The sequence below is a fragment of the Acinonyx jubatus genome, chromosome X, assembly GCF_027475565.1.
Source record: "Acinonyx jubatus isolate Ajub_Pintada_27869175 chromosome X, VMU_Ajub_asm_v1.0, whole genome shotgun sequence".
NCBI classification, from domain to species: Eukaryota; Metazoa; Chordata; class Mammalia; order Carnivora; family Felidae; genus Acinonyx; species Acinonyx jubatus.
Window position 1 is genome coordinate 57,135,569 of NC_069389.1, and position 576,716 is coordinate 57,712,284.

Below are 576,716 nucleotides of genomic sequence, written 5' to 3' on the forward strand. Positions count from 1 at the left end.
ATGGTCACTCTGGCAGGGTCACAGCCTCCTTGTTCTACCATACCACAAGTTGGAGAAGCTTTTAGGGACTGACCCACACTGATGAGACCCACAAAAGACATGTCAAAGGCAGGGTCTGGTATATTAATTAACCAAAGAGAGAATATGCCTTTAAAACACAGGTCATAGGGGCACTCAGCTGGCTCAGTCACTGGAGCATGCAACTCTTGATCTCGGGATTGTTGAGTTCAAGCCCCAGGTTGAGTGTAGAGATTACTTAAAAAATAAAATACAATCTTGAAAAAATACAAAAAACCAAAGCATAGGTCATAAACAGGATGCCTGCAGGCTGAATTGAGCTCATACACACTGTGTGGAGTACAAACACTGTCTGGAGTTGTTTTTCAGTTTTTAAAAATTTAGGTGGGCACAATCTCTGCAGTTAACTAGTTCCTCATCTGTCCCTGTTATATTAAACCCAAACAGCTTCGTTCATGTATATTACCTGCTATGCCCCTGAAGGCATTTGAGCCTGTGAACCCTGCATCAAGGTGAAGTTGTGGGTTGAGTTCCCCCAGGAAGCACTCTGGGGTGGAGTTTGGTGAGCAAGATGTTTATTAGGGAATGCCCTAGGGAGCAACATCTGTAGGAGAGAAGAGAAGGAAATAGGTTTCTCTTGTATCACTTTATTCCTTGTTTGATTTGTTGCTGTAGGGGCCCAATAGGCTGTAGGAAGCCTATCATCCTATTTCACTATTTCACATAAAAAGGGAGCCTCATACCACACTAAGAAAGAAGTTCCAGTTGGATAAAAACCTAAATATGAACAGCAAAAATATGAAGCTTTTGGAAGATAATATAGGAGAATATCCTCATGAACTCACAGTACAGAAGGATTTCTTTTTTTTAATGTTTATTTATTTATTTATTTTTGAGAGAGAGAGAGAGAGAGAGAGAGAGAGAGAGCGCAAATGAAGGAGGGACAGAGAGGGAATCCCAAACAGGCTCCACACTGTCAGTGCAGTGCCCAATGCAGGGCTCGATCCCACAAACTGTGAGATCATGACCTGAGCAGAGACCAAGAGTCCGGATGCTTAACCAACTGAGCCACTCAGGCACCCCAAGAAGGATTTCTTAAACAAAACACAAAACCACTAACCATAAAGGACAAGTGATAAAATTCAACTGCTTTAAATCTAGGAAACCATTTAGTGAGTGAAAATGCAAGCCACAAAAAAGGAAAAGATACTTGCAACACATATAACCAACAAAAGAACTAGTATTCAGAATACACAAAGAACTCCTACAATGTAGTAATAAAAAACAGAGAATTCAATAAAAAATAGGGAAAAGACTTATGTGGACTCATGATAATAGAAGAAATCCAAATATCCAATAAGCATAGCAAAGTGCTTAGTCTAATCTATCAGCAGAGAAATGAGAAATGAGGGAGGATGAATTACAACGGGGTAGGGAGAAACTTGTGGGCATGATGGCCATGTTCATTATCTCAATGGTTCTGGTTTCACAGATGTTAACTCATCAAATTGTCACTCTAAGTATGTGGAGTCTGTTGTACATCAATTATACCTCAATAAAGCTGTAACACACACACACACACACACACACACACACACACACACACACAATGATATACCATTTCACATGCACCAGACTTGCAAAATATTTTTAAGTGTGGCAGTAACTAGTGTTGAGGAAGACGTGAAGGAACAGAAACTCTGACACACTGTGGTGGGCATCACTTTGGTTGGTTGGTTCAACCACTTTGGAAAACAGTTTGTCTTTCCCTATTAAAGTTGAAGATACACATCCCCCAGGACCCAGCAATTCCACTCCTAGCAATACAACCCAGAGAAATGTGTAGATCTTTCCCAAAAGAAATACAGAAGATTCATAGTACATTGCACATAGCAGCCCAAACTGAAAACAACCGAACGGTCCATCAAGAGGAGAACAAGCAGACTGCAGGATTCTATACAGCAAAGGCAATTAAACTATAGCACATGTAACAACATTATGGAGCACAGAAATAAGAAGTTGAGCAAAAGAAGCAAGATGCATAGGAACACATACAGGATGGTTCCATTTATATAAAGTGCAAAACAAGCAAAACTAAACTCTTACTTAGGGATGCATAGGTAGATGATAAAACTATAAAGAAAACAAGGAAATTGTTATCATAAATGTTAGGAGAGTGGCTCCTTAGAATTGAATGGGTCAGGGGTGCCTGGGTGGCTCAGTCAGTTGAGCATCTGACTCTAGATTTCAACTCAGGTCATGATTCCAGAGTCGTGGGATGGAGCCATACAACCGGCTGGCTCTGTGCTGATCGTGGAGCCCTGCTTAAGATTCTTTCTCTCTCCCTCTGCCCCTCCCCTGCTTGTTCCCCTCAAATTGAAAAAAAAAAAAGTAGAAGGGTCCATTGTAATTGATGAAGACACAGGGAAGGATTCTGGGGTATGAGAAAAGTTCTATTTCTGGAACTGGGCATGGTCAAACTGGTGTGCACTTGTAAACATTTTTACAAGTGTACAAAGTGTATATTTGTTTTAAATACTTTTCTTAATGTATGTATGTTGTATTTTACAGTAAGAACATTTTTTAAGACCCAGGATACAATTGTGAGTTATGCCAAATTTACAAGAAGGGCTGAAAGAAAAGGAGTCTAGGAAAAAGACAGCAGGCAGCAAACCAGGAGGAGAGAAACAGCTCCCAGATTTCCAAAACGGAGTGAACAACAAGCACCAAGTCTTATCCACCCCTGCTCTGCAGAACACATCAGAGTGGGGCTCAGAGCCACCAGCCTGTGTCCTCACATCCCTAACAGTAATATGATCACATAAGAGAAAAATGAGCGAAGGCATAAACAGATGAGAATAAATACTATTAGAAGGCAAACATATGGGGAAATGTCTACTCTTCCTTAATGAGTGAAGACATACAAAATTTTAAAAACTGAATGGCCATTTTTTGCCTATTATAGTAGCTAAAATTGAGGGGAGGCGGAAGAAATTACAATATGTCAGGCTGAAAGAGTACCAAATTGATGCATGATTACTGGCTGCTAACACTATGAATAAATACCATTCCTTTAAAATAAAATCTGGCAATATGCATCAGGAAACTTTACACGATCATGCCATTTTACTCAGTACTCTTGCTTCTGGGAATCTATGCTAGGAAAATTATGCAAAGGAAGGAAAAGGATATATGAATGAGTCTGGAAGTGACTCAAGTATCCCTCAACAAGTAAACCATTGAATAGCAACCTTAAGTGCCACTAAGTAAAAATCATAATTATGATAATGGGGAAGGAAGGAAACTAGCATTTATTGAGTGACACTTTTTTGACCTGTATTATAATAAGTGTATTACTTTATCTAGTTTGATGCAACCACCTCCAAAGTCTTTTATTGTTACTTCCATTTACATACGGAGAAACTGTAGCTCAGAGAAGCTCAGAGAAGCAAGTTAACTCATCAAAGCTAACACAGTTGTGAGTGGCAGAACAAAGATTTGAGTAAACATCCATCTGAATAATAAACCTCTGTTATTTTTATTCCATTACACTACAATATGAAAAAGAAAAAACTTCTCCTGGCATTTCCTGAAGTATTTTCCCCCAAACACACAGGTTATGGCTAATAGGGGTTTTTTTAATATCATATTTAAAAGTTTATTTTTTTCAGTTTATTTATTTTGAGGTGTGGGGAGGGAGGAGAGAGACAGACAGACAGATCCTAAGCAGGCTCCTTGCTGTCAGTGCAGAGCCGGACATGGGTCTTGAACTCACAAACTGTGAGATCATGACCTGAGCCGAAACCAAGAGTTGGACACTCAACCGAATGAGCCACCCAGACGACCCTAAAAGGTTTCTTTACCCCTAGACTTCTCAGGCATTTAATTACACTTGCATCTATTCAACAAGTATTTACTGGGTATGTCAGACACTTAGGTGTTGGGGATGCAGCAATGAACCAGAGAGACAAGAACCCTGCCCTCATGAACCTTATATTCCAGTCAGCAGAGGCAAAATGCAAATAAATACCCCAAATCACCTCAGACTGCAGCAGAATTAACAGGGCGACATGATAGATGGGAACTGGGATGTTGGGGGGGGGACTAGCCTAGATGGGTTGATTACAGAATGTTCCTCTGAGATGACTTTTGAACTGAGACCTCAATGGGCCTGAAGGGAGAGTCTTCTGGCCAGGGGGACAGCAAATTCAAAGACCCCAAGGAGGGAGAGAGTTTGCTGTTTTCAAGAAACAGAAAGAACCACAGCATGGCTGGGAGATAGTGAAGCATAGTGACCATGGTAAGGAGTTTGGATTCTATTGTAAGAGCAAAGGAAAGCCATTGGAGGGTTTCTGGAGGATCAGTGACATGCTTTGCTTTTTTAAAAATCATTCTGGAGGGCACCTGAGTGGTTCAGTCAGTTACACATCCAACTCTTGATTTCAGTTCAGGACATAATCTCATGGTTCATAAGATGAAGCCCCACATCTGGCTTTGTGCTGACAGCACAGAGCCTGCTTGGAATTCTCTCTCTCCCTCTCTTTCTGTCCCTTCCTTGTTCTCTCTCTCTCCCTCTCCTCCCTCCCTCCTTCTCAATAAATAAATAAACTTAAAAATTAAAATAAAAAAATTCTTGCTGTTCTGTGGCAAATAGGTTAAAGTAAGAATGAAGGTAGGAGACCAACGAGGAGACTACTGCAGCAAGCTAGGCAAAGAAGACAGTGGCTTGGGCTAGGGTGGTGACCACAGATATGGAGAGAAGCAGAAGGATTTGGGTTTATATCATGAATATTGAGCCAACTGGACTGGCTGGTGAATTGGAATTGGGTGACAAGTGAAAGGAGGAATCCAGAATGATCTCTAGGTTTTGGGCTTCAGCAATTGCGTGGATGGTGGTGTCATTTATTAGAATGGTGAAAATTTGAGAAAGAGAGGGGTTAGGAGGGCCAAATGAATGAGTGGTTATGCTTGAAATATTTTAAATTTGAGCTGCCTATTGGGCATACAAGTGCTGATGCCAGGTGGATTGGCAGTCCAGGGCAGTAGTCAGGGCTGGAGAGAAATTTGGGAGTCCTTGGAACATTAATGGTTTAAAGCCTTGAAACTGGATGAGTTTCCCTAAGGGGAAAAAGTAAATAGAGAAGAGAAGAGGACCTAGGATGAGCCCTGGGGCTGTCCAATATTTAGGCATCCAGTAGAGAAGGAACAACCAAGATAGAAAATTGAGTTGTAAACTGCCAAGATAAGGGCTCTCAAGTGCGGTATTCCCAAGCCTTCTTTTCTTGATCATGGAACCTGTTTGTCATGCGGCAGCTTGTGCTCAGCAAAACACTGAGGGAAATGCTGGCTTATGCTATAGCAAGTGGAAGGGCATAGAAAATGGTATACCAATTATGATTGCAACTGTGCACAGCCATGTACAGAACATGCCTGGCACATGTTGAATAAATTAATGAATGACGAGTAATACACATATGGACAAAAACCACAACACATGCACTACCAGGGAGTAAACAAAAATGACAGTTGAGTAGTTGTTAGTACTGAAATATGACTGGAGACAGTTTTTCCAATTTTTCGGCAGTGTTTTGTTGACTATTTTTTTCCTAATGGTGTTTTGCCAATTCTGTGCATCCATCTGTCTCTGCTACATTCAGGGATACTATTCCCAGACACCCTGTAGAAATCCACTCTGCCTGTTTGCTCTTGCTCGTTTTGAAATCCCTGACACCTTTCCTGGACTGTTTAATTTTAATTACATTCAGTTGTATCTACAAATATTTACAGAATCATCTTCAGCCTACAGAGGTGATATATAGAAGGCCCTGCTTTCACATTGCTATCTAAAGGGAGATGGATTTGTAAACCTTACTCAAAATCCACTTCTCCTCTAGTCCCCTCTAGTCTTCTTCAGTCTATCTGTGAACTTTGTTTATGCTTTCATGCTTCCAAATCAGTTCCATCTAGCTTCCAGCTGTGGCCCTACCCTTGCCCCTACACCTAGCCCATGAACATACCTAATTAACATAAATAAGCCCCAATGGCAAATATTTGGAATAAAAGATTACAGGGGAGTTTCCACCACATACATACATACATATTCAGTTCCTGAATAAACTGTCTTTACAGACATTTGTTCATTATTGGTTTTTGTTTGTTTGTTTGTTTGTTTGTTTAAAATGTTTATTTATTTTGAGAGAGAGAGAGAGAGAGCACCAGCATGGGTAGAGGCAGAGAGAGGAGAGAGAGAATCCCAAGCACAGAGCTCAACAGAGGGCTCAATCCCACATACCATGAGATTATGACCTGAGCTAATATCAAGAGTCAGATGCTTAACTGACTGAACCACCCAGGCACCGCTGTTCATTGTTGTTAAACAAGTCTCTGTGTGTATGACTGTTGCTTCTCTTTGTTTTTGGAATAGCTCCTAAGGATTTTCATAGATTTTGCTAGGAGAAGGCACCTTACACTGTAAAACACCCCACCGTCCACCAGGATGTCATCTCATAGAGCTTTGATTATGTTAATTGATACATTTTGCAAAAAAAAGAAAAAATACTGGCTCATGCAAACATAATTGCTTATGTTTGTTGAGAGGGTACTATGTGTCAAGCATTGTTCTAAATGCTTTATTCAAATTAATTGGTCAATCTTCCCAACACTCTGTTCTATACAGGAGATCAAGAAATGTTAAGTAACTTACCTGTGATATTACAGCTGGTAGGTGATAAAACTGGGATTCATACCCAGACAGTTGGGCTCCAGAGCTACCCTTACTATACTTGCTACAAACTTACATATACAGATACATCACATATCATTTTTTGTGTTGTTTTAAGTCAATTAACATTGATTACTACCTGGTTCACACTAACCTCTTAAAGCAAACCTAGCATACTTTCACATCATTAAGTTAGAAAGGCAAACACTTTGAGACACTAAAATGACCCACTAGACCATGTGAACTTAATATTCTTTCTAGAAAAAGCATTTTGTTGAGGTTACAGAGGAGTAACAGGTCTAACATTGCTAAAAACAGCTACTATCTTGAAACGTTTTAGGTGTAATACTAATCTCAAAGGAAATAAGCCCCCCAAAGGCCTGTAATTAATTTACTTTGCTTAAGAAATGTTGTTTCAGTGGAGCAAAGACTACCACATTGGAACCTTGCCATGGCACTGTTCCCTATAGAGCCAATTTAGTATTAGGCCAGAGGCCTTGATTGGAATCCAAAGGAGGTTTATTTCTGAAGTAATGAGATACCCTTGCTAGATGGCAACATCACTTCCTGAGGCAGTCTTATGGCCTGGATACAGAGAAAAAGTTTTATAGGAAGATCTTGCTATACTGTTAGCTAATTGAATGATCAGAGTAGCTCTTTTAAGAATAACAAGTTGGTGGAGAAATAGGCACCCTTAATCATGGTCAGTGGGAACATTGGCTGATCTCTCTTTGGAAAAAAGTTTGACAATTACTATGCAAAATTCAAAATTCTTTGTCCCAGCTGTTTCATATGTGGGAATCTATCCTACATATATCTCACATCTGTGTAAAATATACCTTTAAGATGTGTACTGAAGCACTGTTTGTCACAACAAGAGACCAGAAATAATCTCTAAGTGTAAATCAGTTGGAAACCAGTTGGATAAATCATGGTACTTCCATCTAATGAAATTCGATGGAGTCATTAAAATAGAGAAAATATTCATACAGTGTAATACTACCAGCAACTTAAAAATAAACTGCTGCTACTCACAAAAGAAGTCAAATACAGAGGAATGTCTACTATATGCCTCCATCTATATGAAGTTCAGAATTTTCCTTTCTGGCTAAGATAAAGTAACAAGGACCAGATTTATTTTCCTGTCTGAAATAACAACAACAACAACAAAATAGAATATATGAAACTTTGGATTATGATTTTCAACACACTGGACATCAGTAAATGAAAAAAGCAAATGTCAGTGATCCCTGAGAGACCAGAAACAAACTAGGTGAGCCCTACAATTGTCCTGGCTTACTACTGTGTGAGAGTCTCCAGGTGATGGTTCAGGGAGGGGGAACCGAGTTTGAGCCCAGTGGACTTTCTGAATTGAGTAAATGGGGCTGAGAGTCCAGGAAGACCAAAGCAGCTGGAGTTAGCTTAGCAGGACAGTATTCCAGAGAGGAGGGCACTTCACAGAAAGAGAGACCCTCAGAGATCTGCAGAGAGTATTCCTCGAGTATTCAGATGAGTACTGATGAGTTTGAAGGAAACTGCCTGAAAGGAACAGGGGCAATTGCTGGGGCTACATAGGACCATAAGTAGCTCATGTTCCTACCAAATAAGAGCTGAAAAACTGCTAACTCATGGGGAATTGATTAGCATCTTCAGAAGGCTATGGCCTCAGTAGTGGGGCCAAATTAGATCTAGACTGAAGGCTATTCTGAGCCTTGCTTAACAAAGCTTTTAAAATGAGCCTCAAAGGAATTGTTTCCAAGTAACTTAATTGCATCCCAGAAAAAAACCTCAAGAAACCTTAAAGGAATATAAAAATCTAGCACACACAAACATAAATTCACAATGTCTATTATCCAATCAAATAATAAACATTGTGTAAGGCAGAATTACAAAATGGCTCCCCAAGACCTCCTGACCTAATCCCAAGAACTGTGAAATATGGTCTAATAGTATACCCATGATTATGTTAAGTTTGATGACAAAAGCTATTTGGGGGATGTAATTAAGAATACTAATCAGTTGAGGCGCCTGGGTGGCTCAGTTGGTTAAGCGTCCGACTTTGGCTTAGGTCATGATCTGTGGTTTGTGGGTTTGAGCCCTGCGTTGGTCTCTGTGCTGACAGCTCAGAGCCTGGAGCCTGCTTCAGATTCTGTGTCTCCCTCTCGCTCTTCCCCTCCCCCATTCATGCTATGTGTCTCTCTTTCTCAAAAAAAAAAATTAAAACTTTTTTTAAAAAGTAAAAATAAATAATAAAAAAAGAATACTAATCAGTTGACTTTGAATTAATCAAAAGAGATGCTGGTGGGTCTAATCTAATCACTGAAATCTTAAAAGGGGAGTGTTTTCTCTGGATGGTAGTGGAGGATAAAGTTAGAAAGATTCCAAATGTGAGAAGGATTCAACAACACCATTACTAACTTGAAAATGGAGAGAGCCAAGGGTAAAGGGATAAAAGTGGCCCTGAGAAACTGAGAGTGGCCTGAGGCTGTCAGCCAACAAGAAAACAGGGACCTCAATCCTACAGGTACAAGGAAATCTCCTGAATGAGTTTGGAAGCAGACTCTTTTCCAAAGGCTCCAGATAAGAGTCTAGACCAGCTGACTCCTGTTTTTCATTCTTGTGAGACCCTAAGAAGAGAATCCAGCCAAGCCTACCCATACTTCTGACCTATACAACTGTGAGATTATAAATAAGTGTTGTTGTTTGAAAGTGCTAAGTTTGTAGTAATTTGTAGTTAAAAAAAACTAATAAAGTCATGTAAAGATGTAAAACAATACAACCCCTAAAAGAAGAAAAATCAATCAATATAAACAGAATCAGATGATATATTTAGTAGACAGGGATGTTAAAACTGATATTAAAATATCTTTCATATATTCAAGAAGATAGAGGAAAGAATAGCATAATAAGAAGAGAAATGAATAATATTTTTAAATACCCAGATTAAATGTCCTATAAATAACTGAGATGAAAAATATTCTAGGTAAAACTAACAGAGGATGTGATACTGCAGAAGGCAAGATTGGTGAACTTGAAAGCAGATAAAGTAAACTTCAGAGCAAAAACAATATTAGCAAGTACAAAGAGGGAAATTACATAACGATAAAAGGGTTACAGAAATGATGTCAGCAAATTGGCCACCTAGGCAATTCCAAATGCGCATCTTTCCACAGAAACCTCAAAAAGCAAGAATAAACTGTTAGAACCAACTTTGTCAGAACTCTGGAAAATGGTCAAAGTTTTACAGTAACTAAGCAAATGCTGAATCAAGAAAGAGGAAACTTGAAATAGGGAAACTTTGTGGCTTTGTATTTGCCCCACTCCTTCCCTGGCTGGGTGTTGGTGCTGAAGATGACTACCTAACCTGTGTGTCCCTGGTCCCTGGTTTCAGAGGGAGCAGAGAAGATTTCATTTGAAAATCATTTTGTTCTAAGCTCTCTGGGGACTACCTAAAGGACTGATTGAAAATGCTTGTTTCTATTTTACTTACCTCGAAACTTGCTCAGGGAAGAAGGGTGGCAAGCACTGCCTGAAAATTTGTAAGGTAAAAGAAAAGCCTGAAGCCTTCTGGGGCAAAAGATTATAGTTGAGACATACAACAGATCACCTAAAGCCTGGGTGAGTTTCTTTGGGACGTTAGGACATTCAAAAGCACTTATATATACTGGAGAACTTAGAAAGCCACATGCATGCCCAGAACAGAATGCATGCTCAGAAAAGATCTGAAAAGACTCTAATGTTTCATCTCTGGGTGATCTCAAAACTCAGTGCAAGCAGCAAGTGAAGGCTAAAGCAGAGCTGTAAATGGTCTGGCTAAATATTGAAAGAGTGACCCCACACAGAGCCAATCCACAAATACTGGGAAAGGAGTGGTTTGTTAATTTCATGTTTTCATTCTTGATGGTCAAGGAAACCTATGTTAAAATACTAGCTGTACACAAGCTGAAAGAAGAGAGAATTCAGGGCCCCACTAGAAGGAATACAGTCTTTACAAAAACAGTTTGGAAAAGTGGCTAAATGAATGTATGACTGCAGCCTTCAACAGTCAAGAACAGCAAACCATGAGGAAGGACAAGAATCTGATTTCCAGAGTTGCCACACTATAATATTTGAACGTCCAATTTCAATCCAAAAAACACAGGCATAGAAAGAAATAGGAAAGTATGGCCCACTCACATGAAAAGAATAAATTGGCAAAGATTGTGCCTGAGGATATCCAAGCATGGGACTTAATAGACAAAGACTTTGAAACAACTCTCTTAGATATGTTCAAAGAGCTTAAGGACAGCAGGGCACCTGGGTGGCTCAGTCAGTTAAGTGTCCAACTTTAGCTGAAGTCATGATCTCACTGTCTGTGAGTTCAAGCCCCACATCGGGCTCTGTGATGACAGCTTAGAGCCTAGAGCCTACTTTGGATTCTGTGTCTCCCTCTCTCTCTGCACCCCCCAACTCATGCTCTGTCTCTCAAAAATTAAAAGATGTTTAAAAAAAATTTTAAGAGCTTAAGGAGCACTATCAACAATAGCCAAAGGACAGAAAGAGCCCAAATGTCCATTGATGGATGAATGGATAAAGAAGATGTGGTATATATATACAATGGAATATTACTCTGCAATCAAAAAGAATGAAATCTTGCCATTTGCAACTACATGGTTGGAACTAGAGGGTATTATGCTAAGCAAAATTAGTCAGAGAAAGATAAATATCATATGACTTCACTCATATGAGGATTTTAAGACACAGAACAGATGAACATAAGGGAAGGGAAGCAAAAATAATATAAAAACAGGGAAGGGGACAAAATATAAGAGACTCTTAAATATGGAGAACAAACAGAGGGTTACTGTAGGGGTTGTGGGAGGGGGGATGGGCTAAATGGGTAAGGGAAATTAAGGAATCTACTCCTGAAATCATTGTTGCATTATATGCTAACTAATTTAGATGTAAATTTAAAAAATAAATTAAATAAAAATTAAAAAAAAAAGAGCTTAAGGAAACCATGAACAAAGAACTAAAGGAAGCCAGGAAAATTTCGTATGAGCAACATATGAATATCAATACAGAAATCAAAAAATTATAAAAAGGAACAAATAGAATTCTAGAGCTGAAAAGTACAGGAACTGAAATGAAAAATTTACTAAAGGGGATTAACAGCAGATCTGAGTAGGCAGAAAAAAGAATCAGCAAATTTAAGATAAGGCAATTAAAATTACTCAATTTGGGGAGCCAGAAAAAAAAAACAATGAAGAAATGTGAACAGAGCATAAAGGAAGCAGGCCAACATACACCTATAATGGAGCTCCTTCTGTAGCTGCAGAAGGAGAAAAGAGAGAGAAAGGTGCAGAAAGAATATATGAAGACATAATGGCCCCAGACTACCCAAATTTGATGAAAGACATGAATCTACAAGAAGTTCAACAAAAATAGGATACATTTTAGAAGATTCACACCAAAACACATTATAAACAAACTATCAAAAGACAAAGAAAGCATCTTTTTTTTTAAGTTTTTTAAACATTTATTTATTTTTGAGAGACAGAGACAGAGCACAGGTGGGGGAGGGGCAGAGAGAGAGGGAGACACAGAATCTGAAGCAGGCTCCAGGCTTTGAGCTGTCAGCACAGAGCCCAAGTGGGGCTTGAACCCACAAACCATGAGACCATGACCTGAGCCAAAGTCAGACACTTAACCGACTGAGCTACCCAGGCACCCTGACAAATAAAGAATCTTGAAAGCAACAAAAAAGAAATGACTCAGCATGTACAAGGGGATCCTCAATAAGACTTACAGCTGATTTCTCACCAGAAATCATGAAGGCCAAGAGACAGTGGGATGACATATTTAAAGTTCTGAAAGAAATTAACTGTCAACCAAGAATTCTATATTTAACAAAACTGTCCTTCCAAAATGAAGGACAAATTACAACATTCCCAAATAAACAAAATCTGGGAGAATTCATTATCTATTGAAATGAAAGGACATTAAACACAAATATAAAGCTATATGAAGAAATAAAGGTCCCCAATGAAGATAACTACCTAGGTAAATATAGAAACGAGTATTGTTGTATTTCTGGTAACTCCAATTTTTTTTTATTTCCTACATAATTTAAAATACAAATACACAAAAAATAATTATAAATCTATGTTATTGGTCACACAATGTAAAAAAAACATAATTTGTTACAACAACAACATAAAAGGAGGGGCTGAGCTGTATAAGAGATTTTTTGTATGCTATTAAAGCTAAATTGGTATCAATTCATACTAGATCATTATAAACTTAGCATGTTAATTATAATCACTACAGTAACCACTAAGAAAATATCTACATGTGTAAACAAAAGGAAATCAAAACAGTATACTACAAAATAAAAGGATCAAATTACCAAGAATACATAGCACTTCTAAGTGTGTATATGCCAAACAATAGAGCTGCAGTATATATGAAGCAAGAATTGATAGAATTGGAGGCAGTAATAGACAAAGCCACAATTATATTGAGGATTTCAACAACCTTCACTCAACAATTGATAGAAGAAATAGATGAAAAATCAGGAAGAGTATAGAAGTAATTAACAACACCAATGACCAACAGGACCTAATCTACATTTCTAGATCACTCCACCTAACAATGGCAGAATATATCATATTCTTTTCAACTATCCACAGAACATTCACCAAGAGAGACCATATAACCCTGGGCCACTAAAAAAAAATCAACAAGTTTAAAAGAGCTAAAATAATATAGCAGGCCTTCTCTTACCACAATGATATCAAGTTAGAAGTCAATAACAGAAAAATGGCAAGAAAATTGCCAAACATTTGGATACTAAGCAACATACCTCTAAATAATCCATGGTTCAAAAAGGAAGTCTCAAGGGAAGTAGAAAATGAACATTGAACTGATTGAAAAAAATATATACAAAATCAAAACATGTAGGTCACAGCTATAGCAGTTCTGAGAGGGAAATTTATGTAACTAAATGCTTTCATTAGAAAAGAGGCAAGGTCTCAAATCCATTCCATAATCTAAACTCTCCCCTCAAGAACTAAAAAACAAAATAAAAATAAAACAAAAACAAAAACACACCAGCAAAACAGACCCAAAGCAAACAGAAAAAAAAAGAAAAAATAAAAGATAAGAAATTAATGAAATAAAATTGAAAACAAATTTCAAGACAAAAAATTTGAAAACAAAAAAAAAATAGAGAATCAATGAAACAAAAATATTGTTGCTTGAAAAGATGAATAAAATTAACAAACTTCTAGCAAGACTAGAAAAAAAAGAGAAGACAAAACTAACCAGTATCAAGAAAGAAACAGAGACAGACCTTGTGGACATCTCTACACACATAAATTTGACACTTAGATGAAATGAACCAATTCCTCTGAAGAAAGCTGAATTTGTAATTTAAAATTCCTCCAAAAGAAATATTCAGATCTGGTGGTTTCCTTGGAGAGTTCCACCAAATGTCCAAAGAAGAATGAATACCAATTCTATACAATCTCTTCCAGAAAATAGAAGAGGGAAAACTTCCTAACTCATTTTATGTGGGCTTGATACCAGAACCAGACAAAGACAGTACAAAAAGAAAACTACAGATCAATATCCCCCATGAATATAAATGTAAAATCCACAGCAAAATATCAACAAATAAAATTCAGTAATATATAAAAAGAATTACACACCATGACCAAGTAGGTTTTATTCCAAGAGTTCAAATCTGGTTCAGTTTGAAAATCATCCAATGTAATCCGTCATGTTAACAGACTAAAAGAATAAAAATCACTCGATTATATCAAGACATGCAAAAAAGGCATCTGACAAAATTCAATACTTACTCATTTTTTTTTTGTTTTTGGGGGGCTTTTTGGTATCATTTTTAAGTACTATTTTATTTAAGACATTGCATTTTCTAGTTAAAAATACAGTGCTTATACAGTGCAATGTTGTATTTCCTTTCCCTGTGCACATATTCCATATTCAAGTATCAAGAATCCCCAGTGTATTTACTATAGCAGCTCAACTTTAAAACTGCCATGGAATTTGCTACAAATTTGGGTCCTTCAAATGTTTTGTGTGGAAACTTATTCATTTTTTTAAAACCCTCAGAAAACTAGGAATAGAGGATAACTTCCTCAAAATAAAAGAAAATAAAGGGAAAGAAAGAAAGAAAGAAAGAAAGAAAGAAAGGGAAAGAGAACTTCCTCCAGTTAGTAAAGAAGATCTGTAAAAAACCCTAACACTAACATACTAAATGGTGAAAGACTGGATGTGTTCCTCCATAAGATCAGGAACAAGGCAAGCATGTCCAGTCACCACTCTTAGTCAACAAAGTACTGGAAGTCCTAGCCAGTGTGATAAAACAAGAAAATGAAATAAAAGGCATATAGATTGGAAAGGAATAAATAAAACGATCTCTATTGAGAGATGGCATGACGGCCTTTTTAAAAAATTTATTTTATTTTTTTTTAGAGAGAGAGAGAGTGCGAGCAGTGGAGGGGCAGAGGGAGAAAGAGAGAGAATCGCAAGCAGCCTCCATGCTCAGCATGGAGCCTAATGCAGGGCTCAATCCCATGACCCTGGGATCATGACCTGAGCCAAAACCAAGAGTCAGATACTCAACCAACTGAGCCACCCAGACACCCCAGTATGATGGTCTATATAGAAAATCACAAGAAATCTATAAGACAAACAATAACAACAAAACAAACAAAAAAACCCCAACCTCCTAGAACTAATAAATGAGTTCAGCAAGGCTGTAGGATACCAGATCAACATACAAAATCCAATTGCATTTCTAAATACTAGAAATGTACATGTGAAAACCAAAATTAAAATTATAATATCATCCACAATCACTCAAAGAAAATACATAGATAAAAATCTAAGAAAATATATATAAGAATGGTAGGCTGAAACTACTAAATGCTGATGAAAGAAATCAAAGATTTCACTACAGGGAGAGATGTACTGTGCTCCTGAATTGCAAGACTCAACACAGTAAGGGTGTCGGTTCTCCCCAAAACATTTTGCAGGTTTTACACCATTCTTATCAAAATCTTAGCAACATTTTTTTCTTGATACAGACAAGATTATTCTAAAATGTATATGGAAGCTACAAAGAACTAGAGAGGCTAAAACAATTTTGAAAAAGAATAAAGTGGGAGGAATTACTCTACACAATTTTAAGACATAGTATGTAGCTACACAAATTGAGACTGCATGATAGGGGTGCCTGGGTGGCTCAGATGGTTGAACGTCTGACTCTTGATTTCAGCTCAGGTCACAATCCCAGGATGGTGGGATCAAGCCCCACATCAGATTGAGCTGGGCATGGAGCCTGCTTAGGATTTTCTCTCTGTCTCTGTCTCTTTCTCTGCCCCTCTCCTCCCCATCCCTCTCCCCCGCTCATGCACTTCCTCTCTCAAATAAAATCTTTAAAAAAGACTGCATGATATTGTGTGATATTGAGGAGGGATAGACACATAGATTGATGGAACAGAATAGAGAATCCAAAACAAATTCATACAAGTACAGACAATTGAATCTTAACAGAAGTGCAAAAGCAATAATGAAAGATTGCTTTCTCAATGAATGATGCTGGAGCAACTGGGCATCTATAGGCCCCAAAAAAGGACTTTGATCTAAAGCTCACACTTTGCACAAAAATTAACTCAAATGGATCATAGATTTAAGTGTAAAACATAAAACCATAAAACTTTTAGAAATGAAATAGGAGAAAATCTTTGGGACCTAGGGCTTGATAAACAGTTCTTAGTCATAACATAAATCCATAAAAGAAAATATATTAAGGACTTTTGCTCTAGAAAAAAAACCTCTTAAGAAGAGGAAAAGACAAGCTCAGAGACAGGGAGAAAATATTTGCAAACCACATATCTTACAAAGGACTCATATTTAGAATACATAAAGAGCTCCTGAAACTCAACATTAAAAAAACCCAATGAGAAACTGAAGAGAATATACAGACAGAAAATTAACACATGAAAAGATGCTTAACATCATTAGCCATTAGGTAATGTATATTAAACCACAGTGATGTATCAGTACACACCTATCCAAATGGCTAAAATTAAAAAAAAGATGTGATAACACAAAATGCTGGTGAGTAGGCAAAGGAATGGGATTGCCCAAACATTGCTGGTAGGAATGTGCAATGGTGCAGCCACTCTGAAAAAGGGTATGGCAGTTTCTTGCAAAACTAAACATGCTTACCATACATCTCAGCAATAACACTCTTGCAAATTATCCTAGAGAAATGAAAACCTGTATTCACATAGAACCCTGTACACACACGTTTATATAGCCACTGTATTGGTAATAACCCCCAAATGGAAACAACCCAAATGTTTTTCAATGAGTGAATGGGTAAACAAACTGGTGCATCTATGATTATTACTAAAAATCATACAAATATTAGAGATAAGCAGAGAATGCTTTGGGAGTGCAGAGGAGTGCCTTGCTCACCCTGGAAGAAGTAGAGAAGAGGGTAAGGGAAGACTTCCAGGAGGAAGTAGCACTGGAGCTTGGTCTTGAAAGGTAAATATAAGTTAACTAGATAAAAAATGAGAGAAGAGCACTCCAGGTAGACAGAACAGCATGTTCAAAGGCATGGAGTCTTAAGAGAGCACCATACATTTGAGGGCATGCAAATGGTAACTCGATGTGATTAAAGCCCTGTGAGGACTAGCAAGAGATGAGGTTGCAGATGTCAGCAGAAAGGCCGTTGGGTCTCCAGGCTAAGGACCCTCTCAGACTGCAGGGAGCCACTGAAGGAATGAGTGTCATATCTGGGTTTCTGAGGGCTCTCTGTGAGACGCTGGGGAGGGTAGCTTGGAGAAGGGTGAGACTGACAGCTAAGAGACCACATGTGGAGGCTTTTCCAATGGTCCAGAGAATGTTCAAAATCCTGTGGCAGGGGCAAAGAGGGCACGGGACAAGGGCAAGAGATGCTTGGTGAATCTCAGCAAAGTGCTCATTGTTCACTGTACAATGATGAGGAGCAGAGGAGATGAGCTGTTTAGAAGGCAGAATTCATTAGAAATGGAGACCACTTCCTGAGGATGAGGACAAAGAAGACCTCTTCCCCACTGTCCCCCCTCTGCCTTGTCCACAATACTCTGTCCACTGCCCTCCCCCTACACCATGTTCCTTCTTGCCTCTGTGCTTCTGGGCTTGGGAGGTCCAGTAGGCAGAGGTGATCACCTTCCAGATTACTCAGAATGAACACATTAATGCATAAACCAGAGGTGAATTGATTTCTGTAAGGTGGGGGCATAACTTGGCCCTGGCACCTCTTGGGCAGAGTGCCCCCTTGTAAGGGCTCAGATGTCTGGGAAGCTGACTTGAATATACACTCAAAACAAAGGGAACTGGGTGTTCTTGGATTTCACATAGGGGATGGCAAAGTGTAGGACAGTGTCATCATGCAGAACGTACCAGCTTGGAAGTCAGATTTGAGTTCAGAGGCCAACCCTGCCACAGTCCCTAGATGTGCAAACTTGAACATGCTTCTTAATTCCTCTGAGCCTGTTTCTTCAGGTCTAAAATGGCAATGGTGATATTCTGCAAAACAAAGACTGTTGTGAAAATAGGGGTGCCTGGCTGGCTCAGTCAGTAGAGCAATGTGGCCCTTGGTCTTGGGGTTGTGAGTTCGAGCCCCACATTGGGTGTAAAATCTTAGGGTGATGCCTGGGTGGTTCAGTCAGTTAAGCATCCAACTCTTGATTTCCAGCCAGGTCATGATGTCACAGTCCATGAGCTTGAGCCCCCCATTGGGCTCCACAGTGTCATTGTGGAGTCTGCTTGGTATTCTCTCTCTCCTGATCTCCCTGCCCCTCCCTCCCAAGATAAATAAACTTAAAAAAATAAAAAATAAAAATAAATAAAATAAAATCTTATGGGTGTCTGGGTGGCTCAGTCTGTTAAGCATCTGACTCTTGATTTCAGTTCAGGTTGTGATCTCACAGTTTGTGGGGTAGAGCCCCACATTGGGCTCCATGTTGGGCATAGAGCCTGCTTGAGACTCTCTCTCTGTCCCTCTCCTTCTGCCCCTCCCCTCCTCACACATGCATGTGTGTGTCCATGTGTGCACTCTCTCTCAAAAAAAATTTAGTATAAATAAATAAATAAATAAATAAATAAATAAATAAATAAATAAATATCATTTAAAAAAACTGTTGTGAAAACTCAAAGAGATACTGAAGGGAAAGCATCTGACTCATGCTACATATGCCACTTGTGTTGGTTGTTTTCCACTGTCTCAAATGAACACCGCCTCTGAAAAAAATCTACCTCACTAGATACTGGAATATTAATGTTCTCCAGAAACTGCTTGCTTAGACAATGCTAGACAAACATAGATGGAATCTTCTTCTCTGAAGCACTTTAAAAAGAATTATAGTTGTTCAAAGCTTCATTCTCTCATGCCAGACATGTTACAAGGGCATGAAGAGGATTAGAAAGTTCTTTGGCCACTGTGCTCAGGAGACCCATCCATCCCATTGGCAATATACCTGCATCCATTTGCCATAATGGGTGGCTACTTTTGCAGGTGGCTGATCTCATCCACCGTGTACTGATTTTTCTTTCTTTCCATTTCCAAAGGTGACCTTTTCCTACCCTTATCTGCAGAGGCTGGGGCCCAGAGCTCCCCATGGATTGGCCACCTCTGAATGGGATCAATTAGATCTCTATGCTCTGTTGCTGCAAGCTCCCCTTTCGGAATAAGCTCTGCTAGGGTCTCAAATGGGAAAGAAATTGCAGCCTTTTGTTTGTACAGCAGGTAGGGCAGGACAGTGAGTCTCGGTCAAGGTTTGTGGACTTCTGGGAAAAAGACTGCCAGCTTCCCTTCCTAAGTATTCCTTGTTTAAGAAATACATGAAAGAATCAGTCTGAGGAGGTAATTAATAGAAAATACAACTGGCATCCATTCCTGGCTCTGACTCAGTGTGCACACTCCCGCAGTCGTTACCATGGTTTCAAGGCTGAAGTTTTCTCCTCTCTGCCCCCCCTGCCTGCTCTTACGTTCATTTGTCACTCTGCTCCACAGACTCCTCCACAGTCGGTCTCCATAGACTGGTGCCGACTTAACCCTGTAGAGAAGCTGGCTTTTATGGTGTTTGTTTTACAAATAATGTTTATTGCTCTTTTTTCTTGAATAAAAGAAAAATACATGCCAATTGATATAAACACAGTATAATATAAACAGAAATAAATAAAAGGTAGTCACAAACTCACATTCCAGAATGAACACTTCAGATTTTTTTTTAAGACTTGATTTTTTTTTAAGTGATCTCTTCACCCAACTTAGGCCTTGAACCCACAACCCCGAGATCAAGAGTCACACGTTCCACCGACTGAGCCAGCCAGGCACCCTGAACACTTAAGATTTTATATTTCCTTCCCTGCCTTTTTGTGATGCATACTGCATAGTTGAGATTGTATATGATTCTGAATCTGACTGCCTTACAGTGCTTTTGACCTTGAAACCCCCCAGCAGACCAATGTCTTCTCCTTTGAGCTATTGGCCCCTAGATACTGCTTCAGGTAAGTTCAGCCACTTACACAAACTTGTTTATTATAGTTGTTGCTGTTATCTGCTGGAACACACAGAGCTCTCACAATATTTCAGGCACTAAGCATTTGTCAGGTGCATCTGCCATTTAATACTGGCTCTTCACTGGGATCTGAACTCTGCTTCATTCCCACTCTTCATTCCACGGTCGGTGGTCACAGGAAGGGCTGTTCCCTATGAAAAACCAGAAGTAAAGTGACTCCTGGGCTCCTGGCTGTGGATGAGCTGATGAACATGAGGCCATACTGACATTGTCAAATTCCATCCCCCCAGCCAGACTTGGAAAATCAGTACATGGGCAGGATCCACCTCACAAGCAGAGAACCAATGATCCCCTCAGCATTGGATGTGTTTCCTACAGTTTATCACTCCCAATCCGAAACAAAGAGTGCCCAAGATGTGGTATGTCCAGAAGTCACAGCAGTACAACAAGAGGGGGCTGCTTGTTATGTATGAGTTGAGGGTGGGCACAGTATCAAAAGTGCTTGATCCTTTGGTCTGGGCATGAAGCACCGAAGTCCAGCAAGGCTGTATCCAAACACTAAACTCTGAACTGGAGTTCTGGCTGGTAGTGGCAAGCTGGGACAGCTATCTTATGGAGCCTAAGAAAAAGGTTTGACCTTATATACAAATCAGGAGAAGAGGGGTTACAGATAAGGGAAGAAAGTGTGGGGACACAAATTCAAAACTCATTCATCTTACTCTAACATTCTATGAGTTAGTCGTTGGTTTCTGTGCTTTAAAAATATAAACTTGTTTAATTCTCTTAACACCCTGTGAGTAGGTACTATTATCATCAACTCCATTTTACAGATAGTGAAACTGAGCCAAAGAAGGATGAGGTAATTTCCTCAAGGTCACAGAGCTCGTAGCCAGATGGTGAAGCAGTCTGGCAGCCAGACAGTCTGGCTCCAGAATCCATGCTTTTAAGTATTTTATACTGCACCATTACAGAAAAGTTGGAAAATACACAGAAACATATACAACAACCTGTACTAGCACCACTGGTCACATTTTGCTAGGTGGTAGCCTTCCTGTCTTTTATGCATATATAATAGAGCACACTATATACTTTTTCTAAAAAATGAATCATATTCTATAGCTTGGTCTGTAACCTTCCTTAAGTCCATTTCCTGTGTCAGCTTTTCAGACAGCTTTACACTCATTATTTTAAACGGCGCATATCCTTTTGTGTGATTGAAAACATTATTTATTTAAGCAATACCCCACTGAGGAACATTTAGACCGCTTCCAATTTTTCTCCATGACAGAGTTCTGCAAGAGGCAGAGGGGTGATAGCTTTTTTTTTTTTAACTATCTTCTAAATCCAATCAGCTACAACTGCAGAATAAAATTTAAAAATGAAAAACCTCAAGAGAGAGCAAGGCCTATGCGTAGGAGAGAGCAGGAGGAGGGGGCAACCACCGCGGCTCTTCCTCCTTTCCCTTTGTCTGGCGGCCCCGCGGGATTGGCTAGAGCCGGCGCCAAGGGACTGCAGAGGCCCGCACCTTCCACTACGCATGCGTGGAGGAGATGGGCAGGGGAGTGAAGGCGCATGGGAGCTAGCGCAAATAATGGCGTGCGATAGAAGGAACAGCAACAACAAAAAAAACGCAAAGGCGGGGTTTCCCGCCCCGCTTCACCATTGGCTCCGCCCCTCTAACAGAACCGAACTTCTTATTGGTCAGACATCTTCAGCTCCATTGGTCCGCGGGCCCAAGGACCGGGTCTGCCCCAAATTATGCCTGCTTCCAGGGCCACAGCAAAAACTGTCAAGTTCGATACCGTTTTCAGGCATTTGTTTCGGACATGCCCGTGGGGCCTGAAGGGGCTTTGTCAGGCAACCGAAGCCTTTGACAGTACAGCCCCAAGATTCGAAGATGCCGCCCAAGGGAAAAAGCCGCTCCGGGAAAGGGGGGAAAGGTAGAGCGGCCAAAGCAGCCAGAGACAATGGGATCGGATGAGGAGCGAGGGGAGGAAGCCGACCGGCGACCCCCAGGGCCCGGGACGGGGCGGTGGGTGGCCAGTGACTAAAGGATTGACCCGGAAGTGAGAAGTTGGAGACAGTGCGGACTTCTCTGGAAAGCCTTTATTGAAAACGTAGGGGAATTAGATGGTAGATAGAGGAAGACAAAGGACTAAGAGGAAGTTTTGATGGTTTCTTCAAAATGGGGAAAACTTGAGAGTGAGGCTGACGTAAAGGATCCGGTAGAGTTAGAGAGGTAAGGGGCCGGAAGGAGTGAAGTTGGAGAAAATGGGGTCTAGGACAGAGGTGGAGAAGTTGACCTTTGAATAGGAGAAAGGACACTTTATGCTCGAGGCCATAGGGAAAGAGACGAGGATGGGTGTGGTTGTAAAAATTGGGGCCACAATGGGGAGTTGTTTATAGGATATCATGATTCATGGCTTCAATTTCTTGTTAAAGTGGAAGGCAAGAGTAATTTTTAAGACCAAGGGGCAAGGACTGAGTGAGGTTCTTAAGAGTGGTAAAGGTTTGGAGTCGTCATTGGGGGTGATGGGAAAGGGAAGGAAACACTAATAAAAGGATCAGCCCTCAAGGCTGAGAGCCTAAGGTTGAAGGCCATGAATTTGTAGAGGACACAATCTGCACAGTCATGATTTACCTGGTAACTTGCAACTGACACAATATAAGATTGAAAAGAGCTAGGTGTAGCCTTGAGCCAAGGTTGAGGGTTTGTTGGACAATGAGAATAGAATAGCAGAACAAGTGAATTAAGGGTGACAGTGGGAACACAGATGATGGAGCATGGGGTCCAGACTGGCAGGGGAAGGAGAAATGGGTAGCCCAGGGAAACACATCAGGATAAAGGTACCGAAGTTGGGAGTGATTTCTGTGAAGTCAAAGAGCCTGTGTTGTGGGAGTGAGGCATGAGAAGGCTGGAAGAACATGAAGTTGTAGCCAGAGACTGAACTGTTAGTTCTCGGTGGCACAGTTCCATCGTGTTGTGCCCTTGGGAGCAGGTGGCCTGGAGTAGAAGGCATGGACATTGAGGAGGAGGGAGGTCCAGAAGTGTGAAGTTAGGTTGTTGGGTGATCCCTCAGCCTAGGTGGTGAGGTCATCCAAGATGATGGCAAGAGTGAGGATGGAAAGGCAGCCTGAAACTGCTGCCAGAGTCCTCAGTCAATCAAAGGGAGTGAAGTGGTGGCAGTCAGAAGATGGCAGCATCCAGCAGGGGAGAGGCTGGGATAACAGGAATGCATCATTGTTCAAGAGTAAATGTACAGCAAACCCACTTAAGAGTTTGGTGTAATAAAACTCCTTTGGCAGTAACATTTTCCTAGGCATTTGGTGATCAGCATTTTGGGTTTTCAGTTTAGTTAGACATTTATTGAACAACTGTTGTGTGCCAGGTACTGTGCTAGGCATTGGAGATACTAAGACAAGTAAGATGGAATCTCCTGATTAAAACTTTTCAGTGGTTCCCTATTGTAGGTTCCTTAGTGGGGCTCATAGGCCCTCATGCCCTAACCTTCAGCCATTTCCCCAGGGCTTACTTATCTCACAGCAGTCACACCTCAGACTTGGATTCATCCATAGTTTCATACACACCACGATGTTTGACCACCCTGGGGTGTCTCCTCATCCTTGTCCTTTCTTCACTTAGCTTCTGTTCATCTAGGAAACCTTTCCTGACTGCCTAAATTGGCTCTCTGTGCTTCCACAGCCTCTGTCCATAGATCACAGGTCATTCTCCTGAAATGATCTGTTTACGTACCTGTCTTCCCCAGCAGAATATGAATTTCCTGAAGGAAGATGCCATGGCTTGTTCATCTTTGTATGCCCAGTGTCTAATAGTTATTTAGGAAATGTTTATTGAACTGAACATTTAATCCAGCAGTAGTTCTTAGGAACATCAGCCTCTAACAGTAAGTATGCTGCCACAAACACCAAAGTTGGTGTAGTGGTGAGATGACATAATAGTAAAATGTAAGATGCTCCCTGTGGTGGTTAATCTGAATACCGACAACTTTTCTTAGTAAGGTATCAATAGGCAATGCAAGAGACTCCAGGAATTTGGACAATGAATACATTCTTTAGCCAAATATGGGTGGTGGGAAATTTAATCTTTATTTAAAATAGATTCTTAGAGATTTTACTTATTGGAATTGTGAGTACTCAAATACATAGTTGCAGTGCTTATTAGAAATCTTACAGGAGTGGGGCGCCTGGGTCACTCAGTCTGTTAACGTCCGACTTCGGCTCAGGTGAGGATCTTACGGTTTGTGAGTTCGAGCCCTGTGTCGGGTTCTGTGCTAACAGCTCAGAGCCTGGAGCCTGATTCAGAGTCTGTGTCTCCCCCTCTCTCTGCGCCTCCCATGCTCATGCTCTGTATCTCTCTGTCTCTCAATAATAAATAAATGTTAAAAAAAAAATCTTACAGGAGCTCGGGGATTTGCCCTTAGAAGCAGGATTTCAAATTGGGTCCAGAGAATCTGGACCAGACTTTTGGCACTATCATTCATCCATTAGCACACTCACTTGTATATCTGTTTTCTACGAAGGGCTTATGTGGGCATGAATTTCTTGTTTTAAGAGAGGTGAGTCACAGATTAATTGTAGCTTCATGTAGTAGAGTGGCAGAGTGCCCCTTTGAAGCATGGTGCTATGACAGAAGTATCCACTCCTCTTGTATTGGACCTTTCTGTAAATGTCAAGATGCATTTTAAATGAGTACCTATGATCTCTTCTCTAAAGGGGGAGCAGCCTCTGGGAGTGACAGTTCTGACAAGAAGGCTCAGGGTCCCAAAGGTGGTGGCAATGCAGTAAAGGTGAGTTACTAGTTCCTTTTCTTTCATGTTAAATATAAATAACATACATATACATGTGTTATTTTGGTACCCAGAAAAGGAAAAGACAGTATGCTTAACACATTCTAAGAGGCTAGCCTACTTACTACTGGGGCACCTGGGTGGCTCAGTCAGTTAAGCATCTCACTCTTCATTTCAGCTCCGGTCACGATCTCACGGTCATGATGACTAGTCGTGATCGAGCCCCTCATTGGACTCTGCACTGAAATGGTGTCGAGCCTGCTTGGGATTCTCTTTCTTTTTCTCTCTCTTCCCCTTCCCCCCCGCCAAAATAAACTTAAAAAAAGAGGCTAGCCTACTACTGATAGGAAATCAAGATAACATAAAATTGGAAAATAGGGACCAGTCTCACAAAGTAATTCCATTTTATTTATTTTCTCAACTGTTCCCTCAAACATCCAGAATTTCTTCATACTTTGTATTGTTTCTTAACATGTATTAAGTTAGATCTTCCCAGTAAATGAATGAACTGTTTGTCAGAAGGAAATAATATTTAATATTTTATGTTGCTCCCCCAGTTGGTAAGCTACAATCCAGGGACCTGACCATGAACATTGGGATGGGAGGCAATCACAAATAACTATTTGAAGTACTTGACCTAGTACAGAAGAGTGTTATCTGCCCTGGGAAAACAGAACCTTACTACTTAGTGCTACGTAACAAGGCAGTTTCATTGTTTCAGAGTATGGGATCCGATACTTGGATTCATTCATTCAATAAGGATTTAGTGACATCTGCCCTGTGCCAAGCAGTGTACTGAGATGGTTTCTGTATTTAAAAACAAAAACAAAAACTGGCACCAGGGTGGCTCATTCAGTTGAGCTTTCAATTTCAGCTCAGGTCACAATCTCATGGTTCATGAGTTTGAGCCCTGCGTTGAGCTCTGTGCTGACAGCTCAGAGCCTGAAACCTGCTTCAGATTCTCTGTCTCCGTCTCTCTCTCTCTGCCCCTCCCCTGCTCACACTCTGTCTATCTGTCTCTCAAAAATAAATAAACGGGCGCCTGGGTGGCGCAGTCGGTTAAGCGTCCGACTTCAGCCCGGTCACGATCTCGCGGTCCGGGAGTTCGAGCCCCGCATCAGGCTCTGAGCTGATGGCTCAGAGCCTAGAGCCTGCTTCCGATTCTGTGTCTCCCTCTCTCTCTGCCCCTCCCCCGTTCATGCTCTGTCTCTCTCTGTCCCAAAAATAAATAAACGTTGAAAAAAAAATTTTTAAAAATAAATAAATAAACATTAGGGGCGCCTGGGTGGCTCAGTCGGTTAATTAAGCGGCTGACTTCAGCTCAGGTCATGATCTCGTGATCCGTGAGTTCGAGCCCCACGTCGGGCTCTGTGCTGACAGCTCAGAGCCTGGAGCATGTTTCAGATTCTGTGTCTCCCTCTCTCTGACCCTCCCCTGTTCATGCTCTGTCTCTCCCTGTCTCAAAAATAAATAAAACGTTAAAAAAAATTTTTTTTAATAAAAAATAAAAAAAAAAATAAATAAATAAACATTAAAAAAATCTTTAAAAAATCCAGCAGGTAAGAGATGGTTTCTATTATCACAGTATACTTGGAGCAGTTAGGTAAAGATAAATTTCACTGCTGTATAATAAGTGGAGTAGTGGATTGCATCGTATAAACCCAGCCATGCACACGCAGCCAAAAAAAAGAGAGAGGGAGCATAGAAATAGTGTGGGCTTTTCTACCAACTTTTCTACTCGATGACCCTATGCCCCAGAGAAAGTGAGGTAGGAGACATTAATCAGCTTCTCCATAGTAGACCTCTGTTCTCGTATGAGCATCCAGTTATGTGAAGTGGGATTCTGGTATCCAAAGAGAAGTTCTCATAAAACGTGGTCCCTAAATATAAACCAAGTACTTCATCTGGTGTTCAGCTGAAGAAGTTGTCATTGTTGCCGCAGTCTGGGGAGATAGGCTGTGTTGGGTTTGATGAGGGCTGACATGTTGGTCTCCAGTATGGCATCTTCATAAGGGATATTGTAGGGAATTTTGGCCATATGCAATTTTCACCTTATATGCTGACTTTTACAAGCACCCAACACAAGAGACTGCTCCGCTGCACGTGGCTTCAAAGAGGATTCTTGCTCTTTCTGGAAAAAAAAATGAGTTCAGTGTGGCTGTGCATGAGGTATGTGGAAAGAAGTGGCACATAGGAAATTTGATTAGAACTAAATTCTCTTGCTAAGCTTTTTCTTTTGAGATTATTTTATTTTATTTTTATTTTATTTTGGGAGAGAGAGCAAGCACATGAGCAGGGGAGGGGCAGAGAGAGAGGGAGACAGAGAATCCCAAGCAGGCTCTAAGCTGTCAGCACAGAGGCTGATATGTGCCTCAATCCCACAAACCGTGAGATCATGACCTGAGCCAAAATCCAGAGTTGGACACCTAACCAACTGATCAACCCAGGCACCCCATCTTTTGAGATAATTTGAGACTCACATTCCACTTGTAAGAAATGGTACATGTGCTGTTTCCCGTTTCCCCCACTGATAACATGTTACATCGAACTCTAGTACAACAGCACAACCAGGAGGTTGACGTTGATCCAGTAAACATACAGAACATTTCCATCACCCCCAGAATCCCTCTTGTTGCCGTTTTATAGCCACACCCACTTTCCTCCCCCACCTTCCCTCTGTCAGCAACTGATCTGTTCTCTATTTCTGTAATTTTATAATTTCAAGAATGTTACACGAATGGAATGACACAATATGTAACCTTTTGGCTTTTTCACTGGCATATTTCTCCAGAGATTTCACCTATCAATAGTGTATTCCTTTGTATTGCTAAGTAGTGTGCCATGGAATGGGTGTGCCGTAGTATGTTTAACTGTTCACCTACTAGAGGACATCTGAGTTATTTCTGGTGTTTGGAAAGGTCCCAGTAGGAAGGGAACCCTGGAACCCTCCAGCCTTTTAGGGGCTAGGCTCCTTCCACATCCTGCCATCCTGCTTTCAACCCCACTCCTGAGCCTACACCCTGCCTTGTGTCTCTAGAGCTGTCCAGATTCTGAAATCCACCTGCCAACCACAGCTTCCCTCCTTCCCCTTTGCTTCCTGCCTCCCCCAGTCTTGTTCTGTTCTTCTGTGCACATGGACCTCTAGCCCTTGAGCCTGCCTGTTCTTCCCACCGTCTCCCAGCTTCGTGTCTGTTTTCCAAGCCCTGTATGTTCTGTAGGCTGGAAATTAGATCAGAGAGCTTGACCACTGGATGTCGGAGCCCCGACTCTTCCTTTTGGTCAGCTGTTGCATCCACCTGCCAGACTACCAACTCCAGATCATCCAGTAGTCTACTTCCTTTACATTAAAATTTTTTTAATGTTTGTTTATTTTTGAGAGAGAGAGACAAGGAGAGGGATGGAGGGGGTGCGGAAAGAGGATCCAAAGCAGGCTCTGTGCTGACAGCAGCATGCCCAATGAGGGGCTTGAACTCACGAACTGTGAAATCATGACCTGAGCCGAAGCCAGAAGCTTAACTGACTAAGCCACCAGGCGCCCCTACTTCCTTTACATTTAAACCTAGAACTGCTGGGCCCTGCTGGAGAGTCACACAGCCTTGGGAATTGGGACCACTAATTCCTGGTCTCTAACCTTAGCTAGGCTCTCAGTACTACTCAGCAGTCCTGCCACTCACTTCAAGCCATCCACCACCCTGCTCCAGTCCATCAGTAGATAACTTCGTCCATTGTTTCTCAATCCTGCTGTACATCAGACTCGCCTAGATAGCTTCTCAAACTACCAATGTCCTGGACCTTGGTGGATTTTTTGTTTATCTTTTAAAAAAATTTTTTAATGTTTATTTATTTTTGAGAGAGAGTGAGAGAGAGAGAGCATGAGTGAGGGAGGGGCATAGAGAGAGGGAGACACAGAATCTGAAGCAGGCTCCAGGCTCTGAGCTGCCGTCGGCATAGAACCTGATCAGGGCTGGAACTCAAAAGCCATGAGATCATGACCTGAGCCGAAGTCGGACGCTCAACCTACTGAGCCACCCAGGTGCCCCTCAAAAGCACTGAGGACGATTCTGAAATACTGCCAGGGTTGACAAACACTGACCCAGTGTCACAGGGTTGGTGTGAGGATTTCATGAGAGAAGTGCTTAGCACATGCCTAGCAAATAATAACTTTTAAATATTGTTAAATTTTCAGAAGAAAATGGAAACCTGATCTATTGTGAGGAACTCGTTGGCTTTCTGTCCCCCTCTCCAACAAAGTTCTCTTCACCCACATCTCCTTTCTCTGTCTTCTCATCTTTCTTTCTTTAAGACTAATAAGTTTTTCAAGCAGGGCTCTGAGTACCAGGCCTTATCCTGCATTATGTCCACCCTGTTTCTTTGCTCTGTCTTCAACCTTTCCCTCTTTACTGCATCTTTCCCTTCATTCTGAGACCTCTGCCCAGGGACCTTTAAAATACGTATATGTTGGGCTGCCTGGGTGGCTCAGTCGGTTAAGCGTCCGACTTCGGCTCAGGTCATGATCTCACAGTCAGTCCTTGAGTTCGAGCCCTGCGTCGGGCTCTGTGCTGGAGCCTGCTTTGGGTTCTGTGTCTCCCTCTCTCTTTGCCCCTCCCCCAGTTGTGCTGTCTCTCTCCCTCTCTCTCTCTCAAAACTAAACATTTAAAAAAATTTTTAAAAAGCAAATAAAATATAAAAAACAATAAAAAATAAAAATAACATACATGTCTGTGACCATTTTCTTCTGATAAGAGCCCTCTCTCTTTTTCTACCTCAGCTGGGGGAGTACCCCACACGGATTTCCTTCCTGCCTCCTATCTCTCCCTCTGTCTGCCCTCTACTATCTGGCTTCTGCAGTTTCTACTCTTCTGAAACTGCTTTTGCTAAGGTCAGCAATCACTCATTACTAAATTGGTTGTACTTTTTACCTGATCACTGCCGCATTTAAGCCTGTTGATCATTTCCTCCTTGAAACTTTCTTTTGGCTTGGTTTCTATTAACACACCTTTCCTACCTTTCTGGCCTTTCTTTTTGTATTATGGTTATTGAGCTTTTTCCTTGCTTATTGCTTAAACATCAGTGTTCTTCAAGGATGTCTTTAACCTACATTTCTCCTATTCTCATTCTACGTAACCTCCCTGGGCAATCTCATCACCTCCCATAGTGTCAGCTGCTACCTCTGTGCTAATCACTCCCAAATTCTCTGTGCGTTGGCTCTCTTGTTTTTTAAGTTTATTCATTTATTTAGAGAGAGAGTGAGAATGCACAGGAAAGGCAGAGAGAAAATCCCAAGCTGGCTCTGCACTGTCAGTGCAGAGCCTGATGCGGGGCTCAAACCCACAAACAGCGAGATCATGACCTGAGCCAAAATCAGGAGTCGGACACTCAACCAACTGAGCTACCCAGGCGCCCCAGGGTTGGCTGTCTTCTAAGATGCCAGTCTTACACACTTGCCAGTTGGTCACATTGCAAACCCCACAGGTACTACAGACGCATTATGTGTAACCTGTCAGACTGTCCAGACCAAAATACTTGTTTATTCATGTATAAAGTGCTGGGTGGTCTCCCCTTTCTGTGATCATGAATGCTGTAATTCAGTTCCCAGTAATTGTACCAGAAGGTTGCTTTGTGAGTGTAGAAGCATAAAGAGGGGGGCATTCTAGGAGCTGTTTTGGCCAGGCCAACTTGAGGTCTTGATGAACTGTCCTTGTTTCCCAACATGTAGCTCTAGTGTCCAGATTGTTCCTGTCTGCCCGGGACAGTACATTCTGTACATCCTGTACATTCTATATAAGTTTGCCTCTCTGAGCCCTGCTTTTTGACACATTCTTTCCTTTGCTATCTATGTTCCTATCTCCTGTGTAGCTCTTCTATCGGGAAGTTATTCCTGTGGGCCTAGAATCCCTTTGCCCCCAATTGCAATAGTTGAACCCTGAAGACAACCTTGATTTGCTTGTCTCCATTTATAAAGGAGACACCTTTAGCCCCCATCCCAGTGTATCACTTACAATATGAAACAATGGATTGTGTTTGAGAAATTGGAAATCCTGCAAAATGGCTACCCTGACAAAACCAGTTTTCAAGATAGAGTGATTTTAATAAAAACACATGGCTTTATGTAAACATAGGTCAAACTTGAATACTTCTATAGGATTGAGTATTCTTAATCAACATACAATACTTTTTCAAAGTGTTGAATTGTGAGGAGGCTTTATACCTTGGGCCTTTTCTCATAAAAAATATTTCCTAGTGGGTTTTTAAATATCATCCCCACTCTGATGAAATAACAGCTAACCTTTATTGAATACTGACTGCATCACCTCAGTCTTCACAACCCTATGAGAACACATAAGTACTATTATTATCTCAGTGCACAAAGGGGGAAACACTTAGAGGTTTAAGAAAATGCCTACAATTGGGGCACCTGGGTGGTTCAGTCAGTTAAGTGTCTAACTTCCGCTCAGGTCATGATCTCAGTTTGTGGGTTCAAGCCCCACATTAGGCTCTGTGCTGATGGCCTAGAACCTAGAACCTGCTTTGGATTCTGTGTCTCCCTCTCTTTCTGCCCCTCCCCCACTTGTGCTCTGTCTCTCAAAAATAAATAAATGTTAAAATTTTTTTAAAAAAAAGAAAATGCCTGCAATTGTACAGCAGAGGTGGGATTTGACTCAAGGGCCTAAGCTTTCAACCATTCTGTTTTCTCTTCCTGTTACCATTGAAGTACATGGTTAAGATGGTAGCTTCCCACAGCCAGGTGCCCATTTTCCATCTAAATCAGATTTCTGAGGGGGGCCTGAGCTCAGTCAGTTAAGCGTCCGATTTCTCCTCAGGTCATGATCTCACAGTTTGTGAGTTCAAGCCCCGTGTCGGGCCCTGTGCTGACAGCTCGGAGCCTGGAGCCTGCTTCAGATTCTGTGTCTCCCTCTCTCTGCCCCTCCCCTACATGCGCTCACTCGCTCTCTCTCTCAAATATAAACACTGAAAAATTTTTTTAGTAAAAAAAATTTTTAAGTTAATTAAAAAAAAATCAGAGTTCTGAGATAGTGTCTTGACATGGGAAACGAGCTTGTGGCCATTGCCCAACTGAGCAGACTTCAGGGTTTTGTTGCCGTAACCTGATCTATTTTTTCACTCCTGGGGGTAATACAGCATGACTGCTGTACTGTGAGAAAAGGAATTGTTTGTGTCTCTCAAATTATGTGACCATACTTTTTCCTTGTAGGTCAGACACATTCTGTGTGAAAAACATGGGAAAATCATGGAAGCCATGGAAAAGTTGAAGTCTGGAATGAGATTCAATGAAGTGGCCATACAGTATAGTGAAGATAAAGCCAGGCAAGGGGTATGGTGTTGTTTTCATTTATCCCCCATGGAGGACACACAGTGGTAGGGGTTATTTCTATGTTCTGCCTTTAATTTTAGCCATATCTTGGTTTAAAGATCTTAAAAGCAGAAATGTACAGTTGCGTACAGGGCACCTGTTGTCTAAGACTAGGCACGGCCAAACTTGCACAGCTGAGACACCTGGCAGCATTGTGAGTGCTTATGTGTTCAGTCCAGGGTTGGATCTCTTTCACCCATTTGTCCTTGTCAAGCCCACTTCTTTACAGCCCAGGCAAATAAAACTAGGAACCTTAGCATTTGTGTTGGGAAATTCTCAAGCTACTGTAGAACTGTTTCCTCTGGAGGGCCACCTGACGTCACATATCTTTTGGGTTTTTCAGGGTGACTTGGGTTGGATGACCAGAGGTACCATGGTGGGACCATTTCAAGAAGCAGCATTTGCCTTGCCCATAAGTGGGCTGGATAAGCCTGTGTTTACAGACCCTCCAGTTAAGACAAAATTTGGATATCATATTATTATGGTTGAAGGGAGAAAATAAAATTGTATGGAAGACTGACAGTGTTTTATACAATTCTGTTTATTTCTTTTTTTAAAAAAAAAATTTGATGTTTTTATTTATTTCTGAGACAGAGAGAGACAGAGCATGAGCAGGGGAGGGGCAGAGAGAGAGGGAGACACAGAATCTGAAGTGGGCTCCAGACTCTGAGTTGTTGGCACAGAGCCTGACGTGGGGCTCGAACTCATGAGCTGTGAGATCTTGACCTGAGCTGAAGTCGGACACCCAACCGACTGAGCCACCTAGGTGCCCCTGTTTATTTCTTTAAAAGGTGTTGAGTAATCCTTGTATTTTATGAACTCTGTCATTGTGGGTTTGTAGGCACAAAATGAGGTGGGGAAAAGTTAGTGTGCACACTATAGTGGGTATTCAGTCAGCTGTTCTCAAAGATAAGTCAAGCAAGGGCACCCAGCTGGCTCAGTCGGTAGAGCATGCAACTCTTGATCTTGGGATTGTGAGTTTGAGCCCCACATTGGGTGTAAAGTTTATGTAATTAAAAAAAAAAAAGAAAAGTCAAGCAGACTCCTTTTAACCTTAAGTCTCTTTTCCCTCAGAACTACTGTCTGTGATTCTCAGTATACCCCGTAAGTTAATTTAAAAATCATCTCTAGGGGAGCCAAATACCTAGTTCACACTATTCACACATTGAGTTGGACATCAAATAGATGGATTAGCATATGAAAATCCTAAAATAAGCAATAGGCAACACTTGTTTTGTAAGTTAGCCAACTTTGATCTGCCAGGACAGTTATTAGCTCCAGTGTCTTAGTATAATATGCTGTACATAAAGGCCATTCAACATGAACTCTTTTTTTTTGTGAACTCTTCTTTTTAAATAAACATTTATTGCAGACAAAAAGGCACTCAGTTCTTCTACCAGTTGTTTGTACTAGACTAAGCAGCCAATGTTTTGTGTATCTGCATTTTTTATTTCACATTCCCATATTTATAACATACAAAAATGTATAAAGAATTATAAATACTGTACTGCTTCAAAAATAAAACTTTGCCAACATAACCACATGATTCTTAACAGTGATTCTTTTAACACACTGTGTTCTTGCTCAGCTGCATTTGACATAGAAGTTTCTTATTTTAGAGGAGTTTCTGGGCATCCTCAGCAGGTTAGTCCTCCAGGAGATTTTCCCCACTGAGCAGACTAACGGATGCCCCATTCCCTCAGATACATAGATATACCAGTATGTATTGAGAGATGTTCGAAATAGTAGGCCTAAGATGAAACTTCTAAAAACCCCACTCAAAACAATGTGTCTAAATAAGGGCTATAAATTTGGAAAATCTTGAAGAAAATTCTGAAAAGCTTTATATGCATGAGACACTACCTAGTTAGCATCCTTTGCTCAGGACATTGGCTTACCCAGGATACTGACTGAATGCCTTTTGCAGGGTGTCACCCACAAAGTAAAACGTGCTGGAAAGGTGGAGTAGGAAAAGCAAACTTAGAGATGCCTGGGTAGCTCAGTCGGTTAGGCGTCTAACTTCGGATCAGGTCATGATCTCACAATCTGAGTTCGAGCCCCACGTCAGACTCTGTGCTGGCAGCTCAGAGCCTGGAGCCTGCTATGCATTCTGTGTCTCCCTCTCTCTCTGCCCCTCCCCTGCTCACGCTGTCTCAAAAATAAATAAACATTAAAAAAATAAAAAATAAAAAGCAAACTAACTTGTGGCATGTAAAGAGAAAGCAGTGATAGCTACCTTGTGAGAAAGCAGAGCAAGAATGGGTCTCTGACACCAAGTGACCCTTTGGGAAGTTAACTTTGAACTGGCAACTAAGGTTCTAAAGGAGTTGATAAATGAGAAAACTAAGGATTTATACCGACTTCTACATATTATAGCACATGCCTTCAATTCTGCTTTGAAATTACATCTTTTTCATTAAGTTCAATGCTTAATGAACCAACTTCATTCAGAGTAAAATAACTGCAAATTAAAACCAAAATGAGATCTTGCTTTTTACCTATCAGATTGGCAAAGTTCAAAACATTTACCATATTGTTGGTAAGGGTATGAAGAAACAGGTATCCATTAATGGTAGAAATGTACATTATTATAACCTCTATCGAGAAAATTTGGCAATACCTATCAATATTATAGATACAGGGGCGCCTGGGTGGCTGTCGGTTGAGCGTCTGACTCTTGATTTCGGCTCAGGTCATGATTTCACAGTTTGAGTTTGAGTGCCGCATTGGGCCCCACACTGACCGTGCAGAGGCTGCTTAAGATTCTCTCCCAAAAGAAAAAAAAAAAGAAAAATTACAAATATACCCTTGCACCCAGCAGTTCCATTTCTAGGAATTTATCCCATAGATATAATACATGTGTAAAAGGTACAAGGATATTATTCATCACAGTGTCAGTTGGAAATAAACGGACTATCCATCAATAAATGATGGTGTATCCATTCAATAAAATATCATACAGCTGTGTTAAAATTAAAAACTGGTGCAGAACAGCATATATAACATACTATCATTTGGGTAAGAACATAGATATACAAACATATACTTGTGCTTGTACATATATACTGTCCTTGGGAATGGTAATCCAGAACTGGGGGCAGGGCAGGTAAGAGACTTTATTTCATACCCTTAGATCAGGGGGTCTTAATCTGTTCTGTGCCATGGAGTCCTTTGGCAGTTTGCCCAAGTCTAAGGATCCCTTCTAAGTTGCTTTTATTTTTTTTAAGTTTATTTATTTTGAGAGAGAATCCCAAGCAGGCTCCATGCTGTCAGCACAGAGCCTGACACAGGGCTCAATCTCACAAACTGTGAGATCACAATTGAGCCAAGATCAAGAGTCAGACCGGACCGTTTAACCAACTGAGCCACCTAGGCGCCCCTACCTGTAGTTTTTTAAATTGTTTTATATACAATATGTAGATTTAAATTACATATATTTCATATTTTCTTGAGTTCTGTGTGCTGTTCTAATTACTGAACCTGAAGGTGCAGTCATAGGAATCCTCAATTTGTAGCCAATTTGGACAGAAGTGTGGATAACATGGGGGCCCAATACTAGCAATTGTCAACGGAAGTGAGGGCAGTTTTATGGGAGTGAGCACTTGAACCTGTGGAGTCTGACTGGAACTCCAGGTAGTGTCAGAACTGACTTGAATTGTAGGACACTCCATGGATATCTGCCAAAAACTGGAGGACTGGTGTGGAAAACCTCCGCACATTTGGGGTCAGAAGTGTTGTCAGTAAAAACATCTCAGTATATTCAGTGAAGCAAAGACAGTTTATTATGGTAACTTTTCACCAAGTAACACATGGTTTAAAAAACTCCATTTCACTCCCTACTGTGTGATCTTGGGCAGATCACAGCCTCATTGAGCCTTAGTTTCCTCAACTAAAATAAAGTAAATGCCACCCTCAACCTCAAAGGATTATGGTAAGGATTAAACAAGGAACCTATGCAGAATACCCAAAACAGAGCAGGTACTTCATAAAAGCTAGTTCCACTTCTCAAGTGCAGAGTTCTGTATTGTACTTTGTTTCTGAGAAGCAACTGAACTCCTTTTCAGTCTACCACCCAAAGATCCGCTATGCTGACCTGTATCAGAATGCAGTGGGAGGTGAGTGAAGAATGGCTAAGTTGTTGATAAAGTGACTCCGGGGTCAGGAGCCAGTGATAAAGAAGCCTGGCACCAGGTACCTTATCCCAGCCTTCTGCTGGAGTGAGCTGAGGACACAAAATAGCATGTTAATAAGCAGGTCACAGATTCAGAATTCCAATAAGCTCCTGCTTAAACTAATGTGCTTCCATATGCATTTGCCAGTGTCATCTCAGTGAAAGAAAGCAAATGGAGAAGAAAACACTGAGAAAAGTGACTTTATTTTCTTACCTGAAGTGCGATATACAGAAATGGTCATTTCCAGAATGAAATGAAGACTGGCAAGAATAATTTCACAAAAACATTTCTAGAAATCACATAGTTCTATTAAGTTGACAGAGCATGCCACCACACTGAGCGTGGAGCCTGTTTAAGATTCTCTCTCTCCCTCTGCCCTCTCATGGACTCACGCCCTCACTCGCTGTCTAAAAAAAAAGTTTATAGAGCATGCCTAAAAGAAAAATATAAGCCTATTCAAGTAAAGAAATATTAACCTAGTGTTCAGAATATCAGAATATATGTACAGGGGAGGGGGACAGGAAGGAATAGGGAGTAAATGCAGAATTTACAAAATAGTTAAAACCAACACCTTGCTTTTTGAGATCTCTCACCTTAAGCCTAAATGCTTCATGCTCCCAAAGAATCCAGTTACAGGAACGAATTCATACTCAGTGTCTCATTTTAACAATAAACAGGTTATAGTCTTAAGGTTTATTAAGCTGCTTATACAAACTTAAAGTCATGAGCATGACTTCAGGATCGGCGCTTTTTATGTCAAGTGCTTTAACGAAGCAGTTTAAGGCCTCCTGTATTTTCCCACACTCTTTCAGTTCTTTTCCACGAATTACAAGGGTCTCATAGTCATTCACAGCCTCCATTGCCTCATCCTGGGGAGAATCAACCAACTGTCTGCCAGACAAAGAGGTCTGTCCTGGGTTGCCAGGAGAGGTCTCTTGAGCCAAAGCATGAGGCTCAGGTGTCATTAACTTATTTTCTGAAGGCAGCGTTTTGCCAGGAGGGTCTTCTGTACACTCTGAGACTTCACCACTGCTTTCCTCGGCTCCTTCCTCCAGGTAATCTTCAGCAACCTCTGCTTCACTGCTGTTGTCAAGTCTTTCCTCCATATCCTCCACGTGGTCTAAAACCACATTAACAAGAGACCTCCTAGAAGCCAGGGATCTTCTAGAGGTTACAGACTTATTTATACTATCAGCCATTTTCAGTGAAAAGAACATTCCTGGCGGACTGATGTCACTTTTGGGAGTGGAAGCATCAAACTGTTTTACAGATAACAACTGAAAGGGAGGTGTGTTTAATGGATCTATGCTTGAAGTATCTTTAAAAGTATCATCTTCATCTTCACCATCTGAAACGATCCTTCTAGCTTTCCTTCTGACTTTCACATTAACTATTACTTCTTCTGGCTCATTGTTTGTCTCAGAAAGATCCATACTGAGATGGGCTTTGCCATGCTCGACCTCTGCTTCAGAATTAGCTGCAGCACTGCACAGGCTATTTTCATTCTCAACATGCTGCAAAGACTGCCTGGAAAGATCTTGTCCATTGTCTGCAGCAGAGTCTTCCAAGAAAAGATTGAAATCACATGCATACTGTGATGAGGATGCTGAAGGTTCCTCTTCCAACTTGGCCTCACTGCCTTGAGCATCCTGTAGTGCACCGTGGGATGCTGACACGTCATCATCAGCTATTTGAATTACAGATGTGCTTGACTCTGTATTTTGATTTGCGCTGGTCATGAGACTCATGGGCCAGGGACTGCAGTGAAGTAAAATCTCATTGTCCTTCAGTTGATCTAGATGTGGCCCAAGATCAGCTCTGACCAATTTGCTAAGTGAATAATTAAAATTTCCCAGAGGGTCCTCTTGTGGTGCCTCCTGTGTAGGCCCCTCTTGCAGTGTCTCTTTCTGTATAGCCATTCCCATGGGGTCAGTACAAATTTCGTCCACACTTCCACACCACTTGGGCAAAGTAGCCACAGAGTCAGCATCAAATGTGCTTTCGCATGGGTGACTACCATCTTGTAAGACGGTAACATTCATCTTTACATTGGAGAGATCTTGATTCCCATGCTCTTCAGGCAGATCATCAATGATTATACTTGCCATTTGGGAACTGATTTCTTCTTCCTGGGTTAAAAGTGGTGAAGGCCAAGGCTGCGGTTTCCTTGATTCAGGGGATTTCTTCTTTGTTTGAGAAGGAAATATAGGTTCTCGCTGCCAGATCCCCTCATTTCCAATCCTTTGTCTTTCCACTAAAAGCTCTGTACTTTGAGATTCTAATTCAACAAGGAATTGAGCTTTCTGAACCCTTTGTTGAATATAGTGAGATTCTTCGATCACATCAAGCTCTTCTTTAACAGACAGATCACGTGTGTACATCAAATCATGGTCTGAGATTCCAGCTATCCCCAAAGAGTGCAGGTAGGCAATGTGTTCATCTAGTTTCTTATCAGATCTCCTCTGAGCTGCGTGCAAAGACTGAAGCTGCAGCTGGGTTGCAGAGTTCTGAAAATCCTCAATTGTAAAGAGCTCTCTTAATTCTTGTTTAGTAAAATAACGGAAAGGGTTCTTATCGCCAGTAGTTTGTCTTATTAAGGAGTCCTTGAAAACCTGTCTTCTGTAGATTTTTTCCTCTACAGTCCCACAAGTGATCAGCCTATAAACTACAACATTTTCTTTTTGTCCAATTCGGTAAACTCTATCCACAGCTTGGGCATCAGTTGCAGGATTCCAGCTAGGGTCAAAAATGACCACTCTAGTTGCTGCAGTTAATGTTAAGCCAACACCACCTATTTGAGTGGTAAGCAGAAAAACAGAGTAATCTTTATTTTGCTGGAATAAGTTAATTCTTTTTTCTCGTTCCAGAAGATGAGTAATTGTTCCATCGATTCGCAAAATCTTAAAGTGCCGATTCTTTAAGAGGCATTCGATGATGTTTAGAATTTGTCTTGACTGAGAAAACACCAGAGTCTGATGCCCTTCATCTCGCAATCTCTCAAGCAGCTCTATTAGAAATAGCATTTTTCCAGATTCTGCCATCAGTGTATCATCAGTTATTTGATCAATCTGGTCCACATCTGAGGAATCTTCCCCTTCATTTTCACCTGGAACAGAGAATTTCACAGACCCTAAATTCAACAAAAGACAAGCCCGTGCAGATAGCAGCCTAGGATGATCACACAGCTTCTTTAAGACACCTAGCTCAGCCAAAGGTGAGCGTGTCTCCATCAACAACTCCTTGATATGATCTAGAGACACAAATTTCCTGTATATTTCTTCTTGTAAAGGCACAAGACGTATCCAAATAATAAAATCATTTTTCCTGGAAAGGGAAGGCATTTCACAAATGGCATCAACATCTAGATTCTTTTCGCGAAGTCTAACCTCTGGGTTGCTTGACTTTTTCTTTTGTACCTCCTCTTTCGTCCTCCTGAGGAAATAGGGTTTTATGATTGTCATTAAGTTTTCAGATATTTTAAATCCCAAGGCTTTTTCCCCTTGGGTAGCATCCTTCTCTCTTGCTCTAGTAATAGGATTTTCATACTCCATTTTGAAAGTTTTTAATGTTCCTAGCAGGGACCCTTGACAAGCAAAATCAAACAGGGACCATAGTTCTTGTAAATTATTCTGGATTGGGGTTCCTGTGAGGAGGATGCGATTACGGGTAGGGATAGCCCGAGCACATATTGCTGACTTAGTAGATGAGCTTTTTATTTTATGTGCTTCATCAAGGATGACATAGTCCCACACAAACTCTTGGCCGTTCAAGCTTGAAAGCTGTTGCCAATTATTGATTAACATTTGGTACGTAGTGATAATGACACCATTCCTTTGCTGAATCCTATTGAGGTTTCTGGTACGTTCATTCTTACTAGGACCGTGAAAGGTTTTCACTCTCATTCCTGGAGTCCACTTAACAAATTCTTTTATCCATGTGCTAATGAGATTGGTTGGCATGATCAGCAGCACATGATTCACGAGTGTGGCATCAAACATACCAGAAAGGAAAGCGATGATCTGCACAGTCTTCCCTAATCCCATATCGTCTGCCAAGATGCCACCTTTTCTTCCATCCCTATATAGGCTATAGAGGAAAGCTACACCTTCCTTCTGGTGCTCAAATAGTTGGTTGTGGAGCTCTTGATAGAGCAGCAGGCCAGAGTTGCACACATCTGTGAATTCATCATCTCCGTGTTCTGCCAACTCCTCCAAGGCTTCCTGTATTTTTTGGATTCTGCTGATCACCTTTTCATTGGGAAAAATGTCCTTTGCCAAATTAAAAAGTTTAAATGCTTCTTCCAGATCTCCATTCTTAGTTGCTTCTTTGGCCTCTTTCACGTATCTGTAAAAAAAAACATATATATAGATAGATAGATAGATAGACAGATAGAAGATTAGAAAAGAAGGAAACAGATTGAACATTCAATCTGAGAACATGTTAGAGTCCATTTTGGAAACTAAACTGCAGTTGGGTTTTTAATATCCTCAATTCAGGATGGAAAAGATTAGCACAGAAGATGCCAATGAAAGCTGGCATTACTTAAGACACATACCCACCAGACACTGCCAGCAACACCTTCAGACATTATTTGTGAGAAATGTGCAAAGGTTATTGGTTCCACGGTATTTTTTTAAAATGTCACCCATAAGAAGTATGGAGTGATATTTTCTTGTAAAACCAACCAACCAGGGGTGCCTGGGTGGCTCAGTCAGTTGAGCATCCAACTTCTACTCAGGTCGTGATCTCACTGCCTGTGTGTTCGAACCCCGTATTGGGCTCTGTGCAGACAGCTCAGAGCCTGGAGTCTGCTTCAGATTCTGCATCTCCATTTCTCTCTGCTGCCCCTCCCCCACTCTCACTGTCTCTGTGTCTCTCAAAAATAAACAAACATTAAAAAATTAAAAAAAAAAAAAAAACCAAACCAACCAACCTATATCGTGGGAGCATGGAAACAGGAAAGATACCTGGGCACTTCTCAGACCTTATTTTTCTGGACCTCTGATACATTTGACACTAATGATCACTCCCTCCTTAAAATTTCTTTCTTCTACTGGATTTCTACAGATTCTTCCTGGTTTCCTTCCCCATCACTGGCCATTTCTTCTGTGTCTTTCTTGGGATCCTATTCTTCTTTCCATGGGGCTCAGTCCTGGGCCCTCTTCTCATTCCTTTTACTCTCTCCTCTGGCTTTCCCAGAGCTTCCACCCCCACCTATGTGCTCATGAAACCACTCTCTCCATTCCAGGGCTTGCCCCCAAACTCCAGTCTAGACTCACATTCCAAATGCCTTCTGCACATCTCCACTTGAAAAAAAATCTCACAGGCACCTCAAATTCAACTAATCCCAAGTTAAACTCGTTATTTCCCCCTCTAAAAACATGTTTCTCCATTCATATGATAGTACATGACACTACTATCAACTTAGCCATACAAGCTAGAAATCTGAAGATCATCCTTGACTCCAATTCACATGAGTCATCCTTGACCTCTACCCTCTTTTAATCACCCTCTCCCCTAGCTGGACAATCCCCAAGCCCTACTAACTTTATTTCCCAAGTATAACCTGTGTCTCCATCTGCACTACCACTACTGTGGTTTAAGTCACCATCACCTCTGGCCCAGGTAATGGCAACTTCCTACTCACTGGTCTCCTTACATCCACTCTTGGCCCCTCCAATACATTCTCTACATAGCAGCCAGTGATACTGCCTAAAACATAAAAGAAAAAAAATGTAAAAGAAATCAGGTCATTCCTCTGCTTAAAATTCTCCAGTGGTTTACAGTCAATTGATTTAGAAAGGAGGCCAAAACAATTCACTGAGGAAAGAATAGTCTTTTCAACTGAATATCATATGCAAAAGAATAAAATTGATCCCCTACCTCACACCATACACAAAAATTAATTAAAAATGGGTCACAGACATAAATATAAGAACTAAAAACTCTTAGAAGAAAATATAGGCGTAAATCTTCGTAACCTTGGATTTGGCAGTGGTTTCTTAGATATGATGCCAAACACACAAGCAACCAAAGGAAAAAGAAATTGGGCTTCACCAAATGAAAAACTTTTGTGTTTCCAAGGATACTACCAAGAAAGTGAAAAGACAACCCAAGCAATGGGAGAAAATATTTGTAAATCATGTATCTGATAAAGGATTTGTACTTAGAATATATAAAGAAATCTTGTAACTCAATAATTAAAAGACAACACAATTTAAAAATGGAAAAAGGATCTGAATAGAGATTTCTCCAAAGAAGATCTATAGATAGCTAGTTAGCACAGGAAATAATGCTCAACATCATTAGTCATCAGGGAAATGCAAACCAAAACCACAATGAGATACCACTTTATGCCCATTAGGATGACTAGAATCAAAAAGCAAGAAAATACCAAGTGTTGGCAACAATGTGGAAAAATTGGAACTCTCATAACACTGTTGGTGGGAATGTAAAATGGTGCAGCCGCTTTGCAAATAATTTGTCAGTTCCTCAAAAAAGTTACACATGGGGGTGGCTGGGTGGCTCAGCCGGTTGAGCATCCCACCTCAGCTCAGGTCATGATCTCACAATTTGTGAGTTCAAGCCCCACACTGGGCTGCTTCTGTCAGTGCAGAGCCCGCATCTTTGGATCCTCTGTCCCCTCTCTCTCTGCCCCTCCCCACCCCCTCAAAAAAAAAAAACATTAAAAAAAAGTTACACATGGGATTACTATGTGATCCAAGAATTCTACAATCAGGTACAGACTCAAGAGAAATGAAAACATCTGTCCAGAGAAAATCTTGTACATGAATGTGCATAGCAGTATTATCCATACACCAAAAGGGGAAATAACACAGATATCCACCAACTGATGAATGGATAAAAATGCGGTATATTGGGGCACCTGGGTGGCTCTGTCAGTTAAGGGTCCAACTTTGGCTCAGGTCATGATCTCTCAGTTTGTGAGTTCGAGCCCCACATCAGGCTCCGTGCTGACAGCTCAGAGCCTGGAGCCTGCTTCAGGTTCTGTGTCTCACTCTCTCTCTGCCCCTCCCCTGCTCACACTCTGCCTCTCTCTCTCATTCTCTAAAAAATAAACATTAAAAAAATTTTTTAATGTGGTATAGCCATATGATGGAATATTATGCAGCCATAAAAAGGAATAAAATACTGATTCGTGCTACAACATGAATGAACCTTGAAAATGTTTTGCTACATGAGTAAGCCAGTCACAAAAGAGCACGTTTTATTATTCCATTCATATGAAATGTCCGGAATAGGCAAATTCACAGAGGAAAAAGTAGATTGGTGGTTGCCAGGGACTGGGGGGGGGGGGGGGGGGCTGGGGAATTCTGGGACTTGGTGGTGGTAACAGCTAAAGGGCAAGGAATTTCTTTTGGGGGTGATGAATGTACAACTCTATGAATATACTAAAAATTATTAAACTGTATAGTTTACATGGCTGAAATGTACGTATGGTATGTGAACTATACCTCAATAAAGCTATTAACAATAACAGAAAGTTCTTCAGTGGCTTCCTGTGGCCTATATAATAGAGTTTAAGTTCCTTAGCCTGGCATTCCAAGCCCTCCTGATATAGCCGGGAACTGCTGAACCTCTCCGCCTTAACTCCTACCACTTCCTGCCTCAAACATCTTATTTTAACCCCTTATTATCATGCTACTTGGTGTCATTTAAGCTTACACCACCCTCCTCTTCCTGGAATGCACTCTCCTTTCATCAAATGAAACTCACAGAACTCATTCTTTAAGACAGTAACTCTCAATGTTATGCAAAATCTTCTGGAGGGCTTGTTAAAACACAGAATGCTAGACCCCAACACCAAACTATCTGCTTCTATAGTCAGGCCCAAGAATTTGTATTTCTATAAAGTTCCCAGGTGATACTAATGCTTGTGGTCCAGAGACCATACTTTAGGAGTTGCTTTGAGGTATATACCAGGCCTCACCTGCGGTTCCCCTAGGCTGCCTTCTATCCCTACCCTATCCCAGAGCTGGATCAACTGTTCCACCTCAGGACTCCCCCATGTGTTCATCTCTTATCAGTGCACTTAACACATTGTATTAAAATCATTACAAAACAATCTAGCTGTATTACAAATGTATGAAACAAACTCACTGAAAGGGTAGAGAGAAAAGGTGCTGACCTAATAACCTAGGAAATGAGGGAAGTCTGTATGACTAAAAACAAAAGAAACAATATAAGTATTGTACTCTAGTGGATGAAGTTGTTTTTGGCATATGGGCTAACAATTCTGTTGCTACAATGCACGTATAACAAAATTGAAGAGTTAGGTAAATGCGGTGCCTGGGTGGCTCAGTCGGTTAAGCATCTGACTTTGGCTCAGGTCATGATCTCATGGTTCATGAGTTCAAGCCCCGTGTCAGGATCTATGCTGACAGCCTGGAGCTTGCTTCAGATTCTTTTTCTCTCTCTCTCTCTCAAAAATAAATAAACATTAAAAAAATTTTTTTGAAGAATTAAGTAAATGAATGGTGGATAGTGGGAGCCACGTTTCTTACCTGTTCGAATGGCGAAGCAAGAGGAGACGGTGGTAATGCATGTGGTAATGGATTAGAGTTGGAGACATCAATATAAACCCATTTTTAACATAGATACAGGTGGTTATACATAGAATATTTACAGTTGTGTGTATACACATGGAGTATTATACACCCATATTTCCTTGCTCGGTCAGGTGAGAGGGCCTAGAAGCAAGAAAATCCCAGTAGCAAAAAGCTCACCTAGCACCCAGATCTTGGTTTCTAATACGATTCTCCAATAAAAGGAACCTGGGCTCCTTGGAAAAATGGCTGATTCTAGGACTGTGGCAGGAACTGTGTAAGATGAGCCTGGAGGAACCTGTAGTGTCAGAAAATAAGGAAGTGCTCAAACAACCCCCCACAATGATGGGAGTATGCCAAAAAGACACAGGAGCCACGTGAAAGAGCTCCCAATGGTCACAGCTGGAACAATTTGAGCAACAAAGTAAAACTGGATTAGAACCCAATGTATAAAATAAATACCTATGAGTCCATACTGATATAAATGAGTGAACAAATATAGGAGAGGAGACAAATCTCCCATGCAGGAGAAAATCAAATAATTTATGTAGATACTCTGCCCTCAAGGAAATGGAGCATAACTCCCTCTACCTAAATATGGAGTGCATATACTAACATCCTCCCAAAAAGTACAGTGTGGAAAGGTATGGGGGAGGGGAGAAGCACAAGTAACTTTAAAGAGGAGAATCCTGGCAAACAGTACCTCAGCCAGGTGATTACAGTCAACATTAACAATGATATATCACATTAACATATGTACCCTTGATACAATTTGATGATAAGGGCACTTTACCTCTCTAGTCTTCCCCCCAAAACCAAAACCTCCAATCTAAACACCAGAAACAATGAAAGATCCCAATTGAGAGAACATTCTACGAAACACCTAAGCAATACTCCTCAAAACTGTCAAAGTTATCAAAAACAAAGTCTAAGAAAATGTCACAGGCAAGAGTAACCTAAAGAGACAGATGACAAAATGTAATGTGATGTCCTAGACAGGATGCAAGAACAGAAAAACGACCTTATGTAGAAACGAAGGAAACCTAGGGGTGCCTGAGTGGCTCAGTCAGTTAGGTATCCAACTCTTGATTTTGGCTCAAGTCATGAGCTCATGGTTTGTGAGATGGATCCCCATGTCGGGCTCTGCATGGACAGTGTGGAGCCTACTTGGGATTCTTTCTCTCTCTCTGCCCCTCCTCTGCTTGTGCTCTCTCTCAGTCTCTTTCAGAATAAAGAAATGAACTTTAAAAAAAAAGATGAAGAGCAGGAAAGGAGGAAGAAAAGAGCTTGCTTGCTGTAAAACTCTGCTAGTTCTACTGTGGCTGCCCACTTCCCCAAACTCTGCTGAGCTGTAGAATTAAGTTATATTCCCTCTTACTCTGGTCTTGAACGTGAGGGCATAGTGATGACCACTGGATCCCTCCACCTTAGTGCCAGCCCCTGAACTCATTCTCCACTTTCTCTTTCCTCATGACCCTCCCCACCCTCAGGGTGCCTTCACCTGGGTAACTGGTCTTCTGACTTGGTCTATGTCCCAGAGCTTGAAGGAGAAAATATGTCATTTTCTATTACTATTAGATCGTTTCCAAATCCCTAAACTGGTAACCTGTCCAGTATCCTAAACCCCTGTGAAGCCTGGTCTTCTAACTACAGCCAGGCCTCCTCTCCAGGAAGTAAAGTGCTGCCTGTGAACCCTAGCTCTGGGTTACACTCCCCAGAATCATACACCTTTTTTTCCTAACAAAATGTGGGAGAGAAGGGGACAGAGGATCCTAAGCAGGCTCTGCACTGACAGCAGTGAGCTCAATGTGGGGCTCAAACTCACAAACCATGAGATCATAACCTGAACTGAAGGTGGATGCTCAACCAAGCCACCCAGGCATTGTAATACACCAACCTTTTAAATGGCAACTGTCTGCTTAGACTTTTTTTTTAATCTTTTTAAAATTTTTTTAATGTTTACTTATTTTTGAAGGTGAGAGAGAGACAGAGTGTGAGTGGGGGAGGGGCAGAGAGAGAGACACAGAATCTGAAGCAGGCCCCAGGCTCTGAACTGTCAGCACAGAGCCCGACGCGGGGCTCAAACTCACAAACTGCGAGATCATGACCTGAGCCGAAGTCAGACGCTCAACCGACTGAGCCACCCAGGTGCCCCTGTCTGCTTAGACTTCTTACCACCAGTCTAAGACTCATATTGCTGGGTCCTACCCATCCTCTGGAACTCCCACATTTGTCAACCTTCTGCCTGAACCACAACTGGAATTTATAGTATTCCTTGCTCACCACCACTTTCTGATTGGGTTGAACCCCTATCAGGCAAGCTGCTTTGCAGTCCGCTCCACCTGAGTCAGCAGGTCTCATACTGCATCTCAGCTCCTTCCCTCTACCCAGTCTGCTCCACCAATGAAGTTGGGCCTTCTTTCCTTATAACGGAGTTAAGAGGAAAAAAAAGAAATCTGCCTATTATAGCACTATCCTGGATATCTGGTTACTTACAAGACCACAATGTTTTCTGTAATACAGTTTGATTTAGCCACTCAACCTCTAATCACTTCCATTTTCCAGGGCTGGAAAAGAAAAAAAAATGTCATTTTTACTACTAATGCAATCATGTGTCCATCTGAAACACATAGGATCCCTAATGATCTAGAGAATGTAACACTTCATGGGTCCAAATGTTTTTTCCAAAATTGCTACCCTATTCTTCTTGGGCATGGCTGGGGGAAAAGCCAGGCCTGCTTGGCAGCCAAGAAGATAAGGGAAGAGTAACCAGTTCAGGAGAAAGAACCTCCTCCCAAGCAGAACAAGGAGGAAAACAGTGTCAAGTATGGGAGAAGGTCAGATTTATTTTCATTTACCAATTTATTTTTTTTTCAGTGTATTTATTTATTTTGAGAGAGAGGGAGGGTGGGAGGGAGGGGCAGAGAGAGGAGACACAGAATCCCAGGCAGGCTCAGCACTGCCATAGTGGAGCCTGATGCAGGGCTTGAGCTCAAGAACCTTGGGCTCAAGAACTGTGAGATCATGACCTGAGCCAACGTCAAGAGTTGAAGGCTTAATGTACTGAGCCACCCAGGCACCCCTCATTTACCAATTTAATAACTATTTAAAAGGCACTTACGTGTGAGGCTCTGATGTTAAAGAACTATTCAGATGCAAAACTGTCAACCCAGAAGAGAGATTTTAATTCCATAGCAAGGGACTTTAAAACAAAAATTTTTGTATTTTAATGATTGTACCTGAAATTTCATGTGTAGAACATGATTCCCTATAAGGATCATTTTATTTATTTTTTAAATGTTTTATTTTTGAGAGTGCAGGTGGGGAAGGGGCAGAAAGAGAGGGACAGAGGATCCTAAGCAGGCTCTGTGCTAACAGCAGGGACCCTGCCTGATGCGGGCTTAGCTCTGGAACTCAAGGAACATGAGATCATGACCTGAACCGAAGTGAGACACTCAACCAACTGAGCCACCCAGGTGCCCCCCACTTTAAGAATCATTTTAAAGGACTTATAGAAAAATTATAGAGATAAACACTAGGTTCTGGAGGGGTCCTTTGGAACATTCCCTATAATATTCTTCTGGAATGTGATGGGATATGGAACCAAATGCAAAGACCCAGACCCAATAAAACTTTGTCTCACACGCAAAGAAACCAGAGTTGCTCTTTGTTTTCTAACCTAGTCACCAGGCTCTGGGCTTCTGGGAGGGATGCACGAGCCTGGTCCTGCTAACCTCACTGCGTGTGAGTAGTTACTACTATCCTTCCCAAAAGATCTCAGTTCCCCTATCCTGATCCAGCTCCCTGATAAGGAGCTCTCTGACATACCTCTACATATCCAGTCCCCTTGTCAATGTGCATGCGGATACATCAGGCACAACTGGTAAATCTTTTCGATTGTCAACCAGCATCAATAAAACATGTGATTCTGATTTAAAAAAAAAAACTACAGGTGGCCTTAATGCCAGTACTGGAAACCGATCCATTAAAGCCTGAGTCACGGAAAAACTAGACTGAAAAGATGGCCACCTATTGGCCTGACTTCCAGGGATGATCATGTTAACCAAAGTAGAAAACAATGTATCACAATCACTTATAAATATTAACTTAATGTTATTAAACAGCAACCTCTGGGATAAATTAGAGGAGAATGTGGTTCGCATTTCAGTCACACAGCAAGTATTACTGATTATTTGATAATTAGCTTTTCCCTGATTAGCCGCATTAATGAGATGGACAGCTAAGGGGAAAAAAAAACCCCAACCAACCCTACATCGCTTTACTCTTAACAGCCAGAAACTGGAAACAACTCAAGTGTCCAACTTGGGTTAGCAATCTGTGGCATATTCATACAATGGAATACTACTCAATAACAGAAAAGAATGAACTACTATATGTATGAATTCATACATGTAAGAAACTCAACATTATGCTGAGCTACAGAAGCCAGGCCTAAAAGCAGCAGTGAGATTCAGCTTACACGAAGTTTTAGAACAGACAAAACGAATTTGTAGTGGAAAACATCAGAGCAGTGGTTGCCTCTTTAGGTGGAAGGTGAGAGTGGGGACAGCCTCGGAAGGGGCCTAAGGGAACTTTCTGGGGTGACAATAATATTCTACACCTTGACAGGGGTTTGGGTTACACAAATGGATGCATTTGTGAAAACTCACCAAATGGACATGTAAGATTTGTGATTTCTTTGTATGTAAATTTTACTTCAAAAGAAAAAAAAAGTGAAAATATTAAAGCCTAGTTAATGGTATGTATGCTGCGGTAGGAGGAAGTATCCTCATCTCTGCAATCTACTTTGAAATGCATCCAAAACGTAAGATGGATTGGTAGAATAGGTATGTGATGGAGTAAGTGTAGTAAAATGTTAATAATTGAATCTGGGTGGTGGATCAAAAAAAAAAAAAAAAGGAAGTAACTACTTTGCCCATAGATTACTACCCATAGATTACCTCAGTTCAAAGGCACACATAACCCGGAGTCATAACACAATGCAGTCAGGCTTCTTAACCAAGCACTCAAATGCAACTGGTTTCACCAACAGCACCAATAACCTCCATATTACCAAATCGAGTGGCCACTTCTTGGTCTTTATCTTTCTTGACCTTTCTGTTGCATTTAAAACCACTGACCACTGGGGTGCCTGGGTGGTTCAGTCTGTTAAGCATCCGATTCTTGGTTTCAGCTCAGGTCATCATCTTGTGGTTCGTGAGTTCAAACCCCGAGTCAGGCTATGCACTGCCCGTGTGGAGCTTGCTTGGGATTCATAATCTCTCTCTCTCTGCCCCTCCCCTGATCACACTCTGTCTCACTCTCAAAATAAATAAACTTTAAAAAAAACCCTACTGACCACTATTCTCCCACACGAAGTTTTCCCTCCTTGGGTACAGTGGCATACAACATTCTTTTGGATTTCTTCTCTAACCATTCCTTCTCAGTCTGTATCTTGAATTCCTCTCCCTCTGCCTGTTCCCATATAAACGCTGGCATTTCCAAAGATCTGTTGTCCTTGCACTTCTGACTCTACATACTTTCCCCTAGAGGGTTTTCTCCATGGCAGTGGCTTTGTACTGGGTTGAACAGCACCCTCCAAAATTTCACATTGACCTGGAACCTGGAAATGTGACCTTATTTGGAAAGAGGGTCGTTGCAGACATAATCAAGCTAAAGTGAGGGTGTACTGGATTCGGGTGGGACCTAATCCAACATGGCTGATGTCCTCTAAGGGGTACATTAGGACACAAAGAGACAGACACAGAAACAAAGTGGAGAAGGCCATGTGAAGACAGAGTCAGAGACTGTAGTTAATGTAGGTCAAAGCCAAGGAAATCCAAGGATTGCCCATGCCACCAGAAGCTAGGAGAGGCATGGAATACATTCTCTGTCACAGCCCCCAAGAAGAAATTATGGAAGCTAACATCTTGATTTCAGACTTCTGGCCTCCAAAAACGGAGAGATTTTTGACTGTGGTGAAATCCATAGAAGAGAAAATTTGCCACTTTAGTCATTTTTAGACTTCACTGGCATTGACTTCATTCATAATGTCATACAACCATCACCACTCTCAATTTCTAAAACATTTTCATCACCTCAAACCCATCAAACAATAGCTCCCCATTCCCATCTGCTAAGCCCCAGGTAACCTCTATTCTACTTTCTATCTATATGAGAATTTGCCTAATCTAGGTATCTTATACAAGTGGAACCATACAATATTTTTCCTTCTGTCTGGGTTATCTCACTTAGCATACTGTTTTCAAGGTGCATCCATATTGTAGCATGTGTCACAATTTCTTTCCTAAGCCTGAATTATATTCCACCACATGAAAACACACTGTGTTTACTGGTGGACACTAGGGTTGTTTCCACTTTTTGGCTCTTATAAATAATGCTGCTGTGAGTAACGGTGTACAAGTATCTGTCTGGGTCAAGTCAAACGGTGTACAAGTATCTGTTTTCAATTCTCTGGGAGTATACACCTAGGAGTGGAATGGCTGGGTCCTATGGTAATTCTATGTTTAACCCTGAGGAACTGCCATTTGTTTAAGGGGACTGAGGGGATGGATGTGGGTAAGTGGGAAGCAGAGCAATCTCGAAGAGTACAATAATTTGGTTAAGAGAAGAAATGGGTGCCTGAGTGGCTCAGTCAGTTAAGCGTCTGACTTCGGCTTAGGTCGCGATCTTGCAGTCTGTGAGTTCGAGCCCCGCATCAGGCTCTGTGCTGACAGCTCAGAGCCTGGAGCCTGTTTCAGATTCTGTGTCTCCCTCTCTCTCTGTCCCTCCCCCGCTCACGCCGTGTCTCTCTCTCTCTCTCAAAAATGAATAAACATTAATTTTTTTAATCCAAAGCCACCGTTCTATCCACCATTTCACCTTGCCTCCATGTATTTCCCAGGCCAACTATCAAGATCCAGAGATCTGCTTTCAATCCTCCTACTTCTACCATGCTCCAGCAATACTAAACTCCTACACTTCTCTGAAGGAGCCATGCTTCCTCTTGCTTCTGAACCTTTACTCACAAAACTGTCTAATATGCCATGTGCATCAGCTTCTTTCCCACTGCTGAGCTAATTCCCACTCATCCTTTAAAAGTCAGTAAGCCCTCTCCAACTCTGACAACCTCCCTCTCCCTCTCTTTCTCTCTCTCTTTCTCTCTCTCACACACACACACACACACACTATCCCAGAATTGTGGATTAAGGACACATCCTCTGTATTTCTATTATGGAAATCTTCATTTTTCTTTCTTCCCCACTAGATTATAAATACGTGTGTCTTTTTCACCACTGCATCCTCAGCAACCAGCAGAGTGGGTTGATCCACTGGAGACACTTGGTTAATGTTTGCTGAAGGCATGGAAGGGCGAGATCAGAATACTCAGAAAGCTTAGAGAAAGCATCTTTCAGATATGATCATTTGTCTTTCCAGAGTCTGCAATCCCCCATCAAAGCTACCTTAAAAGTTCTTCCACTAACCATACTAGCAGACTATAACCTGCCCAGTCACTTAAGACCTGGCCTGTGTGGTTTGAAAAACAATGCCTTCAACTAAAATAAACTTTCTTGAGGGGGAAAAAAGAAAAACAATCCCTTTAAGACAGCACATTAAGCAGAATTCTGAGAAAGTCACTTCAACATTAATACAATTTAGGGGTGCCTGGGTGGCTCAATTGGTTAAGCTTCTGACTTCAGCTCAGGTCATGATCTCACTGTTTGTGGGTTCAAGCCCCGCATCAGGCTCTGTGCTGACAGCTCAGAGCCTGGAGCCTGCTTCAGAGTCTGTGTCTCCCTCTCTCTCTGCCCTACCCCCTCTCGCACTCTGTCTCTGTCTCTCAAAAATAAATAGAACATTTAAAAAAATTAAAATAAATAAAATAAATGCTTTTATAAGCAGCCCTGTTTAAAAACAAATCCAGGGGTGCCTGGGTGGCTCAGTCGGTTGAACATCTGACTTCAGCTCAGATTATGATCTCACAGTTCATGAGTTCGAGCCTGGCACTGGGCTCTGCACTGACAGTGCAGAGCCTGCTTCAGATCCTCTGTCTCCCTCTCTCTCTTCCCCTTGCCCATGTTGTCTCTCTCGCTCTCCCAAAAATAAAGATTAAAAAATTAAAAACAAATCCAAAACATTGGGCTACTAGAGACCTCAATGGAAGAACTTGAGCTTGGCTATAAAACCCAGCCAAATCTTAGATCCTAAGAATAACTGCTCCTGAATTAGCTCCAATCAGAAGTAGCATGGAGGCACCAATCCTCATGATGCCCATGGAAGCTCTCACTCTGAACATTCTCCTGTAATAATCATCCAATGTTTCCAGGTCCTCCATTGGTGAAATTATAACCACTATGTTTGGAGACATCTGACTAATGAAATAAGCTAAGAGATCTTCAGTTGTGCATCACATAGGAATTAAGCACTCACTATGTTTCATGCACTGTGCTAAACACTGGAGATACAGTGGAGAGCAAGCCAGGTCTCTGCCTTTGTGCAGCCTGTAACAGGGACTGACATTTATCAACGAATCACATAAATAACTAGTTACAAACTGTAACAGTGGCATGAAGGCTGTTAAAGCATACATCAGGGAAATCCGGGGATGAGCAGCAGTGGGTCTCAAACCTCACCAAATTCTATCTTAATTTTTGAGGCTTGGTCCTTGCTGAATACACCCAATGTGTAGTGGTCACAAAGCAAAGACCTGTGGGGACAAGGCAAGTAACTGCAATGAGTGAAAATGCTGTGTAAAAAGTAACACTGGGGCACATGTGCCCTATTTAAAGGGGGCAGGCTGCTATTGGTCTCCAGATGGTAGTTACAGTTGCAGGAATAAAAGCCCAGGATTGCCAAGATCTTCTGACTATTGAAGATCAGTTGGAAACTCTGATTTTTATGGGAATTTCTCCTGATTTTTAAATGGTAACTAATGGGGCATCTGGGTGGCTCAGTCAGTTCAGCGTCCAACTCTTGGTTTCAGCTCAGGTCATGATCTCACGGTTCGTGGGATCAAGCCCCCGCTTTGGGCTCTGAGCTGGCAGTGCGGAGCTTGCTGGGGATTCTCTCTCTTTGTCCTTCCCCTACTCGTTCTCTCTCTCTCTCGAAATAAACAAACATTTAAATGGTAACTAATGCAGAAGTTTTTTTTTTTTTTTTAACGTTTATTTATTTTTGAGACAGAGACAGACAGAGCATGAACAGGGGAGGGGCAGAGAGAGAGGGAGACACAGAATCGGAAGCAGGCTCCAGGCTCTGAGCCATCAGCCCAGAGGCCGACACAGGGCTCGAACTCAAGGACCGCAAGATCATGACCTGAGCTGAAGTCGAACGCTTAACCGACTGAGCCACCCAGGCACCCCAATGCAGAAGTTTTTAAAATACTAGTAAGAACAAACAAAACTTACCTGTGAACATGGCTCATGGCTGCCAATCTGTGACCTCTGGTTTATCTGAGCTAGAAAAAGCACCACTGGGTTGGCTGAATCCCCTCTCCAAATGTTTGCTCCTAAAAAAATGGTAGGCCTGTAGTTCTCTGGACAGGAACCTAGTCAAGGTTTGGTTTGGGGCTTAACACTGTCCCTCTATGTCCTTTGTTTCACCTGTAAGTCCAATCACTTACAACAGTGTAAGGCTTTCTATAGTACTCATTATCTGTGTCACTGGCTTTAGACTCCACAGCTAAGAACTATCTGGACCAAACCATATGGCCCAAAAGAGATCCAAGGTTCTTAGTGCTCTTCCAGGTCCTTTATACCCTGTCGCAAAGAGATTACAAGCAGGCAGGAAGATGAAGCCCTAGCTTAAAGTGGGTAAAGGCAGGTAGGGATCTAGACCCCCTCCTTTGTAACTTCGACCTGAAAATTTTGGTTAAACCGGGCAAACGTTCCTCTGCCAGAATAAACAGGAAGACAGCATCCTCTTACATGTTAACAACGTGCCCTCAGAAAGCAGCTGAACTTGCTGGATAATTACTCTGGAAAAGACAGCTAATTAATAATTATGGCAAAACGAAAATTACCTTTTTCTGGCATAGCAGATGTGCGTTGGCACCCAGATGGGTCACACCAGCCAAAGCGCCTCAGTAGGAAATAGTTTCATCATTTGGGAGAGTATTCGGTGGCCAATATCCTGACTAGCCCTTTGGAATGAAGTCTAACTAAAAATGAAAAATTCTCCAGGAATAATATTAAGTTCTCTTAGAATAGGTATAGACCTTTAGTACTTCCAGCCCCTAATCTGCCAGCCCAAGGTTATCTGGTTAGCCACTACATTGTAGTGCAAAACTCTGGGGCTTCAAGCAAGTACTTATTCCAGGATTGGGACAAACCTGGGGTTGTTTGGAAAGAAGTTCTGAACCCTCAAGATTGCCTTCAATTCACCTTCCGACCACCTTAGTGGGGAAGTGGACAAGACCTTCCATTAAGATGAAAATAAAAATCTAAAAACCATTGGGGCGCCTGGGTGGCTCAGTTGGTTAAGCATCCGACTTTCGCTCAGGTCATGATCTCACAGCTCATGGGTTCAAGCCCCGGGGTCAGGCTCTGTGCTGACAGCTCAGAGCCTGGAGCCTGCTTTGGATTCTGTGTCTCCATCTCTCTCTTCCCCCTCCCACTCATGTTCTGTCTCTAAATAAATAAATAAATAAATAAATAAATAAACCATTTAAAAAATTTTCTAAAAAAATCTAAAAACCATTACCTAGGTGATGGTTGCAATAATAATTCATTAAACTGAATACCTGTTTTATACATTTTCATATATATATATATATATATATATATATCAGAACAAAAGTTGTAAAAGAATGTTACTTGCCTAAATACAATGCAATTTTGAATTTAAAAAATTCTTTTAACGTTTATTAAGTGGGGGAGGGACAGAGGAGAGAGGGAGACACAGAATCCGAAGCAGGTTCCAGCCTCCAAGCTGTCAGCACAGAGCCCAACATGGGGTTTGAACTCGTGAGCCTCAAGATTGTGACCTGAGCCAAAGTCGGATGCTTAACCGACTGAACCTCACAGCTGCCCCTATGATGCAATTTTGAATACTGATCTTGTATCTTGCAACTTTGGTGAACTCTTTTATTAGCTCTTATAGTTTTTTGTGGATTCATTAGGACTTTCTACATAAAACACCATTTTATCTGCAAATACAGACAGTTTTATTTCCTTCTTTCCAATTTGCATGCTTTTAGTTCTTTTTCTTGCCTATTTGCCATGGCTAGAACCTGTATTATAATATTGAATTATAATATTGAACAGAAGTGGCAACAGCAGACACCATTATCATGTTCCTAATAAAATGATGGAAAGCTTTCAGTCTTTCACCATTAAGTATAATGTTAGCTTTGAGTTTCTGTAGACACCTTTGATTAGACTGAGGAAGTTACCTTGGATTCCTAGTTTGTTGAGCTTGTATAATTAAAGGGTGCTAGATTTCTCAAAGGCTTTTTCTGCACATATTGAGAAAAACATATGGCTTTGTCCTTTGGCTCTGGATAAGATTGATAGGTCTACTCTGAAGTAGAGATGTCAGGGAAGCAGTTGGATACATGAGCCTAGAGTTCAGAAGAGGTCAGGACTACAGACAAAAATGTGAAAATTTTCAGCATAAAAATGTGACTTAAAGCCAAGAACCTAAGGGCACCTGGGTGGCTCAGTCAGTTAAGTGTCTGACTCTCGATCTCATCAGCTCAGGTCTTGATCCCATGGTCATGAGTTCAAGCCCCATGTTGGGCTCCACGCTGGGCATGGAGCCTACTTAAAAAAAAATAAAGCCAATGGGGTGCCTGGGTGGCTCAGTCGGTTAAGTGTCCGACTTCAGCTCGGGTCATGATCTCGTGGTTCATGAGTTCAAGCCCTGCATAGGGCTCTGTGCTGACAGCTCACAGCCTGGAGCCTGCTTCAGATTCTGTGTCTCCCTATCTCTTTATCCCTCCCCCACTCACACTCTGTCTCTCTCTCTCAAAAATAAATAAAGGTTAAAAAAATTAAAAAAAAAATAAAGCCAAGAGCCTGGAAAAGATTGTCAAAGGATGAAGTATAATTTTTAAAAAAGATAAAATGGGGCACCTGGGTAGCTCAGCCAATTAAGCATCTGACTCTTGATTTTCGCTCAGGTCATGATATCATGGTTCGTGAGATCGAGCCCCACATCTCAGGCTCTGTGCTGACAGCATGGAGCTTGCTTGGGATTCTTTCTCTCCCTCTCTCTGCTCCTCCCCTGCCCATGCACACGTGCGCTCTCTCAAAATAAACACTAAAACAAAACAAAAACCATGTTACAAAAACCAACAGTGCAACATTAAGAACATTTACAGAATTCCAGCTAACGAATACAAAAACAGTAGTAAAGTTAGAAAATCAACACTTTGTAATCCCTAATGAAATAACTAAGTTGGGCAATAATTATAAATGGATGCAAGGTCATTGGGGAATGGAGTACTCGCAGGATGCTAAAGTATCCCCAACGTATTATTTATTCATCATAAGGGGGGAAATGCAACTCTGCAAAGGAGTGACCAGCCTGTGACCACCTGAGCACACTGACCAATCCTAACATTACTAAAAGTAGGAATATCAGACATTATATGCTTCCTGATGTGATGCAATAAGAAGTACACAACCTCACCTTTAAAATATTCATGCCACAAATATTGACCCTTAATCTTTGTGGTTTTTTTTTTTTGCTCTAGAATAGTGTTTAATTTTTTTATTAAGGTATAACTGACATATAACATTGTATTAGTTTCAGGTGTACAACATAACGATTCAGTATTTGTATATATCATGAAGTTATCACCACAGTAGGTCTAGTTAACATCTGTCACCATGGATAGTTTTTTCACTTGTGATGAGAACTTTTTTCAAATTTACTCTTAGCAACTTTCAAATATGCAATACAGTATTATTAACTATAGTCATATAGTTAACTATATGACCATGCTGTACATTACATCCCCATTACTTATTTATTTTATAACTGGAAGTTTTGTACCTTTTGACTTTCCTCACCCATTTTGTCCACCCTCCCACCTCTGGCAACCACCAATCAGTTCTGTATCTATAAGCTTGTTTTTTAGGGTTTATTTGTTTTTTTAAGATTCCACATATTTGTCTTTTTGTCTGACTTATTTCACTTAGCATAATGCCCTCAAGGTCCATCCATGTGGTCACAAATGGTAAAATTTTATTCTTGTTTATGGCTGAATAATACTCTATTGTGTGTACATGTAGCACATTTATTTACCCATTCCATCAAACCTTTAAATTTATTTTTTTATTATGAAATTTACTGTCAAATTGGTTTCCATACAACACCCAGTGCTCATCCCAACAGGTACCCTCCTCAATACCCATCACCCACCTACCCCTCCCTCCCACCCCCCATGAATCCTCAGTTTGTTCTCAGTTTTTAGGAGTCCCTTATGTTTTGGCTCCCTCCCTCTCTTAACCATTTTTTTTCTCTCCTCTCCCCCATGGTCTTCTGTTAAGTTTCTCAGGATCCACATAAGAGTGAAAACATGGAATCTGTCCTTCTCTGTATGACTTATTTCACTTAGCATAACACTCTCCAGTGCCATCCATGTTGCTACAAAAGGCCATATTTCATTCTTTCTCATTGCCACGTAGTATTCCATTGTGTATATAAACCACAATTTCTTTATCCATTCATCAGTTGATGGACATTTAGGCTCTTTCCATAATTTGGCTATTGTTGAAAATGCTGCTATAAACATTGGGGTACAAGTGCCCCTATGTATCAGTACTCCTGTATCCTTTGGGTAAATTCCTAGCAGTGCTATTGCTGGGTCATAGCGTAGGTCTATTTTTAATTTTTTGAGGAACTTCCACACTGTTTTCCAGAGCGGCTGCACCAGTTTGCATTCCCACCAACAGTGCAAGAGGGTTCCCGTTTCTCCACATCCTCTCTAGCATCTATAGTCTCCTGTTTTGTTCATTTTAGCCACTCTGACTGGAGTGAGGAGATATCTGAGTGTGGTTTTGATTTGTATTTCCCTGATGAGGAGCAACGTTGAGCATCTTTTCATGTGCCTGTTGGCCATCTGGATGTCTTCTTTAGAGAAGTGTCTATTCATGTTTGCTGCCCATTTCTTCACTGGATTATTTGTTTTTCGGGTGTGGAGTTTGGTGAGTTCTTTATAGATTTTGGATACTAGCCCTTTGTCCAATATGTCATTTGCAAATATCTTTTCCCATTCCATTGGTAGCCTTTTAGTTTTGTTGATTGTTTCTTTTGCTGTGCAGAAGCTTTTTATCTTGATGAGGTCCCAATAGTTCATTTTTGCTTTTAATTCCCTTGCCTTTGGGGATGTGTCAAGTAAGAAACTGCTGCAGATGAGGTCAGAGAGGTTTTTCCCTGCTTTCTCCTCTAGGGTTTTGATGGTTTCCTGTCTCACATTCAGGTCATTTACCCATTTTGAGTTTGCTTTTGTGAATGGTATAAGAAAGAGATCTAGTTTTATCCTTCTGCATGTTGCTGTCCAGTTCTCGCAGCACCATTTGTTAAAGAGATGGTCTTTTTTCCATTGGATATTCTTTCTTGCTTTGCCAAAGATTAGTTGGCCATACTTTTGTGGGTCTAGTTCTGGGGTTTCTATTCTATTCCATTGGTCTATGTGTCTGTTTTTGTGCCAATACCATGCTGTCTTGATGATTACAGCTTTGTAGTAGAGGCTAAAGTCTGGGATTGTGATGCCTCCTACTTTGGTCTTCTTCTTCAAAATTACTTTGGCTATTCGGGGCCTTTTGTGGTTCCATACAAATTTTAGGATTGCTTGTTCTAGCTTTGAGAAGAATGCTGGTGCAATTTTGATTGGGATTGCATTGAATGTGTAGATAGCTTTGGGTAATATTGACATTTTAACAATATTTATTCTTCCAATCCATGAGCACGGAATGTTTTTCCATTTCTTTATATCTTCTTCAATTTCTTTCATAAGCTTTCTATAGTTTTCAGCATACAGATCTTTTCCATCTTTGGTTAGGTTTATTCCTAGGTATTTTAATGCTTTTTGGTGCAACTGTGAATGGGATCAGTTTCTTTATTTGTCTTTCTGTTGCTTCATTATTACTGTATAAGAATGCAACTGATTTCTGTACATTGATTTTGTATCCCGCGACTTGCTGAATTCATGTTATCAGATCTAGCAGACTTCTGGTGCAGTATATCAGGTTTTCTACATATAATATCATGTCATCTGCAAAAAGCAAAAGGTTGACTTCATCTTTGCCAATTTTGATGTCTTTGATTTCCTTTTGTTGTCTGATTGTTGATGCTAGAACTTCCAACACTAATGTTAAACAACAGCGGTGAGAGTACACATCTCTGTTTTGTTCCTGATCTCAGGGAGAAAGCTCTCAGTATTTCCCCATTGAGGATGATATTAGATGTGGACTTTTCATAAATGGCTTTGATGATGTTTAAGTATGTTCTTTCTATTCCGACTTTCTCGAGGCTTTTTATTAAGAAAGGATGCTGAATTTTGTCAAATGCTTTTTCTGCATCCATTGACAAGATCATATGGTTCTTATCTTTTCTTTTATTAATGTGATGTATCACGTTGATTGATTTGCGAATGTGGAACCAGCCCTGCAGCCCAGGAATGAATCCCACTTGATCATGGTGAATAATTCTTTTTATATGCTGTTGAATTCAATTTGTTAGTATCTTGTTGAGAAATTTTGCATCCATGTTCATCAGGGATATTGGCCTGTAGTTCTCTTTTTTTATCGGGTCTCTTTCTGCTTTAGGAATCAAAGTAACACTGCCTTCATAGAATGAGTCTGGAAGTTTTCCTTCCCTTTCTATTTTTTGGAATAGCTTGAGAAGGATATGTATTATCTCTGCTTTAAATGTCTGGTAGAATTCCCCTGGGAAGCCATCTGGTCTTGGACTCTTATTTGTTGGGAGGTTTTTGATAACTGATTCAATTTCTTCACTGGTTATGGGTCTGTTCAAGCTTTATATTTCTTCTTGTTTGAGTTTTGAAGTGTGTGGGTGTTTAGAAATTTGTCCATTTCTTCCAGGTTGTCCAGTTTGTTGGCATATAATTTTTTCTAGTATTCCCTGATAATTGCTTGTATTTCTGAGGGATTGGTTGTAATCATTCCATTTTCATTCATGATTTTATCTATTTGGGTCATCTCCTTTTTCTTCTTGAGAAGTCTGGCTAGAGGTTTATCAATTTTGTTTATTTTTTCAAAAAACCAACTCTTGGTTTCGTTGATCTGCTCCACAGTTTTTTTAGATTCTATATTATTTCTGCTCCAATCTTTATTATTTCTCTTCTTCTGCTGGGTTTGGGGTGTCTTTGCTGTTCTGCTTCTAGTTCCTTTAGGTGTGCTGTTAGATTTTGTATTTGGGATTTTTCCTGTTTCTTGAGATAGGCCTGGATTGCAATGTATTTTCCTCTCAGGACTGCCTTCACTGCATCCCAAAGCATTTGGATTGTTGTCTTTTCCTTTTCATTTCTTTCCATATATTTTTTTAATTTCTTCTCTAATTGCCTGGTTGACCCATTCATTCTTTAGTAGGGTGTTCTTTAACCTCCATGCTTTTGGAGGTTTTCCAGACTTTTTCTTGTGGTTGATTTCAAGCTTCATCACATTGTGGTCTGAAAGTATGCATGGTATGATCTCAATTCTTGTATACTTATGAAGGGCTGTTTTGTGACCCAGTATGTGATGTATCTTGGAGAAGGTTCCATGTGCACTCAAGAAGAAAGTATATTCTGTTGCTTTGGGATGCAGAGTTCTAAATATATCTGTCAAGTCCATCCGATCCAGTGTATCATTCAGGGCCCTTGTTTCTTTATTGATCCTGTGTCTAGATGATCTATCCAATGTTGTAAGTGGAGTATTAAAGTCCCCTGCAATTACCACATTCTTATCAATAAGGTTGTGTATGTTTGTGATTGTTTTATATATTTGGGGGCTCCTGTATTCGGCGCATAGACATTTATAATTGTTAGCTCTTCCTGATGGATAGACCCTGTAATTATTATGTAATGCCCTTCTTCATCTCTTGTTACAGCCTTTAATTTAAAGTCTAGTTTGTCTGATATAAGTATGGCTACTCCAGCTTTCTTTTGACTTCCAGTAGCATGATAGATAGTTCTCCATCCCCTCACTTTCAATCTGAAGGTGTCCTCAGGTCTAAAATGAGTCTCTTGTAGACAGCAAATAGATGGGTCTTGTTTTTTTTTTTTTAATTTTTTTTTCAACGTTTATTTATTTTTGGGACAGAGAGACAGAACATGAACGGGGGAGGGGCAGAGAGAGAGGGAGACACAGAATCGGAAGCAGGCTCCAGGCTCTGAGCCATCAGCCCAGAGCCTGATGCGGGGCTCGAACTCACGGACCGCGAGATCGTGACCTGGCTGTAGTCGGATGCTTAACTGACTGCGCCACCCAGGCGCCCCGGGTCTTGTTTTTTAATCCATTCTGATACCCTATGTCTTTTGGTTGGAGCATTTAGTCCATTTACATTCAGTGTTTTTATTGAAAGATATGGGTTTAGACTCATTGTGATGTCTGTAGGTTTCCTGCTTGCAGTGATGTCTCTGGTACTTTGTCTCACAGGATCCCCCTTAGGATCTCTTGTAGGGCTGGTTTAGTGGTGATGAATTCCTTCAGTTTTTGTTTGTTTGGGAAGACCTTTATCTCTCCTTCTAAATGACAGACTTGCTGGATAAAGGATTCTCGGCTGCATTTTTTTTTCTGTTCATCACATTGAAGATTTCCTGCCATTCCTTTCTAGCCTGCCAAGTTTCAGTAGACAGAGCCATCACGAGTCTTATGGGTCTCCCTGTACATGTTAGAGCATGTTTATCCCTAGCTGCTTTCAGAATTTTCTCTTTATCCTTGTATTTTGCCAGTTTCACTATGATATGTCGTGCAGAAGATCAATTCAAGTTACGTCTGAAGGGAGTTCTCTGTGCCTCTTGGACTTCAGTGCCTTTTTCCTTCCCCAGTTCAGGGAAGTTCTCAGCTTCCCCTCTCTCTCTTCCTCCTCTGGAATCCCAATTATACATATATTATTTCATTTAATTATGTCACTTCTAAGTCTCCCCTCATACTCCTGGATTTTTTTATCTTTTTCTCAGCTTCTTTTTCCATAATTTTATCTTCTAATTCACCTATTCTCTCCTCTGCCTCTTCAATCCGAGCTGTGGTCGCCTCCATTTTATTTTGCAGCCCATTTATAGCATTTTTTAGCTCCTTCTGTTTCTTAGTCCCTTGATCTCTATAGTAATAGATTCTATACTGTCCTCTATACTTTTTTCAAGCCCGGCGATTAATTTTATGACTATTATTTTAAATTCATTTTGTTACATTGCTTAAATCGTTTTCGATCAGTTCGTTAGCTGTCGCTACTTCCTGGAGTTTCTTTTGAGGAAAATTCTTCCATTTCGTCATTTTGGATAGTCCCTGGAGTGGCGGGGAACTTCAGGACTCTTACCCTGTGCTGTCTGGAGTAACTTGCGTTGGTGGGCGGGGCCACAGTCACACCTGATGTCTGCCCCCAGCCCACTGCTGGGGCCACAGTCAGACTGGTGTGTACCTTATCTTCCCCTCTCCCAGGGTCAGGAATCACTGTGGAGTGGTGTGGCCTCTGTCTGGGCTACTTGCACACTGCCAGGCTTGTGGTACTGCTTCAATGGGATCTGGCGTATTAGCCGGGGTGGATCCTCAAGGTGCACAGGGGCGGGAGGGGCAGGCTCAGCTCACTTTGCCTTCGGTGGTCTGCTTTGGGAGGAGCCCTGAGGCACCGGGAGGGAGGCAGACCCTTCAAAGGGATGGATCCACAGAAACACAGCATTGGGTGTTTGCATGGTGCAAGCAAGTTCATGACGGGAACTGGTTCCTTTGGGATTTTGGCTGGGGGATGGGTGAGGGAGATGGCGCTTCCCAGTGCCTTTGTTCCCTGCCAAGCTGAGCTCTGTCCTCCAGAGCTCAACAACTGTCCTTCCCATTGTCCTTTAGCCCTCCTGCTCTCCAAGCAGAGCTGCTGACTTATAACATTCTAGATGTTAAGTCCCACTGGCTGTCAGAACACACTCCCTCTGGCCCCCCCGCTTTTGCAAGCCAGACTCTGGGCTCTGCCTTGCCGGGTGGGCTGGCTGCCCCTCCACTGCCCCGGCTCCCTCCCACCAGTCCGTGTAGTGCACACCGCCTCTCCACCCTTCCTACCCTCTTCTGTGGGCCTCTTGTCTATGCTTAGCTCCGGAGAGTCCGTTCTGCTAGTCTTCTGGCGGTTTTCTGGGTTATTTAGGCAGATGTGGGTGGAATCTAAGTGGTCAGCACTATGCGGTGAGCCCAACGTCCTCCTACGCTGCCATCTTCCCCTGAATCTAAGCCTTTAAATTTAAATTATAGGAGATAGGAGAACAAGCTAATAATACTACAAGGAAGCCATCAGACTAATCCAAATCATTGGCATAGAAATAAAAGTCAGGGGTGGGGAGGGATTGCTTTAGATTAAGAGACTTTTTTGAGAGAGAGAGAGAGAGAGAGAGGGAGAGAGGGAGGGGCAGAGAGAGAAGGAGAGAGGGAATCCCACGGAGCCCTATGTGGGGCTTGAACCCACAAACCCCGAGATCATAACCTGAGCCAAAATCAAGAGTTAGATGTTTAACTGAGCCACCCAGGTGCCCCTAGATTAAGAGACTTAAGAAATATAACCAAATGCAGTGTGTGGACCTTCTTTGGATCCTAATTCAAACAAAGCAATTATAAAAAGACTAAAGACCACTTGAAAAATGTGAATGTGGACTGGGTATTAGCGGATATCAAGGAATTAGCTTGTTTTGTTAGGTGATACATTATAATAGTTTTGAAAGTATGTGTTCTTTTTAAAAAGAGATGCAGCACTGAAGTATTTAAGGATGAAATTAGATGATGTCTGAGAATTTAAAGTACATTAGATGAAAAAAAGAAAAAAAGTAAGGATATGAGGAGGTATCAGCAGAATCTGAGAAGCAGCATCAGCAAGGTAAAAAGAAACCTCTTTGACCTCAGCCACAGCAATTTCTTACTCAACACATCTCCAAAGACAAGGGAATTAAAAGCAAAAATGAACTATTGGGACCTCATCAAGATAAAAAGCTTCTGCACTGCAAAGGAAACAATCAACAAAACTAAAAGGCAACCAATGGAACGCGAAAAGATATTTGCAAATGACATATCAGATAAAGGGCAGGTATCCAAAATCTATAAAGAATTCACCAAACTCCACACCCGAGAAACAAATAATCCAGTGAAGAAATGGGCAGAAGTCATGAATAGACACTTTTCCAAAGAAGACATCCAGATGGCCAACAGACACAAAAAACAATGCTCAATGTCACTCATCATCAGGGAAATACAAATCAAAGCCACAGCGACATACCACCTCACGTCAGTCAGAGTGGCTAAAATGAACAAATTAGGAGACTATAGATGCTGGAGAGGATGTGGAGAAACGGGAACCTCTTGCACTGTTGGTAGGAATACAAACTGGTGCAGCCTCTCTGGAAAACAGTGTAGAGGTTCCTCAAAAAATTAAAAATAGAACTACCCTATGATCCAGCAATAGCCTGCTAGGAATTTACCCAAGGGATACAGGAGTACTGATGCATAGGGGCACTTGTACCCCAATGTTTATAGCAGCACTTTCTTTTTTTTTTTAAATGAGATTAACAGATCCAGTTAAGAACTTTTTTTTATTTTTTAAATTTTTTTTAATGTTTATTTATTTATTTTTTTTTTTTGAGAGAGACAGAGACAGAATACAATTGGGTTAGGGGCAGAGAGAGAGGGAGACACAGATGCAGAAGCAGACTCCAGGCTCTGAGCTGTCACCACAGAGCCCAGTGCGGGGCTCGAACTCATGAGCTATGAGATCATGACCTGAGCTGAAGTCGGACACTCAACCAATTGAGCCACCCAGGCGCCCCTATAGCAGCACTTTCAACAATAGCCATATTATGGAAAGAGCCTAAATGTCCATCAACTGATGAATGGATAAAGAAGATGTGGTTTATATATACAATGGAATACTACTTGGCAATAAGAAGGAATGAAATCTGGCCATTTGCAGCAACATGGATGGAACTGGAGGGTATTAGGCTAAGTGAAGTAAGCCAGGCAGAGAAAGACAGATACCATGTGTTTTCACTCATATGTGGATCTTGAGAAACTTAACAGAAGACCATGGGGGAAGGGAAGGGGAAAAAAAAGTTACAAACAGAGAGGGAAGGAGGCAAACCATAAAAGACTCTTAAATATAGAGAACTGAAGGTTGATGGGGAGTGGGGGAGAGGGGAAATTGTGTGATGGGCACTGAGGAGGGGACTTGTTGGGATGAGCACTGGGTGTTGCATGGAAGACAATTTGACAATAAATTATATTAGAAAAAAAAATCAGGAGAGAGGAGCCTGGGTGGCTCAATTGGTTGGGCGTCTGACTATTGATTTCGGCTCAGGTCATGATATCATGGTTTCATGAATTCGAGCCCCACAGCTCGAGCCTCTGAGCTGTCAGCACAGAGCCTGCTTGAGATTGTCCCTCTTTCTCTGCCATCCCCCATTCACATTCTCTTGGTCTCTCTCAAAATAAATAAATAAACTTAAAAAAAAAGAAAAAGAAAATCAGGACAGTGAGGAGTCCTGGAAGCCAAATGAATGCAGAGTTTCATGGAGAAGTGATCAACACTGTCAAATACTGCTGGTAAGTCAAGGAAGATGAGGATTACAAAGTGACCTTTAGATTTATGAAATCATTAGTGACCTTGACAAAAGCAGTTTGAGTGACAGGAGAAAGCGGGTGACACAGAGAATAGAGAAAGAGAGCAGCAGACAGGTGATAGCAAGACAGTATGGACAACACAGACACATACAAACTGGTGACACAGGGAGAGCAAGTGACATAGACAGTGAGTGAGAGACAAAAGGTAGGCAACATGAGAGAAACGGTGAGTGACAGAGGTAAGCAGAGGGTGGCTGACTCTACCAGTCATCATTTGTTGCCTCTCAGTTCCAAATTCACCCCTCAATACCTGTTCTGTGATAATGGACAGAATTCCTTTAAGCATCTCTCCTTTACAGCGAACATGATGTTACTCTTTCTCAGTAGAGGGCGCCTGAGGGACACTTCAGGAGGAAGGGGCTCTTCTGAGGTTGCCGGCTGCTGCAGTACACGGGGACAACAGAATAGCCCACAACCACAAACCGAGAACATGCCGTCCCTCAATGACCTTGAAGCCTCCACCTGGCATGGCAATAACCTTCTTGCATCCCCTCACATAGAAACCAGCTCGCCCAACAGCTCGCCTGTGCCCTCTTCTGTGTGCACATGATAAGAGTTGCTGATAGACTGCTTGCCACCTGCACTCCAGAAGTTTGCCTCCTGTTGGCCCAGGGGATGCAGACCAGCCAGAGCATTTCTCCGCTACACAGTGGGCTGAACTACACCTTCTCCAATGAAGCCAGAACCTCAGCCTTGGGGAGAGGATCCCCTTCCAAGTCTGTCCTTCCTTGGATACTCCCCCTTAGCCCAAGGACACCATATGGAGTTTCCGTGTCTTTTTTTTTTTAATGTTTATTTATTTTTGAGAGAGAGACAGAGCATGAGCAGGGGAGAAGAAAGAGAGGGAGACACAGAATCCAAAGCATGCTCCAGGCTCTGGGCTTTCAGCACAGAGCCTGACGCAGGGTGTGAACCCACGAACCACGAGATCATGACCTGAGCTCAAGTCAGATGCTTAACCGACTGAGCCACCCAGGCACCCCTTTCGTATTTCTTATAGTCACTCGTTTATCATTTTAATAATTCTTTATATTGAAATTCTTGTTTTAATATACTATATGGTTTCTACCTCCTGACTGGACCCAAGATACAGTGACAGAGAGGAAAAAGAGGGTAGGTGACAGAATGAAAGAATGGTGACAGAGAAGGAAAGTGAATGACAAAGTGGGTAACAGAGAATGAGTAACAGAGGCAGAGAGTGCAGGACAGAGGTTATGGGTGACAGAGAAAGGGGGGAAGGGGCGACAGTGGGGAGGATGACAGACACAGAAAGAGGGTGGAACGGAAGAGTAAGTGGATGAGACAGAATGGATGACAGTGTGAGCAGGAAGAGGACAGTGTCGAGAGGATGGGTGACAGAAGGAGAGAGAATGGGGGCAACAGAGAGAAGGATGTGGTGGGTGACAGAGAATGGGAGAAGGAGCAAGAAAATATGAGTGCCAGAGAGGGAGAGTGAGTGACAAAGGTGGGTGACAGAGGAAGAGATAATGGGGAACAGGAAGAGACAGGACAGAAAGGGGGAGAGGAGGACGGTGGGCAAGAGAAGAGCTGGGGGGTAAGCATGACAGGTACCGAAAGCGTGCGACAGAGTTACTTCATCTGACAGAAGATGTGTGTGAAAAAAGAAAACATGGGTGCAGAGAGTGTATGACAGCAAGTTTCAAAGTTTTCTTTCAGCTGTTAGGCAGGAGGGGCAGAGAGATGAAGAAGGTGGGACAGCAAGAGGAGAGAGAGGAGAGAGGGAGGAAGAAAGGCAGATATGTGTGAGCAGAGTGTGCCAAGGAGGACTAGCAGCACTGAAGAAGGCAGAGAAGGTGATGCTTTGTGCAAGGGGGCTTTGGTGTAGGTTGGATTTGGAAGAGGACGGGAGAGACAGAGAAAGATTAGGAGAAATAAAAAAGATTGTGAGTTGAGGGGTCATGAGAGGCAGGGGACTGTGAGGGCAGAAGATGCTGACTGTGAAAGAAGGGCTGAGCGTTGAAGGGAGCAGGGGAGTTTGGGAATGTTCAGGAAAGAGCACCTGAGAGCAAGGAAGAGACAGGTGCCTGTGTAAGAGGCAGTGTTGGGGAAATCCAGGCATTTTTGCTTGCTCAGGGAAAGGAGGGGAAGGGGTTAAATAGCTTAAGCCTTCCTATCCCCATTTTTCAGATGAAAACATTGAGGCTCAGAACAGTCAAATGACTTACTTAAGGTTTCCCAGCTAGCAGACGGCAGAGCCATATTTTAAACCCCAAACGGCCCAACTCCAAAGCTAGTACTCTACCACACCACACTGCTCCCTGTTTTCCCAAATCTTCCTTAAAGACGTCATGTAACTTAGCCTAAAGATGTGATTTTACTCCTCAGTAAGACCTTTTAGCTTTTAACAGCCTTAAAACACTTTTTTTTGAAAGGAAGACAGAACTACTACACTGGCCCAATTTATTTGTTTGTAAAACATCAAAATTTAAAACTTCTGTGCATCAAAGGACACTACCAACAGAGTGAAAAGGCAACCTACAGAATGCGAGAAAAGATCTGCAAATCATATTTGATAAGGAGTTAATACCCAAAATACGTGAAGATAAAACAACCCACCTGACTAAAAAATGGGCAAAGGAGTTGAATGGACATTCCTCCAAAGAAGATATACAAATGGCCAATAAGCCTATGAAAAGATGCTCAACATCACTAATCATTAGAGAAATGCAAATCAAAATCCCAACCACTTCATTATCATTAGGATGGCTAGTAACAACCATCACAACAAAACCAGAAAATAACAAGTGGTGGTGAGAATATGGAGACAATGTAACCCTTGTACACCGCTGGAGGGAAGGTAAAATGATGCAGCTGCAGTAAAAGACCGTATGGCAGTTCCTCAAAAAATTAATAATAGAATTACCCTGTGATCCAGCAATCCCACCTCTGGCTAGATAGCCAAAAGAATTGAAAGCAGGATCTCAAAGAGAGATTTGCACACCCATGTTCAAAGCCAGCTCTGTTCACAATAGTCAAGAGATGAAAGCAACCCAAGTGTCCATCAACAGATACATGGATAAACAAAATGTGGTATGTGCACATGATGGAATATTATCCCCTCCTAAAAAGGAAGGAAATCCTGTAACGACACAATACTGATGAACTTTGATGAAAGTATGCTCCGTGAAATAAACCCATCACATAAAGACAAATACTGTATGATGCCACTTGTATGAGGCTCCTAGAGTTAAATGCACCAGGGCAGATAGTAGAATGATGGCTGCCAGGGGCTGGGGGAGATGGGAGGAAGGAGTTCTTTAATAGGAAATTTTGGCTTTGCAAGCTGAAGAGTTCTGGAGGTGGAAGGTGGTGCTGCTTTAACAACAGTATTAATGTTATTAATGTTATTAACACCACTGAACTGTATACTTAAGAATGGTTAAGTTACATTGTTTCTATTTTATCACAGCTTTTTTTAAAAAGTTTAAATCTCATCCTCACATCACCATGTCCCCCACCCTTAGCCATAAGATGAACGCTTACTCATTGAACACAAACATCTCCTTCTGTGAGGCCGGCCCTTGTAGTTGACCAATCTCATCCTCTATGCCCATACTATGTCTTGCACATTATACCTCTTTCAGCACTCATCAAACATTATAGCGATTATTGGTTTACCTACCCCTTTCCACTACCAAAATATAAGCAGTATTGAGGGGGCAAGGTTAGTGTTTCACTCCTCTCTGTATCCCCTAGGCCTGGTGTTTGGTAGACTGGCAAGACTCAAGAAAGGCTTGATCAGTGGAAGTTCTGACTTTTAAGGAGTTCGCACTGGAGAGCTATCTGACCAAAGAAGGGGGCATCGGGAGGTTCCCCAGGTTTTAGAAATCTGAGCAGATTCCCACGCCCTACTCCGAGAACGCAAGGGCGCGTCTCACAAGGGCCTCAGCATTCTGGCCCCCCGGGAGGGTCCGAGGGCTTCCCACCCCCACTGCCGGCCAGAGCCTGCGAGCTAGACCCCCCCAGCGGCCCAGACATACCTCAGGTAACGGGCAGCCTGTTCCGGGCTTAAGGCCGCGGCTTCCGCAGACCCTCTGGACGCCTCCATGACCCCCAACTCGGGCTCCAGGTATCTCAGCGGGCGATCAAATTTCGCTCGCTCCCGCCCGGCGCATGCGTGGTGCGCCGGAAGGCGGGGCAAGGCCAACAGTCGGCCTCGCGGCTGGCCAATCGGCAGCGCCCCCTTCCGCGCCACCGCCGGAGCCCGCCCGCGCGCCAGCGCCTATACGCGCTGGAGCTAAGAGGCGGTCCCAGGCCCAACGGAGAGGGAGAGCGTTGTGTCCTCTCCTCTCTCCCATTTTCGGTTCGGTGCAAGCAGTGCTTCAGCACTTTCGTGCGTGTGCGTGTGCTAGCTATCCTCGTGAGTGAAGTAAAATGCCTGATATGATCTCGGTCACTTTAGTGGCCGCTAGAGACCTTCTCCATAGCCTGTTCCCCCCAAATATCCTTCATTCCATGCTCGCCATTGCCTGGCATTGAGCATGCTTTGAAATCAAACACTCTGGGAGACATGGTCCCCGTGACTTAGACTTACATTGAGGAAGAGTCTTCAAAAGCCAAGCCAAAGCTCTCATTTAAGAAATAAGTAGTGCTTAAAAAAAAAAAAAGTAGTGCTGTAACGTATGGTTACCATTTCTTTAGAAGCTCCAACTAGGATGCCATCATTTTCAAAGGCAGAGCTCAGAGCTTGGGGCAGGAAACCAGTGAGTTTAAGTCAGTTGCTTGGATGATCCTCAGTTAGAGGTTGTGGACCAACAAAAATTGTCCTTGTTCATACAGCGATGAAAACATGGACATTGTGATTCTTCAAGGCACTGATTAACATTCAGTGTTTGAAAACTCACCTATTGACCCAGTCACGCCCACCATAAGTCCAGAGGATTTTAGGCTTTTTGTAAATACCATAGATCATTAGTTCAAAAGGGGATCTTCTAAAAAGAAACTATGGGATATTTTCCTAGTTCACATGACTTTAGGTCATATTTTCATATGGCTTTAAGCCTTCTGTTAAGAGGGCTTTTAGTATACTACTACTATCCCCGTTTTCAGATACGAAAACTGAGGCTGGGAACATGAAGTGACTTTGCCTAAGGTTCCAGAGCTGGGAAATAGCAGAGCCAGAATTTAATACCAGGTCTATATGGAAAATCCATGCTCCTTCACTGTGTCCACTGCCTATTGCCGGAAAGGAGAGTAGTGGGAAATGAGGTAGATGAGGTAGTTGGAAGCCAGTTTTTGAAAGAGCTTGCTTACTCTGTTGAAGTGTTTGAATCACTTCTCTCCCTAGAGGCAAGTTTGCATTGGGGTGGGTCGAGTGCGCAGGCATTCTGGGTACCCAAAGTAGGCGTGTGATGAGAAAGGCTGGTTGGGGAGAATTTCATAGAAAGGAGAAAAGAGATGGGAGCACAAAAATCTTCATCGCCAGTCTAGGGCAGGCCATCTCCGGTTGTGCTTTGGCTCAGCATCTACCATCATCTCTTACATATCTTTGGAACAGTTGAGAACTCAAAATGAAGCAAAGCAAACCCCTGATTACTATCTCAGGCAGCTGCCTTTCTGTGGGCTGTGGAGAAAAGCTAGAAGGAACTCCCTCAGGACCCAGACTCTGGCCTCCCTGCTTCCTAGCTTTCAATGATCCCCAAAGGCTCTGAATATTGGGAAGAAAGGACCAGGATTCCTGCTTGCTTGCCCTTAGGTTATTGGATTTTTTTCAGTACCATTCTCACACAGCCATAGGACTGTGGCTTCTTTTTTGTTGAAGTTTATTTATTTATTTTGAAAGAGAGATAGAGAGGGCAAAGACAGAGGGAGAGAGAGAGAGAATCCCAAGCAGGTTCCGCACCATCAGCACAGAGCCCAAAGTGGGGCTGGGACTCACAAACTGTGACATCATGACCTGAGCTGAAATTAAGAGTCTCACACTTAAGCGACTGAGCCACTCAGGCGCCCCAGGACTCCCCCTTATTTAAAACCCACTAAATCCTCTAGCTCTCTTTCCCTCCCCCTCAGTCCCACAGTCACTACCTTCAGGCCCTTCTCAGTGCCTTCCAGAGTCCCAGCTCTCACCGAGGGGTGCAAGTGACCCAGGAAACTCATCACCCTGGACTCCTAGTCCTCCTTTCTAAAGGGTAACACAGGCTCATAGACCAGAAATAAGAGAGGGGTTGGGGAGGATTTAGGGTGGATAAGTAGAGAAAATGGAAATGAATCAAAATAACAGTTATTACTATATCCCATTTATGTATCAGAGGCTGTTCACGGTACTTTATATTAATTCTCTTGACTGTTCCTCATTTCATGTCTACCCCCAGAGTGAGGGCTCCCATTCCCCCAGCGTCCCCCAGGGGAATGGAGTTTCAAAAGCCTTCCCTAATTATTGTTAATTTTTAAAGTGTGCTAATGGTATTGTTATATTTTTTAAAGTCCTTATCTGCTAGAGATGCATAATGGAGTGTTTTCAGATAAAATTATATGACATCTGGGGTTTGTATTAAAATACTCCAGAAGGCAGAAAGATGAGGAGGGGGAAAGATGAACATAGACTGGCAAAATATTGATTATTGTTGAAACTTGTTACAGAGGTTCATTATCGTTCTTCTCTCTGCTCTGCCTGTTCGAAATTTTCCATAATAAAAATTAAAAAAAAAAAAAAACCTTTGCTATCTAATCTGCAAATAACACTGAGTCACCAGTACTCAAAGACCGGAAATAAGATAATGAGTCCTTGTGGGGGAGCTCAGAATGGGTAAATGGAGAGATGGATGAGGCAGGCTAAGAACAATAGCTATTGCTAATATAGTACTTGAGTGCCAAGCCTTGTTCCACACAGTTTACATATATTAAGTCTTTTCATCCTCACAACAACCTTGTTAGGTAGAGTATGCTATTATTATCCACCCTTTATAGATAAGGAATCGGAGGCACAGAAAGAATAACTTCTACCAGCTTACACAGCTTGTGAGTGGTAAAGCTGGGCTCCAAACCCAGGCATTCTGGCTTTTGACTTTTTGCTCTTAGACATTATGCTAGTTAGATATAGAAAGCAGATGATAGGTGAAGATAAGTGTTCATTCATCCATTTACTTCTTCATGTATTTAATTGATACGTGTTGAGCCTTTACAAGATGGCCAGGCAAACATCTGGGTGCTGGGATACAGTGGTGAGCAAAACAGACCGGTTCTTGCTATCAAAGAGTTTGAAGTTTGGGGATTTGGGGGAAGACTTGAAATAATAAACATGCAAGCATGTGGAAAATCACAAACCATGATGAGGGCACAGAAAGAGAGTTCCAGGGAATCTGAGAGCATATGATGGGGTACCTGACCCAGTCTGAAGGGACTGGAGAGGTTTTTCTGAGGAAGTAACATCTGAGCTGAGAGCTGAAAGGTAAGGAGAAATTAAAAGGGAAGGGAAAAGCATTTCAGGCAGAGGGAAGAGCACGATCAAAGGTCCTGAAGCAGGAGAGAGATTGATGCACATGAAGAACTGAAAAGGGTAAGGTGGTTGGAGCAAAGCCTAGGACGCTAGAGTTGGAAGGGTTTTTTGGAGTCCAGTCCAAAGTCGCAGGTGAGAGAACTGCCACTGGGAAAGAAGGAAGTGACTGGTCTAAGGCTACACCCTGAATCAGTGGCAGAAACAGGACTCAACCTAGGTTCCTTGACTCCCAGCCCAGTACTCTTTCCAGCACAGACCATGGCTTTCCTGCATATGAGGAGGAGGGAGGTCAAATGGGTGTCAGCAAAATGCTGCTCATGCGGACTCAGAATGGAAGAGGGTGTTTTTGGAGATAGGTAGAAATAACCAAATGGAATCCTCGTGGACAAGGAGGCCAAGAGTGAGTTTAGGGCAGAAGAGATGTAATTTGGAAACAGGGAGAATTTAATCTGTGATTCCCAGACACCTAATTAGGCTTTTATCCATCTATTTCCAGCAAGAGTTCTAAAGTGGGTGGGATTTGGTGGGGTGGAGGGGGGAGTTGGAGAAGAATACTGGGGCAGATGTCTTCAGCCTCTCTTTTGAGGTGAGGAGGGTGCTTTCCCGCTCAGCGGCCCAGCTGTGAGTCATCTCCAGTTCTGCCAGCAGGGGGAGCCAGAAACTGTTTCCTAAGAATGGCAGCTGGCCTGGCCCACCCGCAGGATAAATTCTTACTGGAAGCTAGTCAAGTCAGTCCAAGATGCTGTGGAAATGACAGGAGCTGAGGGGAAAGAGGGAGCCAAGATTTAGGATTATTCACAGGGTCTTTGCGCTAAATTTCAGTCATTGGTAAGTGCCTCTTAAACCCGCCTCCTAGGGTTTGAGCTGAAGCAGGCAGGCACCAAAGGGTAGGGATCATTTGACAGGACAGTGCCGCTGCAAAAAACATGGCCTCCTCCACTCCCTTTGGGCTGCTTCGTCCACTCCCCAAACCTCACAATTTTGTCTCTAGCCTCATCCTTTCTCCTGAGTTTCAGTCCTAGATGGCCAACTGGCTACAAGACATATCTTCCTGGAAGCTCAACCTAAACATGGCACTGAACTCATGTCCCACCCTCCCCTAGTCCTGTTCCCTCAATATTCCTCACTTCCATGAACAGCATTTCCAACCCCCCCAATTGTTCAAGTCAGAAACTGGGAGGCATCTTTCCAATTCACCAATACATCTTGTTGGATCTACCTCCAAAATATATCTCCAACCCAAACACTTCTCTTCATCTCCTCTGCCACCATTCTGGTCTGTCACACTGTCATCTCTCACCTGCCTTACTTCAATAGCTTCCTGGCTTTCTTCCTGCTTTTATTTGTGCCTGCTCCCCAGTGTTTCTGCACCCAGAAACCAAAGTGATCTTTCAGAAACACCAATCTGATCATGTCATGGCCCTGTCTAAACCCTTTGAAGCCCCCCCTTGCCCTCAAAATCAAGTCTGCCTCCTCAGCATGGCTTTCAAGGCCTTCCTGATCTGGCCCCTGACTGCTTCTCCTGCCTTATGACTCACTTCTCCATGACATGAGCATGCACACACTCTCACGCACATACATACACATACACACATCACTCTTCTCAAGCTAAAACACTTCTACTCACTCAAATCTTGTCTCACATGCTATTTCCTCTGCGTGGACTTTCTTCCCTTCTTTTTTGTCTCACTATGTCCTACTCACTCCTTGGCTCTCAGCTCAAGTCTCCCTTCTTCCAGGGACCTTCCATAATCCTTCCCAACATTCATCCTCTGTGACACAGTGTGACACGCCCTGCCTTTATCATTGGATTTAGTCCATGGAATGTGGTTGTCCAGTTACCTCTGGCTCACCCAGCCCATGATCATGTGGGCTCTGTGAAGGACAGATCTGGCTTTTTCACAGTTACAGCTTCACAGAGCTTAGCACAGTACCTGCATATAGTAGCTTGTAAGCAAATATTTGTTGGATGGATGGATGGATTTGTCAATTTACTAGTCTCAAAGGTGAGCAATAGACACCGTGTTGGAGAGCTAAGTAAAGCTGTGGGTAAGAATGATACATCCAAAACAATAGTGAGGAGCAGGAACCAAGGAAAAGGGGAGGTCCAAACATACCCATCCCAGCCACACTTCTTGCCAGCACTGTGCCTGTCTCCCTCTTAAATCTGCCTCAGAATGGACTTGGAAATAGCACAAAAGAATCTGAGTTACACCGAGGAATAGGATACTCCCTTTCTATTCTCTTCCAAATCTTGTTTTGCTGTGAAATGAGTGGGTTTCTGCCAGTGTTGGTGGACTTTCCAGATGCCCTATACATATGTGTTCTCCAAGTCAAGAGCATTTCTGGTAGCTCCCATGACCTCCTTCTCAGCTTCCAAATCTACTTCCTGCAGCAGTAGAGAAAACCTTCCTACATGGCATGAGCACCTATCCTAAAAGCTAAAGTCAAAGCTCCTCCCTGGTGCCAGCCCAAGAAGGGACTCCTGTGGGCACCTAATCTTAACCTTTGTGGTCCTTTGCCCTTCCTTTTAGGCACTAAAAGAGATAGACAGTAGAAACTACAGGCTCTTGAGGGGAGGCTAAGGGTTACATTTTTCTACAGCCCTTCGAAGGCCTTGGCCCCCTGCCCAGATCTGAGTCAGGAACTGTATGTCCCAGAGAATTGGCTTCCCAGCCATCTGCTGTGAGCTTAAAGAGCCTAGGGGCCCTCGTTGGATGCTCTGTTCAAATTAGCCAAGAAGGGCAGGGTGAGGACAACACAGTAGGAGGGAACTTGGCCAGTCTAGGCCTCCTAGACTATGTGTGGAGGGAAGGGGCAGATACATGACACGAGGGCACACTGAGGGCATGGCAAGTCCCCAAGCAAAGGGCTCCTCTCACAGCCCAGTTGCACTGCTCCCAGAGCCAAGCTCCCCAGCTCCCCTTTTGAGGGAACCGATGGCTTTGTGAACACCTACTTTTAAAAAATTTTTTTAACATTTATTTATTTTTGAGAGAGAGACAGACAGACAGACAGAGCATGAGCAGGGGAGGGGCAGAAAGAGAGGGAGACACAGAATCTGAAGCAGGCTCCAGGCTCTGAGCCATCTGCACAGAGCCTGATGTGGGGCTTGAATTCGCAAACTGTGAAATCATGACCTGAGCCAAAGTCGGACACCTAACCGACTGGGCCACCCAGGCATCCTGTGAATACCTACTTTATGCCAGCCACTTTTCCCATAACAAGCAAGAAATTGCTCTACCAGTCACAGGAACAAAGGCTCAGATTGGTTAACTGCTTTACACAAAATCATGCAGCAAGTACACAGCAGATTCAAAGAGACCAGGACCAGGCCATCAACTTCCAGACCCTTGGTGAATTGTTCCCAAGGCTACTAGAAAATGATTCAACCTTTCAGTGAGCAGGTAGGCAGCCTGAAGACAATGGCTGTGAGGGGATTCAGAAAGTCACACTCCTTCTATGCCTAGGAAGGACATAGCTTGCTCCATCCAGAAGAAAACATGTCTTTGGCCTTTGACATACACAATATCCAGGTAGTCAGAATGGGTCAGGCAATAAGGCCAAGTTTCATACATGGAAAATTTTAGGATGGTGGCAATAAAAGACTTACAGTCTCACATCAGAGGGTAAGAGAACCGTTCAGATGAATGAACAATCCAAGAAGCCATACAGATCCATAGGAGGAAGACTGACAAGCCACCCCTAACTCCCCAAATCCCCACAGCCATGTACGTTCACATGGATTGAAGAACCAATCATCAGACGTAGTTGCAAGGGGGCATATTTGGGAACTCATAGAGGCAGGGACCCTCTGGAGCTGATCATTATGGTATCAGGGGTTCTCGGGGCACCTGGGTGGCTCAGTCGGTTGAGCATCTGACTTCAGCTCAGGTCATGATCTCGTGGCCTGTGAGTTTGAGCCCCACGTCAGGCTCTGTGCTGACAGCTCAGAACCTGGAGCCTGCTTCAGATTCTCTCTCTCTGCCCCTCCCCTGCTCATGCTCTGTCTCTCTCTGTCAAAAATAAACATTAAAAAAAAGTTTAGAGTATCAAGGGCTCTCAACCCTAGATTCATGTTAGAATCACTGGAGATGTTTTAAACAATAATTGTATTTGCAATATATGTATCTGGCAAAAGTATAGTATACAGAATATATAGACAGCCCCTACAAATCAATAATAAAATGACCTACAATATGGGCAAAACAGTCAAACAGACACAGAATTGGACAGGATATATGAATGATTAATGAGCAAATAAAAAGATGGCCAACATAGTCATTAGGGAAATGCAATTTAAAATCACAATGAGATACTATGTACCCGTGAGAATCACTATAATTAAAAAGACAGACAATCCAAAGTGTTGTCAAAGATGTGGAACAGCTATAACTCTCATATTTTGTTGGTAGGAGTGTAAATTGGTATAAGAACTTCAGAAAAGAGATGGTTTCAAAAAAAGTTCTACATAAATCCGGTAATTCCAGCCCAAGAGAAATGAATGCATGTCCCTATAGAAAGATTGCGACAACCCAAACGTCCCTGGATGTGTGAATGACTAAACAAACTTTGGTGTATCCACACAAAGGAATACCATTCAGCAATGGAAGAGACTACTACTGATGAACTACTCATCAGTGCAACAATTTGGATGAATCTCAAAGGCATTGTGCTAAGTGAAAGAAGCCAATCCCAAAATGTTACATTCTACTCAATTCCACTTATACGCAATTCAAGAACAATCAAAAATGGATCTATGATAGAAATAAGAAAGGTGGTTTCCTCTGTCAAGGGTGTGGGCATTGACTGGGACAGTGGAAATGGTCTATGTTTTTATATGGGGCAGTGGTTACACACTGCCCACAAGTACCAGAATTCATTGAACTACATGCTTAAGACCTATGCCATTGTACCTTGTGTAAATTATGCCTCCATTTAAAAACTCATGTCCAGGCCTCACCTCTAATTAAATCATAATCTCTAGAGGTGGGGCCTGGGCAAGGACATTTTTTAAATCTCCCCTGGTGGCGCTAATGTGCAGCTGTTCTGAGAACCATTGATTAATATTACCACCACCTTTCCCTAGCAACAGACTCAGCCTTCTATGTCATGGAGACATTTCAAAGGTGCCCATCGAAAAAAGTCCCTCCTAGGATCACCAGCAGAGGTAGACAGGTGGGACAGGTGAGTGGGGGTAGGCACTTACCAATAGGTCTCAGAGGATGTTTCATATCAATACATATAAACACTGAGTTTTACACTTTAAAATGGTTAAACTAGTGAATGTAATGTTATGTGAATTTCACCTCAATTTAAAAAATAAAAAAAAATTAAGATCTTCCTTAGTTTTAATGGCTGCATATATTCTATTGTAAGAGTGTACCTTAATGTATTTGACTTGTCTCCTGCTGGTGGATATTTCTCAAATCTTTTATTTTATTTTATATTTTTATTTTAGAGAGAGCATAAGTGGGGGAGAGGAAGAGAGAGACAGAGACAGAAACAGAGAGAGAGAGAATCTCAAGCAGACTCCATGCTCTGCACAGAGCCTGACTTGGGGCCTGATCCCATAACCCTGTGATCATGACCTGAGCCAAAAATCAAGTGTCAGATGCTCAACTGACTGAGCCACCCAGGCACCCCTCCAGTCTTTTGCTATTACAAACATTGTGGCAGTAAATACCCTGGCACATGCATTTTTGTGAATGTGTGAGTATATCTGTAGGATAATTTCCTAAAGGTGGAATTGTTGGGGTCTCAGTATATGTGTCTCTCATTTTGATAGAAGCTACTAAATTGCCTTTCATCAGGGATGAGCAAATTTACATTCCTATCAATAACATATGAGGATACCTGTTTCCCCACACCTTTGGTAACAGTGTTTTCCAACCTTTTGATCCTCACCCTTCTGGTTATTAAAAAGTTTTATTTTGCATTTCCTTGAAGAATAGGTCTTCACTGAGACAAGTCAAGTTGAGAACAGAGGTGTCCTTTTGGAGGTAGAGAGGGAGGCAGGTATCCCCCTGCCCCCCTGGGCAGTTATCTGTTCTAGTGTAGGGTTGGCTTTGAACAAGTCACCAAGAATCCTGAGAACTCTTTACCGAATACTAAGGACTCCCAAATGTCTTTCTTAGGTCCAAACCTCTCACTTCAGCCCCAGACTCCTATATCAAGGGCTCCCTGACATCTCATACTGAAAGCATCCAAAAGTATGGGTTCCCAACCCACTCTCAAACCTGATCTGCTCCAGTCTTTTCCATCTCTATAAATGGCACCACCATCCATCCAGTTGCTCAAGCCCCAAACCTATAAACTGGAAACATTGTCTCTTCTCTGTCCCAAATCCAATCCATCACCAAGTCCTATCTAAGCTCTATCTCCAAAATACATCCTGAATCTCTCCACTTTACCCCACCAGATTGCAAGCACCCAAGCGTAAACCACCTGGCATTTACCAATGGCTTCCTAATTGGCCTCCCTACTCCCATTCTTGTCTCCCAATCCATTTTTCGTATTAAGGTAATCTAATTTATTCTTCAAACAGCAGCCAATAATCTTTTTTAAAAATAGAAACCAGATCACATCACTCCTTTGCTTAGAAACTTTCATTAGTTCACAATGCACTGAAAATACCATCCAAACTCCTCATCATGGCCCTCAAGTCCCTAGTGACCTGACCCATCCAAATCTCACTTTGTGTGTTCATTTCACCCCAACCACATTGGCTTTCTTTGTCTTCTTCAAACAACCAAGCCCATTTCCACCACAGGGTCTTTGCATTTTCTGTTCCTTCTACCAGGAACACTTTCCCCTAAAATCTTAGCATGGCTGGCTCCTTCTTATTATTCATATCTCCACTATCTCTTTTGTGAGACATTTCCTGACCCATCTTCTCTAAAGTAACTACCTCACCTCCCTCATCCTGTTTATGTCCTTTAGTGCCCTTACTATTTTTTAATGTTTATTATATATTTTGAGAGAGACAGAGAAAGAGAGAGAAGGTACGAGCATGAGCAGGGGAGGGGAAGATAGGGAGAGAGAGAATCCGAAGCAGGTTCTATGCCATTAGCGTGGAGCCTGACTTGGGGCTCTATCTCACGAACTGTGAGATCATGACCTGAGCTGAAATCAAGAGTCAGAAGCGTAACTGACTGAGCGACCCAGGTGCCCCTAGAGCCCTTACTACTATTGAAAAGTATCTCCTTTCTCTGTATACTTCCATATTATTTGTTTCTCCTCTAGGAACATTAGTTCCATGTCTGTATCTTTAATAACCACAATAGTTCTGATGCATAGTAGGTGCTTAAAAAATATTTGGAAGGGGGGGTGACTGGGTGGCTCAGTCAGTTAAGCCTCTGACTCTTGATTTCAGCTCAGGTCATGATCTCAGGGTTTGTGAGTTCCACCCCCAAGTTGGGCTCCCCACCTGCTTGGGATTCTCTCTCTCCCCCTCTCTCTCTGCCCCTCCACTGCTCGTGCTCTCTCTTAAAATAAATAAATAAATAAATAAATAAATAAACCAACCATATATATATATATATATATATATATATATTTGTATGGAATGAGTTGTTCAGTAGTGCTCTCTTGTTTTCAAAGCCTTCTCCTGGTCAGGATCTCAGATTTAAAGAGAGAGGAGGCCATTGGAGAAAGAAGGGTTGTTTTCAACCCCTAGAAGGGAACAAAACGGATTTTAAGGACTTGTGGTCTGCATCTATCCAAATAATTAGCAAAAAAGTCTAAATAAAGCTCTCCTTGGAAACACTGGGGATCCTTCTTTGAATTATCGCGTGTCATTGCAAGCAATAAAACGGCCTTCTTTTGTCAATATTCTCTGCTTCAAATGTGTCACTAATTCCAGCTGGCCTCGTCCCAGCCAATCTGAATGACCGAAAGGCAGAGTGAATACAATTTAATCAGTGGCTCGGCCCCCGCAGGATGAGCTGGCGGTGTCTCTGTGGGCCTCATCGCTAAAAGGTGTTCCAGGGGCAGTGATTTTTGCAGCGAATAAAGGAGGGCCAGCAGGAACCCCGCTCCTGCGGCGGGGGAATCTGGCAGGCACTGGCTCAGGGAGGGGCGAAGCGGGCAGGGGGGAGCTGCAGAAAGGCGGGGGACAAGTAGGAAAGAAGACAATGCCACGAAAAAGAATAGTCATTGTACGGATAGCCACTCCTCGGTTTACAGTTTTACAAACTGGTCAAGCCATTATCTCTTTTCTGCCCGACGACAGCCTCCGTGCTGGTTGTTATTGCCCTGATACCAACGGGGAAACCGAGGCTCAGAGAGGTGACGGCTCCCTGTGGCGCTGTGTCCCTGGCCGTGCCCGCCATCTCGGTGCCCGTGGCGCTCACCACTCCCCCGCCTCATCTCTTGCCATTAGTGAGCCCGGAGGCGCCGAGGCCGTTGCTATGGCATCTCTGGAGTGTCACAAGTGCCCAGGAAGCATACAAATCGACCTGCGTGAGACACAGCCCTGTGCAAAACAAGTTCCAATTTACTCGCAATAATTACCACTCCCAGATAATCGCCTGTACCCAGGCGGGCAAGGAGGGTTTGGTGGGGGGAAGGGAGGAAAGAACAAGGACGGGTGCACCAGGCAGAAGGAAGCCGCCTTGCCAAGGCTGGGGTTTGAGGGAAGGGTGGGGGAAAAGAGAGGTGGTCTTCGCGAATTTGGCACTGGCAAGGGCTCTGTCTTGTTTGGTCCTGGTAACTTCAATGGTCTTCTGGATGCATCATATCAAGGCATTTCATTCAGTATGTACTGGGTACTTTGGTGGTGGGCATTTTGCCTGGCATTGGGGATGCAAATGCCAGTTCCTGTGGTGGAGTGACTCACAGACTCCTGGGAGACCAAAAAAAAAAAAAAAGGAAAAAGAAAAAGAAAAAGAAAAAAAGCAAGACAAACAAGGTACAATTATACAATTATAAGGGCCATTATTCATTCAATATGTATTTATTAAGTATCTACTATATGCCAGGAATTTTGCAGAGGATACAGCAGTGAACAAAACAGACAAAAACTGGGGGGGTGGGAGGGAGAGGAGGGTGGGTGATGGGTATTGAGGAGGGCACCTTTTGGGATGAGCACTGGGTGTTGTATGGAAACCAATTTGACAATACATTTCATATATTGAAAAAAAAAATAAAACTACTAGAAAAGAAGAAACAAATAAATCTTTCTTTGCAAAGAAAAAAAAAACAGACAAAAACTCCTGCCCTCCTGAAGTTTAAGTTGGAGTGGAGAGAGACAACAACTTTTAAAAATGTAATAAATGTATACTGTTACTTGGTGTATTTGTCTGGGTTCTCCAGAGAAACAGAACCAATAGGATGTGTATACATACATAATGACATTTACTGTAAGGAATTAATTAATAGAATTTTGGAGGCTGGGGTCACCTGAGTGGTTCAGTCAGTTAAGTGTGCGACTTCAGCTCACTTCAGCTCATGATCTCATGGTTCATGAGTTTGAGCCCCATATCCAGCTTTCTGCTGTCAGGACAGAGCCTGCTTCAGATCCTCAGTCTCCCTCTCTCTCTGCCCCTCCCCTGCTCGCTTGCACATGTGCTCTCTCTCTCCCTCAAAAATAAATAAACATTAAAAAAATTAGTCATCACAAGAAAAAAATTGTAAAAAAAAAATTTTGGAGGCTGAGAAGTCTACAATATGCAGTGGGTGAGGCAGAGGGAGACAATGGTATGTATAGTTCCAGTCTGAGTCTGAAGGCAGGAGGAGACTAATGTCCAGCTCCAAGACAGGTAGAAAGAATTCTTTCTTAATCTTTTATTGTATTCAGGCTTTCAGTGCATTGGGTGAAGCCCACCCACACTGCGGAGGGCAATCTGCTTTTCTCCGTCTACAGATTCAAATGTTAATCTCATCCAGAAACACCCTCGAAGACACACCAGGAGATAATGTTTAACCAAATACCTGGGCACCCAGTGGCCTGGTCAGGTTGACACATGAAATGGACCATCACAGCTAAGTGAGAGGCCTGGCTATAGTTGCTGACAAGTGCAAGCAAGGGAGAAAAATAAAACAGGAGCATAGGAATATGAAGTGTTTGTTGGTGGGGTAGGGGTTGCAAATATAAACAGGGTGATGGCGAAAGTCTCTCTGAGAAGATATCATTTGTATGAAGACTTGAAAGAAGTGAGGCAGCAAGCCATATGGATTTCCAAGAATGTTCCAGGCAAAAGAAACAGGAGGTACAAAGGCACTGAGGCAAGAGCATGTTTGGTGTGTTGAAGGAACAGCAGTGAGTCCAGTATAGCTGGAGCAGAGTGAGGAAGGGAGAGAGGGCTAGAAAAGAGGCACAGACGGAGCACACAGGCCATGTAGGCCAAAGTAAGGATGGATATGACAAATTAAATGAGAGCCATTGCAGGATTTTGAGGTGGAGACATGGCATGATTTGACACGTTTTTATTTTTTTTTAAGTTTATTTATTTTGAGAGAGAGAGAGAGAGAGAGACAGAGAGAGAGAGAGAGAGAGCAGAAGGGGGGCAGAGAAAGAAGGAGAGAATCTCAAGCAGGCTGTTCAGGGTCTGGGTGGAGCCGGACATGGGGCTTGAACTCACAAACTGTGAGATCATAACCTGAGCCGAAATCCAGAGTCAAATGCTTAACCAACTGAGCCACCCAGGCACCCCTGACATGTGTTTCAATAGGATCCCTCTGGCTTCTGTGTAATGAATAGACCATGTGTGGGAAGTGTGGTGAGGGGCAAGGGTGAAGCAAGTGCCCTGCTAGGGGCAAAGGAGCAGATAGGGTACTATTGCAATAAGTACCTGGGAACTTAGAGCAGGGTGGCACCTGTGGAGATGGTGAGAAGTGATGGCTTCTGGATATACTTTGAAGGTAGAGCCAGTGGGATTTGCTGATGGATTGGACATGTGATGGGATGAAAAAAGAGGAGCTGAAGGTGATCAAGAAGGAGCATGTCTTGGGACAAGCATTGTGGTGTGAACTGGACAGAGTTCAAGTTCATAGGGACTTGAGTTAAACTGAGCCACACTCCTGCCCTGATCAGCTGTGTGACCCTAGACAAGTTGTTTGCCATCTCTGGACCCAGGTTCCCTCACCTGTAGAAATTTACAGGGCTGTTGTGAAGATTTAATGAAGTGAGGTATGTAAAACCCCTGGTTCCACAGCTGGCACAGAGTAGGTGCTCCCTGAGCACTTGCCTCCTTGTCCTTCCATTTCTGAGGAAGTTGGAGAAGCTTCAGAGCAGAGCCAAGATGAGGGATTGTAAAGATGACTGGGGTTTTGTTAGGTGGAAAAGGGTTGGGGCATCTGGCTGGCTCAGTCAGTAGAGCATGCTCTTGATCAAGAGTAGACTCTTGATCTCAGGCCCGTGAGTTTGAGTCCCACGTAAGGGTAGAGTTACTTTAAAAAAATGGGTAGGGGGACAAAAGGGCTCATCCTTCACAAAAGCAGGGGGAAATGAAGCCAATGGCCAGGCAGGCCTTAGTGGATGTCCTAGGGTGGGGAAGGCTGCAGGAGGACAGGGAGCACTTGGGCATGGAGAGAGGGTAGAGGAAATAAAATCATGTGCAAAGAAAGGGGCCCCAACGGGAAGGGGTGAGGGGATGGGAGGCTAACCTCCCACCCCCCTGGTTCTGCCTTTGACCCAGAGGACCTTTGAAACCTTCTCAGTTATGGGATGAGGTTGGTCATAACTATGGCATACAAATTCCCAGCACGGTGAGGGGTTACTGAGCTCTGTGCTATGTGGAGTCACACGATAAACATCTGGCTTGGCCACCGGCCAAGACAGCCTGTCCCCCAATTCTGGCCATACACACAGTGATTACAAACATATGGCCCCCAAGGAGGGGCCTTTCCAAAAGTCCTCAAGAGCCATCTTTGCCTTCTGGCCCGAATCGCCCCAGCCTGGGGCCTGCCAGTGGGGCCCTCTCACTGCTTTACTTCTTGCACAAAAGCACAAATTCCTCTTATATGGGGTAAATAGACCCATGCCAACAAACCCCCCACTCCAGAACCATGAACCAATCAATCCCCCACTTCATGGAGGCTCTGACATCATCTGCCTGGGTTCCAATCCAGTCCCACGTCTGTTCTTGATATCTCTGAGCCTTATTTTATACCTCTACCAAGGAGGATATAAATGACATCTCCTTTGCAGGCTTGATGAAAGGCTCAAATGGAATTGTTTGAGACTATGACTCAGAGTCTTCAAGTACTGAAAAGACATGGACTGACCCCCACCTCCGGCTCCATATTCAATTCTACCACTATCATTAAATGATTCAGAGTAAAAATTATACCAAACTGTAAAAAGGGGAAGAAAGTCCAACCAAGTTCTGATTTTTCCTGTGATGACTACTTTGATGGAATCCTTTGAAATATCAACTATCATATTCTTCTCCCAAATACTTTTGTTGTTGTTCCTGCTTTTTGAATGCTCTAAGCATTTTTATTGAGCAAATGGGCCCTGGAGAATATGGATTTGGAAACTGTAATAGGTCAGAAACATTCTTGTTGGCCAGGATCAGCTAGCATTCAATAGAGTTTACTACCTGCCAGGGAATGTTCTAGTTCATTTTATCTTCAAAACAAGCTCTGTGAGGTTGGTATAATTATTACCCCCCTTTTACAGATGGAAAAGGTAAGTATCTGGGAATGAATGACTTTCCCAATGTCAAACAGCTGCCAAATGTCGGTGGAGGCTTTGGAAGTGGGCAGTCTTGTTGCCAAGGCCATATGCTTAGTCACTATGTTATACTGTCTCTTCAAACTGTTGGATCAAACCCTGTGAGATCCTTGTATCCCAAGGGGAATGTGCATAGGTTGAGACAGTGGGATTGGCTCTCAGCAGCCCTCTCCATGGGTAGAGAGGCAGCCCCAAGCCCACATCCTTACTGAAAATTACATGAGTGTTCAAACTGACAATCGTGCTGCCCAGTGCACCTCTTTGGGGAGGCATCTTTAAGTCCAAAGGTCCTTTCTACTCATAGAATTGAAGTCTCAACTCAGTCTCAGGCCTGCCAGCTTTCTTCTCCCATAAGAGCAAGCAGACCTGGGCACCTGAGTGGCTCAGTCAGTTGAGCCTCTGACTTTGGCTCAGGTGATGACCTCGTGGCTCATGAGTCCAAGCTCCATATTGGGCTCACTGCTGTCAACACAGAGCCCGCTTCGGATCCTCTGTCTCCCTCTCTCTCTCTGCCCCACTCACGCTCTCTCTGTCTCTCTCAAAAATAAATGAAATATGGGCTCCTGGGTGGCTCAGTTGGTTCAGTGTCTGATTTTGGCTCAGGTCATGATCTCATAGTTCACGGGTTCAAACCCTGTGTGGGCTCTGTGCTGACACCTCAGAGCCTGCTTCAGACATCATCTGCTGAAGCCTGCTTCAGATTCTGTGTCTCCCTCTCTCTCTGCCCCTCCCCTGTGTGCACTCTCTCTGTCAAAAATAAATAAAACATTAAAAATAAATAAATACAGGGGTGCCTGGGAGGTTCAGTCGGTTAGGCAGAGGACTTCGGCTCAGGTCATGATCTCATGGTTCACGGGCTCGAGCCCCAAGTCAGGCTCTGTGCTGATAGCTTGGAGCCTGGAGCCTGCTTCAGAGTCTGTGACTCCCCCTCTCTCTCTGTCCTCTTCCCAGCTCATGCTCTGTCTCTCCAAAAATAAATAAACATTAAAAATTTTTTTTAAAATAAAAAATAAAATAAAATAAATACATAAAATAAACATTAAAAAAAAGCAAGCAGACCCTTTGCAGTGCCTCACAGAGCCTTTTCACTCATCCTCCCTCAACCAGTAGTGTGCATCTGCCCCTTGCCTTTCTCATTCTGCACACCCAGGAGACCTCATCCCTCCATGACTGGAATCACCTTCTTTATTCTGATGACTGGTCCAGATCTCTTCTCTGAACTCTAGAACCATCTCTCCAGCTTTGTGTCTCTCATGGACCTTGCACTCCACCTGCAGTGTGAATTCAGTGGGTGTCTTCTTCTTCAGAACCTTCTCCTCCTACTTCCATGTTCCTCTTCTTGAGGAATGGCTCTGCCATTTATCCATTTGTTTAAGCCAGAACCCTGGGAGTCATCCTGAAGTTTTCTTTGCCTTCACTTACCATATCCCATCAGGCACAAAGGCCTGTCAATGTTACCTCCTATATATCTCGTGAATCTACTCCCTTTTCTTCATCCCCACTGCTACCTCCCTAGTCCAAGCCACAACCATCTGAGAGATGAAGTAAAAGGCAAAAGGCTTCCCTTGCCCTTTATGCCTCTATTCTCCCCCTTCCAGTCCATCCTTCAACCCACAGCCAGCATGAGGATTTTTTTTAACGTTTATTTTTGGGAGAGAGAGAGCACACGCGAGCGTGAGTAGGGGAGGGGCAGAGAGAGAGGGAGACAGAGGATCCAAAGCAGGCTCTGCACTGACAGCAGAAAGCCCAATGTGGGACTCAAACCCACGAACCATGAGATCATGACCTAAGCTGAAGTCAGACCCTTAACCGACTGAGCCACCCAAGTGCCCCACTAGGGTGAATTTTTTAAAACAAAATCTGGGTGTCTTCTTGGTGCCCTTTGATAACTTTATTTTTCTTAGGGTTAAGGTGAGATTCCTATACACATCTGATTGCTAATTTTTTAAGTTTATTTTATTCATTTTGAGAGAGAGAGAGCATGGGAGGGGCAGAGAGAGAGGGAAAGAGAGAGAGAGAGAGAGAGAAATCCCAAGTAGGCTCCACACTGTCAGCACAGAGCCCAACATGGGGGCTTGATCTCATGAACGGTGAGATCAGGACCAGAGCTGAAATCAAGAGTCTGATGCTTAACTGACTGAGCCACCCAGGCACCCCACGTCTGATTGCTATTGAGCAAGCCATTTTCCAGGATGGGCTCTGGACTCTATATTAAACCTCAGTACTGATGCCAAACCAGCCACCTGACAGCCAATGTGACTTTGGGTGCACTCTTAACCTCTCTGACCTACAATTCTCTCACTAGCACGGTAGGATAATAACAGATCCCACACAGCGGGATTGCTGTGAGGGTGCATGTAGCGTGCTGAGTTCTGTGCCTCACACTGAGGTGCTCTAATCACTCACTTCAAGTCAGATCTTAGAATTACAAAGTCATTGGTACCAGCCATATAAATTTTCATTGATTTCATCAATGAATGATTAATAATCATGATTAATAACATCATAGATCTGGGGAAATTGTACTATACATTATTATTATGAGGTCATTCTTGTATTAATTTGACTTTTTGATTATCTCTCCAGCCGCACTTCTCACAACCTTCCCCCATAGCTCTTCCCTAGCCTTTTGTTGTCACACACTCCCACCCCCCAGCGTTCTCACCCTGTCTCCCTGTTAAATTTTTCTCTCCCCATCTTGATTCCTCCAACCTCTTTTTGTTTTGCTAAATCCCTTCCAGTATCAGCTCAGGCACTGATTCTTCTAGGAAGCCTTTCCAGACCCTCCCTGAGACCACTGTAAATGGCTCTTTGATGGGCCCCCAGAGCACCCCATGCTCCTTTTTCTATCATACTGTATTTTTAAGTATATGTGCAGTTTTGCTTTTTGTGGTTTCAGTTACCCAAGGTCAACCATGGTCCAAAGCAGATGGCCCTCCTTCTGACAAAGCAACAGGTCAGAAGTAACCTGTAACAATGCTTGCATCATTCACCTCTCTTCATCCCATCACGTAAGCATTTTATCATCTCACATAATCACAAGAGTGAGTGCAGTACAATAAGATGTTATGGGAGACAGAGAACACACTGGCATAACATTTATTACAGAATATTGTTATGATTGCTCTATTTACTAATTATTGTCATTAATCTCTTGCTGTGTCTATTTATGAATTTAACTTTATCGTAGGTACATATAGGAAGAAACAGTATGTATAAGGTTCAGTACTATCTGCGGTTTCAGACATCCACTGGTGGGGGGGGGTCTTGGAACATATCTCCCACAAATAAGGTGGGACTATTGTATTCACTTGTCAGACTCCTGTAATTAGGCCATCAGTTTGGTGAGGAGCTCTGTGTCTTATTCACCACTATATCCCATGTTATTAAGACTTCTGGACACATAGTCGTTGTCCAATAAAGGTTTGTTGAATGAACAAGAAACCAGCCTGACACAAATTCTCTCCCAGCACCTCCCCATACTCCCTTCAGGGTGTCCAAGGCCTTGAACCAAACCTCTTCATAGTTAAAAGCTGCAACCTGAGCACAGAATCAGAATGAACCAAAGGTAGTGGGTTGAATACCTGGTCACTACAAGAACTTTCTATCTCTGCCTGAGAGGTATTTCTCTCCTTAGGTTTATAACCATCTCATGCTCTGGGGGTATAGTGAAGATGTGAGTGTTAGTGTGTGTGGTGGTGGGGGGGGGTGGATTTAAGGCAAGTAGATTCACCTCCCTGCATTTCATTTTTATCATCTATAAAATGACGAATAAGGTCCACTTGACGGTGTCATCATGGAGAGTCACTGAGGTAACACATGGAGGTGCTTTGTAAACTCTAAAGGGCTACAGGTAGCACTTAATGATGATTGAGCACAGAAAATGTGTTGCTCTTTAGCTCAAGTCTTTTCAAGACCCCATGTAGACAAGGGCCCTCCTGCTTATACAGCATTATCTTTAACAATCAGGTTACGACTGATTGACATTATCGCTTTCTTTATATTTGGCAGATCTCCGGCCTGTGGCAACATGCTGGTCACCATAGAGACCTGAGAACCCCTCTTGTCTCATTGGTACCACATTTACAAACCAACCCTTCCTTAAAGTGGATTATTTTGCAGATGGCTGCTCTCATCTATTCAATGTTGATTCTATTAGTTCCAATTTCAGAAGGTGACATTTTCTGACCTTGTCCCCTTAAGCATAAGCAAAAACTTTCGCTTCCTTTTTTTTTTTGGAAATGAAAAAGGACAAGGTGTACTTGGGGAAACAGTGAGGAAACAAGACAGGGAAAGGTTTGTAAGGGTCCTACAGGATATACCTCTTATTCATTCATTCATCCATTCATTCATCCAGCACCCACAGCATGCCGGTGAATGGGCTAGATGGTGGGGATTATGGTGGTGAACAAGATTAACCTTATGGACCTCACAGACTCCCAAGGGAGAGAGACAATTAAATAGACAATTTTTTAAAAGTAAACTATACACCCTGGGAATGCAAGCTGGTGCAGCCACTCTGGAAAACAGTATGGAGGTTCCTCAAAAAACTAAACATAGAACTACCCTATGGCCAAGCAGTTGCACTACTAGGCATTTATCCAAGGGATACAGGTATGCTGTTTCGAAGGGACACATGCCACCTCAATGTTTATAGCAGCACTATCAACAATAGCCAATGTATGGAAAGAGTCCAAATGTCCATCGACGGATGAATGGATAAAGAATATGTGGTGTGTGTGTGTGTGTGTGTGTATGTATATGTGTATATATATATATATATATATATACATATATATATATGTATATATATATATATATATATATATATACACACACTGGAGTATTACTCAGCAATCAAAAAGAATGAAATCTTGCCATTTGCAACTACATAGATGGAACTGGAGGGCATTATGCTAAGTGAAATTAGTCAGAGAAAGACATATGTGACTTCACTCATATGAAGACTTTAAGACACAAAACAGATGAACATAAGGGAAAGGAAGCAAAAATAATATAGAAACAAGTAGGGGGATAAAACATAAGAGACTCATAAATATGGAGAACAAACAGAGGGTTACTAGGGGGTGTTGGGGGGGGATGGGCTAAATAGGTAAAGGGCATTAAGGAATCTACTCCTGAAATTATTGTTGCACTATATACTAACTAATTTGGATGTAAATTAAAAAAAATTAAATTAAAAAAAAAGTAAACTATGCACCCAATGTGGGGCTTGAACTCACAACCCCAAGATCAAGAGTTGCATGCTCCAGTAGCTGAGCCAGCCAGGCACCCCTAAATAGACCATTTTAATACACCATGGTAGATTCTAGAATGGGAAGAGCAGGGAAACGGTGTGCTGTGGGCTCCTAACCTTCCCAGAAGTTTCCCAGAGGAAGCAATATCTCAGCTGAGACCTGAGGAATGGCTGAGTATGGGGAAAAATGTTCCTGGAAGAAAAAAGCATCAAAATAATAGGAAGAGAGATGGGAACAATGTAAATTTGAAGGTCTAAGAGAGAAAAGCAGGGACTACAGAAATAGAAACACTGTGAGGGTGGGAGTCTATTTGGGACATGCTGATTTTGAGATGTTTGGGGACCACCTAAGAGATGTCCGGGTGGCAGGTGACTATGAGGGTCTGATGTCCAAGAAAGAAGTTGTGGTGACTAGAGACCCGGGAGTTGGGAACTACTGTGTTGTCCTTCTATTGAGAAAATAGCTTAAGACCACAGTGAGGAGGGCTTGCAAAAAGCCCAAGGAATTTGGACCTGATTCTACAAGCAGTGTGTTTGACCAAGAGTTATTTTTTTAATGTTTATTTATTTTTGAAAGACAGAGAGAGATAGAGCACGAGTGGGGGAGGTGCAGGGAGAGAGGGAGACACAGAATTCGAAGCAGGCTCCAGGCTCTGAGCTGTCAGCACAGAGCCGGACCCCAGGGCTTGAACCAAAGAACTGTGAGATCATGATCTGAGCCAAAGTCTGATGCTTAACTGACTGGGCCACCCAGGTGCCCTAAGAGGTTTTTTTTGTTGTTGTTGTTGTTTATTTTTGAGAAAGAGAGAGAGTGAGGAAAAGGCAGAGAGAGAGAGCGGGACAGAGGATCCAGAGCAGGCTCTGTGTTGACAGCATAGAGCCCAACGCACGGCTTAAACCCATGAACTGTGAGACCATGACCTGAGCCACAGTCAGACACTTAACCCACTGATTCACCTAGGTGTCCCTGAACAAGAAGTTTTGAAGACAAAGGGACACAATTCAAACTGGGCTCTAGGAATTGGGTGTATGGTAGAGAAATTTGGGTGGGAACAGAGGAAGTCACCCATGGTACAAGTGGCCAAGAGGATGGAGAAGGAGGGCACATGTAAAGACGGTGAGGAGGTACACTCCACAGGACCAGGGCAGCCAGCTGAGTCTCACAGCATAGCCCACATAGTGTGCTGGAGCTGGCTCATACCAGCTCACAAGAGCCAATTGTTAAATTTTTAGGAATTTTCTGAGCCACTTGTTAAAAACAGCCATTATTAGAAATGCAAAAATATATAAATATTAAAATTATATTTAAATGTTAATATACAAATTTACAATGAAGTAAATTATATTAAATGCAAAAGTAATGGGAGTACCTAGGTGTCTTAGCCAGTTAAGTGTCTGACTCTTGATCTTGGCTCAGGTCATGATTTCATGGTTTGTGGGTTCGAGCTCCGCATCGGGCTCTGTGCTGAGAGTGCAGAGCCTGCTTGGGATTCTGTTTCTCCCTTTCTCTGCCCCTTGCATGCTTGCATTCTCTCTCTTTCTCTCTCTCTTAAAATAAAGAAATAGGGGCGCCTGGGTGGCTCAGTCGGTTGAGCGTCAGACTTCAGCTCAGGTCAGGATCTCGCGGTCCATGGGTTCAAGCCGCTCATCGGGCTCTGAGCTGATGGCTCAGAGCCTGGAGCCTGCTTCCGATTCTGTGTCTCCCTCTCTGTCTACCCCTCCCCCGTTCATGCTCTGTCTCTCCCTGTCTCAAAAATAAATAAACGTTAAAAAAAATAATAAAATAAAGAAATAAACTAAAAAAATGCAAACATAATGAATAACTACTAAACACTCATTACTTCCTAATTATTTTACACCTTACTATTTTTTCAATGTTTATTTATTTATTTATTTATTTAGAGAGCTCAGGGGAGGGGCAGAGAGAGAGAATCCCAAGCAGGCTCCCCACTGGCAGCACAGAGCCCGACAAGGGGCTCCATCTCATGAATTGTGAGATCATGACCTGAGCCAAAATCAGGAGTAGGGTGCTTAACCGACTGAGCCACTCAGGCACCCCACATTTTACTCTTATCTATATGTCCTTAAGGTCATTTATGCCTATTGTAGAGATGTGGTGGAAATGTTATATAATGGTGTGTTACTATGCATCTCTTCCCAGGTCCCTGTGAGATGACATAATGGTAGTTGCCTGAAATCAGCTACAGAAATTGGTAAACACTACAATCAAGACTTGATTAACTGTCTTGTTCATTGTCTAGAGTTAAGAACAGAACAGAGAAATTGTTAACATGCAGATTAAACTTAGAAGTATGTTGTGTCTTATACCCAATACATTGTGACTAGTACAAAAAATTAAGGAGATATTCTTTCTGTATTCGAAAACTATTATCTGATACAGCAAAGAAGCTGCTCCTGTCATTGACACATGAATGAGGTTCTTATGTATGACTTTGTTGTTTCACTTTTGTCTTATTTGTTATTGCACTTTTATCTTATTTGTTAATGCAAACACAAATATCAACAACACTTTGGTCAGAACTACATTTCTTTGTTGACTGCAACCAGAACCATAGATTTTTTAAAAGTTTTATTTATTTAAGTAATCTCTACACCCAAAATGGGGCTTGAACTCACAACCCTGAGAGCAATAGTCACACACTCTTTGTCATGACTGAGCCAGCCAGGCACCCCCATAACCACAGATTGCTATGGATATGAGAATTTGGCAAAAGTCAATGACAGCATCCTGTGAGATCCAACTGGCTATAGCAATATATGGAAATCACAATAAAGATTATTTCCTATTTCATTATTTGTAAATTGTGTTATACATCCTTTATATCAGTAAAACATAATAAACCTATGTACATGTATAGGTACACTTTTTTTTAAAGTAGGCTCCACACCCAGCGTGGAACCCAACACAGGGCCTGAACCCACAACCCTGAGATCAAGACCCTAGTTGAGATCAAGAGTCAGACGCTTAACTGAGACATCCAGGTGCCTGTAGGTACACATTTTTTTAGAGAGTTGGTTATTAAACAGTTACCAACACACCACTGATTACACGTGTTCACCATTGCTAGAAAAGCTAAGAAAAATACATGAGTATATCCCTAGGAAAGCCCCAGGGATAAACTGAAAAGCTGTTAGCTCTTGGAAAATTTCTTCTTTCTGTTGTTATTATTACTGTTATTACTAAATCATGTCTGTTGCCTCTTGGGAACATTCTTTGTTATTATTTACTGTTTAAAGAGTATGACATTTTCAAAAGCCAAAATGGTAGAGAAAAAATCGACCCAAAAACTCCAGCCTGAGCACATCAAACCTTTTAATTTTCATTCTCTTTGAACTTTAGATGTTTGGGTTTGGGGACTTTTCTGAGCCCAACAATCTAGGCAGATAAGTGGATTCTCTTGATTTGGCGTGGGAAAGTTCTATCTGAAAAGACAGCATCTCTCTTTAGCTAGTTTATACCCAAGGCAACATGGAAATTAACTGCTTTGGTGGAGCCCCCTGAGAGCCAGCCCCTGCCATCTCTTGGCACTAGGAACCTGAGGTCATGATGTCTGCAACTTACCTTCAAAGGGTTCAGAGTAATGTGTGTGTCTGTGTGTATGCCTACATATAGAAATAAAGCAAATATGACAAAATGTTAATTATTCAATCTAGCTGGTATCTATATGCACGATCATTGTACTACTCTTTTGGCTTTTCTGTATATTCGAAAATGTTCATAATATAAACCACATACATAAAAATGGAGTCAGTGAGGGACACCTAGGTGGCTCAGTCAGTTAAGCGTCCGACTTCATCTCAGGTCATGATGTCACCATTCATGAGTTCGAGCCCTGCGTCAGGCTCTGTGCTGACAGCTCAGACTCTGGAGCCTGCTTCAGATTCTGTGTCTCCCTCTCTCTGCCCCTACCCGGCTTGTGCTCACTGTCTCTCTCAAAACTAAGTAACCAAAAAAAAAAAAAAAAAAAAAAAAAAATGAAGTCAATGAGAGATGCTAAGAGAGGAGAATTAACTTTCATGTTCTAGAAACAGCAAGGGGCCAGTGTGGGTAGAACAGATTGAGCCAGCAGGAGAGTAGTAGGAGGTGAGGTGAGAGGCCAGATTGTGGGTGCTTCATAGGGCCTCGTAACTGTGGCTTTTAGTCTGAGTGAGATGGGAGCCATTCGGAGGAGTGACCTGACTTGACTCACACACTTTATTATTTTTTTAAATTATTATTACTATTTAAATTTATGTATTTATTTATTTATTTATTTTTAATCTTTATTTATTTTTGAGAGAGAGAGAGAGAAAGAAACAGAGAAAAAGGGAGACACAGAATCCAAAGCAGGCCCCAGGCTTGGAGCTGTCAGCACAGAGCCCAACATGGGGCTCGAACTCATGAACCATGAGATCACAACCTGAGCTGAAGTTGGATGCTTAACCAACTGAGCCACCCAGGCACCCCAATTATTATTACTATTTGAAGATTTTATTTTTTAATGTTTATTTATTTTGAGAGAGAGAGTGAGCAGGAGCTGGGGAGGGACAGAGAGAAAGAGAGACAGAGAATCCCAAGCAGGCTCCAGGCTCCATGCTGCCAGTGCAGAGCCTGATGCGGGGCTCAAACTCATGAACCATGAGATCATGACCAGAGCCAAAACCAAGAGTCAGACGCTTAACTGACTGAGCTATCCAGGTGCCCCTAAAGATTTTATTTTTAAGTAATTTCCACACCCAATGTGGGACTCAAACTCACAACCCCGAGACCCAGAGTCTAGTGCTCCAGTAAGACAGCCAGGTGCCTCCTGACTTACACACTTTAAACAGAATCCCTCTGGCTGCTGGGTTGAGACTGTAGGGGGGATAGATGGAAGTGAGAGACCAGTCAGGGGCTAATGCTATAATCTGTAACGTACAGAAGAGTTGTTGGTGCCTTAGACCAGGGTGGTAGCAATGCAGGTGATAAGAAATGGTCCAGCATTGGGGTGCCTGGGTGGCTCAGTTGGTTAAGCATATGACTTCAGCTCAGGTCATGATCTTAAGGTTCATGAGCATGAGCCCTGCTTCAGATGAGTCCCACTTCTCTCTATCGCTGTCTCTCTCTCTCTGCCCCTCGTTGGATTCTGTCCCTCTCTCTACCACTCACTCACTTGCACCCTCTTTCTCTCTCAAAAAAAAAAAATCAAAAAACAGAAAGAAAGAAATGGTCTAATATTATTTGAGGTGGGGGGGAGAGGGCAGATACCATACTATTTATTTGTTCCTTTATACATTTATTATGAAAAATGTCAAACATACACATAAGTAGAGCAACTAGTGTAATGAACTCCATGTAACCATCACCCAGCTTCAACATTATTAGCATATAGTCAATCTTGTTTTGTTGATCTTCCTTGTTCACTAGATTATTTTAAAGCAAATTCCAGGTTACTTGTCATTTCTTCTGCAAACACTTCAGTGTGTACCTCTGAAAAACTTCACAATTATCTCACAAGAAATTAACAATACTTTCTAAATATCACCATATATGCAATCTGGATATATTTTGAAGGTAGAAGCAACTGGGTTTTCTCATAAAATTACATGTGGAGTGTGAGAAAAGGAGATGAATTAAGGACGTGTCCAAAGTGTCTGGCTTGTATAATTGGTAAGACAGTTTGCCATGACCTGAGATAGGGAAGACTGTGTATAGAACTGATTGGTGTGGGTCAGGGGGCAGTATGGAGGATATCATTCTTTCTGTAACATCTGGTTTAGCAGCAAGAACACAGGATTTGGATATTAACAAATCAAGATGGCTAGGGATGCCTGGATAGCTCAGTCGGTTAAACATCTGACTCTTGATTTTGGCTCAAGTCACGATCTCATGGTTTGTGAGATTGAGCCCCGTGTTGGGCTCTGCAGTGATATCAAGGAGCCTGCTTGGGATTCTCTCTCTCTCTCTGTCCCTTGCCCGCTCTCTCTCTCTCTCAAAATAAGTAAATAAATTTAAAAAATCAAGAAGGCTCTTGTAAACTATAAATTCCTACATAAATCCTAGTTGTTTGTACTCTTCTTGTTCTCAAAACTGTGCTGTGCTGCTCTCTGACTGGAGCATGAGGCCCAGCCCACTGAAGGCACAGGGAAGTAAACCAAACCTAATTAAGTTCAGCTTGCTTCAGTCAGTTTCATCTCTATACCATTTGTCTGCCTCCCTGGCTGAGATGATCTCTAAGGTTCCCTCCAGCTATAAGACTTTATGAATCAAACTGGAAAGCTTCAAAAACCCTAAGAAGACACAAGCCATTTTATTTGGAAAACTATAGCTCATTCTGAGGCTACAGGCTGCTTTGGCTAAGTACACTCATATGACTTGGTTGTTAAGGATGGAAATATTCCCCACATTAGGGCTAGTTGCTAATAAAAAAAATTCCTGTGATAGTTTAACAAATAAAAAAAGAAAACACATTTAAAATATTCACTTCTGCACAGTGAAGGAAACAACCAGCAAAACTAAAAGGCAACCTATGGAATGGAAGATATTTACAAGTGACATATCTTTCCAGATGGCCAACAGACACCTGAAAAGATTCTCATCCTTGCTTACTGTCAGGGAAATGTAAATCAAAAACTGCAATGAGCTATCACCTCACACCTGTCAGAAAGTCTAAAATCAACAACACGAGAAACAGCAGGTGTTGGCGAGGATATGGAGAAAAAGGAACACTCGTGCGCTGTTGGTGGGAATGCAAACTGGTGCAGCCACTGTGGAAAACAGTGTGGAGGTTCCTCAAGAAGTTAAAAATAGAACTACCAATGGGGTGGCTGGGTGGCTCAGTTGGTTAAGCGTCCGACTTCGGCTCAGGTCATGATCTCAGTTTGTGGGTTTGAGCCCCGTGTCGGGCTCTGTGCTGACAGCTTGGAACCTGGAGCCCACTTTGGATTCTGTGTCTCCCTTTCTGCTCCTCCCCTGCTCACATTCTGTTTGTCTCTCCTTCAAAAATAAATAAACATACAAGAAAAATTAAAATAAAATAAAATAGGACTGCCCTATGATCCAGCAATTGCACTACTAAGTATTTACCCAAAGGATACAAAAACACTGATTCAAAGGGATACATGCATTCCAATGTTTACAGCAGGATTATTTACAATGGCCAAGATATGGAAGCAGCCCAAGTGTCTACCAATTGATGAATGGGTAAAGATGTGGCATATATATAAAAGGGAATATCAACTGGTCATAAAAAGATTGAAATCTTGCCATTTGCAATGACACGGATGGAGCCAGAGAGTATAATACTAAGCAAAATAAGAGAAAGACAAGTACCATGATTTCACTTATATGTGGAATTTAAGAAACAAAACAAATGAGCAAAGGGAAAAACTAAGAGAGACAAACCAAGAAACAGACTCTTAACTATAGAGAACAAACTGAGGGTTGCCAGAGGGGAGGTGGGTGGGGGGCTGGGTTCAATAGGTGATGGGAGTTAAGGACTGCACTTATGTGCTGTATGACATGAGCACCATGTGCTGTATGACATTGCTGAATCATTATATTGTACACCTGAAATTAATAAACTGTATGTTAACTAACTGGAATTGAAAACTTAAATAAACTTATGTGGAGGAGCATTAAAAAACAGTGTTAAAAAAAATTCTGGTGGTGTGAGGAGACTGCAGCCAAATACACTAATTCCCCAGTGTGCAAGATGGCTGCCCAATTAGCATCTGGGAAACCACTGCACATGTGGAAAGAACCAACTGAGAGGCCTCTCATTCCCTACATTTGCCTTGGTTCCTTAGCTAAAATCCAAATAATTTCCATCATCTGCTGAGCTGAGGCTTACAGCAAACCTACAAAGAACAACCACGAGTGCAGCAAGCAGGGTGGCAGCAAGAAAATCCACCAGTATTCAGGGACTCCTGCTCTCTGGCCTTTCACTGTCTCACCGGCCTGTTTCTCAAGGGGCACCTTAAGATTACTTCTGGCCTGGGGCACCTGAGTGGCTGTCGGTTAAGCATCGGCTTGGGCTCAGGTCATGATCTCATGGTTCGTGGGGTTCGAGCTCCACATAGGGCTCTGTGCTGTCAGCATGGAGCCTGCTTTGGATCCTCTGCCCCCCTCTCTCCACACCTCCCCTACTTGTGCATGCTCGCTTGGTCTCTCTCTCTCCCCCTCTCTCAAATAGACATTAAAAAAAAAAAAAAAGATTACTTCTGGCCTGGCTTGGCCTGGCTCATCAGAACTGCCTATCTGGACGACTTGATTCGCTTGGACTCCATTCTTGCAGAAATTCCTTCTCCTGCTTAAGCAGGTATCTTGAGGCCCCATGTTGGACTGCTCTCAAGCCCCAGTCAGTGGCTTTGGTGTCTGCAACGTGAACGGTAGACAAGCTCTGTGGGGCCAAATTGGCGTGGTAGATTCCTGGGGCATCCCTCCTTTAGCTGATTCAGACCTTGCTTAGTTCAACAAGATCAGTTTTCTGCAGCTCCTGACTCCAAGCCCAGGACCCAGCCAGGGGTAGAGGCACTGCAAGCCACAGATCTTCAGTGAGCCTCCTTCTCTGTCAGACCACAGACCTGGGCACCAGGGAGGGCCATTACACATGCCCAGTAAAGCATGCAGTGATCTTACACAGGCTCATGAGGTTTCAGATAATGTCCAAATTGTTTTTTCCCCCAAACCTGTCACAGTGGGATTTGGTAAGCTTGAATGTGACATGAGGTTAAAAGTGATAGATTCAGCAGTTGTCTGTAGGGTAGTTGGTGGTTCTTAACACAAGGCAATTTTGCTCCGTAAGAGGGACTGTCTATATCTGGAGTCATTTTGTAATCACAACCGGGTAGAAGGGGGAAGCAGGCTCCAACATGCTGTGGTTAGACACCAGGGATGCTGTTCAACATCCCACAATACACAGGACAGCCACCTACAAGTTACCTGGTTTAGTAGTATTACAATTGAGAAGCCCAGCAATAGGAGGTAGAGATTTTTTAATTTTTTAAAAAAATATTTATTTTTGAGAGAGACAGAGTGTGAGCAGGGGAGGAGCAGAGAGGGAGACACAGAATCCAAAGCAGGCTCCAGGCTGTCAGCAGAGCCCACAGATGTGGGGCTCGAACTCAAAGAGCATGAGATCATGACCTGAGCTGAAGTCAGCCGCTTAACCGCTACTCATCTACCTCATGTTTTCTTCTGTAACTTATTTTTTATAATTTACATCCAAGTTAGCATATGGTGCAACGATTTCAGGAGCAGATTCTTTAAGCCCCTTACCCATTTAGCCCAACCCCCCTTTTTAAGGGGAGAGTCCATAGGACAGATGAGTTCCTGGCCAACACTCGGTGTGTGGGGGTCGTCCCCCCTGGCTCTCTCCACTCCTGGGCTAGCTACTGTTCCTTCTTTGTCAAGTCTGGTATGTTCTCCCTCCCACCACCCTAGCCCAGCCTAAGGAAAGACACATGAAGATCTACATCACAGAATGCCTAAGGCTGACTGAGTCAATCTGCTTTTTATAAGTATAATAGGGAAGCTGCAAATTAAAACGAAACTCCACAACCAAACCACAACATACACCAAAGAGACAATTTATCATGTTGTATCAATCTTTAATTATGTGTAAAGACTTCCAATCACATCACCTAGGGACCATTTTACCCACTGCTCTGTTTAGCTGCCAGTCTCTTGTCTCTCTCTTCAGCAATGGTGAGGCGGATGCCCTTTCCACGGGGAAGAGAAATCCATGGTTTATTGCCCTGGAGGGGAAAACAAGGAGAATCAGAAACCACCGCACACTAACTCCATCAGCAGCTTGGCATCCACTACCTTTGTCATCTCATTTAAAGAAAACAGAAACCTGAGAGCATTTAACAACAGTCAGACACTTTTTAGATGCTGGTTTATCAGAAACACCCAGTGCTTGGGCTGCAGAGGCCACTTTATTTAACTCACTGCTCATACATGTAGATGTAAACTATAATATGCTTTGTAATTAAGGACTTAGAAGTACTGAAGTAGTGACCAAGGCCGACTGCTTGTTTCCCCCCAAAAAACTCCACAGGCACAAAGTGAAGAACGTAAGTATAAGGCATATTCATTCCCTTACTGGCCAGTTTTCAACCAAGGTGATCAGGTCCCCTGATGATTTTGTGACACTGAAAAAGCATAGGCTTGTCCCAGCCCTGCTTGGTGCAATCCCCATCCCAGAAGAGGATTTACACCAGGATCAGTAGAGCCAGCCAGGAGCCAGGCGCTACAGTCCCAGCAGTACCTGCATTTACTAGTTTTCCTGGACTAGGGAAGGGAGACCCAAACTTACCTTGCCAATAACAAAAATGTTGGAAAGCCGGGTGGCAAAGCTGTTGCCATTGGCATCTTTCACATGAACCACATCAAAAGAACCAGGGTGTCTCTCTCTGTTGGTGATCACACCAATTCTTCCCAGATTAGCACCTCCGGTCACCATACACAGATTACCTAGGTGGAAGAAACAATCTGCTTAGAGCCAGGCACCATGCAAACTCATAACCTAATGTGATGGATGACAAGAGATAGGCCTAAACAAAATCAGTCCTTTTTCCCATTTGAATTTACTTCTATTCTATGGATAGGTTACCCAAGCAGGGACTATCAGGGCTCTCCCAAGATTTGCCCCACCAAAACCACCTCGCCAGGTCCTCACCATGTCTTGCTACTGTTCCTCCAAAGCCCAATGCTCTGCGAGTTACAGACAGACTTTGAGGATGATGACAGCATTACTAAGGGCTGTATCATAATTAGGCTGGCTGCTATTCAGTCATCTTCCTGCCTAGCCCTCAAGCCATTTCCATAGATAGGGGAGCTTTTTTGAGACCTTTACAGATCTGAGAATGTGCCTTACAAAAGACTCCCTCTCAGCCATCCAGAATATTCTGAGCATTTGGGCCTCTGGAAGTAAACATACTATATACCTGGGTGTTGGAGAAGTTCTCCAGTTAAGGTTTTTTACACATCCCCCGCACATTTCTTAAAACTTTTGAGTTGCCCCCTTCCCAATCCCTTACTACATCAAAAGACCTTTCTCCTTGGTTGCTTATCAGAATCACCTAAGAGGGTTCAAAACAAAACCCTGTACCCAGGCCCGGTGCAAGTCATAATGCTTTATTAAGCTTCCATTATAGGGAGAGAAAACCAAAGAACAGTGCTTATACCTGGGCTTAAAGAGAATGCCCAGATAACAGAAGCTGCTTACCAGTATCAAACTTGATGAAATCAGTAATCTTTCCAGTCTCCAAATCAATCTGAATGGTGTCATTCACCTTGATGAGGGGATCAGGATAGCGAATGGTGCGAGCATCATGGGTCACCAGATGAGGGATTCCTTTTGTTCCCACAAAGATCTTTCTCACTTTGCACAACTTATACTGGAAACACACAGGAGTTAGCCACATTTAGTTTAGTTCACATGCGCCAAGCTCTAGAACCTATGAAACAGTAAACTCATAGTTGCTAACCCAACCCAGAACATGAAACAGTAACCTCTATTTTGCCCAGAAGGTATGAAATAGTATGAAACAGTAACCTTGTTCTGCGAATGTATTAAACAGTAACATGAAACAGTAACTTCTAACTTCCTAGTTCACATGCGCCACATGAAACAGTAACTTCAAACGGCAATTGACAGCTGAAGGCAACAGACTTACATAGGAATGGCCATTTGCCAAACTGCAGAATGGTGATCTTGACTTCGTACCCACCATAAATTTTCCTTACTGTCCCTCTCTAGGGCAGTTTTCCTGTTATGTTTTCCTTGTACCACTCCAGGTTACAGTCCAAGGCACTGAAGGCCCCACAACAAGGGTGACTCCCTACTGAGTGGACTGATCACCCTCCTTTCCCCAGGCTGCTTAAGCCTCACAGGTCCCCTGAATTCTTGCAACTCACCCTCATCAGCTCCCTAACAAGTGCCTCTTAATGCCTCCTTCCAAAACACAATTGTTTTGTCTCACAAACTGCAATTGTATTACCAGTTCACCTAATCAACAAATATTTCACATGAAGGGTTTCAACGTTGAATTTTCACTCCAGGGCCTCCTCAAAGTAAATCAAATCACCTTGATGCCACTGGACATGCCCTCCAGCCTGCTGATAACAAGGCAGCTAAGCAAATTAGGGGCTGAATCACCCAATTGAATTAACCTTCATTTATAGCCAATAATTTAAGGAGCCTTAAAACTTTGCATAAAACCACTACAACAAACTGGATTAAATAATCAATGTCTGTAATCTTTTTTTGGATCTCAAACAAATGCCCCAAGGATTATCAGTCTCCTCCATTAACACCTTTCCTCTCTGCAGGGTAAAGCTAGACCCACCAAATGGAGACATGACACAGGGCCAATCAGGTTGGACTAGTATTGGTTTTCTGGTCTCTTATACTTAAAGGACCCATACTTCAAGCACTAATAAATGTTCCTAGAAATCCCTTTCCTTGCCTCTAAAGCCAAAGTTAAACTGAATTTATTTCTGCCACAAAAAAGACAATCTGTTAAAAATGTTAACTTCAAACGGGGATCAGTAGGTACCCAGCAATGAACTGTGATACAGCTATTAGTAAGACTTTTACTAACATGACATAAAATTGCACATACAATAGAACCCCACTAACCTGTTAACTGGCTATGTTCAGGTATATGACCGCAAGCAATCTTAATCCACCTACCTCACTGCAATGGACCAGACCATATACTTAATTCAGGCTCTAACTTCGCACTGAAGACCCAGCCTGCTTAGAACACTCACCTTGGCCTCCTCAGGTGTGATCCGATGAACAGCAAAGCGACCCTTGGTGTCATAGATCAGGCGGAAATTCTCCCCAGTCTTGTCAATGCTGATGACATCTGATATTGGAACGGTTTAAGGTTACTATACAGCCCTACTACCCCATGCTGAGTAACAACCACAACACTCTAAGAAAAAACTCCCCATATGCTTCCCATTTCAAATACTAACAAGAACTCCTAAGGTTAATGATGATGGCTAGCTAATCTTTTAAAACCCTGTCTTTAGGACATATAAAATTTAAGGTTAACTAAAATTTGGTTTTGAGAAAGGATTCCTGATTCTTTGCAGCCCCACACTATGTTAGTAAAAACTGAAGGGGAAGGGCATGCTTTATTTCTGTGACTGATAAAAGCCCACCAATATTAAATACAACTGCCACTTTGGAGAGGAAGATCAAGCAAAAGGAGCCACCACCAAGTGCCCACCACTTAATCACTTACCCATAAAACCAGCAGGGTAGGTTATATCGGTTCGGACCTTGCCATCAATCTTAATAAAACGCTGCATACAGATCTTCTTTACTTCATCTCCTGTTAGGGCATACTTAAGTCTGTTCCTTAGGAAAATGATGAGAGGGAGACACTCTCTCAACTTATGGGGACCAGTAGATGGACGAGGGGCCTGTAAAATGATCAAAAAAAAATGATCTTCAACTATTGTTGGGATTCACTCAAACTCACTGCCTATGTCCTGAGACCATCAACTAGACACCAGAGTATCCATCACTGCCCCCCCCCCCCGCCCAGTGTGGGCAAACGAGAGGTGTCCCAAACTTGTAAAACTATTCCAGAACTGAAACCTTTATTGCATGTTTCCTCTTTACAGGACCAGGCCCATTAAGAACATTTGAATTAGGAGTCCATGTGAGTGTACTATGTCATTACGTGGAACAGAGATGGCAGAGTTATTAAGGAGTCAGGCAGGGTGCAATCAAGGTAGCACAAGGTCTTCAAAAACGGAGAGACAAGAATACTCTTCCCGTAGTCCTGTCCCCAAATAATTCCTGGATATAGTAATCAGGAATGCCTGGTACATAAAGGAGTATAAAATAGGTCCTCTGGACATGTCAACTATATCTCCATAACACTGGACAAAAGAAAGTCTCCCTTAAGATACTTACAAACACACCGGTCAGCTTATCCAGCATCCAATGCTTTGGAGCTGCTACCCGCTTCAGATGTTTCTTGGGACCACGAGCCTGAAGGAGAATTTCAGGGTTTTAGATTTCAATGCTGTTAAAATGGTTACAGGTTTTTTCAAGAACAGCTATAACTTCTTGGAAGAATGGAGTCTGTTTCCCCCTTCAGAAAAATGTGGACAGTGTTAAGTGTAGGGCTGTGCCAGAAGGCAGAGAAGTAAATGCATAGTTATCTAGCAAATACTATAGGCTCCATAAACTGCACCCACCCCTCTCACTGTATAGAGAACACTAATTACTATCTTTGAGAACTGTTCTATGTATTTTCATGTTACTGCTTACAAGTGTCTGCTGCTTGAGGCTGTTTCTTCTAAGAAACCTTTCTGGCGAAATGGTCAGGGGTTGGACCTTGTGGCACAGAGCCAGCCAGCAACAGAAATGGACAAGAACCCAATCTGTGCTTCTACTTGCTAATCAAATAGAAAAGTTTTTCCATCATAACCGCCTGGTGTGTGTCTGATGCGAGATTAACCTGCCCTCTGCAGAACCACGTGCCAACAGCTGCTCCCTCGTACTCTTAAGGCCAAAAGCAGAGAGCCGCTTTCACTTTAGAATGAGGAAGCTTCTCAACGCTGTGTACAGATGCTTACCCGGCCACACTACGCCAAGTCAAGCCATGCCAAAAAAAAACAAGGACGAAGAAATCGCTTCTCCTCCTGGAGCCCACCCGCCCTGTCCCGGGCCCATCATCTCTGCCCGTCTTGTCCACCCGCGGCTCCGGCCTGAGAAAGCCGTTCTTCCCGAGGCCGTAGGATCCGTGATCGGGCGTTGGCCGTGCCAGAGACCGAGGCCTTCCCGCCAGTGGCACCGACTCCCCCCCGCCCCACTTCCTCCGGGGCCGACGTTCGCCCTCGCCCTCGAGCTCGCCTGGGCCAACCCGCTGGCTGCAGCCCCTTCCCCTCCATCCGGCCACCCTCTGCGAGAACCCTGGAGCCCCACGTAGCCCAGGCCCCGGGAGGATGGAAGCTGATGGGCCCAAGAGCTCGCGAGGAAGCCACCTTACCATGGCTGCGCTAGGCACGAAAAGAGGACCGCCTCTTTCCGGTACGCGAGAAAAGAGGGTCGGAGGCTGCGCGCGCCGGAGCCTCAAAACGCTCCGCCCAGTTCGGTCCTTTCCGGGCGCCCGGGGAGTCTATCTTGCCACCTGCTGGTGGGAGGTCATAGGGCCGAAGCTCGAAGCTGGGGCAGTTTTCTCTTTTTCTGCCGCGGTCCCAACCAGTATTTGCTGAGCGCCTCTTCTGTCGCCTGATTCCATGTTAGCTGCTGGAAACACAAGATGCGCTCGACGTGTTCCCTTGACTTCGAGGACGGCTACTTGAAGTCCCACATACACACAATTGTATAATCAGTAGAATATATTTTGATAGAGATTTAATATTCTTTTTAAAAATGTTTATTTATTTTTGAGAGAGAGAGAGGGAGAGGGACGAGGGAGGGGGGGAACAGAGGATCCAAAGCCGGCTCTGAGCTGACAGCAGGGAGCCCCATGCAAGGCTGTTACTAAGTTAACTTTGTAACAACCAGGGCTGTTGTTACAAAGTTAACTTTGTAGCAGCCCCATCCCATACTAAGTTAACTTAGTAACCGTGAGATCATGACCTGAGCAGAAGTTCAACTCTCAACCGACTGAGCCACCCAGGCGTCCCTAATATTAATTCTTAAGCATATTTTATCTGTCCTCTTTCCCGAGTACCTTTGAGCCAGCCAAACTGCCCATACTGTAAGTTGGGAAGAACCAACATTTTTGTTTCCTCTTGCTTCTCACAGATGGCCAAAGGGGTGGAGTGAAGGGGACAAGAGGGTAGGATCCTTGCTTGAACCTTGGCGCCTTGCTCCTAACTTCCTGTACCACACGTTTGGCACTTACAAAGTCTCAAGGGAAGAGAGGAGACATCGGAGACCATCTGGTTATCTAACTAAAACTTAGATTTTATCGTACTACTTTCCTACTTTGAAACTGCCCTTGGCCCTCCTGCCTGGTCTCTCAAGTCCCTCTGCCTGTTACCTGCCACCTACTGCGCCTGGACACCAATTGCTCCCTTCCCCCATCCTAAACCTCAAAGCTTAAGCCACTCCAAACAACATACTCCTCTCAGAAAGCTCCCTCTTTCAAGCCTCTTGCCTGTGGACCTGATGATTCCTCAGCTTGGACCTGCCATGGAACAGCCCAATTCCCTTTCTAGGCATCTAATCCCACTCCTCAACCTTGGGGATATATACAGCTCAAGTCTCTCTGGCTGCATGAGCCTGCGAGCCCCCTCAAGCAGGGTCAATCCCACATTCTTCCACCCCAGAGCCCTTTGTTCAAACTCAAAGGCAGCACTTAACACATTGGGTTGTAATGACTGGTGTCCTTGTCTGTCCTCCATTAGACTGAGCATCTCCATAATCTCCATAACAAAGATGGCCCTAATCCATCTGGGCAAGCCCTTTGCCACTTGAGGGAGAGCTTGGCGCTGTGTCTAGCACTTGGTAAATACTTGTTGAATGAATAAATTGAGTCAACATACCACCCATTGTACTGAGTCTTTTTTTTTTTTAGTTTATTTATTTTGAGAGAGAGAGAAAGAGAGAGAGAGAATGCTTGAGCATGGAGGGGCAGAGAGGGAGAGAGAGAATCCCAAGCTGGCTCTGCACAGTCAGTGCGGAGTCCAATTTGGGGCTCGAACTCATGAACTGTGAGATCATGTCCTAAGCTGTAATCAAGAGTCACACGCTTAACTGACTGAGCCACCCAGGCACCCCTTGCCAAGTCTTACTATACTATCCCTGAGAGTCTCCAGCCTGTGCCTGGACTCCTCCTGCCATGGTGTCAAGATCATTGCTCAGGAGGTCCCATTTTACATGTCTCTGCTCTACCCTCCACTCTACCCCTCAGCAGTCTGCAGAGGTGCAAGAGGGAAAAAAAAAATGTTGCCTCTTCTCAACCAGACAGTGTGAACTAGGAAGGCAGGGACTCTTCTTTGTCTAAAACTAGGCCCATAGTAAAGTATGCTATGAAGGATTATTGGAAAGAAGGGGCAGTTGATTAGAGGTAGGGATTAGAGAGAGGGAAGGTGATGAGACAGTAAATGGAGGGTTTTCTGTCCGAGGATACTGGGGGGATAGGGTGCAGCCAACAGAAATGATGGGAGTTGATTTGGGAGTGAGGAATAACCATAGGAATTGCAGCCAGAGAGGATAGGAGAGACGGGGGGGGGGGGGGGGGGGGGGGTGGGGGGGGGTGGGGGGGAAGGGGGGAAGGGGAGGCCTAGATCTGCAGATTTTACTGAATCAAGATCACACAGCCAGTTAGGGGTGGGGGGTGGGGGTGGGGAGCTGGTCTCTTGCATCCCAGGTCAGCAGGTTTGTTTGCTTTTGTACCACAGCTTGTCAAAGGACTTGAGGGAATCAAAGTGCCTTTTTCAGTATACGGGTTATTTTTTCCCTCTGTCAATTTGTATTTATGCACAAAGACACTCTAACAACAATGAAGGGAATTTGGAAAGAGCTTAAGAAAATCACAAATAGCACCTCCCCAAACCCCCTAAACACATCATCTGTATTCATTTGCTCCTTTTCCTGTTCTCATTCTGATCTGTTTGTGTGCATGCATACTTTTACATAATTTTAGTCCTAGCATACAGACCACTTTGCATTCTGCTTTTATTATATAATAAATACCTTCTGAGTTGCTACATAATCTTCATAATTATTATTTTAACAGCTGCATCATATTCCAATAAATGGATGTTCCATAATTAATAAAAGTTCTCTATGGCTGAACATTAAGTTTCTTGCACTTTTTCTTTATTGTGAATACCACTGTATAGTGAACTGTTTCCTTCATAAGCTTTTTCCTTCAGTCGAATGATATCCTCAGAATAAATCCATTTCTTCACCCAACATTTACTGAGTGCCTACTCTGTGTCAAGCTCAGTATTACCAACCTGGGATGCAGGGATGATTAAGATCTAGTTCCAGCTCTCAAGGAATTCACACTACAATGAGAGAGGCAAACTGGGAGGAGGGGACAGAAAACCTGGAGAAGCTCATCAGAGAAAAGATCGTAGTGAGACAGTCTGGAACACAGAGGGCTGCTAAATCTTGGACTTTACCCTGTAGGTGTACAATGGGGGACCGTTGAAAGATTTGAAGGACAGAGTCAACTTTGTATTTCAGAAAGATAACTCTGACTGCTCCCTACAGAATGGCTTGAAGGAAGTGTGAGTGGCTTGGAAGAGATGGGTTAGGGCTATTTCAATGATATAAGCAAGAAACCGAAGAGTGAGACCCATGTCTGTGACTGGGGGGAGGGGCGGAGGAAAAGGGGATAGATTCAAAAGACATTGCATGCAAATGGGAGTATTGGCAGAATCTGATGAAAAAGATGAATGTGCAGGAGTGAGGGACAAAGAGGTAATTAGGATGACTCCCAGGTTTCTGGCTTGGTGACTCAGTGGTACATTTGCTGGGAAAAAGGAAGAGGCATTTTTGGTGTGAGATGCACGGTGAGGAGGGGGTCATCAGACTGGAGATGTCTTATAGACACAGGTCTGAGCTCAGGTGTATGACCTGGCCTGGAGACTCACATTTGGAAGAATCTGTGCATCTGTCCGTGGGAATGGTTTGGCAGTAAGTGTTGGGGGGGGGCAACTATGCTAAGAGTCTGAACACTGCAGTAGTGTATGTGTATTGCCAAAAACATTTCTCAGAAGATCCTTGCAATTATACTCGTGCCAGCCTGGTAATTACTTATTTTTAACATTTACTGATGTGATTGTTTTAATTTGCACTTAAAAAAATCACTTGTGAGGTTGAACGTTTTGCCATATGCTTACTTATTCCATTTCCTCTTATGTGAAGTATCTGCCCATTTATCTTTGGGGGACATGTTTTTCTGATGGGTTTGCATGAGTGTTTTATAAAAGACAGAAGTTTATCTTTTGTCATATTTGAGGCAGATATTTTTACCAGATGGTTATTTTCTTTTTGGTTATATTGTTCTATGTACAAATTTTCATAATTTTATGTAACTAAATCTATTGAACTTTTCTTTTGCAATTTCTTGTCAGTTCAAAGCTTAGAAGGTTAACAGTTCAAAGATCTGCTAAATACTCAATTCTATTTAATAGCATATATTTAATTATTGACTTGGGGTTTACAAAGATAAATAGAATAAATAAAAAATTCTATTTTTCCCCAAATGGCTAGCCAATTTTCTCGCTACAATATATTGAATGATCTTTCTCTTTTCTATTGTGTTGTAAGAACAGTGTTAGCATTAAATGAAGTCATATATAGTATGTGGTTCTATAAGTATGAGCATGGGAGATGGAGTCTATGGTGAGCACAGAGACAGGCATTCCCAGTATCCTGTCCCAGACTGCCAGAGTGAAGGGACGCATATGAGTGGTTCATGGTCATAAGTCATTCTGAGTAGAGCAGTCCAAACCCCTCACTCCCTGTCTTAAAGAGTAGCTCTCATGCTTCATATCCCCTGATCAACTAATTGCAGCAATCAACCAACAGCACAGCCTACGCCATTTCTCACATTGATGGGACATAGTAAGGCAGAGTGAAAAGGGCACAATTTGAATCTGTCTCTGTGTGCCCTAGAGCAAGTGGCTTCACTTCTCTGAATCACAGGTTCCTTATCAGAAAACAGGGATAACAATCTTTACTCTTCAGTTTGTTGTAAGGGTCAGAGATGGTGTATCAAGTGCATAGAACACAGTAGTGACTCAATCAGTGAATTAGTACTTCAATTCTCTCCTGACCACTTCTGGCTACTCCCTTCTTAAATTTATTTTTTAAGCATCTTTGTTGAGGAATAATTGACGTATGATGAAGGACACATCTCTAAAGTATACAGTTTGACAAATTTTGACCAATGTATATACCCAATGAAACCATCACCACAACTAAGATAAAGGAACATGTTCATCACCCCCTCATGTCCCTTTGTAATACCTCACTCCAACCCCTCCCCCTGCATTTCCAGGCAGTTACTGATCTGCTTTCAGTCACTATTGATTAATTTGCATTTTATAGAATTTTCAAGAAGCAGAAATCTTAAAGTATGTACTCTTTTTGTCTAGCATCTTTCATTCAGCATAATTATTTTGAGATTCATCCATGTTGTTACATGTATTAATAGTTTATTCTTTTTATTGTTTAGTAGTACTTTGTTGTGTGATATACCACAATAAGCTCATCCATTCACCTATGGATAGACCTTTGGGTTGTTTCCAGTTTGGGGTGATTACAAATAAAGCTGCTGTAAGCATTTCTGTACAAGTCTTTATGGACAAATATTTTCATTTCTCTTGGCAAATACCTGTGAGTGGAATGGCTAAGTCATATGATAGATGTATATTTAACTTAATATTTTAATGTTTATTTTGAGAGAGATAGCACAAGTGGGGGAGGGGCAGAGAGCAGGGGATAGAGGATCCAAAGCAGGTTCCACACTGACAGCAGCAAGCCCCATGTGGGGCTTGAACTCATGAACCATGAGATCATGACCTGAACCAAAGTCAGACGCTCAACTGACTGAGTCACCCAGGAGCCCCGATGTATATTTAACTGAAAAAAAATTGTCAGGTGTGCATGGGTGGCTCAGTGGATTGAGTATCTGGCTCTTGGTTTAGGCTTGGTTCATGATCTCACAGTTTGTGGGTTTGAGACCCATATTGGGCTCTGTGCCGACAGTGGGGGCCTGCTTGGAATTCTCTCTCTCCCTCTCTCTGTCCCTCCCCCCATCTCCCTCAAAATAAATAAACTTAAAAAATTTGCCAGATGGTTGTATTATTTTACATTCCCATTAGCAGTGTTTGAGAGTTCTAGTTGCTCCACATATTAAGGTCATTCTTTTTTTTTTTTTAATTTAATTTCCCTATTGTGGAAAATATATACAACATAAAATTTACCATTTTGGTCACTTTTTAAAAGTTTACTTATTTTGAGAGAGAGAGAGTGCACGTGCATGAGTGGGGGAGGGTCAAAGGCAGAGGGAGAGAGAAAGAGAGAGAGAGAGAGAGAGAGGGAATCACAAATCCCGATTGGGGTTAAATCTCACAAAATGTGAGATCATGACCTGAGCAGAAATCTAGAGGCAGACTCTTAACTGACTGAACCACGCAGGTGTCCCCATTTTGGCCATTTTTAAGTGTACAATGAAGTGGCATTAAGTACATTCACAGTGTTGTGCAACCATCACCACTAATCATTTTCAGAATTTTTTCATCTTTCTGAGAGAAACTCCATACGTTAAACAATTGTTCTTCTTTCCCTTCTGCCCCCAGTGCCTGGTAACCTCTATCCAACTTTCTGTCTCTGTGAGTTTGCCTACTCTAGGTATCTTATGTAAGTGGCATCATAGGACATTTGTCCTTTTCTATCTGGCTTATTTTACTTAGCATAGTATTTTCAAGTTTCATCCATGTTGTAGTATGTCTCATATTTTCATTCTTTTTGAACTCTGAATAATATTCCATTGCATGCATATACCACAGTTAATCTATTCATCTGTTGATGGACACTAGTGTTTTTTCCATCTTTTGGCTATTGTGAATACTGCTGCACTGAACATTGGTGTGCAAGTATCTGCTGAAATCCTTTCTTTCATTTCTTTTGGGTCTATACCTAGAAGTGGAATTGCTGGGCCATATGGTAATTCTCCGCTTAACTTTTGGGGAATTGCCAAATTGTTTTCCACAGTGGCTGCACCATTTTACACTCCCAGCATCAATGTGCAAGGGTTTCCAAATCTCCCTATGTCCTCACCAACACCTATTATTTTCCATTAAAAAAAATCCAGCCATCCTAATGGATGAGAAGTGGTATCTCATGGGGGTTTTGATTTGCATTTCCTTAATGATTAGTGGTGTTGAGCATCTTTTCATGTGCTTATTGCCCATTTGTATACATTCTTTGGAGAAATATCCATGCAAGTGCTTTGCCTATTTTTGAATTGGGTTGTTTGCTTTGTTGTTGTTGAGTTGTAAAAGTTCTTTATGTATTCTGAATACTTATAGGCCTATGATTTGCAAATATATTCCCCCATTCTGTGGGTTGTATTTTTATTGTCCTGAGTCCTTTGATACACAAATATTTTTAATTTTGATGAAGTACAATTTATCTGTTTTTTCTTTTGTTGCCTGTCAAGGTCAGTCTTATTAATTTTTCCATCCTAACATATGTATACTGGTATATCATTGTGGCTTTATTTTGCATTTCTCTGATAGCTAATGATGCTCAATATCTTGCCATCCATTTATCTTTTTTGCTGAAATATCTGGTCAAATGTCTTGCCTATTTTTCACACGAGTTGTTTATTTTCTTATTGTATTTAAGTGTTCTTTATATATTCTGCATGAAAAATTCTTTATCAGATATGTGATTTGCAAATATTTTCTTCAAGTCTGTGGTTGATCTGTCTTTTCATTTTTTAAACAGTGTCTTTAAAAAAACACAAGAACTTAATTACAATGAAGTCCAGTTTAACAATGTTTTTTTCTTTTCTTTTTTCTCAGTTTATTTATTTTGAGAGAGAGAGAGAGAGAGAGAGAATCCCAAAGAGGGGCTTGATCCCACCAACTGTGAAATCCTGACCTGAGCTGAAACTAAGAGTCAGATGCTGACCAACTGAGCCACCCAGGCACCCTATCAATTGTTTTTTCTTGCACAGATTGTGCTTTTGGTATTGTATCTAAGAAATCTTTGTCTAACCAAAAATCAGATTTTCTCCTATGATTTCTTCTAGAAATTTAATATTTTTAGGTTTTACATTTCAGTTTATGATCCATTTTGTTAATTGCTTATGGATATCCAACTGTTTCAGAACTTGTTGAAAAGATAATTCCCTTTGGTCACTTCTGGCTACTTCCTCACCAAGCTTAAAAAAAAAAAATTCTTGGGACACCAGGGTGGCTTGTTGGCTCAGGTCAAAAATCACTATTGTGAGATAGAGCCCTGTGTAGGGCTCAGTGCAGAGCGTGGAGCCTGCTTGGAATTCTTTCTCTACCTCTCTGTCCCTCCCCCACTCACATGTGCGTGCTCTGTCTCAATAAATAAATAAATAAATAAATAAATAAATAAATAAATACACTTAAAAAAACACATTCTTTCTAATCACTTAAGTCACAGATAAATACATTCGCCTTGTAAAATATAAAATCATTTTGACCACTTTTAATCCAATCATGCTTTCCCTAACACTCCCCACCGATAACTCAACAACATCTATTTGAAGTGTATCTTTCTAGATCTTTTTCTACATACACTCACACACACACACACACACACACACACACACACACAATATTGTATGTTTTGTTTTGTTTAGATAGGCTCATCCTATATGTATCATTCTGAATCTAGGTTTTTCTTGCATAACCAGCCCTCTCACAGATCTTTTCATGCTAGCACATAGAGATCTACTTCATTTTCTTTAGCTGCTTCATAGTATCCCTTAGTGCCACTATAACTTACTTTGTTTCACCTTTGTTTTATTGATGGCTATTTAGGTGGTTTCTATCATTTTTCTACTTCTCTAAACAATGCTGTAGATGAAAATCCCTAAATATGCTTTTGCAGCACATGTGTTTCCCTAGGTAGATACTGAGAAGTGGAATTTATTCAACAAATATCTATATAACACTTATTTATGTGCTAAGCACTCTTATTATGTGCTAAATGCTTTGCATATGTAGACTCAATCCTCACAACAGCCCCATGTTTTCATCCTTGTTCTACAAGTGAGGAAACCAAGGCACAGAGAGGTCGAACAACTTCTCAAAGGTCACACATCTAGTCAGTAGCAGGAAGGGTCAGGATTTGAATTCAGATCATTTGGATCCAGAGTTCAGTTTGCAGGGTCACAGGACATGGGTATCTTTAATTTCACTTTTATTTTAATGTTTATTTATTTTGGGGGGGAGAGAGAGGAGGGACTGAATCTCCAAGCAGGCTCCTAATTGTCAGCGCAGAGCCCATCTCGGTGCTCAAACTCAATGAACTATGGGATCATGACCTGAGGAAATCAAGAGTCAGGCACTTAACCGACTGAGCCACCCAGGCACTGCTCAGTGGTTTCCAGTTTGGAACTTTTAGGAATAAAGCTGTTAGGAACATTTGTGTACAGGTTTTTATGTGAACATAAGTTTTCATTTCTCTGAGGCAAATGCCCAAGACTGCACTTGCTGGGTTGTATGGTAAGTGCATGTTTACTTTGATTTAAACTGCCCTGGGGCGCCTGGGTGGCGCAGTCGGTTAAGCGTCCGACTTCCGCTCAGGTCACGATCTCGCGGTCTGTGAGTTCGAGCCCCGCGTCGGGCTCTGGGCTGATGGCTCAGAGCCTGGAGCCTGCTTCAGATTCTGTGTCTCCCTCTCTCTCTGCTCCTCCCCCATTCACGCTCTGTATCTCTCTGTCTCAAAAATAAATAAACACTAAAAATTAAAAAAAAAATAAACTGCCCTATTCCATGCCACAGTGCTTGTATCATTTTACATTCTCACCATTAGTATGTGAGTGATCTAGTTTCTCTGCATCCTTGTCAGCATCTGGTGTTGTCACTGTTTTTTATTTTAGCCATTCTGATATGAGTGTGTATCTCATAGTATTTTGAATTTACCTTTCCCTAATAGCTAAGTGATGTTGAACATTGTTTCATAATGCTTATTAGCCACCTGAATATCCTTTTCAGTGAAATGTGTGTGCATGTCTTTTGTCTATTTTCTAATTGGATTATTTGTAATTTTACTGTTGAGTTTGGAGTATTCTTTACATATGCTAGTTTTGAGAGCACTTAATGTATTCTAGATACTATTCCTTTACCAAATTTGTGGTTTGGAAGTATTTTCTTCCAGTCTGTAGCTTGCGTTTTCATACTCTTTTACATAGGCTTTCATAGAGCAAAAGTTTTGTAATTTCACAAAGTTGAATGTATCAATTTTTCCTTTTATAGATAATGCCTTTTGGTGTCAAGTCTAAGAATTCTTCACCCAGCCCCAGGTTTTGAGGATTTTCTTCCATATGTTTTTCTAAAAGTTTTGTAGTTTGTTTTGTTATTAAATCAGTTTTGATTTTGAGTTACTTTTTGTATATGATGTGAGGTTTAGGTTTTTTTGTTTTTTTTTTTTTTGCTTATGGATGTCCATTTGCTCCAGCAGCATTCTTTGAGAAGGCTGTCTCTCCTCCTTTAAACTACTTTTGAAATTTTGTCAAAAACAATTTGGTCGGGGGCGCCTGGGTGACTCACCTGGTTGAGCATCTGACTTCGGCTCAGGTCATGATCTTGAAGTTCCTGAGTTTGAGCCCCACATCGGGCCTGGTGCTGTCAGCACAGAGCCCACTTTGGATCCTCTGTCCCCCTTCTATGTGCCCCTCCTCTGCTTCTGCTCTCTCAAAAATAAACATTTAAATAATAATAATAATAATAATAATAATAATTTGGTCAGATTTGTATGAGTCCATTTCTGGCTTCTCTATTCTGTTCCACTGACCTCTTTCCACCAGTATTATCTTCACTGCTGTAGCTACAGAGTAAGCTTTAACATTGATTGGAGTGATTCTTCCCACTTTATTCTTCTTTAACAAAATTGTTTTAGCCAGTCTAGTTCCTTTGCCCTTCCATATAGACTTTGGTATGTCTATAACAAACTTGCTGAGATTTTGATAGAAATTGCAGTAAATTTGTAGATTCAATTAGGTGTTCTATGATTTCTTTCATCAGTATTTTGTAATTTTTAGATGAAGATCCTGACCAGGGTTTATACTAATTATATATATAAATATATATATGTAAATATATACTTAGTGAGGCATCTGGCTGGCTCAGTCAGTAGAGCATGCAACTCTTGACCTCGGGGTTGTGAGTTTGAGCCCCAAGTTGGGTATAGAAATTATTTAATAATAAAGTCTTTGGGGCATTCACTTTCGAACGCCCCCTCTCTGTGAAGAGATCTTTCATACCATTCTTCCTTTCTGATCTTATACTCTAATAAACTTTTTCCTGCTACTCAAAAAAGTAAAATCTTAAAAAAATAAAATATATATTTAGTGATGATAAATGGCATCACATCTTAAATTTTGGTTTCCATATGTTCGTTACTAGTATACCAAAATGTGATGGCTTTTTGTGTGTTGGTCTTATTTCCTTTGGACTTCTTGAACTCATTTATTGGTCCCAGGAGTGGTTTATAGATTTCTTGGGATTTGCTATGTGGATGATCATACCATCTGCAAAGAGGAAAAGTATTCTTTCTTTCTTCCTGATCTGTATTTTTTTTTTTCTGCCTTACTGTAGGCAGCAGGACTTCCAGTGCCACATTAAATAAGAATGATGAATGTATTTCCTTGTCTTACTGCCAGTCCTAGAGAGAAAGCATTTAGTTTTTCTCCAGTAAGCATGCTGGTAGCTGTAGGGTTTTTTGGAGATACTCTTTATGAAATTGAGGAAATTCCTCTTTACTCCTATGTACCAAGAGTTTGTTGTTGTTGTTGTTCTAATGATTTGGTATTGTCTCTTGTCAAGTGCTTTTTCTGCATTAACTGATATGATCATATATTTTTTTCTTCTTTAGTCTGTGGATATGGTAAATTGTGTTGATTGAGGTTAAATTTCTGTTTAGAATTTTTGCATGTAAGCCCAGGAGAGATATTGGTCTGTAATTTTCCTCTTTTGTGTGTTGTCTTTGTCTGGTTTTGATATCAGAGCAATACTTGAGAGGTGGTTCTTCCTGTTATTTTTGGGAAGACGTTGTATAAAATTGGTGTTAATTCTTCTTTGAACATTTCATATAATTCTCCAGTGAAAAAAATCTGGGCCTAAAGATTCCTGGGAGTTCTTTAATTACACAAATTCAATCTCTTTAATGGTTGTAGGACTATTCTGATTGCCTATTTCATCTTGGTAGAGTTTTGTAGGCTTGTGGATTTTGAGGAGTTGGTCCATTTCTTGTACACTGAATTTATGAGCATGTAGTTATTTGCAGTATTCTCTTATCCCTTTAATAGCTGCAGAATCAGTAGTGCCATTCCCTGTTTCATTCCTGATTTCGGTAATTTGTGTTTTCTCTTTTTATTTGTGTCAGTCTTGCTAGAGTTTTGCCAATTTTATTGACTTTTTTTCTGAAGAACCAGCTTTTATTTCATTGATTTTTTTCCCCCATTGTTTTTCTGTTTTCAATTCCACTGATTGCTCCTTCCATCTTTATTTCCTTCTGTCTTCTTGGTTTGGGTTTATTTTGCTCTTCTTTTTCTTGCTTCTTGAGGTAGGTATGTAGACTACTGGTTTGAGATTTTTCCTCTCTTTCTAATGTAAGTATTTGGTGCTATACATTTCCTTGTCTGCTTTTGCTGCATCCTGCACATTTCAATATACCATATTCTCATTTTCACTCAGTTCAATATATATATATATATATATATATATATATATATACACACACACACACACACGCACACACACATATATATATTTAAATTTCCTTTTTGATTTGTTTTTAATTTTTTTAATGTTTTCTGAACCAGGGATTATTTAGAAGTATGCTTTGTAGTTCCCAAGTGTTTGGAGATTCTACTCTTATCTTTATTTTGTCGACTTCTGGTTTGATTCCATTATTGCCAAGAACATAATCTGTAATGACTTCAGTTCTTTTACATTTGTTTTTAATTAATTCATTCATTTTTTGTTTTTTTTTTTAAGTAGGTTTCACACCCAGCATGGAGCCCAATGTGGGGTTCAAACTCGTGACCCTGAGATCAAGACCTGACCTGAGATCAAGACTTGGATGCTTCACCGACTGAGCCAACCCTGCACCCCAGTTCTTTTACATTTCTTAATGTTTGTTTTATAACCTAGAATACGGCCTGCCTTGGCCAATGTTCCAGAAGTTATTTATATACATATCCAGAATATGTATTCTTCTGTCATTGGATGAAGTGTTTTATAAATGTCAATTAGATCCTCTCAGTTAATGTTGCTGTTGAGAGCCTCTATAACTTTGCTGAATTTGTCTCGTTGTTCTGTCAATTGCTGAGAGAAGATGTTGAACTCTGCAACTTTAATTGCAGATCTATTTTTCCTGCAGCACTCTGTTTGCTTCCTGTATTTTGAAGCTTTGTTGTTGGTGCATTCACATTTAGGATTGCTATGTTTCTTGGTGAATTGATCCTTTTACCATTATGTGATGTCCCTACTTGTCCTTAGTAATTTTCTTTGCTCTGAAGTCTCCTTTGTCTGATACGAATATAATCACTTCTGATTTTTGAAAAATTAATGTTTACATGATGCATCTTTTTTTCATTCTTTTACTTTCTTTTTTAATTTTTTAATTTTTTTAGAAAAAGAGAGAGTGCACAAGTAGGGGAGAGGGGCAGAGGGGGAGAGAGAGAGAGACAGAGACAGAGAGACAGAGAGAATCTTAAGCAGGTTCCACACTCAGCACAGAGTATAATGTGGTGCTCGATCCCATGACCTTGGGATCATGACCTGAGCCAAAATCAAGAGATGGATGCTCAGCTGACCGAGTCCCCCAGGCACCCATGTTAGGAGATTCTTTTTTTTTTTTTAATGTTTATTTATTTATTTTTGAGAGAGAGAGAGAGAGACAGAGAGAGACAGAGAGAGACAGAAAGAGACAGAGAGCATGAGCTCAAGTGAATGAGCAGGGTAGGGGCAGAGAGAGAGGGAGACAGAGAATCCCAAGCAGGCTCTGCACTGTCAGCACAGAGCCCGATGCAGGGCTCGAACTCACAAACCATGAGATCATGACCTGATCTCACAAACCATAAGATCATGACCTGAGCTGAAATCAAGAGTTGGTCACTTAACCGACTGAGCTACCCAGGCGCCCCAGAAGACTCTTAATCCCGTTTCCATCTTCTACTTTAGCAGGCAGTACCTTGTTTAGGTTTAGTACTTTTGTTTGGGTATACCTCTGTGGGTTGTGGTTCCAGTGACAGTTTAGTTTTCCAACCCCTATTTTGGTCTGCTTCATTTTTCTGTTGTCCCTGGGGCTTCTGCTTAATCCCCGCGGGGGCTGTCTGCAGGGACAGAAGGTGCTTCCCTGAGTTGCTAGCTTTTTGCTGGGTGATCTTCTGGGGGAGGGGAAGGTTGTTGAAGCCCCTGGGCCTGGGTTTCCTTATGCCCCTTGGGTGGAGGGTAGGGAGATACAGGGCTTTGTTCCTGCTACTGCTGCAGGCAAACAAGCTGCCTGTGGGTGTGCCAGTTCTGGAATGGGGATTGAGATCGCCCAGGGCTTTGTGGCTGTAAGCAGACTGGACCACCTTCTGGGACTTTGGCTGTGGAGCCAGGCTTAGGTCCTCCCAGTAGGTCTCCAGTCCATGTGTGTGAATGTGTGTGTGTGTGTGTGTGTGTGTGTGTGTGTGTGACCATTGGTTTGGTGGTTTTGGGCTGCAGGCTTCTTTGGCATCCAGTCTAGGGATGTACAGAAGATAAAAGGAAAACTGAAAAGGCATGATAACTAGACTTATCATGGTGACCATTTTGTAATGTATATAAGATGTCAAATTACTATGTTATACACCTGAAACTAATATTATTTTGTATGTCAACCATACTTCAATAAAAAATACATTCTCGGGGCACATGTCTGGCTTAGTCAGAGGAGCATGAGACTCTTGATGTTGAGGTCATGAGTTTGAGCCCCATATTGGGTGTACAAATTACTTACATAAATAAACAAAATAATATATATATGTGTATATATATATATATATATATATATATATATATATTCTTTCATACCAGCAAAAAAAAGAGGAGGAGGAGGAGCAGGAGGTAGAGAAGGAGAAGGAGAAAGAAAACTGAAGAAAGTCACCACATTATTGTTCCTCAAGTCCTGAAGTTCCTAGCTAGTCCACCTTCTTTCCTGTTTTCAGAAGACTTTCATCATTGTCTGTTGAATCATTTCTAGGGTAGTTGTAATGGAAGGAGAGGAACAGGGGAAAGTGAGTCAATATCATCCCATTCTGGAACCAGAAGTCCCCTAGTGTAGTTTTGAAATACATTTCTTTTAGTATGAGTGATTCTGAGTATCTTCTGATAAGTTTTTCTTTAAAAAATATTTTTAAAAATCTTTATTTATTTTTGAGAGAAAGGGAGAAAGCGTGAACAAGGGAGGGGCAGACAGAGGGAGACACAGAACCCGAAGCAGGCTGTAGGCTCTGAGCTGTCAACATAGAGCCTGACGTGGGGCTAGAACTCATGAAAGATCATGACCTGAGCTGAAGTCGGATGTTTAACCAACTGAGCCATCCAGGCACCCCATATCTTCTAAGTTTTAAAGCCATTTTAATTTTTTTTATGTATTTCATTTTGATATTATTTGTTGATACTATTTCCTCCATTCCTATAGTTGCTGTGTTTGAGGTATTGATTTGTAAGAGTTGTTTTCAATATTCACTAGGAGTTGCAGATATGTTCCCCAGCTTATTGTTTATCCTCTGATTTTTTCTTGTTTTTAAGTTTATTTTTATTTATTTTGAAGAGAGCGAGCATGAGTGGGGGAGGGGCAGAGAGACAGAGGGAGAGAGAGAATCCCAAGCAGGCTCTGAGCTCATAGCTGGATTTCCAGAACCGTGAGATCATGACCTGAGCCAAAATCAAGAGTTGGACTCTTAACCGGCTGAGCCACCCAGATGCCCTATGATTTTGCTTTTTTAATGATATTTTTTTGCCATACAGTTTTAAAAAAATGTAGATGAGGTGCGCTTGGGTGGAGCCTGCTTCAAATTCTGTGTCTCCTTCTCTCTCTGCCCCTCCCCCACTTGCACTCTGTCTCTCTCTCTCTCAAAAATAATAAACATTTTTAAAAAACGTTTAAAAATGTAGTTGAATGAATGTATCAGTCTCTTCCATAGTTTCTGGGTTTTGTGTCATTCTTGGGAAGGTCTCCTGATGTCAATATTTTCTTTTGAAATCCTCTCATTTTCTTCTAGTACTTTTATAGTTTCATTTTTAAAATTTTTAAATCTTTGCTCTATTTGGAATTCACTTTGGTGTAAAGTGTGAGGTAGTGTATCTAGTTGTCCCAAGGCATTTATTGAATAGTCCACCACTTCCTGTCTACTTTGAAATGCTGTCTTCAAAAAAATTGTGGTAAAAAGCATACGGCATAAAATTCATCATATTAACCTTTTTAAACTTTATTTTTTAATGTTTATTTATTTATTTTTGAGAGAGAGAGAGAGAGAGAGAGAACACATGTGGAGGAGGGGCAGAGAAAGAGAGAGAGAGAACACATGTGGAGGAGGGGCAGAGAAAGAGAGGGGGACACAAAATCCGAAGCAGGCTCCAGGCTCTGACCTGAAAGCAAGCAGCGAGCGTGATGTGGGACTTGAACTCACGAACTATGAGACCATGACCTGAGCTAAGTTGGATGCTCAACTGACTGAGTCACCCAGGTGACCCCATATTAACCCTTTTTAAATGTATAGTTCAGTACTGTTAAGTTATTCACATTGTTGTGCAATAGATTTCTAGAACTTTCTTACCGTGCAAAAATGAAACTCATTGAACAACAACTCCCCATTGAAATGCTACCTTTTTATCATAGACTAATTTCCTGTCTTTGTCACTTCTTGCCTCAACCACTGTAACAGCCTTCTAGCATCACCATAATCCCAATCTGTCAAGCACACTACAGCCTGATTCATTTTCCTCATGCCAGCTCTGACCACAACACTCCTTTATTCAAAACCTCCACAAGCCCTTCCCGATACTGCAATTGAAATTAAGCCCCCATTACACTCTTTTATAGTGCCGGTACCTTTTCTTCCTGTAATGTCTCATGGTTTGTAATTTTCATTATCTGTGTGATTATTTGACTGTTGTCTATCTCCTTGCTAAACTTCAAGCTTCATGAGAGCAAGGGCAATGTGCTGGCCATGTATTCCCAGGGCTCAGGGTGCTCCTGGTCCCCAATAGGGAGTCAGTCCCAGTTTGTGGAATGATAGCTTTCCCCTTGCCTCTGGAATAAGGTAGAAACAATTGCAAGATCTGATACTAACTTACCTTCTCTCATCCCTCTGACCTTCAAGGAAGTCAAATTGGACTTCTTGCTCTTCCTGAAAGAGCCTTAGGCTTTTTAATGCTTGGTTCTGGTTTACACCAAGTTTTGATTTTATCTTTTTATTTGTGCTCCAATTGCTCCCTGTGCCTGAAGGCCATGCCCCTGCCCCCTCCCCCACCCCCCCACCACGTCCCCTGCCAGCATTACTACCTTATGGAAATCCAATTCATCCTTCAAGACTATGGCTGTCTCCACCACTAGACTGTGAGTTCCTTGACAGCAGAGACAAAGTTCCCCTAATTTGTCCTTAGGGAGCAACACAGCTGCTGGTCCCAGGAGGTGTTCATGGCCACACATCTCTTTCCGCTCCTTGTGACTGGACAGTGCTCCTTATTTGTGGGCATCTGGGAACCTTGCTTCCTGGCCTCCCAGGGCAAGACTTAGAGCTGGCTTCAGGAATCTTCTGGTAACCTAATAAATGTATCTTGTTGTGTTGTGAAAGGCCTGAATATGAGATGGTGGAGCAGGGGGAGAGGCTTCCCTGCCTTTCAGTACTGTGCCCTTGACATTCCCTCACTCGTCCCCCTTCTCCAGCAATAAACAATTACTGCCCCTCCCCCTACCGCATCCTTCCCCTCCTCACCTGAGGAGGGCCCTGGCCCTCCCTAAAGGATGCTCCCTGCCTCTTCCTCCCTGCAAGCCCTTTGGAGAGGAGGCTGTTTAGTTGGCCACACTTCTGGCCTCCTGCCACTGGGAAACAGGATTGTCATGTTCAAGTTCCTATTGTGCCTCCTCCACCATGCCTGCTCTAGGGACTCCCTGGCAATTCCCTGCCACTGTGTGCTTCCCAACTGCACCCCTGTTACCTCCAGGATCCAAGGCAGCCCCTTCCTCTCACAGAGGCACTGGCCCTCTGGCTTGGGCTTCTCCCCACCCCAAGGGCTGCTGGCATCCTGGAAGCTCAAGAGCTCACAGAGGTCAGGGGTAGCAAGCTGGGGACCATGTGCTGGATCCAGATGGCTAACCTATTTTGTTTGGTCAGAATCATGTTTTCAAAGGCCCCGGCTGGGGAAGGACCTCAAATCCTCCAGACTTTTAGGGGCTAGATTCCCTCCACATCCTGCTGTTCTGCTTTAGAGCTCATTCCTGAGCCCACCCCTGCCCTAGAGCTGTCCAGATTCTGAAATACACCTGCTGACCACAACTTCCCTCCTTCCCCTTCGCTTCCTGCTTCCTCCAATCTTGTTCTGTTCTTCTCTGCACACGGACCTCCAGCCCTCAATCCCACCCTGCTCTCCCAGGCTTCTGTTCTCTCTTTGTTTTCCTTCCCCTGCCTCACCAGTTCCCCCAGAACCCCATGTCTTTCTATTGGAAGCCTTGGATGAATCTAGCCATCCATCTTCAGTGGGATCATCCTAAAAAGCAAAGTTGGGGGGCGCCTGGGTGGCTCAGTCGGTTAAGTGTCCGACTTCGGCTCACGTCATGATCTCGTGGTTCACGAGTTCAAGCCCCGCGTCGGGCTCTGTGCTGACAGCTCGGAGCCTGGAGCCTGCAGCCTACTTCCGATTCTGTGTCTCCCTCTCTCTCTGACTCTCCCCCCATTCATGCTGTCTCTCTCTGTCTCAAAAATAAATAAACGTTAAAAAAATTTTAAAAAAAGCAAAGTTGGCTAATTCTTTGCTTTCCTACAAACTTTGAGATTCTTCAGCCACAGGGCTAGTGGTACTAAGAATAAAGACACACTCCTCACCTGACCTTTCAGAAGGCCCCGTGTGCTCTGCCTGTTGCAAACCTCCTCTGCATTGTCTCCTCCCAAACTCATACCAGCCCTGTGACTCTACATGCTGAACTTTTTTTTTTTAATTAAAAAAATTTTTTTTAATGTTTATTTTTGGGAGAGAGAGAGAGACAGAGCATGAGCGGGGGAGGGGCAGAGGGACACACAGAATCTAAAGCAGGCTACAGGCTCCAAGCTGTCAGCAGAGAGCCCAATGTGGGGTTCCAACCCATGAACTGTGAAATCATGACCTGAACCAAAGTTGGACGCCTAACTGCCTAACTGACTGAACCACCCAGGCACCCCTACATGCTGAACTTCTTAGCCATCGCAGCCCCTCTCAGGAACCTATACCTGCACAACAGCTTTCCCCCACTCATTCTTCCCTTGGCTCACCTTAGTCTTTAATTTATTTTTGAAACAGCGTGAGCAGGGGAGGGGCAGAGAGAGGGAGACAGTATCCGAAGTGGGCTCTGTGCTGACAGCAGAGAGCCCCGTGTGGGGCTCCGACTCATAAACTGAGATCATGACCTGAGTTGATGCCTGATGCTCAACGAACTGAACCACTCAGGTGCCCCAGCCTTAGTCTTATTTAAAAAAAATTTTTTTTCAATGTTTATTTTTGGGATAGAGAGAGACAGAGCATGAACGGGGGAGGGGCAGAGAGAGAGGGAGACACAGAATCGGAAACAGGCTCCAGGCTCTGAGCCATCAGCCCAGAGCCTGACGTGGGGTTCGTACTCACAGACCACGAGATCATGACCTGGCTGAAGTCGGACGCTTAACCGACTGCGCCACCCAGGTGCCCCATACCCAACGGTTTCTAAGGGTAGATATGTCTTTGTGTAAAGGCACCGAACAAGGCCAGTGAGATTATACCATGAATAGATAAACAGCTGCTACCTCTAAGGAGAGCAGGAGGCTATCGGATTGAGGGAGAGAGTTGGTCAAAGGGTACTTTAGCCTTATGGGTAAGTAAAGTTTCTACTTTTCACAGGGAGATTATACTATGTATTTATTGCTTGTGAGATATACAAAGAAACAAATGAGGCAGTTCAATACCAGGAAGACTTCCCTAGACTTCCCAGGCAGATGGAGCTGTTTCCTTTTCTGGGATCAAATAGCATTTTCCTTGTGTTCTAGGAAATAACTGTGTTGTACTTTGTTGGTGCCTTTCTCCTTCTGGGTGGTGAACATCCCTGAAGGTAGTAACTTTAATTCATGCTCCCAGTGCCCAGCAGAGTGTGTGGCCCACAGCAGGTGCTCAGGGAGTGCTGAACCCAATGCATTGCCTCAGTCAGTGGGAAGCGCTTTGAAAGCACTTGCATGGGATAGGTCTGACCTTAGTCCTGAGAAAGATTGTTAAAATATCCAAGGAAGAACGTCTCTGGGAGTCTGAAATATGGGTAGGAGTCTCTGGGCTCTTGGACTGGATCAACATGAGGATGGGGCTGGCATCCCCAAGGCCAGGATCCAAGTCAGTTCTAGTCTTGTCATGTGGCATGCTTCTGAAGCCACTTCCTCTTCGGCAGTTAATCTAAGAGCAAGGGCTATATCCCCAAACGTTGAACTTCTCAGGCCCAGCCCTAATCTGTATCTCTAAGGTGAATGGGTCAGCCTAAAGAAACAGGCCAGGAGGCCTGGAGTTAGGAGGACATGCACACCAGTGAGTGCCCCACACTTGGAGGGAGACTTGAAGGCACCTAGAATCCCAGATTGTAATCATGGGAGTCTGCTACTTTCACAATTTTCCAGAGAAATCTTAGCTCCCAGGCCATAAAATGCTTCTTAGGCCCTATCTATTGCCCATAGGCAAGAGGGCAAAGGGGTGGCCTTAATGGGTCAAGATTGGGGCCTAGAGAGTGGGTATGGTGGCTTTTAGAGTTGTAAGGTGGGTACCATGTGGCCAGAACACTTCTGACTTGGATGTGCAAGTGGTAAGGAGACTGTGGATGGGTCTGAATTAGTCTAACATCTAAGAACGTCCCCAGCCAGCCCCTGTATTCAACCTTTTTTTTTTTTTTAAGTTTCTTTGAGAGAGGGAGAGAGCATAAAATCTGGGGAGGCAGAGAGAAGGAGAGACAGAATCTCAAGCAGGCTCCATGCCATTAGCATACAGCCCGATGCAGGGCTCGAACTCATAAACCCTGAGATCATGACCTGGGTCAAGATCAAGAGTCGGATGCTTAACCAACTGTGTCACCCAGGCACACCCCCTGTATTCAACCTTGAATAGGACAGCCTTCCTGGGGTCTTAGGACAATAAGGCTAGGTCCTTGGGCTCCTGGAGGGATAAGGGCAGTGGCAGTGGCTGGAGGCATTTGGTGAGCAGCCCCCTCTGAGCCTCCCCCTTCCTCCCAGCTATTCACCCACCACCCCACCATGAATTGCTAAAAGGAACATCTGATCACACTACAGGCCTTTAGACCTCAATGAGAAAAACTGTCAGCCAGCCCATCTGTTTGTAAGTAACTTTTATTTTTATTTACAACAGAATCGGTGGCTTCGTTCCTCCATCTTTAGGGACAGTTGGCATCAGCAGCCAGATGGAAAGTCCGCCGTGAAGTCAAACTCATTCTGCCCCAGCCACAGCTCTGGCAGCTCATTGGCCCGGTCCAGTCCCAGTTCCACCACCAGCGACATCAGCACCTCCTCATCCACTGGGTCCGAGTCGATGATAGCAGGGCTCTGGGCACCAGTAGAAGGAGAGAGTGACCCCGCCCCTCCCGCCTGAGCTGCAAAGCCCCAGTTTTGTAGGGGCCCTGCCTCCCCAGGTTGGCCCGTAGTAGCAGCAGCCATCCCATGATACTGGCTATTGAGTTTCTGCAGCTGCATACTGGCCAGCAGATGAGGGGCAGGGTGCAGGTTGAAGGGTGGGGGTTTAGTGGGAGGGGTGGCGGTAGGAGAGCCTATTGGAGATGGAGATCCTGAGGAACTAGTGGGAGCCCCACTGGCCTTGGTTCCATTCGAGGCTACCCCAGGGTAGTGCAGAATGGCCACTGCTTTGCGGTCTTTCACTCCCAGGTTAGAGTAGGTCAGAGAGCTCATCTCTTGGTTGGCATCCTAGAAGAGAAAGAAAGGCACAGCATGGTAGCCCTGTTAATGGTTCTGCCAGCGCCATTCATCAGGCTCAGAAAGCCCCTATGTGCACTTCCTTTGGGGCTAGTGGTGGGGAGGGAAGAAGCAGGCCCCATGGAAGGTTAGGCTTCCAGCTCGAATATCCTTTTACTACCATGGTTCTGAGTGCTGAGCTCAGACCCAAGTCCTCCGTGCTGGGCACCCACCATCCTAAGTGGGTTCATGGCTTTCACTCTCTCTCCCTGACTCTTCATTCACTTCACCATTTTTCTTTTCACTTCACCATTCTGAAAAGGGCATCTCATTGGCTCTCTTCTCAGCCTCACAGCAATCTTTGCAATGGAGTGGTCTTATGACCCTCTATTTCTGTTCCCTTTATCTGCCATCTTCCAACACCTCAGTGGGTTCAATTTGACCACATTTAGGCAGCAGCTATTCTCAGCCTCCCCAAAGAAATCGCTGCCGTTTCTTTCCTCTCTGCTACAGGACACTAGACACCATGCATAGGAGGGCCTATCGCCAGGCCCAGATCAGTTTGTCTTTCCATGCTTCAGGGTCTCCATCTGCAAAATGGCACCAGTTACCTCCTTTGCAGGTGAGGTGCCACCCTTGACATCAAGTGCAGGCCTCGACATGGTTGGCATTTCAGAGCCTTGGCAGAAGTTGGATAAACTGGTGGGAGATGATGCTGCCAGCTGGAACTTTTGTGCTGTATGTGAGGGAAAAGAGAGGATAAGGACACAGTCTTCGTTGACCAAGAAAGCACTAGCAAAGTCCTAAGCAGGGTAACTCCACACAGCTACAAGGCAAGGATGGCACCGGGGTTAGACCCAAGACCAGAAACCACCTGAGCACAGGGAGGAGATCAAGCTAGAACATTGGCCCGAGACAGGAAAGGTGCTTGATTTAGCCATATGCTGCCCAGGCAGCAAGCTACCCACATCACCAAGAGGGGGGGGAGGGGCACACGTTATTGTTTCCTCACACAAGTGACTTCAGGGCCTCAAGTATGTGTGTGAGGTGCACAGCTTCTGATTCTGAGGACAGGAATGTCCCTGAGCAAGTAGCACACTTTCTCAGTGGGCCACTGGTGTCCAAGGCTGGAGACCTGACACCTCCACCGGGATTGGGAAAGAGGGGAAAGAGTCAGGGCAGGGAAGACCTGGAAAGCTGGCTGCTTTGGCCCAGGGAAGGAATACGTCCCCAAAGCTAACATCATGGGGTTCCAAAGCCCTGCCTTGGGCACGGGTCTGAGAGAACCTGGGCTGATCAGGGTGGTCCGGGGATGCTAAGGCAGCCAGAGAGCAGCTAGAAATGTCTCGATTTTCTCCATGTCTCCAAGACAACCCTGGCAGCACTGGACTTTCCCAGGATATCTGCTCTGAGCCCAGCCACACCCATCTGCAGGGACTGGTGGGAATGACTCTTCCTGGAGAGAAACTGAGGCACTGAGATGCAATGGCTTTCCCATTAGGTAGCTGTGGTTCTGGGAGCAGGATCTAATACCCCTCTACCCACATGCCTCACCTGACCACTGGCCAAGTCATCATACCTGAAATGACTCAAATGGCTCCTGAAGAAATGATTTCCTAGCTCAAGTGCCAAAGGATTAAGGGGATGAGGAGGAAAAGAATGCCCCCAAACCAGAAAATAAAAAAAAATCTCTGGAAAATCTCAAGTTTTCTTCCTAGAAGCTTGTTTTTTTAATCCCTATATATTCTAGCCTTCATGATGACTTAGGTAGAATTTCCTATTTACAAATACCTCATAGCTCAAAGATTCTTCAGGACCTTAAAAAGTATCTCTAATCTTTCCAACAAGGTTTGAATTCTCCATACCTCCCTCTCTCCAGTGGTCATTAGAAATCTGTTCAGATACTTCTAGAAAGTGACCACTTACTGCCTGTCTTTATCATCACCACTTACTTATCAGGGAAGGAGGCAAGAAAAATAGAGAAAGGAAGAAGGGGGTGGGGAGAAAACATGAGAAAATCAGCTTCTGGGTTTGCCACTGCTGCTTGATTGGAGCCCTGTTTCTTCTCTGAGGCAACACGAGAATATTTCAAGCCAGCGATCACAAGACAAGGAATCTAATCCATGTCATCTTCAAGAGCCCAGTACCTTTGGTATCAAGCAATTTCATATCCAAAGAAAAAATGTCTGGGGGGGGGGGGCTTGACCATCTTTCCCCGTTCCTATCCAGCCTCCCTCCCTTATGCTGCTAGGCACCGGAACGCACCAAAAGAAAACACAACATTAACAACAACAAGAAGAAACAGGAGAGAGAAAAAAGAAGTAGGGGGTGGGGGAAGAACGAGAAAAAAAAAAGTATCTCTGTTTTGATATCAGTTCTTGGGAAGACCATTTTACCATGTCTCCCCCTTCAGGCTGGGAGCTCCCCTAGGCGGGACCCTGTTTCCATTCGGATCTGTGGCCTCCCATCACCGCCACCTCTCCACCCGCCCTGGGTCTGGGCTCAGTAGGCGCTCAGTAAGTGTTATTGAATCCGTCTGAAGAGGCAATACCATTTCGATCGGAATGCGGGCCCCTGCTTCCCCCAGTTTGTCCCCACTCTGCCACCCAGTCCATTCGAAGGCAAAACTTGGCAGCGCGGAAACGTCCCAGGCTGCTCTCCAAGCTGCGGGCTGACCACTGCGAAACCTCTGCAAGAGGCGGCTGGATAACCCGAAGCAACAAGTGCCTCTTCGCCCGCCGGTGTCGCGGGCCCCAGCCACCAGTTCCCAGTCCCGCCTCCCTCCCTTCCCTACGAATCTTCCCTCGGGCCGCCAGCCCCCTCCCGCCTCGATGGGGGTGGGGAAGGTAAAGGAAGTAGAGAGAAGGGAGAGGCAGGTAGGGGGCCGAGTCTTTGACCTGTTGGGGGACCAAAAGTTAAAATGGCACCAACCGGATGGCTCCATCTCGATTGCTATTTTCTCACTCAGGAGAAATTTAAAAATCCAAACAGTACTGCGGCTTGGCTTGGACGTGCTCTAACCAGACCAGTCAGTTTCGCCACCTGAAAACTAAAGGCCCGTTGTTTGCGGACAGCTCGGCTGCCCTCCCCGCCGCATCCCAGGTAGAGCTGCGGGAGTTGGGGGCAGCTGGGAGCATCCCTGCGCGGTGGGCGCGAGCACCCAGGCCACCAGGGCCTCGAGCGTCGGCTCCTGCAAGTGCGCTATCACGAACCGATTGTAGAGACTGGATGGGCGGGCGGGGAGAAGCGCGGGGTCTTGGGCTCCGCAGCGAGTTTGGGTCCCCGCGGTGTTTCCGCGCGCGGGGGCGCACTCGGCGCCGGCAGCCACTCCCGCGCCTCATCAACACTTACTGAGCGCCCGCTGAGTACCCGACGCGGCCGCAGGCTGAGCCTACCCCCTAGCCAAGCCGCCTGTAATCAGTGCTATAAGCCGGCTGCCAGAAGAGTGAGAGAGGCTCGGAGAGGTTCGGTAACTTGCCCAAGGTCACAGCGCTAGAAAGTGGCGGAACCGGGATTCGCAGCCAGGGCGGTCTGACTCCAAGTCCGACGCTCGGTGAGGCAGGGACTCAGTGCGCGGCCCGGCCCAGCCGCCCTCGTTTATAGGGAGAGGGGTGTGTGCGTGGGTGTGCGTGGGTGTGTGGGCGTGCGTGTGGGGGAGAGTAAAGGTCTGCTGAGCAGAAGAGGCAAGTTGCCCAAATTCGCTAACTTCCATCCCGCAATTCCGCTGAACTCGTCCCCCCAAAAGCCCCTCTCGTCTCCAGTCCCCGAAGGAAACCTGAGCTTTGTGCAGCCCCACAGCCGGAGCGTCCAGATGCGGTCTGGGCGATTAGCAAAGTCGGTGGAAGCCAAGCTGGAGAAAGCGCGGACGCGGGGAGAAAAGGTGCTGCGGTCTCCCCGAGAGAAGCGGGCGCCCGGCCCGGCTGGCGGAAGGCGGGCGCGCTGGCGAGCGAACAGGCTCGCTGGTGGGCAGGCGGCGGCCCCTCCGCCCCCAGTAGAACAGCTTTCAAACAGAAAACAAGTCCCCCAGAGGACCCCGGCCCGCCCGGCCGCCGCCCGCTCCCCACACCCGCTCCGCTGGAGTCCCTGGCCCCACCGACCAGCCCAGCGCCCTGCCCGGCGGCCCGGCTTACCTCTGCGACGCCGCCTGCCCTGGAGAGAGGGAAGCGCGGAGCCCGGTGAGCCGCGGGCGAAGCGGCGGAGCCCCCAGCCCCTGGCACGCACGCCGCCACCGCCGCCGCGAGCCGGTCGCGCTCAGTGCCACCCGATCCCGGGGCGCCTGGGTAAAGCCCGCGCCGCCGCGCCGCCGCCGCACCGCACAGTGCCGCGCCAAGGAGCCCCGGCCCGCACCCGTGCCCTCCCGCCCGCCCGCAGCTTCGGCGCCTGACTCCGGGGCGGTGGCGGTGGCGGCCTCCGCCGTCCCTTCCCGGCGCCGGGGACCCGGGTCTCAAGCCCCCATTGCCGCCCGGATAGCCCTGACGCACACGCAAACGGCAGCAGGCTGGACTCGGCTAGGAATCCCAGGAAGGACAGACCCTTTCCCCCCCCCTTTTTTTCTCCCCCCCCCCCCCAATTTCCACGTCTTTATAACCGGCTTAGGGCATTATTAGCACATGTCCTGGCTCGTGGGCGAGTTGGTGGCAAAATCTGAACTGGATACTCACTGAGGGCCAGAGCGGGTGCTGTGCCTTCCTCGGCCCTCTTCCTCCTCGCCGGGAACAACCCCTCGCAGGCAGGCTGCGGGCGGGCAGCCGGGCAGAGCGAGCCTCCTCTTGGCAGCTCAGCGGTGCCCCTTCTGCAGCTGTGCCGCTGGGAACATTTTATAGCGGCTGCTGGCGTGTGTGGCCCTTTAAAGGCGCTCAAGCTGGTGCAGTCACCGCGGATCGTGTGAAAGCGAAGGGCCGGCTGGGGAACGGAGTCCTAGCGGCCCCGCTGGTCGGACAGCGCCGGAGACCACCCGCGGTTCCCGGGGTGCAGCCGGCGGGCCCAGGCCATGGGCACCCTCAGCTTGAGCCCCAGGCCGACGCCTGCGCCTGTAAAGCTGGGGGTGGCCCGTGCCCGGGACATGGTCTCTCCCCACCGCCCTGCATGGACTTGCCCAATAAATTCCACTTAGCAATTTCGCTGAGGCTAGGGAGAGCTGTTAGTGTCTGTTTTTTGACCAAAATCTATCTGGTGGCCAGAGCGGGCTTCAGGACGTTGGGGGGGGGGGGTGTGGGGGGTGGGAAGAGAGGTAGAGAGGTATGGCCTAGGGAATGGCCGGGGAGAGGGGGACAGGGCTCGTGCTGGCCGGGCAGTATTTTAAGTTTTCTGCAGGGCTTTCTCCGAGCCTCTTTGCCCCCTCTGGGCCGCACCATCTTGTTGAAGGGCTGAGGCTGGGAGTCGCTTTCCCCTTAAAGTCCCCGGATTCCGGACAGAGCCTCATGGAGGGCCTATCCGGCAGCGGCGGCTTCCCTCGAAGGCCTGAGCGGGAGTTGGGTTCTAGGGATTCTCTCTTGTGGTTAGCCCCCGGCGGAAGGAGGCTGGCGGGATGCGATGCGGGTATATGCTTGCCTATCCGGACCGTGGGGCCAGGTGCACCTCAGGAAGCCCGCCGCAGAAAAGCCAAGAACTGGCAGCCGTGTCCGAAGAGCTTGCCCCGGAGCTTGAGGGGATCCCTTCTGCCTTCCCATGATGCCAGGTTATTTTATTACGATTATATAATCATTTCCATCTAGCAGGAATAACATTTTGTATTTAGAGCACATATTTCTCAGGTTGGGATACTATCTTACAAATGTTTAAGGGAAACATTCATGTTTCCTTCATGTTCATGTTCCTTGTGGCCAGCAAGCTCCCATCTCACCTCTTATGGGAAGGCCACGGATTTTCCCTCTACTAAACTCTCTTTTTTGGCCCCTTTCAGCAGCTGTTCATTTTACACTGTTTATAAAACATGCTCTTTTCTTAAAAAGTCCTGATGTTAAGAGAAAAGAGGCGAGGGAATGTCATGAAGTCATTTTCACTACGTATGTGTTCCATCTTCTTAATTGGATTTGAAGACCTAAAGGTCTTTTTCTTTTTTCTTTTCATTTTTTTCTTTCTTCCTTCCTTCCCTTACCTTCCACACACTTTTCCCTAAGTGCCCTGCATTTGCTCTTTGAACAAAGTTCTGTTTGTTGACGGACTAGCCGGCTTACTTACTTAAGGATGGGGAGCAAACAGAGGGACGGATCAAGGCCCTTCCTTAACACCTGGAGGAAGCGAAGGGCGTGCTCTGGACTCCAGCTAACCCCCTTCCCCAGCCCCAAAAGCTGCCTTGCGCAGCTCTGTTCCTTCCCTCTCCCTGCCTCAACATAAACCCCAGGAACGTTACACCCACACACCATTTCTCACTTTGCCCAAAGATCGTTGGGTCATGTCCACTTTGCTTCCTCTAAAAGGCGGGATCTGTCGGAACCCAGAAACCCTACAGAGTTTGCCTGTGAAATACATCCGCAAGCCATCTTGGTGTTTGCCTGAGGTGAGCGACCCCAGGGTTTGGAATTGTGTTTTGCTGATTGGACCTCCGACCTACCCTCCCCCTCCGCTCCCTCTGTGCAGCGGGTCTGGAAACAGCGGCAGCAGCGCCGCTGCAGGCTCCGGATCCGGGAGGTGTCGGATCCGCCCTCCATCTATTGGATGGCTCCCAGGCCAATTGTTAGAAAGAGGCATATGTTCATCTCGGCTTCAGGAGTGTCTCCGGAGCAGTTGCTCAACAGCCAGCCCCCTCCCCCATCCGGACCATTGAAGGGCAGAAAAAGGAGCGCCCTCCGCCACAATTCTCTGTGCCCACTTGCTGGACAGTGTCTCCCAGCTGGTGGCTTCCTGTCATCTTCGCTGTCCTTCCACCTCCTGGGGAGCAGAAAAGAGAGGGGCTTCAAGCACTCAGTGGTGGAGCACAAAAGCCACCCCTTTCCTTTTGGGGGAGATAGGAAAGGAGGTTAGTTGCAGAGGCAGGGAGAGAGCAAAGGAGACATTTGCATCTATCTGCAAATTTGCCCCCGATCACAGACTTCCCAGTCGGCTCCAGCCCAGCTCAAAGCTCTCCACCGAACTCTTATCTCCAACTTGGCAACTAGATCCCGAGCTCTGGGAAGCAAGGAGAGGACAAGGATGGTTACCCAGCAAAAACTTTCTGTGTGCCAGCATTGGCCTAGCATGTTCCCATCCATCATCTCATTTAATTCCCACGACAGCCGTGTGTGAGGTAGGGTTTACCAAAGGTGAAACCGGGACCCAGAGATACGACCAAGTTAACACAGCCAGGGGGCCGGGTGTTTGAATCTGGGTCAGGCTGACTGCAGAGTCCTTACCCTCACCCTTAACACCTCACTGCCTGCGAGGATAAGGTGGCCTTCTAGACTGGTGGTGGAGAGTACATGTTCAGGGGTCGGTCCACTTGGGTTTAAATTCCCACACTGCCATTTACTAGCTGTATGATCTTAGGCCAAGTGGTTTCATTCTTTGGGCCTCGGTTTTCCTGGCTGTTAAATGGGGATCTTAATGGTAGCAACTCTGTGGGTTTGTTGCAAGGAAAAGCTTAGCCTGGTTGGTGCCTGGTGTGTAGTTAAGTGGTCAACAAATGTTGTCATTGTGCCTTCTGAATCTTTTCCTTTTGCCTCTTAGCCCTGTCTCAGCTCATACACTTCAGGTTCAATAAAACTGACTGATTAATTTAAAAACAAGGCTGAGAGGGGATGAAGGAGGTCTATAAACTCAGGAAGGGGAGGGAGAAGAAAACAGATTTGTTCTCAAAATCCCATCCCCCAGAAGCAAAGGCTGTCTGAGCTATATGACAGGAGTAAATTAGGGACCAATAAAAGGTGACCACTTTTTAGAGGACTGCTGGAGGCCATACAGTGGTCTCCAGAAACATGATGCATATGTGTGTAGAAAATTTTAAAAGCACATCTTTGTTCATGAATGTTTGGAGGAGAATTGTTTACAATAGTGAAAAAATAAAAAGTAATCTAAATGTCCATGGTAAGGACATACCTCAATACCCTGACACCAAAAAATTAAAAATTAAAAATCCTGATTTCTGAAACTCTTTTATTCATGGGAAAATGTTCATAACAAAATATTAAATAAAAAAATGCTGGGTACAAAGTTGCATAAATATGATGCCAAGCTGCAAAGAACACAAAGAGTAGAAAATTAAATACTATGTTTCCAACCATGTATGAATATGGGTAATGAAGCAATGGTCAGGAAAACACCAAACCAACAACAGGGTCAGTAGGGTGGTAGGATTATGGCTGGTCTTTTCTCTTTTTTCCATGTTATGCAATATGATGATTTTTTATATTAAATATGAATTTATAGTTAATGAACTGCATAAATGGTATGCTCCCACTTTTGTTAAAATTATATGTGCATAGGGGCGCCTAGGTGACTCAGTCAGTTAAGTGGTCAAGCATCCAACTTCGGCTCAGGTCATGATCTCGCAGTCTGTTGAGTTCGAGCCCCGAGCTCTGTGCTGTTAGTGCAGAGTCCACTTTGGATCCTCTGTCTCCCTCTCTCTCTGCTTCTCTGCTGCTTGTTCTCTCTCTTTCAAAAATAAATAAGCATTAAAAAATTTTATGTGCATAAAAAAATTGGAAGTAGATACACCAAAATGTTAATGGACATTATGACTGAGTAATGGAATATGGGTGATATGTTTCTTTTCCTTTTTAAAATTTTTCTGCAATGATGATTATGTTATTTTCTTACAATTAAAACAGATTCATAATTTGAAAATTGCATAATCAGTACAATCCCACTATGTTAACAGTATGTATGTTAGTTGAAAGAAATGGGAAGGAAATATATTAAAATATTAACAGTTTTTATATTAGTGGTAAAGGATTATGGGTAATTTCCATCTTTTCTTGATTTTTCTGTAGTACAATTTTATTACTTTTATATTTTCAATAAAGTGATACCTAACGAATGGTATAGACAGTAGGATCCCACATTTGTTAAAAATATATGTGCTTTGGGGCGCCTGGGTGGCGCAGTCGGTTAAGCATTCGACTTCAGCCAGGTCACGATCTCGCAGTCAGTGAGTTAGAGCCCCGCGTCAGGCTCTGGGCTGATGGCTCAGAGCCTGGAGCCTGTTTCCGATTCTGTGTCTCCCTCTCTCTCTGCCCCTCCCCTGTTCATGCTCTGTCTCTCTCTGTCCCAAAAATAAATAAAAAACGTTGAAAAAAAATTTTATAAAAAAATATATGTGCTTAGAATAAATAATAGACTACTCTAAAATGTTATCTCTGGGTGGTGTGGTTATGGGTGATTTTTGTTTTCTCCTTTGTATATTACGTCTTCATTTTCCAATTTTGTTACAGTCATCACGTATTATCTTTTAATTATGAAAAACATAAAAGGCAGTTCAGTGCTGAATCCTTTATGGAAATGAAGGGCGTGTCTGGGATTTATTTAAAAATATTCCAGTGGGGCTGGGAGTAAGGTGGGTGGGGATCTAAATAAAATAAGATGATAATCGTTGAAGATGGTGCATGGACCTTCCCTGCAATGTTTACTTGTGTATGTTTGAAAAGTTCCATCAATATATTTTTAAACATGTATTTATTTATTTTGAGAGAGACTGTGAGTGGGAGACAGACAGAGAGAGAGAGAGAGAGAGAGAATTCCAGGCAGACTCTGCACTGTTTGCAAAGAGTGCAGTGCAGGGCTTGAACTCATGAACCGTGAGATTACGACCTGAGCTGGAAATCAAGAGGTGCCCCTCCATCGGTATTTTTTACAAAAGCATTTTCACATACATTAGCTCTTTGAACCTTATGCCAGCTCTGTGGAATCACTTGCCGTGTGTCACACAACTGGGAAGTGAGAGTGGGCTTGACCTGGGGCCCCTCATTCCGAGCCTAGGTCTTGTCGCTGCATCCCAGTTGCTTCTTCTTTTTCATAATGAAAAATAATTAGCATTTTGTCTGGTTCTCTAAATGTCATAATTGTTCCCTGCACAGAATTTGGAAATAACAGAAAAACACTGGGAGGAAAACATAATAACCTAACCACATCATAGTTAACCCTTTGGTGTCTGGCCATGCAGACTCTATCTCTGTTGCCTCCTTACTCCAGAGGTGATGAGTGGGGCCAACATCTTCACAGTAAGAGTGGTGAGTTATTCACTCCAATGGGCTAGTGAGTGAATGTGGGCCCTTCAGGTGTGGGGTCTCAGGAAATGCTGAGTCCTTGCCACTCCCCTCCTATTCTTCTCTCCTGCCCCCTTCAGATTCTGCAGTCTGGGTGCAGTTCTTTCCTATGTCCTTCTTCCCCCATACAATCTCAAGAAGTAGAAGTCCAGTTGGAGAAGTCTGGGTGGCTCTTCTCCCCTTACTCCATCTGGAACCCCTATCCAGGAGCTCCCACAGGACCCTGATAGTCTGCAACCACACTGCATGCCATTGTGACTCCATTTCCCCATCTGGAAGATGCTAGTGAGAATAGCAGACTGGTCGGCCTCTGCCAGGGAGTGATGAGCTAACGTCTGTAGCGCTTTCCAGCCCCTCAGAGCAAGGTGCTGGGAGCCTCCCCAGCTCTGCTCGCCTTTCTGCCTGCATGCCTGCCTGCCTGCCGCTGCCAGCCTGAGTGAGTGCCTGGGCCTGGCCGCCCCTTGGAGGGAGTGGCCACATTCCTCTGCCCCAGGCCAGCGGGCTTGGACAGGCACTAACTTCTGCTCCTGTGTTACAAGAAAGGAAGAGGAGGAGGACTGAAGAGAAGAGAAGATGAAGAAGAAGAGGAACAAAATTAGTAATGGGGAAACGGCTTTGAGAAACCTAAAACTGAGAACAGCAGAGAGATAACAGGACGTCCGTGGGCACTCCAATCAGCTTTGTAGGTTGTAGCCTTCGTTAGCTGTTTATATGAGCGGGGGGGGGGGGGGGGGGTGGAATTTTGAAAAGGGCCAAGAATTGGGTCCAGATGAATTGATTCCCTACTTGATTTCCTGTTATTTATACATAATGGGAAAACCGCAAATATACAAACAAGTGTGGCCACCCAGCTGTCATATCCTTGGGGACTGTCTTCACAGTTCTGCACCCACTCTGGCCTTTGAGGATGTCATTTTTTTTAAAATGCATATTTGTTTTTGAGAGAGAGAGACAGAGCACAAACAGGACAGGGGTAGAGAGAGAGGGAGACACAGAATCCAAAGCAGGCTCCAGGCTCCGAGCTGTCAGCACAGAGCCTGATATGGAACTTGAACCCAGATCATGACCTGAGCTGAAGTCGGACGCTAAATTGACTAAGCCACCCAGGCGCTCCTGGGGATGTCATTCTAGTCTATACCTCTCCTAGTATTGAACTTCACAAGAACCCTAGGAAATCGACACTAACATCCCCACTTTATAGAGAATGGCATCGAGGCACAGAGAAATGAAATAAAAGCCCAGGATCACAGAGCTGGGATTCACAGCCAGGTCCAACTCACTCTTAAGACCAAAGTCTTCCCATTAGGATACCTGCCCCACTGTTATCTGTGTCTATGCTTTTCTTTCCTCTAGAATGGATCCTCTGCCACCCCCAATTGCAATAAATGATCAATGTGGGTAGCCAGGATGTATGCATGGGTCAGGTTGACGGAGAGACCCAGAGCAGGGAGCCCAGTTTAGGTGCTGTGGCAGGAAATCTCCAGGGATGAGGTTCAGGGTGCTAGAGGGCTGCAGCCTGGGAACAGCAAAGACAACTGTGAAAAACAGTACCTGTGGAAGAGCACAGGGTTCAAAGGCAGGGAGGGAGAGAGGTGCTGGTGAAGGGGAGAGAGAGAAGCAGTCAGGCCTGCCAGGCCCTGGGCTATTTGGGTGTCACCAGTGAAGCTAGAGGCCTTGGGAAGGTGTGAAGCTTTGTGGGGAAAAAGAAACCCTGCTTTAAGCATGTTTAGTTTAAGCTTGTTGGCAGAACATCCAAGTGGAAATAGTTTGCACACAGCCAGGAATATAGGACTGGAAAGGGTGTGAGGTTGTGTCAAAAAGAGCAATCGGCAGAATGACTTTCAGCCAAACCGTGGGGAACTTGCCCCTGCCTCCCTCCACTGGCACAGAGAGGGGCTCTCTCCTCAGGGGCCTGGGACACTGGTTTTTCACCACAGCTCTCCCTTCCTGTCCCCTCCATGGCCCCTCCAGCCCAGCACAATCATGGATACATGCTTCAAATCCCTAAAGGGCAGCGTGAGGGGATCTCAGTCCATAAATTCCCCCACACCAGGGAGTGACAGGGGCCTCATGTCACTTTGCTAAATACATTTTGCCTAGGCCTTAAGCATGCCAGGCCTTCCCTAGTCTCACTTCAGCTTGTAGAACACAAGCCTTTGGGGTCTTGTTTGCTCTCCCTTTTCTGCTGCCCACCACTCAGGCTAGTGGGGTCTCTTGGCTTACTTCATCCTTAAAAAGGTGAGGCCATTTTAGTCTGGCCCTGCTGCCTGCATCATCAGACTGAAAGTGCTTCCCTTACCTGAACCCTGAGGTGATGTAGTGGACCCTCGGCCCCCCAATCTCATCTTTACGCCTGGAGGATTTCCTGTAGTCCCCTCTCTTGGGCTCTGGGCCCTCCCCTCCCAACCTCCCAATCCTATTGCATCAGAGACTTCAAACTTCCACTCATCATCCATCCATGGACCTCAGTTTTGCTCCAACCAGAGCCCCCACTGCCATGGAGAAATCTCCCAGCTTGAACAACTAGCCCTATTGTCTCTCTTGGCCCTTAACTCTGGGTCTGGTGTTAGCTCAAACAAATATGACCTTGTGAATGTGGTTAGGATTCATTTTGCATGTATAACCTGGGGGCCTGAAAATATTTCCTCAGGTCCCCACAGCCACAGCCACTTGTCCTTCGGGGGGCATCGATCAGAGCTGGAGATGGATGGCGGATCAGAGTACCTCAGGGGCTTGGGGTGCAGATTCTGCTGTCAGCCATGAAGAGAGGCCCACAGGCCCAGTTACCCAAGATCTGTCTCCTGACTTGACACAGAGACAGGGCCCGTCAACTAACACACACAGTCTCCTCGTGCTGATCACAGAAAGACACCGCCTCTGGTTGGACTAATTAGAAACAGGTGCTACTCCCTCTGGGCTTCACACAACCCTCACCCCAGGGCACATGGCTTTGCAAGAGGAACGCAAGCAAGCTGAATTTCAGGTGTCCCTGTTCAGGGTACAACCCAGCACGAGAATACTTGAAGGCCCTACAAAGAGATGAGTGTACATCACCAGGGGGTTTGGGTTCCTGCAGCCCAGTGATCCTAAGAACACCGCCTCAGGGGACGTTTAGCTTTAGTCCTATTAGCTCTGACGAAAAACATCAAGGGTAAGCGCCTGGGTGGCTCAGTCGGTTAAGCGTCTGACTCCTGATTTCGGCTCAGGTTATGACCCTCACAGTTTGTGGGTCTGAACCCCGCGTCTGGCTCTTTGCTGACAGCCCAGAGCCTGCTTGGGATTCTCTGTCTCCCTCTTTCTCTGCCCCTCCCCCTGAAATAGATAAATAAACAGTGTTAAAAATTGTTTATTTATTTTTGACAGAGAGAGAGTGTGTGTGTGAGCGGGGAAGGGGCAGAGAGAGCGGGAGACACAGAATCTGAAGCAGGCTCTGGGCTGTCAGCACAAAGCCCCACATGGGGCTTGAACTCACGGACCGGGAGATCATGACCTGAGCCAGACGCCCAACTGGGTCACCCAGGTGCCCCAAAACATTAAGGGAAAAAAAAAAACATTGATGGTAATATTTTCTGAATGCTTATTAGGTGACAGACCCTCACAGTTCTTAGTGGTCCACACTTCTCTCAACGAATCCACACAACAAGCTGAGGTGTTAGGTGCGTACTATTATTACCTCATTCCTATTTTACTGGTAGGGAAATTGAGGTACTGATATATCCCATAGCTTGCTAACATTCCACACCCTGTATGTTTTGGGCTGAGGATTCAAACAAGGCAGACTGGCCCCAGACAGTCTGCTGTTGACCACTGGGCCTCACTGCCTCCTAAGTAACACCCATTGGGACCTCCCCCTTCTAGTTCATCCAAGCCTTCCCCATGCATGAACAAGGTTGATTCTCAAACCTCTCTACCCCTCATGTGAGGTTGTTGCTATTATCAATTCCTTTTAACAGATGTAGGAAGGAGGCTCAGAGAGGCAACCTAGCAAGTGAGGATGCTGGGATTGGAATCCATTACTACCTGTTTCTATCTCCCTTTCTTGCTCGCTAGCCAACCACTCCCCCTCCCCCATCCTGCCCAGTTTCTTGCCTTTCCTCAAAACTGAATGTCAGAGCTGGTGGAAATCACATCCGAACCTCTCACTGTTACAGAGGTACGAGCTAGCACTGTATAGTTACCTGGTTAGAATCTGGGGAAAAGAGAGGCTGAGGAGAAAGAAATGTATTCAATGGAGGGAGAAGGAAAGAATGAATGAGAGCGAGGGAAAGAGCAAGAGAGCGTGAGAGTGAGGGCCTGGGAAGAAAACAAGGCAAGGAAAAGAAATCAAATGAGAAAGAAAAAAAGCCCAAAGTGGGGTGAAGGCATAAGTGACCGGCCATCTGGAAGCAGCACAGAGCTTGGCGGGGACATGTGTTTGTGAAGCAGGGGAGCTAGATCGACAGGTGCGAGGGCCCAGCTGCTGCCAGACAAGAACCCTCTGCGCCCAGCGCCCTACCAGAAAGAAGGCAAGGCCCCTGTAAGAGACTCCTCCAGGGGGCTTTTGGCTGAGGGAATGGAAGGGAGCTGCCCTTCCCTGGGGGCAGGGCAGGGCCTCAGTGGGCCCAGGGGCTTGCCTCTGAAGAGCTCCTGAGGGGGGAGGTGGCTGTGGGGAGGAAAGATTCCCACAGCCTTTCTGCACTTTTCACACATTTTCTTCAAACGTCTCCCGAGTGTTACCTTTGGAGTCTCAAATACGGGTGATTCCCTACCATATTTGAATCCCAGGCTGCCTGACGCCATCTTTGCCTGGCCTGAGGGGATGAGTAAATGCTAATGCGTGCTGCCTTCAGCCGCAACCCTGTAGAGATAGGTTGGGAGGAGGAAATGGCCGCCCAGACCCGACTGCTCCTCTTCCCCTCCAACTGAAGGTATGGCCTACTGTGATGTCGAGAACATGGGTCTCTGCCATCAGATTGACCTTGATTCAAATCCCAAGGCTGTCACTTCCTAGCTGTGTGACCTTGGGCAAGTGACTTTAGCTCATCGGGCCTCAGTTTTCTCGGATGTGAAGTGGGGAAAATGAGGATACCTACCTCATGAGGCTGTGCCAGGGTTGAATGAGATAATGTCTGTGGCTGTAAACTCTCAAGTGCTGTACACATGTGAATAATTACTCTTCCCTGATCTCTGTTCCCTGCTGCTTGGGGGATAGAGTCAGCCTTCCAATCTGAGTCCAATTCCAAGCCTGACTTCACCTCCTTGGCCCTGTTTTCCTCGTCACATACGACTGTGTGGGAAGTCAGGCCTCCTGACCCACCAGGGTGGGCTCAGGGCTGGCTGTGATTCCTCTGCTGTTGTTCTTCCAGGCCACAAATATGCGCTGAACCCCAGCTTGACTCTGTTCTGGTCATCGAGGCCTCAGATAGAATGAAGGTGCCCCTTTAGCCCTCAAGGAGATCCCAGTGTAGTGGGGAAGATAGAAAAGCAGACTTTAACAAGATCAAGTGGGAGATAGGAGGAGGTGATGTCTGAGCTGAGAGCCAGTATTCACCAGGTGTTGGGGACAGTACATGCAAAGGATTGATGAGTACCAGGAGAACAGCACAGATGGGCTTGGTGAGGTCATAGGAGCCACACTGGGTGCCACGTGAAGAAATTCAGCCTTGATATTGTGCTCACTGGAAGTGACATGGGAAAATATACATGGTAGAGTGTGTTACTCATTTGAGGCTCATTGCCTCCACCTTCTCCATCCACTTTCTACCCTACCAGCAAGAAATCAAGCTGAGCGCTAAGCTTTGGGGAGAGATACCAGTCCTCTCTCCAGAGCTCAGCCAAATAAGGCACCCTGTCCTCTGTCACCCCCACCCCACTTCCCAAGCTCAGTAATGACACCTCTGTCCACCCAGTTACTCAGATCAAAAACCTTGCCTTCATCTTTTCTTTCTCTCACTTCATGTCCTACTACTCAGCAAATTCTGTTAGTTCTCTTTATTTTTTAATTTTTTTAATGTTTATTTATTTACTTTTGAGAGAGAGAGACCGAGAGAGACAGAGAGGGAGAGAGACACAGAATCTGAAGCAGGCTCCAGGCTCTGAGCTGTCAGCACAGAGCCTGATGCGGGGCTCAAACCCACGAACCACAACATCATGACCCGAGCTGAAGTCAGATGCTTAACCTACTGAGCCACCCGGGCACCCTCTAAGTATTTTATTCTTTTGGGTGTTATTGTAAATAGAATTGTTTTCTTAATTTCCTTTTCAGATTGTTCACTGATAAAGAAACACAGCTGAGTTTTGTTTGTTAACCTTGTACCCTGTAATTTTGCTGAATTTGTGTATTAGCTCTAGTAGTTTTCTTTGTTTTGCAGCATTTTTAAAAATATTTTTTTAATGTTTATTTATTTTTGAGAGAAAGCGAGCGAGCACAAGCAGAGAAAGGGCAGAGAGAGGTGGTAACAGAAGATTCGAAGCAGGCTCTGCGCTGACAGCAGAGAGCCCAACGCAGGCCTCAAACTCATGAGCCATGAGATCATGATCTGAGCCGAAGTCAGATGCTCAACTGACTGAGCCACCCGGTCAGCCCTGTTATGGCAGTGTTTTTATTTGTAAGGAAAAATGAGAAAATTCTGAATATTCAGCATTAGGGGACAGGTTAAACAAATTTTGTAGCCATCCATATAATGTGAATACTTCAAGGGATTAGATGTGCCATACTTTTTGGTATGTCTTAGATATGCCATAATAAAAGATGAACAAGGTAGTTCATTATAGATTGATATGGAAAGTTGCCCAGGGAATATAATGAAGTGAGAAAAATCAGGTTACCAAACAGTATGGTTTCATTCATATAACAGTCAAATGATCATATACGTTCCCAGCTTCACAGGGACAGGGATTATTGCCTGTTTTGTCCACAGATATGGTACATAATGTGTGCTCAATAAATATTTATGGAATAAATGACAAAAACTCTGGAAAGATACACACCAAACGCTAATCATGGTTATTGCTGAGACATAGGGTTATGAAGGAACCATTATCTATATTGTTTGAATCTTTTTACCTCAAAAGATATATTGCAGAAAATTTTCCATTAAACACACACATACACACACACACACACACACACACACACACACACACAACACTCCATTCTCTCTCTCACTAAGCAAATGATAAGAAGAAAGGCTCTGTGGGCCAAGGGAGTCTTCAGGACTCCATCTGAGGTAAACAGGCTTCTCATAGATAGCCACTTTGGAACAGGGCTTCAGGAAGCTTATTTCTCTTGTCCTAGCAGCTAGGGTGTTCTTTTTAAAATGCAAATCTGATCAGGCCACTCTAGGTTAAAACTCTCTGGTGGCTCCCTTACCTGCAGGATCAAGTCCAGTGTCCTCCACCTGGCACAGGAGGCCCTTTATGACCTGGCTCCTGCTATTTTACTATCTCTCACTCACTAATATGGATCTCAACTTTTGATTATAGACATTTAAAAACACACACAAGCAGAGAGAATAGTATATTCAACCTCCATGTGTCCATTAAATCAACTTCAACAATTATCAACATTTTTCAAATTTTGTTTTATTTATCTCCACCCACCACTAACTGCTATACCGCATACATTTCCCCCTTTGTAGTATTTTAAAATACACCCCAGATGTATTATTTCACCTGTAAATGCTAGACTATGTTTCTTTAACAGATGAGGACTTAAATAAATATATAACTACGGTGCTCTTACCGTACTTAACAATATCATCAATAATTTCTTCTTTTAAAGTTTATTTATTTATTTTGAGATAGAGAAAGACCGAGTGGGAGGGGGGCAGAGAGAAAGGGTGAGAGATAGAATCCCCAGCAGGCTCCCCACTGTCAGCGCGCAGCCTGATGTGGGGCTTGAACTCATGAACTGCGAGATCATGACCTGAACTGATGTCAAACACTTAACTGGCTGAGCCACCCAGATGCCCCATCAATAATTTCTTTTTAACATGGCCATTATCTTTCAAAAATAAGCTTTAAGAGCTGGGGTGCCTGGGGGGCTCAGTCAGGTAAGTGTCTGACTCTTGGTTTCGGCTCAGGTCATGATCTCATGGTGAGTTCGAGCCCTGCATTGGGCTCCGTGCTGACAGTGCAGAGCCTGCTCGGGATTCTTTCCCTCTCTCTCTGCCCCTCCTCTGCTTGTTCTTTCTGTCTCTCTCTCTCTCAAAAATAAATAAACTTAAAAGATTAAAAATATCTTTATTACTGGGGCACCTGGGTGGCTCAGTCAGTTAAGAGTCCAACTCTTGTTCTCAGCTCAGGTCTTGATCTCAGGGTCGTGAGTTCAAGCTCCACATAGGGCTCTGCACTGGGTGTGAAACCTACTTTAAAAAAATCGTTATTATTGAAATATAGTTGACATACAATGTTATATTCGTTCAGGTGTATAACACGGTAATATGACAATTCTATATATTACTCAGTGCTCACAATAAGTGTAGTCACCATCTGTCAGCATACAATATTATTACAATATCACTGACAATATTCCCTATGCTGTACTCTTCATCTCTGAGACTTATTTATTTTATAACTGGAAGTATGTGTCTCTTAATCCCCTTTACCTATTTTGCCCATCCTCACCCCCTTCCCTTCTGGCAACCACCAGTTTGTTCTCTGTATCTATGAGACCATTTCTGTTTTTTTGTTTGTCTGTTTAGATCCCACATAGAAGGGAAATCATATGGTATTTGTCCTTCTCTGATTTATTTCACTCAACATAATACCTTCTGTGTCCATACAGGTTGTGGCAAATGGCAAGATCTCATTCTTTTTTTTTTGCCCGAGTAATGTTCCATTGCATGTATATATACCACATCTTTATCCATGCATTTATCAATGAACGTTTTGGGTTGCTTCCATAGCTTTGCTATTATGAATAATGCTGCAATAAACATAGGAGTGCATATATCTTTTCAAATTAGTGTTTTCATTGTCTTTGGGTAAATACCCAGAAGTGGAATTACTGGATCCTATAGTATTTCTATTTTTAATTTTTTAAATGTTTATTTATTTATTTTTGAGAGAGAGAGAGAGAGAGAGAGGAGGGGCAGAGAGGAAGCAGGCTCCACTCTGGCAGCACAGAGCCCAGCATGGGTAGGGGGGCATCTCACAAACCTTGAGATCATGACCTGAGCCGAAATCAAGAGTTGGACGCTCAACCAACTGAGTCATCCAGGAGCCTCTATTTTTAATTTTTTGAGGAGCCTGCATACTGTTTTCCACAGTGGTTGCACCAATTTACATTCCCACCAACAGTGCATGAGGATTCCCTTTTCTTTATATCTTCCCCAACACTTGTTATTTTTTGTCTTTTTGATACTGGCCATTTTGACTGTTCTGAGGTGATAGCTCATTGTGGTTTTGATTTACGAATAATTTCTTGAAAAATTTTGTATTATGTTTATTTTTGAGAGGAAGAGATAGAGCATGAACGGGGGAGGGGCAGAGAAAGAGGGAGACACAGAATCCAAAGCAGGCTCCGGGCTCTGAGCTGTCAGTGCAGAGCCTGATGCAGGGCTTGAACTCACAGACTGTGATATCATGACCTGAGATGAAGTTGGACACTCAACTGACTGAGCCACCCAGGTGCCCCAATTTATGGGCAATTTCTTTACAACACCTAGTCCATGTCCAAATTTCTCCTATTGCCTTAAAGATACCTTTTTATAGTTGGTTTTCTTGAATACTGTCTAATATTCTGTGTTCTGACAACACTCAAGTGCTTGTGGAATCCCTAAATTTTATGTGTCTTTGCCTGGAATGCTTGTCCCTCCCCTTCCCCCCACCCTGCCCCTACGCCTGGCCGTAGATCCGCTTGAGTGTCATCCCCTGTTTGTGGCCTTCATGATTGTCACAGTGTAGATTGCTTTTCTCTCCTATGTCCCATAATACTGAGGATATGACACTGCTTTATCTTAGTACATTGTTCCACCATTCCATAGGTATATATTGGGAATTACCATGGTACCATGCCAGGCACTGGGGATACAGCAGTGAAACTGTCAAAGTTCCCACCCTCTTAGTGCATGTAAGTAGGAATAAATAAAAAATGAATAAGATAATGCTAAATGGTATAAAAATAGGGGTTTTTTTTGGCTTTTTTTTTGTTTGTTTGGAATAGAGAGGAGGGCGGCGAGGCCACAATAGATGAGGTGGCCGGTGTATTTTACTGAGGCAGTGATATGTGGCTAAGAACTGAATGAGAGGGAACCAATCTGAGGAAGATCTGGGCATTCCAGGCAGAAGGACCAGCATTTGCAGAGACCCTGAGGGAGGTGGCCCTGTCTTGAAAGGCTCTATTTACATCCATCTTTACCTCTGCATCTGTAGATTTCATCCTTTTGGGGAATCATAGAATGCCATCCCCCACCCAGTGTTGAGAATCTGAAAATTAGCTATGGATCCTTGCCCCAGAAGAATGTGCAAATGCGCAGCCACACAAATTTGCATCCTATTTCTCTAATTCTTGAAGCCAGGGAACTTCAGAAAGATTTCCTGCCCTGACTGGGTTCATATTAAGGACAGAAACTGTCTACTACTGATATCTAAAACGCTCTGTACAATGTTCATTATCTCTTTGATCCCTGGGAACCTCCCCTTGAGGTAGGTAACAGGTATGACCCCTTTTTGATAGGTGAGGAGAGAAGGCTCAGGGACAGTGAGTTACTTGGCCAATGTCACAAAGCTAGTGAGTGACAGGAGGGGATTTAAACCCAAGTACTGTGCGCATAATTGCATGCATACTAAGGCACTGCTGGTCATCTTGGGGCCCAGCTCTGAGCAGGAGGTTTCGAGACTTGTCCCAAGAGCAAAGGCTGGGGGAGGAGAAGCTGCTGGAGCTTTCTGTGTAGGGGCTTAGAGATGTCAAAACCCACTCTGTCTAATGGCTGTTTGCTTTCCTTCTTTCCCTTCCTTCTCCTTGTCCTCTTCTTCTTCCTCCTCCTTCCATTTTTGTTGAATGACAATATTTGATTTTCTTATAAAGAAGCCTTTCTGCCTTAGAAAGAGTCTTTTAAATATAGAATTGGAAATATACTGCTCTCTCTGTGACAGCTCACAATGAATACAGCAGAGGCAGATCCACCTCCCCCCAATCCCAAAGGGAAACTGGCTTGGGATTTTTCCGTTGGCTTTTGAAAAAAATTATTTATTTACTTTTTTTGGACCAGGTAATGCATTCACAGGGTTCAGAAATCAAAAGTTACAAAAAGGAACACAGTACAAGTCTCTCTCATTCCCCTGCCACCTGCCACCTGGTTTCCCTGCCTAGAGGCAACTGAGGTGCCCCAGTTTCTTGTGTATCTTTCCAAAGATGTTTTATGCAAATATAAGCATACCCATTATATATACATATCTTTTTTAATGGTTATTTTCTTAACCCTTGAGTTGCAGACAGACTATAGTCTTCCGTCTCTGGCTCTCTCGCCCCTGAGTGCCTCAGGAATAGTGGAGGCCTGCTGAGATCCTGGTAGCACCGGGTTTTCCTCAGTTTCCAGGCCCATTTTCATGGCAGCCCTCCCCCTCCCCCGTCCCATCTGCACACAACTCTTTAGGCTCTTTTCAAAGTCGTATTAGTGATAATTCATCAAGCACTCACAATAGTCTATGAAGTGTAAGAATCATTTGTCTCACTTTATGGGTAGGGAAACAGACCCAGAAGTGTCGAGTAACTTGCTGAAAAGCACACAACTAATGTCCTTATGTGCTGAGGGCCTGGGAGCAGTGTGGCTTGGTCCAGCTTGGACTTTGGAAGCAATAAGAAAGTTGTTTACTCCGAAGTCACAGTTTAAAAATATTTCAGTGGCACTAGGTGTGGAGCAGTGGAAAAAGTAAGGAAAGTTGCAGTTTCAGCTGGGTTTGCTTCCTGCCTCTGCCCCTTGCAACTGGGCAAGTTCCTTCACAGTTTGTAGCCTCAGTTTGCTAATCTATAAAGTGGGGATTATAATACCCACCCAGCAGGGTGGAGAGTGACATATTATAAAAGAAAGTGATTTGTAAAGTGGGGCATATTCCAATGCTTGCTTTGCATTATTATTATGGTTATTATGGCTGGTCCTTGCAAGCACAAAGGTAGCTGTTTCCTGAAGCCGGGGCAGGCTCACACCGGGTATGAAGTTGCCCCGCCCTCAAGCCAACAAATCTAAAAAAGACCCCCTCTGGCCTAGTGATTTGTAAATCAGGAGCCCTCCACCTGGACCAATCTTTCTTTCTAGCTCAGAACCTCCTGGGTGGTTAGAACTGCCCGAGGGTCTGAGCACAAACTATTCCTCAGTGGGTGTCTTGAATTTACTTTGATCTGGAACTTCCCCTACAGATCGGTTCTTTTTTTTTTTTTTTTAAGTTGATTTTCCCAATTACAAAACTAGAATGTGCTTACTGGAGAAAATCTGGAAAATATTGAAAAGTAGAAGGAACAAAAATTAAACCATCCCTACACATTCCTCCTTCAAAGAAGCCTACTTCGGTTGATATTTTGGTGTATTTCCTTTCAGTCTTTTTTACCCGCAGGCACTTATGATAATTCTTAGCAAAACAATTTTTTTTTACAGATTTATTGAGGTATAACTGTTATACCAAAAGCTGCACATATTTAATGTGTACAACTTGATGACTTTAGACTGTGTGGAGCAACTCTTAATCTGTCTTGCTGATTTTGTGAATGCTGTGTCCACCTTTGGGTATTTCAATTTTAATTTTTAAAAACTTGAAATTATTCCGGGGTGCCTGGGTGGCTCAGTCGCTTAAGCGTCTGACTTTGGCTCAGGTCATGATCTTGTGGTTCAAGAGTTTGAGCCATGCATCCGGCTCTGCGCTGACAGTGCAGAGCCTGCTTGGGATTGTCTCTCTCCCACTCTGTCTCTGCTCTTCCCCCCACCCCTGCCTTTCTCTCAAAATAAATAATAAACTTAAAAAAAAAGAGTCAACTTATTTTTAAAAAGTTAAAATTATTCCTAGTTTTATCTATGGGATTATTTTTAGCCTAGTTTTAAAAAAGATTTTTTAAATGTTTGTTTATTTTTGAGAGAGAGAGAGAAAAGCGCGTACACGCAAGTGGGGGAGGGGCAGAGAGAGAGAGGGAGACACAGAATCTGAAGTGGACTCCAGGCTCCGAGCTGTCAGCACAGTTCCCATGGGGCTCGAACTCATGAACCATGAGTTCATGACCTGAGCCCAAGTCGGATGCTTAACCTACTGAGCCACCCAGATGCCCTTAGTTTAATTTTTTTTATTTAAAAAATTTTTTAATGTTTATTTATTCTTGAGAAAGACAGAGACAGAGTGTGAGCAGGGGTGGGGCAAAGAGAGAGGGAGACACAGAATCCAAAGCAGGCTTCAGGCTCTGAGCTGCCAGCACAGAGCTAGACATGGGGCTTGAACCCGCGAACAGCGAGATCATGACCTGAGCCAAAGTCAGACACTTAACCGAGCCACCCAGGTGCCCCCTTAGCTTAATTTTTTAAATAGATTTTATTTTTAAGTAATCTCTACACCCAACATGGGGCTGGAACTCACAACCTTGAGATCAAGAGTTGCATGCTCCACTGACTGAGCCAGCCAGGCACTCTAGCCTAACATTTTCAACAAGAACCAAATAAAAAGGAATCCTGAAGGCCATTGAGGTGGTGCACTTTCAGGAACAAGCCTGGCCTCTGGGATGTCCAGCAGCGGGTCAGTGCTACAGCTTGCTTTGGTGCTGTTGGTCAGAGGTCGGGCTAAGACAACAGTAGTTAGTTAAGGTGAAAAGAAGGTGGCATTGGCCATCCAGTGGAAAAAAGTTCCTTTTCATTCAGGTCTGTTCTCCTTGAAAGGAAAATGGATCACTAGCATTTACCACTTTACCAGGTGGTTACCTCTTAGGGATGAGGCCTTCACAGGAATTTGGGTGATGGCTTTGGACGTGGATCGCTGGTATAGAGGACCCCCCCACACCCCCACACCCCGCAACCGGATTAAGCAAGCCTTTGAGACAACAAACCTTGCTGGGTGGTCTCTTGTAGGCTTGGAATTCAGACTTCCCATTTTACCTTCCTTGGCCTCCCCCACCCCCAACTGCCTCATTCAGTGCCTCCACCCTCTTATTTTTTTTTTTAATCCCCCTTCTTTTGGGTATAAGTAAAACTGCCCTTAAGCTGAGCATGTATAATTAGAATAGTGGGCATTTGGAGTGACTGGTATTCCTAGCCAACCAGGCGCCCCAATGTTGTTTAATAAAAGCTTGGCTATTCCCATCCTGGATACGGTCAAGGCTTTTTCCACTCCCTTCTGCGGAATGCCCATCCCCCTCTCTGTGGCCTGGAGAAGTACAACTCACCCTAAGAGGCCTGGCTCAAATATCACCCCCTTTAAAATGCTCCGTGATGCTGTCCTGGCTGGGCGAGTGGCTCTTTCCTCAACACTCCTACACCTCTGGATTCATGCTGGTAGCAGAGCGGAAATATGTCGGGATCTGGTTCTTTCCCTCCTCCTTTGCCCTGTCTGGGAGTTCCTAGATGGCCAGGATGGGGCTGCATTCTTGTCTCCTATCCTAATCCCAGGAGTGGAAAGAGCTTCATAAATACTTGGTGAATCAAATCATGAAATCATGATATTTTGCTGTCCCTTCTGCTTTAGCACTCTCTCTCTCTCTCTTTGTCTGTTATTCCCCATCCACATTTTGCCACCTTCACTCCCTCCCACCCCCAGATTACAGTAAAAATTGTATCCCATTGCAATCAAGCGTACTGATTATCTACATTTGACAGGCAAGTATCCTCACTATCCATCAAAATGCGCCTCCTTAGATCTGTGAGCCTCCTACCCTTCCCATCCCTAAAGGGCTCCCAGGGAGGGGAATAGCTTCTCCCCATAGGGCCAGCGGCGGGACCTCTCCCTGGTTGCTGTGCCCGTCTTCTCTGGAGTCCTGGATGAGCCCCTGGCACAGGACAGCTTGGACCTTCTGTCCCCAGGACTTAGAGGGAACACACCAGTTCCTCAGGGAGGGGTCGGGGATCCCGCACTCAGAGTCAGCTTCCCAGACTGGGCCAGAACAAAACCTGGAAGCATCAGGGTTAGTCTTGATACTTCGGTGAGAGGAAATGTCCAGAACTGTGTGCACTGTCAGGAGCACTTTACAAGAGGATGATGGGACAAAGAGGTAGGTTTTCAAAGATTTTATTAAAAAACAAAATAGATCCATAATCCTAAAAACAACACAGGTAGATTTCTCCCCACCTCCCATTCTGCCAACCCGTCCCCCTCCCCTAAAGACTCCATCCAGAAGGTACTGAAGCCCAAACCCTGCCTCTTGGTTCTCCCCACCCCGCAAACCTGTGACCCAAGCTCCACACTTTCCTCCAGCCTCTGATGTCTCCTTTAAGAAAATAAAAATACTCCCTCCCCACTCGCTTAAAAATAATTTTCAAAGATTAAAAATGGCATTTGTGTGTTTTTAAAAAATAAACACTTTAAATGCTGGAAATCTCTCTCTTCCCCTAGGCCTAGTTGAGGCCTCTGGGGTGCTTGCCTGCCTCACCCCAGGAGGCCAGCTGCCACATGGTGCCCCTTGGAAATTTTCAGGAAGTAATTTCTTCCAAATTTCCCCTGCAGTCACAAATTCCACACACTGCTCGCATAAACACGCTGTCTTCATTACAGGCACTGTTCCTCAGCTCTGGAAACCTGATCTCTTTTTGTCAACTAGACCACATGCTTCAGATTCCCTGCAAACAGGAGAGAAAACAAAATTCAGGTAACATACATGAATTATACCTCGATAAAGCTTTTTTTTTTTTTTAAAGCATTTGCACTGGGGACTTGTTCTCTTGCTGCTGTTGGGAACACAGGGACCCTGACATATGAACAAGCCCGGGCTAGCCTCCTGGATGGTGAGAGACACATGGTTCAGTTACCCTCACAACCACCAGTTACCCACCAGACAAGTGAGTGAGGCCTTTGGCAGCCAGCTGACTGCATTGTTGGGTGAACCCTGCCAAAACCAGCAGAAGAACCGCCCAGCTGAGCCCAGCCCAATTGCCAATCCACAGAGTCATGGGCTAAACAGATGATTATTTAAGACACACACACACAAATTCAGGCAACTTTTCAGAATTCACTCTTCACTAACTGCATCAAATCTTCCCCCACTCTCAACATTTCTTCCTGACTTAGGCCACAACACTTCTAGCAGTTTCTCTTGTGATGACCCATGAAATATGAATTGGGAGCTTCCCCCCTCCCCCGCACTCAGGCCTAAGAGTCTTTTAGGGATAAGTGAGCACTTGAAATCCTATAGGACTGAGCTCCAGGAATGAAAAATTTGCTCACTTGGTCTCTCCACAGCTTTCTTCTTGCCCCACTTCCCCAAACACTGGGCTCCAGACACTACTGACAGCTTCTCCTCTGAAACAGGAAGAATGCCCCATGAAGGCAGGTACCTGGGCTGTCTTACATTTAAAAAATTTTTTTAAATGTTTATTTATTTTTGAGAGAGAGAGAGTCAGAGTGTGAGCAGGGGAGGGGCAGAGAGGGAGAGGGAGACACAGAATCCAAAGCAGGTTCCAGGCTCCAAGTTGTCAGCTGGGGCTCGAACTCATGAGCTGTGAGATCATGACATGAGCTGAAGTCAACACTTAACTGACCAAGCCATCCAGGCACCCCTGTCTTACTGTCTTTTTAAGTTTATTTATTCATTTTGAGAGAGAGGGAGGGAGACAGAGAGATAGGGAGAGAGAGAGCTCTCATGTTGTCAGCACAGAGCCCAACACAGAGCTTTATACCATGAACCATGAGATCACGACCTGAGCTGCAATCAAGTCTCAGAAGCTTAACCAACTGAGCCACCCAGGCACCCTTGGGCTGTCTTACTTTTGATTGATCTCTAAAGTCTAGCACAGTGCCTCACACACAGCAGGTGCTCAACAAATGGCTGAGTGAATTGAGGTAGGAATGAAAGAAAATCAGCAACCACTTGCCTATCTAGATTTATGTATGTATGTATGTATGTATGTATGTATGTATGTATGTATTTTGAAATCTCTACATCCAACGCAGGGCTCAAACTCACAACCCTGAGATCAAGAGTTGCATGCTCTTCTGGCTGAGCTAGCCAGGCACCCTCTAGTTTTATTTTTAACTTAACATACAAGAAAATTGATTTGTATGGATAGTTCTATGATTTTTAACACATGTATAGATTTATGACACAGAATAGTCCCATTACCCTCTAAAATTCCCTAAGCTATCCCTTGGCAGTCACATCCTCTCCTTCCTCTCTTACCACCTGGCAATCACTGATTTATTCTCCATCACTATGTGTTGTCTTTTTCAGAATGTCATTTAAATGGAATAAAAACACAGTGTAGGGACACCTGGGTGGCTCAGGCAGTTAAACGTCCAACACAGGTCTGGTCATAATCTCGCGGTCCTTGAGTTCGAGCCCCGCATTGGGTTCTGCACTGACAGCTCAGAGCCTGGAGCCTGCTTCGGATTCTGTGTCTCTGTCTCTCTGCCCACCCCCCCCCCCACTTGTGCTCTCTCTCTCTCTCTCTCTGAAAAATAAACATTAAAAAATTAAAAAAACCACAGTGTATAACCTTTTATGATTGCCTTCTTTCATGCAGCACACTTCCTTTGTGTGTCATGCAAACTTTTAGGTGTATCAACAACTTATTCCTTTTTGGGGGAGTACTTAACTTTTTAATTTTTCAATTATTATAGATGTATAGGAAGTTGAAAAAAAATACCAAGAGGTACCCTTCAATAAGTTTCTTCAAGTGGCAACATCTTTCATAATGATTATTTAAATATCAAACCCAGGAAATTGATATTGGTACAATTCACAGACCACATTCAGATTTTACCAGTTTTACATGCACACATTTGTGTGTGTGTGTGTGTGTGTGTGTGTGTGTGTCTGTTTCTGTGTTTGTAAATGTACAGTTCTCTGCAGTTTTATCACATGTAGATTTGTGTAATCCCCACCACAAGAAGATACAGAATGTTATCCCATCACCACAAGGATTCCCCTCATGGTACCTTGTTACAGTAACTCCTCCCTAATCTCTAACCTCTAACAATCAATCTGGTTTCCAGTTCTATAATTTTGTATATGACCTTTTGAGACTGGCTTTCTTTCATAATTTTTTTTAAAAATATGTATTCATTTTTGAGAGAGAGAGAGACAGAGCATGAGCGGTAGAGGGGCAGACAGAGAGGGAAACACAGATCCAAAGCAGACTCCAGGCTCCGAGCTGTCAGCACAGAGCCCGATGTGGGGCTCAAACTCATGAACCGTGAGATCATGACCTGAGCCAAAGTTGGACGTTTAACTGAGCCACCCAGGCACCCCCGAGATTAGCTTTCTTTGCTCAGCATATGGCCCTTATAATCCATTCAAGTTGTATGTTAAGTTTGTTCCTTTTTACCGCAGAGTAGGATTCCATGGTCTGGATGCACCAGAGTGTGCATCAGCCATTGAAGGGCATCTGCATTGTTTCCAATGTGGGGCTATTACACATAAAGCTGCTATGGACATCCATGTAGAAATTTTTGTGACCATAGTTTTCATTTCTCTGGGATAAATGCCCAAGAGAGCAATTGCTGTATCATATGGTAGTTGCATGCTTGGTTTGATAAGAAACTGTCAAACTGTTTTCTAGAGTGGTCATACCATTGTGCATTTCCACCAGCAATGTATAAGGGATCTAGTTTCTCAGCATTTTTGTCAGCATTTGGTGGTTTCACCAGTTTTTATTTTGGCCATTCCTATATGTGTGTAGAGATCTTTTACTGTGGTCTCAATTTGCATTTTCCTAATGGTGAATGATGTTGAACATCTTTTCATGTGCTTATTTGTGGTCTGTATATCCCCTTCATGTCTTTTGCTGATTGGATTTTTTTTTTACTGTTGAGTTTGGAGAGTTCTTTATATATTCTAGATACACATCTGTTGTTAGGTGCACGATTTGAAAATATTTTATCTCAATATGTAACTTGTCTTTTTGTTCTCTTAACTGTTGCAAAACAAAATTTAATTTTTTGGATCATGGTTTTGGTGTTTTAAACCCTTAGGGCTCATCATCTCTGGATAATCTTTGATTCTTCATCTCTTGGTTCAAGCCTCCTCCACATCTAATGATTTGCCAAGCCTAATCTCAAGATGCCTCTCAACTTTGTCCTCCCCTTCCTTTTTTAAATGTTTATTTATTTATTTTGATCCAGAGAGAACTAGAGGGAGCAAGTGGGGGAGGGGCAGAGAGAGGGAGAGAGAGGGAATCCCAACCAGGTTCTGTGCTGTCAGCCCAGAGTCCGACACTGGGCTCAAACTCATGGACCGCTTGATCATGTCCCGAGCCCAAGTCGGATGCTTAACCAACTGAACCACCCAGGCGCTCCTCCCCACCTCCGTCTTCTCCTTTCTATTCCACCCTCCCCAACTTAGTCACATATCTCATCACTCAGGTCACTGCAATAGTCTCTTAACTGCTGCTCCTGCCTCCGGAGCTGTCCCGCACACCATTGGTAGCTGTGTTCACATGCCTTCTCTGCTCCAAAAATCCTTCAACAGCTCCTCACTACCTATAAATGAAGTCAAACCCCTTAGCTTAAATTTGCCCCATCCATACTTTCCCATCTCCATGTGGGCCTTTGCTTGTATTGTTGCTTCTTCTGAGGAAAACCTATAGGGGATCCTGATGCTGAAGCTAGGGGTCCTTGCATCTGTAAGTGTAGCCAGAGCTTGATGACTGAGTGAATGCACAGATAAACAAAATTTCAAGTCTGAGTACTCCAACAACACATGTTCACAGAAAGGAAAGGTGGGTGCTGTATTCTCTGCTGTTCTGTCTCACTCTCCAGTTACATTTGGAGGCAATTAAGAAAAACAACAGAAATAATTTCCACCAAAAGTTGATGATGAGCAATATTGAGTTCGGGTAACAATAAAAATGTAAGCTTAAATAATGCCCATTGTTTCCCCCCTACATCTAGCTTTTCCAGCAGTGGGTGGCAGCCTGAGAAAATTCTAAAGGCCAGCATGGTCTAGGGCCTGGGAAGACAGAGTACAGACCAGAGGAGGCAAATGTAAATGCTTATAGAAGTCAAGGATGTACTGTATGTGAGTAAAGCATATTTAGGGCAAGACATATGGAGCCTTCTTGATCCTTTGTTCTTTTTCTTACTTTCAATCATGACCTGAATAGAAGCAATAGTTCCCTCTTTTCTTACTTCTATTACAAAAGAAAACAAAAGCAAAACAGCATATGTGAGATGATAAATGGAAATTCACACTTGGCGTATGGTAGGAGATGCAACAGGGAATGGTGGGGTTTGTGGCAAAGAGGAAGGTACATTTTCACAAAAGAGGCAGCTGCTACCCAGTCTCACATTTACTACTGAGCAGGAAGTTGGTCCTAGTGTGACCAGATCTATTTTCCAAGAGAGATTAAAACTTCACACTTTTAAAAAGTATATTTATTTTGAGAGAGAAAGAGAAGGAGAGGGACAGAGACAGAGAGGGAGAGAGAATCCCAAGCAGGCTCCATGCAGTCAGCACAGAGCCCGATGTGGGGCTCGAATTCATGAACTGCGAGATCATAACCTGAGCTGAAATCAAGAGTTGGATGATTAAAAAAAAAAAAAAAAAGGATGCCTGGGTGGCTCAGTCAGTTAAGCCTCCAACCTTGGCTCAGGTCATAATCTCACGGTTTGCAGGTTCAAGCCCTGCATCGGGCTCTGTGTTGACAGTTGAAGCCTTGCTTTGGATTCTGTGTCTCCCTCTCTCCCTGCCTCTCCCTTGCTCATGCTCTGTCTCTCTCTCTTCTCAAAAATAAAATAAAAACATTGAAAAAGAAGAATTGGATGCTTAACTGACTGAGCCAACTAGGTGCTCCAGAAATTCACATATTTATGTAAAGTTTCTGCAGTGTTAAATATGGAAAATTGATTTACACTTAAAAATTTTTTAAAAATGTTTATTTATTATGGAGAGACAGAGAGAGACAGAGCATGAGCATGGGAGGGGCAGAGAGAGGGGGAGACACAGAATCTGAAGCAGGCTCCAGGCTCTGAGCTGTCAGCATAGAGCCTGACGCGGGGCTGGAACTCATAAACCACCAGATCATGACCTGAACCAAAGTCAGAGGCTTAACCAAGTGAGCCACCCAGGTGCCCCAATTTTCATTTTTTAAGATATCAATATGTGAGGCCAAAGAAAACAACTTTGGAGGCAAGATGTGGCTCATAGGCTCCCAGTTTGTGATGTTTGGATTATCTCTGTGACAATTCTGGACTCCAACTACAACACCCCATTTTACCCTCAAATATCTCGGTTTGGACAACAAAGTATATGATCATTCCACCTCTGATGTAGAAGAAGGAGGACTGAAGCAGGACTCAGGAGGCCTGGGTTCTATCAATTCATTAATCAACTGACTCATTTGTTCATGCATTTATTCAATAAACATTTATGAAGTATGTATTCTTTGCCAGGCACTAGGTGCTAGTGAGCACTTTCTTTAGTCTTTTTTTTTTTTATTAATTAGTAGACTTTATTTTTAGGGCAGTTTTAGGTTTACAGAAAAACTGAGCAAGTACCAAGAATACTCATATCCTCCTGCCTCTTGCCTTCCCTAGCAGTTTCCCCTATTATCAACATTTTGCATTAGCGTGGTACATTTGTTATGATTGAGGAATGAATATTAACACATTATTATCAAGTAAAATCCATACTTTACGTTAAGGTTCACTCTCATTGTATAATTCTATGAGTTTTGACAAGTGCATAATGTTATTTATTTATTTATTTATTTATTTATTTATTTATTTGAGAGAGAGACAGAGAATGCAAGTGGAGGAGGGACACAGAGAGAGAGACACACAGAATCTGAAGCAGGCTCCAGGCTCTGAGCTGTCAGCACAGAGCCTGACACGGGGCTTAAACCCATGAACCACAAGATCATGACCTGAGCCAAAGTCAGACACTTAACTCAAGTGTATAACGTTATGTATCCACCATTACAGTATCACACAGAATAGCTTCACTGCCCTGAAAATCCTGTGCTGCATCTATTCATCTGCCCCTTCCTTTCCCCAAAGCCCTGGCACCCACTGACCTTTCTACTGTCTGTAGTTTTGCCTGTTTGAGAATGTCATATGGTTGAAATCATACAGTGTGTAACCTTTACAGACTGTCTTCCTTCACTCAGCAATTGCATTTAAGTTTCCTTCACATCTTTTTTGTAGCTTGAGAGTTCATTTGTTTTTAACACTGGCAAACATTCCATTGTCTGGCTATACCATAATTGTTTATCCATTTATCTACAGAGGGACATCTTCGTTGCTCCCAAGTTTTGGCAATTATGAATAAAGCAATTATAAATATTTATATGCAGGTTTTTGGTTGGACATGAGTTTCCAACTTATTTGAGTAACTAGCAAGGAGTGTGACTGCTAGATCGCATGTTAGAACTTTGGGAGAGGGGCGCCTGGGTGGCTTAGTCGGTTAAGCATCTGATTCTTGGGTTCAGCTCAGATCATGATCTCACAGTTTGTGGGTTCAAGCTTCGTGTTGGGCTCTGTGCTGACAGTGCAGAGCCTGCTTGGGACTCTCTCCCTCTCTCTCTGCCCCTCCCCCCTCAAAATAAGTAAATAACTTAAAAAAACCTTTGGAAGAAACTGCCAGTTGTCTTCCAAAGTGGCTGTACCATTTTGCATTCCCACTAGCAATGAATGAGAGTTGCTGTTTTTCCACATCCTCATCAGTGTTTGGTGCTGTCAGTGTTTTGGGTTTTAGGTCTTCTAATAGGCATGTAGTGGTATCTCATTGTTTTAATTTGCAATTCCTTAGTGACATGATACTGAGCATATTTTCATACTCTTACTTGCCATTTGTCTATTTTCTTTGGTGAGGTGTCTGTTAAAGTCTTTGGCCCATTTGTTAATTGAGTTATTGTTTTCTTTTTTAAACAAATGTTTATTTATTTTGAGAGAGAGAGACAGAGAGAGAGAGAGAGAGAGGGAGAGAGAGAATCTCAAGCAGGCTCTGTGCCCTCAGTGCAGAGCCCGATGTTGGGCTTGAACTCATGAACTGTGAGATCATGACCTGAGCCAGAACCAAGAGAGTTGGATGCTTAAATGACTGAGTCACCTAGGCACCCTGGGTTATTGTTTTCTTATTGTTGAGTTTTAAGAGTTCTTTGTATATTTTGTATACCCATCCTTTATTAGATATGCATTTTGCAAATTTTTCTCCCAGTCTGTGGCTTGTCTTTTTATTCTTGTATTCTTTACTTTTTAAAATATAGAGTAGCATGGTCCAATAGAACTTCCTGTTATGATTAAACTGTTCTATAGCTATGCCGCCCAAGATGGTAGCACTAGTTACATGCGGCTATTGAGAGGTTGGAATATGGCTAATGCAAGTGAGGAGGTGAATTTTAAATTTTATTTAATTTTAATTAACTTCAATTTAAATGGCCATGTGTGGCAAATGGTGACTATATTGGACAGTGCAGACATGGAACAGTTCCTTGGGCTTTTTTTTTTCTCTGTGACATTGACTAGGGGTCATCTGTATTTCCTCCTTCATTTACAACCTCCCTTTCAATCCATTAGTGAGTCCTGTCAATTCTACCTCCACAATAGGTTCCAAATCCACCCACTTCTGTCCATCCTTCACTGCTCTAACTTTACTCCAAACCACTATCACCTCTTGCATGGACAACCCTAATAGTCTCAAAATTGGTCTCTCTGCTTCCATCTTTGTTCCCTACAGCCTATTTTCTATATAGCAGCTAGAATGTTTTGTTAAAACTTAGGTCAGACCATATCACTTCTATGTTCAAAATCTTCTATGGCTTCTAATCACACTTGGAATAAAATCCAAACTACTTAGCTGCCAAGCCCTGAAGGTTCTGGTGGCTATCTCCTGTCTCCTACCACCACCCTCTTACTTACTCTGTTCTAGCCACATAGAGCTTCTTTGTGTTGCTAGAACACACGAGTCATTTTTCCCCCTTAGGGTTTTCCCCTTCTTTGCATTTGCTGTTCCTTCTGCCTGGAATGTTCTGTCCCTGGATAGTCCCATTTCTGACTCTTCTCATGATTTAGCTCTCAATTCAAAAGTTATCTCTGGAGTGCCTGGGTGGTTCAGTTGGTTGAGCGGGTGACTCTTGATCTCACGGTTCATGAGTTCAAGCCCCACATCATGCTGTGCACTGACAGTGTGGAGCCTGCTTGGAATTCTCTGTCTCCCTCTCTCTCAGTCCCTCCACCACTTGTGCACTCTTTCTCTCTCTCTCTTGAAATAAAAGTTATTTGTGAGAGGCCTTGTGAATGCCAATCTATGTGGCCACCCCCACCCTGTCACTATTTTCTGTCACATTATTGTGTTTAGTTTTCTTCAATCCACTTAGCACACTGAAAACATCTTGTGTGTTTATTTGACTATGTCTGTATCCACTCACAAGCTCTATGAGGGCAGAACCCTTGTCTGTCTTGTTCATCACTCTACTTTTAGCACCCTCAACACTTCCTGGCACATAATAGGTGCCCAAAAATATTCATTGAAGAAATGGACATCTGTAGATCTATAGGGCAGCTAATAAAGCACTTTCCTATTCAGCTCACAGAGGCTTAAAGTTTGGTCATTACTCTTAAGCCTCTTATAAATGTGGTTGGGGAGAGCCAACATATGCTTACAAAAGGAGCATCCATGCCACCAGGCCAAGTGGCAAATGACTTCTGAAGAAAATCAGTGTCATAGCAGTTTGGAGGAATGCTGGGGTGATCCCAGAATACTTGGAGGCCGAGTGGCACCACAGAGGAACACAGAAGTAAATTTAGGACTGTTGAAAAGTGTTTCCCAAACTTCCATGATATGGGTACCTCTTTCAGGTATGTTGTCATATCACTACCTGTATTGATAGTGACAATATTTTTCTTTATATCAGCTCACTTTAGAATTTTTAATACCTATTTGGGCCTCATCTATACTAAGTAGTAGTAGTAATCATCATCATCATCAACGGACTTGATATGTTTAGTACATTTTAAAGCATACATTAGGGGCACCTGGCTGGTTCAGTTGGTTAAGTGTCCGACTTCGGCTCAGGTCATGATCTCTTGGTTGACCAGTTTGAGCCCCGCGTTGGACTCTGTGCTGACAGCTCAGAGCCTGGAGCCTGTTTTGGATTCTATGTCTCCCTCTCTCTGCCCCTCCCCTGATCATGCTCTGTCTCTTTCTCTCTCAAAAATAAATAAACATTAAAAATACATTAAAATTAATATAGTTATTAAAATGGAAAATATCTTTGTGTCACCTCAAATTTTCTCTCATACAGAGGTATGTGAGGCACATTTTGGGAAAAGTCACTGTAGGGATTGCTCTTGGACAGCTGGTGCCCAGGCTGTTCTGCCTCTAGTATCTGAGAATAGTGGATAGTACCCCACCCACCCCCTGCCATCCAGCTCCCTCAACCCAATTTGGTCCCTGTCTCTGTCCATTCATTTCACAAATCTTTACTTGTTGTCTACAATGGGCTAGACCCTGTGCTGGGTGCTGAGGTCACAGAGGAGAACGAAAAATAGTTCTTGCCCTCAAGAAGTTCTCTGTCCAGTGAGGAAGGCACTTTTGGAGGCAAACACATCCTAGTCCATAACAAGGCAATAAAATACCAGTCTGTACAGAGTGCTTAGGGCATATAAAGAAAGGGTGTGGAAGGCTTCACAGAGGAGGCAGCACCTTTAAGGGCAAGGAGGAGAGAATGTTCCAGACATACATAAAGGCAACTTCAAAGTTTTTGTGGCCAGAACACAGGATGAGGGTCAGGGAAGGCGGGCAATGAGGTTGAAGGGATGGTCTGAGGCCAGATCACCAAGGACCTAGAAGGCTTTGGCCTTTACCCTAGAAGCTATGGGGAGCCTCTGAATGATTTTAAGGTGGGGAGGAGGCCCATCTAGCACGGTCTAGGGCTAGAGGAAGTTTTCCAGCTGCTACCCTCCTAATCATGCTTGAGGGTCTCACACTCTACCTAGGAACAATGGCAGAACAGGAGACTTCTACGAAGCCTTGGGCATGTGCTGATATGGATGGCTGATTTAATTTAAGCTCTTAATTATCAACTGTATTGCTTGCCTTGGAATGTAGATCCCTCCTGTCATCAGGAAGCCTTTCAATGACAATTAAGTATAACCACCAATTACCACTTGTCAGCCTCTGACCTGAATTAGAACCTGAGGCTGTGGATTAATCCCACCAAGCTTCTGGTCTTAGCTTGCAAGGGACTACTGCAGTCTCAAACAGAATTGAAGTAATTTCTAAAATAGCTTATGATTCATTTTTTCTCCCCTCCTGTGCCTAAATCTGCTGGCTCCATGTGGAGGGATAGGCACAAGTAACTGTAGAGGTGACATCACAGGAGTGGGCTGCTTGTCTGCTAGCCAGCCTGTGGAGCTTGGCCTGGAGTGCTTTATCTGCTGGGCTGGGCAATGCCTTCCAGCCGTTTTGGAGTCGCAGCTCCAGGTTCCTTGGTCCATGTGCTTTCTCCATATTTCTTTTTCAGACAAAAATTCTGGGCTGGGAAATCCAGGATAATGGGAATAGCAGTGGCAGGAAGAATAACACACAACCTTACATCTGTATAATGCTTTAGACTTGTGAAATTCATTTGCTCCGTTTTGCTCCACCCAAACACCAGTGGGAAATGGAAGCTGGGGTTTTAGGCCTGAACTGGGGATAAACTTTTCTCTTGCACAAAGGAGCTAAATGCTAACATTCCCTGTTCACCTCAATGCACATCATGATTAGGCCTCAGATGCCACCAGAAGGTCAGAGAGACTCCTTTCAGCATCTAGGTGCTTCCTGTAAGATAAATTTTCCAGCACAAATTGCCTGGCAGGCACAATGTATTAACTATGCCATCCTGATTGAGCCAGCAAGTAGTGCCAGTCTCAGCACTGCCAACTCCTCCTGTAGACCACGGTTTACAGTCCCAATAGTCCCAAAGACCTTTACTGGAGCCAGAGGCATGGCTGCTAACTGTGGAGCCCTGAAGGTAGGGTGTGTCATGAACATCTGGAAGTGCCAACAGCTGCCAGAGCAGCTCAAGGGTCTGTGAAAGGAAAAACTGCAATCTGAGTCACATTAGCCACCACTGTGGATCCTGAGGTGAAGGGCCACTGAGCCCAGCCATGAACAGCTGAAGAGTAGGGTGGATGGATTCTTTCCTTGGAGGAGCCATAAAAATAGTTCTGCATTGATCTCATGCTTGCTGTGTGACGTTCCAACACCCGGTCCCAGCATAGCTTGCTGTCCCCAGTGCTCTGTTGCTACAGTCAGCATGAGAAGTCTCCCAGCCCAGCTTCCCTCCCCTGATTTCCCCAGCATCATGGTTGCCAGGCTGGAAACCAAAGGGGTGTCATACTCTTGCTGGCCTTTATGTGTTTTAGAATAGATCTTCATGTACTGCACATGAGCACGTGTGTGTGGAGGGGATGACCATGGTAGCAGTGAGCCACAGATGCTCATCAGTATTGAAGAGTGGCAGGTAATCCTGCTGTTGTTGCTGGACCTGCCGCTGCCTCCACTGCGCAAATTCAGAAAGACCCAGTGCAAGACCATAGGAGCTGGTCAGTGCCATGAAAACGTCATCTTTGTAAACCAAGATGCCGTACTCAGGCAATTCTGTTGGAAATCTTGGCAGGGTATAAAAGTCACCCTTTTGAAAGTTGAATCTGTAAACTTATAATGTGGAAAGCGACTGCCAGAACAGAACATCATCACCTCCAAAGCAGAGAGGCCTCCCAGAACTTGTTTTCCAGCTCACGGGGGATATGTGTGCCTATGAAAATAGACTAAGGATCACTGCCTCAGCCTGTTTTAGAGATGTGAATAAAAATCTTGGCTTGGGACTGCCTTCTTTCTGGTTGACTGATTTTTCAATTGATTTGTATTTATTAGCTAATGAAATTAAAGTTGTAAAAATGATAACAGAAACACAATAAATCTCCCCCACAACTGGCTGTTTCTATGTCACTATGGTACATTCCTCATTTTGATTACTTCAAAGTCTATTATTTTGTTCTCAATTATTCTGTTTTTCTGGCACTGGAGAAAATCAATTTGTTTTATTTTCTCTTATTCATGCACTCAATTATGCTCTTCGGGCACATTTAATCACTTTGATGTTTTCATTTTATGGCCCGTCTCTAGGCACTTCAGCTGCATTGCTGCCAAATGGGCAAGCAGGACTAATTTGCATGTCACAATAGACTTGAAATTCTAACTCAATTTCGAAATCTTTATGAAATCTCCCTCCAAAATATGCTTGGAGCTGCATAGAGGCAGAAGGATGTGGGTAAACCAGAAGCCTATAAAGATGCTTCTCTTTCTTAAAACACTGAGAGCTCCTTTGGTGGCCTGACTGTAGCTTGCAGATGTCCCTGTCCAGGTATAGCAGAGGAGTCCAGAGGATGGGATGTCTGTAGAGCTTGCCCTGGAACTTTGTGGTGAGAGTCCTGCAAAGACTGTCCCTCAGCATCAAGGCCATGGAGGCTGGGCCTGTTTACTCTGGCATAAAATGCCTATTGGCACTGCTGGATTTGGCAGCTATGCTAAAGACAGTACCTGAATCTCAGTTGGTTAAAGGGCCTCCAGGTAGATTGAGGGAACTGTCAACAGTAAAGCATTCCAGAACTCTGAGTGTTTTACCTTATTTTCTCTAATAAGTTCTTTTTTTTTAATAGAAAAATGCAGTTTACTTTATTCTTTTACTGTTTCAAGTTTTTATTTAAATTCTAGTTAGTTAACATATAGTGTAATATTAGTTTCATGAGTAAAACTTAGTGGTTCATCACTTACATACAATACCCAGTGCTCATCACAAGTGCCCTCCTCAATCCCTATCACCGGTTTAACCCATCCCCCTTCCTCCCCTTCAGCAACCCTCAGCTAGTTCTTAATAGTTAAGAGCCTCCTCTCTAATAAGTTCTGACCTCTCTTTTGTCTCCTGATTATTTTATTTCTTAAAAATTTATTTTAGAGAGGGGTGCCTGGGTGGCTCAGTTCGTTGAGCCTCTGACTTTGGCACAGGTCATGATCTCACAGCTCATGAGTTCAAGCCCTGCATTTGGCTCTGTGCTGACAGCTCAGAGCCTGGAGGCTGCTTCAGATTCTGTGTCTCCCCCTTTCTCTCAGCCCCTCCCCTCCTGGTGCTCTGTCTCTCTCTCTCAAAATAAATAAACATTAAAAAAATAAAAAAAATATTTTAGTAGACAGCATGAGTGGGGGAGAGGGGACAGAGGGAAAGAGAGAATCTCAAGCAGGCTACACCTCAGCATGAAGCCCAATGTGGGGCTCAATCCCATGACCTTGGGATCATGACCTGAGCCTAAATCAAGATTTGGATGCTCATCTGACTGAGCCACCCAGGCGTCCTGTCTCTTGATTATTTTAGAGCTAAAAGCTGGAGGGGAATAAGTGATAGAATTGCTTTAGGCATGTACTTTGGGAAAACAGAAAAAAAATTAAACACATTAAAGGCCTCCACTTATTCTTCAAAATTCCTTGGTTTGTTATATATAACAACAGCAACTCCCACCAGGAAGAAGGAAAATTCCATATTTTCTCTTTTAAAAGTTGGGCATGACCTTCAGTTTCTTAAGTGGAATTCCAGCTCCCTCACTTGCTCTAAACTTGCATAAACTAATCAATCTCCCTAAGCCTTGGTTCTCTCATCTGTTAAATGGAGCTAATAACATTATCTACCTCAGAGACAGATTTGTTTCCCAAACTTCAATACTGTCAAGAAATTTGTCATATTTACATATCACTTATGTGGAAACCTATTTTATACCAACTTTTTTAAAAAACTTAACTTTATCCTAAGTGATATCTGTGAAATCACCAGAGTTTAATGTGATAGTTATATTTCTTTCCAATACACATTAAAACATATACAATTGACCCTTGAATAACATTGGTTTGAACAGCTTTGGTCCAATTATACATGGATTTTTTACAGTACAATACTGTAAATGTATTTCCTCTTTCTTTTTTTAAATGTTTATTTTTGAGGGGGGAAGGGGCAGAGAGACCAAGGGAGACAGAGACTCCCAAGCAGGCTCTGTGCTGTCAGTGCAGAGCCCAATGTAGGGCTCGATCTCATGAACCTTGAGACCATGACCTGAGCCAAAGTTGGATGCCTAACTGACTGAGCCACCTAGGCACTCCTGTATTTATTCTTTCTCATGAATTTTGTAATAACATTTTCTCTTCTCTACCTTACTTTATTGTAAGAATATAAAAACACTAATTCAAAGGGATAAATGCACCTCTATGTTTATAGCAGCATTATTTACAATAGCCAAGATATGGAAGAAGCCCAAGCGTCCAACAATTGATGAATGGATAAAAATGATGTGGTATACACACACACACACACTGGAATACTATTCAGCCAAAAAAAGAATGAAATCTTGCCATTTGCAACAACATGGATAAATCTGGAGAGTATAATGCTAAGAAAAATAAGTCAGAGAAAGACAAATATAATTTCAAGTATGATTTCATCATATGTGGAATTTAAGAAACAAAACAAATGAGCAAAGGGAAAAGAAGACACACAGAGAGAAATCTAGAAATAGACTCTTAATTATAGAGAACAAACTGATGGTTATCAGAGGGGAGGTGGGTGGGGGCTGGGTTAAATAGGTGATGGGGATTAAGGAGTGCATTTGTGATGAGCACCAGGTGATGTATGAAAGTGTTGAATCACTATATTGTATACCTGAAACTAATATAATACTGTATGTTAACTAATGGGAATTAAAATAAAAACTTAAAAACAGGAAAAAATACAGTATACAATCTATATACAAAATATATGTTAATCAACTACGTTTCAGTAAGTTTTCTGGTCAATAGTAGGCTATTAGTAGTTACATTTTTGGGGATTCAAAAGCTATATGCATTCATGCTCACCCAGGGACACCAAAAACCAAACAAAGACAAAAATTTAAAAAAACCAAAACAAACAAAAGTTATATGTAGATGTTTTTCAAGTATGTAGGGGGTAGGTGCCCCTAACTGTCACATTGTTTAAGGGTCAACTGTACACCAGATCCATTCCTGCCATAGGGTCTTTGGTCTTGCTCTTTTCTTCATCTAGAATGTTTTTCACCCCAATTTTTGCAAAGCTCCTTCCCTTACTACATTAAGCTCTATTCCCAAATGTCACTTCCTCAGCGAGGCCTTTACTGACCACCTATCTAAAATAGCACCCCATTGAAATTTATCAGTAACCAACATTAAATATTTATTCATTTGCTTATTGTCTATCTTCCCCACTAGAATGTAAGCTCCATGATGGGCAAGACCTTTACGTGTCCTATTATTTTTTTAAATTAAAAAAAATTTTTTTAAACGTTTATTATTGAGAGACAGAGAGACACAGAGCACAAGCAGGGGAGGGGTAGAGAGAGGGGGAGACACAGAATCTGAAGTAGGCTCCAGGCTCTGAGCTGTCAGCATAGAGCCCGACGCGGGGCTCCAACTCACAAACTGCAAGATCATGACCTGAGCCGAAGTCGGTCACCCAACCAACTGAGCCACCTAGGTGCCCCTACCTGTCCTACTATTTACATCTCTATCACCGGTGCCCAGAATAGTGCCTGGTACATATTAACACCAAATACATATTTGTTACATGTATGAAACATTGAAATAAAAAATTAGCTTAACAGTTACCAGGCTCCTCTTCTATCCCAGAATAGTGTCAGAGAAGGTAGAGTGGAAAGCCAGAACTTTTATCTCAATGGCAAGGAGGCCCACTCATTGCCATCATTAGAGACTACATGGGGAGCAGTAATGAAGTGCTATTCCCATTCCTAGCCAGGATGGTATCAGTGGAGTTCTAATGGGGAGCCTGAATTTCCACTCTTGTCTAACAGATGATGCCCCACCTCTCCCTAGGCTGTCAATGGCAGCTGAGTGGGGAACCTAGATTTTTATCCCCACCTGGAAGTAATGGAGTGGTGCCCCCCCCTTCTCTGCAAGCATGATGTTATTGGAAGCCTGCTAAAACAGAAGATTTAAATAAGATGCAGATTTCATAAAACGATCTACAAATTTCAGGATACAATAGAAAATCACTCGTACCAAGAAACAGGAAACTATCAACTTGAATGGGAAAAAGACAATTAATGGATGCCAACATAGAGATGACATAGATGTTGGAAATACCTGACAATGAGTTTAAAGGGGTCATCATAAAAATACTTCACTGAGCAATTATGAACTTGCTTGAAAAAAAATGAAAGAATAAGTCTCAGCAAAGAAATAGAAGAAATAAAGAAAAACGAAATGGAAATTTTACAACTAAAAAATGCAATAAGTGAAAGAAAAAACCCAACAGATGGGCTCCACAGCACAGTGGAGAGAAGTGGGAGAGGAAAATCAGTAAATTGGAATATAGAACAATAGAAATTAACCAATTTGAATAAAAGACAAAAAATAGTCTGAGAAAATGAGAACCTCAGGGATCATGTGGAACTATGATAAAAGATCTAATATTCATGTCACCAAAGTTCCAGAGGGCAAGGAGAAAGAGAATGGGACTGAAAAAGAATTTGGAGAAATAATAGCTAATGATTCCCCAAATTTGGCAAAAGATATAAACCTACAGATTCAAGAATCTGACTGAACCCCAAACTGGATAAATACAAAGAGATCCACACCAAGACCCATCATAATCAAATTCCTGAAAAGTTAAAAAAAAAAGTATGTAAAGCAGCAAGACAGAAACAAAGCCTTACTATAAGGGAAAGATATTCACATGACAGTGGTTTTCTCATCAAAATCCATGGAGGCCCGAAGGAGGTGGTAAAATATGTTTCAGGTGGTGCAAGAAAGTAACTGTCAATCCAGAATTCTAGATCCATGAAAACATTTTTTTCAGGAATGAAGGGGAAATAAAAATATTCTCAGAGGAAGGAAAACTAAGAGCACTTGTTGCCACCACACCTACCCTAACAGAATAGCTAAAGGAAGGTTTTGAAATGAAAAGGTCATGATAAAAGAAGGTATCTTGGAACATCAGGAAGGAAGAAAGAACAATGGAAAGAGTAAAAATATGAATAAACACAATAGATTTTTCTCATCTTCAGTTTTCTAAATTATGTTTGATGATTGAAACAAAAATTATAACACTGATGCAGTTCTAAATGTATGTAGAAGAAATATTTAAGACAATTATGTTATAAAGAGGAGAGGGGAAAGGACTTAAAGTAGGTAAGGTTTCTACACTTCACTCAAACTGGTAAAATGTTGATACCAGTGGATTGTGGTAAATTATGTATATATAATATATACCCAGAGTGACTACTAAAAAGCCTACACAGAGAGATACAATCAAAACCACTAAAGGTGAATCAAAATGAAATTTGAACAAAGGTATAAAGTTACCAACAGTAAAGGAGGAAGAATAAAATAGAGAGTGAACAGAAGGAACAAAGAGAAACAGAAAATAAAATGGTAGATTTAATCCCTAACATATCAAAATTACATTGAATATAAATGATCTAAATACATTAGTTATGGGGCTCCTGGGTGGCTCAGTTGGTTGAGCATCTGACTCTTGATTTCAGCTCAGGTCATGATCCTAGGGTTGTGGTATTAAGCTCCATGTCGGGCTCCACACTGAGCATGGAGCTTGCTTAAGATTAATTCTCTATGGGGTGCCTGGGTGGCTCAGTCAGTTAAGCATCCAACTCTTGGTTTTGGCTCAGGTCATGATGTTGTAATTCATGAGTTCGAGCCCCACATTGGGTTCTGTGCTGACAACACAGAGCCTGCTTGGGATTCTCTCTCTCCCCTTCTCTCTCTGCCCCTCCTCCACTCTCTCTTGTTCTCAAAATAAACTTAAAAAAAAGATTCTCTCTCTTTCTCTCTGTGTCCTCCTCTCCCCCACCCGTGCTCTCTCTAAGAAAATAAAATAAATACATTAGTTAAAAGACAAAGATTGGCAGAGTGGCTAAAAAAGTGATCCAACTACATGCTATCTATAAGAAACTCACTTTGAATATGATATTAGCAGGTTGAAAGTAAAAGGATAGAAAAAGATATGCCATGCAAACATTAATCAAAAGAAATCAGGAGTGGCTATATTTATATCAGATAAAGTAAAATTGAGAGCAAAGAAAATTACCATGGACAGAAAGGGATATTACATAATGGTGAAAAGGTCAATCTACCAAGAAGATATAGCAATCAAAATGTGTATGTATCAAACAACAGAGCTTCAGAATAAATGAAGCAAAAGCTGATAGAGCTTAAGGAGAATAGATTCACAATTAGAATTGGAGACTTAATATCCCTCTCTCAGCAATTGATAATAGAACAAGACAGATAATGACCAAGGATATTGAAAAACTCAATAATGCTATCAGCCAATAGGATCTAACCAACATTGATAGAACATTCCATCAAACAGCAACAGAATACATATTTTTTCTAGCACTTATAGAACATATACTAAAATGGATCATATACTGGGCCATAAAACAAACCTCAACAAGTTGAAAAAAAATTGAAATTATATAGCACATATTTTCTGACCACAATGGTATCAAGGTAGAAATGAAAAACTTCCTGAAAAGGAAATCTCCAGGCCCAGATGGTCTCACTGGAGAAGTCTACTAAAAAGGAGAATTGATACCAATTCTACCCTATCTCTTGCAGAAAACGGAAGAGGAAGGAATATTCCCAAATTCACCTCATAAGGCATTATTGGCCTGATACTGAAAGCAGATGATGACAGCACAAAAAAAAGAAACCAATAGGCTAATATCTCTCATGAATACAGAAACAAAATCTTCAAGAAAATATTAACAAATAGAATTCAGCAATGTATATAAAAATTGTACACCATGATCAAGTAGAGTTTATTTTGGATATACAATCTGGTTCAAAATTTGAAGATCGGGGCGACTGGCTGGCTCAGTCAATAGAGCACATGACTCTCGATTTTGGGATTGCAATTTCAAGCCTCATGTTGGGCATGAAGACTACTTTATTTATTTATTTTTAAATTTTTAATGTTTATTTATTTTTGAGAGAGACAGAGACAAAGGGTGAGTGGGGGAGGGGCAGAGAGTGAGAGGGAGACAGAGAAACCGAAGCAGGCTCCAGGCTCTGAGCTGTCAGCACAGAGCCCGACATGGGGCTTGAACTCACAAACTGTGAGATCATGCCCTGAGCCAAAGTTGGATGCTTAACCGATTGAGACACTCAGGTGCCCCATACTTTGAAAACAAAACAGAACAAAAAACCCCACAAAATCTGAAGATCAATCAGGGTAATCTACCATATTAAAAGGCTAAAGAAGAAAAATTACATATATATCAGTATTGTATCAACTGATGCAGAAGCTGCATTTAACACCCATTCATAGCAAAGACTCTCATGAAACCAGGAATATGAAGGGTTACTGCCTCAACTTAATAAGAAAGATCTATGAAAACCTACAGCTAACATACTCTTAGTGGTGAAAGAGTGAGTATTTTTCCTTTAAGTTCAGGAACAAGGCAAGGGTGTCTGCTCTCACCATTTTTATTTAACATAATATTGGAAGTCTAAGCCAGTGCAATAAGTCAAGAAAAGGCAACAAAAAGCATACAGATCAGAAATGAAGAAATAAAACTGTTTCTATTTGTAGATGAGTGGTGATCTATGTAGAAAATCCTAAGAATCCTTAAGAAACAGGACTAATAAATGAGTTCAGCAAGGTCACAGGATATAAATGCAATATACAAAAATTGTATTTCTATATAGTAACTATTAACAGATGGAAAACAAAAGAAATACAATAATTCAAGGGGCACCTGGGTGGCTCAGTCAGTTGGGCATCCGACTTCAGCTCAGGTCATGATCTTGTGGTTCATGGGTTCGAGCCCCGCATCAGGCTCTGCTGACAGCTCAGAGCCTGAGCCTGCTTCAGATTCTGTGTCTCCCTCTCCCTCTGCCCCTCCCTGCTCATGCTCTCTCTCTCTCAAAAAATAAATAAATGTTAAGAAAATTTAAAAAAATACAATAACTCAAAAAGAGAAAAACTAATGTATAAAACCTGTTTAGAATCTGTATGCTGAAAATTATAAAATGCTGAAGAAGGAATTAAAAAAAGACCTAAGTAAATGGGGAGACAAACCATGTTTATGGATTGGAAAACTCAATACAATAAAGATGTCAATTCTCCCCAAATTGATATACTTGTTCAACATGATTCCTAACAAAATCACATCAAGATATTTTGTAGACATAGACAAGATTATTCTAAAGCATATATAGAAAGCAAAGAAACTAGTATAAGCTAAAACAATTTTGAAAAGGAAGAAAGAGGAATCACTCTACCTGATTTAAGGTGTATTTATTTACTTTTTAAAAGTTTATTTATTTTGAGAAAGAAGCAAGAGAGAGGAGGAGACAGGAGGAGAGAGAGAGAGAAAGAGGGAATCCCAAGCATGCTCCACACTGTCAGTGCAGAATCTGATGTGGGGCTCAAACTCATGAAGTGTGAAATCATGACCTGAGCTGAAATCAAAGTCAGATGCTTAACCGACTGGACCACACAGGCACCCCTGATTTAAGGTTTATTATATAGTATACTAATCAAGACTATGAGGAGGAATAAACACATAGATCAATGGAGCAGAAGAGAGAAGTCAGAAAGACTGAGACTGAGACAGCTGCTTTGGAGTGAATGAGAATTTTGGAAAGGAACATGGTCCTAGGAAGCTATCTGGATTTTATACCCTTCTACTAGACAGAAGAGGCTTTACAGCATGAGTCAAGGGAAAATCTGCTTCCTTGAGCAGACAGATGGAAGCACCCTAGAATTACTAGAGGTACCTAAGAAAGGAAATAGTACCTGAGCCATGTAAAATGCTCACTCTCTAGTCTCTATCTTTCCAGCAATGTGCAGGTGCAGTGACCAGATTTTGTAAACCAAAAATTGGGATATAAGGTCTGATAAAACATTATTATTATTATTATTTAAAAATTCAAACATGTATTAATTCTTTTGGGAATAAAAAAACAACACATGCTCATGGTAGAAATTTTGAAAAATACAGAAAAAGAATTAAGAACAAGTAAAAAATACCCACAATTCCAATCCTACCAACCAAAGTAACTACTGTTAGCATTTTTGTTATATTTCCTTCTGACGTTTCTCTGTGCATATCCACATACTCACTCACATATACATTATGTATATTTACAAAACTGAGACTATTTGGTATTAACTCATTTTGTATCCTGTTTTTTTTACACTTAATATTGTTTTGAGAATAATCTTGTGCCATCAAATTATCTTTAAAAATTTCTTTTTAGTTGGCTGCAACAAATCTTCCATGTAGATATATTTGGGACATTGTATTATACCTCAACTTCAAAATATCAAAACAGAACACATCAAGTATATGTTTCTGTAAAACTATCCCCCCTCCTCCAACAGCTCCCCATCCAAGCTGATATCCAAATGGAAACCTCAGAATCATTTTTACTTCCTCCTCTCTTTTTGATCCCCTATACATGACCTATTTCTAAGTGTTGTTGGTACTGTCTTCCAAACAACCCTTGGGTATTCTGGGAGGAATAGGATAGGGAATATCCTACTACCACTGTTCTGGTCCACTCTCTTGCAGGCTCACTCTTAGAATGATTCATCCAAATATCACGATTCATCCAAATATCACTGCATCATGTTATGTCCTAATCCTGGAAGCTAGAATGGCTCCCACTTTATTGTATCCAGTATGGACTCCTCAGCCAGAAATTCAAGGGAAGTTGCAATCTGCTCCTGGATCCCACCTATTCAAGTTTCCCTCACTTATGAACACTTCCCCATTATCAATTAAAATCCTCCAAGCCTTTTGAAAGCAGTCTCCCTTAGGTCTTACTCCCCCACTTCTACATAGTATCAGCCTTATTATATCCTGATCTGTCTAAAGGTGTTAGTTTTGTCTCCTTCTCTAGAGTTCTTAGCTGTTTAATAGAGGCAGAGACCATGTTTTAAACTTCTCTTATACCTCTCATGGCACTAAGAACATGGGAGGTTACAAAAAAATATCCATTGATTGATTTAGTTTGGCTCTGAAGTGGAGACACAATAATACTTCTTAAAATTAAGCTGGTTCAGAACCTGACTTTGGGAGACATTGCAGGGTGGAAAGGGTTCACTAGGGTCAACTGAAAAAAGCAGACAGGGTATGATGAGTAGACTTGAACAATACTGCTAAGAGGCAGATGGCACTAGGTCTGGATTCAACTCCAGAGGTCACTACTTACTTGTTATGTGACTATGGGCATGTTACATGGTGTCTTTGGACACAAGTTTCCTACCTCATGAGGTGATTGTGAAGATTAAATGAGATCATATATATAAAGAATCCAGCACATGGTATCACACAGTTGAATTTCAATAATGGTAGTTCTTGATTCCTGTATATATAGGTATTTTGAGTCTTAATAAGTAATCTGCCAAGGGTTTTCATGGTTTGTTAAAAGCTGTTTAAGTTACTGTAACCAAAGTTACAAAGATACAAAGTTAACTTTGGTTACAATAACTTAAACAGGAGGCTTACAGCCTCCATTTTTATTTTAGAATTTATAACATTTTAAGCATGATATATTTTTAAACACTTTTATAATTATCTATTTTTAAAGTAATCTCTAAACCCAATATGGGGCTTGAACTCACAAACCTGAGATTAAGAGTTGCATGCTCTATTGACTGAGCCAGCTTGGTACCCTGATATTTTTATAACTTATCTTTCTGTTTAACAACAACAGTAACAACAAACCTTTCCAATTCTCTTACTCTTTAGTACCTATCACTCTTTAGTACAACAAGACAAGAACCTGGGCAATGGGGAAGAACCACAGTGGGCTAGAGAGGAATAAACAGGGGACAGGGGATGACAAGAAGAGATAAGGGATGGACATCACAGAAACCCTCACCTGAAGTCATGCAAATTGGCTCAAGGTATCCTCCGCAATCCTGCTCCAAATCCTTCTAAGAAGCCTGAAAGCAAATGGTCAGTCTGTCTTGGGACCAACCCTGACTTTCAGCTTATTCTTATGGCTTCTCAGGAAGCAAGAGAATGTGTGGAAATAAGCTGAGTTTCCATGGTGTAGACTCCCACCAGGCAGGAGAACCGTTTCAGCAATTCCTTGGAGCTTCAGCAGGCATTGGACATATCCAGATCTGATGCCCCAATTGCTAGTCCCTAGAAGAATGTCAATCCCAGACTTCAAACTGCCAGAGGAGGTGCTGCTTACACTCAGTACAATGGTGTTCCTGAGAACATTACCAGTAGATGTGCAAAGGGCCTCATCTTGGGGTCATGGAACTGTAAATAGCAGAGTGAGGCTAGTGAACACAACACAGTTCAGGTGGTAGGAGCTAGATGGGTTGGCTTCTTCCACCTTTTGTCCTTCACTTTTACTTCTCTATTCAGTTCAGAATGGAGTAAAAAGATTCAATAATAGTATGGTAGGGTGATGGGAGCATGTCAGGGACAGGGGGTTAGAGGAGGCTGAAAGGCCTGTGTCAGAGGCCAGAATTTCAAGTGTTGCCCTTGGCTGATTTCCAAGGGGACATCAGATTTCAGGTGTTTTGGATCAGCCACATGGAAGGTGCCAGATATGCAGTGAAGGGTAGGAAGGGTTTACTAGGGGTAATTGGAAAAAGCAGGGGTAGGTGTGCTTACAAAAATAGGAATGGAAAAATGAGGTATGTCAAATAGACTTAGCAGGGCAACACTGCAAAGAGATGAGGGGCAGTGGAAAGGACAAAAAGCCTGACTCTAAAGCCCCAATTCAACGAGACTGGTCTACCACCTATTAGCACACTGTGTGTGGCACATAGAACTTGCTTAGTAATTACTTGCTGAATGAACGAACAGATGTGACCTTGGCCAAGTTACATATCCTCTCTGAGCCTTAGTTTCCTCATCTGTAAAATAAGTAGTAGTTATTGTTCTTTTATTTCACCTATGTTGTCTCTCCCCTACATCCACATCAGTTGGCTGATCCATCTTCCCAACCCTGCACTGTAGAGGATGCTAACTAAGCCTCCTTCATTAAGGGTCAGAAAAGGCAGATGTGCACAAGGCCTTCTCTTTCTTCTTGTGTCTTCCCCCTCCTTCTCCTCCTCCTTACCTCCTGGCCCTATTTGTCTTCTTTTCTATTCCAGGAAAACTTGGGGCACAGTCTGGGAACTCAGAGCAAGTGAGTTATAACCTCCAGTTACAATGCCAGCACATACTCACACATGTGCAACTCACTCTCCCTCTGTACTCCTCCACAGAAGGTTGGGTCTGGGCTGCAATAAGAAGCTTGTGGCTCCCTAGGGACCTTTACTTGATTCAAATGTTATCCATACCAGGGACTAGAAAACTCTACCCTTGTTTCCTCATGTACAGCCAGGTGGGCTTGGGGAGCTAGCTACTCATGGGGATTGATCACATCAGCACTAGTCCAACTCTATAAAGTTCATTGTGAGCCAATTCCTCTGGAGTACATCAACCAGAGGAAAGTCAAATAAGTTTGAGAACATGAAGATGGTGCGAGGATAATTTTACAGTAGTGGGCATGAGCTAGGCTGAGCGATCCACACTTCCTTGTGAACACTGACACATATCTTTGAGATTCACTGGCATGAGAAGAGCAATTTGTTAGAGCAAAACATAGCTTTTTCCTGTATGAAGCTAACAGCTTGAATTGACTCTCCAAGGTTTTATTTTTGTCTGTTTTTTCCCTCTTGGAAAGACTAATGGACAGTAAAGATGGGATAAGGTGAATTCTAAATTTGCCTGTCCCTCCAGTCAACTTGTGGCATATAGAATACATCTCTATAAGATGAGCCTTCCCAAGTTTGATCTTCAGTAGGCTAAATATCCCATCTTTTGTGCTTCCAAGGGATGTGGTGAGAAAGAGAAAAAACCCCAAGCTCAAAGGCTGGACAAATTCAATGAGACATGCTGGCTAAACTCCCTCCCATAGAGTGGAGCTTAATCCATCCACTCCATCATTGCCATCCCATCTTCCCAAATCAATTCATGCTTCCCCGCTCCTTTGTTTTTAATATGGGGGAAGGAGGGCAAGAGACACAGTGAGAAATGGCCAGCCTTGATGAGGTTTTTATATGCAAGAACAAATGACAGTCATGTAGGCAGGTTCAGGAAAATCTTTCAGAATGTAGAAAATTCAGCAGCTTTTCCACACTGACCATTGTCATGGCAACACACTCACTATCTGATGGCAGCATGCGTGTGGAGGGGCACGGTCTCAGTATAGCAGGTTAGCCTGGCCATTTTTAGCAACATTTAGACTTCTTTCTAGCCTCATTTCTTCTAGGTTTAGCTGAATTTCTTTTTGGTCCTGGACTTGTGTGCTCTGCTCATTTGCATGGCTAGAACACAAGATTTTGTCAATATGAAAGAGATAGCTAAATGGAAAATCTGAGCATTCCTAGTATTCTATAGCCACTCTACTTGCTGTCCTCCCTCCCTGGCTCTTCCCCACCCACTCTCAGCCATTTAATTTATTTTCTTCTCATCAATTCTTTCCTGTACACAGTATTACTTCCCCCCTCAACAACTATGACTCATCTACCAACCCCTGCACTCTCATCATATTCTTTTTGTTGTGTTTCTATTTTCTCATTTTTAACATACAGCATCCTAGGATCTTAAGAATGGAAGAAACCTTAACAATAATCCAGTATAATCAATGCAGGAGCCCTTGTATTATATGACAACCAAGTGACTGTCTAGTCTCTACTTGTATGTCTCTGCCAACAGAGACCTCATTCCTTTTTGGATGGCCTGCTCCACTTTGGACACCGCTAAATGTTAGAAAATTCTTCCTTCTATTGAATAAGAATTTACCTTTTTATAATATCTACCCATGGGCCCTAGCTCTGTGCTCTGTGACTACATAACCTCTGCCTATGCCCTCTGAACTGTGACAGCCTTTCAGAGATATGAGGTAAAGACCACATCCCCCTGGGTCTTCTTTTTTCCAAAAGCCTCAGCTCCTCTAACCAGACCTCTTGGACCCTGGTCTATAGTCCTTTCCCCATACCAACTGACCAGCAGCATGCTCCTATTTGTCTGGAGCTCTTTTAAAGTGAGGTTGATATTGCATCAACATCTCTGGAGGCCACCTTGTCCTGATGACTCACACTAACTGCATTGACTAAAATCCCTAGCTCTTTCAGACAAAATGCTGCTGAGCAACATCTTCCCATCTTGTATGTGTCCAATGCTTCTGAGGACCTAATTCCTGGTCCATACATTTTTGCCCAGTTTAATTTTATTGTGCTATAATCAGAATATTGCTTTAACCTGTTAGGATCTTTTAAAAATCTTGACTTACATGTAAGTTACATGTCCTCTAAGATTTTCTATTATTTTTCCCCAACCCTCAGACTAATCTTTTATCTCAAGTCTTTTAAAAATTTATTGCTCTTTTGGGTTTCTTACCTTTCCTAGTTCTCTTCCCTTTGAATTACCTTCCTTATGTCTTCTCTCGCTTGTCATTTCCATTTCCTCAATAGCAAGATGTCACCTCTCTGGAGATATGTGTCTGGGTACGTGTGTAGGAAAGCATGAGGGCATACAGATATCTGCACATACGTAGGTGTGAACAAGAAGCTGCAGAGGCTTTAGTTTCTCTGTTTCTATTGCTTTGTCTGTGCTCTACCAGGATTTAAAGACTGGATGGGGGGAAAATGGCAAGGTTGAAGGAAGAGGGGTAAGAGAAGTTGGTCCAGGATGAGTCCCAAAGGAAACAGGAAAGTTGTCCTGGGTCTGTGAGGGGCAGAAGGAAACTAGGGTGGGAGCACTAGTGTTAATGAAAACTGCAGCATAGTGAGAAGGACTGGACAAGGGCCAGGAATAGAAAGAGTTTAAAAGCCTTAAAGATTGTACAAAGGGAGGAGGATTTGGTTAGGAAGTGAGGGCTTGTGGGGTCGGTACCTACTGAGAGGTTGGAGGGAGGTGGCTTGAAACTATAGATCAAGAGAAGGCTGAGGGCTATTCGACACCCCAGAGAGGCAATAGGCATTGCTGTGAGCGTTATCTTAGAAGTTTATGACTTGTGAGCTTAGAAAATTTTATCTGGCCAAAGGAGCCTGGGACGTGGAGTCCCTGCCTAAGGACTTGGCTGTTGTCACAGCCTGGGCTCTACTAGAGGATGGGGCCTTAATATAACCCTCAGCAAAGACTCCTAGGACATAATGTGTTCCCTCAGACTAACTCTGGCACAGAACAGCCTCCCTTTTATGCTGGATTCTATTCCAACGAGGGAGTCAAAGGTAGGAGGACTGCTGCTGTCTTGGTCGTTATATGAATAAACATGGGGACTTCACTCTCTGAGATGGTCAATATGATACTCTTAGCCTCTTAACTCTGCAAATAATTAGGATCCAAAAGATATGCACACATATATACAAATTCAATTAAACAGGAAAATGGGTGCCAAAACAACTTTACAATATTGTAGATAAAGTGAATTAAGTTGTGGAGTAGCACCTGGGGTTTGGGGGGGGGGTTCTACTGGAAAGCTAAGGGCAGCATCCCCAAACAGCTAGTGGATAGCGTGATCAAGAGTATAACAACCTGATGACTGCCATTTCCCTCTGTCCAGAAGTCAGAATAATTGTAGGTCAGCCTAAGGGAAGGGCAAGATAGGGAAGCAGCCCCATCTTCAGTGCTTTGGGTAAGACTGGGGAGCCCACCCTCAGGGCACCAGAATCCTGACTATCCACTGTGGCCCCATAGTCTCTCAAGGCCATCTTGGATCAAGGAACTACACTGGAATATGATGTCTTTGAGCCCCTCCTCCCCCTACCCCAAGTCTGAGTTGACTTGAACTTCCCTCATCTTAAGAGAATTTTACTGTTGCTCTTTTAAAAGGAAAAGGGTTTCAGGGCATACTTTAGAACTAGTTTTCCCCTGGAGGTACCTAAAGATAAACCTTTTGTCCCCCTGAAGGTGACATTAGCTGGCCAAATGACAATCCCAATCAGAGTGGCCAGTGTGGAATTCCAGCTACCAAGCTATCAGGCCAAGAAGTTGTTTCCCTTCTAAGTCAGTGAAATGATTAGCCACCAAAAGACAAATGGTATTTGGGGAAGCTCCCACTGATGGGCCACCACAGGCTGGGTGGAATGAGGAGGGCAGGACTCGAGGGGTGGTGCTCACCTTTGATGTAGTTGAGGATTTGCTGGACTCGGTGGGGCTCATTGCGGTCTGGCCGGCAGCTTGGCGTGATTTCCAACACATAATCAGGACCATATGCTGTGAAAAACTGTAAGGAAAAGGGAAAGGCCAAAAAACAAACTAAACCACAGAAAACCTCAAAACCAAACCACATACACACAGAACAATCAAAAGAAAGCCACCAGTGTCCATTAGGCAAAGGAGGCCCAGGTGGGCCAGGCAAGATGATACAGCAGGAAGCCTTGTCCTGGTGGTACCATTCCTCTTGTTCAAAACCTCCAGTGACAGTTCACTGCTAAATTATTTAGCTTGCTGTTGAAGGTTCTCTCTGCTCAGGTCCCAGCTTCTCTCTCTAGCTGTAGCTCTCACTGCCCCCTGTTCTCTAGCCACACTGGCCTGCTCTGGGCTCTCCCAAATCACATCATGCTTTGTTCTGCACCCACCCCCCTGCTTAGGATCTTTGCCATTGATCTTTGTTAGGGCTGCAAAAGCCCTCCCTCAATTCCTGCTGCCTGTGAAAAACCTCCCTATGCTTTCAGGCACAGCTCAAATGTCACCTCCTTCACAAAGCTGTCCCTTAATTTCCACCAACCTGCAGCGTGTTCTTTTGGTACCTTTCTTATGGCCCGCGTTCAACAAATACTACATGCCTACATATTATATGTGGGTCACTACGCTGGCTACTGTTGAGACTATGAAGATGGGCAAGACCTCCTCTGGGATCCTCTAGGCGTTCATAAACCCATTCTGCATTAGATAGAGATTTTTCAGCAGTGACCTGACCTCCCTGCACTGGATTGTCAGTTCCTTGAAGGCAGGCAGCACCTATGTCTTATTCACCTCTTTGATCCTCAGACTATGGCAGCTGTCTGTTAACTTTGGTTGACTTGAATTCCCTGACCCAGGAATGTCAAGTAAGCCTAGTTTCTCCAGTTTTTCTTTCTCTATAGTAGAGTTTATTTTTTTTTAAATTCAGGGAATCAAAAGAAAGGTTTTTGGATTCTATTTCTAGCTCACTAGATGATTCCTTGTGACCTTTGGTAAGTCACAATATCTGATTCAGCTTCTCTATTAGGGCCCGCTTGGGGAAAAACACTCCACGACAAAGGGAATCATTCAATTGGGATAAGTTTTTGAATGGGAAGTATGCAAAACTACTATTTTTGTTTAGTTTTTAACAGAAATAGTATTTGTGCATACTTTCTGGAGAGAGAGCATATGGTTCTTAACATTACGTGCTTTCAATAGTGATATTGTTAGGTGGTAAGTAAAACAGGGACATTCAAATTCCATGGAAAAAATGGTAGAGAGGGCATGAAAAAAAGGATCTGGATATATGTTATGAATTTGATGGCATTCAGAGAACCCAAGGTTATTGTCATTGCCATCAAATTATCCTTATTAAGAGTCTGGATGTATATCTGGCACCATGGGAGAAGTTGTGGAATGATCTCTAAGGGTTCTAACAGCATCTTTGTGGAATCCATGGGAGTAATTTAATTGGCAGATGGCTTTTGCACATCCATGATGGAAAACTCTATACATTGAATTAAAAGAAAAATGCCCAAGACTGCCCCAATGCTTATTATAATGCTTTTTTTTCATGGACTGACATAGAAAGGAAAGAGGGGCCTTGTTCTTTTCTGATGGAGTCATTGCTGTCTGATGTCTGAAGCCCTGTGTTCTGGAGATAGGAGAAGCCTTGAGTGGAGATCATCTTTATCAAACCCATATATGGAAGAGACAAGAGGGGTTACCTGGGAAATATATCTAGAAACTAACCACCATTATGATAAAAAAAACTTGAGAGGTTTGTATTTTTAGCTGATGATAGCCCCTCAGTCCAAGCTCAAGGATCTTGTGGGCTTGGCTCTGGAAGATAAGGCTTCAAACAGGTGTTGCCCTCTCCTTAGGCGACCTCTTTTCCTCCAGAGGGTGTCAAGTAGTACACTCATTTCACAGGTATGGGAAGATGGGTTTAGAGAGAGCAATAGAAGAAAGGCAGCTGCAATGAAGTAGATACTCTGGGAGAGGACCGAAACCCCTAGCATGAAAGTGCTAAACAAATTGGAGGCAGGGTGCCTCACGGAGGTATAGGAAGAGAGAATGTTCTGCCTCCATCTAAGAAGATAACACTGCTGATCCTCTGCCAGCAAGATAGAGCTGCCGGTTTAGGGTTATTTGGAACATGTTCTCATTGTGAATATCTACTATATTGTTACCCATATTCTCCTGCTTCAGTTCCCTCTTTGCCCAAGAGCACACAGTTGTAACATGGTCAGCTGGTGCCAGAACTTACCTGTAATGTAACAGAACTCAGTTTGACTGGGATTGTGTCTCTTGATGTGGCTGCATTAGCACCTGGCTTTAACTAACCCATGAATAACCTATTCTTTGCTGAAGCAAGCTGGCTATAGGTAACGACCAAGTCTGGGTTCCCAGACATCTCTCCACCTTTGCCAATGAAATATTATTCCCAGGTTCTGCTTATCTGTTAGGCTAGGGGACAGAGATGATTTAGGAATGCCCCTGTTTTATGATCCAGTTTGACATGGCAGCTGGCTGGTCCCAGCCTTGGGGAGGCACTGTTTGGGGCCAAAGGAAGTAACAGGCATTGGGAAGGCAGCAGCTGTATCTAAGGCAAACGTGTTGCTCTATTCCCCTCTCTGGCTCTCTCATGGCATTTCTCTGTTTCTGTGTTATGTTATGCATTTATTTTGGCACTTGTTAACTTTTTCTACTAGACTCTGCAAAGGCAGAAACTCCTGTCACATACTCTGCAGAACTGTGGAACTGAGATCAAATCATCAAAGGTTCTTCTTAAACCTTTATTTTAAAGTTATGTTGAATGAAATTCATTCACAAAAGATTTAGCTTGCTTTTCAGTTAATTCTGTGGAATAATGCAAAGAGCCAACTCATAGCATTAACAGCTTTTCTGGACTCTTGAGGAAGCATGGTGAGGTGGAAAGAGCACTGGCTTTAGAGTCCAACAGAGATGCATGTTATATCAGGATTCAGTCATGTACCTCAGGCAAGCTGCTTAATCTCTCTTTTGTTATTGCTACCAGAAGATGATAATAAATGCAGACCTGGGTGGATTATTAGAAACCACTGAGATAGTATAAACAAAAGGGCCTAGCATAGGGCCCAGAACATAGTCGGACTTCAGTAAATGTGAATTCCCTTCTCCTGGGGCAAGAGGCCCTTGCCTAAACGGTGCCTCACCCATACCCTGGGGGATGTTGGGCCACACACTTGGGGCTGCTGTATAGAAAGAATTGTTCCTCCTGCTAGACAAAACCCAGAAGCCCCAATGTCCTCTCCACTTGCTTAAACCATTAGCTCTGCCCAGGGCCTGTGGAGAAACTGACTTCTCTCACAGTTTCCTGCCCTATGCTCCTGCCACTTGTTACTTACTGGAGAGGTGGAAAGGAAATCTGATCACATAAGGCAAAGGAGATATTGGGGTGGAGGGATTTGGCCAGCACTAGAAATAGCTCGGGGCCCCACCCAGAAACTGCCCTCTAACCCTGAAGAGGAAAGGAAATGGGCAAGCAGCAATCCTATTCCCAGACAGGTGGAGTGGGGATGAAAGAGGCCAGCTGGCCTTCCAGTCAAAACGTTGGCTTTGATCTCAGCAAAGGAAGGAGGGAGGTGCTAACCCTTCTCCACCCCTTCCCCTTTTCCCTCAGCACTCCTTTTGATTTCTGGGTTTTGGTTTATACATTTTTGAGGGGAACATAGTAGTGGGAAGGAAACAAATGGGAAGTATGAAGTGGTGCTGAGGGATGGGAACTGAAGGTAATGGTGACTTTAGGGGACTTGGTCCCTTCTGGACCCAACAGTCAATGAATAAAGAAATGAAAATAGCTCAGTTCTCATTCAGGTCAGCCCAGATCAAGGCACCTTTCTTGATCATTTCTCTCCAGCTCTTGCTCATACAATGTGAACAGTATACACTTAGATATTCAGTCAAGAAGATATTCAGAAGTCTTAAATTTGGTTTTATTCCTTCATAATCCAATTTGCTCACAGGAAACCAAGCCACAAAACTGGAGCAGCCAATTCTTTTATCTGTCCCTCAATATTTATCAAGTGCTTACTATGTGCCCAACTAGGTTAGTTCATGGGTTACAAAGACAGTAAGACATGTTTAGTAGGAAGAATTATTATAGTATAGTGTGATGAGAGGTGCAATAATAATACTAAAGATAAAAGTAATAAAACCATTTATTAAAGGCTTATTATGTCAGGCATCTAAAGTATCTCAGCACTTTTTATGGATTGACTTAGTTCTCACAACCAACCCACATGGAGATACTATTAATTATTTCCATTTTAAGATGAAGATTTGGGGGCACTTGGGTGGCTCAGTCAGTTGAACATCCGACTTTAGCTCAGGTTGTGATCTCATGGTTGTTGAGTTCGAGCCCCACGTCAGGCTCTCTGCTATCAGCGCAGAGCCTGCTTTGGATCCTCTGTCACCCTCTCTCTCTGCCCCTCCCACACTTGCATGTTCTCTCTCTCAAAAATAAATAAACATTAAAAAAAGTGAAGATTTGAAGTGTAGAATAGTCAGATAACTTGACAGAGGTCACACAGCACATGTAGAGCTGAGATTTGAGCCCAGGTCATTCTGGAGATCAGCACTACTTACTGGAGCCTCTAAATTACCTCAGAAACATTGAAATTCCTTTGATATGGCTCAAGGGTAGGGCATAAGGAGAAATAGGACATGAGGCTGAAGAGGCAGGCATGAATTTTATAGTAGGCGCTGCCCACTCCCCACATTCAGGCATTGGTCTTATTCCAGACTAGAAGGTTCATGAGGGCAGAACATTGTTTTGGTCTCTGCTGTATTATCAGTTCCCAAGACAGTGCTTGCACCTAGTAGGTTGGTAAGTAACTGTGGGATAAGGAAATGAAAACTTGGGGGAGCTTATAAATGAGGGAATGGACAGGCCAGCTGTGTCCTTTATTTTTCTTTTTTTAACATTTATTTATTTTTGAGAAAGAGAGAGGGAGAACATGCAAGTGGGGCAGGGGCAAAGAGAGAGGGAGACAGAGGATCCAAGCAAGCTCTGTGTTGTCAGTGCAGAGCCAATGCGGGGCTCAAACTCACGAACTGTGAGATAATGACTGGAGCCAAAGTCAGATGCTTAACAGGCTCCCAAGCTATGTCCTTTAGAAGACTCATTGGCTACAGCATGGAGAATGGAACAGCATTTGATGGGAGGAATGCAAGTAGGGAGACCAGTGAGAAATCTGGTGGTAGAACCATGATGAGTGGTATCTGGGCCTGAATCATAACAGCTGTGGGAGGAATGGAGAGATTGAAAGGCTGAAAAGACATCATCAATAGTTCTAAACAATTTATTGGATGTGGGAAGTAAGGAAGAAGAGAGAGTCAAAGATTTCTGACCATGTGGGAGGTGCATTAAGGAGATGAAGAATACAGGCAGAGGACAAGGGCTCATGGTAAGGGGTGTGTGTGTGTGTGTGTGTGTGTGTGTGTGTGTGTGTGTGGCGGAAGTTGAGTGGGAAGAATTTTGAGGGTTAGGATCCTGATGCTGTAGTGCTCTGGTATTTAGGAGAGGGGTTGGGCCTAAAGTACAGGATGTAAGATTTGGGAGTTGTCAGTGACATAAAAGAATTGGATGAGGATTGCCGAGGAACTGCTTTGCTGGCAGGGGAGGCTTACTACAGAGTAAGAAGGGAAGAGAGGGAAGGAAAGCGTCATGGAGAACAGTCAATACTTTAGAGGTGGACAGAGGGAGTGCATACAGTTCTGGTGACAACTTGAGATATTACAGAGAGATTAGGTAAAAGGAGGGCAGTCTTCTGATTTGTCCACGGGAAGGAGACATTTCCTATAGCCAAGTCAGTGAAGGGTGTGGACAAGGCGTAACTGGAGTAGACTGAAGAATCGGATGGGAGGAAGTGCAGATGAGAATGATGGTACAAATATACTTTTTAAGAGTTTGACCCAGGGGTGGGGTTCGGGGAGGTGGGTGATTTAAGATGGGAGGGTCTTAGGTATATTTAAAGGCTGAGGGGAAGGGTCTATAGGATGGGAGTCAGACACAGCCTGATGGGGATTTAGAGTTAGTTATGTTTGTCTTTCTGACTCCGGAGTTCCACAAAGGGAAGAATACTGTTTTATTCATATTTATATTACCTACAGCTCCTAGCTTAGGGCCTAGAAAATAATAGGTGCTCAATTCATGTTTGTTAAATGAAGGAACTAAAATGTGTTTCAAATTCTAAGATTTGCATCCAATAGAGAGAATTAGCATCTTGAAAGACAGGGTGATTGTAAACAAGCAGGAATGGGGCGGGGTGGGAGGTAGTCAGTAGAGGTAAGAGAATGCTGGACAAATCTGAGACCAGCAAGTACTATAAGTTAGATAAGTTGGTAAGGGAGAGAATGGGAGGCCTTGAATCCCAGGTTGAGGAGACAGGACTTGATGTGACAGGCACTGGGGCAGCTTCAGGATTAGATCTGTGTCTTATGGAACCTGGGAGCAAGCATAAAAAGGCTAGGTGACCAGTGTGGGGGCTTTTGCAATAATTCAAGGGGGAGATAACAAAGGCAATTGCTATGGAGATGGAGAAGATGGGAAAGATACATTGTAAAGCTAGACTCACCAGGACTTTGGTAATTGATTGGCTGCAGAGGAAAGGAGAGAAGGGAGAAGTCAAAGTTGACCCCTAGGTTTTGACTCTGGCTAAGTGGGGAGAATTGCTATGTCACTGACAGAGCTGGGGTAAATTAGCAGGAAGAGCGAGTCTGGCTAAGGGAAGCTGATGGACTTGGGTTTAGTTGGGTTTGAGATTACAGTAGAGAATCTGGGTCACTATGTCTAACAGGCTTCTGAACATGTGATGATAGTCTATGGAAGTAATGTCATGGCTGAAGACTAAGGTAGTAGTGGGTAAAAAGATCCATTGAATAGGCAGAACGAGCAGCCAGAGAGGAAGAAAGAGAACAGTAAAGTGAAATCTCACAGATGTAGGGATGAGATTCAGCATGAGGAAGATGCTTAAAAGAATATATTTGCCATGCTGGCAATATGCTCTTGTGGCTAAACTAGTATTCTTCTCTCCTAGTCATTAGGGGATATAATGATACTGCTTCTAGCCAGCCCTCTTTTCATAATACTCCAAGTAGCTCTCAAATTTTTTATTGTTAACTCAAGTGTTTCTTAAAAATTAGACTCAATTCCACCAGGGTAAGTCCAAGGTTAGTGCCAATCTCTTACAGATCCTTGAGATTTTACTCTGCCTTCACCTGGGGAGGTTGAGCTCATGATTGTGATATGGGCCCTAACCAGGAAGAGCATTTCTTGTCCTGAATTACTCTGTGAACGGAACTCGTCACAACCAGAATGACATAGCACCAGTGTCTTGTATGATGCTTCTCAGCCTTTCCTATATCACCAATTAGTCCATCAAAGAACCTTGGCCACACCATGATGGAAACAAAAAAGCTCTCCTTTCCTGAGAAAAAAAAAACAAAACATTTCTGTTTACAGGAAATTCAGTTATTATATATATCATTTATGGTACATTTTAAGAACATAAAATTGCGGTGGTATTATTAGGAATAAATTTTATTGCCATAGCTTTACAACACAAACACACAAAAATAAAAATCCCATCAGTTGTTGGACCAAACTGGCAGGAAGCAGCATATCAAAGGCAATTGCTTACAGGCAGGGGAATGGAGAATTAGAAGTGTCCAGAGCATCACTGAGAGGTCACGAGGATATGGCTATTGGAGAGAAGATGTTACATGTGGAGGTGGACATGAGGATGGAAACCAAGCATCCCATCTAGATTATATCTGTATCCCACCTGCGGTACTCATGTTATCCCTTGAACACAGTCAGTATTTAAGAACTCTCATGGTGGGGCGCCTGGGTGGCTCAGTTGGTTGGGTGTGTGACTTCAGCTCAGGTCATGATCTCACCGTCCTTGAGTTTGAGCCCCGTGTCAGGCTCTGTGCTGACAGCTCAGAGCCTGAATCCTGCTTCGCATTCTGTGTCTCCCTCTCTCTCCGCCCCTCCCCAACTCACGCTCTGTCTCACTCTATCAAAAAATGAATAAACTTAAAAAAAAAAAAAGAACTCTCATGGTAAGACTCACATAACACTGCAAAGAAATGTTTGAATGAATGAATAGTCCATGGAAATAGTTTTATTATTCAGATGTTTAAATGGCATTTTAACTATTGGTATAGAAAAAAGTTTATTGGGGCTCCTGGGTGGCTCAGTCGGTTAAGCGTCCGACTTCAGCTCAGGTCGTGATCTCGCGGTCTGTGGGTTCGAGCCTCGCATCGGGCTCTGTGCTGATAGTCCAGAGCCTGGAGCCTGTTTCAGATTCTGTGCCTCCCTCTCTCTGATCCTCCCCCGTTCATGCTCTGTCTCTCTGTCTCAAAAATAAATAAAGGTTAAAAAATTTTTTTTTCAAAAAAAAAAAAGAAAAAAGTTTATTAAGCAAAATAATCAGGTAACCTGGGGAATGTTAGCTTATTTGAACACCAATTATATTTAAGCAAAGAATATGTCCAGTATTAACTAGTCTTATTTCATTAACTAAACTTAGAGGCTTCAGGAATACATAAATATAGCCCTTTAGTATATTGTGTATTCAGTGAGGTCAATCCACACTAATTTGTGTGTGTGTACTACCTGTGTATGTGTGTGTGTGCATGTGTGTTCTATTAGGTGCTGAGTAACAGATTTGAACTTTAACCCATAGCTTTGGACTTTCAGCCCAGTGGGATTTCCATTATACCATGAAGTAATCAGCATAGTTAGAGAGATTTCTGGAGTATTACGGGATGAGCCCTAAATCTTTGTTCCATAATTTACTAGCTGTATGACCTTAGGCAAGTTATGTGACTGTTGTGTCTTGGTTTTCTTATTTGTAAAATGGGGATAATAACAGAAAGTGCCTTATAGAGTTGTTGTGACAATAAATGCATTAATTCATGTAAGGCACTTAGAACAGTGCTTAGAGCATAGTAAATGCTCAGTAAATATTATTAAATGCTAGATGATATTATCATCATCATCATTATTATTATTGTGATTTATCAGCTGTACAAAGAAACAGGAGTTCTGCATGTAATGGGCAGTAGTAAAACTGGATTTCTTTTTTTTTTAAGATGTATTTTCTTTTTTTAAAAAATTTTCAATATATGAAATTTATTGTCAAATTGGTTTCCATACAACACCCAGTGCTCATCCCAAAAGATGCCCTCTTCAATACCCATCAAGATGTATGTTCTTTAAAATTTTTTTTTCTTTAAAAAATTTTTTTTGAATGTTTATTTGTTTTGGAAAGACAGAACACAAGCAGGGAAGGGGCAGAGAGAGGGAGACACAGAATCTGAAGCAGGCTCCAGGCTCTGAGCTCTCAGCACAGAGCCTGACACGTGGCTCAAACCGATGAACTGTGAGATCATGACCTGAGCCGAAGTCAGGCACCCAACTGACTGAGCCATCCAGGCGCCCCTAAAAATTTTTTTAATGTTTATTTATTTTGGAGAGAGAGAGAGAGAGACAGACAGACAGACAGAGTGTGGGCAGGGGAGGGGCAGAGAGAGGGACGTGGGGCTCGAACTCACGAACTGTGAGATCACGCCCTGAGCCTAAGTCAGACACTTAACCAACTGAGCCACCCAGGTACCCCATGGATTTCTTCACAAATGCCCATTGAGAATGAATGAGGGTAAGTTCCAAACAGCTTTATCCACAAACCCTATAGCCAGAAAGATGGCAGAAAGATCAAGAAAAGAAGGATCCAAATGAAAAGGATTAAAAAATGGAAGAGGGGCACCTGGGTGGCTCAGTTGGTTAGGCAACTGACTTCGGCTCAGGTCATGGTCTCACAGTTCGTGAGTTTGAGCCCCGCATCGGGCTCCGTGCGGACAGCTCAGAGCCTGGAGCCTGCTTCAGATTCTGTTTCCCTCTCCCTCTGCCCCTCCCCCACTCACACTCTGTCTCTCTCTCTCTCAAAAATAAATAAATATTTAAAAAATATTTTAAAAAATGGCAGAAAGGGGGAGGGAATGAGAAATTAGAAGTGGTGGGAGAGAGAGGCAGGGGGACAGAGGTGACAGAAGGAAGAAGAGATAAATATGGAGTACATTGGTGAGGGAAGGAAGGAAGTTCAGAGGAGGTGGCAGAAGGGACAAGGACAGGGTGGCTGCCACTTCACTAGGGGTCTCCCTGCAGGCTTCGGTTTTCCTTCAGGTGTGGTTTCAGGGGTTTAAAGGAAAGATCCTGGCCAAGATTAATACCTTCCTCACATCACTGCTGATCCTCAAATTTCCATTATTAGAGAGAACTCCTCCTTCATATTCATAAATATGTGCAGGGCCAACTTTGGTTATACCACATGTCTCTGTTAATCAAATGAATATTTTGGAAACAAGCCCACACATGAAGCTTTTTTTTTTTTTTTACATCAACTTTTCCTTAAGCCAAAGGTGGGAATGGAAGATGGTAGAGTACAGTGATATTGCTTTACCTGGCTTGTACTAAGTACTAATCTTGGAAATGGATTCTACTAGAGGATTAGTAAGTGCTGCCTTGGCTTGACCTTTTTTTTAATTTGAGAGAGAGAGAGAAGACCAGAGGGAGAGGGAGAGAGAATCTTAAGCAGGCTTCTTGATCATGACCTGAGTGGAAATCAAGACTCAGATGCTCAACCAACGAAGCCACCCAGGCGCCTCTTGGCTTGATCTTTATACTACTCCAAGCAACTGCTCTCTCTCTATTCCTTCACTACCGAACTTCTTAATATTTCTCTTTTCTGCACCATCTTGACTGTTTCCTTTCTCAGACACTTTAACCTACTGCTGTCTGTCTTCTTATTCATATGCCATGTCAACTGAACTCTTTCCTAGAAGGATGACAAAGAGATTTCAGCTTATTGGCAACTCTGATTAGTAGTAGCTCCTTGGGGTACTGTATTGGGAAGGATTCTGAGGCTGTGTCTAGGTTCATCAGGAAAATGTGCCATGATCAGTTTGTCATGTAACTCATGGGGGTACATGGTATCAGGGTGGGAGCTGGGGAGATGTAGTCATATGTGCCTATTATTTGCCATGCCTGCTCTAGGACACCAAGAGTGACCTCCTCATTGCCAGCCTATTGTCTTTTCAGTTATTACTCATTCTATTTGATCTCTCTCCAGCACATGTCATCAACTATCCCCTATTTTGGGGCATTATCTTCTCTCTCATCACCACCTCTCTCCCTGTTCCTTCTCAGTCTCCTTCCCTGGGTCATCTTCCTTCATGTGCCTCTCAAAGGTAGGTGCTGTGGGTTGTGCTCTCAGCCTTTTTTCCCCTCTCTCTGCAAGAGTTCACACTCTCTGCTGTTGTTTTAATCACTTATAAGCAGAGATCCTACATCTCTGGGTCCAGTGTTTATCCCCAGCCTCTGGCTTGCATTGATAACTGTCTGCTGAACATTTCTACCCGGAAAGCTTGAATTCTTGGTACGTTATGCTTAATGTGTTCCAAGTGGAGCAAATTCAGTATAAGTCTTTCCAAAGAGAACATTCATCTTCTCTTTTTGTTCACTCAGCACCATAGGTGAGTCCCCTTATACAATAAGCTCCTCAGCAAAGGTTTGAACTTATGACCCTGAATGGGTCAGTGTGCTTGTGCTTTGTTTAGAAGCACTGGATTTTGTGCTTTCAAAATACCTGAAATGATACGGGATTCAGATATAGAGATTAGGGGATGTCTTTGAGATATTCTCATTGTTTGATGAGTAATGGCTTTTTTCCTTCTCCATTTGTTAGATGAAAAAAAACCAGATATCTAACCAGGTATAAGAAGACAGAGTCTGGCATTCTTTCTCAGGGGACAGCTGGATAGCAAGCAATATGTTTTGGGTATTATTTGAAAACACTCACTGGTTATCTGCTGGGGTAGGATGCAGAGGGGGAGGTGCTGGGAGACAATGATGAAGCAGACAATCCCTGGCCTTGAGGAGCTTACAGCCTAGTACAGAAGGCAGACAGCTACAGGAATAACTACAATAAGATGAATGTTAGAGGTGAATCATTTCTCTAGAGCTATGGTAACTCAAGTGGGAATTCTTAATTCTGAGTGTGGGGGATGGGTAATGGATAAGACTTCATGGAGGATAGGGGAAGTGACTGAATTGGCATTGAAGGATAAGTAAGATTTAAATAGGAAGGGAGAGAAGGTAAGAAAGGCAGAAGAAGCAGAATGAAGATAATGAAGATATATTTTAGACAAGTCATCACAAATTAATTTATGAGCAAGAACAGAGTACTGGGTCATAACTAGCACCAGCATAGCTCTGTAAGCAACTTTGCTGTTTTCTGTGTACAGCACATCCTTTATTTGTCATGAACAATGATAGACTGATGGGCTTGGCAGAGTCAGAGGAAAGGTCATGATGGTCTTGACAGTACATCAGAGTAGGATTTATCTCTGATATATCCATCAGAGTGGTTGCTTGGGGGCAAATCAGGGTTGTATTTGCTTAGAACCTGTTGATTCATTTGTTCCCTCATTCACTTGACACCAACATCTCCTGACCACTCCTGCGTGCCAGGTTCTGGGCACAAAGTGATGAATGAAACTCAGACCCTGCCCTCAAGGAGTAGATGGGGAGACAGCTGTGTAAACACTAATTCTAATGCTCTGTGGTAAGTGCCATAATAGACATGCAGGCAAGGAGCTCTTAGAGTCCAGACAGTAGACAAAGCAAAGCAGTGCTCTCTGAATCAGCCTCTAACTGATTTCTCTGTCTCCCTGCCCTCCTTGGGTTTTCTGTAAGAAATTCAGATTTGATCATGTCATTCCCCTTGCCTAAAAACCATGGTTGGCTCCCCAATGACTGTAGGACCAAGTCCAAACTCTAAAGCAGGACACATAAAGGCCTTTACAGTCTGGCCCAACCAACTTCTCCAGTCTTATCTCATACCATGGTCCGGGCTATGGCCCCTACACTGTAGCCACACTGAACTGTAGTGTCTCTTCCCACCTCCCCACTCCTCATTATCTGGTTGACTCTTCTGCAATCCTTGAGCCCCTGCTAAATGTTGCTTCTCTGTTGTACTGTCCCCAACTCCCCCAGATGGAATAAGTTTCTCCCCTGCATTCCCACAGCTCACTGTTAACCTCTCTGTTCTAGCGCTTATCACATTATAGAGTAATTGTTTCTATGCTTTTCTGCCTCTCTAGGCAGTGTTCTCCTCAAGGTTGGGAACTGGGCCTTACTCTTTTCTTCATCCTTGAGATGTGCTATGGGTCTGGTACATAGTAGGTGCTCCATACATCTCTGCTGTGTGAATGAATGACTCTGACATGTGGCCACTTGGGCCCAGTCGTTGTCAGCAGCTGGCATTACTTAACTTGAGAGATGCATAAAAAATGAAGGGCAGCCAGAGTAGTTGAAAAACAGGCAGCTCTAGTGACATCATGAAAAATACAAAACTGGAGAAGTTTGAGACAATGCTCCCACTCAGCTTTTAACAAATGACTTTCCCTTCTGAGTAGCCCCTTTTTGTCTCCCTCTCATTCACTTTCAAAAACTCAGTCATTGAAATGATTCTAATTATTCATGGTCAGTGGCATATCCAGGAAACACTTAGTTTACAAGCAATTAAAATACACTAAAATAGATTTATGCAGGTTGAACCTGATCCTGCTGGTAAGAAGGGAGTAAATGACTTACATCTTGGAGGTATATTTGCTTCCTGAGGTTACTCTTTATCACTCTTTATCTACTATGGTAGTTTGGTGCTAACATGGCAAACATCCAGAGGTGAGTGTGCTGTGAACAGTGCAAGGAGCCTATAGACTGTGTGGTTAACTACATCTAGCTGTCCTGTGAATGAGTAAGCTGCCTCAACTCACATCTACCCCATTGTGGGGGAAAGGCTGTCTCAGCAGTAGTTAACTCTGGGCAGTAGGAAAGGTCCCAGCACTGTTACTGGGGGCTTGGTTTCCAATAAGATTGGAAACACTTGGAATCACTTAACCCCTTACGGCTCAGTCTCCACATTGGTAAAATGGGGACATAAATCTCCAGTCTACCAACTTTAAAGGGTTGTTTATGAGGAGCAATGGAAGAAATTTTGTGAAAAGTTCTAGAGGCTAGACAAATGGAGGGGGTTTCACTTTTATTACAAAAACTCTAACTTGTGGTTGTTGGGTCCCTTCAATGCTCTAGATGTGGCTAATGCTCTTCAGCAGATTAGTAAAGATATATTCTGGTTCGTCCCCTAAGAGTTTATTTAAGAGTTCACAAAAGGACAATTCATTACCTTGCCATACTCAGACTAATGGTGTTTTTTAAAGTTTATTTATTTTTAGTAATCTCTACACCCAACGTGGGGCTTGAACCCACAACCCCAAGACCAAGAGTCACACACTCTTCCACCTGAGCCAGCCAGGTGCCCCAAACCAACAGTGTTTTAATCTCCCTCTAATGAAGATGGCAGTCAGCAGTGAAACAAACAGACCATTTGGTTGAAGAACAGAAATGGGGCAGCAAAGGCCTAGCACATGGAGTCCAGGTGTCCTCAGAGATTTTGTGCCATCCCTCCCCACAGCAGGCCCTGCTTCCTTGGGTTTGACTGTAGGGAAAAACGGCCCCCTTTTGCTCTCCGAGAAACCTAGAACATATAGTTAAACTATTCAGCAGGCCAATGTGATTGGTGCAAACTTTAAAATGAACAAACTGAAATGGCATATTTCAGCACAAGCTTTTAAGCTAAATGCAAAGGAGCTGCAAAAAAGCCAAAAGTCTGCCACAAAAGTGGGGCAGGGAAGCAAAGGTCATGGCAAATCAGTAAACTAGAGTGATGGTCCACCTGGAAGTCTGACTTTAAATTGTTAAGCCCTCGAGATACATTAATGGAAAGTCATTTACCTTACATCTGCAAGGGTCCTGGGTTCCTTCATGCTCTGTCGCACCTCCCTGTCTTTCTGTTTACTGTTCTTTTTGTAGACACTGCCTGGCCCTCCCTTCTCAGCCTAGACCATTTCTACTCATGTTTCGAGACCCAGCTCAAATGTAACATCTTTGAAGTCTTTGCTGACTTCCCAAAGGTGAAGTTCCTTGTTCCCTCCTTTGTGCCTCCACAAGGCCTTTTACAGCCCCCCTGGCCCACTCCGGCATATTTGTTTATGTGTCCTTCTTCTACATTAAGGCTGTGAGTGCGGCTCTCAGGAACAAGAAGCGCATAGTAGCTTTACTTAGCACAGAGCAGGGCACAAAGATGGCTCTCATTCAAGGCTGGCTGAACAAATGAGCATTTGAGCATACATGCACTGAATTCATTTACTGGATCTGCACGGGACCCCACAGGAATGCTCATTAGGCAATGATTTGATATGGTATACATGCTTCTTCCATACTGGTTTACCTGATTAGCGATTGCCTTGGTGTTGGCAAGCAGCAAGAAACCTGCTGGCAGGGACAGCCTGACAATGTACCAGTGCCTGGGAGGCCTCCTGGTACAGGCTATCAGCTTGGTTCCCACAGCCTGCAAATGTGAGCTAGAAAAGTGCTGCTCTCCACCCGCAGCCCTCCACTCTTATGTGCTTCCTTCTCAGGAAGTTGCCTAGCAGCATCATTTCGTACATTTGAAGAATTGAAAACTCACCCATCAGCACAGAGAGGAATGCCTATCGGACAGAGGTTGACCTGGCCTTGGCTTCCACAGAAGCTCCGGCTCAGTAGCCATGGCCTCTGGTTCTTCTGGTTTTCCTAATGGTGAGCTCGATGACTTTGGACATATCGGCTTATCTCACATTCCTTATCCCCCAAATGGGGAGAATAATGAAGATGTTGCATGCATTGAGTCAATAAGAAGCTTGACTGAGAGCCTTGTGGACAGGGAAAGCAGCAGCTGATGCTGGCAGAGCCTGCAGAGTTTTGTTGTTTTGGTTGTTTCTGTTTGTAAGTGTGAATCATTCTGCTTCAAGCCCAGATGTGCAGACCATGGAGAGGAAAGAGGAAGGACAGGTGAGCACCTCTGGCCCAGGCTGTAGCAGAACCAGTGCACACAGAAGAGGAAAGGATGGGATGGGAGGAGAGGGGATGGGATAGGAGGGGACAGGATGGAACTGGATGAGATGTTCAGCTGCTGGCTTGCCGACAGCTGGTCTCCTGCTCCCTGGTAGGGACCAGGAGCAACAAGCTCTGATGGCTATATGTACTGGAGCAGCTTTGTATGGAAATCAAATAAAACTAATGATAAAGTCAATGTGACACATCTTTAATGATACACATAATGATTATTGTGCTGTTATTGTAATTAGGCATAATGGTAAGCAGCTTCCAGGAATGACTATAATTATGATTCCTTTTACACAGCTGACCAAATATTTCTGAGGTCAGTCAGGATGGGGGTGGGGAGTGGGGGTATCTGGACAAGAGAGAAGAAAGCTAGTTGCAAGGCATTTCTCTGATTCACCTTTTTCTCCCCTCCCCATCCCACTCTGAGGTTACAGTCCCTATACACCTTATTGGGGAACAAAGATCTGATGAGGGCTTTAGATGGCTAGTCCCTTCCTCTAGCCAGGGATAGGCCATCCTGAAGCTCCTAGTGTTAGGAAATCTGGGATGCTCAGAGGGGCTTTGGGCTGATTAGTCCTCACTTTTCTATGAGGCCTGAAATTCTACCAAGTGGCCTTAAACCTAAAAAGTATATGCCTAATGTGTGGACCATGTATGGATCCTTATTTGAACAAATCCATGCAGAAAGTATTTTTGAGACAACTGGGTGAAATTCAACAGTGACTGGTATCAGATGATATTAGGAATTACTAATTTTGTTGAGTTTGATATTGGCATTATAGTTATGTTAAGAAAAGGTTCTCATCTGTTGGAGAAACATATTGAAATATTTACAGGCCAGCAATTGTGGAATAGTATGGTACCAGGGATTTGCTTTAAAATACTTCAAGAGGGGCGCCTGGGTGGCGCAGTCGGTTAAGCGTCCGACTTCAGCCGGGTCACGATCTCGCGGTCCGTGAGTTCGAGCCCCGCGTCAGGCTCTGGGCTGATGGCTCAGAGCCTGGAGCCTGTTTCCGATTCTGTGTCTCCCTCTCTCTCTGCCCCTCCCCCGTTCATGCTCTGTCTCTCTCTGTCCCAAAAATAAATAAAAAACGTTGAAAAAAAAACTTTTAAAATACTTCAAGAAAAAGTGGGGGAATAGAAGAAATAAGAATGGCAGAACGTTGATAATTGTTGAAGCTGGGTGATAGGTATGGGGTGGGGTTCATTATACTCTTCTCTCTGCTGTGTATATGTTTGAATGTTCCCATAACAAAATGTTAAAAAAAAGTAGTATACTCTAGACTGCTCTGGCAAGGATTCATGCATTAGTGAAAATTAGTTTGATCATGCTAACAACACACAGCAGATACAGCAGGTGCAGGCAACTATCAGGAATGAGATTTTGGACAGGCAGAGCCAGGAGAGCAGGCAGATCTATGTTGGAACATGGGCCACTGTCAGGGAGTATGAAGTTCTGGAAGGGGTGGAGAAATATGTGCAAGGGAATAGGGAATTTGATTGGTTAGAGGACAGTCTGAAAGTTCTGGGAGAGAAGGCAGGAAGTGAAAGAAGAGGGGATACAGTGTAATAGGTGTTCATGTCCGTGTGTTAGGTCCTGTAACTTGTCTGTAAGCTCCTGGGAGTTGGGCCTGTATCTTAGTGATCTTTGTCTTCCCTTCAGCTCCTAGGACATTAGTTTATTTATTTTATTTCACTCATTCATTTATTTAAGAATGTTTATTGGGTGCCTACTATAGCCAGACAATACAAATGTGTGCATATGATAGGCAAAGGAGATAGAGCAGTGAACAAAACAAAGCCCTTGACCTCAGGGAGCTCACATTCCAGTGGGAAGAGACAGTAAATCAGCAACAAGGATATATGTCAGATGGTGATAAATGTTTCAAAGAAAAATAATGTAGAGTAAGTTGGATCGGGAATGCTAGGTAGGTAGTTGCTCAGGACCAAACTCACATGTTACTTAGGCCCTTGTAAGCTTTTCAAGGTTTCCCTGCAGCCTGACTTTTAGTCATGTTGGACCCCATCCCTGGGTTTCACCAAGAGCTCCTGGGCCCTTCAGACTGTATATATACTTTATCCTCATTCTGGACTTAACTGTCCCCTCCTACACCTGGTTAATCCACATTCTTCTCTAGGTACCAGTTCCTTCAGGAATCTTTCAGAGGTCCTTCCTTCCCGTATCCACATTATCCTCTGTGTCTTCTCTACTTCCACATTACCCTTGCATGAATTACTACTGCAGTACTTTCCATCTGGATTATAATTCTCTTCCTGACTAGACTTTGAGATCTTTGAGGATAGAGAGTATGTCTTTTTATATCCATATAGCACAGGGCTTAGAACACAGTAGGGATCATTACATGCTTAATGAGTAATTGAATGGATGGGTGGATAAAAGAATGAATATGCTCCATAGCAGAACATCGGAGACTTGGGAAGCATCTTTACCTTAAATCAAATGCTGGGGAAGGAGAGGTGCTAGTGTGTGCTCAGACACCATAGGGAGAAGTGGAATCAGTATACTTGGATATGTATTGAACTCAATGATGATGATGATGATGATGATGATGATGATGATGATGATGATGATGCAGGGATTGTGCATGGATTCCTTGCAGGGATTGTGGAGCCCGACCACCTGGGTTTTAATTTTGGCTTTACCATTTGATAGCTGTGTGGTTTGGGGCAGGTTACTTACACTACCTGTGCCTCAGTTTTATTATCAGGAAAATGGAGATGATGACAACACTATGTTTTAAAATGAGATAAAGTTCTGCAAAGCACTTAGAATAGTACCTGGCATACAGTAAGAGGTATATAAGGGTTTGCTATTATTATTTATGGCTGTGAGCCAGTGACTGTGCTAAATGATTATTTCACCACAAGCCAGTGCTAGGCCCTAGGGAAAGAATGCTATCATGGAGTTTATATTTGATCTAACCTTATTCTCACACAATGTAAGGGAGGTCCTGTACATATCTGCATTTTAGAAAGAAGAAAAGTGAGGCTTAAAGCTGTTAAGTAACTTGTCCAAGATCACAGAGCTCATGGTTGAATATTAGGATTCTATCTCTGATCTGTATGACTAAAATCCATTGCCTTAGACCAGGGATTGGCAAATGATGGCCTACAGCCAAAATCTGTAGGCTATAATTCACCTTGAGGCTATAATTCACCTTTTTAGAATACACATTTCAGATATTCACAAGTAGTCTATTTACAACATTGTGCAACCATCACCACTAATTCTAGAATGTTTTCATCACTCCTGAAAAAATTTCCATACCCATTAAGCATTCATTTCTCCTTCCCCTAGTCTCTAGCAACCACTAATCTGTCTGTATGGATTTATCTGTTCTGGCCATTTAATATAAATGGAATCATATAGGGGCACCCTAGGTGGCTCAGTCGGTTAGGTGTCTGACTCTTGATCTCAGCTCAGGTCTTGATCTCAGGGTCATGAGTTTGAGCCCTGCTTTGGACTCTGCACTGGGTGTGGAGCCTACTTAAAAACAAAATAAATGGAATCATATAATATGTAGTCTTTTGTATCTGCCTTCTTTCACTTAACATGATGTTTTCAGGATTCATCCATGTTGTAGCATGTGTCAGTACTTTGTTCCTTTTTATGGCTGAATAATATTCCATGGTTTAGATATACCACATTTTATTCATCCATTCATCAGTTGATAAACATTGGGGCTCTTTCTACTTTTTGGCTATTACAAATAATGCTGCTATGATATTTTATGTATAAGTTTTTGTATAAACATACATGGTTATACCTCTAAAAGTAAAATTTCTGGGTCATTTGGTAACTTTAACTTTTTGAAGAACTTCCAGGCTGTTTTCCAAAGAGGCTACATTCCCACCGGTAACAAATGAGGGTTCCAATTTCTCCACATCCTTGCTAACACTTGCTATTGTCTTTTTGCTTATAGTTATCCTAGTAAAAGTGGCATCTCATAGTAGTTCTGATTTGCATTTCTTTAGTGACTAGTGATGTTGAACATTTCCTCATTTGTTTATTGGCCATTTGTATGTCTTCTTTGCAAAAATGTTGATTCACATACTTTCACCCATTTTTAATTTGGGTTACTTTGTTTTTTGAGCATTGAGTTGTAAGAGTTTTTAAAATGTATTCTGGATACAAGTCTTATCAGATATATGATTTCCAAGTATTTTCTCTCCTCCGGTGGGTTTTTTCACTTTCTTGATAATGTTCTTAGAAGCACAGAATTATTTAATTTTGATGAAGTCCAATATATCTATTTTTTTCTTGTGGTAAGAGTACAATTTATCTGTTTTTTTTCTTTGGTAGCTTGGGCATTTGGTGTCATATTGAAGAAATGAATTCAAGGTTATAAAGATTTACACCTACATTTCTTCTAAGAGTATTATAGTTCTGGCTTTCACATTTAGGTCTTTACCCCATCTTGACTTAATTTTTTGAATATGATGTGAGGCAAGGGTCCAACTTCATTCTTTTGCATGTGGATATTCAGTTGCCCCAGCAGCATTTGTTGTAAAGACAAATGTTGTAAAGACTAATCTTTTCTCATTGAATACTTGTGTCTTGGTACTCGTGTCAAAAATCAATTGGCCATAGATGTATGGGTTTATTTTGGGACACACATTTCTACTCCATTAATCTATATGTCTCTCTGTAGGCCAGCACCACTGTCTTGACTCCAACTTTGTTCTTATTTTTGGTTAGGATGGTTTTAGATATTCTGGGTTTCTTGCATTTCCATATGAATTTTAGGATCAGTTTGTTAGTTTCTCAAAAAAGAAACTACCTGGGATTTTGATAGGGATTATGTTGAATTGGTAGATCAATTCAGGTACATTGCTATCTTAAGAATATTAAGTCTTCCAGTCCATAAACACAAGATATCTTTCTATACAACGGTGTCCTGTAGTTTTCAGTGTACAAGTCTTGCACTTCTTCTGTTTGATTTATTTATAAGTATTTCACTCTTTTTGATGCTATTGGAATATGAATTGTTATAGTTTTTTCAGTTTGCTTGCTTGCTTGCTTATTTATTTATTTATTTATTTATTTATTTATTTATTTATTTATTTATTTGAGAGAGCTAGAGAGCAAGCAGGAAAGGGGCAGAGAGAGAGAGAGAAGGAGACAGAGAATCTCAAGCAGGCTCTGCTGACAGCTGTCAGCTGTCAGCACAGAGCCTGATGTGGGGCTTGAACTCACAAATCACGAGATTGTGACATGAGCTAAATGAAGAGTCAGATGCTTAACCAACTGAGCCACCCAGGTGCCCCAGGAATTGTTTTCTTAATTCCATTTTTGAATTGTTCATTGATAATCTATGAAGATACAATTGATTTTTGTACATTGATCTTGTATCCAGTAAATTTGCTGGACTCATTTTTATAATGTGTTTTTAAAATGTTTATTTTGAGAGAGAGATAGAGAGAACAAGTACGGGAGGGGCAGAGAGAAAGGAAGACAGAATCCCTCCGACAGTGCAGAGCCTGATGCAGGGCTTGAAACTACCAACCATGAAATCATGACCTGAGCTGAAATCAAGAGCCAGAAGCTTAACCAACTGAGCCCAGGTGCCCCATCTGAACTCATTTTTTAGAAAACACATAATTAAAAAAATTTTTAATGTTTATTCATTTTTGAAAGACAGAGAGAGACAGAGCACAAGCAGGGGTGGGGTGGGGAGAGAGGGGGACACAGACTCTGAAGCAGGCTCCAGGCTCTGAGCTGTCAGCGCAGAGCCTGACATGGGGCTTGAACTCACAAACCACGAGATCATGACCTGAGCTGAAGTTGGACGCTCAGCTGACTGAGCCACCCAGGCGCCCCAAAAAACACATAATTTTTAAGAGCAGTTTTAGTTTCACAGCAAAAGTGAGAGGAAGGTACAGAGATTTCCCATGTACCCTTTGCCTCCACACATACACAGCTTCCCTCATTGTCATCATCCCCTAACAGAGTTGTACATATGTTATAACTGATAAGACCTACATTGTTATCACCTAGTGTCCATAGTTTACTGTAGGGTTCACATTCTATAGGTTTGGACAAGTGTAACATGACATATATTCATCATTATAGTATCATACAGAGTATTTTCACTGCCCTAAAAATCCTCTGTGCTCTGCCTATTCATTTCTCCCCCATCCTCAACTCCTGATGTTTTTATGGTCTCCATAGTTTTTCCTTTTCCAGAATGTCATATAGTTGGAATCATACAGTATGTAGCCATTTTAGACTGCTTCTTTCACTTGGTAATATACATTTAAGGTTCCTCCAAGTCTTTTCATGATTTGATAGCTCATTTCTTTTTGTACTGAATAATATTCCATTGTCTGGATGTACCACAGTTTTTTTTATCCATTCATCTACTGAAAGACATCTTGGTTGCTTCCAAGTTTTAGCAATTATGAATAAAACTGCTCTAGACATCTGTGCACAGGTTTCTGTGTGGACATAAGTCTTCAATTCCTTTTGGTAAATGCCAAGGAGTTTTGTAAGAAACTGTCAAACTGTCTTCCAAAGTGGCTGTACCGTTTTACATTCCCACCAGCAATGAATGAAATTTCCTGTTGCTCCACACCCTCTCTAGCATTTGGTGTTGTCAGTGTTCTGGATTTTGGGATGCATTTTTGGCTCCAATAAATTTTTTTTTTTGTGTAGATACCTTAGGATTTTCTATATAAAAAATAATATAATTTGCAAATAGCAGCAGCTTTACTTTTTTCTTTCACATATGGATGCCTTTTATTTCTTTTTCCCCAATTGCCCTGGCTATAACCTCTAGAACATTGAATAGAAGTAGCAAGAGTGGACATCCTTGTCTTGTTCCTTATCTTAGGAGGAAAGTTTTCCATCTTTCACCATTAAGTATGATATTAGATGTAGATTTTTAAGATACCTTTTATCAGGTTGAAGAAGTTCCTTTTTATTTCTAATTTGAGTGTTTTTTTATGATGAAAGGGTCTAAGATTTTGTCAAATGATTTTTGTGTGTGTCCACTGAGGTTATCACAGATTTTTAAAAGATTTATTCTATAGATATGTTATATTTCATTATTTAATTTTCAGATGTGACAACTTTGCATTTCTGGAATAAATTATACTTGGTCATGATATATGATCCTTTTTATATGTTGCTTGATTTGGTTTGTTAGTATTTTGTTGAGGGTTTTTATGTCTATATTCATAAGAGATATTGTTCTGTAGCTTTCTTTCCTTGTGGTATTTTTGTTAATTTGGTATCAGGGTGATACTGGCCTCATAGAAAGCATTGGGAAGTGTTACCTCCTCTTCCATTTTTTTTAAATGAAGGATTGGTGCTAAGTCCTTAAATCCTTTGTAAAATTAACCAGTAAAACCATATGTACCTGGAGTTTTTCTTTGTGTGATTAAAAAATCTCTTTTATTTGTTATAGGTCTATTCAGGTTTCCTATTTTTTTCTTGGGTTAGTTTCTGTGGTATGTGACTTTCTAGGAATATGTCCATTACATCTAGGTTATATAATTTGTTGTCATACAGTTGTTCACAGTATTCTCTCATCCTCCTTTTTATTTCTGTAAATTTTGTAGCCCCATGCTCATTTCTGATTTTAATAATTTGAGTCTTCTCTATTTTTTCTTGGTCAGTCTACCAAATATTTGTCAATTTTGTTGAACTTTTCAAAGAATCTACTTTCAGTTTATTTGTTATTTTTATGTTTTATTTATTTTTGAGAGACAGACAGAATGCGAGCAGGGGAGGGGCAGAGAGAGAGGGAGGCACAGAATCTGAAGCAGGCTCCAGGCTCCGAGCTGTGAGCACAGAGTTGGACGTGGGGCTTGAAGCCATGAATTGTGAGATCGTGACCTGAGCTAAAGGTGGACGCTCAACCGACTGAGCCACCCAGGTGCCCCTATTGATTTCTTTTTAAAAAAAAATGATTATTTATTTTTGAGAAAGAGAGAGGTAGAGAAAGAGAGCAGGGCATGGACAGAGAGAGAAAAAGAGAGAGAGAATCTCACACAGGCTCTGCACTGTTAGATATGAAGCTTGAACTCATGAACCGCAAGATTGTGACCTGAGTTGAAATCAAGAGTCCAATGCTTAACCGATTGAGCCACCGAGGCGCCTCTTTTTATTGATTTCTAATTTCATTCCTTTCCATCTAATTTCATTCCAAAGTACTTTGTATGATTTCAACCCTTTTAAATTTATTGAGACTTATTTTGTGGTCTAACATATGTTCTGTCCTGGAAAATGTTCCATGTGCACTTCTGTATTCTGCTGTTGTTGGGTGATGTGTTCTATATGTGCCTGTTAGGTCCAGTTGGTTTAGTGTTGTTCAAGTATTTGATTTCCTTGTTGATCCTTTGTTTAGTTGTTTCTAGTTGTTTTGTCTAGTTGAAAATGGAGTATTGATGTCTCCAACTATTATTGCTGAATCATTTGTTGCTTCCTTTAATCCTTCAGTTTTTACTTCATTATTTTGGGGCTCTGCTATTAGGGGCATATATATATTTATAATTGTTACATTTTCCTGATGCCTGAGACTTTTGCCATCATAAAATGTCCTTTATTGTCTTTAGTAACAATTTTTGTTTTGTAACCCATTTAGTCTAATATTAGTATGGCCACTCAGCTGTCTTTAGTTATTGTGTGCATGATGTATCTTTGACCATCTTCTTACTTTCAACCTGTGTGTAACTTTGATGTGTTTCTCTTATCAACAATATATAGTTAGATAATGTTTTATAAATCCATCTTGCCAATCTCTGACTTCATTGAACTGGTTAATTCACTTACATTTAATGCAGTTACTGCTAAGGCATGGTTTATGCATGCCATTGCTATTTGTTTTCTACATTTTATGCTTTTTTGTTTTTCTAGTCTTCCATTACTGTCTTCTTTTTAAAATTAAATACATATCTTCTAGTGTGCCATTTTAATTTTCCTGTTGTTATTTTAAATAGATTAAATGTATTATATATAAGTGTGTGTGTGTGTGTGTGTGTGTGTGAGTGAGTGTGCTGTTTTTTCTTAGTGTTTGACCTGGGGATTACAATTAACATCCTAACTTTTAATAATCTAGTTTGATTTAATACCAACTTAATTTCAGTATTATATAAATACTTTGCTATTATACCATTCCATTCTCACACTGCTCCTTTATGCTATTATCATATAAATGACATCTTTATATATTGTGTACTCATTAAAAGCAGATTTATAATTATTGCTATACACAGTTGCTTTTAAAATCATATAAGAGAAAAAGTTACAAATAAAAACACATTGTACTTTTATATTTACCTATGTGGTGATTTTTACTGGTGGTCTTTATTTTCCATATAGATTCAAATTACTGTCTGGTGTCTTTTCATTTCAGCCTTCAGGATTCCTGTTAATATTTCTTATAGGGCAGATTTGGTATTTTGTGTAGCATTAAATTCTCTCAGTGTTTATCTGTGGAATGTCTTAATTTCCCCTTCATTTAAAATTTTTAAATGTTTATTTATTTATTTTTAGAGAGACAGAGCACAAGCAGGGGAGGGGCAGAGAGAGAGAGGTAGGGAGAATCCCAAGCAGGCTCCACACTGTCGTCAGTGCAGAGCCTGATGTGGGGCTTGATCCTGTGAACCACGAGATCATGACCTGAACTGAAATCAAGAGCTGGATGCTTAACTAACTGAACCACCCAGGTGCCCCTCCCCTTCATTTGTGATGAATAGTTTTGCCAGATATAGAATTCTTGTTGATGGCTTTTTTTTTTCTTTTAGTACTTTGAATATCTGGCCTCCATGATTTTTCATCAGAAGTTAGCTGTTAATCATATTGAGGACTCCTTGTACATGATGAGTTTTCTTTTGCTGCTTTCAAGTTCTCTCTTTGTCTTTTGGCAGTTTATGATGTATTTCAGAGTGGATATCTCTGAGCTTAGTCTACTTCATATTTGTTGAGCTTCTTGGGTGCATCGATTAACATCTTTGGAAGTTTTGGGCCATTATTTCTTCAAATATTTCTCCTTTCCTTCTGGGATTCCTATTATTTATATGTTAGTACACTTGATAGTGCCAAACCAGTCTCTGAAGTTCTGTTCATTTTTATTTATTATTTTTATTTTCAACTCCTCAGACTGGATAATATCAATTGACCTGATTTCAAGTTTACTGATTCTGTCTTCTGCCTGCTCAAATCTGCTGAGCAACTCTAGTGAATCTTTCATTTCATTTATTGCACTTTTCAAATTCAGAATTTGTATTTGTATTTGTGTTTTATTTTATAATTTTTGTCTATTGATATTCTTTGGTGAGAAACTGTTCTCATATTTTTGTACATATTTAAAATAGTTGATTGGGGCGCCTGGGTGGCTCAGTCGGTTGGGCGTCCGACTTCAGCTCAGGTCATGATCTCGCAGTTCGTGAGTTCAGGCCCCATGTCGGGCTCTGTGCTGACGGCTCAGAACGTGGAGCCTGTTTCAGATTCTGTGTCTGCCTCTCTCTCCCTGACCCTCCCCCGTTCATGCTTTGTCTCTCTATGTCTCAAAAATAAGTAAGTGTTAAAAAAAATAGCTGATTTAAAGTCCTTGTCTAGTAAGTCCAACATGTAGACATTCTTGGGTTCAGTTTATGTTGAGTAATGTTATCCAGTGTATTGACCATACTTTCTTATTTCTTTATATATCTTTTAAATTTTGCTGAAAAGTAGACATTTAACTCTGGAAATCAGATTCTCTCCCTTCCCAGGGCTTGTGGTTGTTGCTGGTGGTATTTATTTGTTTAATGACTTTTCCAAATTAATTCTATAAAGTTTGTATTCTTTGTAATGTGTGGCCACTGAAATCTCCACTTGCTTAACTTAATATTCAGCCAATGGTTGGACAGAGATGTTCTGAAATGCCTGCAAGTCTCCCAGTCTTTGCCAAGAGGTTCTGTATGCATGTTGGAGGCACACCCTCAACATTTAGCCAGACAGTGCATCACTCTGTCTTAGCACTTCACTTGTGCAGAGCTTGAAGGTCAGCCAGAGGCCTTTCTCAGGTCTTTTCTGAGCACGCACACATCCCTAGCATACACACAGTTCTGTGCATGCGTGTGCCCCCCTAGATTCCCAGGAATATGGTGAAGCCTTTCAAAGCCCCTATGGACATCTCATTCCCTAGCTTTTTCTAAGCCTTTTGGTTAGCCTAATGTTTTCCCAAACTGTTATCTACTGTCTCATACAGCTATGCAGTTAATCAATCATTTGCATCTAATTGTTTTTGACAAATGCCTCAGGGAAAAAGTTTTTCACACCAAATAAGCTCTTGAGTCAGGTCTAATGAAAAAAGTCTTGCAAGGGGTGTCTTCTAGGGAACAACAAGACAGGTCAAATAATTCTCTGGGAATGAGGCTTTGAAGGAGCTCCAACACTGTTCAGCTCCCTCTGGTGGCTGCTAGGCCTCTCTGGTTTTCACCATTATTGTGGGCTGTTGGTTTTCATGGCTACCACCTCTACCTGTTTTTGTAAATAAAGTTTTATTGTAATCCAGCCACACTTATTAATTTATGTATTGTCTGTGGCTGCTTTTGTGCTCACAACGGTAGAGGTAAAAAGTAGGACAGGGGCCTTATGGCCTGAAAAGTCCAAAATATTTAGTATTTGGTCCTTCACTTAAGTTTTCAACACCTACTCTAGACTAGTGCCGATTAGTAGAAATATAATGTGAGCCATATATGTGAATACTGAAAATATTTTGAGTAGCCACATTAAAAAGTAAAGAGAAGCAGGTGAATTTAATTTTAAGAATATATTTTTAACCCACTATATTCAAAATATTATCATGTTAACATATAACCAATATAAAACCATTAATGGGATATTTTACATGTTTTAATTAAGTCTTTGAAATCTGATGTCTATTTTATACTTATAGCACATCTCAACTTGGACCGGCACAGTCCATGTGCTAGTGGTTACCATATTGAGCAACATAGTTCTAGATCCTTGTTATTCAAAGTGTAGTTCCTGGACCAGCAACGTTGTATCACCTGGGAGTTTACAAGAAAGGCACAATCTCTGGTTCCACCCTGGATTTACTGAATCAGAATTTGAATTTAACAGGCCCTAGGTAATTCACATGCATACTGAAGTTTGAGAAGTAAAGCTCTATACCACTTTGCTATTTTACCTTTCTTTGGGATAAAGGCCCAGTGTACCTAAGGTATTCTTCTAATATAAAATATAACCCTCTGGTTAACTTGTCATTCTGTTCACTAGATCATAGTTGAATTGTCTGAAAATCAGTCAAGTAAAGTGACTGTGTGCCAGACACTACAGTGTCTAGGCACTGTGGGATTTGCTATATGGAAAAGGACATGCTTCCTGCTTTCAGGGAACCTACAACTGCCAAAGGATGCCTGAAGAATAATACTCTACACAAGAAGTACAGTCTTCCTCCCCACTAAATCCTCTCAATAACTTCTCCATCTCAAATGTAAATGTGGCAACTAGGCACTGGATTGCTCAAGCAGGCATTCAACTCAAGAGGTTCATGGGACAGAAACAAAACAGTTTCACTCCATTTGAAATTGGCTCACAGTAATGGTCTGAAGCAAACACTCAGGCTTTAGGACATGAACTCAATGGGTTCTTCTGGAAGGGTAGAAACCCTGTGTTTGTATAACAGGAAAGTTATAACATTCATTATGCTCAGATTCAGGAACTGTGCACCCAAGTCAAGAGAACCTGACAGTCTGATTTCCAGGTTCCAGTGACTTACAATAGGAATTCCTATTTAAAGCAAAGAAAATAAGAAATGAGGAAGTGCCAGTCCTTGTTTCTCTGTGTAGGTGTTGACAAGCTATTAAATCATTAGGTTGTCCTTTGCCAGAAGCAGCAGAATAAATCTTGGAAGTTGACAAATGGTCAGCAGCTCTGTGTGTGCCTGCACACTCAGAAGCACACACAAAGGGCACGCTGTTTCCCTTGGTTTATCTCCTGGCTGTGTAAATATTTCATCTGAAATTTGGATTGGACTCTGAGCTAGTTTCCCACCAAGCTGATGGTTTTTTAATCTGCTTTCGTCAGCCTACAATAAACTGTCCAACCTGTCTGCACAGTGCAGTGTAGTACCCTGCCCACTGGCAAACAGAACAAATGGAACCAGGAGATCCCCGACATACTTTTCTCAGATGTCTGAAGATGAGGAATTGCACCCAAGCTCTGCCCAAGCCAGAAATATAAGCTATGAGGCACTTGCCTCATCCCATTATACCAGCACCCATGAGCCCTTCTCAGACTAGACCACTGCCAGCAGGAGGTCACAACACATAACTTGGGCCTGCCATCCTATTAAGACAGATCTTTGGCTCAGCATAATTTTGCCACTGCCAAAGATGAGGATGGCTGTAATCTCATTCATCCTGGGTTGTATTCATGCTGGCTTCCTTTCAGTTTCAGATGAATTCCTTTAGTTGTCCAAAATGTAGGAAATACTGCGATGACTTAAACCACAAATTACTGGCTCAGAAAGCTCCTATACGGTAATAAAAAGCAAAAAAAAAAAAAATACTGATATATGCTGCAATGTGATGACCGTTGAAAACATTACGCTAAGTGAAAGAAGCCAGTGATAAAAGACCACATACTGTAGAATTCCATTCATATGAAATATCCAGAACAGGTAAATCTATAGAAATAGAAAATAGATTAGTTGTCACCAGGGTTGAGGGGGGAGAGGAATGGAGACTGACTGCTACTGGGTATGGGATTTCTTCTAGAGGGGGATGAAAATGTTCTGGAATTAGTGGCAATGATTGCACAACTTTGTGAATATACTAAATACCTGAGTTGCACACTTCAAATGGGAGATTTTTATGGTATGAGAATTATATATTGATAAAACTGTTTCCAAAAAATTAAGGGTCATTCAATGTTCCCTTCCCTGCTCCCTGCCAAAAGCTCCTAAATATCAATTTAGGAGAGAATCAGCTTTGCTATTTTGTATTCTACTTATAGGAGAAAAAAGCAAAAGAAAGGCATGCAAAACTGGTACTAGGAAAGTTATAGGCTCAGAATAATCTACTGCTATAGTCTTCTACCATTCACTCATCCATCCAGCCATTCAATCATTCATTGAAAGTCTGCTACATACTGGGCATTGAGGATAAAACACGAATAAACCCTGCCCTTTCTATTAGGAGCTTATGATAATAATTTTCTTTTTTTTTTTTAATTTTTGGTGTTTATTTATTTTTGAGACAGAGAGAGACAGAACATGAGAGGGGGAGGGGCAGAGAGGGAGGGAGACACAGAATTTGAAGCAGGCTCCAGGCTCTGAGCTGTCAGCACAGAGCCTGATGTGGGGCTCCAGCTCACGAACTGTGAGATCATGACCTGGGCCAAAGTCAGATGCTTAACCGACTGAGCCACCAGGCGCCCCGATAATAATTTTCTTAACATGGATGCTGAGGTACTCTATTCATGAATTGCCTTTTGAATAATCAAAAGTTATAATATGCTAATTATAATGTTAGTTATTCATATTCCACTTTTTTTGAAATTGGGGATTCATGGATGATACCTTCTTTAATTTTCAATACCTGAAGTGTAAACTATACTAGATAATTTATAGTAATAGTAAAGCAAAATATTTAAAAAGCAAGGATGAATGAATAACCAAATGAATAACCAAACCACAAAGGTGACAGCATGTATTTTAAGGCTTCTTCCTTTAAAAGGAATTGCTTTGGGGTGCCTAGGTGGCTCAGTCAGTTAAGCAGCCAACTTCAGCTCAGGTCATGATCTCAGAGTTTGTAGGTTTGAGCTCCATGTCCAGCTCTGTGCTGACAGTTCAGAGCCTGCAGCCTGCTTTGGATTCTGTCTCCCATTCTCTCTGACCTGCCTCCGTTTCTGCTCTCACTCTCTTTCTCTCTCTCAAAAATAAACAAACATAAAAAAAACTATAAAAGGAATTGCTTTTGTGAACCCATAGGATTTATTAAGAGGTCATCTTTTCCTTTTTATCTCAATGTAAATGAAGATGTATATCTACTGGTAGTACTTCCAGTGTTAGTGTGGTGAAAGCTGATTCAAAGGAACCCAATGGTTCATTTCTTCAGGCAGTGTGTTGTACGGAGAAATAACATTTGATCTTTGGAGTCAGGCAGGCCTGGGTTCAAATTCTAGCTCACACTTTAAATTCAGGGCTTTATCATCTCTTACCAGCTTCTGAACTGTTCTTCCTATCTCTCAAAATCATCCTTTGTGCAGCAGCCCTTGTAAAATCTCAAAAACACAAATTGGATTGGGGTGCCTAGGTGGTTCAGTCAGTTAAGTGTCCAACTCTTGATTTCAGCTCAGGTCATGGGACTGAGCTCCAAGTCAGGCCCCATGATGAGTGTGGAGCCTGCTTAGGATTCTCTCTCTTCCTCTCCCTCTGCCTCTCCCCCACTCACTCCCTCTCTCTCTCTCTCTCTCAAAATAAGTAAATAAACATTAAAACATTAAAAAATAAACACTAAAAAATTCAAGTTGGGTGTTCTCACTCCCTTACTGTAAATGCGTTAGTAACACTACATCTTTGATTGGAGGGTCTGAGCTCCTTAGCATGACTCATAAAACATTGGCTCCATAGCTTGGCCCTATCACACCTTTTTAGCCACATCTCTTACCATTCTCCCCCTTACATTTTACACATAATTGTAGTTGCAGGCACACACACACACACACACACACACACACACACACCCCTCTACTGAGGCTGTTATGCCCTTCTAGAACCACTTTCCATCCTCCTATGTCTGAATACCTTTGAATCAGGTTTGCACTGGGGGTGGGACAGCAGCATAGCTGATGTTGTACCGGCTCTCCAGCCAGATGCCCTCATCTCGCTTCTTTCCCTTAACTTTGGAAGTTAGAATAAAGGCAGTTGAGGAGATACTGACAATAACTGTAAAAAGCCCACTAAATTCTAGCATAAGCTACTTTAAAAGTATCTTATTTAAAAAATCCGAGTAAGTGCTCACTTCGGCAGCACATATACTAAAAAATCTGAGTAAATAATAGATGCATACAATATGAAATTCCAAAGGTAGAAAAGGATATTTAGTAAAAGAATAAATCTGACATGCCCTAGACACCCTGTTCCCTTGGCAGAGTTTTCCTGACTCTTTCAAGAGGTAGACTGCTTACATAAGCATAAAACTACAATTTAACACAGTACGGTAACATACTGTGCAGTGTTTTGTACTTGCTCTTTTCATTTAACCATATTATCTTGCAGATCCTTCCACAGGGTACTATATTTAACAAATCCTCTGCTGGTAAGCATTTATATTGTTTCTAAACTTTTATAAAGCTACTTCTTAAGACCTCTTTCACTATTCTTGGAGTGAACCTGCTCACCAGAAGGGAAATTCTTTTTTTAATCTCAATTCCTTTATATTTTGTTTCATTAAAAAAATCAATTGACTGTGATTTTGTTTTCTCATTACAAAGGTAATATATTTCATTTTTAGAAAATTTGAAAGATATAAAAAAACACACAAAAAGATCACTCAGATTTCTAACACTAGCTAACATTTTGATGAACGTTCTTCTAGTATTTTTTTCTATTCACATATCTATACTTTACAAAAGGTCTACTATCATATTTGAGGGGGAAATATGTGATAAAATATAGTAAAAAAAGAATTATAGCTTACTATGTTTTAGTCACTAAAACACCTTAAAAGCCTTATTGCATTTAATGTACACAACAACATTAATAGGTATATGCTGTTCTCATTTTCCAGATAGGGAAACCAAGGCACAAAGAATTGCTCAGAGTCACACAGCTTAGGAAGTAATAGAGCTGGGATTTGAGCCTATATCTATTGGGCCCCAGGTCATGCTTTTACTCACTGTGCTCACTGCCTCTGCCAGACTGCAATGTCTAGAAAAATTGAAAATGGATAAACCCTATGACCCGGAAATTACATTTGCAGCTCTGCTCTACAGAAACGTGCACATGTGCCAAAGGAGACAAGTATAAAAATGTTCACTCCAACAGACTGAATTCAGTCGCAAAAAATCCAGACTATTCCAAATGTCCATACAGATATGAATGGATAAATAAAATAGGATATCTACAAGAGATATTACAGAGCAGTTAAATGGACTGAAGTAGATCTATATGGATAGATCTCAAAAACATTGAATGAAAAAAGCAGGTTGCAAAATATGAACATTATGATACCATTTGTGTAGATAAATAAAAAAAACAAACCTAAGCCACTCACTTCCCTTCCCCATACCAAGTCTTATTTCTGATTACTGTGAACATGGGCTGGAAAGATACACATCAAATTCATGACAATGTATGCCTTTAGGGAGTCAGGAGCAGAATAGTACTGACGATGAGGGTCACAGAATAGCCAACTTATCTATAATAATTTATTTATTTTTTTATAATAATTTATTTTTAAGAAAAGACATAAAACTAAGATAAAATCTTAACCAATTTTAATTTTGAATAGTGGGAACATGTACATTTGTGATATTCTTCTCTGCTACCATACTGTATTTAGCAAATAATATTGGCTAATGTTTACTGAGCACTTACTGTGTACCTGGTACAGTTCTAAATGTTTCACACTGGTTGATTCATTGAATCCTTACAAACACCCTGTGAAGAGTATTAGCTCCATTTTACAGATGAGGAAATTGAAGCAGAGAGGTTAAATAACTTCCTGGGGTCATACAATTAGTAAGTGGTGGGTGTATCTGGCTTCAGGAAATGTGCTTTTACCCTATATCACCTTTACCCTTATAAAAATTTTCAAAAACCAAACAAAACAGCACAAAACCAAGCTCCTAAATGCTGAAGAAATGCAAAGTCAGGGAATGAACACAACTGTGCCATTGTTACCCTGCTGCCACTTTTCTTTTGTATTGCTGTATTAACCTGGGGGTCATGGTGAAGGCTACTCTGGAGCTGAGCTAGTGCTAGCTAAAAGTAAAACAGCAGGGACCTCGCTCTCTCTTGAGGGAATCAAAACCAAAACTCCACTCCCCCTCAAAAACAAAGCTAAACAAAACAAAATATCAGGCAGAGCAAAATGAGATAGGCCCAGTTGGGGGCATTGCAGGGCACACACTCAATTTGAGCTTGTGTGTGAACTGGAATTTGCAGGAGTTAGCTAAGCCTAGTTCCTAGACTACAAAAGGTTGGGCAGGGAGGAGCTGACAGCCAAGTAGGTAGAAAAATGAGACTGGGAGAAAAGAGGGTAACGCTTTGCTTCTTTCTAAGGTAGAAGTAAACAGGTATCTGGTGCTTGAGGAGTGGGGTAGTAGGATAAAAGGGAAGGATAAGGGCGGGGGGGGATATTTCTGTAGTTCTTTTCCTGCTGTAGCCTTTGGTTTTAGTAGAGTAATTCGCCACCCCGCAGCCCCCAACTCCCTGAAGTCATCATCAAAGCAGCTCCCAGGCTCCAAGTAAGTAATAGACAATAAAACAGTGGGGTGGAAAGAGATGAAGACTGCCCTGCTGGAAAGAGAGTCTGAAGAGCAATAGCTAATTGTTTGAGCAGCAGAAAAACATTGGGAGGCTATGCAGTGCAATGATGAAGAACTTAGATTCCAGAGCCAGCCTGCCTGGATTTCAATCCTGGTTCTGCCACTTATTTATTCTGCTAACTTTGGCAAGCCGTCTGTGAAATGGGGATAATAATTGAACTTTTGAAGAGATCATTGTTGAGCATCTAAAGCACTCAGAGCAGTGTCAGACACATAGTAATCACTCTATGAGTGTTTGCCATTATTATTTATCATTATATCTGAGTACCTACTTGTTTCCAGGCACTGTGGTAGGAATTGGGAATGGAGAGAAGTATCAAGCATGGCTTTTGCCCTTGCATTTAATTTAGTTGGGGAAACAGATGAGGAAGAGAATTACAATGCAGTATGATAAGGTCTCAGATAATTCTATGTGTCAGGTACTATAGGATCTTAGAAAAAGAAGCAATTACCTATGGAGGGGAGGGATGGTGAGGGAGAACTTCACAGACAGATGACATGGGAATTGGAGCTTGAAGGAAGAGTAGGATTTCATCTGGCAGCCATGTGGGAGGAAGGACATCTTGGTAGAAGGAATAACTTGGTCAAGGCATGGCTAGAACCATGGTTCAAGAGGTAGGGAAGGTATAGTGAGAAAAATAGATTAGGGTCCAATCTAGGAGGATCCTGTGTACTCTGTTAAGAATTTTAGACTTGTAAGCTTTGGAAGGTTGTGTGTGTGTGTGTGTGTGTGTGTGTGTGTGTGTGTGTATTTGAAGCAGGAGCAGCATGATTAAAGTTGCATTGCTCAAAAATAACTGATATGAAGGATGGATTATGGATGGAACAACTGGAGGGAGGGAAACCAGTTGAGCTGCACTCATGGCCCCATCCCAAACCCCCACTTCCTCCTCCAGTGTTCCCTTTATCAATCAACAATTCACCCAGTTGCTCAAGAAAGAACTTTGAGGTCCTCCATGACACTTCCCTCTTTTTCACCCCTACATGTAATCTATCAATAAGCCTTGTTGGTTCTACCTCCAAGATGCGTTTGAAATCTAGATTACCACAACAGCCTCTTAACTGGTCACTCTATTACCACTGGACTACTTTTCTCCAATCTATTGTCTACACAAATGCCAGAGTGATTAAACACACACACACACACACACGTTAAGGACTGAACTGTGTCCCCCTTAAATTCATGTGTTAAATCCCTAACCCCCAATGTGACTATATTTAGAATAAAGAAGGAATTAAGGTTAAATGAGGTCATAACGGTAGAGCTCTCATCCCATAGGATTAGTGTCCCTATAAGAAGAGACATCTGAGCTTGCTTGCATACTGTCTCTCTCTTCCTCTTTTTTTCCCCCGTGCACATGTACTGAGGAAAGGCTATCTGAGGACACAGCAAGAAAGTGGCTGTCTATAAGCTAGGAAGAGAGGACTTTTCTAGAAACTGACTCTGCTGGACCTTGATCCGGGACAACTGGCCTCCAGAACTGGGAGGAAATAAATTCTCTCGTTTAAGCCACCCAGTCTTTGAAATTTTGTTATGACAGCCAGAGCAGACTAATATACACACACGTGCACATGCACACATGCACACACACACACACACACACACATGCATACACACACAAACACACACACATCACACACACACACACATGCATACACACACAAACACACACACATCACACACATACCTGATTGTGGTTTTCCCTTGCTTAAAACCCTTTAATAGTTGCCTGTTACTTGGTGCTTGCAAGTCTACATCCTTGCCATGGCCTACAAGGTCCTGTAATAACTGGCTTCATGACTACCTCTCTAACCTCACCTCCTATCTCTAGATTTTCCAGCTCTGGCCTTACAGTCTCCTCTGCAGTTCTTCAAAGGAGTACTGCTTTATTCTCACAAGGGGCCTTCACACAGGGTGCTTCCTCAACCAGGAAAGCTCTTCTTCCAGGCTCTCTGCCTAGTGGCCTCCACTTGGCCTTCAGAGCTCAACATTAATTTCACTGCAGTCTTCCTGATGCTTCCCCAGATTAGGGCACCTTTCCATATCATATACTTTCAACTTCCTCTACTACTACTTGGTAGCACTCATCTTGGTTGTATTCAAATAATTAATTTGGTCATTGAATTGCTTAATGCTGTCCCCTGACTAAAATGTAAGCACTTAAGTGCAGGATTCATGTCAGCCTTTTAACTATTGAATTCTTGAGTGTATGCAACAGAGTAAGCACACACTACTTGTATGAATGAATGAGTGAATGAGTCTATTGCAATGGTCCAGGCAAGAGCTGATGTAGGTATAAATCAAAGCAGTGACACTATGGTGACTAGAATACAAGTTATAACTTGTTTCCCCCCCAAAAGCTTTAATGACTATATTATGCACTACATATTTTATTTTTTTAATTTATTTTTAAAAAATGTTTATTTTTGAGAGGCAGGGAGGGAAGGGCACAGAGAGAGGGGGGCAGAAGATCCGAAGTGCATTCCGTGCTGACTACAGAGAGCCAAATGCAGGGCTTGAACTCACAAACCATGAGATCATGGCCTGAGCTGAAGTTGGATGCCCAAACCACTTGAGCCATCCAGGTGCCCCTGTATTATGTATTTTAAAATGTTAGTAGTGTCAGCAAAAAAATTTAATTAAGGAAAGAAAAGTCATCTTCTCATGGCCATTACATGAGAAGTTAGACAATGCTATGGACTGAATTGTGTCCTCCCTCAAATTCATATGTCTAACCTGTCATGTGACTGTACTTGGAGATGGGGTCTTTGGAAGATAATAAGGTTTATATGATGAGGTCATGAAGGTGAGGTCCTCATGATGGGATTAGTAATGTTATAAGAAGAAACATCAGAGAGCTTGCTCACTCTCTCTCTGTCTCCCTTTCATGTGAAGACAGAGAGAGAAGGCAGCCCTATACTAGCCAGGAAGAAAGCTTTCACCAGAAACTGATCATGCTGACATCTTGATCTTAGACTTGTAGCCTTCAGAACTGTGAGAAAATAAATTTCTGTTGTTTAAGCTAGCCAGTTTATGGTATTTTGTTATGGAAGCCCAAGATGACTAATACATTTAGTTTTGGCTACAGATTATTCCTTGTTTATGTACTGTCTTGTGTAATTTTTTCTAATTTTTTTTTTTTTTTTTTGGGTATAGCTTCTGCCTACCCACTAGGCTAAAAGTTCCTAGAAGTCATAGATCATGCCCTTTAAATCATCAGAAGCACCTAGGATCAAATAGGGCACATAGTGGTAGTCAGTAAATTCTTATAGAAGGAACGGATACAACTGATCATGGAGCCATGCTGGGTGCTCATAGCTACAAAGGATATTGAGACTCTAGAATTGGTGTCAGCATTGTCACAGATGTCCTAAGTGTCTCTAGACAAACTAGGATATTTCCTTCTTTCTATCCATTTGTTTCTCCAGATGTGGTGTTTCTTCCCTCCCTGATGGAGTTTTGGTGAGTGTTAAATATAATCCAGTATTTTAAGAACATTTGTTAGGAAGAAGAAAGACTAGGTTTTTGAGTCAGAAAGACCTAGGTTCAAAATATAGCCTTGTCACTTACTAATGCTGACTGGAGCACTGACCTTGTGCGAGGTGCTTCATACACATTGACTGATTCAATCTTCACAGCCACCCTGCAAAGTGCATATGAGGATCACTGTTTTAGGAATGAGAAAATAGAGCTTCTGAGACACTCGGTAAATTACCCAAGGTCCCACTGATAGAAGAATTCCAAACTGTTTTGCTCAAAGTCCATGTTCTCTCTATCATGCTACAGGCTCCAAAAGAGGATAAAGGTTAACATCTAGAAAGAATAAGTTCTAATGGATTTCACAAGACTCCATTCATCAGGGACAAAAGTTCTTGCCTTCCTTTGGGGAAACAGAAAGCTGCCATCCTAATATTTAAGCAATGTAAGGGCAGTTTGAATCAGATTTTCCAAAGGGTCCATGACCTCAAAGAGATTATAAACCATTTTACTAGGTTGAGGGTACCATGGGGGCTGTCTTCTTTACTTCTGTATTCTTAGAACCTGCCACTGTGCCTGGCTCTAAGAGGCAGTCAATAATTATTTGTAAAAAGAATTTACCCAGTGAAATTCAGGAGCTGAAAGATAGTACATTCTGTGGCCGGGTGTGGTGGCCTTTATTAATTAATTAATTAATTAATTAATCTATTTATGTATTAAAAAATTAAAAAAATGTTTATTTATTTTTGAGAGAGAGAGAGAGACAGAGAGACAGAGTGTGAGTGGGGGAGGGGCAGAGAGAGGGAGACACAGAATCTGAAGCAGGCTCCAGGCTCTGAGCTGTCAACACAGAGCCCTACGTGGGGCTCACGCTCACAATAGGGAGATGGTGACCTGAGCTGAAGTTGGACGTTTAACTGACTGAGCCACCCAGGAGCCCCTCTTGTGGCCTTTAGAAAGGTATAGCTATAGAGTTTAGGCCTGAAAGAGCCAGTCATGTAGCTGCCACAGTTTGGAACTGAAGAAGTTTATTTCTGATACATTTTAGATTCACAATGAAACAAGATTCCCTGGTGGGAATTTTCCCAAAGACTGGATCCAAAAATGCAATGAAAGGGTTACAAGTGTCCTTGCATATGATTTGCAAATGGTTTATGTCTACCTACATTCTCTGTCATCTATTCCCTAGTGATATTCAAGGCAAAAATTTTTTTACTGCCCCAAAGGTTATTGCATAATTTATAAAAATAGTAAAAATTTATCTTTTCTTTCTTAACAACAACAAAAAGAATAGGCAATACCATGTCATGCTGTCAAGGCCGTTCAATGCAGACTCTATTATTATTGCCATATAAAGTGTTTGATCAATCATATTTAGGTTCTACTATAAAAATAAAAATGTGAGGTGTACTCATCTATATTAGCCAGTATCACTAAAGTTCCCAGGACGCCAACCCCTATTTCATCAACATGGGGACTATCCTGTTCAAATGGCACTTTTTAAAAATTTCAATTATATAGAGGCTTTCAGAGTAGAAACCAGTGTTACTGAGGATTTAAAGCAAGGGCAGTTGTCCTTCCTTGTAAACACAATTAAGGTCCAGTGGCAGAGACATACTTCTTGAGAGTAGAGGAAGCTGGGGTGACAGAGAGCAGAACTGTGGACATTCATTTCTAAGTCATAGGCAGAAGTTTTGCTTTGTAAGCTGATCCTTGATAGAGTAGTAATTTATAAATGGAAAGAGATATGGGATTCATCATTCAGCAAGCATTTATTGAGAGCCTGCTATGTGCAAGACACCAGATAAGCATCACAGCTTAATAAGGAGAACTTTCAAATCTATCAGGTCTCTTATCATCATTGCCTTAAAATATCATGTCCTATATTTAAAAATGGCAATGTAATCATGAGAGAAAAATCCAAACTCAACATTAGGACAACTTATATTTGTTCTCTCAAGTGATAGTAAGAAGAGCTTTCCAACATGCTTTAATGAGCTTTTGCAAATGCTGTTCCCTCTGCTTGGAATTCTCTTTCCTTCTATCCTGTCTGCCTGGTGAAATCTTACCCATCCTTTAGGATACAGCTCAAATATCATCTCCTTTGTGAGCCTTTCTGATGCCCTTCTGAGAGAATTAATCATTCATTTCCCTACACTCACAAAGCTCTTCACAAGAAACCTTTAGTCTCACACCCAATTGCAATTTTTTCTTTCTCACACTTTACTCTGAGCTCTATAAGTCAGGAAACACCTCTGATTCATCTTGGTATCCCCAGCTATATCTATATCTATATCTATATCTATATCTATATCTATATCTATATCTATATCTATATCTATATCTATCTATATCTCAGTAGTCAGTAAATTATTAGTGAAATTCCTCGACCGCTTCAAAAAAATAGATCTAGTAACATGTTACAGAGAATGTTATAGAAACCTAACAAGGCTTTGTACACAGAATGTGCTTAATGAAGGTTTGCTGACTTTGTAGTAAAAATGGCACTTCTCTTAGGTAAAGACTATAGATAGCAATTCTTGCTAGCCCCTTCATGGCATCAGCCCTACACAGACAGACATCCTTGTGATGTTTCAGGCACTGAATGGTACACGTGCCCAAAACCATCACCCCAACTGGCTTGCCAGAGGGCATAAAATGTCTCATTATTATCCACTTCTTGGGGTTAAGGCATTTGTTACAGAAGTACTCTAAAGACAGGAAAAATACATCAGAAGCCACCAAAAATACTGCACCATTCATGCCTCTCTCCTTCCAACCACAATCTGTAGTCTAGAGAGAATTCAGAACACATGAACAGGTCCTTAAAAAAGTCAATATCGAGCACAATTTAGATTGTATCTTATAATTACAGTAGACAATATCTGTCAGCTCAGAGTTACAAATTTTGGTGTTTGCAAAGTCTTGTGAAGCACAAATCTAAAGAAGGTAAAAAGATGGGTGAACGTTAGCATTTTCTTTGTATCAAAGCACTAAAAAATTATAAACTTTGGCTTTTATTCGTAGGCATTTGCAGAATCCTACTATCTTTTTCTGGTTGCCAGACAGAAAAATTCTTTTTCTGTTCCGAAAAGGGATGTGTAGAAGAAAACCTATTTTGTACCTTGAAGGTTCTACATTCATGGGAAATACACCTATCTCATACACTTTCAGTATGGAATCATCAAATACTTTTTTTTTTGGCCAACGCAGGTACAGAATGGTCATTTACTCCCTTGTTAGCTGGAAACCAGTTAGATATAAACACAAGATTCCCTAAGCATTCTAGTTAAGAGTAATTGAGATGATCCTTCCCTAATTTTCAAAATCAGGATTTTTTTTGACTCATCAATTACTTAGGGAGTTTTTATTCAGTGTCAGTTTAACAAATTAGATAGAATGTCAAAGCTAAAATCTGTTGAACATAGCTGGAACAAATAAGACTAGTCTTACTTTCAAATCATTGTTAGTGCTATTTGAACAGTAAAACAATCAAGAGTCCAGAGATAAGCAAAGTTCCTCAGCACAACCCTCTTCTATCTCTGTTAGCTTGGAGAGGGATGGGTGAAAGAAGAACAATGCCAACACAAATGGAATTGTACAGTGAAGAAAGAAAAGGAGGGCCAGAACAGTGGGTAAAAAGTTAACTTACTTCACTTAGACCACCATATTAAAAACAGATGTGTCGAAAATGTTGGATGAGAAAAACTGTTGTTACTGATAGCATGAACAAACCCTTTGTACTCTCCTTCCAAGATAGTATCATTACAGGGTGCAAGAAGTGTCATTTTGTTTCATTTCACATGTAGCACATTCTCAACAAGTTGAACCGTTTCTAATCGTATGTAATTAGATAGGTCTTGCTATGTCCCTCAGTTGAAGGATTTTATGAGCTGCCTTGTTCTGTCTCCCTTTGGGGACAGTTTCTTTGGGGTTGGAAACTATCACTTGCTAACATTTCTTCCCTTCTGGCACCTGTCAGCTAGATGGGCTCTGGGAAAAGGAGAATGGGGAGGGAAGGAGTGCAAAGTTCCTTCTCCCCTATGCCCTGGTATTAGAGCCATCTTTGTCTCTACGTAGGGATTACTCTGTTCTGGAAAGTGCTATTAAGTACACCCTCAAAATAAGCAATGGGCATATGGATGAATGGGAAGATGAAGTTCTTGTTTTTTCATTTAATTTATCACAAATTTCAAATTGTTTTGTTTATTAAAAGTAGAGCCTGGGTGAGGTGCTAGCCAGAGATGGATGTCCTTTAACACAGTCCAAGGATGCAAAGTGGATGTGGTTTGGCTCTTTGATCTTGCTGTCCAGTCACTCTGGGCAGAGCCCACCACTGTATGCAGTGGCTATGGCACAACTGCCTTCTCCTCATTTCAGGGCAGAGTCATGAGGAGTCATGAGATATTTGACACCTCAATCAAAGTCTACATAAACACGAGGGCTTTTACTTCAATGCAGAGTATGCAATAATAGTATGTTGAAATTTAGAGTTTTTCCTTCAAAAAGTCTTTAAAGCTATCCCCTGTACACAAAAACTTTCTTAGGGTCATTCCTTGACCATTCTGTGATGTCTTTGTGAGGTTGCTGACTGGCAAATGCACTTCATGTGTAGACTGGGGAATCCAAAATTAAGGCCGATTTATGCTTCCATTCTTTGGGACTTGTGCATGATTGATTATATGTAGTGCCTAACCTCTCATCACAAAATTCTGTGGTTTTTATCCAATAATGAGAAAAGACAACTGAAGGAGTGCGGTATACAACAAAAATGGATGAGTGACAGGGCCACCTGACATCCCCTAGTACTTTACAGTTTATAAGTTGCTTTCAGAGTGGTTCTTTCATGGATAGGCAGTGTACACTCCTATTTCACCAAAGCAACTGGACTGCAGAAATAAGAGCCAGGGTGCTGGCACAATCATGGAGGCCCTGGATTTCTCACGCTGGGGGTGGGGCAGTGTGTGGGTAAGCACTTTGCCTTCCAGGAATAGTACTTCTCTGCGACTCTTCTGTAGACTGATTGGAACAGAGATTAAGTTTAGGGTTCTCTTTGCATTCCATTTAGCAGTTTGCTCATGCTTTCACTGCAGATCGGGCTCAAGAATTCCTCTGCCAGCTGAGAATCTGAATGTTGCTTTGGCTGTAAGACAGTATCTTATTTATTCACATAAATCCCCTTCTCTTCTTGTCCCTGATTATTTTCATCCTAAAATGGAAAGGGGGGCAAATTATGTGGGCATTTGGGGACTGGACTGCAGCCACCTTTGGCAATCTTTATTAATCTTTGAGATTCTCACCAGCATTGACTAAACAACAGTGACTCACCCAGAGTAACACATAGTCTCTCTTTCCTTTAGGAAAGCAGATCCTGAAAAGTGCTGCTAAGAAAAACAAAATAAAAAAAACCCCTATAGTTCAAGGGAAAGAAAATGTGCTAAGAGCAAAATATTGCTTTAAACAAGCTTAGAAGACTTCGAAGAAGGAGAGGGTGACCGTCTGCAAATGATGAGAAGGTGGCTTGTATATTTTGCATTTCTTTCCAGTTCCAAATTTGAGACTTAAACATCTTTTGACCAAAGGAAGTTATGACAGGAGGAAGTTAGGTTGCCTTAGCCCCAACTCACAGCTTGAAGCTTCCCAGGAGCTCAGAGAGCTTTGCAGCTCAGCACCCCTGGCCAGAGGGGTGGAAGGGAGACCAACAGTGGGAAGGAACAAAAGTGAGAAGCAGCTGGCACATGCACTGCCAGGCCTTCCACTCATTGTAGCCAGCTGTATAGACAGCTGTCTCTTTAATTTAACCCTTGGTCTATTTATCCCAAATGACAAAGCTCATTTTGCTTACGTAAGCCTCTTTTGGTAGAGATAGTGGTTGTTTAAGGCAGAAAAAGATGTAGAGGTAGTAAGGGAGGTTATGTGGGGACAACTTGACAAAAACATTTTTTCCCCATGAAAACATGCACACGAGGCAGGAAGACTAAGGAGGGCTGTGTACAAAGAGATATAAACCTCTGTAATCAAAGGCAGTCTGGAGGAGGGAGGACAGGCTCTACAGGCTTGGGGACAATTTTGCTTCTACTTCTATTTATAGTCTCAAGGCTAATTGTGTAAATAGGAGTTTCTTAGTCAAGAATGGCCATTTGTACATGCACATGGGTTCGTTTTTCCACACTACTAAGAGCCAAATCAGCAATACTTTCAGCAACTCTAATCGATAGAGAGGGGCTTAATTATTCACCAACCTGAAGACTAGGAGGGTAGCTATGCACACTGTTTTCCCCTTAGGTGGACTTACAGTTGCAGTCTTTGAGTGTTTAGACTGGCAGCAACTGTAAAGTACATTCTAGTTAAACCCTGAAGAGGACTGGGGAAGAATTTGAGTCTGGAGAAGGGAAGTGAATTGCCTAGGGTCACATGAGTTCATGAAGATGCCATTAGAAAGCAACCTGGTCTCTCTTTCACTGGCCCCGTTTTCTGTCCACCCTCCAACTTCCCCACTTCAGAGACCCCCAAATGTACCTGATGTGGCCAAGTCTGTGTTTTTCTCCTGGCTATTTCAGTTGCTATTCCATGACAATGCTGGCAGACTCAGTGACTAAGCACACTCTTGATCATAAGAGAGGGAGTGCTTATTCCCATACTCCTGACCGAATGGAGGAAAAGCCATACTGACATTTGCATCCCGCCTTTGGCTCCATGGCTCGCAGGATGAGAAGATCAGGGAGAACAAAGTTAACACTGTGGCTGTGAACAGATGCAGCTGTTTAGATGAGAGTCTTTCTCTCTATTACAGGTTCTAGACCAAAAGTTTCAGAGGGAGAGAATTCTTCTCTATTCTTCATTTAAAGCATGATGCAGTTGATGCATACAGAATGCTTAATATATAGAAATTGTATTTGTATGCAATTTCCACATGAAGAATATTTAATATATAAGTCATGAAACATAATAATGGAATAAACACCCTGTGAACCCACCATCCATCTCAACAGAATATTACCTAGTCCCATTGCAGATCCCTGCATACTTCTTTCTGGCCCACCACCCCATCTTTCCCCAGAGGTACCCACTATCATGAACTTCCAAAAGTCACTCCCTTGCATTTCTTCGTAGTCTTCCTTTTTTTTTTTTAAAGTTTATTTATTTTGAAAGAGAGAGAGACAGCATAAGTAGGTTAGAGGCAGAGAGAAGGAGCGACAGAATCCCAAGCAGACTCCACGAGATCAGCATAGAGCCTGATGCAGGGCTTGAACCCACAAACTGAGATCATGACCTGAGCCAAGATTAAGACTCAGTTGCTTAACTGACTGAACCACCCAGGTGTCCTTTCTAGTCTTCCTACATATACAAGTAACTCTAAACAGTATACTCTTTAATTTTGTTTGGTTTTGAACTCTAAATATTGGTATCACACTCAACTTTTCTGCAATTTTGCTTTTATTCAAAATTGTCTCTAAGAACCTTTCATGTTATCTGCGGCAGTAGTTCACTCATTTTCACTGGTGTCTAGTATTTCATTCTACCACAACAAAGACATACTGCTATTAATGAACATCTGTTGTTTTCTAAGGTTTTTTGTTTTGTTTTTGCTATTCTCATCAACATGGCTATAAACTTTCTTTATAATACACTTGCCCAAGTTTCTCCAAGGCCTATTTCTAGGAGTGGAACCAATGAGTTGTAAAATATACACATGTACACATTTGTTAGATAATGCCACAACTCACTTCTAAAATAAACTGCTTGGAGCCTAGCTCCTCACAATCCCCAGTAAAGAGTTTTGTGACCAAACAAGTTCAAGAAATTCAGATATTGTATTCTCTCCTTGAATAAATTTAGGAATATGTGAAGAAATTTGCATTTGAAAAACTTTGAGAATTCCAGCAGTCAGAAACCATGTAACATTGTTTGACTCAGTCTTTCTGAATTTTATTTGACCTTGAAATGTTATACTATTAAAATGCTGAGAGGCATACTTTGGGCATCAATTCTTTAAATACTTTCTAAAATTCTGTTGTTCTGAGTTTTATGAATATTTACATTTCACCACTGAGTTGATGGCAATATTAAAAAATTGGTATTTTTAGTTAATATAGCACTAATTTGATGTTTTACCACTTTAATTTCACTCTCTCATGTACTGAATATCTTCTATCTCAGAAATGAATGTGAATAGCATTGAAGCAATAAACAAACTCTGGTCTTCAACAACAAAAATAACAAAAGATAATGCCACAACTGTTTCCCAAATTGGTTGCCAAACATACACTCCTGCCAGAAGTATAAGTGTTCCACATCCTCACTAACACTTAGTATCGTTTATGTTATTTTTTCAATCTGGTGGATTAAAATGGACTTTTGTTTTGGTTTTCTTTGGGTCATCCATTGTGGTTTTAATTTGCATTTCCTTGATTACTAATGAGGTGAACATCTTTTCTGAATGATTTCCTCTTCTGTGAAAGCCTTGTTCTTATCTTTTGTCCATCTTTCTCCTGGATTTTTTTTCTATGTATTGGTATTTAAAGTTTATATATTTCAAATATTAGTGCATTGCCAGTTATATGAGTGCTATTTGTGTAGCTCTACTTTGTGTCTTGTCTTTTCACCTTATGATTTATTGGTAAACAGAGGCACTTCATTTTAATGTAATTAAATGTATTACTCTTTTCCTTTAAGGTTGGTGTTTTTTACATTTCTTTACAGAAATTCTTCCCTACCCCAAGATCACAGAGAAATTTTCCTATAGCAGTGTTTCTTTGTGAGTGGGGAGGTTACTGGCGTATGGGGCAGGACAATTATTCTTTATGGGAAGCTGGCTCTCACATTGCAGGGCGCTTAGCATCTCTGAACCCTGGGTGCTAAATGCCTTTAGTATTTGGCATCATTTCCATCATCAAAACAACCCCAAACACTCCTATACATTTTCAAATGTTCCCTGAATGGAGGTACTGCCAGCTGAGAACCCTCAAGCTATATTTTCTTCTAAAAGTTTAAAGTATGTAATACACTCAGAATTGATTTTTGTGTTTGATGTAAGGTGGGAATCTAATTTTATTATTTCTTTGTGGATAACCATTTTCCTCAACGTCAGTTATTAAATAGTTAACCCTTTCCCCATTGATCTGTGATGCTACCTGTCCTACATTAAATATCCAAATAGGTATAGGTCTATTTTTGAGTTTTCTGTTCTCTTCCTATTTTCAAACCTCTGTCCTAATACTACACTCTTTTAAGTACTACAGCTGTATTAGAAATCTTAATATCCAACAGAATCAGTTTTTCTACTTTGTGGCTCTATAAGAGTGCCTTGGCTTTTCTTTGCACTGCCATATAAATTTTAGAACCAGATTGTCAAATTCCATGAAAAATCCTGTTGGGATTTTGACTGGAGTCACACTGACTATGGTTGATTCAGGGACAAAGGATATCTTTATAATAATGAGTAGCTGTATCTGTGAAGAGGACACAGCTCTGCATATCAATACTTTTATAATTTCCTCCATAAAGGATCTCTGGCACATCTTTTATTAGGTTTTCTTCATAGACTACTTATATTTTTAGTGCTACAGTATCTTTTTAAAAATTGCATTTTTGGTTCTTGTTGTTGGCATATAGAAATGAGACTTATCTTTCTACATTTTCTCTGAAATGTACTCCAATCAGACTTTTCCACTTAGCTCCATCAAAACTGCTCTTGGCAAGGTCACCAATAACTGCACGGTTGCTAAATTCAATGGTCAAATCTCAGTCCTCATCTCCCTCGGTTTCTCACCAGCATATAACACAGTTGATCACTACTTCCTCCTTAAAACACTTTCTTCACTTTGCTTCCAGGACAACACACACTTTTGAATTTCTTCTTACCTCACTGGTTATTCTGTCTTCTATGCTTGTTCTTTCTCATTTCCCCAACACTTCATACACACACACACACACACACACACACACACACACACACACACGAATGACTGATGTACACGTACACACACACACACACACACACACACACACAAATAAGATATACATATTCCTTTGACCTACTTCAATTCAACATGTCCAAACTGAACTCTAACTCATTACCTGAAACTGTGCCTCCCACAGTCTTCTCTACCTCAGTTGCTCACTCCCATTATTAAGTTGCTCAGAGCAAAATCTTCGAGTCCTTGTTTTCTCTCACACCACTCACAATATGTCAGGAAATCCTTCTCATTCTACCTTCAAAATATATATTCATTTCACATCTCATAATCTACATTGATACCACACTAGTGCAAGCCATCATTATTTTTTCAATAAAAACAGCTTTATTGAGATATAATCTACATACAATATAATTCACCCATTCAATGCCTTTTGGTATATTCACAGGGTTTTGTGACCATTGCTACAAATTTTATATTTTTGTTCCCCCTAAAGAAACTAGCATTCATTAGCAGTCACTCTTCATCCCTCACGTCATGTTGCCTTAGGCAAACACTAACTTACTTTTTGTCTTTTTTTATTAAAATTTTTTTTTAACGTTTATTCATTTTTGAGAGACAGAGAGAGACAGAGTATGAGCGGGGAAGGGGCAGAGAGAGAGGGAGATACAGAATCTGAAGCAGGCTCCAGGTTCTGAGCTGTCAGCACAGAGCCTGACACGGGTCTCGAACTCACGAATTGCGAGATCATGACCTGAGTCAGAGTCGGACTCTCAACTGACTGAGCCACCCAGATGCCCCTCTCTTTGTCTTTACAGATTTGTCTATTCTGAACATTTCACATGGAGTCATATAATCTGTGGTCTTTACTTCAGGTACTTTATTCATCTTTATTGTGAAATAATATTACACTGTACGTATAGACATTTTATTTATACATGGATCAGTTGATGGACATTTGGGCTGTTTCCACTTTTTGACTAATATGAATTAGGCTGCTACAAACATTTGTGTACAATTTTTGTGTGTGTGTGGACATAGGATTTCATTGGGTATATACCTAGAAATAGAATTGTTGAGTCATAGGTAACTTTATGTTTAATCTTTTCAGGAACTACCAGCATGTTTTCCAAAGCAGCTGCACCATTTTACATTCCCACTGGTAGTGTATGGGCTCCATTTCTTCACATCTTTGTTACCACTTGTTATTATCTGTCATTTTTACTGTTGCCATCCTAGTGGGAATGAAGTGGTCTCTTATTGTGGTTTGGATTTGCAGTTCTATAAGGACTAATGTTGTTGAACATCTTTTCATGTCCTTGCTGGTCATTTGTATATCTTTTTGCATCTTCTTATCTGAATCCTTTGCCTATTTTTAAATTGAATTATTTGTCTTTTACTATTGAGTTGTAAGAGTTTTTGTTTTTTATATATTCTAGATGCATGTCCTATGTCAGATATATGATTCACAAATATTTTCTCCCATTCTAGGAGTTGTCTTCCCATTTACTTGAAGATATCACTTGTAGCAGAGAAAAATTTTAATTTTTGATGAGGCCCAATTTATCTATTTTTTCTTTTGTTGCTTATGTTTTGGTGTTGTATCTAAGAAACTATTGCCTAATACAAGGTCATGAAGATTTACACCAATGTTTTCTTCTAAGAGTTTTATAGTTTTAGCTCTTGAATTTAGATCTTTGACACATTTGGAATTGTTTTTTTACATGTGATGTGAGGTAGAAGTCCAACTTCATTCTTTTGCATGTGGATAACCAGTGGTCTCAACACCATTTCTGTAATTTCTGAAAAGACTATTTTTTCCTGCACTGAGTTGTGTTGGCAATCTTGTCAAAAATCAATTAACCATAAATATGAAGGTTTATTTATGGACTCTCCATTTTATTCCATTGATCCATATCTATCCTTATGCCACTACTGCACTGTTTTGATTACTTCAGCTTTCAGTTTTGAAATCTGAAATCATTACCTCATAAAATTGTTAGGAAATGTTTCTTCTTTTTTATTTTTTGCAAGAGTTTGAAAGGATTGCTCTTGATTTTTCTTTAAACATTTGGTAGAATTCACCAGTGAAACCATTTGGTCCTGAACCTTTCTTTGGTAGGAGGTTTTTGATTACTAATCCAATCTGTTTAATTGTTATAAATCTATGCAGATTTTCTATTTCTTCAGTTTGGTTGTTTGTGCCTTCTAGGAATTTTCCCATTTCATGTAGGTTATGTGATTTGTTGGCATATAATTATTCATACCATTCCTCTTATAGTTACCAACATTTTTTCTTGTGATGAGGACTTTTAAGATCTACTGTCTTAGAAACTTTCAAATATGTAATACAGTATTAACTATAGTCTCCATGCTGTAAATTACATCTCCATGACTTAGGCATTTATGTTATAATTGGAAATTTGTAACTTTGGATCCCCTGCACCAATTTTGCTCACCCTTCTCCTCCTTTGGCAACCACTAATCTGTTCTCTGAGTTTTTTTTTTTAAGATTTCATGTATAAGTGAGATCAAATGGTATTTGTCTTCCTCTGACTTATTTCACTTAGTATAATGCCCTCAAGGTCCATCCATATTGTTGCAAATGGCAAGATTTCATTCTTTTTAATGGGTGAATAGTATTTCAGCATATGCACATGCATGAGTGTATGTGTATGTGTGGAAACAACCTAACTGTCCATTGATGGATGAATGTATAAAGAATATGTGATACATATGTTCAATTTAGTGTATTCCTTTTCTTTGGATAAATACTGAGAAGACTACCCATGAATTGCTGGGTCAAATCATAGTTCTATTTTTAAAAAAATTTTTGTTAACATTTATTCATTTTTGAGAGAGGCAGAGCATGAATGGGGGAAGGGCAGAGAGAGAGAGAGAGAGAGGAGACACAGAAACTGAAGCAGGCTGTAGGCTCTGAGCTGTCAGCACAGAGCCCAATGTGGTACTCGAACCCACAAACTGTGAGATCATGACCTGAGCCAAAGGCGGACACTTAACCAACTGAGCCACCCAGGCACCCCATCAAATTGTAGTTCTATTTTTAATTTGAGAAACATCCATGTTGTTTTCCAAAGTGTTTGCACCAATTTCCATTTCCACCAAGAGTGCACAAGGGTTTCCTTTTCTCCACATTGTCTCCAACACTTGTTATTTCTTGTCTTTTTGATAATAGACATTCTGACAGATATGAGGTGGTATTTCATTGTGGTTTTGATTTGCATTTACCTGATAATTAGTAATGTTGAGTACCTTTTTTGTACCTATTGGCCATGTGTATGTCTTCTTTGGAAAAATGTCTATTCAGATTCTCTGCCTAGTTTTGAATCAAAAAAAATTTTTTTTGCTATTGAATTATGATCCCTTTTATTTCTGTAAAATCTGCTTTCATTTATGAATTTAATATAGTAATTTGATCTTGTCTCTTTTCCCCTAGTCCATGTACCTAAAGGTTTGTCAACTTTGTCAATATTTTTATAAAACAACTTCTGGTTTCATTGATTTTCTCTATTTTTTCCCAATTCCCTATTTCATTTACTACCTCTTTAGTCTTTTTGTTATTTATTTATTATTTATTTTTAATTTTATTATTAATTATTATTATTTTTTAGGTAGGCTTTATGCCCAGTGTGAATACCCATGCAGAGCTTGAACTCACAACCCTGAGATCAAGAACTGAGCTGAGAACAAGAGTTGGATGCTTAACCATCTGAGCCACCCAGGTGCCCATCTAGTCTTTTTAATATCCTTTCTTCTGCTTGATTTGGGTTTAGTTTGCTCTTTTTTGGGTTTCATAAGGTGAAAGGTTAGGTTGTTGGCTTGAGATCTTTCTTTTTAACATAAGGGTTTATAGCTACAAATTTCCCTCTGAGCACTGCTTTAGCTGCATCCCAGAAGTTTTGGTCTGTTGATTCCTCATTTTCACTCATCTCAGAGTATTTTCTAATTTCTCTTGTAATTTCTTCTTTGACCCATTGGTTTTTTAGGTTTGTTAATGTTAGTATTCTTTAATTTCCACATATTTGTGAATTTCCAAATTTCCTTCTGTTATTGATTTCTACTTTCATTCCATTGTGGTCAGAAAACAAACCTTGTAGAATTTTGTTCCTTCTAGGCTTTATGACCTAGCTTATGGTCTATTCCAGAGACTAATCCATGTACACATGAGAAGAATGTGTATTCTTCTATTTTTCAGTGGAGTGGTCTTAGATGCATGTCAGGTCTAGTTTAGTGTTGTTGAAGTCTTTTATTTCCTTTATCTTTGCCTAGTTATTCTATCCATAATTGAAACTGAATATGGGATTCTCAAATTATTATTGTTTGTCTATTTCTCCCTTCCACTCTATACAAGTACTACTTCATGCATTCTGGGGTTTTGTTAGGTGCATATGTGTTTATAATTGTATCTTCCTGACAGATTGAACTTTTCATCATTATGAAATGTTCTTCATCTCTAGTAATTTTTTGTTATAAAGTCTATTTTTTGATGTTAGTTTCACCACTCCAGCTTTTATATGGTGGTTGTTTGCATGGTGTATCATTTTCCATCCTTTTATTTTCAAACATTTTGTATCTTTGAGTGAAAGGTGTGCTTCCTGCAGACAGCATATTCTTGGATCTTGTCTATTTTTAATTCAGTCTGATAATATCTGTCTTTTGACTGAATGTTTAATTCACTCACATTTACTATTATTGATATGTTTGAATTTACATTGCCATTTTGCTTTTGTTTTCTATGTCACATGTCTTTTTGGTTTTTGCTATCTTCCTTTGTATGGGTAAGTATTTTCTTATGTAAACTTTTGATTCCTTTCATGATTTTTAAATTCTTTATTTTTGCATTATTTCCTTAGTGGTTTCTCTAAGGGCTTATAATATATATCTTATTAGAATATACCTCAGATTTATACTTAGTTCGAGTGAAATAAAGAAATTTTATTTTATCTTTTTTGAAAAATAGACATTTTAGGTAGCTTCATTGCCTCCCCCTCTTTTTAATATTTTCATTATGCATACATATATATCTGTATATGTTACAAATCCAACAATATACTGTTGTAATTATTACTGTATATAATTTTGTCTTTTAAAAAGGCTGATAGAAGAAAGGAAAACAAATATATATTTTAAGTGTTCATTAATATTCTTATTTACTCTTCTGGTTCTTTTCATTTCTTCCTGTGGATCTAAGTTACTATCTAGTGTCATTTTCTTATTCCAACACAGCTTTGTTCCCATCCTCTTCCTTTATTCTGTTATTGTCAAATATATTCTATTTCTGTATATTATAATCCCCACACTTTTATGCAATTGCTTTTTAAATCAGTCAAGAGACGAAAGGAGAAGAAACATGCAATTATACTGTCTTTTCTAATTACCCACATAATTACTTTTGCCACCTTTCGTTGTTTTTCATATGGATTCACATTACTGTTTGACATCACTTGCTTCTATCCTAAAGAATTTCACTAGTATTTCTTTTAAGAAAGGTATGCTAGCAATGAATTCTCTCATTTGTTGTTTTTCTTCCATTTGGGAATGTCTTTATTTCACCTTTATTATTGCTAGATATATAATTCTTGGTGGTTTTTGAAAAAATTTCAACAGTTTGCCTCCATTGTTCCTCAAAGGAAGTCAGTTATTAATCTTATTGGGGTTCCCTTGTATGTGATGAGTCTTTTTTTTCTCTTCCTGCTTTCATATTTTCTCTTTGTCTTTCAACACTTTACTGTGATGGCTCTGGATATGATCTCTTTGTCTTAGAATTATTTGAGTTTCTTGGGTATGTAGATTGATGTTTTCATCAAATTTGAGAGGTTTTCATCAATTATTTCTTTGAATATCTTTTTCTGTCCTTTTTGTGCTCTCTTCTCTTTCTAGTACTACTATTGTATGTTGATGCACTCACTTATATCCCCCATTTCTCTGAGGGTCTGTTCATCTTCATTTTTTTCTCTGTTTTTCAGATTATATAATTTCTATTGATATATCTTCAAGTTCACTGATTCATTCTTCTGCCAACTCAAATCTACTGTAGACTTCCTTCTAGCAAATTTTTCATTTGTTATACTCCAACTCCAGAGTATTCATTTGGTTCTCTTCTTTTTTTTATAACTTCCATCTCTTTATTGATAACCTATATTTGTTGAAACACTGTCATCCTTTATTTCCTTCCTTTATTTCTTTAAGCATGGTTACCTTTAGTGCTTCAAACATACTTATAAGAACTGCTTTGAAATCTTTGTCTGCTAAGTGCACTGCCTGAACCTCTTCAAAGAGCATTTTTATTGCTTGTCTTTTTTTTTTTTAATCTGTGTATGGGTCACATTTTCCTGTTTTTTTTTCATGTCTTGTAATTTTTTTGTTGAAACCTGGACATTTGAGATAACATACAGTAGGAACTCTGGGATACAGATTCCCCACTTTGCCCTAGGAGTGGTGGTTGTTAATTGATTAGTTATTTGTTTAATAACTTGTGTGAACTTTGTGAAGTTTATCCTCCCTGCAGTGTGAAGATTCTGATGTGTGTGCTCAGATTTTCTTTCTTGTTTTTATCTTTTAGCCTGACTACCCTGGGTTGGCACAAGCTACTATTGCCAAGGTTGTGCTTAAGCCTCATAAACTAGTTAGATTTTTAACCATCGGAACTTTGTGATTTGGAGGCTGCCATCACAGTTCAGGGAGTTTATATTTTTTGCCCCCTGTTTAACCAGGGGCTACCAGAATAAAAATTGAAGTTCTTAAAGTAGTCTACATGGCCTAACACTATCTGACTCCCTGTTAAATCTCTGACCTCATCAATATGCCCTTGTGTGGTTTTGGTATTAAGGTTATACCAGTCCCACAGAATGAGCTTGGAAATGCTCCTTTTTTTCTACTCTTTGGAATAATTTTCATAATATTGGAATTATTTCTTTTTTGAATATTTGATAAAACCATCTAGACTTAGTAGTTCTCCTTGTGGGAATATTTTAATCACTGGCTGAATTTATTTAATGGTTATGTAACCACTCATGTATTCTATTTCTTTTTTAATCAGTTTTGGTAGTTAATTTTTTCTAGTTATTTGTTCATTTGGTCTACATTTTAAAAATTGTTGACATGAAGTGGCTCAAATAATTTGCTTGCTAAAGTTTTAAACTACTACATATGTAAGAATGTCACCCTTTTCTAATAATGTTTATGTGGACCTTATTTTTCTTTTTTCCTTGATCAATATTTCCTCAGGTTTCTCAATTTATTTATCTTTTAAAATAACTAATTCCTGGTTTTTATAATATTTTCTACATTGTTTTCTATCTGTTTTGAAAAGTTTATTTATTTATTTTGAGAGAGGGAGAGGAGAGAGAGAGAGAGAGCACATCCATGAGCAGGGGAGAGTCAGAGAGAGAGGGAGAGAGCCTGTCAGTAAGGAGCCTGACACGGAGCTCAATCCCATGAACCATGAGATCATGACCTGAGCCAAAATCAAGAGTCAGATGCTTAACTGACTGAGCCACCCAGGTGCCCCTACATTGTTTTCTATCTTAATACATTTTTCTTTTGTGTCTACGCTTTCCTTTCTTCTGCTTTCTTTGGATTTATTCTGTTGTTCTTTATTGAATTTCTTAAGTTGAATGCTAAGCTCATTAGCTTTCAGCCTTTCTTCTTTTTTAATATATGCACTTAAGGCTATAAACATTATTCTAACCACTACTTTAGGTGCAATGTATAAGCTCATTTTGAAATATTTTCTACTTCCCACTAAGATTTCTTCTTTGACCCAAAGGATTATATAAAAATGTGTTTTTAAATTTCCAAAACTGTATTTTAAGGAAGAACTTTATATTTAAATTTATTTATATTGCCTTATTTTGTGCCATGGGTTCCACTTTTGCTGTGTTTTTTTCCCTGTTTGAATTAACTGATTTTTTTCCTCAGTCCATTTTTCCACTTCTATTAGAAAGATATTCATTCTTTTTCTATTCTTTTAGTGGCTACCCTTGAAATTAAAACATGTTTAATTCAATAAAATCTAGAGTTAAAATATTCACTCTCTTTGCAAGGAGACCCCTAGAATGCTTTGATTCTAATCTTCAACAACATGACTTCCTATTGTGAAGGCTTTAACTTCTGTGTTTTTTGTCTTCTTTTAATCCCACAAATTATAAATTACTAATATTACCCTACATGTTTCACTTTTTTCTTTCTACTTAAAATATCTTCTTGTATCTCAGAACTTCTTTTTGAATAATTTTCCTTGTTCAGTAACAAATGGTGATAAACTCTTTCAAAATTATATATTAAAATGTTTTCATGTTGCCTTTCTCCTCCAAAGATAGTTTCACAGAATATATGATTCTAAGATAAAAATTATTTTCTCTAAGCACTTTCAACATTTTAACTTGGTTTTCATTGTTGCTATTAGTATAATTGTTGTTCTTTTGTACATGATTGATCTTTTCTTTCTAGTAAGTTTTAATTTTTATCTTTGTCTCTGCTGTTCTTCAGTCAACTCTGATGCATGTAAATATAATTTTCTTTTTGCTTATCCTGCTTGGAATTTCTTAGTCTTCTTGAACCTACAGATTGTTGTTTTTTGAAAATTCTGGAAAGTTTTCAGATATGATTTATTTGAAAATTTCTCCTTCCGTTTATATTATTTCCTTTTAGAATTCTAAAGAGGTTAATGTTGGACCTTCTAGCTCTACCTTCTGTATTTCTTAACCACGAATATTTTCCATCTCTTTGTATCTCTGTGCTATATTCTGTGATTTCTTCAGATCCATTTTCCAATTTCCTAATTTCTCTTCAACTGATGCATAGCCTTCATTGAGGTTTCTAAAGTCAATTATATTTTTCATTTCTATGTATTATATTTTGTTATTTTTCAAACCTAGCTGGTTATTTTTTATAGTCTCTTGCACTTTGCTCTTTTATTTCTTTAAATGTGTTTAACATATGTATTTTATATTCTGTATATAGTTTCAATATCTAAAATCTGTGTGGGTCTGGTTATGTTTTATCTTTTTTTCCCTTTTGATTTCTCCTCACTGGTAGTTGATTTTTTGTGTAAATTGTGACTCAATTGTGAAGTGGTGGTTGTCAGAACTCTCTGTCGGATTTCCATGAGGCCTGGGAGTAAGGGTATTTTCTCCCATGAAAGATTTTCATTTGATTTTTCTTGGTGCTTGAGGTATCACAGACTTAGGTCCACTTTAAATTAAAAATTTTGGCTTGTGGCTTTTTAGACTATTCATATGGTATATATTTAGGCTCCAAACTCAGGTGCCACAGAACCTCAGGAAGGTATGTTTTTATTTTTAATTCCACCCAAGGCTAATACTTAGATAAAAAACTTTCCTTATAGTCTATTCCTTCCCTCCAGCACTAGACCTGTACTGGCAAATCACTAGCCATATGTAACTATTAAATCCAAATTAACTGAAATAAAATAAAAATTCAGTTCCTCAGTTTCACTAGCCACATTTCAATTGCTCAATAATCACATATGGCTAGTGGCTGCTGCATTGGACAGTGCATATATAGGACATTTCTATCATCAGAGGAAGTTTTAATGAATAGTGGTGCTCTAGAACATTTTGATTTACATATGCTCCCAGGGTATGTGGTGGCTTCAGAGCTAGGTTACATCCTTGAATAAACTCTTGTCAATCTGTATTTTTATTCTGTATGCTCTCAAAGATGTCCATGTCGTAATCTCTCTAACCTGTGAATATGCTACCTTACATGGCAAATGGATTTTGTAGACATGATTCAGTTAAGTATCTTGAGATGGGGAGATTATTCTAAATTTTTTGGTGAGATCAATATAATCACAAGTGCCTTCATAAGGAAAATAAGAAAGCAGAAAAGACAAAGTTAGAGAGGTGATGGGGTGACAGAGGCAGAGGTTGGAGTGATCCACTTTGAAGATGGAGGGAGACACAAGCCAAGAAATGAAGAAGGCCTCTAGAACCTAGAAAAGGCAAGGAAGCATATTCTTCTCTAGAACCTCCAGAAGGAATGTAGTCCTGTGACACATTTTAGATTTCTGACCTCCAGAACTGTAAAAGAATAGATTTGTGTTGCTTGAAACCATTAACTTCATGGTAATTTGTTCCAATAGCCATAAGAGACTGAAACAAAGTATGAAAGGGGCCAGTTAAGAAAGGCTTTGTTTTAATATATCAGAAACATGTGGTTGCCTTATGGCACTAAGTTATCAGTCTTACATCTCCTCATTTCCCCTTCCTATATATCTATTTGGCTCTAAGGGCACCAGGCTCATGGCAAACAAATTTTAAGGAGAGAATGATATAGGAACTTATACTCTCATTCATTTATTCAATAAATATAAATATATATTGAGCAGTTATATGCTGTAAGCACTGTTTTAGGTATACGAAATATATTAATGCATAAGGAAGAAAAATCCCTGTCCTCAAGAAGCTTACTTTCTAGAGGAGGGACAGAATTGACGAACAATAAACATAATAAAGAAGTAAATTACACAGTATGCTAGCAGATGATTAATGCCACAGGTTTAAAAACAATTAGAAAAGGGGTGATTGTGAGTGGCCAGGGAGAGGGGATGAGCAGTTGTAGTATTAAATACGGTTGTCAGGGTAAGTCTCATTGAAAAAGTGGCAATTGAGCAAAGACTTGAAGGTGAGGGAGTTTGTCATGTAAACATCTGGGGGAAAAGCATTCTAAGCAGAGGGAACATTCAGTGCAAAATATTGAAGTGGGAGTGTTCCTGGTACCTTCCAAGAACAGCAAGTAGACCAGTGTGGTAGAAAACAGAGTAGTAGGAAATGAGGTCAGAGAAGTTATAGAGTCCAGATAATGTAGGGCCTTATAGGCCACTGCAAGGACTTAAGCTTGACATTGAGAATGACCTCTGAATTTTTTGGGTAGACAACTATACAATGAGCATAACTCTCAGAATACATAGGAAGAGATATAGCTGTTAGAGAATGAACACATTTCTAGATGCTCTGAGTGGCAAGCTGACTTGGTTCTGAGGACCACACTTTTTATATCCACTAGTTTCCTAGACTTTTCTATTTGTATATTGGTGACTCACACTCAAGTTGCTCTAAAATAAACTCATGATCTTCAGTCCTAAATCCTTTCCTCCTCTTCTGTTCCCTGTCCTAGTTAATGCTATCCCACTATGGGGCTCGAACCCATGAACTATGAGATCATGACCTGAGCCGAAGTCAGACACAGCCACACCACATCATCTTTTAAAAATGTCAGTTAGAGGGGTGCCTGGGTGGCTCAGTTGGCTGGGCATCCGACATTGGCTCAGGTCATGATCTCATGGTTCGTGGGTTCGAGCCCCACGTCGAGCTCTGTGCTGACAGTCCAGAGCCTGAGCCTGCTTTGGATTCTGTGTATTCCTCTCTCCCTGCCCCTCCCCTGCTCATGCTCTGTCTCTCCCTCTCTCTCTCTCTCTCTCTCTCAAAAATAAATAAACATTAAAAAAAATTAAAAATATCAGTTAGATTATGTTACTACTTTGCTTAAAAATTCTTTGGCTCCCACTGCATTTAGAGTCATATCACACTACTTAACCCACCTATAAGATTCCCAAATGGAGTGGCTCCCACCTGCCTCTCCGACATCATCCTACCTTGCTCTCCCCTGACTCAATACACTTCAGTCACATGACTTTGCCCTGGAATGCAGCTCTTTGTCTGGTAGGGTTCTTCACATCTTTGGTACTTTAGACCTAGATTTGATCCCCTCAGAGAGGTCAGCCCTGATCTCTGTATCATTTGTTTATTTTCTTCTTAGTACTTATCACAATCTGTAATTATTTTATTATTTGTTTACTATTGATCTCCTAGGAGATTACAGGTTCTAAATGGTAGGGCTGTTCTGTCTACTTTACTATTGAATTTCCAGTGTCTTGCACAAAGTGAGAAGTCAATGAACATTTGTGAGTGAATGAATGAAAAGGATGATGGAAGCAGAGTTCAGCAAAAAAGAATAGTGAAGAAAAAAAAGAGGAAAAGAGATTTTGGAAAGAGTTCCATTGAATTTTGAGAATAGCATATTGAGATTTACCCTGCTTGTAGTATAAACTATTAAAAGGAATTGGAGACAGGAGACAGGGTGCAGGCACCAAATCATGGAGAATCACAGAAATGGGGCTAATGGAATTTTCAACTTGCCAGAAATTTGTTGAGCACTTACTATGTGCCAGGTTCTATGCTGGGTACCCACTGTTAAGGATACGAAGGTGAGTAAATGTATAGGTCAAGAATTTATATCTAAGAAACCAGAAATAAGACAGAAGGAATGCAAATGATGATGACAGAAAATTTAATCAAAGGGCTCTGGGGGCTCATAAGAAGGGGCTCAGAGGCTTCAAGGAGTTACTGTGACACTGAAGTCTGCAAGTTCCAGTCCACAGTGTAATAAGAGCACATATACTACCTTCTGCTCTTCCCCACAAAATACTTCTTTTTTTTTTTAATGACATGGACTTTTATTTATCTTTTTTAAAGTTTAACCGTTTATTTTGAGAGTGTGCATGCATGTAGGGGAAGGGCAGAGAGAGAGGGAGAAAGAGAGAAACCCAAGGAGGCTCCACACCACCAGCGCAGACCCCAATAAGGGGCTCGAACTGAAGAACTGTGAGATCATGACATGAGCTGAAACCAAGAGCAGATGCTTCACCCACTGAGCCACCCAGGCACCACCCCCACCCCAAATACTTCTTAAAAGTAGGATAAAAAGCAAAATATTTAAAAAATTTTAAATGTTTATTCATTTTTGCGAGAGACAGAGTGTGAGCTGGGGAGGGGCAGAGAGACAGAGAGACACAGAATCTGAAGCAGGCTCCAGGCTCTAAGCTGTCAGCACAGAGCCTGACACTGGGCTTGAACCCATAAACCATGAGATCATAACCTGAGCTGAAGTCGGATGTTTAACTGACTGAGCCACCCAGGCACCCCAAAAGCAAAACATTTTTAAGGATAACTTTTGAGGCACCGTGTTAGAGAATAAACAACTAGGTGCTATAGTTTTGGCCCTGATACTCACTATTTGTGACATTGTGGACAATTTGCTCATTTCTTTTTATAAATTATTACTGAGAACCTACTATGTATCAGGCTCTTTGCTAGGCACTTTCATATGTCCTATTTTAGTGAATTATTTACCTTTTCTAAGCTTCAGGTTTTTCACCTCCCTTTAAACTTTGGCAGGCCAGATTTCTGGCTCTCAAACAATTGGTGTTGGGTACAGACCTGTAGATATTTCTTCTTGCCTGCAGGTAGCACCCACAATTTACACTACACTAATGGGCTGGATTTTGGTAATATTACCAAAGACAATAGAGTGTGCTTTGGCTATTTATGAGATAGGGAAAATGGATGAATAAGCTTAAGAAGTGAAGCATAAGTGTCTTTGTGGCACTGTTAGATTGAGCAAATTTTGAAGTGGTGACCATTGGGGACTGTCTGCCACAGTAATCCAATTGTATATTGTGAAATGGAGATGTTAAATTGCCAAAAAATGACCACCCTAAAATGTTACTAATGTTAAGATAAATTGTAATGTGGGAGACTGTAATATGACTATCTTGAGCTAATGTTATAAAGACAGATGCTTTAGATGACTGGCAAAGTCAGATGGGTGGAGAAGAGAAAATCTACCTGTGCATTTCCAGGCAGATGCATGACTATGGAGAGGGCTGTCTATTTCTGAACAATGGATTGTTTGCTTTTGTAGACAGAACTGTTCCTTGTATGAAGGAGGGAAATTTCTCAGGTATATAGTTTTGATTAAAAAAAAAATCTGGAGAACACCCAATCATTTTTTGTTCTAATTTGTGTTTACCAAGCAGCTTTCTGGTCTACAACTGGTTTCTTGACTGGAATGACCTACCAGCCAGGAGGACCTTACGCAGATGATGAAAGCCTTGCCTTGCCTAATATACTGCTCATTATAAATGACCACCTTGAAGTCTGCTTTATAAATCAGTCTCTGTGGCTTTGGCTGCATGGATTTTTTCCCCAGAGACTCATCATCCCAGGGTGGGACTGAAAATAGGAGTGAAATGTGAAGTGGTAAAACTACAGAGCAGACTGGCCAGAGTATATTCAGGTGCTATTCTCCTATGTGGTCTGGCCTAAAGCAGTCAGTGACTTCACCTATTACATTATAGGAATAATAATCTCTTATATTTATTCAGTGCTTTTCACTTTCAAAGCACTTTCTTATATATTATCTAATTTTATCATTTTATCTATTATACCTTCTTTAGCTCATACTGCTTGTAAAAACACATTTGTAGAACTGTGGCAAAGACACCAAAAGAAACAATAATACTGTTATTAATACCTTGTGGGAAAAAAAGCCTGTCTATGATGGGATCTTGGCAAAATAAATCAAATTAAAGAAATAAATGTAGCCAAAGTCTAGCCTACAGTAAGGTGACACAGAAATTTGGAGATTGGCTTAGGATGACTCTGAGAGTGAAAGAACACAAAGACATTGGTTGTAGATGTGTTACTGATGGAGACTTGTGAAATATCCAACTGTACTCAAGGTAATCAGGGCATATCTGCAGGATCAGAATGCATTCAAAGGAAGTTGCAACTTAATCAGCTTTACTATAAACTATATGAAGAGTAATGTGTTACAAAAAGGTGGTATATGAGTTATTTGAAAGAGGAATCTGATAGTAAAGATAGGTTACCTTTTGTCCAGCAGTCCCCATGCCTCACTATACAGAGTGGGGAGAGGAATGGAAGAAAGAAGTGTGTGCATTGTGCAGTGGCTGGAAAGCAGAGGGTAAGACCACCCATATGACAGACAGACATATTATGGTCCCTAAGGATATACACTCAATTATATAGTCCTCTCTATTTACAGCCTTTACCATTCCACTTCTTTCATTCTGATTCCATGTTTATTAAATAAACTTTTGACTTACTAATTCAGTTTCCTAGGTCCCTTGATCCTGGGAAATAAATGCCCTTAGAATAGATGACTATTGTGGTTACCGGGCAGGTATATTTTCCACTGTAAATTAATATAATTGCAATATATTTTACATGTCTCTTCCCAATTTTTTTTTATTTTGAAAACTTTCAGATCTATGGAAAAGTTACAAAAGCTGTACAACAAATTTCCACTTCTTCTTAGACTAAACCTACCAATTTTCTGATGGATGTCTACTGCTCTAGCACTATTTATTGAAAAGGCTGTGTTTCCTCCATTGAATTGCTTTTGGACCTTAATCAAAAATCAGTTTGTGTGGGTCTATTTTTGGGATCTCTATTCTGTTCTTTTGATGTGTCTATTGCTTTGCCAATACCACACAGTCTTGATTACTGTAGCTATATATTGTCTTTAAATTGGTAGAGTGATTCCTCCCACTTTATCCTTCTTCTGCAAAATTGTTTTAGTTATTCTAGTTCTTTTGTTATTCTATATAAATTTTATAATAATCTTGTCTGTATCTTCAAAAAACATGATAGAATTTTGATAGGACTTATATTAACCCTGTACATAAAGTTGGCCTCATAGAATGGGTTGGAAAATGTTCCATCTTATTCAATTATCTGAAAAAGATTGATAAGGGTTAGTGTTAATTCTTCCAATGTTTTGTAGAATTCATCAGTAAAGCCATCTTGTCCTGCAGTTTTCTTTGTTGGGAGCTTTTTCATTACTAATTTAATTTCTTTACTTGTAACAGGTTTCCTGAGATGTTTTATTTCTTCTTGAGTCAGCGTAGGTAATTTGTTTCTTACTAAGAATTCGTCCATGTCATCTAGGCTATCCAGTTTGTTAGCATATAATTGTTAATTGTATTTTCTTATAATCGTCTTTATCTCTGTAAGGTTGGTAGTCCCCACTTCCATTCCTGATTTTAGTTATTTCCATCTTATCTTTTTTTTCTTTATCAGTCTAGCAAAAGACTTGTCAATTTTGTTGCTGTTTTCAAAGAACCTACTTTTGTTTTTGTTGATTCTCTGTATTGTTTTTCTATCTTACATTTCCTTTAATCTTTGTTCTAAGCTTTATTATTTCCTACCTTCTGCCAGGTTTAGATTTAGTTATCTCTTTCTAGTTCCTCAAGGTGTAAACGTAGGTTATTAATTTGAGATCTTTCTTCTTTTCAATGTAGGCACTTACAGGTACAAAATTTCCTTTGATTATGGCTCTTGCTGCATCTCATAAGTTTTGGTATGTTGCATTTTCAATTTCATTCTTCACAAAGTATTTTCTAATGTGCATTGTGTTTTCTTCTTTGGTCCATTGGTTGTTTTAAGTATGTGTTGCTTAATTTCTACATATTTTTGAACTTGTTTACTTTTTCTTCTGTTTTTGTGTTCTAGCTTTACTTGATTGTGGCTGGAGAAGACAGTATGTATAATTTCAATCTTCTTAAATTTATTAAAACTTGTTTTGTGTCATAACATGTGGCCTATGTTGGGGAATATTTAATGTGTCCTTGAAAATAATGTGCGTTCTGCTGTTGCTGAGGGGAATTGTTCTATATATATATGTTTGGTATAATTGGTTTAAAATGCTGTTCAAGTTCCCTATTTCCTTATTGCTCTTATGTCTAGATGTTCTATTCATTTTCAAAAGTGGTGTATTGGAAGTCTCCAACTATTATGGTACAACTATCTATTTCTCTTCTCAATTGTGTAAATGTTTGCATTCTATATTTTGGGGCTCTGTCGTATGGTTCACAAAGGTTTATAATTGTTATATCTTCCTGATGAATGGATCCTATTATCAATATATAATATATTTCTTTGTCTCATGAAATAGCTTTGACTTAACATCTATTTTGTCTGGTATTAGAATAGCTACCTCAGCTCTTTTTGGTTAACATTTGTATGAAAAATTTCCCCCCATTCTTTCACTTTCAACCTACTTGTGTCTTTAGATCTAACATGAGTTTCTCATAGATAGCATATAGTTGGACCATGTTTCTTTTTCAAATTCACTCTGTGAAATCTCTGCTTTTTGGTTGGAGACTTTAATCCCTTTACATTTAATGTGTTTACTAATAAGGAAGGATTTCTTCCATTTTGTTATTTGTTTTCTGTTTGTCTTATACCTATTTTGTCTCTCATTTCCTCCATTACTGGTTTCTTCTATAATTGATAGTTGTAGTGAAACTTTTGATTACCTTCTAATTTTCATTTAAAAAGGACATTTATTTTATAATTACCATGGGGATTACATTTAACATTTAAATTCAATACACTTTAGTTTAAATAGATACCAACTTAACTTCAATAGCATATAAAACCTCTGCTATTATTCAGTTCTGTCCCCTTCCTTATGTTGTTATTGTCATAATTTACATCTTTATATATTGTGTATTCAGTAACATGGATTTGTAGGTATTTTCTATGGATTTTCTTTTAAGTCATGTAGGAAATAAAGAATGGAGTTATAAACCAAAAATATATTAATACTTTAATAGCCTTTATAATTGCCCATGTAGTTCCCTTTATTAGAGATCTTTATTTCTTTACATAACTGCAAGTTACTGTGTAGTGTCCTTTCATTTCAATCTGAAGGATTTCTTTTATCATTTCTTCTAGGGCAGCTCTAGTGGTAATGAACTTGCTCAACTGTTGTTTAGTAACACTGAGAATGTCTTAATTCCTTCCTCGATTTTGATGGAGAGTTTTGCCAAATATAGAGTTCTTGGTTGGTAGTTTTTTTTTTCTTTCAGTGCTTTAAATATGTCATCCAAGTGTCTTCCAGCTTCCATGGTCTCTGGTGAGAAATCAGCTTTAATCTTATTGAGGATCCTTTGTATGTGACTAGTTGCTTCTTTCTTGCTGCTTTCAAGATTCTCTCTTTGTCTTTGTCTTTCAACTTTGATTATAATGACTCTTGTTCAAGCTCTATTTGCATTATCCTACTTGGAGTTCACTGAGATTCTTGGATGTGTACATAATGTCTTTCATCAAATTTGGGAAATTTTCAGGCATTATTTTTTCAAATATTTTTTCTGACTCTTTCTCTCTTCTCCAGGACTCCCTTAATATATATGTTGGTCCACTTGTCCCTTAGGTTCTGTTTACTTTTCTTTATTTATTCCTTTTTCTTTCTGTCCCTTGAACTGGATGATTTCAATTGTCCTATCTTCAACTTGACTGATTCTGTCTTGTGCCTGAAGCTTCTGCTGAATTGCTAGTGCAGAGATTTCCTTGAATTCCATGAGTTTAAAAGATAAAACAACTGGGGCGCCTGGATGGCTCAGTCGGTTAAGCGTCCGACTTCAGCTCGGGTCGTGATCTCACAGTCTGTGAGTTTGAGCCCCGCGTCGGGCTCTGTGCTGACAGCTCAGAGCCTGGAGCCTGCTTCCCATTCTGTGTCTCCCTCTCTCTCTGCCCCTCCCCTGTTCATGCTCTGTCTCTCTCTGTCTCAAAAATAAATAAAAAACATCAAAAATTAAAAAAAAAAAGATAGAACAACAAACAAAACACCCCTTCCAGTCTTTAATGTTCTCTCAGGTCTTTCCTGAGCATGCTACCTGCCCTAAGAATATTTCCATACACTCACGTGCTATTGATGGACTTAATTTTCATAGAAACACTCCTTGGTTTTTCCTCCCAGGCCTCAGATTGTCTATTGTATATTCCAACTGCAATCTTTTCTCTCAGGCATCTATGGGCTGTTCATCTACCTTAAGATGTTTTCAAGCAGTGCCAGCCACTTTTTTGGCCTGGTTGGGTTCCATGTTAGGGCAACAGAGATAAGTGCCTGGTGTTTGTCACTCAGGTAGCCCCTAACAGATTAGAATAGATCTACACAGTAATTTTCAAATAAGGTCTGCTGTATTCCCTCTGGAATACATGGAGCCATATTCCAGGGTCCCACATGAGGAACATGGGCTACTTTTTTCAAGACTTCTGCCCAGCCAGGGTGGGAGTGGAACAAGGGCAAATAAAAACGTCAGGAAGCTTTCCTACCACTAAAAGAAAATTAGGTATCTTTTTACTTGTAACACAAGCTGTTCTTTTCCCTTTAATAGTTTATCATAGTGGGCATTGCATATGAACTAGGATTACATGATACACATTTAGATTTGACCCTGAACTTTTATTTGATTTGTATTTTGATTGAAGTAGTTTAATAACATGCACATAATTTACAAAGTCAAACATTACCTAAGTCTTATGATGACAAACAGCAATTGTGTACCTTATCCCTCCCCATTTCCAATTTCCACTCCCCAGAAACAACCACTTTTCATTCTTTTAGCTTCTCCTAGTATTTTCCTCAATATGTTCAAATAACACAAGAAAGTTGCTAGTTATTTTTCAACTTTTGATATGTTCTACTGGCTTCCTTTTATGGAGGATCAGGATTCAGTCCTACTATTATATTCTGCATTCATCTATACACATTTCACCTTGCCTCATACTCCCAATTTAATTATCCTAGAATTTTTGGCTGAATTAATTTTCAATATTTAAATTATGGTGACAACAAATACTGTTACAGCTGAGCCATGTACTATAGTATGACTACTTTTTCTTCCTTGGGAATTTTTTCCTGTAATTAACAATTACCTCACCTTAGATATTTTGCTTAGCTTTTTATGTACTCATCACTAATGTGTATCTATTTCTATGTACTTATCCCTAAATCATGTCACACTCTGACAAAATTGTAATATTCCTCTCAGTACTGTCAACCACACCAGGCAATTCGTAAATCCCATTTTCTCCTCAAAGCCTTTCCCTTGGAGACTACCAATCTGGACTTTTTGATTTCTAGGCCTTCTGCACAGTTGTTATCTGGGAGTTTCCCTTCACTATCTCTGCTGTTCTTTCCTGCATTGGATCCTGTCTCCTGGATCATACGTCTTCCTTTTTCCAGATTTATTGCCCTCACTTTCTTGGGCACTTAATCTAAGATTCCTGACCTTGCATGTCTGAAAATGTTTATATTCTGTCCTTGCAATTGGTAGTTTGGCTGGGTGTAGAATTCAAGGTTGAGAATAATTTTCTCTTTAGAGTGTTAAAGGCATTGGTCCAGTATCTTCAAGCTTTCAGTATTGTTGACATGTCCAAAGCCATTCTGATTTCTGGGAGTTTTTTAAAGTTTATTTATTTATTTGGGGGGGGAGAGAAAAAGAGAGAGAGAGAGAGGCAGAGAGAGAGGTAAAGAGAGAATCTCAAGCAGGCTCTGTGCTGTCAATGTGGAGCCTGATGCAGGGCTCAAACTCACAAACTATGAGATCATTGACCTGAGCTGAAATCAAGAGTTGGATGCTTAATTGACTGTATCACCCAGGCACTCCTGATTTCTGAAATTTTTAATGTAACATGAAATTTTTCTCCTTGGAAGCTCTTGCCTTTAGGATAGTTTCTTTTCCCTCTTTGTTCTAAAGTTTTATGCCATGTCTTGAGATCTTTCTTCCTTCATGGTGGTAGGCAACCAGTGAAACTTTTCTGTCTAGAAAGTTGTGTCCTTAGGTTTAGGGAGTTTTTAAAATTACTTCTTTGATAATTTCCTTCTTTCTCTTAGGAATTATTCTTATTGGATGTTGGACCTCATGGATTGATTCTCTAATTTTCTTACTCTTCTCTTTTCTATTTCCCATATTCCTACCTTCTGATTTTTTAAGAGATTTATTCAACCATCTCTTCCAAATCCTTGCTGAAACCATATTTTGTTGTTGTTTTACCATTTTAACCATCTATAATTGTTGAGTTCAATGGCATTAAGTACATTCACAATACTGTACAATCATCACCACCAGGCATTTCCACAGCTTTTTTCATCATCTTAAACAGAAGCTACATATCCATGAAACACTAACTCCCCATTTCTCCCAACCCTAGCCCCAAGTAACTTCTAGCCTACTAGAAGGCTAGTATTTGTCTCTTTGTATTTTTACATACCTATTATAAGTGGAATCATATAGTGTTTTCCATTTTGAGTCTGCCTTATTTCACTTAGTATAATGTTTTTAAGGTTCATCTATGTTATAGTGTGTATTAGAATTTCATTCCTTTTTAAGGCTGAGTAAAATTCTATTGTGTGCATATACCATAGTTTGTTTACTCATTCATCTTTGGTGGATATTTATTTTCACCTTTTGGATTTTTTGAATAATGCTGTAATAACATTGATATTTGCTTTCACTTCTTTTGCATATATACTTAGAAGTGGAATTGCTGGATCATATGGTAATTCTGTTTATTTTTGAGAGGAACTGTAAAGCTGTTTTCCATAGAAGTTGTACAACTTTACATTCACACCAGCAATGGACAAGAGTTCCAATTACTCTATATCCTCACCAACACTTGTTATTTCCCATTTAAAAAAATATCAGCCATCTTAATGGGTATAAAGAGGTAACTCACTGTGGTTTCTTATCATTTTTAAGTTGACTTTTCTTTGATCTGGCATTTGCTTTGTTGCTGTGAATTTTGACCATTTTCTAGGGTTTTGATAAAGTTTGTTTCTGACAGTTTCTGTTTGTTTCTTTATGTTTCTGTGGGGGTGATGGTACCTTGAGGTTGCCTACTTCATCATTTTTAATATGATCTATGTTGGTATATTTTCCATGAGTGCTTGAAAAGAAGTGTACTCTGTTGTTATTAGGTAGAATGTTCTATAAATGTCAATTAGAGCCTCTTGGCTGATGGTAGCCTTGAGTTCTTCTTTATCTTTCCTGATTTTCTGTCTAGTTAGGAACAGATAAAATTAATATCTTCCTCCCAATGAGGATCAGAGAACTTAAGGTAACTTAAGAAAGGATGTAAGCAGGGGTTTTCATGAATTTCCAAGTCTGATGTCTGATGTCTGATGTCTGATGAATTTCCAATTTTCAGTCTGCCTTTACTGCTTCATCTCCCACCATTCCCACAGATGCCCTACAGATGTAGTGAACTATTTATATTTCCCCAAGACCATGTGTTCTTTAACTCCTCTGTAGCTTTGTACATGCAATCACTTCTCCTGAAATGTCCTTTCCCTTGAGTACCTTTAAAGATCCAGCTCAAATATTCCTCCCATGTGAAGCTTTCACTGATCACCTAAAGAAATTTGAATATATCTTTCTTTGGAGGCTAATTTACCATGAAGCTAATCATAAATCTTGAAAGCCCCTCACTTGGACAGCCACTTTTCAAGGTCCTGGGAAGGGCCCTAACATTATTTTTACAAGGTTATGTTTTTTCTAATTTGAAAAGTAAGATATTTAACTACATCTGATTAATATTTTTTTCCTCCATCAGACTTCCCTTTTGTGTTGGGTGGCACTGGGGTAGCTAAGAGGAAGTTGAGTTGTAGATAGATTTAGGGTGGGGTTAGTGGGATGTATTTATGTGGTTTGCAGTAACTTATGTGTATAGTTAATGTATTGCTAATGGTATAGAAATGGCTTCAGGAAAGCTCCTGTAGCCCAATGTCCTGACTCACCCAGCATCTTTACACAAAAGTGACAGAGACAGAGGTAGTATTATGATGTGAGTGTATCCTATAGTGCCCAGTCTTCAACATATTGGGTAGTAGAGGAGAAACGACATTTGAAATGTACAAAGTCCAAAGTTAGTCTTTGGAAAATTCTTGTAATCATCACATTTAAATTTTAAGTGGAGAATTCTTTAATGATGCCTAGTCAAAATGAAAGTTTTCTCCTTTCAAAAATATAGTCACTACATCGTATACAACTATAAATGAACTGTAATATTTTTCCTTTTTCATGAAAATTGTACAATATATAATTTATCATATTTCCTGCTTTTGAAGGATCCAAATCTCCTAGCAGTAGGAGATTACAGTAGGAGTATTACAGAGGGTACAGCTGTGTGTACAGTCATATGATTTATGCATTGCATCTGCTATGGACTGAATTGTGTTCCCCTCTTACTCTCACAAATTCATCTGCTGAAGCCCTAACTCCAAGTGTGACTGTATTTGGATGAGGCCTTTAGGAGGTAATTAAAGTTAAACGAGGTCATGAATGTGGGGCCCCAATCCAGTTGGATTGGTGGCTTTATAAGAAGCAGAAGAGAGATCTTTTTCTTTCTCTCTCATTTCCCATGTACACTCAGAGGAAAGGCCATGAAAGACTCTCACCAGAAACTAAAACCTGCTGGACCTTGATCTGGGACTTCCAGCCTCCATAACTGTGGGAAATAAATTTCTGTTGTTTAAACCACCCATTCTATGCTATTTTGTTATGGCAGCCTGAGCACATTAATACACCATCTATTAATAATAAAAAACAAATTTTGATCAAGCATGCTAAAGTAATGATTGAATTATCTTTCTATTGAAAATAACATTACAAAGTACATGTAGCTACAAAAAACGTGGGAAAGAAGTACTACAGTTGCATCACACATTCAATTAATACAACATAAGTTAGAATGTTTTTGGATTTTGTGATGTTTGTAGTGTCTTTAAAAATTTTTTAAGTTGTTGTAGTTTCTTTTCTCATTCTAAATATTCACTTGTACCTAATGTTATGTTCTGTTTCTTAAATAGTGCCCCCCCCAAACTGTGTACTTCAGACCTACAAAACCTGGATCCACCATTGCCCTCTATAATAGGATTTAAACCAGTGTTTCTATGTCTGTGGCCCCCTTTAGATTGTGAATCTTTCTAGAGCAGCAACTGGGTTTCATTTTTGCTTTTCTAACACTTGGAAGAATGCTGACACATAGTAGTAATTTAATAAATGGTTGTTGGTTGAATAAAGAATCGACAAATGGATAGAAAGAATAGAGAATGTATGCTAATTAGTTGAGGAAGTGTGTAGTCTGGAAGATTAGCTTGGAGAATTTGAGAGAATGAACATGGAGACAAGAGGGAAATAGTCAAAGTGGCCAAAAAATGCTAGCTCCTGTTTATAGATTATGATTAATCTTCTAATCTAAGGTTACTCCAGGAATTGAGAAGGGCTGCCAACTAACACAATGAATGTTAAAAAAAAAAGTAATCCTCTAGTTTCAAAATGGGGGTAACAGGGATCTATTCTCTCGCCCAAGTATCTTTGTAGATTTTCCTTTATTCCCCTCTACCACTCACTCACTAGTTGTGTGACCTTGCACCAACCAGTTAACCTCTTTGAGACACAGTTTTCTCTTCTATAAATGTAGATAAATACCTCACAAGGTTGTTGTGAGGGTTGAAAGAAAGAAGGCCTGTGAAACATCTAACACAGTATCTGGCATATAGTAGGTCCCTCATAACTGTTAGTTTCCTTCTTTTCTGCTTTTTCTCAGTGAGGTCTGTTAATTGCCTTTAAAGAAGCAGCATCTCTTGGGGTACCTTGTGGCTTAGTCGGTTAAGCATCTGACTCTTTTTTCTAATTAATTAATTTTTTAAATTTAAATACAAGTTAGTTAACATATAGTGTAATAATGGTTTTAGGAGTAGAATTTAGTGACTCATCACTTACATATAACACCCAGTGCTCATCCCAACAAGTGCCCTCCTTAATGCCCCTTTGCCCATTTAGCCTATCCCTCCACCCAACACCCCTCCAGCAACCCTCAGTTTGTTCTATGTATTTAAGAGTCTCTTATGATTTGTCTCTCTCTGTTTTTATCTTACTTTTCCTTTCCTTCCCCTATGTTCATCTGTTTTCTTTCTTAAATTCCACATATGAGTGAAATCATATATTTATCTTTCTCTGACTGACTTATTTTGCTTAGTTAGCATGATACTCTCTAGTTACATCCACATTGTTGCAAATGGCAAGATTTCATTCTTTTTGATTGCTGAGTAATATTTCATTGTCTATATACACCACATCTTCTTTATCCATTTGTCATTCGATGGACATTTAGGCTCTTTCCATACTTTGGCTATTGTTGATAGCACTGCTATAAACCTTGGGGTGCATGTGCCCCTTGGAATCAGCATTTTTGTGTCCTTTGGATAAATACTTAGTAGTGCAATTGCTGGGTCAAAGGGTAGCTTTATTTTTAATTTTTTGAAGAATCTCCATACTGTTTTCCAGAGTGGCTGCATTCCCACTAGCAGTACAAAAGTGTTCCCTTTTCGCCACATCCTTGTCAACATCTGTTGTTTCCTGAGTTCTTAATTTCAGCCATTCTGGCAGGTGTGAGGTGGTATCTCATTGTGGTTTTGATTTGCTAAGCGTCTGACTCTTGATTTTGGCTCAAGTCATGATCTCATGGGAGACTGAGCCTGGGGTTGGGCTCATGCTGACTGTGTGAAGCCTGCTTGGGGTTCTCTCTCCCTCTGCCCCTCCCCCCACTCACACTCTCTCTCAAAATAAATAAATAAATAAACTTTAAAAAAAAAGCAGAGTCTTCATCTTATTGGGCCCTCACTGTCTATTATACTCCTCTAAAGAGAAACTGTTTTCTTTGCCACCTTGGAAGAAACTCCTTACAGGGATACTCTTCTCCCTTAGAAATTTTTCCTGGTTATATATGTATAAAAAAGTCCTAAAGTTTACAAGGCCAATGTGTGATCTAGCAGGAAATGTAGACATCTTTCATGTTAACAGTAAAAGGACAAGGAGTCTGGTTCCAATTTGTGCAGACATTTTGTTACCTTGGCATGTGCTTAGAGTAGAAACCTTTAATTAATTCCTCTGATTTTATTAAACGGTGCAATTTGAAGAGTTACTGGGCATAAAGCAGCTGGAAGAATTCCCAGTGCTTGGGTCTACCCCCTACTATGTTCCTAGGTGGGCCAGGCAGAGATGCTAGCTCCATATCACTGCTAGCAAGCCTCCTTTCAGAAGGTCTGCTTCATGGAGGTGCATGCCAGTAAGAAGTAACTGTGGGATAGTATCCCAGAAAGGGGGAGTCACTGGCTGCAAAGGTTAGGAGACAGCGCAATGCAGCCAAATGTTTTGGATCCATTAAGGCAGCACAGCTGTTGTGTGTGCTGCCAATTCTATTCAGAAGTGGGCAAAATTCAGGTTGGAAATTTACTTCATATAGTGTGCATGTAAGTAGACTGGAGCAAAAGAAGATTAGAATGGGCAATAGGGCTTCATGTAGTAACTAGTTAAGAACTGAAGGGGAAAGCAAGTGAGAAGAGGTTTGCTGCTCCTTGTCATAGTCCTCTCCTGTTGCTGCAGCAGTTAGCACCCCCTTTGTCCATGTGCAGAGGGGAGGGTTTGGAATGTCTTTATTCCTGTTGTTTCCATTTTACTAACAGTTGACAGGTCCATCAGTTATAGTAATTAGCTTCTTAAATTGGTTGTGAACATGTTAAGGAAATATTCTTGGTTTATAAGAACTAAGAAAAATTGCATATAGGGATGCCTTGGTGGCTCAGTCAGTTGAGTGTTTGACTCTTGATTTTAGCTCAGGTCATGATCCCAAGGTTGTGGGATCGAGCTCTGCATCAGGCTCTGCACTGAACATGGAGCCTGCTTTAGGATTCTCTCTTTCTCTCTCCCTCTGCCCCTCTCCCCTGCTCATGCTCTCTCTCAAATAAAAAAATGCATATAGAGTGTGATTTCCAGAAATTGACTTCTTTTCTCTTTTTAGATGTAAATTATCTATTTTTATCATTTTTTTATTCCTCTCATTTTAGAGAAAGGGCTATTTTGTATCCTATCCATGAGTAAATCCCTAATGTGGGCTCCAGATTTTAGCTTCTCTGGAACCTTGAACTCTTGATCACTTCCTTTCCTCTCAGTCACCTTAAATATCTCTCGCTTCTTTACATACTACTTTTAAGTTAACAGACCTGCACAGGTCATTTCCTTGAATAAACAGCTTCTTTTGAACTTCTTGCCCCTTGGAATATGGTCTAGGAAAATAAAAGCAAATGCCTCTGTGCTGCTCCCCCTTTAAAGTGTCATCTCCCAATTTCCTGATACTTTCTTTCAAACAACATTATAACTAAAAATTGAGTTTGTGAACTGCTTTGTAGGGAAGCCTTCCCTCACTCCATCAGGCACTATTAGTCACACCTTCACTGTGTTCCCATAGCACTGTCTTCATACTGTTCGTATTGTACATGGTAACTGGAACTGTAATTTATTGGTTTACATCGTATTGTTATTTACCTCTTTGTATTTATGTCACTTCTGCTAAACCATGAGTCCCTAAAAGGAAGTGAAGTGACCTTTATCTTGATATCCCCAGAAAAGAATGTTTCATAATTGGTGCTCAATAAATGCTGAGTGGGAGAAAAAGGGGCTGACAATTATTAAACTATGTCCATGTGCCAGTTTTTCTGAGATATGTGTCATTATACTTACTTTACACATAAGGAAACTGAAGTTTCCAGATTTCAAGGAGTTTGTCTAAAGGCATGTAGCTATTCAATATTGGACTATAATTCAAATTCCAGTCTGACTGATTATAAAATCTATGCCCTTTCAACCATGCTGCCTGCAAGATCTTATATTTGGAGTCCAAATTCTGGCCCCACCAGTTCTCTTGTGCTTTCACCCCACTCTGTTTTCTTACTTCATGGAGACACCCCAGTGCCCTGATCCCTACTTCCTCCTTGTTTGTCTGATTCCTTTTGGCCTCACATCCAGCCTAGAACATATTATTATACACTTGAATCCTCTTTCAACATCACCTTCAACCTTTGTCTTTTTGCCTCATCTGTCTGGAATAATCACCATTCCAAATCAACCTCTGCTATTTGCCTTCTCTGTTCTGTCACCATCAAAGGAAACTATCACTGGATAGACTGGTATCACCAATCCATGGTTTTGAATTTCAGATCCACTTTCCAAGCTTCTTCATTATCCTTTTACTCGTCTCTGGTCAGCTCCTTCTCCTATTCTCAATTACTGTTCCAATATTTACCATTTTCCCCAATCCCACTATTGACCTTTCATCCCCTCACTCTTAGACATTTAGGACAATTTCAAGTTTTTCTCTATCATAAAAAAAAGCTGAGGTGAGCATCCTTATACATATTTCTACTTTGCTTCAGAGTTTTTCTTAAACACCAAGCTTCTTGAAAGATTTAGCTGTGCCTATTGCTGTCATTTTCTTTACCTTAGATTTACCACTCAGCCTACTATTGTTTCACCTCTGCCCCTTTACACTGTATTGAAATTCCTCTTATTAAGGTCACCAGAGCTTCTATTTTGCCAAATCTAGTTCATATGTATAAGTCCTTAGCTTATTGGATCTCTCAGTTGCATCTGACACATCTCAGAATTCTCTCCATCTTTTAAGCTTTCAACTTTGGTTTGCATGATCCTACTCTGATTTTCTTCCTATAAGTATTAGCTAATGCTTACTATGTGTTTATCAGGCACTATTCTAAGGGTTTTACATGCATTGCATGTATATTTAATCGTTAAACAACTGAGGCTTAGAGAAGTAGCTTGCCCAAAGTCATATAGCTGTCAGGTGGCAGAGCCTGGACGATATAAAATCACACAGACTGGGTCTAGAGTCCATGATTTTAATTTGTGTTATACTGCTTATCCTTAACATACTATTAGTCTTCTTTGTGAGTTCATTTTTGCTGGTCCCTTATACCAAGATTCTTGGTTTAAGGGACCTTAAATTCTCCAAGATTCCCCCAATGGCCCTATGATCTCCTTACACATTCTCCATGGGTAATCTCATTTACTTTCATAGAGTTTTAACCACATGCTCATAATACTCATATCTATATCCAGTTATGACTTATCCCCTGGACTTCAAACTTGTATCCAACGGCATCATGGTCAAATATACTTGGGTGTTCCATAGGCGCCTAGTACTCAATGTAAAAAATGGTTCAGTTATAATCCTCTTCCTCCTCTATTCATTGTACACTAATATCATCTAGTCATCCAAACCAGAAAACATGATGACCTTCTAGATTTCTCCTTCTCCTTTACCTTCAGAATACAATTAATCACCAAGTTGTGCTAATTCTGTCTCCTAAAAATTTCTTAAATATTTCCTTTGCCTCCATCCCTACTTCAAACTCTCTTCACTTGTTTGATGTATTGTAACAGTCTCCAGCCTGGTCTCTCTCAAATTTATCATGATCCATCTCATGAAAACATAGATCTGACCATTCACTGCCATTCCATGACTCAGTACTGTCAACAGGTACATTCTCAGTTCTTTAGCATGACACTTACAACTTTCTGTGGTTAAAAGCACTGGCTCTGGAGTTAAATTGCTTAGTTTGAATCTCAGCTCTGACAGTGTGCAACTTTGAACAAGCTCCTTCTGTTTTAGTTTCCATATTTGCATTATAATTACGAGGATTACATGAAATATCCATGTGAGGTACTTAGAACACTGCCTGGCATATAATAGGTGCTCAATAATTATTAACCCTTGCCAATATTTTGTGTCTAGTCTCATCTCCTTCCATTTCCTGCCTTATGGTTTATGTTCTAGTAATATTGCCTTGTTTAAAGTTTATGTTCTATTAATTTTCATTGTTTATAATTCTCTAAAGGATATGCTATTTCATGGCTGTGTGCCTTCCCTTTGCTGTTTCCTCAATCCCCTATACTTTCACACATTTATATGTCTGGCTAATATTCAGTTCAGTCTTTGGCTTTGACATCATCTTCAGGATACCCTCCATGACTCCCACATTCCTGCCCCAATCAGACTAACTGGCTCTCTTCTGTGACTTTATATACTCTGTGCATGCCTCTAACTTAGCACTCAACGGAGCCAATTGAAGTGGTCTGTTTTGTTTCTGTATATTTTGCTGGGTTGTAAGCTCTTCGTACAAAGGGACATGTCTTCTACTTCCTTGTATCCTCAGAACATAGCATCATACCCAGTATACAATAGTTGCTTAATAAATCTTTGTTGAACTGAATTGCTTCTTTTTTCATTGAATAACTAGGTAGGTACCCACATTTGTGGCTCACCTGACTGGGAAAAGAATGTCTCTCTTTCTCTTTTACCAAGCTGGTCTTTCCCATTTCAATAAATCCCACTACTATCCACCTAAATGTTTGATTCAGAAACCTTGAGATTCTTCCATTTCTCTCACTTTCTACATCTAATTCATTAGTGTATTTTGTCAATTCTATCTATAAAATATGTCATTCTTTCTTTTTAAATTTTATTTTAATTCCAGTGTAGTTAACATACAATGTTATATTAGTTTCGGGTATATGATATAGCAATTCAACAATTCCATATATTACTCAGTGTTCATCAAGGTACATTTAGTCTTAATCCCTTTCACATGTTTCAACTATCCCCCCCCATCCACCACACCTCTGGTAACCCTCTGATCTCTGTAGTTAAGAGTCTGTTTTTTGGTTCCTGTCTCTCTTTTTTCCCTTTGTTAATATATTTGGTTTATTTTTTCTTAATGTTTATTTACATGAGAGAGATAGTGGGGGTGGAAAGGGCAGAGAAAGAGGAGAGAGAGAGAGAATTCCAAGCAGGCTCTGCATTGTCAGTGTAGATTCTGATGCAGGACTCAATCTCACAAACTATGAGATCATGACCTGAGCTGAAATCAAGAGTTGGATGCTTAACTGACTAAGCCACCCAGGCGCCAGTTTGTTTTGTTTCTTAAATTCCACATATGGGGGCACCTGTGTGGCTCAGTCGGTTGAGCATCCAACTTCAGCTCAGTTCATGATCTCACCGTTCATGAGTCCAAGCCCTGCGTTGGGCTCTCTGCTGACAGCTCAGAGCCTGGAGCCCTCTTCAGATTCTGTGTCTTCCTCTCTCTCTGTCCCTCCCTTGCTCATATTCTGTCTCTCTCTCAAAAATAAATATAAAAACATTAAAAAAAATTTAAGTTCCACATGAGTGAAATCATATGGTATTTGTCTTTCTCTGACTAGCTTATTTCATTTAATATTATATAATCCAGATCATCAATGTCATTGAAAATGGCAAGATTTCATCCTTTTTAATGGCTGAATAATATTCCATTTTTTTGCTCATTTTTAATTGGATTAGTGTGTGTGTGTGTGTGTGTGTGTTGAGTTATAAAAGCTCATTATATATTTTGGATACTAACCCTTTATTGGATAGGTCATTTGCAAATATCTTCTCCCATTCTGTAGGCTGTCTTTTAGTTTTGTTGGTTGTTGCCTGTGCTGTGCAAAAGCTTTTTATTTTGATGTAGTCCCAATGGTTTATTTTTGCTTTTATTTACCTTGCCTCAGGAGACATATCTAGAAGGATATTGTTATTGCCAATATCAGAGAAATTACGCCTGTGCTCTCTTCTAGGATTTTTATGGTTTCAGGTCTCACATTCAGATCCTTAATCCATTTTGAGTTTGTTTTTGAGTATGGTGTAAGAAAGTGGTCCAGTTTCATTCTTTTGCATGTAGCTTTCCAGTTTTCCCAGCACCATTTGTTGAAGAGACTGTCTTTTTCCCATTGCATGTTCTTGCTTGTTCTAAAGATTAATTGGCCACATAATCGTGGGCTTATTTCTGAGCTTTCTATTTTGTTCCATTGACCTGTGTGTCTATTTTTGTGCCAGTACCACATTGTTTTGATTACTACAATTTTGTAATCTAATTTGACATCTAGAATTGTGATAGCTCCAGTTTTATTTTTTCTTTTTCAAGACTCTTTTGGCTATTCAGGGTCTTTTGTGCTTCCATACAAATTTATGATTGTTTGTTTTAGCTCTGTGAAAAATGCTGTTGGTATTTTGATAGGGATTGCATTAAATTTGTAGATTGCTTTGGGTAGTATAGATATTTTAACATTATATGTTCTTCCAACCTATGTGTATGAAATGTCTTTCCATTTCTTTGTGTCATCTGCAATTTCTTTCATCAATGTTTAATTTTCAGAGTATAGGTCTTCACCTCTTTGGTTAAGTTTATTCCTAGATATTTTATTATTTTTGGTGCAATTGTAAATGTGATTGTTTTCTTAATTTATCTTTCTGCTCCTTCATTATTAGTGTAAGGAAATGAAACCAATTTCTGTACATTGATTTTGTATCTTGTGACCTAACTGAATTCATTTATCAGTTCGAGTAGTTTTTTGGTGGAATCTTTACTGTTTTCTAAAATATGTCATTCTATCATTTCCACTGCACCACTATCATCTCTCAACTGTCATCAACCTTAGGGGCGCCTGGGTGGCTCATTTGGTTGGGTGTCCGACTTTGGTTCAGGTCATGACCTCACAGTTGGTGAGTTTGAGCTCTGCATTGGGCTCTGTGCTGACAGCTCAGAGCCTGGAGCCTGCTTTGGATTCTGTGTCTCTCTCTCTCACTGCCCCTCCCGTGCTCCCGCTCTGTCTCTCCCTCAAGAAAATAAAATAAACATTAAAAATTTTTTTTTAAATTCAACTGTCATCAACCTCCATTCTGCCATACTTCCATTATTGCCACCTCCCCACTCCACACAACAGTTAGAGTAGTTTTAAAACATATATCAAATCACAGTACCCCTCCTGGTTAAAAGCCTTCAGTAGTTTCCCACTCTATTAAGAATGAGTACCAACTTCTTGCCATGGCCTACAGGGCCCTGTAGAGTCTGGTCCCTGCCTATTCCATCTTATAACCCTAATCCTTTAGTGACTAGCATTAGTTATAGTGACTTCTTTCAGTACCCAGAACACACCAAACTCTTTCTTACCTCATGGTCTTTGCATATGGCTGCCTATTCTGCCTCAGACACTAGCCCTCTAGTTGTTTTATTTTTAACCTGGCTGGCTTTTTCTCATCCTTTAAGTTTAGCCTTAAATGTCACATCTTCAGAGAGGCCTCTGCTAGTGTGTACATCATTTTTCTCTATCTCTGCACTCTTTGTGCTTCCATCATGGTACTTATCACAATTTATAATGATTTTCACTTATGTTTTACTTGTTCTGTGGTTTGTTTTCCTCACTGGATTGCACATTCCATGATGCAGGGACCACAGCTACACTGCTCACCATTATAGCCTCAGCACCTGGCACAATGTCTGGCACATTGTTAGCATTCAGTAAATATTCCCTGAATGACTTAATGACTTGATAAGTCAATCATTCAATTACTAAAGCGGGGGGGGGGGGGGCATATAAACTTTCTTATATGGTTGGTCTCTTAGGTAAGAGAAACTGTAACTTTAGCTAGAAACGTAATTGTTGAGATGAATCACCTTGCCCAATACAGTTGAGAAGTATTGTAGGAGAGCTTAATCAAGCAAGAAAAAGATAAACTTTTAAAAGTCTGGTTCTTAGTCCCTTTATGCTTGTGAGTGACTCAGGAACGACAAATATAATTACTACAAACCAGTGGCTTTCAATAAGGGAAGATTTTGCCTCACCCTCAGGGGACATTCAGCAATGTCTGGGTACATTCTTGGTTGTCAAACTGTGCAGGGAGTGTGCTACTGGCATCTAGTGAGTAGAGGGAAGGAATGCTGCTCAGCATCCTGTGAATGCACAGGATTCCCAGTCTCCCCATAACAATTAATTATATACCACAAGAAAAGTCAATAATGCCAATACTAAAACAAAAACAAGAGAAATAGGACTATCATCTAACTTTGTGAAACATAATACAATGGCCAAATGTAGGTGTTAGTGTTCTATAGGATTTGTAAAACTTAATAATTGAAGCCATTAATAAGCTCTTTTTTTCTAAGATTTATTTCTGTTCTTTAGAACATATTTTTGTTTTTTTTGTTTATTTCAAAGAATCTATCCATTGATGGACTTTAGGAAATTGCTGAATGTTCTAAACTTGTATCTAAAATTGTGTAATTGTAAGCATTTATCTAGAAGGAGGGAGCATCAGGGGTCCATTACCACCCAAAAGATTAAAAAGCCACTGGTATGGAGAGACCTCTGTGTTGTGTGGATTATATTTTAAAAAGTCATGTTTTGCAGAATATATGTTCTGCAAAATGCTTAAAAGGGCTTAAAAATATGGGTGCCCTTTAGGGCTACCTTAGGAGGCAGGCAAGTGTGGTGGAAGTTCAGTTTGGTTTCTTTCTAGTAGTAGGGATAATACAGGTTTCACTGGGCTGTTTGGAGACCATGTGAGGTAATTTATATAAGCCCTAGTAAAGCGTTAGGCACAGAGCAGATGCTCAAAAAATGTTATTTTTCTTCCCTCTCAGAAGGGAATTGTGAGGATTAAATAAAGTAATTCTTTGAAAACTAAATGAAATAATGCATGTAGCTTGTTGTCTGGTAAGTAGTACATGTTTAATAAATTGTTACTTTCCTCCCATGTTTTCTTTATGCCCAAATCCTGGGTGTTATCATTGAAAGTAGAGAAAAAGTATAAGCCCAGAAATATGAAAATTTTGAGAGTCAGTCTTGGCTCTGCTATTTTACTAGCTGATCCTGGTCAAGTTATTTTCTGAGTCTTACTTTTCTCATTGGTAAGTGAGAGAATAATGTATACCTCTCAGAATTGCTAAGAGACATAAATAAGATAATATATATAAAGGATATAACATGGATATGCTTACATGGGATATAATTGGTGCTTAATAAGTGTTAAGTTCTTTTCTCATTCAAACAGTTCTTAAATCCTACCTCTGTCAAGCCTTTCTACAATAGGAGGATCATTTGCTGAATGTCTGGTACAATGACCTTATCTAAATATAAAACTCAAATGTAAAATTTCTAGCACTCATCTAATTATACTCATACTTGTTCATATAAAATGATAATATTTCATTTTGATATGTTTTCAGCATTTTTCTTCCCTGAGCTCTCTGTGTCAGCAAGGGCTATTAGGTTAAATCTGCATAGCATCCAATACAGCAGCACCGTGTACATTTTTAAAAAATGTGTTAGGCACTTATTAGGGATCATATTCTCAGTATTGAAGGACTAAGAAGAAACAGGTCCTTGGCTGTGGGTTTTACCAATGTTTCTGACATTAACAATAATAATGCCTAAAATTTAATTTAAATTAGTATTATTTGTTTACTACATATTAGTAATATATTTAAATATATTACTTATATGTTCCAGTCACTGTACTAAGCATTTTGTGTAGACAAATACATTTAATCTTCACAATAATCCCTATTTTATAGGTGATGGACCTGAGGGACAGACTGGTAAAATAATTTTCTCAACTTGTCTAATATATATTGGTACTATGATCATTCCCTGGAGCTGGTCTATGAAAACAGGTCTCTCTGATAAATATATTCATTTAATTTTTATATTTTAATTTCAACAATTTATTTACATTTTAAAGTAAGTTATACATACATGGTAAAAACTTGAAGAGTTATACAATGAAAAGTAAATCCTGACTTCTGGATTCTGGTAATGATAGAATAGCTTATATCAGAATAACCATCATGATAAACTGAAGGTATTAGAGAGCACCCCACAAACAGGCAGAAACTAGAGGGAATTCAACCCTTGAAATAAAGGAACTACACTGGGTTGGAGTCACAGTTTTTATATTTTATGTGATGTGTGGTAGAGCTCAGGCAGTTAGCTACAGGGTTATTAGCCTGAGAATTCAGAGCACAGAGTTCAGGGTTGCCAGAGTTTCATAAAACAAGACCCAAAATCTCCAGGTTCAAATAAAAACCCACTCATCATACAAAGAATCAGGAAAATCTCAACTTGAATGAGAAAAGACAATCAACAGATGTTAACACCAAAATGACATATATGTTAGAATTATCAACAAGGATTTTAAGGCAGCCATTATAAAATGTTTCAAGAAGCAATTACAGGCATGCTAGAAACACAATAAAAAATAGAAAGTATCAACCATGAAATAGAAAACATGAAGAATGGAAATTTTAGAACTGAAATATACAATAATCAAAATAAAAAAACTTACTGGATGGGCTTAACAAAAATATGGAGATACAAAGAAAAGCATCAGTGAATATGAAAACAGAGCAATAGATCACCCAGTCTAAACAACATAGAGAAAACAGAGTAAAAAAACAATAAACAGAGACTTAGGGTCCTGTAGGACAAGAACAAAATGTCAAACATTTGTGTCATCAGAATATCAAAAGAAGATAAAGATGACATTTAAAAAATATTCAAAGAAATAATGGCTAAAACTTCCCCAAATTTGGTGAAAGAATAATCCTACATAATCAAGAGGCTGAATGAAACCTAAACAAAATAACACCCCCCCCCCAAATCCATTCCTCCAAGACATATCATAATTAAGTATCTGAAACATAAGGAGAAAAAACAAAAATAAAAACTGTGAAAGCAGGTAGAGAGAAATAAGGCATCACTTTACATTCTCACCTCTATGGAAATAATGATTCAAATGGAAATGAATTTCTCATCAGAAACCACAGAGGCCAGAAGGAAAAGGCACATTTTTAAGTGCTGAGAAAAACACCTTATATCCCAAAATTCTATAGCCAGTGAACATATCATTAAGTAGTGAAAGAGAAATCAAGCCATTCTCAGATGAAGGAAAACAAAGAGAATTTGTCTTCATTTACTCTACCCTAAAAGAATGGCCAAAGGAAATTCTGCAAACAGAAAGGAAATGAAAAAACAATAAATCTTAAAGCATTAAGAAGGAAGAAAGTACAACAGAAATTATAAAAATATGGCTAAATACAGCACATTTTCCTTCTCCACCTAAATTTTGAAAATTATGTTTGATGGTTGAAACAAAAACTATAACAATTTCTGTTGTGGTTTTCAATGTATATAGGGTAAAATTTTAAAATATTATATTAGAGAGGAAGGTAAAGGGACATAAAGTCAGATAAGTTTGCTATAGTTTACTCAAAGTGGCAAAATGTTGATGTGTGTGTGTGTGTGTGTGTGTGTGTGCGCGCGTGTGTGTGTGTGTGTATATATATACACACACACACATATGTACCTATATATAAAAAATATATATTTTAATACCTAAAGCAACTACTAGAAAATCTATACAAAGTGATATACTCAAAAACACTATAGATAAATTAAAATGGAATTTTAAAAAGAATGTCCAAGTAATCCAGAGGAAGGCAGGAGGGAAAAACAGAATAAACAAAAAATAAATGATAAAATGGCATTCTTAAGTCTTAATATATCAATAACTACATGAAAGGCAAATGATCTAAACACACCAATTAAAAAAGATTGATAGAATGGGTAAAGAAAAAACATGGCTCAATTATATTTTGTCTATAAGAAAGTCACTTCAACTATAATGATATAGAGAAATTGAAATAAAAATGATAGAAAAAGATGTAATATGTAAATGGTAATAAAAAAGCATGAGTGGCAGTTTCATAAAAAAGAAAACCTATACCTATAATATGATCCAGCAACTGCATTCCTTGTATTGATCCCAGACACATGAAAACTTACATCCACAAAAATTGTACACAAATGTTTAATTTTAATAGTCCCAAATTGGAAACAACCCAAATGTTCTTAAGTGGATAAATGGTTAAACAAACTATGGTACTTCTATACTGTAGAATACTATTCAGCAATAAAAAGGTTTAACTGACTGAGCCACCCAGGCACCCCTTACAGCAATAAAAAGGAATAAAGTATTGAGGCATTGGACAACTTGGACAGCTATCGAGGGAATTATCCTGAGTATAAAAAAGCCAATCTCAAAAGGTTACATATTGCATGATTCCATTTATACCACATACTCTAAATGAAAAAAAATATATAGACATGAAGAACAGAGTAGTGGCTTCCATAGATTAGGGAGTTAAGGGAAGGGAAGGCAGCTATGGTTATAAAAGAGTAGCACAAGGGAGGTCTTTGTGGTAATGGAACAGTTCTGTATCCTGACTGTGGTAGTGGTTACAACAATTTATACATGTGATAAAATTTCATAGAACTAAATATACACACACATACACACAAAAATTAGTGTGTGTAAAATAGATGAAATCTGAATAAGGCCTGTGGATTATACCAATGTCAATTTCCTGGTTTTGATATTTTACTATACTTATATAAGAGAAGATATTACTATTGGGGGAAACTGAATGAAGGGTACATGAGACTTCTTTGTACTATCTTTACAATTGTGGATCTAAAACTATTTCAGAATGAAGAAGTTTAAAAAATAATTGGATGGAATGGGATAAAAGATTAATTTGAATGGCTAATAGCAGACTAAATATTAAAGAAGAAAGGATTAGTAAACTTGAAGATAGATCAGTGGAAATTAAACAAATTGAAGCATAGAGGAAAAAATATTGGAAAAAAAAAGACAAGCACTTCAGTGACTTACAGGACAGTATCAATCAATCTTTTTTTTAAAGTTTATTTATTTTGAGAGATAGAAAGCAAGGAAGGGGCAGAGAGAGAGAAAGAGAGAGAGAGAGAGAGAGAGAGAGAGAGAGAGAATCCTAAGTAGGCTCCGCACTGACAGTGCAGAGCCTGATGTTGGGCTCAGACCCATGACCTGAGCCAAAACCAAGAGTTGGTTGCCCAACTGACTGAGCCACCCAGGTGCACATGGTATCAATCAATCTAATACATGTTAACAGGAGTTCCAGAAAGATAGGAGAGATGGAAATAGGGCAAAAACTGAGTCAAGAAATACCAGCCAAGAATTTTCCAAATTACATCCCAAACTGGAACCCACAGACCAAGGAACTCAGGAAATCCCAAGTAGGATAAACACAAAAAAGTACACTGGGGCACATCATGGTCAATGGTCTGAAAAGCAAAGATAAATATATAAATGCAGCCAGAGAAAAAGACATAGTATACCCAGGGAAACAATGATAAAAACAAGACTGACTTTCCATTAAAAAAAATGGAGCCAGAAAAATAAATGTCCATCTAGAATTTTATATCCAGCAAAAATATTTTTCAAAAATGAAGGCAGAAAAAAATTGGAAGCAGATAAGTAAAAGGGTTCTGCATCTGGGTATGAGGGGAAAGAGGATATGAAATTATTTTCTCTTTAGAAACAACTAGAATATTTACCAAATATAGGAAATTTTTTTAAAGACATTGGACAATATGCAGCACAATATAGTAATCTGAGAGAAAAGAAATACAAATAAGGTGATCCCTATGATTACCCCAGTTTTCTGCCAGGAGGTAATCCCTGGACTGTGATGCAGTGGTGGGGGATCCAAACAGAGTCTAACAATCTCTGAGGAGATCAGACAGAGATTGGAATTCCTAAAGATGGTTAGAAATTGTGGTGGTGGAAGTAAGCCATAAAAAGTGTACTAGAGGGGCACCTGGGTGGCTCAGTCAGTTAAGCATCTGCCTTCGGCTCAGGTCATAATCTCACAGCTCATGAGTTTCAGCCCTGTATCAGTCTTTGTGCTGATAGCTTAGAGCCTGGAGCCTGCTTCAGATTCTATGTCTCCCTCTCTCTGCCCCTCTCCTGCTCACGTGCTCTCTCTCTCTCTCTCTCTCTCTCTCTTTCTGTCTCTCAGAAGTAAGAACATTAAAAAATTAAAAAAAAGTGTACTAGAAATATGCATAGAGGTCCCCTTGAGTCTTTTGATGAATACAAATCTGAATATGGATAGAGTAAAACCTCACAAAGAATCTAGAAAAAATTTCCAGGGAAGTAATTACTAAGAAGTTGTAAGAGAAACACTCCCTAAAGTTCACATAAGGTCAAAGTGGAGAGACCTCAATGAATAAAGGGGGGCATCAGTAGGGACTTGAGAGAAGCAGTTCCTTCAAAATGGGCTAAATTAGCTCTAGTGTAAAGGTTACTTAAGGTCTACTCTAAGTGAGCTTTTAAAAACAAACCTCAAAAGGATCAAATTGATCCACAATAACTTGTCTATCAAAAAAAGTACAATCCTCTAAATAAATACAAAAGAAAAATCCAGCACTCAACAATGTAAATTCACAATGTTGGATATACAATTTAAAATTTTAAACATACAAGAAAGCAGGAAAATACAATCTATATCCTGGAGAAAAATTAGTCAACAGGAAGAGACTCAGAAATTACAGAGATAAGGGAATTAGTAGACAAGGACCTTAAAACAGCTATTTATAAATATGCTCCATATGTTCAAGGATGTAAAGAAAATATGAACACAGTGAAGAGAGAAATGGACAATTTTTTTCCTGGTCATATATTTTTTAAAGATTTTATTATTTGGAAGGATTTTTATTTGTAATAGAAGTTCTAGAAATGAAAAATACAATATTTGAAAAGAAAATTCACTGGATGGGATTAATAGCAATTATATACTGCAGAAGAAAAGATCAATAAACTTGAAGGCAAAGCAAGAGAAACTCTTCAATATGAATCACAGAAATAAAAGACAAAAAAGGGGTCTCTTGGGGTGCCTCGGTGGGTCAGTTGGGTAAGTGTCCGACTTTGGTTCAGGACATGATCTCATGATTCATGAGTTTGAGACCTGCATCAGGGCTGGTGCTGACAGTGCAGAGTCGGCTTAGGATTCTCTGTCTCCCCCTCTCTGTGCCCCTCCTCCACTCATGTTCTCTCACTCTCTCTCTCTCACAGAAATAAATAAAAAAAGGGGGGGTCTTAGTGACCTGTGGGACAATACAACAGGTCTAACATAGGTCTAACTGGAGTCTCAGTAGTAGAGGAGAAAAAGAAAGGACAGAAAAGAAATAATGGCTGAAATATTTCTAAATTTGATAAAAGCTACAAACCCTCAGATCCCAGAAGCTTTGGGTTCCAAAGAGGATAAACACACACACGCACAGAAACCACACCAGGGCAAACTATAACCAAGATGCTGAAAACTAGTCACAGAGAGAAATGGTAAAAGCAGCCAGAGGGAAAAAATGCAGGTATTATACAAAGGAACAAAGAGAAGAATGATTACAGAGTTCTCATGAGGAAATATGCCAAGTTCTGAAAGAAACAATTATCAACCTAGAACTTTATATCTTAAAATAGAGAAATATCTTTAAAAATGTCTTTAAAAATTAAGACAAACTAGACTTTTCAAACAAATCTGAGAAAATCTGTTGCAAACAGACCTACATTTTAATACAAAATTAGCTGAAGTTCTTAGGGAAAATGTAACTTTTACCAGATGGAAACCTGGATCTACACAAAGGATTGAAAAATGCTGAAAAGGATAAACATATGGGTAAATGTAAAAAAATTTTCGAGGTGCCTTGGTGGTTAAGAGTCCAACTCTTGATTTTGGCTCAGGTCATGATCTCATGGTTTGTGGGATTGAGCCCTGCATCGATCTGTGCTGTCCGCACAGAGCCTACTTTGGATTCTATTTCTCTCTTCTCTGTGCCTCTCTTCTCCTCTCCTCTCTCTCTCTCTAAATGAATGAATGAATGAATGAATAAATAAATAAATTTTTCTTACTTATCTTTTAATTTCTTTAAATGATAATTTAGGGCCGCACTGGGAGCAGCATGTCCAGTGGTGGCTGCATATGTGCTGACTGCAAAGGAGTGCCACTAAAGCCCATGGAGAAATGAGGGAGGCTGTCAGCCTGGTGGCAGAGTAATAAGTGGAGCAACACAGTCCAGTCAAAAGGTGGCACAGCTCAGGTCGGGGCACTGGGTGTATGGTCCAAAGCTGCTCATATCTGGGGCATTCTAGTCTGAGCACTGTGTCCTGTGGCTGGTATGAGTAGCTATCTAGCCTCCCTGCACCCCCTGATGGGGCCCATACAACAGGTTCCCCTACTTTGAGACTTCTTGCCTGGTCAGGCTCTTGATCTTCTCTTCCATCCCTTCATTTGTTTTTCAGCTCTTTGCTCTGGAGTGCTGGCACCATGACCAGTTCCTGTACTCCCTAAACACAAGAGGGACATGGAAAAAGTATCCTTAGCTACACCTTCTATAATCTCTATAACTTTTTGTATTGTTTAGTAAATCATTATTTTGAAATCCCAGAATTTTGCTTCCACTTAGATAGAAACATAAGAATATGGATTGTTGGCTTAATAAAATGAGAGTAGAAGGCTTGCTGTCTCAAACCAGAGCTGTAACATCTATGTTTAAAGAAGCTGAAAAAGATGAAACTGAAGTATCAGGGAGGGCTTTGACTCATGGTAGGAAGACATTGACTTCAAAGACATGGTTAAGTTGTAAGCAAAGAATGAAATTATGATTAAAATTACCTTTATATATGTAATTAATTTACCTTATAGTGTCTTACGCATGGAACATTTTCATATAATTTCAGAATAATTTGCTACTTAAGTTGTGGCATCATTTTTAGATCATTTATTCATAAAGGGAAAGAAATGGAATATTTTAAGTGTAGGCATGATGAGCTTATTAAAAATCAAAAGTTGTTAAGAGTTTTTCAAACTAGAATAAGTCACTGAAGCATCTTATGCACAAGCCATCAGACTACATAGACTGGGGCAATGCACATAATAGTTTAGAGATCAATAAAGCTTTGAATAGTTGACATTGCTCAATGCCTACTGAATGAAAAGTTAGTAAAATAACCATAGTAATGCCTCTTTTCAATGGCACAGTAACTTGTTTATTTAAACATTTAGCTCTAAACATGAAGACTTAATCATTATCTTATTCGCATAATTATACTTCACTTTACAGACAAGTTTACAATGTGGCTGGACTTGTTTGGCTTGCAGTCATGTGGTATCAGCAGTGACTAGTCTTTGAAGAAGTCTTTTTCTTTGTGCATGGTTGACAACAAACACAAGTGGTACTGAAATATTAAAGTGCTGAACAACTTGTTTGAATCTCATGGTTTCTCCTGGAGCAACTTTGTTTATATTTGCATGGAGGTACAAAAGCAATAGTAGGTAAAACTGCAGCTACCATGATATAAATTAAGGCAGTAGAACCAAAGTATACCAATAGTTACTGTATTCTTTATACTGCCATGTAATCACATTAAAAAATTCAATTTCAGTTAAGAATGTCCTTGGTGAAGCACTAAAAATTATTAAATCTTGATCCTGGATTTGATATTCTGTGTCACAAAATAGGAGGTACAAAAAAGGTGCTTCTGTTATAAACTACACTATTGTGGTTGTATTGAGAATAACATATCTGTAATTAAGTCGTGGCTTAACTAGCCACTTTTCATGGAATACCATTTTTACTTGGGAGAAAAACTGATAGAAAAACCATCATTAAATACTTGGGTATTTGGCAGATACTTCTCAAAAATTAAGTGAGCCTTTAGGATAAACAATGGACATAATTTTTTGCCAATAATGGTATTTACATTTTTGAGTGAAAATTAAAATTTTGGAAAACTTCATTTTGCCATTGTAAGCTTAACAGCTTCACCAAACTTAAGCTTTGTTTCAATGAGATTAGTGCTGATATTAATGTAATTTTTGACAGTGCAAAAAATGTTTCAGCATTTGAAATATTCACATAATTTAGTGAACCAATATTTTCCAAATAGTTGATATGTACAAGATGGGCCAAATACCTATTCAAAGTACAAGATGACAAATGAATTTTAATGTAACAGTATATAAAAATTCACTGATACAGTTTCAGATTCCACACAGCATTAACCTTTAAGAAGCTACCATTTGTAGACTTTTTGTGTAGTAGCAAAGAATATCCACAATTATCTGTAAAGGTTATTGAAATACTCTTCCCTTTTCCAACTACATATCTATGTGAAGGTGGATTTTCTTCATATACTTTAAGAAAAACAACATAACCCATTGTAGAAGCTGGTATGAGAGATAACCTGTCATTTATTAAGCCAGACATTATAGAGATATGCAAAAATATATAGCAATGACATTCTTTTCATGAAATATTTTTGACTTGGAAGTATTTTTAATTTTTTTTAACGTTTATTTATTTTTGAGATAGAGAGAGACAGAGCATGAATGGGGGAGGGTCAGAGAGAGGGAGACACAGAATCCGAAACAGGCTCCAGGCTCTGAACTGTCAGCACAGAGCCCGACGCGTGGCCCGAACTCACTGACCGCGAGATCATGACCTTAGCCGAAGTCGGCTGCCTGACCGACTGAGCCACCCAGGCGCCCCACAAAGTAGAGTTATTTTTAAAAAATCATAACATGTTATCTGTGCTAATGTATACTGGGTTTATTTTTCTTATTTTAAATAATAAATGTTTAAAATTCTTTTTAAATATATTGACTGTTTAAAGCAAGACAATAACAATGTATCGTGGGTTTATAATACCTGCAAATGTAAAATATATGACTACAATAGCACAAGGGAAGGAAAAGAGAAAAATGGAAGAACATTGTAATAAGGGTGCTATATTACACATTAAATAGTGTAATACTAGTTGAAGGTAGAATATGATAAGTTAGAAATGTATACTGTAAACCCCTGAGCAACCATGAAAAATCAAAACAAACAGTTATAGATAATAGACAAATAATGGACACGAATGGAACCTTAAAAATACTCATTTAATTGAAAAAGGCAAGAAAATAGAAACAGGGAATAGATGGGAAAATAGAAAACAAATAGGAAGATGGACTTAAATATAAACATATAAATAATTTATGCAAACATAAGTGGTGTAGGCACTCTAGCCAAAAGGCAGAGACTGTCAGACTAGACTGGATAAAAAATCATGACCCAACTATACGTGGTCTATGAGAAATTCAATTTACTTTTTTTTAAATTTTTTTTAACGTTTATTTATTTTTGAGACAGAGAGAGACAGAGCATGAACAGGGGAGGGTCAGAGAGAGAGGGAGACACAGAATTTGAAACAGGCTCCAGGCTCTGAGCCGTCAGCACAGAGCCTGACGCGGGGCTCGAACTCACAGACCGCGAGATCATGACCTGAGCCGAAGTCGGATGCTCAACTGACTGAGCCACCCAGGCGCCCCAAGAAATTCAATTTAGATATGGAAACACAAATAGGTTAAAAGTAAAAGAACAGATTAAGATATACCACACAAATAATAATAATAATCATACCACTCAAATAATAATAAAATCGGCGCAGATGTGACAATATTAAAATCAGACAAAGTAGACTTCAGAGCAAGGAATATTACCAGAGATAAAGAGCAGTATTTCATAATAATAAGAGGGTCAATTCATCAAGAAGATATAACAACCCTAAATGTGTATATATCTAGTAACAAAGCTTCAAAAATACATGAAGCCCAAACCAACATAAGTGAAAGGAAAAATTACCAAATCCAAAATCATGGTTGGAGATTTCAACTTTCTTGACAAGTGACAGAACAAGCAGACAAAATCCATAGGGATATAGAAGACATAAATAACACTCTCAACTAACCTGACCTAATTGATAATGATAAAAAATGTTGTCCAATAACAGTAAAATACACATTCTTTGCAAACTGCACATGAAACATTCACCAAGATAGATCCTATGCTGGGTTGTAAAACAAACTCCAATAAATATAAAATGACTGAAATCACACAAAGTATGTTCTTTGAGCACAACAGAATTAAACTAAAATGAAGGTAAATAGATATCTGGAATGTCCTGAAATATTTGGAAATTAATTTTTAAAAACCCATGCTTCTAAATAACTCATCAAAGAAGAAAATTAGAAAATATTCTGAACCAACTGAAAATGAAAACATCAAAATCTCTGGGATGCAGCTATAGCAGTGCTTAGATGAAAATTTATAGCATAAAATTCTTGTATTAGAAAAGAAGAAAGGTTTAAAATCAATAAACTAGGTTTCTATCACAAGAGACTAGAAAAAGAACTAAAAGTCAATACAAAGTTAGTAGAAGGAAGGAAATAACAAAGATATGAACAGAATAATAAAATAGAAAAGAGAAAAATGAAGTCAATGAAAAAGCCGATTCTTTGAAAAAAAATACAGTTCAATAAAACTGATAAATCACAAGTTAAAATGATCAAGAAAAACAGGAACGGAATACTAGGAATGGAAGAAGGGATATCACTACAGCTTCTACAGACATTAAAACAATAATAAAAGAATATTATAAGTGAGTGGGCAAATTCCTCAAAGACAAATTATCAACATGGAAGCAAGAAGAAATAGAAAATCTGAATAGCTATGTAACTATTAAAGAAATAGAATTCATAATTAAACACCTTCCCACAAAGAAAACTCCATACTCAAATGTTTCACTGGTGAATTCTATCAAATACTTGAGTAAGAAATAGTATAATTTTTACAAACTCTTTCAGAAAAAAAGAGGAGGTGGGGACACTTCCCAAGTCATTTTATAAGATCAACATTGCCCTGATATCAAAACCAGACAAAGACATTACAAGAAAAGAAAACAAGTCAACATCCCTCATCAACATTGACACAAAAATCCAAACTGAATCCAGCAATACATAAAAAGGATAATATACCATGACAAACTAGGGTTTATTCCAACAATGCAAGGTTTAACATTTAAAAAGCAATAATTAATGCAATTTACTGTATTAACAGAATAAGAGGACTCCATATGATCATTTCAATAGATGAGGAAAAAGCATTTGACAAAGTTTAACACTTATTTGTGAGAAAATTCTCAGTATATTAGGATTAGAAGGGAACTTCCTCAACCTAATATAGAACATGTATGAAAAAACCAACAGCTAACATCATGCTTCATGGTAAAAGATTAAGTGCTTCCCCCTATGATTGGGAACAAGACAAGGATGTTTGCTCTAACCACTTCTATTCAACATCATATTGGAGGTCCCAACCAGTGTAATAAGGCAAGAAAAAGAAATAAAAGTCATAAAGATTGTAAAGGAATAAGTAAAACTTTCTTTATTCACAGATGACATGTTTGTATACATGAAATATGCTAATGAATCTACAAAAAGCTACTAGAGCTAAAGAGTTTAGCAATGATACATTATTCAAGATCAATATAAAATCAATTGTATTTCTATATTCTAGCAACAAACAATTGGAAATTGAAATTTAAAAATACCATTTATAATAACATCAAAATCATGAAATACTTAAGGGTAAATATAACAAAATTTGTGCAAGACTTGTTCACTGAAAAGTATAAATGAAAATTTGAAATTAAAAACTTAAGAAAATGGAGAGATATAGCAAATTTTTGGATTGAGAGATTAAATATCGTTAAGATGTTATTCCTCCCCAAAATTGATCTATAGATTCAGTACAATCTACAGATGCACTGCAAGACTGTTTTACACCAGTAACATACACTTGTATATAAATCTACACTTGTATATAAATCATTATTTTCAATGGCTACATATATTTCCTCATATGAATCATGCATAGTTTATCCAACCAGTCCATCAGAAATGGTCTGGTTAAGTAAATATTTTTCACTCACTAAATTTTGTTACTAAATCTATCTGATTCAGGTATATACATATCCCTGATATATATGCACATACATATACATATATGTATATATGAATATATTATATAACATAACTGCCATACTCTATCCTAGATCATAGGATCCAAATAGTATTACTGGATTACAGAACATTCTTATATATGATAGTCCATAAGCTTTATTACATGGAGTGGGTAATTTGCTAAAGTAGCCTTGTACTGGTCTTTTTATGGGACCTCATGCCACCTTTGGGCTTTCTCTATGGTAGAGATACCTGAGCCAGCCTATGGGCAGATTCCCTTCCTCTCTTTCCAACCTGGGTTCAGCTCTTCTTCCAGCTGGGATTGCTTCCTTACTCCATGCCTGGCTGGCAAACTTGGCTCCCTAATTCCTGAGCTGGGACCAACTCCCTGATCACTGGCTTTATGACATCACTGGTTTTATATCTCATGAGAACTATGACTGAAATCTCACCATTAATTACTTCTAATATTTGTGCTAGACTTGTCTTCTCAACTCCCTTCCCTCAGTTGGCAATCTCGTGTTTTTCCATGGGCACATCTGTTTCCTACAGCTGGGATACCTGGTACTTCTTGCAAAGGATGGGTATTTGCTACTGGAAGTCTTTTCAGCAAAAGGCTTCTAATTCTTCCATCTTAAAAAGAGTTTTACCGTGTGAATGTTGAGATCCGTATTATTAAAACACTCATTTATTCAGTTGTTCATTCAAACAATGAACACCAACAAGATGGGTGGCTGATATTGTGCTAAGCACTGAGGGGGAATATAGACAACCAAAATACAGATGACCAAATGAATAGTATAGACTATGTTATAGGAGTGTACTGGAACCTCTTAACAGGTTTGCCTTTCTCAAGTCTCTCTCTTTTGCAATCTGTCTTCTGTGTGCTACTGAGTAAGCTTTCTAAAAACCAAAGTTCATCTGTTTTCACAGAAATAAAGTATACACTCTTTAGTGCAGTGTTCAAGGCTCTTCATAATGTGGCTCCAATTTTCATTCAAGCCTTAATCCTTCCCACTCTCCCTTAGGAACTCTATGTTCTACTACTTTATCAAACTTCTCACTGGTCCCATGAGGAACCAGGTCCTTTCCAATCCCACTTCCCTTTGCCTAGAATGTCTTTCCCTCTTCTTTACCTGTCAAACTCTCAATCAACCTCCATGATTTAGTTCAAGTCTTGGTGAAACATTTCTTCTATTCTCCTCAACTGTCCTGGATTTGAGCACATTGTTCTGTCACCTTTATCAGATGGTGAAATTTTTGAGGGCACTGGTTTTACTTGCTAGTCTTTGTATCTCTGAATTCAAGTCTGAATAAGGCCTGGCAAGTAGTAGGGATGCAATGAATATTTGCTAAATGAATGAAGGAATAACTGAATATGAAGGAAGAGCTCAAAGGGCCTTGGTATATTTAGGTAAGGGATTTTTTAAAGGCATGGGGCTTGAAGCTAGACCTAGGAAGACAATAGAGAGATGGAGAAAGAGCATTTGGAAGAGGAAGATTATTATCCCAGGACATAGAAGAAGAAAAGCCCAAGACTGAAAGTGAAGACAGTGGGGGGGGGGGGGGGTCAGCCAGACTGCAGCTGACTGCTGCACTATCTTGACCTTTTCACTGACTAGATTTCTCAATTATATTTTCAGCTCCTGGAGGGCAGGGTATTTTGTACACTCCTTTGAATCCCTTTCATATTTGATGCACATCTCCACAGTCATTGTTCCTACTGTCTTGTGTTTCTTACTATGCTCTGTAACATAATTATTTGTATATCTACATACCTCTCCAGAACTTATACCAGCCTCCCTCCCAGGCTGGTTGAGGTAGGGGATGAGATGAGGTTTCAGTGTCTTTGAATTTTCCAAGACACCTATCATAGTGCCTGGCACACAATGGGTGCTCAGTAAATATTTTTTGACCTATCATTTGTTGATCTGATTACGCAGAACCACAAGGATATTTGTGTGCAACTATGTATTGTGGCACAAAACTTATATATGCCTTCACACTGTGCAGTCTATTTTTGGCAATTTTCATTAAAATGTTATCTTATTGTACAGGGAAGACTGTCATTTCAATTTTCTTCTTTGTTCCTTCTTGGATGACTCACATTTCTTGTACCAGAAGGATATGACAGAAGGGATTCAAAAAGGGTTTGGACACATTTATGAATGACAAAGTCATAAATGTCTGGGTATAAGGAGTTGTTAGGAGCATGCAAAGGGGAAGGAGAAAACTTGCATTTTACAAGTGCCTATCATGTGCCCAGAACTGTGTTAGGCAATTGGCATACATTGTATATTATTTAATCTGGCAGAATGTGCCAGCATAAAGATAGGACATGTCTATCTATAAGGCCAAGACCACATCCATTCAGGCACATAGTTTCTCCAGGTACCAGAGGCAGTATTCATCTTTATTAAAATTTTATCAACCTTTTAAGACAGATGAATCTATGGATTTGCACTGTTTCCTAGGAACAGAACACTCATTCTCAATTCAAGCTCCTATAGTTTAAAACTTTTTTGACATAACTTGATCAGTTTTAAAGTCTCAATACTTTAAATTACAATGCAATCTGAGATAGTCCCACAGCAATAATAGCGATTACATTTGTTCACAAATGTAATTTGTTCGCTTATCTTTATATTTCATAAAGCTTCCAAATACTGAACAAAGGTAAGTCAAGAAAAGAAACTTCTATTAACCCTGACACCAGCAAATTGTCTCAAATTATAGCATGCCTTCAATTTGTATTCTAAACACGTTGAGTGATTTTTCAGAGATACATATTATACCTCATTTGTGGTTAGAAGAAAATTGGAAGGAAATTCGTTTAGGTTGTTTCTAATTTTTAAAAAATAATAGTAACTTTAAAAAGAATAATGTTCCCAAGTATACAGATTCTGCATCTGGTAGGAATAAAAACGTAACCAAAGTACCATCTCTACTCCTGGGAATGGCTTGAGAAAGTGGGGCTGCAGGTACTGGTTCACACATTGGCTTCATTATAAGTCACATAATCTAAGGTCTACAACTACACATCTTGATCTGTGATAACATGCTTCCTGCCAAGTGTGGGGGTGGGTGGGAAGAGAAGGAATACACCTTCAGATAAGGGATAATCAGTATACTCACAGGTCTCAGACAGCTTTCTGTTAACCTGTTTTGGGAAAACTAAAATAGACATCTTTGCTCCGGGAAGTGTAAAGCCCATCTCATATGACTAAAGAAAATGGTAAAGGTTCAAATGACCTTTCACATGGCACCTCTGTGGGCCACTAATCACTGGAAAAACACCAGACATGTCTTTGTGGTGATTATGTGTTTCTTAACTTTTATGTTAGTCAAAGGAAACTGAAAGACCAGGACTGACCCCAAAGAACACAGGTGTGACATCCACCTATGGGACTTTTTAAAGATAGACAAGAACCCAGCTTATGTGTTTAAAATATTTCCCCTTCTTTTTTGAGACTAGGGGATGAAAATATGCACGTATTCCAAAGAGTTCTTTGTGTGAACAGGTGACCCCTTCCCACAGTCTCTGTGATTAATTGAGAAATTAAAGTTAGTTGGCCTTTGAGATCTCTTGTAAAAAAGGCAGAAGGTCTTGGATATTTTGGAACAAGAGTCCACTATTCTGCCAAGACAGTGTGTTATTGTTATTGGAGTGTCTCTCAACAAAATGGTATTGAGCGGTGAGGACGTGATTTTGATTAGGTGGAATGACTCAGCTCTTCCCCTTAAAGAAGAGAGGACTTGTCAGAGCCTTACTTACCTCATGATCTGGGATCTCAGAGGATAGTGTTTTCCCTAGGATGACCCCGGTCAAGTATGTCCAGCATCGAGCCGTGTTGGCAAGGTTATAGCCTCCTGTCTCCATCAAGAATTGTGAAGTTAGGAAAGAACAGTCACAAAACAGCAGGAGAGGGAAGGAGGGTAAGGAAGGAGAGAAAAATGTTTTAATAAAAGGGCTAAAAAGACAACTCCAACTTGCAGAACTTCACCTAAACATCCCTTTATGCTGTTTTTGAACCATCTAGTAGGTGGACTTTAGTGGATTAGTCAGACCATGCACAGTGTGGAACTGGGAAGTCTAAGGCCTACAAAGATTAAAGAGGCCCTCATCTCTGAACAAATATGCACCTGAGGACTCCAAGCTCCTGAATTTCATCAAGTCATCAGCAAGACTGAGATCCCTGGAATCCAGATCTCTTGAGGTGACCTACCCAACATGAAGGTCTCTCTGTGATGAAATTTGCAACAATTCTATAAAATGGCTGCTGGATATGATTTGTATGTTAAAGCTATTGGCAGATATAGCCCCATAAGTATCCAGGAAAGAGAAATGGAAAATGTTGGCAGAAATAGACTTCCTTCTTTCAATATCAGCATTCCTTTTCTCCACAAATCACAGGCCTAGTGGCAGAGATCAACGAGAATGAGATGAGGGAAGGGACTGTTGATTGATGCTCTGACCCATCTCATCAGGTTCTGTCACAGTCAGCCAGCAGCCATATTATACTGGCTAATAATCAGCATATTTCTGCACTGAATAGATGTGTTCTGCCATGCAAGCATTAGAACATCGGCCTTTAGCTAAATTCCAAGAGTGTAAGGATGAAATGGAATGATTTCTTAAGCTCAGTGCAGCCTGAGGGAAATAGAAGCTGGTCTATTTTAGGTAGGGTAACCATATAATTTATTGTCCAAGTGGTACACTTTTAACAGTAAAAGGGACACTATTAATAATTACACTGGGATAACATGTATAAACTGGGACATATGGTCACCTTTCTCTTAAGCCTTGAAAGCCTTACTCTTTTAAAGGCCAGGGATAGTGGGTGTTTTAGAATATGTCATTTAGGCCTCAATGGGGTCAAATGAAGCTTGGGGACATGGTTATCTCCACTAATTGTCTATGTGCTATTGGGGGTTGAGAATTTAAGTGAAATAGTACAGATATTACCTTAAACATTCCTGATGTGAAAAATATGAATTTATAAGATTGACTTATTGGGCATAATTATTTGATTTCAAAAAGATCCAACATAGATTTTAAGTAGTAAACTCTTTCTGGTACACATACAGGATTATTAGATTTGCAAAAATTCCTTTTACATGAAGGCATTTTCAGGAATACACATATTGTATAAGAAGAGTTATGTATTCAAAAGCCAAAACTTTGGGCTGAGAAAGCAAAGTGACTTTGAAAATGCTAACTAAAGGCTTGCACAACTTTTCACATCTGTGTAAAAGTTGAATTTGCACAGATGTATATTGTAGAAAGGGCTTTTTTCTTTGCCCGAGCTGTACCTGTGTCATAATCAACATCCTTAGTGCTGTCAAGGAAAGTAATATGTTACATAGCATTTATCAATTTTATCTTTTCCCTGAGTTGAAGTTAATAGATGTCTTGCCTGCTTTTCATAAAAGGGTGTCTCTTGTAAGCACCTTTAATTTTGATCCCTCTAGGGTTTGAGTCTGCCAAAGGACCTGGCTTGTGTATTTGTGTTGAATGCTCACTCATTTTCATAAGGCCTTCCCACAACCTCCTCTAATCTGGTTTTTACAATAGGTCGACAAAACAACAAACTATTAGCTGTTCCATAATACTTGTGTTTTAAGCTCAATCTGCTTGACCATGTTATTTTAACGCACAATTCATTCACCCAATGAAATACAGATTGTGCCAGATGGATAGATAGAAGATTCTCAACAAAGCATCTTCAAAAGTAGTTGAGGTTGTAAAAGGTACTTTCACAAACGTGTAAATGCTTCTATTGAATAGACTCAGCTTTCTCTTGGTCAAGTAATACAAAACATCAGTACACACTGAAGGCAAGAATGCCCAAGAGATTCTAGATCTCTTAATTTTGCTTTATTGTAACAAATCCATGCTTTTTTTGGTGGGGGTGGGAGGGAGAAGTCATTCTTGAATTCAGCTTAGATTATTTAATTCATGTGTTTACTACTTATATATGAGTAGACTTAGAATTTTGGTGATATGTTTGATGATTATTAGAACTGAGAATCAAAAACTACACCGAGAGAAGATGGATTAAAGTCCACTGAGGTTAACACCCACTATTCTTAATAAGATCTGATGGCACCTTTAACCAAAGGCCCTTTGCTTTAGGAATTGAAACTTAGACTTCACAGTACCAAGGAGTCAATGCACATGCCAAGCCGAGGAGAAGTGTGCCACAGTACTTCCTTATGCTGAATTGTGAAAGGGGCAGAGTTCTTTGACTCAGGCTTCTGGATCACAGGCATGTGGGTATTATCCAATCTAAGAAAGCCAAGTTTTACTCAGTGCCAGTGGAAAAAATGTGGAAGAAGGTCAGCAAATTCTGCTGGTGAACTTCCTTTGTACTTACCTCCTCCCAAAACGAGTGTTGCCAATTGCCACTGAAGGATGTACTTAAGACATTTGCCAATTCCCACTGGAGTCATGTTAAAGGAGCACATGGGATCCCCAGCAATTGTATCAGCTCCCAGCTGTAAGACCACTGCTTTAGGATTAAAGGCTATGTATACCTCCTTTAGTACACTGTGGAAAAGAGAAAAGATATAAAATGTCAGAAAATGACAGGTCATTTTGGTCTGGGGGGGCAACTGGAGACATAACTGAGTCAGCAAATAGTGAAGGGGGGAACCCAACTTGTCAAACCCATCAAACTTTCCATCTAAAACGGGTGATTCAGACTGTATGTAAATTATACCTTACTAAACCTGATTTACAAAAAAAAAAAAAAAAAAATTCCCTCCACCTTCACCTTACCAACAATCAAATTTACCTTTATGTTATAGAACTCAAACTTCCTTTAAATATTTATATTAACTTTAATAGCCATAGGACATAGTGTATATATTTACTCCATTTTATAATCTGGGAAAGTAAGACATATACACTGCATAGTTAAGGATTATTTATGATAATTTAAGATTGCCAACATCCTTGGAGTTTATTATCTAGTTATCAATGGAGACTGCTGAAGAGAATTAACATGCTTTGAAAGCATAGATGTTATCAGTTTACTTTCTATTATTCTAAAAGACTTCTGGGTTATGAAATACAGCCCTCCCCAATTCATATGTAACCAGAGTATTATAGGGTAGAGAATAATAACAACTTATCCAAAATTATAAATCTGAAAGTACCCTAAAGAATAAGTTGTAGTGAGTAGTAATAAGGATAATTTTGGGTAGAATAATACAGTGGTATCAAATCAACCTAACAGCTTTTTTCCTGACAGTTATAAGCATCATAGATGAAAAGGAAGTTGTCAATGTGACAGATGACCTTAGTTAGGCTTCTAGTATTATCATTAATTGAACACTGACACTGTCCAGAATGCATTCTTAGGAGTTAGAAAGTCCCTGCTCTCACGGGGCTTACAATCTAGTTTTCAGACAAAACATATACCAGCTCTCATGGGACTGAGTAACTCTTACAGAGACATATAAACAAGTGCAAATTAACATACTTCAGAGTTGAGAAAAGGCAGAGTCAGAAAGTGATACAAAATGTTGGGGTTAATGACCCCTTCATAATCAACATGTCAAATTATACCAATGCAGCAAAAACAGAAAAATTCCAGATCCTTTTGCAACTGCAAAAAGAATTCAGGGTTATAAAATGCCATTCTCCCAAATTCATATGTAACCAGGGTATCGAGACTGTTGAAAAGTGCTCAGCTGCAGAGGCATTCTTTGACTCAAAAGAGTGTTTTGTTTTGATTTCTCATCTATGCAGACAAATATTGTGTGATTGTGGAGATTATAATAATATTATAAAACTTATGACATATGATCCTTAATACAGGAATACTCAAGCCTATTCTCTCTTTCATGTGCTTATCTACTGGTGCAGAGGGAAAATAAGCCACCTGAATAGTTAGCTAACATGTATTAAGCATCTACATGTACAGAGAACCCCATTTGCTGCTATCAGGAGACACAGAGGAAGGCATGATCTCTGTTCTAAAAAGGTTTATAACTTTCAGGAAGAAGAGGGAGGCAAGAAAGACCAATGTTTCTTCATTCATTCTATCCCGCATTTTGCACAAATTTACTGACTACCCCCTGTGTATCTAGCATGAAACTGTACCAGATGCTGCAGGAACAAAGATGAATATGACACAGCTTTTATCTTTATGTGGCTCAAAACTGAGGGGAAGACTCATACTATGTTAATCAGTAATTAAAGTACAATGATAAATGAAGTATCCGAGATGGCACAGTGAAGCGAGTAATTGACTTTTCCAGAAGATGTTAGAAAAAGCTCTATAGAGCTAACTTTTGACTTGGGTCTTAAAAGATGAGAAGAACTACAATGAGCCACCTATTAAAATGGCAAAAATGAAAAATAGTGATAACATCAGTTGCTAGTGAGGATGTGGAGAAAGTAGATTACACATAGATTGTGAGTGGGAATGTAATATGGTGTAGCCACTTTGGAAAATAGTTTGGCAGTTCCTGTGAAAACTAAAAATAGACTTACCATGCAACCTAGCAATTGAACTCTTAGGCATTTATACCAGAGAAATTAAGGCTTATTTTAATATAGGAACTTGTACACAAATGTTCATAGCAACTTTATTTGTAGTAATCCAAACAGGAAACAACTCAGATGTACTTCAACAAGTGAATGATTAAACAAACTGTGGTATATCCAAACTGTGGAATATTGCTTATCAATAAAAAGAAACAAACTATTGATAAACGCAAAAAAACTTGGATGGATCTCAATGGAATTATGTTGGTTGAATAAGGCCAGTCCAAAATCTATACTGCACAATTCCATTACATACCATTTGTTAAATAACAATTTGAGGGATGGAGAACAGATGGAGGTTGCCAGTAGTTAGGGATGGGTATGGCTATAAGATGGTAGTATGAGACAACTTTGTGGTGATGGTATAGTTCTGTACCTTGATTGTGGTGGTGGTTTTGGTTATACAAAGCTACACATGTGATAAAAATCTCATAGAGCCACACACACACATACATACACACACACACAGAGTGCATGTATAACTGATGAAAACTGAAATAAGCTCTTATAACTGATGAAAAGTGAAATAAGCTCTATGAATTATACCAATATCATATTCTTGATTTTGATGTTGAATTATAATTGTGCAAGATGTGAACATTGGAGGAGGCTGGAAGATGGGTGCATGGAACTTTCTTGTACATTTCTTTGCAAACTCCCTTGAAACCATAATTATCAAAATAAAAAGTAAAAAGAAAGATGAGGAAAAGTTTACAGGCATGTGGGGTGAAGGTAGTGGAGTTGGAAGCAGGATGGTTGTAAGAGTCATTAGTAGGGGACTAGCTTCAGAGAAGGAACTGCATACATAAGAGCATGATGGTTTGAAACAAGCAGTAGTGGGAGTGAAGCTAATGAAGTAAATGTGGTTTAGGGCATAAAGGGCCACAGATATGCCAAGGCAGGCTAATGAGTGGGCTTTTACTTTAGGAGTATGAAATATCTCAAACATTGCATGTGTCTGTGTCTTTACACGTGTGTATGTGTGTTGGGGGAATGATCAGATTTACATTTTGAAAAGATACTCTGGGGGCACCCGGGTGGCTCAGTCGGCTAGTGTCTGACTTTGGCTTGGGTTGTGATCTCACAGTTTGTGGGTTCCAGCCCTGTGTTGGTCTCTCTGCTGTCAGAACAGAGCCCACTTCGGATCCTCTGTCTCCCTCTCTGCCCCTCCCCTGCTCGCTCTCTCCCTCAAAAATAAACAAACATTAAAAAAAGAAAAGAAAAGAAAAGAAAAGATATTCTGACTATAGCATAAGATACATTGAAGGTTATAAGGGGGCTTTTGCAACAATCCAGGCCAGTGGCAGCAAGGTCAGGGAAGAAGAGACGGATTTGGGAGATACTTCTATGATAGAATTGATAGGGCATCACATATTGACACACAAGGAAAGTGTATACATATAACATTCATGAGTGTTTGGTACTAGGGCAGAGGAAAGGATAAAGAAAGGTAATGTGTTTCTGGAACAGTTTTTTTAGTGATAGCCAGGAAGAGAAAACGAGTCCTCAGGGAGTTCTGATGAAGAGGGCTATGGATGGATGGAGAAAAGGGTAATTAGAAGCTTTGGAAAAGGTAAGGTAATTTGTACACAGTGTAAACTTCAAAGCAACTGCAAGTGAGGACAGTTTACATGTGAGGGCTACATGGTGGACCCTCTTAAATTCAAGACTGGAAGTTTTCATTTGGTTTGACAGTCAAATGGGAGTCACTGGAGAAATATAAATACTGATGTTGCTGAATGATGCTTAGGAACTTTGATTTTTGCTGTTGCATGGAAGGCCAACGAGAGAATGTCTGGAGGCAGAGGGATTGGCAAAAAGGATATTGAAGCATGAGAGCAACAGGAAGCAAGATAAGGTAAATTTGGGGAATAATGAGAGGGCTAGGTGACAGATTGGGTGGGGATGGGGGGTGGTCAGAGTAGAAAACACACTGTGCCAATTCCTCTAGAATTCACAGGGGCGGGGGGAAGAGAAATTGAAATATTCTTTGTCCTACTGCTACTTCCAAATCCAGTCTTCTTTCCTCTTATCAATCTCTCCTCTTTTGAGTCAATGCCATTTGCTTATACTACTCAAAGGCTATCTAAGGTCCTTTCTATAGACCTACAAGGTATTCTTTCACCTCCCTTGAAGACATTAGCACCTGATTCACAAGTTTTCTGTCTCTCCCGTTCTCTGTCATTATTCTTTGCAGTTCACTACTCATTTGCTTCCTTAGATCTTGATTCAAGCACCTATTCTTACCTATCCTAGGCACTAGAGATACAGAAATAAGTAAAATTCAAGGACCTTATTGCCCAGTAGGGGAAGAAGATAGGAAAACAAATAACTATGATAAGTGCTATAATATCCATCCATTCATTCAAAAAATGTTAACTAAATGCCTACTGTATACCAGGCACTATGTTGGGAAATGGGTTTGCTATTGAACAAAAGAGACCTGCTCCTTCCCCCTGTGACCCTTCTAATTCTCCGAAATAACAGTTTCTTCACCTTTTGAACAACAGTGATGTCCACCTGCACTCCACTTTAGGTATTGCTAGGCATAGCCATGCTTTGGGACCTGACAAGGAAGTGCTTAGAAATGTTCTACTTCTAACACCCTGAACTTGGAACTGCTTTTTAGGTGTACAGTTTTCCATTTTCTGGTTGAACTTGTTCTTTATTCTCATTTTAACTCCTGCTTTCTTGTCTTTCTCCTATTTTCAAAGTCCACTAGTCAATCTTTTGACCTCATTTGCTTCACTACTCATTTTTTAAATTTTTTTTAATGTTTATTTATATTTGAGAGAGAGACAGAGTGTGAGAGGCAGAAGGGCAGAGAGAGAAGGAGTCACAGAATCCGAAGCAGGCTCCTGGCTCTGAGCTGTCAGCACAGAGCCGAACGCGGGGCTCAAACTCACGGAGTGTAAGATCATGACCCGAGCTGAAGTCGGACGCTTAACCGACTGAGTCACCCAGGCGCCTTGCTTCACTACTCATTTTGAATAATATAGTTAGTCATTTTAAAAACTCTTGGTAGCATACTTAATTCCTTCACACCTTTGTCGTTTTTGTCCTGATAATCCTTAAGTCCTTGGATAAACCACTCTGTCAGAATTTTCTGCTCTGTTCTGCTGGAGAAAGCTGAGAAGTCAAACCAATTGCTTCCTCTACAGTTTATGCTTACAACTCCAGTTCAACAAATTCCATAAGCATTTACTGACTGTTCAATATGTGCCACTCCCTCTGTGCAGCTTGGCAATCATTTGCTTCACCTCTTATTGATAAAAAATTACATTTCTTGCAGCATCTAGTCTAATTTTTTAAAAATACAAATACAATGAGAGCACATTCTTGACGCTAAAAAATAAAATAAATATAAAAGTCTATCAAATAAAAGTGCAAAATCTCTCTCCATCCCCACTCCTTTTCCAGAGGTAACTGCTGATTCATTACACATAGCTTCAACTAGCTCAGTCAAGTATGAGGCAGAAAAAGTTTGACGTGTTTCTTTACAGATTAAACTTTCTCCTGCCTCATACTTGACTGAGCTGGTTGAAGCTATGTGTAATGAATGCCTTCCTCTACCTCTTCTCTACCTGACAATGTTTTTCCTCATATTCCTCCTTTTCCTTGAGGCTAATTTTACCACCCAGGCACTAGATCCTCATTTCTGTTCCTCTAAGGGCCACGTAACACCAATAAGCTCTTTCTTACATCTTTAGTCTCTGCCTTTCTACGGATTCTGTTCCTTTAGGTTATAAGTTTCCTATCTCCTCCTCCCCTTCTCAGCACTGCCAAATTTACCCACTTACTGGTCACCTAAGCATTCTTTTTGCAATCCAGTTTCTGATCTTACTGTTCTCAGTTTCTCTCTTGAAAGGAGAGAGACCTGTTGGTTATGATATCCAAAGCTTTTTCTCTGTTATCTTTTCTAACTTCTCAGAAGCAACTAATAGTTGATACTATTCAAAAATCTGTAGTTGATCATCAATGGCTACAGCTACTTAAAAATATTTTTAAATCTTTAAAAAAACCCAAATTTATCGATAGTCACATAACATACAATTCCCCCATTTAAAGTGTACAATTCAACAGCTTTTAGTATATTCACAGAGTTGTACAACCATTACCACAATGAATTTCAGAACATTTTCATCATCCCCCAAAGAAACTCTGTACCCATTAGTGGTTATTGCCTATTCCTACCATTCTTCAATCCCCAGGCCTTGGCAACCACTAATCTACTTTCTGTCTTTATGGATTTGTCTGATTTTGACTTTTCATATGAATGGAATTATATAATATGTGGTTTGTAACTGGCTTCTTTCACTTAGTATAACATGTTCACAGTTCATTCATGTTGTAGCATGTATCAGTACATTATTCCTTTTTTTGACCAAATAATACTCCATTATTTGTATATACCAAATTTTCTTTATCCATTCATCAGCTGATGGACATTTGAGTTATTTTTACTTTCTGGATAACTGAAAAATGCTGTTATGGGCATTTGTGTATAAGTTTTTGTGTAGATAAGTTTTCATTTTTCTTGGTTACCTACCTAGGAGTCGAATTTCTGGGTCATATGTTAACTGTATGTTTGTTTAACATTTATAGGAACTTCCAGATTGTTTTCCACAGTGGTGGCACCAGTTTACCTTCACATCATCAATGTATAGTATATGAGGGTTCCATTTCTTCCACATCTTCACCAATACTCGTTATTTTCTGTTTTGTTTTATTATAACCATTCTAGTGGGTATAAAGTGGTATCTCATGGTGGTTTTAATTTGTATTTCACTGATGACTAATGACATGGAGTATTTTTCCATGTCCTTTTTGGCCATTTGTATATCCTCTTTAGAGCAATGCCTCTGCAAGTCCTTTGCTCATTTTTAAATCGGGCCATTTGTCTTTTTAATATTGAGTTGTAAGTATTTGTATATTCTAAATACAAGTCTCTTATCAGATACATGGTTTGCAAAATTTTTCTCCCATTCTACAGGTTGTCTTTCATTTTCTTGATAGTATCCTTTGAAGCACAAAAGTTTTTAATTTTGTTGAAATCCAATTTATCTATATTTTTTTGTTACTTGTGTTTTTGGTGTCATATTTAAGAGAACATTTTCTAATTCAAGGTCATGAATATTTACATGTGTGTTTTCTTCTAAGAATTTTGTAGTTTTATTTCTGTCATTTAGATTATTTGGACTTAATTTTTATATATGGTGTGAGGTAAAAGTCTAGATTCATTCTGTTGCATGTTGATATCCAGTTGTCCCAGATCCATCTGTTGAAAAGACTATTCTTCCCAATTCTTGGCACCCTTTGGGTAAAATTGACTGTAAGTATTTCTCGACCCTGATGAGTGTGACCCTCATGCCAGCACCACACTGTCTTGATTACAGTACCTTTTTAGTCAGTTTTGAAGTTGGGAAGTATATCTTCCAACCTTGTTCTTCCTTTTCAAGATTGTTGTGACTATTCTGGATTGAATTTTTATATAAATTTTAGGATCAGCTTGTCAATTGCCACAATGTCAGCTGTGATTTACAACTCCATTTTGACTGTGCTGAAACTGTCATCTTACCTCCTTCTCTATTCCTTGTCTCTTCTAATGATACCCTATCCTTTCAGTTAGTCATGTTCAAAACTCTGAGGCTCTTTGTGATTTCTCCCTTTCTCTGATCCTCTTCAGTTAACCAGTCTTGCACCAATCTCTCTCCCATTCCTTCCTCTCCATTCCCACAGTAGTATTGGCCCTTATGACCTCTTTTGTGGAGTACATCAATAGCTTCTTAATTAATTTTTCTGTCTCAAGTCTCTTACTTCTCCAATCCATCATGCACATACACTAACTACAATCAGATTAATTTTCCTTAGGGATTATTTTGATCATGTCACCTCCTTATTCAAAACCCTTCAATGTCCCTCTATTGTCTTTAGATAATGCTTAAAATTCTTAGCCTTTAATTCAAAGTTCTTCATGATCGGAATCCACCCTACCTTTTTATCTTATTTTCCTGTAACTCCTTAACCCATATTCTTTTTTTTTTAATTTTTATTTTTTTAATTTTTTTCAATATATGAAATTTATTGTCAAATTGGTTTCCATACAACACCCAGTGCTCATCCCAAAAGGTGCCCTCCTCAATACCAATCACCCACCCTCCCTCCCTCCTACCCCCACCAACCCTCAGTTTGTTCTCAATTTTTAAGAGTCTCTTATGCTTTGGCTCTCTCCCACTCTAACCTCTTTTTTTTTTCCCTACCCCTCCCCCATGGGTTTCTGTTAAGTTTCTCAGGATCCACATAAGAGTGAAAACATATGGTATCTGTCTTTCTCTGTATGGCTTATTTCACTTAGCATCACACTCTCCAGTTCCATCCACGTTGCTACAAAAGGACATATTTCATTCTTTCTCATTGCCACGTAGTACTCCATTGTGTATATAAACCACAATTTCTTTATTCATTCATCCATTGATGGACATTTAGGCTCTTCCCATAATTTGGCTATTGTTGAGAGTGCTGCTATGAACATTGGGGTACAAGTGCCCCTATGCATCAGTACTCCTGTATCCCTTGGGTAAATTCCTAGCAGTGCTATTGGTGGGTCATAGGATAGGTCTATTTTTAATTTTTTGAGGAACCTCCACACTGTTTTCCAGAGTGGCTGCACCAATTTGCATTCCCACCAACAGTGCAAGAGTAACCCATATTATTCTGTAGGCAAACTAAACTGTCTATGGTTCTCCTCAGTCACCTTGCACTTTCTAAGTATGCTTTTTGTCATAAACTTCTTTGTGCCTGCAAGTCAACTTTCTACACGTGTACATATCTACTCTTTATTTTATTTAAATTTTTTTAAGTTTATTTATTTTGAGAGAGAGACAGAGTGACCATGAGTGGGGGAGGGACAGAGAGACAGAGAATCCTAAGCAGGCTCTACACTGATATCACACGGCTTGAATTCAAGAACTGTGAGATCATGACCTGAACTGAAACCAAGAGTTGGTTGCTTAACTGACTGAGCTACCCAGGAGCCCTTCATATCTACTCTTTAAAGGATAGCTCAAGTTCCATCTCCTTCGTAGGTAAAAAAAAAATATGATAATAATAGCAGCTAACATTTATTGAGCTATGTTTATTTAAAACATAGCACTCTTCTATGCACTTTATATATATTAGCTCATTTGACTCTCTTAACAATTTGTAAGATAGGTATTATTATTAATTCTATTTTACAGATGGGGAAACAGCAGCACAGAGGGGTTAAGAAATATGTGTAAGATACACAGCTATTAAGTGGCAGAGCTGGGTTTTAAACCCAGGCATCCTGGCACCAGAGTCCATGCTCTAAACTACTACAATATACCTACTTCTATGACTTCCTGAACTCATCAGGTGCTTGTGCCAGCCACTTCACACATATTATTTTGTGTAACAGCAGTAGTGGCCACAGCATTATTTTTTTTAAGTGTTAATCTTGCTGAGCAAGCTCTGATTATATTATTCCCTCATTCTAAAATCTTCAGCAGCTCCCCAAATGCTTATGGAATATGGTACAAATTTTCATAGCTAAGAATTCCAGCTCTTGCATGATGTGATGCCCACCCACTTTTCCAATTTTCTTTGCAACTTGTCCCTCTCATGCACTTTACAGTCAGTATAGCCAAACTAAACAGCTGTCCTTTGTACATAGCTCAGTCTCTCCTGACTTTGATATTTCTGTATCCTCTGTGTAGAACATCCTTCCCTATATTCTCTGTCTATGTAAATTTGACCCAGATTTCATAAACACATACATATTCACACTTTGTAAAGATCTACTAATTACCTACCCTTTAGAACCCAAATCAAATGTTACCTCCTGAATTAAGTCTTTTTCTCAAGTATTTTCTCCTTTTGAGTACCAATAGCATCTTATTTTTTATGGTTCTTATAACTTTCCACATTTTTATTTTATTTAAATATGTGTGACTATGAATACATATGTATATTCCTTTATGTATCTATAATGTTAAAATTTCCACTAACTTCCTTGCAGGTAGAATCAATACCTTATACATAGTAGGCATTCAATAAATAATCATTAAATGAATAAATGAATAAAATATCAGTCTAGATTGTTTTTGGGAAAGTTTCCCTAACCACTGTAACAGTAGTGTTTGCTACACTGCAAATAATTAATTTTAGGTTTTGGAAAAGTATAAAATCTCTTCCCCAGAAAGGAGGTGGGGGTGGGGGAATGGAGGAGGTAGTGGTTTGGGGGGATGGACAGGCATCTCATTACACTACATTAGTAACTTCCCTATAAACACACACGATATTCATTTGAAATTCAGTTTTCTTGATGAGAAACCTAATCTTTCAGTATTCAGCAGTCTGGTTTTCAGACAAGGCTATGCAAATGAGGAAGAGATGCTGTGGCAGTTGTTTCTACAGGCATTGATTTGGGGAAAGGCCGTGGGTGCCTAAGGAGGATAAAATCCAGAGGTGATGACATTAAAGATGCTTTTAGATAAAAGGAAAAGCCCAAGAACTAAATTGTAGAATTATCCCCCACCTTTTTTTATTCCATCAGGGTAGACCACAGCTTCTATGGTGTGCCCTTGAGGTCATTCAGTTGTGCCACTTTATCTCTAAATACTAGGGGCAAAACCCGGTTTTGTTTGCTTTATTTGTTTTTAAATGCTTAAAGTTCTAAAGGATTCAACTCAGGGAAATGGGATGCCAGAGATGGTGTCACAGTTACCTGTAATCAATGCTGATAGTAGGATCTGGTACCCCAAATTTGTCATTCTAGCCAGAACTCTGATGGTGCAGGCTCATCTCCTGACTTTCTAACTTGTAAACCAGCTGAGACTAGCCTTATTGTCTTTATGTTTTCCAACAAGCACCCTCAGCACCCTCTAGAGATTTCCTCAACAGAGATTAAAAACCGAGGAATTCAAAGTTGAAAAACCAAAAAGGGTAGAATGCAGAGGGAGAGGAGGGAGAAATATTTGTTATTAATGATGTTAGCTCCCAAAATCAGCCTGAGAAAAGTTATTGCCAGCAGCAAAATCTTTTCTAGAATATAAATTTTAAACCTATTGCATTGGACGGGATTCAGAGGGGTATTGTGTTAAGGACCCAAAGTGTCACTAATCAAGTCCCAAATGGGAGCTCTTCAACTTTTCACAGGTATGTTTTCTTTAAATTCCCTCAATCCTGTCTCAACTCAGGTACTGCTGACTCATTCTGCAAACACTCAACCTTCCAGGGGATGTAGCATATGGTAAATGCCTCAGTGATTCCTGAATATTTTTTACAAATGGTTCAGTGATGCAGAGAATTGGGTGAGGGGCTCCCTGTAGTGAGAGTTTGTTTGGGGCCATGGGTGCCTCTTGGCCATATTCAGAAGACATCAGAAGACATCTAATTTCCTATGTTTCTCTGTCTGGTTTTAGCATCAGACAAACTATACTGGTTTCATTAACATCTTTAGTACAAAAAACAAAACAAAAACCCAAAGCCACAAAATAAAACAGACTTCAACCCCCTAACCAACCACCACTCCCAACAATCAATCATCATACCCCCTTTGGCTGTTTTAATTTTCAAGATGTAGTTTCTTTTTTTTTTTTTAATGGTATCATACAGAGTATTTAAAAAAAGTTTAAAATTTACATCCAAGTTAATAAGCATATAGTGCAACAGTGATTTCAGGAGTAGATTACTTAATGCCCCTTACCCATTTAGCCCATCCCCCCCCCCACAACCTCTCTAGTAACCCTCTGTTCTCCATATTTAAGAGTCTCTTATGTTTTGTTACCCTCCCTGTTTTTGTATTATTTTTGCTTCCCTTCCCTTGTGTTCATCTGCTCTGTGTCTTAAAGTCCTCATATGAGTGAAGTCATATGATATTTGTCAAAATGCAGTTTCTTAACATTTTACATGGGCATCTTTTCTCTCACGGCTGAGTCCATTATATAGAAACATGAATTCTAATTGGCATTTCTTTCTAACATGCCTTGTTGTAATTCTACTCAATAGTTATATATGTCATCTTGGCAACCAAAGGGGCCATGCACTATTTTTAGTTTATTATTACTTATCTCTTTACCTCTTTGGAATAAATCCTTCTTATTCACACAGGGGAAAGTGAGTCATTCAGAAGTAAAGGACCTTACCAGTAGTCTGGAGTGAATCATCAGAGTTAGAATTAGAATTGTAATTCTATCTAATTCTAATTCGAATTCAGTGCTCTTTTCACTCAATCTCAGTGCTCTTCAGCTCTTATTCTGAAAGGCCAGAGGCCCCAGAAAGCAGAGTGTGTATTATCTGGGCAGGGGGTAGTGTGTGGAAGAGGAAGGCTGGTTTGGAGAGCTAAGCTAGAACAAACAGACCAACCAAAAAACCAAACAAAACCAAAATGGAAGAAGACTTAGAGAATATAAATCCTAAGGCTAGATGTACTAATAAATCTTAATTTGTTCTGGGGTAGGACATTTCACTGCTCTGCAACCACCAGGACCACTCACATAGTGCACATATTGCATTCTGCTCTGTGTCACATTATTTGGGCATATGTCTCATCCATCCTCTATGCAGCCTCCACAGCACAGGGTTCAGGGAGAACACTGCACCTGTGGTCAAAGTGCTTGTATAGCAACTTGGACAAATCACTTCACTTCTCTGAACCTCCGTTTCCTTCTCTGTAAAACAAGAATATTCTCTCCCTCCCAGGATTATTGTGAGGATTACATGATAGAACATTTGCAAAAGTCTTCTCCCAGCACCAGACACATTATAAGCACTCCCTAATGTTGAATGAATAAATGAATGGCCTTAAGTCAGGCCCCCTGAGTGCTATGCTAATTCTTTCAGCCTACTATGATACTGTTGAGTTCAGCACAGCACACCATAGCAGTGACTTCCCAAATAGTACTCTAATGTTCCCCAAAGGCAGAGAGCAATTTCATAGTGTCACTGCCCGGTTATACCTGTTCTGGGAATACAGTAATTCCTTTTCCAGTGCTGCCAATCTATTACCTTTCACCAAAAATAAATTCACTTTAAGAAGGGGCAGAAACACAAGTGCCTTTCTGTTAGATAGAAGTTGGGAGAATATATTATTAAAATTGAAACCGACTTCTCTGATTTCTTGGGCAAAAAATCAGATTGGAAGCCAAACAGCTATTTGGCCTTTGCAGACCCTGGATAGTGATGCCGTTGGGGGAAAGGAAAGAGCTGGAATCATTCCAAACTGTAGTTGCAACATTTGTGTGTATATTTACTGCTTGTGCTCATGCTCTCTGTGCTTAGTTTTTACTCTCTAAGTCTTGCAGACTTTACAATTTACCTAGAGCATAGTTTAATATGTATGGGTAGAAATAGAGGCCTGTATCTCTGTTTCTCATTTCCTAATCATATTTTCTACACTCCCTATATACCTGATACTTCTTTTTCAATTCAACTGCTCTGATTTTCAAACTTTGGTAGAAAATCATGATTTGTTAACAATAAACATGCCCCTAGCCCTTCCCTCACTCTTCTCAACCGAGGAGGGCCTCTGTAAGATTCAAAGACGAAATCCTGCCATATAGTTAGCACCTGGTGCAGCTCATCAAAATAAAATATCCTTTCCCAGATGATTGGAAATTTCTGCAATGCCGTCACACAATGAGGTGTGTGAGAAACAGTTTGGGGATTGATTTTCATCATTAACTTGATATTGCATGGTTTTTGTGGGACTTAAAAAGAAATGCATTTTTATTACTTTAAAGTACTGCACATAGAATAACTCCAACTCATCATATTTTAACAGTTATTTTTCTGGGGCAGGATGTATTTTAAACATGCCTATGTTAGAGTGTCTGGTAGATCATTTAGGATCAGTGTCCTGTTGCTTGATGAAATCCAGATCACTTCAATGAAATCCAGATGGGGAAACTGGGTCTCTAGCAATGGCTGCCAGATCTTCTCCATATGAAATCTCTCTAGTCTGTATGCAAATTCAAAACTCCATATCCTGGAAATCCCAAACCAATCAAGTGGTGCTCTGCTTCTTAGTTACTGGACTAAACACAGAGAAGCGATTCATTCTTCCCTGAGGAAATAAGCATGTCTTACATACATCTATCTTGGCATAAAAAGGGATAGCTAAGCAAATTAATGGTGTAAACAGGATTGCACTGGGGAATGTTTGTCCTACTTAAGAGAATAAACTTTTTGTGCACTTTGTGCACATCCACTTACATACAAATAATTGATATGCTAATTGCCAATGATTCTTAAAGCTCCTTCCCTGAGGTGCTGTATGATGCTGTTAGTCTAGTTTGAATTACTAGCATGTCCAGTGCTTGAAAGTAATAAAAATGTGTTTAAAAATATTCCATGATTCAGACAGATTTTCCTCTAAATAGGCTGAGTTAGTGAGGCTTTCCTATATTTAAATAGGATAGATATTTTTCTTTCATTCCTAATATATTTTATATGACCCCCCCCCCCCCGCTACATCCATCACCTTTCTCTTCAGGATTCTTCTGCTTCGAGTCGGTACACATAAACCCCTTTCCCTCCAGCTCACTCCTCAGCTGCACTTGCATAGTCTCTAGGCAAACACATTGCCTTTAGTGCCTGGCACATACACATACCCTTTCACTTGTTAACTTGATAGCAGGTTATTCAATATGGCATTTTCTGAGGAGTCTTTTCTTTGGTTTTTCTTTAAGCACCAATGGGTATGTCTCTTTCCTGATGTTGCAGTGGGTAACAGTGCACAGAGAGCAAAGCTCAGCCAAACATAGCATCGGGCTTTTTTGTCAGGTGGGGGACACCATGTCAACAGAACACAACGAGGCAGGTCATCAGTGCTGGCACCTGCTGTGTGAATGGCAGTGTCAGGCACAGTCATGCAAAGCTAGAACATGTGAAAGCAAAGCCTAAAGGGTAGTTTTTGTAGGCCAGACTGAAGGGACAGAGCAGTGATAAAAGAATATTTTGGGGGGGATTAGGATGGGGGTAGGGACTACATGGTGGACAGCAGATGAAAGGAGTAATATGATTCTGTTGTCAGAACATTCTATCAAGCACAGATACTGTCAATTTTAGAATTCTTTTCAGAGCAGCCCTGCATTTCCATTTACAAGCAGGGTCTTCCTGTTTCTGAATAGTTTCAGAGCATGTTCTAGCATCAGAACCTATTAAACTGCTCTGGAAGAATCAGGTCACTTTCTCCAGGGGGTAGGGATCATTCAGCACTAAGAAGAGAGAAGAAAAGGTACACACCAGAGTGACAGAACAAACCCATAGAATTCCAGGAGATTGTCCTTGACTTAAATGAAAAAAATATCACCTGTGAAGACTGTTTACTGGAGTAGGGGGCTGTCACAGTGTCAGGGCTACTTGGTGCAGGAGTTTAGGAACTAATTGGTCATGAAAGACACTGGCCAAGAGGGAAAGTAGAAGAATAGAAGAACTGTCCCTCTAACCACCTGGATTTAAAGCTCAAATGATCAGTCAGGGTAAAAATAGTTCTCCACTGCAACCCTAACTAAGTACTGGGGATAGGCAGGGTGAGCTCACTGACAGAGGGTATAGGACAGTGTAGATAATTGAACTCAGTATCCTCCCTCCAAATTATCCTATATTCTTAGGCACATAAAATCTTTTGAATTTAACATTTTAAAAGACACATCAAACTAGGAATAATAAAAGAATGGCCCACTTTGGCCTCATTTTCACCTGTGGTTAACATTAACAGTGAATTTAATTTAGTGTCTGAGTCATCCATCTTCCAGAAACAATAGGCAATTTTACATCTGCCATACACTTAGAGGCAGGATAGAAGTTTATCAAAAAGAACAAAAGCATTTAATACAAATATCTTACTTATAGAGGGCTGACTGCAAAGCGTAAAGCTTAGAAAACGAATTAGCAGCATCTGTTGCCTTTTTCACTGGGCCAAAGCGAGCCAGTGATGATCAGGGTGGTAGCTGTGATCCAACTGAAGAGAAGTAGAATAATTTTGTAAAGAATTTTTACCAGCTCTCAGATTATGATAAAAATGTAAGGCTATCTAAATACTCATTCTTAAATGTAAATTTCTAGAGAATTCTTCCATTCTCATCAAATGAAAGAGAATTTAAAAATATTTATATTGCTTATGAGGTGCCTGGGTGGCTCAGTAAGTTAACTGTCCAACTTTTGATTTCAGCTTAGATCATGAGCTCACAGTTTGTAAGATCAAGTCCTGTGTTGGGCTCTGCGCTGACAGTGTGGAGCCTGCTTTGAATTCTCTCTCTCCTTCTCTCTCTGCCCCTCCTCCCTCTCTCTCAGAAATAAATAAACTTAACAAAAAGTTTAAAATATTTGTATTGCTTAAAATATTTATGTGTGAACATGTACTTGTATTGCTTTTGCCATATCACCAAGCCCAAAGCAGTAGGCTATAATTGTTGGGTTTTCTTTCACTCTTTCATTGAGGATCAATCTACCTCATTGTAAAATTGAATGATAAGGAGTTTGGAGTCCCAAGTGGAAGATAAATTCTAGATGATGTATCATTACGATGAAAGGAAGACTTATCATCATTAAAGTATCTCTTCTTTAAATATTAACATTAAAAGTCAATAGTGAATGGAGACATTTCACTTAAATGTCCTTTAGTAATGTCCCTTGGTTCTCATTTTATTCCATTGGTATTGGATGAATGGCTTATAGCATGGATGAAGAATCTCTACCTTATACGTAGATATGGCCTTCTGCCAAGACCAAGAGATGATATAAATTATGCCTACAGTTGCAAAAATGCATAATGTTAAAAATCTTTAGCAATACCAATCTAAAAAACCACATAGGAAATGGATGTAATTTCATGACAAGACCTCTTTAAAATGACAGGTGGCACTACTCACTTTCTAAAGCAGAAACTCAGGATTTTCTCCATTGAAAACAAAGGAAAAAGCAGATTTACAGGATCTCCATGTTTTCAAACTTTAATTAGGAATTTAAAACCTAAGAAGTAGGGGCACATGGGTGGCTCAGTTGCCTGAGTGTCGGACATGATCTCACAGTTTGTGGGTTTGAGCCCCTCATTGGGCTCACTGCTATGAGCTTAGAGCCCACTTTGGTTCCTCAGTTCCCCTCCCCCCCCCCCCCCCCCCCCCCCCCGCCTGCTTCTTCCTCTTTCCCTCTCTCTCTCTCTCAAAAATGAATAAACATTAAATAAATAAAACCTATGAAGTGAAATCTGGCATTATTTATTCTTGTTTTCTATCCATAAAATTACAAATTAAATCCTCAGGATTAGGAGATTCTATTTTTCACCCAAAACCTAAGTTGCACTTTCACAAACATAAACACAATGAATTATGTATACTACAAATCATGCGGCTCATTTGCATAAACTTAAGTGGTTTCTTTTTTTAAGGGGTTTTCTGTAATCCTCTAAGATAAAAGTTTCCAAGAAGTCTTTGGGATGGTAATTTTTCCTTGTGGAAAAAAATTCATACTTCTAGATGACACTTTGGGGACATGGTAGCGAATGGTTAACAGGCAGATACACATGGATTCAAACTCTGCCTTAACCACTTACTAGCTGTGTGACCTTAAGCAAATCAATTTTTCTAAGCTCTAGTTTTCTAATTTTTAAGATGGGACTAAGAGTACCTACCTTTGTAGGCATTGTAGATTATACATTGCTATAAGGATCAAATTAAAAGGATCAAATAAATGTTTAGTGCAATTCCTGGCACAGGCAAGTGCTCCTGGTATGTGAGCCTAATCTGTCTTGTTTACCACCATCAGTACCTAGGTACAGTGCCAGCATAAAGCAGACACTCAATAAATATTTGCAGAATGAATGAATAAAACAGTGTTATTACACTTAAAGATACACAAATCTCCTACGTTGCATGATAGCTCCCCCACTTTACTTTTGTTAATGTTTAAAAAATCTTTTAAGATGACTTGAGGTGCTCAGTTCTTTTGTAGGGAGGTCAGAGTGACTTCAGAGAGGTGAATTTTGGCTCACACAATAAATATATACTACTGAGACATAATATATTTTTTCTCTTCCTTGTTGGATAGCAGTGGAACTCAGTATAGATGGACAAAGGAATTCCCTAAAGGAATAAAAACTTAGGCTTAAATGAGCCATTCCTTTAATGAGCTTGCTGTTGCCCTAGAGAACAAGTTCTTTCTGTGTAGTCTATGCTGGTTAGCCCATGCACAGTAGAATTAACATTTAAAATTAGGAGTTGAAGAGCTATAAAAAAACTATTTACAAGACAGTAGTATAATATTTCTCTCATAAAATAAAGAAGGCAAAAACATTAAGATTTTTTTCACTCCTGGGACGTTAGAATTTTTCTAAAGAAAAGGTCAGGGGCGCCTGGGTGGCTGAGTCAGCTAAGCATCTGACATCGGCTCAGGTTATGATCTCACTGTTTGTGAGTTCGAGCCCCGCATCAGGCTCTGTGCTGACAGTTCAGAGCCTGGAGCCTGCTTTGGATTCTGTGTCTCCCTCTCTCTGCCCCTCCCCTGCTCATGCTCTCTCTTTCTGTCTCTCAAAAATACATAAATGTTTAAAAAAATTTAAATTTTTCTTTAGGTCTGTGGTCTTTGAGGAGGAAAAAGGATTTCTTTCAATGTTGAGCTATAGAATATAAGCCGTAAGACTCAAGGTAAACAGACCAAGGACCAAATACAGGTAGATTCTTACTTTAATAAACTACTATTAGGAATACTAGTTCAGCAGAATAAGATTGTTTCTTTGGTTGGGTTGATAGCTCTTATTAGCAAAGTTTTGCATATGTGGATGTAAAGACTGCTATAGAATGAAAAGTCCTGTTTAATAGAGCCTTTCATTAGTCCTATTCATTGTCACGTCTGTTTAACAATGTGTTTTTCTTTTGGTGAAATATTTATGCAGTGTCTGTATTTAATTATCTTACCAAGTTAATAGTTGAATATTCTTAGTAAAATATGAGTTTTTTTTCAAAATGTTGAACTGTCAAGTTCAATATATTTTGTATCCATACACATTATAAGCGCCATGTATATAGCTCTCCTTTGAGGTATATACAAATTGGACATTTAGTAAAGGATGTTTTCTGGTTGTTAGGGCTATAAAATGATAGGTAGGATAACTAAGAAGTTTGAGCACAACACTAAATTTCTTCTTCAAACTACATACATGTTATAACAGTTCACAGTGGGCAAGTAGTTTGGTCATTTTGTAAGATGTAAAGTTTCAGAGCAGTACCCTACTATTTTGCAAAACCTCTCTTGAACCAACAGCAAGGAAGTACATGCCATTGTTGTTCTATTCCATAGTCTTCAACTATAAATGCTCCCAAAGTCATCAACACAGTGTTTTAGGTAATAGCTTAAAATTAAGACTATCTCACATTGCATTCAGATACAATTAGAGAGCAAGAACAGGTTAACATAGATGGAGCACTGTTTCCTCTTTCAGATGACATAGCTTGGAAACCAGCAATCTCTCCTTTTGGCAAAACAGCCTTCCTCTCCCATCAAACTTTGTGTGTATGTGTGCATGTGGCTGACTTGGGTGGGGTGGGCTTTCATATAAATCAAGAATATAATATAAGTCTGTCATTTCTCTACTTGCTCAATAGCTTCTATTTGAAGGAAGAGGTGTAGTTACAGGAACAATGTTGATATTCCTTTATGCTAGTTAAAACAGGGTTCTATTTATAATACCAACTCCAGTGGCTCCCATGAAAATTATGGGAAGGTTCTGGGAATCAGTGACCCTTGTCCTTCCAAATTAGTATTGAATGACCTACATATCTCTGACTGAAATTATCTTTTACATAAGATAGAACTCAAAGTCTTTTGGTGTTGAAAATGTCTATGTAAAGGTTTCAAGAAAGAAACCCTAAGCTCTTCCTTTTTTTAAAGTTTATTTTTGAGAGAGAGAGACACAGAGACAGAGCATGAGCAGGGGAGGGGCAGAGAGAGAGGGAGACACAGAATTTGAAGCGTGCTGCAGGCTCTGAGCTGTCAGCACAGAGCCTGATGCGGGATACAAACCCACGAGATGTGAAATCATGACTTCAGCTGAAGTCAGACACTTAACGGACTGACCCACCCAGGCGCCCCCCTCCTTTTTTTTTTTTTAAATTAACAGGGTGTGCTCAACCTTAAGATGAAACCATTAAGTTCCTGTCTGAATAGCTGGCAAAGTCAGAAAGGCTATAGCAGAGGAAAAAGCCATATAGGAAGAAAGGAGAGGAGAGGGAGGAGAGGACAGGAGAGGACAGGAGAGGACAGGGAAGGGAAGGGAAGGAAAGGAAAAAGGCTCATGAATTCCATAGGGAGAGGCAGTTCAGGAGCAAACTAGAAATTGAGTGGCAAATGAAAATTAGAGTATCTTTCAAGTGAACCAGCAATAAGAGATCTTTATTTATCACAGGTAAGGAGTGAGTCAGAAAATCAGTGGGCTCATGGAACATAAAGGATTAAAAGGAGATAGCAGATATACTGAGTGACTTTTTTACATGAGTAAACCACTCTATAGCTTGTGAGGTAAGCAGATGGGTCAGAGGTCATAATGGAAAATGGGCAAGACTGTTTACAAGCAACAAACTACAAGTAGTCAAAAACATAATGACTGGAACTAAGTGATACAGTTACCAGGGCTGACCCTCTGCAAAACTATTTAGTTGGCAAAGACTGTTTTATTTCTTGTGCCTCTTTCCCTCTACTGCTCCACTTAGCAAATTTCTGCTCCTCTGAATGCTCAGGGTGCTCGTGCTCATGCTCTAACCCTTTCACAATCTGCTATCAGGAAAAGCTCTGTGAAAGCATACATCTATGGCAGAAAGTTAGGAGGAGAGGTCATGGCAAAATTCCATTTTAAGGCCTATTTCTAATTGTAGAATAAAAGTGTGTTTCCTGTTAAAGGAATTTTAGTCAATAGATGGGAAATGGGAGAGATGTTTGGGTCAGGAAGCCTTCCTGGCACCTTGGAATCAGAGGTGCCCTCACGTAATGCCCTGGCCAGACTTGACTTCTGAAAGAAATCAAAGGGGAAAATTACTGTACCTCTAATGAAAACTGAACCTGTTATTCTGGATGAACACTGTGTAGATTGGTGGTGTGGCTCCATGAGGCTTAAGGGGACCTGGGAACTAAAAATTGATGAGTGTCTGGTACTTTAGTAAGCAAGTTGGGGGAATCTTTAATCAATGCTGGCATCCTGTACACTAGAGTGGGGTTTCTGTAAAGGGAAATCATATGTGATCTTCCATGTTCCATGGATCTTTTCTTTGCGGCTAAATTCACATTTTTTGTTTTTTTAATTAAAAAATTTTAATGTTTATTTTTGAGAGAGAGAGAAAAAGAATGAGTGGGGGAGGGGCAGAGAGAGAGGGAGACACAGAATCTGAAGCAGGCTCTGGGCTCTGAGCTGTCAGCACAGAGCCTGACGTGGGGCTCAAACTCATGAACCACGAAATCATGACCCTAGCTGAAGTTGGACACTTAACCAACTGAGCCTCTCAGGCTCCCCTAAGTTCACTTTTTAAATGCTTCTAATTAAGTTTGATATCAAGGCTATTTTTAAACATGGATTACTATGGAGTTAAACATTTTTTTGTCATGTAGTAGGAACTGGTTTAGAGGGACAGAGAAAAAATATAAAGGAGAGACAGACATTTTTTTCACTGAAGAAGGGTGAGCAGTAGACTTACTTGGGAGTGGGTACTGGGATAATACTCAGCTTTTCTAGGCAGTTAAATGCCAAGTTGATGGGGGAGAAAGGTGTATCTCAGGAGGTTTTATGGGCTTCAATGGGGGCATGTGTAAGGTAATCTGTTTAGGGAAGGCCAGATATTACAAAGTATCCTTGCAGGATGATGGGTGCTGACTTTTCAATTAAGGCCCAGGAAAGAGCTAGAGGAAACCCTGTGGACAGAAAACTGAAGAGAAAAACCTAGTTTCCTGCTGTGGCAAAAAAGGGACAACAAAATGTTGAGCACCCTCAAGAAGGGGATTAAAAGAAAAACAAAATAATTTTCCTTTTACACAGAACCACAGGATATCTTCACTGGTAAAGTTACATAAGCAGCTCTGATCTGCGCATCTCAAGAAGGACAAAACAGGGCCTGAGGGGAACAAAGAAAGGCAATTAAAACCATCAACATAAGGCTGCAAAAATAAAGGCCTTTTCAGTCTGACAATACAGAGGTAGCCAGGGGACATGATCAAAATCATGAAGAGGCTAGAGCTGCTGCACGATGACTTGGCTTGCCAAATCTCTTGAGCTAAGAGGCACCTTTGAAGCATTAATTAATTAATTAATTAATTATCTTTTTCTTTTAATTTTATTTTTTAAATTTACATCCAAATTAGTTAGCATATAGTGCAACAATGATTTCAGGAGTAGATTCCTTAATGCCCCTTGCCCATTTAGCTCATCCCCCCTCCCACAACCCCTCCAGTAACCCTCTGTTTGTTCTCCACATTTAAGAGTCTCTTCTGTTTTGTCCCCTTCCCTGTTTTTATATTATTTTTGCTTCCCTTCCCTTATGTTCATCTATTCTGTGTCTTAAAGTCCTCATATGAGTGAAGTCATACGATGTTTGTCTTTTTCTGACTAATTTCGCTTAGCATAATACCTTCTAGTTCCATCCATGTAGTTGCAAATGGCAAGATTTCATTCTTTTTGATTGCAGAGTAACGCTCCATTGTATATATATACCACATCTTCTTTATCCATTCATCCATCGATGGACATTGGATTCTTTCCATACTTTGGCTATTGTTGATAGTGCTGCTATAAACATTGGGATGCATGTGTCCCTTTGAAACAGCATACCTGTATCCCTTGGATAAATACCTAGTAGTGTAATTGCTGGGTCATAGGGTAGTTCTATTTTTATAAAGTTTTTATTTTTTAATACTTCTACTTTGTTTATACAACTCCCAGTGATGATGGCCAGTGCAGACTCCTTTGGGAAGTCCCTGTGTCCACCAGAAGTTGGGAGAAATCTGAACTGAGTGGGGCTAGGAATCAAAAGCACCTTGATCCCCATTACTTACCTTAAGTAATGCTGACTTGCTGACTTTTAGTCAGACTCACTTTCTCTACTGCCAATGTCAGCAGTGAATTTGTACCTGACCAATCTCAACTTAAATGAATATGGGTTTACCTCCTGCCCCATTCTGTAGGGCTTTTCAGCCCTAATGGTCTACATATCCGCACCAAACTGTCCTCCTATAAGTGGCTATAATTTAATCCTTAAACATAGTTTCAAAAGAACAGATTTCTGACCCCAATTTTAACACAAAGGATAGAACTCAAGAACTCATAATAAAGAATTTTCTAATATTCACACCAGTGGATTGAAGCAGATCTCCATAATGGGAAACTGAAATGAACCTTCTCAGGCTAATGAAATCACATACGTACAGGTTTTAGCTAAGAAAGTAGCAGGCAAGGGATAACCCAGGACAGCTTAAAAGCTTTGCTCTTGGGAAGACCTTAATCATATGGGGCAGCAGGTAAGATCAAACCAAGAGTGTGGCTCTGTTCCAAAAACTCAGGTCTCATACACAAGGGATCAAATAAGTATGCAGTATAGAAAAGTGACATAGGTGTACAGTGGCTCTTTTTCTGTCTCTCAAATTGTTCCTTGAAAATAAGAATTCTGTAAGATTGGGAGCCATTTCATCCTACAGAAATGCAATCCACTTGTTACTGGGCCAGTGTTACTGCCATACCTTTCACAGATGTGGTAATACTTCTCATCCTGTATGCCATCCTGAATGGGCACATTTACACTGTAGTACCGTCCCTTTCCTAAGCCAACATCAGACACGTCACCTGTTCCTGTGAAAGAGAGGAGCGCCATGAACAGTTTTAAGAATACCAGCATTAGACAATTTGAAGGATTCTGATAGGAATGCAAAAGAATAAAAGGCCAAGTAGAAGAACAGTCTTAGATTAATTATGGTTTCTAAGAGTGTGAAATTAAGAAAAACAATATAGAGAAGTAACTGCTGTAAACAATGTTGGGGAAAGAGGAAAACCTTAAGACAATGGGAAAAAACTTAGTTTCCGTTTTGCTAGATCAAGTTAGACAAAAAGATTAACTCCTTTGCTTGACTTTTCATATGCCTTTGATTGATATAATATTAATATATCATTGCACTTATTAGGATGTTAGGAGTTACACAGTTACACTGTCCTATGTGATAAGACAGTAAGTGTAAGTGAGCTGTCTGTTGACAGTCCATCAAAGTCATCTGGAAAAAGAAGCAGTATTATATTCCTCCTATCATTGTTGCCTGAAATGACCTGTGTTAAAATTTTGGATAAAGTAGCACCAATGAAGTATTAATAGCATGTAACTATCCAGATATTAAATATAAGAGATGTATAGAAGAACTGCAGTATTTATTCCTCAGATGTAATACTGAGCACACAGATTACTTGCCTGGGAAAAATCCTGGGGAGAATTTGTGTAGGGACACTGTCATGACTTTAGAGGTGAAACTGAAGGCATCTTCTACACCTAGCAGAGGAAAAAAAACAGCAGAAGAATCACTTCATATATGCAACTCCCGTTTTCAACAACTGAAATGCTAGGAAGTAGCTGTGGGAAGTAAGAGAGAGGATAGCAATAATAAAACTAACAAGCTGAGGAATAAAAGGAACAAACCCCTCCAGTCTTTGATCTCTTGTTGGTACAGGATGAGGTAGAACTTTGGCCCCCAGTGAAGTTTTGGGGTTCTTTTTTACATTCATGGAAAGTTATAACTGGACTTCTCCTTTCCAAGCAACAGGATGTCCAGGCTCCCTTAGACAACCTCTTCTAAAGGGTGGGGAAGGCTCAAGCTCAGAATCGAAGCATTATGAACAGAGCTGAATAGAGGACTGGCACCATCTTGGAAGTTTTATGTTTTGTTTTAGTGGTTCCAGTTAAATACTTAGGATTTTTTTTTCAAAGAAGTAAAATGTGGCAACCCTTTGAAAAATATGACCAATACAAACATTAGGCATTATGTAGTGAAAACCTAATTATAAAGTGCTTCTCTATGATACAGATTTGGTTATAAATGCAGTTCACCCAAAGTCTAAGCAGCTTATAGTACACCTTTCTTGCTAAAACATGGAAGGCTAAGAGAGTCCCGCCCTTTTCCCTTAATAGTGTCTTTATAACAAAGCTTTAAAGCTTGAAGAAAGATGGTGGTGGGAAGAACCTTTCTAGAAAGTAGTCTCCTTTCCATTTTAACAGAGGCAGAAAATTAGTATAGAGGCCTGGGAGATAGAAGACACAACTCTTATAAGCCACTGCTTATTCAGATAAATGTACTGCCCACCTCCACACCTTTCCTCCCAGAATCACATAGTGTCATACTATATTCAGACAGTCCGTCTGTAAAATGGAGGGACTATTAGCAAATTCATGTACTATCCTTTTTTATATGTCAAATAAAGAAACTGTCGCTGCATTTGCTTAATGTTTTCAGTCTTCATTAGAGGCCAAAAGAGACCTTAGAAAAATATTAACTATATTTGTATATCACAGGCATGTTTGAATTTCCCAAGCCTTATGTTTTGCCCTAGGGAGGCAGTTAAAATCAGTTAAAGGCAGAAACCCATGGGGGAGGGGAAGGAAAAAAAAAGAGGTTAGAGTGGAAGAGAACCAAAGCATAAGAGACTCTTAAAAACTGAGAACAAACTGAGGGTTGATGGGGGGTGGGAGGGAGGGGAGGGTGGGTGATGGGTATTGAGGAGGGCACCTTTTGGGATGAGCACTGGGTGTTGTATGGAAACCAATTTGATAATAAACTTCATATATTGAAAAAAAATTAAAAAAATCAGTTAAAGGCTCCAGGCACAAGGCATTAAGTAAACAAAAGAAAACAAAACAAAATATATTAAAATAGCATTTTAACTTAGCGACTGAGGTATTAAACAAGGACAATTCATAACAATCCTGATTATTTATTGATCCAGAAAGGTGGTAACCAATTTACACTTCTATCAGTGATATATGAGGGTTCCCATTTTCTCACACCCTGACTAGCACTGGGTGTTATTATTCTTTTTAACCTTAGGCAGAAAAAATGATCTTGTTTAATTTGCCTTTCTCTGAGTGTTGAGCACTTTTTATGTTTAGTAGCTATTTGTATCTCCTCTGATGGGAAATGCCATTAGGTATTGTTAGCAAATCATACTTTAAAAAAAGGACAGAGACAGATAGGTGGAGGGTATGGGGCTTGGTGTGAAAGAGAACAGTGGTTAGGAAAACAAAAGAAGGTGAAGGAAGGTGAGGACAGGCTAAGAGTGCTTGTGAAGCCACCACAGGATGCTAGTTATGGAATCATGGGAGATTTAAAATGAACCAAATGTGTAAGAGTTTGGAGGCGGGGCAGAGGTCACTGGAAGGGAGGTGCTGAAGAGGGGAAATAAACTGAAATGAAACACACCATAAAAGTTGGCTAAAGCAGGAAACTCTAAATGGTGTAGAAATAACATTGCAAATGGAAAGAACGGTTTCAGGTGACAGTCATTTCATTCTTACATGGTTCAATAGAGTTGATTCTATTCTTGAGCTCTGATACTAATAGTTTGAATTTCATAATCATTCATTCATTCAACAAATATTTTACTGAACCACTGCTATATGCAGAGTTCTGTTTGTTCAAGCCATTGTGCAGGACAGAAAGAAGTAAACAACTTGATCTCTGCTCTGGAGGAACTGAAAGTTCCTATGGGAGGAGAAGACACAGACACATTAAAGATTTAACTAACAATACAAGACAATATATAATTAAATATCAAATCAGCGATATAAACAATATAGGACTTGAGGAGGGAAGAGAACACTGGGGTTGGAGTAGTCAGGGCAAATCTGCTAGTGTTAGAATTTGAGCTCCTGGGTAGAACTTGGAAGAAAAAGCAAAACTAAATTAGGAAAAAGTAATGCAAAGTCAGAGAGGTGGGAATACTGAGACATGTCTGGGGATCACTGAGTACAGTAGCCTAGACAGGAAGTAGTGAGAGAGGAGACTGGAGAGAGGAGGTAAGGTCTCTTTCAGGCAGACCTCAAAAGACAGGGTAAAGAATATAGACTTTAACTTGAAGAGCACTGTTTTTTTTTTAAAGTGTGGCCTGTGGAACAGCCAGAGTGTTGCTAAAATGTAGATCTGGCATTGCATACCAGACTTACTGGATTTGAATATCTGGTGGATGGGGCCTAGAATTCTGCATTTTAAAACAGGCTTCCCAGAGGTCATCTTGCTACATATGCAGGTTTGAGAACCAATGCTATGGGCCAAGAGTTAGCAAACCAAGAGGCAAATATTTTAGGCTTTGCAGAGCCTACATGGTCTCTACTGCACTTTGTTTTCTTTACAACCTTGTAAGAATGTGAAAAAAAAGTCTTCACTTGCTGGCCATACGAAAACAAGCCATGGGCCAAATGTTACTCTTGTTATAGGCAATAAGGAGTCTTTGAAGGTTTTTGAACAAGGCTGTGTTTTGCATTGGCTAAGTATTCAGATATTTGGTGGACATGGTTCTCAAAGTAGTATGTTGGCTGCTTTAACTCTTTGCCTTTCTCTGTTACCTTCAATTTTCTGTCACCATTCCTTGGTAGCATCCATCTAGGTGAACTCTTTGGGGAGGTTTTCCTCACAAGTTCTTCCTTCTTTTTCTGTTTTGGCAGGAGAGCTGATTCTAGCCTCTGTCATATGCTATTATTTTCCTCACTTATACCTTGATTATGTTAGTTTGTCTCCAAAAATCCCTGGAAACAGGGAAGCAGCAGTCACTGATGTGGGGGAGACTAGGGAATATCCTTAATTAATTTTACCAGCTAAGTGATCCTAGATCAATGGAAGCATCTGGCACACACAGGATGTATTAAAGAAGCAGAGTGTGGGTAACTGTCACTGAAGCTCTACATTGTAGATGGAAAGTACATAGGAGGTTTTGGGTAATATCCTTTTGGTGAAGTCTTCTGAAAGGGCATTAATGGGGTAAGGTGAATCAAGATTCTGCTGCTGTTAAAAGTTAGAGGAGATGCCCTGAGTTTGTGTAGCACTAAATATTTTAGTAATACAAAGAAAGTGGTGCAGATTCTGATTACTACATGAGTTGGTATCCCTATCAGTGAAAAATTCTGAATGTTATTCCATCATACACTGATTCAATCTTTTTTTTTTTTTCAACGTTTATTTATTTTTGGGACAGAGAGAGACAGAGCATGAACGGGGGAGGGGCGGAGAGAGAGGGAGACACAGAATCGGAAACAGGCTCCAGGCTCTGAGCCATCAGCCCAGAGCCTGACGCGGGGCTCGAACTCATGGACCGCGAGATCGTGACCTGGCTGAAGTCGGACGCTTAACCGACTGCGCCACCCAGGCGCCCCTACACTGATTCAATCTTAAGGGAAGCATCAAGATTGTCTAACTGAAGATTTCACTTAGAACCTATGGAAGTGGACTGAGGGAGGTGACTGAGCACTGAGTATACACTAGACAGGATTTCCACTTCTTAATGTTCTATACTGGAGAAATTTGCTAGTGGAGGAGAGGTGAGGGGAAATTATAAAAACCTGGTATTTTAAAGCATCTTGCTTAGCAAAGAAGAATTACATCAGTTAGAAGAATCTATTCTACCTACTTCAGGATTCTCAATTAGAAAAATTTCAAAAGTAACAGGCATTTATCCTTTTACCAGTCACCTAGAAGCAGCTTCACTGATAAAAACCTTCTGTCCTAGCAGCAAAGCACCTTTGAATGTGAAGGGCTTACCATCTCCATGGTGCAGATCCAAATCCACATAGAGAATACGGTCAAATTTCCGTCGCAATCGTAATATTCCCAGGACAGCATCATTGAGATAACAAAAACCAGATGCTTCATCTCTGTAAGAAAACAAGTTGCTACAGACAACAGCCAAAAGCAATCCAAGGGAGTCTTTACAGCCAAGGATCTAACCCTTGAGATCTATTCCCTTACAATTCCCCTTTCTTTTAAGAAAAACAAAAATCTACCTACAAAGAATATATAGTAAATTGGCCCAGAGTGATCAGGGGATGAAGTGTTTTGGTAAGCTAAATATTCAGGTGGATTGGTAACATTTTTCATTTAGGATCCCAGATTTTCAAAGAATTATAATATTATAACTATATTGGTCAAAACAGAACTTTTCTCTAATGATTCAGGAATGATTTAAAAATCTTGTAGTACCCTGGGCTCATCATGATCAACACTGAATATCCCTTATAGGACTTGAAGAAAGCTAGAATCTAGAAGGGGCCTTAAAGACCATCTTGCTCAGCCAGATGTAGAAGATGACGGAGACTGGAGTCTGTACTGATCCTATGACATAAACTAGAATTGCTTTCTTTCTTTATTCCTTCCTTCCTTCCTTCCTTCCTCTTCCTTCCTTCCTTCCTTCCTTCCTTCCTTCCTTCCTTCCTTCCTTCCTTCCTTCCTCCCTCCCTCCCTCCCTCCCTCCCTTTCTCTTTCTCCCTTCCTTCATTCCTTCCTTCCTTTCTGTAAGTTTTTGCACTTGTTGCTTTAAAAGCTGAATATAGAATGTACAAACATTCTACATGTGGTTGCCTTTCTGAGGCAGCCTCCTCTAAAGTTATTTTGTTTCCTTCACTAAAATTGTCTTCATTGACTTCACTGGTGTCTTTTCACATTTTTATTGGTGATACTGTGTCACTTTAACCTCTTGTCAACATTAACCTACTCTTTTATTAAGAGTAACCTACTCTTATTAGCCTACTTCTTTTTATTATGTTGCCATTAAGTCTTGCTGAGTAGATGTAAAAAAAAGCATTCTGTTATCATCAAAAGTGTATTATAACTTATTTTTAAGGCCTCATCCTAAATGCTTCAATGTCCTTAGCTTCCACAGACACTTTAAATATCCAGCCCGTTTTTTCCCAAGTTCTCCCTGATATTTTAATTGAAATGGAATTCTAAGCATGAGCATCATTTAAAAGAGCATTTTTGGTACTATGAGATTGTAAGATCTTTCTAGTACCTACACATTGCATAAAATTCTTCATGAAACCTCGTCCATAATAACATTTCATATTCTGAACAATACCCTGGTTTATAGGCTGAGTCAATGAGACAGGTACATTGGCGAGCAGGAAGTTGGTAAAAAATATCACTAAGCATTGAATTTTCTCATGCAGGTGAATTCAGTGATCACCCAGGGGAAAAAAAAAAAAAAGAAAGAAAGAAAGAAAGAAAGCAAAGCAAAGCAAAGCAAAGCTTGGCCTTAGATACGCAACCAGGAAGAAACCAATAAGAGAAAAAGATTTGCCCACCCATGAATTCTTTGTAAATAAGAGGTAAATATGTGACTTTGAAAGTTTTTGGATGCTATTTTCCAATTATGAAAAGCTTACATTTTATAAGTCTACTGTTTAGCCTATCAAAAAAGAGAAACATCAATAACTTTTGGATAGGTGAGATGGAACATTAAGTGTTAGGCAGAAAGAGTAGCATACAGCATAGGGAATATAGATAATATCGTAATAACTTCATAAAGTGACAGACTGTAACTAGACTTATTCTGGGGATCATTTCATAATGTATAAAAATGTCAAATCACTATCATGTACACTTGAAACCAACAGGACATCGTATGTCAATTATACTTCAATAAAAAGTGAATCAGAGGAGGGAGATGGGGAGGAGGAGAAATACAAATCAATATAGGACATATTTTTTCCCCTCAGAGCCTATAATTAAGTTAGGGAGACAAGTTATAAGTACAGAAAAACAAAACCAAAAAAACAAAGAAAGCAATCAGAAATAACGTGGCATATAAAGAAGAATACTTGCCTCTAAAAGACTCCTGGCCCCCTTTCTTTCCTTTGAGATGTTCTTTGTTAATGAACATCCTCCCTATCATGATAGTTTGAATAATAATAATGATGACGATGTTGTCTGTAATTCAGAAAGGTCTTTGCATGTAATATTTTCCTAATAGTTTCTTAAAGGAGCTCTATTCTCATTAGATTATAGAAATAACTGCTTACCTAAGTAGAATCTTCCTAAAATTTTCAGAAAATAAGGACATTAAACTTCAAGACTTTTAATGTGCTAAAAGTATTCCTATAGAAACAAACTCAGTTTGTTGAATTTAAGAATTCAAGTTGGCATAATTTAGGTAAGTCTTTGGCAGATAAGACTGATTTAATAAATTTGGTTTACTAAAATCAGCTATGACTTTTCTAATTTATACATGTTAAGTATAATATACATGTAGATTTTTATTCTACTTAAATATATTCTTCCTAAATTTATACAGGTTCATTAATTAATTGAGCTAACATTACCTCTACTAAATGTTTGAGACTATGACAAACAAATTTGTTTAGATTAATTGAGTCATTATTGTGATGAACTTTATTTTAACAGTAGTTATGTTTTGTAGTATGTCAGCTTGAAGATAATTTATAAGATCTTTAGGTAACTGAAAACTTTGGGTGGTATTAAACTGAGTTAATTAATGGATATTCATTAGATCCCTAGACCATTTCTAACTAAGAGAATGCATTAATTGCTAGGCATAATTTCGGGTTTATATGCTTTTGCTTCTTATTTTTACATCCTACAGAGAAACTGCATGTATTTGGTTCGGTTAATGAACATGTTCTTTTTGGCCAATTACAGAAGTTGTACTATAAAGGATGTGTATGCATATAGAAATTGGTAGAAGATTCATAGAAAGGGAATTTTATTTGTTGAGATCAAAGTTGGCTAAGGTTTGATGGGCTTATTAGATTTCCAAAAATAACTTCAATATTAAATATTATACTGATGCAAAACTAGAATTTGCTTTTCATTTTAACATGCTAATTTTTTTGATTATTTGTCTTCTCTCAAATAACAGGTTGTAAAGGTTTTGCTTCACTAAGTAATGTTCCTCAATAAAAAAAGATTTTGTGTCTTACTAGAATAACCTTATATGGTTTATGTTGACTTTATGATGTCCTTGGTTATTTAAGGAAACAAAGACTTTTTTCTTAGGAAAAAGATGAGGTTCCTTATAGTCATATTGCATCCTATGTTTATGTTAAAAATCTTTTATAATCATTGTGGTTAAATAGGGAACCAAGTAGTATTTTTCAGTAATCCATCAACTTATCTTAACAAATCTTGGAAGGCCCTGGAAAAATCACAAAGGGTTTGTTCTTTCACTTTATAAAAAGAGATGTTCTAGAAATAATTAGGTTTATTTGATACATTACTATTGATGAGATGCATGGGAAGAGTTGCCACATCAGAAGAGATGTTCAGCCTTCCCTAGGTGAAACTGGTATAGGCAAAATATTATTAATATAAGTATTTCAGAAATTGTATGTTGTATAGGAAATTCCTAAAGATCCTTCTGTGTCGTCACTGGCCATGATATGTTTCTATTTATCAGAGTCCTTGCGCTGCTTTGCCAGATATTAGTTGACTACAGTATACAGTTTTCAATAATTTAAACATTTTTTAAACATTAACTTCATCTCAACTTTGCTTCTTTATTTTGAATCTAGCATCTACTAGGCCATTAGTTTCAATTGGGGAATTCTTAGCACTTACCTACAGAATTTTATTAATATATAGATACTCGTTTACTGAATCTCTTTACTTGATATTCTTGATATGTTTTGGGTATATTCTAACTATATGCTCAGTATATTCATGGTATATTATTATTTAAAGTTAACCTGACGTGTTCCTGAGAGCACTTGCAATCAGGTACAAGCCAGAGTGCTTCATCTTCAACAAAGAAAGACTATCTCAGAGCCCCATGGAAAAGGATTTTTGCCAAGTATTGTTGAGTACAGGCTTTTTATGGTATAGTGTAAACAACGTTGAGACCATACCAGTGAACTGAATCAGAACTTCAAGAACTCTAGTTGAGAAGTCAATGGGTTAGTGAGACTGTTAATGCAAGGTCGAGAGGAACAAGAACTAATTATATAGGCCTGAATGAGACTGATGAGGGCTGATTGTGGATTTTGTTTAGAATATTGCGGATGTTTTAAAGCAGACAGACCCATGAATACAGAGAACAAACTGATGGTTGCTGGAAGGGAGGGGGCGGGGGGTGGGCAAAATGGGTGAAGAAGAGTAGGAGGTACAGGTTTCCAGTTGTGGAATGAATAAGTCATGGGAATAAAGGGCACAGCATAGGGAATGCAGTCAATGATATTGCAATAGTGTTGCATGGTGACAGATGGTAGCTACACCTGTGAACATAGCATAACCTATAGAGTTGTGGAATCACTAAGTTGGACACCTAAAACTAATGTAAAATTATATGTCAACTATGTTTCAATTTAAAAAAGAATATTGTTGATGTTTCAGTGTTCTATTTTCTTTTTAAAAAAATTTTTAATGTTTACTTATTTTTGACAGAGAGACAGAGCACAAGCAGGGGAGGGGCACAGAGAGAGGAAGACACAGAATCCAAAGCAGGCTCCACACTCTGAGCTGTCAGCACAGAGCCCAACGCAGGGTTCAAACTCTCAAAATGTGAGATTATGACCTGAGCAGAAGTTGGACACTTAACTGACTGAGCCACCTAGGCGCCCCTTAATGTTCTATTTTCTGGATGTATAGGCAACTCATTTCTCTTTTCTCTTATGCTATCTATAACTCATAATCATTTAGTAAGCCATGCTTTTGCAAACAGAAATGACACACTTACAAATGATATCTTAATTCCTCCTGCCTGAGCCCTCCAGGATTCAGAAACTCTTATTGAGCACTCTTACTTCCATAGCAATGTAATTATCTGCCTAAGTTCAATAATAACTATCTGTCCCACCTGTTGTCAGGACATGATTGGAAAACATTGGTTATATATCCAAGGCCTTGCCTGGAATGTCATATTTGTGAATGATGATCACTGAATCAGATATGATCAGACACTTTTAAGGAACTAAGGTTGACTTCATTGAGCAATGCATCAAAGCCCTCTTGGAAAAACTAGCTTGGTACCTGGTACCTGGCTTACAGAGTTCCCAGCCTTCCAAGTGAATAAGGAAGGTTACTTCCTGGCAGGCCCTGGAAACTTAGGATATTCTGGGGACCCCAAGAAGAGAGAAGAGAGACCCCAAGAATTGTCCCAAATTTATAATTACTGCAGGTAAAATCTTCTCAGCTTGGCTTCCTAGCTGTAATAGGCTTTTAAAACACCAAAGTGAGATTTATTTTTTTTAAATGTTTATTCATTTTGAGAGAGACAGAGAGTGTGTGTGTTGGTGGGGAGGAGCAGAGAGAGAGGGAGACACAGAATCTGAAGCAAGCCCCAGTCTCTGAGCTGTCAGCACAGAGCCCAACACAGGTCTTGAACTCACAGACCATGAGATTATGACCTGAGCCGAAGTCGGATGCTTAACCAACTGAGCCACCCAGGCCCCCTCAAAGTGAGATTTCCTATGAAAACTTCCAGCAAAACAAGCTTAAGAAGGTCTATATGGTAAGTTACCATTCTTGCTACAACTATATAAATAATCAGGCTAAATCTAATGAGGCCAATTTTTATTTTTAAATAATTTTGATTAAGGTTAAATCTACACAATATTAAATAACCATTTTATTTATTACTTTTAAATTATTTATTAAGTAATCTCTGAAGTAATCTCAATGTGGGGCTTGAACTCATGACCCCGAGATCAAGAGTCACATGCTCTCCAGACTAAGCCAGCCAGGCACCTCTCAAATAACCATTTTAAATTATATAATTCAGTGGCATTTAGTACATTCATAGTATTGTGCAACTTCCACCCCAATTTAGTTCCAAAACAGTTTCATACTCAAAAGAAAACTCTGAACTAATTAAGCAGTCATTCCCGACTCTTCCCTCCCCCTAGATCCTGATAATTACCAATCTACATTCTGTCCCTAAGGATTTACCTATTCTTGATATTTCATGTAAGTGACATCATACCATATGTGATTTTTTGTGTCTGGCTTCTTTCTCTTAGCATAATGTTTTGGGGTTCCTCTATGTTGTAGCATATATCAGTGCTTCATTCCTTTTTATGGCTGAGTAATATTTCATTGTACGTATATACCACATTTTGTTTATACATTCATCCATTGATGGACATTTGGGTTGTTTCTACCTTTTAGCTATTGTGAATAGTGCTGCTATGAATACTTGTGTACAAGTATTTGTTTTGAGTATCTGTTTTTTTTTAACATATACTTAGAACTGAAATGCTAGAACATATGATAATTCTACATTTAACTTTCAAGGACAGCCAAGCTGTTTTCTACATTCCCACCAGCAATGTGCAAGGGTTCCAATTTCTCCACATCCTCATCAACACTTGTTATTTTCTCTTTCTTTCTTTCTTTCTTTCTTTCTTTCTTTCTTTCTTTCTTTCTTTCTTTCTTTCTTTCTTTCTTTCTCTAATTCTAGCCCTCCTAGTGGGTGTGGGTGTGAGTTTGATTTGCATTTCCTTAATGATTAATGATGTCAAACATCATTTTGCATGCCTGTTAGCCATTTGTATATCTTTTCTGGAGAAATGTCTATTCAAGTTCTTTGCTCATTTAAAAAAATTTTTTTAATGTTTATTTTTTAAAGACATAGAGCATGATTGGGGGAGGGGCAGAGAGAGAGGGAGACAGAAAATCTGAAGCAGGTCCCAGGCTATGAGCTATCAGCAGAGAGGTGAACTGCGAGGTCATGACCTGAGCCAAAGTCAGATGCTCAACCAACTGAGCCACCCAGGTGCCCTGTCCTTTGCTCATTTTTAAATTGAGCTTTTTGTTCTTGAGCTTTGTGAGATCTCTATATATTCTGGATACCAGACCCTTATCAGATATATAATTTGCAAATATTTTCTCCCATTCTGTAGGTTGTGTTTTCACTTTCTTGATAATCTTCTTTGATACACAAAAGTTTTTAATTTTGTTGAACTTCAATTTATCTATGTTTTCTTTTGCTGCCTCTGGGACCAGCCTTATCTTGAGTTCAAGAATAATCTTCCTTTGAGATTATCTTTGATTAGAAGGGAGGTGGCTGTTTAGAGAAATTTTGTGTTTCAAAGGAAAACTCTATGTCATCTATAGCACAGGATTTCAGGTTATCAGAATATAGTTATTGTTTTTGAGCTCTCATCTCTTTATAAACTGCAGGTTACTGATAAGTATGCAAACTTTGTCTTCTGTGGTAGAGATGTAATTGACTTCCTTCCACATGTGGAAGAACCAGTTTTGGTATCTCTTTGCAAATTGGACTGGACTCTGTTATCGTGCCCAAATTGTTGATCCTTCCTAAATTATCTATTCTTCCAGTTTTCTTCAATATCTGGCTAATATCCTCCAAGCTAACTTTTCCAACTTTTCTTCCTCCCTTCTGACTTGGAGTCATCAAGAGCTAAAACTTGAATGCTCAAGTCCCTATCAGGACCCTATGTTGACTTACAGCTTGGTGTCTTCTCAGGATCTGAAGCAGCCCTGTAAGTTAAAGCCCGTTGACTTGATATAAATCTGAAAGAACTGGTCATGGGGTGCCTGTGCGGCTCAGTAAGTTGAATGCCTGACTTGATTTTGGCTCAGGTCATGATCCTAGGATTGTGGGACTGAGCCCCCCATTGGGTCTACATTGAGCATGGAGTCTGCTTTGGATTCTCTCTTTCTCTCTCTCCCTCTACCCCTCTCCCCTGCTCACATTCTCATTCTAAGATAAAAAATAAAAATAAAAAAGAACTGGTTACCACAGCAGACCATGTATGACTGGAATTCTCCTTGAACAAGCTGCCACCTACAATATGAAGGATGTCTGAAGAGATGCTAAGGTTGTGCATGTCCTTATATGAGAAGTAACCTAGACTATGAATAGTGTCACCAAGAGTGCTGACATCTTAGCTGTATGAGTGGTGCTGCAAAACAAAGATTTTCCTGCATTGATGTCTTAGAATCCACTTGACTGGTTACCTTTCAGGGTTCAGTTCTTGCTTGGCTCTTTAATAGAAATTTTTATATCAATTTTTTTCTATTTTAGTCTTCCTTCTTTTAAGATGTGTGAGCTCCAAACCCTAAAACAACTGACTTTAGCCACTATCTCTCAACAGATGGTTCAACTGGTTTTAAAGGATCAGCACCAAGAGTGCTAAAGACCCTGCCCTCACTATACTTGGGAAGTTTACAATCGCCTCTGAGTTGCTTGAGGATAATACTTGTCTTGACCAAAAGGGGAAAATGACAGTGTTGAAGTTTATCTGAGCCATGTGCTCCCCAGAAAGTAGTAATGTTTAAGAACGCTGCCCTCTTCTGTTTTCCAGGAAAAGGTGAATTTCAAGGTACCATCTTACCCTGGCATATTATTCTAAATAAGACCCATCTCCATCTTTCCTAATGACTCCCATAAGACTTGCAGATGACTCCCTTGTTTACCTGTCTCTGTAAACCCCCATACTCCCTTATTTTTCTGTGATGTATTCCTCATTAATAAATATTCTACCTATAACTGAATAAAATCATTCCCTCATCGTCTGGGGCTTTTCTCTTTCACATCATCAACATAAATGTATCTACAGGATAGACCAGGTTTAGCAAATAAACTTCTGAAAACTCTGAGAAATGTGTCTGCAGCTTTGTGGTTAGGCAATTTTTTTAAAAAAGTAAGCTCTACATCCAACATGGGGCTTGAACTGATGAGATAGAGAGTCTTATGCTCTAGTGACTTGAGCCAGCCAGGTGCCCCCAGGCAATTTTTTTCTTTACCAGAAATATCTAGCTTCTTAAATGCCCTGGTGAACCATAAATCACAAAGCCATTTTTTTTAAAGAAAAAGCACAGGGCTCAGTCAACTGCATTTGCTCATATGTATTTGCTGTTTCCATGTCCATGAGGCCAGAGATCAGGGATGCTTGGATCATCAATGACATTAAGACTTTTTAAAAATATTGGTTGGTTATCTCACCCAGACAGAGCCAGATACCTGCATTGTTCAACAGCTGAACTGTTACTGGCAAAGATTTTGCAACATTTTTTTTTCAGTCCTGGTATCAAAATTCAGCATCATAGATTTCCAGTGTTTCCTTATTTGGCCCTAGCTATTTTCTCTTTTAGTGTTAGCATAACTCTTACAATGCTTTTACTTTCATTGTAGCTATCTTGAAACCAGTTGGTAGTATGGTTTGGCTTTTCTCTGTTGTTGGCATATAATAAAAATAATAGGCAACATTTATTGAGTGATTATCCTGTGCCAGGAACTGTACTAGGAGCTCTCAATATGTTAATCAATTTTCACAGCAGCCCTGTGAGGTAGATACTGTTATTATTTCCATTTTACAAATGAAGAAACTAAAACAGAGAGATTAAGTAATTTGTCCAAGGTCACACAGTTAGAAGTGGTTGATCGTGAATTTGAATTTGGGCAGTCTGGCTCTTTTGCACAGAAGCTTAATCACTGTTAAATAGTTTTGATATCATTCTATCAACATTTATTGCTTTTACTCTTATATAATTTCCTCCACTTCTCCTTCATGCCTATTCCCCTTTCATCATTTCATTTATAATATTGGTGAAATTAATCTATCTTGTCAGTTTTCTCCTACCTCTTCAGTTGTCTTTCATGTACTGCTTTACTACTTTTTCTGTTTGCCTCTATCCCCTTTTGCCATTTTCTGATATGAATTTAAAGGTTGTTTGGCCAAAAAAGAACTACCACAGATCCTTCTAGTAGAAATTTTTCTCTCCAGATTCCTCCTTCAATAACACACCAAACTTCAATCATTTCAACTTTCTGATTATTTGGATTTGGGATAAATGAGTTTTTAAAAATCCCCCTGGGGCACCAGGGTGGCTCAGTCAGTTAAGTATCCAACTTCAGTTCAGGTCATGATCTCACAGTTCAGGAGTTTGAGCCCCCCCATCAGGCTGTGCTGACAGCTCAGAGCCTGGAGCATGCTTCAGATTCTGTGTCTCCCTCTCTCTCTCTCTGCTCCTCCCCTGCTTGCACTCTGTCTCTGTCTCTCAAAAGTAAATAAATATAAAAAAAAAATTCCCCCAAAAGGCAAGGCCAATTCAGCTACTGGCCTAGCACCTTTGGACTTAGAATTTATACAGAATAATGTGTGAAAAAGGATTAGGTCGAGAAGGCTCTACTTGTTAATAGAAACAAATCCATTAACTATGTGACCAAACTGAAAATGTTATCCAGGAAATAAAATAAATGTGACAGCAGCATTATTCTACGCAGTTCTCACTCTTTCCACACCATTTGGCATGATAAGCAGTCACTATTAAAGACAAATGAGGGGTGCCTGGGTGGCTGAGTCGGTTAAGCATCCGACTTCAGCTCAGGTCATGATCTCACAGTTTGTGAGTTTGAGCCCCGCATCGGGCTCTGTGCTGACAGCTCAGAGCCTGGAGCCTGCTTCAGGTCCTGTGTCTTCCTCTCTCTCTACCCCTCCCCCACTTGTGCGTGTGTGCTCTCTCTCTCTCTCTCTCTCTCTCAAGAATAAATAAACATTAAAAAAAATAAAAGACAAATGAAGGCTTGGGAGAGTAGATACAAGGTAATATTTCCCTGAAAATGAATCAAGCAAAGTGACTATGAATTCTGGGCACCTGGGGGGCTCAGTTAAGCATCTATTCTTGATTTTGGCTCAGGTCATGACCTCATAGTTGGTGAGATCAAGTCCTTCATGGGGCTCTGCACTGACAGCACAGAGCCTGCTTGGGATTCTCTCTCTGCCCCATGTGCTCTCTCTCTCTTAAAAAAATAAATAAACATTAAAAAAAGTTACTATGAATTCATTATGGTGAAAAGTGCTTAGAAGGCAACTTTCAGAATTCATGGACCATATTTCACTTTGGATAATTATATAGACCAAGGTAAACTAGTGGGAAAAGTGTAAAACAGTTCTATTTACCACCAGGAATCTTAAGATAGTTTATAAACAAAATCTAACATTTGCACTACAGAACAAAGTGGTGAGTAGGTCCCTGGTAATTGCTGTAAGATTAATTCAGTAAGGGAATTAATTGAATAGACAGGTCATGATGAACTAAATTCACTTGTTTCCTTTAGACATGCAAGGTCTCATTTTTCTGCATCTAAACTTTTTAGCATGTTTTTCTCTGATGACAGGTAGAATTTTCCTGTTCTAAAATATGATTTTATTCAGTAAAGTATAGATTAGCAAATCAAAGTCTTCACTTGGCTAGTGAATTTTTCTTTTATATTACTTTGCTTTTAGGGAAAGAAATAAATAACAGGAAACCAAACAATTTCCAAAAGTAATCTCCCAGTGTATACCCCAGCTTCAGCCAAGATTTAGTCAATATCCACTACTTTGGAAGATCTTTTTCAACTAGAATCAAGAGTGCAGAAACACTGTGTAATTCTAAGTGATAGTAGCAAGATTCAATCAGGTCCTGTCTACTGTGCTTACTAAGGCAGAAATCTATGGATGCACTTTTATAAAAGGTTAAAGAATATGTATTAAACAAATAAAAAATCTGATGTAACTGTTCCCTAAACCAGAAAATTCAATTAATCAGAATATTTCATTCCTGAGCATTCTGGTTAATCAAAAATATTACTTTTTACTTTAAACTTTTGATTAATGAACTTAAAAACCTCAGTGCCTTAGACATTAATACAGAGTTGAGGAATTAAATGTACTCTCTTCCTCCACAAGAAAAATAACATTTTATGTATAATTGATGGAAGTTGTGCCTGCTCAATGTTTCCAGTTAAATAGAAAAAACACAAAACACTGGCAAAGCAGCTGTCTCAGGCTTAATATATATGTATTTGTATTTCTGCACCTGGTCTTGGCACACAAGATGACTATCTCAGGAGCCAAAGACTTTATGTGCTTGCATCCCCAACTACGAAATATACCCCATTAAATTGGCTGGAGTTTATATTAGGTGTGGATAGGAGGAAATGCCATTCTGCTCAGTGAACTGATCACAACCTCTGCCAAATCAGGAGAGAGAGAAGAGTGCTTGCTTTCAAAATGCAGGGAATGCTTTCAGACTTTCTGGCTTCTGCTGATGCAGATCTTGGATAATTTTTTGACATACAAGAAAAACATGTGGGAGCTCCTTAAATGTCCTCTTCATCATAGGATTAAGCCCCTTTACAAAGTTTTACCATGTATTACTGAAATTGTTCAAACCTTGGATGAAAAACATCTAGGTTGTTGTCAAGTTATGCCTACATTAATTATAATACCCAAAAGACAAAACATAAAAAGTTGAGCATTATTTTTACATTTTTTCTGCAACAAATGACTATATTTTGAAATTTTATTCACAATTAAAAATTTATTCACTATATATGTGTGTGTGTGTATATATATATATATATATATATATATATATACAATATATATATTCTACTCAACATTTTTCAGCTGTAGATTGTGACTTCCTAGCAAAATGATAATTATTTCTATTTTATATAGAGGGAGGTTTTGTAATTTACCTCATATTTATAAGAAGGTGTCAAACCCAAGGCAGGAAGTAAAGGGGTACTCATAGACCTAGTTGAACAAGACTTGGAATCTTTTTGGCCACTCCTAGAAAATGAGCCCTGAAATATAACGTTGCTACCAGTCCCAAGTAGAACCGTGGCCTTCTTCTGATACCTCAGTCTCAAGCAGTTTGCCTAAGAGGGGACACTGTATGTAATCAGTCTGCAGGAAGGTGCTGAGGACTCATTCTGTGCTCTGTCTCTATACTAGGGGTTGTGGACAATGCAAGGTGTCCTGGACCCTGCCCTTCTAAAGATTATGACTGAGTTGAATCAAGCTGTAAGATAAAACAAATACACATTTAAAAAACCATAAGGTGTGCATGAAAAAGTGTTAAATTATACAGTATAGACTATACTTCTCTCAATTTCCAACTACCTAGACCTAACCTGGAGGCTTTCTTCTAAGAGGCTCAAAGGACATATGATCTCATTTACTCTCATTGGCTCCATGTGAAGTAAGGGAAGAAATGGCTATTCCTCCTTTACAGTTGAAAAACAAAAATGATTTATATCCCAGGATCCTTAGGGAATTGGCCACATACTGTGGAGTTCTCAGTAGTGCTATGTTCCTCCCAGTGTTCCCTATCACACACTTTACACTGCTCGTTATAACTTTCTAGAGCACAATTCTGACAATGTCACTACCCTGCTTAAAAACCCTCAATGAGTGTGCATGCCTATAAGAAAAAAGATCCTTTCTTTAGCATAGTACACAAGGCCCTTCGTAGTCTTGTCTCTGCCTACTTCTCAAGCCTCTTACCTCACCATTCCCCTTAACAACTTAACCACATTAAACTTTTCCCTCTATCCCAAACATAATATATTCTTTAAGTCTCTGGGGCTTTGCACATATGTAGTCTTCGATGTTGAATGACTTCCATCTCCTCTGACAGCCTTTTACCCATCTTTTAAGATCTGGCTGGGAAGATGGCCCTGAAGTTCCACCTTCCTTTCCCAGGCAAAGAAAGTTGATTCCTTTTTTGTACTCTGGCAGTTTATTCAAACCTCTACCATAGTACTTATCAAACTGTCTTGCAATGATTACTTCCTGTACCTCTCTCTTCTACAAGGCTATAAACTCTTTGAGAGCAAGGACTGTATCTCTTATTCATCTTTACCTTCAATAGCTAGCACAGTGCTTGGCTCATGGTGGGCTCTAAAAATATATTTTTGTTTTAGAGTATTTATGGAATGATGAAATGCCTTAAGAATGGAGAAAAGGATTCATATTATTTACCTTGAATAAAAGAGAAAAATAATGCTCAGATTATACATTTACAAATTCAAATGTGATAAACTAGAAAAACATTGGACTAATAATTGGGCTGATCAGTACCCAAATCAGAGTCCATGACTCATTGCTCCCCTCCATCCCCCCCCCCCCCCCCCAGAACAAACAAACAGAGAAACAAAGCATGGATTTAGGCAGAAGCTGGTCCTGGATCTAGAGACATGTCATTAGCCTTATTTTTAATTTTAATTTGTGATAAAACAGGGAGCTTTACATTAAATATATCCAAAAAATAAAGTTAGATGCAGTACTTTTGTTTGGTAGAACAAAAAACTGAAGTCACTCAAAATTGAAATGACTTGAATCAATTGGAAAAGTGGGTGGATATCACTCTGATGAAATTTAATATGGAAACCAAGAAGGTAATTCACTGATGTGAAATAAATAAAGAGAGTGGAAGATATACTGTAAGGTCATATTTTAAGTGGTTCTGAGTACTGCAGCACAGGATTCAGTGAGACTGATAGGAGATCGCACAGACCATCTTGATGTGTAGCATCAAGATAAGTCTATGAAATAAACACCTTATTTTACTCATGGTGAGTGCCTCAAACCAATGGACAGGCTTTAAATGTAGAAAGAATCATTTGGTGGTAGATTTGCCTTTGTAGTGACAAAACATATGCACAAGTGGTGATTGCTGTCAGTAGTGTCATCCTTGAATACTGAAGACAGAGATGTAAAAATGGCATGATGGAATATCAAGATATGCATGTTCAGACATAGATCAGATTTGTAGTTCTTTTTAAGTAAGCTCTATGCCTGATGTGGGGCTTGAATTCACAATCCCGAGACTAAGAGTCACATGCTTTACTGACTGAGTCAGCCAGGTGTCCTAGATCTGTAGTTTTCAAACTTCTCTTAAGCAGCAGACTGTTTATTTTTTCAAGTGAAATTTTATGTGGAATCCCAATATAGAAAACAAACAAAATCAAGACTTTTCTGGTTAAAGCGTGAGTAGGGGGTGGACACTTGGGTGGTCCAGAACCCTGTATATTCAGCTACCATTTTACTTCCTGTAGTTCCCACTGAGGCATCTTACGGAATCCTGGGATAGATGCTGTGGAAAGGTTTCTATATGGAGAGAGAGGTTAGAATAGATGACTTCTAGTTCTGACTCTGAAAGACTATAATATGATAATCCTCTCTCTAATATTCAAGATCAGTCAGGAAATCAGGATTTTATTCCACTTATGGAAGAGTCCAGTAGAGGTCAATACAAATAACTAAGGGTTTGAGGAATAATCTTAATGATTACTTATTGGGTGCAGGTAACAAAAGAGGTTTTTCCCTTCCTTCCTCCCTCAACATACAAATTTGTATTCAGCACTCACTCTGTCTTATACTCTGGGAATAAAGAGGAACAGATAATACAGATAATAACCTATTCTCAAGGACTTCACAGTGTGTGTGTGTATGTGTGGGGGGGTATGTGGAAGCAGATGAAAAATACAAAAACAAACAAGAAAACAGCATACTGTGACAAGCAACATTACAAAAATAACACACAGTAATGTGATAGAGAATAACAGAGTGTGTGTGGGGGGGCTACTTCAGATAGGTTGGTCAGGAAAGATTTTCTGAATAGGTGATATTTAGACAAAGACCTGAAAAGTGAAACGAAACTCACCCATACTGAGATGGAGAAGTCTTCCAGGCAGAGAGAGCAGCATTGCAAAAGCTCTGAGGCAGGAAAGAACTTCCTTGGCCTATTTGAGAAGCTGAAAGGCCAGTGTGGCTGGAACACAGTTAATGAAGGAGAGTGGTACAAGATGAGTTCTGATGGGACCAAATCACAGGGGCCATCACAAGGAATTTGGACTTCATTCTCAGTGAGATAGGAAGCCTTTGGAGGGTTTTGAGCAAAGGAGGGGTAGGATCTGATTTAAACTATATTCTACAAAGGGGATGTTGTATAGGTGATCGCTAGCACAGGAAAATGGGCTAAACTGCATCAGGAGAAATTTGGTAACATGGAGGAAATTTGGAAGAATTGTTGCCAAGAAAGGTTGAAGAGTTTTATTTAATGGTACAAAGCTAGTTTCTTGGCATAATTTAACAAGCAGCCAGAAAGATAATTTCTTTAGTCTTCTTACAGTTGTTGGCTTTGACAATTTACCCTTGGTGTCACAGTCACTGGGAGAGCTGAGGCTCGTATTTAAGTCTCCTCTCAATGCTCCTTTCACTAAATTAATTGCTTCTAAATTGCTTATAGCAAAGCAGTGAAAGATGGCAAAAGGCAGAAAATACAGTACTTCCTTTTTAAAAGACTCCTGAAAATGTGATTTTTCTCTGTAAAAACCTACCTTAGTACTTACTTATGAGTTAGTTTACTATGGTAAACTACCTTAGCCAGTTTCCTCCTAGAATCTGAACCTCAAATCCCAAACTTAAACCAGTCTGACCGCCTGTTTTTTCTGTGACCACCTGTTTTTTCTGGGTAGGATGGCCAAGTGCTAGTGGAACAAACCATGTAACTGCAGATGTACACCATTACACATTTATGGTTCCCAATCACAGATGGGCCTTTAAGCCTGCTCAGTAGTCATTTACTTCTACTTGTCTCTTTCTAAGGCCTTACAATGGATACTACAAACTCACTAAGACCCAAGACCTCCTGATCAAAATTCCATCACATTCAAAATAAAATCCAACATCCTACCATGGTCTACAAGGCGTTGCACGATGTGGCCTTTACCAATTTCTCTGTCCTCTCCTGCCACTGTCCCCATTACTGACTTTGCTCCAGTGGCACTGGCCTTCTTGCTGTTCCTAAGAACATCAAATGGATAATGGTGTGCATCTGCAGTAATATGGTTTGCTTTTGAGAAACTGCCAAATTGTTTTCCAAAGTGGCTGTACCATGCTGCATTCCCACCAGCAATGTATGAGGGTTCTAATTTCGCCTGTCCTCACGTGCATTTGTCATTATCTATTTGATTGTAGCCATCCTAGTGGGTGTGAAGTGGTATCTTATTGTAGTTTTGGTTTGTACTTCCTTAATGACCAATGATGTTGAACATCTTTCCATGTGCTCATTGGCCATTTGTGCATCTTCTTTGGATAAACATCTATTCAAATCCTTTGCCCATATTTTAACTGGGCTATTTGTCTCTTTATTGTTGAGTTGGAAGAGTTCTTTATGTATTCTGGACACAGGCCTCTGGTCAGATACAGGCACACTCGTTTTATTACGCTTTACTTTATTGTGCTCCACAGATAATGCTTTTTTTTTTTTTTTTTTTTTTTTTTTACAAATTGAAGGCTTGTGGAAATAGTGGAGAACTAGAATTAGAAGTGGAGCCTGAAGATGTGACTGAATGGCTGTGATCTCATGATAAAACTTTAATGGATGAGCAAAGAAAGTGGTTTCTTGAGATGGAATCTACTCCTGGTGAAGATGCTGTGAAGATTGTTGAAATGACAACAAAGGATTTAGAATATTACAGAAACTTAGTTGATAAAGCAGTGGCAGGTTTTGAGAGGATTGACTCTAATTTTGAAACAATTTCCACTGTGGTTAAAATGCTATCAAAAAGCCTCACATGCTAGAGAAATTGTTGAAAGGAAGAGTCCATATATGTGGCAAATTTCATCACTGTCTTATTTTGAGAAATTGCCACAGCCACCCCAACCTTCAGCAATGACCACCCTGATCAATCAGTGGCCATCAACATTGAGGCAAAACCCTCCACCAGCAAAAAAGATTATGACTCACTGAAAACTCAGATGATAGTTAGAATTTTTTTAGCAATAAAGTATTTTAAAATTAAATATATACATTGTTTTTTTTAAACATGTTATTGCAAACCTGGTAGACTACAGTATAAACATACATTTTATATGCACTGGGAAACCAAAAAATTCATTTGACTCACTTTATTGTGATATTTGCATTCTTGCAGTGGTCTGGAACTGAAGCTGCAATACCTCTAAGATATGCCTGTACATGATTTGCAAATGTTTTCTCTCATTCTATTGCTCTTTTTACTTTCTTGATGGTGTTCTTTGAAGCCCCCAGGAATTTAACTTTGGGGAAGTCCAATTTATTTATTTTTTTCTTTTCTTGCTTGTGCTTTTGGTGATATATCTAAGAAGGTTTTGCCTAAGCCAAGGTTATGATGATTTACTCCTATGCTTTCTTCTAAGAGTTGTATAGTTTTAGCTCTTACATTTAGGTCTGTGGTCTATTGTAAACTGTTATGTATGGTACAAAGTAGAGGTCCAAATTCATTCTTTTGCATGTGGATCTAGCTGTCCCAGCACCATTTGTTGAAAACACTATTCTTTCCCTATAAATGGTCTTAGTACCTTCATCAAAAATCAATTGACCATAAATGTGAGGATTTGTTTCTGGACTGTCAATTCTATTATTCCATTGATCTATATGTCTATCCTTATGCCAGCACCACACTGTCTTGATTATAGTGTGAGTCCTCCAACTTTGTTCTTTCTCAAGATTGTTTTGGCTTTCTGTAGGTCTCCTGCATTTCCATATGAAATTTAGGATCACCTTGTCAATTTGTACAAAAAGCCACCTAGGATTTTGGTAGGAATTGTGTAGAATCTGTAGATCAACTTGGGAGTATTGTCATCTTAACAATATTAAGTTTTCTCATCAATGAACATGGGATCCTACTACACATTATTTACATGATTCACAGTTACAAGGAACTAATATATAACAGACAATTTTTAAATGTGAGATCAAGTGAATTTTTTTGCAGCTTTATTAAAGTATAATTTAGATACCATAAGATTTACCCATACTAAGTATACAATTCAATGATTTTTAATAAATTTATTAAGTTAGGCATCCATCACCATAATCTAGTTTTAGGACATTTTTATCCCTCCTATAAGATTCCTCATATCCGTTACAGTTAATCCCTGTTCTTACCCCCAGATCCAGGCAACTACTAATCTACTCTCTGTATAGATTTATCTTTCTGAACATTTCATATAAATGGAATTATACAATATGTGGTCTTTTCTATCTGGCTTCTTTTACTTAGCATAGTTTCTTAATTAATAGAGTTTTTTTAGGACAGTTTTAGATTTATAGAAACATTGAACAGATAGAACAGAGAGTTCCCATATACCCTCTCCCCCACATACAGTTTTCCCTATTAACATCTTGCATTAGCATTACACTTGTTACAATGCTGACATATTATTATTAAAATCAATAGCTTACACTAGGGTTCACTCTTAGTGTTGTACAGTTACATGAGTTTTGACAAATGTAAAGTGTCATGTATTCACACTTACAGAATCATATAGAATAGTTTCACCACCCCAAAAATCCCCCATACTCTGCGTAATTATTCCTCCCCTCCTCTCCAAGCCCTTGGCAATCACTAATCTTCTTAACTGTCTCCATAGTTTTGCCTTTGCCAGAATGTCATATAGTTGAAATCATATAGTATGTAGTCTTTTCAGGTTGGCTTCCTTCACCTAGCAATATGCATTTAAAATTTCTACATTTCTTTTCATGGGCTGATAGCTCAATTCAAAAAATTTCAGCCAGGGGCGCCTGGGTGGCTCAGTCAGTTGAGTGTGCGACCAGCTCAGGTCATGATCTCATGGTTCGTGAGTTTGAGCCCTGCGTCGGGCTCTGTGCTGACAGCTCAGAGCCTGGAGCCTGCTTCGGATCTGTGTCTCCCTCTGTCTCTGCCCCTCCCCCACTCTCTCTCTCTCTCTCTCTCTCTCTCTCTCTCTCTGTCTCAAAAAAAAAACATTAAAAGTTCTATCCTTTTAGCTTATTTTAGTTATACAATACAAGATAGCTCATTTGTTTATTGCTGAATAACATTCCATTGCATAGATATAACACAGTTTCCTTATCCATTTACCATTGATGGATATCTTGGTTGCTTCTAAATTTTGGCAATTATGAAAAAAGTTGCTATAAACATTTGTGTGCATGTTTTTGTTTGGACATACGTTTTCAACACAATTGGGTAAATACCTATGAGCATGATTGCTGAGCATAATACTTTTGAGGCTCATTTAGCAGCCCGCATCAATATTTCATTCCTTTTTAAATCCTTGAATAGTATTCCAGTATATGGATATACCACATTTTGTTTACCCATGCACCAGCTGATGGAAATTTGGGTTGTTCTCACTTTCTGGTTATTATGAACAACCAAATAGAATAAAACAAAATAGACGTGCCAGGAACATTTTTGTGCAAGTCTCTGTGTAGACGTATGTTTTTATTTCTATTGGGAGTGGAATTGGTGGAATGTATGATAAGTTTAACATCTTAAGAAACTGTTAAACTGTTCTCCAAAGTGTCTGTACCAGTATACATTGCCACCAGAAATGTATAAGGGTTCCTGTTTCTTGACATCCTTGCCCACATTTACCATCTATCTTTTATTACAGCCATTCTAGTAGGTGTGTAGTGATATCTCACTGTGGTTCTAATTTGGGTTTCTGTATGATTAATGATATTGAGCATCTTCGCATGTGCTTTTTAACTATTCATATATTGTCTTTGGTGAAGTGTCTATTCAAATCCCTTCCCATTTTTAAATTGGGATGTCTGTTATTATTACTGAATTGTAAGACTTGTATATTTTAGATACAAGTTCTTTATCAGATATGTAATTTGCAAATATTTTCTCCCAGTTTACGAGTTGTCTTTCATTTTCATAATGATGTTTTTTGAAGTACAAAGGTTTTTAATTTTGATAAAGTCCAGTTTGTCGAAATTTTGTTTTGTTTTACGGATTATGCTTTTGTTGTTGTACCCAAGAATTAATTGCTTTACCAAGGTCTTAAAGATTTTATCCTACATTTTCTTTTATAAGTTTTATAGCTTTGGCCCTTACATTTAGGCCTCTTACCCGTTTTTAGATAATGTTTGTGTATGGTATGAGGTAAGGGTCTAATTTTACCTTTCTGCATGTGTGTATCCATTTGTCTCAGCACTGCTTGTTGAACCTCACCATATATTTCCAAGGCTTTAAAAAGAAGTGTTTTTCTAACTTTGATTTTGAAAACTTTCAACCCTACAGAAGAGTTAGAAGAATGGTACAACAAGTAGTCACACATCTCATACTTAGATCCACAAACTGTTACTAATTTCTCATATTTGTTCTCTCCAGACACACATGCACACACATTTTTCCTGAGCCATTTGAAAGTAAGTTACAAATATGAGGACACTTCACTCCTAAATACTTCAGCATGCATCTCCTAAGAAAAAGAAGGTTTTGGGGCGCCTGGGTGGCGCAGTCGGTTAAGCGTCTGACTTCAGCCAGGTCACGATCTCGCGGTCCGTGAGTTTGAGCCCCGCGTCAGGCTCTGGGCTGATGGCTCGGAGCCTGGAGCCTGTTTCCGATTCTGTGTCTCCCTCTCTCTCTGCCCCTCCCCCGTTCATGCTCTGTCTCTCTCTGCCCCAAAAATAAATAAAAAACGTTGGAAAAAAAAAAGTTAAAAAAAAAAAAAAGAAAAAGAAGGTTTCCACATTGTTACCCCTGAGAAGTCAATATTAATTTAATAATATCATAGTCTAAATTCAAATTTACTAAATTATTCCAAAAATGTATTTCATAGCTGTTTATGATTTCCCTCTCCAATTCAGAATCCATTCAAGGTTGGCACATTGTATTTTATTGTTAAAGCTCATGCTACTTTTTCAATCTAGAACAATTCCTCTACCTTATTTTCATGAAAATGGCTTTTTGAACAATCCAGGCCAGTTGACTTGTTGGAAGTCGCACACTCTAGGTCTAATTGTTACTTTCATATTTAGATTCAGGTCAAACATGCTTGGCAAGAATATTTCAAAAATGATGCTCTGTACTTCTTATTACATCACATCAGGAGGTCCAAGGTCAGGTTGTCATGGTTTCGACAATGCTGGGTTTAATCACTTGTTTAACCTAGTGACTGCCAGATTTTCCCATTGTAAATGGACCTTTCCCCATTAGTAATTAGCAAGGAACTTGTGGGGTGATAATTTGAGATTGTGTGAATATCCTGTTCCCCAAGAACTTTTTACTCAATGGTTTTAGCATCCAGTTGATAATCTTTGTCAAAATCAATTATTATACTGGGAGCTGCATAAAGTGATTTTCTATTCTATCTTCCTTCTATATTTATTAGCTAGTATTTTCCTAGGAAAAAAGATCTTTCTCCCCTTATTCCCTTCTTTCTCTACTGAATATCACTACAGGCTAATGGATTATTATTATTATTGTTGTTGTTTTACTGTTATAATCCATTTCCATTAATATTTTCACAATTTCTAAAAAATACATATTTCCTAGCTCAGTCAACAGAAAAAGCCTAAAAGCAATGTGCATCAGTAGCAATGAGCATACCTAGTGCCTAGACTGGTAATGACATACTGTTTCCTACTAATAGGAACCAGGGCTTTTGAGAGAAATGACTGATTCCAGGGCTGGAGTGGGGAAAGTTCAATGTGAACTGGGGAAATTTTGTTCACCCGAGAGCAAAGATGCACTAAAGAACTATGGGGTCATGTAAAAAAAATACACGGGTTCTGGATTGAAGGAGATCTCATTGGCCAAATTTGGGATAATTTGAGCATTAAAAAGAAGTGCTTTTAAAATTATCCATATTTTACTAGGTTTCATCTATAACTTCCTTTCTCTCTCCCCCTGCCTCCTGCTTTTATTTTCTCATCATTCCTTTGCTCCTCAGTTTGCTCTTCTTACACCACTGAAAATATACCAGTAATCATTACATTGCCAAATGAAACAGACACTTCTCAGTCCTCAACATACTTCATTGTTACTAATAACTACTTACCCTCTCATGCTAGGCTTCCTTCTCTTATCGCAAGCAAGGACAAACAAGATTCATGGCTTACTTACCAGGGCCAGCCTAGGACAAGCTGAAAAAGACCCTAAACACATGGGAGAGGAAGACCTAGGTTGGAGAAGGGTCCGGGTATATGGGTTAGCAGCCACATTTTATCTATCTTGGTATTTTCAGGGATTAACCAGAGGGTGAAGCCCAGTTGGTACACACAAATGTGACTCACTCTCTGTGACATCTGGGGCAAACCACTTCATCTTTCTGAGCCTTAGGTTCCCCATATATACAATGAGAATGATAATGATACCAAACCTAAGGGTTGTTTCAAGAACATCCATGTGCCAGTATATTGTGAGCTTTAGAGATTATTCATAAGAAATAAACATAAGAAATAAACACAAAACAAACAAACAAACATAAATTAAAAAGTTTATAATGTTATCTCTGGTATTTCTTCCCAACCTCCCTAAATTAAACTTCCCTTGACCATATCTTCCTCAACCTATTATTTCTTTCCTTCCATTTTCCACAAAATTGCTTGCTCTCTCCATTTCTTTCTTTCCCATTTACTCTGCAACTGTCTGTTCCACTGAAACTCCTTTTACCAGGTTCAGAGACAAGTGATTTTTAATTTTCATCTTACTTGACCAGCATTTGATAATGGTAAACATACTTCAATTTTTTCTTTTGTTTTAAACAGTTATTGCCATTGGTGTGCCAAAGCCAGCTAGTAAGTGCTGATTATTAAATTATTCAGGAATTTTACAAGCCCTTGAGAGTATTTATATTATCAAAACTAGCAAATGCTATGAATTTAAGGCTTTATTTTTTCAGAGACCTGGGTTACCAGCATACTACTTGTTACTGTTACTGTTTCTATAAAATGACACATGTTCAGTAAAATATATTCAACTATTCAAACTTGAACAAAAAGTGCAATGACCTGAAATCTCACTACTGAGAAAAAAACCAAAAATACTGTTTGCTAGGAAGCAAAGTTTTTTTTAATGGAGAACATATTACATTGCTGCTTTATAACCTTCCACAATATGCCATGGACATCATTCTATGTCAATAAGCATAGAACTATGTCATATTTAAATAGCTGTATAGTATTCCATTGTGTGCATCTGCCATAACCATTTTATTGTTGAGTATTTTAGGTTGTTTTTGCTCTCATAATGCTGAGACCAACATTGTTGCATGTATTTTTAAAGTGCATTTGTACAATTTTCTATCTCCTTTGAGGTAAATTCCCAGAAGACTGCTGCCTCATAGAATATGCTTATTTTTCATTTTGATACATATTGCTTAACTATCTTCTGTAAAGTCCAAAAAAACTTAATGTTCCCACCAGTAAGTACAGGAGAGTGCCTGTTTCCCCACAGCCTTGGTAACACTGTGTTAATCTTTGCCAATCTCACAGACAAGAAACAAAGATACATGGTTTTATGTTCATGTCTTTGATAATCAGTGAAAATGAACATCTTTTTAAAATAAATGTTTATTGCCCATTTGTATGTCTTTTGATAACTGCCTTTTCGTGTCCTTTCCCCATTTTTCTAACATGGAAGACTTTCTGCTTCTTGCCCTTTACTTAAGACATTTTCCTTCCTTAGATTTCTGTACACTAGTTGGCCCTTGAACAGCATGGGTTTAAACTGTGTAGGTCCACTTATACACATATTTTTTTGAATAAATACAGTACAGTATTGTAAATATATTTCCCTTCCTTATGATTTTCTTAGTTACATTTTCTTTTCTCTAGCTTACTTTATTGTAAGAATACAGAATATAATGCAAATACGTGTTAGTAGTTAAGTTTTGGGGGAGCCAAAAGTTACATGTGACACCTGAAACTAATGTAACATTGTGTGTCCAATATACAAAAAAAAAAAAAAAAAAAAAAAAAAAAGCTATCTGCAGATATTTGACCATGCAGGGGGTGAGTGCCCCTAATCTCCATGTTGTTTAAGGGTCAACTATACTTCTTTCTGAGTCCTCTCCTACAATGTTGCTAGTTCTTTCTCAGGTTTCTCCCCCTCTGTTTGCCCCTTAAATGTTGATGCCCTATTCTCTTCTACTCTACCTACTTTTCCCCTGTGATGTCATTCACTCTTACAACTGTAATTAAAATCTCTAACAACGTGAACAATCCCGATAGTACTAATGCTATTAATAATTGCAAACATTTACTGAGTGCTAGGTACTGTAATTAGTGCTTACATGGAACAGCTTAGTTATTCCATGGAATAACTGTAATTAGTGCTTCCATGGAATAGCTTAGTTACTTCCTCACAGGAAGTATGTAAGGCAGGCACTAGCATGAAGCTCCATTTTACAGAGGAGGAAACAGAGTCAGGAAAAGTTTAACTGGCTTGTCCAAAGTCACAAAGTTGGTAAATACAGAGCTGAGACTGAACTCAAGTCTTGCCTGATGCCAACCATACTTTATTACATACCATGACTATATGCTATGTACTGTCTACATTAGAGGTTTTCAACCTATGGCCCATAGGCCAAAACCAACCTGATGTGTTTTTGTTAATAAAGGTTTTATTAGAACACAGCCATACCCAGATCCACTTAAATACTGTCTATGGCAGCTCTGAAGCAACAAGAGCAAAGTTAAATAGGTATGATAGAGACATTATGGCCCACAAAGTCTAACATATTTACTATCTGGACCATTACAGAAAAAGTTTATCTACTTCTGATCTATACACAGATAATTCCAAAAATCTACATCTTCATCACTGACCTATCTTCTGAGCTCTCTAACTATCAGCTAGATACCTCCAGCCCATTAAGTACATCAATGTCAACATTCTCAAAACTGGACTCTAATGCATCAGTTCCTGCCATTCCTGACCTCATACTCTACGCCCAGGGATATGACTGCATACTGCCATTCCTTACTTTTATACCCATGGCAGATATTGCTAATTGATCACATTACTCTTTCCCATTAAGCCCAGAAAGGGCTTCAGAATCTTTCTTAACACAGCCCTTTATGAAGGCCTGACATGGGATTGGCAGTAGCAGGTACAAAGAAGGGGTTGGAGTAAAAAACTAGGAGGTAGAGTCAGTAGGATATGGAGATGATGGAGGCCAGTGTTTCTAGCATTTGTCTGGGTAGATGGTGGTATCTCTGACTGGTGGCCACTATCAATCAAATGGAATTGGCACATGACATAAAACCTATCTGCCATCCCTGTAAGGAGAGCCACACCTAGCTTCTCAGTGGTCCTGGAATCTGACCAAGCCCTTTCACAATTCCATGTACCTACACATGATTCTTTACTCCAGGATGGCACTCTCCTGCTCTGCCTGGCAACTCCTTTTTCCATGTTGGACAACCAGCTCAAAAGTCGCTACCATGAAGCTTTTCCCCATGTGGATTAGTCATTTCTATGTGGTGCCCCCACCAGCTCAGAACTCTATTGTAGAACTGATACATAATATATACATTATACCATATCTATCTTTCACAGATTGGTCTGTCTATCCCACTAAACTGAGAGCTTCCTAAAAGCATGGCATAGATATTCATTTTCTTTGTGTCCCTGACATCTAGTAGTATCCAGGACTTAGCAGAATGACAGTATGCTAAACTGAAAGGAGGATAAAATCATGCAGGTATCACCATCTAGCCAGACCAATGCTTGGTACGTAGTTCTTGACTCCAGCGCCTTCTCTGCACCTCTCACTGCCAATCGTAGGTCAGGCCTTCATTATTTACTCTCCAGATGATTGCCACAATCTCACTGCATTTAGTTTTGGTCCCTCACATTGATCCCCTATGTTAATTCCCTCATTCAACAAATATCTATGAGTGTCTACTAGGTTCTTTTTGTTCTAGGCACTGAGACAAAATCCTCATCCTCGTGGAGTTTGCATTCTAGGACAGAAAAACACAACCATCAGCATGACCCACTTGTATGCTGCTCTGACCATGTCATTTTCCTTAAAACCTTCAGTGGCTCTTCACTGTTTATAGTCCAAATTATCTGAATACGGCACATAAAACCTTCCATGACCCAACCCTTAGACACTCTAATTTCATCTTTGTGTTCTGTACCCTACCAATACTGACATGCATATACCATGTTTTTTTCCCCTGCCTCCCTGCCTTTGCTTTTGTTGTCCCCTTTGCCTGGAATGTTCTTCCCTCTTTTTTGTTTTTAACATTAACGCCTATTTCTTCATGATTTAGCTGAGATAGCACTTAATTTAGAAAGCCTCCCCTCTTCTACCTGAGGTTAAGTGCTTCTTGTCGATGTCCCTATAACAATATCCTGTGCAAACCTCTATTGCTGTGCTTCCACATTGCCTTATCTGTTTTCCTGATGAGGTGGGACTCTTGGAGGGTAGAGACTGTCTTATTCATATTTGTAACTCCAGGAATCTCCTCTAGTATAACACATATAGGCACTCAATAAATATCTGTTGAATTAAGGACTGTTACTTTCACGTGCCATTCTAGTTTATACCCAGACACTCTGCTGCATTCCAGGCTTTTATAATTAACTGCTTACCAGACATCTTTCTACCTCTCAGGTACCCCCAAAACCCCATGAGTGACAATGAACTCATCATCACCCCTGAAACCTACTCTTCCTCTTGTGTTCCTATCATCATTTTTTTCAAATAGCAACCTTAGTGTCAGTTTTGATTATTCTGTCTTCTTCTCCTTGATAATTTTACTTCATAAATCCTCCCTTTTGGCCCCTCCTTCCTGTTGCCGCTGCCACTGCCCTCATTATCACCACCCTGGCTGGCTGTACTAGCCTTCTAGCCAGTCTTTGTGCCTCTAGTCTCACCCCTTGGATGTAATCCTCTACGCTGTGGCCAGAATTATTTTTGTCAACGAAAAATCTGATTGTGTCACTTCCCTGCTTAATGATCTTTTCTGGATCCCTACTGCCTTCAGGATAAAGTCCAAACACTTTAGTACAGTACACAAGGTCCTTAAGGATCTGGCCTCATCTAAGTTTCCAGCCTCATCCCCTGCTACTGGCTCATACAAACTTTCTGCCTCAACCATACTGAACTCTTGTTCACAAATCTTATTCTCTCATGCTTTCCTACCTTCACATGTTCAGCTCTCTTTTCCTTATCCTTTTCCTCTGTATCTGCCTAGGCTTATAATTTTTTGCCCCTGAAGACTCAGTTCAAGCATCCCAACAGCCTCAGTACTTAAATCCTGTTATGAACATAGTACCTCCCCACATCCCTACTGAGCTTAGTGTCTTTGTGTGCTTCCCTAGTACTCTGTGCCCATAACAGCCATTAATCACATTATTCCAGAATGCTAGTTTACTTGTCAATATATCCCAGTTGACCACAAGTTTCTTGAAGTCAGGGAAGTGTCAGTGTGGTTTATCTCTGTATCTACAGCGCCTACCATGTTTGCTTAAAACACAATAAAAACCCAACAACCAAACAAATGTTTAAATAAATGAATGCCTTCTTGACTTTACAAATGCTGATTCCTTTGCCTGGCATATTCTGCCTGGTAAATTCCTGGGTCACTATTATATCCCTAGCACCGAGCAAAATGTCCGACATGCAGTAGGTACTCAACACTAACTGACTGAATGAGACCATGCTGAAATTCCACCTTCCTGACCCCATAACAGCTCTATGTATAGCTGATTTGTCTCCACTCTCAGCTCCTTCTCCTGGAATACTTGTCACATTGCATGATTCATATGACTGCTTCCTTGCTAGAGTGGGAGTTCCTCGAGAAAAGAATTTTGCCCCACTCATCTCTGGATCTCCAGTTCCTAGCACAGTGGCAGGCATATAAGGGATGCTCAGAGACCATTTGTTGAATAAATAAATGAATGAATAAGAAGACAGGACTTAGGGGAGCCTCTAGAAATATCTGAATGGATCTTTTAGACTGAGGAAGTAGACTGTTGTGTGTAGCTGCAGGAAGCAGAATGGCTAGAAGAAAAATGGCATTATCTCAGCTCAACAGAAGAAATAATTTTGTTAACTTTTAGAATGGATTGAAGATCACATGAGATGCTGCTAGGGAAAGTGAGCTCCCTGTGACAAGAGGTGTACCATTAGACATTGGAGAATGCTAGGCTGTGATACTGGAGAGGGAATATCAACAGCAGATAAGAAGGTGTGGGTAGGGTGATGGTTGGAGGTGATGGTGGTTGTCATGCTAGATGACCCTTGGGGTTCCTTCTATATGGATCATCCATTAACCTGTACCCCTAAGAGGTGCCCACAGACTGGGACATGGCTTCTCCACCAACCAGACCTTTCTTAGCCAACCCAGGCACACAGCTGCTCATTATTATCTCCTTAGGGGCCAGACTACCTTACTTCTGTCCTTATCTTTAATAACTACCAATGTATCTGGCACATAGTAGGAGTTCAACAACTGTTTCCTGGATTGTATCTGACTATTCAGATATCAAAGACCCTTCCCCTCTGACTGAATACATATTTTTTGAATGAAGTTAATTTAAATTCTACTATGTGACAGGGTGTGGCTTATATTATTCATTAATTATTTACTGGGTACTATTATATACAAGCAAGGCCACATGCTAAGCACTGTGAAAGAGAAAGCAACATGGACTTTCTCTTCCAGGAGATTATAGTGCAGTAGGAGAGAGAAGCTATGAATACAGTAAGTGCAGTAGAGATATAAAGTGCCTAGCACACGGTGTGCTATATAGTAGATACTCATGGAAGGCTTAATAGTGGCCCCCAAAGATGTCCATGTCTTAATCCTCTGAACCTGTGAACGCTACATTTTATAGCAAAAGAGACTTTGCAGATGTGATTAAAGATCTTGAATTACCTGGGTATACCCACCTTTATTGTGATTACAAATGTCCTTAGAAGAGGGAAGCATAGGGGGATTTGACACAGAAGAGAAGGTCACATAATGGAAGCAGAGTCACAGAGAAAAGCTATGCTGCTGGCTTTGAGGTTGGAGGAAGGGGCCATGAGCAAAGAATATAGCTCCAGTTTACACTGGAAAAGGCAAGGGAACAGATTTTCCCTTAGAGTCTCTAGAAAAAGTATAGCCCTTGTTGACACCTTGATTTTAGCCCCCAGAAGATTCATTTCAGACTTCTGGTCTCCAGAACTATAAGAGAATAAATTCTTAAATTTTAACCTACTAAATTTGTGGTCATGTTATAGCAGCAATAGGAAACTAATATAGCACTTAATAAATATTTGTGAATAAGTGGAGTTAAAAAAAGTTATATAAAAGAGGTAAACATATAAGGATTCCCTTGGGGTGGAAGAGAGCCTAAAAAGCTTTAAAAATGCTCCAAGGAGCCATGGATCACTTTTCCCTTGACTAGCCTGGCTTGGGGATTATTTGTGCGGTTTACTACTTGCCCACCAAGGTGCTAGCAGCTGGTAGTCTCCTGAGCCACTATGGAAATCTACTTGGGGGTCACTTCTAGGGCCCTCACACTGCCTGAAATGCTATGTATGCCATGTAGCCCTAACACCTGAAAGTAGGAACAAGTTTTTCACTGAACTCTGATAGCAATCATAATCTTCTTTAAATTATTAGCTATCAACTATATGTTATTTTATGTTATCTTCTAGTTGCATCAAACATCTGAGTGTTACCTATTCAATTACAGAAGAGCTTAAGGGCAGGGACCATAGTTTACATATATTTTTGGATTTTCCATGATACTAGACATTCCACAGGGACTCAGAAAATACTGCTGACAATCAAGAAGCTGGGTAGGGGGAAAAGTGTTACTTTATGCTTCCTTTTCCAGACCACAACCAGTAAACTGACTCAATTAGATATCAGATATCTATCTATCTTTTTATCCATCCATCCATCCATCCATCCATCCATCCATCCATCCAACATTGATTGTTATCTTACAATGGGCCAGGCATATACTTACTACATTCAGTGGATACAGAAGTAAACACCTAGTTTTTGTTATTGAAGCCTTGGGATGACAAAGACTGTTAAACTAACATTATAACACGATATGCTAGAGGCAAAAACAAATACTATTAAAACAAAGGCAAGGGCAATTAATTCTATGAGAGTCAGGAAGAACTCTAGGAAGGTGAAAATTAAGCAGTGCCTTGAAAGGAAAGTAGTTTTCCAGGAAGAGAAGAGGTGTATAGGGCATTCTAGACAGAGGGAGCACATGGGAAGTCACAGAAAAGTTGTGAAGAATTGGCTAGAGCAGGGAATGACAGGTGATGACACTAGAAAGATATGCTAAAGCCAGCCTTTAAAGTCATTCTAGGGAGTGTCTGGGTTTGTATTTTATATGTGAAGGATAACCAATGGATCTGATTTCTACTTCACGTGAAAAGCATCCCCCAATAGAAAATTTGCACTGCAAAGAGGATGTTTTAACTGTGAAATTACTATATAAAAATCTATATTATTTAAATAAGTAAAACAATAATCAGAATCTTTCTGAAAAGTGTAAGTTTGGAGGGGTCCCTGAGCTAATTCCTACTTCCCTATCCTTCCCTTCTACCAAGTGGAAAAACAAAATGCTGATTATTCAAGGAAAAATTCTTTTCTGGTGACTAAAATACACTACTAGTCTACTATAAGACCCAGAATTTCTTTTAATTGTTTTAGCTTTTTAATTTTTATTATTTTTTTTTATTTTAGTATAGCTATCTACACAATGTCACATAAATTTCAGGTGATTCACAACATAGTGATTCAATACCTCTATACATTATGCTATGTTCACCACAAGTGTAACTGCCATACAACACTGTTACAATTATCACTGACTGTATTCCCTATGCTCTGCCTTTTATTCCTGTGACTTCTTCATTCCATAACTGGAAAAATGTGCCTCCCACCGCACTTCACCCATTTTGTCCATCCCCCTACCCCTCTCCTCTGGCAACCATCAGTTTGTTCTCTGTATTTATAGATCTGATTCTACTTTTTGTTTGTTTTGTTTTTTAGATTTCGCATGAGTGAAATCATATGGTATTTATCTTCCTCAGTCTGATTTATTTCACCCAAAATTGTTGTTGTTGTTGTTGTTATTATTATTATTATTTCTCTTCCTCCTTTTAAAAACAGTTTTAATGAATAAATCACATGCCATACAATTTACCTATTTAAGTAGTACAATTCAATGGCTTTTAGTAATGTTCACAGAGTTGTGTGTATCCATCACCACAATCAATTGTAGAACATTTTTATTCACCTCTAAAAGAAGTCCTGTGCTCATTAGCAGTCACTACATACCTCACTTTTCCTGAGAGCTCCTGGGCCCTGGTAACCACTAATCTATGTTCTGTCTCTACAGATGTACCTACTCTGGACATTTCATACAAATGGAATGTATACTATGTGGTCTTTGTGACGGGCTTCTTTAACTTAGCATGTTTTCAAGGTTCATCCATGTTATAGCCAACCTTAGTATTTTTCTTCCTTTTTATTGTCAAACAATATCCCATTGTATGGATATACCACACTTTGTATTCATCAGTTAATGGACATTTGTTTTTTTCCCCTATCCTTTGGCTATGGTGAATAATGCTGCAATGAGCATTAGCATACAAATTTTTGTGTGGACAAATATTTTCAATTGTCTCAGGTATATACCTAGAAGTTCTAGGTCATATTTTTTAAGTCTATATTTAACTATGTAGAACTGTCAGGGCGTCTGGGTGGCTCAGTTGGTTAAGTGTCCGACTTTGGCTCAGGTCATGATCTCGCGGTTCACCAGTTTGAGCCCCATGTCCGGCTCTGTGCTGACAGCTCAGAACCTGAAGCCTGCTTCGGATTCTGTGTCTCCTTCTCTCTATGCCCCTCCCCCATTCATTCATTTTCTCTCTCTCTCTCAAAAATAAGTAAACATTAAAAAAATTGAACTATGTAGAACTGTCAAACTGTTTTTCCAAAGTGACTGCCATTTTATATTCCCACCAGCAATGTACAAGTGTTCCAATTTCTCCATATCTTCTTGAGTATTTGCTATTGTCCATCTTTTTTTTATGACAGCCATCCTAGTGGGTATGAAGTGGTATCTAACTGTAGATTTGATTTACATTTCCCTAATGACTAATGATGTTGAATATCTTTTAATGTCTTTATTGGCCATTTGTATATCTTCTTTCAAGAAATGTATACTCAAATCCTTTGTATATATTTCATTTGGGTTATTGTTCTTTTTATTGCTAAGTTGTAAAAGTTTTTTTTTTTTACATATATTCTGGATATAAGATCCTTATCAGATATATGATTTGAAAATATTTTCTCACATTCAATGGGCTGTCCTACTTATTTGAAGATATTACTTGCAGCATAATTGTTTTTAATTTTGATGAAGTCCAATTCAGTTTTTCTTTTGTCACTTGTGCTTTTGGCGTTGCATCTTAAGAAACTACTGCCTAGAGGCACCTGGGTGGCTCAGTTGGCTAAGTGTCTGGGTCTTGGTTTGGGCTAAGGTCATGATCTCATGGTGGTGAGACTGAGCCCTGCATCAGGCTCCATGCTGGGCTTGGAGCCTGCTTAAGATTCTCTCTCTCCCTCTCCCTCTCTTTCTGCCCCTGCCCCCCTCAAAAACAAAACAAAACAAAACAAAACTACTGCCTAATCAAAGGTCACAAAGATTTACTCCTAAGTTTTCTTCTAAGAGGTTTATCTCTTACATTTAGGTCTTTGATCTATTTTGAGTTAATTTTTATATATGGTATGAGGTAAAGGTCCAATTCCAATCTTTTGCATGTGGATATCCAGTTCTCCCAGAACCACTCATTGAAAAGACTATTCTTTCTCCATTAAATGGTCTTAGTATCCTTGTCAAATATCAATTGACTATGGATGTATGGGTTTATTTCTGAACTCTCAATTCTATTCAATTGATCTGTATGCCTTTCCTTATGCCAGTAACAGACTGTTTTGATTACTGCAGCTTTGTAGTAAGTTTCAAAATTGGGATGTGCAAGTCCTCTTTGTTCTCCTTTTCCAGGACTGTTTAAGTTATGTTGGGTCCCTTGTAATTCCATATGTATTTTAGGATAATAAAGTTAATTTCTGCAGAAAAAGCCCAGGCCCGGATAATGTCACTGGTGAATTCTACCAAACATATAAGGAATAAGTGATACCAATTATCTATAATGTCTTCTGGAAAACACAAACAGAAGGAACACTTCTCAACTCATCTTATGAGGGCAGTATGACATTATCTTGTATATAGAAAATCCCAAGGATTTTACTAAAAAACTGTTAGAAGCAATAAGAATTTAACAAGATTGTAGGATATAAGATCAAAATATAAAAATCAATTATATTTCTATACCATACCAATGAATAATCCAAAAATGAAATTTAAAAAATTCTGCATATACATGATAGTATCAACAAAACTAAATACCTAGGAATGAAATGAACAAAAGCAGCACGAGATTTGCATACTGAAAACTACAAAACACTGTTGAGAGAAGTCCAAGATCTAAAGAAATGGAAAGAAGTTACGAGTCTTGAAATGCATATTTTCAAGGGACCTGCCTAGTAGAGCAGATGGTAGCCTCAGAACTTGATATATGGTTATTGTTACATGAAAGGATAAAGAAAATAGCTGATACTTTTCCTGATGTGGGAAGATGCCCTTTAGACATTTATTTAGTTCATATATTTTGGGTTTTTAACTATAATTAGCTAGAAGGTCTGAGATGTTATATAGGTATATATATATAGCTAGAAGGTCTGAAATTTTTATAATTCTGTGTATCATTTTTTTATAGAGCTGCAATTGTTGAAACTTCTGTAAATTTTCATAGTTGTTAGTAGTTTAGGACAAGGGCAGTTTTTCTAGCTGTAACTTTGGCATTGAAGAGCACCCCCATCCAAGCCTATAGCCTTTATGATCCAGGGTTGTGCCTACAAAATTACACTCTTACTTTCAAAGAAGGCACTTTTCCCCTTATTTTCAGTACTAACTGATAAAACCTCTTAACCTTCTGGAGAATGTGTTATTGGTGCTTCTATTGTTGTAGCTTCATTAAATGATTCTATTTGTACCCTTATAGATAATTTCTTTTTTAAAAAAATTTCTTTGAGAGAGAGAGAGAGAGAGAGAGGAAGCGAGCATGTGAGCACATGGGAGTGGGGTAGGGACAGAGAAAGAAGGAGAGAGAATCTCAAGCAGGCTCTGCACTTGCTGTCAGCATGGAGCCTGACATGAGGTTCGAACTCACAAACTGTGAGATGATGATATGAGACAAAAAGCAAGAGTCAGATGTTCAAATGACTGAGCCACCCCGGCACCCCTCATTTGTGGATAATTTCTATGTTTAAGAGCCAGAATGGTTACAGGAGATCAGCAGGAGAGAAAATTGCAACTAAGTGGTTAGAAATGAGAGGTATACCAGAGATGGAAAGCAAGATGGCTTTCCCAGAAATTGATAATGGTCAAAATTTTCAGTGTTCTTTCCTTTTTATATCTCTTATCCATCTAACTCTAATGTCTCTTATTCTTTCTAGACAACACTCAAACTGTTTTTATGCTTTGACCTACATGCAAATCTACACAGGTTGTATGGTGCTACAAAAAATAAGGAAAGTAAAATTCTTTGAAATTTATCTTTATGTTGGTATGTAGACTATGTATTATAAATATACATGTTATATATATATATGTATATATATATATATATATATATATATTTCAAATAGTAATACTAAGACAAACCTTATAGCAGACACATCCCTAAAAAGTTATATGATAACACACTTTTTGCAAATCAAATCTTGAATTCACTAAAGAAATTTATTTAAGGAACTCAGTAGATGAATCCTGTCGTAATGAAGGCTCCTTCTATAAAATGAATTCTCTGTTCAACCCCTGTATCTATTCATTTGGTAATGTGCATTTTTTAAAATTTCCTGGTTTTCTTAAATTGGAACATACCTATATTTAATCTTTAAGACAGTGCTGAAATCACTGTTAGAACACGTTAGCTTTCTTTCCCTCTCTGCTGGACATGATGATCTAGGGAAAGAAAAATGAGCTAACAGGTCCTAGCTTGTGCCATTATAGCTTGTGACTGGTTAACATATTATATAATCAGATGTTTCCATGCCTAATGTCCAAACCTTGTCATGATGTCTTCTGTGGGCTCCCTTTCCTGACACCCTGTTTACTACTCCTGCAGCCAGTTCATGTTGCTGTCTTTTGTGAGAATGGACTCAATAACTTTTACAGATCAAGAGTTTCTGTGTTTATTTATAATGCCATTGTTTTCTTTATCAAAGAGGGAGAATGAAAAACCAAAAATCCTTCTGTAATTTGATTTCATAGGTATGTCCAGTAAGTCCTCTTAGAGGCTTACATGTTCCAATGATAGAAACTGGGATAAGAATCAGGAGACTAGGTTCTCTCTGCCTTAGTTTTTGACTTATTAAAAAGTTCCTACCTTACACATCTCCTTCAAAGGAATATTATCATAAAGAGTTCAAATAAAAGCATTTATAAAAAATTCAAAGTACTCACTATCCCCATTATCCAATTCATAACTTTTCTCACATTAAGACTCCAATTCTAATTTAACATAGCTAAAAAAATCAGCTTTTGCACACCTGCCTCTCTCCACATAAAACATGCACACAAAATACATGTACCTGACTGTGGGAAACCAGAAATTAGTTCCACATAATGGACTTTCTTTTAACTACCTATTCTACATTTATAGTCCACTTTAAGGGCTCTATGCCTAGTGCCGGCAGTTCTAAGAACAGTGAGATCAGTTTGTCTACAGTTGTTCCAACCTTTTTTGGCTCTGGTACACCTACACTTGCTTCCAAAAATATACCCCACAGTCTGGTGCTCAATGGAATGAAGAACGTCCCTGTGCTAATAGAATATAAAACAAAGAAGGCAATGGATATAGTTTTACATTTTAGGGTACTCATAACAACACAGGCAAACCAGTGGAAATGATACAATTGGCCCTTCGCTGAGAGAAAGCCGTCTGGGATTGTTTTTTTTTCAAGGTGCGAAAGATTTACACTTATCAGTCTGAACCCCCCCAGCTTGGCCTCCCTTGTGACTGAGGATATGCTTTTGAAGAGATGGCTGGCCAAGGTAAATGGTGCAGCCAATAGCACTGGAATCAGCAAAAAGCAACTGACAAAAATCAAGGTCTTGTCCTTATTAACATTGTATTCTAACTGCCTGAGCTAACTAGCTACTGATACTGCCTGCAAAGAAACCAACTTTCATCAGAAACAAAAATGCACTCGAGTACTAATACAGATAAATTGTTTGTCTCCATGACCTGCATCCAACATTGAGCCTATCCCAAAGTTGCCATCTGATAAGATGGAAAAACCCCTTATTTACCTGAACAGTTTTAAAAATTCCATAATTTATAATACCATTACCTTCAATGATCAATTCTATTTCATGTGAGTGGCTTGCATTCCAACTGTTTACACTACATTTCTTTTTTCTTTTCTTTTTAAATGTTTATTTATTTTGAGAGAGAAAGAGTGCAAGTGAGCGGGGAAGGGACAGAGAGAGGGGAAAGACAGAATCCCAAGCAGGCTCCACACTGTCAGCACAGAGCCTGATGTGGGGCTTGAACCCAGGAATGAGATCATGACCTGAGCCAAAATCAAGCGTCGGACGTTCAACCGACTGAGCCACTCAGGCGACCCTACACTACGTTTCTTATAATTAGCATACATTTCTGAGAAATTTTTAGCAAATATTGATGTTGTTTATATGAAATAGGTTTTAAAGGGCAAGCAGAAGTCTCTGAAGTTAATTAAGGTACCTTTTTTTATGGATGTATATCTTTCTTAAAGGAAGTTCACAGATAGGGATTCCTGGTCAAGACATTAATAAGAGCTTAACAACCTTCAAGATACTTCCTAAGGGAAACTGTAATAATCTCTTGAGAGGTTTTGTTAGTTGTCTGGCATAAAGCCCATAATTACCTCTTGACTCAATCTACCTTGTATGATTTATTATTACAGTTATATTAAAGTACATCAGGCAAGATCAGTGATTTTCACCCCTCTCAATTTAAATCTTACCTTGATTTGCCCCCAGTCTCCAGAAGAGTTTAAAGAGCCAGTTTTACTGAATTCCAAAGACAGTTCATAAAATGCATGGAAAATAAAGATTCTCAGAAGAAAAATCCGCCAAATTCTAGCAAAGACCAGCTAGGAAGTGTATGTAGCTTACTAGCATTCCAACTAAATTAAGTGGTATCATTGTGTAAGAATCTGTGTGGGTAGTTGGATTAAATATTTGAAAATATGCTTAAAAAAAGGAAAGCTAAGTTTATTTTGGTGATAATACAGTTTATATTAAAGACAGGTTGGGGTAGAAGATTAAATTAAAGTAAAGCTATAGAACAATATGTGACCCTATCCAACATTCCTTCCTCTTTCCTCCACAGAACTCTTGGTTCGTATATTTAAGCAGTAAAACTAAAAATGAAATCTCTCACTATAGTACAAACATTAAAAAAAAGTAAGAGCAATTAGTCCTAGATACATACTGTGAATTTGCGCTTTCAATTTCCATTTAAGTTTCCTGAGAAAAGATGATGCCGGAATGGATTTAGGACTATGGACAATAAATAAAAAGGTTTGCTCTAAGTGCACACTGTATTAGAAAAAATCACCAGTGCTACAGACAACTTGTCCTCCTAGCAAGGACCAGCTTCAGGAACCGTTCAGATTACAAAAATAGGTGCTGGGAATAAACATGGATTGTATTTCTTAGGCTCACTTGATGAGTCCATTAAATAGACTGGAAAACACCTTAAAATACATAAAATACCTTCTTCTCAAAACGTCAAGGTTATCAAAATAAGGAAAATCTGAGAAAATGTCACAGCCTGGAGGAACATAAGGAGACAGCTTAAATGTAATGGTATACTAGATGGGATTCTAGGGCAGAAGGACATTAGACAAAAAAAAATAGGAAATCTGAGTAAACTATGAACTGCAGTTAATAATGCATCAATATGGATTAATTAATTATAACAAATATATCATATTCATGTAAGATGTTAATAATAGGGGAAATTGGGTGTGGGATACATGGCAACACTATATACCATTGCTCAATTTTTCTGTAAATCTAAAACTATTCTAAAAATTAAATTTATTAAACATGGATTATATTTCTTAGGCTATTTGAAATGACTCCACCAATGAAAAATACTTAATACTGAGGGCGCAGCTCATCAATGGCCTGAATCAACGGCACTCAGGGCCATCAGCTATGAGCTGACAGCAGGACAAGATCTCCACACCTCCACAGTAATCCAGCTCAGAAAGCTGCAAATCCAGGCACCCAAAACCCTTTCAGAGTATTTCAATAGGAACAATGGAAAATCAAGACAATTAGCAAAACCTGTTTAACTTTCTTCATCCCAGACAACCCTATAGCTCTCAAACACACTGTGGACAGCACGTTTCAAAAGCAGTGAAATCTCCATTTGCAGAATTCCAGCTAACAATTCTGGAGGGTCAGGGCCAGCCCAGGCAACCAGCATCCTTCATCAGCTGCCAGCCTCTCTTGAAAGAGGGAGGAGCTGGTATCAGAGCAGAGGCAGCCAGGGTCATTAGTGGCTCTTAGCTCAGGCACTACAATGTGCACTGTTACCTAACACTATTGTTTACACAAATAAAGCACATAAATGCCAAGTCGGACTCTTGCCCTTCTCTTGTCTAAGGATTCTTTAAGCACCAAGAATCATGGATGCTATATTTATCAGCCAGGTTATGAACTCTGAAGGATAGTTTCCTAATGGAAATACTGACCACAGTTAATTAGTCAAACACAAATTTCAAGGTGAAAATCTCTTGACTCTAAATATTCATTCTTTCATTCAAATTATAAATATTTATTGAAGAATGATTATGAGACAGATGCTGAGATGATGAAAAAATTAGCTCCGCAGAACACTTAGAACTGATGAAACAGTTTAGATGAACATCAGATCAATAAATAGAAACAATGGATGACGTTAAAGAGAATCTCATCAAGCAGAAAACATCCTTGATTTAGCCTTGCATGCCCTCTAGTGGTCCCTTGGCTAAAATGCAAAGCTTATATAAGCCCACAGTTTTTGGTCATGTTGAATATGCTGGAACTCTGACGTACTGACTGCTTATTCGACTTTATGAACACTTAAACTTCTGACTGCGGTGTAGAATCTCCTCCCTCCCTCCCTCCCTTTCTTTCTAACTCTATCATTGTCCTGGTTCTGATAATTTCATAAAATCTGTTAAGATATTATCATTGATTCATTCAACAAGTATTTATTGAGAGCCTACGTTGAGAAGGAATTAACTCATCTTTCCAACTTAATAATTTTTAATTTTCCAAACATTTTGACACTCAATAAGTCAACTGGTAGTATGAAGGACACACCTCCAAACAGCTGGGAATTAATGTTTCTCAGTCATCTCCTGCCCATCCATTCCAATTTTCACACTTGATTATTCACCCAACAAAATTTTTTTGAGGGTTTACTATGTGCCAAGTAGAGTTGTAGGCAGTGAGCTATAGTAATGAACAAAAGAGATAAAAATCCCTACCTCCTACAAAGTTTATTTCATATAAATATAAAATTAATAATAAAAATAAAGTTATATTCTGGTGGGAAAAGACAGACATAAATAATAAGTAAATTAAATAATTTTTTGATGATTAATAGTATGGACAACAATCACACAGTGTAAGGGCAATGGGAAGCTTTTTTGCAATGCAAATCTTAAAACATGGCCAGGGAGTCTTATTGAGACAGTGATTATTCAGCAAAGACTTGAAGGAGATGAAGGGGCACTAGCTGGGAGAAGAGTATTTCAGGCAGTAGGAACAGCAAGGGGAAAGACCAAGAGGTGGGAATATGCCTGGTAGGTTCAAGAGATATGAGAAGTCCAGTGGCCAGAAAACAGCAAGGAAAGGAAGAAAACAGTTTTACAGGAGGAAGAGGGGAGAAGGAAGGAAGGTGCAGGGCTTTGTAGGGTAGAGTAAGGACCCTAGCTTTTACTCTGATTGAAACAAGGAACCAATGCAATGTTTTGTCCCTTCTCCTTATCCCCAATAGCCAATGGATCACCAAGTTCTGTCTGTTATGCCTCTAAAATCACTCTCAAGTGCTTTCCTTCCTTTTTACAACCACTGTCACTACCTTCAGTCACACTTTTAAGATCTCTTCCCTGGTCTCTGAGCATAACAGTCTGTTCTTTTTCTTTATTAATGAGATTGCGTAGAAGGGTGAACTGATCTGGGGTCAGGAGGTAGAGGTGGAGGCAAAGGGCAGGGCATAAGAGTGCAATTTACTTGCAGTCCTGGTACCTGGACCTGAAAACAAACACCAGAGTTACATTTAAGAGAGAATGCTAAGGTTCAGCTAGGAAAGCATGCCTATAATAGGCTTATAAGATCAACATGCTGATGGGTGGTCCTCCCAACTATCTCCTGATCAACAACCTTGTAGTGAATCAGGCAGTTGGACAATCATGATGTTGCTGGAAAGCTAGCGCCTCTTGCAAGATGAAACTGGTCTCCAAGCCCTAGATTGCTGAGGCTAACTGCAGGGTACAGCATAGACAAGTGATGAGTGGCAAAATACTTGGATGAGTGATCATGAAGTAGCAAGGGCACAAGATTCTAAAAACTGCTTGCTGATATAGAAGGTCTATGGGAAGACGACTAAATTTCACCTCAGAGGTTGCTAGGTAAGAGTCCTTCAATTTTTGGCATGGGCAGACAGGGCTGTGCCAAAAGAAAATCTAACTGGTGTCTCACACCTGAATGATCCAGTTAGTGTAATTCATACACTACTCAACAGCAAACACTTTTTCTAAAATTTTTTTTATTATTACATTTCTTTGTTTTTGAGAGGCAGAGAGAGACAGAACATGAGTGGGGGAGGGGCAGAAAGAGAGGGAGACAGAATCCGAAGCAGGCTCCAGGCTCTGAGCCGTCAGCCCAGAGCCCGCAGTAAATAGTTTTTCTATGTGCCAGGCATTATTCTGTGTGTTTTACACATATCACTTCATGTAATACAACTGATATCACTTCATGTAATACAACTGCTTTGTGAGGTAGGTACTATTATTATCTCCATTTCATAGGTAAGGAAATCAAGGGACATAAAGTTTAAGCAAGCTGTTCAAGGTCACATAGAAAAAGTGGTAGTGCTGAGATTCAAATCCAGGCAGTGTGACTTCAGAATCCCTGCTCTTAACTTCTATGCCATGTTTTATGGTGAAGGCTAATTGAATGTGTACTTGGGTAGTCCATACTTGGTCAGCAAGGTACTGACCAGGCTCAGCGATGTCAATGGTTCCAAGGCAACAGTAGGCTAAATGCCAGGAAGAGAAGAGGTCTGGATAGAGGAGTTGGATAGAGGAGTTGTAGTGCATTAGAAGAGAATTCTGAGGAGGTTGGCCCAGAGGGCCAATTGTATTATGTATTGGAAGTACAGAAGTAGTGCTGCCCTCCTCCACCCCCACCAGAACATGGTTAATCCATATGGCCTGGCAGGTTGTCTGCTGGTAGTGGTATGGTGGAGAGGCAAATGTGGCCGAGGATGATTTTGCATGGCATTCTCCAAAACTAGTGTATGAACTGGAGGCTGTGGTTGGGGAGCAGATGGCCATGGAACCCGTGAAAGTAGAAGACCTTTTAGATGTATGGGCAGCAATGGCTGGCGTGAATTGAGGTAACAGGCGAAGAGGGACCCACCACTAGTAAGAAGGTGTTACAGATGTGGGAGGTTGGAAAATCTGTACTGAAGTTCACTGGGACAATGTCCCAAGAGCCTGAAGGTTACCTTGGTCTGTTTTTACCTCAACTACAGTGATTATTAGTGGTTAGGTCAGAATGGGGCAACTAGAAAAACCTTTAGACCAGGAGTTCTCAAACTGTGCTGGGCATCAGAATTACCCAGGGAGGCAGTGGCAAAAAGTGAATATTCTTGGGCTGCACCCTTAGAGGGTGTGATTCACGAATCTTCATTTTAGGATTAAGATGCAAGTGGTCTACAGAACACAGTATGAAACAAAATCCGTGAGATTATGTGCAAAGTTTGAATGGGCTGTGTTGGCCTGTTGGAGTGGTACCCATGAGCACAGGCAAACCCTGATCATAATAGCATGGGGCATCTCGGAACAACATAAACCTCTGGGCTGCCCTGGAATGGGCCCGAATCTTTATGTTGTACACATGCATCTGCCTGCTCCCTATGCTGTGGCTGGGGTAAATGGCTATGACTTTCTTGGGCTGAAACCCATTTCTACTGCCTGTTGGTATTCTGAATTCTGAAATAGGATGGGTGTTTTGGGAAGGGTCTACTTTACCTGGTATGGGTTGAGTTTACGAGTCTGCCTTGGCTGCTCTAGGCTATAATTGTTTGAGCTCATGATCACAAACTGTCTGTCCTTCTAAAAGGAAGTGTCTCATTATCTTGAAAGTGGCCTTGATCACTAAGAGCTCTTATTCCCACTTGGGGTAATTAACCTTGGTTCGGGCCAACTTCCTGGAGATGTGGGCGCGGGGGCAGAGATGAAAGTACTCAGGTCCTCCTGTAACAGGACAACAACCCCAACCTATCACCCTCCCACTCCATCCACATCCTTGTACATGGATGCTGAAGGCATTAGTCAATGGTACAGGCCAAGGCTGGGGTAGAAGGCCTTCAGCTACAGGAAGGTCATTTTTGTGTCTGGGACCAAATTGCCTTCATTTCAGAAAGGCTTACATCTTATCCAGAAACACAACATTCACACTTCAGGGCTTGGCCTGGAGACAGTACTACTAACATCCCATTACCATGTAGCTTGGAGATTCTGTGACATCACATTAAATAAATTTATCAAACTATTGATCAGGTAAATAACTATTCTAAGAGGTGGTGTGTGATCTCATTTGCTTGAAGAAGGCAGGAGCACCACACAGGAAGTTCCATACATTACTTTTCTTAATCTAGATGAGGTTCTTGGTGCCCCTAAGGTATAGACAGCTCTGTGGATAATAGAGACTTATGGAATTAAATTGGGAGGTTCCAGGTTAACAGAAAGGATTTTGAATAGTGAATACACTGAGGCTGAAATAATCTTGACAGAAAATATTCTCTGCTTTTTATTTTCAGAAAGTGTCTCAAGGCCAATGCAGAAGAACTGGAGGATCTGATGAAACCTGCAGTCAGTTGCTGTCCAAAGTTTTTATATTATAGAAGGCCTTGATTTTAGACTGGGAGAACATCTGCTCCTTTGGTATTAAAGGAAAAGTCCTGGGTATTGGCACTAGTGTACAGTCAATTTCCCAATCAGGCACAGTCTCTCTGTCTCTCAGTAGAGAATATCTTCATTTGTCTTATGGGTATGGGTTGGACCTAGCAGTGTAAAGGTTTAGTTGAACAGAGAATTCTATGTGATGTTTGGGAGGGGTAGGGGTATAGGGAATCCTGGCAGTAAAAGTCTGACAAAGCAAAAGACATGAGTCTTGAAGGCAAGAGTGAATAGTCTAATCTGTCAAGAGCAGCTTATAGGCAAAGGGGAAGTGTAAGTGCAGTGGGGGACAAACAGTACCAGGGCTGACTTCAGCTGGATAGGTAGTGGGACCTGCTGGACCAGGGACTTTTCTGAGAGGCTACCTAGGACCCCCTGAGTATAACCCAGTCCAGATATAATAAGTGACTTTTATCAAATGCTATGTGCCAGGTTCTTTGCTAAGCTTTTTAATGTAATTATTATTAGATTTAATCCTTATAGCCCTATAAGGTAGATAACTTAAATTATTACATCCAATTTACAAATGAGGACACTGAGGCACAGAAGTTTTACAGCTAGTAATTGAGGGACCTGGGATTCCCTGGACAGCACTGAACTACTGTGATGTATGGTCCTCCCCAGTTCTAAAGGAAGTATAAGAACACATCTCATCCCCTAGAGGCTAGGGGTGGTGATGCCATAGGAACAAAGCATGTCTTAGCTGGTTCCTACTTTGCTGCCTGGCTGGGCAGTCTTCTGATGGAAGGGCTGGTGCCTTACAGGTTGGGCACATATTGCAAGAATGATCTGGGCTACTACAGTAAAGGCATGTCTCTTTTGTCTGGTGATGTGTCTGTTCTCCAGGTGCCAGCATTGAATGGGTATAAAGAGAATCCAGGCCTCCATTTTCATGTAGTTATCTGTTTGTAAAGGTTGGAGGGCAGGAAGTACAGATACAGGAATGGGGCTGGCCACTCAGTTAACAAGTTCTACTCTGCATACAGCCCTTTGAGGAAACTGTAATGCAATCCACTGTCATTCACTCCATGCATAAGGAACTGGAGGCCTTGATAATACAGCTCTAGTGCCTTTGATCATAATTTCCAGGTGGGTAGTACTTAAGAGCTAGAGGTCTAGTTCTACAATCTTGTAGAGCTTGCCAAGACACAAGGAAGTTTCATGGCTCTACCATTTGCTGCCCCCCAGGTGGAAGTACCAGAAACCAACAGCATTCTAGGATATATCTCTGTCTCTTCTCACAGGGAAGCAGGACAGAGGGGGCCCAGCTGGCAAAGATCCGGTGTTGCCATGTGGTAGGCAGAAATGTTATTGGACAAGAGGACATAAACAGGAGTGTGGGAGGACGAAATGCATCATTGAGCTAGAGATGTAGGTCTTAAATGGATTATCAGAACAGGATAAAGGAAAATATTGGGAGCTGAGATGCAGAGTCAAATAGGTTAAGAGACACCAGAAGGCAAGAATGAGGAACAGCCAGTCAAAGTGGACAAATAAGATATCTCCAGACAATTCTGGAGGTTAGGAATCACTGTTCTGCGTTGGGTTTTAATATCTCCTAGCACATGTTTACATGGACAGGGTGAGTCCCATTTAAGGGAATCTAGATGCGACAAGATGACTTCCTAAGAGTCTGATTACAAAAAGCAGAATCAAAGGATTCAAAGCAGCCTGTGAGGAAGTGATAGAAGAGAGCAAGAGTTGTTTTACAGAGAGTGTTGGTCATTGGGCAGGCACTCTTCAGTTCACTAGCAGGCAACCCACTCAATTGTCTGTAACACCCTCCTTCCCTTCTTTTGCTCTGGCTTCACAAGTGGTGGTTCTCCTCCTCCCAAAGCCACTCACCCCATCCTCTCCTGCCTTCTCTGAGACTTTGCTCCATTTCTTATCCTTCTCATATTTCCAGTATTTCCCTTTCAGCCCATACATATTATTAAATCTTTTAGAGCAAACCCAACAAGCACCCCTCAAGCCTCACTTTCCCTTGACCATTGCCCTCCTCTTTCCTTTCTTTCCATTCAAACCTTTGGACAGTTTATGTTCCTTTCCTGTCCATTGCTTTAGTTCCTGCTCACCCTTCAACATTTTGTATTCCCATCCCTCTCCAGGATGTTATCTTACCAAAATCATTAGTGACTATGTTACTTGCCAAATATGACTGACATTTTAGTACTTCTCTGGATTGACCCCTCCATAGCACGTGGCACTGCTGAGAGCTTTTTGCTTCTTTAAACTCCTCTGCTCCCATGGGATTCCATGGTCCCTTTCTATTTTGATTATCTGGCTGGCCCTGATTGTCGCTTTTTGGCTGAATTCACTGGGGCCTCTTCTTATACTTGCCCGTTACAAGTTGCTGTTTCCTGGGGCTCTAGGCTCTACTTTCTTTTTCTCCTGACTCTCTGCCTTTTCCCTAGGTAATCCTGTCCATTTTCATGGTTTGCACCACCACTTTATATACTGGCAACACTTCTGTTTCTATTTTTAGCTTCCACCTCCATCTCCAAATTGGAGTATCCACTTTCCCTGGCTATTACCTTTGCTGCACACCAACACCTATTCTTGTTTATTGAGGTTTACAAGGGTTAAGTACACAGGTTGGAAAAATCAGGCTGCCTGGGTTTGAATAACAATGTGATCACTTACCAAGCTTGAGCAAGTTGTTTAACCTCTTTGTACTCCAAATGGGTAAAAGAGAGAAAATAACAACATCTGCTTCTTAATATGAGAATATATGAGAACTATGAGAATATATGAGACAAAATTCAGGTAAGGTAGCATCTAGCATGTAGCTCAACACATTGGCTATTGTTATCAATATCCTGCTTTCTCTGGGACTCCGCTCAAGGAAGCCAGCAACTTGAGTTATCTTCCTCCTCTTTCCTCTCCACTCATATCCACTAATCATTAATACTTGATTTTATCTCTTAAAGCTGTCTCAAGTCAGCCTTCACCATTCTCCATCCCACAATCTCACTACTCTGCCTTAGATCAGGTCTTCATCACTTGTCATTGGGAGGACTTGCTTGTGCCCTATTCAGTCTCCCTACCTCCAGTCAACACCTCCTTCAATCCTTCCATCCTCTATGACTACAGAGTTAGTTTCCTAAAATACAGATCTCACGTTACTTCCTCACATAATTTTGCAGTGCCCCCCCCCCCATTTCCTACTACAGAGTTTCTCAAAGTATGCACATCAGAATCACTCCTAAAGTTTGGAAGTTGTAGGTTCTGACACACTACTCCAAACCTACCCAATCAAGATCTCTGAGAGAGAACTAGATATCTACATTTTTCATTTGGGGGATTCAGATATTCATGAAGCCTTTCATAACCCATTTCCTACTTTTCTACCTCACCTTCTGCCATTATCCACTTGGTACTTTAACACCTCCAACACTACAGGGCAGTGTGTAGTTTCCCAAATCCACCAAGCTATTTTACATCACTCTGCTTTTACAAAGGCGATTGTGGCTTTCTGAATGCTGTTCACCTTCTTGTCTCCCTGGCACACTCCTTTGCATCCTTTGAAGTCTTCTTCGCCATAACCTCCCTACTGACCAATCTTATTTTACTTCTTTACAGCACTATTTCTCAATCATTTGCTCATTATCATTTCCTAATCCAAGGAGCCTTTTTAGATAAGTTGTCTTAATTGACCACTCTATAAAATTTTAATATCACAGATATACTGCACATCATAAACCATGTAACATCTAAGTTTTTTGTTTTCCCCCACTCACAAGAATCAATTTTTGCTCTGGTGGCAGACACTACTCTCCAACCTGGTCTTCTCAATTTTCACTTTTGATTTCTCTGGTAAGTCTTTTCTGATTCTCTTCCTATCTTTTTGAACATTTCTTCTCCAGATTCCTTTGTAAGCCTATCTTCTTCTACTTGTCCTGTAAACACTGGCATTCCACAAGGCTCAGTATTTGTTTCGTTTTGTTTTTCTGTATTAAAGATGCCTCTCAGGTGATTTTTATCTATTTTCTTAGTTTTAATTACCACCGATCACGCTGTTGATGCCCAAATCTGTATTTTCAGTGAAGATAGCTTTCCTGAGCTCTAGCATCTTGCTATTCCAAGTATGGTCCACAGATTGGCAGCATTTAGTATCATCTGAGAGCTTGTTAGAAATGCAGATTCCCAAGTTTCATCCCAGACCTCCTGAACCAGTTCTGCATTTTATCAAGACCCCCAGGTATTTCATATGTACAATAGAGGCTCAAAATTACTGGGCTGGACCCTGTTACCAGCTCTCTAGGAGACATCTCTGATTACATGCTCCATAACCACATCAGCTCTCATCTCTTACTCTTCTTGGTTAATGGTAACAAAATTTACTCAGTCATCTGCACAAGAAATCTAGATCACTCCTTCCTTATCATTTATATTAAATTGCTTACCATTCCTATCTCTTCTAGCTACTAAATGGCTCCTGAATTTATTTGCTCTTCTATGCTCATCACCACTGCTTTCACTTCCTTTTGGGTAGATTATTACAGTAAAGTCCTAATCAATTTCTCTATCAACATCCTCCCCCAACTCTCCACCAGTTTACCTGCTGACTTGCTAGAATCAGATCCCTAAAATGCAAATCTGATCATGTTACCTACTCCTGGATAAAGCTTTCTTCAGTGATTTTTCATTGTCCAAAGCCAGGGTTCTTAACCAGGGATCCATCCATCCAGACAAGGGCTTTAAGAGAGTCTTATACTTTCTGAAATTACAAGGAAAAATTTGTGTATGTGCACTTTTCTACACAGTAGACAGTATACATAGTTTTCATCAGATTTTCAGAGGGTCCATGACCAAAACAGGTCAAGAACCACTGATCTGAAGGATTAAGTTCAAACTATGTAGCTTGGCATATAAGGACCCTTTATACCTCTCCTACCTTTCTTACAGTCACTTACCTACAGGAGTTCCAGCTTTAATTACAGACTTGGAAGTTCCCTCAGCCTTCATGCATCTCTGTCCCTGCACATGCTGTTTCTGGAATAACCCCAAAGTTACACACATAGCCAGTACATGGTGTGGCCTGGATTTGCACCTAAGTCTTATTTCAAAGTTCACAGTCATTTCACTCCACAGTGACTTGACATTTTACATTGTGGCCTAGTACACACAAATACATACACATATACTAGAACAAGTTTCATGAAATCCACCTTGGGATCAAAACATGCTGGCTGCAGCCCACTAAACTGATACAATGTTCTGTTAGTGAACTGCAACTCTCAGTTTAAAAAACACTGCACTAGACTTTTGCTGATACAGAAAGTTCTTATTACTGAGAATTTATTGCCTTAGCCCCAGAAGTATCAAGGTTTTGAGGTTTCCTAGGGATACACAAGCTGTCATAGCATGAAGGCATTTGCTAATGAACTGACCACTTTTGTCAGTCTCCATTCAAACAACCTACTCGTTTAAACACTAGTACCTATCTCTATCCATCTGTTCAATCACTATGTTTTTTATGGATTGTCATATATATCAGTGAGCAATTCACTACAAATCTATCACAAAGTAGAATTACAAATCTTATAAAAATATGCAAGATATCATGAAGTTAACACACAAAACTGACAACCAGGATCTGTAGACCAGTTTACAGATGAAGAGGAGAAAAATAACTAAGGATAATGATTTTAAAAGTTGTTCAAAAGAAAGTGATTTGAATACCAAATGATTAAGGAGAAGCCCTCAGAAAAACTGGAAAAGCCCTTGAACATTTTTGGCAAAATCAACCCTCTTAACGACTGTGCTGCAAAAATCTCACAGAAAGTCAAATGTACCATCTTGAAATGTTGCACACTTTTGTTTGAAAAATTAGGCCCAAACAAAAGCAATCAATCCTCAATGCATTCTTTGTTTGTTGTAAGAATTACATAGCATTCAATTCTATTAAGACACAAACGAATTTTAACAGTTTTTAATTATTCAAGTTAGTGTACTAATCAAGCCCTGCCCGCTCCATTATTTACTCTAAAATTTTAGTCCTCCTTTTATTTTTAAAATATAATTTATTGCAAATTGGTTTCCATACAACACCCAGTGCTCATCCCAACAAGTGCCCTCATCCCTGCCCATCACCCACTTTCCCCTCTCCCCCAACCCCCATCTACCCTTAGTTTGTTCTCAGTCCTTAAGAGTCTTTTATGGTTTGCCTCCCTCCTTCTCTGTAACTTTTTGTTTCTCCCCTTCCCCTCCCCCATGGTCTTCTGTTAAGTTTCTCAAGATCCACATATGAGTGAAAACATATGGTATCTGTCTTTCTCTGCCTGGTTTATTTCACTTAGCATAATGCCCTCCAGTTCCATCCATGTTGCTGCAAATGGCCAGATTTCATTCTTTCTCACTGCCAAGTAGTATTCCATTATATATATAAACCACATCTTCTTTATCCATTTGTCAGTTGATGGTTTAGTCCCCCTTTTAAATGGGTTCACTAAGTGGCCTTCTGTCTGGTACCAAGTACCCTCGAGTAATAAGAACCTCCTGTATAACTCTTTGTTTCCTCATCATCTGGAATACAGCAGGAGCTTAATAAAAGTTTGTTAAATGAATAATTGCAATGGCCTTCTCCTCTCTAGCCTCAGTTCCCTCAGATCCAATCAGCACATTGCCACCCTCTCTAAAATTCTTCAGTAAATCCCCACTGGCTCGAGAAAAAAGTCCAACTCCTCAGCATAGCTTACAAAACCTTTACAGTCTGGTCTTGCTCTATTTGCCCTCACATTCTGGCCACATTTAACTACTTGCAATTCTCCAAATGCCCCATACTTTCCACTGCCCTGTTTTTATTGTTCCCTCTGCTTGGAAATCTCCATCCTTGCTGACGATAGGAAGGCAAACTCCTTCTCCTTCTTCTGTACACTCCACCACCCTGCACATAACTGGAGCATACACTGGTCATATTGTGTCTGTACTGTAACTGCTTCCCACCTTGTTCCAAGCAGTTTTTACTATAAAAAGTTCTGCTGATAAAATACACATTAGAGAAGATATAGGAAACAGAAAAAAGATACATGTATACGTGTGTATGTATGTATGTGTGTATCTATATATATATCTATATCTTTCACAGTATCATCATCCTCACAAAGTCACCAGTATCATTTTGTTGTATTTCCTTCTAAGAAGAAAAAAATGTTTTTTTCATAAGCATCTATTTTTTTACATGACTAATCAGAGTGAATGTACAATGTTATAGCTACCTGCCCTTTAAAAACAAAGCCAACATTATACAATATGCACTGTTTTTTAAAGTTGTATTTTATTTGAGAGGGAGGGAGGGAGGGAGGGAAAGAGAGAGAGGAGTGTGAGAGCGGGGCAGGAGCAGACAGAGAGGGAGAGAGAGAGAATCCCAAGCAGGCTCCACACGTCAGAGTAGAGCCCGACTTGAGGCTTGAACTCACCAACCGTGAGATCATGACCTAAGCCGAAGTCAGATGCTCAACTGACTGAGCCACCCAGGCACCCCAATATGCACTTTTTTTGTTATATAGTCATCCTAACCACCATTTGTTAATGGTTACATAATAGCCCATCAAGTGGATATGTTACAGTATAAAACTTAACCATTCTGCTGTTGTTGGATATTCAGGTCTCCCTCCTCTTTTTTGGCTATAAGAGAGAAATGACCATCTTCATACACACAGCTTTTCCATATTTTGGATTGGCTTATTTCCTTAGGTTAGATTACCAAGGGTTATAGATATATGAGGTAAAAAATCTTTCTTCCTTCAGCTCAAATCTGGGAGGAGAAAAATGTATACATGTATATACTATATTTCAATCTCTCTTCCCATAATTATCAGTGATGCTAAATATTTATTCATGTTTATTTACTATTTGTTTCCTCTTTTGTGAATTGTTCATGTCTTTTGTCCATTTATCTAAATTTTAGCATTTTAAAAAATCAATTACAAGGGCGCCTGTGTGGCTCAGTCGGTTAAGCATCTGACACTTGGTTTCGGCTAAGCCATGACCTCATGGTTGGTGAGATTGAGCCCTATGTTGGGCTCTGCACTGACAGCGTGGAGCCTGCTTGGGATTCTCTTTCCTTTCTTTCTGCCCCTCCCCGACTCGTTCTTTCTCTCACTCTCCCTTTCTATCTCAAAAGCAAATAAATAAACTAAAAAAAAAATCAATTAGAATAAAGAATTTAAACATCTGTAATATTTGCTGTAACTTTCTTTGCATCTTTTTATTTTGGTAATATTTTAGCTGCAAAAGTAATAAAATCTCTTTCCAGAAATTTTGCAAACTAAAGAAACACATTTTTAAAAATCATCAATAATTCTGCCACCCTAATATAGCCACTATTATTATTCCCACTGTTTTTTTTAATATGTGTATGTTCTATAAAGTTGTAATTGCAGTGTGCATACAATTTTAAAACCTGATTTTTTATTAACACATAAGTATTTTTCTGAAATGCTCTATAGTCTTCATAATCATCATTTAAAAAATAGCATAATATTCTATGGAGTAGATTCACCATTTTCTTATTACTACATATTCACATTATTTCTAATTTTTTTGTTTCATAAGTAACACTGATAAAGGCTTCCATGCAAATAGTTTTTTTGCATATTTTGCATTATTTTTTCTGGAAATATTCTCAGTAGTAGGATTAAAGGACATCAGTCCTTATCCCTAAGGTAGATAAAGGGCATTAATACACATTAGCTACCAAATTACTTTAAGGGGCTGAAACACTATTACCAGCCAAATAAGTACCATATTTTTCAATTCTGGCTTAAAGAGAGGCTACTTAGTTGTTTAAATTTGCATTTCTTTGATCAGTAGTGATGAACATTGCCCCATGTTTTCCAGTTGTTCTTAAACACCTTTGTAAATTTTCTATTTGTGCTCTTTGCCCATATTTCTTATACTTCATACTGTATAACTGCCTTACTTAGAAAATATAAACCTGTCACATTCTGTCATATTTTTGTCAAATATGCCTTTTTAGTCTGTGTTTAAATCTTATTTTTTAAATGACCACAAAACTTCTAAAAATTATTTTGGTTTTAAAATTTTATATATCTAAATTTGTTGATCTTTTCCTTTGGGAATTTTTTCTATTACTTCCTAAGCTTAGAAAATCTATTCCCCTTCAGAAGCCTGATAAATATCCATTCATTCTAGTTTTTTTAATTTGATTTTTTATATTTAACTCTTCAATCTAGCTGCCACTTCTTTTAGTTTATTACAGGAGATGAGGGTATAAATGCTACCAGCTGTCACAACATCATTTACTGAACAATCCTTTCCACTCCTATTCACTTGCAAAGCATCTTTTATAATAGACTGAATTCTTATATGTAAAAGTCTCTTTGGAGAGCATACCGTAATATCATCTGTCTAATCTTATACCAGTGGTACCATGTTTTCATTATTCTAGTTTTGTATGTTTAATATCTAATAGCATTAGTCCCTCATCATTCTTCTTTTGAAGAATTGTCTTTGAAAATCACTGTTTTTTAGTTTCTGAATGCAATTATTTGCTGTCTTACCTCTTAAGGTATCAATTTCTTGAGGGCAGGATTGGTTTTATTTCCTTACAATAGACTGCTAAGAATGATATTACTGGGTCAACAGGTGTGAACATTTTCCCCACTCTTTTAAACACTTATTTCCAAAGCTTTCAAAAAGAGTGTACCAGTTTCACTGTAACCATGCCAGAACAAGGATATTTTGAAGATTTGTTTTCAAAATTGCTCAGGGAAAAATATACCATGCTTCAATTTTTATATCTCTGCTTATTAGTGATGATAAACACATGCTTGGCATATAGTAGGTGCTTAATCAGTGCATGCTGCATGAATAAATGGCATGTCTGAATCCATACAAGTATTTGGGGATGGAAAAGTTTAAACAAATATTGTGGTTAAAATAGATAATGCTTGCTAGATGTAAGTTGGTGGGCTACATGCCTGTAGGCCATTTGCAGAGATGTTCCAGAGGTGCCAAGAACCCCCTAGAATTTGGACCAGAATTGGGGCAATCCCTAGAGACTCTCTGTAATTTCTATTCACCACAGTGTCTGTTTCCAGGTAGGATCATCTGAAAGCTGTCTGAAACAGTTAAGATAATACCCACCTACATGTAGCCCAGAAGCAGCCATGATTGGCTCTAGATTGAGTATGCTTCATTTCAAAGCAAAACAGTGACAAGTGGCAGGTATCTGGGTATTCCACTAGAAATGGATCCAGGCCCTGAATTTAAATACATAAGATCTGGGGTGCCCGGGTGGCTCAGTCAGTTAAGCGTCCGACTTTGGCTCAGGTCATGATCTCACAGTTTGTGGGTTCAAGCCCTATGCCAGGCTGTGTGCTGACAGCTCAGAGCTTGGAGCCTATTTCAGATTCTGGGTCTCCTTCTGTCTCTGCCCATACTCCGCTCATACTCTGTCTCTGACTCTCAAAAATAAATATTAAAAAAATTCAAAAAATTATAAAAAACTCAATGTATAAGATCCTCCAGTGCCACATGCAGAAACTAGATCTAATTCACAGGATCAGGCATTTTCCACGAAACCACATTACTTTTCTTCCCAACTTGCTAAGCACAAGAGGATTCGAATAGAGGTCGTTGGTTCAGAGAGGCTGGGTTCCCCCCCCCCCCCCCCCCCCGCCGACTCTGCCTTTCATGTGTGGTTTAAAGGAGGGTCATTTTTTTTTTTTTTGTCCTAGGAATCACTGTCTTTATTTTGAAAATTTTTAATAGAGCAAAAGCTAACAAAAGGTAAGCTGTTTCTCTTTGTTTTTAAGGCCATGTAAAACTCCTTATTAAACACTGGTTCTCTTAGCGCCATCACCTCAGTAGTAGATTCTAGTAGTAAATTTTCTCAAGGACTTCCTTGGTCACACAGAAAATCTGCCGATTTGATGAAATGAATTCCATACTAGTATCTTAATCTTCATCTGATGAGGTTGTACTCAGTTTTATTCTGAAAACCAAAGTGCCATTTTCTCTGGACTTCAGAGCACCAAGGAGTATCAAAGTCATGGCCAACAGTATGCACCTGAGAACAGCTGTTTCAGAAGCCCTTTCTCCTTAGAGTGACACTGAACTCTCTCAGTTGGTTGCCACTATCCCTAGAGATGGTAGCATGAGCTTCCTTCTTGATTCTTCAGCATTTTGTTTTAAATCTATTCTCATTAATTTTCCACCTGTTTGAAAATCCGTTTGCCACTTCTTTCAGAACTAGTTCTAAAATTCACCTCTTCCAAGACTTCCGATTAATTTCTCCATACTGCTAAATCTCTTCAGCTCATACATATATTCAGTGGGTAAAAAATTGATATTGCTCCCTAATTATTCTAATTTTGTTAGTGTTTCTAGAGCATAAGTCCCTTGAAGTGAGGGGAATTTCCAAAAAGCTGGAAAGAAATGTAGAGATTGTCTAGTTATATCCTTTGCCCTGCCCATTTTCCTGATGGAAAAACTGAGGCTTAGAGAGGTTAATCTTTCCAGGTCAGTTAGCCAAGTTTGTAGAAAAACTAGGCATAGAGGCCAGGCATCCTGCCTTTCAATGGTGTGGTTTCCATTATATTGTCCTATCTTCTTCTATTTCACTTGTATCTCTTCAGGATGCCTGGTAAAGTGCTATATGCATACACAAGTCTCCCAATAAATGCTGATACAATAAGCATAAGAGTTTACATAACTGAGAAACTGACTCAAGGAAAGAGGCAGAAAGCAGAAAGGTCATTTTCTTACTTCTTTGCATGATGCCACCCTCCGGACCAGTTAATTGCTACTTTGCACATTCCATCAATCAGGCATTGGGCAGCTGTGATTGTAGCCCCTCCTACAGCTGCTGCGTAGTCAAATATCCCTTCAGTGGCTGGACAGTCATAACCTTTGGGCAAACATCAGAAGAGTTTGTTAAAAGATGGATTGGAGAAAGAGGAGGTGTGATACTGTGGTTTATATAATAAGAAATATTTATACATGATCTTCATTTCCATTTCTGACACAGAGCTCCTAAAACTGTTGGAATTTCCTGAACAATGAGAGCAATAAAGATGTCTTTGTGATACTAATGAGGTGACCTGTGGATCACACCTAAGGATGGAGGTTGGTAGCCAGTGGAGCAAATCAGGTGATTGAAGGTTGGAACTACCAGTCCTATCCCCTGACCTCCTGAGAGAGGAAGGGGCTGGAGATTGAGTTCAATCACCAATTGGTCAATGATCTAATCAGTCATGCCTATGTAACGGAGCCTCCTAAAACCCAAAAGGAGGGCTGGGAGAGCTTCTGGTTTGGTGAACACATGGAGATGTGGGGAGACTGGTATGCCTGGAGAGTGCATGGAAGCTCCACATCCTCTCATCATACCTTGCCCTATGCATCTCTTCCATCTGGCCATTCTGAGTTATACATATCCTTTTGTAAGCAACTAGTAATCTAGTGATTAAATGGGTTCCCTGAGTTCTGTGCACTGCTCTAGAAAATTAAACCCAAAGAGGGGATTGTGGGGATGTCTGATTTATGGCCAGTCAGAAGCACAGGTAACAACCTGGGCTTGCGATTGGTATCTAAAGAGTAGAGCAGTGTTGTGGTACTGAGTCCTTAACCTGTGGGATCTGATGCTATCTCCAGGCAGATAGTGTCAGAGTCGAATTGTAGGACACCCAGCTAGTGTCCTGAGCACTGATTGGGGGTGTAGGAGGAAGGTCCCACCTCCACACATTCGAAGTCTGGGTCTGGAACTCTATTAGGAGGAATAGCTTGAGATGTGACAACAACATATCTCACCAAAAAGCTCCTGTGGTAACATCAGCTTCCAAATGAGAAGCAAACATCTCCAATGTTGGGGAAATAATTTTTTTAAAGCATTGGACCTAGAAAGGCTAAATCTTCAAGATTAGCTAGTCACACCCTACAGATGGAGAAACAGAGTCCTGAGAGGTGATATAGCTTATCTTGGTCATACAGAGCCAGGTCTGGGACCCAGGTCCCTTGACTATCTCCCAGACCAGAGTTCTACTAAACCATGCTATTTCTCTAGACTATCCCATTGGCCACCTACAGTTTAAAAAAATACAGCTGTTTAATGTGAAATAGGGTTGAAAACTTATCCACAACATAAACATGTACTCAAGTTTTAACAGCCAGACCCAATGTGGGCACTGCTATTGGGCCTAAGCAACTAAAAGATTTTCCTCCGTCTAATTCGTCATTTGGTTTTGCTCAACTCATATGGTTTGCTTGTTAAGTGAGATACGTGTTTAAGCTAAGAGATTAATATTGTGGTTAACACATTAGTTTTTAATTAAAAAATAAAGACTTTCATGCAAGTTGTAAAATAAGTAGTTACAATTTATAGGTGGAGGTTGTCTACCTCCCATCACTGCCCAGTAATGACTTTACCTAGCCCGTATTCTACGGAGTCTGGATGATCGTCATCTCCTTCTTGGCTGACCTTCTGGAGATGCTGCAGATAGGCATCAGTGTGGAAGGTGGCCATCTCCTCCATGGAGGCTACTTTGGGCTTAACTATCCTAATAATAACAGAGAACAAAGAGAGGTGAGTGAGTCAGAACCAGAGTATGCCAGAAACTGGAAGCAGGAGCCAGAAGTCTGAGCAGAAAATACAACTCCCAGCTCCCAGTTCCAGTGGGCTGAAATAATAAACATGTTCTCTTCCTTTACTGATGTAGTCTTCACTTCCTCACATCTCTGTAATGATTCCACTAATAAGGGGTGAGAGGACAGATCTCCTTGAGTTCACAGGTAGTACAAAAAAAAGCCAGTGATTATATTTAAGTGAAATAGTCAGATATTGGACAAACTTCACTCTGTGAGTTACAACTTCCATGACAAACTAGTAGGCAGAGATCTTTGCACTTGAATTAGTTCCTAATTGGGACATATAATCCTTTCAGCTACAGTTTTACTTTAAAAAATTTTTAAGTTTATTTATTTATTTTGAGAGAGCGAGTGAGAGAACAGGAGAGGGGCAGAGAGAGACGGAGAGAGAGAATCCCAAGCAGACTCTGTACTGTCAGCACAGAGCCTGACTTGGGGCTCAATTCCATGAACTGTGAGATCATGACTTTAGCCGAAACCAAGAGTCAGACACTTAACTGACTGAGCCACCCAGTTACTTTAATAGGCAACTTTATTATCATGAATTTTGAATTTGGAGTTGAGAACTGAGCACCTCTTCTTAATTCTGTACTTATCAGCTCCATAACCTCAGGCAAATTGACTTCTGTAGTTCAGTTTCCTCACCTGTAAAGTGGGGAGATCTTATGGGACTTAATGTGAAAATGAAATGATAACATATGAAAATGCTTTGTGGATGACTATCATTATTGTTAATACTAACAGATAACAAATAGGCAACTCAAAACATAAAAGTTCCTATATTTGGTCCCTCATATCCACCTCTGAGAGGAAGAAGAGAAGGGACTTTGCTCAGCAGCTCTCACAGGAAGTGACAAATAGAAGTGACTCAGAATACAGGGTGGTGTTAAGCTAACAACCGGACTTACCACCTTTAACTTGTCTGCCTATTCCCCATTTCTTTTCCTGACTCTGCCACTGCCCCTTAAAGTGTAGTCTATGGACCAGTGGTGGTGGCGGCGGCGGCGGCGGCGGTGGCAGCGGCAGCGGCAGCAGCAGCAGCAGCAGCACCTAGGAGCCTGTCAGACAGGCAGAACTTCAGCCTTCAGCGCCACCTTAGATCTATAGAATCGGAATTTAACAAGGTGATTCATATGTACATTCAAGTTGGAAAAGCGATGACCTATGCCACAGGGAGGCAGTAGTGTTTTTTTTTTTGTTTGCTGAATGGGAACTCAGCCATGGGTTTTTCATGAATTAATATGACTGTATAGGCTAGTACTGTCACCAAGCTGGCCAGAAGAATCCTGTAGCTCAGTCTCAACCATTAAATATATATAGTAGCGCCTGGGTGGCTCAGTTGATTAAGGGTGCAACTTCGGCTCGGGTCATGATCTCATGGTTCAAGCTCTGCATCAGGCTCACAGATGTCAGCACGGAGCCCACTTTGGATCCTCTCTCTCTGTCTCTGCCCCTCCCCCACATGCTGTCTCTCAAAAATAAATAAATATCAAAAAATTTCCATATACATGGCCAAGATACAAGGACTCTTGCTTCTCCTTCAAGAAAATGACAAATCTGTGCATTAAAATAAAAATGTTACAGTTTTTTTGGACCATGTTTTCCTGCCCTAAGGTTTCTAGTGCCCTTCCTCTTATCTAACAAACACTTACAGAAAGTCTCTCTGCTTAATAGCAAGGGAATGGGACAGTTCTGCTTTACATCGATTTCTTGTTTGTCTTAAAATATTCTTTATGTTTATTTTATTTAATTTGAGAGAGAGAGAGCGTGCACACATGGAAGGGGCAGAAAGAGAGAGAAAGAGAGAGAATCCCAAGCATGCTCCACACTGTCAGCATGGAGCCTGATGTGGCACTCGAACTCACGAACAGTGAGATCATGACCTGAGTGGAAATCAAGAGTTGGATGCTTAAACCACCCATGTGCCCGTAAAGTAGTTTTTGGAAAAGTTAAGTAACTGTGATGGAAGGCATATAGTTCTCATGTCTACCAAACATATGGGCAAAAAAAAAAAAAAAAAAGGTACTCAGTAAATGATTTTGTTAATAATAAGGATAAAATTTGAAAGCCTATTACACTACCTTCTGGGGGAATAAATGAAGTATACTACACAAGTCAGAGTAGACACTCACCTATTTGGCCAGACAATGTCATAAATAATCCTACAAGTGACAGGGCTAAAATATCCATTATTATAATGATAAACAGAAAGTTCATTCTTTTTTTTAAAGCAACACTTAAGTGTGTGCTGAGTTCTGGTTTGGTTGTAGTTTTGCTTTGGTCTTGACTTGTCTCCAGGCTTAATTGTAAAAGTTAGGTGATAGTGATGGGGTGTGTAAAAGTCTTAAGTTGAACACACACCCTCAGATTTGGCTTAGAAATAAACACATAGAAATCTCAGAACATGTCACAGGTGAATAAAATTTCTTTTCCATCAGATGGGTTTTAGTACCCTAAGGTACTCACCTTGAAATCTCCACAGGGCACCTATCCCTAGATTACTTTACCTTCCAGTAATAGAATCTTATTTCTAATGGGTCTTAACTGCTTTCCGTACTTTTTTCAAGTTTTCTTAATGCTTCAAGAGCTTTCACTAGGTTACAGGCAGATTACAAACACTGAATTGCAAAAAACTTTGAAAGAAAGGACTATTCTCTTCCTAATTAGGTCCTCTGTGATGTAGGATACTAAGGAGCACTTAGCTTCAGGGCTTGGTTCAAGAAAGACAACTTACCTCATTTGCTTATGCAGTGCATATGCTTCAATCAAAGAATGTACCATACTGGCCTAGAAGCATCAACAAAAAAGAAAAAAAAAAGGCAGAAAAACGTCTCTTCAATGTTTATTTCAGAGAAATACCATCGACTTCATCATCCTGAATAAAGAAAGTAACTTTTAACTCCCCTCGCTTTTTACTTACCAGTTGCAATGCACTTTAGACAAAATAGATACAAAGTATATAAATAGCTAAGGAGAAAGCCACCGGGCCTCACGGAGGTGCTGGAACGTTTCTCTTGCAGCGTCTTCTCCACTTCAAGGATCCCTTGTAGTGGAGCCACCATCCCCTAGTACCATCCCCTCCCCCTCACCCCTACCCCCTCCGGTGCGTTGGACGCCCCAACGATAAATGCGGCGCTCTCAGAAACTGTAAGGGAACACTTCCTCCATAGCCTAGCACACCTGCCCAAATTTCTGCTGAAGATGTCCCCCAGCCCGGAATCCTCTCAGCTTCCTAATGCTGTCCGGTCCAACAGCCCCCACCCCCACCCTAAAAGCCCACGGTCTTTTATCCCCACCTCTCTTACCCGTTTGGGGACTTTGGCCAGGGAGTCGCACATGCTGACATACTCGGGACTGTAGATGTACACTGGAGGCAGCGACTGCCCACTGTCCGCCGGTTCCTCCGGCTCCTCCATCTTCCAATTCCAGCCGTTCCGGAGCCACCTTCTGGATCCGGCTTTTTTCAGACTCAGCCCGGGCTCCTGTTCCTGCTCCTCTGAACGGCCGCAGCGGTGCTCCCTGGTCAACATTCCCTCCTATTCTCGTTATTGCCAGAGACACTGTCCCAGCTCCCCAACCAATTGAAAGAATACATGGGCCCTCCCAGGCCAGAAGCCCTTCATTTAGTGACCACGGTACAAAAACGAGAGGTGGGCAAATATAAAAGCCCAAATAACTGCCAATTAGGATCGATAATTTATGGGACAAATAAGCACGGTCAAAACTAACCATCCTTGTTGCCCTACGGGGCCATTTGAAATGAGGTCAGACCAGCTTTAGAGCATGCTGGGAGATGTAGTTTTGAGGGGTTCGAGTAGCGGAAGAGCCGGGGCTAATTGCTAAAATAGCCGCGAATGTGAGTTTTAGCGCTAAAAAAACAAAACAAAACAAAACAAAACAAAAAAACAAGCAAACAAACAACAAAAAAAAGCTGCCCATCTCTTCGTGAATTGTTTCAATCTGCAGATACACCCATATAAATATTTAAAGATAGACACGATGTGGCCACCAAGAGCCCAGCACCACCCACCTACGTTAGACAGGCTTTTTTGGTGGGGGATTAATAAATGGTTGCAAAAGATTTGAAAAGTTTACACAGTAAATTTTGCACACAACTTTATTCCTTTTCATCATTAGCAATCCATGTCCATGTAAGAGTTAAAAACCTCAATAATTCACTCTGGCAAAGCCAAAAGCATTTTTCAAGAGGCTGGCTGGTAATCTTGAAATTGCTTTGTAGATTCCAATCAAGCACTGATGTCAAATTACTCTTTAAAAATTCGTGTGGGAGGGGGTGAGCACATACTTTCAGTGATGTTTGCAAACTGCAGTTCCCCTTCCCTCCCTCCTTTTGCTTCTGGAACTATACAAGGGTTACTGAAATAATTTATGTAGTGTGAGACTTCACATTACATAATATCCTGAAGCACTTTTAGAATTATCATCAGTTATTTCCAGGCTCCTAGCAGCCCCTAGGATATGATGTAAGCTGGCCAATTCCCAAGTCCCCCCTACCTCTCATCTCAACCTGAAGTGACCTGCTAACACCCCTCAGACAATCCAACATTCTTACTTCCTTTAAAAACTAGCTCACCATTTTTTACTTTTTAAACATTTCTTGAGCACTCTGATATGCACTTGGATATATTATCTCATTTAATCTTTGCAAAAGTCCTATGAAGGATATTGTAATATGCCCATTTTACAGATGCAGTTTAGAAAGAGAGCAAATGGCTGTTCAGTGTCACACACCTATTAAGCAGAAAAGCAGGAATTCAAAACCAGGTCTGCCTGACACTGAAGCCGTTGAACATTCCCTTTACTATGTAAACTTCATTCCTGCAGCATTACTTTGTTAAATCTAACTTTGTTCAATCCTCCATTTAGTATTCCCTGAATGCTTAGTATTCTGGAAAATCCAACCCCCCCCCCAGACCTGTGATGTCTTCTTTAACTAGAATATAAGCCCTTATGCTTCTTTTAGATCTTCCTATAGCAACTGGTCCAAAGTTCTGCAATCATTCAGTCATTCACCAAACATTTATCTGACAGCAACTAAATGTATAGAACAGCGAAGGATCCAATTCTCAAGATGAACTACAATCTCATTTCTGCTCTCAGGGAATTTGCATTCTTGTAGAGATGACATAAATACACAAGAAACAGTATGCAATGCATCAGAGTCAGGTAATGAATGTAGAAGGCTTAGATTGCTTAATAACTAAGAATTAAGTACTTAATAAATGGCAACTAGAATTCCTATTCAGTGGCATTTGAGATGGTTTTACTGGATGGACAGGATTTTACTTGGTGAGGATGGGAGCCAGGGGAGGGCACACTGACTAGAATCAATAGCATAAGCAAAAACATAAAGGAGAACATTTCTAGTCTAGTTTAGCTAAAGAGGCTGGATCATGAAGGGTTGTGAATGCCAGGCTAAAGGGAACAGACTTCAAGCTGTGGCAAATGAGTAGACATTTAAACAGAAATCTTAAAAAAAAAAAAAAGATTTCTACAAGAGTGGTGTGAAGATTAGCTATTGAAAGACTAGAGGTAGTGAGAGTGCTGCAGTGGTCCACATAAAAAGTAATGATGATTTAAACTAGGGTACGGGCAATGGGAACAGAGATGCCACTACCCCAGTCCTGACATTGTCATCTCTCACCTGAAGTTTCTGCAATATCACACGGGTTTTTACCTCTACTTTTGCAGAACTACAATTTAGTCTTTTCGCAGCCACCAGAATGAACTCGGGGCCAAAAAAAAAAAAAAAAAAAAAGTAAATCAAACCATGTCACTTTTTAAAGCCTACCGTACACTATGGTGAGAATCTTTTGGGCTAGGAAGAAGAGTGTAACTTTTGGGAATGCCTTTTTGTGGAGGCTAGGAGGAGAAAAAGATGCCATAAAGGAGACAAAAGAAGAAATAGTTGGGTGAGAACAAATGTAGTACAGTTTCACAGAAATCTGGGGATGAGAGGGTCACAAGAAGGGAGAGGTAGTGACAATGTCATTGCCAATAGGAGCTCACTGGTGCTCTATGAGGAAAAAAAAAAAACACAAGGCAGGGAGGAAGCCCAATTGCAAGGGGTTAACGAGTGAAACCAACACTGTCAGGTGGAGCTTCTTCTTTGAAGAAATTTGATTGTGAAAGGAAGGAATTAGTATATCAAGGGATGTTAGAGCTCATGAATGATTGTTTTTAGGAACAGAGAGAAAGGCACACATTTACAGACAGAGGTGAAGGAATCTGTGGGCCTGTAGGAGTTGACGGAAAGGTGAGATCATGACAGATTGGCAATATAAAGAGGAAATGGGATTTGTCCTGGGCCTTCAAGGATAGGCAGTGAAAGGAACAGGACAGGATACAGGCTGGCCAGCTGGCACCCTAAAATCTGGACTGTAATAAGATGATGTAAAAGTGGATTGTTCTCTGTGTTCTTTCAGATCTAGCAGCAGGTAGCCGAACACTTCAACACACTTCTAAAGTGGAAATAGTATCCTTATTTGACACACAATGTGGCAAGATGACTCAAGTATGGAGAAAGATAAATTGTTGCAATGAGGCTCTGAAATTGGCAGCCTATTCCTGCAGCAAATCTCACAGGGTGGCTGGACACTTTGTTCATGATTCAGACAGAGCACAAATCATGCCACAGATCCCTAACTCAATTTTCCACATGCTTAATATCCATACAGTCCTTAACTTGGGAAGAAAACCCTTCCCAAAGCACTGGAATTGCAGATGGAAGGCCTAAGTTCAGAGGAAGTAGGTTGAACTTTGGCTCCAAAGTGTTCTGGTGTGGTGACCCTGGATAAGGGTCCTTGACTCACTTTCTTCAACCATTATTGCTAAAGGTAGTTTTTGAACCAGCAAGATCAGGTTAGGCTATGCCACTTCTTTTGGCGATCTCGCCTGTCTTTGCTTGCTGGCAGAAGCAGGCAGCAGGGAAAGCAAACACACTGAAAAGGCACTACTCCTGTGGCTGCCTTCTTTGTGCATTTCTGCATGTTGCCCACTGTGCCATACAATCTGCCCACAAATGCCTCAACTGTACTCAACAGACTGACCCTTGTTTTAATGTCTTTTCCTTGAAGAGTGTCATTGTTGAGAATGGGAACTCTATAGAGCCAGACTGCTTGGGCTCAAATCCCAGCTCTACCACTTACCAGCTGTTTGATCTTGAACAATTTGCTTAAATGCTCAGCACCTCAGTTCCCTCATCTGTAAGATGGGAGTGACAACAGTATCTAGCTCACATGGTAACTATGAAGATAGAATAAGATGGTTCATGCTAACTGCCTGTGTAACAGTCTGGCATCTGGTAAGCACTCAAATATTGCTTAGGATTTAAGAGATATTATTTAAGTCTCCCCCCACTGTTTCCTTACCCCCACACCACTACTTCAAGAGTACTTTTGAGAACAGGTCCTTGGCTTTTAGGCCTAGCCTTAAAAGAAATCAGACTTCTGCTAAATATAGGGCAACCATATCGTCCAAACTGGGACACTTTTAAGAGTGACAAAGAGTGCTATTAATAATTATGCCACGACAACAGGCATACATGGAGACTGTCCTGGGCAAACCAAGACCTAAGGTCACTCAAGTTTAATAGGAAACAAAGACTAAATGTGGAAAACACTGTATTTATCTCCACTGCATTAGTGTAGGTATTAGGTATTGAGTAAGTGCAAAGGGGGGCAGTAGAGGTTTTGTGAGCCATGGGTAAGAACGACAACGTTTGCCCCACCAGTTGTGTAAAATTCCTACAGTGTAGTGAAACCTAATTAGTGAGGATGGGATTGGAGACTGGTTCATCCTTACTGAATAAACCCTCTCTTGTTACACGATGGTTAATGAGTAGTATAAACAGGATTCTGCCAAATATTTATAATACTTAGGAGAACAAATTGTTGTTAAGTACCTTCCGGTAGTACAGAAGCCCCATTTGCACACAATTGTAACACTGAGTAAAAATCTTATTCATTCATCAGTACAGGTCCCCTAAAGATGTCAATAAGCCCATTTTAATTTAATGAGCCTAGTTTGAGTGGGTATGTATTTGAAAGATAAAACTGTGTTTCTTTACTTATATTATCTAACATATTATAGAATATATATGATTTCTATATTAAGATAATTCTACTTTGAGCCAATTAATGAGCTTTGACTGTACTGTATAATTAAATAGAGTATGTAAAATAGAGCCACAAAATAAACCCCAGTCACAAAAACACACATAAAGTTTTGAACACTGGCATCAGACATGATTTAATTGGACATTCCAATTTTTAATTCTAATTTCAAAACAGAAGTGCTTAAAAAAAAGTGCAAAGTTTCTTTTAATCACATGCTTACAAAGAATAAAATGCAGATCAAGTTTTCTAAAAAGTTGCTTTAAATGTGAAATACCACTGGATGGAGAGCACAGTGATAAGCAATTTAGTAAACCCAGAGAAACGCAGCAGTCAGTGTCAGTTCAGGCAAACTAACATGGCAGAGAGCAGAGGTTTTCACCTGTGCCACTCCAGATGTACTTCCTGTGGCTGGGGTATGCACAGACAGTGAAAAGACAGTGTCAGAACAGGTCATAAATTATCTTTATAAGGTGACCAGAAAATCATGTAATCAGAAAGCTACTTACTGTGTGTTTCCATTTGCTCTGAGAGACATTCTATTCTAAAAAGGTTGGCTATCCTCTCTCATTTCCACTCTCTGTTTTCTATCAGCCTACTTACTGTGTTCACTTACTCATGCACTCAAAAGACTGTCATGGGTTTTGTAAGAACCGTTTAGAGAGATCCCTAGCCCCAGCCCCATTCTTGGAGAAAAATCTGAAAAATCTGAGAGAAAGGAAAGGACAGAAGTAGGAAGTTACCTGAGTGCAAACAGGTAAATTAGCAGACTCTTGACACATAAACAAGGAGAAGTAAAGTGCTATGGACTGAATATTTGTACCCCTCTGAAATTCACATTGGGTATTCAGCCTTAATCCCCAAGGTGATGGGATTTGGAGGTGGGGGCCTTTGGAAAGTAATCAGGATTAGATGAAGTCATAAGGAAAGAGTTCCCATAACAAAATTAGTACCCTTATGAAAAAGAAGAGTCTAGAGTCCCCTCCGTCCCCCTTTTCTCTGCCATCTGAAGACACAGAAAGAAGGTGGCCATCTGCAAACCAGGAAGAGGGTCCTCCCTGGACACTGAGTCTGCAGGAACCCCAACCTTGGGCCTCTAAGCTTCCAGAAATGTGAGAAACAAATGTTTGTTATTTAAGCCGCCCAGTCTACAGTATTTTGTTACAGCAGCCTCAATTAAGAAAGTTAGGAGAAACATTCTTCAAATGAGGTTACCTAAACATGGGACTAGGGGGAAAAGGACTTAAGGATTCCTCCATTACTCTTGGTGTGTCAGCCTGGGGGCCACGGTCACCACCATCCATATAACACATATTTACATAGGCCGCCAAATGTAGATACAGCTAGATATACAGACACATTGAAACTACTTACATTCAGAAAAATTCTCATGTATGCTTAGACACACACACAAATGCAGCTATTTATAAGAAACAGATATATGCCAACAGATATCAAAATACACATAGATATGAACACTAGAATCAGGGAGTGAAGATGTAAGTGAAAGAGTTTAAGAACCAATGGGAGGACAGGGAGTTGGTGGTGGGTGGTGGGTTGGATGCTGTAAAAAGTCAGTAGGCGAGTGAGACAGACAGGTAAGGATCACCAAGGAAGGACTGCTTGTGAAGGCAGCTATAGACTTGACTGCTGGATTCCTGTTTGCCAAAGACAGAGACTTCAATTATTCTGCATGTTGTGTCTTGGCCCACTCTTCTGAAGCAAAAGTTGGTGCACAAGGCTCTCTTCAGGGTACTAACTTACCTCTGATTGATTCCCTCTCTGTTCCCTAGGTGTAAGACACTATTGCAGGCATCTCTTTTCCCTTCCTTTTTGGAACTGGGCTCCTGGCTCCTGGGTTTTTCTGCATTTTCTGCTACAGATACATCTTTGAGCACCAGCAATCTTCAGAAAAGGTGATTTCAATTGCTAATATCAAAATTCTTAAATACAGACACTGCACTTGCATTTTTTGATATTTCACCAAAGGGAAAGTAGAAATTATCTTATGTAGATACAGAGAAGGCAAGAACAGGGACATTAATTCTATACAGAAAGGCGTTTGTCACTCAGTGTGAGGCAACACGTGAGTAATGAAGAAAACCATGATCTGGTACTCTCCTTTCCCAAGAAAAGGCACTTAGAATAGATATTTCCAATTTGTGGTAGTATAAAATCCAACACTTTAGGGTTTCCCCACTTGAAACAATGTCCCAAAGCACCCACCACTCATTCACACAATGAAACTACACATAAGAAAAATTTCCAAACTTCAGTCATAAGTTATTATTAATACCTACTCTGCAAACAGTAGTTAGGAAACTGAATTTGTAACAGATCTGGAGGATAAAAACACATGCAAACTTCCATGAACCATGAAAGAATTAAGGCCTACAACAGAGTGCCTGGGCGGGCATTTTCCTCCAGGCAGAGGTTCACTTCGAAAGCAGTTAGTGGATCAGAAAAGTTCATTCTTCTTGGGTGGGATGGGATGGAAAGGGGCAGGGTAGGAGTGATCAGGCCAACACATTTCAGTCCCATGCATGATCAACCGAGGCAGGAACCAGCTGTCAAAAGGCTCCCTGCAGCCAGGGCCCAGAGGCCTCACTGCATGGCACAGATGCTGTGAGGCAGGAACTCCTGTACGTAGGTGGCAGCTGCCTTGGAGAGGTAGGTCATGGTGCCAAACCTGCCACTGGGCGCACTGTCATACAGAAGAGTACAGATGCCAGACGCAGGATCCTTGGCCAACATGGTATCATCTGCCCCGAGGGTTTTCTGTTTGGTTTTTAAGGGTAGGAGAACACAGGGGAAAGGAAAAATTACTAATCCTATTAGTTAAAGTCCTCATTGGGATTACTCAGAGCCTCCTCCCCATCACCAGCTAGTTGGATCTTAGGCTGTTTTGGTAGGAAGGGATTGGTTATGCACAAAATGTTGAATGTGAGTTTCTATATGTACATTTTTCCCTAGATACCCACATCCTACGACATTATTTTTTAAATTAAAAATTTTTTAACGTTTATTTTTGAGAGAGAGAGAGACAGAGAAAGAGAGGGAGAGAGAGAGAGGCAGAGAGAGAGTGGGGGCAGAGGATCCAAAGCAGGCCCCAGGCTCTGAGCTGACAGCACAGCCCGGTGCGAGACTCAAACCCACGAACCATGAGATCATGACCTGAGCTGAACCGACTGAGCCACCCAGGTGCCCTCATTATGACATTACTTTTAAAATATTAATTGTTCAGAATTTTGAAAGTTAAATATAACAGTTAATTAAATGAGTTGTACCTGTTAAGAGTCAAATGTTAATACTTACAAATCACCCCAGACGGACTTGGGTCCTAATCTTTCCAGTACTACTGATTTTAGCACATATTATTTTATCTTGCTTTTGATGACTATTTCTTTCTAAGTAGACTTAGAATAGACTGTACACTTTCCAAGCTAGAGTCTATGCCTAAAAGGGATCATATTGTCTGATACACAGACTAACAGCAATCCAGAATATTTAAAATTAGCACTGTCCTGGGTACTTCTGATTTTTTTTTGCATTTTCCCACAGTGCCTAATAATAGAATGAAATACCTATTACATATTTTGGAGATTTTCCTATTGATGACAGGGCATGTACTTCACCTTAGTGTTTCTACTCTTAATCTAGGAAACATTTGGAAAGCTTTCAATAGTCTGCATTTTGTAAACATGGTTAATGTCCTGGAAGAAGATACATTAAGAAAAAGTTTTTAAATATAGAATTAAAAGTTTCACTTTAATATTTTCCTATAGGTAAGTAGCTAACGCAAAAACAAAACCAAACCAAACCAAAATTGAATCTTCTCTTTTCCTTAATAGTCCAAAAAGGATATGCTATCCAGTTGTCTCTTCTTAAGTCCTTATTGCTATAAAAAGCCATGTGATAAGAAGACTGAAATATGATGAAAAGCATAAAAGCCTCCTGAATTCCAGGCAACTTTACCATCTCACACAATCACAAAAACACTTGGTGAAAGACAGAGGCCGTCCCGCAGCCTACTTCTTCTGCAAACAGAGCTCAGAGCCATTACAGAGGGACCCAGAAAAGAGCTATGAGGAAGAGGGCACAAGAAAGTGACCTTGGCTTCACTAAGAGCTCTGAATGCAGTTAGGTTAGTGTCAGACATTCCCCTTTGAGGAAACAACAGGCTTGCCACTTGCCTACCTGTTCTTGAAGGAACAAGTCATTAGCAATATGCACTATCTTTTCCACAGCAATGATGCTTCCAATACTATGAATTTCAATATCTGCCATCATGGTGAGGACAAGGATGGCTTCAACCAGAAGCTGGCGGTACTCTGGCTGAGGTACACGGTTCAGGACAGATTCCACATGAACGGAGAATTTAATCTCGCCTGGAGTCATCTGTGATAGAGAAAAAGAAAATCAATTCCTAAGAGCCCATCATCCAGGAGTTATCAATCACCTATTCTGAAAGGCAGGAAAAGCACTGTAGCCAAAGTGTAGCTCAGTCTCCTTCAAAGTACCTGAGTGAGTAAATTGGTCCGATCTTTTTGGAATGCAGTCTAGCAATGCATAACAAGAGTCATAAAAGTGTCAATGCCCCCTAACTCACAATCCTATTTTTGAGAGTTTATCCAAAGTTAATAATTCAAGTGAGGGAAAAAGCCCTATGTGCAAGAGTGTTTACAGGATTAGTCACAAATGTAAAACTAAAAGTAATCTAAACATGGGAATGGTCATGTAAATAAATGGCATATTATGGTACAGGAACTTCATGGGTTTTTATAGAGTCATTTAAAAGAATAAATATGATGACCGTAGATACAGGAAAAATCTAAGTAGAACTTAAAACTGTATGTACAGGATGACTAGAATTATGTAAAACATTTATATACTGTTAGATTAAAATGGGCATGAAGAAATACAAAGTTATTTTAGGGTGAAGAGCAGTGAGGAATAATTTTTGGCAAAATTGTATTGAGTATATAATGGACCTTATATATAATGGACCCAAATATATATATTTGGACCCTAAAGACCAGGGTTCAAGTCCTGTCTTTGTTAGTTACTAGTTCTAGGACCCTGAACAATTCATTTCCCTAAATTTGTTTCCTTATTTGTAAATCGGAAACTACAATCCCTTCCTTAGCTGTCTCACATACCTGTTTTTTAAAAATTTTTTAAAAATGTTTATCTTTATTTTTGAGACAGAGAGAGACAGAGCATGAGCGGGGGAGAGGCAGAGAGAGAGGGAGACACAGAATCAGAAGCAGGCTCCAGGCTCTGAGCTGTCAGCACAGAGCCCGACATGGGCTTGAACTCGTCCACTGCGAGATCATGACCCGAGCTAAAGTCAGACGCTCAACCGACTGAGCCACCCAGGTGCCCCTCACACACCTGTTTTAAAGATCAAATTAAAGAATGTATAAAGGTACTCTGAAGACTCTTAAAGGTACCATGTATTATTATTAATTATATTAACATTTCAATCTTGCTTAAAAGCAGAGAAAGGACAGAGAGGGCACAGTATTCTTTATTAGAGAAGAGGCCTAGAGGCAAGAGTGAATCTCTGAGGCATAGCATTAGCTTCCTGCACTCGCCCCTCCAGCCATTGCCTACAACAACTCCAGTGTTTTTGAGAATGCTCTACCATCCAATCTTACTATTCCTAATTTGCTAATTCTAGTTCCTTTGTTGGCTTTGTATAAAAGTTATTTCTTTAGAATATCTATGTGATTGGGCAAAAAGGGAAATATAAAAGCGCCCAATAATACATGTCTGTGGTTCATGGCATTATTTTCCAACCATGGTTATATATCAGACTCATTCTAAGGATTGTTTGTTTGTTTGCTTATTTGAGAGAGAGAGAGAGAGAGAGAGAGAGAGAGAGAGAGAGAGAGAGAGAGAAGGACAGAGAAGGAGAGAGAATCTCCATGTTGGAGTCGGATGCAGGGCTCAATCCCACAACCTGATCATGACCTGAGCCAAAATCAAGAGTTGGACGCTCAACTGACTGAGCCACTCAGGTGCCCCAAGGTTTTTTTTTTAAAGTACAGATGCTCAGGTTCCATCCCTGGAGATTTTAATCCACTAAATTGGAGATGGGAGCTCAGGTTGCTATGACATATGGTTAGAGCTGAGGACCACTAGTTCATAATATAATAGTCTACAAGCATCCTACAAGAGAAAGGTGGGGATGAAAAGGATGGGGACATGAGAGGTCATCCATTTCTAGATTTCTATCTTGTCTGCCCTCTCTAACTGGCAATACTCACATAAACCAGCCTAACTTAACCATCAAAAGGGGGCTGTCCTTATATAATTAATGTAATACATAATTACTCTCTAATGTTCCCATTCTATTTCTTTTCCTATTCTGTTTTTAAAAAATATTCTCTCCTTTCCTCAACTGCACTTCATGTTTAGCTGATCTAGAGTCATAGAACTGTTATGTTGAAAAATGATCACTGAAATACTTTAGTGACATAAACCATCAATCACATAAATGTGAAAGACACAGAATCTCACCTCTCTAGTGGTTGAAGAAGGAAGAACAAAACCTTCTACAGAGAGTCCATGACACTGCAAAAGAGCAAAAACATGTTGTCACCAAGGATATGCTGATAAATGGGAGCCTGTAAGGAGACACTTAGTATTTCTAAGTGCGCTTCATGGGGTAGATGCTGAACAATCACAGGCCAGTGAAAGGCCCTGCAGCCCAAGTGTCCTTGCCAAGGGCTTATGATTATTATGTGGCAAGAAGCAAGGCTGGGCTATGGTAGATGCAAGATTTACCCTCAATTTAAAGGAGTGGAAGTGATAGAGAAGGTCTACCTTCTGGGATAGACTAGTCCCAAAGATTCAGAGACTATCAGAAAAGATATCATGCTAGGTCCCAGACCCATCACAAATAGGCTTTCAGAAAGATTTTTAGGCTGAAGAATAAAAACCCTCAAAATACATATTTTTCAGACTTGTATAGTTACTACATTAAAATTTTTTTTTAATGTTTATTTATTTTTGAGAGACAGAGAGAGACAGGGCATGAGCAGGGGAGGAGCAGAGAGAGGGAGACACAGAATCAGAAGCAAGCTCCAGGCTCTGGGCTGTCAGCACAGAGCCCGACGTGGGGCTCAAACTCACGAACGAACCATGAGATCATGACCTCAGCTGCAGTTGGACGCTTAACTGACTGAGACACCCAGGCACCCAGCAGTTACTACATTTTCTAGTTAAGCATCCCCTGCCCCCAAACATCAGTGCCCTTAATGCCCTCACTCTGCTGTACTTTTACTACAATACTTGTCTTCTTTTAATTCTATATAATTTACTTATTATGTTTATTATTTATTGAATAGCAGAATCCAAGCTCCCATAAGGATAGACTGTTGTCTATTTTGTTCTTTGCTGTATCACCATGAGCACTTAGGACACTGCCTAGCGTACAGCAGATGCTCAGGAAATATAAATGAATGATATTTTATCTTCTCTCTTACAATCAACTCAATTATTAAAAAGCAATGGGCATTAAGGACTTGCCATTTTAGATGTTAAACAAATTAAAACAACATATATTAAGCCACAGACAAAGATTCCAATCCAGCAGGTTTACTGGCTCTGGTACCTGACACTTCCATCCCATGTTTCATATGCCAAATAACAGTCTTAGTACAGAGGGCATTTGTTTGTCCTCTTATATTAGGATTCCAAGTCCATGTTTTGATTCTGCCATAAAATACTCAATCTTCCTGGTCATATTTAAATGTTCCTTTTCTTGTATTTGCAAGACCTTGTGGTTCTGTACCTTTATCATAATACATTTCAGCTTTACATTATAGCTGCTATTTAAGAAGATAACTATGGATTAAACTTCTTGATGATAAAAACAGATACATTCCATGGTATCTGGGGTAGAACAGCACCCACTACATGTCTGTGAAATCAAATTGCCATAACCCAGGCATAGCTGTAGAGATAAAATATCTGTCTGTGACCAGGGTGCTAGAGAAGTTAGATGGAGAGTTTTAATAACACTCTCTGAAAAGAAGATTTCCAGAGCTACTAGTCTGAGGAAACAACTTTTACCTTTCCAAAAGATCACCTGTTTTGGTCCCTGGAAGAATATCATTGTGCCAAGGGGAGAAGCATAACTAAGGTTTTGAAGCCCTGGATGAAATCTTCTTCAGGTCCTTGCTAAGGGCAATGAAGCAGAAAGTGCCACCTAAGAGACTATAAATGAGACCTATGAATGAGTACCATGGTCTTCCTGGCCCTCTAAATCTGTCACAATCATACTGGTGTGATGTCCTCTTAAATGTCTTTGGCAAGCTAGGCCTTTGAAAGAAAAACAAAAATTGGTCACACCAACAAAGGCTTTGGGTCATTAAAATCATTATAATCTTGCATCTATTTAGTAGTTTTCATCCAAGAAAAAATAGAACAGCTTCTTACACTAACTCCTCAGACACCGCAGCAGTTTTACTCTACTGTCAGCACATTACTACAAATAACATTTCCACTCTACAATAGCTACAAAGAAAGCAGGGTCTTTATCACCAGATTTTATAAGTAGCAAATGTATCACAAAGTCCAACAATGTTCAAGTATGGGCAAAAGCAGAGAAGTGATGATTTTTGAAATCTAATTTATAAAAAATACCTTAGTGTCAATAATAGAGACTAAATCATAAATAATATCAAAATAATAAATCAACTTCTTTGATTATGTCTTCTAGGTTTTGTCCATATGAGCATATGACATTTATATAATTGTAGTGATGTCACAGTCAAGTCATATCTCAGCCAAGGAGACTGAGGATATCAAGTGGGAAAATAAAGATACATCTACAATGTGTTATGCTTACCTTCTGTAAAACTTTCCATACTTTTTGATAAAATCCAATTGGCACTCTGTTCAGTGCTCCATCTAGCCTTCTTCGGCGTTGCCACTGACCTTGACGATTATCTTTAGATGTCTGTTCACCTCTAGGAAAGGACCCACTACTTGGAGTCACAGATGTTCCAGGTGACTTGGGAGAAGAGGAGAGGAAAGAACATAAATCAAAAGCTATCTCTGTTCTTCTGATAAAGTATTATAGCATAGTGAATAATAAACACTCTCAGTAGAATTAGAAACCACATATTAAGTGTAACACCCAAGATAAAGAGGTTACAGTGAAGCTAGTAGACTTATGAGTAGCTAGCAACAATGTAAACCTTTGTAAATCTAGATCCTTTTAGAAAGCAATCTAGTGATACTTAAATAGTGCCATACAAATATTGATGACCTGGGAGTTTCTTAGCTGTCTCTTTCCTTGGTTATCTCTGTTAAAATTCCAGCTGGTCTATGGCTTAGTTTGTTGTTTTCATGGGCTATAATACAAGCCTCAACCAAATTAAAAGAATTGAAATCAGATAAAACATGTTCTCTGACTACAATGAAATTAAATTAGAAATAAAAAACACAAGGAAATTTAGGAAATTTACAAATTTGTGGAAATTAAACAATATGCCTCTAAATAACTGGTGGTTTAAGAAAGAGATCACAAGGAAAATTAGAAAACACTCTGAGATAAATGAAAATGAAAATACAACATGCCAAAATTTATGGGACGCAGCTGAAACAATGCTTTAAAGAGAAATTTATGTCATAGATGCTTGTATTAAAAAAGAAGAAATATCTCAAATTGATAGCCAAACAATGAAAAAAACCTTCAGACAATGAAAAAAACAAGAGCAAGCTAAGCCAAAAGCAAGAAGGAAGAAAATAATAAACAGTGCAGGAGAAAGAAATAAAATAGAGAATAGAAAAGCAACAGAGAAAAGCAATGAAACTAAAATTTGTTTCTTTGACAGTAAATATAAACTAAATTGACAAATATTTAGCTCCCCCTCAAAAAGTTAAGACTGAATGTATTAAAATCAGGACAGAAAGAGGGAACATCACCTCTGACTTTAAAGAAACAAAAAGGACTCTAAGGACGTACCATCAGCAGCCATACGTCAACAAATTACATAACTTAGATGAAATGGACAAATTCCTAGAAAGACATAAACTATCCAACCTGACTCAAGAAGAAACAGAAAGTCTGAATAGATCTATAATAGAGATCAAATTAGTAATTATAAAACTTCCCACAAAGAAAAACTCAGGCACAGATGGCTTCACTGGTTAATTCTATCAAACATTTAAAGATTAATTATCAGTTCCTAACAAACTCTCCCAAAAAAAGAGAAGGAACTTTCCAACTCATTTTGAGGCCAGTATTACCCTTATTCCAAAATCAAAGACATCACAGGAAAACTACAGATCAATATCCCTTCTGAATATAGATACAAAAATCAACAAAATACTAGCAAACCAAATTCAGCAACATAGAAAAGAATTATGCACCATGATGAAATAGAATTTACTACAGAAATTCAAGGTTTCACATCCAGACATCAATTAATGTAATACACCACATCAGGAGAATAAAGGATAAAAACCACATCATCCTAATAGATGCAGAAAAAGCATTCAATAAAATCTAACACTCCTTCATGATAAAGACACTCAACAAACTAGAAACAGAGGGGAACTTCATCAATCTAATAAAGTACATCTACAAAACCCCACAGCTGGCATCATAACAAATGGTCAAAGACTGAATGTTTTTCCTCTTAAGTTTAGAGGATAGTTTAGAATAACACAAAGATGTTTTTACTCTTGCTACTTCTAATCAGCATTGCACTAGAGGTTCTAGTCAGTGCTATTAAGCAAGAAAAGAAATATAAGACATCCAGAGTGAAAGGAAAAAGTAAAACTACATCTGCAAATGACATAATCTTATATATAAGGAATTCACTGAAAGACAGAACTGACAAATGAGTTCAGTAAAATTGCACAATATAAGATCAATATAAAAATCACTTGTAATTTCTAAACACTAGCAATCAACAATCTGCAAATGAAATTAAGAAAAAAATTTCATTTAAAATAGCATCTGAAAGAATAAAATACTTAGGAATAAATTTAACAAAAGAAGTATAAAACATATACTCTGAAAACTACCAGACATTTTGAAAGAAATTAAAAACCTAAATAAATGGAAAGAAATCCCATGTTCATGGATCAGAAGACTTAACATTGTTAAGGTGGCAATACCCTTTAAATTTATCTACAGATTGAAATTTATCTATAGTCTTCATCATAATCCCAACTAGGTTCTTTGCAGAAATTGACAAGTTTATCCTAACACTCACATGGAAATTCAAGGGACCCATGATAGCTAATACAACCTTAAAAAACAAAAAAACAAAAAACAAAAAACAAACAACAAACAAACAGCAAAAAAGTTGGAGTTGCCTTAATCTCTTCAAGTTTAAGAAATCTGAAGTCATAGGCCATTACATTGATTTAAACCAAGGAAATCTAATCGGAAATCAGTCTTCCTAAAATGTAAACTTCATGATGGCAAGGACCATATCCGTTCTGTTGTTTATTGTATTTCCAGTGCCTGGTACAAAATTGGCACTCAATAAATATTTACTAAGTACATTACTAATCAGAATAACAGCCAATCCAGTGGATTTCAAACTTAAAAGTACATCAGAATCACCTGGAAAGCTTATTAAAACACAGACTGGTGGGCCTTACCCAGCCTTTCTGATTCAGTAGGCCTAGGGTGGGGACCAAGATTTTACATTTCTAAGAAGCTCCCAGGGGATGCTGATACCATCTACTACAGTGCCTGGCACCTAGTATACATGCAATTAATTATATTAGTTGAAAGAATAAATGCATAAACAGACACTTAAGTACTTATTAAATTGAATTTTGTTTTCTCTGAAATGGAAAAGAGGCTAGAACTGAACCCCCTTTGCTACCCCTTGTAGGAAAATGAATGGAAAGATTTTACCCCCATACATGAAGTTGATTTATAGTTATTTTAGTTCTTGATTCATTTTGGTTTTCTTTTCAGTCAGTATATGTCATGACTTATATAACAGCATATTCAAAGTACTTGTGAATGGTATATAATATAACAGCAGTTACCAGAAAAGATGGTGATGTCAAATCTATACCCAAGGGATGACCACCATTGGACTATAAAACAAAATTAGAAAATAAGATTTTAGAAGAGATGAGGCAAGGCAAACATTATTTGTGTTTAAAAACATATTAGTAGGGTAAAATTACAGACTATTCAAGTAACTAGCCAGCATGTTATTATTTAAAAAGCTGATGAAATAGCCTTACTCCAGAAGCCATGGTAAAAGGTAAAGAAAAATTGCCTTTAAAAATATTTTTTCCCATGATCAGAAAAAAGGGCATTGGTGAGTGGTAGAGAAAAGGGTTTAGAACAATACAAAATACCAGACAGGCAAGTAAGGATGGAAATCAATAACTAGAAATTAGAAAGTAATGAAAATTTAGGTCTCTCAATCCTTGACATTATAGTCCTAATGATTTTGCCTTTCTTGAATTCCTATAGGTAGTGGATGTGTAAAAAAAGGAATTAAATGATATAGCTGGATAGGTCAAGTCCTTAATATCATAGTAATCTAGCTGGGAACACGGACTTCAAGTTCTAAATATATAATGAACTTGTAAGTAATACTGTGTAACTATAAACAACTATAAAAAAATATTTAGCCAATCACTCTCAGCCAAAACAAGGACTGTTTACCAACAACATCAGTTTAACTCCTCAGTATGAAACATAGTTCTTTCACCTTTCAGATAGGAAAATGTTCAGGTTATCCAAATTATCTGTGAAAAAACCTGTACTAGTTAACAGTTTCCTATTAGTCCATTCAGTTCTTACCCTTGCATAATATGAATCTGAAAAGTTTCCTTCAAATTAAACTTCAAGCATTGGCTCATTCTTGTCTTAAATGGTTCTGACTCCCATAAAACCTCCAACAAAAAATTTCCATTTTGTCTCTCCTCTTCTGGATGTGCTTTAGTACTGCAAGCTACCATAAGTCAGGAGGAGTAGTTTTAAGATTTTCATAAAAAGTACTACTAGGGGAGACCAAATCAGTACCTTCTCAATTTGGAGACTCTGAAAATCACATGATTTCCCAGAGTTTTGAATAAAGCTATGGAAGTTTGTGTTAAGTATTTCTTTGTAGAGCATAATAATTCATCTATTCTCAGCTGCAAGGAAAATGAGTAAGAGGCTACAGTATGATGTCTGATAATTCCCATCAGCTCCCTGAATGATTTCAATGTTTTACCTCTATGTATCCACAACACCTTTTGTATCCCTCTCTCATGACAATGATAAAAATATAATTTGGGGGAAATACCTGAAACTAGATTTTTTTTTGAAATTTTAGGGAGAGAGGAAGAGAAAGAGAGTGAGCAGGAGAGAGGGGCAGAGGGGGAGACAGAATATCTTAAGCAGGCTCCATGCTCAGCACGGAGCCTGACATGGGGCTTGATCCCTTGACCTGAGCAGAAACCAAGAGTTGGATGCTCAAGTGACTGAGCCACCCAGGAGCCCCAAGAAACTAGATTTTTAAAAAGGCCCTCATCCAATCTGGTGTTCTCTCTAGTACCTGTTCTTAAACGTAAGGAAATGGAGTCTAGTTGCATAGAGAAAATTAATTCCAAAATTACATGTTAATTCTAATAAGAGTAACTCAGGGTTTCAATTTCTTGCTAACAGAAACAAATTACTTTTCTCCTAAAATTAGCAAAACAGTTTGGTCCAGAAAAGGAAAGCTATCTATAAAATGAATGTTACAAAGGAGAATCAAGCGACTCTGTGGTTTGTTATCTTACTTGTAAAAAGGCCATGAGCTCATGCATGTTATATAGAACTAAAGGCAGGTTAAATTACATTAAAGTATCCCTAGTTGTTTCACCTGACTCTCAGTTGAGATAGATAGTCTACGAAATTCCGCCTGAAAAATAAATGGCTCCAATTAAACACGGGATATGAAACAAAATACACGATCCCAACAAAGATCAATTCCAAAAGGATGTTCTTTAACATGACAATATCCCAGCTAATCTCCCGAGATATCCCAAGATGTCTTACCTGCTTTATCTCACTTTTTAACTGCATTATCCCAGTTCGTTCTGTTTTGGTTGCCCCGACAGCACCAATTTCATGGATGGAAATAGCAGGGCTGACATTTGAATCAGTGGGACGAACTACATAGCATGACAGATTAAACAGAAAGAGAGAGGACAATCAGGTTCAAATAATTTTGTCCACCATGCTTAGAAGACTTAGATATATGTCCTCCTTTTATGTTAATAATAATAATGAAAATAACCCACTATATAACCTTGCTATTCAAAGTGTGGTCCATACACCAGCAGCATCAGCATCACCTAGGAGCTTGTTAGTAGAATCTTGGGTACCACTTCAGGCCTACTGAATCAGTCTGTACTTTTGCAAGTTCCCCACATGATCCTTATGCACAGTAAGGCTTGAGAAGCAGTGTTTTACGACTTTCTTTTACCATTCAAAGGTCTAGCATCCATCCAACTGAAATTACATGTTTATCCTAAGCCTAAAAGTGGAGCAGGAAAGATAACCTTTTTAATTTGCTCTGTTTTAGGTACTTGGCACCAAACACCACTGCCAAAACACCAAGTGCCAAGTGGAGGATTAATTTGCAACAGACCTCAAGATGTATGTGAATTCACAGGTGAAAGGATATATCTGATATATCTGATACACCCAGACACACCACTGCAAACGCTATTAAATTACTGCCAAATGGAATACAAGAAAGTTTCAAATGATACAGGTTGTCAGTTGTCCTAAAGTAGAGATTCAGGATAATGTAAAGGAATCGATAGAACAGTGCAAAAACAAAAGATGATGGCAATCCACTTAGTTGATTTATCATTTAAGGAGAAAAAAAGAGACATATACAGTAGTTTCCAAATCTTGTTCCAGAAGACAGCTTTGCTTTTAACTGTTTCATATACTGGGGTTCTATTTAGTTGGGGGAAAGTTTCCTCAGATAAAAGAAAAACATTTTAAAATCAAACGAGACCAAACTAACACTCTAAAATGGAAATGTGGTTACTCAATCTTACCACTTCGTTCCACTCCGAACTCCTTGCCACTGAGAATGTGATGCAGGAGATTCTTCATGGCTGAAGGACTGAGATTCATCAGGCCGTCTGTGGCTTCCTCAGCTAGTTATCAGAAATGTTAGTACAGAGGACCACAATTTGCCTGACATACCCACCCTATTTTGTTCTCTATTTCCTTTCTTTCTTAGAATTTCTGAGTTATTTGATTGATTGGAAAAATAGAATTACAAATAAATTCTTCACACCACACTGTCCGGGTATTCATAGTGCAATAGATTTCTTTTTTAGAGTAGGGGGAGAGAGAAAGAGAATCTTAATCTTAAGTAGGCTCCAAGCTCAGTGTGGAGCTCAATGAGGGGTTTGATCTCAGGACCATGAGATCCTGACCTGAGCTGAAATCAGGAGTCAGATGCTTGACTGATTGAGCCACCCATGTGCCCTGCATACTGCAATAGATTCTTTTTTTTAAAATTTATTTATTTATTTTGAGAGAGAGAGAGAGAGCGAGCGCAAGCATGAAGGTGGGGTGGGGCAGAGAGAGAGAGAGAGAGAGAGAGAGAGAGAGAGAGAATATCTGAAGTAGGCTCCAGGCTCCAAGCTGTTAGCATACAGCCCGACATGGGGTTTGAACTCACAGATGCGAGATCATGACTTGAACTGAAGTCAGAAGCTTAACTGACTGAGCCACACAGGCACCCCTGCAATAGATTCTTAATAATTTAAAGACTGATTATCCAGTTTATGGGCTAATCAGATTCTTGATTTCTTCTTCATCCTCTTTCCACACCATTAGTCTTGATCATAGATACTTGATCATAGTATCACTGCCTTGATTACTTCAGCTTTGTGATATACCTTGACCTCTAGAATTGTAATGCACCATAATCAAGACTATGATACTGGCATAAATACAGGCACATAGATCAATGGAATGGAATAGAAAACCCAGAAATGAACCTACAACTATATGGTCAACTAATCTTCGACAAAGCAGGAAAGAATATTCAATGGGAATAAGATAAGTCTCTTCAACAGATGGTGTTAGGAATATTGGACAGCGACATGCAGAAGAATGAAGCTGAACCACTTTCTTATACCAGACACAAAAATAAATTCAAAATGGATGAGAGACCTAAGTGTGAGACCTGAAACCATAAAAACCCTACAAGATAGTATAGGCAGTAGTCTCTTTGAAACTGGCTGTAGCAACTTCCTTCTAGCTGTGTCTCCTGAGGCAAGGGAAACAAAAGCAAAAATAAACTATTGGGATTATATCCAAATGAAAATGTTCTGCACAGCAAAGAAACAATCAACAAACCTAAAAGGCAACCGATGGAATGGGAGAAGATATTTGCAAATAACATATCTGATAAAGGGGTAGTATCCAAAATATAAGAAGTTGTAAACTCATCACCCAAAAAACAAATAATCCAGTTAAGAAATGGGCAGAAGACATGAATGGAGATTTTTCCAAAGAAGACATACAGATAGATGGCTAACAGACACATGAAAAGAGGCTCAATATCACTCCTCATCAGACAAATACAAATCAAAACTACAATGAGATATTGCCTCACATCAGTCAAAATGGTTAAAATTAACAACACAGGAAACAGCAGGTGTTGGTGAGGATGCAGATAAAGGGGAACCCTCTAACACTTTTGGTGGGAATGCAAACTGGTGCAGCCACTGTGGAAAACAGTATGGAGGTCCCTCAAAAAGTTAAAAGTACAATTCCCTGCAGCGCCTGGGTGGCTCAGTCGGTTGAGCGTCCAACTTCAGCCCAGGTCATGATCCCACGCTTTGTGAGTTCGAGCCCCACATCGGACTCTGTGCTGACAGCTCAGAGCCTGGATCCTGCTTCAGATTCTGTGTCTCCCTCTCTTTCTCTGCCCCTCCCCCATTCTGTCTCTCTGTCTCCCAAAACTAAATAAACATTAAAAAAAAAAAAAAAGAATTCCCTACGATTCAGAAATTGTGCTATTAGGTATTTATCTAAAGGATACAGGGGTGCCTGGGTGGCTCAGTCGGTTAAGCATCTGACTTTGGCTCAGGTCATGATCTCACGGTTTGTGGGTTCGAGCCCCACATCAGGCTCTGTGCTGACAGCTTGGAGCCTGGAACCTGCTTCAGATTCTGTATCTCCCTCTTGCTCTGCTCCTACCCCAACTCGTGCTCTGTTTCTGTCTCAAAAATAAATAAATATAAAAAAAATTAAAGGATACAAAAATGCTGATTGGAAGGGGCACATGCACCCCATTGTTTTTAGCAGCATTATCAACAATAGTCAAATTATGGAAAGAGCCCAAATGTCCACCGACTGATGAATGGATAAAGATGTGATGTATATATACAATGGAATATTACTCAGACCAAGAAAAGAATGAAATCTTTGAATCTTGCCATTTGCAATGACATGGATGGAGCTAGAGCGTATTATGCTAAGTGAAATAAGTCAGTCAGAGAAAGACAAATACAATATGATTTCACTCATATGTGGAACTTAAGAAAAAAAACCAGAGAAACACAGGGGAAGCAAGAGAGGAAAACCAGAAAACAGACTCTTAACTATAGAGAACAAACTGAGGGTTGCTGGAGGGGAGATGGGTGGGTGGGGGGAATGGGTTAAATGGATGATGGCCATTAAGGAGGGCACTTGTAGTGAAGAGCACCTGGTGTTGTATAGAAGTGTTGAATCCCTAGCTTGTACACCTGAAACTAATATTACATTATATGTTAACTAACTGGAATTTAAATAAAAACTTGAAAAAGATAAAAAATCAGACAGTTAGTGAGACCTTACTACATGTTGGTCATGACTTTACACAATGTTAGTAACAAACAGGTAGGACATGGCACTTGACCTTGAGAAGCTAAGCAACTATTTGGGAGAGATCACATATGTAAACAAAATAAACAACAATAAACATGACTATATTAAGTGCCAAATGAGAGGTACAGACAATAAATGCTTTGGAAATCAGAGAAGACATCAATCTTCAAGGATGTTGACTGATAAAATTATTGGGAAATACTGTTGAAGTAGGAGGTAGGGGTCAGACTGTTGGGGGTCTTGAATATCACACCCAGGGATCTTGACTTTATCCTTGTAAGAAATAAAGAGCCATGGTTTTGATGAATCCATAGGAAAAAAAAATACGTAAGAGGTAAAGAAAAGTGAAGAATGAGGATTTTTCCCTTCTTGAGGTTTATTATTAAATAATTAGACCTTAATAAAATATCCCTTGATACATGGCTAGAGAATATATGTATGTGTATAATGTAATACATATAATCCATAACAATGTGCTAAATTGGAAATCATATGGAATCAGAAAGACTTGGACTCAAATTGTACTATTTACTAGATGTGTAACTTTAGGCAAGTTATTTAACCTCTCTGAAATTCAGATGACTTATTGGTAAAAGTGGAACAGAAATACCTTTTGCAGAGGGTTGTTGTAAGGATCAAATGAAATAATGTATATAAATATAAAGCAAAAAGCACACAGTCTGGCATATGGTAGGTATAAAATAATCATTATTTTCCTTTAAAGGGTTATTTTAATATAATTATCTTATGTAATTTAGGTTAGTCTCATGCAAAAAAAATTAGCTATTTGTTAATAGCTCAATTAAAAGCCTTTTGGGGAAATGTAACAGAAACAATGGCTAACATTGAGTTTTACAACTCTATTTTCATTTTTGTATGCAGTCCCTATCTCTATTATTTTATCATTCTTAGAAATCAAACAAATATCAATGGAAAAATAGTCATGCCATGTGGGTCCCTTTCCCTCTCTCACACTGTATACAATTCTGTGCTACAGCTTCTACAGGCCCCAGGTTTTCTTCTAACTAAAACTGTTATCTTGCCAAATACAGCTATAGTTAATTTCAAAGAGACTCCTGTCAGAAAATTTTCATAGAAATACAGCTTTCCTTTATTCAATCCTGTTGTTGACTAGACAGGATACTAACATTATGATCAAACTGATGTGGTGACTCAGTCTGGTTCGAGAAGTTGCACTGCCTGAGTCAGAATCAAAACCAGTCTGTCACGCTCAAATTCGAAGCATACTTACGCTCACTCTAGGAGTTAGAAGGAATGTAATTTGGAGTGCAGAGCCCCCAAGAGGTGGAATTTTGAAATTGCAGAACTAATACATAAATTTGTCATAATTATCAGTCTCTTGATTTATATAAATACAGATTGACTAACATGGGAACAAGATTGCTATATGCAGCTTCTGAGCTACCGATAAAATGTTTTAGCTTTCTTTCCCTCTTGATCCAAAACTCAATAGACTGACATTAAAAAATTTTTTTAAATGTTTATTTATTATTGAGAGAGAGACACACACACAGAGCATGAGCAGGGGAGGGGCAGAGAGAGGGGGAGACACAGAATCTGAAGCAGGCTCCAGGCTCTGAGCTGTCAGCACAGAGCCCGATGTGGGGCTTTAACTCACAAACTGCAAGATCATGACCTGAGCCGAAGTCAGTCGCCCAACCAACTGAGCCACCCAGGCGCCCCAGTAGACCTACATCAAAAGTGAATTCTGCCTCTGCCTCTCTCTCTCTCTCTCAAAATAAACTGAAAAAAGTGAATTCTGTCAAAAATAGTTACTAAAACGAATACCTGAGCATCGAAGGGAATGGGCCAGTTCTGTTGCCATAACTTGTATGATTAGACCAATTCGAAGTCGAAACATTTCGGCAAAGAGGCCAGGCTGAGTTCGCATATACATGGCTAGATACACCATTATTTCCTGTGCATGGAATGAATATAGACAAAAATTATGGCCCAGGTCTCACAAGGCCTATTTTGTAGTCTTCAGAAACTGCCAAATCAATTGAAAACAAAAATATCAATCACCATACTAAACTTCATAATTCTGCTCACCTGTGTAAGAATGGAAATGCTCATGTCCCCTTCACTGGCTTCATCTATCAGCTGAGTGAGCACTTCATAGGGCAGAGGTCTGAGGGAGAAGACAGTGAAGAAAGAGAAAACTCTGTGACTATTTAAGCCTAAATACATGGAGAAAATAAAAAAGCTCCTCCCAAGTCCAAGTCACCTCTTTAATGTCTCATTACTGGTAGCATCTGGTTCATTTAGTATTCAAAGTTCATTGCCACCCCAAACCACTCTGGCCTATATCAACTCAGGAAAGCTCTCCTCTCTCCTCTTTAAACCTGGATTGCCCTTCTCTTTCAAAATTTTATGTAAAACTTACCTGATGAGGTCCTTCCAGATCAGTATTTCAAGGTTAATTCTTAACATATGACAAGTAACTGTTACGGCTAGAAAGTAATGAACTAAATTTAAGCTGTACCTTTTGGAAACCATTTTATTACTTTATGATCACACCTTAGTTATACTTATTTTCTAGTTTCATCAGTTTACACACACACACGCACACACACACACACACACACACACAGGTATGCATACCTCTTCCCACACTTGTGACTCTTCTGTTGATATTAAGTACTCTGGGGGAATGGGATATGGACCATGCCATCTTCTTTTGGATTGTCACAGTAGTCAAAAATTGATCAGATTTGTGATTAAAAAAAACCCTCTGTTTGCTGAGAGTAAGGTATTATGGGTTGAATTGTGTCCTGTCAAAGTTCATACGTTGAAATCCTAACCCCTAGTACCTCAGAGTGTGACCTTATTTGGAGATGAGGTCTTTCCAGAGGTAATTAAGTTAGAGTGAGGTCATTGGGTGGGCCTTCATCCAGTATCACTAGTGTCCTTATATGAAAATTTGGGAAATTTGGACACAAAAATATACATAGAGGGAAGAAATGTGAAGAGATATAGGGAGAAAATAGCTATCTACATGCCAAAGAGAGAGGCCTGGAAGAAAGTCTAGAGTACAGCTGATTTTTTGTGGGTGTTCATTGTAGTTGCCTGTCCTATTTCAGACTGTTTTCCAATGTGAGGTTTGGGAAAGACAATAAGTAAAAAACAAGCACAAAAACAAAAACCATCACCACCACCACCACTACCAACAAAAACCCCTAAAAAGCAAATTACATTTGAGTACTACTTCCTGTGAATTTTCTCTTTCATTTACTCATGTTCTGTCATTATCAACATTCTCATGCCAAGTGTCTCTGAAAGAAGCCCACACATGTAGGACATTATTATCTACTGATAGATTAGGGCAAGAGAATTGTGGTCAGTCCACACAGCTCCTTAAAGACTCAGAGAAGCTTGAGCAAACCCAACCAAAAGTCATACTCACGCAGAGATGGTCTTCTCTCGAGGTTCTGGAGGGAGTCCCACTGTCAAATGTTTCTGGTGGGAGAGAAGGTCTGTGCAGGCCTAAGAAAAGATGGCATAACAGCATTATCCCTCCCATAACATGCCAGATTTCCAAGACAATTACCTTTCTCAGCCTACAAACCTTTGTTCCCTCTTAATTTATTGATACGCCAAACACTCTTTCTCAGGAAATCCCATGAAGATAGCAAAAGAGAGATTTTTTTAGGAAGAAACAATGAAGGATTTTTATCTCCTAAGAGGTAGGAATTTTTAGTCTACTGTAAATTCATTCTTAAGATGTAGAATTCTTATAGTTTATAACATCTTATATTTGACATTCACAAGCAAAAAGCTAATTGAGTATCAGGAACTTTATGTGAGGAAGACAACATCTCAAATTATTAAGATGCTGTGGTTGCCTTAAAAATCCATTATGGAAACCAATTAAAAAAAGGACCTCCACTTAACAAAGTCACAAGATATAAAATCAATGTACAGAAATTGGTTGCATTTCTATATACCAATAATGATGCAGCAGAAAGAGAAATCAAGGAATCGATCCCACTTACAACTGCACCTACCATAAGATACCTAGCAATAAACCTAACCAAAGAGGTAAAAGATATGTGCACTGAAAAGTATAGAAAGCTTCTGAGAAGAATATTAGAAGACACAAAGAAATGGAAAAACATTCCATGCTTATGGATTGGAAGAACAAATATTGTTAAAATGTTGATACTACCCAAAGCAATCTACACATTCAATGCAATCCCTATCGAAATAACACCAGCATTCTTCACAGAGCTAGAACAATCAATCCTAAAATTTGTATGGGACCATTAAAGACCCTGAATAGCCAAAGAAATGCTGGAAAAGAAAACCAAATCTGGATGCATCACAATTCCGGACTTCAAGCTGTATTACAAAGCTGTAATCATCAAGACAGTGTGGTACTGGCACAAAAACAGACACATAGATCAATGGAACAGAATAGAGAACCTGGTAATGGACCTACAAATGTATGGCCAATTAATATTCAACGAAGCAAGAAAGAGTATCCAATGGAAAAAAGTCTCTTCAGCAAACATTTCCAGGAGAACTGGATGGTGACATGCAGAAGAATTAACCTGGACCACTTTCTTACACCATACACAAAAATAAACTCAAAATGGATGAAAGACCTCAATGTAAGACAGGAAGTAATCAAAATCCTCGAGGAGAAAGCAGGCAAAAACCTCTTTGATCTTGCCCTCAACAACTTCTTACTCAACAGGTCTCCGGAGGCAAGGGAAACAAAAGCAAAAATGAACTACTGGGACCTCGTCAAAATAAAAAGCTTCTGCACAGCGAAGGAAACAATCAGCAAAACTAAAAGGCAACCGACAGAATGGGAGAACATATTTGCAAATGACATATCAGATAAAGGGTTAGTATCCAAAATCTGTAAAGAACTTATCAAACTCAACACCCAAAACACAAATAATCCAGTGAAGAAATGGGCAAAAGACATGAATAGACACTTCTCCAAGGAAGACATCAAGATGGCCAATTGACACATGAAAAAATGCTCAACATCACTCATCATCAGGGAAATACAAATCAAAACCAAAATGAGATACCACCTTACACCTGCCAGAATGGCTAACATTAACAACTCAGGCAACAACAGGTGTTGGCGAGGATGCAGAGAAAGAGGATCTCTTTTGCATTGTTGGTGGGAATGCAAAGTGGTGCAGCCACTCTGGAAAACAGTTTGGAGGTTCCTCAAAAAAACTAAAAATAGAACTACCCTATGACCCAGCAATTGCACTACTAGGCATTTATCCATGGGATACAGGTGTGCTGTTTCGAAGGGACGCATGCACCCCCATGTTTATAGCAGCACTATCAACAATAGCCGAAGTATGGAAAGAGCCCAAATGTCCATCGATAGATGAATGGATAAAGAAAATGTGGTGTATATATACAAGGGAGTATTATTCTGCAATCAAAAAGAATGAAATCTTGCCATTTGCAACTATGTGGATAGAACTGGAGGGTACTGTGCTAAGTGAAATTAGTCAGAGAAAGACAAAAATCATATGACTTTACTCATATGAGGACTTTAAGAGACAAAACAGATGAACATAAGGGAAGGGAAACAAAAATAATATAAAAACAGGGAGGGGGACAAAACAGAAGAGACTGTAAATATGGAGAACAAACAGGGTTGCTGGAGGGATTGTGGGAGGGGGAATGGGCTAAAAGGGTAAGGGTCATTAAGGAATCTACTCCTGAAATCATTATTTCACTATATGCTAAATAATTTGGATGTAAATTTTAAAAAATAAAAAATAAAATTAAAAAAAATTAAAAAAAAATTCAAAATAGATTAAAGACCTAAATATGAGACAGGAAACTATGAAAATCCTACAGAAGAAAACAGGTAGCAACCTTTTTGACCTTGGCTGCAGCAACTTTTTATTAGACATGTCTCTGGAGGCAAGGGAAACAAAAGCAAACGGGAACTATTGGGACCTCACCATGATAAAAAGCGTCTGCACAGTGAAGGAAACAATCAACAAAACCAAAAGGCACCATCAGAATGGGAGAAGATATTTGAAAATGACATATCTGAGAAAGGGTTAGTATCTAAAATCTATAAAAAACTTATCAAACTCAATACCGAAAAAACAAATAATCCCATAAAGAAATGGGCAGAAGACATGAACGGACACTTCTCAAAAGAAGATATCCAGATGACTAACAGACACATGGAAAGATGCTCAATATCATTCACCTTCAGGGAAATACAAATCAAAACCACAATGAGATACCACCTCACATCTGTCAGGGTGGGTGAAATTAATAACCCAGGAAACAACAGATGTTGGCGAAGATGCAAGGCAACGGGAATGCTTTGCATTCCTGGTGGGAATGCAAACTGGTACAGCCACCCTGAAGAACAGTATGGAGGTTCCTCAAAAAATTATACATAGAACTACCCTATGACAGAGCAATTGCACTACTAGCATTTATCCAAAGGATGCAAAAATGCTGATTTGAAGGGGCACATACACCCAATGTTTATAGCTGTGCTGTCAACAATAGCCAAATTATGGAAAGAGCCCAAAAGTTCATCTACTGATGAATGGATTAAGAGCATGTGGTATATATACATAATGGAATACTACTTGGCGATCAAAAAGAATGAAATCTTGACGTTGGCAACAATAGGGATGGAAGTAGGATGTATTATGCTAAGTGAAATAAGTCAGTCAGAAAGACAAATATCATATGATTTCACTTATATGTGGAATTTAAGAAACAAAAAGATGAACACAGGGGAAGGGAAGACAAAATAGGATAATAAGGGGGAGCCAAACCATAAGAGACTCTTAAATACAGAGAACAAACTGAGGGTTGCTTGAGGGGAGGTGGATGAGGGGATGGGCTAAATGTGTGACGGGAACTGAGGAGGGTACTTTTTGGGGTGAGCACTGGGTGTCATATGTAAGTGATGAATCACTGGGTTCTACTTCTGAAACCAATACTACACTGTATGTTAACTAACTTGAATTTAAATAAATAAATTAAAAAATAAATTTACTTTTTTTGAAATGCTTAAAACAAAGCACCTCCATTTAGATTTGTTATAAATTCAAGAATTTATAGTACCTCATCGAGTGCTTCTACCTTCTTTCTTAGGATTCCAGAGATGTATCGGATCAGGCCCCAGTGACGAATTTCTCCAACTTTGCCATACAGTTCAGTAAGCAGCTCTCGGACTGTCACACTCCCTTCATCATATAATCCAGTGTCCCAGTCAGGTCCTCTGGAATGTTAGAGACCTACATTAATTATAAGTAAAGCTGCTGGCAACAATCATTTGTTTCAGTGTTACAACAGATGTGTCTGTTTTTGTAAGGTCTGTCTCATTAGGAACTACTAAATATTATTTACCAAGAATCCTTGTAAACCTATGATTAGTGATCAGCCCTGAAACACAAATACCTAGACAATAATAAGTCTTAGTTTCTAGCTGTGCTTTGACAAAATGCATTCTTTTACCCTCTTCACAGGCTTCAACATAGCTCAAAATGAAGTCAAAAGTTTAATTTAACTACTGAAAGTTCAGAAAGTATGCTACACTTAGGGAGCTAATGAAGAGATAAAAAAGATGTGTGCTTATTTTGAAAGGATACATATACATTATTGTTGTAAAGATTACTATAACACGCGTCAACTGTGAAGTACCATAAAATCTATATAATGTTCTATGAAACTGGGAATTTGATATACAATGAAGGTAGATTTATTAAACAATATTAAGACAATGAAGTAACCATATGAAAAAGAAGTTGTATTCATGTCTTACACTGTAAATCAGATTTCTAAATATATCAGATTTCAATGTAAAGGTACTAGAGAAAATATGGGAGAACTGGTTTATAACTTTGGGGGCAAGAGGACTTTTTAACTATAACCCATACACAAGAAGCCATAAAAGAAATACTGTTGTATACATAGAAACAACGAAATTCTTATTGCAAAAACCACCATAAGTAAAGTGATGGGACAAATTACAAACAGAAAAATATATGCAGTTCATAGGCCAATTTCTCTAATATATAAAGAACTCTAACAAATAGATAATAAAAAAAGACACAAAAGAAAATACAGCCAAATACTGATGAATTTTAGGTATGGGATAAAGTGTCTGATCTCACTCATAGTAAGAAAAATTAACACTACACCAAGACAACATTTTTTAATCTATCATGTTGTCCAAAATCCCCAAATTTGATAACACTGCATTGGTGAGGCTTTGGGAAAATAGGTGATCCTGATATATTGCTAGTGGGAGTAAAATTGGGACAATTTCTCTGGAGAGGTATTTGGAAATACATATTAATTTTCAAAATCTCTATATTCCTTGACTTAGCATTTCTGGTATATCTGTAGGATAAACTCCACACATGAGAAATGATATATACTATGAGGTAGGTTATTTGCTATAGTGTTGTTTGTGACAGTGAATGATGGGAGACAACCCAAATGTCCATCAACAGGAGACTGTTAAACAAATTATGGTATATTCAAACAAGGGAATGCTACACAACTACTGAGAAAGTATGATGTAGATCTAGATCATGGCAGGCTGTATGTTTCAAAGTGATTCCAATAATGTTCCATCTAACACGCTTTTCTTACAGTGTGACTTGTACAGTCCTCCCATGAAGAGGTTGGGTCTGTGTTCTCTCCCCTTCAACCCAGGCATGCTTGTGACTAATTTGAAATGATGCTGTATGATTTCTGAGGCTAGGTCATAAACATTCACGCAGCTTCCACTTGGTCCTTTTCTGGGGCACATAATCTTGGGACCTAGACATCAGGCTGCGAAGAAGTGGAGAGACATGGGGGAGGTCATCTGTAGGCGTTCCAGGTGACAGCTCCCGGCAAGGTTCCAGCCAACAACCAGTATCAACTCCTAGATATTCAAATGGACAAGCCTCCTGGTGACTTCAGCCCCAGACACTGTCAGACCACAACTGAATGAGATCCCAAGTGAGAACTGTCTAGCTGAGTTAGACAAGCTCCAGAACTGTGACGGATAATCTAAACATGTTTTATTTTTACTATTTTAAACCACCGAATTTTGGGGTTATTTGTTAAGCACTCATAGATAAATGGAATATATATGTAATGATTTTCAAGATAAATAGTTTTAGTGAAAAAGAGCAAGGTACAGAACAGTGTATATACTATGCTTCCATTTGGGTAAACAGGTGTAAAATTACATACATATATGTCTTTATTTACCAACATTTACCTACATATGCACAAACTGTCCCCAGATGGATACACAAATAAACCAGGTATCTAGAGACCAGAGGTGGGCAAAAGACTTTTCATCTTTTAAATGTATCCTTTTGTACTTTAAAAAGTTCAAATATGATAATGGATTATTCAGTATATTAAATTTTAGTAAGTATATACTAACATGATGTATTTAATATACTAAATATATTAAAAATAAATACATTAAATACACATATTTTGCTTATTTATTTTGAGAGAGAGCGAGCGAGCAAGGGAGGGGCAAAGAGAGCAGGAGAGACAGAATTTCAAGTAGGCTTCATGCTGTCAGCGTGGAGCCTGATGTGGGGCTTGATCTCACAGACTGTAAGATTATGGCCTGAGCTGAAACCAAGAGTTGGATGCTTAACTGACTGAACCACTCAGGTGCCCCCATTATTATTTTATTTTATTATATGAAATTTATTGTCAAATTAGTTTCCATACAACACCCAGTGCTCATCCCAAAAGCCCCCATTAAATATATTTTTAAAACTATGAAATAAAAAGTACCATAGGAAGAGTCAACAATGGATTAAAAAAACAAGTGAATGAAACTCTAAAGAGTAACAGGATATTTACAGTTTCAAAATATATCTCTACAAGATACTTTTTATTTATAAAGTGCAACATAAAAACTTCACAGTGGCAGAATGTGGAAGATACTACTTTAAATATACTACATATATATATATATATATATATATATATATACATATATATATGTATATATATATAAACATGGAGAGAGAGAGAGAGAGAGCGAGAGAGAGCGAGAGAGAGAGAGGATCTTAAGCAGGCTTTCACGCTCAGCACAGAGCCCAATGCAGAGCTCTATCCCTCGACCCTGGGATCATGAACTGAATCAAAATTGAGTCAGGCACTCAACTGACTGAGCCACCAAGTTGCCCCGAAATGTGTAATTTAGATTTTCTTTTGCTATAAAGACATTATTAGGACAACTGACAAGTCTGGTATGTTGATTCAATAATACTATTGTTTTAACATTAATTTTCTGATTTTGGCAATTGTACTGTGCTTATGTAAGAGAATTCCTAGTCTTTAGGAAATACACAATGCATACTCAAACACTTAGGATAGAAAGGGATCATGTGGATCATGTCTGCCACTTACTCTCACATGATTCATAAAGATATATGTATGTATGTATGTATGATGATGGTGATGATGACAGAGAATGAGTAAGAGAGAGACAGAAAGAAAGAGAGAGAGAAATTGAGACTGAGATCAAAGCTCAAGGTAAACCTGAGGAATTTAGGTGAAGGATATCCAGAAAATTTTTTGTGCTATTCTTACAACTTTTCTCTATGTTTGAAATCGTCAAAATCAAAATAGATAAATGAATAGTATTAAAATACATGTTTTGAGAGCTCAGAATCAGGGATGATCCTTTTTATTCCCACAGGTCAGAGAAAGCTTTATGAAGGTGACAGGTGAACTAGACCATGATGGATAGCTAGAATTCCAATGAGGAGAGATGGGGTGTGGTGAACGAGTGTAGTCCAGGCAGAAGGCAAAACATGAGCCAAGGTATGAAAGTAGTCATGTATAGGCTGTGTTTTGGATATGGTAAGTAGCAGGCTGTTTTGGTGAAAGAATTCACAATGTGAGTGGGGAGCAATGGTAGACAAAGGTTGAAAGATCATAGAGGATGTATATTTGGCCCATGATTCCCAATGGTAGTGATGATGTTGCAGGGAGAGGCAGGGTATGAGGAGGAGCTGAAGATGATGACACAATTTCAAGCCTCGGTGACTAAAAGAAGGATGATACCATGAACATGGCCAGGAGCAGTGGCTTTCTGATAAAGACAGTGAACTGGGTATTAGATATGCTGAGTAAGAAGACATATATATATTCTAAGTAGATTAAAGACATATAATCTAAAAAAATTATTAAAGGTATTTAAAATATTTTTAAAATTCTGGGAGGGGATGCATAACAAGAAACCCAAAAGCCAAAAAGGAGAGACTGACAGATTTTATGATATAAAAATTAAACTTCTGCATAGAGAAAAGCATATAATTAGCAAATTATTTGGATAAAATATCTGTAACAACTGTAACTAACAAAATAGTGACATCTAATATCAATGAGAAATATATAAAAAACCCAACAGAGAACAAACAAAGGTTATAAACAATTCATAGAAGGAATGCTAGTCAACAGAGATAGGAAACCCTATCTCCCAACTTTTACTTTTTTTAAAGTTTATTTATTTATTTTGAGAGAGACAGACAGAGGGAGAGAGGGAGAGGGAGCGGGGTAGGGGCAGAGAGTGAAGAAGAGAGAGAATCTCAAGCAGGCTCTGTGCTGTCAGCAAAGAGCCCTCAGCACAGGCCTGATGCAGGTCTCAAACTCACGAACCGTGAGATCATGACCTAAGCCAAAATCAAGAGTCAGACACTTAGCTGACGGAGTCACCCAGGTGCCCCTCAACTTTTACTCTTAAATCCACAAGGGATATTGGGCAGAATTCCAAGTGTATTAAAACCCATGCAGCACATCATACACACTCTAGTCAAGTGGTTTGACATCACCTGGAATACTAGTTTTAGGGAGACTGTAGGTTTGATTAGATGTTATGGTGAAGTTAATATACAGGATTAGATGAAGAAAACTCGTGTTAGGAGCCACAGAGTTGGCAGCCAATCATTGATCATCTGAATTGGTGGGAAAGTATGAACTTTTCAGGTATAACTCTCTTTGTTTTCCCATATCAACTACCTAGCTGGCTCATCAGGTTTCATTCAAGCTTACCCCTTATTTCATTTTACCTTCTCTATCTTTTCGTTATGCTGCATTTAGCATTCTGCCTGGCACATAGTAAGTACTCAACAGGTATTTGTTGAATAAAGTGCCTTACCCTAAAGGAAAAATGAAAGAAACAAAGGTATCAAAATAATAAGACCCCATGTCTTTTTTTTTGTCAGTAGCACATAACAAGACTTATGGGGTGGCTCTTAGGGTTGTAGGATAAGGGAAGTCCCTCACAGCATGAGACTGCCTGGAGGTTTATTCAAGGCACCAGCTCTACCATCCAGGAGGTGTGGAGGGCAAGGAAACTCCCAGAGGACAGGAGGAAGAGGAAGTTACATGTCTAAGTGATGTGCTTCAGTAGCACTGTGGGGATTCTCTAGGTTAGAGAGCATTAAATGTCAGCAGTGGTTTGGGGTACTATTCATGGCCCTGGGCTTACCTCTTGTTAGCAGATATGGAGTAGGTTTCAAGGAGTATACAAAGCAGGCAGGCCCTACGTAGCTAAAAGTATGTTGGGGCTACTTTGGTAACAGTTGGATGTGTAAAAATATGCGTTTGGTGTTGGTGGGATTTTCAGCTGTCATTTTCATTTACTCACTAAACACCACAATCAGATGGAAGCAGCATGAGCTTGGGAGTCACACAGACCAAGGGGACTTCATTAGCACCTAGAGGGGATGAAAGTCCTAGATACCTACTTGGTCTTCTTTGACACTACCCTGGCAGTGCAGAAGGTGAGGTAGTGCCTGCTTTGTTACACTGGGGTGGGAGTGGAAGTCTGGGCTTCAAGCTAAGCCCTTCTGGACAGGGGTGGGGCCACAGATTCTTCTATGGTGCTTGGCTCCAGTAGAGTGGTCATTGTCTCAATGTTGTTGGTCTTGCTAGTCTGCCCTTTCCTAGTCCTTTGTCTAGAAAGAACAAGTTTTTCATCGGGCTTTTGGTGTCTGTGCCCATTGGCATTTTCGGGGTGCTGGCTTCTTTGTCATCTGATGCGGGACCCAAAGGCAACATGGAACAAAGGAACCCAAGGGACATCACCAGCTTGTCATTCCTCAGATCCTGAGGTCCTTAGCCAGTCTACCTTCTTCTGTCCAGCCTTTAACACCTTGTTATGTTTGTTTTACAAATGATGTCATCCTGTACTTAGCAGGAGGAACAGAGAAGAATGTATGTAGTGTATCTTGTCTGGAACCAGAAGTCCCACTGTGGTCTCGTTTTACGAGATGCATTGACTTTTAGAAATAATACTGTAATATTTAGGGATAAATGATAAGATGTCTGGTTTCTCTGTCAAACCAATCTGGGAGAAGAGAGGGAGATAATATAGATGTGACAAGGTTAACCATGTCTTTATAATTGTTCAGGCTGGATGATGGGTCTCAAAGTGTTCATTATGCCATTCTCTCTACTTTTAAATAAATTTGGACATTTCTATCATTGAAAGTAAAACAGGGGGTGCCTGGGTGGCTCAGTAGGTTAGGTGTCTGACTTCAGCCCAGGTCATGATCTCATGATTCATGAGTTCGAGCCCCATATCAGGTTCTGCTGTCAGCACAGAGCCAACTTTGGATCCTCTGTCTTTATCTCTCGGTGCCCCTCCCCACTGTGTGTGCATGTGCTCTCTCTCTGTCTCAAAAATAAATAAAAACATAAAAAAATAACTAGAATCTTCTCTTAAAAATTGAATAAAAAACAAAGTAAAACAGAAAAGTTACTCTCTCTCCTCTGTGGAGGCTGGGCTTCAGGAGAACAAGATGAAAATAGGAAGACTTGTTACAAAGCTATAGCAATAGTCCTGGTGAGAGACAAAGACCTGAGTGAAGGCCCCAATACAAGAGATGCAGAAGGTAAATATTTAGAGGTAAAACTGAGTAGACTTGGCGATTAACTGGATATGGGGAGAAGCGTGCTGAGTAGGTAGGTGTTGGGTCCAACAACAAGGATGTAGAATTTCAGAATATAACTCCATTTTTAATGTTTGACTGGCTGACCACTTTCAAGTCCTCTTTCCCTTCCAGCCTACATCTGGGCAAGGTGCCAGAAAAATCCAAGTGTTTCCTCTCTTGGTGCTGGTGACAAACTTTATCCCAGCTTCACCTCCTGATTGTAATAAAACCCCAATCCAGCCTCCTTTCCCTACTCACTTAAGCTTTTATTTTTGTTTGACCAACTTTGGAATCTGTTCCACTCTCCCCAGAAGTCTCATTATGTAAGTAATAAACATTTTACAGACTTTTGGTACATGTGTGGCATCATCAGTCTCAGCATCCAAACCAAATTTAGGGGAGGGGATCTGCCTCTTCAGGTTGATGACTACATGAATAAATGAGGAAGTTCAGGTTATGTTTTGCAGGGAGGAAGTAAGGGACAGGAGAGAGTTCCACTTGGGCATGCTGAGTGTGAGGTTCCTACATATAATGTATCTAGCAGGGTTCTGGACACATAGCAAACACTCAGAAATGTTAGTTTATTTTTTCTGTAAGCCTCCATCTTCTTACTTCTTTTGAGTTTAGAATTTATTTAACTGTGCATTTTTAACAAATTACAGAGGCTTAAAATATCCATAATAATGATAATAATAGTCACCAGTTATTGGTCACCTACTCTGCAGCAGGCATTGTACTAGAGACTTTGCAGATATTGTATCTTGTTTAATCTTTACAACAGTTTTATGTGGTAGGCGTAATCCAAATTTTATAAATGAGGACACTTGAGGCTTTGAAGTTACACAGTGGGTAGGGGCAAAATTCAAATCCAGGTCAATGAGACTCCAAAACTGTGTTTTATTTACTATGTTATACTTCCCCTCTACATGAACATTAAATTGATAATATCTATCACTTACTTCATAGTATACAGCATGTAAAGGATGTCAGCTTGCTCCTGTAAGCTGGAGGTCTCCTTCAACTGTAAAATGAGTGCTTTGAAGTCCACCTCCCCAGATTGGTCTCTAGGAAGATGTATTTCTACACGAACAGAGGGAACCTTTAGTTTGAGAAAGGACAGAAAAACTTAAGTCCACAAATGCTCAACTTAAATAGTGCCCTAGAGTGTCGATCTTTTCACCTCTAAACTTTTCTGTAAAAATTCCCTACATTTTGATGGAAAGTAAAACAAAAACAATGAAATCTTCAACATGAATGACATAACAATTTCGTTTTCTTAGAGCCTGGCTAGGAAAATCTTATTCATTTTATTTTATTTTTTAATGTTTATTTTTGAGAGAGAGACACACACAGAGAGAGAGTGAGTGAGTGGAGGAGGGGCAGGGAGAGAGGGAGACATAGAATCTGAAGCAGGCTCCAGGCTCTGAGCTGTCAGCACAGAGCCAGATGTGAGGCTTGAAGTCATGAACCCCGAGATCACGACCTGAGCCAAAGTCAGACACTTAACCTACTGAGCCACCCAGGCACCCCAAAACTTGCTCATTTTAAAAGTGACCTAAAAAGGAGTATATCTTCACCAGGGTAGCATTTTGCCTACCACCAGTTATTAGCAGAAACCATAAGGGCTAGTTCTGTTATTTGCCATACAGATGGTGGTTTTGCAAAGAGCTGGCAAATACGTCATGTGCAAGTTTACCTGGTCCTCTCGTGGGCAATGAGGAGAGTCAAGTAAGTTCAATGAAGGCCGGGAAGCCTGAAATATCTTTGTAGGAAGATACATGTGAACATCTGCAAGAGGTTGACATTTATGGGAAAGGTTAGATAACTTAGGAGACTAAAAAACAAGTAATTCACAGTTGCCCTCAAAATCAAGTTGTATAGGAGTTGCTCTTTATATTATATAGAACAAGAGTGAGAAATTTATCCTTTCTTGCTAATATCAAAGAAAAATATGAATATCAGATAATTTAAAGATTGTTCAATCAACCATATTTTCCATGGAATGCCTAGAATTGTAGCATTAAATGGACATTTAAGATATTAAACTCTATGAATGTAATCAATACCAAAATGGTGCCATCACTGATACTTTGATCGAATACCATATGTAACAGAAAGAACCCAGTTCTGTTTTCTATTTTCTGGACTACCCTGGGAAAATATCTGGCTGTCAGCAGTTGGATTTCCTTGAGAATAGATAAACAGATGTTTATCCCTATGTAGGGAATCAAAAAAAAATGTAGTGGCTGACCTAATTCGAGATATTTCTAATATTTTTACTTATAGTCCATTGACAGTCCAAATACTTACCATAACCTCAACAGAGAGACTGTCTTGTCACTTTCACCATTTTACAGATATAGAAAGAGAGATACAGAGCTCAAATAACTGTTCAAGCAAGTAAGAAGCAGAGCTGGGAATTAAGCTTAAGTTTCCTGGTTTGCAATCTAGAAGTAGAACTTAAGAAAGGCGATCTCTTCACATGAGCCCTTGGTCAAGGGAGCATACTCAAAGGGTATGCTAAGCTTTTCCATCTTTGAAATGTTAAATGATTCATGTTTAATTATTTTTGGTTAGTAATGGTCAATAAAGTTTTAGACAGCAAGAACATGCATCTCAATCATTCTCATCTATAAAATGTTACCATTTAGGCCCCCTAGGTGTGGCCAAGGAGCCCTTCTGTCCCTTCAGATGCAGCTACCACAGTGGCACTGAGTACTCTTAGGAACGATGACTCCTCCTAGCAATGGGTGGTAGGTGACACCCTCCACTGCACATACTGCCGAAGGGGGGTAGTGGTCATGGGGAGGACAATGACAATGTTGTTGTATAGGGAGTACTGCAGTTGAGGAATAAACACAGCTCTTGCGCTGCTAGAACAACTGACTGTAAATGTCATAGCTGACATAAGGTAACCAGATGCAGCTTACTTAAGGGCGAGTATCTCCCTCTCCATTGCCAGATTATCTTGTAATTGCTTGCAGGGCTTTCTCTTTAAATAAAAGTGCTTCCAAAGGAGTAACTTTTCCAAAAGAAAAAACTCTTTCTGTCACTTTAATACTGATGTTAAAATTCTCCATGTCTCCTGTTCTGCTTCTTTTCACTATGAGACCATATAGCACCATCGACGGCAAAACTACATGCAATTTATTAAATTTACAAATATTTGAGTGTCTAATGTGTTCCATCTGTCTGAGATGCTGGGGATAAAGCAGTGAACAAAACAGAGTTCCTGCTTGCACTGCTAATAAACGCCCTGCCCCCATCCTGGGCTTCACATCAATCCTGTGCCTGACTCCAGTGAGTCATGGCATTACTCACTCTGTACATGCAGCTCCTTGGCCTTGGTCACCAAGGACATTAAATCGCAGGTTGTTTGCACAGCAGCTCGGAACCGATCTAGCCCTCCCTTCTGTGAGGTGAGGGCTAGTTTAGGATGGGGAGCAGTGTGCGCCAAAAGGTGATCTAAATAGCGAGCAACTTCATCACCACAGCGAGCTGCAAGGTTAGTGGGGGTAGGGGGAGAGAAAAAATGAACATTTTAGTTAGTTTACAATCTACCCCACCAACCAGAATGATTGGCTCCTGTGCCCATAACACAGCACCAGAAGTAGGTTATTTTTGATCATGGAGGTGGAGGGGGGGAGCTTGTAATCATTTTACAACATCTTGGCTTTACCATTTAGAAACTATGGCCATTTACCAGGACCTACCTGTTCTTCAACTTTGCTAAGACAATATTAGGGCTCCTGAAAGTAGTATGAGGTTTTTTTAAGGACAGGTGGAGCAAGGATTTTATAATCTGTGAATGTGATGGTAGTGGTGTGGCAGCGGTGGTAGAGGAGGAGCAGAATGGGGCCCTTGGAGTCTTACTGGTATAAGGAGACTTTTGTGAGAAAAGACAAAAATCTTCCACTAAACCCAAGCTTAGCTGAAAACAGACAAATTCCATAAATGGCAGCTACAATTGCTATGGGAAAAACAATCTCTGTGTGGCACTGGTGTCAAAAGGACTACTGGCCACACATTGGTCTTTTCAAGTCACCACCTTCATTTATTCACCAAATATTTCTTGCCTACTAAGTACTAGGTGGTGTACTAGCTGCTGAGGTTTCAGTGATGAAGGAGACAGATACGGTCCATATCCTCTTGGGCTCTCCTTCTCCCACTCACCTCCTATAACATTGTCCCTGACTATGGATAATGAAAACAAAATACATACACAGACCTCATGGATCCTAATGTTTCAGACTTTACATGAACATTTACAACATTTATAGTAGGAAAATCACAGTGTTTGGATGCATACTAAAGTCTGCTAGGTCAGTTATACATCATCTGGTTTTTGATCATTTTCAGTGATCTCTCCAGATGTTTTTCTGTGTTCTGATGTGATCAGTGGAAGCTAGCAAAGCTGTAAAAATGGAAATCATTCTCAGTGACATCCTAATGACAAATATTATAACCTTGAATATGATATAGATACTTGAGTGGAGGATTATGAAGAATATGGAGGGAAGTGTTCTTGGCATGGAAGAGCTGGCAAGCGATAAACACAGCCATTGTGAGACCACCTATGAGTAAACCCAGAGAGGAGAAAGTGACTTAGGCACAATATCAAATTTAGTAATATATGTGTATATATGTGTATACACATATATATCATTAAAAAGTTGTGTTTTAGAAAGTAATCCAAAAGAATGAGTGCTACAGATGAAAATCCCAACTACCCATAGAATAGCAAACAACCTCAATATATGATTATTCTTGTCTTGTTTTCAAAGTAGTTGTTTATGCCAAGATAGATATCATGACTTTGGTAATTATTAATAACAGGAAATAACCTTGTATTTAATGTATTTTTCCAACAAAGAAATTCACACTATTTTAGATCTAACAAAAACAAATGCAGAATAAATTCAATGGTACTTAGGTGAGTAAATGCTGAGCCCAAAGAAGAAAATCATCCTGAATGCTGATCTGTTGGTCTATTGCATATGAGATAATGCTTGCTACTTCACTAAGGAAAGCCAATTATTTTCTTTTCTCTAACACACCACTCTTAGGATAAAGAAACTGGCTGCTTTAAGAAACAGACTAACAGTCAAAGACACAATGAAAGCAGGCAAACCATATTTTAGATAGCTAGAAGAATAATTCACTCTTATTGGCCCTTCTCTTTTTGGGATTCACACAACGTAATTCTTGCCCTGCCTAGGTTAGTATTTTAACACATTAGGGTGTTTCTCAGCCATTTTTAATATATGCCCCCATGATGCTTTCTCACTATATCATCTTTGTATTCCTAGCAGCCAGTCAGATTTCTTGTGCTTTATTTGTCTAGTTTGTAGTATGAAAGCAATAGGCACACTGAATACGCTTTTTCAAATTATGCAGACCTCCCCAGAGATTCTGTGCCCCAATAACATTATACATAAAAAGTACTCTGAGATTCTTAGTTTTATGCTTTTAAGTGTCAAAAAGCAGTACTGTATATGTATAGTTCTCCTACTACATGCTTGATTAAATACCTCTTACCATTGTTTCCTCTCATTTTGAAGTCACTAGCCATTTTCTATACCCAGGAAAGAAGTCTTCCCTAACCTTAGTAGGAGATAGTCAAACTCCACACTTCGCAATCACCACAGGGATATTAGACCAGGAACCAAAGGTAAGTAGAAGGATAAAAAGTGAAGCCAAACAGAAGTAGAAATCTACGTGTATTAAATAGGAGTGAAGCTGCTGGTGGTGAGAAATATTAAGGAGGATGCTCAACAATACTTTGTATTCTTACCCATCAAGGCCACTGCCTTTATGAAGCTTCCTTACCATTACTGGTTGAACTGTGGCCATTCATCCAGTCACCTGGTTCCAGCTCATTATAGTTATCATCGTAATCTTCACTGTACAGCTTACCCTCAGGTCCAGGATCCATGAAGCTCAAATGTGTGCAGCAAGATGTTGTCAAAAACTCTGACAATTTACCTGTTTGAATCCTGACAATTACAGGGCAAATAGAAAACAGAAAACCAGAGGAAATCCTTTAAAAACAACACATTTCAGTGAAAAAAAGGATACCTAGACTGTTTGGCTGTGGGACTCATAATGTTTATATAACAGTGTACATTTTGTAAATATGAAATTACATAGCACTCCTAGGCATGGTGTAGTGTAGGTTAGGGTACTGTGTTAATAAAGACTACAATTACGGGCTCACAATCTATCAGCAGATCAGTTTGCTCTCTTTCACTGTCATATACTATGTGGCTAATGATGTCAAATATCTGGCCAAAATTTCCACTGGCTGCAGAGAAGCTGGGTCAGAATGAAAATAAATCATCATAAATCTATTGCATTGTTTAAAAAAATTCTCAAAGATCATTTTTAAAAATTTAATTTTAAGTTTTTCTTTTCCTTAGCATGTTTTTTTTAAACTTAAATTCAAGTTAGTTAATATACTGTGTGGTCTTGGCTTCAGGAGTAGAACCCAGTGATTCATCTCTTACATATGACACCCAGTGCTGATCCCGAAAAGTGTCCTCCTTAACGCCCATCACCCATTTAGCCCACCTCCCCACCTCCCCTCCAGCAACTCTCAGTTTGTTCTCTATATTTAAGTCTCTCTTATGGTTTGCCTCCCTCTCTGTTTTTATCTTATTTTTCTTTCGCTTCCCCTATGATCATCTGCCATGTTTTCCAAATTCCACATATGAGTGAAATCATAGGATAGCTGTCTTTCTCTGACTGACTTATTTTGCTTAGCATAATATACTCTAGAGAGATCAAAGATCATTTTTAAAAAATTTTAATGTTTATTTATTTATTTATTTATTTGAGAGAGAGAGAGAGAGAGAGAGAGAGAGAGAGCAAGCTGGGAAGGGGCAGAGAGCGAGGGAGATATAAATCCCAAGCAGGCTCCGCACTGTCAGTACAGAGCCCAATGCAGGGCTAGAACTCATGAACCATGAGAATGTGACCTGAACTGAAACCAAGAGTTGGACGCTCAACTGACTGAGCCACCCAGGTGCTCCTAAAGATCAAAAACCAGAGATGGTATTTGAAAATTTTATGAATTATAGAGAATTGTAGGTCATATCCTCCCCTGTCTACAAAACCAATTGTAAAACCCAAAGGGAAAGTCAGTAGTACTGATCTTCTAAAAAACACAACTTGGCACCTGCTGGGGCCGCCACCAACAACCTGTACATACATATTCTAGGACAAAATCAACTGAGGAAGCTAGTGTGAGTACCGGGCCTGGTTGTTTTCTCAGAGAAAGGATGTTGTCCTCCTCTCCCTGAGGAGCAGTGATGCACTTCCCACTTCCCTTCACAGACTGGAGGGGCTGGCCTTCTGCCTTCTGTGAAGTGAGTCACATATTGTTGCTCAAGCCAAAAACCCACTCAAAGCAGAATTGGTGGACAGTGCTCAATAAAGGCCATTACTCAAAAATAGATTAAAAAAAAGAAGCCAGCTTGAAGGGGCTCCCAATGGCCAGACCTTGGATAATTTGAACACTGAAATGAGCAATGACAGGAATAGAGCATGGCATATTGAATAAAATAAGAATCAATGAATCTATGCTGACACTAATACTACAAAATAAAAGGGGATAAAGGGAAGCTCTTTTTAAAATTTCATTAAATTTTTTTTTTGAGAGAGTGAGAGAGTGTGTGCATACATGCATGAGCAAAAGAGGGGCAGAAGGATAGCGAGAGAACTAAGCGTGTAGCCTGACACGGGGCTCGATCCCATGACTCTGGGAGTATGACCTGAGCCAAAATCAAGAGTTGGCTGCTTAACCTACTGAGTCATCCAGGCACCCCAGAAAGCTATTTTTTTAAACAGAAGGATTCTAATTAATATGCACAGAATGATAGAAACACAGACTTATCACTTTAAAACCCCAGTAATGACTAATTCAGCAGTGGAAGATAAAACGGGTTAAAGACTGTCATAGAAAGGATAGGGAGAAACTTAGCAAGATACTGCTTTAACCAAATTGAAAGACATTCTGCAATATAACTGACCTTCCTTCTTCAAAACTGTGTTGAAACTGTCACAAAAGATCCACAAAAGGCTGGGGAATTATTCTAGACTAAAAGACATCAAGGAGATATAATAACTAAATGCTAATATGTGATCTTTGATTGGGTCCTAGAGTGGGAAAAAAGCTATGGGAAAAAACATTATTAGGATAATTGGGTAATTTTGAATATGGACTCTATATTAGACAATAGTACTGTATCAATATTAAATTTTGTGAGTGTGATGATTATATCTCAGCTATGTGTGAGAATACTCTTGTTCTTATAAGACAAAATGAAGTATTTAGGGTTGAAGAGTTGTGATGTCTTTGGCTAACTCTAATACTTCAGCAAGTATGTGTGTGTGTGTGTGTGTGTGTATGCACACACATATGTATGTGTGAGAGAGGGAGGAGGATATGGAAGAAGAGAAGAAGGGAGGGAGGAGCTAGAGGAGGGGAAGGAAGAGGAGGGAGAGTGTGTATGAATGAGACATATGTTAACAGGGAATCCTGAGGAAGGGCATATGGTGTTCAATAGTATTCTTATACATTTCTATAAGCATGAAAGTTTTCAAACTAAAAACTTAGGGAAAAGAAAAAAAGAAAAGCATCCATAATTAAACAGTTCAGTAACTTTTTTTGCTTTTCAAAGAATAAGTTTTCTGGTCCACTGAATTAATGAGGTTTGGGCAAATTTCCAACCCTTCTCTATAACATTAGACTCTTTGATTCGATCTATCAAAAATAAGTTCCTCTAAATAGGATGGGACTATATTGTTAAACACACAGAGAAATGCATCACAAGTCTACCATAACTATAGCCAGCTTCCAAATTTCATTTCATTTCACTAAAGAGTGCGCAGAGGTCACTTACCTTGCTCCACCAAAATAGCCATCCTGCATTTTTTGGAGTGCTGCTAGGATACTTGAATTCAAGCTGGTTCCATCTTCATCTTGAAATGAAGAGAATTTTAAAACAATCTTAGTTTTAAAAAAATCTTAGAATTTTAAAACAATCAAAGTGTTCACTTTGAAATAAGGGGTCTCTTTCAATTATTTCAAACCAACATTCTGGTGGTAATGGTACAAATGAGACAATCCTGTCTACCCTGTATTTCAACAATTGATCTGACAGTGAACAACACTGTAGAATAGGCAAGTGGTAAGGGATGATTACCAATAGACAGAGTTTCTCAAAGACAGTACCTTATTTATCATAAGCACTTAGCACAGTGCCTGATGGCAGACTACTTAATGGATACTGAAAACTGACAATAAAAACAGCAACCATTTGTTTAATGTTATGTGCCATGCACTGTGCTAAAATATTTTATATATTATCTCATGTAAGGAGCCTTAGCTTGTGTGTGTGTGTGTGTGTGTGTGTGTGTGTGTGTGTGTGTGTGTGTAGGCACAGAAAATAAAGAAGGCTAATAATTATCCGACTTTATGTGAAGGGGATCGATCATACTACACATACTCTTTTGTGATCTACTTTTTCTAACTTATCCCTTGTAAAAGCTATATAAGATTCCATAGCAGACATTTAAACTGTTTTTTAATTATAAGCAACACTGTGATGATCTTTGTACCTACATCTTTATGCTCTTATTCTGTGATTTCCTTAGGATTAATTCTAATAAGTAAAACTGTTAGGACAAAGGGAATACTTGCTAACAGACTGTCAAATTGTCCACTAAAAAGGTTGTACCAGTTATATTTACACCATCAGTATAGAAAGCGACTGTTTCCCCACATCTTTAATAATCATCTTTTTAATCTTTGCTTATCTGCTACTTTAAAGAAACAGTTTTATTACTAGTAATATTGGGCATGTTTTCATGTATATACTGGTTATTTGTATTTCTTTTATGATTTGCCTGTTCATGCCCTTTTTCCATGTTTCTATTAAGTAGTTTATCTTTTTGTTAATTGACTTTCAAGGGGTCTTTATGTTTCATGAGTATTACCCTTTATCATATGTATGAAAAATACGTTACCTACTTTGTTATTTGTCTTTCAACCTCAAACACAGTTCATTTTTATATAAAAGATTTGTTTAAATTTTCATGTTTTTGAATTTGCCAATTTTTCCTTTTCTGTGTCTTGCAAAGGACAGTTTTCTTCAGCTCAAGATCACAAAAACATTCTCCCATATTTCCTTTTAATATTTTATAGGTTTATTTATTTTTGCTTAGATTTTTAATCTATTTAGAATTCAGTTTTGCATAAAATGGAAAGTAGCAGGCCTAAATGAATGATTTTCCTAGATGTATTTATTTATATTCTTTTTTCTCACGTTTTTATTTTAATTCCAGTTAGTTAGCATACAGTGTAATATTAGTTTCAGGTGTAGAATTTAGTGATTCATCACTTACATATAACACCTAGTGCTCATCACAACAAGTGCCTTCCTTAGTCCCCATCACCTGTTTAACCCATCCTCCTGCCCACCTCCCTTCTGGTAACCATAGGTTCATTCTGTATAGTTAAGAGTGTGTTTCTTGGTTTTCCTTTCTCCCTGCAACCCTGCCATGTTCATTTGTTTCTAAAATTCCACATATGCGTGAGATCATATGGTATTTGTCTTTCTCTAATTTTTCTTAGCGTAATACTCTCTAGCCCCAACCATGTCATTGCAATGGCAAGATTTCATTCTTTTTTTTATGGATGAGTAATAGTCCATTGCATGCATGTATATACACACACACCACTTCCTTATCCATTCAGCAGCTGATGGACATTTAGGCTCTTTTCATAATTTGGCTATTGTTGATAACGTCCTTTTGCCTCTATTTGGATTGTAATCTTTATCATTTTTTTAATTATGATGGATCTGTCTTCTCTTATTGTTTTTAGTTTTTAAAAAAACCTGGTTATTATTGTACATTTTCTATTCCATATGAAATTTATTTTTTTTAGTTTATTTATCTTGAGAGAGAGTGAGCAACTGGGGGAAGGGCAGAGAGAGAGGGAGAGAAAGGAAATCCCTAGCAGACTCTGTGCTGTCAGTGCAGAGCCTGGGCTCGATCTTAGGAATCATGAGATCATGACCTGAGCTGAAATCAAGAGTCAGAGGCTCAACTAACTCTCAATATTAACTATTTTTATCTAGCAACAGAGTATCTCTCTAGTAATTAAAGTATCTTTTTATGCTCTTCATTAGTTTTATAATTTTCTCATATGATTCTATGCATGTTTCTTATTCAGCTTATCTTATATGATTTACTTTTCTAGAAAATTTGTTAATTTTATCTAGATTTACAAAATTAAACTTGGTATTCTTTTATAATTTTATTATTTTTATAACTATTTTTCTATTTATGTGAAGCATGGTTAAAAATCATTGGTACACTTTGGAAATTCAGTGGCACAAGATACACTACCATAGCTTGAGAGACATTACATGGCTAAAACAAAGGAAATAAAGGGGAAAAATCCCATTTCAAACACTGCATTATGTAATTGTACCTGCCCAAATGGACCATTTATAAATATTAGGTCAATAAACTGCTAACATCCATTAAAAGGCAGCTTTATTACTGAAATGCAAGAATTTGAAAGATTGGTATCTAAACAAGAAAAGACAAAAATGAACTGAAATGAAAACCTAGATATCACATCTAAAATCAGGGCTTTTTGTTTGGGCCTTCATACACTTCTCTCCCTCTACCACATTCTTCTGGAGTTACAGGCCTCATTCCTTGAGGACCCTGTACACCCACAGGTCTCATATCTCTCTGCCCAAAATGCTTAGTACATATGTTACTTCCCACTATGGAATGACTCACGGTTGCTGGTGGAACTCCAGAATTAGCTTCATAACCTATGCCACCACCACCACCTAGAGGTAGAAATTTCTGGCCTCCTAAACCATAGGGCTCTGTCATGTTCTTTGCCCCTCTACCATCCATTCTTATGTCTCTTTCTCTTGGATCCCTCTACCCATCTGCTATAACTTTACTCTCTTTGATGTCTCATTTATTCTTCCATCTCACGTTGACCAGTCTTCATCTCTTTTCCCTTCTACATTATTCTCTGTTGCCTTACTTGCATTTCTTTATATTTCTTCATTTCTTGATTGTGAAGTTCTTCCATGTATCTTAATTCCTCCTAGTGTCCCATCAGATCTTCATGCAAAATATTTGCTTGATGTTCACGATAGGCAGCTCCCATTTCACTTTTCAATTTGTCTTGCATCTTTCATGTTTTTATTGATTTGTTTCCTTTGATGTTTTTCCATTTTATTCAAGCGCTTCCATTTCTGAAAATATTCATACTCAAATGTGCCATACTAGGCAAAATGAGTAGGGGTTTCTGTCTCATTTTAATACACTGAATTCTTCTGTGCGAGTTCTTCAGGAAGACCATCTTCATCATCTAATTGTTTGGGTGGTTCCACAATGACTGGACAAGGAGTTGTCAGTAAGAAAAACACTCTCACTGCATCTTTCACATGCTATTCTTGCTGCTGATTTAGAAGCAAATTCAACAATGCCTTTCCCTGCAGGTTTTCTGTGATCATCCACAATTACAACAGCCCTTTCAATAGGACCAAACTGGCAAAAGACTTCTTCCAACAGTTCATTGGAAACATAAGATTAAAATTCTGAATGGAAAGGGCAGCACGTATGGCAAAGTGAACTCAAAGCTGGGTTGAAAACTCTCATGGGTTTATCATAAAATTCAGCTTTGGCAATTTTAGCCAATGCTCTAGATTCAAGTTTAATAAGTCCAAATCCTTTCTTTCTCCTGGTTCTCCCTATTTAGCCTTTTGAATTCATCCTCCATGATATCTGCAGATAGATTCCCAGCAAACAACCAACAATGCTGAGAGTAAGTTTTCTCTCCATGCCTCCTCAAGAGAGATAAGTTGGCTTTGAACTCCTCCAAGTGGGATATCTCCTTGCTGCAGCCACCAGGCCTACTGGATGGGGGATCCTGGTGGTGCTGCTGTTGTAGGATGAGTAGTGCTGCTAGCCTCTCCAGGGCTCTCTGCCACCTCAGTGGGCAGTACATAGGCTCATGTTACCACAGGGCTTAGGCCTGTCTGCACTTCGCCACCTTTGAGGCAGCTTGTGGGTGGAGGCGGTGGGTGCCCAGCCTGAGGGAATAGTGATGACCCTGCTGCTTGACAACATGGTTGGGGGCACCCAAGGGAGCACTGAGGTGACAGGTGGCAGGAGGGTGTGGGTGGGGCCCAGCCTTGTGGGGGCCCAAGAGATTGGGAAAGTGGTGAGTAGTGCTAAGCTGGAGGTTGGTGGAGCATTGCCTACTCTGAGAGCTGGGCCAGGTCCCTGAGGCACAGTGGGCTTGGACAAATCCTGTGGTGGCAGCAGAAGTTGCTGCGGTGGTAGTGGCCTCAGGGGTGGCTGATGCTATTGCTATGGCGGGATTGGGGGCTTGGTGCCACCCTGGTCCAGGCTGGGCTCCAAAGATCTACAGTTCTGACTGAGGCCCAGGCAATGCAGCGGAGAGTGGAAGTTGTGGAGGCCACCGTGGCCACCACTTCCTCTACAACAGTGGAAGCTTCAACTGGTACTGCTATAGTTCTGGAATTGATCACAAGAAATGTCTGTGATCAAGGGGCAATTGAGGGGGAAGCAGAGAAGATACTCAGGAAATGTGGAAGCCACCTTGCTTTGCACAAGATGGCAGATGACACAGGTCTCTTTTATAATTTTAAAGGTCTCCTCCATTTTTCTTGCTATATCCCCTTTCTCATTCCTAATGTTGTTCTTATTATCTGTTTTCTCTTTTTACTCTGAAGTCTATTTTACCAGATATTAATGTAGCCACTTCTGATTTTTTAAGATTAATTTTACATAGTGTATCTTTTCCTGTTTTAAATTTTCATTTCAATCTACCTATATTTTTATATGAGTGAATTTCATGAAGACAGCATACATGTGGGTTATTTAAAAAAAATCTCTGTCAACCTCAGTCTTTTAATTAGTGCACTTAGGCTATTTACAGTTAATGTAATTAATGATAGGGTTAAACCTACTATTTTCATTATTGTTTTCTGTTTGTTCCTCTGTTCTTCATTTCCTTATTTTCTTCTTCCTGGCTTCTTTAAAATTTTTTTTAATTTTATATTTGAGAGAGAGAGAGAGAAGGAGAAAGAGAGACAGAAAGAGAAAGAGAGAGAGAGAGAGATCAGGGGAGGGGCAGAGAGACAGAGACAGAATCTGAAGCAGGCTCCAGACTCTGAGCTGTCATCACAGAACCTGATGCGGGGCTCAAACCTATGAACCGTGAGATCATGACCTGAGCTGAAGTTAGACGCTTAACCAAGAAGAGGCGCCCCTCTTCTTGTTGACTTCTAAAATATATAACAAGAATTTCATTTCGATTTATATATACTGTTTTTGACTGTATCTCCTTGTATAGATTTCTTAGTGGTTACTCTAGTTATTACATTACACATACAAACATGGATTATACATATATCACTGATATTAATGTCAACATTTTACTAGTTAGAGTGATGGGTAGAAACCTTACCTCCCTTTCAGCCATTTACCTTTCCCCCATTTATCATGTAAGACAAGATTTTAAGATTTCCTCTACACACCTTGAGAACCACATCAAACTTTAGAAAACTAAAGTTTTCTAACATCTATTGTATTTACCTATATTCTTAATCTTTATACTGTTTTTTCTTTTTTGATGTTCCAACTTTCCATCTTGTATTCCCTTTTCATTTCAAGAACTTCCTTTAAGCCATTCTTTCAGGGCCGATCTCCAGCAGGCAAATTTCATTTAGCTTTCCTTCATCTGAGAATATCTTTTACCTGCTTTATTATTGAAGTACAATTTTGCTGGATACAGAATTCTGTTTATAATTTTGAGCACTTGAAAAATGTTGCACCAGTTCCCTCTGTCTCCAGAGTTTTTAATGAGAAATTTGATGTCATTCTAATTGTTTTTCCCATATAGGGAAGGTATAATTTCTCTCATTGCTTTCTAGATTTTTTTCTTTTTCTTTAATTTTCAGGAGTTGATTACTACTCTGTGTTTTGGCATGGGTTTCTTTGGGTTTATCCTGTTTGGGACTTTCTCATCTGTTTGAATCTATAGGTTTATACCTTTTGCAAATTTTTCAGCCATTATTAGTTGGAATATTCTTTTTTTAAGTCCCATACTTTTTCCTCTACTTCTAGGACTCTTATTATGTGAATGGTAGATCTTTTGGTATTAGTCCCACCGGTCCCATAGGCTCTGCTCATAGCTCTTCAGTCTATTTTTTATTCTTGTTCACAATGGGTCATTTCTATACTTCGATCTCCAAGTTCACTCTATCATCTCTATTCTGCTATTGAGCCTATCTAGTGAGTTTTTGACTTCAGTTATTGTAGTTTTCAGTTATAAACCTTTCATTTGGTTCTTTATATCTTCAATTTCTTTTCTTTTTTAAAGTTTATTTTGAGAGAGAGAGAGAAAAGTTTATTTAAAGGATTTTTTTTAGTTTATTTTTGAGAGAGGGAGAGAGACAGAGCATGAGCAGGGGAGAGGCAGAGAGAGGGAGTCACAGAATCCAAAGCAGGCTCCAGGCTCCGAGCTGTCAGCATGGAGCCTGATGCGGGGCTTGAACCCACAGATGGTGGGCTGTGAGATCATGACCTGAGCTGACGTTGGATGCTCAACTGACTGAGCCACCAGGTGCCCTGAAAAACTTTATTTATTTTGAGAGAAAGAGAGAGAGAGAGAAAGTGGGGAGTGGGAGAGAGAGAGAGAGAGAGAGAGAGAGAGAGAGAGAGAATCTCAAACAGCCTCCGTGCTGTCAGTATGGAGCCTGACATGGGGCTCGGTCCCACAAACTGTGAGATCATGACCTGAGCCAAAATCAAGAGTTGGACCTTACCTGACTGAGCCACCCAGGTGCCCCTATATCTTCAATTTCCTTGCTGAATATTTCAATTTCTTTGCTGAGTCTTCACACCTTCAAATTTCAAGTGTGGTCATAATTTCTTGTTAAAATACTTTTATGATGACTCAATTAAAATCTTTGTCACAATTCCAACATCTTTGTTATCTTGGGATTGGTGCCTGCTGATCAATTTTTCTTATTGAAGTTCAGATTTTCCTGGATATTGGTATAAGTGATTTCTATTGTATTCTGGAAATATGGGGTATCATCTTAGGAGACTTTGGATCTTACTGAATCTTCTGATTCAGCAGGCCTTTTCTGACACAGTGTGGCAGGGAAGGGAGCACTGCCTTGTTACTGCTAGTGGGTATGGAAGGAAGTTCCTCTATTGTTGGGCAGGGATGAAAGTCTGAGCTCCCCACTAGTGCTTCTCAGATACTACCCCTAAGGAAGAAAAAAGGTGCTTCTTTACAGCTATGTGAAGGTAGAAGTCTAGGGTCCCCATTCAGCTTTTGCTTATAGGAGTGGGGATGGGGCTGCAGTTTTTTCTGCGGTGTTCGGCTAGAGTAGAACCATTATTGTCTGGAAGTTTTCTGTCTGGCTAGGCTGCCCCTCTCCTGTTACTCTGGATAGAAGGAAAAGGTTTTTCTTGGGCTTTTTAAGTCTGCACCCATTTGTGTTTCTGGGATAAAAACTTCTCCAGCATCCAGTTGAGAATATACAAGACAGAAGGAAAACCCAGTATATTCACTGCTGTGTCATTTCTCAGGTGCAAAGCCTATAGCCTGTCTCCCTTCTTTTTTCTGACTTTCAGAATTTTCTTAAGTTTGTTTTATAGATAGTGTCCAGGCATTTTTACTGTACTTAGCAGGAGGAATAGGGAGATGTGTATCTACTCCATTTTGTCTGGAAACTAGAACTTTTTTTTCTTTCCAAAATAAAAGTATTTAAGGATATGAAAATTTCCAAATAGGACTCTGGGCAAATCTCTTATGTTTTGAGAAGTAGTAGTATCACCTTTTACTTTAAAGCACTAATTTCAGATTTGGTGTCCTGTTTAATCTAAGAATTATTTGTAAAATTTAACTCCTTCATGGTCAATTTTTTTTATTACACTTGTATTATTAGTTTTATGTCATATTCTGACAATATCATCTGTATGACTTCTACTTTTTAAAAAATAAACATTCTTCGTGTATTCTCTTTGGGTATAGTTTTATATGTACCCATAAATACAAAAATCAGGTTTATTAATCTTCCTATATCTTTAATTATTGTTTTATAACCGATCTGTGACATTCTGATAGAGGTATGTTATAGTGCCCCACCATGATTATACAATGGTTTTATCATACTGTCCTTAAGTTTTCCTAAATATCTGCTTTGTACATTTCACTGATACTATTCAGTAGATAAAAGTTTATAACTGCTATATTATGTTGTTATACTATAACTCCCTTTTTGAGTATAGTTGACACACAATGTTACATTAGTGTCATGTGTACAACTTAGTGATTTGGCAAGTTTATACATTATGCTATGTTCACCACAAGTGTAGCTACCATCTGTCCCATTATGTCCCTATTACAATGTCACTGACTGTATTCCTTATGCTATGCCTTTTAGTCACCCCATAACTGGAAGCCTGCATCTCCCTCTCCCCTTTACCTATTTTGTCCAATCTCCCAAGCCCCTCCCCTCTGGCAACCATTAGTTTGTTCTCTGTATTTATAGAGAGGGTGTTTGTGATTTCCTGATTTTGCTTTTTGTCTGTGTAACTCTTATCAATATAAATATCCTTCCTGTCCCTTTTACTAACTTGTACCTTGAATTATATTTACCATTTTGATATTAATGTTGCCACCATTGATTTCTTTTTGTTAGCTTTACATGATTTATCTTTATATACTCCTTCATTTTCCATTTTTCTATATAATCTGATCTTAGGGATATCTTTTGTGAGTAGCATCTAGCTGGATTTTGCTCTTTTATGTAATCTGGAAATCTTTATCTTTAACATTATAATTTAATTAATTCACATTTTAATGTGATCACTAGTACATTCATTATCATTTCACCAGCACAAAATTTCCACGGACAAAAACACACAGCTGTTGGTAATGTAGGCTTTGTGGACTAACAGACCTGCTGGACTCTCTCATAAGCACTGTGACTATGGAAAATGAGTCACCTTCCTTATCTATAAAATGGGGCTATTAATATTACCTACCTGAATAGGATTCTTGTAGAGATTTCAAAATAATGCATTGAAAGCACTTAGCTCTGTGCCTAGCATAGAGAAAATGTTCAATAAACATTGCAGTTATTACTGCTATTGTTACTGCTGTTTTTGTTCTGTGACCAAGTACCAAGTACCAAAACTTTGTGATTCAAATCCAGATCTTTCATGTTATTATTCTTCCCAAGCTATGGCTGTGTATCTCACTCCAACTATTGGATATTTCAATTTTGAAATCTTTTATCACCACAAATTCAACATGTCCCTTTACAACTGGCATCTTCCTATTGAATTCTCTGCTTCTGTCGATGGTAGCATTATTTACCTAGCCTCTAAATCTTGGCATCATCTTGATTCATATCTCATATCTAGTTAGCCAACATCTGACTTACAGGTGTTGTTTAAAATGACTCTTGTATTCTCTCCCACTCTATTGTTATTACCATCCAATCCAATGTATCTTCTCATCATCTCATACCTTGATTAGTTTCTTTGATATCAAATTCTCCTTGCTATAATATATACTGTCATCAAATCCATATTCTGTAAACATCACTTTCATCGTGTCACTTCTTGCTCAAAAACTGTTGATAATTTCAGACTTCTGAGAAACTCTGGTTAAATATCTCTGCTTATTTTCATTGTCTTCATAATATGGCCCCACATTACTTATCCAGTTTTGTTGATAATTATACTCTAACACACAAAACCACTCTATGCAGGTTGGCCTCTCTGTCACCCACTCACAAGTCAAGCTCAGAGAAAATGGCGGTGTAGGAGGATGCTGGGTTCACCTTGTCCTGCTGACTGCTTAGATTCCATCCACATTGGCCTAAATAACCCAGAAAACTACCGGAAGACTAGTAGAACAGACTCTCTTGGCCAAGCATAGACAAGAGGCCAACGGAAGAGGGTAGGAAGGGTGGAGAGTCAGTGCATGCTACACGGACTAGCGGGAGGGAGCCAGGGCAGTGGAGGGGCAGCCCACCAGGCGAGGAGGAGCCCCTGAAGTCTGGCTTGCAAAAGTGGAGGGGCCGGACTGCGTGAGTTCTGACAGCCAGCGGGACTTAACATCTGGAATGTTAAAAGTCAACAGCTCTGCTCTCGGACAGCAGGGAGGACTAGAGGACACCGGGAGGGAGAGTTGTTGAGCCCCAGATGGACAGAGCTTGGCAGGGGAACAAAGGCACTGGCAAGAGACATTTCCCTCTCCCAACCCCAGCCAAAATTCCAAAGAGAACCAGTTCCTGTCACCGATCTTGCTTGCACCACGCAAATGCCTAACACTGTACTTCTGTGGACCCATCCCTCCGTTGGGCCTGCCTCCCTCCCAGTGCTGCAGGGCCCCTCCTGCGGGGGAACACCAAGGGCAAAGCGAGCTAAGCCTTCCCCTCCCATCCCTGTGCACCTTGCGGATCCACCCCGGCTAATAAGCCATTGGCAAGATCCCATTGAAGCAGCACTGCAAGCCTGGCAGTGTGCAAGCAGCCCAGACAGGGGCCACACCACTCCACAGTGAGTCCTGCCCCTGGGAGAGGGGAAGATAAGGTACATACCAGTCTGACTGTGGCCCCAGCGGTGGGCTGGGGTCAGACATCAGGTCTGACTGCAGCCCTGCCCACCAACACAAGTTACTCTGGACAGCACAGGGGAAGTGCCCTGCAGTTTGTAGCTACTGCAGGGACTAACCAAAATGATGAAACGGAAGAATTCTCCTCAAAAGAAACTCCAGGAAGTAGTACAGCTAATGAATTGATCAAAACCAATTTAAGCAATATAATGGAAGAAGAATTTAGAATAATAGTCGTAAAATTAATCGCAGAGCTTGAAAAAAGTATAGAGGACAGCAGAGAATCTATTGTTATAGAGAACAAAGGACTAAAAAATAGTCATGAGGAATTTAAAAACACTATAAGTGAGGTGCAAAATAAAATGGGGGTGGCCATAGCACGGATTGAAGAGGCAGAGGAGAGAATAGGTGAATTAGAAAATAAAATTATGGAAAAAGAGGAAGCTGAAAAAAAGAGAGATAAAACAATCTAGTATGAGGGGAGAGAGAACTAAGTGATGCAATCAAACGGAACAATATCCGTATCATAGGAATTCCAGAAGAAGAAGAGAGAGAATAGAGAGGAGCCAAGATGGCAGAACAGCATGGAAGATTTTTGTGTGTCTTGTGCCCATGAAATACAGCCAGACCAACACTAAACCATCCTACACACATAGAAAACTGATTGGAGGATTAACACAACAATCTGTACAACCTGAACCACAGAATTCAACATGTATGCGGTGCAGAGAGGGAAATTTGGGGAGCGAGAAGCTGTGAAAGGTAGGGAACTGCTTTTACGGGCAGAGAGAGGATGGAGACTGCGTGGGGGGAGAATACAGGAAAAGCACCCCTCCCCAAAAGCAGCTGGAGAGAAAGTGGAAAATTGGAAACAGGCACAGGGACTAAACTAAAAAGGGAGGAAGGAAAAAGGAGACACTTTAAATTCCAATAAGACTGTAAACGGAGGGAAGAAGATGGCGGCGTAGGAGGACGCTGGGCTCACCGCGCATCCTGCTGATCACTTAGATTCCACCTACACCTGCCTAAATAACCCAGAAAACCGCCAGAAGACTAGCAGAATGGAGTCTCCGGAGCCAAGCGCAGACGAGAGGCCCACGGAAGAGGGTAGGAAGGGCGGCGAGGTGGCGCGCGCTCCACGGACTGGCGGGAGGGAGCCGGGGCGGAGGGGCGGCTCACCAGCCAAGCAGAGCCCCCGAGTCTGACTTGCAAAAGCGGAGGGACCTGACGGACTGTGTTCCGACAGCAAGCGTGACTTAGCGTCTGGGAGGTCATAAGTGAACAGCTCTGCTCGGAAAGCGGGAAGGCTGGAGGACAAAGGGAGGGAGAGCTGCTGAGCCCCCAGACGACAGAGCTCAGTTTGGTGGGGAACAAAGGCGCTCGCCAGCGCCATCTCCCCCGCCTATCCCCCGCCAAAATCCCAAAGGGAACCAGTTCCTTCCAGGGAACTTGCTCGCTCCGCGCAAACACCCAACTCTGTGCTTCTGTGGAGCCAAACCTCCGGCAGCGGATGTGACTCCCTCCCGCTGCCACAGGGCCCCTCCTGAAGTGGATCACCTAAGGAGAAGCGAGCTAAGCCTGCCCCTCCCGCCCCCGTGCACCTTGCCTACCCACCCCAGCTAATACACCAGATCCCCAGCACCACAAGCCTGGCAGTGTGCAAGTAGTCCAGATGGGCCACGCCACCGCACAGTGAATCCCGCCCCTAGGAGAGGGGAAAAGAAGGCACACACCAGTCTGGCTGTGGCCCCAGCGGTGGGCTGGGGGCAGACATCAGCACTGACTGCGGCCCCGCCCACCAACTCCTGTTATACACCACAGCACAGGGGAAGTGCCCTGCAGGTCCTCACCACTCCAGGGACTATCCAAAATGACCAAACGGAAGAATTCCCCTCAGAAGAATCTCCAGGAAATAACAACAGCTAATGAGCTGATCAAAAAGGATTTAAATAATATAACAGAAAGTGAATTTAGAATAATAGTCATAAAATTAATCGCTGGGCTTGAAAACAGTATAGAGGACAGCAGAGAATCTCTTGCTACAGAGATCAAGGGACTAAGGAACAGTCACGAGGAGCTGAAAAACGCTTTAAACGAAATGCAAAACAAAATGGAAACCACGACGGCTTGGATTGAAGAGGCAGAGGAGAGAATAGGTGAAGTAGAAGATAAAGTTATGGAAAAAGAGGAAGCTGAGAGAAAGAGAGATAAAAAAATCCAGGAGTATGAGGGGAAAATTAGAGAACTAAGTGATACACTAAAAAGAAATAATATACGCATAATTGGTATCCCAGAGGAGGAAGAGAGAGGGAAAGGTGCTGAAGGGGTACTTGAAGAAATTATAGCTGAGAACTTCCCTGAACTGGGGAAGGAAAAAGGCATTGAAATCCAAGAGGCGCAGAGGACTCCCTTCAGACGTAACTTGAATCGATCTTCTGCACAACATATCATAGTGAAACTGGCAAAATACAAGGACAAAGAGAAAATTCTGAAAACAGCAAGGGGTAAACGAGCCCTCACATATAAAGGGAGACCGATAAGACTCGTGACTGATCTCTCTTTTGAAACTTGGCAGGCCAGAAAGAATTGGCACGATATCTTCAGTGTGCTAAACAGGAAAAATATGCAGCCGAGAATCCTTTATCCAGCAAGTCTGTCATTTAGAATAGAAGGAGAGATAAAGGTCTTCCCAAACAAACAAAAACTGAAGGAATTTGTCACCACTAAACCAGCCCTACAAGAGATCCTAAGGGGGATCCTGTGAGACAAAGTACCAGAGACATCACTACAAGCATAAAACATACAGACATCACAATGACTCGAAACCCATATCTTTCTATAATAACACTGAATGTAAATGGATTAAATGCACCAACCAAAAGACATAGGTTATCAGAATGGATAAAAAAACAAGACCCATCTATTTGCTGTCTACAAGAGACTCATTTTAGACCTGAGGACAGCTTTAGATTGAGAGTGAGGGGATGGAGAACTATTTATCATGCCACTGGAAGCCAAAAGAAAGCTGGAGTAGCCATACTTATATCAGACAAACTAGACTTTAAATTAAAGGCTGTAACAAGAGATGAAGAAGGGCATTATATAATAATTACAGGCTCTATCCATCAGGAAGAGCTAACAATTATAAATGTCTATGCGCCGAATACCGGAGCCCCCAAATATATAAAACAATTACTCACAAACATAAGCAACCTTATTAATAAGAATGTGGTAATTGCAGGGGACTTTAACACTCCACTTACAGGAATGGATAGATCATCTAGACACACGGTCAATAAAGAAACAAGGGCCCTGAATGAGACATTGGATCAGATGGACTTGACAGATATATTTAGAACTCTGCATCCCAAAGCAACAGAATATACTTTCTTCTCGAGTGCACATGGAACATTCTCCAAGATAGATCATCAACTGGGTCACAAAACAGCCCTTCATAAGTTTACCAGAATTTAAATTATACCATGCATACTTTCAGACCACACGCTATGAAGCTTGAAGTCAACCACAGGAAAAAGTCTGGAAAACCTCCAAAAGCGTGGAGGTTAAATAACACCCTACTAAAGAATGAGTGGGTCAACCAGGCAATTAGAGAAGCAATTAAAAAATATATGGAAACAAACGAAAATAAAATACAACAATCCAAACGCTTTGGACGCAGTGAAGGCAGTCCTGAGAGGAAAATACATTGCAATCCAGGCTTATCTCAAGAAACAAGAAAAATCCCAAATACAAAATCTAACAGCACACCTAAAGGAACTAGAAGCAGAACAGCAAAGGCAGCCTAAACCCAGCAGAAGAAGAGAAATAAAGATCAGAGCAGAAATAAACAATATAGAATCTAAAAAAACTGTAGAGCAGATCAACGAAACCAAGAGTTGGCTTTTTGAAAAAATACACAAAATTGACAAACCTCTAGCCAGGCTTCTCAAAAAGAAAAGGGAGAGGACCCAAATAGATAAAATCATGAATGAAAATGGAATTATTACAACCAATCCCTCAGAGATACAAACAATGATCAGGGAATACTATGAAAAATTATATGCCAACAAATTGGACAACCTGGAAGAAATGGACAAATTCCTAAACACCCACACTCCTCCAAAACTCAATCAGGAGGAAATAGAAAGCTTGAACAGACCCATAACCAGCAAAGAAATTGAATCGGTTATCAAAAATCTCCCAACAAATAAGAGTCCAGGACCAGATGTCTTCCCAGGGGAGTTCTACCAGACGTTTAAAGCAGAGATAATACCTATCCTTCTCAAGCTATTCCAAGAAATAGCAAGGGAAGGAAAACTTCCAGACTCATTCTATGAAGCCAGTATTCCTTTGATTCCTAAACCAGACAGAGACCCAGTAAAAAAAGAGTACTACAGGCCAATATCCCTGATGAGTATGGATGCAAAAATTCTCAATAAGATACTAGAAAATCGAATTCAACGGCATATAAAAGGAATTATTCACCATGATCAAGTGGGATTGATTCCTGGGATGCAGGGCTGGTTCAACATTCACAAATCAATCAATGTGATACATCACATTAATAAAAGAAAAGATAAGAACCATATGATCCTGTCAATCGATGCAGAAAAGGCCTTTGACAAAATCCAGCACCCTTTCTCAATAAAAACCCTTGAGAAAGTCGGGATAGAAGGAACATACTTAAAGATCATAAAAGCAATTTATGAAAAGCCCACAGCTAACATCATCCTCAATGGGGAAAAACTGAGAGCTTTTTCCCTGAGATCAGGAACACGACAGGGATGCCCACTCTCACCACTGTTGTTTAACATAGTGCTAGAAGTTCTAGCATCAGCAATCAGACAACAAAAGGAAATCAAAGGCATCAAAATTGGCAAAGATGAAGTCAAGCTTTTGCTTTTTGCAGATGACATGATATTATACATGGAAAATCTGATAGACTCCACCAAAAGTCTGCTAGAACTGATACATGAATTCAGCAAAGTTGCAGGATACAAAATCAATGTACAGAAATCAGTTGCATTCTTATACACTAACAATGAAGCAACAGAAAGACAAATAAAGAAACTGATCCCATTCACAATTGCACCAAGAAGCCTAAAATACCTAGGAATAAATCTAACCAAAGATGTAAAAGATCTGTATGCTGAAAACTATAGAAAGCTCATGAAGGTAATTGAAGAAGATATAAAGAAATGGAAAGACATTCCCTGCTCATGGATTGGAAGAATAAATATTGTCAAAATGTCAATACTACCCAAAGCTATCTACACATTCAATGCAATCCCAATCAAAATTGCACCAGCATTCTTCTCGAAACTAGAACAAGCAATCCTAAAATTCATATGGAACCACAAAAGATCCGAATAGCCAAAGTAATTTTGAAGAAGAAGACCAAAGCAGGAGGCATCACAATCCCAGACTTTAGCCTCTACTACAAAGCTGTCATCATCAAGATAGCATGGTATTGGCACAAAAACAGACACATAGACCAATGGAATAGAATAGAAACCCCAGAACCAGACCCACAAACGTGTGGCCAACTCATCTTTGACAAAGCAGGAAAGAACATCCAATGGAAAAAAGACAGTCTCTTTAACAAATGGTGCTGGGAAAACAGGACAGCAACATGCAGAAGGTTGAAACTAGACCACTTTCTCACACCATTCACAAAAATAAACTCAAAATGGATAAAGGACCTGAATGTGAGACAGGAAACCATCAAAACACTAGAGGAGAAAGCAGGAAAAGACCTCTGTGACCTCAGCCGTAGCAATCTCTTACTCGACACATCCCCAAAGGCAAGGGAATTAAAAGCAAAAGTGAATTACTGGGACCTTATGAAGATAAAAAGCTTCTGCACAGCAAAGGAAACAACCAACAAAAGTAAAAGGCAACCAACGGAATGGGAAAAGATATTTGCAAATGACATATCGGACAAAGGGCTAGTATCCAAAATGTATAAAGAGCTCACCAAACTCCACACCCGAAAAACAAATAACCCAGTGAAGAAATGGGCAGAAAACATGAAAAGACACTTCTCTAAAGAAGACATCCGGATGGCCAATAGGCACATGAAAAGATGTTCAGCGTCGCTCCTTATCAGGGAAATACAAATCAAAACCACACTCAGATATCACCTCACGCCAGTCAGAGTGGCCAAAATGAACAAGTCAGGAGACTATAGATGCTGGAGAGGATGTGGAGAAACGGGAACCCTCTTGCACTGTTGGTGGGAATGCAAATTGGTGCAGCCACTCTGGAAAGCAGTGTGGAGGTTCCTCAGAAAATTAAAAATAGACCTACCCTATGACCCAGCAATAGCACTGCTAGGAATTTATCCAAGGGATACAGGAGTGCTGATGCATAGGGGCACTTGTACCCCAATGTTTATAGCAGCACTCTCAACAATAGCCAAATTATGGAAAGAGCCTAAATGTCCATCAACTGATGAATGGAGAAAGAAATTGTGGTTTATATACACAATGGAGTACTACGTGGCAATGAGAAAGAATGAAATATGGCCTTTTGTAGCAACATGGATGGAAATGGAGAGTGTGATGCTAAGTGAAATAAGCCATACAGAGAAAGACAGATACCATATGGTTTCACTCTTATGTGGATCGTAAGAAACTTGACAGAAACCCATGGGGGAAGGGAAGGGAAAAAAAAAAAAAAAGAAGTTAGAGTGGGAGAGAGCCAAAACATAAGAGACTGTTAAAAACTGAGAACAAACTGAGGGTTGATGGGGGGTGGGAGGGAGGGGAGGGTGGGTGATGGGTATTGAGGAGGGCACCTTTTGGGATGAGCACTGGGTGTTGTATGGAAACTAATTTGACAATAAATTTCATATAAAAAAAAAAAAGACTGTAAACAAGGGGAGCACAAAGGCTGCAAGTCCATAGCTCGATACCTGGCGGTGCTCTGGTGTGAAGGGCGAATCCCCAGGAACAGAGTGGGGTCTTGGAGGTTCTTGGGCCACACGGGGAAAGGCAGTTCCACTGCTGGAAGGACATTTGTTAGAGACTGTTGAAGTCACCTGGTCCCAGCAGACCCCAAAAGGCGGCCACATTCACTGGTGCTGGGGTAAGGTCGTTAAGGGTGAAGCCTGGTGTCAGACGTGTGTTGTGATTTTCCATAAACCCTGAAAGGCTGCTGCTACACTGTCTCGTGACCTTTTTCTAGGGTGGGCTGGCACCTGGCTGCAGTCTCGGGGCACCGGCAAGTACAGGGTTCAGCGGGCATTCCTGGGTACAGCCGATATTCAGCCATTGCTCGGTGAGACCCTCACCCAGAGGGGCGTAACGGGTCAAAGCTGCAGTCCTTCAGAAGTAAGTGGCCAGGGAAAACAGCCACATCTGAGACAAAACTGGGGAGAGAGGTACTGCCTGGGGCCTGGTCATGGAGAGTGAAAAAGCGGGGAGTGGACAAGAGCTGAAGACAGAGGACGGGTGCAGAATTGCTGATCCAGGAGAACAGACTGGGTAGCTGGTGGCGCCATTTTCACTGCTCCTGTGCATGCACGTAGGCACCTACAACGCCACAACAATCTACCCCAGTAGGCTAGCAGTGCCATCTAGTAGAGAGCGGAGCTGTTACACTGAGCCCCGCCCAACTGGGCCAACTTCGCTCTTCAAGAACACAAGTCTCACCGCCGGCTTAGTTTATGGACAATAAAGAGCTACATAGACTGACTTGTAGGGGAAAATGAAGCAATTTTAGTCCTACTTCAATCTGTTAGCAAGTTCACCTATTCAATTTTCTTTCTTTTTTTCCTTTTTCTCTTTTACAATTTTTTTTCTTTTTCTTGAATACAGAAAGAGAAAAAATTCATTTTTACTCTCAATTTTTATTAAAAATACCTTTCTTAATTTTTATTACTATATTTTTTACTTTTGTGTAATTTTTTTTCAAATTCTACTTTACTTCCATCATTTTATTTTACACTACTTCAGTGTACTCACCTTTTCAAATTTTCAAACAATTTCCTTTTTTTCTTTTTTGTTTCTTTTCTTTTTCTTAAATGCAGAAAGAGAAAAACTTCATTTGTACTTTCAATTTCTATCAAAAATATTTTTATTTAATTTTTATTACTACATTTTTGCTTCTATGTAATTTTTTCAAATTTTATTTTACTTCCATCATTTTATTTTAGTCTACTACAGTGTATTCACTTTTTCAAATTTTCAAATAATTTCTTTTTTCCTTTTTTCTCTTTTTTAATCTTTTTTCTCTTTTTCGTTTCTTTTTTCTTAAATACAGAAAATGAAAACATTCATATTTATTTTTAATTTTTATTAAAAATATTTTTCTTTAATTTTTTTCTACTATATTCTTTATACTATACTATAAAGTATAGTATAGTATAGTATACTTTTTGTGTATATTTTTTCCAATTCTATTTTACCCCCAACATCTCATTTCAGTCTACTTCAGTGTATTCATTTTTTCAAATTCTCAAAAGATTTCCTTTTTTTTCTCCCCCCCTTTTTTTCTCTAATCTCTCAAACTACTTTCAACACCAAGACCAAAACACACCTAGGAAATAGCATTATCTATTTGGTGTGTGTGTGTTCTTAATTTTTAATTTTAATATTTTTTTAATTTTACTTTTTTTAATTTCAAATTTTATATCTCATTAATTCCTTTCCTCCCTTCAAAACGACAAAATGAAGGACTTCACCCCAAAAGAAAGAGCACAAAGTAACGACAGCCAGGGATTTAACCAACACAGATACAAGCAAGATGTCTGAACCAGAATTTAGAATCATGATAATAAGAATACTAGCTGTAGTCAAAAATAGATTAGAATCCCTTATGCAGAGATAAAAGAGGTAAAAAACAACCAGAATGAAATTAAAAATGCTATAACTGAGCTTTAATCATGGATGGGTGCAGCAGTGGCAAGGATGGACGAGGCAGAACAGAGAATCAGTGGTACAGAGGACAAACTTATAGAGGATAACAAAGCAGAAAAAAAGAGGGAGATTATGGCAAAACAGCACGATTTAAGAATTAGAGAAATCAGTGACTCATTAAAAAGGAACAAAATCAGAATCATAGGGGTCCCAGAACAGGAAGAGAGAGAAATAGGGTTAGAAGGGTTATGTGAGCAAATCATAGCAGAAAAATTTCCTAACCTGGGGAAAGACACAGACATCAAAATCCAGGGAGCACAGAGGACCCCCATTAGATTCAACAAAAATCCACCATCAACAAGGCATATCATAGTCAAATTCACAAAATACTCAGGCAAGGAGAGAATCATGAAAGCAAAAAGGGAAAAAAAAAAGTCCCTAACATACAAGGGAAGACAGATCAGGTTTGGAGCAGACCTATCTACAGAAACTTGGCAGGCCAGAAAGGAGTGGCAGGATATATTCAGCGTGCTGAATCGGAAAAATGTGCAGCCAAGAATTCTTTATCCAGCAAGGCTGTCATTCAAAATATAAGGAGAGATAAAAAGTTTCCCAGAGAAAGAAAAATTAAAGGAGTTTGTGACCACTAAACCAGCCCTGCAAGAAATTTTAAGGGGGACTTTCTGAGGGTAGAAAAGATGAAAAATAAATAAATAAATAAATAAATAAATACATACATACATACATACATACATACCAAAAGCAACAAATATTACAAAGGACCAGAGAACACCACCAGAAACTCCAACTCTACAAACATCATAATGGCAATAAATTGATATCTTTCACTACACACTCTAAATGTCAATGGACTCAGTGCTCCAATCAGAAGACATAGGGTAACAGAATGGATAAGAAAACAAGATCCATCTATATGCTGTTTAGAAGAGACCCACTTTAGACCTAAAGACACCTTCGGATTGAAAATAAGGGGATGGAGAACCTTCTGTCATGCTAATGGTCAACCAAAGAAAGTCGGAGTAGCCATACATATATCAGAAAATCTAGACTTTAAAATAAAGACTCTATCAAGACATGCAGAAGGGCATTATACCATGATCAAGGGGTCTATCCACCAAGAAGATGTAAAAATTGTATACATTTATGCGGCAAATGTGGAGCACCCAGATATGTACATCAATTAATCACAAACATCAAGAAACTCATCGACAGTAATACCATAATAGTAGGAGACTTCAACACCCCACTCACAGCAATGGACAGATCATCTAATAAAAAATCAACAAGGAAACAATGGCTTTGAATGATACACAGGACCAGATGGACTTAACAGATACATTTGGAACATTTCATCCTACAGCACCAGAATATACATTCTTCTCCAGTGCACATGGAACATTTTCCAGAATAACCATATACTGGGACACAAATCAGCCCTAAATACAAAAATATCGAGATCATATTGTGCATATTTTCAGACCACAACACTATGAAACTCAAAATCGACCACAAGAAAAAATTTGGAAAGGTAACAAATACTTGGAGACTGAAGAACATCCTAGTAAAGAATGAAAGGGCTAAGCAAGCAGTTAAAGAGGAAATTAAAAAGTATATGGAAGCTAATCAAAATGATAACACCAGAACCCAAAACCTCTGGGACACAGCAAAGGCAGTCATAAGAGGAAACTGTATAGCAATCCAGGCCTTTCTAAAGAAGGAAGAAAGATCTCAGATACACAACCTAAACTTACACCTTAAGGAGCTGTAAAAAGAACAGCAAATAAAACCCAAAACCAGCAGAAGACAGGAAATAATAAAGATTAGAGCAGAAATTAATGCTATCGAAACCAAAAAAACAGTAGAAAAGATCCATGAAACCAGATGCTGGTTCTTTGAAAGAGTTCACAAAACTAATAAACTACTAGCCAGTTTGATCAAAAAGAAAAAGGAAAGGACCCAAATAAATAAAATCAAGAATGAAAGAGGAGAGATCACAACCAACACAACAGAAATAACAATAATAAGAGAATATTATGAGCAATTATATGCCAATAAAATGGGTAATCTGGAAGAAATGGAAAAATTCCTAGAAACATATATGCTACCAAAACTGAAACAGGAAGAAATAGAAAATATGATCAGACCCATAATCAGTAAGGAAATCAAATTAGTAATCAAAAATCTGCCAAAAAACAAGAGTCCAGGGCCAGATGGATTTCCAGGGGAATTCTACCAAACATTCAAGGAAGAGTTAACACCTATTCTCTTCACACTGTTCCAAAAAATAGAAATGGAAGGAAAACTTCCAAACTCTTTCTATGAAGCCAGCATTACCTTGATTCCAAAACCAGACAGAGACCCCATTAAAAAGGAGAACTATAGACCAATTTCCCTGATGAACATGGATGCAAAAATCATCAACAAAATATTAGCCAACTGGATCCAAAAATACATTAAAAAAATTATTCACCACGACTAAGTGGGATTTATACCTGGGATGCAGGGCTGGTTCAATATCTGCAAAAACAATTAACGTGATTCATCACATCAATAAAAGAAAGGACAAGAACCATATGATCCTCTTAATAGATGCAGAGAAAGCATTTGACAAAATACAGCATCCCTTCTTGATAAAAACCATCAAGAAAGTAGGGATAGAAGGAGCATACCTCGAGATAATAAAAGCCATATATGAATGACCCAATGCTAATATCATCCTCCATGGGGAAAATCTGAGAGCTTTCCCCCTAAGGTCAGGAATAAGACAGGGATGTCCAGTCTCACCACTGTTATTCAACATAGTATTGGAAGTCTTAGCCTCTGCAATCAGACAACACAAAGAAATAAAAGACATCCAAATCAGCCAGAAAGAGGTCAAACTTTCACTCTTCGCAGATGACATGATACTCTATATGGAAAACCCAAACGATTCCACCAAAAACTGCTAGAATTGATCCATGAATTCAGCAAAGTTGCAGGATATAAAATCAATGCACAGAAATCGGTCGTATTCCTATATACCAACAATGAAGTGACAGAAAGAAAAATCAAGGAATTGATCCCATTTACAGTTGCACAAAAAAACATAAAATACCTAGGAATAAATCTAACCAAAGAGGTGAAAAATCTATACACTGAAAACGATAGAAAGCTTATGAAAATAATTGAAGAAGACACACACAAAAATAATGGAAAAAGATTCCATGCTCCTAGATAGGAAGAACAAATATTGTTAAAATGTTGATACTACCCAAAGCAATCTACATATTCAATGCAATCCCTATCAAAGTAATACCACCATTCTTCACAGAGCTAGAAAAAATAATCCTAAAATTTGTATGGAATGAGAAAAGACCCTGAATAGCCAAAGCAATTTTGAAAAAGAAAACCAAAGCAGGACACATCATATCCAAGACTTCAACCTATACTAAAAAGCTGTAATCATCAAAACAGTATGGTACTGGCACAAGAACAGACACTCAGATCAATGCAACACAATAGAGAACCCACAAACGTATGGCCAACTAATCTTTGACAAAGCAGAAAAGAATATCATTGGAATAAAGACAGTCCCTTCAGCAAGTGGTGCTGGGAAAGCTGGACAAAGACATGCAGAAGAAAGAATTTGACCACTTTCTTACACCATACACAAAAACAAACTCGGATGAAAGACCTCAATGTAAGACAGGAAGTCATCAAAATCCTCAAAGAGAAAGCAGGCAAAAACCTCTTTGATCTTGCTTGCAGCAACTTCTTACTCAACACATCTCTGGAGGCAAGGGAAACAAAAGCAAAAATGAACTACTGGGACCACATCAAGATAAAAATCTTCTGCACAGTGAAGGAAACAAATCAGCAAAACTAAAAGGCAACCGACAGAATGGGAGAACATATTTGCAAATGACATATCAGATAAAGGGTTAGTATCCAAAATCTATAAAGAACTTATCAAACTTAACACCCAAAACACAAATAATCCAGTGAAGAAATGGGCAAAAGACATGAATAGACACTTCTCCAAGGAAGACATCAAGATGGCCAATTGACACATGAAAAAATGCTCAACATCACTCATCATCAGGGAAATACAAATCAAAACCAAAATGAGATACCACCTTACACCTGTCAGAATGGCTAACATTAACTACTCAGGCAACAACAGATGGTGGCAGGGATGTGGATAAAGAGGATCTCTTTTGCACTGTTGGTGGGAATGCAAGCTAGTGCAGCCACTCTGGAAAACAGTTTGGAGGTTTCTCAAAAAACTAAAAATAGAACTACCCTACAACCCAGCAATTGCACTACTAGGCATTTATCCATGGGATACAGGTGTGCTGTTTTGAAGGGACACATGCACCCCCATGTTTACAGCAGCACTATCAACAATAGCCAAAGTATGGAAAGAGCCCAGATGTCCATTGATAGATGAATGGATAAAGAAGATGTGGTATATATATATATATATATATATATATATATATACACATACATACACACACACACACATACATACAATGGAGTATTACTCGGCAATCAAAAACAATGAAATCTTGCCATTTGCAACTATGTGGATGGGACTGGAGGGTATTGTGCTAAGTGAAATTAGTCAGTCAGAGAAAGACAAAAATCATATGACTTCACTCATATGAGGACTTTAAGAGACAAAACAGATGAATATAAGGGAAGGGAAACAAAAATAATATAAAAACAGGGAGGGGGACAAAACAGAAGAGACTCATATATGGAGAACAAACTGAGGATTGCTGGAGGGGCTGTGGGTGGGGGAATGGGCTAAAAGGGTAAGGGTAATTAAGGAATCTACTCCTAAAATCATTGTTTCACTATATGCTAACTAATTTGGATGGAAATTTTAACAAATAAAAAAGAAAATTAAAAAAAATAAGAGAGAAAGGGGCTGAAGGTGTACTTGAACAAATCATAGCTGAGAACTTCCCTGATCTGGGGAAGGAAAAAGGCATTGAAATCCAAAAGGCATTCCTTCAGAAGTAACTTGAATCGATCTTCTGCATGATATATCATAGTGAAACTGGCAAAATAAAAGTATAAAGAGAAAATTCTGAGAGCAGCTAGGGATAAACAGGCTCTAACTTACAAAGGGAGACCCATAAGGGTAGTGGCAGACCTATCTACTGAAACTTGGGAGTCCAGAAAGGAATGGCAGGAAATCTTCAATGTGATGAACAGAAAAAATATGCAGCCAAGAATCCTTTATCAGGCAAGTCTGTCATTCAGAATAGAAAGAGAGATAAAGGTTTTCCCAAGGAAACAAATACTGAAGGAATTCATCACCACTCAACCATCCCTACAAGAGATCCTAAGGGGGATTCTGTGAGTGAAATGTTGCAAGGACCACAAAGAACCAGAGACACCACTACAAGCATGAAACCTACAGACATCACAATGACTCTAAGCCCATATTTTCCAATAACACTGAATGTAAATGGACTAAAAGCTCCAACCAAAAGACATAGGGCATCAGAATGGATAAAAAACAAGACCCATCTATTTTCTGTCTACAAGAGACTCATTTAGACTTGAGGACATCTTCAGATTGAAAGTGAGGGGATGGAGAACTATCTATCATGCTACTGGAAGTCAAAAGAAAGCTGGAGTAGCCATACTTATCCAGACAAACTAGACTTTAAATTAAAGACTGTAAAAAGAGATGAAGAAGGGCATTATGTAATAATTATAGGTCTATCCATCAGGAAGAGCTAAGAATTATAAATGTCTCTGCGCCAAATACGGGAGCCCCCAAATATATAAAACAATTAATCACAAACATAAGCAACCTTATTGATAAGAATGTGGTAATTGCAGGGGACTTTACTACTCCTCTTACAACAATGGATAGATCATCTAGACAGAGAATCAATAAAGAAACAAGGGCCCTGAATGATACATTAGATCAGATGGACATGACATATATATTTAGAACTCTGCATCCCAAAGCAACAGAATATACTTTCTTCTTGAGTGCACATGGAACATTCTCCAAGATAGATCACATACTGGGTCACAAAATAGCCCCTTCATAAGTATAAAAGAATTGAGATCATACCATGCAAACTTTCAGACCACAATGCTATGAAGCTTGAAATCAACCACAGGAAAAAGTTGGGAAAACCTCCAAAAGCATGGAGGTTAAAGAACACCCTACTAAAGAATGAATGGGTCACCCAGGCAATTACAGAAGTAATTAAAAAATATATGGAAACAAATGAAAAGGAAAAGAACATTGCAAACACTCTGGGATGCAGCAAAGGCAGTCCTGAGAGGAAAATACATTGCAATCCAGGCATATCTCAAGAAACAAGAAAAATCCCAAATACAAAATCTAACAGCACACCTAAAGGAACTAGAAGCAGAACAGCAAAGACACCCTAAACCCAGCAGAAGAAGAGAAATAATAAAGATCAGAGAAGAAATAAACAATATAGAATCTAAAAAAATGGTAGAGCAGATCAATGAAACCAAGAGTTGGTTTTTTGAAAAAATAAACAAAACTGATAAACCTCTAGCCAGGCTTCTGAAGAGAAAAGGGAGATGACCCAAATAGATAAAATCATGAATGAAAATGGAATTATTACAACCAATCCCTCAGAAATACAAGCAATTCAAGGAATTATCAGGGAATACTATGAAAAATTATATGCCAACAAACTGGACAACCTGGAAGAAATGGACAAATTCCTAAACACCCACACACTTCCAAAACTCAAACAGGAAGAAATAGAGAACTTGAACAGACCCATAAGCAGCGAAGAAATTGAATCAGTTATCAAAAATCTCCCAACAAATAAGAGTCCAGGACCAGATTGCTTCCCTGGGGAATTCTACCAGATATTGAAAGCAGAGATAATACCTATCCTTATGAAGCTGTTCCAAAATTAGAAAGGGAAGGAAAACTTCCAGACTCATTCTATGAAGCCAGCATTCCTTTGGTTCCCAAACCAGACACCCAGCAAAAAAAAAAAAAAAAAAAAAAGAACTACAGGCCAATATCTCTGATAATATGGATGCAAAAATTCTCAACAAGATACTGGCAAATCAAATTCAACAGCATATAAAAAGACTTATTCACCACGATCAAGTGGGATTCATTCCTGGGATGCAGGCCTGGTTCAACATTTGCAAATCAATCAATGTGATACATCACATTAATAAAAGAAAAGATAAGAACCATATGATCCTGCTAATTGATGCAGAACAAGCATTTGACAAAATTTAGCATCCTCTCTTAATAAATACCCTCAAGAAATTTGGGATTGAAGGAACATACTTAAACATCATAAAAGCCATTTATGAAAATCACACAGCTAATATCATCCTCAATGGGGAAAAACTGAGAGCTTTCCCCCTGATATCAGGAACATGACAGGGATGTCCACTTTCACCGCTGTTGTTTCACATAGTGTTGGAAGTTCTAGCATCAGCAATCAGACAACAAAAGGAAATGAAAGGCATCAAAATTGGCAAAGATGAAGTCAAACTTTCATTTTTTTGCAGATGACATGATATTATACATGGAAAACCGGATAGACTGCACCAAAAGCCTGCTAGAAGTGATACATGAATTCAGCAAAGTTGCAGGATACAAAATCAATGTAAAGAAATCAGTTGCCTTCTTATACACTAATAATGAAGCAACAGAAAGACAAATAAGGAAACTGATCCTATTCACAACTGCACCAAGAAGCATAAAATACCTAGGAATCAATCTAACCAAAGATGTAAAAGATCTGTATGCTGAAAACTATAGAAAGCTTATGAAGGTAATTGAAGAAGATACAAAGAAATGGGAAAATATTCCATGCTCATGGATTGGAAGAATAAATATTGTTAAAGTGTCAATACTACCCAAAGCAATCTACACATTCAATGCAATCCAAATCAAAATTGCACCAGCATTCTTCTCGAAGGTAGAACAAGCAATCCTAAAATTCATATGGAACCACAAAAGACCCTGAATAGCCAAAGTAATATTGAAGTAGAAAACCAAAGCAGGAGGTATCACAATCCCAGACTTTAGCCTCTACTACAAAGCTATAATCATCAAGACAGTATGGTATTGGCACAGAAACAGACACATAGACCAATGGAATAGAATAGAGACTCCAGAATTTGGCCCACAAAAGTATGGCCAACTAATTTTTGACAAAGCAGGAAAGAATATCCAATGGAAAAAAAACAGTCTCTTTAACAAATGGTGCTGGGAGAACTACACAGCGACATGCAGAAGAATGAAACTAGACCACTTTCTTACACCATTCACAAAAATAAACTGAAAATGGATGAAGGACCTGAATGTGAGACGGGAAACCATCAAAACCCTAGAGAAAGCAGGCAAAAACCTCTCTGACCTCAGCTGCAGCAATTTCTTACTTGACACATCTCCAAAGGCAAGGGAATTAAAAGTAAAAATGAACTATTGGGACCTCATCAATATAAAAAGCTTCTGCACAGCAAAGGAAACAATCAACAAAACTAAAAGGCAACTGATGGAATGGGAAAAGATATTTGCAAAGGACATATCAGACAAAGGGCTAGTATCCAAAATCTATAAAGAACTCACCAAACTCCACACCCGAAAAACACATAATCCAGTGAAGAAATGGGCAGAAGACATGAATAGACACTTCTCTAAAGAAGACATGCAGATGTCCAACAGGCACATGAAAAGATGCTCAACGTCGCTCCTCATCAGGGAAATACAAATCAATACCACAATGAGATACCACCTCACACCTGTCAGAATAGCTAACATAAACAACTCAAGCAACAACAGATGGTGGCAAGAATGCGGAGAAGGAGGATCTCTTTTGCATTGTTGTTGGGAATGCAAGCTGGTGCAGCCACTCTGGAAAACAGTATGGAGGTTCCTCAAAAAATTAAAAATAGACCTATCCTATGACCCACCAATAGCACTGCTAGGAATTTACCCAAGTGATACAGGAGTGCTGATGCATAGGGGCACTTGTATCCCAATGTTTATAGCAGCATTTTCAACAATAGCCAAATTATGGAAAGAGCCTAAATGTCCATCAACTGATGAATGGATGAAGAAATTGTGGTTTATGTATACAATGGAATACTACTTGGCAATGAGAAAGAATGAAATATGGCCTTTTGTAGCAACATGGATGGAATTGGAGAGTGTTATGCTAAGTGAAATAAGTCATACAGAGAAAGACAGATAGTATATGTTTTCACTTTTATGTGGATCCTGAGAAACTTAACAGAAGACCAGTGGGGAGGAGAAGGGGGAAAAAAAGTTACAGAGAGGGAAGGAGGCAAACCATAAGAGACTCTTAAAAACTGAGAATAAACTGAGGGTTGATGGGGGGTGGGAGGGAGGGGAAAGTGGGTGATGGGCACTGAGGAGGTCACCTGTTGGGATGAACACTGGGTGTTGTATGGAAACCAATCTGACAATAAATTTCATATTAAAAAAAAAACAACAACAAGTCCAGCTCATCCCTGTCTCCAGGTCTCATTCATGGTATTTTCCCCTTACCTAAACTGCCTTTCCTTCTTCTATCCTCCTATATGAATTCTACCCATCCCAAAAAGTCTTGATAATTCCCATCTCAGTCAAGAGATTTTCTTTAACAACTTGATTACCTTCACTTTAAAATACTAATCCAATGCTTTGGTTCTTCTTTATATACTGTCTTTGATTGTTTCTATTATTTTTGTGTATCAGCTTTGCCTCTCCAACTAGACTTTATAGTTTCTGAAGACAAGTCTGGGAACATAATGTTTATTAATCAGGAACTTGTTGTCTTAAATAAAGAAGAAAGGCAAAAAGAAGAAAGACTACCCTACTTCCTCAATTCCTCTGCTTTTGAAGCACTTTAGAGATGTGATCAAAATTCCTAACAGCCTGTCTGGACACTGAATGATTTATGACAAAGGATTCTTCTCTAATGAAAAGGAATTCTACTTCCTTTGGCAGTATAAACAGGCTTTTGGAAGCAATAGCAGAGACACAGAAAGGAAACAGTGCTTCAGTATTGGCTCTAGTCCTCCAGGAACTGAGAGAATAATAAAGCCTTTCACCCAGTTTCAAATAAGAAATGTTAAGAAGCCCAGCCAGTAAAGGAAAGCTAAACTGAAAGCCTTTTCACTTCTCCTTGTTAGATTTTACTGCTTCAGTTAGGCAAGACTTGGAAGGGTAAGTGTGGGAACTTATCTATAAAATCTTGGTGCTCCACTGGGGTAAGACAGATGCAGAATGTATTATTACTGTCTTTAAAATGAATTACATTATAAAGTTTCTGCAATTGACCTAAAAACCAATTAGCCCCCAAGTAGCCTGCAAGTTATTCTATTACATTTTCAGAATTATAACCCTTAAACCATTTGAAATATTCTTGAACATTGGTTCATTTGTTACATATTTATTCTAAAACATAAGCTCCATGGGAGTAGAATTCTATCTACTCATCTGCCTTATTTGCTCCATGTAGCCCAAGTGCTTAGATAAATGCCTGGCACAAAAATAGGAGCTAAGAAATAACTGCTGAAAGAATAAATGATAATGAGAAGCTTTCCAGTGACTCTAAGACTTTGAAGGGCTAACCACATGACTTAGTCCCCAAATACATTTGTTCCTTGACTCATACAACCTTACCAAGCATGGTGTGTGAAATGGGGAAGGTGATGGTGGGCTGGCCTGTCATCCTCCAGCGGCTACAGAGGTAGGAGAGGTCTGTTCTAAGCATTTCTACTATCATCTTGTTGTCCAGAGCCAGGTAGAACTGTTGCTGGTCTATAAACTGAGAAAAAGAAGGAGAAAAATAACAGCTTAGAATAACTTATAACTGTCAAATAATATTTTAAAGTACTCACATATTCACAAAGGTATATAACACATCACAGAGGCAACTATAGTGCCTAATTCTTTCCAAAGAATCTGATAGTCAATTGGTACATATAATTTTTGACATTTTTACAGTGTACTCTAGTTTACAAAGTGTTTTCAAGTACATAATTTTATTTAATTATATAACAAATGAGTGACGGCTTTTCTTCTTTTAATAGATAAAAATAAGGCAGAGACACTAAGTGGATTAACAAAGTCATATGGCTAGCAAATGGCAAGGTCAGAAATAGGATCTATGGTACATTACTCTTTTGTCTCTACCTCAGATGCACAATTTCAGATGTAAGACGACAAATGGGGAGCTTAAGCTTTCTTTCCGGAAAATAGTTTCTCCTCCTATACACACATATAATTGGGCTTACTATTATAATGTGGCCAATAACAGGCTAACAATGTGTATAATCATGGCTGAAACAGTACTGATATTTTTGTTTAGAAGAGAATATCAATGTAAAAAGGGCCTCTGCCCAAAACAAAGAGAACACAGTTTAGTAACTAAGTAAAAGAGGTTATATTTTGTTCATAAAGAACAAATAGAATCTTATTTTTAACATTTAAAAGGAGTACTTTTTAAAAGTACTTCAACATTTATAAAATCCCTAGTCACTGTTTCTGCAACACATAGGACTACTCTTGGTAGCCACAATCACTTGGCATAGCTCTGTGCTACAAGCTCAGTTCAATCCAACTCAACAAATATTTATTGAGCAACTTAATATGTGCAAGGCCCCATGAACTCTGACACCTGTCCTAACTTTGGTAAATGCTTTATTTCTGTACTGTTTGTCTTCCATTCATCTCAGTGCATCTAAATCTTATTCCACTTACCTGTGGAGTGAAGGTAAAGATAGTTTTCCGAATGTCATAGAGTTTTGAAGTTCCAAGGACTCCCATGTGCCTGTAGGGTCGTCCACTAAGTTTCATTCTACTGTTGCATCCTAAGATAGAGTTAAAAAATGCTCAAGATCTTTCTAGGGCACAAATCCAATGAGTAAACATTTTTTTTGTATTAGATTTACACTTCCTGATACAACAAACTAAGTTCTGTACCTCAAAGTTACTATCTGTATCATGTACAAGTTCATACTAAGTACTTTAGGGCTCTCCAAGAGAGAGTATGCATTTATCTCTGTTTTTAAAAAATGTTCTTAAATGTTTATTTATTTTTGAGAGACAGAGAGACAGAGCATGAGCAGGGGAGGGGAAGAGAGAGAGGGAGACACAGAATCTGAGGCAGGCTCCAGGCTCTGAGCTGTCAGCACAGAGCCTGACACAGGGCTCAAACCCACAAGTTGTGAGATCATGACCCGAACCAAATTCGGGCGCTTAATCAACTGAGCCACCCAGGCGCCCCCATTTATCTCTGTTCTTAAAGAACTTTATGCTCTTATAAAAAAGTCACATAATCTACATGAGAGAAAAGAATGCACATGAAAATTAATAGTTCTACGAATGATAGAATTCTATTACCGATATTCATATGCTGAATTTCCTTAAATCCCATGAAAACTGCAAAAACTATATTGACTACCAAACTTATCAATGTAGACTATGCCTCAGTAAAGCTGAACAAACCCTCATCAGCTTAAAGATGGCATACTAAACTGAAAAACTGAAATGAATTTACTTGGACTCCTTCAATTTAATTGACACATTTTAAATTCAATGGAACAACACAACTTATCCAAATAAGTCAAAATATTATTGTGTCTGATAGGAAATTTTGTGGAAACTTATACATAGAGTAAAATTCATTTGGCAGAGGAGTATTTTTGAAAACTTAAGAAAGGGGAAGACTTGAACTATCAGAAAGCTACAAAAGGTGTAATTTTATTTATTTTTTTAACTTTTAAAATGTTTGTTTATTTATTTTTGAGAGAGAGAAAGAGAGAGAGACACACAGAGAGAATGAATCTCAGTCAGGTTCCATTGCTGACAGCACGGAGCCCGATGTAGGGCTCAAACTCATGAACTGTGAGATCATGACCTGAGCTGAAGTTAGATGCTCAACTGACTGAGCCACCCAGGCACCCCAAGGTGTAGTTTTAGTGAAAATTTATATACAATCTGCACATCTGTCTATAAATATTATGTATATGTGTGTGTATGTATGTATACACACATCCACTTTATTTCCCTGAGTATGTCTTCTTTTTTATAGTTTAGCATTTTGAAATTAGAATCTGATCATTTATGTTACATGTAGTTGAATTTTTTTGTCTCTGAAAAGACAATTATTACATTAATACCTCCTACAATGAGGAAATAGTTCATTTATTCACACACTTTTTCCCTTTTATAACGATAGCACTATACACAAAAAGCTTGTTCTCAACCTCTCTTTCTCCAAAATTTATATTAAATATCATTTCATGTCAGTACTGACAGAACTAGTACTACCTTTTTTTTTATTGGAACTCATTTTTCTTGGGGATTTTATTTTTGCTCCTGCTTTATCCTAAGTATGAAACTTACCAAATATGCTACCTTTTTAGTGTTGCTTCACTTTTAGGGACAGAACTAGAGAGCTGTCAATGCGTTGGTCATATTCCAGGATTCATTCTGGAAAGTACACATTTAACTGACATTGATATCACAACCAGGTTTATCCACTGTTTCTTCCATTTTTTTCTTTTTTATTGTAGTAAAAATATACATAACCTAAAATTTACCATTTTAACCATTTTTAATTGTTCAGTGGTATTAAGCACATTCACAATGTTGTGCAACTATCACCACCGCCCATCTCCACAACTTTTCCATCTTCCCAAACTGAAACTGTGCCCATTAAACAATAACTCCCCATGTTCTCCTCTTGCCAGTCCCTGGAAATCATCACTATTTCTGTCTCTATAAATTTGCTTACTCTTGGTACCTCATATATGTGGAATCATACAATATTTGTTGTTTTGTGACTGGTTTATTCCACTTGGAATAATGTCTTCAAGGTTCATCCATTTTGTACTGTGTCAGAATTTTATTCTTTTTCAAGGCTGAAAAATTTTCCATTGTATATACACATCACATTAGTTTATCTTTTCATCCATCAATGGCCATTAGAGTATTTTCATTGGTAATTTCTTATAGTATAATATACATAATATACATGAAGTAAGTATGCTAATCTTAAATGTAAAAATTGATACAATTTTACATAGTAAACACACAACTCAAATCAATATATGGAACATTATCAGCACTGCAGAAGCCTCCCTTGTGCCTCTTCCCAGTTATTAACATCCCCCAGCTCCCAAAATTAACCACCATTCAAACTTCAATCACCATAAATAAGTAGTCCATTTTTTAGCTTTATATTAATAAAATCATACAATATGTATTTTTTTGCATCTTGTTTTTTCACTCAACAATATGTCTATGAGATTCATCCATACGATGTATGTAGAATTAGTTCATTTGTTTTCATTGCTGTATAATAGCCCAGTGTATGGATGTATCATTTAACCATTCACTTGTTGATGGACATTTGAGATTTCCCGCACCCCATCCAGTTTTTTGTTATTATAAATAAAGCTCCTATGAATATTCTTGTTGTGTTGGAGGTCCCATAGATTATCTCCAGGTTTGGTGATTCACTAGGATTCCTAGAACTCACTGTATAGCTGTATTAATGGCTAAGGTTTATTAAATCAAAATGACACAAAGCAAAACAGCAAAGAAAAAAGGCACATGGTGCAAAGTCCAGAGGAAACAAGCTTCTAAGATTCCTCTCCCAGAGCAGTCACATAGCAAATGCATAATTCCTCCAGCATCAAAATATGACAACACATGTGAAATGTTGTCTACCAAGGATGTTCATTTGAGACTCGATGTTTTTATTAGAGGTTGGTCACACAGGCACTCTCTGCACAGTACATACCCAAACTCCAGACTCTCAAAAGGAAAACAGATATTCAGCATAAGCCATACTGTTTGTATAGTTTAGACACGCAGTAAACCACTGTTACCCTTAAGAGGATGGTGGACCCTCTCAAAATCCAGGTCTTCAAATGCCATCCAAGGGCCAAACTTACAAGCAGTTCTTTCTTGTTTTTTAAGACTTTTTTTACTTATCTTTATTTATTTTTGAGAGAGAGACAGACTGCGAGTGGGGGAGGAACATAGAGAGAGGGAGACATAGAATCTGAAGCAGGCTCCAGGCTCTGAGCTGTTAGCACAAAGCCCGATGCAGGGCTCAAACTCATGAACAATGAGATCATGACCTGAGCTGAAGTTGGACACTTAACTGACTGAGCCACCCAGGCACCCCACAAGCAGTTTTTTTTATGAATTGCATTCTCAGGACTGTCACGTGAACTCTTTTACTGAACAGTCCACCCCATTGGCTTTTGGCCAAGGTGTCTTTGTGAGTAGGTTCCCATGCAGCAAAGTAAGCCCAACCTGTAGTGTAATCCTCAGTTATGCCCTCAGGGGTCTTAGATTTAGCCAGAAAGAACCTAACATTATTATAATTATGTCTCTTCCACAGCCAGGTAACTTCCTCAAGTTTCTGTATTAACCTTTTTTTATCTGGCTTGAGGGATCAGTCCAAGCACAGCACCAGCCTGGCCTGTATATTGATGCTGACCTAAATGCCTTCCAAGGCTGAGGCAGTGCCAGGATAGTCAGGGTTCACACACAAGTATAATTCCAGAAGGCATATGCAGTACTCTTGGACAAAAAGAGTTTACAAATGTTAGGGCATCACATACATTAATCAGGCAGTGTAGGTTAACATGATCTCCAGTGGGGTCTCCCAGTGCAGGCCTCCTATCCTAGAGTTTCCAGTCCAGTACAAAAAGTTGAGTTCATTCTTTGATTTCAATGGGAGTGTCTCCTGAAGGAAACTGGATCCAAACAGTTTTGTTTCTTCATGACATCAGCTAATCTGCTTTGTGAGTATGGATGACATTGGGAGGTGTTCTGTATAGAAGGTGTGGGAGCTGTGGCCACATCCTGCTATCTCCTAGTCAGTTCAGTCAGATGTGACCTTAGACTCAGCAGTCAGTTTGAATTCAAAGCACTCTTGGCAGCAGGTAAGACAACATGTGGTTTTATTAGGAGGGAGAGGAATATTTCCAGGTATAGTCCTAAAAATCAAAGATGATTAATGCCCTTCTCCTTTACCCATGCCTCCCCAGGTGTCAGGATTTTGTTTTTTCTCCACTGTCACAAAACCTGTGTGTCTGAATTAGCAACCAGAATTTTATAATATTCTCTTCCTTCCATCCCAATCTTTTATCTGGAAGAGTTGTATACAAGAAGTTTAAGAGTATTTTCATAGGCAAACATTATTATACAGTTTAACCAGAAAGACGTATCATGTCCAGGAATTGGTCAAGACGAAATTCTGAATTTTCAAATAATTAAAAAATGGGTTTTTGTACTTCTTACCACTTTTGTCCCAATAATTTATCCAATGAGCAGCTTAGAAAAGATCACTCTCTTTCTGGGGACAGCTGCATTTAATAAGCAAATTGCCTTACTAAGGCTTGCGTATCAGGAGAAAGGTGAGGGCAGTGGAGTTATCAATACATTTTTGTAAACTGGCACTAATCTGGAAAGCCAAACAGAACCACCAAGTCCCAAGGAGGGTTCAAGATTCCAATTTGTCAGGAGTGGGGGAGGGGTCACATTTCCTCTGATGTGCTCTCCCCCAATTTGTAGCTTTTGCAGAAATCAGAAGAATACAATCACTTTCTGTATCAGACACATAGAACCAATCAGCAGATCAATTTCAGATGGTCTGATCAGAGAACAAGCCTTTCCCTGTGGACATCAGCAACTGTCCCAAATGGTCCAGCCAGAACCCAGGATAGTTTCATAAATTTAAAGCTCCACAGGAGGGTGACCCAAATCTGCAATTATCTGAGTTCATTTAAAGTTCATTTTGTTAATTTGGAATTTGTTTAGCCTGTGCCTGCTTTCAGTTTGGCACATCTGGTGCTGAGGTGGGAACAGTCTATATGGTAGACCATATGAAGATTCAGTTGAGAGTCAGGTCTAGGCATTTAGGATCTGTGAATGCCAAATTAGGATGCCAAAAAGTTAGTAGCTTTTCTTAGGCAGCAGCAAAGCTTGGATGCTGCAGGGTCAGTCAGCCATGGTATAAGTTCAAGTGATAAGCAAGACCTTCCTAAATTCTTTATTGTGTCTTACAGATTTATTTGCATTTTTAAAAAGTTTTTAATTCCAGTTAGCTAAGTTATATAAGTTTCAGGTGTACAATATAGTGACTTAACAATTCCATACATCAACTTGTGCTCATCATGACAAACGCACTCCTTAATCCCCTCACCTATTGAACCCATTTTCTCATTCACCTCTCCTCTGATAACCATCAGTTTGTTCTCTATACTTAAAAATCTGTTCTTTGTGTCTCTCTTTTTTTGCCTTTACTCATTTGTTTTGTTTCTTAAATTCCACATATGAGTGCAAATATATGGTATTTGTCTTTCTTTTCTGACTGAATTATTTTGCTTACCATTATACTCTTTAGCTCCATCCATGTTGTCACAAATGGCAAGATTCCATTCTTTTTCATGGCTAATATTCCATTATATATATATATATATATAATTATATATATAATATAAATATATAACATATATAATATATATATTATATATATTACACACACACACACATCTCTCACATCTATTTAAAGTTTTAATTTAAATTCCAGTTAGTTAAAATAATAGTTTTAGGTGTACAATACAGTGATTGAACACTTCCATACATCACCCAGTGATCATCACAAGTGCATTCCTTAATCCCCATCACCTATTTAACACATTTCTCCACCCACCTCCCTTATGGTAATCATCAGTTTGTTCTCTGTAATTAAGAGACTGTTTCTTGGTTTTCCTCTCTTCCCCTCGCCCATGTTTATTTGTTTCTAAAATTCCACATTTGGGTGAAATCGTATGGTGTTTGTCTTTCTCTCACTTATTTAGTTTAGCATCATAGTCTCTAGCTCCACCCATGTCCTTGCAACTGGCAAGATTTCATTTTTATTTATAGCTGAATAACAGTCCATTGGATATATATACCACACATTCTTGATCCATTCATTGGTCGATGGACATCGGGCATATTTCCATAATTTGGCTCTTGTAGATAATGCTGCTATAAACATCAGGTGCATGTATCCCTTTCAATTAGTATTTTTGTATTTTTTGGGTAAATACCTAGTAGTGAGATTGCTGGATTGTAGGGTAGTTCTCTGTTTAACGTTTTGAGGAAACTCCATACTGTTTTACAGAGTGGCTGTACCAGTTTGCAAGAGAGTTCACCTTTGTACACATCCTGACCAACACCTATTGTTTCTTATGTTGTTGATTTTAGCATCTGGTGTGAGGTGGTAGCTCAATGTAGTGTTGGTTTGTATTTCCTTGATGATGAGTTATTTCAGCATCATTTTATGTGTCTGTTGGCCATCTGGATGTCTTCTTTGGAAAAATGTCTATCCATGCCCTCTGCACATTTTTAATTGGATTATTCATTTTTTGGGTGTTAAGCGATATAGGTTTTTTTTTAAACATATTTTGGGTACTAACTCTTTATCAGATATATCATTGGCAAATAACTTCTCCCATTCTGTAGGTTGCCTTTTAGTTTTGTTGATTGTTTCCTTCACTGTGAAGAAGCTTTTTATTTTTAGTCCTAATACTTTATTTTTGCATTTGTTTCCCTTGCTTCAGGAGACAAATCTAGAAAGAAGTTGCTACATCTGATGAAAAGAAGTTACTGCCTATGTTCTCTTCTAGGGTTTTTATGGTTTCAGGTCTCCCATTTAGGTCTTCAATCCATTTTTAGTTTATTTTTGTGTATGGTTTAAGAAAGTGGTCCATTTTCATTCTTCTGCATGTTGCTGTCCAGTTTTCCCAACACCATTTGTTGAAGAGACTGTACTTTTCCCATTGCATATTCTTTCCTGCTTTGTTGAAGAATAACTGACCATATATTTGTGACTATATTTCTTGATTTTCTGTTCTGTTCTATTGATCTGTGTACCTATTTTTATGTCAGCACAATACTGTTTTGATCACTACAGCTTTGTAATATAACTTCAACTCTGGAATTATAATGTTTCCCACTTTGTTTTCTTTTTCAAGATTGCTTTGGTTATTTGGAGTCTTTGTGGTTCCATACCAATTTTAGGGTTGCTTGTTCTAGCTCTGTGAAAAATTTTGTCGATGTTTGATAGGGATTGTATGAAATGCGTAGATTGCTTCGGGCAGTATAGACATTTTAACAATATTTGTTCTTCCAATCCATGAGCATGGAGTGTCTTTCCATTTCTTTGTGACATTTTCAATTTCTTTCATTGGTATTTCACAGGTCTTTCACCTCTTTGGTTAGGTTTATTCCTAGGTATCTTATTGTTTTTGGTGCAATTGTAAATGGGATTCCTTAATTTCTATTTCTGCTTCTTCATAACTGGTGTATAAAAATGCAACAGAATTCTGTACATTGATTTTGTATCCTGGGACTTGATTGAATTAGTTTATTAGTTCTAGCGGTATTTTTGGTGGAATCTTGGTGGATTCTTGGTGGAAATCTTTGGTGGAATCTATATAAGTTTTCTATATATAGTATCATACAATCTGCAAATAGTGAAAATTTGACTACTTACTTGCTGATTTGGATGCCTTTTATTTCTTTTTGATATCTGATTGGTGTGGCTAGGACTTCCAGTACTGTGTTAAAGAAAAGTGGTAAGAGTGGACATCCCTGTTTTGTTCCTGACCATAGAGGAAAAGCTCCCATTTTCCCCCCATTTAGGATATTAGTTATAGTTTTTCATATATGGCTTTTATTATGTTGAGGTATGTTCTCTCTACACCTACTTTGTTGAGTGTTTTTTTTTAATCATGAAATGATGTTGTACTTGGTCAAATGATATTTCTGCATCTACTGAAATGATCATATGGTTCTTATCCCTTCTTTTTTAATGTGATGATCATGTTGATCTATTTGCAAATGTTGAACCAGCCTTTCAACCCAGGAATAAATCCCACTTGACTATGGTGAATGATTTTCTTAACGTAGTGTTGGATTTGTATTTTGCTGAGGATTTTGCATCTATGTTCATCAACGATACTGGCCTGTAGTTCTCTCTCTCTCTCTCTCTCTCTCTCTCTCTCTCTCTCTCTCTTTCTCTCTCTCCCTTTTGTGGTGTCTTTACACACTGGTTATGCTATCAGGGTAATGCTGGCCTCACAGAATGAATTTGGAAGTTTTCCCTCCTATTGTATTTTTTCGAATACTTTGAGAAGTATATGAATTAACTCTTCCTTAAGTGTTTGGTAGAATTAGCCTGTAAAGCCATCCAATCCTGGACTGTTGTTTGTTGGGAGCTTTTTGATTACAGATTCAATTTCTTTTCTGGTTATCAGTCTATTCAACTTTTCTATTTCTTATGGTTTCATCAGTTTTGGTAATTTATATGTTTCTAGGAATTTATTCATTTCTTTTAGGTTTTCCAATTTGTTGGCATATTAATTTTTCATAATATTCTCTTATGATTATATTTCTGTGATGTTGGTTGTTATTTCTACTTTCTCACTTGTGATTTTATTTGGGTCCTTTCTCTTTTCTTTTAGATAAGTCTGGATGCAGGTTTATCAATTTTATTATATTTTTTTCAAATAACCAGCTCCTGGTTTCATTAATCTATTTTTTAAGTTTCTATATCATTTATTTCTGTTCTAATCTTCATTATTTCCTCCCTCCTTCTAGCTTTAGGTTTCATTTGTTGTTCTTTTTCTAGTTCCTTTAGGTGTAAAGTTAGGTTGTTATTTGAGATTTTTCTTCTTAAAATAGGTCTGTGTTGTTATAAACTTCCCTCTTAGGAACAATTTTGTTGCATTTCAAAGGTTTTGGACCACTGTGTCTTCATTTGTATTTATTTCCATGTATTTTTAAATTTCTCCTTTCATTTCATGGTTAACCATGAAAATTTTTATTTCATTGTTTAGTAATGTTATTTAACCTGCATGTATTTGTGGTCTTTCCAGATTTTTCCCATGCTTGGCTTCTAGCTTCATAGCATGTGGTCACAAAAGGTGCATAGTATGACTTCAATCTTTTTGTATTTGTTAAGGCCTGTTTGTGGCCTAATATGTGATCTATTCTGGAGAATGTTTCATGTGCACTTGGAAACAGTGTTTATTTAGATGTTCTAGGATGTAATGCTCTGAATATATGCATTAAGTCCATCTGGTCCAGTGTGTCATTCAGAGCCATTTTTCCATGCAGATTTTCTGTTTAGATGATCTGTCCATTGATGTAAGTGGAGTGTAAAAGTCCCCAACTATTATTGTATTTTTACCAATGAGTTCCTTTATGTTTATTATTAAATGTTTTATATGTTTTGGTGATCCCACAGTGGATACATAAATATTTACAATTTATATCTTATTGTTGGATTGCCTCGTTATGATTATATAGTGCTCTTCTTTGTCTCTTGTTAATGCTTGTATTAAAGTCTAGTTTTTCTGATAGAAGTATTGCTACTCTGGCTTTCTTTTGACACCCATTTACATGATAAATGTTTCCCCATCCCTTCACGTTCAATCTTCAGGTGTCTGTAGGTCTAAAATGTGTCTCTTATAGGCAGCATATAGATGGGTTTATCCATTCTGACACCTTATATCATTTAATTATTTAGTCCATCCACATTCACAGTAATTAGTGATATGTATTTATTGCCATTTTATTACTTGTTTTGTGGTTGTATCTGGAGATTTTATGTGATACTTTGTGTTTCTTATGTTGCTGATTTTCTTTAGTAATATATTAGATTTATTTCTCTGTATTCTTTGCATTTATTGGTGATTTTTGATACATAGTTACAAGTAGGTTTGTATATAACCTCTACTACAATAGCATTCTATAGTAAGTTGATGTTCATTAAGTGTGAACCCATTCTTTCTCCTCTCCTCTCCATGTTTTAGGTGTAAGTTATTATATATCCTTTTTAAAATGAATTCCTTATGTTTTACAGAAATAGTCATTTTTAAAAAATTATTTATTTACTTTTTTATTTTACATCCAAGTTAGTTAGCATATAGTGCAATAATGATTTCAGGAGTAGATTCCTTAATGCCCTCTACCCATTTAGCCCAGTCCCCCTCCCACAACCACTCCAGCAACCCTCTGTTTGTTCTCCATATTTAAGAGTCTCTTATGTTTTGTCCCCTTCCATGTTCTTATATTATTTTTGCTTCTCTTCCCTCATGTTTATCTGTTCTGTGTTGTAAGTCCTCATATGAGTGAAGTCATATGATTTTTGTCTTTCTCTGACTGACTAATTTCACTTAACTTAATACCCTCCAGTCCCATCCATGTAGTTGCAAATGGCAAGATTTCATTCTTTTTGATTGCCAAGTAATAGTAATACTCCATTGTATATATATACCACATCTTCCTTATCCATTCATCCATTGAGGGACATTTGGGCTCTTTCCATAATTTGGATATTGTTGATAGTGCTGCTATAAACATGGGGGTGCATGTATCCCTTCGAAACAGCACACTTGTATCCCGTGGATAAATGCCTAGTAGTGCAGTTGCTGGCTTGTAGGGTAGTTCTATTTTTAGTTTTTTGAGGACCCTCCATACTGTTTTCCAAAGTGGCTGCACCAGCTTGCATTCCCAACAACAATGCAAAAGAGATCCTCCTTCTCCGCATTCTTGCCACCATCTGTTGTTGCTTGAGTTGTTTATGTTAGCTATTCTGACAGGTGTGAGGTGGTATCTCATTGTGGTATTGATTTGTATTTCCCTGATGAGGAGCGACGTTGAGCATCTTTTCATGTGCCTGTTGGACATCTGCATGTCTTCTTTAGAGAAGTGTCTATTCATGTCTTCTGCCCATTTCTTCACTGGATTATGTGTTTTTCGGGTGTGGAGTTTGGTGAGTTCTTTATAGATTTTGGATACTAGCCCTTTGTCTGATATGTCATTTGCAAATATCTTTTCCCATTCCATTGGTTGCTTTTCAGTTTTGTTGATTGTTTCCTTTGCTGTGCAGAAGCTTTTTATCTTGATGAGGTCCCAATAGTTCATTTTTGCTTTTGATTTCCTTGCCCTTGGGGATGTGTCAAGTAAGAAATTGCTACAGCTGAGGTCAGAGAGGTTTTTGCCTGTTTTCTCCTCTAGGGTTTTGATGGTTTCCTGTCTCACATTCAGGTCCTTTATCCATTTTGAGTTTATTTTTGTGAATGGTGTAAGAAAGTGGTCTAGTTTCATTCTTCTGCATGTCACTGTGTAGTTCTCCCAGCACCATTTGTTAAAGAGACTGTCTTTTTTCCATTGGATATTCTTTCCTGCTTTGTCAAAGATTAGGTGGCCATACTTTTGTGGGTCCAATTCTGGAGTCTCTATTCTATTCCACTGGTTTATGTGTCTGTTTTGTGCCAATACCATGCTGTCTTGATTACAGCTTTGTAGTAGAAGCTAAAGTCTGGGATTGTGATGCTTCCCACTTTGGTGTTCTTCTTCAATATTACTTTGGCTATTCAGGGTCTTTTGTGGTTCTATACAAATTTTAGGATTGCTTGTTCTACCTTCAAGAAGAATGTTGGTGCAATTTTGATTCGGATTGCATTGAATGTGTAGATTGCTTTGGGTAATATTGACATTTTAACAATATTTATTCTTCCAATCCGTGAGCATGGTATGTTTTCCCATTTCTTTGTATCTTCTTCAATTTCCTTCATAAGCTTTCTATAGTTTCAGCATACAGATCTTTTACATCTTTGGTTAGGTTTATTCCTAGGTATTTTATGCTTCTTGGTGCAATTGTGAACGGGATCAGTTTCTTTATTTGTCTTTCTGTTGCTTCATTACTAGTGTATAAGAATGCAACTGATTTCTGTACATTGATTTTGTATCCTGCAACTTTGCTGAATTCATGTATCAGTTCTAGCAGAGTTCTGGTGGAGTCTGTCGGGTTTTCCATGTATAGTATCATGTCATCTGCAAAAAGTGAAAGCTTGACTTCATCTTTGCCAATTTTGATGCCTTTGATTTCCTTTTGTTGTCTGATTGCTGATGCTAGAACTTCCAACACTATGTGAAACAACAGCGGTGAGAGTGGGCATCCCTGTCAGGTTCCTGATCTCAGGGAAAAAGCTCTCAGTGTTTCCCCACTGAGGATGATATTAGCTGTGGGCTTTTCATAAATAGCTTTGATGAAGTTTAAGTATGTTCCTTCAATCCTGACTTTCTTGAGGGTTTTTATTAAGAAAGGATGCTGAATTTTGTCAAATGCTAGTTCTGCATCGATTGACAGGATCATATGGTTCTTTTCTTTTATTAATGTGATGTATCACATTGATTGATTTGCGAATGTTGAACCAGCCCTGCAGTCCAGGAATGAATCCCACTTGATCATGGTGAATAATTCTTTGTATAGTCCCATGCAGCACTTTGAATCCACCATGCCACTTGGCTTGCCAAGTTTCTGTTAAGAAATCTGCAGCTGGCTTTATGGGTCTTCCCTTGTAAGTTAATGATTTCTTTTACCTTGCTACTTTTAAGATTTTTGTATCACTATATTTTGCAAATTTAATTAAAATATGTATTGAGGCTGGGCTGCTTTTGTGGATTCTGTTGGGAGTTCTCTGTCCCTCCTAGAATTTCAATGTTTATTTCCTTCTCCAGATTAGGGAAGTTTTCAGTCATTATCTCAAGTAAATTCTCTGCCCTTGTTTCTCTCTCTTCTCTTCTGGGACTCCTTTAATATGAATGTTATTACATTGGTGGAGTCACTGAGTTTCCTAAGCCTATTCTTATGTTCCCTAATTCTCTCTTGTGTTCAGCTTCATTATTTCCCATTATTTTGTGTTCTGTGTCACTAATTTGTTCCTCTGTTTCTTCTGGCCTGCTGTTCACTGCATCAGGCCTATTTCCAATTTTTGTTTATTACATTATTCACCTCTGGCTCTTTTTTAACCCTTTTATCTCTGTGTTAAGGGTCTCACTGGTGTCTTCCATTCTTTTCTCAAGCCCCATGAGTATCCTTAATATTGTTGCATTAAATTCTCTAACAGGTATGATACTTTTGTCTGGTTTTGCTTAGATCTCTGACTGTGGCCTAATCTATTTCTTTCATAAATTCCTTCATTTTTGCATTTTGGCTAAGTCTCTATGTTAGAAGAGTGAGTTATATCTCCTGCTCATGGAAGTAATGGTCTTATGAAGAAGAGGTCCTGTAGTGCCCAGGGACTGGCACTTCAGGGAGTTCCTCTAATGTGTTGGGTGTGCTCTGTTGCTGTTTTGGCTACTCTATCATTCAGGCCTGTCATCTGCAGAGGCTCTCCTTGCCTGCTGTGGACAGTGTTTGCTCCCTGGACTGAATGTGGTGAGTTTTAACTAGATATACTCTTGTCTGCTTGTGAAATGAGACCTGATACCACTTCCATGAAAACTGAGGCCCTGCAAAACTCTCTGATCAGGACATGTGGTATGGGCAGTGTTTTGTGCTGGTATTCTGGGGTTGGGGCCAAGATTGCTAGGACAGAGGCAAGCATGGCTGAGAAGGCAATTCCACTGTAGTGCAAGGGGGCAGGGCTTAGTGTAAGCAAGTAAGGCATCTGGTGTCTGCACTGGACTGCTTCCAGCAGGTGGCTCTGTGTTTATGCTGAGCAGCAGAGGAGGGAAATGGAACCAGCCAGATCCTTTGTTCCTGGAGAGATGTCTCCACAAATGCTGCCTTTCAGGGACACCTGAGAAAAGAAAAGAATCTCCTCACTGTGTGCCCCAGGTGATCTCCAGATCTCTGTTTCTATGCTTATGCCCCTGGGTTGTTTGCCTGTCTTTTCTCCAGGAGCAGCGCAGTGCTCTGTGGTGTCTATCCCAGCCAAGACTGCAGACCTTTAAAACTTTGGGCTTTAAGCCCTGCTGGTTCTAAGGACTCACATAATTCAGCCCCTTTGCTTTCCAAGACAATGGCTACAGGGAAGCATTCTCCTTTTGCGTTCTCCTGTGTGCTCTCTTCCTTGCCCTTATCCATGACTGTGACTCCCTCCCCTCCAAAGCAGGAAGTATCTGTTTTTCCCCTAAACCATGTCTCCTCACTTCCTACCTTCTTCAGTGTGGCCTCTTCTTTTCTTTTAGTTGTGGAGTTTGTTCTGTCAGTCTTCAGGTTGATTTTTGGGGGTATGTAGAATGATTTGATAGTGATCTAGTTGTATTAGTGGGACAAGGCGAGCCTGGGGTCTTCCTACTCAACTGCCATCTTCTTTTCTATCTATTCATTTATCAATGGACATGTGGCTGCTTCCATAATTTGGCTATTGTAAATACTGCTGCTATAAACATAAGGGTGCATGCACTGCTTTGAATTAGTGTTTTCCTAGTTTTTGTGTATATACTTAGTAGTGTGATTACTGGATCATAGTGTAGTTCTATTTTTAACTTTTTGAGGAACTTCCATACTACCTTCCACTGGTGGTTGCACTGTTTACATTCCCACCAACAGTGCATGAGGAATCCCTTTTCTCCATATCCTCACCAACACTTGTTTCTTCTGTTGTTGATTTTAGCCATTCTGACAGGTGTGAGGTGATGTCTCACTGTAGTTTTGATTTGCATTTCCCTGATGGGAAGTGATGATGAACATCTTTCCATGTGCCTATTTGCTATGCATAAGTCTTCTTTGGAAAAATGTCTACTCATGTTTTCTGCCATTTTTAATTCAAATATTTGTTGTTTGGATGTTGAATTTTATCTTTATATATTTTGGATACTAACCCTTTATCAGTTATGTCATTTGCAAATATCTTCTCCCATTCCGTTGGTTGCTTTTTTAGTTTTGTCGATTGTTTACTTTGCTGTGTAGAAGCTTGTTATTTTGATGTAGTCCCAAGAGTTTATGTTTGCTTTTATTTTCCTTTTCTCAGGAGACTGTTTTGTCTTTTTTTTTCATAAGTGTACACTATAATCCTCGTCCCCTATTTCACCCATCATCCCACCGACCTCCACTATAGTAACCATCAGTGTGTTCTCTATAGTAGAGTCTGTTTCTTGGTTTGTCTCTCTCTTGTTTTCTTCTTGCTAATTTGTCTTGTTTCTTAAATTCCAAATGAATGAAGTCATATTTGTCTTTCTCTGACTGGTTTTGTTTAGCATTATACTCTAGCTCCATCCATGTCACAAATGGGAAGATTTCATCTTTTTTATAGCTGAAGACATATCTAGAAAAATATTGCTATGGTTGATGTCAAAGAAATTACTGCCTGTACTCTCTTCTAGGAGTTTTGTGTTTTGAGGTCTCAGATTTATGTCTCTAATCCATTTTAAGTTTATTTTCGTGTATGGTGTAAGTACATGGTCCAGTTTCATTCTTTTGCATGTAGTTGTCCAGTTTTCCCAACACCATTTGTTGAACAGACTTTTCCCCATTGTACATTTTCCTCTTCTTTATCAAATATTATTTGACCATATAATTGTGGGTTTATTTCTGAGTTTTCTATTCTTTTCTATTGATCCGTGAGTCTATTTTTTTTTATGCCAGTACCTACTGTTTTAATTACTACCACTTTGTAATATAACTTTAAGTCTGGAATTGTGATACCTCCAGTTTTGTTTTTCTTTTTCAGGATTATTTTGGTATTCGAGGTCTTTTGTGGTTCCACACAAATTTTACCATTGCTTGTTCCAGTTCTGTGAAAAACTCTGTTGGTATTTTGATAAAGACTGCATTAAATTTATAGATTTCTTTGGGTAGTATGAACATTTTAACAACCCATGAACATGGAATATCTTTCCATTTATTTGTGTTGTCTTGAATTTATTTCATCATATTATAGTTTTCAGAGTATAGGTCTTTCACCTCTTTGGTTAAGTTTAGACAGATATTTTATTGGTTTTGGTGCAATTTCAAACAGGATTGCTCCTTTTACTTTCTTCTGCTTCATTAGTAGTGTATAGAAATGAACAGATTCCTGTACATTGATTTTTGTATCCTCCATCTTTAAAGAATTCATTTATGAGTTCTAGTAGGGTTTTGGTGGAGTCTTTAGGGTTTTCTATACACAGTATCATGACATCTGCAAATATTGAGAGTTTTACTTCTTCCTTACCTACTGGGATGCCTTTTATTTCTTTTTGTTGTCTGGTTGGTATGGCTAGGACTTCTAGTACTATGTTGAATAAACTGGTAAGAGTGTATTTTCTTGTCTTGTTCCTGACCCTAGGGGAAATGCTCTCAATTTTCCCCCATTGAATATGATATTGCCTGTGAGTTTTTCATTTAAGGCCTTTGTTAAGGTATATTCCCTCCAAGTCTAATTTGCAGGGTTTTTTTTTGTGTGTGTCATGAATGGATGTTGTACTTTGTCAAATGTATTTTCCCTATCTATTGAAATAGTCATGATTTTTATCCTTTCTCTTATTGATGTGACCTATCATGTGATTGTTTTGTGAATATTAAATCACTCTTGCATTTTGGGAATAAATCCCACTTGATCATTCTGTATAATTTTTTAATGTATTGTTGGATTCAGCTAATATTTTGTTGAGGTTTTTGCATGTACATTTATGAGAGTTATTGGCTTGTAGTTCTCTTTTTTTGTGGTGTCTTAATCTGGTGTTGGTATCAGGATGACACTGCCCTCATGGAATGAATTTGGAAGTTTTCCTTCCCTTTCCATATTTTGGGAACAATTTGAGAAGAACATGTATTAACTCTTCTTTAAATGTTTGGTAGAATTTGCTTGTGAAGCCCTCTGATCCTGGACTTTTACTTTTTGATTGAGGATTCAATTTTATTGTTGGTAATTGGTCTGTTCAAATTTTCTATTCCTTCCTGTTTCATTTTTGGTATGTTATGTGCTTCTAGTAATGTTTGTGTTGGTCTTCTGAGCAAGAAGGCCTGAATTATGGGGACCAAGGCCAGCATGACTAGAAGGTGGATTCACCAAAGCACTGGGGGGGGGGGGCTTGATGCAAACAAGTGAGGCAATAAGTGTTGGTGCTGTGCTTGTTCCCACAAGTGGCCATTGTTTATGTTGGGGGGTAGGGGAGGGAAATGGCACCTGGAAGCTCCTGTGCTCCTGGAGGGGTCTCCCCATGACCTCTGTCTCTGCAGGCCACAGTCTGAGATGAGCAAATCATTCTCCATCCTGTCTCTGTTGTTTTTCAAACTGCTGGTTCTATGCTATATCAGCATAGGCTGCTTGTAGTGCTATGTCTTTAAGGGTGGGGACTCAGCTTCCTAATGTCTTCGGGGCTGTCACTAAGCCAAATTTGCCAGTTTTTAAAATTCCAGGCTTTAAGTTCCACTGGTTTTAAAAACTCACGAAATTCTGGCCCCTCTCATTTCAAAGGCAAATGTTATGGGGATTTGTCCTTTCTGTGTGCTCCCCAGTATGAAGGTCTGTTTTTTGCCCTTCTCCATGCCACTAGCTCTCTCCCCACTCTAGATGGCCATGGTCTATCTTTGCCCAAACTGTGTCTTCACCCTTCATACCTTCTGCAATGTGGCCTCTTCTCTACCTTTAGATGTGGAGTCTGTTCTGCCAGTCTTCGGATAATTTTCTGGGTTATTTATGCTGATATGAGTGTTATCTAATTGTATCTGTGGCGAGGTGAGCTTAGGGTTCTCCAATGCTGTCATCTTCCTACCCAACCTAAATCTTACAAATTGCTACAGGATTTGCATTTGCTGTGTTTATTCCTTTCTTTTCCTCACTTATCTTCTTTTGGATTAATCAAGAATTTTATTATATCATTTCACCTCCATCATCTTATTAAACATTCTTTCATTACTCCTTTAATGGTTACTCCAGAGCAGCTCTTCTCAACTAGATCCCACCAGAGTATTATGTCCTAATTTCTTAGACATCCATTATAAATATTAACTTTCTTTATATTTAAAATAGAACTAGTATGTGCAACCCTTGGGGGAACTTAAAAAAAAATTTTCTGTAGTTTAATTCTGTCATGGAACCCTGCTTGAGAGATTAAAACATGCATCCTTGACTGGTTAGAGTGTACCTTAAATTTGTACTTTCTCTGAATAATGCAAGATTTTACAACATCTTAACTCCATTCACATTCTGCCTGCCTTTTTTTGCAGGCATTTTGGTCATTTATTTCATTTCTACTTTTGTTATTTTATCCACAAAGCATTGTTATTAGTGTTTCCTTAAACAGTCAATAGTGTTTTTATTTACACTTTATTTTTCTCTTTATTCCTTCCTGCATTCCTATGCTTCTGCCTGGGGTCATTTTTTTTTCCTGCCTAAAGAACTCCCTTTAGTATTTCTTTTAGTATGAGTCCGCTAGTGATACATTCTGTTTTTACTTATCTGAACATGACTTTATATCACTTTTATTTCTGAAGGATATTTTCACTGGATATAAATTTCTAGTCTGACAGTTATTTTCTTCCAGTAATTTACAGGTGTCATTCATTGTCTTGTGGATTTCATTAGTTAAGAAGTAAGCTGGAAGTTTGATCATTGTTCATTTGAAAGCAATGTATCTTTTCTTAACTCTGGATATTTTTAAGATTTTCTCTTTGTCTTGGTTCCCAGAAGTTTGATTATTAAATGTGTAAGTTGTTTTTCTTTGTATTTATCTTGCTTACAGATTTTTAGCCTTTTTGAATATGTGAATTGATACTTTTGGTCAGTTTTGAAAAACTTTTTGTCATTATTTTTTCAAATACACTTTCTGTTCCATTCTTTCCTCTTGTTCTTGGACTCCAGAAATTCCACTATATCTGTCCCTTAATGCTCTTTCAATTTTCCATTGTTTTCTCTCTCTTTTGTGCTTTAATCTGAATATTTTCTAATTTATTTTTCAGTTCATCAATTCTCTATTCTGCTATTTCTCATACAGTGTTAATACCATTTATTGCATTCCCAATTTCAATTATTGTATTCTTTAGTTTTTGAATTCTATTTGATCCTTTTTTAAGTTTCAATTTTTTCATAGTGAAATTCATCTTCTAAGTCTATTTCTGAACATACATCATAATTTATACAAGTTTTGGCTGACCACTCCAGATATGTGAATTATGTATTTTTTAAAAAATATTTAAAATTTTTGTTTTTTTATTGTACTATAACATATACAACATAAAATGTACCATTTAAAATACACAGTTCACTGGCATTAATTACATTCACACTATTCTGCAACCATCACTATCACCCAGCTCCAGAACTTTTCATTATCCCAAACAGAAACTTCATACCTATGAAACAATAACTCCCCATTACCCTCTCCTTCTGGCAACTAACCTTTAATCCTTTAATGGCAACCACCATTGTATATTCTGTTTCCATAAATTTGACTGCTCTAAGTACTTCATACACGTGTAATCATACAATATTTATCCTTTTGCATCTGGCTTGTTTCACTTAGCATAATGTCTTCAAGGTTCATCCCTGTTTTTGCATTTCAGAATTTCCATCCTTTTTAAAGATGAATAATATTCCATTTATACATATAAATATACACAAATTAAATTTATAAATTAAATATTAATATATTATATGTAAAATTATAATAATATATATGAGGCATGTATATCATATATATGTAATTTTGTCTATTCATTCAGTAAATTGACATTTGGGTTATTTCCACTTCTGGGATATTGTGACTAATGCTATTTTGAATACTGGTGAATAATCTATTTCAGTTCCTGTTTTCCCTTCTTTTTGGTATATATACACAAGTGGAATTGCTGGATCAATTCTATATTTAATTTTATAAGGAACTGTCATACTGTTTTCCATAACAGCTACACTATTTTATATTACCACCAACAGAGCATAAGGGTTCAAATTTCTCCACACCCTCACCAACACTTGTTATTTTTTTGATGGATGGATGGGTTCATTCATTTTATAACAGCCATACTAATGAGTGTGAAGTGATATTTCATTGGGGTTTTGACTTGCATTGCCCTAACGATTAGTGTTGTTGAGGCTCTATGTATGTATGTATGTATGTGTATGTGTGTGTGTGTGTGTGTGTGTGTGTGTGTTTATTTTTGAGAGAAACAAAGCACTAGTGGGGGAGGGGCAGAGAGAAAGGGAGACAGAGAATCTGAAGCAGGCTCCAGGCTGAGCTGTCAGCACAGAGTCCAATGCGGTACTCAAACTCACAAGCCGCGAGATCATGACCTGAGCCAAAGTTGGAAGCTTAACTGACTGAGCCACCCAGGCACTCCGTTGAAGCTGTTTTAATGTGCTGACTGACCATTTGTATATCTTCTTTGGAGCAATAAGTATTCAAGTCCCTTGCCCTTTTTAATTGGGTTTGGGTTTTTAAATAAAATTCCCCCAGCTTTATCGATATAATTGACATAAAACATTGTGTAAGTTTAAGGTGTATAATGTAATGGTTTGATACACATAGGTGTTGTTAAACATCTACAATAAGGTTACTGAACTGTCCTTCACCTCACATAACTGCCATTCTGTTATTGTTTTTGTGAGAACCTTAAGCTCTACTCTCAGAGTAACTTTCAAGTATACAGTATGGTATTGTTAACTATGGTCACCATAAGGTACATTAGATCCCAAAGCTTACTTATTTTATAATTCAAAGTTAGTACTTTCTGACCAACATTTCCCCATTTCCTCCACTCTTCATCCCCTGGTACTCATCATTTTACCCTGTTTCTAGGAGTTTGGTATATATATATGACATTTTCTTTATCCATTCATCTGCTAATGGACATTTAGATTGCTTCCATGTCTTGACCATTGTGACTAATGCTACAATCAACATGTGAGTGCAGATATCTCTTTGAGACAGTGATTTCATTTCCTTTGTATATATACCCAGATGTAGGGCTGCTGGATCATATGGTAACTCTATCATTATTTTTTTGAGGAACATCCATACTGTTTTCCAAAGTGGCTATATCAATTTACATTCCTACCAACAGTGTACAAGGGTTCTGTTTCTTCCACATCCTTGCCAGCATTTTTTCTTTCTTTTTCATAACAGCCATTCTAATAGGTGTGAGGTAACATCTCATTCTGGTTTTGATTTGCATTTCACTGTTGAATAATGATGCTGAACATCTTTTCATGTACCCCCTGGCCATTTGGATGTGTTCCTTGGAAAAATGTCTATTCAATTCCTCTCCCCACTTTTAAATTGATTGCTTTTTTGCTATTGAGCTGTAAGAGCTCCTTATACATTTTGGGTTTTTTTTTCCTTATGTATTTTGGATATTAATCCCATATCAGATATATGCTTTGGAAGTATTTTCTCCCATTCCATACATTGCCTTTTCATTTTTTGATTGTTTTTTTTTTCTGTGCAGAGGCCTTTTAGTTTGATGTAGTCTCACTTGTTGATTTTTTGCTGTTGTTGCTTGTGCTTTTTGTGCGACATCCAAGAAATCTTGTCCAACACTGACATCAAGTAGATTTTTCCTTGTTTTCTTCTACAAGAGTTACAGTTTCACGTCTTACATTTAAGTTCTTAACCCATTAAGAGTTAATTTTTGTGAGGGTGTAAGATGGAGGTCTAATTTCAATATTTTGCATGTGGATATCCAGTTTTCCCAGTGCCGTTTCTTAGAGGCTATCCTTTCCTTATTGAGTATTCTTGACTCCCTTGCCACATATTAGTTGACCATATATGCATGGATTTATTCCTGGGCTCTTGATTCTGTTCTATTTGCCTATGTGTTTATTTTTGTGCAGTGCTATACTGTTTAGATTACTATAGCTTTGTAATATTGTTTGAAATCAGGAAGTGTGATGCTTCTAGCTTTGTTCTTTCTCAGGATTGCTTTGGCTATTTGGGTCTTTCGGTTCCATATGAATTTTAGGATTATATTTTCTATTTCTGTGAAAAACGCTATTGGAATTTAAAAAAATCATTAACATTTATTTATTTTTGAGAGAGAGACAGAGCATGAGCAGGAGAGAGGTAGAGAGAGAGGGAGATAAATCCCAAGCAGGCTCCAGGCTCTGAGGTGCCAGCACAGAGCCTGACACGGGGCCCGAACCCACTAACTGTGAGATCATGACCTGAGCTGAAGTCGGATGCTTAACCGACTGAGCCACTCAGGTGCCCTGCTATTGGAATTTTTATAGGGATTGCAATGAATCAATAGATGGCTTAGTGGGGGATTGTTTGCTATTGAGTTGTAGGAGTTCTCAATGTAGTTTGGATATTAATTCTTTATCAGATGTAAGATTTGAAAATATTTCCTCTCATTCTACATGTTGCCTTTCACTGTTGATGGCAGCCTTTGATGCAAATAAATTTTTAATTTTAATGAAGTCAAATTTATCTAATTTTTCTTTAGTTGTCTGTGCTTTTCGTGTTATATCCGAGAAATGATTGCCAAATCCAATGTTATGAGGCTTTTCTCCTCTATTCTCTTCTAAGAGTTGTATAATTTTAGGTTTAGGTCTTTGATCCATTTTTGAGTTAATCTTTGTATGTGGTGTAAAGTAAGGGTCCAACTTCATTCTTTTGCACATGGGTATCCAGTTTCCCCAGCATGGTTTCTTGAGGACTACCCTTTCACCATTGAATGGACTTGGCATCTTTGTCAAAAATCATTTGACTGCATCTGCAAGGCTTTCTTTTTCGGATTTTTATTCTATTTCATTTTTCTACAGATCTGTCTTTATTCCAGTAGTGCACTCATTTTATTAGTTACTTTGTAGTAAGTTATAAAATCAGTTAATATTAAGTTTTCCAGCTTTGTTTTTCTTTTTCAGGAATGTATTAGGGTTCCTTGAGATTCCATATAAATTTCAGGATGAATTTTTCTAGTTTTGCTAAAAATATAATTAGGTTTTGGATACGAACTGCATTGAATCTGTCAATCATTCTGGATAGTATTGACATGTTCTAATCCATGAACATGGCCATCTTTCCATTTATTTGTGTCTTCTTTAATTTCTTTCATCAACATTTGATCATTCTCAGTGTACAAATCTTTCACCTCCCTGGTTACATTTATTCCAAACTATTTTATTTTTTTGATGCAATTGTAAATGGAATTTTTCTCTTAATTTTCCTTTTGCATTGTTTATTGTCAATGTATAAAAATGCAACTGGTTTTTGCATGTTGATTTTGTATCATGCAATTTTGCTGTATTAATTCTAACTTTTTAAAAACTAGAATCTTTAGGATTTTCTACATGTAAACCATATAATCTGCAAACATTTTTACTTACTCCTTTCTGACTTGGATGCCTTTTATTTCTTTTTCTTGCCTACTTGCTCTGGCTAGAACTTTCAAAGTATACTTTTTTTAAGTTTATTTTATTTTGAGAGAGATAGAGAGCAAATGGGGGAGGGGCAGAGAGAGAGGGAGACAGAATCCCAAGCAGGCTCTGCGCTGTCTACGCAGAGCACAATGTGTGGCTCGAACTCACAAACCACAATATCATGACCTGAGCTGAAGTCAAGAGTCGAATGCTTAACCAACTGAGCCACTCAGGAACCCCTGACTAGAACTTTTAATACTACGTTAAAAAGAAGTCTGTGTATCTATTTTAATTGTATTTTTTATTTTTGCTTTTGTTTATTTGGTTTCCTAGCATATATTATATATTTTCAGTGCTGAACACATTGTACAAAGAATCGTAGTGGCTCTGGATATTATCTTCTTCCAGAAGTGGTTTAGTTTATTTTGGAAGGCAGTTACACTACAAGCAGGCAACCTGAGTCCAATCAGGTATTGAGAAGATTGTATTTTAGGCTTTGTGTTTTAGGCTTTTCAAGTATAGGTCTGTTAGTGATTTGCCTTTACTTTTAGGGTGTAGCTCATCCTTCGGATGTAACTGAAAGCCTAAAGTGTTTATCACAGTCTCTTCCACAAAGAAAGGTCCTGAAATAAAATTTTTGTTTTCCTAGAAGCGAGACTTTATACTTGGTTTCTTGGCCTCTCATTCCATGCGAGCACAACTTAAAACTCAGCAAATGTCTCAAAGGGAAACTGCACAGAGAATGGTGCTTAGTTTTCTGAGGTTCTCTTCTTTTCAGGTTTTTGGCTGCTCAAGTTTTGGCTGTCTTAATTATTTTCTAATGCCCTCATTCACCTTTATTTTTATTTACTTTTAAAATGTTTATTTATTTTGAAAGAGAAAGTGTGTGCATGATCAGGTGAGGGACAGAGAGAGAGGGAGGAGAGAATCTTAAGCAGGCTCTGCACTGTCAGCACAGAGCCCAATATGGGGCTTGATCTCATGAACCATGAAATCATGACCTGAGCTGAAACCAAGAGTCGGACACTTAACCAACTGAGCCACCCAGGCACCCCTCACCTTTATTTTTAAAATATAGCCATTGTAGTTGTTCTTAGTATGAAGATTAGTCCAATATAAGCAATTTCACAGCTGGAATCACAAAGTCTACTTTATTCTTTTTAATTGTGGCACAACATATCATAATTCAACCATTCTTATTCATACATATTAGGTTGCTCCTAACTGTTGTTTTGCCATTACCAATTATGTTGTAATGAACAGCTTTGTATATATATCTTTGTGCACTTGTATGAGTATTATATAGGATCGATTCCTATAAGTAAGGTTGTTAGTCAAAAATATGTACATTAACATTTTTTTATGGGTAATGCCAAATTGCCTCTGATTTACACTACTACCAGGAGTGCTGAGAGTATCCATTTCTCCACATATTCACCAGCACTGGATATTATCAATCTTAACTTTTATAAAATGGATGGGCAAAAGTTTCTATTTCATTTCTGTTTTATCTTACATTTTCCCAATTATTAAACAGTCCGAAACTTGATAACTTAAAAAGTGTAGTGCTAAGAAAGAAGAAACTGTGACCAACAGCACCAAAAAGTAAGGCCAGAAACATACACACATGCACATGTATGTGCGTGCGCACACACACACACACATGTTAATGAATCTATGTATGTACAGTAAATGATCAAGGTGACATTTCAAAACAGTGTTTATATGAACTATTCAGTCAATAGTGCTGGAATGACTGGCTATTTAGCAAACAAGTTATGATTCTTACATCATAAGATAAATGAATATTAAAATTTCTAGACTAAGTGTTAAATGTAAAATTGTGACTAAAAAGAAATAAAATACAGTGAAAATGTATCTGACCTAGCAATGAGTTTATCTTTCTAAGGATAACAGCAAAGAAACCAAAAAGGAAACAATTTTACTATGAAGAAATATAAAACTTTTGTATGTCAAAATCAAATACAAAATTAAAAGGCAAATAATAAAATAGCAAAACATTGCAATAACATGTGGAAGACAAAGTGTTAGCATCTCTCATATAAAAAAATATTGTCTGAACTAATAAGAAACTGGCAATTTTCCAGTAGTAAAATGGTAAAAGAATATCAATAAATAATTTACAAAATAAGTAGAAAAAAAGGCAACTTAATTTATCAAAACAATTTATTATCTATATGTCTAAAAACCTGAAATTATGCTAACACAGATATTAAAATAGTGTTATAGGAGGTTATTTAAGAAAATATAATAAGGTTCATTATACATTATTATATTGCAAAGTACAAATTGTGGGGCACCTAGGTGGCTCAGTCAGTTAAGCAACCAACTCTTGATTTTGGCTCAGGTTGGTTCGTGAGATCAAGTCCCGCATTGAGCTCTGTGCTGACAGTGTGGAGCCTCCTTGGGATTCTCTCTCTCCCTCTCTCTCTCTGCCCCTTCCCTGATCACTCTCTCTCTCCCTCTCTCAAAATACATAAATAAACATTAAAAAAATTGTACAAATTGCAAAGTACAAATTGCAAAGACTATTCTTTTGGACACCATTTTTCTAAAAACAAGTATGTATATATGTATATATTTTATAAAAAAAATGATTGGAAGCAAATACTCCAAAACAAAAACAATAGCTTCCTATGAGTGATAGAATTATAGGTGACTTTTATCTTTTTCCTTTGTGCTTTGCTCTACTTTTCAGTTCCCTGCATCCAGTATGTACATATCAATTTGTAATCATAGCTTACTACTTATGAAAATTGAAGAATGAGAATAGTGCATCTATTCAAATCAAACTAGGAGATAAATTTACAATTCCTGAAGAAATGAAACATATATATATATATATATATATATATATATATATATATGCTAAAATGGATGCATTTGTCATTCAAAAATTTGCACAAAGGCAAGAAAATAATTATCTAAAAGAAAGTTACAAAACAAACTATATATGTACATTACAAACTTCATTGATAAAAGCCTACCATAAAGCATACTTAAAAGAACTGATAAATATATATGAAAATGTACAGATCCTGCTAGATATACAAGCAATAGGAGACACAATTTCAAAAAAAAAAGGGGGGTAAAGCAAAATTGAAAAAAGTGCATATCCTCACTGGGAATTAAAGAAAGGCAATTAAAATAGCATGTGTGATAAAACTATTAATCTAATGAAAAATGATAAAAATTCAATGTTTGTGGGGTAGTAAAAATAAAAAGGTATATTTTGTATTTATTGATGTCACTAAAAATTGGTTTGTCTTTGTAAAGAATACTCTGGCAACACAAAACAAGAGCCACAAGGTTGTCCATACTCTTTTATCCAGAATCCCTTTTTCTGAGAATATGCTCCAAAGAAGCAGGAGTATATGTATGAAAGCCTATACAAAGGCATTCACAGAAGTATAAAAACTTGGGAAACAATTCAAGTACCTAATAAAAAGGCAATAATTACTTTAATTTGATGGAGTAATACATAGTTCTTTCAATATGTAAACAAACTTACAAGAAAGAATAAGTGAAAAAAACAAGTTAATATGCACACATAAAATATAACTATAAATGTATCTATGCACACTAACAGATTAGGAAAGAGAACTATATAAAGAATTAAGTTTAATATTCATGAAGTTCTTATGTTCCTAAAGTTGATTAATCTCATACTTTAAAAAAATTAAAAAAAGATATTATAGAACTGAAATACATGAAGTACAGTGTTTGAGGTGAGGCAGACATTCCCATTTAGTTAACATATATACATGATTACGCCTGGTAAAGAAATCTCTCTTTTTTTTTTTTTTGGTGGTAGTACAGTTCTCACTTGATGTATGCTTCAAGCAATTTTGGAATTGTGAAATTGTTACAATGTTAAAAATTTGAAGTCACTCATTTGATAAGTTATCGTATCATGCCTTTCCTGACTTTCCCAGACAAATCTATCCTCTTTCTCCTGTGCTTTGTACATAACACCACTACTATAACATTTATAAGGCTGCACTATAATTCACTGGGTAAGTGTCTATGTTGCCTATAGCATCTAGCCCAGTGCCTGGTACATAAGTGAGCAACAGATTCTTATGAAGGAATGAATGAAGCAAATGCAGAAAAATATTTGGAAAATAAATGCAATTTGTTAACTTGAGTCCCTGTAATGGTTAATCACTCATTAAACTCAAGATCCATCAGTCTTCATTTTCTGTGACTAGTAAATAATAGCTTAGTAAGAGGCCCCAAACAAAGTGTAGGCTTTGAAAAAGTGACCAGCAGGGAGTTTGCTTCAGTTTGTTGGAGAGATGTGATGTGATGCAGGTAGATTCCAAGAATGATGGCCCAGAGCTTGGAAGTTACCTATATCCTAGTAAGATTATGCTGAATTTAGAGTAATACATGTCAGAAGATGAGTGACAGCCAGAAAGAATCAGGTCAAAGGCAACAACAGGACTTGCATGAACTCCAAACCATAAAGACTTTCTAAGAGGGTCAAAGAAAGTGACTACAAGATCAACTAATACTTGATCTTGGAATAAGATTTGGGCTACATGGAGAAATACCTTCCTTATGTCAAAACATTTAGTAGACTGGGATCTGGAAACTAGGAGCACATTATAGTCTGAGGCTAGAGGGAATGGCCAAAAAGATAAAAACCAGGAGTCTGGTTCTGGGAAGGAGTGAGATATTCATCCCAGCTTGTAAAGCATCAACCCAAATTAATCTCAGAAGTTTCAGAAACTTGACTTGGAATTTATCTCAGATAGGGTTGAGTAAAGGGCTCAGTATTTTGTAATAGTCAAGCTACGCTGTGGCTATATCTCAGAAATTAACTAGGATCTGAGATCTACAGTCAATAAACTTGTTAATTTCTATGTTTACATTTTAGTTTCCCCCTTTTTAAAGTAAAGTTTCTTTACAAAATTTCAACTTTGCACTTGAATTAAAAAGAAAAGGGACTTTGTACTTTATAGCTAGGATGGAAGAAGGGAGAAATCTGTATATTCCAAGAGTCATATTTAGTATTAAAAGCTCTAAGAGTTAAGGCCCTGTTGGCATAAATTATGAGTGCCTATGAGAGATAGAGAAAAGTCACCTCTGACTGTTGGTCCTTTCCTCCTTGGTTGATTCCATCTCAGTTGAGATCTACATAACTGCCATAGAAATTGAGTTTCTGAAATAGGTGTTAGTAAAAAGGTAAGGAAACTGGTTTTGACCTGTATGAGATTTGGCTTGGCTATAATTACTAACAGACCATTCTTGGTGAAGAAGAAAAGTATACACACACACATATATACACAAAGCGCGCGCGCACACACGCGCGCACACACACACACACACACACACCACAAAAGCCAGGCTCTGGTTCTCTAAGTGGCAATCCGTTATCTAGGATAGAATCTCTATTTATAAATTTGCCCTTTTGTGGCTTGATTTAAGATTGTATTAATTTCTAACTGGTGCTATAACAAATTACCACAAATGTAGTGGCTTAAAATAACACATATTTAAATTCTTACAGCTCTTAAAGTCAGAAGTCCAAAATAAGCCTTATGGGTATTATAAGGTAAAATCAAAATTAAAAGGTCAGCAGGCTGGTTCCTTCTAGAGAATTTGTTCCTTGCCTCTTCCAATTTCTAGAGGATAAGGCTAGCAGCTGTATCACTACAATCTCTTGCTTCTGTCCCCACATGTCCTGCTTCTAAAGGCAGATATCCCTTTGGCTCCCTCTTATAAATAGGACACCTATGATTACATTTAGGGCCCACATGGATAATCCAGAATAATCCTATTTCAATCTCTTTAATTTTATCACATTGTCGACTCCCTTTTATTATATACGGTAACATTCACAGGTGCCAGGGATTAGGGCCTGGATGTCATTGGGGACCATTTTTCAGCCTTCCACAGTCCATACTCTGGCCCCTAAAGATTCATATCCCTCCAATTTACAAAGTGCATTCACTCCATCCCAATATTCCCCAAACTCTCAACACATCACAGCATCAACTGAAGTACAAAATACCTTCTAAATATCATTATTCATAAAGCCCCACGTCTCATCATCTAAATCAGGTATGAGTGAGGATCTGGGTATGATACATCCTGAAGCAAAATTCCTACCTGTGGACCTTTGAAACTAGAAAATAAGTTATATTCTCTCAAAATACAGGCATAGAATACAAATTATGGACATTCTCATTCCAAAAGGGAGAAAATGGAAGGAAGGAGTCAACAGCCCTGTTTGGGGCTTTTAAAATCTAACTGGACAAACTCCATTAGGTTTCAAGGCATGGTAGTAATCCTCTGTGGTTTTAGGCTCTGCCATCTGAGCCCAAGGCACCTCCCTTGAAGTCATACTTCCTTTTTCTTGAAGAGTAGCATTTGTTTAAAGCTTAGTAGTTTTATCAGCCTGCTTTCTGGCTATAGAGTTTGGGAAGTCCAATATCCTTCTTTAATCTTGTCCTCTCTCTGTCCCTTTCAGTCCAATTTGGCATTGTTTCTGCATGTAGAACATTCTCAAAAACTTTGTATTACATATATGTCATGGGGGTTCATGCCGTTAGCCAAGAGGGTCCTCTCCCAAGATCTTTCCTGTATAATAATATCTCTAGTCTTAGATTCTGCTGATATGGTTGAGGGAATCCACGAGTCACAAGCCTATTCTCTTTAAAGAGCCCACTGTGTAAATGAATACACTGATCTTTTGATCTTTCTGAAGCACTAGCAAAAGGTTGTCCAGCCATACCCTTGACCTTTTTTCCAGAGCATGCTTTCCTAACAGTAAATCTCCTAATTTTATCATCTTTTCCAATCCGAGAATTTCATCAAGTCCTAGTTCCTTTTTGCTTAACTGCTCTTCCTTCAATTTATCTCTTTCCTCTTGCATTTTACTATAAGCAGCCAGAAAAAGCCAGGTCATGATTTCAACACTCTGCTAGAAAATCTCCTCAGCTAAATATCCAAGTTCATAATTTGTAGTTGTGTTTTCCACATAATAGGACACAATTCAGCTAACAATCTCCTGCTGTGACTATATGACAAGGATCCTTTTCCTCCAGTTTGCAAGAACATGTTCCTCATTTCTTTCTGAGCACTTACCAGCAATGCCTTTAGCATCCCAACAGTTTAAGGCAATATAGACTTTTCTACCATGTGACTCAAAATTCTTCCAGCCTCTATCCATTACCTGATTCCAAAGCCACTTCCGCATTTTTATATATTTGTTACAGCATCACCCCATTTCTCAGTACCAAAATCTGTATTACTTTCCCATTCCTGCTGTTAACAAATTACCACAAACTTAGTGGCTTAAAACAACACATATTCTCTTACAGTTCTGGAGGTCAGAAGCCCAACATGAGTCTTACAAGAATAAAAACAAAACCAAGGTATTAACAGGGCCGATTTCTTCTGAAAGTTCCAGGAGAGAATCTGTTCCTTTTCAATTCTAACTACTAGAGGCTGTGGGCATTCCTTAAAAATCTTTGGCTCATAGCTGCATCACTCCAATCTCTTGTTCTGTTGTCACATGTCCTACCTTCTATACTATAAACTCCTTCTGCTTTCCTTGTATAAAGACACTTGTGATTATATTTAGGGTCCACCTGGAAAACCCAGGATAATCCTCCTCATCTCACGCTCCTTAAACTAATCATACCTGCAAAATCTCTTCTGCTATATAAGGTAATATTCACAGGTTCCAGGAATTAGGACTTAGATACCTTTGGGGGCCATTATTCAGTCTTCCAAAAGGGTAGTTAAGAAAATTTTGCAGATCCTTTGTTTTTTCAGTTAACAGCATAGTAATTTCTTTAATGTAAAATCTGTAACAAATTGTATAAATCTGTAATTTGTAGTAATTTGCTTAAATTACAAAGTTTCATAAATTAAATAAAAATTTCATATTAAAATAAGTTTTAGATTAAATGGAATTTTAAAATTTTGTCAACCAATTCATTACATGACAAAGTATAAAAAGACCTAAAAACAAGTTCCTTGGCTATTACTTTACCTAAAATTAGCATGTATTCAAAACAGAAATATAGGTCTCAAGAAAGGGGAGAACATGTTAGTTAAGCATGCACTTGGAATGAAGATACAATATTGTTTGCTAACAGTTATGCCCTAGGTACCAGACTTCATAAACACATTTAAAATTATCAAGCCTGCTCAGGATATATTGGGTTAGAAACTTAGGTTCCAAAGACTCCAAATTCCTTTTCAGATCCAGTTGAATAAAGCAGTTAGAAAACCAAGAAAAAATAAAAAGGAAAGAAATCAGCCTGTATTGAATAATGCTTTGATTATTATAATGATTATTAAGGCCAATTTCCTTACCTAGGCTGGAATAAATGTGGCTGAGAATACGGGCTGGTTGTACTCTGATAGGGTATACCTCAGCAATGGTCTCTACATCAATTCCCTTGTCCTTCAAAATGGCCTTGATTTCTTCTGTCTCAGCTAGAATGGAAACTAAGAAAGAAAGAAAGATGAGGTCAATAGAAACTTTTATTTTAATAGTAACCTAAAAATCTCTCAAGCCACATAATTTCTTCTGAAGGGAAGAGAAGAAAATGGGAGGAGATCAATAGTTATTGAGGAACTTTTATGAAACACATACCATGATAGGTACATAACACTGTTACCTAAATGAAAAAGCTAAAAGGATCTCTTGACTAGAGAATTAGGTTCTGCTTTTTTGGCTAAGTACCTATGTGCTCCTAGAGATTGCCACACTCTCTTTATGTCTGAGATTCCATGTGTAAGTAGGAAAAAAAAAATCCAATGTGAGGTGTGTTATAGCTTTGGTAATAGTTGCTTCTCCAAGGCTCTTTCTTATCCTTACCCTTAAGACCTGACAGATTTTGAGGGTAATAATAAGAACTACTATATAGCTAGAGAATGGTAGAAGACAAGGTAAACTCGGAATATAGAACTGGGGTACCATAGATAAAACTGTGTGTGGTTCTTTTGGGAGTTGGGGGACAGGGATACCACTTCTCTAGATTCTGAGCCTGCCAAACCTGGACAGCTCCCTTTTCAAAAAATTTTTTAACACTTTATTTATTTTTGAGAGACATAGAGAGACACAGCATGAGCAGGGGAAAGGCAGAGAGAGAGGGAGACACAGAATCCGAAGCAGGCTCCAGGCTCTGAGCTGTCAGCACAGAGCCTGATGCAGGACTCGAACTCACAAACTGCACGGTTCATGACCTGAGCTGAAGTCGGACACTCAACCAAGTGAGCCACCCAGGCGCCCCTCCCTTTTCTTCCTTTTATATTTATGTCTGTGAAGTGGTTATCATACTCACTAAGCAAGAGGCCAGGCCAGTTCCCTGACTCTTTTGTTTACTCTCCCTCTAGAGGACAGATACCTGGTTGAGGGCTAATAATCCAAGTGGGGCACCAGGGGCCCCTAAGCACCAGGGGCAAACATGCACCTTCTTGTTCTTCCAGTGCTGGTAGATGTGTTGAATTGGATAATGGGAAAATGAAGGTACCATTTGGTTCATTCAAGTTGACTAGCATTTTCTATGTTGAGCATCAGGGGCAAAAACCTAGTTAACAGAGTGCCACTTTCTTTATCTTTGCCATTATATTTTGTGTGTATCTTTCTATCTTGGGGGCCTCATGGCATTGTGTTACTGTGGTCTGGGTCAGGAAATGCAGGATACGGTGATCATAGGGTTCCCTGGACATAACACAATCTTGATTACTTAGAACTAAAAACACAAAAATGACAAAGATTCTCCAGGGAAAATGTACAAAGGAAGAATGATAATGCAGCTAAGGAAAGTCCAGAAAAACACATGTGGTCATCCATTCATTTATTAACAAACATTTATTAAGCACCTAAGTGGATGAGGTACTATGCTAGGCATTAGGGATAAAGAGATGGATAAATTAGTCTCTCTCTTAAAGGAGCTTACAGTGTAATGGAATTACACATAAACTGATTATAAACTAAGCTGCTAGGTAAATAAAGATATGCACAAAACATTATAAGCCACCCAAATGCAACACCTATCATGTCTGGGACTGGTAAGGAGTGGTTTCAGAAAAGGCTTTCTGGAAGAGTTGATATCTAAGCTGAATTTGAAAGAATGAATGTTAGCCAGGAGAAAGAAAGGAATAGGAATGGGGAAATCCATTTTAGGTAGAAGGTCACAATGGTCATAAAACATGGAAATGAAAAAAGAATGTGTATGTGTTGGGGAGGGGGAAACTACATACACTTCAATGTTGCTGTAGCATAAAATACCTTGCATGGTGGTAAAAAAAAAAAAAGAATCTGGAAAGGCAGACAGAGGCTAGATTTTTATGGAGGGTATATGTGCCACTTTAAAGATTTTGTATTTTATCCTTGGGTAATGATTTCCAAACTTCATTCTACTAAGCTTCAGGGACCTGCAGAGGGCAATGCAATTGGTAGCAGGAGTAGAGAGGACTGAAAGAGAGGCAACGAGCAACACTCTGGGGTACTAGGAATAGTTTCAACCACAACAGTTGAGATCTTTTTTTACTTTATGTTTTAGAAAAACATTTAGAAAATGCCACCAATGTGCTAGGCACTGCCAAATGCTAGGGGTACAGAGATAGGCATGATCCCTGGAGAAAATGACATAGACATTGAGTTCTGCTAGAAGGCTGAATGGAAATTAATCTGGCAAAGGTGAAGGTAAAAGTATGAGAAGGTGTTCCAGACAGAAGAAAAAGCAGAAACAAAGGCTCAAAGGCAGCACAGAACAAGGCAGATATAGGAATTATTTAATGCTCTTACCGCAGGAGCATGAAGTATGAAGGAGCCATGTAAAAAATGACAATGGAGACAGGGTCAGGCACCAGATCCTAAAGGACCTTATAAGTCATATGAAGGAGGTTGGCAACAGAAACCCCTGTAGAGTTGTAATCAGGAAAATAATATGTTCATATCTGTACCTTAAAAAGCATATTAATGTTGATGATTAAAGAATAAGCTGATAGACTGTAGTGGGCCTAGACTGAAGACTTAAAAATCCATTGCAGTAATGCAAGTGAGAGATGTTGATTACCTAGATTAGGATCATGACATCGGCACTGAAGAGGACTAGATGGATTTCAGAGTCATTTAGAAGGTAAAGAAATCAGGATTTGTTAAGTGATTGAATATAGGAGGTGTGAGAGGGGGAGATATTGAGAATGATTCCCCAGGAATTTATATGTGGAACTGAGAATGGTGTGTGCCTTTAATGACACAGGCATATAGGGAGAAAAGCAGGCATGGGTGATATAGTAGTAGGCGGGTGCAGCTGAATAATTTTAGACATGTCAGGTTTTTCTTTTTTTTTAATTTTTAATGTTCATTTATTTTTGAGAGAGAGACACACACAGAGTGTGAGTGGGGGAGGGGCAGAGAGAGACAGGGAGACATAGAATCCGAAGAAGGCTCCAGGCTCTGAGCTGGCATGATGTGGGGCTTGAACTCACGAGCTGTGAGATCATGACCTGAGCTGAAGTTGGATGCTTAACTGACTGAGCCACCCAGACACCCCAAGACATGTCGAGTTTTTCTAAGTTTATTTATTTATTTTGAGAGAGAGAGAGAGAGAGAGAGAGAGCAAGCATGAGCAGGGGAGGGGCAGAGAGAGAATTCCAAGCAGGCTCCATGCTCAGCCCCAATGCGGGGCTCGACCTCATGACTGTGAGATCATGACCTGAGCTAATTTAAAGAATTGGATTCTTAACTGACTGAGCCACTAGACATGTACCTGTAGACATGCTGAGTTTGAAGTGAATGTGAGACATCCAAGTGGGGCTGTCTTAAAGGACAGCAATAAAGAAAGATTCAGGAGTCATTAGCATACAAAGAGATGAGATGGGTCAAGGAGAATACTTAGAGAAAAAGATAAGAGAACCCAGAATACAACCTTGAGAAAGTTCAACATATAAGAAATGGGCAGATAAAAAAGCCTGGGGTGGGAATGAGGAGTTCTTGTCTCAAGGCTTGAATTTTCTCTATGATATAGGAAGTGAAGTCATCTTCTGAGAGGGAAGAAGTGAGGAGGTAGGGAAAGGGAGAAGGTCTGGAATAGGAGCCTGACAGACCAGAACAAATATTCTGAGTAAGAAGGTCTATGGATATAAGTCCTAGGAATACCAACAATTAAGGGTCAAAGAGAAGAGGTAGCCCAGAATGAGGCAGAAAAATGCAAAATTCAGGTTGAAGAAGATCCAAGAGATGGTATCACAGAAGGCATGTGAGTTAAGAGTTTCTGGAAAGATAAACAACAAATGAAACAGAAAGATCTACTATGGTGTGGATTGAAAAATATCTACTGAGTTTTTCAATAAATTAAGCAAAAACATTTTCAGAGGAGTAATAAGCCACACTGGAAAGGACTGCAGAATGCATGGAATATAAAGAAGCAGAAATTCGGATGAGAAAGGAAAGATAGGATTACTAGAGGGTGACAGGTATGTAAATGAACTAAAAAACAGAGCCAAAAGAGAGGAAGAGTTTGAAGATTAGAGGAAAGAGTAGGTTTCTAGGAAGGCTGGGGATGAGGATAGGATCAAGCATTAGAAGGAGGAGTTGGTCTTAAAGAGGAGAAGAAACACCTTTTTTGAGACTGGAGAAAAGGGGACAAGGATAAGTGAAGATATAAGTAAGATTGTGGTGGAGGGTTGGGAAACAGACAGTGATCATAATATTAACATTAGCTAGATTAAGGTATCTAACCTTGGTAGCAGGCCAAGAAAAAGGACAAAAACAGGGGATGGGCTTGAAAACAGAAGGTTTCGAACAGTGGTTGAAAAGAATGAAAATGCTGAGTAACAGTAAGAACAAGGACTAACAGGAGGCACTGTGGGCCTAGCTGGGTTGGAGACTTCAGAATTACAGTGCTACCATCTGCTGATTTGTGTGATTTCTTTCCAGCAGAATTTAGTAGACCAGGTATAGGATCAGAAAATGCAGAATGGAAGAGGCTGAGAAGATGACAGACTAGGGGGACCTAAAGATTGTCTCATCCCACAGATACAACTAGATAACACTCACATCAGTGTAAATAACCCAGAAAACAATTTGAAAACTGGCAGAACAAACTCTACAACTTAAGGTAGAGAAGAGGCCACAATGAAGAAGGTAGAAAGGGCAAAGATGCCATTTGGGAGCAAAATGGACTGTGGCCATCTGTAGCGGGGAGGGAGCCGGTGGCACAGAGAAGAGCAAAAAACAGACTATTACACCGAGGAGCCCAAATGGGGAGGAAAAATCACCATAACACTTGGCTTTGAAAGCAAGAGGGGATGAGTTTTGTGAATTCCTACAACCAGCAGGACTTAAAGCCTGGAATTTTAAAAATTAGCAGTTTCAGCTGTGGGAGAACCCAGAGGGCATTAGGAAGTGGAATCCCTGCCCTTTAAGAGACCACGACAAACAACCAGCAGGATACAGTGTGGAAGCAGCAGTATGAAACACACTGGGGACAAATGAAAGGGAGAGTTATTTACTCATCTCAGAGCATGTCCCTGAGTGATCACAGTGAGACCCTTCCAGGAATAAAGGAGCTAGAAGGTACCATTTCTGTCCCTCACCACTCAGCATAAATACATGGCCACTGGCAGGAACCAGCAGTGTTGAAACTTGCTAGTTAACTTGCTTACACCAAATCCTGCCATTCCCACATTTGGGTGGATCTGCCCTTCCCAGTCATGCTTGCCTCAGTCATGGCGTTGCAGGTCCCCTCCCCCAGAACACAGGTGGAAACCCCACCAACACCTTATCTCCCAATCCACATGTTCTGTGGGACTAAAGTTCCAGTGCCAGTGTCAGGTCTCATTTTGCACGCTGACAGGTACATACCTTGTTAAAATATGCTCCACCCAGCCAGGGACCAAACACTGACAAACAACAGGCAAAGAGAGTCCCTGCAGACAACTTGAATAAAGGAAAAAGAGGCCAGGACTCAAGAGTAGGGCATACACAGCCCACATAAGAAATCCTTCCTGAAGTTCCAGGTCCTGGGGAATGGGACACCACACAGCAAGACACTATGGGACCTCTTCTTCATAAGGCTATTATCATTAGGAACAACAGAAGTAAGTGACTTTCCTCTCACAGAAAAGACAGAGAGACTTAGACAAAATGAGGAGACAGAGGAATATGTTACAAAAGAAATAAAAGGACCAAATCACAGCAAGAGACTTAAGTAAAACAAATGTAAGTACAATTCCTGATAGAGAATTTGAAGTAATGGTCTTTTAAAGATACTTGTTGAATTTGAGAAAAGAGTGGAAGCCATCACGGAGACCTTTAACAAAGAGATAAAAAAAGAACCAATCAAAGATGAAGAAGACAATAACTGAAATTAAAAATACACTTGATGGGGGGCGCCTGGGTGGCTCAGTCGGTTAAGCGTCCAACTTCAGCTCAGGTCACAATCTCGCGGTCCATGAGTTCGAGCCCTGCATCGGGCTCTGGGCTGATGGCTCAGAGCCTGGAGCCTGCTTCTGATTCTGTGTCTCCCTCTCTCTCTGCCCCTCCCCCGTTCATGCTCTGTCTCTCTCTGTCTCAAAAATAAATAAACGTTAAAAAAAATTAAAAAAAAATACACTTGATGGAATAAATAGGAGGCTAGAGGAAGTAGAAAAACAAATTACTGACCTGAAAGAGTAATGGAAAATAATTAAGCTGAAAAAATGAGAGGAAAAAAATATTATGCAAACTGAGAATAGCCTTAGGGAACCCAGGGACTCCATCAAGGTAATAACATTCACATTATAGAGATCCCAGAAGAAGAAGAGAGAGAATAGAAGATAGAAAATTTATTTGAAGAAATAATAGCTGAAAATTTCCCTAATATGGAGAAGGAAACATATCCACATCCAGGAGGCAAAGAAATCCCCATAAAAAATCAACCCTAGGAGGTCCACACTCAGTAAGTAGTGTGGCATAGTAATTAAAGTGGCAAAATTAGTGATGAATAATTTTAAAAGCAGCACGAGAGAAGACAATTATATGCGAGGGAAACTCCATAAGGCTATCAGTAGATTTTTCAGCAGATCTTTGCAGACCAGAAGGGAGTGGCATGATATATTCAAAATGCTAAAAGGGAAAAATCTTCAGCCAAGAATACTCTATCAAGCAAGGCTGTCAATCAGAATAGAAGGAGAGATAAAGAGTTCCTCAGATAAAAACTAAAGGAGTTCATGACCACTAAACCAGCTCTACAAGAAAGTAGTGGAAAGACCATAAGTAAGAGTATGAAAGTAGTAAGATAATTATTTTACTTATAAAAGCAGTAAAAATAAGTATTTCTGTAAAACTCAGTCAACAGATTCATAAAATAAAAGGATGTAGACTATGACACCATGTACCTAAAGTGATGGGGGGTGGTTAATAAAGAATGGGTTTCAAGGAAACAATGGCTATAAGTGACACACTGTACCAAATGGATTTAACAGATATTTTCAGAAAATTTCATCCCCAAACAGGAGAATACACATTCTTCTCAAGTGCACATGGAACATTCTCCATTATAGATCACAATTAGGCCACAAGTCTCAACAAATTTAAAAAGGTCAAAGTCATACCTTGCATCTTTTCTGACCACAACGCTATGAAACTAGAAATAAACCGCAAGAAAAAAATCTGGAAAGACCATAAATACTTGGAGGTTAAACAATATAAACAATGAATGGGTTCACCAGAAAATAAAAGAATAAATAAAAAAGTACATAAAACAAATGAAATGAAAACACAATGGTCCAAAATTTTTGGGATGCTGCAAAAGTGGTTCTAAGAGGGAAATTTACAGCAATACACGCCTATCTCAGGAAGTAAGAAAAATCTCAAATAAAAACCTAACTTTATACTTAAAGAAGGTAGAAAAAGAAGGAAAAACAAAACCCAAAACCAGCAGAAGGAATGAAATAATAAATAAATAATAAAGATTAGAGCAGAAATAAATGATATAGAAACTAAAAAAAACAATGGTACAGATCAATGAAACCAAGAGGTGGTTCTTTGCAAAGATCAACAAAATTGATAAACCTCTAACCAGAATTAATACCTATTCTTCTCAAATTATTCCAAAACTTAGAAGAGGAAGAAAACTTCCAAATTCATTCTATAAGGCCAGTTATCACCATGATACCAAAACCAGATGAAAATACCACAAAAAAAGAGAACTACAGGCCAATCTCTCAAAAATATACATGCAAAGATCTTCAACAAAATACTATCAAACCAAATACAACAGTACATTAAAAAAAAACAACATTCACCATGATCAACTGGGATTTATTCCTGGGATGAAATGGTAGTTCACTATTTGCAAATCAATCAGTGTGATACATCACATCAATAAGAGAAAGGATAAGAACCATATGACCATTTCAACAGATGCAGAAAAAGCATCTGACAAAGTACAACATCTGTTCATAAAACCCTCGACACAGTAGGTTTAGAGGGAACATTACCTGAACATAATAAAGGCCTTATATGAACGACTCACAGCTAACATCATCCTTCATGGGGAAAAACTCAGAGATTTCCTTCTAAGGTCAGGAAAAAAACAAGGATATCTACTCTCCCCACTTTTATTCAACATAGTGCTGGAAGTCCTAGCCACAGCAAACAGACAACAAAAAGAAAAAGCATTAAAATTGGTAAGGAAGAAGTAAAATTTGCAAGAAGTAAAAGAAGCAAATTTGCTATTTGCAGATGACATAATAATTTATATATATAAAAAAAGACTCCCCCAAAATATCAGGAACAAGACAAAGATGTCCACTCCCACTACTTTTATTTAACACAGTACTGAAGTCCTAGCCATAGCAATCATTTTTTTTCACTATCAAACAATATAGACTTTATTTTTTTCCTCCAAGATTTTATTTAAATTCAAGTTAGTTAACATTTAATGTGGTATTGGTTTCAGGAGTAGAATTTAGTGATTCATCACTTACATATAATACCCAGTGCTCATCACAACAAGCACCCTCCTTAATACCCACTACCCATTTTAGCCCATTCCACCACCCTCAGTTTGTTCTCTATAGTTAAGAGTCTCTTATGGTTTGCCTCCCTCTCTGTTTTTATCTTATTTTATTTTTCCTTCCCTTCGCCTATGTTCACCTGTTTTGTTTCTTGAATTCCACACATGAGTGAAATCGCTTAATATAATACACTTTAGTTCCATCTACATTGTTGCAAATGGCAAGGTTTCATTCAGTTTAATGGCTGAGTAATGTTCCACTGTATATATGCCACGTCTTCTTTATCCATTCAGCAGTTGATGGACAGGTGCCTAGCCATAGCAATCAGACAACAAAAAGAAATAAAAGGCATCCAAATTGATAAGAAAGAAATATAATTTTTACTATTTGCAGATGACATGATACTCCATATAGAAAACCCTAAAAATTCCACCAAAAAACTACTAGAAATGATAAATAAATTCAGTCAATTTGCAGGACACAAAAATCAATGTACAGAAATCTGTTGCATTCCTATACACTAATAATGAAGCTACAGAAAGAAATTAAGAAAACAGTCCCTTTTACAATTGTACCGAAACCAATAAAATATCCAGAAACAAACTTAACCAAAGAGGTGAAAGACCTGTACTCTGAAAACTATAAAACACTAATGAAAGAAATACAAGACAATGCAAAGAAATGGAAAGACCTTCCATGCTCGTGGGTTAGAAGAACAAATATTGTTAAAATGTCTATCCAAAACAATCTACAGATTTAATGCAATTCCTATCAAAATACCAATGACATTTTTCACAGAACGAGAATAAGCAATCCTAAAATGTGTATGGAACCACAAAAGACCCCAAATAGGCAAATCAAAAAGGGAAAAGGAAAACAAAATGGGAGGTATCACAATTCCAGACTCCAAGTGATATTACAAAGTTGTAGCAATCAAAACAGTATGGTACTGACATAAAAATAGACATACATGTCAAGAAAACAGAACAGAAAACTCAGAAATAAACTCAATTATATGGTCAATCAATCTTTAAGGAAGGAGGAAAGAAAATCCAATGGGTAAAAAACAGTCTCTTCAATAAATGGTGCTGGGAAAGGTGGATAACTACATGCAAAAAATTAAACTGGATCACTTTCTTACACTATACACAAAAAATAAACTCAAAATGCATTAAAGACCTAAATGTGAGACTTGAAAACATAAAAATCCTAGTAGAGAGTATAGGCAATAATTTCTCTGACATTGGCCATAGGAACTTTACTCTAGATATGTCTCCCAAGGCAAGGGAAATAAAAGCAAAAATTTCCCTGTTGGGACTACATCAAAATAAAAAGCATTTGCATAGCAAAGGAAATATCAATAAAACTAAAAGGAAACCCACTCAATGGGAGAAGATATTTGCCAATGACATATCTGATAAAGGATTAGTATCAAAAAATATATAAAGAACTGATACAATTCAACACCCCCAAAACAAATAAGCCAATTAAAAAAATGGGCAGAACACATGAACAGACATTTCTCCAAAGAAGATATACAGATGGCCAACAGACACATGACAAGATGCTCAACATCATTCATCATCAGGGAAATCCAAATCAAAATTACAATTAGCTATCACCTCACACCTACTGAATGGCTAAAATCAAAAACTTAAGAAACAAGTGTTGTTGAGGATGTGAAGAAAAAGCAACCATCTTTCACTGTTGGTGGGAATGCAAACTGGTGCACCACTGTGGGAAACAGTATGGAGGTTCCTCAAAAAGTTAAAAATAAGACTACCCTTTGACCCAGCAATTGCACTACTAGGTATTTGCTGAAAGGATACAAAAATACTGGTTTGAAGGAACACATGCACCCCAATGTTTACAGTAGAGCTATCAACAATAGGCAAATTATAGAAGCAGCCCAAAGGTCCACTGGCAGATGAATGGATAAAGAAGAGGTGGGGTACATATACAATGGAATATTGTCCAGCCATAAAAATGGATGAAGTCTTGCCATTTGCAACAATATGGATGAAGTTAGGGAGTATAATGCTAAGTGAAATAAATAAGTCAGAGAGAGACAAATACCATATGATGTCACTCATATGTGAAATTTAAAAAATAAAACAAGAAGCAAGGGAAAAAAGAGAGTGAGGGACAAAACAAGAAACAGCCTCTTAACTATAGAGAATAATTTGATGGTTACCAGAGGAGTGGTGTGTGAGGGGATGGTTACCAGAGGGATGGGTAAAATAGGTGATAGGGATTAAAGAATACTTATCATAAAGAGCAATGAGTAATGTATATAATCGTTAAATCACTATATTGTACATCTGATCCTAATATAACATTGAAGGTCAATTATACTGGAATTAAAATAAAGAGCCTAATAGAAAAAGAAAATGCAGACGGTAAGACTGATGTGGCATTATGATTTTTCTGGTGGGTATAGTAGAGTTGTAGAGTACTGGTGATTAAGATATTTAAATGATCAACAAATAGGTAGGGAAGAACAGACTAGGAGAAATTAGAGACAAATGTCATAGGAAGAAAAAAACACTGAAATAATATGTAGCTATGACCATAAACTGGATGTTTTTGAAACGGAAGATATATGATGTGGGATAGTTCTAAAGTTTGGTCCTCAAAATGAGTGGGTAACATAGAGGTGGAGGGAAAGGTCCCTAGGGTTATGGATATCCAAAAATTTTGAGGCTAAAATGTTAGATGGCATTCACTGTGATGCTGAAATCTAGCACTATGGCAGGATCTGGGGAAGAAGAGGAAGGCTATAAGCTAAGGGAATGAATTAGAGAAGCAGGGATCAACAGAGCCAGATGGCATAAGCCTCAAAGGAGAACAGAGTTTCTCATGGGAAGGGAAGAGTAAACTATACAGGATTATTTCCCATATAGCACCAACCCGAAAGTCAAGTGACTGGAGACATTTCATAGGAGCTTAGTACCACACTGGATTGTGTTGTTAGAGAGTCAAAAACCACCTGGAGCTTTCTAACCTTGGAAACTAGAGTGATAGTGAGGTCATTAAAAGAGATAAGGATGTGGAAAGATCTGATGTTCATGGGACAGGTGAAAGAATGGTGAAAGAATGCAGGCAAAAGAGGTCAGTTTTACATTAGAAGTATAAGTGGTAAAGATGTTTTATAGATATTGGGGCTAGAATTCTGAAAATGTTTACAGAGCTTAGCCCAGTGTTTTGCATAGAGTAGATACTTCAAAATTTAAGTTGATTGTTAGGAATAAAAATAAAAAGGTTTCCAGTATTCTCCAAAGAGGGAATACTTGGAGCCATAGAAGCAAACTTATTATGAAGGGGGCAGCACTAACAAACTAATACAGAGTGTAAATACAGAAAGACAATAGTATAAGACTAAGTACACAACCATTAAAAGGGTATGAGAATGGGAATGCAAGCTGGTGCAGCCACTCTGGAAAACAGTATGGAGGTTCCTCAAAAAACTAAAAATAGAAATACCCTATGACCCAGCAATTGCACTACTAGGTATTTATCCACGGGATACAGGTGTGCTGTTTTGAACGGACACATGCACCCCCATGTTTACAGCAGAACTATCAACAATAGCCAAAGTATGGAAAGAGCCCAAATGTCCATTGAAGGATAAATGGATAAAGAAGATGTGGTATATATACACAATGGAGTATTACTCAGCAGTCAAAAAGAATGAAATTTCGCCATTTGCAACTACATGGATGGAACTGGAGGGTATTATGCTAAGTGAAATTAGTCAGTCAGAGAAAGACAAAAATCATATGACTTCACTCATATGAGGACTTTAAGAGACAAAACAGATGAATATAAGGGAAGGGAAACAAAAATAATATAAAAACAGGGAGGGGGACAAAACAGAAGAGACTCATAAACATGGAGAACAAACTGAGGGTAACTGGAGGGGTTGTGGGTGGGGGGATGGGCTAAATGGGTAAGGGGCATTAAGGAATCTACTCCTGAAATCATCGTTTCACTATATGCTAACTAATTTGGATATAAATTTTAACAAATAAAAAATAAAATTAAAAAAAAGGGTATGAGAGAGAAATAGGGAGGAAGATGCTGGCGTAGGAGGACGCTGGGCTCACCGCGTCCCGGTGATCACTTAGATTCCACACACACCTGCCTAAATAACCCAGAAAACTGCCAGAAGACTAGCAGAACGGGTTCTCTGGAGCCAAGCGCAGACGAGAGGCCCACAGAAGACGGTAGGAAGGGCAGAGAGGTGGTGCGCGCTACACGGATTGTCGGGAGGGAGCTGGGGCAGAGGGGCAACCGGCCGGCAAAGCGGAGCCCTCGAGTCTGGCTTGCAAAAGCAGAGGGGCCAGACACAGTGTGTTCTGACAGCAAGCGGGACTTAACATCTGGAAGGTTATAAGTTAACAGCTCTGCTTGGAGAGCGGAAGGGCTGGAGGACAACGGGAGAGACAGTTGTTGAGCCCCGGACGACAGAGCTCAGCTTGGCGGGGAACAAAGGCGCTCGCCAGCGCCATCTCCCGCGCCCATCCCCCAGTCAAAATCCCAAAGGGAACCAGTACCTGCCAGGGAACTTGCTTGCACCGGGCAAACACCCAACGCTGTGCTTCTGTGGATCCATCCCTCCTGTGGCGGGTCTGACTCCCTGCCGGTGCCGCAGGGCCCCTCCCGAAGCGGATCACCAAAGGAAAAGTGAGCTGACCCTGCCCCTCCCGCCCCTGTGCACCTTGCAGATCCACCCCAGCTAATACGCCAGATCCCCAACACCACAAGCCTGGCAGTGTGCAAGTAGTCCAGACGAGCCACGCCACCCCACAGTGAATCCCGCTCCTAGGAGAGGGGAAGAGAAGGTACACATCAGTCTGACTGTGGCCCAGGGGCAGACAACAGGTCTGACGCGGCCCTGCCCACCAACGCAAGTTATTCAAGACAGCACAGGGGAAGTGCCCTGCAGGTCCACACGACTCCAGGGACTATCCAAAATGACCAAACGGAAGAATTCTCCTCAGAAGAATCTCCAGGAAATAGCGACAGCTAATGAACTGATCAAAAACGATTTAAACAATATAACAGAAAGTGAATTTAGAATAATAGTCATAAAATTAATCACTGGGCTTGAAAACAGTATAAGGGCAGCAGAGAATCTATTGCTACAGAGATCAAAGGACTAGGGAACAGCCAGGAAGAGCTAAAAAATGCTATTAATGAGCAGCAAAATAAAATGGAGGGAATCACAGCTCGGATTGAAGAGGCAGAGGAGAGAATAGGTGAACTAGAAGATAAAATTATGGAAAAAGAAGAAGCTGAGAAAAAGAGAGATACAAATATCCAGGAGCATGAGGGGAAAATTAGAGAACTAAGTGATGCACTAAAGAGAAATAATATACGCATAATTGGTATTCCAGTGGAGGAAGAGAGAGGGAAAGGTACTGAAGGTGTACTTGAAGAAATCATAGCTGAGAACTTCCCTGAACTGGGGAAGGAAAAAGGCATTGAAATCCAAGAGGTACAGAGAACTCCCTTCAGACGTAACTTGAATCGATCTTCTGCACAACAGATCATAGTGAAACTGGCAAAATACAAGGATAAAGAGAAAATTCTGAAAGCAGCTAGGGATAAACGTGCTCTAACATATAAAGGGAGATCCATAAGACTCGTGACGGATCTCTCTACTGAAACTTGGCAGGCCAGAAAGGAATGGCAGGAAATCTTCAATGTGATGAACAGAAAAAATATGCAGCCAAGAATCCTTTATCCAGCAAGCCTGCCATTTAGAATAGAAGGAGAGATAAAGGTCTTCCCAAACAAACAAAAACTGAAGGAATTTGTCACCACTAAACCAGCCCTACAAGAGATCCTAAGGAGGATCCTGTGAGACAACGTACCAGAGACATCGCTACAAGCATGAAACCTACAGATATCACAATGACTCTAAACCCATATCTTTCTATAATAACACTGAGTGTAAATGGACTAAATGCGCCAACCAAAAGACATAGGGTATCAGAATGGATAAAAAAACAAGACCCATCTATTTGCTGTCTACAAGAGACTCATTTTAGACTTGAGGACACCTTCAGATTGAAAGTGAGGGGATAGAGAACTATTTATCATGCTACTGGAAGTCAGAAGAAAGCTGCAGTAGCCATACTTATATCAGACAAACTAGACTTGAAATTAAAGGCTGTAACAAGAGATGAAGAAGGGCATTATATAATAATCACAGGGTCTATCCATCAGGAAGAGCTAACAATTAGAAATGTCTATGCACCAAATACGGGAGCCCCCAAGTACACAAAACAATTACTCACAAACATAAGCAACCTTATTGATAAGAATGTGGTAATTGCAGGGGACTTTAACACCCCACTTACAGAAATGGAGAGGTCATGTAGACACATGGTCAAATAAAGAAACAAGGGCCCTGAATGATACATTGGATCAGATGGACTTGACAGATATATTTAGAACTCAGCATCCCAAAGCAACAGAATATACTTTCTTCTCGAGTGCACATGGAACATTCTCCAAGATAGATCACATCCTTGGTCACCAAACAGCCCTTCATAAGTATACAAGAATTGAGATCATATCATGCATACTTTCAGACCACAATGCGATGAAGCTTGAAATCAACCACAGGAAAAAGTCTGGAAAACCTCCAAAAGCATGGAGGTTAAAGAACACCCTACTAAAGAATGAATGGGTCAACCAGACAATTAGAGAAGAAATTAAAAAATATATGGAAACAAGCAAAAATTAAAATACAACAATCCAAACACTTTGGGATGCAGCGAAGGCAGTCCTGAGAAGAAAATACATTGCAATCCAGGCCTATCTCAAGAAACAAGAAAAATCCCAAATACAAAATCTAACAGCACACCTGAAGGAAATAGAAGCAGAACAGCAAAGACACCCTAAACCCAGCAGAAGAGAAATAATAAAGATCAGAGCAGAAATAAACAATATAGAATCTAAAAAAAAGTGTAGAGCAGATCAATGAAACCAAGAGTTGGTTTTTTGAAAAAATAAACAAAATTGATAAACCTCTAGCCAGGAAAAGAAAAGGGAGATGACCCAAATAGATAAAATCATGAATGAAAATGGATTTATTACAACCAATCCCTCAGAGATACAAACAATTATCAGGGAATACTATGAAAAATTATATGCCAACAAACTGGACAACCTGGAAGAAATGGACAAATTCCTAAACACCCACACACTTCCAAAACTCAATCAGGAGGAAACAGAAAGCTTCAACAGACCCATAACCAGTGAAGAAATTGAATCAGTTATCAAAAATCTCCCACGAAATAAGAGTCCTGGGGCCAGATGACTTCCCAGGGGAGTTCTACCAGACGTTTAAAGCAGAGATAATACCTATCCTTCTCAAGCTGTTCCAAAAAATAGACAGGGAAGGAAAACTTCCAGACTCATTCTATGAAGGCACTGTTACTTTGATTCCTAAACCAGACAGAGACCCAGTAAAAAAAGAGAACTACAGGCCAATATCCCTGATGAATATGAATGCAAAAATTCTCAATAAGATAGTAACAAATAGAATTCAACAGCATATAAAAAGAATTATTCACCATGATCAAGTGGGATTCATTCCTGGGATGCAGGGCTGGTTCAACATTTGCAAATCAATCAACGTGATACATCACATTAATAAAAGAAAAGATAAGAACCATATGATCCTGTCAATCGATGCAGAAAAGGCCTTTGACAATATTTAGTAACTTTCTTAGTAAAAACCCTCGAGAAAGTGGGATAGAAGGAACATACTTACACATCATAAAAGCCACGTATGAAAAGCCCACAGCTAACATCATCCTCAATGGGGAAAAACTGAGAGCTTTTTCCCTGAGATCAGGAACACGACAGGGATGTCCACTCTCACCGCTGTTGTTTAACATAGTGTTGGAAGTTCTAGCATCAGCAATCAGACAACAAAAGGAAATCAAAGGCATCAAAATTGGCAGAGATGAAATCAAGCTTTCACTTTTTGCAGATGACATGATATTATACATGGAAAATCCGATAGACTCCACCAAAAGTCTGCTAGAACTGATACATGAATTCAGCAAAGTTGCAGGATACAAAATCAATGTACAGAAATCAGTTGCATTCTTATACACTAATAATGAAGCAACAGAAGACAAAGAAACTGATCCCATTCACAATTGCACCAAGAAGCATAAAACACCTAGGAATAAATCTAACCAAAGATGTAACAGATCTGTATGCTGAAAACTATAGAAAGCTTATGAAGGTAATTGAAGAAGATATAAAGAAATGGGAAAACATTCCGTGCTGATGGACTGGAAGAATAAATATTGTCAAAATGTCAATACTACCCAAAGCTATCTACACATTCAATGCAATCCTAATCAAAATTGCAACAGCATTCTTCTCGAAGCTAGAACAAGCAATCCTAAAATTCATATGGAACCACAAAAGGCCCCGAATAGCCAAAGTAATTTTGAAGAAGAAGACCAAAGCAGGAGGCATCACAATCCCAGACTTTAGCCTCTACTACAAAGCTGTAATCATCAAGACAGCATGGTATTGGCACAAAAACAGACACATAGACCAATGGAATAGAATAGAAACCCCAGAACTAGACCCACAAATGCATGGCCAAGTAATCTTTGACAAAGCAGGAAAGAACATCCAATGGAAAAAAGACAGTCTCTTTAACAAATGGTGCTGGGAGAACAGGACAGCAACATGCAGAAGGTTGAAACTAGACCACTTTCTCACACCATTCACAAAAATAAACTCAAAATGGATAAAGGATCAGAATGTGAGACAGGAAACCATCAAAACACTAGAGGAGAAAGCAGGAAAAGACCTCTCTGACCTCAGCCACAGCAGTCTCTTACTTGACACATCCCCAAAGGGAAGGGAATTAAAAGCAAAAATGAACTATTGGGACCTCATGAAGATAAAAGCTTCTGCACAGCAAAGGAAACAACCAACAAAACTAAAAGGCAACCAACGGAATGGGAAAAGATATTTGCAAATGACATATCGGACAAAGGGCTAGTATCCAAAGTCTATAAAGAGCTCACCAAACTCCACACCTGAAAAACAAATAACCCAGTGAAGAAATGGGCAGAAAACATGAATAGACACTTCTCTAAAGAAGACATCTGGATGGCCAACAGGCACATGAAAAGATGCTCAACGTTGCTCCTCATCAGGGAAATACAAATCAAAACCACACTCAGATATCACCTCACGCCAGTCAGAGTGGCCAAAATGAACAAATCAGGAGACTATAGATGCTGGAGAGGATGTGGAGAGATGGGAACCCTCTTGCACTGTTGGTGGGAATGCAAATTGGTGCAGCCACTCTGGAAAACAGTGTGGAGGTTCCTCAGAAAATTAAAAATAGACCTACCCTATGACCCAGCAATAGCACTGCTAGGAATTTACCCAAGAGATACAGGAGTACTGATGCATAGGGGCACTTGTACCCCAATGTTTATAGCAGCACTCTCAACAATAGCCAAATTATGGAAAGAGCCTAAATGTCCATCAACTGATGAATGGATAAAGAAATTGTGGTTTATATACACAATGGAGTACTACGTGGCAATGAGAAAGAATGAAATATGGCCCTTTGTAGCAACATGGATGGTACTGGAGAGTGTTATGCTAAGTGAAATAAGCCATACAGAGAAAGACAGATACCATATGGTTTTACTCTTATATGGATCCTGAGAAACTTAACAGAAACCCATGGCGGAGGGGAAGGAAAAAAAAAAGAGGTTAGAGTGGGAGAGAACCAAAGCATAAGAGACTCTTAAAAACTGAGAACAAACTGAGGGTTGATGGGGGTGGGAGGGCGGGGAGGGTGGGTGATGGGTATTGAGGAGGGCACCTTTTGGGATGAGCACTGGGTGTTGTATGGAAACCAATCTGACAATAAATTTCATATATTAAAAAAAATTTAAAAAACGGTATGAGAAGAAAGGAGTACTAACAGAAGAAGCACAGAAGTAATGTTCGGAAAGAAAGCAGAAACAATCAGGAGGCTACAATATCATGACAATGAAAAGACTTTCCAGAAGTAAGAAGTGGTTAAGAGTATCAAATAACATCATTTATTAAGCATTTGTTCATGATTAATAGCAATCTTGAAACCAAACAGAACCAAGTTAATTGTATACTTTTTGAGGCTGAACAAAACACATGATAAACAATAAAGCCATCATTTACTGGTACAAAACAGATCTTTAATATAAAGTTTTAATGCTGGGAATAAGAATCCATACCTTGAACCACAACATCTGGCTTTGGTACAGTAGAAAACCTTCGATTCAGGGGATCAATTTCGCCAGGAGCTAAAAATCCCTAAAGAAAAACCATAAAAAGATTGTTACATCTCAACCAAAAAGCTAAATTTTTTTAGGTAAGTAATTTATTTGTACAAGGTACCTAAATTCATGCTTTTTCCACTATAGCCTTTCAGGGGCGTAAAAAGCTAATGTTTGAGGAAAAAAAACACAGCAGTGCCAAAACCTCACATCATAACCTGTGAGAGGCAGGTATGGAAAGAAAACAAATACCTTCTATTGGTGGCCACAAGTTCTTTGCTGGAAATAGATGGGGTGTAAGTGATAAGCAGAAAGTTTTTTAGCTACAACTCCACCTTCTCTGGATGCATATAATTAGATAATCAAATCACAGTGCTTATTATCAATAATTTAGCTCTTGTTTTCTCATTTATTCATGTGACTGTTATGCTTTATTCTCAGCATATATCTTTTGACTTGAATTTCTGTCCTTGCTGAAATGGGACGAATTCACCCATTTGCTCTTAAAAACACCATTCATTTCCTCCTTTTTCACAGCATTTAATTTATTTATAGCACTGAATGAGAAAGTCATCAGGTAAGGATTATTTTAAACAAATCTTTCTGCTCATTATTGCTACATTCTTCATAATATCAACTAAAGATAATCAAACTTTTATGCTGTACACCTGAAACTCACATGGATGTATGTCAATTATAGCTCAGTGAAACTGAGAAAAAAAACCAAAATAGAACAAAAACAGCTGCAGAAAATAGTCACATATAAACAGGTCAAAGAGACTGGCTTAGAAAGGATAGCTAAGTCCCACCTTAGATCTTCTAGGAGCCTCAGTTATAACTTACCATAATAACCTACAATGGGGAAATAGATTTGCCGGTAAATCTGGGAAACTTCGAGAAAGAGAATGCTTACAATAGCTCAAAATATCAAAAATAAGCTGAACATAAAGTATGAAATTCTCAAGTGCTACATTTAAGAGCTGTTTCAACAGAATTTAACATAAAAAAACATTTAAAGGGCCCCTTAACAAAAATAAACAAACAATAAATTTTTAAAAACTATGATGTTCCTGGGCCACCTGGGTAGCTCAGTCGGTTAAGCGTTAGACTCTTGATTTTGGCTCAGGTCATGATCTCAGGGTTCATGACTTTCAGCCCCACACTGGGCTCTGTGCTGACAGTGAGGAGCCTGCCTGGGATTCTCATTCATTCTCTCTCTCTCTCTCTCTCTCTCTGCTTTTCTTCTCTCTCTCTCAAAATAAAGAAATAAAAATAAAAAAAAACTATGATGTTCCCAAACACTTGTCATGGTGCCTAAGATTATCTTATCAGCTTACTCAATTAAATAATGAAACATCATATTGCTTGTAAAAGTTAGTACTTAAATCCATTATCAGTCAACATTACTATCTAAGCACAAGTGCATTCATCAGTCACCAGGCAAGGCACTAGGGGAGTATTTTGAAAGAGTAAGATCTAGGCCCTGATCTCAGAGCAGCTCTAAGTATAGTACCAAGGTAGGAAGCCCTAGGCAGTATGAGAGACATGGTTGCCAGGGGGAAAGATTTTTGTGAATGATTGGCCATATTCCCACTCTAAGCACCTGACCTAGAGGAAAATATATAATTAAGGCAGAATATAAAAGGCAAAAGGTATATCCAGATTTAATGAGCTACTCACAAATCTGATTCTTGCAGTGATTAAGCAGAAAAAAAGTGGAAGAGGCTTGATACTTCCCCTTACCTCTGCCATCAAGCTTCCTAAGATGTACAGAGACTGACCCCACATATGGGGCAACTTGCCCATGGGGACTCGGTCCACGGTGTGAGGATTTTGATATTCTTCGTCAACCTAAAAGAAAAGATAAAGAAGCCACACAAAAGATAATAGAAGGTTAAAGATACTGGACAACAAAAGGGCTGAATCTGGATCGTGACTCATACCCTGTAAAACAGTTATATATGCAACGCACCGAAAAGTTAAGCACTGTGACTACAACCTAGGGTAGTGCTCCTTTGTAAAAAATGTTTATTTATTTTTAAGAGAGAGAGACAGAGACAGAGAGAGACAGAGTGTGAGTGAGGGAGGGGCAGAGAGAGGGAGACACAGAACCCAAGCAGCTCCAGGCTCCGAGCTGTCAGCACAGAGCCAATGCAGGGCTTGAACTTGTGAGCCGTGAAATCATGACCTGAGCTGAGGTCGGACACTTAACCGATTGAGCCACACAGGCACCCCGGGAAGTGCTCCTTTAAATGTAGGTACATACAAATCACCTGAGGATCTTATCCAAAGGCAGATTCTGACCGAGATTCTGAGTGTGGAGGAAAGCCTGAGATCTGCATTTCTAACAAACTTTCAGATGGTGCTGCTGATGTTTCTAGAAGTTTATTACATCCATCCTCACCAGGATGGAAGATTACAACCCTCCCATGGCTAATGCTCCTTCGTAATGGAGAAGAGGAACAATGGTACTCCCAACTGGCATGGTGGGAAAACGGAGACCTACAACATTTTTCAAACCTGATCTACTCAAACAATCCCATATTACTGGCCTCAAAACAGAGAATACCAAATCCTGACAGTTTACACAGAACATCACTGTACGTCTGCCTACTGATCTCCATATCATTCTTAACCTTAACGTTTGGTCTTTAAAAAAAAATCAATATCTGGGGGTGCCTGGTTGGCTTAGTTGGGTAAGCTTCTGGCTCTTCATTCTGGCTCAGGTCATGATCTCTCGGTTTGTGGGTTCAAGCCCCACATCGGGCTCTGTGCTGACAGCATGGAGTCTGCTTGGGATTCTCTCTTTCTCCGTCCCTCTCTACCCCTCCCCTGTTCTGTCTCTCTCTCAAAATAAATAAGCTTTAAAAACATTTAAAAAATCAGTCTCTGAACAATTAATTTTTTTAAATTGAGGTATGGTTGACATATAAAAAGGCCATGCATATTTACTGTATGCATCTTAATGAGTTTGAGGATAAATATACACCCATGAAACTACCATTGTAATGTTTGGTCTTGCCCTTGTCTCATTATGCAACAGTGCCATAACCGAGACTGCTTTAAAAATTTATTTTCAGGGCACCTGTTTGGCTCACTTGATTGTGTCCAGCTTCAGCTCAAGTCATGATCTCCCAGTTTGTGAGCTCAAGCCTCATATCAGGCTCTCTGCTCTCAGTGCAGAGCCTGCTTTGGATCCTCTGTATCCCTCTCTCTCTGTCCCTCCCCCATCATGCTCTCTCTCTCAAAAATGAAAATAAACATTAAAAAATTATTTTCATCGTTTCATGTGTCTGTTGGCCATCTGGATGTCTTCTTTGGAAAAGTTTCTATTAATGTCTTCTGCCCATGTCTTCACTGGATTATTTGTTTTTCGGGTATGGAGTTGGGTGATGGGCATTGAGGAGGGCACCTGTTGGGATGAGCACTGGATGTTGTATGGAAACCAATTTGTCAATAAATTATATTTAAAAAATAAAATAAATTATTTTCAAAGGCGTTAAATCATATTTTTATCATCTTATACCTCTAAAGACAAATTTTTAGAACATGAAGATCAGAAAGTTAAAACTGGTTTGACTCAAATGAGGCAGTCCTGTGGAGGTACTGCTCTTCTCCCAGCTCTGTGTAATGGTACTTGTCCAGCTCACCTTGTCCGGAGGAACACTATATAGCTCTGGCAAAAGTGGGACTCCATTTTTGCCCTTGATGAGGACAGTTTCAAGAGCCTCTCTATATTCTTGAACCTGTAGATAAAGGGAAAAAAAGTTTATAGAGTGTTCCCTCAGGAACTCAAGGAGTGTTGTAGCCAAAGAGAGTCCTAGTGCAAAGGAACATATTCACCTAGTAAAATGGAGAAGAAAGGAAAGTAGCATTTGAGAAATGCTTATTGCAGGCCAGATACTATGCTAGGAGTTTTGCGTACTTGAACACATTTATAATTTTTACAACCATCCTAGGAGGTATATGCAGTTAAAACCTTTTTACTGAAAAATGAAAGCTCAAAGACGTTATGAACTCGTGGAAGATCATGCAGAAAGTGTAAGGCTGAGCCTGGATTTGACCTCAAGTCAGCCTGTCGCCACAGGCCTGTTTTGATCCACTATGTACTATTCTAAACATAGCTTCTTGCCTTTACATGTACTGGGCTTTAAAACTGTATTTAAGGGGCGCCTGGGTGGCGCTCAGTCAGTTAAGTGTCCAACTTCAGCTCAGGTCATGATTTCAGGGTTCTTGAGTTCGAGCCCTGCATTGGGCTCTGTGCAGACAGCTCAGAGCCTGAAGCCTCCTTCAGATTCTCTATCTCCTCTCTCTATCCCTCCCCCGCTCATGCTCTTTCTCTCAAAAATAAATAAACATTAAAAAAATATTTAAAAACTGTATTTTACCTGCTAAATTTTCTATTATAGTGAAGTTCACATTTTTTTGCTTAATAATTTGTGGTAGATTAGTAATGCCTAAAAAGCAAACAAGACAAAACAGACAAAAAAAACCCTATGATAATTTATGGTGGGGAAAAAACAGTTCTAACGGTTGTTTTGCAAACACAAATTTATTCTGATGCATTTGATGTATGAGGGAACAATTTGAGCATAACATAAATTTGACATTTGCTTACACACAATTGCAAGAGTATACACTCAGCTGAACTGAGCTGTGTAAGAATACCCAAAACATACACACGCACACACTTCGGGAGGAAAATAGAACCACGCTCATCCACGTTTCGTGTTACAACTTTCTGTCCAATTTCAGACAACATTCCTTCTACCACTGCATAGTAACTTCTGAGCTGCTCCCTTTTCATGGCCACCCTAGGTACATGACTCTGTGCCTTCCTGTTTCTTTAATTTCCTTTCCTTTCTTCACAGTTTATTTTTTAATTATTCTGTCTGTTCTGTGTTCTTTTTCTCTTTCTCCTCACTCTCATGCTATCTTTCTTGTTCTCCTCCTCTGGCACACAGAGTGGTGGGTATGAGAGCCCAGCAGGTCACCTGGCAGGAACATGGATGCATATGTCCATGAGCAAACCTTAGGTCTTTTACAAGGTACAAGTGTCATATTGTGATATTTATGTATTTCTTAACCATTCACCATGCATAAAGTTACAATACTGTGTTTATTAGGTTCCAATTGTTTTAAAAATTTTTAATGTTTATTTTATTATTTTTAATGTTTTATTTATTTTTGAAAGTAAGAAAGACTGTGAGTGGGGGAGGGGCAGAGAGAAAGGGAGATACAGAAGCTGAAGCAGGCTCCAGGCTCTGAGCTGTCAGCAGAGAGTTTGATGTGGGGCTCGAACCCGTGAACTGTGAGATCATGACCTGAGCCGAAGTCAGACACTTAACTGAGTGAGCCAGCCAGGCACCCCAGGTTCCTATTGCTTTGTATATATTTCTGACAAACTTTTTAAGTGTTGTGTCCCAACCTCATTTTCCCATGAGCCCTATAGTTTTTATTTCTCAAATATGCAGAGCATGGTGATCTTCAAGAAACATATATGTCTTATTATAGCCGAACTGACCTCCCTTGTTCTTATGGCATATCTTCATCTGTAAAATTAAAAAAAAAACTTTAGGGATATTTTCTTCTTTTAAGAAGAACAAAAAACTATTTTCATTGTATACAGAGAACCTGAAGAAGTCAGTGACTATACTTGGACTACTTAATAGTTACTACGGAAGCCAGACAAAAGAAAAGAATAAAAAAGAATCCAGGTCTCTCAACTCTTTTTTCCCCCACAGAGTCCAAAAAACCTGTGTGTTTTGTAGTTGGTAGGCACGTATAATAAATAAATCTTTCTTTGAGTAAGAAAGGTTTTTGAAATTCTGTGGATTTTCCACAGTTCTGTGGAATTTGAGAAGGAGGGAGAAAAATGGTAGAATCAAAATAGGGTGGGTTATTTCTATTACTGCTTATCTTATTTGCCTTCTCAAAAAGGGATATCCTTTAATTTACTAAAATTTAGAGTAAAACACTTTGTGGCCTCTGAAACTTTGGTGTAACCCTATTACTTAAACTCATATTGGCAGTTACAGATTTAAAAAAAGTTAATGTTTATTTTTGAGAGAGACAGAGAGTGAGCAGGGGAGGGGCAGAGAGAGAGGGAGACACAGAATCTGACACAGATTCCAGTCTCTGAGCTCTCAGCATGAGCCTGATGTGGGACTCGAACCCACGAATTGGGAGACCATGATCTGAGCTTATGTTTAACTGACTGAGCCACCCAGGCACCCCTGGCAGTTACAGATTAATATTGGCCAAAGCATTCAAATTACACAGAATTATGTTTTATGTAGCTAAGTATAAGGGACTTACAAATGTGCTGGATTCATGTCCAAGCTTAGACCATGGTCAATTTGTAGAATGCCGAACACTAAACTTACTTGATTAAATTTCCCAGTCTCACTGTTTTCCAATGATGGTTTCTAAATTACTTTATTCATGTAGCCCCAAAAATGATGATGACCATGTTTTTTGGGGCAAGGACAGGGTATGAATGGGTTGTTGTTGTTTTGGGTTTTTTGGGGGGGGCTAAAGTCAGAACATCATTTCCGAGATTAAAAAAAAAAGACATACAAATCCAAGTACCTCTTATAACTGAGGCAAGTGGACAGGGCTTGTTATTGTGCTCTCTGTACTTATTAAAGGTCAAGTCTGAGCAATGGCAATATCCAGGTCTTTCAACTTTTAACCTAGTGTCCCCAACTGCTAGTCTCTAGAAGACAACTCTGTCTCTTCCCTATTAGGGAAGAATTCCATTTCGTCACAGGGTCAGCACAAACATTAACTGAAAGAAGAAGACATAACAAAAACATTCTGCTGAAAAGCTCTTTCCCCAGCATATTACCTGTTCTGCATTGCCACTAAAGACCCCATCAAGAATAAAGTATGTCCAGAACAATGGCCATTCACACTCAATGTTTTCAAATAACTTCAGCTCAGATGGTTCATAGTACAGACGGTTGGGATCCTGGTAAAAACACAATAAACAAAGTCTATTTTATCACTGCAAATTCAGACACATATCTTTAGTTCAGAGGTATCACAATACAGCCTTGCAGAGCATGTACACACCCCTCCTCCCTTAGCAAGTACTTTGTGATATGACTTGTAACCCGTAGAACTGGGATAAAAATGACACCATAGGCAAGTATGTGAAGAAGTGATATTAATTCCTAATAAACATGGGTTTGGTTTTGTATTTGTTAAGTTTGAGGTAGCAGCAGAACGTATAAATAGAAATGCTTCAAAGGACAGCAACAGAGATGAGGATTTGGGAGTCATCCTTGTACAGGTGACACTTGAAGCACAAGTTACAAATGTAGTAGCTACATATAGTGAATAGATGACCTGAGAACGGAATCTTGGTTATGCTCTCATAGTTTGGTGAGGAAAAAACAAAAAGAATGATGATAGTGTAGAACTGTATAAATTAAATAGGAAAAGAATTTCATGAAAATGGAAGGGTAGGTAACAGTAATGTACTACAGAGAGGGCAAGTACAATGAGGAGTGGGAAAAGGCTACTGGATTGATCACTTGGGACATTCTGATGGTATTTCAGAGCATAATTTTAATAGATCAGTAGAGATAGAAATCAACAGGACTAAAGAATAAAGTAGAAGAAGGAAAGTAGACCAGAAGAGTTTGAGCTCGATGATTAAAAAATGTTTACATTCCTAGTGAAGTGCTTCTTATTGACCATTCATTCCCTTTAATAATACTTAACTTTCTCCATTGATAATTCCAAGGAGAATTTTTGACAGGTGGAGCAAAAGCAAGTTAAACTTTTCAAGATCAGGTACTGTTTAGAACCAACCAACCACAAAAAGGCGGAAGGGGGAAGAAAGTGCTATTGAAGAAAAGATTTTTCCCTTTGTAACTATTAAATATTTGGGAGGAAGATACTTTGAGACTATTCAAATATTCTGTTTCTACTTAAACTTTCACGCACTGATTTAAGCGTCTGTCAGTAGCTCTTTCCTGAAACTAACCAGCTGCAAGAGGTGGAAGAACTACACCTTCCTCTATTTTATTTAATCCATAAAGGCTCACAAATAGAACTTGGCAACTAAGCCCAACAAAGGTAGGAAACATTAGTTACTGTAACCTATTTAGTGATTATTTTATTTTATATATGTTTTTAAAGTGTATTTATTTTGACAGGCAGAGACAGGACAAGTGGGGGAGGGGAAGAGAGTAAGGGAGAGAGAGAATCCCAAGCAGGCTCTGCGCTGCCAGTGCAGAGCCTGATGCGGGGCTCGAACTCATGAACCTGTGAGATCATGACCTCAGCTGAAACCAAGAGTCAGATGCTTAAGCAACTGAGCTACCCAGGTGCCCCTTTAGTGATTATTTTAAGTACCACCAGTGAGTTAAATATTATCTGAATGAGACTGCAAACAGTACTGACCATGCTACCTTGGACTCATTTTGGGGGAAAAGAAACCCACCTCTTTGGGAGTTTTATATCCATCTCGTAGAAAGCGACAGCAACCATAACGACCCTGGAAACCCAAAGAAAAGAAACAGTGGAAGCATGCACATTGGTATAGCCATATAGTCCATCAAATACAGTCTTTGCAAGAGCTACATGGGCCAATCTATCACCAATACAGATACAGTATTTAAAAAATAATAAAATATAATCTAAAAAAACCTTTGATAACAGCCCAGTAGCAGAAACTGATTTCAGAAATCAATGTGTGTTCAAGTGAGGGCTAAGTTACAGGCTCTTCCCTAAAGCAGAGTTTCTAATAACTCTTTCATCACTTTCCACCATAGGATAAGTCTGTAACAGCCCAATTACTATGTGGGCTGTTCACACAGCTCATAAGAGATGAGAGGCTCAAAAAAAAAAAAGACAATATATTTTTAAAATTTTGATAATTTGAGACTTAGACAAGAATTGCAAAAACAGTACAGAGAGTCACCACTACCCTTCAATCACTGTCCCTTTATATTAACTTCTTACATAACCACAGAACATGAATAAAAACTAAAAAATTAACCTTGGCACAAGACTATTAACCAAAGTACAGAACTTATTTGGACTTTGCCAGTTTTTCCTTCTTTCTTTTTAAATATTTGTTTTTGAGAGAGAGAGCGAGTGAGTGCACAAGTAAGCAATGGGCAGAGAGAGAGAGAGAGAGAGGGAGACACAGAATCTGAAGCAGGCTCCAGGCTCTGTGCTGACAGCTCAGAACCCACGATCTGCAAGATCATGACCTGAGCCGAACTCGGACGCTTAACTGACTGAGCCACCCAGGCGCCCTGCCAGTTTTTCCACTAACGGCTTTGTTTTTTCTTGTTCCATATCCATTTTAGGATCCCATTCCATTTAGTTGTCATGTCTCATTAGTCTCTTCCAGTCTGTGATAGTTCCTCAGTCTTTCCTTGTCTTTCATCACCTTGACAGTTTTGAAGAGCTCATCAGTTATTTTGTAAAATGGCCCTCAATTTGGTTTTGTCTGATGTTTTCCCATGACTGAGATTACGCGTTATTTGCATGGATACCACACTGGCGCTGTGCACTTCTCAGTGCACTGTATCTGGGGCCACATGATGTCAATATGCTTTATTACTGGTGGTGTTAACCCTGATCATTTGGTTAAATCGCTGACTCAAGGCTCCCAAGAGAATTAATTTCTCTTTAAAGTCAAAGCCTTAAAGAAAAGAAGAGCACATATGGACATACCTGAAGCTTGGTGATGATTTCTTGCTTTGTAAGCTCCACCAACTGGCTATCTTCTACTGCAAAGGCTGGGAACGAAATAACTGAAAGTAGACTAGCGTCTACCTCTTTGGATGTTGAAGCCCGGGGGAGCAGTGAATTAAGGATAGACTAAAAAGAAAGAAAGAAGTCAAATGTGGCACATTAGTAGTTAAGTTGGGATTATAAAACTAACAGCTTTAATTTCAAAAGATTTATGTGGAAAAGGATCATTCAGGAGAAAACCCAAAGATTATTCAATAATAATGATTCAATTAAATTCAATATTGAATTCAATGATAATTCAATAATAATTTTTAAGTGAGAGCTTAGAAAACTAGTTATTTGTGTAAATTATCCATTGTCTTAACACTGTTCTCAATGCTTCCCAATCCTGGATCTTAAGCAGCTGCTAATGGATGAAGAATACACTAACATCATCTTGCCCATAGTCCCCTTGCTTCATTGGCCATTTAAGGGTAAAGATAAGAGAAAATGTAGCTGCTGAGAAGCAAGATGTGGAAGGCTCAGCTCCTCAACTGCTGACATTTATCTTTTCCAAGGAAAATTTCACATTTTAAAATTAGAAGATGAGTTTATATTCATTATGGGTATCTAATCAGAGTTTGAAGGCAAGGAGAAGGTCATCTTGCCAATGAGAAGAACGTTAATCTTTCAATACAGAGAGTAACCCTAAACAAAACTGAAGATACGTATTTTTGCCACTTAAACAGTCTAATCTCCAAACATCTCAGCCCAGAGCCAACTGGGGACAAAAGAATATTTCAAAGCCACTATCAAGAAGAACACTCAAAATCACTCACCTCTTGTTCTCTTGGCATATTTAGAAAAGGAGATATTCACGAGTAGAGCCCATAGACCCTTGATATGACAACAGTGGAGAATTCTGCACAGTATGGTGGGATCCCTTTATAACCATGGATGAGAGAACAGGACTGTGATCTATGTTATGTGATCTATGTGATCTATGTTCATGCTATATCAGGCTTATCTCAGTATAGGAAGTTTGGATAAGACATTTTTGGCCCATGATAATAAATCAGATTATGTACTCTCAGGTCTTTTTATTCTAAAAGCCATGCTAATTCTGAGTCTGGGTAAGAATAAAATTTTCTATAATGTGGTCCATTATTCTCTTACCTGGCAGTGTTGTACTTCATCAGCCAGGACATGGATAACTGATTGGGGTCCACCTTTCACACCAAATAGGTCCAGTTCATCTAATGCTTCCAGGGCTGCCTGTGAAGGACAAAGAAAGAAAGACCATTTTTAGCAAGAGATATATTCTTCTCCCTGTACCCCAGTATCATATCAGTGCATATGAAGTCATTTTGAATATGCTCAGCAGAACAGAAAAAACAATTTAGCATTTTTTATTCCCAGGGGCCTCTGAGTTTTTCTTTACCTCCCATATTGTTCCAGAGACAGTTAAGATGGAGGTTGTAAACTTCTTTTCATGATAAAAACCCTCAACAAATTCAATATGGAAGAAACATACCTGAACATAATAAAGGCCATAAACAACAAACCCCACAGCTAACACTTGCTGTGATGAGCACTGGGTGATGTATGGAAGTGTTGAATCACTATTTTGTACACCAGAAACTAATATTACACTGTATGTTAACTAACTGGAATTCAAATAAAAACAAAAAAAAACATTGAAAAATTGAAAGCTTTTCCTCTAAGATCAGGAGAAAGACAAGGTTGCCCACTCTCACCACTCTTATTCAACATAATATTGTAAAATCCTAGCTAGAGCAATTAGGCAAGACAAAGAAAATGCATCCAAATTGGAAAGAAGTGGCAAAACTGTCATTATATGAAGATGATATAATCTTGTATATAGAAAATTGTAAACCTAACCCCAAACTGTTGGAACCAATCAGTGAATTCAGTAAAATTACATGATATAAAATTAACATACATTAATTGTCTGTACATTAATGACAAAAAAATCATCTGGAAAAAGAAATAAAGAAAACTATCCCATTCACAATAGCATCAAAAGCAATAAAATACTTAAGGATAAATTTAACCAAGTACAATGAAAACTACAATACTTTGATGTAAGAAATTAAAGACATAAACAAATGGAAAGATATTTCATGTTCAATGGATTAGAAGGAATAATATCGTTAAAATGTCCTTACTACCAAAAGCCATCTATAGATATGATGCAAGCCCTATCAAAATTCCAATGGCATTTGTCACGGAAATACAAAAACAATCCTAAAATTTGTATGGAACCACAAGACACCAAATAGCCAAAGCAATCATGAGAAAGAAGAACAAAGCTGGAAGCATTCATGCATCCTGATTTCAAACCATACTACAAAGCTATAATAATTAAAATATTATGGTATGGGCATTAAAATAGACAAATAGACCAATGGAACAGAATAAAAGCCAGAAATAACCCTGCATTTACAGTCACTTAATATTTGACAAGGGAGCCAGGAACAGTCAATGCAGAAAGAATGGTCTTGAAGAGACAAATGGTGTTGGGAAAACTAGATAACTACATGCAGAAGAATGAAATTGGATCCCTACCTTATACCCTCACAATAATTAACTTAAAATGGACTAAACATAAGACCTGATACCATAAAAATTCTAGAAGAAAACATAGGAGAAAAACGTCTTTACACTGTCTTTGGCAATGATTTTTTTGGATATGACACCAAAAGCACAAGCAACAAAAGCAAAGATCAACAAGTGGTATTACATCAAACTAAAAAGTTTCTGCACAGAAAAAGATACAATTAAAAAAATGAACAGGCAACCTATGGAATAGGAGAAAATATTTACACACTGCATATCTGATAAGAGGTTAATATCCAAACTATGTAAAGAACTCATACAATTCAATAATAAACAATTAAAAAATGAGCAGAGGAATTGAATATACATTTTTTCCAAAGAAGACATATGAACGGCCAATGGATACAAGAAAAAATGTCCAAAGTCATTAATTAACAGGGAAATACAAATCAAAACCACAACACAATATCACTTCACACCTGTAAGAATGGCTATTATCGGGGCACCTGCGTGACTCGGTTAAGCAACCAACTCTTGATTTCGGCTCTGGTCATGATCTCGTGGTTCATGGGTTTGAGCCCTGCATCAGGCTCATGAGGACAGTGCAGAGCCTGCTTGGGATTAATTCTCTCTCTCTCTCTACCTCCCTCTCTCTCTCTCTGCCCCTCCCTGGCACACACACTCACTCTCTCTCTCTCTCTCTCAAAATAAATAAATAAACTTAAAAGAATGGCTATTATCTAAAAGACAAGTGGTAACAACTTTTGGCGTCAGAATGTGGAGAGACGGGAAACCTTGTACACTGTTGGATGGAATGCAAATTGGTTCTGTCACTATAGAAAACACTATGGGGGTCCCGCAAAAACTTAAAATAGGACTATCATATGATCAACCCAGCAATTCCACTCTTGGGTATATATTCAAAAGAAATGAAAAGAGGATATCAAAGGGATATATGTACCCCCATGTTTATTGCAACATTATTCACAGAAGTCAATATATGGAAACACTAAGTGTCTGCCAACAGGTGAATGGGTAAAGAAGACGTGATACACATACACATACACACACACACACACACACACACACGTAATGGAATATTATTCAGCTATGAGAATGAAGGAAATCCTGCCTTTTTGTGACAATAGAGATGGACCTTGAGGGCATTATGTTAAGTGATATAAGGTAGACAGAGAAAGACAAATACTGTATTATATCACTTATATGTGGAACTTAAAAAGCCAAACTCCAAAAAACAGAGTAAAATGGTGGTTACCAGGGGCTGGGGGATGGAGGAATTGAGGAGATGTTGTTTAAAGGTACAAACTTGCAACCAGTAGATAAATCAGTTCTGGAGATCTAATGCACAGCATAGTGATTATAGACAACAATATTGTATTATCTAAGATTAAATATTAATTGTTCCTACCACAAAAAAGAAATGATAATTATATGATGTGATAGAGGTGTTACCTAACTCTTTGGTGGTAATCATATTATAATAAAAACATATCAAATCAATATGTTGTGTACTTAAAACTTGCACAATGTTATATGTCAATTACATCTCAATAAAAATGCATTTAAAAAAGATATGACATAAGATAAAGTTACAGGATTATTAAGTCAAGCATCACACTTTAAAACTAATTTGAACATGGCACAGATGTATTTGTAGTAAACCACTAGTGTGATACCAGTACATAAGAAATACCACAAGTTGTCTGGATATAAGACACTAAAATACAATAGCCATTAGGTATTGGCGCATCACTGAGTTTCCACAGAGAAGTGAATAGCCTAAAAAGACACTATGATTGACTTAAAGATGAAAGTTACTAGTCACCAAGGCCAAAGATGAGTTTCCATGTTTTTTTAAAAAATAGAATTTACTTATTAATTTCTTGCTTTTTTTGATTATAAAAGTATACCATACTTGTTATAGAATATTTTGAAAACATAAAAAGTATGGAGAAGGCAAAAAAGTCACCCAAAATAATGCTAATATTTTCGGTATGTTCCCTATTAGTTTTCTCTATGCAAATCTTTCTATAGTTGAGATCATGTTTCATATAAAATTTGGTTAGGATACTACAGCGTAAATGTTTCTTCATATTATGAAAATTCTTTATTTCAACATAATATTCTCTCATATTTATTTAACCATTTAACAACTGTTGGAAATTTAGGTTGACTTTTTTGTGTGCTTTTAATTGTGTTTTATTTTTTAGGTTCCACATATAAGTGACGTCATATGCTATTTGTCTTTCTCTGTCTGGTTTATTTCACTTAGTATAATACCCTCTACATCCATCCATATTGTCATGAATGGCAAGATTTCACTTTTTCCTATGGCTAAGTAATATTGCATTTTGTATGTGCGCATGTGTATACGTATCTCATCTTTATCCATTCCTCTATAGATGGACACTTAGGTTGTTTCCATATCCTGGCTATTGTAAATAACACTGAAAAAAGATATATCTTTTAAAAGTCAATCCGTGTCTTTTGGAAGGAGAAACTTAAATTAGGTCATGTGTATTTATCATTATAATATGTGTGATCCTATTCCTGCTATCCTATTTTATGCCTTCATGCTGTCTCCAGTAATAAGAGCTGAAATTAAGGCAGGAGCAGAGGGAAGGAAAAGATGGAGTCAAGTGGAAAGGCAGTGATGATGATGATGATGATAATGATAATGATGATGATGATGATGATGATGATGATATGTGGGATGATGATGATATATGAGAGTGAGGAGGGTTCAGGATTGACAGATGGTTCCCTGATATCGAGTTGTGTCAACTGGTGTATGGAAGGGCAAGTCCTCTTTTTGTTTTTGTAATGATAGAGAAGATGAATTTAGTTTAAGATATGTTCTCTGAGGTCTCTGTGGTATATATAATTAGAGATATGCTACAAAAGCAGTTGGATATATAAATCTGGAGATTATGAAAGAAATCTTACCTACATGTCCATAGTTCTATGGGAGAATCTGAATTTACCTGTGTTTTAAAAGAAAAATTTGTAGGCACCTAGATGGCCTAGTTAAGCATCCAACTCTTTATTTCAGCTCAGGTCATGATCTCATGGTTTGTAAGTTCAAGACCTGCATAGGGCTCTGTGCTGACAGTGCAGTCTGTTTGGGATTCTCTCTCTCCCTCTCTCTCTGCCCTTCCTCCACTCGTGCTCTTTCTCTCTTTCAAACTAAATAAATAAACTTTAAAAAAAAGAACAATTTGATGATGGTCTAAATTCACGTTAAGCCTTCATCTACGGCAAAAGTGTATGTCCTTTCCCCACACTTGGTATAAACAAAGCAAGAAAAATTACCTTTGCCATTCCAACTGAACTGGCATTCAATTCTGAGATCCCTTGGTTTGTCTTGTCTCCACGTTCCCATATCCCGAAGTCCTAGCATAAAATAATCAACATACCATTAGCAAGTCATTACTACTAAATGCTTACTAGACACATAACCCTTGAATAAAAAGCACACATAGTAGCTAATCTGCCATACATGTGTGTACCCACAATGCTTATTAAGGAGATACCAATGAGTTGGGCTGCCCCCTAGCTATTTTCCTAGTAGCTTTATTTTTTTTTATTTTTTTTATACTACAAATCTTTAATTTTACAAAACTGAAAAGCAGTCCAACTATTGCCCATTTACGATGATAAAAACTGAAACAAAAACTCTGAAACATTTTGTAAAAATTCTATTATTACATTCTTAAATCCAGTTCATACTGTTCCAATGAATCAAGTAAGATTTAAGCTCAAGGGGGGGGTTGGGGGGGACAAAATATTAGAGAATTTTACCTTTTCTGAGGAGATCACAATTTCATTTCAAAAGGATATGGTGAGTAGGCCCCTAGTGACTTGTGTACTTTATTACCGTTGATAGAAAGCCCAAATATTTCCATTTTTTTAAACTTCTGGAATTTTATCCAGACATTTAAAATATTGGTATTTAAACTTTACATTAAAGGGCATCATACTCTGAAAACAGGCCTGCTTTAAATATAGTTTGATAATTCTGGTGGTACTTACTGAAAGAAGATTTCTTTAGCAAATAGTGGTTTCATGTATTTAAAAAAATCAGCAAGACAGAATTTTAAAAATCTTAATTTACAATACATTGTAAACTGCAGACAACTGCCACATGTATCACAGACCAGCAGAGGTAAAATGTTTTTTCGAAATATTTTATAAGATTTTGTATCTTCCTTTATTTGTTGGTTGGTATGAATTTTGCAGCTGGATCAGTTCTTCTTTTATAAGTCTGGTGATTTCTGCCTTTGCTTTCTGCACAGCCAGTTCATTGGCACTTTCAATTGCCAAGTAAATTTTCCACTCTCCTTCCTTAGGTTCTTTGCCAGGTGGGAAATATGTTCCTCTGATTGTAATTGCAGCTTCAGAATATTCACTGATTCTCTGCAGAGCTTCCTTAGAGGTAACTTTCCACCTAGCAGTCTGTGGGAAGTCACTGATCTCTAATTCTTCTTAATATCTTTTAAAAGATTCATTCTGTCCACCATCTTGCCTCTCCTCTTCTTGTTTCTCCAAAGGCACATAATTGAGCTTAGCATTGATCTTTTCAGCAAGTTGCTCTGCAATGGTTTTTGCAGACACAGTGGGAGCCAGGATGGTGCCGCCTCTGAGAATTGCATTGGTGGCCTGTTGCATCACATCTATACCTGAGACTCAATGCCCAAATTCTTCTGAGCATTGATTCTAAGAGCCAGTCTCTTAGCTATTTCTAATTTCTAAGCATTTCCCACAGTTGGAGCAGGAACACTAGATGTTCCAGGAGCAGCCATATCTTTTACTCTCTTCTTTGAATTAAACATACTTTCAATTTGTTCATCAATGTTGACTGCAGCATCCTCATCATCTGAATCTTGCAAACCGAGAGCTGCTTTTTGCAACTTCTTCCTCTCATTAGCCAAAGCTTGTTCTGTTTCATCAAACTTGAATCCCTTACCAGAGAACCCACTATTCTTTTTAATTATTTTCCCTTCAGATTTCTGCTGATCTTTGAAATCACTCCAAAGTTTCTCCAGATCAGAAGACACCGCAGTTCCTGACAATTCAAGAGCTTTAATTATGTCACCAGCATAGCGAGCTTGATCTTCTGTGATAAAAGTATACGCATAACCTTTATTGCCTGCTCTTCCAGTCCATCCCGCTCTGTGCACATAATCCTCATAATGGTTGGGGCAGCTGTAATTTACAAGAATCAGATGTTTCACATCTAAACCTCGGGCAGCAACAGAAGTGGCTACGAGAAGTTTGCAGGTCCCATTCTTGAAGTCATTTATGATGCTATCTCTGTCATATTGATCAATGCCTCCATGAAGAGACATGCAAGGATAAGATGCTCTCATTAAATCTTTCAGAAGACCATCTGCATGTTCCTGCTTATCCACAAATATAATGACAGATCCCAATTCTTGATAATGGCCGAGAAGCTCAAGTAACTTCAAGAACTTCTTTTCTTCTTCAATCACAATCACTTGTTGTTCCACATCTGAGCAAACCACGCTTCTGCCTCCAACCTGCACTTCAATGGGTTTACTGAGGATTCTGTGAGCCAAAGCCTCCATAGCTCTGGGGAAAGTAGCTGAAAACATAACTGTTTGTTGATCAGGATGGACATTATCCACAATGCGCATGACCTGTGGTTCAAAACCCATGTCAAACATTCTGTCTGCTTGGTCTAAAACAACATATGTTACTCTTCCAAGATTTGTGACCCGACCACTATTAGCTGCTAACATGTCAATCATTCGACCAGGTGTGCAAACAATAATTTCAGCACCTCTTTTCAGCTCAGCAATCTGCTCACTGATTCCTGTTCCTCCATAAACACAGACCACTCTAAGTCCCAGGGTCTTTGAAAACTTCTTACGTTCTTTAGTAATTTGTAAAGCCAGTTCTCGAGTTGGAGTCATGATGACAGCTATTGGCCCCTCTCCTTCTTCTAATGACCTCTGATCCATGATGTGTCTAAACATGGGCAACAGAAAAGCAATGGTCTTTCCGCTTCCTGTCTTGGCAATACCAATCAAATCTCGTCCAGACATTATAGCAGGAATCGCCTGGGACCGGATTGGCGTGGGTTTTTCATAGCCATGCTTTTTGAGAGAATTTAGGATCTTCATGGAAATTCCACACTGGACCCAAGATTTAATTGGTTTGGGGCAACCTTTTCCCTTGACAGTAATGCCTTCCATTTCCAACCGAAAAACATTTACCTCCTCGAGACATTTTTGCTAATTCTGGAACTTCAACATAAAAGTTTTTTCTGAATGGTTCATATTCAATTTTTCCATGATCCACTGGTTCTAGAAGCTTTCTCTGTTTTGTCTGGTAGCCTGTAAGGGCCGTCTGAAGATCAACTTCTTCCTCCTCTGAAGAATACTCCATGGCATCCTGGTCATTCTCCATTAGCTCACCTTTCTTCTTATCAGAATCTACCACTGCTTTTTTGGTTGTCACTACAGTGACAACTTTTGTGACTGTTGGCCCAGACTTCTTTTCATTCCCTCCACCACCCTTCACACTTCGCATATTAAACTTTTTTACTTCCTCTTTCACTTCTTCCATGTAAGCATCTAATGGATCTAACTCCTCACCCTCCATTTCATTTCCTTCCTTTTCAGCTTCTGCAGGATCATCTTCATCATCATCATCATCTTCTAAACTCCATTTTTTCCCTTGTTTCATCTCTTCTATTTCCTTTTTCAGTTCCCCAATGTTTTCCATGGCCTTTTTACGTTGCTCCTCTCGCCATTTTTCTACTCGTTCTTTTCGCTTCCTCATTTCTTCTTCCAGCTTATTCTGATCAAAGTTACCAGCATCTTTTTCTTTTTCATCCTCCTTGTCATCTGTCTTTTTTCTTCTCTTTAGAACTTTCCCCACTATCTGTTTTCTCTTTGGACCTAGACCTATTCTCAGCTTTCTTGCTTTTATTGCCAGGACTTGAGGATCTGGATCGCCGGCCTCGGCTTCTACTCCTGGAGCGTCTCCTGTCTCGACTTCGATCTCTCTCTCTACTTCTGGAACGCCTCAGGCGCTTCCAGTCTCTTGACCGAGATCTTCTTTTATCCCTGCTACGAGACCTCTCTCTCCTTCTATCTCTATCTCTGCTTCTGGACCGCATGTCATCTCCACATTTACTTCTTTTGTCAGGTGAGCGACTTCTAGATCGACTTCCAGAGCGCCCCCTTGATGCTGACCACTTCCGATAATGGCGTGACTCCCAGCCCATGCTGCCGGCCGCGGGAAAAGCGGCACTCTTTGGGACAATGCGCAGGGTAACCGGACAAAAGAAGAGGCCGCGCCGCCCTCAGCTAGCCGAGCGAGGAGCAGCACTAAGAGAGAGCAGCAGCTCCAGCGGTGGCAGCCATCCAAGAGCAGCCAACGAAAACCTTTCCTAGTAGCTTTAAATTCTATTGGGATCTCCGAGACGTTGGAAGACTCCTCAACAGTTGATCAGCTCAAGAACTATAACTCAGTTCATGTAGAGAAGTGCTTCTAAAAACTTTTCATCAAAGCAGATACAGGGGTTCTAAAAGATGGAGCTTAAACACTATCCCAGTGTTCTATCTTTATTATCTATTCTAATTTTACTCTCTATTGTCACTGACAATGTACCATGCACTAACCTATGCACTTTACACTGCTACCTTACTCAATCTTTATATTTTATAGATGATGAAACTGAGGTGCAAAGAGAAGTTAAGTGACTCACCCAAGGTCACACAGTGACAGAGCTAGGATTAGAGTCCAAGTACTCTCAGTCCAAAGTGTAAATTCTTAACCATAGCTTTATATGACCCCTTGATAATGCAAAGATAACATGTAAAATTACTTTTTAAAAACTTTTTTATTTGAAAAAACTTCAGAGTTACAGAGAAGTTACAAAAACAGTACAGTGAGTTTTCATAGACCTTTCACTCAACTTCCCCTAATGTTAAAACCTGACATAACCATAATACAATGGTCAAAGCTAAAAAATAAGCATTTGTACAATTCTAGTAACCAAATTATGGACTTTGTTAGGATTTCACCAGTTTTTCCACTAATAGATTTTATGTTCCCAGATCCAATCCAGAATACCATGCTGCATTTGTCATGCCTCCTTGGTCTCTTCTCATCAGTTACGAATTCTCAAGTCTTGTCTTTCATGACCGTTACACATTCTGAAGACCAGTGGTCAGACATTTTTATAGATTTCCCTCAATTTAGCTTCACCTGATGCCTTCTCTTGATGATATTAAGACTATGCAGGGGACCGGCAGAAGATGGTGGCGTAGGAGGACGCTGGGCTCACCGCGCCTCCTGCTGATCACTTCGAATCCACCTACACCTGCGTAAATAACCCAGAAAACCACCAGAAGACTAGCAGAATGGAGTCTCCGGAGCCAAGCGCAGACGAGAGGCCCACGGAAGACGGTAGGAAGCGTGGCAAGGCGGTGCGCGCTCCACGGACTGGCGGGAGGGAGCCAGGGCGGAGGGGCGGCCCGCCGGCCAAGCAGAGCCCCGGAGTCTGGCTCGCAAAAGCGGAGGGGCCAGACGGAGTGTGTTCCAACAGCAAGCGGGACTTAGCATCTGGGAGGTCATAAGTAAACAGCTCTGCTCAGAAAGCGGGAAGGCTGGAGGGCAAAGGGAGGGAGAGTTGCTGAGCCCCAGGACGACAGAGCTCAGTTTGGCAGGGAACAAAGGTGCTCGCCAGCGCCATCTCCCTCGCCCATCCCCCAGCCAAAATCCCAAAGGGAACCAGTTCCTGCCAGGGAACTTGCTTGCTCTGCGCAAACACCCAAGCTGTGCTTCTGCGGAGCCACCCCTCCCACAGCGGGTATGACTCCCTCCCGCTGCCACAGGGCCCCTCCTGAAGTGGATCACCTAAGGAGAAGCGAGCTAAGCCTGCCCCTCCTGCCCCCGTGCACCTTGCCTACCCACCCCAGCTAATACGCCAGATCCCCAGCACCACAAGCCTGGCAGTGTGCAAGTAGCCCAGACGGGCCATGCCACCCCACAGTGAATCCCGCCCCTAGGAGAGGGGAAGAGAAGGCACACACCAGTCTGACTGTGGCCCTAGTGGTGGGCTGGGGGCAGACATCAGGTCGGACTGCGGCCCCACCCACCAACTCCAGTTATACACCACAGCACAGGGGAAGTGCCCTGCAGGTCCTCACCACTCCAGGGACTATCCAAAATGACCAAACGGAAGAATTCCCCTCAAAAGAATCTCCAGGAAATAACAACAGCTAATGAACTGATCAAAAAGGATTTAAACAATATAAAAGAAAGTGAATTTAGAATAATACTCATAAATTAATCGTGGGGCTTGAAAACAGTATAGGGGACAGCAGAGAATCTATTGCTACAGAGATCAAGGGACTAAGGAATAGTCAGGAGGAGCTGAAAAATGCTTTAAACGAGATGCAAAACAAAATGGAAATGACCATGGCTCGGATTGAAGAGGCAGAGGAGAGAATAGGTGAAGTAGAAGATAAAGTTATGGAAAAAGAGGAAGCAGAGAAAAAGAGAGATAAAAAAATCCAGGAGTATGAGGGGAAAATTAGAGAACTAAGTGATACACTAAAAAGAAATAATATACGCATAATTGGTATCCCAGAGGAGGAAGAGAGAGGGAAAGGTGCTGAAGGGGTACTTGAAGAAATCATAGCTGAGAACTTCCCTGATCTGGGGAAGGAAAAAGGCATTGAAATCCAAGAGGCACAGAGAACTCCCTTCAGACGTAACTTGAATCGATCTTCTGCAGGACATATCATAGTGAAACTGGCAAAATACAAGGATAAAGAGAAAATTCTGAAAGCAGCAAGGGATAAACGTGCCCTCACATATAAAGGGAGACCTATAAGACTCATGACTGATCTCTCTTTTGAAACTTGGCAGGCCAGAAAGGATTGGCACGAGATCTTCAGTGTGCTAAACAGGAAAAATATGCAGCCGAGAATCCTTTATCCAGCAAGTCTGTCATTTAGAATAGAAGGAGAGATAAAGGTCTTCCCAAACAAAAAAAAACTGAAGGAATTTGTCACCACTAAACCAGCCCTACAAGAGATCCTAAGGGGGATCCTGTGAGACAAAGTACCAGAGACATCGCTACAAGCATAAAACATACAGACATCACAATGACTCTAAACCCGTATCTTTCTATAATAACACTGAATGTAAATGGATTAAATGCGCCAACCAAAAGACATAGGGTATCAGAATGGTTAAAAAAACAAGACCCATCTATTTGCTGTCTACAAGAGGCTCATTTTAGACCTGAGGACAGCTTTAGATTGAGGGTGAGGGGATGGAGAACTATTTATCATGCCACTGGAAGCCAAAAGAGAGCTGGAGTAGCCATACTTATATCAGACAAACTAGACTTTAAATTAAAGGCTGTAACAAGAGATGAAGAAGGGCATTATATAATGATTACAGGCTCTATCCATCAGGAAGAGCTAACAATTATAAATGTCTATGTGCCGAATACCAGAGCCCCCAAATATATAAAACAATTACTCACAAACATAAGCAACCTTATTGATAAGAATGTGATAATTGCAGGGGATTTTAACACTCCACTTACAGAAATGGATAGATCATCTAGACACATGGTCAATAAAGAAACAAGGGCCCTGAATGATACATTGGATCAGATGGACTTGACAGATATTTTAGAACTCTGCATCCCAAAGCAACAGAATATACTTTCTTCTCGAGTGCACATGGAACATTCTCCAAGATAGATCACATCCTCGGTCACAAAACAGCCCTTCACAAGTATACAAGAATTGAAATTATACCATGCATACGTTCAGACCACAATGCGATGAAGCTTGAAATCAACCACAGGAAAAAGTCTGGAAAACCTCCAAAAGCATGGAGGTTAAAGAACACCCTACTAAAGAATGAATGGGTCAACCAGGCAATTAGAGAAGAAATTAAAAAATATATGGAAACAAACAAAAATTAAAATACAACAATCCAAACACATTGGGATGCAGTGAAGGCAGTCCTGAGAGGAAAATACATTGCAATCCAGGCCTATCTCAAGAAACAAGAAAAATCCCAAATACAAAATCTAACAGCACACCTAAAGGAAATAGAAGCAGAACAGCAAAGACACCCGAAACCCAGCAGAAGAAGAGAAATAATAAAGATCAGAGCAGAAATAAACAATATAGAATCTAAAAAAACTGTAGAGCAGATCAACGAAACCAAGAGTTGGTTTTTGGAAAAATAAACAAAATTGATAAACCTCTAGCCAGGCTTCTCGAAAAGAAAAGGGAGATGACCCAAATAGATAAAATCATGAATGAAAATGGAATTATTACAACCAATCCCTCAGAGATACAAACAATTATCAGGGAATACTATGAAAAATTATATGCCAACAAACTGGACAACCTGGAAGAAGTGAACAAATTCCTAAACACCCACACTCTTCCAAAACTCAATCAGAGGAAATAGAAAGCTTGAACAGACCCATAACCAGCGAAGAAATTGAATCGGTTATCAAAAATCTCCCAACAAATAAGAATCCAGGACCAGATGGCTTCCCAGGGGAGTTCTACCAGACGTTTAAAGCAGAGATAATACCTATCCTTCTCAAGCTATTCCAAGAAAGAGAAAGGGAAGGAAAACTTCCAGACTCATTCTATGAAGGCAGTATTCCTTTGATTCCTAAACCAGACAGAGACCCAGTGAAAAAAGAGAACTACAGGCCAATATCCCTGATGAATATGGATGCAAAAATTCTCAATAAGATACTAGCAAATCGAATTCAATATCTCTGATGAAGATGGATGCAAAAATTCTCAATAAGATACTAGCAAATCGAATTCAACAGCATATAAAAAGAATTATTCACCATGATCAAGTGGGATTCATTCCTGGGAGGCAGGGCTGGTTCAACATTCGCAAATCAATCAATGTGATACATCACATCAATAAAAGAAAAGATAAGAACCATATGATCCTGTCAATCGATGCAGAAAAGGCCTTTGACAAAATTCAGCACCCTTTCTTAACAAAAACCCTTGAGAAAGTCGGGATAGAAGGAACATACTTACACATCATAAAAGCCACGTATGAAAAGCCCACAGCTAACATCATCCTCAATGGGGAAAAACTGAGAACTTTCTCCCTGAGATCCACGACAGGGATGCCCACTCTCACCGCTGCTGTTTAACATAGTGCTGGAAGTTCTAGCATCAGCAATCAGACAACAAAAGGAAATCAAAGGCATCAAAATTGGCAAAGATGAAGTCAAGCTTTTACTTTTTGCAGATGACATGACACTATACATGGAAAATCCGATAGACTCCACCAGAACTCTGCTAGAACTGATACATGAATTCAGCAAAGTTGCAGGATACAAAATCAATGTATAGAAATCAGTTGCATTCTTATACACTAACAATGAAGCAACAGAAAGACAAATAAAGAAACTGATCCCGTTCACAATTGCACCAAGAAGCATAAAATACCTAAGAATAAATCTAACCAAAGATGTAAAAGATCTGTATGCTGAAAACTATAGAAAGCTTATGAAGGAAATTGAAGAAGATATAAAGAAATGGAAAGACATTCCGTGTTCATGGATTGGGAGAATAAATATTGTCAAAATGTCAATACTACCCAAAGCTATCTACACATTCAATGCAATCCCAATCAAAATTGCACCATCATTCTTCTCGAAACTAGAACAAGCAATCCTAAAATTCATATGGAACCACAGAAGGCCCCGAATAGCCAAAGGAATTTTGAAGAAGAAGACCAAAGCAGGAGGCATCACAATCCCAGACTTTAGCTTCTACTACAAAGCTGTCATCATCAAGACAGCATGGTATTGGCACAAAAACAGACACATAGGCCAATGGAATAGAATAGAAACCCCAGAACTAGACCCACAAATGCATGGCCAAGTAATCTTTGACAAAGCAGGAAAGAACATCCAATGGAAAAAAGACAGTCTCTTTAACAAATGGTGCTGGGAAAACTGGACAGCAACATGCGGAAGGTTGAAACTAGACCACTTTCTCACACCATTCACAAAAATAAACTCAAAATGGATAAAGGACCAGAATGTGAGACAGGAAACCATCAAAACACTAGAGGAGAAAGCAGGAAACGTCCTCTCTGACCTCAGCCACAGCAGTCTCTTACTTGACACATCCCCAAAGGCAAGGGAATTAAAAGCAAAAATGAACTATTGAGACCTCATGAAGATAAAAGCTTCTGCACAGCAAAGGAAACAACCAACAAAACTAAAAGGCAACCAACGGAATGGGAAAAGATATTTGCAAATGACATATCGGACAAAGGGTTAGTATCCAAAGTCTATAAAGAGCTCATCAAACTCCACACCCGAAAAACAAATAACCCAGTGAAGAAATGGGCAGAAAACATGAATAGACACTTCTCTAAAGAAGACATCTGGATGGCCAACAGGCACATGAAAAGATGCTCAACGTTGCTCCTCATCAGGGAAATACAAATCAAAACCACACTCAGATATCACCTCATGCCAGTCAGAGTGGCCAAAATGAACAAATCAGGAGACTATAGATGCTGGAGAGGATGTGGAGAGATGGGAACCCTCTTGCACTGTTGGTGGGAATGCAAATTGGTGCAGTCACTCTGGAAAACAGTGTGGAGATTCCTCAGAAAATTAAAAATAGACCTACCCTATGACCCAGCAATAGCACTGCTAGGAATTTACCCAAGGGATACAGGAGTACTGATGCATAGGGGCACTTGTACCCCAATGTTTATAGCAGCACTCTCAACAATAGCCAAATTATGGAAAGAGCCTAAATGTCCATCAACTGATGAATGGATAAAGAAATTGTGGTTTATATACACAACGGAGTACTACGTGGCAATGAGAAAGAACGAAATATGGCTCTTTGTAGCAACGTGCATGGAACTGGAGAGTGTGATGCTAAGTGAAATAAGCCATACAGAGAAAGACAGATACCATATGTTTTCACTCTTATGTGGATCCTGAGAAACTTAACAGAAACCCATGGGGGAGGGGAAGGGAAAAAAAAAGACGTTAGAGTGGGAGACAGCCAAAGCATAAGAGACTCTTAAAAACTGATAACAAACTGAGGGTTGATGGGGGTGGGAGGGAAGGGAGGTTGGGTGATGGGTATTGAGGAGGGCACCTTTTGGGATGAGCACTGGGTGTTGTATGGAAACAAATTTGACAATAAATTTCATATATTGAGAAAAAAAGACTGCATTTTTGTCAGGAATACTACAGATGTTATGCTGTGTTCTTCTCACTGCATCACATCAAGGAGTAAAGGATGTTGCTATGGCTTATTGTGGTCATGTTTACCTTCATCACATGGTTAAGGTGGTGTCTGCAGGGTTTCTCCATGCTGGTGTTACTATTCTCTCCCTTGTGATTAATAAATATCTTGAGAAAGATACTTTACAACTGTGCAAATATCCTGTTTCTTCTCAAATATCTACCCGCTAATTTAGCATCCATTGGTGAAACTTGCCTGCAACAATTATTACAGTGGTATTTCAATGGTGGTATCTTAGTTCTTTTATTACCTCTACAGTCATTAATTGCAATTCTTCTCTAAGGAAGAGCTGTCCTTTCTCCCTCATTTATTTATATTAGTATGAATTTATAAATATTTAGGTTATTCTCTGGGTTATAATAAAATATTATCATTATTTGTTTTGTTGTTCAAATTGTTCCAGCTTTACCCATTGGGAATTCTTCTGGGTTGGCGCCTGTGCCCTTTTGACATGTCCTGTTCTTTTTGAACACTTCGCACTTTCTGTCACTATAAGATACTGCAGTTTCATCCTGTGTTTTCCTCACCCCAGCCCTGGAATCAACTGCTTCTATAAGGAGTCTTGCTTTGCTTTATTACAGAATGAGCAGTTACAATACAGAAGGCACTGGTGCTCACTGTCACTGTGGTGCCACTGCTTCTAGGCCCTCTCATTGAATAGAACTTGGAAATACTCATGTGTAACCATGCATGTGCACACACACACGCACCTATACTTGTTTCTATATTTACCTTAAATGATTTTTATATCAAATCTCTGAGTTAAAGTGAAGCTTCCATAGGTGAGCCATATTTATCCCATGGCTAGCCTCACCTGTCCAGAAACCCCGCTCTACCCTAATTTGTGCAGCAAAGATTAGAGTATGAGAAGGCACACATATCATTAATTGTGCTGTACCCCATGGCTGCAATTGAGAGGCCAGACAACCCTAACTTTTACCCTGGACCATAGCACACCTATGGTATCAGAAGGCAAAGGAATCAGTCAACAAATAATGTCCGCTTGCATCAAATATGTCTATGTTAAACTTCTCTTTCTGGCAAATATGGAGTTACAGTTCGCAGATTTACCCTCCCACCTAAAACAGCTAAAAACCAACTAAACAAATTAAACATTTTAGATGACTAAAATACCTGGACTACTTATGACAGCCATTTTCAATACAATGAACATTATGCAGTGAAGAACAGTGATCCCTGAGAGAGGAGATGTTAAATATGTCATGATTTAATATAAACTTATCTCTCATGGTAGTCATAAGAAAAAGGAACTATTTTTTGTATAGTAAACACAGAAGCAATGTCTACAGATAATATTAAACATATGACCAAATTTTATTTCTAAGTAGCTAACTGACCCATTATATTCGCTAGCCATCTTGCTTCTGGTTTTTAGACTACAGATCATTAAAATAAGACTACAATTTAGTCCCAGGTCCCCAAATATATAATGTGAGATATTACAGAAAGGATATGGATTATTGAAAGGAACGGATGCATAGTATCTTGGTCCTCTTGCTTCTGTAACTCCCTTGGAAAGGAGGCAAACAGAGGACAACAGAGCTTAGTAAAGAAAAAGCTGAAGGCAATTTCTGCTGGAAGCCTTACAGATTGGTTCACTATGAGGTGCAGCATTAAGTGAAAGAATGGGTTATCTAGTATTTTAAAAGCATCATATGTTTAGGGGCGCCTGGGTGGCTCAGTTGGCTAAGCATCAACTCTTGGTTTTGGCTTAGGTCATGATCTCATGGTTTGTGAGTTCGAGCCTGGTATCGGGCTCTGCGCTGACAGCTTGGAGCCTGCTTAGGATTCTCTCTCTCTTCCTCTCTCTCTGCCCCTCGCCTGCATGTGTGCTCTCTCTCCAAAAACAAATAAATTTAATAAAAAAATTAAACAAAAACGTATGTTTAAAATTAATTCTAAAATGAGTACTTACAGCAGTTTTATATGCAGCTTCAATGTAAAATACAAGGTTCTGTATGAAATTGACTTCATCTAGGCTGTGGATAATATGAAGTCCTGAGGAAAAAGAAAGTAAGGATATAGAGCTGGTTAATTATCACTATAGGCTTATAGGCTGCCACAGTAACTGACTGATCCCATTACTCTCAAGTAATCTTATTCCTGCTTTTGGAACAGTGAGGCACTTTAATTCCTAAACCATAAAAACAACACCACAAATCAGACCTAGGCTAGTCTTTGACTAAGTGAGATATCAGCGTATTATAACATGGAAGAATTTGAACTGTTATTTGTAGGTTTGGATATAAAGTCTCAGATTCCTAATTCTATAGGTCATTAATGTATAATATGCTTTAAGGTATCAGGAAAAAAAATATTTCAAAAAGAGTTAGAGGGAGTCTAAATACTAAGCAAGAAGCAAAGATTATGATTTCAAGGAAACCTTAAAACTATATTTTTTAGAGTACAAAATGATGATTATTCTAAGTGTAAACAATACAAAGATAGTTATAGCTAACAAATTGCAGTGTTTTGCATGAATTATCCTTTTAATTTTCACATCAACCCTAAGAGGTGGGTACCTCAATTTTCTCCATGAGGCTTAGAGAGATTAACTATTTTCCTCAGACCATTTTTAAATTTTTTTAAACTTTTATTTATTTATGAGAGACAGAGAGAGACAGAGCATGAATGGGGGAGGAGCAGAGAGAGAGGGAGACACAGAATCTGAAGCAGGTTCCAGGCTCTGAGCTGTCAGCACAGAACCTGACACAGGGCTCGAACTCATGAACTGCAAGATCATGACCTGAGCCAAAGTCAGACACCTGACTGAGCCACCCAGGCACCCCTGCCTCAGATGATTTAACTAATAAATAGTGGGGCCAGGACCCAACTATCAGCTTCACAGTCTGAGTTCCTAACGAAGATGCTATGCTGCTTCTTGATATATACAGTATGATCCGTTTTTCTTGAAAAACTAATTCCTTTCCCCTCTCCTGCTCCCCCAACCCCCATAAAGAAATACCAATAGGCATACAGCAAAAGTCTTTCTCCTACCCAGAATCACATCACTCCCACCCTGCCAAATCTCCTCTCTGGAAGAAACTAGTCTTAGCAGTTTCCTCTGTAGACTTTCAGAGAAATGTTATACATATATAAAAATTATCAAAGAGTAGTATGCTATAATGTACCTTGCTTTTTTCACATATATGTTGGAAATAATTTTAAGTATATCTGAGTTATTTTTTAATGGTTATGCAGCATTCCACTAAATGGCTATTCATATAACCAGTTCCCTACTGAAAACATTTAGGTTGCACCTAATCCTTCATCACTATAATCAATGCTATAATGAATATATGTGTGTGTGTGTGTGTGTGTGTGTGTGTGTGTGTGTGTATACATGTACCAGTATGTCACATGTACCAGGTTGTGCACATGCACCAGTACGTCAAGGTAAATTCTTTTCTTTCCTAAGGTAAATTCTTGGAAGGATTGCTAAGTCACAGATTTATGCATATTATTTTTCCCAATATTGTATTATGAACAGTTTCAAACAAACAGAAAAAAGGACAGAATTTTACAGTGGACATCTATATGCACATCATCTCGATTCATGCATTAACATTTTACTGTACTTTTCTATCATATATGTATCCATCCATCAATCCATCCTTTTTGATACATATTCAAAGTATGTTTCTGGTACTTCTACAATTTCATTTTTCGCATTTAAATGTTTGATCTATGGACAGATGTTTCAAATGAGAACTCTGTAGCTTCAGAACCCAAAAGGACTATATAATTCATATCCTCAGACTGCAAACTCTTCCTGATGCATGGCTCTGTCAAAACTAGCAACCACAGCACTGGGCAGCAGCGGCAGCCAGGTCTTTCTTGTAGCAGCAATGACTTCAACCTCTTGGGTAGAAAGGAAAAAAAAAGAGATAGTAATATTGGACATCAGCTTCACAGCCTTATCTTGTCTCCTATGTGTGCCAGAGTGCTTGCACAGAGATTGGGAGAAAGTAGAGGGTGTGAAACTGGTTTTGTCTATTTCTCAGACTGGTGACACAGCTAACAAATAACTATTTGATAGAACTGCCCCATTTCTATCACCTGTCCCTTTGCTCATGATATTGTTTAAATGGCCTTCTCCACATCCTGAAATCTGAACTGTTCTTTCAAGGCCCAGCTCAAGTTTTATCTCCTCTGTGATGCTGCCATTGATTCCTCTCTTCTATGTTTCAAAGAATTTTATTTTCCTTGCGCTTATGAATTTTTTACTTTGCACTATAAATAAATCTGTACCTAAATTTGAAGGAAGGAGCCATTTCTTATTTATATTTATAGTCCTTAAAATGTCTCACATAGTATTGTGCATGGTATTAAATAATATTTAACAGTAGATAATAATTCAATAATTATTTATTGAATGATCTTAAACAATCCTGTTAACCACAGGAGAGGGACCTGTCTTTTGAGGCAAGACCATACATTTCAGGACCTCTGCATCCTGTCCCCTCTGTGGAGCCAAAACATTGCTTGCAGAACAGAGGAGAGGGTACACAGAGATGAAATGAGGTATGGTTGGGTAAAGCCAAAGATGGCAGTGCTATTTAAAACACACTAAAGAGGGGGCACCTGGATGGCTCAGTTGGTTAAGCATCTGACTTCTGCTCAGGTCATGATCTCACTGCGTAGGGTTCTGCACTGACAGCTCAGAGCCTGGAGCCTGCTTTGGATTCTGTGTCTCCTTCTCTCTCTACCCTTCCCCCATTCACACTCTGTCTCTTTCTCAAAAATAAATAATAAACATTTAAAACTAAATAAATAAATATATAAAATGTCACTGATAGAAAGATTTCAGCGAAAATAGCTACATGATCAAAAATCAACATGTAATTAGCAAACACACTTATAAAAAAATAAATAGAACACACTAAAGGGGAGTCTGGGTAGCTCAATCGATTAAGCGTCCAACTTCAACTCAGGTCATGATCTCACTGGTCGTGCATTCGGGCCCCACATCAGGCTCTGTGCAGATGGCTCAGACCCTAGAGCCTGCTTCAGATTCTGTCTCTCCCTCTCCCTCTCTCTCTCTGCCACTCTCCCACTTGTGCTCTCTCTTTCAAAAATAAACAAACATTAAAAACCCACTAAAACATGCAGGGCTCCGGAAATGAGGCCACCTTAGTGGTCTACTCCACTTAGATTGACTTGCACTTACTTAACGATAAGCCTCTCTCCCTCATTTTTAAAAATGTTATTGAGATATAATTCACATACCATGCAATTCACCCATTTCAAGTATATAATTCAATGGTTTTTAGGGTATGCAGTGTTCTGCAATGGTGGCCACAATCAATTTTGGAATATTTCATCACCCCCAAAAGAAACCCTATACCCATTAGAGTCATTCCGCATTTCAAGACTTGTTCCCCCTCTACCTCCACCTAAGCAATTGCTAATCTACTTTATGTCTCCACAGAACTGCCTTACCCAATGTTCATATGCATGCAATCACACAATATGTGGCCTTTCATGTCTGAGTTCTTTCACTTAGCAGAATGTTTTCAACGTTCATCTGTATTGTAACATGTATCACTGTTTCCTTTCTTTTTGTTGCTAAAACAATATTCCATTCTGTGGATGTATCACATTTACCCAATTATCAGTTGATGGACATTTAGGTTGTTTCCAGTTTTTTAAAATTTTTTTTCAACGTTTATTTATTTTTTGGGGGGACAGAGAGAGACAGAGCATGAACGGGGGAGGGGCAGAGAGAGGGAGACACAGAATCGGAAACAGGCTCCAGGCTCTGAGCCATCAGCCCAGAGCCTGACGCAGGGCTCGAACTCACGGACCGCGAGATTGTGACCTGGCTGAAGTCGGACGCTCAACCGACTGCGCCGCACAGGCGCCCCATGTTTCCAGTTTAAAAAAAATTTTTTTTAAATGTTTATTTGAGAGAGAGAGAGGGAGCAGGGGAGGAGCAGAGAGAGGGAGACAAAGAATCCGAAGCAGGCTTGAGGCTTCGAGTTGTCAGCACAAAGCCCAACACGGGGCTCGAACCCACAAACCATGAGATCCTGACCTGAGCTGAAGTTGGACGCTTAACTGACTGAGCCACCCAGGCGCCCCACATGTCTTCATTTCTTTTGGGCATACACCTAGGAGTGAAATTGCTAGATCATATGGTAATTCTGCTTAATTTTTGAGAACTGTCAGACTGTTTTCCAAAGTGGCTGCATCATTTTACATTCCCACTGACAATGTATGAGGGTTCCAATTTCTCTAGCTCCTCAGGAACACTTGTTATTTTCTGTACTTTTGATTATAGCCATCATAGTGGGTGTGACATGCTATCTCATTACTTGGATCTGCAAGTGCCTAGGAATAATATTCAGCATTGTTTTGTGTACTTATTAGCCATTTAAATATTTTCTTTGGAGTAATGTTGATTCATATTTTTTGCCTAGTTTAAATTAGGTTATCTTTTTATTACTGAGTTGTAGATTTCTTTATATATAATACAAGTCCCTTATCAGATATGTGATTTGTAAATATTCTCTATCATATTGTGGTTTTAAATTTTTTGTTTTATTTGAGAGCAAGAGAGACAGAGCATGAGCGGGGGAGGGGCAAAGAGAGAGGGAGACACAGAATCCAAAACAGGCTCCAAGCTCTGAGCTGTCAGTACAGAGCCCGACATGGGGCTTGAACTCACAGACTGTGAGATCATGACCTGAGCTGAAGTGGGATGCTTAACTAACTGAGCCACCCAGGTGTCCCATGGGTTGTTTTTTCACTTTCTTGAAGAGATCTTTTGAAGCACAAATGTTACTAATTTGATAACTTCCAATTTATGTTTTCTTTAGTTGCTTATGCTTTTGGTGTCACATCTAAGAGGGCTTTGTCTAATCCAAGATCAGGAAGACTTACTCCCATACTTTCCTTAAGTGCTTGTTATGAACCCAGTTGTGTCACCCTGAAACTCCTATGTTGAAGCCCTAAACCCCAATGTGACTGTTTTTGGGGTTAAGACTTTTAAGGAAACAATTAGGTTTAAATGAGGTCACAGGGTGGGGTCCTAACAGAATGGGGACTGGCGTCCTTAGACATCAGGAGTGCACACACACAGAGAAAAGGTCATGTGAAGAAAGAGCAGAGAAGGTGGCTGCATTCAAGCCAAGAGAGTGTTCACTGCCCTGCTGACACCCTGATTTTGCGCTTCTAGCATCCAGAACTGTGAGAAAATAAATTTCTGTTGCTTAAGTCAACTATTCTGTGACATTCTGCTATGGCAGCCCTAGCAGACTAATAGTGTTTTATAGTTTTCACTCTTACAGTTAGGTCTATGATTCATTTTGAGTTAAGTTTTATCTAATTTCATTCTTTTGCATCTGGATATCTAGTTTTCCCAGCACTATTTGTTGGGAAGACCATTCTTTACCCATTATCTTGGTACCTTTGTCAAAAATCACCTGACCATAATATGATGGTATATTTTGGACTCAATTGTATTTTGTTACCCTAGAGATCTATCCTTAAGCCAGTACCACACAGTTTTGATTACTGGAGCTTTGTAGTAAGTTTTGAAATTAGAAAGTGCAAAACATCCAACTTTGTTCTTCTTTCTCAAAATGGTTTTGGCCATTCTGGGTCCCTTGAATTTCCATATGCATTGTAAGATAAGCTTGTCAATTTCTGCAAAGACAGTGGGATTTTTGGTAGGAATTATGTTCAATCTATAGATCAATTTGGGGAATGTTGCCACCTTAATAATAAGTGCCCCAAGTGCCCCTTAGATCACTGTTTCTACACCACCTGCCCTCCCCCCACCTGTTGTTTTCCTGCCTCTCTCCAGGAGTAGGGCAGCACCCTCAGGGTTCCATCCCAGCCAAACCCACTGATCTTTAAAACTCCAGTCCTTAAGCCCCCCTGGTTGCAAGAACTCAGGAAATTCAGCCTTTCTTATTTTTCCAGCGGATGGTTTTGGGGAAATGTTCTCCTTGTGCATTCTCATCTGCCCTTCTCTTTCTCTCTCTCTCTCCCTCTCCTTTCTCTGCAACCACAGGTCTTTCCCCTCCACAGTACCCATGATACATTTTTCCCCTAAAGTACGTCTCTGTACTTCCTACCTTCTTCAATGTGGCTTCTTCCTTCCCTTTAGTTGTAGATTTTTTTTCTGTCAGTCTTCAGGTCGATTTTTGGGCTATTTAGAATGATATGATAGTTATCTAGTTGTGTTTGTGGGAAAAGACAAGCCTAGTTTCCTCCTACTCAGCTCCCATTTTCTTTACTCTCTCCGTATAATTATATATCTTTTAAGGAAACTGAGAGGAAATTATATATTTATATTTTGTAATATTAATCTTGTAATTTACTATTTCTGGTGGTCTTCATTTGTTCCTGTGGATTTGAGTTACCATTTGGTATTATTTCCTTAATATTGCTTTGCTCCCACCCACCTCCTTAATTCTGTTATTATCAAATATACTACACTTTTATATGCTATTGGCTCAACAATACAATTATAGTGTTTTATGCAATTGATTTTTAGATCATTTAAGAAAGAAGAAACATGTAATTTTATTGTATTTTATTATTATTTTACCAGTGGTTGGTTTTTCTCGATTTATTTTTATTTTTTCCATGAAAAAATTCAAGTATATTAACATACAGTATTATATTAGTTTTAGGTATACAATATTATGATTCAACAAGCCTATACATTTCTCAGTGCTCATCAAGTTATGTATGTATGTATGTATGAATTTAGTAGGCTGCATGCCCAGCACAGAGCCCAATGCAGAGTTTGAACTCATGATCCTGAGATTAAGACCTGAGCTAAGATCAAGAGGTAGACGCTCAACCAACTGACCCACCCAGGTGCACCTAATTATTTTTTTTAAGTAAATTCTAGTCCCAACATGGGGCTTCAACTCATGACCCTGGCATTAAGAATCACATGCTGTACTTACTGAGCCAGCGAGGTGCTCCAAGTTAAGTGTACTCTTAATCCCCTTTACCTAGTTCGTTCATCCTGCCCCCCCCCCCCACCATACACACAACCAACCTCCCCTCTGGAAACCACCAGTTTGTTCTCTGTATTTAAGAGTCAGTTTAGGGGTGCTTGGGTGACTCAGCTGGTTCAATGTTTGACTCTTGTGTTTGGTTCAGGTCATGATCTCATGGTTCATTAGATTATGCCCCACATTGGGCTCTACACTGACAGTATAGAGCCTGCTTGAAATTCTCTCTCTCCTCTCTGCTCTTCCCTCTCTTTCTCTAATAAATAAAATAAAATAAAATTTTTAAAGAAAATTTAAAAATCTTTTTAAAGAAAGTCTGCTTTTTTTGTCTCGTTTCCTCATTAAATTGTTTCTTAAGTTCCACATATGAGTGAAATTATATGGCATTTGTCTTTCACAACTGGTTTGGTTTTTTGTGTGGATTCCAATTACTGTCTGGGGTCACCTGATTCCAACATGAAAAACTCCTTTTTGTATTTCTTGTAAGGTAGGTCTACCAGCAACAAAATCTCAGTTTTTGTTTATCCAAGAATATCTTTATTTCACTTCATTTCTGAAAGATAGTTTTGCTGGATATAGGGTTGTTGGCTGACAGTCAGTCCTTTGATTACATCATTCCACTTCCTCCGGGCCTCCATTTTTTTTTTTTTTTTTTTTTTTTTTTTTTACTGAAGAAAAGTCAGCTCATAACCTTATTTGGGTTCCTTTGTATATGACAAGTCATTTTTCTCAGATTGCTCTCAAGATGTTCTGTTAAAAATTTGTTTTTTTAAAATTTTTACTATGATGTTTCTTGGTGTGTATTTGTTTATCCTATCATTGAGCTTCTTTGATGTATACATATCAATGTTTTTCATTGAATTTGCGATGTAGTCAGCCATTATTTTATGTCTTTGAATATAATTTCTGTCCCTTACTCTCCTTCTAATATACTCATTACACGAGTTGGTGTTCTAAATTATGTCCTACATTGCTCTTGGGTACTATTCATTTTCTTTATTACTTCTTCTATTCTTCAGATTGCATAATCTCTGTTAATCTATCTTCAAGTATGGTGATTCTTTCTCTTGCCAGCTCAAATATGTTGAGCCTCTCAAGTGAAATTTTCATTTAAGTTACTAGACTTTTCAACTCTAAAATTTCCATTTGGTTCATTTTTATCTCCATATTGATATTCTCTATTTGTTGAAATACTTTCATCATATTTTTCTTTACCTCTTTAAGCCTGGTGTCCTTTAGATTTTTTGACATTTTTATAGTAACTGCTTTGAAGTCTTTGTCTACTAAATTCAGCATATGCTTCCTCTCAAAGGCAGTTTCTGTTACCTTTTCTTTCCTGTGTTGACTAGGCTTTCCTGTTTCTTTCCATATGTCATAATTTTTTTGTGGAAAACTGGATATTGTAGATAATGTGTTATAGAAACTCTATAGATTAATTGATGCCCTCTTGCATGGGGCTTCTTTATGTTTCCTTTTTATTTGTTTAGTGACTTGGCTGGACAATGTCAATGAAATCTATATTTCCCACAAGATGCAGCCTCTGATGCTGTTCCTCAGAGGATGTAGCCTAGGGCATACACATTGTCATCTGAGGAAGACCACAGTTTTTGTTTTAGCCTTCTGTGATCTATTAAGTGTCTGCCACTGTTGGTTCCATACCCAGCTGTTAACCTCCACCAACTGCTCTATTATACCGTATAATTCCTTGAGGTATAAATTGCTTCACAGTCTCAGCCAATTATATTCAAGCCCCATTTCATGATTTTGAGGCCAGCCTTTGACATTTGTTTTAACCCTAGGATAACTCTTTCCAGCTGTTTCTCTCTGGTTCTCTGCTAAAACTTCTAGTCTATAGGCTAGTTTGTTGGTCTTATTGAGCTATCAGCATCCTCTTTATTTCTTAGAACAAAAATCTCCACTGTTTTTGAGAGTGCCCTTAGACTTGAACTTTCCCACAGTCAGTTCCAAATAAAGTCAGTTTTCTTGGGAAGGACTACGGAGGTTTCTGTCCTTGTGGCCTGCCTTTGCCTCCATGCTACTAGCAAGGTGGGCCAGGCCTATTATTCTTGGACTGCTCTGCCTGGGTTTAAGCTTTCGCTCCATAAGTGGGACTGGAATAGGAACAGAGTTTCAGACCTCTTAGTTATTCTTGGCTAGACCAGAACTTCTGTAACACAGAGGTGAGGAGGATGAGAAATGCTGGCAACCTCTCTTGGGGAGATATCGCCTTAAACTGGGAGCTAGGGGAAGAGGAAGGCTTATATTCTTGGCCACATCCAAGCTGAATAGTGTTTCTGTCATGGTGAGCTCGGGGCGAGGGAGGGAGTAGGTTGTAGTCTAAATGCCACAGTCTCACTGCTCTTACCAAGATTTAGATTTCCTTGAATAAATGTTTCTCCACTTTGCTGTACGCCCTTAGGACAATTTCCAGTGATAAATGATTGGGCTTTTTTTTCAAATTTATTTGCACAGTTTACGGTTATTTTGCTGGGGAGAAAGGTGTCGGCTTCTGCCTAAGCCTCTCTTTTAACCAAGGTGGAGATTTTCATATACTCAAAAATGTGCAGAGAATTGCTTTCATGAAAGGTGGAAATTTTCCATGAAGAGCTTTCATACGTTATCTATTGATTATCTCTCACATCTATACTTTTCACCCTCAAGGCTATTGCCTTGCATGTATTCTGCATCACTTCTTGCCTCAAGTACTTCACTAACCTCCTAACTAGTCGTCCATCTTAATTTTCTCCCCCATTCAATCTATCCTTCTGCTACTGGAATGAATCATCTGAAACTTTCTTGATTATTTACCTTGAGTGGTTCTGTAATAACTATAGACTAAACTCCCAACTACTTGGCATGGTACACACGCCCTTAAACAGCTAGCTCCAACTTTCTAGCCTCATCTTTTGGCAATTTTCCAGATCTATCTTACATTCTAACCATAGAAGATAACTAGTCTTACCATGGTGGTCGGCTATCTTTCAAACTTTTGTGTTGTAGCCATGCTATTCCCTTTCCTTCTCTGTCTTGTAAATTTCTACTTACTCCTGTTTGTTCTGCAAAGGCCTGATCAAATAATATCCATCTTTTCCGAGCACCTATCAAAGTCCGTTTATTGAGGTGAAAATCACATGTTAAATCAGAAATTAACAAATATTTGTTAAATGAGTATGTCTTATAAGCCTCTTTAGTATATTTCTCCTTCCTTTCTAGACTCAAATTGAAAAACATAAGAAATGGGGCGCCTGGGTGGCTCAGTAGGTTGAGTGGCTGACTTCAGCTCAGGTAATGATCTCGCAGTTTGTGAGTTCGAGTCCCATGTCAGGTTTTGTGCTGACAGCTCAGAGCCTGGAGCCTGCTTCTGATTCTGTGTCTTCCTCTCTCTCTGCCCCTCCCCTGCTTTCTCTTTGTCTCTCTCTTTCTCAAAAATAATAAACATTAAAAATATTAAAAAAAGAAAACCATAAGAAATATTGAGACAGTTTGCTTTGTAGAAAAATACTCTAGAGTTGGTATTAAAAGACTATTAGAAATGAAGTTACAGCTGCCATTCTATTTAAATGAATAATACCTAAAAGTATATTTATTCAGGGAGGAACCTCCTCTCCAAAAGATGGGAGTATGTGGGTAGCCATGTTATAATTCTAATAAAAGGTAATTCAGCTTCTGGGCTGTGCATTCTAGAGGGGGAAAAGGAAGGCTTCATCACCACATATTTATTTATGCAAGAAAAGTAGAATAAGTATATTCTGGGATAATTCTCACCCTGAATGCCCTTCGTACTTAGGAGTTCTATACCTAGATAGGAAGATAAAGAAATTGGAATATCAAAATGTGGTATTCTGAGTATATTTACTTACTCAGGAAGATCTGGGAAAGGTCCTGTTTAATTTACAAACAGAGTATAATCAGATTCATTGTCCTCACCAAGTTAGGAGAAATAAAAGGGAATTATGTTGGTTCTTACATTTTCCTTTTTCAGGTGAAGCATCTAAAGCGAATAACAAAACCATCTGAAAAGGGTATATTACTCAATAATAAAAATAAATACTGGAATTCTGATTCCTAAGTTAATTCCCTTAATATAATTTAGATGCCTTTAGATAGATGCCTTGTTTATCATATATACATACACAGTAGTATAAAGTAGGTGATTCAATTTATTTAATGTTAACTATAGGCTAGTCAGTGAATAGCATGAGAAAAAGCAATAAACTCTAGCTCTTTTTTCCCATCTCACGGTATCTGAGGATAAAAATAAAAATCTACCCCAAATTTCCTGGTTCTCAATTAAGAAAATTCTCCAGAATTGTTTTTCAATGGAAAAGAATACTAACTAGATCTCAAAGAGTTGTTTCTCTGTATAAAATCTGCAAAATTTTATTTTTCCACTGTGTACCTTTGAGCAATGTGAACAGCTATGTTGTTTTCTGGTAAACACCTTTGGAGAAACCACGTGCACCAGAGCCAGTGCTCCACCTCAAGCGGCTCCCGGTAATTCTGTCCTGGTACTGACCTGAGGCAGTCATTTGTGCTAAGAAGAGCAGGTACACAGAGGTAGCATCCAATTGCAGGTGTCCCCACTGGTCATCACCCACTACGGTGGCACACGTTTTGGTATTGTATTTGGCATGGAGGCTATCCCTGGTACTCTGACTATATTTGAAGGATTCTACTTTATCCACCTGAAGAAAACAAGAACAGTGAAAGAAGGCTATGCAGAAAAGTTGTCCCATATGCCATACTTCTGTCATACTCTCACATTTATCAGTGCATTTGGTTTTCAGGCAACTGTGAATATTTAAAATATGCTGTTACCTCTTTTTCCTGACAGTGACATAACTAGGAAAGTCTGCTGTTGCCATTTTTTTTTAATTTATGCAATTAAATTATAAAATAATACCAGTTAAAACCAGCTATTTCCTGCTCATTACCTCTCTTTTACTTTTCAGATGGCTGTTTTGCCACATTGTAGACATAAACTCAGATGCCAGTGGTTGAGTGAAAACAGCCTATTGAGATATAATTAAATTATAAAAAGATGCATTAGTTCCTAAAACAGAGGTAGGAATTTTGAAGGAAATTCAGACAAAGGGATATATATTGAAGGAGTAATGAAGAGAGTGGCAGAGAGATACATGGAGTGACAGAGAAAACATATGAAAGAAAGCTGAAACCAGAAGTGAGAAAGGAAACACTGTGCAAGGGACAACTGAAAGACTTAGTTCCTGAAACTTAGATTTGATTATATGGGCATCTGATATATGACAGTAACTATTATACTTTTAAATATGGTTCATGAAGTTAGTGAATTTAAACCTATTTGGTAAGGTAGAACATATAAATACCTAAAATACAAAAAAAGTAGCAAAGAAGGGGAAAAGAGAAATGATGACTATGAGACCCCAGGAGAGAAAGCACAAATAAAGAAGTTCAGAAGTGTGGAATTGATTTCTTTTTATTTCTACTTTAGACTTGTGTGCCTGTGGATAGTCACTTTATTAATCTGGGCTTTGCTTGCTTCTTCTAATAAAATGTAATCTTAGACTCAAGAAAATCAGTTTAAATTCAATGTGTGCAAGGTGTGTAAAGATCTCCTAGGATAAATGTAAAACACTTTTTTTTTGGCAAAATACCTTCGAATGAAAAAAATCTTAAATGCAAAAGATAAACCACAGACTGCTAAAAAATATTTGCAGTATATGTGACAAAACATTAATATCCATGATATACAGGAACTCAAGTAGTCAAGAAAGAGACAGCCCAAAAGAAAAATAGGCAAAGGATCTAACAGGTAATTAAAAGAGGAAATGAAAATTTTCAATTTATACCAGAAAAGACGCTCAACTTCATTCAAGGTCAAGAAAATGCTAATTAATGCAAGGAGATATAAATCCTAGACACTTATCTCCAATCCTAAAATCTACAACACTGACAAAAGGTTTTTCCTCTAAATTTTGTACCAAAATTCATTTAGTGGCAAAACCTGACTCAGATTGACATGGGGCTATTTGTAGTTTTAATTTGTTCCACTCAGTATGGAAATGCATCCTCCCCTACAGAGAGATTACTGTTTTTGATAATCCAGTGCTATTCTGGCCCTGCTGAGAGCATAACATAATATATAGCACATGCACTGGACTTAAAAATCTGAAAAAGTTTGAATTCTAAAATTTATCTGGTCCCAAGGGTTTCAAATGAGGGCTTAGAGCCTGTGTCCTCTTTACTCAATGTCCAGAATTGCATGTACAGTAGTGATGAAGTATATTAAAGAGCCATTTGTAGAGGGGGCGAAAAAAGACTGAAAGGAAACATGCTAGTGGTAACTGGGTGGTGAGATCATGGGTGATAGTTCCTTCCTTGATTCTACAAATTTTCTAAACTTAAGTGTCCGCTGTTGGTGAAGTTGAAAAAACATAAGCTGTAAACATTCCCTAAAGGGTAGAGACACTATTACAATGCGCTTTTATTCAAGAGGGAGCTGGTACCAATGCCATACCTGTCGGATCATGCAGTGGAGCAGTCCCCTCATCAGCTTCACTACACTCTGCAGAAATAAATGGAAACAAGACTGTTATAAACATCCCTAGATGCAGGAACACTTACTCAGCAACTGCAGTTGGTACATGACCTTTTGAGAACGAGTAACCCTATCCTGGGCTCCTATTTACATGGCATTTACTTTATAGGTACACAGAAGAGCTAAACTGCAGCTAAAAGTGGAATCAAAAGCTGCAGTTGCTGCCTCCCTCAAGTCAAAAAAAGAATCCAAGCTCCAACAGGCTTATGTAAAACCAAGCCAACCATCCTATTAGAGGACATTCCACCCTGAGAAAAGAGGCAAGTCAGCTCTGAACTCCTAAAGCTATAAGGGTACTCTAGAATAGTTCCTAGGGCCTGGAAAAGCCAATGGCGTCACTTTTTATTTTTTCTAAAGTAGTCCAGACTTACCTTGAGGAGTTCACAGAAATATTTATCTGTACATTTTCTCTAAAGAATAAATGAACTTTATTCAGAGTAAGTATAAAGGGGAACTGTTACTGCAACTCAACCTCTTTTCCATGGGGAAAAAAAGCCACAGTATTCTTAGATCTCAAGTCATCACTCTTTCTCTTACTGGGGCTTGGCAAGTTTCTTTTTTTAATGTTTATTTATTTATTTTGGGAGAGAGATAGTGAGCAGGGGAGGGACAGAGAGAGAGAGAGGGAGACAGAATTGCAAGCAGGCTCCATGCTGTTAGCATGGAGCCCAATGTGGGGCTTGAACCCACAAACTGTGAGATCACAGCCTGAGCTGACATCAAGGGTCAGATGCTTAACTGACTGAGCCACCCAGGTGCCCCTGGGCTTGGCAGTTTCTAAATTAGTTAGCTTTCCAATCATAACATTCCAAAATTCTGGTCACCAACTATATACTGTACTGGTTGGTATAACATAATATAGTAATAATAATTGTATTACATTATAATATAGTAGAGTAATACTATACCATACTAGTTATACTACATGACACTAGAAGAGCCCATCAACAGTGGCATGGGTAGGCAATGTTTTGGAAAACATAGCATCAAATGGCTTCTCCATTTCTTTTCCCATTTTTATTTTTTTAATTTAAATTCAAGTTAGTTAACATACCTAACCAAAGAGGTAAAAGATCTGTACAATGAAAACTATAGAAAGCTTATGAAAGACATTGAAGATGACACACAAAAAATGGAAAAACATTCCATGCTCATGGATTGGAAGAACAAATGTTGTTAAAATGTCTATATCCACTCAAAGTCAAAGCCATCTATAGATTTAATACAATCCCTGTCAAAATACCACCAGCATTCTTCAGAGCTAGAACAAACAATCCTAAAATGTGTATGGAACCAGAGATATCCTGAATAGCCAAAGTCATGTTGAAAATGAAAACCAAAGCTACAGGCATCACAATTCCGGAATTCAAGCTGTATTACAAAGCTGTAATCATCAAGGCAGTATGGTACTGGCACAAAAACAGACACACAGATCAATGGAATAGATTAGAGAACCCAGAAATGGACCCACAAATATATAGCTTCTCCATTTATTTAAGCTTTCTGTTTCACAGTCCAAAAGAAATACAACCAGATTACTCCAGGATATGCTAGCTCAGAGGTGGCTTCAGGACACCTCTGAAAATAAATCTACTTAGGAGCCACATCACTCTGTTATTCCTTCAAAACACTGAAGTGGGACTATGAGCAATAGGCATGATAAGGATTAAGTACCTGTTAAGTCAGTTATGCTCCAACTCTTTATGCAGGCTTTTATTGAGAAAGAATAAAAAGTGTATCCTTGGGAGAGCTCCCTTTGTTAACTAATTGCTGTCTATAAATGGTGCCCGCCTCTTACACATCAAGGGAAGAAATCATATACATACATACATATACATGCATATATACATATATATGTGTATACACACACACATATATATACACACACACGCACAGATATATATATATGTGTGTGTGTAGTCAGGCAGTATATGATCTCATCACCTCTTATTTTAATTTACTTCTATCTATCTATCTATTTATTTATTTATTTTGAGGGCAGGGGAGGGGAGAGAGATAGAAAGAGAGGGAGAGAGAGAATCCCAAGCAGGCTCCACGCTCAGCACAGAACCTGATGAGAAGCTCAATCTCATGATCGTGAAATCATGACCTGAACTGAAATTGAGTCAGACGTTTAACTGACTGAACCACCCAGGTGCACCAAATCTCCTCACCTTTTAAAGTATGAAGCATTTATCATAAAATAATGAAACTGACTGCAACCCCTATAAGAAAATCTCTATCATTACTTTGACCCTAATGAAAGAGACCATTCTTTTAATATACCCTGTTACAGAAAGCATCTGAACTATCTTCTACATGTCACCGCATCCTCACAGGTTTCTATCACATTCTTTCAACTTTCTTGGCCATCAAAAAGCCTTGCTACTGCTGTCTACATTTTCTTTAACTTAAACAGCAAACCTGGGAATCATGGACCCAGTGGAGAATTCCTGATTCCACTTTTGGCCTCCTGCAATGGCCATTGTCTGCCATTTCTGTCCTCAAATTCCAACTTCCAAGCCAGAATACAATTAATAGAAAGTATGGGCAGGTAGGAATGAGGGGAGGTATTTGTACTTTGTATTCCTCCAAACTGGCCATTTTCTGTTTCATTGCTGTAGTTAGCATTATTTAGACATGTTTATTCATACACTGGAGCTTTAACTACATCAAATGACACCCTCTTCTTACCTACTCTTTTTGAGGACATGGATCTACATACAGTAAAGCCTTGGATTCTGAGTAACTTGTTCTGCAAGTGTTCCGCAAAGATGAACAAACATCCCTAACAAATTTTATCTTGATAAACGAGTGATGTCTTGCAATATGAGGAGTACATGATGCCAAATGTCACATGATCACAACTGAGCCAATGGTTCTTTTCTTTCTCCCTCTCTCTCTCGCTCACTCTGGGATTGTAGATGATCATCAATGCAATGTCACATTTCTGTGAAATCCTCAAAAGGAGACAAAAGCAAGTGTCATTGGATAGGTTACTTGTTGGAAGTTGCACAAAAAGAAAAAGATTCCCTTGAGCCAAGAGATAGCAGTGATTCTGTTAGTGATAGTGGAAGTCGTCCTACATAATAACCCTCCTCTCTCATCTCCCTCACACCAGCCACAAAGGTTTTCAAAGATAAGTGCAGGTTAATTTGTTTCTTTTTCTTTTAGTTTGTTTGTTTGTTTATTTATTTATTTATTTATTTATTTATTTATTTATGAGAGCGCGAGAGTGAGCACACACACGCAAGTTGGGGAGGGGCAGAGAGAGAGAGAGAGCGGGAGAGAGAGAGAGAGAAAGAATCCCAAGCAGGCTTTGCAATGTCAGTGTGGAACCTGATGCGGGGCTAAATTCACAAACAACGAGATTGTGACCTGAGTCGAAACCGGACGCTTAACTGACTGAGCCACCCAGGCGCCACTAATTTATTTATTTTTCTTTATATTTTGCATTTTCTTTATTATTTTGTATTATATTACAGTATTGTAATCATTTTTATGTAAATATTTTTGGGTTGTGGAATGAATTATCTGAGTTTTCATTATTTCTTATAGGGAAATTTGCTTTGATATACAAGTGCTTTGGATTACAAGCATGTTTCTGGAACAAATTATACTTGCAAACCAAGGTTTTACTGTATTTGTAAACTGACTATATAAGGACATATAACTATGTACAACCACTTCTACATTAAGTATTAATCTCTTTCTCTTCAGGTATATGTACAATCAGATGTTTGTTGGGCATGTAAAATATGCAAAACACTCTATCAGGCTTTGTGGAACATAAAGATAAGGGATACAGAGCACATACGTTAAAAAAAAAAAAAACCCTAAACTACATAGTCTACCTAACAACTCCTAGTTATCCCTTAAAATCTAAATTTTCTGTGACTCCTTCCTTGCTTTGTCGAGGTAAAGACAAGACATTCCCACCTCTGTCCCACAGAAGTTTGTACTGTATCTCCTATATAGTACCTACAGTATCTGTCCTAATGTATTATTTATTTGTTTATATATCTGTATCCCTCATTAGACTATAAACTCTTTAAGAAAATGGGACAGAGACCAGGTTTGGAAATAAACCTTTAAGTCAGTGGATTGAGTAGGCTTTATTTTTAAAAATATATATTCCATGTTTGCAAGTAATTCCCAAATGGCTCATCAAAAAAATTGTGGGTGTGGGTATGTGTGTGCATGCACGCATGCATTTTGAGAAAGGGAGGATGTAAATAAGACAAAATGTTAACAATATAGTGAATCTAGATAAAGAGTACATGCAAATCTGCTCATTTTAATATTTCTTATAACTTTTCTATAAATTAAAAAAATTTTAAATAAGAAGTTGAGAGCTAAATATAAACATTTTGTCCCATTTTGTTTATTTATATCTAGTACAGGGCCTGGCACGTGACAATTACACAAAGTCTGCTAAATGAAAAAGTGAACATGCTGAGTAGTACAGACCATAAGTGATCTAGAAGTTCCAAGAAAGTAGCCCTGAGAAAGAAGTGATCACTGTACAACTGAGTGGTCTTATGAGGACAGAAACCACAGAAAAAGTGAGACTGGTGCTGGGCTTGAATGGAGAGTATTAGTTCAGATTGGAAGAGAACGGGAATCGTGAGTGGAAGAAACAATTTTTTTTTGGTTTTGTTTTTAGAAGAAACAATTTGTAAAAAGATTTGGAGGTGAGACTGTCCATGGCTTCCATGGAGGAAAAATTCAAAGACTTAATCTGAAGTTATAAGATCCAGGTTGTACTCACAGCACCACCAAATTCCAGCTTCATCTCCAAACTTCAATCCCTTCACATAAATTGAGGAAGATAATACCTAATTCACAGGGTGTTGTGAGAATAAAATACTAATAATTATGGGGAAGTACACAGTACAATAAAAAGTATTTACACAAATGTCAGGTATTTTTATTAAGGGATTATTTTTAGAAGAATAAGGAAAATACCAATCTGGTTAGAACTGGGAGTAGATAATACAGGGCCCCCAAATCTTACAATTTTGAAAAAGCAGGCTAGGACCAAGCCCTAGAGTCTTGGCTATTAATCAAAAACATCTGGATTTTACTTGTCAGGAAATAAGCCACAGAAACATTGCTGAGAATGCAAATGATATAATTAAAATGTGTTTTTCACAACAGTGTTGTGATCAAGGTTTAGACTATGGTTGAGGCAGAGGGGAATAGAAAGGAAGAGATGGATTAAAAAAATTACATGTATCAACAGACTTTGGTCTGCATGTATCAAAAGGTAAAAGGGCAAGTCAGAAATCACCCTAATGGCAGCACTTTTCAAATGCTGTTTTATAGAACACTAGTCCAAGAAATTCTGGAAAAGCTGTAAACCTCACCCTCATCTTACGTTTGAAACGCACATAAGTACATCAAAGGCTCAGAGAAATAATGGAGTAAAGAAACCCACTGTTTAACATACCCCCAAGGTTAGTTGACCTAATGTTCCATGCAATACACTCTGGGAAATTCTGTAAATAATGTTGCTTAGGTGACTGGTAGAATGAAGACACCAATAAGAGAACAAGGGATGTCTGCTGAGTTGCTATTGTTAGCTAATCTTTTTAAAAGTATTTGTTTATTTGAGAGAGAGAGAGAGTGCGCAAGCAGGGGGAGAGGCAGAGAGAGAGGAGAGAGAATCCCAAGTAGGTTCTGCACTGTCGTGCCCCGATGTGGGCTCGATCATACGGAACCGTGAGATCAAGACCTGAGCTGAAACCAAGAGTCGGGATGCTTAACTGACTGAGCCACCCAGGTGACCCAGTGATCTCTTTTGTTTGTTTTTAGTAGGGAACATGGGGTTTCAGACATCCTGATTTTGAGAAGACACAGGATATGCAGGTACAACTGAACAGAAGACAATGAAATCAGGGTTTGAAACTGAAGTGAGACCAGAACTAAAGATGAAGTTTTGGAAGTGATTCATATAAAGGTAATAGTTAAACTCATGAGAAAAGGTAAGAGACGACACAAAGAGAACAAAACTGAGGAAGAAGCAGAACTGGAGGCATCCAAAGAGCTATCTCTATTTGTGTGCCTATTTATTTTTATGGGTGTGCATCTTTATCTGTGTGACTAAGAGGAAAGGGCATTTGTAAAAACATATATGTGCATAATTATATTCTTACTCTAAGACAGAATAGTCACCTAAACCCTTGTCTCCTAATTCTCTTTAGTTCTTTGACATTATTTCGCAGAGAGAAACCAATGTGAGAGTTGGAAGGAAGAGTAAAAATGATTAACAATTGGTTTAGGAAAATCCACACAGTAATGGAAAGTTGACCGTAGGTGGGAATTTCATCTGTTGATTTACTGGATTTAATCTATCCTCATTTACTGGCCATAAGTCAATGGTTATTATCCCTAGTTTCACTTTAGAATCAGTAGTTTTTTTTAAAACTGAGGGCTACTGGAGGGGAGGTTGGTGGGGGGATGGGCTAAATGGGTGACAGGCACTAAGGAGGGCACTTTTTGGGATGAGCACTGGGTGTCATATGTCATCACTGGGTTCTACTCCTGAAACCAAGACTACTCTGTATGTTAACTAACTTGAATTTAAATAAATAAATAAAAAGAATCTAAAAAAAAATAATGTCCCAGGGCTCCACTTCCAGAGATTTATGTAAATTGTTCTAGGCTGGGGTTCAGTAAAGGTATTTCTTAAAAGCTTCCCAAAAGATTCCAATGTACAGCCAGAATAGGTTAGGGACAAATGTAGCTCACCACCTGTTATGTAAATAAAGCTTATCTCTGGCTGCTTTTGTGCAGCAACTGAAGTGCTGAGTAGTTGGGCAGAGATCACACGTGATCCACAATGCCAAAGATATTTCCTATCTGGACCTTTACAGAGATGATTTTCTGATCCCTGGTCTGAATTAACTGAGTCAGGTTTGAGAAAAGTTAATGAGACCTAATAATAAAATATGTTTTAATTCATAATGGAAGTTCATAGAAATTTTAGGATTCCCAGAGAAATGTTTATTTTTTGACGATGCTTTCTATTGTTATAATGTTTTTGAGATATTTCAAAGTTATTACTGAGGTAGTATGGAAAATATCTTTGGGTTCTGCTAAAAATTATTTAATGAAATATTAAAATTTAAAAGTAAACAACTCAATGTTTCCTTAAATGTTCCCCCCCCCCCCGTTAAATTCTTTCTTCCTGGACCACAGAAGGAAAAATTTTAACTTTGCATAATGATTAGTCAACAAAGAGACAACAGATTTCTTCTAATAGTATTGAAAAACATTGGTCAAATTGTACTAGGTATGGAATCTTGGATATTGTTCCACTAATATTAATCTCTAGCAAAACAAACAAAATACTGAGCTCAAAATAGCCAAACATTACAGTAGGATGCAGAATTTCAGAGGTGGAGGGAGGAATAGGCTTACAGGACTTTTAAAACAACTCCTCCATATTTTCCAAATTCTTGACAATGGTTATGTATGACTTTTATAAGCCATAAAAATATTGATCTGTACTTCTTAAGTTAGAGCAAAAACTACAAAAATTTTTTTTGATGGACGTAGGTACATCCCAATAAATGGCCTGAAGGAATGGCAAATGCCTGCTGTTGCAGATGACAACATGGTGAAACTTCCCTATTGCCAAGGACTGCAACCCCGCAACATGTTGATCCCCTTAAAAAATAACCAAGTCTTGGGTGCCTGGGTGGCTCAGTTGGTTGAGTGTCTGACTTCACTCGGGTCATGATCTCACGATTCCTGAGTTCAAGTCCCACATGGGGCTTGCTGCTGTTGTCAGTGCAAAGCACTCTTCGGATCCTCTGTCCCTCTCTCTCTGCCCCTCCCCCGCTTGTGCTCTCTCTCAAAAAAATAAAATAAAATAACCAAGGCTCAATATTCTGATTTACAGATAAAGACTAGAGTTCAGATTACCTAAGTCTGAGAGATACCGCTTGAGCAGATGGCTGGTGTAGAATCTTCTCCACTAATGGAAAATAATTCACACATACCTTACAACTGACGGTGGAATTTCATAATATTAAGAGACCCATGTAGCTCAGAATATCATTTTCTTGGTCATTCAAGAGAACAGAGCACTCTCTGTCTATAAAGGATGCTACTTTACTGATGGGAAGGCCTTAAAATTTGGCTTAAACGCATCTGCTGATTCTGACCTTATTTTGCTTGGGGAGGGGGACAGACTCTGAAACAGTGGCCATAGGTATAAATTCAACAAATAAAGTCTTTACTTGTGTCTAGTTGTGAAAGACTCCTAATTTGTGTCAGTTACCCTCATACAAATACCACCTATCGATGAACACTGGGTGCTATATGTAAGTGATGAATCGCTGAATTCTACTCCTGAAACCAACATTGCACTGTATGTTAACTAACCATAATTTAAATAAACATTTGCAAAAGAAATAACAAATACCACCTATAATTTTCAAAAATGAAGTAAAATGATAGATACTTGCTTCCAACATTCTTCTCAATGAGAATAAATATGCTGGAGACTGCAAAATACCTTTACTTAGACGATTATAAATTTCAGCAAAGATCCCACGATAGGCTTTTCCACTATAACAGAACAGACTGCCCTCTCCCCCTGAATCAGCAAGTTTCAAGTTTCCACTACACCAAAAAAAAAAAAAAAAAATCAGTACAATACAGGAAAGCATTCTGGAATGTAATTTCAAGAAGGTGAAGAGAGAGGGAGAAAGGCAAAATATAGTTCTTTTATCTCCTTTGAGCGACATTTCTTTAAAACCCTGCTTCCCATTCAACCTCCCAGCCCACACACAGCTCCAGATCTCTTTGTATATTTATTCTGAGTACCTGCTCCAGTTCATAGGCCTTTGCCTTATCCTCATCCCGGTCTGCATTCTTCCGATAGGCCAGGCCCAAACCCCACACAGCCAAGATACTGTACACATTATCTCGGACCCAGGCATCTTTCTGATCATAGCTGGCTGGAAGCAAGCCAGTCACTGGATTCTGTAAGACCAAGAAAAACAGGACAGGCAGGTAACCATAAGGTGTTAATATGAGGAGACCAAGTCTATCAAATGGGTTACTGAGGGACTTTGGTTTTTCTTCTACTTCACCACTCTTTAGTTTTATAACCTCCTCTTCTTCTGACCAAGTGCAAGCAAATGCTATCTTGAACAAGGGGGAAACGCCGGCTGAAAACTTCCAAGTCTGAAATGTGAGTATTGTTAAAAGAGAGGTAGTGTTTTAACTTTCCAGTTAGAAGGAATAACTATCAACAAAAACCCAGCATTATAGGACTAGAAAAAATATATAATTAATAGTGTATACAAGGTACCACAAATCTTCACAACAGTTTAGTCTTAAGATGACTAAATGTTCTCCTACTTCTTTTCTTTGGCTGGAGGGCAAGAAGATGACCCCCAAACCTGGGGGAGGGGACGGGGAGTGTCCATAAACAAGCTTCAACACATTTTTCAGCTGTGCCCCTGGAACCCCGCTGTGGCTTCAGGGACGGGGTGGTGTGTGTGGGGGACGCTTAGAAGCCAAGGCTCAGGGCTCAAGGCTAAAGGTACTTGACCCTCGTTCTGTTCTTGGCCCAACACCTATCTTTTCTTCAGGGTCCTCTACCCCTTCCCCAGCTAAGGGGCGGGAAGACCTGCTAAACACACACACACACACACACACACACACACACACACACACACACACACCAGGGGTGGGTGTCACCCAGCAGTCTCTGTCTAGGCCATCACACTGCACATCCTCGATGATTACAGGCACCCCTTCACTTACCTGATGGCACAGGATGGTCTGATGCACCAGCCGAGCGTAGCCATCCAGTCGGACCCCGGAATTACTTCGGCTCCTCATCGCGCCACGTTTCAACCCCCTCAAGAGAAACAGCCTACGTGCTACAGGGGCCCTGGGTCCTCCAAGTTAGGAGGCTCCCCGATGCAGCTCCACCCTCGCGGGGAGGAAGAGCCCGAGTGCCAGGCCCCGGCAGAGCCCTCCCACAGCTCAGGCCTGGAGCCGGCCGTCCATGAGCCTGCGGCGGCCTCTGGAACTCCAGCCCACGCCAGCAAGTGCCCAAGACGCTCACGGTCTAGGGTCCCGCCGCAGCTCCCTGCCACCCTTACTCCCGTCCAGCCTCCCCGCGAGATTCCTGCATTCCCCACTCAATCCCCGGAGGCGGCCACGGCCCAGAGCCTCCCGCGCGGCCTGCGGCAGCAGGTCACTAGCTGCTGCGCCGCTTCCACCTTGCGGGAGACGCGAGCTGGAGGCGTGGCGGGCGCCGCGGGTCCTGGCAGCTGCGCGCTTAATCCAAGGGGTTCGCCTCGTCCGCCCCGCCCGCGCGGGGGCCCCAGCACCCCCGCCCACTCCGCGGTCGAGAATGTGTCACCGTAGGCAATATGCTTTCAGAGGTTTATTTTCGAAACATTTCCAATGACGATTTAAGTTTTCCACACTTGCTGTGCATGCAGGATATTGAGGAGGCCTGGTTTCTTCTGCCGGCCCGGTTTTGGGAACCGATGGTAACTTCAGACCTAAGAGGCAAGACTCACACTGGCGTTAAGGGTCTAAAGAATTGGAATCTCTGGAGTTTTATTGTATTTTATACTTTTCACTAAAAGAACAGCTTGAATTCCTCACTTTGACCCAAACCAAACAAGAAAGAACTCCCTAAGGTACTTTACTCCTTAGCAACTGGTGAAGAGCCAGGCCCGGGAAGGAGGGGGGCAGTGGTGCCCTTTGAGGAAGCTAGTTTTCGGGTAGGGAACCGGGCTGGAGGGAGCAGTACCTCAAGACCGCCTTGGCCAGAGAGGAGCTAGAGGAGATTGTGTAACTGCCTTGGAAGGCTTCCACGTGCGCACGTAGATCACGAGGCTGAGGCACCAAACACCCAGCTGAAAATAAAGGGGCTAAAGGGAGGCTAGAAAAGAAGCCTGCAGGCAACCCTGATCATTTGCCACAGGGTAATCGGCCCGCACCCCGTGGGTGGCCCCGTAGGGCCATTGCTCCCTCCGTTTGCAGCCCTCGACCCCAGTGCTTGATCACCGCTTATGCAAAGCCTGCACATGCTTTTCAATTTTTTTTTTAACATTTATTTATTTTCAAGAGACACAGAGAGACAGAGTGCAAGTGGGGGAGGGGCAGAGAGAGAGAGGAGATAGGGAACCTGAAGCAGGCTCCAGGCTCTGCTTGAATCCAGCACCAATGAGATCCTGAGCTGAGCTGAAGTCGGGTGCTTAACAGACTGAGCCACTCAGGAGCCCCTGAACATGCTTTTCAAAGCTGGGTTTAAGTACCAACTCTCAGGGTAAGAGAGTTAGACTGACCTTTCAAATCCAATCTGGAGAATCTGTGATTTGAAGCCTTCCCTAGCCACCTCACCCAAACTAACCACCCAAGTGGTTTTGCATTTTCATTTATCTTTTTATTTCTCTAAATTTAGTCTCTTCTCTCATAAGCTCCCTCCATTTCAACACCCCCCTCACCCCTGCCCAAATTAACCTCAAGCCCAGCATCAAGGAGGTAATTAGCAAATATTTGTTAATGATAATGAAGAATGAGAAAATGCTCAAGAACTCAGACCTGGAATTTTCAGTTTTAACGGCCAGTTAGATGCAGTGGTACACTTAGAATTATTCTCAAGAATAGTTTCCATTGCAGTCGTCACTAGCTACGCAAATGCCAGGACTGGCAAATAACAAGCCACTTCAAGGCCCAAGTGCTCAGGGGGAGAAAAAGTCCAGGGAAAGCTACTTCATTTTGGTGGAAAGAGTGCTTGACCCTTCCTGCATTGCCCCTAATCTCTGACATCTCCCTCTCAGCCTGTGTCCTCAGAAATCTTGTCTCTATGCTTCTCCCCTTCGAGCTTCTGCCCTCTCTTTTTCTTCATTTAAAAATGTTTACGGGGTGCCTGGGTGGCTCAGTCGGTTAAGCGTCCGACTTCAGCTCAGGTCACGATCTCACGTTTGGTGAGTTCCAGCCCCGCGTTGGGCTCTGGGCTGAAGGCTCAGAGCCTGGAGCCTGCTTCCGGTTCTGTGTCTCCCTCTCTCTCTGCCCCTCCCCCGTTCATGCTCTGTTTCTCTCTGTCTCAAAAATAAATAAACGTTAAAAAAATAAATAAAAATGTTTTCAAAATACCGAAATAATAGGTACTCACCAAAGAACTTGAAAAGTATAGAAAAGTAAAGCAAATCACCCATAATTCCTTCACACACACAACCACATGTTAATAGTTTAGTGTAATTTTCTAGTATTTTCATTCCTTCTGCATGGGGCCTACCCCACCCCAAATTATTTAGAAGTATGAGTAGATTAGGAATGCCAAAGGTGGGGTGTCACCAAGAAAGGTAACTGGCTGGCTAGCTAACAAGAGGTCTTGTTCAATGGCATTACCTCGGTGCTTTCAACCTCAGTCCAGGCTGGGTATTCAGTCCTTCAGTCTTCGAAACTTGATCCCCTCAGTGTCCCAGAACTGGTCAGACTCAGGAGGCTGACTCATGCTGATTACCTTAGGAGACTGATGTATGAAAACTGGAATGCTGGTTGGTAATGAGAAATGGAACTGTAACAGTTAATGTTGGCCTTATTACCAAATTCCTTCCTTTAAATAATGTATAAGGCTTACTCTTTACCAAGTGCTACTTTGTATTATATAATAGCTGTATGAAGTAAATACTATTATTAACCCCATCGTAGAGATGGAGAAACTAGGGCACGGGAGGATTAAGAAATTATCAGGTCTGCTCTGTGTTGGCTTCACCGACTCTCCCTTTTCTATGCTTCTGTGGCTCACTGACACATTGTTTAGATATGTCAGAGTTATCAATCAAGTTATAACCAAAACTTACCAATCTGGAAGCCATTATGTTTCTTGAAGGTGATTCTTCCATTTGATTCAATGTATATTAATTTTATAGTTTAACTCTCAAATAAAAGTTTATTTCCTGGGGCACCTGAAGGATCAGCGGGTTAAGCATCCGACTCTTGATTTTGGCTCAGATCATGATCTCATGGTTAATGAGACTGAGACTCTCACTGGGCTCTGTGCTGACAGTGCAGCGCTTGCTTGGGATTCTGTCTTCCTCTCTCTCTGCCCCTCCCCTGCTTTTGCTCTCCCCCACTCTCCCTCTCTCTCTTTCAAAATAAATAAATAAACATTTAAAAAATTTTATTTCCAACTTCCTAAAAATTTTTTTACTGTTGGTCCCTTATATTACCTGGAAGCTTTCATTGTACTAATCTTCAAAAATCCAAAATTTTTAAACCTTCACATTTTATAAATATTTCCATGGTTTACATTTTATGTTAATGTAGGCACTAATCTTCCCTCTAGTACATGCCCTCCAGTTTGCTTAGCTATTCTCTTATTCTTAATTAATAATAAATCTTTTTATTAAATTTCTTGAAAGAAAAAGCCCATACACTATCTTCTTTCCATCATTTCCCATTCACTCTCTTCAAATTTTTAAAAATATTGCATAAGCAATATATATAAACACATTCTCTATTTAAAAAGTTAAAACATTACAGATAAGGTTAAAGTTCCTTGTGTTTATCACCCATAATCACAGGTTCCTCTATCTCCTTTCTGAAAGGTAACCACTGTTACAAGATAAGTTGTATACTTTCAGATTTTTTCCTATGGATTAACATGTATAACATGTAGAAATGCATATAAGATCTTGTTTTCTGTGTATTCTTTGAATATAAGCAATGTTATACTCTACCTACTGTTGTGCAGATTTCCCTATTCATCCAAAGTTATGTCATGGAGATCTAGTCACGTTATCATGCATCATGGTTTATATAGGCATATTGATGAGCATTTACATAGTTTGTTTCCAGGTATGAATTCTTGAAAACAGTACTTCAGGGAATATACATATATGTCTTCTTGTGAATGCATACAGGTGTTTTGGATATAGGCATTTAGATTTTTGAGATAACCAAAAAGCCATTTTATTTATTTATTTTTTAAATGTTTATTTTTGAGAGAGAGAGAGTGAATAGGGGAGGGACAGAGAGAGAGAGAGAGAGAGAGAGAGAGAGAGAGAGAATCTGAAGCAGGCTCCAGGCTCCAAGCTGTCAGCACAGAGCCTGATGCAGGGCTTGAACCCACAAACCGCAAGATCATGACCTGAACTGAAACCAAGAGTCAGATGCTTGACCAACTGAGGCAGCCAGGTGCCCCCTGAAAAGCAATTTAAATGATCTGTACCAATTTGTAGTATAGGAGTCTCCACTTCCTCCATTCTGACCAACACTTGATATTATTAGACTTTGATTCTAAGCAATCTAATGGGCACAAAATGGTATCTTACTTTAAGTTTCATTTACCTGAAGACTAACGTCATTGAACATATTTTTCTGTTTAATTTCATTTATATTTTATTATGTTTAGTTTATTTCTTCTGGTTAATAACTGTTGATGTACTTAGTCATTTTTCTACTGGGCTGTTTTCCTTATTGACTTACAAGAATTTAAAAAATATATGTATTCTGCATTTTAGCTTTTAAAAAAATCTAAAAGAGATATTGTACTGAGTTTCCTATATGTAGTTTGTCTGTTTGCATTTTTATGGTGTTTTCTTTTAATATAGTTTTTATTTTTAATGAAGTCAAATTTATGAGTTTTCTCATTTTTGTCTTATTTTAGAAGGCCTTTATAGTAGGTTGAATGGTTACTTCCCTAAAGATATGTCCACCTAGAACTTGTTAATGTGACCTTATTTGGAAAAAGGGCTTTTACAGATGTAATTAATGTTCTGGAGATGAGATCATGCTGGATTTCCTACTAGCCCCTAAATCCAATGACAAGTGTCCTTATAAGAAAAGGAAAAGATGCATTAGGGAGAAGGCACTGTGAAGATAGAGCCAGAGATGGAGGTGATGCATTAAAAGCTAAGGAATGCCAAGGATTGCCAGCAACCACAAGAAGCTAGGGGAGAACCAACCCCACTAATACCTTGATATTGGACTTTGGGCTTTCAGAATGTGAGAGAATAAATTTGTTGTTTTGAACCACACAGTTTGTGGTAATTTCTAATGGCATCCCTAAAAAACTAATAAAGCCTTCCTGTCCCCAAGATCATTAACATCTTATAAATTTTTCTATTACTTTTATTGTTTTGCTTTTTATCTATACCTCTTTTAATTCCTCTATAATTTATTTTTATAAGTGGGTTTAGATAGAAAATTAAAAAAAAATTTAATGTTTATTTTTGAGAGAGACAGACAGAGTCTGAGTGGGGGAGGGGCATAGAGAGAGGGAGACACAGAATCTGAAGTAGGCTCCAGGCTCTGAGCCATCAGCACAGAGCCCTATGTGGGGCTCGAACTCAGGAATGGCAAGACATGACCTAGGCTGAAGTCAGACGCTTAAGAGACTGAGCCACCTCAGGCATCCCTAGACATTTAAAAAAAAATTTATTTATTTTTTAACTTACATCCAAGTTAGTTAGCATGTAGTGCAACAATGATTTCAGGAATAAATTCCAGTGATTCATCTCCTGTGTATAACATCCAGTGCTCATCCCAACAAGTGCCTTCCTTAATGCCCTTTACCCATTTAGCCCATCTCCCCACCCACAACCCTCCAGCAACTCTCAGTTTGTTCTCTGTATTTAAGTCTCTTACGTTTTGTCCCCCTCCTTGTTTTTATATTATTTTTGCTTCCCTTTCCAAATGTTAATCTGTTTTGTATCTTAAATTCCTCATATGAGTGAAGTCATATGATATTTGTCTTTCTCTGACTAATTCTGGTTAGCATAACACCCTCTAGTTCTATCCACGTAGTTGCAAGTGGCAAGATTTCATTCATTTTGATTGCCGAGTAACACTCCATTGTATGTATATACCACATCATCTTTGTCCATTCATCCATTGATGGACATTTGGGCTCTTTCCATACTTTGGCTATTGTTGATAGCGCTGCTGTAAATATTGGGTGTATGTGCCCCTCTGAAACAGCACACTTGTATCCCTTGGACAAATACCTAGTAGTGCAATTACTGGGTCGTAGGGTAGTTCTATTTTTAACTTTTTGAGGAACCTCCATGCTATTTTCCAGAGTGGCTGCACCAGTTTGCATTCCCACCAGTAGGGCAAAAGAAATCCTCTTTCTCTGTATCCTTGCCAACATCTGTTGTTCCCTGAGTTGTTCACTTTAGCCATTCTGACTGTGTGAGGTGATATCTCATTGTGGTTTTGATTTGTATTTCCCTGGTGATGAGCTATGTTGAGCATTTTTTCTGTTAGCCATCTGGATGTCTTCTTTGGAGAAGTGTCTATTCATGTCTTTTGCCCATTTCTTCACTGGATTATTTGTTTTATGGGTGTTGAGTTTGATAAGTTCTTTATAGATTTTGGATACTAATCCTTTATCTGATATGTCATTTGAAAAATATCTTCTCCCATTCTGTTGGTTTCTTTTTAGTTTTGTTGATTGTTTCCTTTGCTATGCAGAAGCTTTTTATTTTGATGAGGTCCCAGTAGTTCATTTTTGCTTTTGTTTCCCTTGCCTCCAGAGACATGTTGAGTAAGAGACATGTGGCTGAAGTCAAAGACCTTTTGGCCTACTTTCTCCTCTAGGATTTTGAAGGCATCTTGTATTACATTTAGATGTTTCATCCAGTTTGAGTTTATTTTTGTGTATGGTGTAAGAAAGTGGTCTAGGTTCATTTTTCTGCATGTCATTGTGCAGGTTTCCGAGCACTGTTTGCTGAAGAGACTGTCTATTCCATTGGATATTCTATCCTGCTTTGTCAAAGATTAGCTGGCCATATGTTTGTGGGTCCATTTCTGGGTTTTCTGTTCTGTTCCATCTCAGTGTCTGTTTTTGTGCCAGTACCATATTTTCTTGATGATTACAGCTTTGTAATATATCTTGCTGTCCGAGATTGGGATGCCTCCAGCTTTGGTTTTCTTTTTCAAGGTTTCTTTGGCTATTTGGGGTCTTTTCTTGTTCCACACAAATTTTAGGATTGTTTGTTCTAGCCCTGTGAAGAATGCTGGTGTTCTTTTGATAGGGATTGCATTGAATGTGTAGGTTGCTTTGGGTAGTATCACCATTTTAACAATATTTGTTCTTCAAATCCATGAGATTGGAATATTTTTCCTTTTTTGTGTCTTATTCAATTTCTTTCATAAGCTTTCTATAGTTTTCAGATTATAGATTTTTCACCTCTTTGGTTAGGTTTATTCCTAGGTATTTTATGGTTTTTGGTGCAATTGTAAATGGGATCAATTCCTTGATTTCCCTTTCTGTTGCTTCGTTACTGGTGTATAGGGATGCAACTGACTTCTGTGCATTGATTTTATATCCCGAGACTTTGCCGAATTCATATATTAGTTCTAGCAGCTTTTTGTTGGAATCTTTTGGGTTTTCCATATAGACTATCATGTCATCTGCAAAGAGTGAAAGTTTGACTTCCTCCTGGCTGATTTGGATGCTTTTATTCCTTTGTGTTGTCCGATTGCTGAGGCCAAGACTTCCAATGCTATGTTGAATAACAGTGGCAAGAGTGGACATGCCTGTTGTGTTCCTGACCTTAAGGGGAAAGCTCTCAGTTTTTTCCCATTGAGGGTGATATTAGCAGTGGGTCTTTCATATATACTTTCATGATCTTGAGGTATGTTCCTTCTATCCCTACTTTCTTGAAGGTTTTTATCAAGAAAGTTGCTATATTTTGTCAAATGCTTTTTCTGCATCTATTGAGAGGATCATGTGGTTCTTGTCCTTTCATTTATTGATGTGATTTATCACATTGATTGTTCGGTGGATATTGAAGCAACCATGCATCCCAGGTATAAATCCCACTTGGTCATGGTGAATAATTCTTTTAATGTATTGTTGGATCTGGTTGGCTAGTATCTTGTTGAAAATTTTTGCATCCATGTCCATCAGGGAATTGGTCTGTAGTTCTCCTTTTTAGTGGGGTCTTTGTCTGGTTTTAGAATCAAGTTAATGCTGGCATCTAGAATGAGTTTGGAAGTTTTCCTTCCATTTCTATTTTTTGGAACAGCTTCAAAAGAGTAGGCCTTAGCTCTTGTTTAAATGTTTGGAAGAATTCCCCTGGGAAGCCATTGGCCCTGGAATTGTTTTTTGGGAGGTTTTTGATTACTGATTCAATTTCTTTACTGGTTATGGGTCTGCCCAAATTTTCTATTTCTTCTTGTTTTAGTTTTGGTAGTTTATATGTTTCTAGGAATTTGTCCATTTCTTCTAGATTGCTGAATTTTTGTCATATAATTGCTCTTAATATTTTCTTATTTTTGTTTGTATTTCTGTGGTGTTAGTTATGGTATCTCCTGATTCATTTATGATTTTATTTATTTGGGTCTGTTCCTTTCTCTTTTTGATCAATCTGGCTAGGGGTTTATTAATTTTGTTAATTCTTTCCGAGAACCAACTCCTAGTTTCATTGATCTGTTCTACTGGGTTTTTTTAAATTTTGATATCATTGATTTCTGCTCTAATCTTTATTAGTTCCCTTCTTCTTCTGTTTTGTGATTTATTTGGTATTTTTTCCAGATTCTTCAGGTGTAAGTTGGGTTGTGTATTTGACACATTTCTTCCTTCTTTACAAAAGCCTGGATTGCTATATGCTTCCCTCTTATAACTACTTTTGTTGTATCCCAGAGATTTTGGACTGTCACATTTTCATTTTCACTGGCTTCCATGTACTTTTTAATTTTCCCTTTAATTTCTTGGTTAACCCATTCATTCTTTAGTCGTATGTTCTTTAATCTTCAAGTATTTATGGTCTTTCCAATTTTTTCCTTCTGGTTGATTTCAAGTTTCATACTGTTGTGGTCTGAAAATATGCATGGTAAGATATAGATCTTTTTGTACTTGTTGAGGACTGATTTGTGACCTATTCTGATATGTGATCTATTCTGCAGAATGTTCCATATGAACTCGAGAAGAATGTGTGTTCTGCTGCTTTAGGATTAACGTTCTGCATATATCTGTTAAGTCCATCTGGTCCAGGGTTTCATTCAAAGCCACTGTTTCCTCGTTGATGTTCTGCTTAGATGATCTGTCTATTGAGGTAAGTGGGATGTTAAAGTCCCCTACTATTATGGTATTGTTATCAACGTGTTTCTTTACGTTTATGATTAATTGATTTATATATTTGGATGTTTCAATTTGGGAGCATAAATATTTACAATTGTTAGATATTCTTGGTGGATAGACCTTTTAATTATGATATAATGCCCTTCTTTATCTCTTGTTAATTTTTTTGTTTTAAAATCTAGTTTGTCTGATATAAGTATGTCTAGTCCAGATTTCTTTTGATGTTCCTTAACATGAAAGATGATTCTCCACTCCATCTTAATTTCAATCAGCAGGTGTCATTAGGTCTAAAATGAGTCTCTTCTAGGCAGCATATACACGGGTCTTGTTTGTTTTTTTTTTAAATCCATCCTGATACCCTATGTCTTTTGATTGGAGCATTTAGTCCACTTACATTTAGATTGATTATTGAAAGATATTAATTTAGTCCCATTGTATTGCCTGTAGAGCTGGTGTTTCTGGTGATGTTCTCCAGCCCTTTCTAAGTCTTTGTTGTTTTTGTTTTGTTTTGTTTTGTTCTCAAAGAGTCCCCCTTAGAACTTATTGCAGAGCTGGTTTAGTGGTCACAAACTCCTTTAATTTTTCTTTCTCTGGGAAACTTTTTATCTCTCCTTATATTTTGAATGACAGCCTTGCTGGATAAAGAATTCTTGGCTGCACATTTTTCCGATTCAGCACGCTGAATATATCCTGCCACTCCTTTCTGGCCTGCCAAGTTTCTGTGGATAGGTCTGCTGCAAACCTGATCTGTCTTCCCTTGTAGGTTAAGGACTTTTTTTCCCTTGCTGCTTTCATGATTCTCTCCTTGCCTGAGTACTTTGTGAATTTGACTATGATATGCCTTGGTGATTGATGGTTTTTGTAAAGGTGAAAGATTTATACGATCTGAAGAGAAACCAGAGTGGTCATTGATGGTTTTTGTTGACTCTAATGGGAGTTCTCTGCTTCTTGGATTTTTATGTCTTTGTCTTTCCCCATATTAGGAAAGTTTTCTGCTATAATTTGCTCAGACTTCTGCCCCCTTTTCTCTCTCTTCATCTTCTGGGACTCCTATGATTTGGATGTTATTCCTTTTTAATATGTCACTGAATTCTCCAAGTTTTGTATTGTGATCTTTTGCCTTTGTTTCCCTCTTTTTTCTGCTTCATTATTTTTCAAAAATTTATCTTCCTTATTACAGATTCACTTTGTCAGTGAATACAGATTCACAGGTATGCTTTGTCTACCCTTACCATCACAACATCCATTCTAGATTGCATCTTGGTTATAGCATTTTTAATTTCAGCTTGACTAGATTTTAGTTCTTTTATATTTGCATAAAGGGATTCTCTGGTGTCTTCTATGCATTTTTCAACCGCAGCTAGTAGTCTTATAATCATGGTTTTAAATTCCAGTTCAGACATCTGAGGCGCTTGGGTGGCTCAGTTGGTTGAACATCCGACTTTGGCTCAGGTCATGGTCTCACGGTCCATGAGTTTGAGCCCCGCATTGGGCTCTGTGCTGACAGCTCAGAGCCTGAAGCCTGTTTTGTATTCTTTGTCTCCTTCTCTCTCTGACCTTCCCCCATTCATGCTCTGTCTCTGTCTCAAAAATAAATAAACGTTAAAAAAAATTAAAAAAAAATAAATTCTAGTTCAGACATTTTACTTATATTTCTTCCTGTTATTTCTTTTGGGGATGAATTTCTCCATCTTGTCATTTTGGCGAAAGAAAAAAATTAATAAAATTAAAATTAAAAAATAAAAACAAAAGAAAATAGCAAGTGAAGGAAGTTAGATCTTAGGTTTGTTTCAGTCTGCTTCTTGAGAGAAGATAGATAGAGAAGAAAGAGAAAGGAAAAAACAAGTTTAAAAAATTTAAAAATTAAAAAAATTAAATAATAAAATAGAATAAAATAAAATAAAATGTATAAAATAGAATTAAACATAAAAGATAAATAAATAGGGGCACCTGAGTGGCTCAATCGGTTAAGTGTCTGACTTCAGTTCAGGTCATGGTTTCACTGTTCATGAGTTTGAGCCCTGCCGCGGGCTCTGTGCTGACAGCTCAGTGCCTGGAGCCTGCTTTGGATCTGTTTCTCCCTCTTTCTCTGTCCTTCCCCTGCTCATGCTCTGTCTGTCTCTCTTTCAAAAATAAACATTTAAAAAATAATAAAAGAAAGAAAGAAACAAATAAACAAAAAAAGAAAGAACAATATGCTCTTTATGTATCCAAGAAAGAGAAAACAGGAAAGAAACAAAGAAAACAACAAATCAAAAACAAAAGCAAAGGAAACAAACAAATAAACCAGGAAACAGAATTAAACCCAAATGAAGTTACATACAGTTTCCCCTAGAACTGAAACTTTGCAGCACACTATAGTCTGTAGACTAATACACTGGTGGAAGGGATTTGTATTGGTCTTCTGGGGGGGATGTGCCTGGAGGGCTTGGTGGGCAGGGCTTGGTGTAATTGCTCCATTCTCCACTTGGTAGCAATGCTTAGCTTACAGGGGTTGATCTGGGTGCGTGTGTGCACCCCTAAAGGTGAAAATGACTTCACCCAAATCCCTAGTCTCTATCACAGGAACTTCACACCCTCACCAACCCACAATCAAACACCCTTCCTTTGTCTTATGCCTCCACCTGCTCCCCACCTCTACCCTTTCCATGTCTAAGCTGTCTGCCTGCCAGGTGGCACTCCCCCCCCCCCCCGAGAGTTTTATTTAAGATGGGGCTGTATTTCAAAACCCCACACTTCAGAGACCCCTGCAGCTTGGATCTGCACCAATTCTCGGGGTGAGGGTCTCTCTGAACAATGGTCTAGTGCTGGTTTGTTCCAGAAAAGGTTCACGTGATTTGCACAGCAGCAGAGGTCCAGAGTTTATGGTAAATCACAACACACAGCTGGTGCCAGTCTTTGCTGCCCTCTGTTGTCTTTTTCCCAATATCACTAAACATGGCTGCTCTCTGGGGCCCACCAGGACTTTGCCTATGGAGACACCATATGGCTTCTACCAAAAGTATTCCAGTCAAGGGAAATGCTTCTCCCGTGTGGCACACGGACCCCTCAGACTATGCTGCCTACTCCCGGGGATTCGCCCTACTTCCTCACTACAGCACTGCCAGACACTGAGTTCCAAACATTCAGACTGAGCTCCACTGTTTATAGAATCCTGGTGGTATGGAAACCCTCTTTTTTCTCCCCATCAGTGGTTTTGGGAACAGATTTTTTTGTCCAGTCTCCTTTGAATATTTTCATTCCTTCCCTCTCTCTTTCTCTCCAGCTACTTTCAGAGGGAGTGCTTTTCTTGCATGATCCTGAAGCTCTGCACTCTCCCCCTTTCTCTTTCTCTCTCTGTCCTCTTTCCAGGCAAATGGATCCCTGCCCTCCATGGCTTCACATCTTTTCTATTCCCCAATTCACCTCTCCACACCGTGTACCTGCCAAGTTCTCTAGATGAAATTATACAGATTGTTGTATTAATCTTCAGACCAATTTCCTAGGTGTTCAAAATGGTTTGATGCTGATCTAGCTGCATTTCAGGGAGGAGACAAGCTCAGGGTCTCATGCTGCTTTGCCTTCTTAACTCCTCTGTTCTCTAAAGTTCTTTATATGAAATAAAAATGTTGTGTTCCTTGAAATGTTGGTAGAACCTCACCTGGTAGAACTCTCTCACCTGGTGTCTTTTGGGAATAGGTAGATTTGCAAAAACTATTTCAATTTCTCTTATGGTTATTGCATTACCCAGATTTTCAATTCTTCCTGGGTCAATGTTGATAATTATTGTTTCCCTACAAACTTGCCAGTTTAATCCAGGTCAGGGTTTCTCAATATTGGCACTATTGACATTTTGGTTTTGATGATTCTTGGTTGTGGAGGGTGTGCTGTGCATTCTAGGATGTTTAGCAGCATTCTTGGCCTCTACCAGCTAGATGTTAGTTGTACTCTCCTCCCTACACCTAAGGTTGTAACAACCAGGCTCCAGATATTGCCAAATGTCCCTTGGGGGTCAAAATTTATTTGTACAAAGTTATGCAAAACTGCTTATAACTTTTAAGTCTCCTCTTAATCTGAATTATGCCATTTTTAAAATGCCAGATATATTTTGTTTGTTCATTCTCTCTTTTTTTTATAGGATGAACCTGCCCAGAACTTTGTCTATTTTATTAGTCTTTCCCAGAGCCAGCTCTTAGCTTTATTTATTGGTTATATTTTATTTTTGTATTCTTTTGTAACATAATAAATGGACACATTTTTAAAGTATTTTGTTAAAGTAACAATGTATATTATGCACAGTTTTGTGCATAAGTAGTACATACCTATAAAAAATAAGGAAGTTTTATTAAATACAATTACATTACCATTATCACACCTAAAAATACAATTCCTTTATATCATCAAATTTTCTTCTTTGTTCAGATTTCCCAACTGTTTCATAAGTGTTCGTGTGTGTGCGTGTGTGTGTGTGTGTGTGTGTGACAGAGACAGAGAGAGAGAGAGAGAGAGAGAGAGAGAGAGAGAGAGAGAGAGAATGAATCAAGATCCAAATAAGGTCCATACATTGCATTTGATTGACATAACTCACAAAACTTGTCTCTTTTAAGTCATAGGTTTCCTCTTATCTCTTTTATTTCCTTGCAATTTATTGAGGAAATCTGGTTGTTTTCCTGGTAGGGTTACCCAAGTGTGACTTTGCTGATTTCACTGCCATGGCATTATATAACATATTCTCTGACTTTGTATTTCCTACAAACTGTTGCTTCCCTTTAGAGGCTTAACCAGTTTCAGGTTCAATTTTGTTGGCTAGATAGCTCATATGGAGTTCTCCCACCAGGAGGTACATGATGTCTAGGTGTCTGTCAATGGCTAGATCCATTAATTTATTAAAAGTTGCAAAATAGTGATATTCTATCATTCTATATCCATTTATTGGCTGAAATCCTTTTTCACAGTTATCTGTAGAAGTGTTTAGGAATAGCCCTATGTTTAATTTTATATTAGTTTTTATTTAAATTCCAATTAGTTATCAGAGTGTAATATTAGTTTCAGGTGTACAAGATAGTGATTCAACACATCCATACAACACCTAGTGCTCATCGCAACAAGTGCAATACTTAATCCCCATCCTGTTTAACCCCTCCCCCAAACCACTCCCCTCTTTTGTTCTCTATAGCTAAGACTCTGTTTCTTGGTTTGCCTCTCTCTTTTTCCCTCTATAATCATTTGTTTTGTTTCTTAAATTCCACATATGAGTGACATCATATGCTGTTAGTCCTTCTCTGACTGATCATTTCATTTAGCATAATACATTCTAGCTCCATCCACGTTGTTGCAAATGGCAAGATTCCATTTTTTATAGCTGAGTAATATTCCATTATATATGTATTCCACATCTTTATCCACTTATCAGTCTATGGTTATTTGGGCTCTTTTCATAATTTGGCTATTGTAGATAATGCTATGAACATCAGGGTGCATGTTCCCCTGTGAATTAGTTATTTTGTATTCTTTGAATAAATACCTAGCAGTAGAATTGCTGGATCATAGGGTAGTTATATTTTTAACTATTTTTAACTTTTGAGGAAGCTCTGTACTATTTCCCAGAGTGGCATTCCCACCAAAAGTGTAAGAGAGTTCTCCTTTCTCCGCATCCTCGCCAGCACCTATTGTTTCCTGTTTTGTTAATGTTAGCCATTTTGACAAGTGTGAGGTGATTGATATCTCCTTGTAGTTTTGATTTGTATTTCCCTGATGATGAGTGATATTGAGCATGTTCTCATGCATCTGTTAGCCATCTGTATGTCTTCTTTGGAAAAGTGTCTATTCATGTCTTCTGCTCATTTCTTAAGTAGGTTATTTGTTTCTTAGGTGTTGAATTTTATAAGTTCTTTAAATACTTTGGATACTAACCCTTTATTAGATATGTCATTTGCAAATATCTTCTCCCATTCTGTAGGTTGCCTTTTAGGTTTGTTGATTGTTTCCTTTGCTGTGCAGAAGCTTTTTATCTTGATGAGGTCCCAGTAGTTATGTTTGCTTTTGTTTCCCTTGCCTCCAGTGACATGTCTAGTAAGAAGTTGCTGTGGCCAAGGTCAAAGATGTTGCTGTCTGTGTTCTCCTGTAGGACTTTGATGGTTTCCTGTCTTAAATTTAGGTCTTTCATCCATATTGAATTTCTTTTTCTGTATGGTATAAGAAACTAGTCCATTTTCATTCTTCTACATGTTACTGTCCAGTTGCCCCAGCACCATTTGTTGAAGACACTGTCTTTTTTCCACTGGATATTCTTCCCTGCTTTGTTGAAGATTAGTTGACAAAATAATTGTGGGTCAATTTCTGAGGTTTCTATTCTGTTTCATTGATCTATGTTTCTGTTTTTGTGCCAATACCATGCTGTCTTGATTACAGCTTTGTAATGAAGCTTGATGTCCAGAATCATGATGCCTTCACCTTTGCTTTTGTTTTTCAGGATTTCTTTGGCTATTCAGGGTCTTTTGTGGTTCCATACAAATTTTAGAATGGTTTGGGGCGCCTGGGTGGCTCAGTCAGTTGGGCGGCCGACTTCGGCTCGGGTCATGATCTCACCGTCCGTGAGTTTGAGCCCCGCGTCAGGCTCTGTGCTGACAGCTCGGAGCCTGGAGCCTGTTTCGGATTCTGTGTCTCCCTCTCTCTCTGACCCGCCCCCGTTCATGCTCTGTCTCTCCCTGTCTCAAAAATAAATAAAATGTTAAAAAAAATTTAAAAAAACACAAATTTTAGAATGGTTTGTTATAGTTCTATGAAAAATGCTCATAGTATTTTGATAGGGATTGTATTAAATGTGTAGATTGCTTTTGGTAATATAGGCATTTTCACAATATTTGTTCTTCCAATCCATGAGCATGGAATGATTTTCCATCTCTTTGTGTCTTCTTCAAATTCCTTCATAAGTTTTCTATAATTTTCAGAGTATAGATCTTTTGCCTCTTTGGTTAGGTTTATTCCTAGGTATATTATTTTTTTCCATGCAATTGTAAAAGGGATTGAATCTTTGATTTCTCTTTCTACTACTTCATTATTGGTGTATAGAAATGCAATAGATTTCTGCATGTTGATTTTATATCCTGAAACTTTGCTGAATTCATGTATTAGTTCTAGCATTTTTTTTGGTAGTCTTTTGGGTTTTCTACATAGAGTATCATGTTATCTGCAAATACTGAAAGTTTGAATTCTTACTTGTTGATTTGGATGCCATTTATTTTCTTTTTGTTGTGTGATTGCTGAGCTAAAACTTGTAGTACTATGTTAAATAGTAATGTTGAGAATGGACATCCCTTTTGTTCATGTCCATAGAGGAAAAGCTCTCAGTTTCCATGTGTGCTTGAAAAGAAAGTGTATTCTGCTGCTTTAGGAAAAAATGTTGTGAATATATCTGTCAAGTGCATCCAGTCCAGGGTGTCATTCAAAGTCATTGTTTCCTTGTTGATTTTCTGGTTAGATGATCTGTCCATTGATGTAAGTGGGGTGTTAAAGTCCCCTACTATTATTATATTATTATCAGTGAGTTTCTTTATGTTTGTTCTTAATTGATTTATGTATTTGGGTGCTTTCACTTTGGGAGCATAAATATTTATAATTGTTAAATCATCTTGAAGGATAGGCCCCTTAAGTATGATATAATGCTCTTCTTCATCTCTTTTTACAGTCTTTGGTTTACAATCTAGTTTGTATGATGAAGTCCCGACAGCTCACTTTGCTTTTGTTTCCCTTGCCTTCAGTGACATGTCTAGGAAGAAGTTGCACTGGCTGAGGTCAAAGAGTTTTCTGCCTGTGTTCTTGAGGATTTTGATGGTTTCTGGTCTCACATTTAGATCTTTCATCGATTTTGAATTTATTTTTGTGTATGGTGTAAGAATGTGGTCCAGTTTCATTCTTCCACGTGCTGCTGTCCAGTTTTCCCAACACTACAACTCTTCTGCACAGCAAAGGAAACAATCAACAAAAGTAAAAGGCAACCTACAGAATGGGAGAAGATATTTACAAATGACATATCTGATAAAGGGTTAATATTCAAAATCTATAAAGAACTTATCAAACTTAACACCCAAGAAACAAACAATCCAGTTAAGAAATGGACAGAAGACATGAATAGACACTTTTCCAAAGAACGTACAGATGGCTAACAGACACAGGAAAAGATGCTCAACATCACTCACCATCAGGGAAATACAAATAAAAACCACGAAGAGATACCACCTTATTCCACCTGTCAGAATGGCTAGAGTTAACAACACAAGAAACATCAGGTGTTGGTGAGGGTGGAGAAAGGGGAACCTTCTTGCACTGTCGGTGGGAATGCAAACTGGTGCAGCCACTCTGGAGAACAGTATGGAGGTTCTTCAAAATACTAAAATAGAACTACCCTATGATTCAGCAATTGAACTCTTAGGTTTTTACCCAAAGGATACACAAATACAAATATTAAAGGGTACGTGCACCCCAATGTTTACAACAACATTATCAACAATTGCTGAAGTATGGAGAGAGCCCAAATGTCCGTTGACTCAGCCATCAAAAAGAATGAAATCTTGACATTTTCAATGATGTGGATAGAGCTAGAATGTATTATGCTAAGCGAAATGAGTCAGTCAGAAAGACGAATACCATACGGTTTCACTCATATGTGGAATTTAAAAAATTAAACAGATGAACATGTGGGAAGCAGGGAAAGAAGGGAAACAAACCACAAGAGACTCTTAATGATAGAGAACAAAATGAGGGTTGATGGAAGGGGATGGGTGATGGGTATTAAGGAGGGCACTAGTTGTGATAAGCACTGGCTGTTGAATGTAAAGTAGTGAATCACTGAATTCTATTCCTGAAACTAATATTGCACTGTATGTTAACTAACTAAAATTTAAATAAAAAAAAATCCAGTTTGTCTGATATAAATCTGGGTACTCTGGCTTTCTTTTGATGTCCATTAGCATGATAGATGGTTCTCCATGCCCTTAATTTAAATCTGTAGGTGTTTTTAGGTCTAAAATGAGTCTTTTATAGGCAGCATATAGATGGGTTTTGTTGTTTTTTTATCCATTCTGACACCTTTTGTCTTTTGATTGGAGCATTTAGTCTATTTACATTCAGAGTAATTATTGATAGATATGTATTTAGTGCCATTTTATTACTTGTTTTGTCATCGTTTCTGGAGATTTTCTCTCTTCCTTTCATGTCTTTGTCACTTTTGGTCTTTTCTTTCCACTCACAGAGTCTCCCTTAATATTTCTTGTATGGCTGGTTTAATGATCATGAGCTCCTTTTGTTTTTGTTTGCCTGGGAAATTCTCTCTTCCTCTATTCTAAATGATATCCTTGCTGGATAGAGTTTTGGCTGCAGATTTTTCCAACTCACCACATTGAATACATTATGCCACTCGATTCTGCTTTTGAGAGATCTGCTTTTGAGAGATCTGCTGCTAGCTAGCCTATGGGTCCTCCCTTGTAAGTTAAGGACTTCTTTTGTCTTGCAGCTTTAAAATTTTTTTCTTTATCAGTATATTTTACAAATTTAACTACAATATGTAGTGGTATTGGCCTTCTTTTGTTGATTTTTGATGGGAGTTCTCTGTGCCTCCTGGATCTGGATGTCTATTTATTTACCCAGTTTAGGAAAATTTTCAGCTATGATTTCCTCAAATAAAAATTCTGCTCCCTTTTCTCTTTTCTTCTTCTGGGACTCTTATGATATGAATGTTATTATGTTTGATGGAGTCACGGAGTTCCCTAAGTCTATTCTTGAGTTCATAATTCTTTCTCTCTTTTGTTCAGTTCATTATTTTTCAATTATTTTGTCCTCTATATCACTTATTCTTTCCTCTATGTCTTCAAGCCTTGTGTTTATTGCATCAAGCCTGTTTCCAATGTCAGTTATTTTATTTTTTATTCCTGGCTGATTCTTTTTTAATTCTTTTGTCTCTGCAGCAAGGGATTCTCTGAAGTCTTCCATTCTTTTCTCAAGCCCAGCTAGTGTCCTTATGATTGTTGCTTTAAATTCTCCATCAGGCATGTTATTTATATTTGTTTCACTTAGACCTCTGGCCATAACCTTATTTTGTTCTTTCATTTGGGATGAATTCCTCTGTCTTGATATTTTGCCTAAGTTCTGTCTTTTTCTCTGTATTAGAAAAGCCCATTATGTTTCTGCTCCTGAGAGTAATGGCTTTATGAAGAAGAGGACAGATACTGTTTAGTTCCTGGTGGTTCAGAGAGTGTCCCTGCTGTGTGCTGCATGTGCTTTACTATTGTGTTTTAGCTGCTCTATCCCTCAGGCCAGTTGTCTACTGAGGCTCTCCTTGCCTGCAGTGGGCAGTATTTGGTCCTTGGCCTGAATGTGGTGAGTTTTAACTATGTGTGCTCTGGTTTGCTTGTTAAATGAGACCTGATACTACTTCCAGTAGAATTGAAGCCTTGCAGAACTCTATGGTTGGGAGATGTGGTGTGGGCATGGTGGTCTTCTGGGGAAGGGTCCCACTGGGCTGGGACTTATGCAAGCTTGACCAAGAAGGGCAGTCCCACCAAAGGCAGGGGTGGGGACCTAGTGTAAGCAGGCCAGGTAGCCATTGTTGGTGTGCTGCTTACTACAGGTGGCTCTGTGTTTATGCTGAGGGTCAGGGGAGGGAAATGGGGCCAGCCAGCCAGCTCCCTTGTCCCCAGAGAGGTACCTCCATGCACCCTGCCTCTCAGAGAAGCATTCTGGGAAGAGCAAATATTCTTCCCCCTATACCCCAGGTGTTTTTCAGATTGCTGTTTCCACACTGTCTGCCTCCAGGTTGTTTACCTGCCTTCTCTCCAGGAGCAGCAATGTGCTCTTTGGGCTCTATCCCAGCCAAGCCTTCTGATTTTTAAACCTCCAGGTTTTAGGGATGTGGCCTGTGCTTGTCGACCAGCACTGGGATTGAAGCGAGATTGACTGAGAAGCACAGTTGTACCAGAGAGCAGGGGTGTAGGACTTGGAGCAAGCAGGTTAGGCAGCAAGTGTCGATGAGGGGATTGGGCAGGGCTAGCTTCCTTCTGCAGGTGGTTCTGTGTTTATGCCGAGGAGCAAGGGAGGGAAATGGTGCCTGCTTCTTCCTCCCTAACCCCCCCCAGGGGAGAGGGGTCTACCTGAATGCTGGCTTTCAGTGATGAATTCCGGGAAGGGAAGGTTGAATAATCTCCCTTCTGTGTGCCCCCAAACACCTCTAAGATCTCTGTTTCCACGCTGGCTGCCCCTGGGTTGTGTGTCTGCCTTCTCTCTGGGAGCAGGGCAGTGCCCTCAGGGCTCCATCTCAGCCAAGCCCACTGAACTTTATTTTTTTATTTTTATTTTTTAATTTTTAAATTTATTTTTGAGAAAGAAAGAGATACAGAGTACTAGTGAGGAAGGGACGGAGAGAGAGGGAGACACAGATTCTGAGGCATACTCCAGGCTTTGAGCTGTCAGCACAGAGCCTGATGCAGGGGGCTTGAACTCGTGGACCATGAGATCATGACATGAGCCGAAGTCAGATGTTTAACTGGGTGAGCCACCCAGGTGCCCCAAAAATTCCAGTCCTTAAATCCTGTGGGTTGCAAGAACTCAAGAAAATCAGCCCCTCTTGTTTTCCCAGCCAATGGCCTTCAGGAAGGGTTCTCTTCGTGCATTCCCCTGTGTTCTCCTTTCTCTCTTTCCCCCCACCTCCTCTCTCTTTCACCTTTCTCCATGACAGGGATCCCTCCCTACTGCAGCATCCATGATCCTTTTCTCCCCCAAACCATGTCTCCACACTTCGTACCTTACTCAATGTGACCTCTTCTCTTCCTCTAGTTGTGGGGTTTGTTCTGTCAATCCTCATGTTGATTTCTTGGGCATTCAGAATGATTTGATAATTATCTAGCTGTGTTCGAGGGATGAGATAAACCCAAAGTCCTCCTACTCCACTGCCATCTTAGCTCCCATCTCTGTAATTCTTTTTATAAAAAGAAATTTCTCTTCATCTACTATTTGGTACCTAGTGGTACAGTTAGCATAGGAAAATCAGAATACATGACTTTAATTACTGATTTTCAAAATAATGATTTGATTCCCTATCATCTTTCAAATGTGGCCATTTAAAAATTAAAAACAAAGACACTTGGGTTGTTACCATATCTTGGCTATTGTAAATTATGCTGCAATAAACACAGGGTTACATATAAACAATAAATTTTTTTAAAAATTTAAATCATTTTATTTTAGTTTTTCATCATGATAAGTTTATTCTTTAATCCCCACCCCCTATTTCATCCATTCCCCCACCTCCCTTCTGGTAATCATCAGTTTGTTCTCTATACTTAAGTCTGTTTCTTGGTTTCTCTCTCTCTTTTTTTACATTGTTCATTTGTTTTGTTTCTTAAATTTCACATTTGAGGGAGTCATATGGCATTTGTCTTTCTCTGACTTATTTCACTTAGCATTATACCCCTAGCTCTATATATGTTTTTGCAAATGGCAAGATTTAATTCTTTTTATGGCTGAATAATATTCGTGTGTGTGTGTGTGTGTGTGTGTGT

General features: G+C 39.7%; 7 protein-coding genes and 1 pseudogene across 30 annotated transcripts; 1 reads left to right on the plus strand and 7 right to left on the minus strand.

Moving 5' to 3' along the window:
- The first annotated feature begins 22,111 nt into the window (after positions 1–22,111).
- Positions 22,112–33,024, plus strand: PIN4 (peptidylprolyl cis/trans isomerase, NIMA-interacting 4). Of its 2 annotated transcripts, XM_027053575.2 has the most exons (5): positions 22,112–22,262; positions 25,057–25,130; positions 27,204–27,299; positions 32,344–32,463; positions 32,846–33,024. In XM_027053575.2, the coding sequence occupies exons 1-5, from the start codon at positions 22,220–22,222 to the stop codon at positions 33,002–33,004; spliced, it is 492 nt and encodes a 163-aa protein (XP_026909376.1). In that variant the 5' UTR covers positions 22,112–22,219; the 3' UTR covers positions 33,005–33,024. The 2 variants fall into 2 exon arrangements, with proteins under 2 accessions (XP_026909376.1, XP_026909377.1); XM_027053576.2 differs by lacking the exon at positions 27,204–27,299 and having other exon boundaries at positions 22,116–22,262.
- Positions 33,025–36,261: 3,237 nt separating this feature from the next.
- On the minus strand, positions 36,262–71,186 carry ERCC6L (ERCC excision repair 6 like, spindle assembly checkpoint helicase). 2 transcript variants are annotated; one of them, XR_008290136.1, is made up of 3 exons: positions 71,055–71,186; positions 37,268–41,018; positions 36,262–36,724 (listed from the first exon to the last, which is right to left on the minus strand). XR_008290136.1 is itself a non-coding variant. In XM_027053574.2 (2 exons), the coding sequence occupies exons 1-2, from the start codon at positions 71,120–71,122 to the stop codon at positions 37,361–37,363; spliced, it is 3,726 nt and encodes a 1,241-aa protein (XP_026909375.1). In that variant the 5' UTR covers positions 71,123–71,186; the 3' UTR covers positions 36,262–37,360. The 2 variants fall into 2 exon arrangements, 1 of the variants encoding a protein (XP_026909375.1); XM_027053574.2 differs by having other exon boundaries at positions 36,262–41,018.
- Positions 71,187–102,015: 30,829 nt separating this feature from the next.
- RPS4X (ribosomal protein S4 X-linked) lies at positions 102,016–107,531 on the minus strand. The gene is made up of 7 exons (XM_015080553.3): positions 107,452–107,531; positions 106,371–106,448; positions 105,691–105,871; positions 105,209–105,306; positions 103,659–103,830; positions 102,747–102,904; positions 102,016–102,183 (listed from the first exon to the last, which is right to left on the minus strand). Exons 1-7 carry the CDS (start codon positions 107,452–107,454, stop codon positions 102,082–102,084), a joined length of 792 nt encoding a protein of 263 aa, XP_014936039.1. The 5' UTR covers positions 107,455–107,531; the 3' UTR covers positions 102,016–102,081.
- A 21,172-nt stretch (positions 107,532–128,703) lies between these two features.
- CITED1 (Cbp/p300 interacting transactivator with Glu/Asp rich carboxy-terminal domain 1) lies at positions 128,704–134,179 on the minus strand. 6 transcript variants are annotated; one of them, XM_053202482.1, is made up of 4 exons: positions 133,959–134,179; positions 132,229–132,346; positions 129,909–130,033; positions 128,704–129,309 (listed from the first exon to the last, which is right to left on the minus strand). In XM_053202482.1, exons 2-4 carry the CDS (start codon positions 132,239–132,241, stop codon positions 128,782–128,784), a joined length of 666 nt encoding a protein of 221 aa, XP_053058457.1. In that variant the 5' UTR covers positions 132,242–132,346; positions 133,959–134,179; the 3' UTR covers positions 128,704–128,781. The 6 variants fall into 6 exon arrangements, with proteins under 6 accessions (XP_053058457.1, XP_026909417.1, XP_026909420.1 ...); XM_027053616.2 differs by lacking the exon at positions 133,959–134,179 and adding an exon at positions 133,428–133,641; XM_027053619.2 differs by lacking the exon at positions 132,229–132,346 and having other exon boundaries at positions 133,959–134,134.
- A 20,460-nt stretch (positions 134,180–154,639) lies between these two features.
- On the minus strand, positions 154,640–375,761 carry HDAC8 (histone deacetylase 8). 10 transcript variants are annotated; one of them, XM_027053673.2, is made up of 14 exons: positions 375,191–375,761; positions 374,620–374,672; positions 371,667–371,797; positions 370,011–370,152; positions 362,887–362,994; positions 314,184–314,296; positions 309,854–309,931; positions 309,138–309,246; positions 285,226–285,398; positions 282,624–282,718; positions 215,631–215,726; positions 183,744–183,849; positions 155,805–155,879; positions 154,640–155,200 (listed from the first exon to the last, which is right to left on the minus strand). In XM_027053673.2, the coding sequence occupies exons 1-14, from the start codon at positions 375,413–375,415 to the stop codon at positions 155,178–155,180; spliced, it is 1,527 nt and encodes a 508-aa protein (XP_026909474.1). In that variant the 5' UTR covers positions 375,416–375,761; the 3' UTR covers positions 154,640–155,177. The 10 variants fall into 10 exon arrangements, with proteins under 10 accessions (XP_026909474.1, XP_053058463.1, XP_026909473.1 ...); XM_027053672.2 differs by lacking the exon at positions 362,887–362,994 and adding an exon at positions 329,835–329,942 and having other exon boundaries at positions 154,654–155,200; positions 375,191–375,757; XM_027053676.2 differs by lacking the exon at positions 362,887–362,994 and having other exon boundaries at positions 154,659–155,200; positions 375,191–375,746.
- Positions 375,762–380,137: 4,376 nt separating this feature from the next.
- PHKA1 (phosphorylase kinase regulatory subunit alpha 1) lies at positions 380,138–555,023 on the minus strand. Of its 8 annotated transcripts, XM_027053649.2 has the most exons (33): positions 554,892–555,023; positions 553,944–554,102; positions 545,025–545,072; positions 543,042–543,210; positions 531,463–531,545; positions 518,506–518,586; positions 513,769–513,867; positions 512,593–512,739; positions 511,349–511,402; positions 509,744–509,866; positions 506,544–506,639; positions 504,637–504,744; positions 502,852–502,930; positions 483,926–484,060; positions 452,181–452,290; positions 451,101–451,245; positions 420,754–420,832; positions 417,680–417,846; positions 415,172–415,348; positions 413,547–413,638; positions 412,810–412,949; positions 405,003–405,159; positions 401,326–401,405; positions 399,972–400,050; positions 399,708–399,837; positions 395,066–395,167; positions 394,050–394,165; positions 393,874–393,912; positions 392,054–392,104; positions 388,881–389,045; positions 386,546–386,599; positions 384,218–384,418; positions 380,138–382,798 (listed from the first exon to the last, which is right to left on the minus strand). In XM_027053649.2, the coding sequence occupies exons 1-33, from the start codon at positions 554,967–554,969 to the stop codon at positions 382,625–382,627; spliced, it is 3,717 nt and encodes a 1,238-aa protein (XP_026909450.1). In that variant the 5' UTR covers positions 554,970–555,023; the 3' UTR covers positions 380,138–382,624. The 8 variants fall into 8 exon arrangements, with proteins under 8 accessions (XP_026909450.1, XP_026909454.1, XP_026909453.1 ...); XM_027053653.2 differs by lacking the exon at positions 415,172–415,348; XM_027053652.2 differs by lacking the exon at positions 395,066–395,167.
- On the minus strand, positions 420,839–438,836 carry LOC106982350 (splicing factor, proline- and glutamine-rich-like; annotated as a pseudogene).
- Positions 518,626–523,992, minus strand: LOC113597472 (probable ATP-dependent RNA helicase DDX46). The gene is given in 4 exon segments (XM_027053655.2): positions 518,626–519,867; positions 519,870–521,439; positions 521,441–522,067; positions 522,069–523,992. Coding segments are annotated over 4 exon segments (3,063 nt in total). The 5' UTR covers positions 522,449–523,992; the 3' UTR covers positions 518,626–519,381.
- Positions 555,024–576,716: the final 21,693 nt, after the last annotated feature.

Coding starts and splice junctions, on each gene's coding strand:
- CITED1 (XM_053202482.1), bottom strand. Junction 129,310..129,908: donor GCACCTCACCTGCAAAGGAG/GTAACTGGTGCC, acceptor TTTCTCTTCTAG/GATGCCAACCAAGAGATGAG.
- PHKA1 (XM_027053649.2), bottom strand. CDS start 554,969: ATGAGGAGCCGAAGTAATTCCGGGGTCCGACTGGATGGCTACGCTCGG. Junction 554,103..554,891: donor AGACCATCCTGTGCCATCAG/GTAAGTGAAGGG, acceptor TTGGTCTTACAG/AATCCAGTGACTGGCTTGCT. Junction 394,166..395,065: donor GTTCGGAGTGGAACGAAGTG/GTAAGATTGAGT, acceptor CATGCTATGTAG/TTCGTCCCACTGATTCAAAT.
- RPS4X (XM_015080553.3), bottom strand. Junction 103,831..105,208: donor TCACACCTGAGGAGGCCAAG/GTGAGTGTTCTA, acceptor GTGTGTTTCCAG/TATAAGTTGTGCAAAGTGAG. Junction 102,905..103,658: donor TTTCATCAAGTTTGATACTG/GTAAGCAGCTTC, acceptor TCTTCCACCTAG/GTAATCTGTGTATGGTGACC.
- ERCC6L (XM_027053574.2), bottom strand. CDS start 71,122: ATGGAGGCGTCCAGAGGGTCTGCGGAAGCCGCGGCCTTAAGCCCGGAA. Junction 41,019..71,054: donor CAGGCTGCCCGTTACCTGAG/GTATGTCTGGGC, acceptor TTTTTTTTACAG/ATACGTGAAAGAGGCCAAAG.
- HDAC8 (XM_027053673.2), bottom strand. CDS start 375,415: ATGTTGACCAGGGAGCACCGCTGCGGCCGTTCAGAGGAGCAGGAACAG. Junction 285,399..309,137: donor TATTACCACATCTGTGAAAG/GTATGGCAGTAA, acceptor TCTTTTCCACAG/TGTACTAAAGGAGGTATACA. Junction 155,201..155,804: donor GAAAGCTGTGGAGAGACCAA/GTGAGCAAATTT, acceptor TCCTGTTTGCAG/GGAATCTGAAGCATGTGGTC.
- PIN4 (XM_027053575.2), top strand. CDS start 22,220: ATGCCGCCCAAGGGAAAAAGCCGCTCCGGGAAAGGGGGGAAAG. Junction 27,300..32,343: donor TCAGTGTGGCTGTGCATGAG/GTATGTGGAAAG, acceptor TTTTCCTTGTAG/GTCAGACACATTCTGTGTGA. Junction 32,464..32,845: donor AAGATAAAGCCAGGCAAGGG/GTATGGTGTTGT, acceptor TGGGTTTTTCAG/GGTGACTTGGGTTGGATGAC.